The sequence below is a fragment of the Nilaparvata lugens genome, chromosome 5 (genome assembly GCF_014356525.2).
Source record: "Nilaparvata lugens isolate BPH chromosome 5, ASM1435652v1, whole genome shotgun sequence".
Classification (NCBI taxonomy): domain Eukaryota; kingdom Metazoa; phylum Arthropoda; class Insecta; order Hemiptera; family Delphacidae; genus Nilaparvata; species Nilaparvata lugens.
In genome coordinates, this window is record NC_052508.1 from 29,809,136 (window position 1) to 30,322,167 (window position 513,032).

The window sequence follows — 513,032 nt, forward strand, 5'->3', positions numbered from 1 at the left end:
CACTCTTTACCCAGACGTAAGTAAGCTTGCCATTTTTCCTGAGTTCTTTGGCCTTTCCAAGCAATTGTTTATTTATCGGAGACAAATGTTCATTGATGTAGACAGCTGACTTAAGAAGCCCAAGACCAAGATCGCTTGAATTTATTCCCCTTTTCTTCTTTGCCGCTTCAAGCCATGCAATTTTGATTTTTCTTGCGACAAACTTGACGATGATATTGAAGTTACCCCTGGTGTTTGGTACCCTGTGCGCTATAGCAATATCATCGTCTTTGTATGGAACTCCAATAGCCTTAGCAACAGCCCCCAGTACACTATAAATATTTTCACTATCAGTCTGTGGCACACCAGTGATTTCTATATTTTCAATCCTCGATCTTTGTTGAAGAAAATTAATCTCCTCGCGCAGCTGACAGTTTTCTTTTGCTTGTCCTGCAATAGTTGCCTCCATTTCCCGGTGCCTTTCATCGATCTTCGCGGAAAGTTCATCAAATCTCGAGTTAATGTCAACACTAGATTTTTTTAAAGCTTCGACGTCAGTTGTAAGAGTTTGAATCTTAGGTTCGAACCGAGAGATAAGCTCCGTACGCAGTTCAGTAATCGAATCTAATATTTTATTCAACTTGGCATCAATACTATTACCATCCGAACCACCTATACATTCGTCACACTTCCAGGTTGATCGTGCTTGATTGTTCATTTTTTTGAACTTATCAGAACTCCCAAGCCTCGTACAGTTCGCATGAAAAACACCTGCACACTTACTGCACTTTATACCTTCGCTGGCATTTGCAAAGCTCGTATTACACTTACTACAATCTGCCATATTAATAAGAGTCAAACCGAAAAATTATATTATTATCAATCGAACAAACACTTTTCTCAATCTACTTTGGATAATTATAATACGTTAGCAGGTTCCACACACAAGTCAGAAACTCATTAATTTATCATGTCCAAACTGAAGGCCGAAATCTCACAGGTGGAGGAAACCATGTAACTAATGAACAAATACCTCGTAAAACCTAATTCAGTATTTTTGGCCTCCAAGTCCAGCTAATGGATCATACTGGAAAGGTTAATCTCAACGTATGGAGAAGCTTTGAGTTTGAGTAGGTTCATCACGAGATTACATTTTGAGATTATCCCAGGGCATATGGAGGATTCAATGCTGTTTTCACAATATAGACACCTCTTGCTCTGAAAAATAAGAACAAATATAATGATTATTACATTTGAAAAAATAGATCCCTCTTCTGCTTTTTACTTGCGAATAAAACTTTTGGATTGCGAGTACCGTGTAGGTCATACAATTTTATAGATTATCTTTTCAATATTATTGAAGGATTGTAGTAGCCCATATTAATTGTAGGTATCACCGTGGTACTCCCATCATTAGTTTTAAGACTCCAAGAGTAAAGAGGTTGAATTTTAAAACATCAATGTACAATACACAAATTATCTAGGCTAGTACAAGACTTTTCATTGAGGAGATTTTTTTTCTAAAAGGCTAAATTATGATATTTGAAAATATCAACATTTTTTAAAATGTACTCGTACATTTTTGTAAGCGTATTTTTATTTATATTTCTCATAAAACTGTGATGTTACTACTTTCACTGTCCATTTACTATTGCTTGCTCATTGCCAATGAAAGTAGAACTATCATTTCATCTTGAATTTTTTCACTTTTTAAGTAGGCTGCAGGTAATGAAAATCTAGAAGATCTAGTAATTCAATACAGGTATAAGGTAGCGATATTGAATTTTTTGTGACAATATATTGTCTTATAACTCAAAATAAAATGAGATATTGGTCGGGTACCAAAAATGAATACTACTCTATTCTATTTTACCATATAAATATTTTTCATCAGTATATAATATTGCAAAAGTGGTCACTTACCCTTTCAGAATATGTTCACCCATTTGAATTCTTTGGCGTGCCTGGGGTTGTCCGGATTCTTGGAGTGGACACCAGCCCCAAGCATACTGCAGGTAGCTGGGACAAGACGTGCCCCAAAACCCTTTTGGCGACGATATCGACTCAGCAAAGTAGGTGGGTGCCAGCATGTGACTACACAAAGATGGATCTGTGAACAACAGAAAATAATAATGAACATTGGAAAAGTCAGCAAGAAAATAAGAATAACTTTTTTGCTATTAAAAAGAACGACTAGCAGTCAGATTTTTACAATAAATTAATTTATTCACTCACTGTGACAACTAAATTTAATTTATTATACAATAAATTCATTTATTGTAAAAAAAATACTGCTAGTCGTTCTTTTTTATAGAAAAAGTAAGAATGGCATTGATATGATTATTTAAAAGAAAATGAGGAATAGACTACTATGTATTTATCAAGTAATAAACACAGGGAATCATATACTCGTACATAGTTTAACTTTATTATACTCTACAGTACAGCTGCACAGCTGCACAGAGGTGTAGGCCTACGTGTACCGGTACTTTGCAAGTCACAAAAGATACACAGATGAATCTCAACCGGAAATAATACCCCCAATTTTAATGTTTTAAATGGGCCAAACAATTTTGTTTTAAACAAAATTTTATCAAATTGATCAACCACTGCCTAATTCTGTACATCAGAACTATAGTGAGGTCCACGTTATAATGGCAGTAGAGAAAGATAGGAGAAAAACGTTGCCGATCTTGTCAACGCCTTCTGTAGACGGTAGCTGATACAGGTTTATTGATATGATATTAACGGTTCATTCTCGTATAAAATAATCAATTATATTTTATTAAGCAAGAAATATATTTCTCAATAATTTCACAATTAAGATGAAATATTTTGTTAATTGATTATTATAATTCTACATTGTTAAAAGACGATCTGAAAACAGGGCAAAGCGAGAAAGGGATAGCATAATCCGCTTTGTTGAATGATAGACAAGGATAGCAATAGGTAACATTGCTAATCAAACACTTTCATTATTACGTGGACCTCACTATAGAGGAGCGTATTCCATTTTTGGACAAAATGATGTTTATGGTGGCTCTTGTTAAGTTTTTCAAACTCTATAGATTTAAGATAGTGTAAGTCATCTGCAGTTGATGGTTTTCAAGATAGCCAGAGCTGAAAGAAAGAAAGCCCAATCAGCATTAAATCTGAAACAACGTGAGTCAAATAATTCACATGTGAGTGTAATCCTGATTGGACTTGAGCTCTTTTAGCCCTGACAGGGGGCACACGTTTTGTTTCTGTGGAACAAGTAGAAAATAATATTAATGCGACCACACATTTTGTTTCTGGAGAGAAAGGAAACTATACGTAGTTAAGTAAAATATAGTAGTTTGGAAAACCAAAATAAGCTAATAAATAAATCTATCATGTTTTTATCAATTATTATTCAACTCCCAAACTCAAACTCTAAGTTTTGATGGAAATAAATAATAAACTTATACATTTTCTGTGCTGTTACACCATAACCAATCTCTAGTAAATTGAAAGCTTCAACATTGAGTAGCAGAATATGGTTTAACAGTATCAAGTCGTTTTCATTTAAACTTATACATTTGAAAATAGCTCGAAAAAATTGCAATACAGCTATAATATGGACGGACATTCAAGGGTTGAATGGGTGACAAACTGACTTCGATGATTGTGGCAGGACGGTTGCATTGATCCCTCATTGACGTAGAAGTCGACATGCCCGATTGGCTCTCTCTTGCCAAACACTCCTATGTTCGTATGGATGATGTCCACATGTCTGGCATCTTTCTTGTCCAATTTGTAGCTGGTTTTCAAGTTGGCGAATAGTGGAAGAGCTGGATCAAGTCCTACAAGCCAACAGAAGTTTGCCTTATTGATACCCCAGAATTTTGCATTAACCATTAATACATTTTGAAAATTAATAAGAGAAGAGGGCCAGCATCTATGGAAATATAGTATTGTAACACAAAGTAAAATATTTTAAGGATGATTCTTCAAGCCGAAATTGTTATTGTAGTCATTTATTGCAGGACGAATAATCTGATTTTCAGTTTTATAAGATGATTTAACAAGTTTAAGTTAGGCCACTAGTGCCATTTTCATATATTTATAGAAAACACATCACACATTTTCTACATAAGGTACTATATTATATATTAATAGAATATAATTATTATGAATCACGAAAGTGTCTTCTATTATGTGCTTTACGTACATTTATGTATAACTATCACTGATTGCATCTTGTTTATAGCAAATTAATATTACGACAAGCTTGAAATACGAGGTGCTCATGGCGTGTAAATCCAACATTTAGGAGAGGAAGCCGCATCAAAATCATTAGCGTGTCCTGCCAAAAGAGATTGAAGCCAATGAGAGTATAGATTTCAAGTTAACAAACAATAACAGAGTGCCAGTGGATGAGTTTCGTCAGTGTACTAAACCGTCGGTGTATTCCAATAAAACAAAAAATGTTTCTTCTAAAGATTTATTTTTCATCCATTCAAAAATGCGTTTATAGTTCAAGGATGAAGTTTCATATAAATTTTAATTTTTCTCTTGACACTTGAATATTCCATGAGGCACCGCAGTACAGTCCGAGGTGCACCTTGGCTTTCTCTACGATTCGCCTCCACTCGTCTCGCATAACCGAATTTCGCTTCCAACCTCTCACTGACATTGCAGCCAGATCCATCTCAACGACCTGTAGCCATTGTTTCCTTGGCATGTCTCTTCTTCTTGTTCCTATCATATTACCTGTGAGCATCTGATAAGAAATTGATTGAAATAGAAAAAATAATACCTAATTTTAAAAGTTATAGGGATCAAGATCAATTGAAATTTTCTTGACTCTAGCCTGTTCACCTGCATGAATTAGGTATAGACTCAGGTATTTTCTAGATGTGTTGGCCTATTTCTAAATTCTAAATTTTATTCAAAATTATCTTCTTTATCAGCTTTTAAAAGGGCAGGCATACAACTAGCAGAGTGGCGCAGTTGTATGCCTGCCCTTTTAAAAGCTGATAAAGAAGATAATTCTGAATAAAATTTAGAATTTAGAAATAGGCCAACACATCTAGAAAATACCTGAGTCTATACCTAATTCATGCAGGTGAACAGGCTAGAGTCAAGAAAACTTCAATTAATCTTGCCATGCCTGATTTAATAGGTTTATACTATAGAATAACACTACAATTTGAAATAATTGAAAAATACAAACAGCTTCAATAAACATTGGCAACTAAAATCGAACAACAGAAACAACAATTTCATGTTACTTTGGTGACATTCTTCATCTGATTCGGGGGGGCATTACTATCCCCGATTAGATAGCAATATATCACAAAACCAAACAATATCAGTCATCAAATAACAAGTTAATTTCAACATGGAATTACTCAAGAAAGAAAAGCCCGTTGAACCCAAGTTTTGTCGATAGTAACCCATATAACCCATTTCATAATAATTTTGAATCCCCACTTTTGATTGACATTCTCGAATGAACCTTTGTTTCACTACACTGCACTTTCGTTGGTCTGTACGTTGCTTTATCGTCGGGGTTACAGTACCTTGTTTTTGGCGGTGAGCTTTTACTGGTTGAATTTGGCTTGACGGTGACGTCCTCTTACGTCCCTAGACCTGTCGTCTGAACGGGTGTCTTGAAGCGGTGTTACATAAAGTTGCGGAACCAAAGGGGTGGTAGTACAAGAAGTTGGTTTGGGGACACACATGAACCGCTTAGCGGTTATTTGAAGAAACAATTATTCGTACATGATGAAGAAACACAATTAAACCTTTCAGGACATGGCACTACTAGAAAATTTAAACATTAATAAAAATAAAACTAGCTCCTACATTAACTACTTATATAAACTTATAAACTTGCCCAAAAAGGGGGAAACATAATGACTACATCTTTACTCTCGTAGTGCTCCTAGCAAAAGTGTCCTCCAAAACGTAATCTGGTCTCTCGACTGGGGAATCCCCCCACTACTGTATTTAGAAACAGGTCTCCTATTGGGCGAAGGGAATCAATTTGACCAATCGTCGCGTGGCTTCTAGAGCCTTTGGACCAAATAGTAACTGCAAAATCGGTAGTTTGTTATAATTTCAATGCTTGCTGTTTTCCAACTTATTGCACTTTATGTCGCGACACGAAGGCTAAGTTTTAGAGATAATTCCATAATCTACATTCCTCGACGACTCAGAGCCACAATTTTTAAATATCTATCATGGGAAACTCGAAGTCATGGCCATTCATAATAGAGAGAGAAAATAATTTATTTCGCTAACTCATTATTATAATTCTACATTGTTAAAAGACGATCTGAAAACAGGGCAAAGCGAGAAAGGGATAGCATAATCCGCTTTGTTGAATGATAGACAAGGATAGCAATAGGTAACATTGCTAATCAAACACTTTCATTATTACGTGGACCTCACTATAGAGGAGCGTATTCCATTTTTGGACAAAATTATGTTTATGGTGGCTCTTGTTAAGTTTTTCAAACTCTATAGATTTAAGATAGCGTAAGTCATCTGCAGTTGATGGTTTTCAAGATAGCCAGAGCTGAAAGAAAGAAAGCCCAATCAGCATTAAATCTGAAACAACGTGAGTCAAATAATTCACATGTGAGTGTAATCCTGATTGGACTTGAGCTCTTTTAGCCCTGACAGGGGGCACACGTTTTGTTTCTGTGGAACAAGTAGAAAATAATATTAATGCGACCACACATTTTGTTTCTGGAGAGAAAGGAAACTATACGTAGTTAAGTAAAATATAGTAGTTTGGAAAACCAAAATAAGCTAATAAATAAATCTATCATGTTTTTATCAATTATTATTCAACTCCCAAACTCAAACTCTAAGTTTTGATGGAAATAAATAATAAACTTATACATTTTCTGTGCTGTCACACCATAACCAATCTCTAGTAAATTGAAAGCTTCAACATTGAGTAGCAGAATATGGTTTAACAGTATCAAGTCGTTTTCATTTAAACTTATACATTTGAAAATAGCTCGAAAAAATTGCAATACAGCTATAATATGGACGGACATTCAAGGGTTGAATGGGTGACAAACTGACTTCGATGATTGTGGCAGGACGGTTGCATTGATCCCTCATTGACGTAGAAGTCGACATGCCCGATTGGCTCTCTCTTGCCAAACACTCCTATGTTCGTATGGATGATGTCCACATGTCTGGCATCTTTCTTGTCCAATTTGTAGCTGGTTTTCAAGTTGGCGAATAGTGGAAGAGCTGGATCAAGTCCTACAAGCCAACAGAAGTTTGCCTTATTGATACCCCAGAATTTTGCATTAACCATTAATACATTTTGAAAATTAATAAGAGAAGAGGGCCAGCATCTATGGAAATATAGTATTGTAACACAAAGTAAAATATTTTAAGGATGATTCTTCAAGCCGAAATTGTTATTGTAGTCATTTATTGCAGGACGAATAATCTGATTTTCAGTTTTATAAGATGATTTAACAAGTTTAAGTTAGGCCACTAGTGCCATTTTCATATATTTATAGAAAACACATCACACATTTTCTACATAAGGTACTATATTATATATTAATAGAATATAATTATTATGAATCACGAAAGTGTCTTCTATTATGTGCTTTACGTACATTTATGTATAACTATCACTGATTGCATCTTGTTTATAGCAAATTAATATTACGACAAGCTTGAAATACGAGGTGCTCATGGCGTGTAAATCCAACATTTAGGAGAGGAAGCCGCATCAAAATCATTAGCGTGTCCTGCCAAAAGAGATTGAAGCCAATGAGAGTATAGATTTCAAGTTAACAAACAATAACAGAGTGCCAGTGGATGAGTTTCGTCAGTGTACTAAACCGTCGGTGTATTCCAATAAAACAAAAAATGTTTCTTCTAAAGATTTATTTTTCATCCATTCAAAAATGCGTTTATAGTTCAAGGATGAAGTTTCATATAAATTTTAATTTTTCTCTTGACACTTGAATATTCCATGAGGCACCGCAGTACAGTCCGAGGTGCACCTTGGCTTTCTCTACGATTCGCCTCCACTCGTCTCGCATAACCGAATTTCGCTTCCAACCTCTCACTGACATTGCAGCCAGATCCATCTCAACGACCTGTAGCCATCGTTTCCTTGGCATGTCTCTTCTTCTTGTTCCTATCATATTACCTGTGAGCATCTGATAAGAAATTGATTGAAATAGAAAAAATAATACCTAATTTTAAAAGTTATAGGGATCAAGATCAATTGAAATATATATTTATATTAAAGTATGAACAAAAAAGGATACAATTTAAATTATGAATCATCTCACACACAATATTAAGAGGATAAAAATGAAGTCAAAAAAGGATACTTTATGTGAATATAGGGATTAAGATCAATTGGAATTCACCTCAAAATTAATGAGCGAAAAGGATAGAATAAAAACTATGAACCATCCCAAACACAATATCGATCTATACTATACATGCACCCAGCTCTCAAGGTAGATAGATAAAGATAGGTATATAGATGGCCCTGCTCTCACCGGTGATCCTGTAGATCATTCTGCCAGTGACCATATGAACAAAAAAGATAAATTCCTCTCATAAACCATCCCACATACAATACCAATTTATACATGCACCCTGCTCTCAAGGTAGATTGCCCTGCTCTCACCGGTGATCCTGTAGATCTTCCTGCCAGTGGCCATGTGCACATAGTTGCTGACGAAGGAGGCGATGTGTGCACCCAGACTGAAGCCGATGATGTGCACATACTTAGGCCTTGCGCCTGGCCGCCTGACCAGGGCTGCGAGGAACTCGGCCGTGCATTGGCCCACCTGTGCCGTGTTCAGCACTGCCGTCGGGTAGCACGGCAGTTTGGCCAGGCGGCCCCAGTCAACCACCAGCACGTTCACGCCACCCGTTCGCTGGTACTCTGCACACACACATTCAATCTCTCATTTAAGATATCTCATTGGTAAAGGAATGAATTGGCTTATCCTTATACATGTACGGCATACAAAATACATTATTGTTTGGCGCATGATAATGTCTGAACTACGGAACTGTTTAACTTCATTTTGAATACGGTAAAGATTTGAGTTTACCGATGATGGTTAGAGGACGATGATTAAGGGAGGAATCGGCTCATAAATGTACGGGATACAAAGTACAAGTTTGACGCATCATCACGTCTGATAATATACCTGATTAACTTGAAATTTTGCATGGAGATTCCGAATTCACAGACGAAGGTTAAAGGTCCATTTTCATTTGTATTAATGAACTATGGAAGTTTATTATATTAATGAACCTGAAGTTTATATTAATGAACTATGGAAATTAGTAATCAGTGCTCCGCAAGGGTTTAATTAAAAACTTGTCAAACAGAAAACTTGACCTACTGGAATCTTGAAGAATTTAAAATAGGACTATAACCATCCTAGGTAAATTAGGAATCAATATGCAAAAAGTTAATCAGTTCAGTAGTTCAGACGTGATGATGCGTCATTCGTTAATTTCCCATCCCTCACGTGTATAAGCCAGTTAATTCCTCTATTATATTATGAACTAGCAGATAACCCATGCTCCGCAAGTATCTGTTTAAAGCACAATGGATTGTGCTTCAAAATGGATTGAATTCAGTTTAATGGTTCCATGCTGATATTGAAATGTATTAACAACTGTAATAACTTAATATAAACGAAAATAGGCCTATAACTATCCTCGATAAATTCATTTATCATATTCCATATTTATTTTAATTTATATCATTTAGGCCTATTTTGAGATTTATGATATACCGGTAGTAGTTGAGACTCTTTGAAAGTAAACATGATAGCATGTATTTACTGTTGTGGTGGTGGTGGTCACACGTTTTCTAATATATTGTATGGATTCTCCAGAGCAACTGCATAAAGTGATCTCTATAACAAGGTATGAAATGAGGTTTAGTTTGAGGGAATGCGTGGATGTTATTGGTTGTGAATCTGAGATAAGTTTATCAAATAAGGTGTAGAAGAAGAATTGAGTTTAAACCACTAGAGATCACTTGAGACTATAATTACAACTTTATATATGTATTATATTAGGTGCCAAACACAGTAGCTTATTCATACAACTAAGATAATGTTTGGTATAGTGTAAGAGAATATATAGACTATTTCCAAATGAACGAATAGATAGATGACGTGATCGGGAAGTGCTCTCACCTGTTCTTATTTGAGAAGTAGGATCAGTGAGAACACGCCCCGCGTAGCCATGAATTATCACTTTCAACGGCAGGGATGAATTGACAGCGGTCGGAAGTCGGGGGTCACTCGAATCTAGTCTGTACGGCAAGTCCGATTTGCTGAAAACCAAACAGAAAGAAGTTGATATCAGTGAAATGTACTCACATAATTATTCTTGAAATTCAAGTAAGTAATTCTTCCACCAAAACTGGAAACAGTCTGCAGACCGCTCCTCTGGTGTGAATAAAGTATATTGTAAATACACAGTGTATATAAGTATTGGAAAACAGGTATTTATCAAGAGGCATAAAATATAGTTAAGATAGCTTTACTTTCATAGACTCAAGTTCTTCAAGAGAGGTCAAATTCAAACTGACGAAGATAAATTTTACATTAGAGAAACACACTTGACATCACAAACTTAGGCAAAAAAATAAACTTCATGAGAAAAAATGAACTGGAGAATATCTGAATAGAAAAGGATTGGATGAAAATGAACTTCATGAGAAAAATTGAATTGGAGAGTTTCCAAATAGAAAATGATAAAATTATATTAGCCTATACGAGTCACTATTTGAAGAATGCAGTCAATACATGTTTTGATACGTCTTAAAATCATAAAATAAATCAGCTTATTATTGTTTTCGTATTTTTTCTTTTACTCACTTTGTGAAGAGATAGAATAATATTTTACTGGATGGACATGGTTCGTAGAGTTGTATATGACAGTTGAAGAAGCTCCAGTCAATTTTCACATCGTTCTCCTGTGTGAGTCCAAAAGAGCCTGTGCATCGAATGTTTTGATAACAATGTTCAGTCAACAATTAATTCATTAAATAGATTCATCTCTAAAGAAAACTAGAAAGAAGCAAATGACGATATCCTTCAAGAAAATTCTTCTTTATTCATATTATGACTGTGAAGATAAGTTTAAAAAATTAATGTTCGGCAATTTCAATGAGATCCTTGTATTCTCAGGTAATTGATAGTCATATTTTGTCTTTAAAGCTTGGTATCATACCGCTAAGATAAATAAAAATATAAATCTCAGTACCCTTTTGAATTATTTCGTCAGAACATGTTTCCGACTTTAATGCCATTTTCAAGTCCATTGATTTTGACTTGAAAATGGCATTAATGTCGGAAACATGTTTTGACGAAATAATTTAAAACGGTACTGAGATTTATATCTTTATTTATATTAAAAGTAGCCCTACACAGAACAAAAAGCTAAGAGAAAGTATAATTTATTATTGGAATACCAAACCCACTAGTTCATAGAGTATAGAATAGTGACTTGAATTTTTATTTTGTGAAATAAGTTCAATACAATATGCTGAAGTAATATAATACCAAACTTGTTGACTATGATACCGGCTTGTTGGCTAATCTCTTAAATTAGATAAGCGACGACGGACACTATTGTTATTCCCGTTTGTTGGAAGACCACTAAAGTCCGGCTTGCTGATTTTTATTAATAAATTGAATCATTTTCTCGTGTTACGGAACCCATCTAAGAATTTCAGTCCATTTATCTCCCATCATAATTTTGCCCATTACACACAAGCCTACAGTTTATGTGATTATCATCTACTTACAATGTATATGAAGTTTTAATGAAATTTATAATTTTTACACGTGATTATCTCCATAGATTAAGAGAAAATTGGAATAATTTTTTTTCAGTAGATGAGGTGTCAAGTTTTAAAACTTTTATGGATGTATGCAAAAAAGCTATTTTTGATTGAAATATTTTTAATATCCTATCATTTTTGGAATCATGTCAAATTGCTCATTGAAAGAAATGTTTCTCTGAAGGGATCTCTTGGTGGAAAAATCAATTTAGATCCTCTGGAAACCTTTGACTCTATTCTGAGAGATAAGATAGTGAAAGCACATTAATTTATCGTGAAATGTTAATATGATGACCATAGTTTTGTTGTAATTTTGAATCAGAGATTTTGTCAACTGACCTAATGAAGAGAGTAACACCGGAAGAAGGAGAGAGAGCATTACGCGCGTGCGCATCGGTTCGGAACTGGATTCCTGAATGAGGGTCAAAGTCAAGCAGCGAATATATTAAAAACAGAAAGAGGAAGACGTCAGATCAAGAAAGTCCACTAGGTGTGGTCAATCAGCAGACCTGCAACAAGCGACTAAAAGTTCAGTCATTTTAGTTCAATTTCTTGAACTCACTTACTCACTGACTCGATGATCAGTAGGCCAACTAGTTCCAGAACCACTAGAGAAGCAAAACTGATTCGAAAAATAATTTATTCAATGGTAATCGAAGGATCTAATGAATAAGACGAATTGATGGATTTCAGATAAGATAAGCAAATTCACAATTGTTTAGTCAGACAGGCAATCATCTAATAAGAATATAGAATAAGGATTCATACATTATGGTATAAGGTAGTTATTATTATTTATGAATTTTGAATTTCACTTTGTTGGTAATATATTTTAGTAACCTTGAATGCATTAAAAAATCGCTGAAATAGCCAATAGCTGGAGGAATTTCAAAATATATCACATATACTGTTTTCAAAGAGTTTTATTTTGGATAACTTAATTGAAAGTAAATATTCTATTAATCATTGTCTGAATTGGTGATATTATTTGAAGATTCATTGATTTTTAAGCTGACTGTCAAGTTAAAATAGAAAATTTGGTTTAATTCCAAAGTTTCATCCAAAGATTATAAGGGTAGGCCTACTTCTATCTCTATTACTGGATTCCACTTTCATTCCTCTAATCAAAAAACTCAATAACAGATTGCATGGATGAAATAAGCCGAATCTGTTATCAACTGGCTAGGCTTTGTGTCAAGACATAGCCAGTGATACCGGTAGCTTAGTATTGAAAAGTAATGCATGTTTTTAATTATTGAAACGTGAAAAACTTTACTGAAAACGTATTTGCTTGAAATCCACTGGGCCACTTCTGCAATATTCACTGAATTGAATCACTGTAAAATATAACGTAATAGCATTGCCAGATTCCTTCATTGGTTCTCTTGGCATAAAATTCAGATAACAAAGAAATTCAATAGGATTTTCGTGCAATTGACCGATGATTTCTGTGAATCCATATTTCATGGTAAGTCAAGGATAAACTGTCTTCATACCAAGTTACCCTGCAAAATAAAATTAGCTGGTTAACGGCGAATACGATAAATCCTGAACGTGAATTGCAAAGAAAGCTGTTTACTCTCGTTTATCTATTTCAATCTCCTTTATCTGGAATTTATTATTTCGCATACAATTTTTCGGAAAAATTATATAGGCTAATTGGTAATTTTCCCTATTCTCAAAATAGTATATAATTATATTATATACTATATAAATATATATATATATACCTTATTATATATAATATAATATATATATATATATATAATAATTTGATGTAAGTTGATTAGATACAACGTATTTATATCAGATTATAATGATTTACTCATCACTACACCAGTCAACTTAATAATAGTCTCTGATGAAGTTCCTAGAATTAAATTTAAAGAGCTGTACTTCAAATTAATCTTCAAATAGTCACCAAATATATGCGGGTTCAAACTTTGATCAATAAGACCGACTTAGAAGTATAGTTTATATTTAAAAAAATTGTATTCACTCACGACCAAGGTACCTAGAATACATTCTAGGTATTCATTGCTCACGACTGTAGAAATGTTTTCGAACCTGTCATCAGTAGCGTCCTTTAGATTGACATCTCCAGCTTCTTCCTTACGATTATTATTATAGTAGTTTTGAAGATAGTAGTTCTATTTATATTCTATTCTAGTATCTACTATTCTAATAAATAGGATCAGTAGTTAGAGTTCAAAAGTCTTTAAAATTTGAAAAAATGAAGGCATAGTGGAGATGATTAACAGGTAACCAATTAGTAGGAAAATTAATTTTATTTATATTCATTTACACAAAAATACAGAAATTATTACACAAATAGGCTATAAAAATACTTATACGATTCACAGGTAAAAAACATTAGGCTATAGAAACATTTTATCATATTTCTAATTCATCGATGATTACCGGACATATTTTTGTTAGGATACAAACTCGAGTAAACACTCGAGGACATTGCATTCATCTGCAGGACAGCAATAGGTGCAAAGACCTGAAAAATAGCATAATGCATTAGAATAATATGAAATTTATATTTACCAATCAGCTGTAGCTATTATCTATATAATAAGAGAAAGTAGGGTTGTGTTTGTTCGTGTGTTCGTTTGTTCGCATCAAAACATGTCAACTTGTGGATTGCATACCGGAAAAACAATAATGATTTAGATCTCCAAATTTTGAACATAGATTCTAAAAATATCAATCTCGTGCACCTGGAAGCCCAAATTTCAATTTTCCTTCTAGATTTTTCAGAATTAATGTTCAAACTTCATTAATGGTACATACGATTTCATAAAAAATCACCAAATCATAAAATGGTCGGAATTAAAAAAAGGAACATCTGTTTCTATTAGGTTGCTTTCTACCTGATACCACTTAACCTCAATAATAGTGTTTTGATAATTGATAAATATTTTCATTTTAAATATAAAAATAATAATAAATCAATTTATTTGTTTATGAAAAACATACAAATAGAGTTGAGCTTATATGAGATATTCTAGTGCATGTTAAAATTTCTCAACATCATACAATAACTACATTTTTGAATATACTTATAGAATAAACAAGGAGACAAATTGAAAACAAGTACCATATATATGTATGGTTAATACAGCTGGAACAAAACAATCACGAATTGAATAAGGAGCAGTGGTAGTAGTCTATTTAGTAGTGGACACCAATTATTAACCTTATTATCTTACATTATATCACATAGAAGAAAAATATCACAGATTGAATTACATATCACATATCATTTCTCTTATCTCTAAAGACTTCACAATGTAAAGAAAAACTCATTTTATCTTCTCCTCTGAAATATTTGACAACAATACCATCAACCTGTCCTCATTATTAACTATATTTTGGTAAAATTTACCTAAACATTGAATTCTACAGCATCTGTACATAGGACAGCGCAACATGAAATGCTCCAGAGTTTCCAATTTTCTGGAATTACATATAGGACAATTCTTGGAAGAGTCTATCCATGTTCCTCTATCTCTGAACAAATACATAGTATTGTTTTGATAATTAATAAATATAATAAAAGCGAAATGGCACTCACTCACTCACTGACTGACTGACTGACTCACTCACTCACTCCCATAACTAAAAATCTACCGGACCAAAAACGTTCAAATTTGGTAGGTATGTTCAGTTGGCCCTTTAGAGGCGCACTAAGAAATCTTTTGGCAATATTTTAACTCTAAAGGTTGTTTTTAAGGGTTTAAAGTTCGTCTTTTAGCATGTATATTCTTCTTCTCCCAATCTCTTAATTATAATTGAAATTTCCATATCATATGTTACTATAGAACTATAATCTAGATAGAGTACCTCTTCGAAACAGTTGTTAACTGGCAACTAAATTAATAATTTTGTCAGGTTGGCATTAAGTTGAGTTGACTTTGTTAGGTTGGCACCAAGTTGAAGATTTAAATCCATTTGTCGCGGAAAAATTGATTGGGCACTGCTACTTCAATCCTGGGAATATTATATTACTAGCCGTCAGGCTCGCTTCGCTCGCCATATCCGTTTAGTCTGGACTCCCGACTGGATTGTTCTAACATATGATAAAAATGCTCAAATGAAAAATGCAGGCGAGCGAAGCGAGCCTGCTGATCTCATTCTTGGACGATCCAGTCGGGGGTCCAGCGGGCGGAGCCCCCTGGCTAGACAGACATGGCGAGCGAAGCGAGCCTGACGGCTAGTTAATAAATATTTTCATTTTCACAAACTCTGTATAATAATATGGTGAATGTAAAACAGCTGCATCATATAATCTCAAAAACATCTGTTTAGAAAAACTTTACCCCAGTTGCACGTATTCCGGTTAACGTTTAATCGCGATAAAATGCTATACTTCAATTGAGATTAACTGAAGCATTTTGGTTGCACAAAAAAGAAATTTCAAGAGATAACGCCGAATTGACGTAAAAAAATTATTTTAACAGGCCATTCACAGGGAATTAAATCCAACTAACGCCGATTAGGTAACTACTGATAGCTGTCTTCCAAAATTAGTTTTTGGTAAAAAACTACAGAATTCAATGTATGAGCTAGATATATGGATAAATTTCATCCGTTAATAAAATAGAAAAGAGTATTTAGCTGATATTAGCATTCAAAATTAGATTCTAATTTTTGAGGTTAGTTTTCCATCTTCTTCGATGACAGACAGAACATTTTTATGGCGCATGCGTAATGAATAGTCACCACTTCAATAACATGACCTCACTTTTTTGCCATTTGTTTAGAATAATAATTTTAATTACAGTGATACCGGATTGTGAAACCGTTAAAATCTTGGTTAGTTAACCGGAAAACTTAATCGGAATTAAAAACTAACCGATCTTTGTGGAACAGAATCCGTAAAACTAACACTGATTTGTTAATCGGCGTTAATGTCCACATTTAACAGACGTATGTGCAACTGGCCCATAGTTTTGAAACTTAGTTTTCCTGATGCAATGTTTAGGCCTACACATGGCATGCATTATTAATTTTTCGCCACACTGCACAGAAAGCAGCTGTTTTCCAGTCCCTACGTAGATCTGAAAGACCTTGTTTGCAGACGACGTCAGAAAAGGGTTTCTTTTCCGGGCTAGGCCAGAAAGTTGTCTCTTTCCAGCCGCTCATGGAAGTAGTTAATAAGTCATCCGCTAGATCGGGCGAGTGGCCACTTTCATCATCAGCTGAAGTAGCCATGATTTCAGTTCCAGTTTCGAATCAAACTAATTCGCTTCGCAACCAGTTTTATTCAATTATTTATTGTTGATTAGTGCATTCCGAATTTTCAAAAATGCTTGAAGATGACTGTGGTATTCCAAGTGAAATTTTAAAAGAATCTGAAATCCTGACTGCAAATCTTCTACCACTAAAATCAAGAGATAGGTACGATAGCTTAATGAGTATTCTTTATTTATTTTGTCAGCAATACCTGTAGTGTGGCGAAAAATATCGTTCGCACCACGGGCAAAAATGTTTTTCCAGCTCTCAATCTTTTCTAGTCCTCGGCCTACGGCCTCGGACTTGAAAACCGATTTCGAGCTGGAAAAATCTCATTTTCTGCTCTAGGTGCGAAATATACTATTTCAGCTAGAACAGCTTTTTGAGACAAAATAAACTTCTACAGTTTCATCAATGCTGTATCGGCAATACTAAAACGCATGCAGTTGATATGTCTTTGAATAAAGAAATTATTCTCTTCCATTTTTATTTAATTGAAATTTAAAAATTATTCGAGTCCTGATAGAATGACTGACTCACTGTACAGTCAGTCGAAAATTTTAATATTGGAATGAGGGGTATTTTGGCAAGCTGAGCAAAAAAATAAAATCATAAATGCAGCTTTTCATTTTATCTTCAAATGGGAATTGAGTTTTGTGGGTTGTCAAAACTCCCTCTGAAAGGGAAACTATTCAACTTATTCTATCTTTTAGTAAAAAAACAATGATCATCCATCCATTATCTTCTATACTATAATACAGGAAAGAACTGGATTATACATGTATACAGGTGTAAAGTTGTATAGAAAAATTATGTTTGACGCATCATCACGTCTGAACTACTGGATTGATTAACTTGAAATATTGCATATAGATTCTTGCTTAACCGAGGATGGTTATAAACCTATTTTAAATTCTTCAATATTTGATTACATCAAGTTTTCAATTATTTGTCATGCTTTCAGTTATTTGTCAAGCTTTCAGTTATTTGTCATGCTTTCAGTTGTTGTAAGGAAGCAGCAGAACATTTCTCTTACAAGGAAAATTAGAGGATAGGTATGATTGGGGATCCTTTTCGAATGATAAAAACAGGTTTTCTGTCGCACCCAAATTTTTTCCGCCATTTTGAATCCAACTTCTTTTTTTAATTGAAAGGTGGTCATATGATACATGATTCCGATACAGGATTTCCAGAGAAAAGGTATGGTGAAAACCGCACATCGATAACTCAAACCTTTCAAAATGTATTCTCATTCATTTCCTTTATTATAGTATAGAAGATGATAGATAAATGGATGATATATCCATCTATCTATCATCTTCTATACTACAGGGTGATTCACGAGGATATGCGGTAACTTTGAGAGCTCATTCAATATGTAAAAATAATGAAAAAAACCTATATAAACATAGGTCCGGAAATGTTTCGTTAGCGAGTTATACAGGGTTAAAGATTTCGCCTGGATTTCAGTTCCGCTGAGTAAATGAAGACTCTCTGAAATTCTGGGAAGTTAAATTTAGGGGCAAATGCCATTGTTTCTTATGGTTTTTTACCTGAAAATTGATTAGAACAGGTCCCAGAACTGTAAGATGAGTAGTTTTTGAGTAATCCAGTGTAAAATGCAAAAACATTGAGTAAAAAAACACAATTTTTACATTTGGCCAGCAATCGCTTTGTTATTTTACCAATAAACTGATCAAATTTCAGAACAAAACTTGTAGAAAATTTAATTCTAAACAAAACGGTATGATTAAAGTATACAGAAAGTGAACAGATAATCTATTAAAGGAAGTTTTATTGAAAACTGTAATGTAAAGTTATGCAATAAAATTACAGTAAATGCTCAAAAATGTTGCCATTAACTTCAATGCATCTTTCTGCTCGTTTAAGAATTGCTCTTGTTGCTTTTCGTAGTTCTACGGGGCTCTCCTTTAACTGCACAAAGGCTTCATTAATTCGATCAAGTAACGCCTCACGGGAATTTACTTTGACCTCGTAAACATGATCTTTCATCCATCCCCACATGCAGAAGTCCAATGGCGTATGATCTGGTGACCTTGGTGGCCAGTGTATAGGACCACCACGACCGATCCATTTATTTGGGAACTGATGATTTAGATAGGTGGAAACATCATTTGAAAAATGTGGCGGTGCGCCACCATGCTGGAAGTACATCTTGCGTCGCGTTGCAAGAGGAACATCTTCCAGCAATGTCGGTAATTCTTCTTGAAGAAACTGTAAGTACGCCTGACCTGTTAAGCGCTCTAGAAAAATAAACGTTCCAATTAGCTTATCATCAATAACACCACACCATACATTAATGTTAAAACGGTATTGAAAGTTACGTTCAATTGTTGCATGAGGGTTCTCTTCTGCCCATGAATGTTGGTTTCGTAAATTGTTGATACCATCACGAGTGAACTGTGACTCATCGGTAAATAAAATGTACTTGAAGAGTTGACGATGATTGACTAACCAATTGCAGTACTCCAAGCGATGTTCATTGTCTCCTGGTTGTAAATGCTGTACTTTTTGTTTATGGTAGGGATAAAGGTTGTTCTTATTAAGTGTTCTCCAAACTTTACTTTGCGAAACCCTAAACCGCTTTGAAATACGTCTTGTACTAATACCTGGACTACGTTCAACAGCAGCAATAATGTTTTCTTCTACATTAACATCATGTTGGCGAGGGCGGTCAGACTGGATCTTTACGCTTGGAGTGATCCTGTTTACCGTAACGTACGAAATGTAGAAATAATGGTTCTAGCATTTGGAATTCTACGATAAGGTAACGTTGTCTGTATTCTTCCACAGCGATTGTAGGATTGCCTTCACATACACCGTAAATAAACACCATATCGGCGTATTCTTCAGTTGAAAATAAGTATGGCATTACTACTCCAACAATTTAATAATTACTATGGACAAAACAATGCTAACACGGACTAAAATTCAATACGACGAACAGAACAATACACACGTGGACTAAAACTCAGTTGTTACCTCTCAAGGAATTAAAAATCTACATTTCAAATCACATCATTGTTGATCAGCTGTTATTGTAGTGCCAACTTATGAAAAACAAATTATCCGCTCAACATGTGTATTTTTTTTATTATTTATGTTTGTTGTTTATGTTTATTTCTTTATTTTAAAACTGTGTTTTAATATTATTTTATTTTGAAATTTTAGTATAGAAGATGATAGATAAATGGATGATATATCTATCTATCATCTTCTATACTATAATAGAGGAAAGAACTGGTTTAAAGACGTACACACATGTAGAGGATAGGGAAATTATGTTTGACGCATCATCACGTCTGAACTACTGGACTGATTCACTTGAAATGCTGCTTATAAATTCGTAATCAACCGAGGATTCTTATAGGCCTATTTTCAATTCTTCTGGATTTCATTACGTCAAGTTATAAAATAGACCCTTGCGAAGCAGGGGTTACCTGCTAGTCTATATAATAAGATAGAGTAGGGTTGTGTTTGTTCGTGTGTTCGTTTGTTCGCATCAAAACATGTCAACTTGTGGATTGCATACCGGAAAAACGGGAATGATTTGGATCTCCAAATTTTGCACATAGATTCTAAAAATATTAATCTCGTGCACCTGGAAGCCCAAATTTCAATTTTCCTTCTAGATTTTTTAGAATTAATGCTCAAACTTCATTCATGCTACCGTACATGAAGTTCCATTTACGTCATAGGCTACATTGTCATTGTTGTAGCCCAGAAGTGGGTTTTTATGAGGAGGTTTTATAATGCTGTTACAAGACAATTATTTTCGAACGGAGGCGTATAGCGTAACGGTAAAACGCTCGCTTTCGGAGCGATGGTTCCATGGTTTGAATCCCGATTCTTCCCAATTTTTGTGTTCTTAATTTCTACCCTCGAAACGTATTATTATCAATTATTTTTTGAAGGAATTTGTTTTCATTACAATTGAACTGCGATTTTATCAAATAATTATTTCTAATGTGAAAGTTTGCCACCAGTACAAATTAAATGGACATAGTCTCTTCATGCTGTAGGCCTATCATTGCATTTCATATGAAAAACATGAATAGATCACAATAAAATAAGTAATAATTCATATTCTTCAGTTATAATGTACTATCAGACATAAATTCGCAGTGAAACGAATATTTTAGGTATTTTGTTTGGAATTGGGAAAACAAAAATGGCTGCCTGATTCAAATTGAGGAGGATCTAATCGATACTAAAATTTATTGATGTATTGAAAAAAAAATCAATATGATTCTGTGAGGTTTTCAAGTCTGAACTACTCGACTGATTAATTTGAAATTTTGCATATAGATTCTTAATTAACCGAGGATGGTTATATGCCTATTTTCAGTTCTTCAAGATTTCATCTAGTCAAGTTTTCAATTTGTCAAGCTTCCAGTTGTTGTATAGAAGCAGCTGAACATTTCTTTAAAAGGGACATTAGATGATAGGTATGATTGGGGATCCTATTCGAATAACTGATTTTCTGTCGCATCAAAATTTTGAATTCAACTTCATTTTTTAAAATTGGAAGGTAGTCATATGACAAATTTAGAAGACAGAAAACTTATGTTGGTCATATGATACAGAATTTCAAGAGAAAATGAATGGTGAAAACCGCACCGATTTCTGAAACCGTTCAAAAGTTATTTTCATTCATTTCTTTACTATAATAATGGAAAGAGCTGGCTCATACACGTAAGTGAAATTATGTAGGAAAATTATGTTTGACGCAACATCACGTATGGACTGATTGATTTGGAATTTCGCATAAAGATTCTTTATTAACCGAGGATGGTTTTAGGCCTATTTTCAAATTTCGAATTTTCTATTACATCAAGTTTTCAGTTTACAAAGTTTAAAATAGACCCTTGCGAAGCACGGGTTACCTAATAGTAATCTATATAAATAAAAATCGAGCCTCAAATTTTGACATTAAATAACTTTTTTATTTGTGTCCCGAATTTGATGATTTTTGTTTAGTTGTGTTTGTTAAGTTCAGGAGCAGGTTTATGGCCTACAAATTTATGATCAGACTTCAGGACTCTTTCCAACGTTCCTTCAAAGTTTACATGTAATCCTTATGGGAGAAGATTTGTGAGCTGGCCACACAGAAATAAAAATCAGGTGTTATAATCATTGCGTCATCCAACAGCCGTCAGTAGATCTGTTTTCTATTTTCTTTCTACTGATTCACAAAATTTTAATTCTAATAATAATGCCGCGGTGCGAACGACTTCCAAACTTGGGTCATATAACTTGAAATGCTGTAAATTTAGAATATCCACGGGAAAATCAGCAGCAAGGAGATATGCCATTCAATTTCCCAGCAAGCTGCATTCACCTATATCTAAAAATACAAACTGTTGTACAACCAACTAAGCACATAGGAAGTCCATATTAAGATATAATAATACTGACAGTTGGATAATTTTCATAGAAATATAGTGTATCAGATCAAGCTAAGACTAATCACACCAGAGAAGGCGCGGCTTGGCGATACAAAGTGTTGATCTTATGGAGGTTGCCTTATCACACCGTTCCACGCCATGTCTGATTCAGTGTGTGTGAGTTCTTCCATTCAAACCAATATAAGCAAGAAGCACCTGGATGCAAAATGCCGCATCGCGCCTCCTAAGGTGTGCATCCAGCTAAAGTTTGTCATGAGATGGATTAACTATTTGGCGGTAAGAAGTTAGCCGGGCCAGCTAGTAACAGAATAAAATTGAAAATATTGTTGAATAAATTGACTTTGATATTTCTAATTGAGCTGAAATCTTTTTATTGCGGGTGATATCAACATAAGATTTTTACTTGAGCATGTGAAATGGAATTAGGGGTTGAGGTGATCAAACGTCCATTCATTCCTCAGTGCGGAATTCAAATTCACAAGCACCAACTTGCCTAATAGTTGCAAACCCTTAATTTACTAGGTTAACATGGCCGGCTAAATCACAAAGAGAATCTAGAAATTCAGATGTTACATTATGTTTTTTGGTATATGAGGAGACCGTCAAAAACTAGATTGTCAATAATAAAATTAGATAAGAGGCGTTCTCTGTATATTCCCGTTGAGAAGATGTTTGCTCATGACCAAGTCTAAGAGAGATTCAAACTCAAATTACTCGGTGTTACGAATCATATGGAACTGTAGATCCATTTATCTCAAACTTTCCATAGAACAGGAAAAATCTTAATTTTTCATTTTTTTATTGAAATGACACGCCCACTTGAGCGTTTTGCCTATGCGAAGGTAATGGAAAGTGCGAAAATGCTTTGATGAGATAATCAAACGTCTATCCAACCGGTGGGATTCCAATGCTAGCAGATTGAAAGTTGTTACGTTCCAGACCACTAGACCAACCCAGCCAACTAGACCAAAACGTCTAGGCATGCGGAAATAATCTTCAGGGAAATAATATATATTTGTGTTGAAATAATAAAAATTATCTTGCAGATTTTCTGCATATTAATAAGGTGATATGTACGCAATTGAAAAAAGTATCAAAATCTAGAAAATATCGTAAGCCGCCGGAAATATCATTCTTTAGTGCAAAACTCCAAGTTCATACTTCGTTATAAGACTGATAGCACTTATGAACCAATCATTTTTTTACTGTGCTTTAGACCACTCTTACAGCTCTGAGGTGTTTGTGAAAATTACAAATATTTAATACAATGGAATATAATTATCAAAAAATATAAGTTAATTTTATTCCAAAGAAAAATTATACTTCATGGGAATTTAAGAAAAAAACAATACCAATTCAATTTCCAGGTGATGATATCCTTTCCAATCCAAGAGTCTGAGCATCAGCTTGAGCGTGCTTTTGTATTAGTTTCTTGTATTTATCAATTTCTTTTTCATCGTCTTCATCAAGTATTTCTTGCATTCTCTGCTTGTATCTGTGGATCGAAATAAATGAAAAAATTAAGTAATTAACCTGTAAAAGCAATATATGTATTAAAATTTATGATTTTACTTAATTGGTGATATAATGTGATTGTATTGCCAGAAAAGTAACAAGAGAATTTTATTTTAAAAAATTACACAAAATATTGAAATAATTTTCAATATTATGTCACCTGGTCATATGGGACATATATAATAATAATATATTTATCTCATATTGATCAGGATTTTAGAGTTATAAATTTAAGGCTGTGCAAAGGCTAAAAATGAACTTTTTACTCGTGATATTTTTCAAAGTTTTTCGATTTGTATATAATCAAGCTATTAAAATGAAAAAGTTTCCTCAGGAAATCATTTTTTTATGATCATTTCTTTTTGAGATATGAGTGCCTATAGTTTGAATTTTTGGGACAGAACATTTCCAATTCGATAAGAGATAAATCCATGAGATTTAGAGGATCGATTTTCTTCATGATCCATTATTGTTGATCCAGTAAAACAAAAAATCATGAAAATATAAATTTTCAAGTTAGTTATTCAATTTACTAAAAATAACTTTTATTTGAGTTATTTTTGGTAAATTGAATAACATTTTCAAAAATTGATATTTTCAGAAAATTTTTATTTTACTAGATCAACAATACCATGAAGAATCCATCCTCTAAATCTCATGAATTTATTTCTTACCGAATTTGAAATGTTCTGTCCCGAAAATTCAAACTTCAGGCGCTCATATCTCAAAAAGTAATGATCGGAAAAAAATGTTTTCCCGAAAAAACTTTTTCATTTTAATAGCTTGATGATATACAAATCGAAAAACTTCACAATGCTCAGATTTCATCGTACTACGCTTCATTCTTCTCGGCTCGTCAAGGCGGTTCTTGACGAGCCAAGAAGAATGAAGTGTAGTACGATGAAATCTGAGCATTGTCAAAAGTTATAAGTGTTTGAAATTTTGATCCTTGAGATGGCCTTAAGCGCGCCTCTCCACTAGGAAATACTGAAATGAAGAGCATCTTACGGGTGATTCTCATAGAACATAATCTCATGAACTTATGTCATTGTGCGAAATATCAATGTGAGGACAATGTAGTTGGTGATGATGGATGTAGCTGAAAATTAGGTGGTTTTCACAATACAAGGAGCATTGTTGTCAGATGTACCTAGAAATCTATATCAGATAAAGCGCTCTACCTGATCTCAGATTGTAGAGCACAAAAATATGCCCAGAGGGATTTTGAATTATACATCTAAATGATAACAATCGGAAGATATTGTTGATCAAAAACTAAAATTCATCAAAATTGATTTTTTCTTCAAATTTCACTCATTTTTGAAAAATCATAACTCAGTACTCATTGGAGATAGAGAGTTTCGAATGATCTCGTTTTATTCAGAATTTTATAATCTAGAAAAAGGGTGAGAGCAAATTTTCTGTCCGATTACGAGATTTGACAGAAGTAGCTAAAAACTGGAAAATGAGCCGAAAATACGAGGTTTTTGGCCATCCTGTATCTAGCACAAGGAAATTTTGCATGAAGAAATTGGTTCTGGACTTCTCTTATGCACCCAAATATTATATTAAAAAATCAGAACTACAATATAAATAACAAACACATCCCTTTTTTATGTCTATATTGACTGGACTATAATCTTGATAGTCTTTAAATCTTTAATCTCTTAATCTTTACACCCAACCAATCTATTGGTTATAGTTTCAGTCTTTCTTTATCATAATTACATATATAGTTTCTTTCCCTCGTTACATAATTGGTGGAGGCGCCACAACGTTAGTAGACAGAAGTTTGATCACTCACAGGTGTAAGATTCGAAGTGGTGGGGGGGAACGCCAGTGTGACGTCACGTATAGTAAAAATGTGATAGAGTAACCACACTGAGCATACAGTTTATTCACTGTATCTTCAAATACATCGTCGTTTGATCCCCTCAAGATTGACCTAGAACTTAAAAATTCTCCATACTTATAGCGATTTAATCACGGATTCTAATGATGTTGTTAAATATTTCAAGTTCATTCAACTTGTATGAATAAAGTTAAGTTGAAAGTTTTTCAAGAATCTAAAAACGTGACACGAAAAAGTTAATAGGCTGGAAAAGCGTTAGTAGACAACGTTGTACTATTATAATTTCAGATTAACCCATAAAAAATCTTGATAAACCAATGCATTGCAATAAACCGATAAAACGATCCCAATGAATCCGAAGAATTTCATTCATATAAATGCACTGAACACAAGCTGGTATCGAGCACATGTTCTACGAGAATCAAAATATCTCATCCCCGAAATTCACAAGCTGATGTATAGCCAAACTACAAAATATAAACACGACCTAGAAGATGAAGAAACTTTAAGGGTTTGAAAGGGAAGGTTGAGAGATGGGTTTTTTGCTTTTATATGGCAAAATACTTGTATTATTCAAATGTTTTGATAATTATTGTAAAGCAGAAACAGAAATCTTGCATATCAGAAAATGTTTGTGTTATATAATTTGACTATACGTCACCATATGATTTTCAAGAATGCGATATTCTGCCTACTCTGTACTACAGCCTACGTCACGGCTGCAGTTCCCCCACTCCAATTGCATTTCAACTAAAATACTATAGATGAGTGACCAACCTTCTGTCTACTAACTTTGGAGGCGCCAGGTGGTGTCACCTGGTCATATGGGACAGTTAGTACCACGAATTATAAAAATCTGGTGTGGTACACTCACACAACCTTCCTTTGCTCATTGGACTAAAAGCTTCATTCTTAAGAGAATAATTTAGGGGAATAACATAATGACGATTGGCTGCAATATATTTGAAACTACGATCAGACTACTGAATATGTGTAAATATAATTGTTTTCCGAGTACTTTTTCCTTTTTGTAAATTGTGAAATTCGATGATTTTTTTAAAGTCGTCAAACAGCTGTTTTACAGATGGAATATCTCGACTATGTGTTCTTTTTATAAACTGCTCTACCTACCTACCTACCTCATGTACGAGAAGGAGGATACAAAGCCCATTTCTCAAGGATGGGGTGGTCCCCCATTAGTTTCCCAGGAAGGAGACTCATGCCAGTTGATAGAGCTGATAAATAACTATACAGGGTATAAAGTTGAAAAAATCGGTCGAGTCATTTTTGAGAAAATCGTGAAAAACATGGTTTTTTTAGTAATTATCCGCCATTTTTCTCAAGAATATTACGGAGGAGCTCCTGCAATTTTCCCAGAAATGAGACTCATGTCAGTTGATAGTGCTTATAAATAGCTAGCTATCCATGATATAAATTTGAAGAAAATCGTTAGAGCCGTTTTCGAGAAAACCGTGAAAAACATGGTTTTTTAGTCATTATCCGCCATTTTTTCCGCCATCTTGAATTTAATTTAATTGAATTTCTTGATGTCGGATCCTCATGGTATAAGAACCTTAAGTTTAAGATTTCAAGTCAATCGGGTAATTAGGAATGGAGTTATCGTGTTCACAGTCACACACACACACATATATATACACACACACACATATATACACATACACACACACAGACCAATACCCAAAAACCACTTTTTTGGACTCAGGGGACCTTGAAGTGTATAGAAATTTAAAAATTGGGCAAGGAAAGTAAAAAAATGAATTCATAGCCTAATTCATCAAATTACAAATGAATTATTCATACATGGTTCATTCATATTAATAAGGAAAGGTTCCACAGCTTTTCTCAATCCAGTGTAAATTTGTTTCCACCTTGATACTTATCGAATTGATCCATCTTCGACAAATTTTGACTTACATCTGACTGTTTGGATTGTTTTCTTGATTTCTACACTTCTCCAATTTCTTCTCAATAATCTTGACTGTCTCTCTGGCTGGGGCCTCCACACTTTTCACCATCGAACGAATTTCTGAAAATAGACCACACATGAATAATTACTGTAAGAGTAGCCTATTACTCATGGACATGAACATCACTAAATTTCAACGAGAAAATAAAAAATAATTATAAATCTATAATTTGGTTTTAAAATTTGTTATCCCACTGTGTTTTTGTTTGAAATTACCACACACTGATGCGGAATTTTAGAGAGAGAGTTTTGTCTAATCAGTGTGCGGCTAGGCTGAGACTAGAATTTTATCTCTCTCACAAAACTCACTTTAAACAACCTTATTTGTGATACTGCACTAATTTTATAAATATACCATTATAAGAAATATTTATAAATATACCGAAATAAGTGGTTTAGTCTCTGAATAAGTTTATAAATAAATGAGCAAGTAAAATACAAAATTTTTAAATAGATACAAGTATTTTACTTGAATAAAAAAATTAGTGAGTGGTAAAAAAAAATAAATGAACGGATTAGCAAATGAATAATATATAAACGGGTTAATTCGTAAATAAATCAATTAATTTTTGTCGATAATATCATCCATATTAAAGAGTTTGACAAATTTACGACAGAGCTTGAGTTTGTAGTATAAGCACGTATCAATATTAAATTAAGCATTGGTATGCCTTTCAAATGCTTGCCACCTTTACCTTTAATGAAAAATTTACCCGTATTTCAAAATAAATAGTAATTTGAGCTCATATCAGGAATGGAGAGATTGAACATGAATAAATAACAAATAATCGAATGGATAAAGGCGAATTACCACATATCAGTAACAGATTCAGTGGAAACATTATTTCCATGAGTTCTAATGGGATAATTCGCACTCAGGCCGAGCGAGTCCCATATGAATAGTCCCATTGGAGCTTTACGAATAATATCCTCACGTAACGGAAACATTCAATGATATTGATACGTAGAAATCAGACTTGAACAGTTAGTTGTATGAGTCTTTTTTACTTTTTGTGTAGTTGATATTGTGGTAATAATTATTCATATTAAATAAAAATACTAAGAAACTGTCAAAACCAAAGATTTTCTCACACAGTTCAAATCTGTGGTTTTGAAAATTTGTTAGTATTCTTATTATTAATAGTTATATGAGTGTCTGAAATATGCCTCAAGTAAATTGGAAATTAACAGCCAAACCCGGTGGCACAAAGGTCTGTTAACTTTAAATCCCGATTAAGTTGGCCACGAGAACCAATCAGAGAAGCTATCTTCTCAAAGAAACCTTGTGTGATTGGTTTTCGTGGAATTTAATCATTGAACTGGGCGGGCCTTAGCATTAGACTGACTTCGAACAGCTTCGATGAGATCGACGAGGCGCTGGTGCGTGTTGGGCCCCAGGAGAGTGTCGGTGACGTATGCGTCGAGGTTCTCGTGGATCTTGCTGGCCGCATGCAGCACTGCAGCCAGCGCCAGTTGCGACGGCGCGTACAGCAGGCATGCGTCCGTCAGAAACACCTGCACCACATTACAATTTGCCCCATTCACCACTCAACTATCTAAATTTAATCATCTACAAACTAAACACATACGGTATTACCAAGGAGAAAAGATAGCATGACAAGATATCAAATGGTATAGGGCGTTATGTTTTAATTTTCAATGGCCGATAGTTCACGTAGTGACTATCATCTGACACAGGTAGTCTCTTATACTGTGCCGTTCTTAGGCGGATTTCACACCAAAGCTTGGCCGGGCCGAACCCTGGCGGAAACTGCCTGCGTTTGCACTGAAGCCGATTGCCGATTCGCTTTTCAATATATTTTTTAGTTAAAAATACAAAATACTGCGCAACTCACTACGTGAGAAGATCGAACTAAACTGAAAGAATGCAGAATCCACTTGGCCGAAAACGCTCGAGTTGGGCGTCAAGCCGACTGCACAAATCCGTTCGGCTGGGCCCAGCACCGTTCGGTTCGGCCCGAGGTTGATTTGAATGCTCCCGACTAAATCCTGCATAGTTAGCGCGCACACGGATTCCACTCGGCTCGGCTCGGCTCGGCCCAGCTTTGGTGTGAAACCCCACTTACACTCGCCCTGCCAAAACAGTAGCCTATTGATAGGCACTAATCAACTTGAGTTGACAAAAATTCGGCTTAAAATTTGGAACATAAAAGACCTATACCATGGGATATATTCCTATGCTATATTTTCTCTATAGTATTACAAAATGAAAAATCAACCCGCGCAGACTTTATGTATGAGTGCGGGAGCAGCTCTTAAAGCTATTGAATGCATTACAAGGTTATACAATATTAAAAACTGATACATGAAATATATTGATTTGAGCTGGAAGAGGAAAAATATATTTAGTCTGGAATAAACACGAGTTTAGTCTAAACATAGTATATGAATGACTCTACTCTTCTGAAGTCTAGATCACCATACATTATTCGTTGAGTGTATAGTCATACATTCATTCAAGAATCAATAAATATTCATAGTTTGAAATGGTTGCACTTCATGTAGAATGTTTATATAGATTGCAACTCCTTTCAAGGTCTACTGGCCTATTTGACAATGAAATAAGTCAGTATGCATAGTTTATTTCAATATTGACGTGCATACTTAAATCAAGGATGATGAGTCAATAGCAGTGGTTTATCCTACAGTTGCCATATGGTCACGTCACACCTGTTTTTTCACTGACTCATCATACACATATGCAATTGAGACCTAATAATGGATTAAATAGGGCTCAACTAGGTATTTTTCACTGAAAAAATCAGATTGAAAAGAAAAATTTCGTGATAAAATGGGTCAAAGTAACGGACAATTATTGACATATTTTGTCATATAAGTTTTGATTTGAAAAAAAGAGAGGTAGTACTGAGGTAACTTTTTATAGGTTGCGAGGTGCTCTGAAATTCAATCTAGCAATAATTGTAAATTTAGAGAATACTTGATAGAATACTACCTTCTCTAGTAGCTCGTCTATGCCCGGGCGTAGTCGCTCTGGATACGCTAGCTGACTTCTTGTCTGCAACAAACAAGAAGAATCTATTGTAATGATGACTCTTACAAACATTCTGACTTTCTTATATTATTGTATATTGGTTCTATAATACAATGATTATAATAATTTGTTATAATTTAATTACTTTATTGAAATCTAATTAGTCACTATAAATTCGTTGATTCAATTACTGGAACAAATTTGTAAAAATGTCATTGGGACATGAGTTAACAATAAGAACTCGAGTGGGATTCCACCCAATATAAAAAATATACAGTAGTGTACAAAGATACTATTCATAGATTTTGGCAAGGGTGTAGACGATAAACAAACGTTATCCATCTGAACCAAGCAGTAGCCGAGATAGAAAAATTTTGGAAATAAAAAATAATAATGATTACAAAATTGATTGATTATCAGAATCACAGTGCAGTTGATGACTTTAAATTTAATGTGGATAAATCTTCAAAATTATCTAGTATCAGGAAAAGAGTGAAGATTGCAATTTATTAAACGAATATGGGATAATATGTTGGAACTAATATGATGGTAGGATAATAAAATTATATAGAATATTAACTGTTTCGTAATAATTGATTGTATAATAAACGGAAAATATTAGTTTCAGAGCACATTGGATCATGATGAGAAGAGTTAAGTCTTCATATTGAGAGAGAAGAAGTCAACAAAAATATTGAAACTACAATATATTGTAAATGAATGTCAGATACTACCGAGCTATACTTGATTATGTAGTGCCTTTGTGATCCCATGAATTTTATTCTATTGTGATGTATTGATACAACATGTGCGTAGAAGTGAAGGAATAAGCGAATGTTCTGAAAATATTATCTCCTGATACATGAGATATAAAGGATAGATGAAATACTATTTCATAACTGTTTAAATGAATAATTATTTTTGCAATACAGTACCTTAATATCGATGAGCAGACCTTCAACAGGCCTGTACGGATTGTGAATTGTGAGATGGAAGTTGAGTAGCTGCATGAGCAGAAGCTCGTTGTTCAGTATGATGTCCGACGCCTTATCTCTGTCACCTCTTATATTAGCCACAAACTGCGATATTGACACATTAAATTCTTCTGTTTTACAAGCCAGATACACGCAGGTAACACTGTAACAACAAACATCATTGGCTATTTAAAATACATATATAAATCATATCACACAGTAAAGTGTACATATTTATAAACAGAGAGAAATGATAATCAATGATAATAATACACCTTTGAAGCACAATGAAAATATAATTAACAATGGCGAAGCACCAAAGTGTTTGTCACTGTATAGATATGTGAATGGAATAGCAAGGCAAGTTGATTATAATATTTGTGAGGAATAATAATTATGATTTGTGAGTTAATGTTTACTATTATAAATTTGTATGATAATATTGAGAAGGTGATAATTTGTGAGAATAATCAAATTGTACTAAGTCTCATATTAATCTCTGACTTGATTAATGAAGTCATAATGTTCATTTTATGAAAATGCAGTGAAGGTACTGGAAATAACATAGAGTTTCAACAGTCTTAACTGGGAACAATAGTTAATGAATTAATTCTTTTTCTTATCGCCTCTGTTGAAAATAAAACCCAGAAACTGTTCAACCAATCTGTTTTACCAATAAATCTCAATGTTTTAGAAATATGACAACAAACAAGATGGAGATCCGAAAACAATACCAAATTCTATTTTACAATTTCAATTTGGAAAAACGAATAAACTGCATGAATAGAATGAATTTTCAGAACAAAAAACTTACAGAATTTCTTTTGGATGATAATCCATCACTGAATTGTGCAAATAGAATCGTTTGAAGTAATGAAATGATGTCCCAATCACTGCCTTAGGCATGGCCGGATTGAATTTATTACATAACTCTCTCATTTGCAATTCATAATTCTTTAACAAGATTCGTTCTTCAGCACTAGTAAGAAAATATCCTTCAACATCCTGAAACAAAATTAGTTGAAAAACAATTGAATAATTAAACACTTTTTCGTGTATCATTGTATTCGCTCGCATTTAAACATACATGCCTTTATTACGAATAAAACGCCGAACAGCGTGGTGAGTGCCTACCTTTAATTTTTCGTGTATGTGTGCTTGTTTATGCTAGGTTTCTGGATGGACAGAAGGTTGAGCTGGAACCATCACGTTCCATATAAGTGTGCAGGAAACTTTCAAGAGTATTACACCTCAGAAAACTGAGACACCTGGTTGACCACAGCAGTCTCATCATGACGTACCATTCACTTTTCCAGAGCCACATTAACTATGGGTTACTGCTGTGTGGTCATTCACCAGCCGTCCATGATGTGCTGCTCCTACAGAACAAAGCCCTCAGGAAAGTGTCATTCTCAGACTTCAGGGATCATTGCCGGCCTCTCTGCAGGAGTCTTGGAATCCTCACTGTGTGCAGCCAGTATGTACTATGCTTACTTATATACATGAAGAAAAACCAGGAGCTGCTACACAGAAGAAGTAATGTACGAGTGAAGCATTTATTTATTTATTTATTCATGAAGACAACAGGTAAAACCCCATTTTGCCTCCTTAAATTAAACCCATTTAAACATACAGTTCTTATTGCAGATGAAACGCTCAACAGCATGGTGAGTGCATGCGTACAACACTAGACATGCTGCCTCATTGGAGATACCTCGCAGCAGACTGCCTGCAACCTTCACAACACAGGCTATAAAATTCTTCAACAGTCTTCCCAATAGTCCAGTCAATGTAAGGTTATAGAGGGAAAAGTTTGGAAGACAATTTTTGACCCCGCATTTCTGTTTAGCGTAGTAAAGAGGTACACATATCAAAAGTCCCCACCCCTACCCCCTGTGCTAAGGTGGTGTGGGTGGTTCAAAGGTACCATTTTTTGGTTTTTCGCATATAACACGAAAACTATGAATCTCATCGACATAACTGTTATATATACAAAGTTAAAGATTACATAATTTCCTAAAATATTGATCTTACAACTTTTTCTATATCTTCTCTAGTATTCGAGATATCCGGACTTGAAGGTGTGAGCTTTTTGAAAAAACACGTTTGCCTCCAATTTTTTTTTCGATTTTTGCTCTTATAACTTTTTATAAATCGATGGGAAAAATCCATGCTGATTATGAGCTTTTATTGAGCATTAAATTCTCTTCAATTTCATGTATAATTTCACACTTTTACGAATTTTCCTACACCTGTTGCAGCAGCTTTAGTGTTGAGTGTGAAATCTCCAGTTTTGCAATAATAGACCAATTTATTGACAAAGGAATTTGGAGGGAATGTTTTAAACACAAGATAATTTAATGCTCAATAGAAACTTATAATCAGCATGGATTTTTCCCATCGATTTATAAAAAGTTATAAGAGCAAAAATTGAAAAAAATTGGAGGCAAACGTGTTTTTTCAAAAAGCTCACCTTCAAGAGCGGATATCTCGAAAACTAGAGAAAATATAGAAAAAGTAATAAGATTGATATTTTAGGAAATTATGTAATCTTTAATTTTGTATATAGCAGTTATTTCGGTAAGATACATAGTTATCGAGTTATATGCGAGAAACCAAAAAATGGTACCTTTGAACCACCCCACCCCCTTAGCACAGGCGGTAAGGGTTGGGACTTTTGATATGTGTACCTCCTTACTACCCTAAATAGAACCGCGGGGTCAAAAATTGTCTTCCAAACACTTCCCTCTATACCCTTTTTTGAGCATTCATTGCCGGGACTAAAGGAGATACAAGTCAAACCGAACTCTAGGTTCTACACAATTGTGACGAACAAACTTGTTGAAATGCCACTCTACTCGGATACAGGCGACGGTACTTTGGCAGGATTAAATTCAATTTTTCTTCTGTCTGTGACCAGTGGATGCTTCACTCGTGGCCACAAATGAAAATCCTTCTGAATGTTGATACAATTGGAATAGTGTTGCTCAGATGCATGGATATATAGACCCATTCTATAAAATCATAAATCTAGAGTACCTTAAAATGATATATTTTGCTTTTGTACAATCGTTAATACAGTATGGTATAGTCGTTTGGGGTGGGGCCTATGATAACCACATTAGTGATTTATTCATAATTCAAAAGTGCATAATAAAAACAATATTAAATAAACCTAGGCTGTATCCAAGTGGATCTCTATTTTTTGATTTCAAGGTTTTGACAGTAAGGCAACTTTATCTCATGAGACTCTTCAAATATATAGTCAAAAATAATGATACATTCTGTAGGATTGATAAAACATTTTACAACTTGAGACCAGGCAGTTCGCTGAGGTATGTTGTTCAAGATTCTGAGTTGAGCATGTTAAGAAGACAGTTGATGTATATGAGCTCTACATTTATTAATATAATTCCATTTGATATTCATCAAAGAGTAGATTTGAAGGGAATAGAGGATTGGATTAAGGAAAAGTATTTCTTTTCCCTGGGACCTGAATGGTGGTAATAATAGCCTATATTTATATATTTTTTATAAAGCAATCTCTATTTTATTTTTTGTAATTCCTGAGACCTGAATGGTAGTCATATTTTTTATCTCTGTTTTATTTTAGTTTTTCTTATTGGAAAATCTTTTTTTTTCTTTCTCTCTCTCAAAATTCGTTATCACTCTTTTGTTTTTTGCAGTATGTTTTTTCTTATCATCAACTCGATGTTGTATTGTAAATTGTATTTTGTTTTTAGTTTTTATTTTAAATCGGACCTTTTGCGACTCCCACCAGCGGTCAAAGACTTTTCTTTTTGCTGGTGGTGCCTGAAAAATTTTTAGTTTTTAGTTCTCGGTAGTTAATTTTATTTTATTTTCTTGTAATAACTGTTGATTTATTAACCTTGATTTGTTGCATTGTTAAATTCTGGCAATAATAAATTGAATTGAATTTAATGTATCAATTTAACTACTAATAGTCATATTTGTTCTTTGAATGCTATAGTACAGTCTCTTAAACAAAACATTATTAAAGTCATTGTATAAAATATTGAAATCCAATATAAGTGAAACTCCTATTCTCAATCGATTTTACTTATTACAGGAGCTACCTAATCACTTCCTGCCTTGATAGCTATCTAGGTATTTCCACGCCCTATCTATTTCCCAGTCTCATTTTTCACTAAGGCTTATGAGAAATAAAAATGACTAGAACGCGAAGTGATTTTGAGAAAGCGAATTACTCAGCACAGCAAAGTGTAAATAATATTAAAAATTACCTGATCCACCAGGAAGTGGCTGAGATTGCGGTGAATATTAACGGAATCCTTTCTGTGATTTGCTGCAAATATTCAAGTGACGCGATAATCGATTTGGTCCCTGAAGTCAAATCATTACTCAATAGGTATGATGCCGCTATAAAGGCGAACAACGTCCCCTGTGGGTTGGGGGAACCTGAATTCACCCACAGTATGCCTGCTTGTCGTAGGAGGCGACTAAAAGGGACCCCAAGGCAACTCCAGAAGTTGCCTTGCCTTCAAACCCACGTGATCTGCCCCATCAGGGCAGTTTAGAAGGGGCAAAAAGGAAAACCCAAGAGACCAGTGATAGGCGAAATTCCAGGCACAAATGCGGGTCAAGAGGCTGAGTCGAGGGTGACCAGGTGCCCTAGAGACAATTCGACGACCCCTCCTTCAGCGGAATGACCTACAAAAAAGCCAGGAGTGGACCTCACGTAGGTCACGAGTTTGTGGGTGAAGAGGCCAAAACTCACCACTGCTCAAAGAAGGGCGGCCATTTGGGCAAAACTTCTTGGGAAAGGTGAAGCTTTTGACCCTGCAGGGTTTAGGAGGGACAAAACGAAAAACCCAAGAGACCAGAGATGGGTGAAACTCCAGGCACAAATGTAGGTCAAGAGGCTGAGTCGAGGGTGGCCGGGCGCCCTAGAGGCAGTTTGGCATCCCCTCTCTCAGCGGAAGGACCTACAAAAAGGCCAGGAGTGGAACTCACGTAGGTCACGAGGACTTATCAGTCTGAAGAGACTGCCAAGCATATCACACTGGATTGTGACAAGGATTGCAACCAGGTGATGAATGGAATGTTAGTATAGGGAAAAACTCCTGGTTCTTGTAAAGGACATAGGTATTGGTTTGCCTAACTAACATACACTACTTGGGGAACACAATAAGCTTCGGTTGACGTGTGGGGTTCTTTGAACCTTTGGATCCTTGAATCCGTCCCTTCAAAAACAATAAACAATAATAAGGTGAACAACGACTTACAAGTTTCTATAGCTAATAAGGTTGAAGAAAATAAAGTATTAGTAAAATCCATTGAGTCAGAGAACAACAAGAGACGAATTGATTTTGAGGGGTCATTGCAATGTGAAGAGGTAGCGGAGGGTGGAATAAAATCTTTGAGGATGGAAATTGAAGGCAGGGATGTTCACAGGAGCTTCAAGGGCGACAATGATAGCTTTACGGTCATGATCAAACCCGGAGCTCGCTTCAGGGATGCTGTGGAGGAGTCTGGTCAACTGAAGACAACGATGTCAATGTCTACTTGGTTGGCTCAAATGACATAGCCTGCAATGAGAGGGAAGAGCTGCATTCTGCTCTGAGAAATAAACTGAGTGATCTGCAAAACAGGAGGGCTGGCAAAGTGATAGTGTTCTCTGTGCCTCACAGGCATGATCTCCCACGATGGTCTGTAGTCAACAAGGAAATTCAGAGGGCAAACAAGGAGAACTCAAACTTGTGCAAACATTTTAGGAATGTTACTTCCGTGGATATCAGCAACTTGAGTAGGAGATTCCACATATCGAAGGGCTTCCATTTGAATTCTTTGGGGAAAAGATACTTGAGTGACAGGATCATGGACGTGGTGTTGAGCTAGCTCATAAGGAAAAACATTATCTGACTGGCAAATTATCAATACCCCTCAACTATTACACTAACTCTTTTTTAGGAGTGGATCGAGTTCTGAAGGACTGTTGTGCTCTGAATCCCAAAACATTGTTGGTGATGTGGAACAGGCAGACCCGGAATTACATATGTTGTGCAGTCTGATTTTGCAATGCTCCATTGGAATGTGCAGGGTGTCATGAACAAAACTGATGAATGGGTGATTTGATTAGAGAGTATAATGTAGCATTTTGGGTATTTGTAAACACTGGTTGAATGCTTATGAGATAATGGAGGTTGGTTTATCTGGTTATAGATTGGCTAGGGCATAAAGTAGACCTATTGGACGGAGGGGTGGAATGGCTATTTATGTAAGAGATGATTTTGAATAGGCCTACTATGAGCTTACTTATTTGAAGGAAATGTCAATAGTCAGTATATGTGGAGTTTCTGGGGTTCTTGTATCGAAATGGAATGTAACTTGTCTCGAGGTGTATAGAGTACGAGATAGGTGTAATATTGATGATTTCATTGAGACGCTTCACGGTATTTCGAATGCTCTATCACAGAAAAATAAGTCAAATGCATTATTCTCAATGGAGATTTCAATATTGATTTACTTGTAAATGATGTAAAAAGATATATTTTTGTCAACTTATTAAATAGCTTTAATCTTAATTAAACTGTGTTTGATGTGACTGGACCAAGCAGGATATGTATTGACAGAGGAACATGTATAGATAATATGGCTACTTCCATACATAAAGATAGTATTAAGTATGTGTCTGTTATACCGACCTTAGTATCTAGTTATACAAATTTCTGATTAAGTGCGCCAGTAGACGGGGAAGATTCAAAACTAACTACTCAGCGCTAAACTCCATTAAATTCAAACGGCGTCAACAGTATCAGATCATCACTTGTCTGGCGAAAGCGACTTGAAGCAGACTGATAACGTTTCACGAATAATTCGTTCAATTAATAATAGTGGTCATAAAAAGTATTCACTCTTCTAATGAGCAAAGTTAATTGGTTGGATGTATATGCAACAAACAATATTAGTGAGAAATTTGAGTACTTTTTGAACATTTTGAATAATTGTTGATACAGTTTTTCCTCTTAAAACAGTCAAGTCCTCCAAATTGAAGAAAACCCTAAAGTCTAGATGGTACACTGAGAATTTATGAGCTCTCAAAGAGGAATGTTTGAATATGTATAGTCTTCACAAGTATTCGGGTCTGGCTTACCATGGTGAATTGTATAAGATATTGAGATCAGGTAAAAATATATGGTATATCATGCTAAGCGTAAGTATTATTGTAACAAAGTATTGCAAACTAAAAATAAATCACGTGCTACTTAGTCAGTTATAAAAGAGAATTTGAATGTTAACGATAGAACATCGGACCAACAGGTAACTGATCTGACAAGTGATACATTTAATAGATGTTTCCTTGATAATGTAGAGTCAACAAAACAAAATATTCAACAATCAAGACATGATAATTATGCCATATTATTTGAATAAATTTGTTCATTCTAGACAGAATAATATCAACTCTTTTTCTCAATTGGTCATTTCGTTGTTGAAGAGGTCTATAATTCCATTTTTTCTCTCATTAATAACATGAGTTTGGATGTGTATTATTTGAATGCTGCTCTTTTGAAACTTGCTACACCATATGTAGTGAAGGTATTGTCATATTTATTCAATCAATGTGTTAAAGAGGGTGTAATTCCAGTGTGCTTGAAATTATCAAAAGATATTCCACTGTATAAGAGAGGTACGTACTAAATCTGATTGTAGTAACTATCGACCAATCATACTAATTATCGCTATGGTTTTTGAAATATTGCTGAATACTCGATTAGCTAAATATTTTGAGGGTGAACATCTTTTTTCAGATAAACAATATGGTTTGAGATCCAAAGAGGGACCAGTACTGCAATTCGCTATTTTGAGAAGGCTTGTGTGGATGCTTTGGATAGTAGAGAGAAGTCATGGGGTGCTGGTATGATATGAGTAGGGCATTCGACACGATATCTCATGATATATTGTTATATAAGTTGAAACATTATGGCTTTAATCGGTTTGCTTTACATCTTTTTAAAGAATATTTGTCAGGGAGGTACCAATCGGTTTATTTTAATGGGTCTTTTTCAGCATATCTGCCTCTCAAATCAGGGGTACCTCAGGGATCCATATTAGGACCCACACTGTTTATAATTTATGTTAATGACTTACCATTAGCGGTAGGAGACGCTAGAGTAAATACATACATATATGCTGATGACTTGGCGATTCAGGTAAATAATAAATGTTTAAATTTAGTTGAACGTGTTATAAATGATGCAATACTGTTATAGAAGACTGGACAGCAGCCAACTCACTTAGTCAGAACAGCAACAAAAGCCAAACAATGAATTTTTCCTTGGCTAATTATTCGTGAAATGAGGAAGTGAAGATTTTGGGTGTGAAGTTGGAGATATGAAATGGGGCATACACATTGAAAACATCAGTCGAAAATTTGCTAGGGGTGTATTTCTCATCAGGAAATTTAGAACTTTTGTAAATGTTGATGTAATGCTATCAATCTACTATGCACACATTTAGTCATTTGTCATATGGTATAGTAGTTTGGGGACACTCGCCTGAAATGAAAAAGCTAATGATTCTACAAAAAAAAACTGTAAGAGCTTTTTTCAATGTTCACTGTAGAACTCATTGTAAACCTTTGATTAGAGAGCTAAAAATACAGACGGTACCATCTCTTTTTATTCTTGAGTGTCTGTTGTATGTAAAATGTTACTTACATGAAATGCAGACAAATAGCCTAATTACATTCACAATATTATGAAACACGTCAGAACACATTGTTACATAGAAGTCAATGCAACTTACAACTAACTCTGAATAGTTTTCATGAATTTGGTAAGAAAGTTTGCAACTTATTGCCAACGGAAGTCGGAGCATTGAATATGAGGAATTTTAAAAAAAAATCTTGAAAGATAGCCTATGTTGTGTGAGCTTTGTGTTTACAGAGTTTGTAGAATGTTTGACACTTGATAACGCATCTATAGACATATAGAATATCATTGTTATTGCCCAGTTTTTATTATAGTTGTTTTGTTGTTTATCATTATTGATGCTGTGTTAAAAAACGTTACCATACTTATTCATGTATTGACGAATAAAGAATGTTATAAATTGTATTTGACAATTTATTTGGTAAGTTCAATGACAATAAACAATTTTGATTTGATAGCAAAAAAAAACTCACAACACTGATTGCCATTGACATTGACAAAGTGTTTGATTGGTATTAGGAAATATATTTTTGTATAATTGTTTCTTGATTAATAAATTAAAGCTTATTTTATTTAGTTAAGAAACTGCGTGATGACTTGTGTAGATGAGTAGCATAAGCGTACCCGTAACCAAACAAAGATCATAGATGTAATCTATGGCATTTTGTAAAGTATTTCAATTTTGTGAAGCATGTCAATTTTTTTAGCCCTGCTAGCTATTTCTTTTATGTAAATTTTTACTTTGAAAGCCTTAAAACTAATGAAATGTATAAAAATAGCTGTGAAGTTAGTCCTAAGCCTGCTAGGTCACAATAGTTATTTTTTAACTAGGTATGTTTAGATAAATATGGTCTACTCAATTAAATAGATAAAATGATTAAGATAGAATAGATGTATTCGAAACTTAATCATAACTCACCTCAATTCCATTTCTATGTTTAGAAATAAATTTTCGGTTGGCTTCATCTCGCAAACGTTGTAGTTCTGATTCATCAGTGAACATCCAATGTTTCTTCTGTGTACTGGTTGGAAACATTTTATTTCACTTGAAAAATTCAAAATGAAAACTAATAATATAGTGTACTCATGTCATTTCTGCTTCCAAAACTCAACACTTGAATAGCTAAAAAGTAATCTCAAACTCAACCATCTCCAATAAAGTGGTTAATCGTTTCGTTACAAAAAGGGAAGAAAGATAATATTTGAAATATATTTTAGGTTAGGTTTCAGAAAGGAAATCAGCTGATTGCAAAAATGATCACAACCCAGCTGATGAACAATTGATTTAGAAGGCACTTCAATGCAGTGGATTTTGTTTTTTGTACAGTCTACAGTTGTCGTAAAGAAGGGTTATGGCTCTTTGTTTATTTATGTAATTCTGACAAATTAATATTTTTAGCATTTTGCAAAAGATGTCTTGTCAGTTCAAGACAATAGCAAGAGTAATAGATGTTGATAAATTGAGAAAGTACATTTTTCACTCCAATGAAGAACTATTAGGTAGTAATGCATGCTTATTTTTTTGGGATATATGCTTTGTCAAGGACAATAGCTCTACAATGTTTTGCTCAATAGTTTCTCTCATAAATAATATTCATCCCTAAATTTGATTTGATTATATGCAAGTTTTGTAGATAGATAAATGTACAACCTAGAACAAGATTGCTTTATCTGTCCACTGTTTTTTCTCATTAGTTCCCAAGACTCAATTAGCTTATGATAATAATTTTTGGGACATAAAAGTACTTAGTTACTTTATAGCCAGCAGCATGAATTGATAGACAAATATTAATAATAACGTTTTATTATTAACCAAGAATTTTTGTTTGAGAGTTTGAGATTTATGTAAAATTCTTCCTTTTGAGAATCATTACATTGCGGTTGATAAATAGGTTAGAAATTCATTGTAATAAAAAGGGCATGAATTTTTATTAGTTTACCATCAAAATTAATAAAGGTTTGCTGTATCTTAAATCTTTAAAGATGTTGGGCCATATACTTGGAATAATTAATTTGAATCTATCCATCTGCAATTTTTCTGCATTCGATAATTGCAACTAGAGGACCAGATGTTCTTGGGAGAGTGTTTGTTAAGGCCAGTTCTGCTAATAATTCCTTAAAAGCTGCAATCTCAAATCCTGGTTGGGTATGAACCCAACTAGAACAGTAGCTTTATTCATCGTTTACTACCATCGCACCCATGCTCCCATTACTCAAGCATGAGCGTGACTCTTATGTGAGCAACACCTTTAATAAAGAACTAAAAACAGATGTCCAATCTTTTACGGTAGGCCTATTCCTGTTAGATGTGCATAATTATTCATGTACGACGTACTTATTTTGCAGATTCCACTAATAGGGATGCAGATCCATGGAATTGGAGTGTCAAAGATAGTGATCGGACAAAACTCGACTTGGAGAGAGATATAAGATGGGTCAATGAATGTCACATCGCTCTGTCCCCAACTGGTGAAATTCTGGTACTTGCGCATAAACATTCCATGGTGATACTTGTCTGTAAGTATTTTAAGCTCTATAACTTCAAAGAAAAAACTACTAGTTCTCAATTTTTTTTAATGCTATTGCTGCGGTAAAATTGATTTTGTATAGTGGGATAGGACTACTAGAAAGAAGCCTGAAAATTCATAGATCTGGAAAACTCATTAAAATTAAAACACTATGACCCGGTTGCAAAAACCCGGTTAAATTTTAACCGTGTTCAACTTTACAAAAACCAATCAGAGAAGGCGTTTTTGAAAAGACGGCATCTCTGATTGGTTCTGGTGGAATTAATCACGGTTAAAATTTAACCGTCACTATGACCTGTAAATCTGACAAAGATCCACTGAATATCTCTCACACCTATAAAATTCATGAAGGCTATTCGAACTCAGATTTGAAAATTATATCTACGGTACTGGATTTCGAAAACTGCATTAATTTGAGATGAAAATTTCCATATGCTAATTAATTTCATAATAGCCTATTTCTGATCAACTCAATCAACTCATTAGAATGAATAGGTGATAGCTTTTGAAACTTCTCCGTGTTTTTCAAAATCTATTCTGTATGGAGAAGCTATCATATAATCCTTTAAGTGTTGGACTGTGTCTTCACCCAAATTTAGAAGAAAAATAACACAAGGGTTGCCTTAGTATTTTATATACCAATGTTATTACATCAGTGTCATTTGTAACATGAATAAATGAAAATAGAAGAAATCCTGGAAAATTCTGTTTTTTTTTGGGTGGATAAAGTATTCAAATTAGGCTATGTTTGATAGATGTATATTTCTATTGGGCAAATTCTATCAAGCTCATTGCATTATTTACATTGAACCATTTTGAAATTGTTTTTACAGCGAAATGGGATTCTCAAGGTGAAGGTTCTATCAAAACAAAGTATATCATCAATTGGAATGGTAGGCCGAAACATGATGAAAGGTGAGAACTCGTTGAACATGTTTTCTTCAGAAACTAATAATTTCAAATATTTATGTATTCAAAATTTATTTTAGAATTGTATTTCCTCATTTCACTGTCATTAAAGAGCTCCCATGATAGTCCATTCAGAACTTTTGGAACAATACTTGTTTGTTCTGAGGCTAATTGCTTTAATAATGTGTAAATAACAGTAATATTTAACGGAAACAGGAACCCAAATTCGTGTTCGATGGACAGGTGAAACGCCAGCCATGTTGGTCCAGGACTAGTGGCCAAATCGTCGCTAGTACTACTTGGTCGGGGGTTTGAATCTCGCCGGTAGGCATGAGAGTTTGATCAGCTCCTGCTCTCATCATTACTCACGACTCATCTCATTTCCCAAGCACAAGCAAAAAGCGTATGTGGGCGTCATCCTTAATTGGAAAAAAGTTTTTTTAGTAGTCTAAAAGTCAAATTTTGTAACACTATTTAACAAAGATATATACAACGGGCTACTGAGCTTTTTTTCATTTGTCGAAGTGGATGATGCACTTGATGATATATTTTTAACTTTTGAAAGACTGTTGATGAAGGTTAGAATTCTAGGAAGAGGCAATTACCAGGAAATAGTAATTAATGAAGAAATTAATCTATTCAAGCTGTTCACAATTTTATCAAAATTTAAAATGGAAGAAATGATATAGCATTCTTGTAGAGACTATCACCAGAAAATACTAATACCAAGTAGGCTAATGAAGACATTTATTCATTCAAGCTGTTCACACTTTTATCGAAATTTAAGTTTTTACCATGAATTATACATTGATCGCTTCTACATTATCATTCATTGTTAAACTGCACTAATTTTCTATTGTCATTGTCACACGTAATTGCTCTATTCTACTGACAGCGAGGAAATCACAGCTGTTATTTGCTTACCTTTGGTATCGAAGAGTCGCGTGGCTGCCCATGGCTGTCACGATTGGACCTGCATTGCTGTTGGCTACTCATCAGGCTTTGTGCGCTTCTATACTGAGGTAAACACAAATCTCTTTTCAATACTAATCAAAACGAGTCACATCCTTTCATCTAAACTCTCTTTGATATCTATAATCTGTTAGACTAGAGTCAAGAGTTGATCACTACTCATGAAGGCATCGACGATCAGATCTATTGACAAGTGATTGAAAATGATAGAGAATGAACTAAAGAAAGTATTAAAAAGTGGCAATCTCTTACTCAGGGTAAGGCTACCACTGTAGCATCAGTATTCAGGAATAGTACTGAATTGTATTTTTCAAATTTCTGAGGTTATCGATATTTTGTCTCAAAGATCGTATACTAAGGGCAATGAATGTAATTGTTGAGCTATTTCGCTAATAGCAGAATTGAACAAGCTTTGATCATGATGAAGTTATTTTTGAGCCAGCTATCTATAGAAAGATAATACTTGACTTACAAATCAAGCTTCTAGGTAGAATCACATAATAATTATTCCAATCATTGAATGGTTTTGTCAGTTATGTATCCTTTGCTCCAACTAAAGGTTGTTGAAATAATTAATACGGTATGCATTAGTTAAGCAGCCTTTCCTTTCCGAAGATACGTTTTCCTAATGTCTCTTCAAACATTTGAGTTAGCTGGTAGAGGGGCATCTTCGCCCACAACACTTGTAATAATTGAAAGAGTGATAGATAAAGGCAATTATCTTTCTATTCATCCATCAAACGATTAACACAGCCGGGCGGTACCTTTCACTCACAGAAAGGCAACATTCATGTCTTTTTGAATTGAATTTTTATCTGCATTAACCATCAACAACTCTCTACGCTCCTCTATTGATGAATTTCTAAGTCCATTGATCTTTAGGTTATACCTGCTACTGTATCTTTCTAGATCACTATCTATAACTTGAGACCTTCAATTACGTTGTCTCTGGCAATTAGCTGACAAATTTCTTCAGAAAGCTGATTTTTTTCTTCTGTTATTTTTTTCGACTAATTGGTTGACATATTTTTTGCACAGAACCTAGGATTAAAATGGAAATACATTGGTATCCAAATAAGAAAATATAATTTATTAAACAAACATGCTATTGTGCATTGGTCGGAATGTTTCAGACAGGAGATTTGCTATTCTGTGAAGTGCTTCATAAGAGTGCCGTGACAGGACTGAAGTGCCAGTCGTGCTTGCCTCCGCATCTGGCTGCGGGTTGTGAGCAGAACGAAGAGCTCCACGTTCTGCATAAAAATGTCATTTGCTGCGTCCGAGGGTTTTCTTTGTTCACGAATCTCAGGGAACGTCGCAACCAGTTAGCATTTGGTAAGGGTAAGTATCTAGTATTTATAGTTTATTTTGTTTCCGTAACAAGGACAGAAGCTAAGCTGAAAAGATCTGTTGATGTGTATGCTCTTGTCATTTGCTTCCTGAAAACCATTCAATTGAATTTCGAAATTGTTTTGAAATATGCAGCTATGATCGCCTATACACGATCGCCTATGCTGATATGCTCAGCAAAACGATCCTTGGACGTGAACTTACTTTGGACAATTTATCAAATTAAATTTGAGTAATGGAGTCTATCAGGACTTTGAACACTGCGTGTTGTGTGATTAATACATAGGTGCATATTAGGACTTGCTATGATCTCTCCTTGATACAATTTTATACAAGTAGCATTTTCATGAATTGATAAAAGAAACTCTTATTCCTTCTTATAGTTGTCTTACTTATCACGACTGTTTTCTAAAAGCATACTCATATTTCTTATTTTAAAAATTATCATTACTTTGAATGAAAACCCTTCAAAACTATCGCATCCTCTTATTGCATATAGCCATTTATTGGTAGAATAAAATAGAAATGTTCTTTTTGATATACCATCATTAAAATTACTCTTGAAAGTTTCCCAGAGTCTACTTGTTAATGGTGTAACAACTAAAACTAGATTCTCGTTTATTAATTTTATAATAAACATATTATGATATTTCATGTGCATACACTATAATAATAAATTCATATAGGTAAAGAAATTATCAAATTATATTTTCAAGTAGACCTATTCAATTTGTAAATCTATCACAATATCCTCTTCATTCAGACTTCAGTATACTTTGTTATATGACAAATATACTATCCTATCTCTTTTATTCAGACCTTCTCTATTGAGATTCACTCGAGACTTTTAGCATTTCTTATGAATAGCACCAATGTTTCCCATCCAACCAATTCTGACAATTGAAAGTAAATCACTATATTCAGACTTTCTTGTTCTCAAATCAATTGCATCTTCATTCAACTGACTCTTGAGGTGTGTTACAGACTTATGCGCCACGAACACGCGCATTCCAATCAATCAAATTCTTTATCTACATTGTTGTGCAAAAAGTTAATTGTATCAGATAGTGTATCGTCAAAGTATAAAACATATATATGCTATACAGTAGGCCACTATATCAATCATGTATAGTATGAGTAATCTATTTTATTATTGTAAGGTTCCATTATCAAAAAATCTGGTGTGGCGCACTCACACAACTTTCCTTGCCGTTATTGTTCACCTGAAGCTAGTGTTCCCGCGTATCTCAAGTCTACTATTCAAAGATCTGAGCCAGCTGGTGACAGGACAATAACGCTGTAGACACACAAGGTCTGCTACCTCTTCATAGTGAATGATTTAATAGAATCAACAGTTGCCAACAGTTCGCAATTGAATAATCACATTTTCTCGAATTTTGAGCTTTTTTTCAATTTTAGGTGAAAATGCTACTGAACAAACATTAATTGTAGAGATTTTCATGCTCAACTTTTTCCACTTGAATTTTTTTGTTTAAATTGTATCTGAAGCCTGATAATTGGGAATCCAAAATCAAACTTTGCATAGATGGGGTGGAGCTCCTGAAATTTTTATAGATATGGGGCTTGTGGCAGTTGATAGAGCTTATCAATGACTATTTTAAGTATAAATTTGATCAAAATCGTTGGAGCCATTTCTGAGAAAATCCCGAAAACCCCTGTTTTTGACAACATTTTCGCCATTTTAGCCGCCATCTTGAATTGTATTTGATCGAAATTGTTCTTGTCGGATCCTCATAGTGTAAAGACCTTAAGTTCCAAATTTCAAGTCATTCCGTTGATTGGGAGATGAGATATCGTGTACACAGACGCACATACACTCATACACACACACACACACACACACACACACACACACACACACACACACACACACACACACACACACACACACACACACACACATACAGACCAATACCCAAAAACCACTTTTTTGGACTCACGGGACCTTGAAACGTATAGAAATTTGGAAATTGGGGTACCTTAATTTTTTTTCGGAAAGCAGTACTTTCCTTACCTATGGTAATAGGTCAAGGAAAGTAAAAACTCGTCAACACTATAAAATGCCCCTTTTACTAAAAAGAAAAGACATCCCTTTTGAAATATCTGCGATTTCTACCCTTGATTGCAGATGGCAGGTGATTAAAGAGCTTGACTGTGACTCCCATATAAGTCGACTTTTTCTCAAAAAGCCTTAACGAATGTGAGACAACACACAATTCCCCTTGCCTCCAGTATTGTATTGGTGAACCTGTGAGTTTGTTGAAAACTTTTCTTTATCATCATAGTATGTTAGCAAGAGTAGTTGATTTAATATAGATGCAAGGCATAGTCAGAATACCCTGAGTCACGAAAGCTCCTCTACAAGATTGACCAAAATCAAGTCCAGTAAGGCATCTAACAGCCTTTTCCTGTGTGAATTTTTTTCTAAATTTGTTTTAATTGTGCTACCCCAGAGTTCAATGCCGTAAACCAAATACAATATATTGGTGAGTAGTATAAGGTTTTTCGAGTTTTAAAATTATAGTGCATAATAAGAATATACTTTTTGAGATTTCACTGATGAGATTCTCTTGATGTAGCACGAAAGTGAGCTTGCTGTCCAGAAGCATTCTAAGTATCTTTACTACATTCGAACTTTCTGTAGGTTGAGATTCAAATGAGCATTGGCTGAAAGATCAAAGGCTAATTATTGAACATAATCATATTACATTTATTTTTATTCACACTAAGGTTGATATCACTGAAATACTGGGCCACATTATTGCTATTTAGATTCATGTTCACCTCTAAATTTTCAAGACATTTATACCTGAACATTAGAGTGGTATCATCAGCATACAACGTAATCAGGAACTTGTTTCCGTAGCACTTATTTACCGTGGCAAGCTGTACATATTGAAACCTATTTGTGAGATATATCCGCTGAATGATTTATGGCTATTTCCTCTTATTCAAATCAAATCAAGTTTATTATCCATCATAAGACATAATACATTCATTAGAAATTATTACATTCATTTAATCTACTCTTAGCATAAGCATAAACATTCCAACACTCACTTGAAAATGCTCGAATGAATCTTAGTCTACAGTGCAATAATTACGATAATTAACATTCCGTGGATAATGACCCAAAGGTTACAGAACCTGCTTGGGTGAGAAACAAAAAAACAAATGTTATTTATTTTAGATTATTCCTAATCTATAGAAATTGTCTATAAGAGTTTTGATATCAACTCAATCGAAATCTTTCGACAAGTCTGTCATCACCCTACATGCAAATTTTGAATCTTCATTATTCGATATCAATCGCTCAAAAATATCGGTTGAACCAGTTTCTGTTGATTTACGTAGAATAAATCCATTTTGAAAAGGAGCCATACGTTTATTTTTCGTTAGAAAGCTCATTACTCTTTTAAACAAAATTTTATCAAATATTTTTGATAAGGCTGGCAAAATTGATATGGAACGATAGATTTTAGCATCTGATTCATCTTCTTTTTCGAAAATGGGAATTACCTTCGCTATTTTTAGCGCATCTGGGAAAACACCCTGTCGAAAACAAGAGTTGACAATTTGAGCAATAGGTTCAACGATGACTTCAGAGCAATACTTTAGGACTTTAATTGGAATTTCATCATAATAACCAATACATGATTTATTCTTGAATGACTTTATTACATCAATCACCTCACTTGAATTGGTAGGTTTAAGGAAAATACTTTTTTCTTGATAAGAATCTTTCACTTTTTATCAGCTGATGCCAGGCTTATTATATCAGTATTTGTACACAGTTTTAATATCTTACTATATCTCACTGTATAGTACAATTTTACAGATATAAATAATAAGCATGGCATCAGCTGATAAGAAGCGCGTGTTCGTGGCGCTCAAGTCTGTACGCACCTTTATGTGACAGCAAACATGCGTTGTTGGAACTGATTGTTTTGAGTGTGTGTTGCAGCTCAGGCGCACAGCTTGAGCGATGAGAGCGTGGTCACGATGCCACTGTCGGTGCGCAAACTGGTGCTGCCCGAGCAGGGCGCAGTGAACGACGCATGCGTGGCACCCGTGCAGTGCCCGTGCAGTTTCACGCACCTGGCGACGGCCTCGGTCTGCGGCGGCTTCACGGCCGGCTACCGGCCAATGCCGCCCAAGAGCTCGCTGGTGCTCGCCGCGGGTGCTTCGCCTTTCGTCGGCTTCCACTCGGCGCTGGAGGGCAGCTCGGCGCCCGACATCGCCGATGTCGCCAAGGCCGTCGCCACCAAGCTGAAGAGTGCCATCGGCCAGGCTGTACCGTGAGTAGCGCTATCCAACTCAAATTCAAATTCACTTGTTTTTGTAAAAATTAATACATTCAATTACATCATATTTACAAGAATACAAGAATAGAACAATCAATTGTCAATTTGGATAAATATAATGAACGGTACGATTGTGCAATGACAATTAAACAATATTATTGATTCACTGTTTAAATGCATGGTATACAAATCAAGTTTTGGCAATAAATATGCTATTGCTTTCTATTTATTTTTCATTTGTAGTTTCCTCATTACTTGGAACTTCGGGTTGAATATGTTTTCAAAGAGAGGTACTCATTCTTCAGACTTGAGTTACCAATAGTTAATACAATAATCTACAGATGGAAATAACTGAGATATTGCAATTATTTATATGCTAATTAATTAATTTATCTAGCTGTTCACCCTGTTGTCAATATTTGCAGTAGCAGAAGTCTTCGGAGTGAATCGAAAATTGGTTAGAGTTGTACATAGTTATAACAAAGTTTTGTCATGTAAAGAATGTTTTGCTACATTCTTCTTAATGCTCTAGTACATTTTCCAGTTGTTGTTGATGCAGTGGGACGTTTTCAACAATAATAATTAACTCAATTTTATAAACAAGTATCAGTTTTAACAGTGAATGATTTTCTTACAGTGGGTGGCTGCTTGGTGGCAAAAAAACGGCTACTCCCCCAAAATCCTCAAAAGAAAATTTAGCTGCCGAACCAGCAGAACCAATGGTTTGCAGGTGAGTCTATTTGTATAACCAATTTTTTATTCTTTTCGTGATATTCTGAGTTTAGAATATTTGTGAAGATTTATTCAATATAGACCATTTTAAAATATAAGAAAGTTTGGATTCATCAGTTAGGCTATCCTGAACTCTGCAATCTAGTCTAAAAAGATCAAAGATCAATTTTTTCCTAATATAATAATAGGTTAAAGTTAAATATTAATAAGATAGGTAGTTCTCATCAGGACTACTACTTCTAGCAACTAACCTACTCCGCAAATGGAACATCTGTCATTCAATGTGTTCAATTAGGAATTCCAGAACTATTCACAAAATATGATACTTGAACTACCTGCAAATTATAAATACGGCAACAAATACTTTTTTTAGATTCATTTTAGGGTTGCTGGATGATTTTTCGATTGCTTGCAGGTCCATTTTCTCATGTTTTGTAATTCTTGAGTTGAAATAGACTGTTTTCATTTTCTCCTTCCATGATGGTAATTAAAATAGTTATTTTTTGAATAGCCTACAAATTATATTTAAAACATGTATATTGTTGAAATATGAACAATTTTTATCAGTTTCAAAATGTTTCTGGAATTGAAAAGAAGGTGGCATCCTAAAAATACTTACTATTCATGTGATATAATTCAAGTTCAGAGCATACACTGTGCATGTTCGAGAGAGAATGTTTTCACAATGGATGTTTGTTCAGGTTTGGCCTGTGTGACCTGTGGAGGCAAGGTGAGAGAATTGTTATGTCACCAAATCGCAAGCTGTGCGCTGTGAGTGATTCTCTTGGACGAGTCATATTGGTCGATATATCTTCTGGCACTGCTCTCAGGTACATATTGTCACAAAAGTAATATCATTCCACGTATATTGCTATTTCTGATACTTATTTGTATCAACCTGAATTCAAAAGTTTTTTATGAAAAACTATATTTAAAATTTCTTCATATCAATATTATTACTTCGCTATAAAACTATAAGCAAATTATGTTATTCTTTATTATATTATCCCACTATTCATTCATATTTTTTTTTAATCAATGTTGGTCAGTTCTCTCTTACATGTATTAATTATTATTCATGGTTATAATTTTTTCATAATAGTCTTGCCTGAGTGTATGTTTTGCAAGTTACTAAACTGCAAATTTGTTTATTTTTTCTCACATTACCAATTCCAGGATGTGGAAAGGCTACAGAGATGCCGAGTGTGGCTGGGTGATTTGCTCGGAAGAGAGTCGTGCGAAACGGAAGCGTACAGCCCAGTTTCTTCTTATTTATTCGCCCAAGAAAGGCATCATTGAAGTTTGGGCAATGCAGCAAGGTCCGAGAATTGCTACTTTTCCTGTTAGCAAGAATGGAAGGTAATATCTAATTTTCCTGAAGAAGAAAGCTTGAACATTTTCAAATCTTCATTCTGCTTCGATAATTATTGTTTGAATAAAAATGCGAATTCTGCTCGAATGAAATGTACATATTACATTTTCAGTTATGAAATGAAAAATGAAACCTCATTTAGTTAGGGTGTTTTTTTATATAAACTACTCTTATGTAAAATAAAATGCATACATAAAATTCCATGATTTGACAATGGGTTATTTAAGTCACGACTGTAACAGTCATGATACAGTATGCAACAATATGAAACTCTTTAATATGGTGTTTTTGTTAATGATAAATTAAATTCACTCTCAGATGTGTGGCTGCAGTGTCGTTGATTTAAAAGTTCTTTGGGCTAGTAATTGTCATACTTGCACAGTTCTCTTACTAACTCGTTTCGATAGGTGTGTGCTTTGAACAGATTATATCATCAATTCTTCTCTTTTTTGTTTTATCAGATTACTCTATGATTGAAAAGTAAAAAGCAAAATTCATTATGAAATGATTTTTTTTAGAGAATGATTCTGTTGAAAAAGCATACACAAGTATGTTTATCCTACCATCATGATCTCAAGACCTAATATAATTCAAGAAATAATTCTTTTGACACTGATAGTATAATTGGAACTGTATTTAAAACTGATATAACCGATCACTATTGCACCAGCATTCATACATTCATATGGGAAATCTAAGACCAGACTGTAACTCAGATAAATCAAACAGCATTAATGAGAAAATTGACTTTAATAAACTGATACATGACTTTGAAATTGAAAACTGGGAGGATGTATTAAATAACAATAATATACATTCACTGGTGCACTCCTTTGAACATAAATTATTAACCCATTTGAAAATGCAACTACTAAAATCAAGTTATCAAACAGAAACAGGCCACTGAAAAACTAGATTATACCTGGATTTATCAGAGCTATCCAAACTAGAAACAAAATGCATAAAAAACGTACTAGGCAACCTTACAATATTGATCTCAAAGAAAACTATACTCGCTAACTTCTTGAATAAATTTCTAAAGGATACTAAGATCAATTACTATAAAAATAAATTAGACCGGAGTAAGGGAAATGCTAGGGATACATGGGATACGATTAACGAAGTACTTGACATAAAACGAAAAACTTTAAAGCCAGATATTGATCCTGAAATCCTAAATAAGCACTTTTCATCTGTAGGTAAGAAATTGGCAGAAAAACTAAGGCATGATAATCCTAACATTCCCTTTCCCGCCCGGCTAAATTATCGCCCTTCACAAACAAACTTTCAAGACTTTTTTTCCTATTCCCGACAAATGCAGAAGAAATAATCCAAACAATAAATGAACTGAAAACTAACTCATCTCCGGGTATTAATAACATTAATAATAGCTGTCTAAAAAATAGCTCATTCAATTGCAATGTCATTAAAAATTATAACTAACAAATGCTTTGAAAAGGGTTCCTTCCCAAAGGAATTCAAAATCGCTGAAATTATCGTACTCCACAAGTTGGGTGACACCAAAAATCCTAAAAACTACTGTCCAATTAGCCTACTTAGTGGTTTATCAAAAGTTATGGAGAAACTTATCAAAAAGCGTTTTGATGCGATATTTGAAGGAGAAAAATATGATTCACTCTAATCAATTCAGCAGTTTTCAATAGGGGAAAAGCAAGAAGGACGCAATTTCATTTTTAGTAAAAACTGTAACAGATAATTCCACTCTCAGTAGAAAATCAATTGCAATATTCATCGATCCAAGTAAAGCTTTTGATACTATTCCACACTCAAAACTTTTAGAGAAGCTCAATCACATCGGTATCCGCGGTTTGCCATTGAAACTCTTTTCAAGCTACCTTGAGGGACGAATGCAAATATTATCTATTGACAATAAAACCAGTATTGAACATCTTTTTGACAACGGCTTACCTCAAGGAACCGTCCTATCCCCCATTCTATTCCTATTATATGTAAACGATCTCCTAAGGATAAACATTCAAAATGGCTTAGCAATCTCCTTTGCCGACGATACCACGCTAATCTTTTCAGGTAATAAGTGGGAGGAAACTAGAGCTGCAGCTGAGAGAGGAATCGCAGATGTCAAAGCTTGGCTTGACTACCATACCTCAACATTGGATCATAAAAAGTCTTTCATGACATTTACTCCCAATGCTGCCACTCAACCAATTACTCAAATGACTATAAAAATCCACAAAACTGGCTGCATTAATTTAGTCTCACCTAATACAAGTTGTAACTGTCCTGCCTTAGAGGACTTAAAATTTGTTAAATATTTAGGAGTAATGGTTGACCGACATTTGAGGTGGGATTGCCAAATTCAATGGTTATGTAACAAGACCAAGTATTTGACAAACAAATTCTATAAATGAGTCAATTAAAACTGCCAAATCTTTCTATGATGATATTTTGCATACACTCAATCTGTTCTATAGTATGGAATAAGAGTGTGGTGTGGTGCAGCTAAAAAATGAAAATTTTTTCAACATACAGAAACATATTATTAAGGTTGCACTAGGCAGGCCAAGGCTATACCTGACTCAAACTCTTTCTCAGGAAACAAATATTCTTACAATCAAACAGTTATACATAAAGAATCTATTATTGCACATAAAGAAAAACAGGAACCTTTTTAACATTTGAATCACACCCTACAACACTCGTCAAACATTTAGAACTTCTACCTTAACTCAAACTAATCTACAGAGTTGTAGGATGCAATTTCCAATATGTGTGTGATAAACTGGTAAATACCGTTCCGTAGAACTTTCTCTCATGCTGTTCAATAAATATATTAAAAAAAGGAATCTTCAGATAGATTAAAACGTCTACAGACTTATATGGCGACATAACTTAATGCATTAGTACAGTAATTTACTAAGTTATTTAGCAGTATGGTTCATGTTTTATTAATTTGAAAACATATAGGCCGATTTAATCCTTTAAGAACAAGATATTCAGGTGTTTTTCTTCTAATTAGTATTAGTTTCTGTTCATCTGTCGACACTCTAGTAGTTTCTTTTCTCTCTTTTGTTAACATCTATAATTTTACTATAGTTTCTTTAGTTTCTAAAGTTTTTTCAACCCTCTTGTTCTTCTTCATTTCAATTGCTTAGTTGTTTTTTTAATGGCTTAGTTGTTTTTCTTTAATTGCTTAGTTGTAATTTTATTAGGCTCACGATCAGACGGAAGTCTTGTGAGCTATTTGATTCTTTTTATGTTTTTATGATGTATACAAATTATTGTGTGTTTTGAAATTGTGAAATACCTACCAACCTTGGCCCTCAAAACCTCCAGCTTGAACATACTTTTATTAATATAATCTATCACTATAATAATAGGAGGGAAAATAGGAAATATAAAATATAATTAATTAGGGGATAATAGGAGGGATGATGATGATGGTGATGGAAGATTAATTGACATTATCTTCAGTTTTAAGTGGTTTGGAAACATTTTTCTGAATATTTTTATTTTTTTAGGTTATTGTATGTCGGACACAATCTGTTGGGCTTTAACAGCTCTGACACCCGATATTCTTCTGAGTCATCTAGTCAGTTGCACTCCATCTCATCTCAGTACATATTCATCGACCACACCGGCGAACTCAAAGAAATTGCTGTTCCCTTCCATTGTGCTCTCAGGTGAGATATCCACTCAAACTAGGAAAAAGATAATTTGAATGTGAACTTTCAGTGTTTATCTTCATCTATTTTTCTAATCGCATCAACATAGCATACATTCGACTGAGATAACATACACTGCCTCTTACAAAACTTGAATTGTCAAGATGTGCTGTTTGTATGCTTGTGTTTTGAATTTTCATTTCTTTGGATGTATTTATCATGTTTATTTTATGACGATGCTATGCATTTTGAACAAATGTTTTCCGCAATAAAGAAATCTTGATGGAATCGAGATAAAAATTAACTTTTTAAGCGTCAATTTTTCTTCTGAATTGTAGGTCTATTATCAGACAGGTTAGATATAGTTAATCTGTGATTCAGCCATCATGAAGCAGATTTTGTTTCCTCTTAATTCATCTTCTCTGCTTTTTATCATGATTTTTTCCAGATTTCAAACAACTAGAATGCTTCAAATTTTTTTGTGAAACTTTCTTTTGCTCTTTCTTGAGCAGGTATAAAGAACAGAGAACAGTATAACAGAGAATTAAAATTGTAACATTTGTAGGAATATCTTACAAAATTCAGCTTTCAGAGTGATTGCTTTGAAAAAATTATTACCGTACTCAAATAATTCATGAAGTTGGACATTTGATGACTTGAGTTGACGAGCTGTGAATTATTACTCTGTATTTTCAATCTTATCGGGGTTGTGTTCGTTATTGGAATAGCCTTCAGTCGTCAGCGAACATTTTTTCGTTTAGTCTGTACCATTTTTCAACTCTAAGCTAAGAAATACATATTATGGAATTTCTTTTTATGCAAATAATTACACTCCTAGTCTGCTTACTTCATTTTTTTCAGTGACCGAAACAGTAAACGTGCAAGAGACGTTCTTATCTATAAAAAGTTGAAGTCCACATTGAGACAGGAAGGAGGCATGTCAGAAGTCGGCGCCATTTGTAGAGAGTTCCAAACCAACAAGATGAAGATACAGAGTCTAGACTTACTGTGCACCAGCAAGTACATGTCAGCAAACACTTTGAAAGAAATACTCGCAACATATTCACTGGCATTGCCCAAGACTGTGGTTGATGATGCTGGAGATGGTGAAGAAAAGGGTAAGCTCTATTCATCAAACTTATCAGTAGAATCTCTAATAGTAAGAATAATTTTCAAATTTTTCTCACATTACATAATATGATAATTTACAAATTAAAGTGATCATAAAATAATAACATCTTATATTTATCACATACGTCGTGAGAATCTAATTAGATCTCCATAATATAATGATAACTGTACGAACTGAAATAATTAATTTAGATCTCCTATTATTAAGATTTTGTGGCTAATAATAATAATAATAAATATTTATAAATAGATATTGCTTATCCACTGAAAAAAAGGATTTGAATCAATATTCTCTTGATATAATTCATACTATTTTATCAATAATATTGATATTATTACCAATATTATTGGTTTGTTTTTTCACATTCATGCAAAAATCAGTGTGATTCTATACAAAAATAATCATATCTCCTGTCAATTGTTATAAAATATAACGAAAACATGACTTTCTTACAGTTTTTATTTTGGAGATTTTCACACAGTTCTGTCTCTCCTATTTACAGTTTCAAATTTTCTTAATCTTTTTCAATAGCGAAAATAGTTTGAAAATTGCTAACATATTTAAATTACATTCACAATGGCCCTTATGAATAAAATCAGAGCAAATGCTCATGAGCAAGAGCATGGAGCATAAGGTTTGCTCATGAGCAAAAGGTAGAAGCAAAAGCATTTGCTGATTTTTATATGAATAAGCTTTACCTTATACTCTTACCTTATGCTCCTGAACTCTGGAGCAAATGCTCACGTATTTCAAAGATTTTTCATCAGCTGATTCGCTTTTGTAGCCTTAGTTTGTTTTTATAGCTCACGGAAGCGCTAAATATGCAAGTAGGGTGCACCGCTTGTGTTTGCGTCGTCTGCTCTGTTTTATATTTATGAATAAAGTTTTAGGTTAGTTGAGTTTAGAATTTGGAAATAATAGCGTGAAAAAATGTCATCTCTATAACAATCTTCAGCATATTCTTATAATATCAATAGCCTTCTTATAATCGTCCACACTCTCATCTTCTTAAATGCCTATCTCCTATTTTGTGATGGCTATCTTTATAACAGGTAGCTATCTTTTGTATTTATTCTTTTGTAGGGATAATAGTGATATATATCATGGTTGAATCTAATAACAGCTCTATAGTTCACAACTATTGGTTGTGATCGTATCTGGTATAGTTTCCTCTTCATCATAGGGATTAGTTGAGCCATTTTACTATGAGCAAAAGGTGATAAGCTGCTCTAGACTAGACTCACCTTTTTTGAAGCATTTGCTTCAAAAGTTGAGCAAATGCTCTAGTTCATTCATACAATTTTGAGCAAAAGCTTTTACTTTTGAGCAAATGCTCAAACTATTTTTTTGATGAGCATGAGCAAAAGGTTTTGCTCACGTTTATTCATAGAAAATGAAGCAAATGCTCCATATTTTAGAAGTATAAGCAAATGCTCAACTTTATTCATATGGCCCATTGTCTCTTAACAGTACCTGGTAATTATTCAAAGTTTCCTGCGTCTGTTTGGTTAGAATTCTATGAATTTCTTGCTTTTACAAACTATTTAGAATTACTCTAATTTTTGTAATAGGTTGCTTACTAAATCATATCATCTATTAACATTTTTTGATATCTCGTTTTTTTTTAGGCGAAGAATCATTGGATCCAGGAGGGAACCTATTAGTTCAAAAGATTGAAATGTTAGATCATTTAGCAACTTTCTATCAATTTCTGTCGAGATTGAGACAGAAGCCTCCCGACTACAACACTGCTGTTACAAGTACTGATGACGCTTTCAAAGAGGTAAACAAAACAGAATTTGAGAATATTTGAGGTAATAAATTGGGTTTTAGATTATATTCATGTAACATTAAATTGATTGAATAGTGGTATCCATCATTTGTAATAAATGATTGGTGACCTGTTTGTAAAGTAATAAAAGGGGGCGATCCACCAGTTCCCAGGCGGGAACACTGTAATTTGTTGTTGTGTAGCATTTGATGGTAGAGCAAAAGCAGTTGGTTTTTTTTATATTATCAACTAGATGTTTTTTGGAATTTGAAAGAAAAACATTTTTTTAGGAGTCAGATTTATTTTATTTAAAATAAGAAATTTCTGTGAGATTTAAATATGAATTTTAACATATTTTGGTTTTATAAAATAAGTTATCCTACATCTATTTAAATACAAAACAATTAAGGAAGGTTATGGAATTTTTAGCATTTTTAATCAATTTAAAAAAAAATAAAATAAACTTGTTGCCAATGATTTTACAAAACGTTAGACAGAATTGTGTTTTTTATTTAAACAAGTTATATGACAGTTTAAAAAGCATTATTTATTTATAATTAATTTGGAATTTCTAAAATCAAAACAATATGGAAAAATAAATTGTAGCCTATTTGGAACGATACCGTTATACAGTTGATGTCCATCCTAAGTTGCCATGGTCTGAATGGACAACCAGGGGATGTCCATCCACGGGTCAGCTCGGTCTGTCTCAGGAGGTAGGCGATGAAAAAGTGTGTGAAATTATTCAGAAGAAAAGTGGAAAGCTTTTTCCACTAGCTGGCTGGAGGGGAGAATGCTAGCCCCACTTCTACCTCTCCTCAGCGTTTTTACTCTGTCAGCCAAAACTGTCTGATCAGCTTTCAGTTTTTAAAGTTGGAAATAGTTATTTGTGCAACTAGTGCGCAAAGTGACAGTTTGCTGCACCGAAAGAAACGTTTACGCCCGAGCCGTAGGCGAGGGCGGAATGGTTTCTTGAGTGCAGCAGAGGAACTTTGCGCACGTATTTCACATCAAGTTTTTCCTACAGTTACCATTGAATATGAAAAGTGGGTAATTATGGGTAAAATTGCCTGAAATGCATCAAATGTTTTTCTGTGTAATTTTATTATTGATAAAAACCTTAATCCTAAAATCCTAAAGTCCTCGTTGTCCTTGGTTATAATATATAATGAATAATAATTAGCGCGTTGTGCTTCGTTGCACCTCTGCTCACTATAGCAGCCACAGCAGTCACTGTTACCAACTTCATTTTGATTTTGCTGCACTGTTGCTCCATATAACCTACTAAGTATTTTGCGTTGCCATGTTGCAAATCTGGAGTGCAGAAAAATTTTTCCCGCACTAGAGCGGAAAAGTGATTTTTTGCGTTCTGTAATCAGTGCAGCAATGGCCACTTTTCAACGTAACTGTAGGAAAAAATTATTTCTCTTCTTAAAGAAGGAATTGATGTTTGGGGGTTTGTCAAACCTTGTGTTTCATGACATTCAGAATGTCATCAAAGTTCACGAATACTCTTGCTCAGTTATTTTTCACAACTCTGTTGAGTCTAGTAAACTCGAAATCATTTGAAAGGCAATATCTGGATTTTGAGTTGAACTCTTCATCAAACTCCAATCATTTCATAAGCGAGTCCTTATTATAATACTAACTATCCTATTGAACTTCGGTATATTGTTTATTGTTTTTGAAGGGACGGATTCAAGGATCCAAAGGTTCAAAGAACCCCAAACGTCAACCGAAGCTTATTGTGTTCCCAAGTAGTATGTTAGTTTGGCAAACCAATACCTATGTCCTTTACAAGAACCAGGAGTTTTTCCCTATACTAACATTCCATTCATCACCTGGTTGCAATCCTTGTCGCAATCCAGTGTGATATGCTCAGTCTCTTCAGACTGATAAGTCCTCGTGACCTACGTGAGTTCCACTCCTGGCCTTTTTGTAGGTCCTTCCGCTGAGAGAGGGTATGCCAAACTGCCTCTAGGGCGCCCGGCCACCCTCGACTCAGCCTCTTGACCCACATTTATGCCTGGAGTTTCACCCATCTTGGTATCTTGGGTTTATCTTTTTGCCCCTCCGAAACTGCCCTGATGGGGCAGATCCCGTGGGTTTGAAGGCAAGGCAACTTTTGGAGTTGCCATGAGGTCCATTCTAGTCGCCTCGTACGGCAAGCATGGATGCTGTGGGTGAATTCTGGTTATCAACACATTCTAAGTACGATGATCGACTCAAAGCTACCCCAACCCACAGGGGGCAACCCAGGTATATATAGTATTCACTTACTATACACGTTATAACTTCACGTTACTATATGTTAGTTAGGCAAACCAATACCTGTGCCCTTTACAAGAGCCAGGAGTTTTTCCCTATACCAACATCCCATTTATCAACTGCTTGCTTGTCGCAATCCAGTGCGATATGCTTGGCAGTCTCTTCAGACTGATTAGTCCTCGTGGCCTACGTGAGTTCTAATCCTGGCCTTCTTCGAAGGTCCTTCCGCTGAGGAAGGGGTAGTCAAGTTGCCTCTAGGGTGCTCGGCCACCCTTGACTCAGCCTCTTGACCCACATTTGTGCCTGGAGTTTCACCCATCTCTGGTCTCTTGGTTTTTTCCGAGACTTCGCAGGGTCAAAAGCCTCACCTTTCCCAAGAAGTTTTGCCTAAATGGTCGCCCTTCTTTGAGCAGTGGTGAGGTTTGATATCTCCACCCAAAACTGTGACCTAGATGAGTTCCAATCCTGGTATTTCTGTAGGTCCTTCCGCTGAGAGAGGGGATGCCAAACTGCCTCTTGGGCGCACGGCCACCCTCGACTCAGCCTCTTGACCTACATTTGTGCCCAGGTATATATTGTATTCACTTACTATACGCGTTATAACTTCACGTTACTGTGAGTTGCAAAAGTGAAATTGCGACCCTATCATGTTTGATGAGATACTATCATCGATCTAGGTATGAAGTGAAGGTTATAAGGTTCCTTTGAATAAAAGCCTAACGCCTATTTTATCATTCAATATCGTGTCATATAAAGCATCATCTGTCATCATACCCTTATTCCGCTCTGCCATTTCCTTCATGGCTTTTATTCCTCTGCTTTTTTAATCTTCTCCTCATTTGTTTTTTCACCACAGGAATTATGCAATAAAATAAAAGCATCACGAGAGGAGATTGACAAAGTGATTGGTTTGATAAGAGAAGAAAATGAACCGAATTACAAATCACACGGAAGTTCAGATCCAACTTAAAATTGTTTTCTATTTTTTGTTACTTTTTCAACATAGCAAGATGGAGTTGCCCATGAATGATTAGACATTGATAAAAAGCCATTAATTTGACAATTAAAATATTTACAATTCAAAACCTAGAATACTAGTTTTTTGATACAGTATTTGAAAATATCCTTCATTTTACAGTATTGTCAATTGTCTTTTTACTTACTTCAAAAACTCGCTTGAATTCAACATTTTAATCTATTTTTTTATTTTCTGTTCTGTAGTAGTTAAAACATTGCTTGGTCTCCAAAATTTCCTATTCAATTATTACTTCTATCATACTATTTGCTCTCTCATTACCAATCAGTGATTATTTTTGAATTAGAAATTCTAGTGTTTTATTCTACCGTATTGCATCAACCGGGATGGATTTCAATCGAGCTAAGTATACTTGGCTATTGTGAAATTCACTTCAATCTGTCAGCATTGCCTTTATAACACCAACGATTCGTATTTGAAAAGTGATCAATTATATCTCAAATATATTATATATTACAATCAAATGCATTACAGTTTTGGGCTGAGCCTGTTACCTACTCCTAACTGAATTCGTTGTAATTGTATTACAAATCATTGAATGTATTGTAGATGAATGTATATATACAATTTCGTATTGAAAATTCTAGGTCATGTTTCCTCTCTTAATCTGTTTCCTTGTGCAGGTGAACTAGTGTGTCAAGGTTGTTTGGACGGCAACTGCGGTGTGAATGAGTGGCAGAACGCGGCTTGTGAGAGCAGCATATCGGCCGACGATCTCATGCGGCTGGCCATCAACTTGTGGCTCAGTCGTAAAGTCACCCCAACCATTGTGCGTGAGATGATACCATTCAGCAGCATCATCAAATCAATATGCATTATATCAGGTATACAGAATTAGTTGGCTTTCGAAGATGTCAAAGATATCCCTCATCTTTACTATTTCAGGAAATTTGAGTTTTAACTATGAAAAAATATACATAAAGGATTTACTCATTCCTGTTTATAAACATTTTGGTTCAATTTTCCTGCCATCTTTACATTTTCATAACACGAGATATGCAGCCACAGTTGGGATCAGAACTATCCAGCTAACGAGATCCTTCTCAACAACAAATTGTTTCTTCTTATCCCAAGTAATATATCTTAATCTCAAGAGATTATTTCCGCAAAATAACATTTTTTTCAGCTGCAAGTCTTGCAATTTTCAAAAAAAGATTGAAATATTGGTTGTTTGAAATAAGTGATGAGGAGGCTGTGGCTCTGGTCTTGGCAGGCGGCGGACTCACCTGACTTCATAATTAACATGACTTCTACTGACTCTATATCAATACCGACTGACTTTACTATACAGACTGGCTATATACGTTACAGACGGACATAACAATATAGAATGACTATACGAAACTATAACAATCATTTGAATGATTACCCTCATCTATTAAATTCATTTAGGCTCTCCTTCTTCTTCCCCTTCATAAGATTCACTCTACTTGAAATACCAACTCGAGTCTACGCACAGGCCACAGTGCCCATGTAGGCTCATTCCATAATGTATAATATGAAACCCTAATCTAAGTACTTAATAATTTGTACTTGCTGTATTGTGGAATAAAGAAGATTCTTGATTGATTTATTGAGTTAAGAATAATATTGCACTTTAAAGTACATCTTGAAAGATGCTTTGATTTGAATGATATTCATCCAAACAATGAACACTGAACCCATCCCATTACCAACTTTGGTATTGAGCATAGAGAAACAATAGCGTTAGTAGATATCCCATGGTATAGGGCGTTTATGTCGCAACTTTTGCTGTTATCTCAAGCCGATTACTGTCGATTATTGTCAATTTTTACTGTTTTGTTGGGGTGAGAGTGTATGAACGGCACAATTTGAGAGACTACCAGCGTCATACAGCTGCATGGGAAAGAACTACGTGAACTATCGGCTTGAGATAACAGTAAAAGTTGCGACATAAACGCCCTATACCATGGGATATCTACTTATGCTATCGTTTCTCTATGGTATTGAGGTTCTTGTTTGTCATTAATGTAATTCATTCGCAATAATGTAAATTCGCAACTATTAATCTGTATTCACTGTAAATATTGGCTGTTTTGGAATCAGTTGAACATTATGCTCTTAGGTAAAAAAAATATTATGAACAATGTAGAAGAATGTACAGAAGTTTCGCGATGGACATTTATTTCTAGAGAAGAAGAAGAGATTCAATTAATGATGAATTTTTATTGTTAGAAAATCTAAAATACCTCATCTAAATATAACTTCGTATTGAAGCTCAATTTTTTGAAATAAATATCAGTTTAAATACATGACAGCATGAATTAAACAATGATTTTAATTTGAAGAATTTAAAAAAGCATGAATTATCAATTATTTCCAATTTTTAAAATTTCAATCACTCAACATTTATAAATTTCACCAACAGGAAAAGCATCTCAAGAATCCAGTTGGTGGAATAATGTCCGAAGCTCACTGAAGGAATGTGAAAATCCTTTATCATCGTTAACAGCGGCTCTCATATGTAGAAGCGTAGTTGCTTCGGAAGAAGTCATGTCTGCAAGTGAGTATGATCAAACCTTACATTCATTGAAACTGATGAGTGAAGTTATACGCTCATTCATTTTTCTCTGCCTCTTAAATTATGTTGTATATTTTTAAGTTATTTCATGCTGACAGCAGAATTTCTCGAAGTAATGTGGCTAAGTCACAAAAGCTAGCATTTTATATATTTTGAGAACTTTAACTGATATCAACCAACTAGCTGGCACCTTTAACTTGTCAATTGTCAAATTTTCCGAGCTCATTTCAATTTAAAAGTGATCATTAAGCAGAGAATAATGCATCATTCAAATGAAGGTTTACAGTCATGTGGTAATGTGGTTTTAAATATCTATAAATAGAAATATTTCTCACAAATTTATTTTTTTTACTGTATTATATTGAGAAATATTAATTCTACCTGAAACAGTATATTTCATTCCATTAAATTGAATGATTCAAGGCCATAAAATATCTTGAAACTATTTTGCAGGTTCCGATGGAGACTATGACGAAGAGGGGAATAAAGAAGCAGCAACCAGTTCAACTGATATGGAATGGGAGAATGTATCAGAAGAATCTTGTCAATGGAGTCAGATTATTTTACAATTGGAGGAAATTTCCTTGCTGCAGTCCGTCCTCAGGTATTGGAAAGTTTGCATTCGATAGAAATTTGTTCAAATTTCCGATAAAATACTTTATTATATCAAATTGAAGAAATTTGAGAAATTTAAGTAAATAATTATGCATTTTTTTAATGACAATTGAAATCATGAAATAAATGTTGAATTGAATACCCAACGAACAATAACGTTATTGAATTGTGCTCATGTATGATGAAACTTCTCTTCGAATATAAATCCACTTAATTCACTTGCATTTTTTCAGCCACAATATTGCACTAGATGAAGGGAATTCCAGTCAATCAACGTACGAAAATCCGATTATCTCACTTGGTCTAGTTCTAACCAAGGGGAAAGGTCAGTGCTTCCTTCCATTTCGCATAATTAATTTTATTATAACAGTGTGATTTTATTAAAACTTTTCAATTATTGCTAACGAATGATTTTGAATAGCTTCCCAGTCTCCTGTTTCACACGTTTCTATAGAATAAATCATTAAGAAGTGAGCAAGCTAATCTTATTTTCATCTTTTGGCTGTGATGTTCACTTGTTAGGCGTGTTAGACTCGTCAAGGATGTTGAAATAGGATTGCAATTTACCTCTCATTTTTCATAGCCTTCTACAGTTGATAGATAGCATTCTCAGTTTATCCGATTTAATATAAATTGTTCATTTTTGTTAATAATAATCAATTATTTTTTTGTCAAGAAAATATATCTCAATGATCCAATAATGGAATTTATTGTTGTATTTAATCATTTAGATTGAATATTTTGGTAATTATATTTTTACAATGTCCAGAAACAATCTGGAAAAGTTGTGGAGCTGGAAAAGATACAGTTATCTGCTTTGTCTAATGACAGACAAGGACAGCAACACCAATGTTAATCAAGTGCTGCCTTTATAACGTCGACTCACTATAGAGCTCTAATTTTCTGTGATCAAAACTGACAAGACTTTAATATTAAGAAAACTTTATAACGTCGACCTCACTATAGAGATCAAATTTTCTGTGATCAAAACTGATAAGACTTTAATATTGAGAAATTGACTGAGTGATTTGAGAAAATCACAAGACTGTGATATTTAAAATCAGGAATAAGAAAATTTGTTTTCTGTTACAGGATACATTCCCGAGGTTGTAGCAAAATGGATATCGGGTGCCGGCCTGGATCCAGCTCTGTTGCTGGATTCAGCTTGTTTGAAAAGCACATTACCAGCCGAGTCGAGTGAAGCGCAGGCGTCGGTGTCGCCTCTGGGCGTGACGCAGGGCGTCGCTGAAACAGTGCACCACTGTGTCGAAGCACAGCCGTTGTCCCAGAAACAAACCTTGATCATTGACGAACTGACGAGGCTGCGTGAATGCTTCCCCTACAGCCTGTCCAGCGATTCTCTGCTGGCCAACGTTTGCTGGGAATATGTCTTGGCCTGGAATCGGGATGTCGATTCTCTTACCACTCTTCTAGCTGCCATCAACTGCCTTAAAGTCATTCCCAATCCGCACATTCAACAAGGTACTGCTATGTCACATATTTATTAACTAAATATTTATGTTATTAATCTGTAGACCATAATTGCTAAGATTATTTAATTACCGTATTAATATTTAGACCATTTTATAGAAATAAATTTAATTCATAAATTACATTTTATTGCCAAGAAACAAACAAGTCATAAGCAACGTCAAATACATATCATCACAGTGGTCATAAAACGAAAAACATACAGTACATTGATAAATGAATAGGATTCAATATGCTTTGGTATTAAACTGTTGAAAAATTCATTCGAGCAATATATGGCCTTAGAATCTGCCAGTCATATAACTCTTTCTAAAACTTAGTTTCATTTTCTAAATTTTCTATTACCGCTGGAAGTTGATTATAAAGTCGAAGCCCTAGTGTGAGATATAAATTCATTGACGTAGATAGCCTTTGATAGGGGATATCCAGATGTTCTCTATACCTAGATATTCTATATTTCTAGTGTGTGTGTGTGTGTGTGTGTGTGTGTGTGTGTGTGCATATTACTTCTTTTCCTCCAACTATCCATATTCTAACATATTCATACATAGAGGATGACATCAACTACTTTAGAATAAGCTGAAAGTAATGTAAGTAGAGGAACTATCAAGGGTTGATACAAAGTGTGGGTTTCAACTATATCAGGATAGCTGATGCTCGAACTTAGAATTAATCGCATACAATAAAGGAAATCATAGCTTGATTCAACGAATCACTTACTCAAATTTGGGATAAAACTGGTTGCTTTAGAGTGTGCTAGCGCCCCACCTAAGAGTGGTGGTTCTTTCCGGCTATTTCCATTTCACATGATTCAACAACAAGGTAGAAAACCCGGGAAGAAATATAGACAAGCAAAAAGTATGACGTCAACAATATGAGATTACTGTGATATATTTGTTAGTATTAGGTAACTGAAGAATAAGAATGAATGAATAACTTGAATGAAATTAAAAAATATTATACGTATACATTATACAATATTTTAAGACAATTTGTAATCAAATGACTTTATTTACTATTAAATACGTTATTTTATTTTTTTCTAATTCAGTGAAATAATAGATAATCAGATACAGTAATTGATATTTCAGGAATGTGCTCTTTGATTTGGTCGATGCACTTGAAGACAAGATTCGAAGCTGCCCTGAAACTTATTAACAAAGTCGGCAAAGTACCCAAAGAGAGGCTTTGTCGTCAAGATGTTGGAATTTCCGATTTCCAAATGAGTGACTTTTTCAAATCCTGTGCTGACTTTCTGGAAATTTTCATGATGGTGGGTTGGCAATCTTCTTTATATCGAATAATCTGTAAGAAAATATTTATCATTTTGTTGATAGAATATGAAAAAACATTACTCAACAAGTATTGAAACCAGAATAAATTGTTGAATCCATGACTATCATTATTGTTGAAATCATGATTCTGAGTCTTTGCACACAGGCACTATAGCCAATATGAAGAATATTATTATTTTATTCTCTATATAACTGTTAATGCTTGTACTGTATAAGTGAAAGGAAATAAATTAAGAATTTATATAGATATTCTCTATTATTCATTTAGACCTATGTTTAATATTATCTACATCATAAATAATTGAACTCAATTTAATATTCATCTCCTATTTTTTCAAAAGACTATTGATTGCAATTTGTGGTTTCAGAGCAACGTGAGGAGCGAAGAAACAGAGAAGACTGTGCAACGGAGTGAGACACTGTGGGACGCGTGCGCACCTGTTATGTCGCTGACAGCGCTTGCTCTGTCGCAGCCACCGGCCAACTACGCGCTGCTGCAGCTGCTGTCGCAAGCTGCACGCGCCACCATCCTACTTGCCCTCTTCAACATCAAGGCCCACGGCTGTCCACTGGTCGCCTTCTTCAACTCCAGCGAGCAGTCGGCTCTCTTTGCCGATGTCTGCACCAGCCCGCAGCTGCCTTCACACTTCCACGATCCCAAACTCACCAAATCCAGGACACAATTCCTGCTGAAAGCGATTTCGTCCGCTACGGGCACAATACTCACCCACAAGCAGCAGCAGTGGGAGACGAAGCAGGCCGCTCAGTGGACGTCGGACTGTTTCCAGTTGGCGTACGAGTGGGGCGTGCCAGTTGATCAGCTGCGTCGCCAGCAGGTGTGCCAGCTGTACGTGAGAGGCTTTGATCGACTGGCCGAGGAGGTGGTGGCTTCGGTCAACGACTCCAGTCTGCTCGGCTCGCAACTTCTGGTCATCGCTGGCCAACGACTCAACAAGTCCCTGGCCACATCTGGCAAAGACATCAAGCAGAAGATTGCCGATCTCAGTACGACGTTGTCGAAATGGTTGGGTGAGCTGAGCGATGGACCTGTTGAAAATGTGCCTCTTGCAGAAATACTCCAGCTGGCAGATACTGTTCTCACCCTGCTTCCTGAGGATCATCCCGACTGTAACCTTGCCTCCCAGCTTGTCCAGTCTCTGCAATATCTCACCAAGTCTGATGATTCCAATCCCAAACCGTCCGCTACAAAATCAGGTCGAGCGATTCTCTGACACTAAGCATGTAGTCATCATATTATTCCGGTCCCTGTCTACACTCGTAAAATATTGTTCGAACAAAAGACAACTTGTTCGACCTTCTATACGAGTCGTTAGCGGAGAGCTGCTTAACACTGATTCATCTACTAATCCCGTAAATCTCTGAAGTTTGATGATTTACTAACAAGATGGGGAGCGTTAAAATGCAGCTTCAAGCATATATGAATCAATTTAAACTTTTACTGCTGCACTGTAGTGTAGGATGTTCATATTAGCATAATAAGATACTAGGAGGAAAGTTGATACTAGGGTGCAAAATTGATAGTATGAATACATTATTGTGAAGCTATAAAAAACACAAATAGGTAGGCAACTTATTTCAAATAAGTTAACTTATAAGGTGCATTAACAACGAACACCAATGTAATGAATATTATTTCTTAGTAGTTGACTACAATTTTCCTGGAGTGAGTTTTTCTTGAAGAACTCAAATAATTTAGAAAATCGAATATTAAAAGAATAATTTCCAATGGTGTTGAAATACTGTAAGAAATGCATATCGTGTTTTTCTTCATGTGGCCGACAAGTTGGAACAAGCTCCTCTCTGTTCTTAGCAAGTTGTTCCTTTTCCTCTGCGCAGAATTCCATGCGAAACTGGCGTGTTATTCTAGTGGCACACTATTGTTTGTGATCTGGAAGATTATTTACAACACTTTTTTCAAACTCACGATTCAGTTCTATCGTCTATTCGTGTAAAATTAATTTTGATGGTTCGAATTCAGTTACACTTGGCTGTTAGTCTTTCTCTTCAAAAGTGGCGGTACAAGGTCAAGCACCAGTACTTCTCACCACATCCGAGCAAAATCAATAATCTTTATTATGTCCAACTTCTTCGAACATTCAGCAAGCAATCTACCAAACAGAGTTTTATAGTTTCTCTGTGACTCGACACAATAACTATTAGAAAAATGATTGCTAACTATTTCATTGAGAGCACTATCCATAAACAATTCTTGCTATTCATTTTGAATAGTGTTTTAGAAATTCAGATGAGATTCCAAACAGTCTATGAAAGTTTTTTCTGGTATCTTTAAGGAAATATTTCATGCAAATTCGCTTTGACTGTTAATCGAGTTTAATTATGAGTGTGCTCTCGTGTGAGTTATGTCTGAGTGTAGTTTTTAATCGGTTCATCTTTTTAAAAAAAGATTCTCTTGCGTTGACCGATAACTGACCAATGGTCTCATGAAATAACATTCATTAAAATACCTGCTGGAATTCAAATCATTCAAATTAATAATTGCAAACTATTACATCGAGTTCGGTAACGACATAAATGACTGACTCAATGAAAAATAGATAAATAACATTTAAATCGAAAATCCTTGCAATAAATAGCATGCTACAGTATAATAGCTAATAGCAGTTCGTTATTTATTTATATTTTTTACAAAGAAGCACTGACTGGGAGAGAAAAACTAAGGATAGTATTTGTACTATTGTACTATTTGTACTAATACTTGTACTATTTCTCTCCCATAATTCAGATAACATTTTAAAACTCCAAAATAGGGTTATGATTTCACTTTACTAAAATTTAGTCCATTTTCACTCAAAAAAAAAAACGAAAACTAAGATTTTTAAATTTTGACGGTTGAAAACAGAATAAAAAACAAAAATATCACACTCAAATCACTATTAACTTAATTGGAAAATTGTTGAGTAATTTTACAAAATTTAGAACCAGAAAAAACACAACTCACTATTCAGCACAGCTGATTATGCTTGAATCAAGTTATCATTCCTAGTCAATTATTGTATAAATTAAATAAAAACTTGATATTGTCAAATCCACTTTTCAATCCAATTTATCGAAAGAGTTAAGATTCTAGTTTCGATTTTGACCAGAACAATACAATCTCCAGTAAACATGTTAGCATATACACAATCATCAATCTAACATGTTTAAAGTCGTTCTTATTGAATAAGGTAATAATAATAATAATTAATAAGGTTATTTACCTCATCACCTTTCACTATACACGTAAATAAACATTTTTTGTGGACCGTCTTGTATTATAGGAGTTTCAAAGTTAAGAAATCTTGGGTCTGTTTATTATCTTGCTAATTACTGAATGTCAATGTAGCCAAAATATAATATTAAACTTTCTAAATTCTTATTTTTTCTGAGCGATTGGTTGTTTTCGTTGAGTTTAGCTATTACTATGCCAGTTCAGTCAAGAAATTAATGTTCCATCATGATCTTTCACTAAGTTCTGAACTCAAAATATGCATAATATATTGCATTACTAGTACAATGGAAATAATTAAAACAAATAAACTGTGATATGTAAAAATTATGTATTACTGTAAAAAAAAGATTTATATAATTTTTAGAGAAAAATTGTGCCAATAAGCCACAATTTTATGTTGTTGATTGCACTCATCTTTCATTTATAATGCATTTCTAATATGATTACTGATTACAGCTTGTATTAAATGAAAAGTGAGTGCTGTATTGAATTTATAGGAGTTTTAACTTTTATTTATATTTTCAACTTGTTTTTGAAGTGAGTGTTGTATTTTATTTATTATAAATTTCTTAATATGCAGTGATTCAATCATTGTGAATGATGGATGAGATTATAATGTTATTTTATAAGTTTAAGTTACAATGTATTTTTCAATTTCCCCATTTTAAAAATTTTAATTAAAAAATATTTGTTAATTATCTTCTTATTATTGTGATGCATTTTCATCAATTGTGAGAACTGTGAGACCAACGTTAATCCACGAAAAGCAACCCACGCCGTGGGACGTTTTGTAAACCATTGCTATAGAATTATTCATAATCAATCAGCTGACAAGTGGATTATTCATTGCATGTATTATTATCATTACACAGATGTCTGGAGAAGACTAGCAATGGTTTACAAAACATCCCACGGCGTGGGTTGCTTTTCGTGGATTAGCGTGGATCTACTTTGCGGCGGGCTTTACAGAGTGCTTCAAAATTCACGAATTTTCTATTCCTTTTTCATTAATTTTGAGATCTACGCCAAATCGAGCAATCTGAGAGAAAAATCGCTCGCCTCTTTTCAGATAATTACGATTACAATAAAATAAAATTTAAAAAATTTACTTTGGAAAATTGTAACTCAGCACTCAATGAAGTTAGAGAGCTTCAGTTTATACCATTTTGTTCAAAATGTTATCATCTAAAGAGAGACGAGCGTAATTTTTCCTGTCCGATTGCTCGATTTGGCGTGAATTTCAAAATTTTGGAAAAGGAACCGAAAATCCTTGGTTTTTTGGGACGCTGTAAAAAGCTCCAGGGCGAGATCAACTATTTGTATTTAGGATGTCCAACACTCCAGAATTATTTATTGCACAAAAAATAGCGTGTTCGGAGTTTTTCCAGCAAAAAGTACCTGGTGACTGGACTATTACGGAATAAACGGCTATAATGTTTTTCAATCTTTACATAAAATTAGTTCAGTGAATACAATACTATAGATAGAGGCCCGGTTGCACAAAAGTTAAATTTTTAAATGTTCATGATCAACATAACTAAACAGAGAAGCCTTCTTTTCTGATAGAATCTTATGGCATTAAATCACCGTTAAAATTTAATAGACTGTGCAACTGGGTCAATAAACAATTGAACTCATCAGTAGCAAAAATCTCCAGAAATAGTGTAGAGATTGTAGTGGAATAGAATCTACAAGTGGATCTATTCTAATCTATTCAATCTATTCTAAGTGTAATAGAATAAAGATCAGTTCAGAACAGAATAATTTTCCAAAAATAAATCTGAATGTCAGAAAAACGACAACATGTTTTTTCTTAATAATCTTTATTCATCATCAACTTTTTTGGGCAGCAACAAGTTGTTTTTTCAGATCAAGCAGAACGTCGACTTGTGGTTGCCATTCTGAGCGGGCTACGCCACTACCTTTCATTTTTCGCACTAAATCGCCCTGAAACAAATGAATTGATTATAGACTAACTGAAGTTTATATGAATACTTTATGAATTTTACCATGAACTTAGCTATGAATTGAATGAATAAATGAATACTGGAATTATATAGAAACAATAATATTATTTATTATAGGATTTTTTGCCTACGGCCGAGTGCCGTCTGGGGGATAAGCTTAGCTATTATATTATAAGCTCTAAAGCAAACGACATGTGTATGACGCATTTTTATCAAGAATGTCCTACCGATAGTGGCGAGCCTAAGCCATTAAAAATGAACAGTACTCCAGTATGCATTAAACTCATGTATATATCCAAACTAGCCGTCAGGCTCGCTTCGCTCGCCATATCCGCCTAGCCAGGGGGCTCCGCCCCCTGGATCGTCCAGAATGAGATCAGCGGGCTCGCTTCGCCCGCCTGCATTTTTCATTTGAGCATGCTTCATTCCATCAGAAAGTCAAAATACTGAGAAAAAGCAGAAAAGCTGAGAAAAACGTTGGAAAATCGCTGATTTTGGGCGTATCTTTAAAGAAATATTAAAGTCACCTCATCACAAGTTTTAGATCCTAGCTAAACCTCTGCACCAAATTTGAAATTTTTCTGTCAATCACTTGATGAAATAACAGAAAACGCAAAAAAACCCTAATTTTAGATGTATCTTTGGCGTTATTTCAAATTCCTTCTAACACAACATTATTACACCCTAGCTTAGCTTCTGTACTAAATTTGAACATTTTCTGTTCATTTGTTCTCTATAAAGCTGAGAAAACGCTAAAATACGCTGAAAAAACCAAAATTGAACGATTTTGGTCCGGTAGATTTTAAGTTCTGCGAGTGAAAGAGTGAGTGAGTCAGTCAGTGAGTGAGTGCCATTTCGCTTTTATATATATAGATTACTATTATATAGAGTAAGGGCCAAACCACAAGAGGCGTTTTATTTTAGATAAGTCGGCACGGTTCGACAGGACAGGAAGCTCTCCGATTGGCTGAGACCTTCCTGTTCCGTCGTGCCGACTCGTCGAAAACCGTCTCTTGGCCCTTATTCTAAACGATGGACCCATTCATTAAAATGCATATCTATCAAGAACCAGAGTATAGAATGTAAATAGCTGCCTTCCAGCTGAGTGGAGCCTGTGTCTGTGGATGAAGATATCGAAACCATTCAAATGGTATCATTCACGACAGTAATAAAATATTTAATCAGCAAAATCAGTTTCAAGTAGGGGTGATTTCATTATTTTTTCGCTCTCCAAAGCATAATTTAATAAACTCCAGCTTTACTTCAGCTATAAGCAAGGCAGCTCCATTACATTCTATACTTCTATAGCCTACCTACTCTCTCTGTCAAGAACAAATCCGAAATTATTAATGGAAAGATAAAATTCCAAGTTTTTTACAATCATTACTTCGAATCCCTATGAGACTAGACAGCCAGGTCTCGCAGTAACCTGGGCGGGCAATCACTCACTCCCTCACCGGGCACTGTTTTTATACCACAGCTTTCACTTTTTAGCTACCGAAGTGGTTGCCGTCTTTGACAGCGAAAACGTGGCTGCTCCTATGGCAGCCCTACTCTAACAACAGTGCTCTTTGTCAGAGTGAGCGACGAGGCGGCGGCTTACACAATAGGGATACAACTAAATAAATTATTGTCAAAAATAAAATGTGAAGGTTTTATTGATATAAAGATTGTTTATTTCGGATTAGTACTTTAATAGGAATGACCTTGAGGTTGTGAATGAAAGTCATACATAATTTCGCTCCTGGGTTTTGGAAGATTTTGTGTTATAAATAGTCACGGATAAGTACAAATTTTGTATTATTTCATTATTAATTCTTTCTTGATCACGTTTTATCATTTTGTTTTAGATTTTAATTGTTAATTCTATTTTATAAGCCAAACATCGTTTAGAGGTTATTTTGAGGTTAGGCTTTCGAGATTTAAAAATAAACATAGATAGTTTACTTGACTAAAATTATAACCAAATTAAAATCCTATCATTTATAAATCAATTATTATTATTGCAAGTAATATAATTTCTTAGATAGGAAGATGAGCTCAAATAGAACACCGAAGGTTATTAATAGAAATGTAAACATAGCGGGAGTACTTACGCGTTCCCAAAACCAAAATTCAAAAACGCCAAAACCAAAAACCCCAGTTCCTCAAACTACTTTAGCCGAAAAAGTTGCTCAACTACAAAGTAGCCACACTAATTTAAAAAACCAATTAGAAGTAACTCTAAAAACGTCTGAGGAAGAAAGGTTAGGGATGGTAGAAGAAATTAAATCTTTGGAACTGATTATAAAATTACAAGATGAAGACCATAAAAAAGAAATACTAAATCTAAAAAATCAATGTAGTCTAATGTCGGAGGAAATAAAGAAACTAAAATCTAAATTTGATAATACTAAATGTATGATAGAACCTCCGTCCAAATGCAAAAAAATAGAATCTAACCTAAATGATGGGAAATGCTCTGAAAATGGTCGAAATAAAACGTACAGTGAGGTTTTGAAGACAGCAACCAAAAATATAGCTGAGGGAAATAAAGATAGGAAAGGGAGAGTTCTGCTACTGACGTCCAGTCATGGACGTGATTGCAGTGATCTCCTTGATAAAAGATTGAAAAATAAATTTGATGTCCAATGTTTTTTCAAGCCAAGTGCATCAATTAATGCAGTTGTAGAGTCAGCTAGGGAACAAACTAAAGACTTTGATGAAAATGACTATCTAATTGTACTGGGTGGCTCAAATAATATAAATGAACCTAACTTGAATCATCTTCCTCAAGTAACAGAAAAAATCAAGGAAATTGTGCCACTCAGCAAAAAAACAAACTTAATAATAAGTACTATTCCTAATAGGTTTGATAGGCCAGAATTAAATGAAGCAATCAATTCGACAAACAAATCAATCCATAATACAATCAACAGCCTAAAAATAAGAATTCTAAACAACTGGGGATTTGTTTTCTAAATGAAAGGCTGAAAAGACATAACTTCACTAATCATGGGTTGCATCTAAATCGATCTGGCAAAGTAATCTTTTGTAATAGATTGGCAGAGCTGATTGAAAGCCGTTTGCAATCCTCTGGTTTAAAAACAGTCAAAAAAACAAATAACGATTTTTTAGTAAATTGGCTCAAAACAGGGAAAGGGAAATAGCTACAAATGCTAGAGATAGAGTAGCACAAGATGGTAAGGTTTTTAGTATTTATCATCAAAATATTCAGTATCTTCGCAACAAAATTGACAGATTAGAAGTATTTCTTAAACAGGAGGATCCTGACATTGTTATTTTCACAGAGCATGGCTTAAAAATAAAGGAAATAAATCAAGTTAGGATTCCAGGCTATTCACTGAGATCAGAATTTTGTAGAATAGCTCATAGAAGTGGTGGTGTATGTATATTCACTAGCAATGCTAAACATACCCAAACTTATGAACTGGATTTTGTTAAGAGATTTTCTGTTGAGATGGATTTAGAGGTGACGGGACTAAGGTTAAAAATTGATGATCGATTTGAGGTAGCAGTGTTAGGTATCTATAGGTCACCAAATGGAGACTGGCAAAAATTTTGTGAGCTGCTCCATACACTTTTGGAAATTACAACCGCTCGTTTCACAAATGTTATAGTAGTAGGAGATTTCAATACCGATTTTGCCAGGCAGGATAAAATGACAGAGGATATTAGAGATATTATTAATATGAATAATTTAGAAATTAAGGTCCACGAATATACAAGAGTAACTCGAACTTCACAGACAATTATTGATAATATCCTCACAAATATAGAAGGTTGTAATGTCAGGTTAGGTAGCTCAGATCTATCAGATCATAACTACTATCAAATTTTAGATGTTAAGTTGCAGGGCCAGAATCCAAGCAGAAAAAAAACTTTTGTGAAAGAAATTCAGCAATATGAGCTAGGAAATATAAATTGTTTGAAGCAGGAACTGCTTCAAGAAAATTGGAGTAGTGTTTATAACAGTTGTAACCTAAATTACAAATATAAGCAATTCATTGATACTCTAAGATTTCACATTAGTGTATGCTGTCCAATAAAAAAGTCAAAGTAAAAAGTAAATTAAACAAAGTAGATGAATGGATAACTGAAGATATTCTTACTCAAAGAAATATTGTTAGGGAAGCTTATGAGGAATTTAAATTAGTGAGGGATGTTCCGAGTGAAGTCAAATACAAATGTCTAAAGAAAAACTATGCAAAAGAAGTGAGGAAAGCTAAGTGTAAGAAAACAGCTGAAATATTAACAACTAGTACCAATTTTAACTCTGCTGTTTGGGAGGTAATTAATAGAAATAGGAGAGCAGCTCAAAAAGATACAGTTACTAATGTCCCTAGGATAATCGATGAACATGGAAATTATATGGATGATAGTATAGACATTTGTAACTTTTTCAATAAGTATTATCAACAGGTTGCATATAATCTCCAAAAGTCACTGAACACTAATACTTATAATACAACTACATTAAATGCTGAGCCAATTGAAAAGGTATTTAAATTTCATCCATTATCAAGAGATGAGTTGTCAAGAATAATAAAAAATTTGAATAACAAAAAAACAGTAGGATTGGATGGGGTCTCAAGCAAAATTTTAAAAGAATGTGAAAATGAATTACTGGACCCTTTATTGCATCTCCTTAATACTTCACTAGAGCAGGGTATTTTCCCTGATGATCTGAAACAAGGAAAAATTTTGCCAATTTTCAAGAGCGGTGATTCTGAAAGAGTTGAAAATTATAGACCCATTAGTATTCTAAATGTAATAAGTAAAATTTTTGAAAGAGTAGTTTTAAATAGGCTATTGATGCACCTGGAAGAAATTAATTTCATATGTGATGAACAGCATGGGTTCCAGAAAGGGAAATCTACTAAGACTGCAATAGTATCCCTTGTTGAAAGACTAATAGATATAATAGATTCAGGTGAGAAGGCAGCCGCAATATTTCTTGATTTATCCAAAGCTTTTGATTGTGTGAACCATAGAATATTATTGGAAATACTAAAAACTGTAGGTGTGAATGGTATAGAACTAAAATGGTTTGAATCATATCTCATAGGTAGAAACCAGTGTGTTGAGCTTACCAAGGTGGATGGGAATGAAATAGTAAAAATTAAATCTCAAAAACTGGAGGTCCAGGCTGGAGTACCTCAAGGCTCAATTCTGGGTCCCTTACTGTTTCTGTTGTATGTGAACCAATTACCAAAAGAGTTAAAAGATCACAGAGCTCTGTTGTTTGCTGATGACACATCGCTTATCTTTAACAATTATTTATTAGATAGTCTAGAAATAAATGCTTTTACTGGAGTACAGTCAATTGTCCAATTCTTGAAGCAAAGGCAATTAACAATAAATAGTAAGAAATGTCAATTCCTACAATTCAAAAGTAAATATAATTCAGTAGAGGATAGAGAAATAAATGTGTTTGTAGAGGAAAATGAATTAGACCAAGAAGAGAAAGTAGCATTCTTGGGAATTTTATTGGACAGGAAATTAACATGGCATCCTTACATTGAGAGGATATGTAATAAGATATCATCTGGGGTATTTGTCCTGCGGCAGCTTGCTAGGCTGAATGATAAAAAACTACTGTTAACTGCTTACCATGGACTTATACTATCTCATATTAGGTATGCTATTTTAGTATGGGGTAATTCATCTCAACAAAATATGGACAGGGTGTTTAAGATTCAAAAGAAGGCACTCAGATGTATAGAGAAAGTGAATAGGTTAGACTCTTGTAGGCCTTTATTTAAAAAGCTTGGTCTATTAACTGTGCCATCTTTGTATGTATATGAAGTTGTAATGCATGTGAAAACGAGTGGTGTGATCCAGAATTCAGATGTTCATGAGTATAATACGCGAAACAGAGCAGATTATCATATAATGGGTCACAATAGTAGGTTATTTGAACAAAAACCAGATTATATTGGTAGGAAATTTTATAACAAGCTACCTCAAATCTTGAAAAGTAATGATGATTTGAAGATTTTCAAAAAACAAATTAAAAAATATTTAGTTGATAGAGCTTTTTATAGTGTACAAGAATTCCTTTCAAACCTAAACTAGGTTGAACTACTTAGTGTTAGAATTATTATGTAATAACATGACTTGTCTTATACTCCATGACTGGAGTCTTTAGGACGTAATCTTAAAAAAAAAAAAAAAAAAAAAAAAAAAAATAATCTGCTAGCATTAAACCACGAGAAACCCTTCTTTCTGACCTTTTCGGCGACTCAATATGGACAGCCAACAGGAGATGAGATAGTAATCAAGAATCAACGGAATACACAAGAAACAGTCACAGAAATACCTGGGAGTTACAATGGACTCTTTTCTGCGCTGGGATCATCATCTCAATGAATTATGCGGGAGACTGAGGAAGACCATCTACAGATTCAGGATCCTGAGGACACTGGTCGACAAGGGATGTCTAAGAGTTATCTACTTCTCTCTAGCACAGTCCCTCATTCTGTATAGGATTGTAGGATGGGGAGGTACAAGCTTCTTGCACATCGAACCGCTCCTCAAGGTACAGAAGCTGATCATGAGGGTCATCAATCAGAAGCCTCCACGCTATTCATCAGACCAGCTATTCAATGAGTTTGACTTGATGGATCCAAGACAGCTTTTCTCCAAGGAGATACTATGCAGATTACACAAGAACCCAACAACATTGCAAACCAGAAACCACAACCACTACACCAGATAAAGGAATCTTCTCATCACCAATGTTGCAAGAAAGGCACTATACCAGAGACATTTCAATCATTTAGCACCAAAATTATATAATCTACTTCCTGCAAACTTTAAACAGATTAATCATCCTAGAAAGTTCATAACAATAGTACACAATTGGTTGATGAGCAAAGGAAGACAGAACATAGAAAACATTATTTCAAACAACAACTAACCAGCTAATGACTTACTAAACACTAACTAATTAATAATCCGCACAAAAAACAAACCAAACAAAACCTACTCTAGAAAATGGTAAGCCATAGTGGAGTAGGTCAATTTCCACATACAAAAAACTAAACATGTAGAGGACACATTATAAGAATTTTTTGTAACTAACTATTGTATGTAATTGTAATTTAGCTCATATTCTCTGTAGATGTAGTAGTTTTAGTTTTTTTTGGAAATAAACATTTATTTATAGATATGATTTTGTAAATATACTCTGTATATTTACAAATTTGATAACTCTGTATTATCAACCCTCGCAGGAATTCAACAAAAATAAAACATTCTAATGGAAATCTTTGCTCACGATGTCGCCATATTGTTTTGATCAAGGTCAAGTTTTAAAATGAATCATCATATAAAAATGTAATGTACTTGTAAATAATGTTATTAGAAGTTATCAAAACGTCAAACCTGTTTGGCGATTTTTTCTTCAATATCTTTGATGGCCTGTTTCGGGTCTGCAACACTGCTGTTGCTGGATGGAGATTGCTTTTCTGCCTCAGCTAACTGCTTTTTCAAGCTCAAAAGCACGTCAACGTGTGGTTGCCATTCACTCTTTGGAACACCACTCGATTTTATCTTCCTTACCAAGTCTCCCTGGAATTGAAAGGTACAATTACTAGATGGAATTGAAGTTCTATAAAACAGATGGTTATTTTAAATAGTACTAGGTACAACTCATTGTGTGTAATAGAGGAGCATCCCTTAGTCATTCCTTGTTGGTGGTCTATGTAGGTGTTGAAATCTCCAATTATCTCAAAATTCAGGTATGCTCCTAAAGTAACCATAAATGTTATTCAATTATGATTAGTTATACAGGATTACTAAGAAAAATTCATTGTATTTTAAAAATGCATGATTACCAAAGTACTCGAAATGGATAATCTACAAACCAAAAATTGTTGGAGTTTGTAAGTATTGTTCCCAAATATCTAAAGATATCACCATTTTACATGATACAATAACGATAAGATTCACAAAAACTTGGAGCATACCTGTTCAGCAACCTTTTTCTTTAGTGTTTCAACATCCATAGTTGCCGATTCACTGTTGGCAACTGGCGTATTCATCTGTAGTTCCGCCAGCTGCTTTTTCAAGTCAAGCAAAACGGTCACCTGAGACTGCCATTCACTTTTCGGAGAGCCACTGCCTTTCATTTCCCTCACAAGATTTCCCTGCAAATCAAATTAAAATTATGATCCAAATTATGTCTGAATTCCAAAGCACATTTTTCACATTCCTAGGTTGTATTGGAGTTTTTAGGGAATTAAAAATTCATACCTATTATCTTATATTTATCTTATATATTTTTGGATCTGATAAAAATCTTAAAAGTTTTTTACAACAAGCACAATATATGAATCGATGCCAAAGAATGCTGTGTTAGCATCCAGTGTGAGCAGTTTTTTCCTGAATTGAAATGTTAATTATGTAGGGGTTTTTATGAAACTCATCAATATTCATCAATAACTTGATTATAACTTTCCACTGGTATACCACAAGTGATATTGGAGTTCATTGAACATTAAGCATATCAAGCAGGAATATAAGCGGGCTCCAAACCCCATTTCTTTGCTCGGGACCGGGATCCGGTCGCCTCACAGATCCACGATGTTGAAATTAATGCTAGCCCACCCCGGTCCATTAAGACCGGGCTACACTCATCATTCCGATCCTACTCAGATCCGATATTTTCTGTGGAGTGGGGGGACAGATCACATGTGTGGCATGCATCATGAATAAATGAATTTATTTCTTCCTCAAATTACAAATTACAAAAGTAGAAATTAAATAGTATCTTGGAAATTATACTGATCACGTATCCAGTAGTGTGATCAGATAATCGAAGTATAATTAACAAGGTAAAACATTATCAACTTAAATAATAATAAACTAGTATGAAAAATGTAAAAATAAAAAGCTGTGAGTCTAGTATAGGTAATTAAGATTGCTAAAACATTACTGAAACTACTGCCTGTAGCGCATGAGATAAAAAAAAACAGAAAAACAAATAAATTGAAACTGGGATAAATGAAATGCATTAAAATGTAATAATTAATGTAATTAATATCATACCGTACATGCCTTAGTGGAATAATGATTTTATTGAATAATAATATTTTTATGTGAATGGTGCCGTTGAACAATGCTAGCTCAACCTTATCTCTTTTCTGTATAGGGCTACTTGTAATATAGATATAAAGAAAATAAAAATCTCAGTACCCTTCTTTGAAAAAATTTATTACAACATGTTTCGGACATTTATGCCATTTTCAAGTGATATGAAGTAAATAAATAAATAATACTGGAAGATTCTTATTTTGATCATTTGTTAGTATATTCATATGTTTTTATGAACTAGGACTGTAAATTTTGGGTTTAAATTCGCATGATTCTATCAAAAATGGGGTTATTGGTGTCTAATTGGATTAAGTTTATTATTATATCTCGGTTTAATTTTTCTGCTTTATAAATATGAAATTTTTTTCAAAAAAGGGTACTGAGATTTTTATTTTCTTTATATCTAGCTCAACCTGCACCATTATCTAACAACATTTCTAACCACCCATACGTCGTTCACTGTAAATAACCAGCTCTTTGCTCTCTCAAAAAATATAATACAGGAATCACACCTTCTCAATCTAATTGGCAATTTATTGTAAATATAAGGTCCTAAATACATAAAAGAGTGCCTAAAAATATTCCTGTTTACCTTTGGTGTCCTACACAGTAGCTGGTTAACGCTTCTCATATTGTAATAAAGATTTTCCGTAGGTTACCACAGTTTCCGCTTTTCAAATAAGACAATTTTAAAACTTTAAAAACGAATAAATTTTGGATAGGCATTATTTTCAAATTTACATACAAAGGAAAAGAGCTTTCTCTTACATTTTTAAACAGTATTAATCGTATATAATGGTTCTGGGTTATTCTTAACTTATTAATAATAGTTTTAAAATTTCCACCCCAACATACCAAACCATACTATAATTGAGAGTGTATGAGAGCATAATACAATGTTTTCATGAGCTGCTCATCGCAAATGCTTCTAAGGAAATAGAACTTTCTTATTGCTCTTCTAACATTTACATGCAAATTTTGATGAGTTTTCCATGACATTTTCTCATCATAAGCTAAACCCAAGTACTTGAATGACTTGACCTTTTCAACTTCTTCACAGTCACAATTATCACGATTGTTACAATTTTGTGTATGATATATAATTGGGCCTGCAAAATCGAATGCCTTAAAATCGAAATTGATAAATTTTGTCTTTGCAACATTAACTTTCATTCTATTTATTGTGCACCACTTTTGAAGGATTTTCAAGTCATAGATGATATTATTTTGTACAGTCTCTTTATTTTTATTGGAATAAAAAAATACAATATCGTCAGCAAAAGCCTGAATGTGACCATGAAAGTTTTTTGGAAGCAAATCGTTGATAAATAAGATGGATAAAATGGCAGACGATTTTCCTCGTTGAAAACCATATTGGCTTTGAGAAAAAAAAATTTATTGAGATAATTAACTAAACGCTTGATCATTAATTTTTCTAGGATTTTTGAAAAAACAGATAGTAGAGTAATAGGTCTAATATTATTCAATTTCAAAGAGTTGATTTTCTTATAGATCGGCGTGACAATACTTTGCTTTAATTATTAAAGTACCTTATTATTTTATCTGCCAATGTTATTACATTAGTGTCATTTGCACTGTAAATGAATAAGTGATAATAATAATACATGAGTCAGGGAAAATTCCTTCGTTAAAACTCAGGTTGAAAATATAGGTGAGGACGGGTGCATTAAAAGGGGCGATCTTTTTAATCAAAAGTACGTTAAAGTTATCATAACCAGATGACTTTTTATTTTTTAAACGGCTCTATAAAGAAAGATTGACAGTGGTGATAAAGACCCAGGTCGAGAGAAGAAGGTGCGATATTATCCGGCTGTAAAACATTCATGAGATAATTATTAACTTTATCAGCTACGCTTTGCGGTTCACAGTCTAATTCTCCGTTTTCTAACTCAACCTTATCAAATTTATTATTTCGGCATTCACCAGTTAAGCTGTTTATAATTCTCCATTGCTTTCCTGGGTCGCCATCAGCACAATACTATTAGAATAATAACGTTTTTTAATGTAATCAATTTCAACTTTAGCTTTCATTGCAGGCATGTGATTGTCATCACTGATCGGATCAGAGTGGGTTCGAAAAGCTGCATGATAATGCTACTTTCACACACATTCGTTTTGTTTTCGGTAGATTCCGTCAAGTTTGGAACGGTAATTCGGTTTAAATTCGGTTCCGAATACCCAATTGACATTAATAAATTCAATCAGGTTTAAATTCGTTTCTAGCGAGGGGCTACTTTCACACACATTCGGTTCAGTTCGGTTTGCTTTCTGTTCGTTTTCGGCCAATCCCGATAAGTGTGAAACGGTGATTCGGTTTGAATTCGGTTCTGAATAGCAACCGCATAGCACCGAACGCCCCCTCGACACGAATAGGTTTTATCATATCCGAATTCGTTGCTAGGAAACAGGAAACAAAAACAAAGTCTTTCACACATGCTTGGTTTTTTGTTTTTATTTTAACCTAATACATCATGATTATCTATGTCAAAATCATATGGTCAATCAATTTCAGTTAGTTTACTGGAGGATTTTTTCTCAATGAATAGTTTACTGCAAGGTCTATAAATACAGGTCATGACACTCGTGTTCCTTATGGAGCGGCCATTATGTGGGGTTTTTATGGCGGTACGTTTGAAATATTCCAATCTGCTCATAACAAAATCATGCATCATGCTTTTCAAAAACAATATTCTGGTTCAGATAATATGTAAATTCAGGTTTTCGATTTTTCAATAATGAAATTTCAATAATAAATGTTCTAATTCATTTTATTATTAAAAATTGTTCTTATTCTTGTAACTTGTTAAGATTCATAAGGCATTGGGACAAAAGGCTAACATCAAGAACAGTTTGAAGTTCCCAATCAATTAAATCTAAAAATTAAAAGTTCAGTTTCTAGTTGGAATCTAAATATTATTATTCTGTGGGAAGAATTTTTTTATAGCCAAGCAATATTCCTTGAACAATAGTTATAACAAAATAACACATCATGTTGTTCAATCTATAATGATAACAGCTGATAAATTTGAAAATTGGTGAATTAGAACCCCATAAAATGACGATTTTTCCATGCATCATGGATTGTGTCATGACCTGTATTTATAGACCTAGGTTTACTGAAAAAATATGAAGATAAATTAGAGCTCAGGAATAATTTTGATTATTATTTTATTTTTACATGAAAATTACATGATTTCATTAATGGTGAGAAGAGATGAAGGTTATGTACCAAGTGTCAAAACAAGAAACAAGTTTTCAAATTAAAAGAATAATCACTCTGAACGTGCAAAATTAACATAATCAAAAAGAAACTATTCAAAGCGTTCATTAATTTGAATTAACTTGAGAATTTTATAGTTCAAGAAATCACATTTTTCTATTTGATCACCAGCTTTTTAGTCCAGTCAAGGAAAGGTTAAAGAGGAAAAAGTTGGGAAGATAATTTTTGACCCCGCAGTTCTGTTTAGAGTAGTAAGGAGGTAAACATATCAAAAGTCCCCACCCCTACCCCCTGTGCTAAGGGGGTGGGGTTGGTTTAAAGGTACAATTTTTTGGTTTCTCGCATAAAACTCAAAAACGATGTATCCTAAGGACTTGACTGTCATATAACAAATTAAAGCTTACATAATTTCCTACAATATTTATTCCATAACTTATTTTATATCTCCTCTAGTTTTCGAGATATCCGCTCTTGAAGGTGTGACATTTTTGAAAATAATACACATTTGCCACCAATTTTCTTCTATTTTTGCTCTTATAACTTTTAAAAATCGACGGGAAAAATCCATGCTGATTATAAGTTTCTATTGAGCATTAAATTCTCTTCAATTTGATGTATAATTTCACGCTTTTACGAATTTCCCTAGATCTTTTGCAGCAGCTTTAGTGTTGAGTGTGAAATCTCAATTTTTGCAACAATAGACCAATTGACAAATACCAAAATCCTTAGTCAATTGGTCTAATGTTGCAAAAATAGAGATTTCACACTCAACACTTAAGCTGCTGCAAAAGGTCTAGGGAAATTCGTAAAGGATGATTTTGTGACGATATTAATAATTATTTTTGTAATTTGACACTGTTCAGATGTATTTTGTGCATTTTGATGAATAAAGAAATTTTCAATTCAATTCAATTCAATTCAATGGTTGAACTGTTGAAATGATTTCAACTTCATCATTGCCCTCATTGTTTTCTTCGTCTCCTTTGTTCATGTTTTCATGGAAGTATTCAGCCCATCTCTCAAGGATTTTCTCTTGTTCTCCTATGATGTTTCTGCCTTCCCTATCTTTGCATAGGTTTAATTTCGGTTTAGGCTTTAAAACAGACACCCTTATTATTAACAGACATCCTTATTACAGACACCCTACCAAAGAATTTTCGCGCCTCATTTTTCCTGCTCAATTCCTCTCAACAGAACTGTGGGCTCAAAAATTGTCTTCAAAACATTTCCCTCTATACCCTTTTTTGAGCATTCATTGCCTGAACTATTTATATTTTAATACCAGCATGAATATTGTGAAAATCCAAACACAGCTGTGTCTGAGAAGAAAATACCGAATTAGAACCGTACGAATAAAAACCTGACATTTATGAAAGTCTCATTCGTTTTCGGCAATGAACCGAAAACGAACCGAACCAAATGTGTGTGATTCTTGCTTCAGTGTGACCGGGCTTTAGACGTGTTAGGATGTACAGGTGTCGGAGAAGGATTGCTTGCTTTCTTCTCCTCTCCTCTAATTGCTACAAAGTAATACCATAGAGTAGGTAGCCGTAAATGGTAATGCAATAGGTTATCAAAGGGTGAAAAGGTCAAATAGAACTAGGTACGGTATCAAAGTGTTGGAAAGCAACCATAAATTTGAAGAATGTACCTATTCATCAACTTGATTAATTCATAATTATAGATTCTGATAACGTGTATAATAAGGGATACTTAGTTTCTTATTTGTAAAATAACACCAAAGTACCTTCAATCTACAATACCTACAATCTTTCTAAGATTTTTCAAATGCAAAATAACAAATTAAAAACATGGTTTATAAATTGTAGTTAGCTGTATTCAATAACTTATACGAAGAGGCTAACTGACCTGTTTAGCTACAGCTTCTTCCATTGCCTTGATAGCAGCTGAAGTTGGTGATGATGATGATGGTGATGGTGCGCTGGCCTGTTTCTTCTTATTGGTGGCGCCAATTGGCCCCGCATTGGCCACAGGCTGCTGCTTCCCTGCAAATCGCTTCTTCAACTCGTCCACTGTCGATGGCTCTATTTTGGTGAATAGTGGAGCTGGCTGCAATAACAGTTCTAACATTATTTCAAACCTTTGAAAGGCATTCGAACATTTGATTCAACATTGAAGGTGAAACAAAAATCATTCAATAGATAGAGTTATTTGTTTATACGATCTGATCGATCGATCTAACCTTTTATACTTTTTGAACTTCAATTATAATGTTAAGCAGCTTGTAGACAGTGAATGTAGAGACGAAAAGTTGGTGTCGGCTAGCTAGCCATTGCTTCTCTTTCCAACAATTTACATTTCGATAGACGATTGGTACAAGGAAGTTAGTAAAAACTGAAGTAATAAGATTACCTTATTAGATAGTAACTTCCCGTTTCTCACCATCTATAAGCAACTTTAATTAAATTTCAATCATTATTCATTCCCCATCCTTATAGAATGAGATGATGAAAGTATCAAACAAGAATTTACTATAACTCATATTTTTGTGTTAATATTTTGTGAACAAGAAGTACGAGTTGATGAGATATGTGAGTAATATCTTTTATTTGATCTAAATGGTTATTCATATTGTAGTAGTCGGGGTCACTTCAATCAAAGATTTTTATTTTGTAGCTAATAAATGTCATACATATTGATTGTCCATGATGTAAGTGATTAAACTAATCAAAATTAATGGCTTACTGGTCCTTCACAGAACTTATAGTATTCCTGGTGATTGAGCCTGTCTTTTTTCAGTGTTGACTATTAATAATAAAGCTTTATTTACAACTAGCTTACCTGGCGAACTTCGTACCGCCAAAAGTCAATGTACACTTCACTTTATTTGGTGAATCATGAAATTTATCTGACAATCAATATTTTCATTCACATCTAAATACGGAATTTCTATGTGCTTAGTCATGCAGCATTCATTATTCCCAAAACATATTCTTCTCAATCAATTGGTAGTAATATCTAACAGTAAAGTGTTGAATTAAAAAAAAATAGATAGGATAAATTAGTGTTTCAAAGATGAGTTCAATGTTTTCATAGTTGTTGATTGTCAATAGATGGTCCAGGAAATATGCGATGTACGATGAATCATCACCAGGAATTACATATTCTTTCCATCTTCCATTTTAGGATTTTCAGGATGAAAATAAGCTAAGCTAAATTCAAAAAAAGTGAATTATTCTGACATTCTTCAGTAATAATAAATGCAATATGAACAACTCTCTTCCATGAGGTGAATAATTTTTTCCAAAATTTCCGGTTACTCAATGATAGGGGAGTGATAATTATTTGTATAGGTCTTCTAAGGAACCATTATCTACAGCTGGTACCAATCAACTACACTTTAACTCCAAACTACCGTTGTAATACCAGTAGCCTACACAATTTATCATAGGGTGACGTGTTTATTACAGCTGGTAACTTTAGATGCTAAATCATATTATCTCAATATGATCTTGAATAATGATCATCTTTCCGTTTTTCGGTAGCCGCTAGGCCGACAATTTCGAAAACATAGGCCTGTAAAGTAGATTAATAAATAATCATTATTAGCCACCCTATTAAAATTTCTGGTCAGAAACCATCCCCAATATTCACACAACATATTCCCAAAGTTTCATGCCGTTATGTTAAGTATTTTTCAAGTCATAGGGAGCAAACACACAAACAGACATTCATTTTTTTATATATATAGAAGATAGAAGATTTCATTCGGCTCAAACAAAAGCCTCTCTAAATGGTGGTAGAATGATAAGGTTGACAACTTTCAGTTCTGTTGTTTTAACATTTTTTTTAAATCACTTTCAAAAAGTTCATGTAGTACCTAATATTGTGTTTGAGACACTTCTGGCGCTATCATAGTTTCACAACTATTCTGTTCCACACTCCTATCTCTTGCAGTTGTTAACCATATCTATAATAAAATAAAGAGTTGGCTTATACACGTATGGGATAGGGAAATTATGTTTGACGCATCACCACGTCTGAACTACTGGACTAATTAACTTGAAATTTTGCTTATAGGCAGGCTTATTTTAAGTTCTTTAAAATTATTTCATTACGTCAAGTTTTCAGATTATCAAGTTTGAAAATAGATCCTTGCGAAGCACGGGTTCCTGCTAGTATAATATAATCGTCAAGGTGGGATGTACATATAAATTTCGTCTGAAAAAGAATTAGATATTCATCTTACAAATTCCACCAAATAAATATAATTTTAAACAAGAAAATTTTAGAAATGGTATATCATGTTCTAGTTAAATCAACTCTGCAATATGGCATAGCTGCTAATCATTAAAATTATTCTAAACAAATCCAGATTGTACCCTACCGAGATGGTTTTTAGTGACTTTAAGGTAATGACAATACGCCAATTATATATAAAAACCGTAATTGAATACTTGATAAAATATAAATCTAATTTTCCTTGCACTTTATAATCAATCGTCAATAATTATCATTTAAGGCCCACTGCTAATAAATATTTCACATATCACACCAACATTGAATGTTGAAGGAAACAGTTGATCTATATAAGCACTAAAATAATAAGCCTTATTCCGGATCGTTTCCTCATAAACTCTAAGATTAGTAGAAAAATAAACTAGAAATAAAAACCTGAACCTGCAGTAACTTTTTCTTTCATATCGACGTATGAGTCTCGGGATTTCTGCTCTAACTACTGTTTGCAAGGCCCTTTCTTTTAGATACTTTTGTTGAAAGTGGACGCTTACAATTTTTGCTCATATTTTTTCTCACTCTTTTCTTACCTTCTTCTCTAATTCTTCCTTTTTCCGCTCCTCTTCACCTTTCATTCCTTACTTTTATACCTTCTACCTGCCTATTACATGGGAAACCATAGTTGGCTAGGTATTTTTCCTCCTTTCTTTCTTTTCAGCACACCCCACCAAGAAACCTGTTTTTGCATTTTATTAGAAATTCATTTTGATTGTGATTTTTTTGTATTTTGATTTATTTGATGTATATTGTGTTGAATTGAATAAAATTATTGAGCCAGCCCTCTTCCTATTCCACAAAAATGCCACAATTTATATTATTATCAGATAATAATAGTTACCTACGTGTGATAGATTAGAAATGATTCCGCAGAAATCAAGCAAATAGTGTATTCATAGCAGGAATTGAGAACCGTATTAACAACGTTGCTTGATTCAAAGTACGCACAAAAATTTTCCTAGTATTTCAATGCAAGCCAACAAGGTCGAACAAAAGACTGCAAACTATGTCCAAAGATACGTAGGTTTTTTTAAGAATGTATATTCAATTTGTGAGGATCTTTTATCAAAGATACATAGAATTTTAAAGGGTTCAACATTTTTCAAGAATGTATATTCAATTTGATCTTTCGTCAGAACTGAACATCTGCAAAAAAAATTGTTAAAGTTGAAGTAAAAATTGAAGTAAAAATACGGAAAGTTCCGTGATTATTAAATAGATAAGTCTTCACAGATAAACCTGCAAATTATTCCAACAAGATAAGAATCACAAAGTTACCGTCTGATGAAGTTAAAGTCAACATTCCAATACACTCTTTGTCAAGTAACAATATACAGAGGTGAGAATTGAACGGTTTGTTCAATTCCTAGGATAATTTGCATGATGCAAAAACAGCATGATTGCATTATTTCACATTGCATGATGCCAGTATTATATCTCCAATTATCACCAAATCGGAACACACATAACTAAAATAAATATGGAGTGCCCTGGCTGGCTCAGGTCTAGTTTCAGAGTTTTGAGGCCGCATCTGATCAATTTCAGTGCCTCTGACATAAATGTACGAATGCTTTTAGGCAACCGGGACTGGTGGCTTTACGTGACATCCGTAACACGGGAGTGAACCGAGAAGAAATGTCTTGGCTGGCCGAGGATCCAACCCAGCGTTTAAACTACTCGGTTACGGCACTCCTCAATTAATTCACGCACTAAAGATTTATCTATATGAATAAAAATCGAGGCTCAAATTTTGACATTCAATAACTTTTTCAAGAGTGCACTGAATTTGATTTTTTTCAGTTGTGTTCGTTATGTTCAGGACCAGGTTTATGGCCTATCAAATTTATAATCCGACTTCAGGACTCTTTCCTACGGTCCTTTAAAGTTTATATGTAATCCTTATGGGAGGAGATTTGTGAGCTGGCCACACACAGAAATAAAAATCAGCTGTTATAATGATTGCGTCATCCAACAGCCGTCGGTAGCTATTCTGTGTGTAACCATCCAGCAGTGTGGCCTCAGTTCAAAGACTTATTACACGCGCTAAAGACATTGCTTTGTTTCGAATAATTGTGATGTCTTTGGTGTTGAGAATTAATTGATTTTTAGTAAATTATTTATTTTGCAGATGAAAAATTATCTATATAAATAAAATGCATAAAATTTAATAATTGGAATATGAATAATAGCATCTGCTATTCAAAAGCAAGAAGCACCTGGATGCAAAATGCCGCATCGCGCCTCCTCAGGTGTGCATCCAGCTTAAGTTTGTCATGATATACATCAACTATTTGGCGGTACGAAGTTCGCCGGGCCAGCTAGTTACAAATAATAATGTTTTTTTTTTAAATAAAATCAACTAGTACAGAATGACATTAGAGCCGATAAATTGTTTATAGAAGTTAATTTATTTTAAAATATTGAGAAGCTCTAGAATATTAGATACAATACATAATAACAAATATATTTTCTTTCTTCTATATTATCAATAAAAATGATCTTTTTTATCGATAAAAGTCTTAATTGTATATGGAATAAGAGTAATCGAGTTATTCCATGATACTCACTTATCTTCTGGTGATCCTTTCATCAAAGCCCATGGTTGATTGGTTTGGAAGTACAGATTGCCATATCGGGATATGCCTAGAATGTGTCTTAGACCAAACCGAAGTCTTCCGTTTTCTAAGGCCGATGAATACTCCGAGAGCAATCTGTTTATGTAAACTACATACGTGAAATCATCTTCATTGAGGTTTATTTCCGGAATCAAGTAATCGAAAAACTTTTCCACAAACATCAACGCTCTGAAAAATAACAATTGAAATTATAAGAGGGAATTTCAATTAATAGAAGACATGGAAATTATTGATGATGTATAGCCCAAGATTTTTGCGAAACTAATGACAGCCAGTGTATCATTGATATTGAGTCAATTTTAGTGAAGTTTTAAACGTTAAATCCAAAATAAATTATGCGTATTCATATCCAGCATGTTCGGTGAAAAACTTGGAAGTCAAAAATTACAATTTTCCAAACAAAAAAAAACCTTTCTACATGTATTTGAGTATTGATAGTCTCCGCTAATGCATGAGTGTATCGCTTCCAAGAATCGTGTTCCAAATTTTTTTCAATGAAATAATAGGTATTATTTGTTTAATTAGATGAAAAGCATCAGTGATGAAGTCGGTGGTGTGATAGTAATGATGATCTTAGCACTAGGTTGAGCACTTTGTCTATAACAGAGTAAATCTGAAAAACAAAATTTTTCCACACAAAAAATAGTTTTTGAACTAGACAGATCGAAAACATCATGATGCTATTATTGTACAACTTTATATTGACTATTGTACTATTGTACATAACTTGATAAAATACTGCACTCAATGTACAAATTCAAAGGCATAAAGCTTTGGTGAAAGTAGCTTAGTTTCAAAAGTGAATCTACAAATCAAGCGACGAAGGATGAATGTATTTAGTGATGGATTGATTTGAATAAATCGTATATTATGTACTGATTATGAATTTACCTATTGATGAAGTTGCCAAGGTTGTTGAGGAGTTCAGAGTTATTTTTGGTAACCAGATCATGCCAGCTGAAAGAGGAGTCCTGACCTTCAGGCCTCACGTACAGCAAGTAGAACCTGAAGATGTCGCTGGGAATTCCAGTTTCTTTCGCATCAGTTCCAAAAACACCAACACCTCTCGATTTGGAAAATTTGCCATCCTCATAGTTCAGATACTCTATGAAAGGACAAGTTATTAAGCAGATTATCTCAATGTTTGAAATACAATGTAAGATATTTGAATAGAGAAGATGTTCATGGAAAGAGTTTTCTACTATTGACAACAAAAATTTTAAATTATAAAAATTTTCAACGATAGATGATTTCATTATTTCTATTGGACCATTTCCGCTATCGAAGCTCTATAGATCCATAAGAAATAGATTAAACACATTGATGAACCTCAACTAATGAACAATATTTGCAATAGTATAGCTTTCATTTGATGTTCGAATCAATTATTATTATAGCACTCCAACAGTTTGTCAACTGCAATTTCTAATAATTCTTCAGTCTTTGATACCTGGCTGGATTGACTAACATCATGATTGAATGAGGCTGTTCAGAAAATGCCTGGAGGGCGAAAAGGTAAAACCGCTTGGCCAGCAACCGAGAGTATTTTTTGGACAGTTTCAGTTCTGCTATTTAGTTCTTTGGTCAATATTTATAGTAGCAGAAGTCCTTAGTTCTATCTATAAAGCTTTTATTGTTCGAATTAATTATAGCTGGAAACGTTCATCTAACCATTAATTTGAGCAAATAGTTTTAAACATTAATAGCAAATTCTAGTACAATTCTTGAGGAATATGACGTTAGAAAGGTTAACTCTAACTCATTCCCGGCATTAATCCATTTAGCGTGCTTCATGGCCTGATATTCTGATGATAAGCTCAGTTTGAAATCTCACGAATTAAAATATTATCAACATATTTTCACATATACAAGACATAGGAAATCTAATTATTTGAAAAATTCTTATATTTATATTTAACAGACTATTACATCATAGAATAAAACTCGACTGTAGATTCAAAATCATTAAAACTAATCTATACTACAATAAAGTAAAGAACTGGCTTATACACGTACGGGATAGGAAAATTATGTTTGAGGCAACATCACGGCTGAACTACTGGACTGATCAACTTGAAATTTTGCATATAGATTCTTAATTAACCGGGGATGGATATAGGCCTATTTTCAATTCTTCAAGATTTCATTACGTCAAGTTATCAGTTGTCAAGTTTTCAATTTTTCAAGCTTACAGTTGTTGTATGGAGAAGATGAACATATCTTTTAATAAGGAAATTGGAAGATAGATATTATTGGGGATCCTATTTGAATAAAAATAACTGATTTTTTGTCCATCTTGGAACCGCCATTTTGAATCCTACTCCATTTTTATTGCAAGGTGGTCATATAATACGAGTCATTCAATAAGTAAAGAAACAAATTACAAATTTTCAAAAACGGCTAAATTGATCCATATAAAACTTTCAGGACATGAAGTTGGCAACCTTGCGATGACATCTGATCAGTTGTTCCATCGTATTTCGTAAAAATTATCGCAAATTGACTCAGTGAACAATGGCGAGTCCACTTGAGAATTGCACCGTGGAAGAACAACGTGATGTGATCAGATTTTCAATCCACAAAAGAATGTTAAAAGAGTAAACAACGGAGACCGTTGTTTGAATCGTTCAAACCTTTACGAATGAATGAATAAAACAGTTTCAAAGTGGCTGTGAAAAAGTTTGTGTCATTCAACGCAGTGGACAACCAGTCAAAGTTGGGACTTTCTCTCGAATTTATTTGTTAATTTGGGACAATAGTCATATCACTGTTGAATTTATAAGTGGAAAAGTAAACTGGAGTGTTGGAGCTGCCCATAGCATTATTCACAACAAGCTGCAGTACAACAAAACTTGTGCAAGATGGGTGCCTAGACAACTCACGGACGCTCACAAAGAAAGCCGGCTTCAAATCAGTCAACAGTGGAAAATCGGTATGCTACTGAAGGAGGATGTTTTTCAAAAGAACTGTAACGTGTTATGAAACATGGATCCACCACTATAAGCCAGAATCAAAAATACAGTAAAATCTGATAACGGCACGTTGTTCTTCCACGGTGCAATTCTCAAGTGGATTCGCCATTGTTAAGTGAGTCAATTTGCGATAATGTTCACGTAATACGGTGGAACAGCTGATCAGATGTCTTCGCATGTTGCCAACTTCATGTTCTGAAAGTTTCATATGGACCAATTTAGCAGTTTTTGAAAATTAGTAATTTGTCTCGTTACTTATTGAATAGCCCTTGGTACTTGTTTTCGATACAGAATTTCAAGAGAAAATGAATGGTGAAAATCTCACATCTCAAACAGTTCATAAGTTATTCTCATTCAAAGATACTGATAAATCATCCATCTATCCATCATCTATACTATAATGAAGTAAAGAACTGGCTTATACACGTACGGGATAGGAAAATTGTTTGCCGTATCATCACGTCTGAACTACTGGACTGATTAACTTGAAATTTTGCATATAGATTCTTAATTAACCGAGGATGGTTATTAGGCCTATTTTCAATTCTTCAAGATTTCATTACGTCAAATTTTCGGTTTGTCAAGTTTTAAAATAAATATGCGGAACACGGGTTACCTGCTATAGTGAGGTCCACGTTTTAATGACAGTATTTGATCAGCTTTGGTTTTGCTATCCTTGTCTATCATTCGACAAAGACGGTGGTACTATCCTTTTTTAGGTCCACAACGATGACAACCATGTTTTTGACAGTGTAGAAATACAATTAGTTAATGCAGAGAATCGGCATCGCTATTCTTCTATCTTTATTCACTGCCATTATAACGTGGACCACACTATAGTAATATAATATTGAAGATGAGAGATGAGATAGAAAAATATCATGAATGCTTATTATTGTTCAGTAATCTAATTAAAAAGGCCATAGAAATAACTGGCTAATGAATTGGTATCTACCTAATGAGCTGGTATCTATGCTGAACAGTTTTAGCTTTGAAATTATCTAAATTCTAATACGATAAATAGGTACTGTACAATTTATATAAATTTTATTTTTACTTTTACTTCTATCGCCAACATATTATTTCATTTTTTTACATTTTCTGTAATTATTAAGCTTTCTTTTGCGAGAATAAAATTATAATTATTATTTTCATTTTTCATCACATTACTATGTGAGTTTTTCATCAAAATCGGTCTATGACAAGACTGATGAATTATTCTGCTGCTTGGTTTAAGAATGCCCTAACCATTGATACAGTGTTGAGCATCACTGCCTTCTGCATCAAGTAGATCTTGTTTCTTGAGGCACCCAGATGACTTAGGTTTGCAGTCACTTTTTTCCCCATCAATCCAACTGCAGATATTATGACGATTAGGGACGGTTTCCACTTTCTCTTGATGCCAGATATCCTTTATCTCAGCTGCCAGGGGGAGATACTTGGAAATCTTTCCACTGTAGTAGTGTTCCATGTTATTGCAGCATGGAATGCCTACATCTATTAAGACTGTTTCCCTGGTCAGCTTATTCATCAGGATTAAATCTGGCCTGTTATGTGGAATCGTTCTGTCAGTCAGCACAGATCTGACCCAATACAGCTTGTGGGTATTGTTCTCTAGGATTGAAGTTGGAGCATATTGATAGTAAGGAACTTTCTTGACAATCAACTTAATCCTTAATGCCAGGTCCTGGTGGAGTATGCCAGCAACATCATAATGCCTCTATAGGTATTCAGTGCCTACCATTGACTAGCAGGAAGACACAATGTGCTGTACTGTCTCTGATGCCATACCACAGCGTCTACAAAGGTCATCGTTCAAAGGTAGCTTCATTATATATTTTATGTAATTCTTGGTGGCTATCACTTGGTCTTGTATAGCCACCATGAAGCTTTCTGTTTCAATGAAACACCATGCTTTAGCCAGGCATTCGATTGATCTACATCCATATCAGGCTTTCCTAATGCAAATGCATGCCTCCCATGCAACTGTTTCCTCCTCCACTGCTCCAGGGCCTCGCTTTCATGCTGATTGCTACTTTGGGCAGCATTAATGCTTCGCTCTGATAATTTTAGAGGGGTGTATTTTTTGTCTGCTTCTCTATTTTATAAAGATGCTCTTGCTTTATTATTATTATTATTAAAACGTCATACGTTATATATTATTACAAAGAAATTTCACAACATTTACTAATTACTACATCACTATATCAAGTAAGCGTGGCCAGTGTGTATCACTTCAAAGTTATTTTGGTTATTGATACAGTTAATTGGTATCGAACGTTGACTGCAGTATATATGCACCCACCAGTAGCCATCAGGTGATTGACGAGATTAAAATGGCCGCCAGCTGCAAACAAAGTGGACGGGAACATGATGCTGTGGAATGGAACGTTGTCCTTAGCCATGAACTGATACAGACTGACCTTCACTTTTCCTGACTTGTCTTTCTCCCACCAACTCCTCCACTTGTCTGTGTAGGTTTTAGTGATGCTCAAATAGCCTATGGGAGCGTCGAACCACACATAGAATACCTGCACAATACAACAATATGAACATTTCAATACACAATTCAACATTACAGGCATGTATGTCACTTAAAGTAATAACGAGGAGGAAGAGGAACGTGAGTTGCATAATTAATTGAAAACAGAATAATTCGTTAATACATATCAGCAGACTGTAACTTATATTACTGATATTTCAACATCAATGATTACATAAATTACACTGAGAAATTAATATTTGAGCTACATTGTATCGTTAATTTGAAGGAGAGCTTTTTATTCTTCACATATTTATTCCACCAAGGCTTGCTGCACACTAGAAAATTTGAAAAGAAGCTATTTGACCAGAAGTTTGAAATTCAGAAAAATATTTTATATGGTTTTGTACAAACGACATAAAAGAACAGTGCAAATGGAGCCCAACCTAATTGAGCGTAGAAGACAAGACAAGACAAAAGAATGGACTAGTTCGTTGGAATGAGATGCGGGCTTGCAGAGATAGATCAAGTAAATTTTCATTAAAACCATATTTTCCCAAATATGATACCAAATTTTGAAAATCTAGTTTTTCACAAAAATCTGATACATTGTTCTTCAATTATTTATCTCGTTGTATAATATGGTATCTTCTCACATTATGATTATATTTCCTATAAATGGTATGCAATGGTATTAGAAAAATATACTTTACGAATTTCTATTGTAAGTAAATCACTGCCCATTTAATTGAATTATGGAAAATCACTCACCTTCTTTTCAAATCCAGGTAGAGGCACAGGAATTCCCCACTTGAGATCTCGAGTAATACATCGGGGTTTCAAGCCATCCTTCAGCCACGCCTTACTTATCACTTTGGCGTTATTAGACCAGCCGTCACTAGTAGATTCTACCCACTGTTCTACTTGCTTCTCAACCTGCAATGGAAATGACCATTCAGCAACTTATTCTCAGTGACCATTCTGTACTTATAGTACAGATAATTGAGCGAAATGTTTTAACTTTAGATTTGGTTTATTATTATATATATTTTTAAATTCGTATTATTTGTATACATGCAGTATGGTAGGTTAAAGAAAGACACAGGGAAATATTCAGTAGGACTAATTACCTTAGGAAGTTCGAGGAACAGCTGATCTGATAGTCTGACGACAGGCCTGGTTTGGCATAGCTTGCACCGGGGGTTGATAAGTTCAACTGCATTTATTAGATTGCCGCATCCATCACACTGATCACCTCTTGCATCTTCATAGCTGCACTTGGGGCAAGTGCCCTCAACGAATCTATCTGCTAAGTACCTGTGCAAATATCACATAACATTTATTTATTTATTTACATTACAATATGAGGGCACCAGGAAGAAATACTTCCCATAATAGCCCTCTTGACACAACATAAATTACAATTCTAATATATTAATAGTATAATATAATATAGTATAAGTCTAATCTAATATAGAAAATTCACTAAATTAAAGAGAGATAGAAACTACAATATTTTTTTAACTAAAATAGAAGATGAAAAAGAGGAATATGATGATGATAAGTATAAATTAATAAGAGAAAAAAGAACTAGATCATTATGTCAATATTTTGAACCAACAATTGAAGATGATAACGAGGGATATGACAATGATGATGATGATTATGATGATGAAGACGATAAAGATGACGATGATGATGATGATGATGATGATGATCATGATCACGACGACTATGTTGTTGAGTGTAAATTAAAAAGAAAAAAGAGAACAAGATAGGCATATTACCAACGAGCAATTGACTCCAACGTCAATCTCCTTACTTCCAATTCCGATTCAACCAAGTGTGACCCTCTACTCAGCCCATTCATCAGTCTCTGCACTCTAGTTAGAGGCGAGAAATAATTATGCACAGTCCTGCTTCTAGGCAAAGAAAACAAGACAGAATTCCTGGCATTGAAGGAGGGCACATAAAAGTTAAGCATTGACAGCAGCACAGGAGAATGCACCACTCCATCAAGCAGCGACCAAATGAAAAACACTGAAGCTCTATCCCTACGCGAACTCAAGGAATCCATCGAAAACATATCTCTCAGTGTGCCAGAAGGAAAACCAAGAGGACAAGCTCTTTTAAACCTCTTAAAATACAGAAAACAAAGCAATTTATTTTGAATTTTCTCAATTGCACGATTATCTTGGTCAGTATGAGGACTCCAAACCATGGAGCCAAACTCAAGCACACTCCTCACTAGAGAGACATAAACACTTATGATGGCATCAAGGTTACTGAAGTCAGCCGAGTTCCTCGAAACAAACCCCAACAGCTTGTTTGCCTTGTTAGCTACATACTCTATGTGGGATGAGAATGACAAAGAATTATCAAAAACAATTCCCAAGTCCTTGCAGATGGTAACTCTCTCCAGAATATGATTATTAATTCTGTAAGTGAAGGCTGTGGGATTACGTTTCCTAGAATACGTCATACATTTACACTTTTCCACATTTATCTCACTTTTCTCACAATGAAGCCCTGTCAACATCAATCTGCAACTGATGGCAATCATCAGGACCTCGGACCTCTCGATAAATCTTGATATCATCAGCAAAAACTAGACATTCCGAGGGCAACTGGAGAGAAAGCTCATCAATTAGCAAAAGAAACAGAAGAGGATCCAGATTAATTCCCTGCGGTACTCCAGAAGTACTGAAAAAATCAGATGACTCCATTCCCTTCACAGATACAATGTTCAGCCTAGGGAACAAATAGCTTCGAAACAAGGAAATCAGCACTTCACTGAAGCCAAGGTTGAAGAGTCTATGCAATAGCACATTGTGATTCACTCGAACAAAAGCTTTCGCGAAGTCTGTGTACACAACATCAACCTCTCCACCTGAATCCATCACTCTGGAAGTGTACTCCGTGAACTGAAGCAGATTGGTTTGCACAGATCTACCTCGCAGGAATCCATGCTGACAGTCTGATATAATAGGAATGGAATGCCATAAGATATTTCTATATAGAATCTTCTCAAAAATCGTTGAAAATACTGACAATAAGCAGATAGGACGATAGTTTTTAATCAAGTTTTTCTTCCCAGATTTAAAGATTGGTACAATTTTAGCATCATTACAAAGCGAATTACAAAGGTGGACATTACAAGTGAAATAAAAATTAACAGATTATTAATATCTTAGATTCCCTTAGATCCACCCTTCTCACCTAGATACAAGTATGTGTAAGGGCATGTCTGTGAGACATTAAGTGATTCTTGATAATTAGTATCTATTCGTAACTCAGTATCTATTATTATAAATACTGGTACCTATTACAATGGGACATAATCATATAGTTTCTACAACCGAAGCTCATTTATCAACTCAAATTGATTGGAATTATTGTGATAAAAAATTAGTTTGATTAAAATTTATGGGAAAATTTGAGTGCGAATAACTTTTATTTATTTGCATTATTCATACATGTACACGACTCCTAAACCATAAGTTATTTTATTACATTGTCACTATTCTTCTGCGTATCCCTGTGAGTTCTAATCACAAAAATGGGTGAAGTGATTTTAGTTGGATTACTAGTGATTTTTCAAGTGTAATATTAGTTAATGATATGGTGCTTCATCTTTCAAAAATCAAAATATCTGTTTTCTTCATTTGGACATGGAATTGGAGTGAAAATAATAAAAACTTTAATTATTATGGAAATCAGTAGTACCCTGTTTATACTTTTTTATATAAACACAACTAGTTTCACTCATGCCAAAGTAAATTCACTTTGACACTTTCACGTTAATATAAGAACGTATAAAAAGGGTACTAATGATTTCTATAATAATTGAACAGTTCAAGGAGCCCTATTAAAATACTTAGTCAGATAATATAAACTAGTAGTTCTGCGAACAGTAGACCTCGCTCATGAATACAACTTTCAATCTAATGAGAAGGGCCAGTACAGTAAGCACAGTATATTGTGAAGATTTAGCCGTGCCATCTATTATTTTCTCCATTGAAAGTGCTAGAGACACTGTTTCTAGGGACACCGGACTTATCAAGGAGGTACTTTTATATCGTCTCCATATTTACAATATAAACATATATTACAACTTTTCTAACAATTAATTATAAGAAATCGGTCAACTGACGGAAAAATGGAATATGCAGTAGGCAATTTAGACGATGAATCGTCTCACAGACGATGGTGAGACGGAAAATGATTCTAAATAAGATGGGTTTGTTGGTGACAATGACAGGAGGTTGCTAATGATATTTTTCATGGAAAGTGGATTCAATGCTATGGCTTGTTATGCCTATGCAGAATGTTAATGCTCACAAATCGGTTTCCATACCAAAAGGAGAACAAAAGACTTGACACTGTAGAGCGACACAAAAATGCACAAAAAGGAATACAATACAATAATTATTGTACCTGATAAACTGAAAATTCAGTTAAAAAATAACTAAAATAATAACTGAAAGAAGTTGGAGATTAAAGAAATGTTTATGATGTTAAATATTGTCTACAACTAAAATAGTTGAGTTATCTGTAACATAGACAATAATAGTTATTTATGTATTGATATTAAAGATTTTTTTAAAATAATTTATCCAATTAATTTGATAAATCAATTTAATAATAATAAGATGATTCAATTTAATTATTCTATAAAATCATAATAATAATTTTATAATGATATATTATTAGAATAAGATAAAACAATAATTAGTATCGTCTGCAAAAAAAATCTGGTCGGAACGAGATTTGAGCCTCGGTCCCACAATGTGAGAAAACAACGCTCTAACCGACTCGGACACCAGGGCCTGGTAACAATATATGCGAAAAAGTAGGAACATGAATTGCTGTATCTTCAAAGACACGAAAAAGTAACTTTTGAGGTTAGTTTGCGGTTTTATAAATTACAATAAACCGGAGGTCTTACCAAAAATCCTTACACATACGTTTCTGCGCCTTGTTTCAAAGAAATTGCATACCAAATTTAATCCAAATCGGACAATAACTGCGACTGTAACTGCGGTACAAACAAACAAACAGACAAAAGCCGATCGAGTCGAAACTAAGACCTCAGTCAACTATCTGCTTCGGTCAACTATCTTTTGGAAATTCTAACAATTTATGGAATTTACGAGTAGAGCAGTTTTGGTCTAGGACAGTTGCTCTCGCTCAATCACATCTATATCATGATGTATCGATAAATAAATTAATTAATATTGTTTTTATATTTCCACAAAACCTACAAATTGAACTCAGGTATTAGTACGAAATATAGAAAGAAATAAAATAGCTAGTAATAGAGGCAAAAAGCAACATGAACATACGTCATTCACGTCTACCAACATTTTTTTTAAATCTAGTAAAGGCTTCGTATGAAGTGTGTAGGACGCTGAGCCAACAATTAATTAGTTAATATCACGATAATATTAAATAAATTTTGATAATTTCAAGTAAATTCTTGTAAAAATATTGTTCACTGATATTTATTTTAATTTACATGTTTTTGGAAATGATACCTTGTCAAGCAGCCTCTTTAAGGTTCGCTTAAGGCAGCTTATTTAATAAATGTTTTTCTATTCTATTCCATCAGTTTACATATTTTGTACACTATCAATTACTCAGAATATCATCCAATATAAAATGGAAAAGTTGACTTATCATTAATAATACTGTGTTGATATACTTACTTATCGCATTTTCACAGAGAAGCTGTTCCATCGCTGATATGGATGTAAATCCATTGGAATGAACGCTTCTGAACATCTCATGAACAACTCTGGAAATAAATTCAAAATTATAATTAAATATTTCTAATTGTATTCATCACATTCGTCATTGATGAACAAAATTAATAAGTGTAATCCATCTCTATCTATCAAAAACTATCAGTTTCAGTTCTGAATGGATTATATTCTTCCCACGGCACGGTAAGTATAATCCAAATAACTTGATAACAGCATTTTGATTGGTGCATAATACGGATGTATTCTGTGTATGCTCCTAAACTTCCAAGGTAGAGATTATGAAAATTGAATCGAATTATTTTGAAGTTAAAGGTGGAAATATGTAAAGAAGCATGAACTTGTTATCAATGATACAAGTGTTAGCCTCGTTGAATTTTTCAAAACCGTTAGTACATACATTCACAGCTTTACAGTCGCTTTCTTTACAGTAGCTTACTTATGCCTATAATGCTGGTCACCAACGGTTGAACGAGCATGCACATACGCAGTCGACTTACATGGTTTTGTCATTACAGCTGTGATCACATCGAAAGGCTTCGAGCAAAATATTTTGAGGTTTTTGTATTTCCAATACATTTATGTTGCTTTTTTTCTCTCTTCGCTGCTCTGTTGGAGGTTAAATTATTTTCTATCATTATACTGTTAATTGTAATCCTCCAGTGGTTTATTATTATTTGTTGTTTATTCTATGTTAGAAGCCTCTCCCTGATGTAGTGTATGTTCATGCACGTTGGTGCTGGCCGTTAGTGGCCAGCCTGATATTAAATGTATTGCATTAAACGTACCGTTTTTACATAGCTACTACAATAATATTAACATGAATTCATCAAAAAATTAATCATGAGAAAGTTTCATTGATCAAAAATTCTATAATTTTCAAATAAACTCAGAGTACTTGTTTGATAAGTACTTATTTCAGAGTAATATTTCAATCTCATACTCGATTCCCATTATTATAATAACTACTTAACAAAGTGACAGTGATTCTACTACTATATAAATAAGAAATTATCTATCGATGATACTTACTCAGTTTGCTCCTTGGTCGTGGTTCGACCAAATTTATCGAATTGAATATTGAACCAAGAATAGATTTCTTTGTGTATTTCAAAATACTTGTTACATATTTGTTCCGGAGTCAATCCTTCTTCTATAGCCTTTGTTTCAGTGGCGGTTCCATATTCATCAGTGCCACAAACAAACAGAGTATTCCAGTTCTTCAAACGTGAATACCTAAAGAAAGATATGTTCAATTCTCTCAACTACAAGCTTCATTGGAGCATTTTACAATGTTACACAAGTTTTTTAATAAAGTTAATGATCTCTGTTAGTAAGTAATACTAGATTATAAATAAATTGTGTACCGATCTGCTGATGATTTGCTGCATACTATTGAAATTATCATCATTTGTGGTCGAAGTTGATAACTTTGATCTACAATAATAATGATTCCAATCGTATATCAAAAATTTAATACAAAAGCATTTCATACAACAAGAATCTTATGAGTGTTGCAAATATTACACGCGAGGGTGTTTTAAAGCTGATAGTGAGTTGAATACATTTCATACAATATTCTTACTTGAAACTGGAACGAATCCATCCACCCGCTATCAACTCAGTATTTGGCAAGAGTATTTATCGTATCAATCATGTTAAAAGCGAAGATTCCTTATATATTCGTATGGCTTTTATTGGTGGAGTCATTGATGAAAATACCAGAGTATAACATTTAAGCCGTCAATGGGTCTCACGACTCTTATATATCAGCCGAGAACAGCAATTTAACGTGCCCATGCTATAACACGGGAATGACCTGGCTAAAAACTTTTGTTCGTATCCGGGTTTAAACCCGGGACCTCTAGGCTGATACGCAAGCACTATATATACACACTAGACCACTGAACTCAATTTATTGCGCTATCGACGATTTTTAGTAGTTGAAAATCATTCATTCTTAATATTCATATAAAAATGAAATAGAGGAGATAAACAGTGAAGTGTTATGGCAATTTGGAGTGCTAGCAAACACTTAAAAAGGAATGCTTGAAGAAGGATAGAGGAATCCTTTACAGGATTAAAAGTGTTATATTTAACACTATAAATAAATTTTTTTAGTAAGAAAATAGTTTTCCTCAATGTTCAGAGCAATCTTCCAAACAGCAATTAATGAAATGTGATAACTGAATCACCTCTTACCTGGCAAACACATCTGCTGATAGAACACAACCAATTATATTGCCAAGATGTGGCACGTTATTAACATACGGTAGTGCCGAAGTGATGAGGACATTACGCTCCCCTGCTACAGGTAATCTGTCAATAACACAACATAAGTTTATTTTTGTCATACTTACTCAATTGCAGCTTTTTTCCATGCATTGAATCAAGCCGGTAAACAGCTGTTTGCAGAACAAGAAACCATGTGATTTTCATTACAGCATACTATACTGTAAAGAGATCATATGTTTTCTTTACAGTCGAGTATGTTTCCTGGTTCTATAGTTAATATAGTCCTATGTTAATATATTAACTCAAATAATCCAAGAACTCACCTAAGAAGTTTCAAGTTATAAGAACTCATCTGAATTCTTATAATATAGGCCTTTATTATTTTATTTGAGCTCGATGAGTCTTGTCTGTTATGAACTAGGCGCTACGGGCTAGGTCATGTTTATAAAATACAGTAACTCGAGCATAAGCAGGTAATGGTTTGTATCTCAGCAAAATTATTCTTTCTCAGATAAATATGACAAAAAATATTGTACGTAACTTGTACGGTAACGCATTTACCGCATTCTTATGATAATTCTGCCCGAAACGTAGTTGAGGGCAGAAACAATCATACTTATGCGGTAAATTATCGTTACCGGACTTGTGACGTAAAGTGCTATTTTAATCTATTCTTCAAATTTTTTTATCAATAAATAATATAATATGAATATAGCATACGTTTATACAAGATGGTGCAGAGGACTAGCGGTTCAAAATTCATGCGTTTCATCAGCACCACATAGTAGTTATAAGGGAACGCCTAACTTTGTTTAAATCAATACGCATCAAAATTTCCCCAATATTACGGTCATACTGGTTAACATTAGTTTTAAAAAGTCGTTAATCATATAAGGAATATTGAAATTATTATAAGATTAAAAAATTGATTATTAATAGTAAGTAAATCATATAAATATATAATAGTAAAGAAATAGTACTAACGAAAAAGAAAGACATAGTCTAACTAAAGAAATAGTTAAGGCGAAATCATACTAACACTGGTGTGACAGTAGGCTTGGGCGTGGCCGTTGGCCCACTCTTCCAAGCTTTTTGAGCTGATTGAAGCTCAGCATCAGTAATAGGAGGCTCCTTGGGTAATGCCTGCAACATAAACAACCATGTTTGCTCAATAGAAACGGAAAATATGATCCATTAACTATTCAACAGAGACCTTGATTTACATACGTACAAAGCCTCATCGTCCATACGAATACAGACACGACACAGGAACAAATTAATTGACTATCCGCCAACTGTATGTGCTTAACATCCTCAAATATTTCAAAAGATATAACAAAAACTTTGAAAAATCAATAGCGAAACACATAAAACAAGATATAATCAACATAAATTTGAATCCTATGTTTCAAAACTTACTTTAATTCGAAAACAACTGATTTATATTGCACCATGAATAATAAAAATAGTATCCCAAACGATCTCATAAATCAACAAATAATAACAAAGTATATTACATTGAGAATAAAAAACTGGATAATCCAAGAATATTAATTTCATATCAAAATAATATAGCTTCCATTTTGAAGGTCTCTTGCAGAATATTTTTTTCACATATTGTTGAAGAATCCTTATGATTAGAATTACGTATTTTAGAAATCCTCGAGTTCAGCATTTATTTTTTTCTATTCTTTTTTCATTTTTTCCTCTCTTAGTATTGGGGCGCTACTCCTACTGGCGGACAAGTTCTCACTTATGCCAGTAGATTTCCACCAAGCTTATGCTATTTGAAGTGTTGAATAATAATGTAACGATAATCTTCAATCCATTCAGTTTGATTGTGCATTATAACTCTTACTAGTTAGGAATAGAAGTATTAATACTATTATTGTTCAATTTACTATTTTTTTAGTAAGGAATGTTCTTCATTTGAATTGATTGTGGTGCATTGCATTTGCATTGTATAGTTAAATATTTGTATCTACTTTGTGGAAATAATTTGAATTTGAATATGATAATAATCTACTTAATATCACTTATCATGAAGGAGAAATAAAAAATATTAGGGGAGGATGATTATCGATAGCTTTACCTTGGTTATATGTAATTTTAGTGTTTAAAACACTTAGACCCAGTTGCACAAAAGCCGATTGAATTTTAACCGTGATTAATTTCACGAGAACCAATCACAGAAGGCCTTTTGGATAAGACGGTTTCTGTGATTGGTTCTCATAGGAATAATCACGATTAAAATTTAACTAAGGCACTAAGGGCCGGTTTCCGAGCTCGGAATTTAGCCAAGTTCTAGACTTTAAACAGCTGGAGACAAAAAATTGGCTTTCCGAAACGGGGCGTAGTCGAAGTTAACGTTTGAATTAAATTTCAAAAAACCTATAAAAATGAACACAAAATAAAATAAGAGAAAATAGTGTAAAGTTTCCGCTATTTTGAATTATTTAGGAAAGTTTCATTTCGTCAAGGAAAAACGTTTCCAATGATAGAAATGAGAAAAAGATTATCATAAAACTGCGACTACGCCCCTTTCGGAAAGCCAACTTTCTGACTTCAGCTGTAAGTGCCGGTTGCACAAAGGTCAGTTGAATTTTAATCGTAATTAATTCCACGAGAACCAATCAGAGAAGCCGTCTTTTCAAAAAAGCCTTTGGTAAAAAAGTTATTCTTTACAATCAGTTATAAAATATAACGTAACATATTAGTTAATCATTTTTATTAATAAATAGCAGAGACTTTTATTGGTTAAATTATTTTTCTATAACTGTTCGTAAAACACTTCTATGCGTACTGAAAACTTATCGTAAAATAGCTGATTTTTGAGTAGGCAACCGATAATAATATATTTCACGATCGCTGCGCATGCGCATTACGTTTATTTTACGCTTGCTCCGAATCCTCAGAAGGTTTTTTACTTTTCCGTTCGCTAAAATCAATAGATTATAGTTTTTTCAGCTGATTTTTGGTTCTAGCCCCGATATAATATCATCCATGATCCATGATCATTGATATACCAGGATCCATGATGATTAAGGTTCATAACCTCAACAATGGCGACAATATATAATATATTATTGTATTTTTTGCTGAGGGTGATTCCCACATGAGCTCCAGGCTGGTGCGTTGGTAATGAGGTGGATGATAATGAGAGAAGAATGGGCCTACAGTTTTACAACTCATTTTACATACTCAGAGGAATTGGCTCAAGTTGTCATCCTTCCTAAGGGAGTAACAGGTGCATGTTCTTGACTTATCTAAGCGATAGGTTATATGTGCGACCACTGATTCAAATCGTTCCTAACCACTTAAACCGCTATCTATTATTTGAAGTCCCATTCTGCAGTTGTAGAAACAGTTTTGCATGTAATTCGAGCGTGAAACTTCTTTATCGCTTTTGCAAAATTATCAGGCTCCAGGCTCCACTACGTGTCATGCGATAAATGTTTAGCTCAAGCAATAGTAGCGTTTTGCGCTCTTGATATATAAATAGCTACTACATAGCCTAGAATTTGAGGAAGAAGAATATGAAAAAGTTAAATACTCACATCTGAACTTTCAGAAGATTCCGATGGAAGTGGATCTTTATGTGGTTTTGTCTTTTTAGATGATTCAGAAGCAGTTGTCACAGTACTAACGGCTGGGAAGTAACCGGCAGCGCCAACACTTTGAATGCACGAAACGCCACCAGCATTTGCAAATTTCTCCACACCGCTCTGAGACACAATAATAAAATTAATAACAAACAATATTTCAGATTAAATTATTGAATGTGGTGGAAATACTTGGAGACGCAGAAGAGCGAAATTCTAGTATAAACAATATAAACAAAGCATGGTTGCCTATAGGCCGCAACAATTTTAAGCGTTTCCTCGTGATTAAACCATCTATAGCTACGTATAAAACTAGATTCATAGTTTGCATGTCTTGCTACAGAGCATCATCAGCTACAGAGCTACATCACAATCTGAGCATGATTCTATCCTCTCAATGTTGTGTCTTTCTTAGCAAGCACGTGTTCAATGCTACAATAGCATAATCAAACCAAGAATTATTTTGTATTTCTATTCTTACTCATATTAGTATTATCAAATCTATTGTATCATCTAATAGTAATATATCTCTATTGTAAAGCATCTGTTGTTGAAATAAATTGAAATTTGCTTCTATTTTTGAAGAAATGAAGGGCATTCACCTACAATTTATCGAATTTTAGCATCTTTCTTTATTAAATTTCCCCCCACCCCCCGAACCTTTCACCTGAATAAAATTTTATCTTCTCTTGTATGAAGAACAAGAGAGCACAAATTGACTTTTTTAACTAGAAATACATTTTCTATTTTAATCTTACTAAGATCTTCTAGTAAACCTTTCCTTTTATTGGTAGTTTTTGCATTTTTGAGTTTGTATATTGGGAGATTTGTTCTTTTCACAAGTGACTCATTCAAAATGATACTTGATAAACTGTGACAGTGAAACATAACCTTATTTTGAACTGAATTACCCTTATTCAATCTGAATTCTGAAGAGGCTCAAGGTTTTCCCAATTATTTCAATATTACGTTTAGTATTTGTATAAACATGAAATAAAATAATAAATTATAAAAATACCATCACTTAGTGATTAGGCCAGACATTTCATAGGTGCTGAATCAGTACCTATGAAATGTCTGGCCTGATCCAATACACTGATGACAAATTTGTTTTCTTAATCGTTCATCAATATAACATTTACTTTAAACAGATACTCATAAACAATTGAAATGGATATTTTTTAGCAATACTGTTAAAAGAAGGGAACAAAATTGATGAATGAAAAAAATTATGTGGATTATAAACTAACATAACGGTAGAGTAATTATAAAATTTTGTATATTGATAAAGTACATTGTACATAAATAATGTACATAGATAAATTTTGTAGATTGGTTAAAGGTCCACCACACTAAGACGAACGTATTTGAGAAATATAATTTTATTCATAAATAGGAATAAAAATATACTCACAATCCGTAAAACATCATATTTATAATATTCGTCAGTCAGCCTTAAATGTCTACACTAAAGACAGAACAGATTTCACAATCAACCCCCATCAAATGTTCTATTACAGTAATTCTTTTATCAAAAAGTTACCTACAGGTTTGATCAACAACAAAATCACTTGAAACGTAGTCAACCAAGCGAATAAATAAATGGATCAAAGAAAAAATTAATTTGATTTAGAAATAAAATAATTCCAATAATAATAATAGAATAAAATGATTATTTAATAATAGAATAATATTTTAATAACAATTTTTTCGTAACAGCAGTTTCTGACCAACTCATTGTTCATAGTTCATTATTCCAAGTTTATTCATACTTTCTTCTACACTTGTAATTTTTATTTCATGTTTTATATGTAAATATTCGGTTTTTTATAATCATTTATGACAATTAATTGTCGGCTAGCGCACAAGTTTCAACTTATGCTAGTCGTACCACAAATAATATACCATAATTGTATTTTTATTTGCAACACTTTAAGCTTTATATCAGGAAAATTATAATTACTATCAGTATGGTGAAGTATACTTACTTACGAAGCGCTACAGCCCTGGGTTGACCTTCTCAACAATTCGCCTCCATTCATCTCTCTGATTAGCCAGTCTCCTCCAGTTCCTCACTCCTAGGCACGCTAGATCTTTTCCCACATCCTGCAGCCAACGTGTTCTCGGGCGACCTCTTTTCCTCGTTCCTTCCATTCTTCCAACAAGCATCTCCATCCTATCATTCTCCATTCTTTGGACATGTCCCAGCCAGCTGATTCTTCTAGACTTTATGAATCGTACTATGTCATTTCCACGCAGAATGTTACTTATCTCCGCATTGCTTCTGATTCTCCACTCTCCATTTTCGCATATGGGGCCATGAATTCTTCTAATTACTTTTCTTTCGAAAATCCTCAATGCGTTCATATTTTGGGGGTTGAGAACCCAAGTTTCACAGCCGTATGTCACTACCGGTCTTATACGTGTTTGATATAGTTTTACTTTCGTACATCTTGATATTAGTCTAGACTTAATTAAACTTCTATTTGCAAAGTAAGCTCTGTTACCCTGATCAATTCTTTTTTTAATTTCCTGACTCAGGTTATTGCTTACATTCAGTTCAGTTCCAAGGTAAGAAAAACTCTCCACACTTTCAAACTAAATCGCCCAACTTCAAAATCTTGTGCTGCTCGTCTTGCCAGCGATGAGGTCATCTTCATATACTTGGTCTTGTTAGTATTAACTTCAAGACCTATAGTTTGTCCTTCTTTTTCTAATCAAAAAAGCTTCCTTCAGAGCTGCTGAATTTCGAGCCACCAACGCAATGTCATCAGCATAGGCTAAACCTTGCTTGGATTTAAACAGGATGTTCCCTGTGAGTTCTAGTTCTTGGACTACTTTGTGCAGAGCTAAGTTGAAAAGTAGTGCTGACAATGCATCACCCTGTCCAACCCCTTGCTCTATTTGGAATGCTCTGCTCGTTTTTCTTCCAAAAGGTACCTTGGCATAATTATTTGACAGGATCAAGGACGCCAGTCTTATTAGTTTTCTAGGGAAACCAAAACTTTCCAGGGCTTCTAGTAGGTTTTTAATTTTCACAGAGTCAAATACCTGTTTGAAATCGACGAAAAGGATGTGCAAATCAACATTGTATTCCATGCATTTTTCCATTAGTTATGGTGAAGTATAGAGGTACTATAAATTGAGATAAATTCAATAAAATATCATGAACCAAATATTTTTATAAAAATATGTTACCTCGAACTCAGGTAGATTCGCTAAATTCTTGAACCATTTTGCTACGCTCTCGTATTTTGCGCTAAAGATCGGTTCCAATTGATCATCGGAGAATATTGGGAAGAGCGTACTCCACACAACTATATCAGAGACCGTCAAAATGTCCTGCATTCAAAACAGAAGTACAGAAGAGTGAAAAATAATTAAGCAAATAATAAACGTTTCAAATTCTATTCTAAAAAAGTAACTTAATCATTATCATCAGGTAATAATACTATTGATATAGCAAATTACTTGCAAAATGAAGCAACTGAACTAGTTTCACTTAGTAATAATATTATAGAGAAGATTAGGTTATCATTAGGGTGTTGACGTAATTGATTTCTTGACAAGAATAGAATAGAATATGTTTTATTATAACCGCTTATGAGGTCTTCAGAAGCATTACCTTAATCACAATATACAATAAATGTCACACCATACATTATACAAAAATTGAAAAGATACTATTCCAAAAGCACTAAAATATATAAAATATCAAGATCCACTAATGGAAATGTCCAGATAAAGAAAAATAGAGATATAGAATCTATTCAAATATATGATATCCTGGTCTTGGGATACAGCAAAAACAAACAAGAAAAAACAGGAAAAAACAAAAAAGTAGCAGTTGATAACAGTATGGGCTTAAATTAACATGTTAAGCATTTAAAAAGTCCTAGCCAGTTCATAGAACTCTTGAAAAGTGTATATAGGGTTACTAATTAGGAACAGTTTTAGCCTCCGTTTGAAAATTTGATTTTGTAAACCTCTAAATTGTTCCGAGAGCGAATTGAAAAGATTCACGCCAATAAATATAATTTTTTTGTGTGCTAGCATACTCGTAGCGATTGCTGATCAAGTTGTTCCTGCTTCTAGTTTGATGTTCTTGAGATATTCCTTGCTCAAAAAAGTTATTCAAGTTCTCCTTCACATAGGTCAACATTGAAGCACAAAAATAAAGGGCAATGTCAATATTTTCAACCCTTTAAAGCTCTCTTTACTTTGAGCGCGTTTTGGCAGAACAAGACCACAAATAAGCCTGATTGCCTTCCTTTGGATTCGAAATAGTTTAGAGGTGTATGCCTTTGATCCCCACAGTACAGCACAATAAGGCAGGTGGGACTGGATGTGAGCAAAGTAGACTACCTTTAGAACATCAACACTGACGCATGTCCTCAACTTTCTTAATATAAATATTCCTTTATTGAGCATTCCAGCGGTATTATCAATGTGCCTGGACCAACTCAAACAGTTGTCTAAAGTGAATCCCAGAAACTTGGCTTCTTTGACCACTATGTGTATTAATATGTAAAATATATGCATAGTTCTGAGTAACCTTTGGCTGCCAACAACAAATTGGTCAAGTATGTATGGATAAGGTAAGGTTCTATTGAATATCTAACTTATAAACAGCAATATATTGAAGATAATCAGTCAAGATAATATGGGAAATATTTATTGAGATCTACTGGTGGAATTTCAATATTACAATAGGCAGTTGCATAGACTTGATAGAACAAGAAGATTTGAATCACTGTAAATACTTTACCGAATAAAAATTAAATTATAGAAATATAATCAGTGATTGAAATAAGTTTTGAATCAAGTGAGTAAAGTAGGCCTACTACAATTATTGTGACGAGCACATCCAAAACAATAGAGCAGATTACCTTGATTAGATGCTGCTGTTTTGCTAGTGTTGAGTTGAGTTTACCTACAAGTTCACCGACAATCGAGCAGTTTTCGATTTTTGAGCTCTTCACAAGAGCAGGCTGAAATAAAATCAAGAAACTAGTTAACCAAAGCCATCGATGATTAATTCTCAGTTTTGAGCTCCATACCAACTTAATTTGTATTTTTTCTAGTTCATAGTACTTATTCTTTTTTTAATTAACTCTATTGAATCTTACCCAAAAATCAAATCTTCTAATCTTATCAGTTACACTGAATCGTTTTAAATATTTGGGACCGGTATCTAGAACACTTGATAAATCTAATGGATCATTAAACCTAATAATAATTAAATAGTCCAATATATTTTATGATTGCTAGATCTTTGCTAGATGTACTAGTTCTTTTCATTTTCCTTTTGTTTTCTATTCTTATGCTAATAAGACTCGCACTGAACTTCGCCTGTGAGCCTTTCTATGTGTTTGTATGGAATAGGGCCTAACAAATAAATGAATAAAGTTAATGATGATTGAAAATGGAATACTGTAGAAGATAATGACAGTTGATCTATTCGGAAGAAGTAGAGAATATTCATAGATATCTTGGCATGTTTGAGTAAAAGTTAGAATAAAGGTGACCTCCTAACTCTGTTAGACGGAAACAATGTCAAAATGACGTGCTATTCCAAATTGCCTAGCTTTGATCGGGTACTGAAAGAAACATTGAACATGTTGGAATGGATACCGTTTTCTTCTTTTGTCTTTGTTCCTGCCTCTTCGGCAGTTAGACTTTCTTGTAAATGTAGGATTCTAGAGGAAGGTATTTCTAGATATTAGAAAGTATCTGGAATACTTGCGTAGGAGTTTTATTCTGATCAATATTTACATAACATGTTCTTAACTGTATGTAATCAGGGCTACTTATTTTCATTTATAAAATAGAATTATAGTACACTCTTTTTGAGAATAACAAAATAATAAATTAAGGGCCGTTTGCACAGTGACAGTTTAAACTAAATTTCATTTTAAACTGGATTAGGCCCGCCGCAAAGTAGACCCACGCTAATCCACGAAAAACAGCCCACGCCGTGGGATGTTTTGTAAACCATTGCTATAGAATTATTCATAATCAATCAGCTGACAAGTGCATTATTCATTGCATGCATTACACAGATGTCTGGAAAAGCCTAGCAATGGTTTACAAAACGTCCCACGGCGTGGGTTGCTTTCCGTGGATTAGCATGGGTCTACTTTGCGGCGGGCCTTAAATCCGCATCAAGTCTCGTTTGTTATAATGTGATCTATTTTGAGTTTAAGCCATCAGCTGATTAAATTCAGTTGAAGCTTTGACTGTGCAAACGGCCCTAAGGGTCATATGCTAACACTACGTTTAACGCTAAACCACGTTTACTTGTTGATATAGTTGCATTTATCATAATGTGTTTCATATGGGGTTTAAACGAACAGCTAACATTTCTCCGTTTAAAGCGAGTGTCTGCATACAAGCCTAAGAATACGAACTATAACAACTAGTTTCAGTGTTCACACCATCTTCAGGTTATAAAATAATTATTTTATAACACTGAAACTGGTTGTTATAATTTGTATTCTTAATCTATTATTTTAAAAAAAGGTACTACAATTTTATTTTATAAATTAAATCACATGATACAAGATGATATATCACATTCATCCCTCGTGGTCTTTCAAGAGTGATAGTCCTAAAGGGAGTGGTCCAGTCAATATAGACATGTAAAAGGTGGTGTGCTTGCAATTTAAATTCTACTTCTTATTTTTTAATAATATTGTTTGGATACATAAGAGAAGTTTAGAACCAATTTTTTCATGCAAAATTCCCTTGTGCTAGATATAGAGTGGCCCAAAAACCTCGTTCATTTACCAGTTTTCAGCTATTTCCGCCAATCACAGTGATCAGACAGAAAAATTCGCTCCCGCCTTTTTTAAGATGATAAAATTATCAATTATATGAGATAATTCGGAACTCTCTATCTTCAATGAGTACTGAATTACAATTTTTTTTAAATGAGAAAAAATTAAAGAAAAAATCAATTTTGATAAATTATCAACAATATCTTCCGATTGTTACCATTTAAATGTATACGGTAATTCAAAATCCCTCTGGGCGTAATTTTGTGCTCTACAATCTGAGACCAGGTAGATAGCTCTATATCATATAGATTTCCAGGTACTCCTGATAACAATGCTCCTTGTATTCTGAAAATACTTCATTTTCAGCTTCAACCATCATCACCTACTTGATTGTCCTCACATTGAGATTTCGCACAATGATATAAGTTCATAAGATCATGTTATATGAGAATCACCCGTTAGAAGTTTATTATTTAGTGCAGAGGAGCGCATTGGATTTGATTTTATTTTGTTTAATGATTATTCTTATAATCAATTATTATCGCTAATCATTCACGATTATTTGTATTGTTTCATGATTGATTCTTTCTTTCTTTCATTTTTCACCTTCTTTTTATTTCAAATTGTTTAATATTTTGTAAATATTGTATTGTTGAAGGAGGCCAAATGGGGTTCCACCTGTTGTCTGCATAATAAAATTATTGGAGACAGTATCTCTTCTAGGGCTCAGTTGCAAAAAAGCCGGCTAAATTTTAATCGGATTTTTTTTACGAGAACCAATCAGAGGTTTTTTTCCAAAAAGAAGGCTTTTTTCTATAGGCCTATTATATTATAATTTAAATGTTTATCTATATATTTTAAAACTCACTTGTAATGATACTGCTTCCCAATCAAGCCACTTTTGTACTGCGGACAAAGTGCTATCTTTTGGAGGATACAATAATTGTGCCGCAGCATTGGAAGAGAATATGCTCACATCGTCCACTTGTAGAACAGGTAGTCGCTTTGGCGCCTGGAAACTGGCATCTGAGAAGACTTTAGTACACAGAAATATTATGTGTACGTTACGTAATATTAATTTACTGCAGAATTAGTAAATATGCAAACATATGATTGAATAAATAGTCTATTTTATTGAGTCAAGAATTTATACGTGCAATGAGCAAGAACATTTTCAAAAATACTGGAATATATAATTCATAACCTGGGAATAGAAATGCTGTGGATGTATTCGCTGGAGGAGTTTTAGATTCCTCTATTGATAATTATAGGTAGGTGAGGTGTCAATGCTGGATCTTGCGGCCCATAGGCTCAAGTTCAGCCAATTTATCTACCAATTATTTCCAGTTATTTGCTATATCAAAATGACGTATTCTTTCACTTTAATTGTGTATGGTAACAGGTTAGAGGGATGGAGCAGCATTTGTAAAAGTTGTTCAGATTATCCTTAAGGTGCGTACAGATATACGCGCCTAGAACACGCTCCGCACACGCTCCGATCATGAACGTTACGAGAGATGTTACGCAAGGGTTCGAAATAAGTTCTATAGTGAGGTCCACGTAAAGCTGCGTACACATATACGCGCTTCCAACCCGCACCGAGCACGCTCCACCCTCGTTCCTCCATCGTACCGCAGTCACTCCGCCCCCGCTCTGCAGTCGCACCCATCATGAGCGTTACGGAAGATGTTAGATCTTCTCGCGTTCCCCGGTCGAACCACTGTTGCTCCCCGGTCGATCATCAATCGTTCTGCTGGAGTGACGTTCGGTTGCGGAGCAGAGCGAAAGTCTGTACGCACCTTTACAGTATTTGATCAACTTTGATTTTGCTATCCTTGTATATCATTCGACAAAGCCGGTGTTACTATCCTTTTCTAGGTTCACAACGATGCCAATTATGTTTTTGAAAGTGTGAAAATATAATTAATTAATGCAGAGAATCGACATCGCTATTCTTATATCATAATCCACTGGCATTATAACGTGGACCTCACTATAGGGATGATCGCGCGCTTGCTTATGGTTGACTTTGCTACAACCTAACCTCACAATTAATGTGAAACGTACAACCTACTTTACACACGGCCACCATTGATGCTTACTAGTGTCCCAGTAACGGCCCAGTCTTGTGGCTTAATCACGCTTAATGTAATACGAGTCTTAAAGTTCAATTCCTTAAGGACGACTCAAGCCACGTAGATAATCATCCCGGCAAAAGCGCATAACCTATGAATTTATTAGATTTTATAATTCATTTGATTTTAATTTAATGATGTACATATATAGGAAGATAAATTATATGTGTTTTCTTCTACATTGTTTTATTGTGTCTAATGAAGCACGCGCACGGTAACCATAGCCTAATGAAAAGAAAGTCAACAATTCAAAATTTACTTGAAAAGTATATTTAATCATAATAATTCTATTGAGCCTAAGTTTCCAAAAATTTCATTGATTTCAAGTCATCAGAAGTATTTTTGAGGTTAAGATAGTAGTAAATAGAACCACTTACCATTTATAGAAATGACTTCGATGACAATTTCATTTTTTCCAAATACTGATGATATTAAAATTTTAAGAGATGCACTATTTCCAGGATTAGTAAATAACTTCATGTTTGAATATGCAACATTTACCACAAATTAGCATACAACTCACTTTCAAAAAATAATCGAGACCCGGACACGACACGCTGCAGCTTCGGCTTTGCTGATGCAATGAAGGTAGGTATCAAGGCAGGTCTAGTAACAAACACTTTTCAGTGCTTGCTATCTGTACGACACAAAAGTGAATTAATAAATTGTCCGTTGTGAAGTATGGCCGTTAAAAAAGGGTTTGAAATCATTAGAAATCAGTATTCGTACAACTCCACAAAGTAAAAGGTATTAATTAATAATTTTTCCTCTGTGGTTAATCTCTGTCACCCAGTTGAGTTTAGCTATACCTCAGATTACCTCAAACCTACTTCTTCATCCATTACCCAAAATTTTAGGATCGATGGCGTCATGTCATGAATAAAATAACAAAAACTAAAAAAACACTGATTGATCAAGTTTGAAACAATAATTATTCATCATACAAGGCCTTGCTCTTTAACATAATGGCATTTCAGCTTGTTGAGGCAGGTCATCATTCACAGATTCCTGGACAAGCATCGTAATCGTAATGAGCCCTGGTCCTCAGGAAACTGGTCACAACCAGTGGCGGATCCAGGATAGGCCAAAGGGGGGGGCTAGGCGTTTGGAGGGGCGTTGAAAGCACAGATACTAGCATGGCGGGGGGTCCGGGAAATTGTCAAAATTTAAGTGTAAAATGACACACTTTTAGGCCGTTTTCAACTCTTTATTGACCAGAGTTTAGAGGCAAAAACCATGGTGTGACACAAGAATATTGACTGAAAATAAAAAGATTTTGAAGCCATGTGAATGTTTTTGCTTCAACATATCATAATAATTTATCTGACCCTTTGACCATAAGAATTTGAAGGTTGAAAGCTATTACCTTCTTATCTCATGTATGGAAATACTTTTAGTATGGTACTGATACTACCAATTTCTTTATTTATTTATAAGGTTAGCAAAAAAATACAAGAATCGGAAAAGAAAAAACAGGCTATTGCCTAAAACTTCTTCAATTTCCTAATTTAGTTTTAAATTGTCCAAATATTATAGGTTATGTCCATTATTCAAATGCTCATGAATTCCATGAATTTATCTAGTGATGGAAATTACTGAGATATTGCATTTATTCAAATGCTAATGAATTAATTATTATTATTATAAAATGAAAATCCAAATTAAATGCTGTAATTCACCCCGAAGACTTCAGGATAAACAGTAATATTGACAACAGGGTAAACAGCTTGGTGGAAATTCGATGAACGCTACTATTCAAAAATTATTTGTCAGCCGGGGAATCGACTGGTCGATTCTTACCCTCACTAATTAATAATTACTGGTCAGGAATGCTCACCCTTACACCAAACTCACAATCTCTGGTTAGCAATGCTCATTTTATACAAAGCCACAGTGGCCAGCCAGTCTACAGATGAAAATTACTGAGATATTGCAATTATTCAAATGCTCATGAATTCCATCGAATTTCCATCAAGCTGTTTACCCTGTTGTCAATATTTGCAGTAGCAGAAGTCTTTGGGGTGAATTACAGCATTTAATTTGGATTTTCGTTTTATACCTAATAATAATAATAATTTATCTAGTGTAAATTGGATACCCAAGGGGGGCTATAGCCCCCCCCCTAGCCCCTCTTTGGATCGGCCACTGGTCACAACTCTCAAACATGCTGAGGTTTAACTGCTCCACCCCTGCATGCAGCCTGTTGATGTAGCATAGTGCTGAACTCCTATAGCATAACTGCGATCTCTGGAGGTGCACCCTTAGGGAGGTCAAACAGCTCTCGATCTCGATGCCTAGTTGTGGTGATGCACATCAGTTGGAGTTACAAATTTTTCTGATTCTTCTTGAACCTCTACATGATACAAAGAAGGAGGCTGATTACCCAGCCTCAAAAAATGGGCCTGCAATGAGCAAGATGTTCGCTTGCAGTAATGCTTGTCAGTCCACTTGGTTCGCTTGGCAGCCTGTTTTTGCAGTTTCAGTATGTCCACATCCTTGGCTGAGTAATCCCACATGAGTAGACCGTAGGAGATATTACAGTGGAAAAGTGCATGATACACCATGACCAGATATGCCTCCATCACATGTCCCCTCAGTTTGAGCAAAAGGAAAGAGATTTGGGACAGTCTCTTGGTCACTTGCTGGATGTGGCTGGCCCAGCTGAGCTTTATTGAATCCAGCAGTTTCTTTCCTTTGAGATCAAAGCAGCCTTCTGTATTTGTAGGTAGAAAATGTAATTTAATAGTAAATTCTAGAAATTTGTGGTACACACCAGAATTAGCCAACATTAGAGCTCTTGTTATTGTTGCTAATAGTCTGTACAAGTCTGCCACATGTACTGAGATGAAGTCAAGATAATACAATACATATCTCAGAGCCAAGAAAGTTTATCATCAGGAAATTGTTGAAGCCAAGAAATCCAGTATTGAGCGAACTATACGGCATGCTTTGAATCCCTGTCAGGCAGCCTGGAATGTCGTAAATAAATCAAGAAATAAACAATCTCTACTGACTAAGAGTGCAAATCCAGATGAGTTAATAACTTCTTTGTCAACTCTGTGAACAAGATCATGGAGGCATCACCAGGATCTGTGAAATTGCAGTCAACAGAGTCCCATTTCACACCTGCAGGATTTTTGAATGGAAGCAAGTAACTTGGATTTTCGTTTTATACCTAATAATAATAATAATTTATCTAGTGTAAATTGGATACCCAAGGGGGGCTATAGCCCCCCCCCCTAGCCCCTCTTTGGATCGGCCACTGGTCACAACTCTCAAACATGCTGAGGTTTAACTGCTCCACCCCTGCATGCAGCCTGTTGATGTAGCATAGTGCTGAACTCCTATAGCATAACTGCGATCTCTGGAGGTGCACCCTTAGGGAGGTCAAACAGCTCTCGATCTCGATGCCTAGTTGTGGTGATGCACATCAGTTGGAGTTACAAAATTTTCTGATTCTTCTTGAACCTCTACATGATACAAAGAAGGAGGCTGATTACCCAGCCTCAAAAAATGGGCCTGCAATGAGCAAGATGTTCGCTTGCAGTAATGCTTGTCAGTCCACTTGGTTCGCTTGGCAGCCTGTTTTTGCAGTTTCAGTATGTCCACATCCTTGGCTGAGTAATCCCACATGAGTAGACCGTAGGAGATATTACAGTGGAAAAGTGCATGATACACCATGACCAGATATGCCTCCATCACATGTCCCCTCAGTTTGAGCAAAAGGAAAGAGATTTGGGACAGTCTCTTGGTCACTTGCTGGATGTGGCTGGCCCAGCTGAGCTTTATTGAAGTCCACAATAGCATCAATAGCTTCTCCTCTAAGTGGTCTCATTAACAGCTGCCTGAAACAGGGTGTTTTTCCAGATTCATTAAAGATCTCCAGGACTGTACCAGTTTTCAAAAAGGATAACCTGGAAGAACTGTCAAACTTCAGACCCATATCTATAATACCGACATTCTCCAAGATCTATGAGTCGGTAATGTTTACCCAGCTCTCTACCTATTTTGAGGAGAATCTGCTTTTCACAAGAGATCAATTTGGATTTTGCAAAGGAAGATCTACTACAGGCGCCATTCAGTCCCTGATTGATTCTATACTCAGGGCAATGGAGAACAAGCATTCAGTTGCCATGACCCTTTGCAACCTAACCAAAGCATTTGATTGTGTCTCCCATGATATATTGCTTGGAAAACTTGTGAGATATGGTGTTGGTGGAGCCATCCTGAGAACAATGCAGAATTACCTTTCTGGATGTACCCAGGTGGTTACTCTGGATGGAGCCACATCTGAGGCACTACAAGTGAACTATGGAGTTCCCCAAGGATCTATTTCTGGGCCCTCTTCTTTTCCTGATCTTCATAAATGATCTCAGCATGGATGGAAAAGCATTGTTGTTTGCGGATGACACCACTCTTGTTGCCCAGGATGAAGATCCCCAATTGGCCATCCTCAGGTCTGCCCAGCTGCTTCAAGAGGCCAGTTCGTGGTTTGGAGCAAATAGACTGTGCATGAACCAGACTAAGACGCAGAACATGTTATGCACTCTGAGATGCAGACTGCCTTCCTTTGGTGAGCCAGAGGTTAAGCTGCTTGTTTTTATGATATATATACCTGACTGTCATGGAACCATCACATCAACATGGTCTGTAACCAGCTCTCCAAGGTGACTTACCTGATGCACAAGTTGAGGAGCATTGTGCCAAGAAGCTACCTGGTGACTGCGTACCATGCTTTGTTCCACAGTCATATTAAGTATGGGATTGTGCTGTGGGGACATGTGGGTTGTTGTGAGAGGATTCTCCTTCTTCAAAAAAAGGTGATCTGCATCACTACATTCTCGTCATACCTGGAACATTGCCGGCCACTGTTCAAAGAACTACAGATCCTCACAGTCTTCAGTCAGTACCTGCTTACCTCGTTATTGCTTCTAAAAGAACAGCTACATAAATTTCAAGTGAGAGGCCAGGCTCATGATTATTTTACTAGAAGACGTGATGATATAGACCTGCCACAATTGCGATTGGCCAGATCACACAACAGTTTTCCAATTTGCACCCTGAAATAATATTCAACAGGCTCCCATTGTGTCTCCGTGAATTGGAAGATTAAAAATTTAAAAATGTGCTTTGAGATAAACTCCTCAAACTTCCACTCTATTCCTTGAGTGAAGAGGAGATCAGTCGTTTTATTTGTCTCTTTGGCATGCCATCTGGATAGTTTGTGTAAATTTCATGAACGTTTGTGTTTTCAATTTCTTTTGACAAAATCTATCCAGTGTAAAGACTGGTCATGGATGGAAAGAAAATTGAATTGAATTGAATTGACATGGCAAAAAAACTTACCCAGGGCTAACTCTCCTGGCTAATCCAACCCCCCCCCAAACAGTATTTTTAAATTACCTATCAAAAACTCCATTTTATGAGTCATATTCAGACATAAGTCTGTAATCTTTGATAGGAAATTCATAATAGGCTAATTTTAATTTTTGCCAAGAGGATTATCTAAGGCCTAATATTATAAATAGAAGGTTTTAGGTATTATTGGCTTACACATATATGAGATAAAAACTTGTAGTACCCTTTCATGAAAACATTTAAAAAACTCTTTGTTAATGGATTTGGCACATTATCTATCCCTGTTACCAGGGAGCTGGTTCTTGTCCTTTCAGCCTGGCAAGATCATCAGTGTACCACTCTTGATGACTTCTCATGCAGCCCTGTCTCTACTGCTGTGATCAGCTGAAAAGAGATATGGAAATTTTAATTAATATAATTAAAAGTTGCGGGTTTCAAATATTACAATACAACAGGTCTTGAGCGAGCTCTCCAAACCAGGGGGTCACCAGTTGATAAATTCTGTATAATATCAATGTTTTTCACATGAAGATTTCTGTGATATGTGACACAGAAGTAGAGTGGGATCTGTTTGACTATTTTATTCTCATGCTAAAAACGTATTTGACTGACATGATCTGCCCAGGAATAGCCTGGTTTTCAATCGAGAAAATGTTGGATATAAATAACCATGTGTGTTGCTTATCATACATGGATATACATACCTAATTAATAAAAACAGTATAATTATAAAAACTTGCAGTACCCTTTATTGTTAAAAACTTTAAAATATTTCAACGACTAGTTTCGACCATAACTTGGGTAATTTTCAAGTTAAAATCAGAGAAAACTCCTATAATTCTGTGTAATTCTGTGTTAAAATGTACTACAAGTTTTTATTAATTTGTACAAATCCTTTTTCTTTGTGATGACTTCAAGCTCTGGTCAACTTCTACGACGCAAAATTGATTACTTCTTGTGAGAATACTTGTGACCAGATATTATAGATATAGATAATTTTATAGATATAGCCTACCTTTAGTTGAAGTAGGCTACTTAGTAAAGGGTCGCCGAAGTTCCGTCTGCCCTGAAAGCCGCCACTCACCAAAAAAATGGTCAGTTCGTCCGTAAAACGCTCCAAAGTGGAACCACAGAATTAATAATAGCAGATAAGAGCTTTTATTAATAAATAAAATTGATTAAAATATTATTAATTAAAATATTGATTAATAAATTTAATTATTATTAATAATACCAGATTATAAGAGTTTTCTCTGGTGGAACAGTGAAAGACAAACTGGGTTTATTCCTATTTTACATCTATCATTTTTTGGCAGCACTGAACCTGTATTCCTCTTAGTTTGTAGTAACATTGAAAAGGCTGAAATAGTTATTTGTATATCTAGAGTGAAAAGTACGACTTTTTCTCCCTGAGGGAAAAGTTTGAAGCCCGAGGCGAAGCCGAGGGCAACAATTTTCCTGAGGGAGAAAAAGTATTTTTCACTCGTGATGTACACAACATTTTTCCTCCATCTACATTTTTTTATAGAAACTGCAAATAAAATCATTTTAATAACTTACGTATTGGTGACAATGTTTCCTAACAACATAACCTAAAATCTAAAACTTTAAAACCGGCCGTCTGATTGGCACTGCCGATTGCGCTATCTATCGGGTAAAGTTGTAACAATCAGCTGGGTGTTTACCAAAAATGGCTGACTCCAGATCACGCGGTTCAGATTTGAATTGCAGATCAAAAATATTTGTTGGCTGGTATTTTGAATAGAATGAGATATTTTTAAAATTGTATAAATTTTTATCGTCTACTTATATTAAGAATATAATATCATACAAACATATATTTCATGAGTTGATCAAATTTCTGGTTGTGGTATTGAATTCAGTTGACTCAATGACAGACACCTCTTTATGCTTTCTCATCTGAGCTTAGACCTTCTAACCTATTATAATGTAAGTTTTTAAAATAGAGATGCTTCCCATGTTATTTAAATGGAGTCACTTTTACTCCCTAGGGAGTTTTTCTGTTTTTTACTACCGAGGGCGAAAAAGTGACACTTTAGTATTATGTTTCAGGGAGTAAAGTAAGTACTTTAGCCAGTGGGTGGAGGAAAAGTAAATAGGCCTATAAAAAGTGTTTTATAGGAGTTATCATTAGAACATTAGTTTTAGTAATATTCTCAAATTGGGAAACTCTATCATATTCAGGGAATCAATACATTTATGAAAACATAATGTTAATATCATTTTTTCTTAAATCTCCTTCTAGTATCTAACTGTATTGGAAACAAAACTAAGATATTCATAGGCTCAGATAAGAGAAGGTGGTCAATTTGGGTTATCTATTTTATAGGTTAGTAATTCTAATATTATTAATGATCATCATTCTGGCTCTAGACAATAGAAAAATTCTATTGACCGAACCATTGACTGCTTGACCAGTTACTCGAAATAGACAGTTGAATATGATGTATAAAATGGAATACTATTTATTACTTATACAAACGTTAATATTATATTGAAATGAAATTATTATTTATATTAATTATTTTTTGAAAGAGTATGGATACTTTAATAAATTGAGCTTTTATATACCAGTGAGTTTTAAATCAGTTTCTGCTAACAGTATCACAAACAATAACAAGAAAACATGTGGACTGTGCATGTGGATGTGGAGTCACGTGGAGTGTTGTTTTCGCCTTGATAAGTGTGTAAGCACAGAATACAAATATAGAAGTTTGTTATAGAATTAAAATTATTTATACAATATGTAATTATATATAATAATAATTATTTAATTATATATATATAAATAGCCTACAGTATATAATTATACAATTATAGCAGGTTATTATAGAAGTTTTCTCTGGTGTAAGAAATTGTACTTTCAGTTTTAAATTCAACTTTAATATAATAAGATTCAAAATACTGTATTTTTTCTTCTGTTTAAGAGTAAGTACTTATAATGTGGGTACTATTTCTTATCAAATTTGTGCTCATTCTGTGTTATTTTTATTGGGACCCTGCAAGTTACATTTTGATTTTGTGAGATTGAACCTGGCGGTTAAACTGAAAAGCAGCTTGTACCGGCGGAAGTAGCTACTGTATCAGAAACCAAAAATATTTACATTCAGTTATATTTACATTCGGGCTTTAACCCTCTGTCAGGCGCACCTATGGCCGAACTGAAATCGGGCACACCCGGCCTGAGAGGCCACCTTCATATTCTAACCACCACTTCACACTAGATCAATTATAATTCAAAATACTAATAGGGGAATGATTGGTAGGATCTATTTTAAGTAATTATACCAAACATATTATAAAAAATAGATTCTTTGAACACAACTAGTATGGTTAAACTTAAAAATGAAAATTATCAATTGTAAAAGAAAAAATTTTTTTTTAGCAATTTAGGCTATTTGTTGAAATTATTGGAACTGATCTTCAATAATTAGTCATTGTGATGATGAGGCTTCCAAATTAGCTGCAGTCAAACAGGTTTGACACAGTGGCCTAATTTGTCATCCTAATCTGTCATTTTTTCTAATTTGTCATTCTCCTGAATTCTCTTTCAGTCACACATACTCCACACTTTCTTCTTTTGGTAGGTATTGTTGGTCATTTAGTATTTCAAGTTCATTGGGCAAAAACCTTTTCAAGTGAGTTTGCAATTGAATTGGCATTCCACTTGTATTGGGACTTTGCCGGGCTAATTGTCCCAACACAAGCTGATGAGACAAAGTTTTTAGATATATTCTCATTTCTGAGGTTCAAGTTGATTCCAAATCAAGATCACTTGTGCATTGATGCACAACATTCAACATTCAGGTAGGCATAAAAAGTAAACATTGGCCAGCATCTTGTGTTCATGACATAATCAGGTGCATGTGGCCTGTGAAGCCATGTTGAAATAACACAAACTTGTCACAAAGTAAAATTGTGACAGAAAATATTGTTAAATAATTAATAATATTGAAGAAAGACGCTCGGCTATCAGCAATGCTAGCCGACCGCGGAGATAAGGGAGGTACCGATGGCGCACCATCTTCCGCGCATCAGGACGATTTCCACCGCCTCTGGCGGCGGCTCAACTCCATCCCCTCCACTTTGGGGGAGTATTTAAACGCCGGACGAGCCCCAGTCCAGAGCATTCCGCTCACAACCTTCCTGCTCCTTGTACAGCGGCCCGTTGGCTGCCGTACGTCCCCGACCTCCTGCCCTGGTACAGCGGCCCATTGGCTGCCGTACGTCCCTAACCTCCCATCTCCCTAGGGCACAGCGGACCGTCGTCTGCCGTCCCTGACCTCCCATCACCCTAGGGCACAGCGGACCGTTGTCTGCCGTCCCTGTCCTCCCATTTCCCCAGGGCACAGCGGACCGTTGTCTGCCGTCCCTGACCTTCCATTCCCCCAGGGCACAGCGGACCGTTGTCTGTCGTCCCTGTCCTCCCATCTCCCTAGGGCACAGCGGACCGTTGTCTGCCGTCCCTGTCCTCCCATTTCCCCAGGGCACAGCGGACCGTTGTCTGCCGTCCCTGACCTCCCATCTACCTAGGGCACAGCGGACCGTTGTCTGCCGTCCCTGTCCTCCCATCTACCTAGGGCACAGCGGACCGTTGTCTGCCGTCCTGTCCTCCCATTTCCCCAGGGCACAGCGGACCGTTGTCTGCCGTCCCTGACCTCCATTCCCCAGGGCACAGCGGACGTTGTCTGCCGTCCCTGTCCTCCCATCTCCCTAGGGCACAGCGGACCGTTGTCTGCCGTCCCTATCCTCCCATTTCCCCAGGGCACAGCGGACCGTTGTCTGCCGTCCCTATTCTTCCTTCTCCCCAGGGCACAGCGGACCGTGTCTGCCGTCCCTATTCTTCCTTCTCCCCGGGGCACAGCGGACCGTTGTCTGCCGTCCCTATTCTTCCTTCTCCCCAGGGCACAGCGGACCGTTGTCTGCCGTCCCTATTCTTCCTTCTCCCCAGGGCACAGCGGACCGTTGTCTGCCGTCCCTATCCTTTCTGTCCTTCCTTTTCCTACTCCACTGGAGCGGAACCGAGGCCGTAAGGCCGATACAAAATTACATCAAAGTGGTGTCATCAGAGAAGAGAGCGACCTTCACGCCGTCAGAAGCACCAGGAGGTGCTGTTCACGCCAGCTGAGGAACAAAGAAGAAGGAAGAGGAACTTCGACTTGCCTCCTTTCCCCGCCCACATTACGACTGAGCGAAGTCATCCAGGAGCAACACCTGGGTATCAATCACCCACCTCTGAAGCTACTCAGGGTGTACGTGATAGATTGGCGCCCAACGTGGGGCACGAGGCAACGAAGTAAGAATCATGAGTGAACAGGGAGAGTCTGATTCAGATGCTCAACACCAGGAGCTGACAGAGGATCAGTCGGTCGAGGACATAAACCCCGAGGTGATAGCCGACCCCAGAGTTTCCTGGATCTATAGATTGAAAAAGGATGAGGCATTCAATCTTCTACAAGATTGGGGCATAGTGTCATCTGGAACACTTGCTGAGTTGAGAAAGTTGTTAGTAGAACAACATAAGAAGATGACTGTACGTTATCCCAGCCCTAGACCTGGCATAATGAGCGGAAGCAGTGGGGAAACTAAACACTTGGTGACAGGTACCCACACTGAGGTTAGAACCAATATTCACACAAACCCCCTCATGGACCCAGGGGCGGTATGTGACAAGGTGAGAAGCTGGAGACTGTCATTCGACGGCCAATCAGATGCTCCTAGCTTCTTGGAAAGGCTAGACGAGCTACAACAAGCCTATGGGCTCACTGGCAACCAGCTACTAGTCGCGCTGCCTGAATTACTGGTTGGTAAAGCTACTCTATGGATGCGTAATCGTCGTGACCAGTGGAAATCATGGGACAATTTTGTGACAGATTTCAGATCACGCTACTACCCACTTACCTATGAGGAGGACCTCGAGAATCTAATTCAGGCAAGGAAGCAAAGGGAAGGTGAATTGTTTGACGAATTTCTCGAAGATGTACTGACACTCATGAGGCGTAGAGGAGATTTTACAGAAGAGAATAAATTACAGAGAGTGTATAAGAATCTCCTCCCACGGTACAAATTGTATATTCGGCAATCAGATGTTCATAGTATCAACGAATTGGAAAAATTCGCGAGGGAGTATGAACATATAAAAGCAGAGGAGAAACAAAATAGACAGAATTCGAGAGTTCACATGATTGAGGACACAAAAAAGATTACAAGGCTCAAGGTTGAGACAGTTATAACCCCTACTAGTAACAGACCATCTCTTAGTGAGTCTGAACCCATGTGTGGGCAATACAAGAGACCGGGGCACTGGAGATCACACTGTCCCGATATCCCACCATGTAAAAGGAGCGGAAAGAGAGCACTGAAATGTGTCTGTGATGTGCAGAAGGAGAATAAAACTCCGAACAAGACAGCAGTGATGCGAACGGCACACAGGATTCCTGTGATTGAAGAGTCATCAAGGGACAACAGACTATTCATTACTGTGACAATCGGAGGTAAAAAGTGTCGGGCATTGCTAGATAGTGGTGCTGAAGCTAATTATATGAGTAATGAGGTTTATGAAGATCTCCAAAAAATAGGGATGATAAGGAAGGTACCAACTCATCACCACGCAATATTAGCTGATGGACGATCTACCCCATTAAATGGGAAGCTGACAACTAATGTCACTATAGGACAAATCACAGTTCCACTAGTGGCGTCTATACTGGATGGACTTGGACAAGAGTTGCTATTAGGCATGGAATTTATGCGTGAAAACAGGGTGAATATTCACACATTCACGAGAGAGGTAGAGTGGGATCCTCCCCAACTGAATCCTACAAGTCCGCTAATAATGTCGCGATCTCTCTTATTGGGGACTAAGACAACAGCAGTCCCAACAATATCAGCTGTACAATCCGAATCTCAGGACAACAAGGATCGCGACAAAAGGATATTCATGCAGTTTGGTTTGAACAGAGTCGAACCCAATGCCTTGATTGATAGAAAGGCAGAGATGTCATATATTCCAAGGGAAGAATCCTGGGGCAACATTGTGATGGATCACAGGGATGAGATGACTGAGTATGAACGGCAGGCCACGATTCATGCCCCAGCCACCAATACAAGTGGTAGCTCCGAGAGTGATGTGGAAAAGTTAGTACCACCCCCCATTGATATGGTTGTAGAAGAGCCAAGACAGTTTTTGACCATCAAGGAAGTAGTCTCACAGTCCCAGGATCCCAGACCAGGACTCTCAAGGAATAAGGATCCAGTGTTGTGTCACCGAGTCTCAACACCTGGTAAGCGTAAACGGGCTGGCAAGCCACGCATAAAAGTCCGATTATCAAATGGACAATGTAAATATGTACCTGTGGACCAGGTATAGATGAAGCTCATAGCGAGTGTCATACACCTCTAAAGGTGATGCTTGAGAGGTGTACACCTCTTAAGGTGATGCCTAGATGGCTCACGCCTTTTAAGGTGGTGCCATAGATGGCTCCGAACCCCCCCCCCCCCAAGTAGGAGTGGGGTGTCACAAAGTAAAATTGTGACAGAAAATATTGTTAAATAATTAATAATATTGAAGAAAGACGCTCGGCTATCAGCAATGCTAGCCGACCGCGGAGATAAGGGAGGTACCGATGGCGCACCATCTTCCGCGCATCAGGACGATTTCCACCGCCTCTGGCGGCGGCTCAACTCCATCCCCTCCACTTTGGGGGAGTATTTAAACGCCGGACGAGCCCCAGTCCAGAGCATTCCGCTCACAACCTTCCTGCTCCTTGTACAGCGGCCCGTTGGCTGCCGTACGTCCCCGACCTCCTGCCCTGGTACAGCGGCCCATTGGCTGCCGTACGTCCCTAACCTCCATCTCCCTAGGGCACAGCGGACCGTCGTCTGCCGTCCCTGACCTCCCATCACCTAGGGCACAGCGGACCGTTGTCTGCCGTCCCTGTCCTCCCATTTCCCCAGGGCACAGCGGACCGTTGTCTGCCGTCCCTGACCTTCCATTCCCCAGGGCACAGCGGACCGTTGTCTGCCGTCCCTGTCCTCCATCTCCCTAGGGCACAGCGGACCGTTGTCTGCCGTCCCTGTCCTCCCATTTCCCCAGGGCACAGCGGACCGTTGTCTGCCGTCCCTGACCTCCCATCTACCTAGGGCACAGCGGACCGTTGTCTGCCGTCCCTGTCCTCCCATCTACCTAGGGCACAGCGGACCGTTGTCTGCCGTCCCTGTCCTCCCATTCCCCAGGGCACAGCGGACCGTTGTCTGCCGTCCTGACCTCCCATCTACCTAGGGCACAGCGGACCGTTGTCTGCCGTCCCTGTCCTCCCATCTACCTAGGGCACAGCGGACCGTTGTCTGCCGTCCTGTCCTCCCATTTCCCCAGGGCACAGCGGACCGTTGTCTGCCGTCCCTGACCTCCCATTCCCCAGGGCACAGCGACCGTTGTCTGCCGTCCCTGTCCTCCCATCTCCCTAGGGCACAGCGGACCGTTGTCTGCCGTCCCTATCCTCCCATTTCCCCAGGGCACAGCGGACCGTTGTCTGCCGTCCCTATTCTTCCTTCTCCCCAGGGCACAGCGGACCGTTGTCTGCCGTCCCTATTCTTCCTTCTCCCCGGGGCACAGCGGACCGTTGTCTGCCGTCCCTATTCTTCCTTCTCCCCAGGGCACAGCGGACCGTTGTCTGCCGTCCCTATTCTTCCTTTTCCCCAGGGCACAGCGGACCGTTGTCTGCCGTCCCTATCCTTTCTGTCCTTCCTTTTCCTACTCCACTGGAGCGGAACCGAGGCCGTAAGGCCGATACAAAATTACATCAAAGTGGTGTCATCAGAGAAGAGAGCGACCTTCACGCCGTCAGAAGCACCAGGAGGTGCTGTTCACGCCAGCTGAGGAACAAAGAAGAAGGAAGAGGAACTTCGACTTGCCTCCTTTCCCCGCCCACATTACGACTGAGCGAAGTCATCCAGGAGCAACACCTGGGTATCAATCACCCACCTCTGAAGCTACTCAGGGTGTACGTGATAAACTATGCAAAAGTTGGCGACTGACTGAGGCTGGCATGTTGTGAGGTTGATAGATTTAGATGAAAAAATGGAGTGGTGGGGCGCTCGGCCGCCTAAGTGAAGAGGGAAATTATATTGGTTGGCCTCTGAGGCCGGCTGCACCCAGCAGAGGGTTAAAGCTATTGCTATTCAACTAAAAACCTAAAATTGAATAAATAAAAAGAACCCAACAATAGATTTCAACCAGTACAGTAAATATAAGTTACATACATAATAATGATGTCTTGTCTTTGAAAACTAGCAAACAATTTATAAATTACATTTTTGTGCGATCAGAATATTCAATGATTCTTAATAATATTGTCCTTCATAGTATTCAACCAACAATAAGAATCTGAACTCACTGACAAAATAATCACATACAGCTCTGTAAAAAGATGCCACTTTCGACGAGTTGAAACGTTGCCTACGTTTGGTCAATAGAATTTTTCGCGTGGATTTCCGCGAGTAAACCAAGCTTGTCGTTTGCGTGAAGCAACCTAGTCTGTCGTTGTCCCAGTTTGACGAAATAACCCAATTCCTCTCAATTTTTTTGGTTGTTATGGTTTTAAGGGCTGGCGATACTCCGCGACCCCACAAAGTAGAAGGAATTTCTTCTCTGTGGCGACCCCTTGCAGAGTAGCCGGGATGTTCAAGAATGGGTCGACGACAAACTGGGTCGATACACATTTAACACCAACGACAAAGTGGGCTAACGACAAATGCGGTCAGCGACAGAGTGGGTCACATTCCTGAGCAGACCGCATATGTCATGTCAAGAGGCGACAAATGCGGTCGATTTTCATTCCTGCACCTCCCGACAATTGCGGTCAGTGACAGAGTGGGTAATTTTTTATCGATATATCGAAATGTTCGATTTTCACTTCTTCATATCGATTTTAAAACGTCCTTAAATTCTTTTTCAAGATTGGCAGCGCTGTTTCTGATTGTTCCTTTCCATCTTTCCATGTTGTTTGTTGTGAATAGCTTGTCAAATTATGAGAAATGTTATTATATTATAAAACAGGAGTTATTACAATGATTTTGTTTGCTAGTGAGCTGAATTCTGTGTTGGCTAATTTATCTATTGAAAAATTATCAATAATTTGTAACTATAGATGTGTAATGTTACATGCATATCAATAATACAAATGTATCAAAAACATATCCAACTTTAGTGAGATTTTTCAAATATTGTGAGTTATGAATTGGGTAGGTTATATTATAAAATTTATAATATTCTCATGAAATAAAATTATAAAATTGATGTATAATATTATAAAATATCAATAGTATGTTAAGTATGTGTGAATCTTGTATGCCAAATTTGAAACGAATTGGACAGTTAGAAATACCCAGTCAATCACTTTTTATGCTTGTCAATAGGGTTTTTAACCCCTAACTACCCATCAACATCATTATATTTTGATGAAATTTCAACAGTATGTTAAATTATCCTGTATGCCAAATTTAAAACGGATCAGACAATAAGAAATACCCCGTCAATCACTTTTTATGCTGGTCAATAGGAGTTTTAACCCCTTACCACCCCTAAATATAATTATATTTTGATGAAATTTCAACAGTATGTTAACTTAAATATGTGTAAATCATCCTGTATGCCAAATTTGAACCAAATCGGACAGTTAGAAATACCCGGTAAATCACTTTTTATGTTGGTCAATAGGGTTTTTAACCCCTTACCACCCCTAAACATCATTATATTTCGATGAAATTACAATAGTATGTTGAGTATTTGTAAATCATCCTGTATGCCGAATTTGAAATGAGTTAGACAATTAGAAATACTCAGTCAATCAATTTTTATGCTGGTCAAGGATTTAGGCTGACCCAGTACTCTATTTTCTAGCAGAAGACATGTTTTTAATAACACTGAGATATTTTTCTTCTTAAAGTTTTTTAGGTCTAATAAACGTGGGAGACTAGTAGCCTAGCCAACATCACTTTTCATAAATTCGAAAATATCTTTTTTCATAGCATCATAGGCTATCAAGTTGTTGGCCTACTATTTCTTATTTATACTTTTTTATTATTGCACAGTAACTAAATTTGAAAGTAATTGAATCTCATCATTTGAGAAATTTCTCAATCGCTCTTTCTCTTCTGTTACTGGATACAGGCCTACCTACCTATCTTAGTAGGCTACGCAGCTCTAACCACAAAAGATGAATTATTTATGAAATAATCAATGTACTGCTGGTTTATTGTAAACAAGAAAAAACTAATTCCCTGAAGAATTTCATTAGGAACCGATTCAAGTTTCATTTCTATTCACCTAACTCAATCAACTCAAACCATAAGTTCAGCTAGCTTATCTATGCCTACAATGCAAACGGCTCTTTATATAAAATACTGAAACAATAATGACTAGGACATTCTTACTTCATTGTCAAAAATTTCCATGAAATTATGTTATTGTTGATAATATGTTATCTCTTAAACGACATTATTAACATAATCTCAAGTCCACTTTGTTCATTCTTTTAATTTAAATCAAATTATTGTAAAATAGAGTTCAGCATCATGAACAAGAATTTGAGATTCAAATTCAAATTATGAGGCACAAGTCAGTTTATACAACCGATTTTCCGCCTTGTCAAAGGCTATTCGATATTGATAAAGTACAATGTATCGATAACAGAATCTCAATTATATTGCCACATTCCTGAGCAGACCCAGTTTGTCGTGTCATGAGGCGACAGATGCGGTCGATTTTCATTCCTGCACCTCCCGACAAATGCGGTCAGCGACAGAGTGGGTCACATTCCTGAGGTTATCGCATTGGTCGTGTCATGAGGCGACAAATGCGGTCGAAAAATTGACCCACTTTGTCCTCAACCCAGTTTGGCGCTATACCCTCTATGCTTCTAAGCATCTATCCATATCCATTCCATAAAATTTTCCGAAAACGACAGACGACAAAAAAGAGGTTACTTTGAGGTTATTGCGTTATTGGTAGATATAAAAGTGATTTAAAAAATAGAATTGTGTTGAAACTCAATTTTGAGATGGCTGCAATAGAAGATCCAAGAACCTTGTTAAACAGCGATGGCTCAACATATTCCCTCTTTGATAAAGTTATGGGTCCATCCATTCTTGGCTTCTGTACTGGATCTCTCAGTGTATATTACGACTACTCAAAAAATAAGCCCATTCAAGCTGGTGAGAACCTTTATTCTATTTCATTAGTCTAAAAAAGTACCACTGAACACGATATATTTTACTAAATCTAAGTACCTGTAACGGTCTCTTCACATATAGCTACGCTACGCTGAAATGCGTCCTATCTTATCTTCCAATGTTGTATCCAAGCTACAAATCTGTCCCGCTCACATCATTATCTATCCTATTTCCAATCTCTCTATCAATGCCCAGACATCACTGGATGAATTGCGTCATAAACATAAATACGGTAGTTAATACTGGCCTAACATTAAAAAATTATGTCACTTGATTGGCAAGAGGAGGCGGCGTTGCGGATCCGGATAGGCTACTCAGGTTTAGAAACTCACTCGCGCTGTAATTACTCTTTTCAATAAGTCACTGTGTGATTATATTCTTGAAATTGTTGTACCATGCAGTCTGAAGAGAAACAGGTATTTTATTGAACATATTCATTGTTCGAATATGGTGTATGTGGAGTTGCCTTGAGAACAATGGAGAGTTATCTTTTGGATCGCAGACAAGTTGTGACAATAGATGGAGCCAAATCTCAAGCACTACAGATCAACGTCGGAATTCCACAGAGTTCAATTCTTGGCCCTCTGCTTTTCCTCATATAATTGCTCTCAGCATGGAGAGAAAGCATTACTGTTGGCTGATATCACTACTTTAGTCGCCCAAGATGAAGATCCTCATTTGGCTATTCTCAGGTCAGCTCAATTGCTGGAGGAAGCCAGCTGGTGGTTCAGAGTGAATGAGCGAGGCCGAGACACAAAATGTTCTGTGCACCTTGAAGCGTAGTCCACCTTCCTTTGGTGAGCCTGAAGTTAAACTCGGATCTATGGTGGATGCCTCTCTGCCATGGGATCAACATGTAATGGTCTGTAATCGACTCTCCAAGGTCATCTAACTGATGCAGAAGCTGAGAAATAGTGTACCTAAAAGTTATCTGGTTAACTTACTGCATGTCTTGCCCTTTTCCACAGTCACGTCATTTATGGAATTGTACTCGGGGGTCACACAAGCAGTTGTAAGAGGATTCTCCTTCTTCAAAAAAAGTAGTGCGCATCATGACGTCATCTCCACCCCTAGAACATTGCCGGCCACATTTTGTAATATTGGGGATTCTTACTGTCTTCAGACAATACTCATTCAACACTTACTTGACACTCCTGAAGGTTCGGATTCATACGCTGCAAGCAAGAAGCCAATTCCATGATCACAACACCAGGAGGCGATATGACTCCAACCTATTACTCAAGACTGACTAAATCACACAGCAGCTATCCCATTCGCACACTGAAGTTATTCAATAGACTTCCCTAGTGTATCCGTGAATTAGAAGAAAAATCATTCAGGAAAGTACTGCGAGATAAACTGCTTAGCCTCCCACTCTACTCATTGATGAGATCACAAGCTTCATCCACCTTTTTGGCATGCCATCTGGATTGTGTAATTAGTGTGGACTTTTGTGTTTTTATTTTTTAATGTCGAAATCTATCCAGCATAAGCTGGTCATGGATTGATGGAGAATTGAATTGAATTGCCAGTGCATGGGAACAGTCCTTTACTTTGTCTAAAAAACATGTTTTTTCAGAGTTCATTATTCTACAAAATCCAATAGTTTAAAATGAACATCAATCCCCAAATAAACAAGTTAACCACTTTTTTAGCTAAAAATTTGCAAGTTTTTCATACATACCGGGTGACCCAGAATAACAGGAACATTTGAAAACGTTAGTGGGAAGGGTAAAAATGATTTTATTCAAACTAATGTCAAGTTCAAGAGGTGCCATTTGAGAATTATTATTAATAACATCTATCACTTTTTGACAATTACTTCTTCAAGATGGCTTTCTCCTGCACGAATACACTCTTGAAATCTGTGTTGAGATTCCTGAACGATTGCTGCAAGGTTTCAGCTGGGATATTGTTAATTTCATTTCGAATTGTCTGTTATGATTCAACCACAGTTATTGTTGTTGGTCAAGTTGTTAAAACGTTTGATTAGAAATAGCTCCACAAACAGAAAATCGCAGGTAGACAGATCATGGGACCAGGAAACGCAGATGTTGCAGCGATCAATGAGGAATCGTCAACACGGATTTCAAGAGTGTATTCGTTCAGGGTGAAGACATCTTAAAGAAGTAATTTCAAAAAGTGATAGATGTTATTAATAATTCTCAAATGGCACGTCTTGAACTTCACATTAGTTTGAATAATAGTTATTTGTAAATCTAGAGTGAAAAGTACAACTTTCATCTCCCTGTGGGAAAAAGTTTGAAGCCCAAGGCAAAGCCGAGGACAACAATTTTCCTGAGGGAGAAAAAGTATTTTTCGCTTGTGATGTACACAACATTTTTCCTCCATCTACATTTGTTTTCTATAAACTGCAAATCATTTTAATAACGTTATTTGTGACAATGTTTTCTAACAACATAACCTAAAATCTAAAACCTAAAAATCGGTCGTCTGATTGGCACTGCCGATTGCGCTATCTATCGGCAAAAGTTGTAACAATTATCAGCTGGGCGGCTATCAAAAATGGCTGACTCCAGATCACGCGTTTCAGATTTGAATTGCAGATGAAAAATATTTGTTGGCTGGTATTTTGAATAGAATAAAATATTTTAAAATATGTATAAATTTTTAACGTCTACTAATATTAAGTAGCCTACCGGTATGTAATATCATACAAACATTTATATTTCATGAGTTGATCAAATTTCTGGTTGTGGTATTGAATTCAGTTGACTCAATGACAGACACCTCTATTATGTTCCCTCATCTGAGCTTAGACCTTCTACCATATTTCACGTGTAAGTTATTAAAAATAAAGATGCTTCCCATGTTATTTAAATGGAGTCACTTTTACGCTCTAGGGAGTTTTTCTCTATTTTCGTCCCGAGAGCGAAAAAGTGACACTTTAGTATCATGTTCCAGTGTCTAAAGTACTTACTTTACTCCCTGAAACATAATACTAAAGTGTCACTTTTTTGCTCTTGGTAGTAAAAAACAGAAAAACTCCCTAGGGAGGAAAAGTGACTCCATTTAAATAACATGGGAAGCATCTCTATTTTAAAAACTTACATGGTAATAGGTTAGAAGGTCTAAGCTCAGATGAGAAAGCGTAATAGAGGTGTCTGTCATTAAGTCAACTGAATTCAATACCACAACCAGAAATTTGATCAACTCATGAAATATATGTTTGTATGATATTATATTCTTAATATTAGTAGACGATAAAAATTTATACAATTTTTAAAATATTTTATTCTATTCAAAATACCAGCCAACAAATATTTTTGATCTGCAATATTCAAATCTGAACCGCGTGATCTGGAGTCAGCCATTTTTGGTAGCCTGCCCAGCTGATATAATTGTTACAACTTTGGCCGATAGATAGCGCAATCGGCAGTGCCAATCAGACGACCGGTTTTTAGATTTTAGGTTATGTTGTTAGGAAACATTGTCACCAATACGTAAGTTATTAGAATGATTTAATTTGCAGTTTCTATAAAAAAAATGTAGATGGAGGAAAAATGTTGTGTACATCACGAGCGAAAAATACTTTTTCTTCCTCAGGAAAATTGTTGCCCTCGGCTTCGCCTTGGGCTTCAAACTTTTTCCCACAGGGAGAAAAAGTTGTACTTTTCACTCTAGATATACAAATAACTATTGCCCTTCTCGCCAATATTTTATGGCGTTTTCAAAAGTTCCCGTTATTCTGTGTCATTCTGTATAAGCGTATGGAGTCGCAGTAGTTTAAAGAACAAAGAAAGGCCAATAAATTTATGATGATGTGTACACACATCTATGCATCCTCCTAGAGGATTTTTCATTATGAGAATAGAAGAAACATAAAACTAACAAATAAAATAGAAAGGTGAAATACAGTTGACCTCTGGCTCAGCATCAAATGTTACTCAAACCTTGCAGCCAGCTGCAAACCTTGAAAGCTGGAGATGTACAATAGTTCATTCAAAAGTACATGAAAAAGGGGTGCTCTTGCACCTCATTGCCCTTGCAATTTAAATACATATATATTGAAGTTCTGATTTTTTTAAATGTATTGTTTGGAATAAATTTCCGATCTCTCCAACGAATTTGACTCCTGATACATGATTTTGAACCGCCTTGCCGAGCCGAGAAGATGAGCTGTATAGTACGAGGAGATCCGATCATTGTGTCAAAAGTTATGATTGTTTGAAATTTTGATCCTTGAGGTGTCCTTATGCGCGCCTCTCCACTAGAAATTACTAAAATTCAGTGCATCGTTCGAGTGATTCTTATAAAACATTATCTTATAAACTTATATCATTGTGCAAAATCTCAATGTAAGGACAATGAAGTTAGTGATGATGGTTAAACTTAAAATTAGGTGTTTTTCAAAATACAAGGAGCATTGTTATCAGGTGTTCCTGGAAATCTATATGGGATAGAGCGCTCTACTTGGTCTCAGGACAAAACTTCGCCCTGGGGGATTTCGATTTATACTTTTAAAGAGTGTCCATCGGAAGATATTGTTGATTAAAAACTAAAATCCATCAAAATTGATTTTTTCAATTTTTACTCATTGAAGATTGAGATTTCCGATTGATCCCATTTTATTCGACTTCATGTAATCTAAAACAAAGGCGAGAGCAAATTTTTCTGTCCGAAGACTGGTTTTGGCGGGCTTAATATTTGAGCTGCTAGAAGCTGATTGCCGTAGGAAATGCCATTTCGCAACACTGCCTACGTTATGCAGTGATGTCATATTGAATAAATTAGATATAATATTGATGTTTAGAATTTCAACATGAGTATAATTTTGTGGATTTAAGTGTAATTTTAAATATTTTTGTGATTGTAAAGGAAGATTTCCGTTTGGATTTGTATTTTGAAATTAATTAATCTGATAAATTCAAAATTGTAGTGGAAACATTTTTTGGACTCGAAATAATGTGTGAATTAAGTTATCATTTACATAACCTCTAGACTGTGTATTCCAAATTAATGTTTAGAACAGTTTTGGGCGAATGCCTGTTGTTTTTACCTTAATCGTATTTGTATATGAATAAATAAATAAATTGAAACACATGGTTTCAACTTATCTTATTCAAACTATGATCGTTCCTTCCATATAACATTTTAAAGGAGGAATTTTCTTATGTATCTAATTCTAATTCATAATAATTACTTTTTATTTATGTGATGTTTGAGGTGCACTGAAGCATGTGGCTTTGTTGGTGGCGGGAGCGTATGCTGGACATCTGTTGGCTGAGAGAAGGAATGCTCATAACAGGGACAGGGACGCTGCCTACCGCCATTACATAGAGCTACACCCAGAAGACTTTCCAGCCCCAAGTGAGTAGAGTTCATTTTTCTTGTGGATTCGACATTTTTATACGTGGATTGATGCGTTTTGCCAAACACTTGAAAACCGAAAAAGTAAGGATAGTTAGCAGGGTTCATTTTTGAGTGAAGTGAATATTTCACTAAAGATCTCTCAAATATAAAACATTTTTGATATTTTATATTTCAAGTAGGTGTTATTCAAGGATTCATTAGGCTATTGTATCCTTGGAAGCTATTGTATTAAGTCATAAAAAAGTTTGGAAGTGAAGTTTTTTCCATTTTCTATAAGAAGAGTTAGACTCTTGAACCTCTATAGTCTGTATAAAATAAGTTGGGACTTGGCTCTCCATCCGAAGAAATTAGAGGGTTGCCAAATCGTGTGAAATTGCAAATTTCTAATTTAACCACAGGATTGGATGTGGAATATCATCCCCGATATCCCAATAGTGCTGAAAAAGTTTTAGGGATGGAGGATTAAAAGGAAATTAATTTTTAGATGGAATTGAGAACATGGCGAAAATATGTTTCTCTTTTAAATATCACTTCCCTCAGAATTACGGGATGTCGTAATGAGTGAGAATTAGCGGGGATAATGTCTCCTTTCTATTATCCAACATAATAGTATATTTCGCACCTAGGGCCGAAAATGAGACTTTTCCGGCTTGAAATCGGTTTTCAAGTCCGAGGCCGTAGGCCGAGGACTAGAAAAGATTGGGAGCCGGAAAAACATTTTTGCCCGTGGTGCAAATACTATTTTTCGCCACACAGAAAAATAAACAATATATCATATGAGAATAAAGCACTTCCGAAAGCAGAAGTGGAAGCTCATAGCTCTAGCAAATCTGAATATCAGGAAATTGTCCAAATATTTTAATTTTTTATTCTGATTTATCTAAATAACCTAAAAGATTATGTTCAATTATGTGGGAGGTTGAGTTTATACTTTTTTACTCTTTCAAATTACTATAAGATGATATTATTATAAATGTTTTAATTATTGAATAATAAACACAAATAATGAAACGTTTTTGATCAGCTGTTTCAGCACACTTGAAATTTGGCCAATCTGAATGTCAACGGAAGTTTAGGTTAGAGGTTCTATCCTACTCTGAAAATCGAATTTGAATAGTTTATAATATATATCTCATCTGTATTTCATTCATCCAAAATAAAATGATAGTATATTATTGCAGAATACTTTATTCAATTCTAGAAGCATAAACTGATTCCGTTTATCCACCATGTTTCGTGATAAACGCAGTACTAGGAGGTTTGAGGTTAGATTCTATTATACTCTGAAAATTGAATTTGAATAGTTTATAATAACTCATTTGTATTTCATTCATCCAAATAAAAAGATAGTAGGTATCTTATTGCAAAATACTTTATTCAATTCTAGAAGCATAAACTGATTCCCTTTCATAAACTATTTTGTAAACACGTTCACATCAAATCAGAATCAGCTGACTTCAAGGTTATTTTACAGCCCTAGGGCCGTAAAAATTTTACCGGCCTGGTCAGAAAACAATCTCTTTCGGCCTCCATATGACGCACGAAAACCAGCTCATTACATCCAAGTGGGGCGAAAAAATATTTTTTCATTTATGATCGTCAATGTCAAGACATTTCGAGCAGAAAAAATGTAATTTTTGACATTCTAGAAACTTTTTTGACTCAAAATAAATGGGTGGTGAAAGCGAGAGAGTTCCTCAGTAACATACTAACAGACTGAAAACGACAGTAAGTCAAAAGTGAGAACGTGCTAACGCTCGTTCAATAACTATAAGTCGGATGAAAGTTATCCAGACACCAATAGAAATGAGACATTCTCTCCGTTATTTTTTATAAAATTCTCACTCATTACGACATCCTTGAACCCTGAAACTTTTTCAGCACTACTGGGATATTGGAGATTGTATTCTACATCCAATTCTGAGGTTAAATTAGAAATTTGAGAAAGTTGCAATTCAACTCGATTTGGCAACCCTGTAATTTCTTCGGATGGAGGGCTAAGTCTCCTCAACATATTTTATACAAACTATAGGTAGTGATTCTCAGTCACTAATGGTCAAAAAAACTGATTTCAGGAGAACTTTACAGCAATCTCTCATCCGATTTCTATGCATCTTCAGGCGTTAACTCATTTTTTTTTTAATTTGACACTTGAAATAAAAATCAGATTTAATTCACAAGATACTTCCAAGATAGCCATACATTTTTTTAATGTTTTCCTTTTGGGCAATTTTGTGTAATTATTATTTGCTGCATGATTTGCTGAATCTGAATGTATATTCTCTCCCTGGAGAATTTCCGAATTACTTCCTATTAATAGCTGGCAGGTAACTAGCACTGGGGGAAATTTTGTGTCGTGAAATGCAATCTCCTTATGTCCATGAAACATAGAAAAATAAAATAATTATCCTATTATTTTGTCAAAATTACGTGAATACTCTTCAATAGAGTTGAAAATTCTCAGCAAAAAAAGAAGAGTTTTATCGGTCTCGAACCCGCAATCTTTCATTCATGAGTGGCGGGTGCTTAGGCCTACCATATCACCACGGAATCACTTACAGAAACGTCTGTTGGGTTGGAATTCATAGTTGTGTTAACTTGCTTAAAGTAGGTTGCTGATGCTAATTTCCTATAAGAATATAAATGTGTAGGCTCAAATTCTTTCAAAAACTTGAGCTACAAATATCGTTAACACATGTTTTTATAGTTTGTGCACGTTTTGTGAAGAACTTTGTTTACTATGTTTGTCTCACTTTTCTTTCTTTTTTTCAGAGAGAGTTCTGATCAAAGATATGATGAAGAAATGGTCCCCTAGTCGTTGAATGCAGTTACTCATTGCTAAGTGCGTTCCCTCTATGCTTTTAGTGTGAAAAGTTGTATATTTATAATTGTTGAATTCATCAGTAAAAAATAAATTCATCATTATTTGTTGATTTATATCACGCTTTTCTATGTAAAACCTCTTCTGAATTAAGCCTGAAGCACCTGATGGCTTTGTCTCGAAGTAGGCTACATTCTCATTTACCATCAACTTCAATTTAATCTTACGTTCATTGAAACAGTAGATAAATCGATAGAATATCAGTATCTCAAAAGCTGTAATTGATCAAAATTAAAATTTATAAAAATCTTGAAGTGCATGAAAACCTTCCCAAACCTTTTTTCATAGAAACTACCTCAATATTTTTATTACAAACATCTCCATTTCTTCTCAGGAAAACGTTCTTCACAATTGTATGATTATACTAAGGAACTTGGAAAAACAATGCTAGTTAATATTATGAGTAGGCTTACGTGTATAATGGTTCATACTAGTGAGCTCTCTATTAACGTGTTCTCTCCTAATATAACGCAATAAAATGTACGAGCGTGCAGTGCAATAAGGCTAAACTACTTTATCACACAGTTTTCTTAAAGCTTGGAGTCTGGCCTGCAACCCAAAACGTTATATTCAACTCAAATAATAATGATATGGAATACACAGTTTGAAGAAAGAAAAATTAGATTGAGATAAACCTAGAAATTTAGTGTAAATATGAACACAACCCATATACAACGATTAGTAGAGGAACAACAGGCTAAACTCAACGCTGGCCCAAAGCAATAATTATTAACAGAAATTGCAAAAAATAAGGTTTTGTTCTCACTCTTTTATAAATATTACTTCAATTTCCACACCAAAAGCATTTAAACTAATAATTGAGAATGTTGATGGTTGTGGATAATTTTTTATTGGTAGTGGATTTCACATGATACGTATTCTAGAAGTGAACTGAGAATATGTTGTGAACATTTTCAATTTCAGGCCAGTGAGTTATGATTCATGTTCAGTGTGTGGTAGCATTTTTCCTATCTGATTTCCCATGAAATAGATGTCATTTTTGTAAAAATGACCTGTAATATTTATAACAAAAAAGTAAGACTTTACTACTATTTAAAATCATGTAAAGCAAGTTAATAAGAAATACAGTGCATGCAAGTAAATGCAGCACATAATAAGGAAAAGCTGTCTATATGGTGTGTTATTTAATTAATTCATTTACTTTTTTAGTTGGACAGTTTCATCTTGTAAACAGGAAATTAATTTATATCATACAAACCTCATGTATGTCTACAATTTACTTTTAATAAAAACAATGTTGAATCGATCACTCTCTTTTCATGAAATTATAGTATACCGTTGGCTACATGCAATGAGTTTTTGTAGACTATCAGAAGAATTAAAAATAGTCACTTCATTACCCCTCTTCAAAAAGAGAAGTCGAGCTTTAAAGTGACAATATTTGTCAGAGTGTATGAATATTCCCATTCCTTTTGAATTCATTTCATTAAACATGGATCTACTAGAATGAAATGAAAATGAAAAAATTCTTTATAAGGCGGAGTTAAAGAATTTTTTCATTTTATTCTAGTAGATCCATGTAGAATAGGATTAGGATAATAACTATACGTTATGTCTGCAATTTACTTTAAAAAAAGTTGAATCGATCACTCTCTGTTCATGAGATTTATACCGTACATTCAATGACTTTTGGTAGACTATCAGAAGAATTGAAAATAGTTACTTCATGTCTCCTACTCAAAAAAATAGGTCAAGCCTGAAAGTGACAATATTTGCCATAGAGAATGAATGGGCTTATTCCTACTCTTTTTGGATTCATTGCAGAGTTTTCATTAGACATGGATCTATGCATCTACTAGAATAGGAGTTACTATACATTAGGGAACTTATTGTTGGTTCCACCAATTTTGGAAGTTTTCCAATTGCTCTGGTAAGCAATAGTAAAGCACATTATTACTGATGAAGCGTATGAATTCTGCTCACTGTTGCAAATATGGGTAAGAAAATAACTTATAATCAATATCGAATTGATGTTTATTCATGAGATGCAACACTTTCAATTCAGGTACTGTAGATAGAGCTTTGCCTGCTTGGCTTGGCTAAGTATATTATGAGAGGTCATGCAAGCCAAGTGGCTCATTGAACCTCTCCTCATTTCTCATTGGAGAATGCTAAGCTTCACTGAACTCAAGAGAATTGAGAGTTTGAATCGTTTTCTTTTTAAATCAGTGAGATGTTGGATGGATCATGATTGATGATAACACAATTCCAATCGGATAATTATATTCTCACAACACTAAACAATAACTTGTCGCGGCGATTACGATTTTTATTTCAAAATTGTGAATTCGATATCTTGATAATGATAATAATATACCGGTATGATTAATATGGTTAAATTAGTGAATGATTGACTGAACCAGATAACTTACCGTACGCTGACCAAAAAAGGCTTCTGGAAGAAAATTTTTATTTTAAAAGTATAGGTTACCTACAAAAGTGAAACACAGCCCTATTTCAAGTCTAAATTATATTTTATCGAATTTTGGGAGAGTTCTGATTGGAGACTGTTATCTCTCAATCATTGACTACCTTCGTGATTGTTATGAGAACAAATCGATCATTCATGGACTAGGTCTAAAATTGTGAAATTTGCATATTCTGTCAGTAAACTGCTTCCTTGAGTACCTACGTTAAACTCAACATGAACTAGAAAACTCAGTAGGTCTACAAAAGATCAAACCTTCTGTATAAGGATTACCAAAAATCCTATGGTAGGGTAATGTATCTATGTCATATTTAATTAATAACATACCCTGATGTTATTTGACTATCTTGTCATAAAATCATGATCTTTTGATGATCATGATTGACCATGACTATGTTCATTATTGTATCATTTGACTATATAATCGGATAACAAAATTCGATAAAACAAACTGTTGATCACAAATTATTCTAAAGACCATTTTTAAACGTATCCTCACACCCAACGTGAATATAATGTAGAAGCGTTTTATTAAAATACCTACCTCGATAAAACCTCAATATCGGTCGTTTAGATAATTCCAAAAAACATATTTCTGTAGATCTTCATATAAATTACATGGTACTTAACTATATTCATTGTAGTACTAGGATCGTTAACGATAACAAGAAGTTTCATTCCATTAGAAGTTTAAATGATTAATGATTGAAGTTTAAAGTTTAATGATTAATGTATTTTATTTTTCAATCATTGTTATTCAAAAAATGCAAATTTTTGCCATAATAATTAAAAGCGCTGAACGATTTCCTGTGTATGATTGGAATATTATCGAACAATACCATGACAATGAAGAGTGAATCTAATCGTCATGCCATCACTACTCCACCCTTGAATACTTTTCATGACGATAATAATATATTGAGCTGTGAAGGCTTTATACCGCTGCATCACCATTAACGTTTATTCTTTGAACATACGGTATAGTCATTTCTTTTGTAGAGAGAAAATTTTAGGTAATTTTTAAAGCCACTATAATCCTCTTCGAAAAGCAACGTTCAGAAGTTCTTCAACACCATACATAAGATATTTAATATCTAAATACATTTGAATATATTAAGTGCAGTAAGTTCCGTATAGGGCTACTTTTCCTACTTACAGGTAAAAGTGCCAACCAATTATTGTTCAGCTCTCAAACCCTAAGCTGAGAGCAAAGTGGCTAGGAGCATACCGCAAGAAACGAAATGTTACTTCCATGGATTTCAACCCAGGCCTTCAACCAAAAACTAACATTCATATTCATGTTTTTAGAACATGAGCATCTGACGAGGGAATAAAACTTTGTTGGCGGCAACCAAAGCTGTGGCCAAGGAGCGAGGTTACCAATTCGTATTATTATATGGGTGCGGCAAGCGAAAATCTACGCTCGGAAGGAGCCCAACTGTAGAGCTGTTAGAATTTCAACGCATGATGGCTTACAAAAACTTGTTTAAGAAATCCCTAACTCTCAGTACAGGTAATTTTTTTATAGCGATTCATTGTTATTACAATGCATTACTTGTTTTTTCAATGGAGAACTGTGATTCTATTTATATTCCATTTAAATATTATCAATTTTATTTTCCTATGTCTTTTATTTTCCTATTTCCTAGATGAATGGGATTATAATTATTATCTGCTTCATTTGAAGCTACATTACGTTATTTGTACTTTTTCATCAATAATAATAATAATAATAGCCATCGGCTGTAGTCGGATAGCAGTCAGGGATCAGGTGGAGAGGCCAGGATAGGATCCCAAACCGGATTAGATCAGGAACAACAGCAACGCTTTGTGTGGACGGATGACCTTCGGAATGATTTGCTTATACGCCTTGAGGGTAGTTCTCCTAGGCGAAGAGGATACATGGCACGTTTGCAAAGAAACTAGTTGCAAAAGCATTCAGATCTGCAATTCTCTGCACAAAAACTGAGAGACTATGTATCCTATTTGCAGAAAAGTGGGTACACAGCAGTGCATGATACCAGTTGTTGGAAAGGAGGAGATAAATGAGTTAACACCGCCAGGAGATCAGTTGGAAGAACAGGCCAGAACTGGAATCATTGAGCCCCATTTAGAAGCAGATTTGAGTGCTAGGAGGAAGAACACCAACCTGAAACTCAATCTGAAGCCACAAGAACTGGCTCAGTTGGATCAAGGTCTCATGGAGAGACTCCCGGACAATGTGGATATCCTCACGTTGAATGAAGCTGTCTATCAGATAGTTCTTTCCAGAACTCGGCCCAAGCCTAAAGATGGTGGCTTCATATTCAAAGCCAGGAAGAGGACGAGACAGCTTCAAAAGAAAATATCGACGGATAGACAGCAGGCATCCAAAGTTCAAAGTGTGATTGACTTCTTGAAAGCAGGAAGAGTATTTACCCCAAGAAAAAGGAGGATAGCTCATAAGATAAGACAACAGCATCATACTTTGAATGTGAAAGTACTTCTCACTATCAAACAACATTGTATAGACAGGATACAGGCACTGAAAATTGCTCAACAGTCCTTGAAAAATAGAGTTGAATGGGTTGATGATAATGCTACATTCAGGCTCAACCCTTCAAGACTGTTGGAGGGACAAAAACCTGTAGAAGCAAACAATGCACTACCTGCTGTAGAGGAGATTGAAGCTTTCTGGGGGTCAATCTATGAGGTTCAGCCTCTGCTAAATAAGGATACTCCTGCCTTGGGGGCCTTTGCTGACATGTGCAGATCCATACAGAATGAGAGGGAAGATTGTGCACCAGTAACTGAGGAGGAGGTGAGAGGAGTGATTAGAGGCTTAAGGAACTTCGCCTCACCAGGCCCTGATGGTATTAGTGGGTACTGGTGGAAACATCTGCCTTGTACCCATCGTCACTTGGCACGGATATTCACCAATTATTTGTGTGAACATCACCCCATTCGAGGTTGGCTGGTGGAAGGAAGAACAATCCTTCTACCCAAAAAGGGTGATTTGTCCAACCCAGGCAATTATACACCAATCACCTGCCTGAATGTCTGCTACAAGATCCTTACAAGGATCATAAGTGATCGAATATTGCAGCACATTCAGCCAGTATGGCAGCAGTGTTATGAGCAGAGGGGCAGTAAAATGAACATGGCAGGCTGAAAAGAAAATTTGATTGCTGATAGATGCATCATGCAAGATTCATTTCAATATATAAGCGTAACCTGTCCATGGCCTGGATAGATTACAGGAAGGCATTTGATACCACATCACACCAGCTAATAGTGCACTTATTACAATGCCTATTTGTGCCTCCAAGCATATTGAGATGCCTGGAAGACCTGTTTGCCCTCTGGAAAACCCGTTTTGTGATCAGATCACAACAGAGAATGGTGTCAACTAGAGTGGTAACTTATAGGAGAGGTGTCTTCCAAGGAGATTCATTGAGCCCTCTCCTATTCTGCATTTCACTGCTGCCATTGTCTGCTGCCCTGAAGAAAACAAAGGGCTATTGCTGTGGCATGCCAGGAAACAGGATCCATAAAGTGAGCCACCTTTTCTATATGGATGACTTGAAGATTTATGCAGCTAGCAAATCTGACCTCCAGTTGGCTGTAGGTGTGGTGCAGCGATATTCAAATGATATTGGCATGTCAGTAGGGGGAAAGTGAGAGTACTGAAGAAAAGCTGCCCCAAAGCTGGCTCAAAGCTGGCTCAATGCTGCCCCAAGGCTGCCCCCAAATCTGATTCTGGGTTCTAACCTTGCCCAATCCAATGTAATCTGAACTAACTTAACCTAGCCATACCCCTAATCTCACAATAAACCTCGATAATGAAGATCCCCATTTCCACTTTTTAGGAAAAAACTAGATCCAGCTTTGTTTTATTTCTTGAATAACTAAGAAACCGTTAATTTCACAAAAAAATTACAAGAATAACTTTTTCCAGTAAATCTAATTACGAATCCATTGACACCTCATTTGTTAAGATTGAACAAAAAATAAGGATCTTATGGAAAAAGTAGATCCAATTTCTTGAATAACTAGGAAACCATTAATTTTACAAGGATAACTTTTTCCAGTAAATCCATTTGTTGAGATTGAACAGAAAATAAGGATCTTATGGAAAAAGTAGATCCAATTTCTTGAATAACTAAGAAACCATTAACTTTATCAAAAAAGCTACAAGAATAATTTTTCTCAGTAAATCCATTTGTCAAAGGATCAGTCTAACCTAACTCAACTTTTTCTGAAACTCAGCAACAAGCACTCAGAATCTCTAATGATATTTTTATGTTGAGACCTAGCACAGCTCCCTTTCTTAAGGAACACCAACCTCAGCACTAAACCCCCCCCCCCCTATACTTGAGTAGTCCCACTACTCATGTCTTTCGGGTTGGACAAGAGTGCAGTAACTCATCTCCTGAAAGGAAGGTTACAGAGCCTGGTCCAGGAAATGGAGCTTATTGTTGGAAGCATAATAAGAGCCCTGAGAGCTGGAGAGTCATACCAGTATCTGGGATTTGATCAGAATCAAGCCCAGGATGCTGTAAAAATAAAGATGGCTCTCTGCAGTGAGTATAAGAGGAGACTCAGGTGGCTCTGGTCATCTGAGTCATCTGGCAAGAATAACGTTGAAGCCACCAACATGCTTGCTGTGCCAATTCTCACCTACTCTTTTGGAGTGGTTAAGTGGAGCTCCAGGACCTGGACAGGGAAAAAGGATGCACATGGAGAGAAGTTTACATCCCCGCTCTTCTGTTGCCCAAATATACCTGCCAAGGCATGAAGGGGGCAGAGGTCTACTTGGTTTGGAGAATCTGCATAACAGGGTGGCCTTACAGTTTGCCTGCAGCATACAAAGATGCTCTGATCCCCTTTTGCAGCTGGTTCATGACCATGAAGTTGCAGGGGTTGGGGCCTTCCTATATAAGGCAGCACAGCATGCAGCAGATACCTTTGGTCTCGATTTTTGCACTGATTGGGAGGAAGAGCATGAGCCTAATCAGCTCAGGGCTAGAATAAAGACTGCTGAGTCCAGACTCCTGTTGTAGCAGCATAAGGACAAGTCCTTGCATGGTGTCTTCTACAGGCATGTTGAGGAGCAAGGCTTGTCCAAGCCACTGACTTTTGCTTTTCTGAAGTCAGCAGCCCTAAAATCTGAGACTGAGGGTTTCATACTGGCATGTCAAGATGGTGTCATCAACACATTGTCATACCACAGCAGAGTAATGCACATGGATGTTCCTGATATCAGTTGCAGGGTGTGTCATAGAGCACCAGAGACAATCATGCACATCCTGTCTTCTTGTTCTGTGCATGCAACTGCAGGCTACATCCATCGACATAATGCTGCTCTGCGAGTACTCTATTACCATCTTAGACACTCATATGGTATCAAAAAAACACCAGTGCTGCCTTATGCCCCAGGAGAGATTAATTCTGTTGTTGGGAATGTGAGGTGCCGAATTTATTGGAATTACTCATTCTCCACCACCAGGCTTTTAAGATCGAGCCACAAAGCCTGATGTTGTCCTCCTTGACATCACTTCAAAGACAATGTATGTCATTGAGTTTTCAGCACCAGCTGAGGGTAACATTGTCACCAAAGAGGAGGAAAACAGACGAAATATCATGACCTACTAATAGAGCTGTCCAGGCTAAACCCAGGCTACTCTGTGAGAATGGTGGTGTTGATTGAAGGTGTACTGGGGGGCATGAGACCCTCATTTTTGGCCAACCTTAGAACGATTCCAGCCTGTGAGAGACCTGCTACTGTACTTGCAGGTCAGATGAAGAAGGCTGTCATTCTTGGTTCATTATGTCTACTCAGAACAAACGATTTAATGGTAACGGACCCAGTATGATTGTTGACCACATGGACATGTGGAGCAGTCACTCTGGAAAAATCGCTTGTCACTCTTTCATGGGGGTCGGAGCCCAGTGAAAGGGTGGTCAAGCAAAACCTCAAACAGGGAAAATAAAATAATATTAATAGTAATAATAATAATAATAATAATAATAATAATAATAATAATAATAATGTTCTTAAATAACTCAATATTATTCGTTACAAGTGGTAATTGAGTGGAATATTTCTAATTAATTTATCAATTTAAGCCATCTAAATTCAAAATTTATAGTTTTAATGTTTATTCTGGACTAAAATTTTATAAAAATTGTACACGTGAAATTCTAACCTTATCTTGGACTTCGTTACCTATAAATTTGGAAGAAAAATAGCACAAGGACTACCTTATTATTTTATCTTTCAATGTTATTACATTAGTTTCATTTGCATAGTAAATAAATAAAATTAAAAAAAAAGTAAATAATAATAATAGATTGCATTTTACATTTTCTATGATTCATGGAAGAAGATGATCTAAATTTAGAGTATAATAACATCACATTTGACTATTTTCAACCTGATTTCTTTTTGCCTGAAGGCAATTACTATAGTTTAGGAGTAATTATGCAAAATATTAGAAGTGTACGAAGGAACACTGGATTTGACCAGTTTTTAGTCATGCTGAACATTGCAGATAAACCTAAAATAATTATCCTCACTGAAGTTTGGATTAAGGATAATGAAATTGATCTTTAATAGATAGACACCACTATAAATGTATTTTTCAAATGTAATTAGGCCTACTTAAATAGATCAGGTGGTGTAATGGTTTATGTTCATGAAGAGGTTTTTTGCACAGAGCTGAAAAATGAATTCTCAATTGCTGACTGTATCTCCTTGAATTTTAGATATGAAAATTTCAGTCTAGTTCTTGCCGCCTATCGTCACCATAATAGCATACCAAGTATGTTCATAGATGAACTCAAAAGCTGGCTTGAAAAAAAACCCCAATATTAATTCAGCTTTCTGTGGAGATATAAACTTAAACACACTCATAGATGATGATAACGTGAATGATTACTTAAATCTGCTTGGTTCATTAGGTTATAAGTGTTGTATAAAGGAAATTACTAGACCTGAATTGTTAACATGCCTTGATCACCTCTTTATCCAGTCCACTTTTGGAGCATCAAAGTGCATTGTTTACAACAGATATTACTGACCACAGCACTATAGCTGTCATATTAAAAAAAATCAAAGATGAGAGATACTCTAAGCGATATAAATGGAGATCGATTGGCCATAACAGAAAAAATATGCTATAAGAAATTATGCGATAAATTAAATCTTTGTGACTGGTCAATAGTGTTCAATTCTTCGAGTGTTGATAGTGCTTGGAATGAGTTCTTAAAAATTTTAGAGGAATGTACGAATGGTTCTTTAGTTGCCACCCACCCATGTCAATTCTTTCACTAGAGCTGAAAATATCAGTCCTTGGATAACAAGTAATATTCATAGGCCATTGTTAAAGATAAATAAATTATACCACAAAGTTAAAAACCATCCCTTTGACTTGCAATTGAAGAATTATTTCAACGCTTTCAAACTCAAGTTAGTTGAAGACATAAAAACTACAAAAATGATTTGAAACTTCTTTATTGTCAATACAATTTTACAAAACAAAAAAATATATATATCCTTCAAAACAATAAAGCCCAAAGGTAAAAACCTGTTTGGGAAACATAATTTTTAAATATATACACACAACTCTCGAGAATAACATCTATAAACTACTATAGTCAATTATTTGAGAGAAATAATATTAACAAAGCTGCTCAATGGAGAATAATTAATAATATAACAGGCAGGAAAAAGAAGAATAACTCTTTCGAGAGTATTTGTACAATAAATAACAATACCGTTGTTACTGATTCATTAACTATAGCCATTGAGTTTAATAAATATTTTATAAGTGTTCCTAATAATGTCAGGGATGACCTTCTAAGGAATATAATCCCGAATCCTCAATTCACACCAGAAGACTACAACAGGGTTTTCAAACACAATATTTCTGAAAATTCCATATTCGCGTATACCCTGCTACTGAGGAAGAGGTTTTTGAACTGGTTAGGTTAATGTCCTCAAAAAGGTCCACAAGATATGACTCACTCACAAGCGATTTTTTGAAACACATTCTTCCTATTATGCTCCCTATCTTGTGTTACTTGTGTAATGTTAGTTTGTCGCAAGGAGTATTCCCACAAGCCCTGAAAAGAACAGTAGTTGTACCAATTTTCAAAGGTGGAGATAAATTACTAATGAATAACTGTAGACCCATAGCGCTGCTCTCCATCTTCTCAAAAATATTAGAGAAGCTAATGAAAACCAGATTATTAAAATTCTGTAACAGATATGATTTTTTCAGTAAAAACCAATATGGCTCTCGTGAAAGTTTTAATACTTAGCGTGCCCTAGTCGACTTTATGAGAATTATATATAACAATGTGAATGATGGTATAATTGTAAATGCTTTATTTTTAGATGTGAGAAAAGCATTTGATACCGTTGAGCATGGTCTTCTCTTAAATAAGTTAGAATCTACGGGGGTAAGGGGCGTGGCCTTACAATGGTTTAAATCTTTTCTAAGCGATAGAGTTCAATATACAACAATTAATGATACTTGTAGTTCTTTTTCAAATGTAACTTTAGGACTCCCACAGGGATCAGTACTTTCAGCTATTCTCCTTATAATATTTGTGAATGACCTATGTGATGCCAATTTCAATGGAAAAATTTTCTGCTATGCGGATGACACGTTATTAGTTGGTTCAGGAAAATCATGAGAAGAACTGTACAATAGAATAAACCATGACTGTAAATTTCTTCAGCACTGGTACCTTGAAAATAGATTAGCAATTAATGCAGAAAAAACTAAATTTATCAACTTCTCTTTTGCGTAATTATTTTTCATCTAAATAGCTGCACTGATTTATTATATCAATGTCCTCCTATAGATCAAGTTGAGGAAATAAAATACCTTGGTATTTTTATTGATTCAACCCTAAACGGGAAAACGCATATGAATAGCATGAAGAAAGATATCAATAAATATCTTTGTAAATTCTATCACTTGAGGGATTTGTGTGATACAAATACACTACGTACAGTATATTATGGTTTAATAAATTCAAAACTAGAAAACGGTATTGTATGTTGGGGAGGAGCTGCAAAAGTGCACTTTAGTCCACTGCACAAACTACAAAAACACTTAATTAGACTAATATTATTTAAAAGTCGAAGAGAGCCTTGTAGCCTACAAGAGACTACGTATTCTCCCTCTTCGCCACCTTTTTGTTTTCAAAGTCTTGAGAATTTTCCTTTTGCGAAGTGGAAACGTTGGGGTTTCCAGGCCCAGCTTTTCCGAAAGAAGAAGACCTAGTATCAAGACTACCTAGAATAAATTTTAGTTTTTTTTTTTTCAAAATCTTTCTTATACCTAGGTCCAAAACTTTTCAATACCATCCCACATGCTGGTAGAAGAAGTAGAACTTTGAAAGAATTTTCATCCATAGTAAATGACTGGCTACTTCAGAACCAAGAAATAGATATTTTTTCAATTCTCTCCTGAGAACCCATCACATAACTCAGCTACAATAAAATTATCTATGTTTCGGTCAATTTCTAAATTTCTTGATTTTTTCTTTTTAGCTATTTACATTTTTCACCTTAGTTCATACTTAATCAATATAGGAGTATTATTTCATTATTATCAAACTTGATAGCACTGCACTTTTGTTTTGTTTTTTAAATTATGTTTTATCATTGTTCACACATGAATTTTCATGAATTTAATGAACTTGTACCGCAATGGCCGTGTAATACTTCGCTTAAGTTTTTAAAATAGCAACTATATAGTATTTAATTTATGTAACTAAGACTCATGACACTGGCAGCGCCTATACACAATTATTGCTACCAGTTCAATTCTAAGATAGATTCTTTGTTAAAATTTTGTTATGCAAAAGGAGAATGAATTTCATTTTCATTTTCAATAAAAAGGATCTTTTTCCGATCAACGCACATAGTTTTCCACAGCGGCCTCCTAATTACCATAAGATTTTTCTATTGTTATAAATAACCAAATACCTATGTGATTTATCGTATTGTGTATAGTATTAAACGTATTGAACTTCTAATTAGTTTTTGAGAATGAATACATGGAACCCAAAAAAACTTGGGAAATATTAATAATTATTGGCCGAAGCTAAGCTGAGGTCTTAGTTTCTCCCCGATCGGCTTTTGTCTGCTTTTACCGTAGTTACAGTCGCAGTTATTGTACGATTTGGATAAAATTTGTTATCTAAACAAGTATTTTGGCGCGTCGACGTATATATAAGGTTTTTTTGAAATTCTGTATTTTTAAGGTAGGCGCACACAGATCGTCATCGGACGGACGGCACGCATCGGACGGATCGGACGATTAGATTTGATGCATTGTTATCAATTGGAGTGCGCATACCTATCCGCATCGTATGCATCGTAGATCGGAAATGCCGTCAGGAATTCCGAGAGAAGCATTGAAGCCGACGGCTCCGTTCGGATTTAATGACTCAATGGCTCAATCGCACGGCGATAAGTTGTGTTCAGTTTAACTATAATGTTGTCTGAGGACATTCAAAAGCTCAAAAAAGATTACTTGCGACATACTGAAGTAGCTAAAAAATATTACACTTTAAAGTTATATAAGAGTACATTAGTAATATTCCAGTGAAAACAGAATGGATAACCAACAACGAAAAAATAATACTTCGTCTTCAAATAAATCAGGAAACAGATGATTGAATTATCCGTATTCTATACTTTTCTGATTAATTCTATGGATCCTCATTTTTCGTTTCCTCTTCCTACGTCGCTGTACCTCTTCTTCATCTTCGGCTAACAAACAAGTAACAATTATAACTTCTTCTTCGCTACTGCTATCCATCACTTATATACTGACAATAAAAAAACTTGTAGTACTCTTTATAAAAAACTTTAAAATAAATAAAGTAATAATACCATTTAATGAAGGGTACTAAAAGTTTTTATATTGATTTTATTAATTTTAACAACAGTAAAACATATAAGTGAAGTGATTTTACTGTAATATTTGCTTATTAAATTCCTAATTCGTATACGACTCGACATATCGCAATTATCGCAATGAACTAAAATGTCAATGCTCCGATGACGACTAGTGTGCGCACCAACTAAAAAAATCTGGTGTGGTACACTCACACAACTTTCCTTGCTCATATTTGAAACTACGATCAGACTTCTGTATATGTGTATATATAATTGTTTTCAGAGTACTTTTTCTTTGTGTTAATTGTGAAATTCGATGGTTTTTTTAGTCGTCATTTTTTTAAAGTCGTCAAAACAGCTGTTCTACAGATGAAATATGTCGACTATGTGTTCTTTTTATGAACTGCCCTACCTACCTACCTCATGCACGAGAAGGAGGTTACAAAGTCCATTTCTCAAGGATGGGGTGGACCTCCCATTAGTTTCCCAGAAAGGAAACTCATGCCAGTTGATAGAGCTGATAAATAACTATACAGGGTATGAATTTGAAAAAATCGGTCAAGTTATTCTCGAGAAAATCGTGAAAAACATGTTTTTTTGGTAATTGTCCGCCATTTTTCTCAAGAATATTACGGAGCTCCTGCAATTTTCCCAGAAAAAAAACTCATGTCATTTGATAGGGCTTATAAATAGCTATCCATGGTATAAATTTGAAGAAAATCGTTAGAGCCGTTTTCGAGAAAACCGTGAAAAACATGGTTTTTTTAGTCATTATCCGCCATTTTTCTCAAGAATATTACGGAGCTCATGGAATTTTCCCAGAATTGAGACTCATGTCAGTTGATAGTGCTTATGAATATAATCAAAAATTTGAATAAAAATATGAATATAAATTTGAATAAAATCGTTAGAGCCGTTTTCGAGAAAACCGTGAAAAACATGGATTTTTAGTAATTATCCGCCATTTTTCCCGCCATCTTGAATTGAATCTTATTGAATTTCTTAACGTTTGATCCTCATGATATAAGGACCTTAAGTTTAAAATTTCAAGTCAATCGGTTAATTAGGAATGGATTTATCGTGTTCACAGACATACGCACATACACACACACATACACACACACACACACACACACACACACACACACACACACACACACACACACACACACCACACACACACACACACACACACACACACACACACACAACACACACACACACACACACAACACACACACACACACAACACACACACACACACAACACACACACACACCACACACACACACACACACACACACACACAACACACACACACACACACCACACACACACCACACACACACACCACACACACACACACACACACACACAACACACACACACACACACACACAACACACACACACACACACACACAACACACACACACACACACATACACACACACAGACCAACACCCAAAAATCATGTTTTTGGACTCAGGGGACCTTGAAACGTATAGAAAACATGAAATTAGGGTACCTTAAATTTTTTTGGTAAGCAATACTTTCCTTACCTATGGTAATAGGGCAAGGAAAGTAAAAAGTACGATCCGTCCGATGCGTGCCGTCCGTCCGATGACGATCTGTGTGCGCCTACCTTAAGGATGATACAAAAGGAAAAGGAGTCTCCTTTAAATGCCAATATTACCGTAAAAATCAGACTAGGTTATTCATAAAATCAGCTGTCGAGTGGATTATTAATTGCATGCGATGACGTATGCCATTAATATCTCAATGTAACTTGATGAAAAATCAGCTGTTGTGTGGACTATTAGTTGCATGCAATGATGCATGCGATTTATAACAACTGAAAGTAACATAGTATTTTCTCTTGACCTTTCTCTGCTTTCAACTCGGGCAGACCTGTTGCCAGTATGTATTGAAGGAGATCAGCTCTTGATGTTAGCATTTTTGATATAACAACCCCAACAGCCATTAGTCGTTTTCACACCGATATCTCGCCGACACGACAGGACAGGACAGAGTTTACTCTGATTGACAGTATGGACAGAGGAGGCTGCGGTTTATAACGGCGCGACGTCTACTGTTCACAGAACTACTAGTACTTAGTACATATACTTAGAAAACAATATTGATAGTTACAATTCAGTTTTCCTTTTTCTTTCTTTTTTAAAATAATTGAAATTTTTTATCTAAATTAAAAAAAAACTGCACAAAATAACCTTATAGTCTCGACTATAAGCTGAAATATATATTTGATAAATTTTCATAAAATTTATCCAATTCAAGTTCACACGTGGCTCACATTAATTTTGCGAAGCTCTTTCAATCGTATAATTGACCGAACGAAGTGAGGTCTAAGATTCAAGTCGTCGGTTTTGCATGTCTCTTTATGTTTATATTTTATGTTCTGCATTTACAGCGAAACGCGGCAATAGTTTTTCATAAAATTTGACAGCTATATGCTCTTTTTTGAAATTTTGACGTGTTGCCAATACCCTATTATCTTGAAGGAGATTAGTTTTTGATGTTAGCATTTTTTATCCACTAACCTCAATAGCCATTTGCCGTTTTCACAGCGATATCTTGCCGATACGACATACAGACAGGATTTACTCTAATAGACAGTATAAGAGGAGGCTGTGATTTATAATTGCGCAAGGTCTACTGTTCACAGAACTACTAGTAATTTGCATACAGACACGAGGAACACGTGCATTTCACTTTTCATCAGCTTATTATACCCGTTTCTTTACATATACTGACAACATAATAAGCATTGAGCATTAGCTGATGAAAAGCGAAATGCGCTTGTTGGTGGTGCTCAAGTCTGTACACACCTTATTATCTTATCTCACCCTACACTCAAGTTATACATTTCGGTTGCTGTAGCTCTTAGAAGAAGATAGTTGATTGTATTTGGGTTTGGTAAACTATTACATATCAGGGTCAAAAAGAAGAGCTTCCTACACAAATGAATGTATATAGATACTGTATAACGCATTGGGTTTCTGCTCAAGGTGTTTTTGAGAGCTTGTCACTTGAGCCGTTACGCTTATTATATGTTAGGGGAGTGAGTGAGAGGTGTCCGTGTCAGAAGACCTCGCTCTCTTTTCTGAGAAGTATTGAATTTCCAGTACAACCTGGAACAATCAATCTGGATATACAATCACATTGTCTTTTGAAATGTTTGTAAGACAAACATTGTGTCTTATGACTATATTTACTCATTCGCTCCCCTCTCATATAATCGATGGAGCTCTCCTTTTTCTATATATTTTTCTAAAATTCTAAATCTATTCTTGTTTGCAAATGTATATTTTTATATTTTTGAAGAATGTTCAGGAGAAGACAATGCATTTTTCAAAGTGGAAGGGCTATATGAATAAATTTATGAACAATTGAATAAAGAGTAATTTTTATTGATTCTGTTCTCCATCCAAATAAAAGCTAAATAGTTCTTCATTGGAGTGAAACATGAAATTTCATTTATTATACTCTACGTTACGAAACTTTTTACTTTTTCAGTTGATAATCCAGACTTGAACATTTTCCTTTCAAAAGTGGTGAATCTTTCAATAAACTTACTCATTGTCTCTATTAATATTATTTTCAATTTGATTTCTCATCAACTCATTGGAACTTTTATTCATAAAAAATTGGAAAACCTTGTGAATGTTTTGTAGCTTTGTTCATTTGATTCTATCTTTCAAAAACTTAAACTTGAACTTCTGAACATAGCACGATCGTGTTAAACAAACAATGAAGTACGTTACGCCTTTGCTGATCATTATTGTATTACACATTAGTATATAGTCAAGTACTATTGAATAACCACGGTAAGTAGTTCAGAGAGGGAATTCATTCTCTCAATAATAAATTAATCAAAAGAGTTAATATGGTATAATATCTAGTATTATCTGCATGAACTGGCTCATTCTAAGTAGGCTACCTACTAACGTGAAATTGGTTGCTTAATCTTATCAAATGATAATATAATAATGTATCATACAGTATCATAATTCTTATGTAGGTAAATGAGTAGCCTACAATAAATTAAATGAATCCAATAATATTTTGGGAAATAAAATGAATTTTGTATTGATATCTATATAACTATATAAAATCAAAATGATACTGATTCATTCACTCACTCACTCATTAATTCATAATCAACAGAACTAAAAATCCACCGGACTAAATACGTTCAAATTTGGCATGTATGTTCAGTTGGCCATCTAGAGGCGCACTAAGAGCGGATTTGAAAAAAATCCAAAGAAACGCCCAAAATCTACGTTTCTCCAGCGTTTTCTCAGCTGTTCAATAACTTATTGGCGAAATATATTAAAAACTGGTATACAGGCTCAGCTGAGGTATAAAAATGTTGTATTGGAAGTTAAGTTCTGCCTAAAGTTGAGACGCCTAAGTTCCGCCCAAGATCGGCGGTTTTTGAGCGTTCCCTGCGTTTCCTAGGCCTTCTCAAGACTAATATTGACAGATCATTGCTCAGATTTGGTATAGAAGTTCAGCAAGGGTCTAGAAATTTCGTCTTGAGAGGACTTCAAAATTATGTCAAACGTACGCCTAATATAGGCGCTCTTACAGCGTTTTCCAAGCGTTCCCCAGTGTTTATTGGAGGGTTTTTTTTCTTAAGTTTAAAAGAAAAGTTGAAAAGTTTCTTAAGTTGAAAAGTTTCTTTTCTTTTCTTCCCATTGAGTTTTCTGAATTTCTCAAGCAAATTCATATCTGATTGTGTTAGATTATATCTAATATTATGGATGTTTGTTAAGTTCTCCATATCATTCCTGTTTCAAATTTCAAAGAACTATAAGACTGAAATACAATAATTCTTATAGTATCCCAACCAAGTCTCTAAATTAATGAGTAATAAATCGCCTGCTGATTCCATTTCTGGTGATCCAGCCGGGGGTCCAGGGAGCCAAGCCCCCTGGATAGACGGATAGGGCGAGCGAAGCGAGCCTGCCGGCTTGTATAACTAATTGAACAAACTTAGCTATAAAGGTATGAAAACATCATACACCTATTAGCAAACAAGTTCATGAATGCACTTTATTCGACGTAATCATGAACCGAGCTCTTCAAGTTAAAATTCTGTGGAAATCGCCCAATGTTTTGTGCTCTCAACGGTATGACTCATTCCCTACTCGCCAGTGAGAGGCAGAGAACAATGTGGTATTTCGTTGAGGGGAGGAAGCCATATCTACATCAGCTTTTCTCACTCGGAAGCATCGCGAGGAAGATGGAACTCTATTTTTGTGAGAGAGGGCTTCTGAGAGATTCGGGCTGACCTGCGCAGTGAGCATGCTCCAGCCAGTGCAACACTCCCTCGCCTCACCAGTCACCAGTCACCAACTCTCATCAGTTCGCATCACACTTGTGCTAAACTGTTTGTGACCTCTTCAAATAACTGCCATCGAAATCACGGAATAAATAGTTCAACAAAGCTGAGTTTCACTTGTGCACACACATACACTTCCACGTGAGTAGATTTCTGAAATCGATTTCATGCTTAGCATCCCGTTTTCGTGTTACTGATAAGAGAGAGTCTTCCCGCCATTATGATACTGAGTCTCCAGACACAGAATTTTCCTGTCTATCAGTCTGGAACTAGCAAACCACTCTTCTGCCATCATTCCACTTCTCATTATATAATTATCTATAAAATTCTCAGTATTGAAAACAATTTTCATAAAGTTTATAGATATTCGATCATGGAAAAGGAAGATAATATTAGTGTGATAACGTTGTTTATCACTATAGTTGAAAAGATCATTATTGTTCAATTTTTTTCTATAAGTGAGCTTTTGGAATGGATTGAAAAAAAGGTGTGATTAGTGATTGGATTAGTGAAGGTGCATAGTGATTGAATTGAAATTCGAATCATCATCAATTAATATTACTGATAGATTATTATTAATATCGATGAATAGAAATGTGACATAGGAAATTCCAATCGATTCATTTATTTTCAATCCGTTGTATTACAGAAATGTTTTATATGATGATGATCATATATATCTGGCACTCAGGCGTTGTAAATTACAATATTAATTTCAAGAATAATATAGATTAATAAAACTAGAGATTGATAGATTTATTATACCTACATTGTTGGTAATAGAAAGACATTCATAATTATTAGGATAGCATTAGGATAAACTTATAATAAATCTAATCATAATTGAACTAAACCAACTGAATTATTCCATCAAATGGAAAATTAGAACATGTTAAGTTCTCTTCTTTGTGAAGACGAGGTCATGATCATTGAAAAACTCACACTTGAAAAATTACGATAGAATGAAATTAATTCCTAAACTCAACTGAACTGAATTCCTTATCGACTTTGTATACTGAATCTCTCAACACTTGAGTGGATAATGAGTTGAGCAATAACATTTACAAACTGGTAAAATGACTAACTTCTAAAAATAACTCAACTCGGAGTTGCATTTAAAATCTCTGATAATGACCAAGCATCTTGGAGGAAATGAGCTTATATTGATTCCGTACCAACATCGCATTATTTGTACTCGATGCATGTAGATTGAATGATGCACCAATGATTATCGATATTATCTTCAGAATGGTGATGTACTCATATTTCATATATAAAAAGTCATCCATTGTTGTTCCAGAATAATAAAAATCCATGATGGTCATTTTATAGTGTAGGCTAGAGTGAGTTATAGAAAATACAGGATTAGAATATAATATATAGAATAGAAAATATAATCATTCAATTAAATCCGGAAGTTTCATCTCAATATTTTCCACAAAACTCCTTGAAAATTAACTTTCCCTAAATCCATACCATATCCATATCGAACTCCGTAATTGATTTATCCTTTATTAAAGAGCTAGAGGATGAAATGTACCTCATCTCTATTTGTGGATTCCAGCTGTGCAGGTACAACCGTAGCATCTTCTCTACAAGAAGGTATTTTTTGAGAAGCTCACACTTGTCTCGATTAACAGCTTACATTTGTCATATCACAACTTGAACCTCGTTCGGTCCATAATATAGATTCTAGATAATCTCGTTACTTAATACTGGATGGAAACTCGATTGTTTCGACCGGCCCATTTGTAAGAACTTTCACATTGATAGAACACCTCAGTACGAGTGCAGCACGTAATATCTCATCCCGTACACTTGTATATCTTTATTATAAGGACAATATTTGAGCAACCAGATTTCTCGGAACTTACTAAAGATTAGCAGGGTTCTTGGCTTCGCTCATCCGAACGACGCTCTATGTATGACGTTTTCTACATTTCCGTAAGTTCAAGTATTTCTATTCAGATCTTGTAGTTTGGAGTATTGAATAGCTAATCATTTCAGAATTGTAATATTTATAAAAAATCGGTCTTGTCTATAAGTCATTAGTCCAACTAGAAATTCTCAAGCTTCATCTTCTCCATTGCCGTTCCAAATTTTTATCATCACTCTCAAGAGATATTACTTTTTACAGTAACAATAGAGATATTACTTTTTCTAAAAAATCTAATATATGATGAAAAAAATGGTGATTCAAATCTCGATACCGCACGTTTGAGCAATTTATAGCATCCAATAACACCTATCATAGCATCATAGTATGAATGAAACTGTAGCTTACTCTTGAACTGATTAACCTTATTGACAGAGTAACCCCCTCTGCAATACGCTACAAAAAAGAGGTGCAGAATAGCAGTATAGCAGTGTGTCAATTTCAGATATCTATCACTCAATTCAAGATTCAATGCAGTGTGCTCTTCTCACAAGTTCTCATTAGATAAAACTGAAACAGCTCCTTGCTATCTATTATATTTCAAAATTGTATAATACTGTAAAAAATATATACATGACGAGTGACGGAGAGGAGCCTATATTATTATGGAAGATATATTTCCAAAGGATAATGAGCATAGTTTCTTTGGGAATGGACTATGATGTAAATGATTTGGGAATGTTGAAAACTACAAGAGTTCACTGGGCTCTATCAATAAGTCTCTGTTTCTAAGCTTTTTTATTGATTGATTCTACCGATAAATTTGCATTAAATGTTGGGAACTCGACTGGATTTACATAATTTAATGCCATTGTTAAACTATTAAAAATAAGTTGTCAACAAAATCTGATTCTCAGTTGAATTTTTCAACTTCAATCTATTATTGAAGAATTGAACTCATTGTTGGTGTGAAGATGGATCACAATATTCGAAGTTGAAGAGAATAGTTCTGTGCTACCCATCATAACACCAATTTTCACTTCGCTCTGACATAATATGAATAAGTTGATGAATATATCTTTCATTTGGATGATATTCAGATGGTTATTCTGATTTTGGTTCAACTAAAGCGTGGGGGGGAGCAATGGAATAAAGGAAGAAGCTCAACTATTTTGAAGGCGTTTACGTAGCAATCACAGAGTTGTAAGCAAAATAATAGAGGATTGATTGCAAGGTCGATGTCAAGTACTTCAAAAGTGGTGAGTGAAGAAACGCAACTGTCTTACATACTAATGTACAAAAATATAACACTTGTAATCAAAGTATGACCACATCAGTGGAATTGTCAAATAGCTAGTTTCCTTTGGAAGTTTAAATTGAGTCTGAATGGAATGAACAATATAAAACACAATAAAATTTCAGTGAACAATATGAAATGTGTGAGTAGGCAACATAATTAGAGCCGAACTGCACGATTGAAATGTCCTAAGTACGATCCCAGTACTTTGTTGATAAGCAACCAAGTCTCAAGATCTCGACAGGGCAACGTTCATAATTATACGACTACTAGGCTAATGTTTGTGTACTCCGATGAATTTTCCGGTTAACATGTTTCACATTGACTAAACTCTCCTATCGATTCTTAATTGACTTTCCAATAGCAAATTGCGATGAGAATTCTAACAACAAATTGCGAGTTGATATTCGATCAAAATAATTGTAATCACTCGAAATGATAGAGAGGTAATCTTGCATCAAGTTACTAAATCATAATTTCAGTTGAACCGGATGCAAGAAGTAGCATCCAGCAACCAGAAATAGATTAATGTTTGTCCACTTCACGCCTACTCTTTACTTTGTCGATTATTTATAACAAGAGAGTCTGGCATCAAATTTGGACGGTCAAAGTCAAGGAAAGCTGGGGGAGAGGTTTCTAAAGCTATCACGCAAACTAACAGTAGTCTAACGCGTGGCTGTAAGAGCTTTATTTTTCATGAAAAATTGAATGAATTGAATAGCTACGATCATGAATACACCAGGCACTGAAATAAGCTCATGAATAAAATGGAGCCTGAATGCGCAGTAATTTATTGATAGATGCATATAATGTGCAGTAAATGCTTAAAACTACTCCTTAACTACATTAGGCAGCAGAGATTATTCACCGCTACGTTTCAAAAGGGGAATGTTTCATAATGCAACTTTTCCATTTATTTACGGTACATCATATTTATATTATCAGTACCGTACCATATTATTGTCCAGTGATGTGTCACTTATTGCCTATACGTGGTTGTAGTTACCGGAGCTACAGTAACTTATTTTTAAGTTGCCATTTAACATGGAAGATAGTAGACCGAACCAAGGTACCTAGAATACTGTATTCAAGGTACATTGGACTGAACTGTAGTAGCTGTAATAGCAAAGAATCTATAGTCCAGGCAACGAATGCTCAAATAAAGTTATAGAGGGAAAAAGTTTGGATCACAATTTTCAACACCACTGCTATTTTAAGGATAGTAAGAGGATTAACATATCAAAAGTCCTCACCCCTTCCCCCTCTGCTAAAGCGGTGGGGGTGGTTTGAAAGTAACATTTTATCATGTTTCGCATATATATCGGAAACTATTCATCTTATGAACATTCATATTCTGTGCAAAATGGAAGCTTATAGAATTACCAACAAGTTTTGTCCTTACATTTTTTTCCATATCTCTTATAGTTTCTGAGATATCCGCTCTTGAAGGTGATACATTTTTTGAAAGAACACTTCTGCCTCCAATATTTTCATCTTTTCGGCCTTATAATTTTTGAACGATTAATGAAAAAAATCCGTGCTGATTATCAGCTGATAAAGCATCAAATTATCTTCAATTTGATGTATACAGTATTTCCACCATTTTACGCATTTCCCTACGACTGTTGCAGCATTTTTAGTGTTGAGAGTGAAATTTTCTGTTCATCAACAATAGATGAATTGACAATGGAATTTGGAGGGAATGTTTAAAACACAATTTTCGACTTTGCAGCTTTGTTGAGACTAGTTTGGAAGTGAGCATATAAAAAATCCCAACCCCTACATCATGTGCTGAAGGGATGAGGGTGGTTTGAAAGTTACATTTTCCACTTATTACCTACATACTTATATCTTGGAAAGAATGTGTTCTCTTGACATAATAAACTACATAAAAATGAAGCTTAATAAATTTCCTACAAGTTTTGTTCAGTAGATGGTTTCGATAAATCCAATACTTCTCAAGATATTTATGTTCTAAAGTGATGCATTTGGAGAAACCTGTTTTCTTCCATTTTTTCGCTCTTTCAAGTCTTATAACTTTTCAACAATTAATGAAACAAGAATTTGCTAATTATGAGATTGTAGAGCATTAAATTCTTTTTCATTTAATGTATAATTCGACTATCTCACGCATTTCCATACGACTGTTCCAATAGTTTTAGTTTTGAGTGTCTTTCTTTGGTACGGAGTTTAAAAACACCCGTTTTCAGTTCCGCAGACGTTCCAGTGGGTACTCAATATGAATGTTCATACTGAAGCACACTGCCAATTTATGATGACAGAATAGTGTGATATTCGAAAAAAGTCACTTGTTGCAAATCTTGAGATTTGACACTTAAAACTGAAACTGCTGCAAAAGTCGTATGGGAATGCGTGAAATAGTCGAATTATACATGAAATGAAAAAGAATTTAATGCTCTACAATCTCGTAATTAGAAAATTCTTGTTTCATTAATTGTTGAAAAGTTATAAGACTTGAAAGAGTGAAAAAATGGAAGAGAACAGGTTTTTCGAAAATGCATAATGAAAAAAGTAATAATGATATCTTATCATCTTTTAATGAGAAAATATCAAACTCTACGAAATTTTCCAAAAAGACTTAAGTAGTATTCTCTGTGCTATTCAATAAATTGGAGTAAAATTTTCTCAAAAAGTGAATGAAGGCTTTGTTAACGAGAACTAAGAACGAGAAAATTGTTCTCATTTCTCAATTGATGAATCAATTTATTTTCCACTACATGGGTCGAACTAGTTGCAGGAATATGCCGAATAGAAAAATAATGAGAGATACAGGGAGAGTTAAAAGGTTTGGTATTTCATGTTCAATGTCAATGACCAAGGAAGGGGTTCCTTGTTAAAATCGTATATTAGTGGTTTAAATTTGAAAATATATATTTCGTTCAAAATTTCATCTTTATATTTATGTTTCTATTATTAATATTCGAACTTTTCACCAAGTAATTGATCAAATATCATCAATCTTGCACACTCTATCATTCAGTAGAGAATTTCTCTCATAGGCTGAAAAATTTTGGTCTACCTGAAAAAAAGATTTATTACATTAATCCTATTCATAAAAATGGCTTTGAATTTGAAGAGGTTGAGAGTTTATTCTGACACATGAGGACATAGATGATCTGCGATTTATACAAGATAGCAGGGTCGTTATAGTCTCCGTCAACAATAATTCATTTATCTTGATAACTTACTTTTTCAACCCATTCCAGATGAAATCGATTAAACAAAATGCATCTGATTGAGCTACGTGATGTTTCAAGCCTACCCTAAGGTTAGACCTACAAGTGTCTCTTTGCTGTTTGGGTTATTGATCTGTGCCAGAGAGAGAGAGAGAGAGAGACATACATTTGCTAGGCGTAGTCCAGGAGTAAGAGAGGGTAGGGAGAATGTCGAAGATGCAGTGAGAGTGAGAAAAAGAGAAGATCAGAAAGGAGCAACGAGAAAGGATAAGAACAAGATAGGTCATTGATGGGTGGAGAGGCGATGGAAAGTGAGAAAGAGAGAGGGAAAAATGAGCGTAATCGGGAATTGCACGCATCTGTAAATGTGGTCCAGGAAAGCGAGGGGAGAAATAGGAAGTAGCCTACTGGAACCCTAAAGTGCGTAGCATTGCGCCGCATACCGCATTGCATCACCCTCTCTAAATGAACTTGACTTAGTCAATAAGTGACTATTCAGATATGTATTAAAACATAATTTTTCTAAAAATTATGCCAAATATTCTTTTATGTCTTCCAAGAAATGGAATGTATCGATTTTGAACTCCAATCAGTAAAACCTCAGAGGAAAGGATACAGATTTTCATTTTCTGTGGTAAAACACATAGGCAATACTTAGGCAAGCATACGCCAAGCATTTTGAAGCTTCCTTTCATTCCTGAATTATTGTGCTAAATATTCAGATTTTTAAGAGGTGCAGTACATGCAACTCCATCAATCCATTTGTACATCTTTGAAAACTCCTATTCAACCAACTCTCCATAATTTCCAAAATAGTATTCTTAAATACGTTATAAAGACCACATTATTTGTTGAACTTTTCATATATTTAACAAATGGCAACATTTTTTGCAAAGTCTTTCTCACGGAAGCTTTCAACTTGAAAATATCGTCACCATTGGATCACAGTTTAATTGCCTATGTAATCAGCTTTGACTTCTGAATTCAGATATTTCTGGTCCAGCTTTTATAGATTCGGTAAAAAATGAATGATATTTTCATTTAATAAGTACGAATCAACCATTAATGAATAGAAAAACTCCTCCAAATAAGGGTGGATGATGAATCATTGTTAATTAAACTCCATTATGAAATGTGACCATAGATTACTCTAAATTGACAGTTATAGCTATTGTCTTGGTCTTGATACTGATTGTATTTTCTATCATAAAATTGTCACCAATAATTATCGTCCAAATAATAAGACAATTTATTTTGAAGAAATGTGGGAAGCGTCTGTCACTCACTATAATTGCAATAATATGAATTTATTGTTGAGCTATGGAAGAACGAAAAGCGAATTTTTCCACATTCTACATTGAAGTTAGCCTATATTCAAGTCATTGAGTATTTGGGTGACAAAGATCTCCTTTTTTCCATATTCTTATTTGATACCCTACTCACCTGGATTACACCTTTCTGTAATTCTAGTTTATATGTACGGATTGTGCCTCGTATCATCATTGAATTACATATTGTTACAAATGAGATGAAGATTGCAATTTCTAATAGTTTTGTGAAGAAGTATTCAAAAACTACAGATCACTTGAGTAGCTTAAGGAGAAGGGAAAGTCGAATTTGTTACTGAAACTGTTGTGGTGGAAGAGTGGCAGAGATGATACCTCCATGGATGATAATACATGTCTATGCTACACAATTTGAAGATATGATGCTCGAACGTATTCAGATGAGATTGAAAATAATTTTCGTATTCCTCACAGAAAAACTCCCTAACCTGTTAATTACATTCAAGCCAATGATCTTCTAAAGCTAACTTGTTACTTGTCATCATCATCATCATCATCATCCATCATGGACTAGGCATGTAGAGCCTGTTCCGGTGTCCACCGCTTCCTCGGTCTTCCGATGTCTCTTTTCCCATCCAACTCCAACTTCCAAGCTTGTAGTGGAAGACGCATTGGTGACATACGACGCAGGTGATTCGTCCACTTCAATCTGTAGGTATTTTTTATGATTTCTGTTAGTGGTTGCACATTACACTCACTTCGGATTGTTTCATTTCGTATGTGGTCTCGTCTTGAGTATCCTTGAATGCTGCGCTGAAACCTCATCTCTGATGCCTGAATTCGTGAGTCATTATTCTTGATCTTTGTCCATACCTCACTACCGTATGTCATTAAAGGGATACAGTAGCCATTTTCCTATAGAGCATCTCTGTCTCTTTTCTTGCCTTACGCTTTAATGTTCGGTGAATAACTCCACAAATTGAGTTAAACTTTGCTATTTTCTGAGGATTATCACATTCTTTGTCAGAGGATACATCACAGCCGAGATATTTAAAGTTGCTCAATTGTTCCATTATTATATTATTCAAAACTTTTGGAACGCAAGGGCCACTTGCAATTACTTTCGATTTCTGAGCTGAGATAATCATATTGAAATCTGTACTTACAGCTTGAAGCTCATGAATTGACATCTGTAGCTTATCCTCACTTTCCTGAACTATCACTGTATCGTCAGCAAACATGAGAGAGTTAAGGAAGACCCCCTGTTACTTGTATCAACGTTAATAGTTGATCAAGTCTTTTTGAAGGGTATCTTATAGTCTATTAATGTTAATTTTGTAAATTGAATCCACGATACATTTTAATTCAGAATGATATCAATAATCATTTATTGCATATACTGTTTATTACTTACATTAGTCATTAACATTTTTCAACGCTTTGCTTCCTCTCTCTTGGAAAAAACTCTTCCAAAAGTCGCTCTTTCAAAATTTTTCGCATAGGTCAACTCAAGCAATAATATTATTCTAATAGTTTTGAACATGATTTTTTGATGAGATTTGGGAAGCCAATTTGAAGCTAAATTCAAGTACTGGTCATTTTTGAACTAGTCATACTAGAAGAGGTCTGAGTCAGAAGGTCAGGGATCAAGGGTCATTATCACACCATAGAATCATTATTGCAAGCTTTATCAACTATATAGATGACCCTTAGTGTATGAAACTCTTTGATCCCTGAAAAACTACCAGAACCATTCCGGTGCATCATAATGGTAAATTATTACCATTGTAAACAGAGCTTCAGCTGTTATATTACCAATACATTTACAGAGTAAAGTTCAAGGATGAGAGAGCTGGAGGAAATAAGGTTTTGAGAGTCTCTGTAATGGTTATTGGTCAATGAACGCGATATTTATAAACGTCTCTGGACGAAAATCGATATGGAATTCGACTATTATGTCATAAACTGTTATTGTTTTACACAGTAAGGGCTCAATAAAACTCTAAATTATGAGGGTAGAGGGTGGGTTGCCAAAGAATAGGAAAGCCCTGATATTGACCTCACTATTGTCCGGCCAATCCAGTCGCTGATTTACATGGGCATTCAATTTGATTTGAATATTCAGTTGTTGCCTTTAATGCATTCCCGTTGCCTTTATGGTGTGGTTTGCTCGCAGGACGCCTTTTAACAGCTGCCCTTTATTTTCTCCCGATCATTGTGCTGCCGTTCGCTGATTGCTGCTATTCCATAATAAACGTAGAGGTGATCGAAGAAGAAACTAGGGATCATAAAATCACGAAGACCTATGAGTAGAGTTGATAACTGATTTTAAATTAAGTTTTCTGCATCTAAAATAATGTCACTGTTGAGGTTCTTAACGTTATTTTTTGTCTTTAAAGTAAAAAAATTCTCAATGTACTATGATCACCAAATTTGTACATTCAAGATCAAATAGATTTATCAGGAAAGTGACTACTGTGTTGATTTTTGAGTATCAATTTGTTGAAATAAGCTAGGACAAATAATTTTGAAGATTTATAACAAAACACTCATCAACAGGTTCAACAGCTTATACACTTCAGGTCAATCATATATATTCGAATGATTTCGAAGCTTGATCACACAGATTGATTAAAACACACTATAATAATTCTTAAGTAGTTCATTCATTGTCCTCAATAGTGAAGTGAGTCATGAGTAACGAAAGATTTTCAGTACAAAACTCTTTCAAGGCCGTTCAATGAATTGAAGTCTTGAAAATGGGCTTATTACTTGCTATATGTGCATACAGTGCTAGTCATGTCCATCACAACTCACGCGAGCTCAACACGGCTCTCGAAATGAAGGTTCACTTAATTGGATCAAGTTCGAACAATAATTTGGCTGATGATCTGTTGTAGGTAAATCGAAAGATTTCGATAATCATACGTCTTTCTTTTTAAATTGTTTCAGTCTACAACTCTACGTGCTACGTGGGCTATGTAGAAGAGGGGCTATTACCGCCTCTATTCCGCTCACAAAAGCTACAATGCTTGTAATGCATAAAGCTTGAAATAATGGAACTTTTCCATATTATCTGCAATCACTTCATCGAGATATTTTCGCGCAATATATATCATCCTATCACAGGATGAAACCAGCGACCACCCAATTTTACTTGTGCTTTGTGGGATTATGAGAGCAAATTGGATTCCACCTTAGAGGTTGAAGTGGGATTCTATGAGAACGCTTTGAGAGTTTCATATTCACTCAAAATGGGAGTGAGAAAACTGCATGAGCTTTTTCCGGCTTAGGTTTTTTATACTTTTGTAGTGGAGCAGTAAAGGGCTGAAAATAAAATGGCTTAGCCTACGCCCTCTTTAATATCGGTCATATTTTATTGAGGCTCACCTGTCAAATTATAGATGTATATCTAATTCTAGAAGGGACCACGCCCTTTGCCGACACCTATACGACCTACCACAGTAACAAAGGCAGTTGTCTGACACATCCATACAATTTCTGCACAATACAAGAATAATAATGTTTTTCCCTCACGAAGTGACTAGACAAGTGCAGTACTTTATCCACAGCTGACTTGCACTGGGTGGCACTCATTATTATCTTTACGAGAATGCCAATCATTAGACACCTAACTGAACGTGACAATGTCAAGTTTGTTCAATACTTTTTGTTGCTCTCAAAATACGAATACCGACGTAAATAGACCAAAATATCTTGTAATGACTCATAGTAGCACCAGTATTAACCTACAAACAAAATTGAAAAGTATTTCTTCTATTGTGAGTATATCTTCTTCAAACTCACTTGTTATGGTTTCGAGTATCATAACATAATCAAATTATTGTAAGAATCTTGAAGCACATCGTGTTTATATGATAGTTATGATAATGTGAACTAGATGGCTTTGCTACAGACCGAAATAATTAACTACGAAAAACGTACCTACTTATTTATTATGAAAATGTCAATTCTCAATGATGCTGATTATTGTTATGTTCTGAGAAAAATTGTATAAAGTTGCCGAAAGGTGAAAACATAGTGGAGCATTGAAGGTAGCTTCAAGATTGAGTGTTGAATGTAGTGCATGTATTGAAATGGTGGTGCAAACAAAGCTCCAAATATTCGCCACCAGAGTGCGCCACCATCGAAATACATTCAGTAAAAATAATGCAGCACTTTCAAGCTTGAAGCTACCTTCAATTCTCCACAATGTTCCTTCGCCGTTTCCACCTTGAAGGATCAAATGGACCAACTGTTACGATATAACTCAATTTATGCTATGGAGGAAATGATTTATGCTACATTCATCTATTCAATCATTCAAAGTCCTTGGTGAATTATATAGTATATGATACTATTAATATTACAATTTTCCTTGAAAATTAAAAATTTCTCAACAATATTCTCTTACAAGCATCGAACAAGATGGCAGATTCTTGAAGTTTTGGCAAGCAAATGCCCATGACATTTGGGAACGCTCATTAATCAGCGAAAGGTCATAGACAGGAGACAGCACAATCTGCTGAAATAGGATTCAGGTATACCAATATCGTGTTATTCAAAGATAAGGGGCAAACTAGAAAGATTATACTTCATTGAATGAAATTTCATTGATGCCATTAACATAAATTCTAAGTAGTGGGATAATTAATGTTCATACATTGTATTGTATGTCTTCTTTCATTTAAAATTCGAATACATAGGCCCTGTTGCTCAAAAGCCGGTTGAATTTTAATCGTGGTTAATTTCACGAGAAACAATCAGAGAAGGCGTTTCTGAAAAGACAGATTCTCTGATTGGTTCATGTGGAGTTAAACACGATTAAAACTTGACTTGCTTTTGTGCAACCGGCACATAATCTATTGTACCGGTACCTAAATTTTTCCAAAGTTTATCAATTCATGCCCAATGTACAATGAGTATGAAAGAACTGAGATACAACCACGATCATTGAATCTTTTTCTAGAGAGTAATGAGTTTTCAAACAAGAATAATTCCAATATACAATTATATCACCAACAAAATTTCTGTAAATACGATAATTTATCTTAATAAATTTTTGTTTAAGATCCTAGATGTCCGTGAGCACAGAAGATGACAGCAATTCAGTTAAAACAGGGAGTGAAACACAAGAAAGTGAGAATAAGCACCAGCCGGACGACGGGCCTCCCCCGGCACCCATCCCTCGGTCCGAGACACCGCAATTCAAGAATCCGGTCACCTTCAGAGAGTGCTTTCGCTCATTTTCCAAGTTTGGTGACACCAAGTCCGATGGAAAACTGATAACGCTCTCGCAAAGTGATAAGTGGATGAAGCAGGCGAAAATTATTGATGGCAAGAAAATAACCACCACTGACACAGGAATATTTTTTAAAAAGTTCAAGTGAGTATAATAATATTAGATGACTTCAGTTAATTTGTTAAAAATATGTTTTCGGCCCTAGGAGCGAAATATACTATTTTATCATATTTCAAGCTTTACAGAGTCTTGTAAATCTCACAAGTCTTACTAATATCACTCCAGGCCACTCAATAATAATACCAGCATACAGGAATTCTAGCGTATGCTTTCTCTATGATAATGTGTCGCCAACTCATCTTACAATGTTATCAAATAGCTTTTCAATGACGTATCAGTATGCAAACATTGGTTGTTTTTGTATCAACGATGCAAAACGTCGAAACGTTCGACAGAAACAAAGAAAATTTCGGTTCCAAAGTAGTCTAAAACGTCCAAAATGAATAAAAATTACACAGTGATTACCACTCATCGCTATCAAATTGAAAGCGACACATTCAACTCATTTCAATTGGATTTTGTGATGTTTTATTAGATTCCCGTTTGATTTATTTGAGAAAATGTTTCTTTAATGGTTTTATTGTCAATCACAAATCTGGAAAATTTGCAACAAATAATTATGTACACCGACAATCACGTTTATTCTGTAAGGGAGCATACCGGTACCTAAACCACACATCCCTTTACGGTAGGAGGTGGTGTACCTCCTCAGGTAGGTATTATGCCCTATTAATAGGGGAATCGTAGTTTTCTCGTTCTAAGGTTGAATGATGACTTCAAATCATGTCGATTTTAGTGTTACATAATTTGAGAATGACCCGCTCTATTTTTTAATAGGACATAAACGTTAACATTCAACATATTAAAATGAGTAGACATGACGAATATGATAATAATAAGATATATTAATAAGATACATACTAATAAGATACATCCAATATGAGGAATCCTTCAATAAACAAAGAAAATATTGATAAGTGTAGTTTGATATTTGTAGATACCGTATTCATCAATAATTAATAATGCAATTTCAGCTCAGATTTTAAGACTTATCTGAAAGTCACCTCGCGAGTCAACGATCACGTTATGTAGAAGAAATCATGATTATGTATATTTTTAAATACGGTTTTGTCTCTCAAGACACTCTTCATTTGTTATCCATATTACAGGCAGCAAAAGCTGAATGTCACTGAGTATGAAAAATTCCTGGCTGACTTGTGTAAAACAAAAAATCTCAATCTTGAAGAGACAAAGCGGTCTATGGGGGCATGTGGGACTCCCGGCCTCTCAAACCCCACCACCCCTGCTGTCGTAAGTTCTGCATGTGCAATATTTCTGCAAGCTCAAATTACAGTATCAGATAAAAGCCCATGAGAATTTCACTAAATTGTGAATTGAGTAATAATAATTATGATTTGCCTCCATTTGTCGACAGAGCATCTTTTGAACTGTAGAGCTCCGGAGTTTTGTGGTAATTGCACAACACTTTGGTAATCTCACCAATCTTATACATGAAAGTTATCGAATTAATCTTATCACTCATACTCATAGAGGAAATATACAGGCATACCGGTAATAACTGATCCCAACAGCAAAATTCAGTGGATTTCAGATCTGAATGGATTAAAAATTTTTCAATAAGTGTGTGCTAGTATTGAAATATATAACTGGAGAGCTAGCTCCAAGCTTCAAGTTCTCATTCATTATTTGAAAACAAAAGGCGAGAGTAATTTAGTAAGATGAACGATTCACAGTAAAATTATTTTTGAATTTCTCAAAATATGACCTAGTCTAAGTTATTCTATATTAAGGTAAAATATGGAGAAATTCCACAATATCTCTGTTATTCATAGTGTAAATTTTATTCTATATTTTTGTTGGCTGATTTGATACATTTTTATGCAGTCTTCACATTAGTTTACTCTCTCATATTTTTTTCCAAGATTCCAATTCAGAAGCTCTTAAGCGTTACCAATATACAAAGTAAATGGGATCTGATCGTGAATAGAAATAAAATTGATATTGAGTGACCTGGCTAGTTCAGGTCCGGTATCACTTCTTTAGGTAGCACCTGATGAAATCCAGGGCTTCTGACTTGACCCAACGACTATTGCCAGTGGCATGGCTTATTATGACTAAGCCATTTGTGTCTCCAGCAAAGAATGAACATGATTTTATATTAATTTGTACCTGATTGTATATTGCAGCCGGCACAAGCCAAAGAGAGCAAAGCGAGAGTGTCGAGTGCTGTGGAGCGGTTGACAGACCCCACCAAATACACGGGCTCTCATAAGCAGCGATTCGACGAAGCAGGCAAAGGCAAGGGCATTGAAGGTAGAAAAGACGTTGCCGATAAATCTGGGTATGTACAAGGATACAAGAACAGAGACTCTTACAACAAAACACATTAGCTGGCACCTGGACACCTCCACCTGGTCCAGTCAAATTATGAATGTAGCACCAGAATGACAACAGCAGCAATTTTAGCAGGATGAATCTACTGCCAACTATTTTGTTAAGTTTCGACAGCTTTTGTACCTTCATATTGTAACAAACCTAATGCGCAAATTGTGATAACCTCTCCCAATTCCTAATATTCCTAATATTCAAGAAGTCATCTACATTTTTCATTGGTTTAGATATATTAGAAGATATTACACTCACAATTCAACTTATAGCAAGTTCCAAAATTGGACGAGTAATCAACTAATGATGAAACTATTGATAAATCAACTACCAGCAGCTTTGCGAAGCTCTGACAGCTTTTGTACGTATAAATCCCAGTTTACTGTCTAATTGTGATAAACTTTTTCATATCAGTGAATTTCTAATGATTTGATTAGTAGCCTATTAAAGAGTGATGATTAATCTTCAAATAATTAGAGAATTGTATTCAGCTGACTATATTTGCTACTATAAGGTTGGATTGTTATCTTATGAACAATATACATTTAATTTAGTATTTTATTGGAATTGAAAATTATTAAAATATTAATCCTAGGCACAAATTGATGTTTACGAGACATTACCATACTATTTATAACATTAAGCAAGTATGCATCTATTTTTTAATCATTGAACAATAGTATCAACTCGAATTAATATTGGAATTGATAACTTCAATAAATATAGATCATTATGCTAATTATATGATAGCTTTTCTACCATTTTTAGAAATTTTGAGTATTTTTTCCGATGAACAATAAAATGAAATGTTTTGAAAATTGGGGCTGAGATAAAGTGCTGGACTTGTCCCTTATAAAATAAGGCAGGTGTTGATTCATTATTGTATCCTTAATAAAACGAGAATCTAGATGAATAATAAAAATAATTCCAAAAAGTGTATTATAAGAACTATAAAGATTTGATTTTCAATAATCTTTTCACGATAAATGTTGATTCACGTTTTTCTCTATTTCTTTCCCCATAGTAATTTGAGTAGGCCTATCTATTTCTTCAATGAACTATATGAAAAGACGAATTATGTAGGCCTATCAATCAAGATACTGTGATTAATGGAAATTATATTTTATTAAATTGATTATTGCATTGCGTTTTCTAATGAAAATGATATTCTAGAAGGATTTGAGAATTCCATCACTGGTAACTCACAATAATTAAATAATGTCTGATAGTATTGACACATGATAATTCTCAATATATATTGTAAAAGCTCAAGTCTAAGCACCAACTATAATAATTTACTGCCTCTATGGATGCAATTTATAAAATGATTTGCCGTTTTTGTGGATTGATTTTTATTAACTACCTAGAAATGAAAACAGTGGGGTTTATGAATTCAAAAATAGAGAGAGTAATTATGAGCCAAAAATATGCAGCCTATATAGAGATTATTGTTTTACAATTCATAGTTTCAAACTCTTTCTTTCATACACAGACTTGAAGACTTAGTGAATTTTTTGTTGAACTGTATTTTTTCTTATTATCTTTCTGTGACGTTTCTGTGTGAAAAAATAATATTAATTGTAAAAATATTCTGCCCAATAATATAGACCTACAATCACTGGATACTATAATATAATATTATTCTTCCAATAATCAATATTTTTTAAGAATATTTTGCAGGATATGTTCACTATGCATGATTTATATTGTTTATTTTTTTTTTACTTCGAGCTATCATTGTCAAAAATATTATTGATTGATTCTTATATTTACACAATCCACAAAATGTGTAAATCACTACAGTATGTCTTATGTATAAAAAATAGTGCAGCACTTGTTGAATAGGTTATTGCACGTGAATGATACACTGATAAAAAGCATTTTAATTTCATAGAACATGTAGGCCTACTATCGAAGGCACATTCATAAATATAGATCCAATTATTTAATAAATTTACAGCAATACATTCTCCTTTACTCAGTGGACATAATTTGAATTTCATCTGATATGGTGAATTGCCTGTATTTATGTTCTCAAGATTTGAGATTTCAAAACGTTCTTGTTCCAGTATTCAATTATAGTTTATTTTCAAACACTGATACCGGTAAGTATAAATACCGCAGCCAGTTTGTCCCATATTATGGATTCTCTTCCCAAAATAAAAACAATCTCGTTATAGGGAATAGCACTTGTGTCAAAATTAACATGCGATCAACATATATTGCAGTAATGGTTTAATATTCAAAACATGATTATAATTTATTATTACCCTATTTTACTTGTGAAGCAAAAGCTTGAAGGAATACTCATAGCATTTGAAATTCTGTAGTGGGAAAGATTGTTGTTGGCAACATGTTGAAATATAATCAATTCAGCGGTCAAATATGGTGATACATATTGCTCATATTTTGTAAAATCATATTATTGGAACAGTATTACAATAAATCCTATTGTTTCATTCCATTGTCTATAAAGTGATATCTGCTGTAATATGATTAATATTTTTTTTGTACCTTTTTGGTACGGTATGACACAAATTATAATCTATAGAAAACACACTATTCAGCTCTTAAAAAATTGTAGATCTTCCTCTCAACTATTCTCCTATTGATTAATTGACTTATTGACTATTCTCCTATTGATTTATAAGTTAATTTTCACTTCAAGCAGTTTCCAACTTTCCATCTGTGTATTTCTTTACTGTATACTGTAGAGTGATACTCCACAAGTTCATACGGTAAATTTTTATGACGGTATCCGATTCTTCCTCTCAAAAATAATTATTTTGAATTATATTTTTTCGCATACTCAAGCTACAGTAATGTGACTAATATCAATTCAAAAAATCTATAAATTCATAATAATATGTATTTATTCTATTGATGTCTCCCTGAAATTTCCATGTACTTCCATTTTAGGAATAATATATCATAGATGTGTAATTGTTAGGTACCAAACCGTACCCTAGTAACCCATTCATGATAATGTGAGATTGTGCTGACTTCCATTGAATAATATTGACTGTTATTTTGATGATTTGATAAGCTCTATTCCTATTGAAGTACCACTGAATCAGTATTATCGCTAAGTTTCTAAGCATAATTCTAGAATAAGTTGCCTCATCTGCTTAAGAATTGTTCATAGTGTCTATTGTAAATAAAATTATTTGAATTAAGTGAATGTGTTACCAAAAGATTTATCAATGGTAACTCCACAACCCAACTCCATTTACTCAGTACCTACCTTTTATTTTACCGGTATTTATAAAATGAGAAAAAACGAAGTTGTCAATTTAGACTGCAACTTGCTATGTTGTAAGCTAATATTATTGCAGCAAAAATAAATCAATATGATACTTATTAGGTAGTGATTAGAAAATAATGATACATGGGAGTATGGTACGCGAGATGAAATCTAATGATGGGTGGGGGGCGAGCCAAGCGCTGTTCGAGGGTGTGATTTTTTTTTGGTTGGAGAGTGACCCCCCCCCCCGGGATCCAGTTGGTATAGAAAACCCTCAATGGGTGAGGGGTATGGAGGCCTTCCCCCGGGAATTTTGAAGAATTATCACTCAAGATTAGCACACCAATTATTTTTGAGAAGAAACTGAGTTCAATAAGTGTGTAGCCTGTTTTCAAAAGTAAAAGTTAAATTAACTCAATAAAATCGAATGATGTTATGATAATCATGTTATCATGATAATTATTTTTTTCACAATAAGCATCATAACCACGCTATCATTGAAATTATATTGGGAGAAGAAAATAAAAAATGATTGATTAATATTCTTCTTTCAAATTAAATAAATTATGTATGTTTACCGTACCTTTTTTAAGCTTCACTTGAATGCGTTCTCATTCAAAAAATGAATTTTCAGTGTACCAGTGGTAATAAAATCACAAAACATAACTTGACGACCATTTATGAAAAATGCATCAAAATATTCACAAATATATACACCCATAATCGATGTTTTTCCCTAATCTTTCAGTCAGAAAATATTCAGTAGGATAAAGACGGGTGTTTTGTAAGAGTGTAATTTCTTATTCGCTGAACAGCGTTACTGGTATCTGAGAACTGAGTAAAGCTTGTACCGATGTTTTTTAAAATGTTAAAGGGTAAATTTGAATGATAAAATAATCAGAGGTTTTTGTGTTTTTGAATTGATTTAAATAAGCAGGATGAAAATGACTTCAGATTCATCTAATTTGGTTAACAGACTTCTGACGTTTTTGATTGGGGAGTATTTTCATCTCCAAACTGGTCCAAACGAAGCTGCAAAGTCAAAAATTGAGATCCAAACATTCCCTACGAATTCCTTTGTCAATAATTGATTTATAATTGCAAAAGTGGAGATTTCACATTCAACAATAAAACTGCTGAAACGGTCGTGAATAAATGTACAAAATGAAGAAGTTATACAACAAATTGAAGAGAATTTAATGCTCTATAAGCTCATGATCAGCATAGATTTTGTTTGAGAGTAATTAAGATATTATAAGGCCAAAAAGAGCAAAGAATTGTATAAATCTAGTATGTCACAATTTAAGGCTCGAATATCTAAAAAACTATGATGTTAGATGCTGTTGAAATGAACGTTGTAGGGAATTTTGTGTTAATTTTGTAGAGAATAGTCATGTCTGTTAGACGCATAGTTTTCGAGATAGGCTATAATGTGCGAGTGCAGAAAATTGTACCTTTGAACCAACTCCCCAATCACTCAGCACAGGGGATAGGAGTGTGGCCTTTTGGTATTTCCACCTAATTACTACCCTAAACAGAAATGTTTGGTCAAAAATTGTCTTCCAAACTTTCCCCTTTATAACCCTTCAAGGACTGGAATATCTATAACGTTATTTGAAAAGTAGTGCAGCACGTAGATAAGTATTGCAAATAATAAGTAAATACGCGTTAACAGTTGTATAGTTATGATACTCTGATAATAAATCATTCATAAGGACTATTGTAGCTTATGAAGAAGGACGCTTTCACAGATTCTTATGAAAAGTCATAAACACACAGAGGAAATTGTCAATACTGTATGTATTATTCGAACGATACTTACACATTTAAACGGGACCAATTTTCTATAAATTTTACTAATTCAATAAGTACCTAACGATCAATTTGAAATATCTTATAAATACACAGAACATTTAGATCCTCTTGATGAATATTAGATCGAAATATACAGTATTATAAGAAAGAATAACGGTGTACTTCGACTAATCCTGCAAATGCAGAATCAAGAAAATACGCACTGCTGCACCACTCATGGCATGGTTATCGTTAATTAATAGTTATCCTATTATTACAAAATATATTATAGGCACTTCACTATCGTAAACATCACTTGAGAAAAGATCAGTTTCGGTTGAAATAGTTCTACGAAACTGTCATTGATGCAAAGAAATAGAAGAAATCTCAATGAATTTAAGCATAGATCGGTTTGTCTGTTTTAACACAAAAATTGCATGTGAGTTTTTAGAAATCGTCTTCTCACAGATCGCTGAATGTGGCCTGCTAGTTGTTGTAAAATGTATCAATCAAAATCCCAGGATGGACATGGCACCAGGATAATATATAGCACAAATAGCACAATAACTACATCCAGGATATAGATGTTCAAATCAGGTAATTTGGCTATATTACTATTTTCTCAAGAATCTAAACTCTTGAGAATCACTTTTAACTGGCATTGATCCATGAACATAACTTCAATATTTCCCATTCAATCAATGCTGACAGTATTTCACTAAAGTTCTGTATCATAATGCTGACATAGTTTTCGTTCAGCTGAATATGAATAAAGAAAATTATCTTAGTATCCCTCTATGTGTTACATGGGCATAGTAATTCAAAGTCTATAAGGTTCATATTGTGCTACTCACTTGTAATATGAAATACTTCTATGATAGTCAACCTGTATTATTACTTACCACTTTTTTGTCTCTGGGAAAATTTGTCTATTCAAAAATGTTTTATGAATACGGTTGACAAAAGGTTGATAAAAATAATCAAAAATCACAAACTGCCAAGGAGTCTTTACAGACTTATTCATTACCTACCGTATAGTTCTACCTCACTTATTGCTGTAAGGCCCATAGACCGATAAATCTGCTGTTTTTTCAAATCCAATAGAATTATACAGCCACTATACAATAGAATTATACAAAGATTATACAATCGTGACTCGTAGAATGATTCAACTTCTTTTAAAATTTAAATTGGAGAACATTGATAGCTTATTAAAATAAACGTATTTGAAGATTGTTGGGCTTCCAGTTTCAAGAATAATTCAAATATTTACAGGTCAATTTGTCCGCGTGCTAATGGATACGTCCATGGAATGGAAGAGCCTTTCCTTATTTTGGAAGAGCCAACGGCTATTGAAGAAGATCAAAGTTTTGATGAAGAAGAAGTCAATACAGAAGCGATAAAAAGAAAATATATTGAGATTCCAGCTGATAACCATGAAGAAATTGACGCCACAGTCAAAAAAATTGAAATTGTTAATAAAAGTGAGTTGAGTTCGGGTATGAATACTGATCAGATTAAAAAGGATGACAAAGAAACAATAGGTTTTGATGAATATGTTGAAGAAGGATGGGATGATGAGGAGGACGACGATTGGAGCTGCATTGAAGCGGAAAACTACAACTCTTGACAAATAGCTGAACCAATCCGGTTTCCTCCACAGGACAGTAAAATATTTACAACAAACTTGTGGAAGAGCAGATTGGTTTTTGAAATAGTTGATTGAATAAAAACTGTACAGGCATATAATATAGGCCTAGTGCACGCAAAGAAGGGCAATGCAGAGGAGACCGGCTTACTGCTTTGAGGAAATTTTTCATTCCATTGAATAACACTTTACAAGGAATTCGAGATAAGCCTCTCATAGACGATCTATCATCCATCATAGTAGCGTTTTATTGTACATCTATAATCCCCTAACTAACTAATTTGTTGATAGGGAATATAATCTTGTTCGATTGTAGAGTAAATGAATAATTGTATGGTGAAGCTCATACCAGCTATTATAACCTCAAATTTCATCCCTAAAAAATGTGTTTGGAAAACTAGACAGTGAGTTCTTACTTTTCCCATTCTCAGCTACAGTACCGTACATATGAAAGTAGATGCAACTATAAATAACCTAACGTAGTCTTCACAAATAGGTCATACTTACAGCATCATACCAAAGTAATTGGAATAAATATTTCTTTATTCTTATTCACAAATTCTACTATTTCAAACCAAACGGTTTCATATTACAGAATAATGATTGAGTATCATCCTGCGAATCACTGCCAACACACACAGTTTCTCCCTTATTTTGACAGTGCAGATAGACAAATGATTTGTAGTTTACTATATTGTTTTATTTCTTGTATTTTCAACTTCTATATGCATTTCAACTTTTATTAATTCAATTGTACTGTATTGTAAACATTGCTTCGTTCGGCAATAGATATCAATTTTAATAAGAAAGTTTTACATGTAGGAGCCAAGCGAATCTGGATATGAATCTGACAACAAAACTCGTGAGCTAATGTGAAGTAAAAATAGGAGAGCTAGGCATGAGACCTGTTAGGGAGAGAAGTACTCTACCTATCCACAATAAATACAATAACCTTTTTCTCAAAGAACAAATTCTGACACTAGTATGAATGTATCCAGCGTCACTTTGGAGAAAACCGCGAAAATTCATATATAGGTACCTACACTATGATTCGGAATTCCAAGCGTCGCAGAGGAGACTAAGAGGAAGTCAACAAATCGTGAAGAAAGATGGACTCAAAACCACAAAACTCAAAATTCCACGACAATTCAGAGATGATACAGCTACTGCTCATTTCAATAATAAGCTTAAAAAGTTTCAAAAGAAAAAAAATATTCTTATTGGTTTAGTACCGGAGGTGTCACTTAGCCTTTTAGACGGATTTTCAAGTGGCAATAAACCAATAGATTTCTAAATTGTGAAAGTGTATTATGGTAATATAAATTACTGTACCGCTGTGAACTGAACTCATATTTATTAAATTTGCTGTGTCAATCTGTCAATCATAGATTGACTTAAAAAACGTATTGCTGTATTGTTTTACAATCTGCGATATTCGAATCAAATTACGAGTAAAACAATAATCAGTCAATTTTCAATCAGCCTATATGAATAATCTATTCCAAATTCAATAAAGAATGTCTTTAGCTTGCATAAAACATTTTTATTTATGTAAATGCAGAACATTTTCCATTTATACATGGTAACAATACAGTTTCCTAAATTATTCAGTTTCACATCAATTTCAACAGTTTAACGCACAGTTTATAGTACATAAAATTATTGAAAGACTGCATTTTCTGTTCACTCCTTTGGGATTGATAAATTAGGAGATAGTTCATCAGTATTTGCCGTCTCCAATAGAATATAAAAGCGAAATAATTAATTATTATTCAGGTGCAGAAATATTACACTACAAGGTATAAATTAAAAAAAAAAATACGAAATTAATAAGGTATGCAAGAAATGTAGGAAAATTATAACTATTTTAATAATAACTGTAGCTGATTTGATTCTCCTACAAGAAGTATATTTGAATCCAGTCTTTCAATATACTGTATTGCTTAACCTAATAATTTGCAATAATTGATGATTCTAATGATAAGGAGAAACAGTAATAATCCTATATCTAATCTTGTGCATAAGTATGTAATTGAAAGTACCGTACATAAAATAATAATAAAACATTCAATTGAAACGACAAATATTTATCTTGAATTAATATAATGTATCTAATAACATCAAGCAGAGGCAGTACAATGCATTGTACTAGAGTATTCCAATTGAACGTTTTGTGTACACCTATAATGTATTATATTAATTATTACGACAATCAAAGTTTACTCATTATGGCAGCATGTTCATCTGTTTAAATACATAAAGACACGCATCAAAGTTATGTTTCATAAAATTAAACAGAATTTCACTGATTACGTATATGCTGATAGAATACTTTCAAGACGAGAAATCGAAAAACTTTTCTGTAAATTGAGAAATCAATCTGAATTACGAACACTATAAATCAACTTAAGAAGCAATCATAAACCTTCAATCAAACAAAACGAAATAATTTGACTCTGATAACGGCTACATCCACTCTTATTTATACAGCTAGTGTAGCCTATAGCCCATTAAAAGTTGTCTAGGCCTATGTACATTATTTCATGTATAAAGTCTTTATAGATATTATCAATTTCAACATCATGTAGAAAATAAATTTAACTTACTGTCATCCTATATAACAATCCATAATATCTATTATTCTCTTGAAAGAAAGCAATTTTCCAATAGAAATGCAGTTTTTAATATTATTGTCACATGTTTAGGGAATCCTGAGTTGATTCATCAAGAAAGCTGAAATCATATTAAGATATTTCCATTATAATAATAGATGCAGAATGTAGAATACGATGAATGTAGAGATATGTCTCTAGATATACCGTATATATCGTAGCCTATTTCAAAATTGTCAAACATGGAGAGTAGTTCCTATTATAAAATAGCTACTTTTTATAGAAAATATATTAGTGACAGTAAACCATATCAATTTTTAGATAATTTAGGAATAGAAATTACTTAATATATTTTAACATTTTATGGAAAATGATATGAAGTTTGAGTTTCACCTCAGACTCATTACCGTAATGACAAATCACCGTAAGTTTCACATTTCCTTAAATGGTGATAAGTATAAAGTTGTTCTTCTTATTTAGCCTGTATCTTATTTAGTTACCATTTTAACATTATTTCCACCTTATAGAGGAAGATCTCCATAAATCTCGATGAATTCGGTAAGGTACGCTAATAGCTAATAAATTATTTCTGAAACATTTCTATATATTTCCATTTCATTTTAATTTCCTTAATCTCATGACGAAGAATTGATATGATTATATGATATTTCAATTATATAGTTACCGTACTGATACTTTTTCTGATATGATTCATTGTTATGTTCTAGTTCACACGGAATCATGAGGATTAAAAGAAATACATATTATATTATTTTTATAAAGTTATCTAAAGAGCGGAATTATAGTGATTCAATCTAATTCAATTCAATTATATCCAATTACATTGATACTGTAAAATAACAGAACGTTTCTGACTTGTCATATCAGTAGACTTAGAAATTCATGATATTTTTTTATAAGTAACCTCAACAGTCAACACTATGCAACTGATGAAGTTACCCAAAAACCTCTTTATCATGGGAGGATATTATATTGTATTTTGAAAACTACCGTCTTCATATGAAAAATGAATAATTACACTTTCTCTTCAAGAAATACCATTTGGAAAGATGGCTGTAATTTCAGCATTTCATAATTGGCTACGAATAGCTATGCTGTAGCATATAAACTTTATAAAACCATTAACATTTTCTCATTTTAATATTTTTATTTATCACTTTATACCCACAGTACCAGTTATATGTTCCTTCATCATTCCTTTGGGTACATCATTCATAGGTGGGTACCGTACAGTAATATCATCTCTGTAAGGAATTCCATAAGAAACTCCATGTCATATTATACCAAGTTAAAATTTATCAATTATTTACCTTATAAAACGTTTTTATGTTTTATGACAACTAATATCAATCAACCAAGTAGTCGGACACTGATTCACCTGTATAACAATGTGATATTTGGAACCTATCCACTTGTGTACTTCACATTAATTCACATTACCTAGAAACATGAGAGGTCAAATTTGATAATGCTAACAATTTTTGATAATGTTAATGGTTTATTACAACAGGCTATACTTCATTATTAGATCCATTATTGTCTCATTTATCAAAAAAAAAAAAAAACAACAACAATCGGTCCAAGTTGACTATCATTTGCTTAGAATTGTTATTTTCAAACTTTAAACTTTCAAAAGATTTAATTTAAAAATGTAATTAATGTCGAAGCTCTTGGATTGCGAGTAGTAGAATGTTAAAAATATTCTATGTGGAATGGTTTTAAGATTATCTGTTGAGTTGGTAGGCCCATCTATTTATCAGAGTGGAAAATGAAGGGATCTAATTAGGTTATAGAAAAGTAATTATTATTATTATTATAATTATAATAGATAGCCAATGATAGTCATATTGCAGCTGACAAATATAACAATACTGTATTTATTTTAACAATTCATTGTATTTTTACTTCTTCATACCTCAACATCCTCAAATTCCAATAAATAAATAATTAAAAAGTGTATAATAGATTCAACTGTGATAATTATTAAATATAATTATTGATATCTTAATAATAACTTTAACATCGTTGTATAGATTATGTGCCATAAAGACTTAACAGTGCCAATCAGAGAGATGATCCATTTAATACTAGAATACAACTAGAATTCAAGAACACTTGCAAATATAATTATTCCTCATAAACTTAGAACACTTTATTATTGTCATTCACCAAGATTAATTAAGAAGATACAGTATTTTGTGTATCTTTTAATGCCATTCATTGAGAAATTTGATTCAGAACTGCTATTCAATCAGAATAGCAATAAGTTTTGATTTGTTCATAATCCTCCTCTGATTTTTCACTGTACTAACAATACAATTTTTACAATCGTCTTCATATACTGGCTTATTAGTTTCTTAGATAGATTTTGAAAAGTGCAGTGGCTAATTAATGGGGAATGTCTAGCTCCAGATCATTTTTGAAGAAGACTTTCTGATTCTGGAAATTGCAAAACCAATTCTCTTATTTGTGAGAAGATCTCGAAATTTTTCACTTTGACAGGGAATAGAATAGAATGGGAATAACTTGTTACAGAGTACAACGATGATTGCATGATGCATCTATGCACACCAAACTACAGCAAATTATATTTCAATAATCAAGAAAACTTTTTACGAAAAATATGAATTCATAATAAATTTATTTTATTGAGAGAGACTGTTGGAGACTTAATAGTGAAAAATTTTCTATGGAAGCTTGTCACATTTATTTACATTTTCATCTTAGAATACCGGTACAGTAGGCCTATAGCTCATACAGATCTGAACCAACTTGGGCTATTATATGGTATGAATCCAACTTTTTCCAAAACATTATTCATATTATTTATTTATTGTTATTAGTGAATAACATTTTTCAATAATTCATACACTACTCTGGATTATTCAAAATGATATTTAGTTATAAAAATGAGAAGTTCATTATGTTTGGATTCCACAATTTCCAAAATCAATGTATTGTCTCTCTATCAAAATCTCTGTAGTTTCCCCAATAGGATTTAATAAATGCAACAAATTATTCAACTTCTAAGTTGGTTAATCAGTTTTCCAATCCAATTATTATCACACATTTATATTGTCATGTATTTGAGGGAAGATTTGATTTATAGTCTATTGGAAGAGTGGGGAATCAAGTCATATATGAGTATATTCATAACAATTTTGTCAATTACAAAAATATGTATTCCATCGAACTAGAAATTTGAATTAGATTAAAAAGGTGCAGTGTCATTATGCAAAATTGCATAGAATACAGTAAAATTCAACAACAGTAATAGATTTGTGATCAACAATATTGTCAATAGAATAGATAACAACAGACATTTAGAACTTTCACAATAATTATTCTCTCTAGATCTTTATAATACTAATATATTCATAGAATCTCTTGAACAACTAATTATAAAACTCACTCCCACACTACACCCATCATTCATCATTTACAACTTGGATCAATTATTATAGTTTTCTACATCCATTCTAAAGATTCCCTCACAGAGCAGTAAAATCGTTGAATAAATTTAATGTGAATTCCACTAATAATGGATCTTCTCATCTCCAGCTGTAGTATTCTCAAGGATTTCAGTCCCTATTGCACTGGAAGAAGATGAGTTACAGGAAGATAAGAAGATAACTTACAGAACCTGAATCTTGTAAGCTAGTAGCCTACATATTCTCAATCATTTTTTGGAGATTATGGGTCTCTTTCACTCGTGATTGATAAAACTAAATCAATACATATTTGTGTGATCCTCATGCAGTAATTCTTAATCTAGACAACTTCTTTCCTAGTTTTATTTGTCTACTGCAATTCTGAATTATATATATCTAATCGATCTAGTTTTACAAAGACACTTTTGTCGATAGTAGTATCGAATAACTGTGGAAAATATCCTACAGCTATCGAATCTAACATATCATTATGGGAATACAGGGTGATACTTGAAAAATAATTTAAGCTATTTCTAAATATAATACAGTAAATAATATTCCTTTGAAAGACAGAGTATTACTTTCATTCGTCATTTGAAACACTTTAATTAATTGATACTGTAATCTGTAGAATATATGATTCACATACAGTATATTCTATCCATTTTTAGTTTTCAGATTATAACTCGGCATACAAAATCCTCTAATGTCGATGCATAAGTAATAATTGATATGATTCTACTATCGAAATATTCGTTATTGTCAAAGATTCTTCAAACTCCATTCAGGAAGAGGTTTAAATGTGTAAGTTTAAATCAATTACATTGAATTTCTTCGGCGAAAAAAAGTAAAAATCTAAGGTACCTATTCTATAATTGAATTATTGATAATCTTCCTGTTATTAATCAGTAATTGCTCTCTCAAACCTTACATTTGATTTGATTCTTATAAGTTGAATATCTTATAATAGATAAATCTTGAAATCCTATAATTATAAAGATTGGATGAATCATTGTATTTGTTCAATAAATGCGTTGATTTTTACTCTGACAATCAGAATCTTGTAATTATCATAGCTAATGTCATACCAAAAATCTCAATCACTACATACTATAACTAAGGAAGAAGTTATAATAATATTGAAACAAATTTCATTTGTCTTGTACTGAGTCGAGAGTATAATATAGAGCTCACCAACGTTGCTTTCAGTTTCAGAAACGTTAACATTATTAACATTCATGATAAATTTAGTAACAAAGGCTCATATTGAAATTGAAGGTGTATTTTTGTATCCAAGTAAGATCTTAGAACCAAAGTGAGACTAATTTTGAGGCTTGTAACTTTTGTATAAAAATCAAAAGCAGTTGTGACATTTAATGGACTTTCTTTGATCAAATGATCCATGTCAGAGAATATTCGCTCACTCAAATCGGAAGCCTAATATTACTGAAAAAGATACTTAAGTACATTTCTGTGTTGTATTGATGGATTTGGAATATGGATATGGAATCATCAATCAATGGAGAGCTGAAAGTACTGCGTAATTGACTGGGCTACAAGTGATCTTTATGCAGCAATCAAGAGGGATATTATGCTTCACAGAACGTAATAAAATCATTGAACTGGAAAATTCATTATAATCCTAGATATTATATAAGAAATTCATCTAGCACTCGATCTATTCCTCATGAAGCTCATTCTAGTTTCATTCCACAATCAGTCAATTCCTTTTGAAACTATGATTTGCACCCCAAAGCTTCTTTTCTTGTTAGCATAAAACTATTCTTTGATATTTTTGTATTCTTCATGTAACAGAAGCAATAGATTCCAATTACAGTATGATTCAGGAGCAAGAAATCTTATTATTATCTCCTTCACTATAGGTACTATAGCTTGAGTTAGTGCTATAAGATTCACTATTTTCATTTTGTGTACAACCACTTTGTTCAATATGTCGGGCATTGTTCAATATGATTTATGATTATATAAACAGTTCCTACCTAAAAAGTATTGACTGATTTCTAGCATAAAAATGAATAGCAAGTAGAAGAGTAAGTTATATTTTGCAATAAACTAAATGAACTATTCACTTAATAAATTCACTTTGTGGAGAAATTAGACTTATGAATAAAATATTCTTTTGAATTAATTATTGTCACAGTTACATTATGCATTCACCTTTTTATCCCTGTTTAACCATTTTTTATCCTTAAACTAGAACAAAACTTACTTATTGTATATAGGCTATTAATTCTTCAGTATAGACTGTCGTGAACATGTATGGGAGTGCATAATATTATTATATGACATCCCAGTTCAGTATCCATACTAACTCAACCTATTCAATGAAGCATGTACACTAAGTATCAAATGAACTGTGACATAGTAGAGTGTGTCTTCCAAATTACTTGGTACAACCATGCACGGAACTTAATCATGACAATATAAATATTAGTTTTGTCCAGTTTCTCATAAAAGCTAATTGACTGGTTGTGGAATACGGATTATTTTCTTGTAACACTATTGTTTAATGTGAGATACTTGGAACTACGCTATACGGCGAGGGCGTGAGAGAGAGCGATTAGGTGAGATCATCATCTTCATCATCGTCATCGTCACCCGTGCCGCGCGTGGGACAGCAGAGCCCCTCACTGCCGTCGGGTCGAATGCAGAAGAGCAGCGTCTCTGCCACGGTCACCTCGTGCTCCACGATGCCGTGGAACTCCTTCAGGTCTTGCGCCGGGAACCACGCCTTTTCGTTGTCGTCGATTATCACTATGCCAAATGCTCTGCAATCATCCAGTAACAATATCATCAATGTTTTCTTCTGTAGTAACATTTATACTGAAATTGTCCTTATCTACAAATAATCCTTATCCCACAATAGAAATTTCCTTACACATAATCAAATTGAAACAATTTAAAATTTACCAGGACTCGCAGGGCCGTACACAGGCTTTACGGGCCTCGGGCAAAATCACCTGACCGGGCCCCATATAGCTGGGGGTCAGTGGGATATGGAATACCCTCCTGGAAGAGGGGGTCCGAGGGTCCTCTTCCTAGAAAAACGCAAGTCTGAAAATGAATAAAGGAAAACATAACCCGAAAAAAACGCAAGTCTAAATGAATAAAGGGAAAAATATTCGTAGCTGAAGATAAAACTTACTACTACTGTGCATAAATTCATAATTTTTTAAAGGTGTTTTGTTGTTTTCTCCTCCCTGAATCCTTGGCAAGAGCTCTAGACTCAAATTAGCCTTGATCTTCTTTGAGGCAAGCCAGAATAGATATTTTATTACTTTAACTGTATGTAGCGTCGGCATAGGAATAAAAAAATCAAAATCAAAGAATCCTCTTTTTAAATTGTTTATTTACGACATGTTTCGGTCATATCAAGTGAATTACTTGAATAATGAATTACTTGATAATGGCATCATGGCCGAAACATGTCGTAAATGAACAATTTTAAAAAGGGTACTTCGATTTTAATTTTCTATTTCTATTCAAGAGTAGCCCTAAAGAAAAAATATTATATAATGTAGGCAGGCATAGTTTGATTAAAACAAAAATCCAATACATGAAGTCTCTCATTCTCAAATAAAAATAAATAATAATAATACAGCACATAAAAACTCATTGTAATGCTCGATGAGTGATAGAATGATTTTGAGGAAACTTTATTGCATGTGAAAGTATCTATCGAGAGCCGATGGATGTGAGAGAAATTGAACTCTTGATAAGTTCTACAAGTTGCAATAAGATGAGCGAAGGAAGAAATGAAGTTTCCAAAAAATAAAATAAAATCTCGCAGGGAAACCTTTTGATCAAATTAATCTCATTGAATCTTATATCAAGCAAAATAAAATCTTGCACCAATAATAAATTTAATGAATCATTGTTTCACTCAGAATCTTTCACTATGGGAAGTTGGCTTTTGTCCGTTTTCTGACTGGTCCGATGCTACGAAAAAATTGCTCTTGACTAGTTCAACTGGACTAGAAGTTTGATATAAAATTAGGTATTTACGAATTCCCTAGGTTCAAAATCTAATATTTGGATGATTGCCACCATTATTATAATATTAGATGAGTGTGATATTGACCTGCATATAGCGACGATCGGTATCCAGAGAACAGCGACCAGAATGAGTAAGGTGATGAGAGCGAGCGCCCATATGGGCCACTGCTTGCGCTCGGTGTCGCCCTTGCTAGCCACCCAGGCGGGGTAGCCACTGCCGTCGACCACAATCTCCACCACACTGGCGATCAGGATCAGCATCATCGCCAGCGGCGACAAGTACTTCCAGCAGATCAGCCAGTACAGGCCGGGCCGGGTGCCGGTCATCATCTCAATGTCGTCTGCAAACCTGTAACACAAACACAAATTCAATCAAATCAAATTTCATTACTGCAAAACGAAAATAGTGAAAATTACAACTATACTTGAAAATTACCAATTCATGTTAAGCATAACTTATTTCTTCATTTTATTTTATGACAAAAATACGTAGTGGAAGAAAAATTATTACGGAAGCATTCCTAAAATACGAAACTAACTTGGGAGCTCCTCCATCAGCATTTTGCCCTACTTCAGAGGTCAATCTCGTCATTTCTGTGATATAGAGAGCGCGGGGACATGATTAAAAATTCTTAATTTTTATGAGTTGAGTAATGTGGCAACATTCCCTATCGCATTGTGTTGTTCATCAAGTAGGTAGTAGACTAAAATTTTATACTTATTTCAAATTTTCACAACAATTATTGCGTTCTTTGTCTCAGTTCTCATTTTTCTCATTCTTAATAATTCACGATTACTATAATAATTGAAATGCACCAGTTATCAAATGAAGAATTCTGTTTCTTACAAATAAAGTTATCTTTCCACCCGAGTATACTGTAATATTGTGGATTCTTCCATTAAAATAGTTCCATCAGATTCGTTATATTTACTGTAAACTACTTACACCTTGTTGTGCAAGTTTGTTAACTTTTAATCCTTATCAAATACCACGTGAACCATACAAAGAAGTCTTCTTCTCAGTAACACTTTCTCTGATTGGTTCTTGAGGAAATTAATTATAAAAGCTTTTGTGCAACCTGGCCATAGTCAATCAATCATCAATTAACATTTTAAATATTTAGTTTTTTAGTTAACTGAAGGGTTGAGTGTAAGGCCTATAAAACAATCGACCACCAAGTGATGTCATAGAATCAAATTGGAGCATGTCACAGTACGCTTTGGAAGCGCGTGCAAAGGCACCACAATCATTATGATTTGTGATTGTAAATTGAATAAATAATAATAATAAATAATAATCATGTGTGCTGGCAGTGAGTGCCAACCTTCTCATTAAAGTTATCTCATTGAATGGGAGCATGTGACAGTAGGCTTTGGAAGCGTACATATATCGATATAATATATACATATATCAATCATGTCCCATTACAATTCTAAGATCGCAAACACTCACCATACCATATTCATTCACCAATGTCACATTCGTGTTCTTTGATTGGCTGAAATAATATAACGTTTTTATGATTTATGATCATGAATATGTTTGCTTCGCTTGGTGGCAGTTTTGGTAGAAATATTGGTGGAGTGTTCTGAATATTTTGTCACCAGAATCGCGCGACTGGCGGAGAGTTCATGTGGCTGAATGTGACATAAGTAAAGGTCGGCTGCGTCCTACCTCCGCCCTCCTAGGTCAGAATGAAGGCATCAATTCTATTTCATGCTACGAGTATTCTGAGATTCCTATGTAATAAGTCATTCAATCTACGTGGTTTTCAAGAAAAAACAGTAATAGCATAGAATTGAAAATACATCAATGTGATTAGCTGAGAAAGCTGTCTATGATTGTAATAGCTACCTTTTGAGGCCATACACGTAGGACACAGCAATACACTCGCAAAGTGCTATTATTAGAAGTGGGAAATTCCCACTGAAGTTGTCAAATAATATGAAAACATAATTTCCCGCACCGTGTGCAAAACTCATTGATATGATACAGCAGATTAGGCACATCACACCTGAAAAATTCAAAGAATCATAATTCACTACAATAGATTTAATTTGATGGAAGCATCAGGATTCAAAAATTAAAATTGTAATAGGGGTTTGGAAGTTTATTGTACAATAGCACAAGAAAAGCTGTACACTCATTTAGGGGTATGAACTTGTATTGGGCATACATGCAATTATAGACAACTGGATTTTGAAAGACCATTGTTTTTGTTGCAATTCATGTTTATTGTTTAAACCTTTTTTATTTTTACAAGTTAGAAGACTACCAAATTCTTGTGAAAGATGCCTTAAGCCATGAAAATTCACATAATTGATATGCAATTACGTGAAAATTCACATAATTGATATGCAATTACGTGAAACGAAATATAACATGGAATTTTAAGTGGTAATACCATCCAAATTGTTTTTGTCATCCTATTACAAATTGAACTCTGAAAATCAGTTACTCTTCCTTCCATTCCTTAGGTCATTTTTATCTATCGTATTACGCGCCATTAATGACAACGATAGGAATAGAATAAACGGTGGATCTCAAAGCTCTCTTGAAGACTTTCATGGCAGATTTCTATTTTATCTTGAGTTCTTGTTTACAAGAAACTGTATTTCACTATTATCCATTCATTTTTACACAGTAATATTGCACCGAATTTCACACATGCGCAAACTATAAACTGAAACCAGTTTGATAATATTTTCCATTGATCAAAATTTACCTGTTAAAATTTCTTTTCGTAAATTCGGGAACAACTTCATGTCAACTATTGAGGTGACAACTCCTTCCAAGGTACCGAATTGTGAGTCTATACCCAAAGTGAAGAGCATCAGGAAGAAAAGGACGGACCAAAACTGTGCTCCAGGAAATTGATTTATGGCTTCAGTAAAAATTATAAATGCCAAGCCTGTCCCAGCGGCTGACTGTAAAAAAGTATTTAACAAAATGAGTCATGCAAAGGGATCAAGACTACAGTATAATCCAGAAACCATGCAGATACAACAAACGACACACGTGAATGAAGTTTTTTATTATACTGTAATTTTTCAGTGTATCGCTTATCATGATGTTCTTGAAGTCAGAGAAAAATAAAAGAGCAGAGAAAATTCATTCGAATATGATGATTTTCAATTCTCAATATTTCGTCATATTTTTGCCATGATAAAATATTCCATCACTTTGTTCATTTTAGATTTGTAAAACTAGTTTTGAAAAATGGAATATTTCCACTCAAATGTGTAATTGAACAAATTAATGGAATCAGAAACAAATTGGCAAGAATATTGAGAGTTTGGGTCCTGGACTGATAAAATTCAAATGAAAATCAGGTTCTTCAGACCTGTTGAATTTTTTTGAGAGATACAAAAATAATCAATTTTAGCCTCCTTTGATGTTGAATCAACAGACCTCTTTCTGTCTACATTGTTATTTTAGAGAGGGGCAAGTAATAATCTAAATTTAAATAAAAAATAATTTTACTCAATTTCAATTTAAGTAATACTATGGTATGGAAAGTACCTTGAATAATCATGGAAAATCAGCTATGATCATCCCCATTTTATTATCACATACAGTTTATTTCGTCTCATGAGATCATGAAAATATGATAATGAAATTATCCTTGGTCAATTGACCTTGTTGAATCACTTCCTTCTACTATAAGAGCATGCTAGAGAGATTGAATCTCATTAATTCTGTGCCGATTTTGAGTCTTTTATTACCTCTACGTTAATTGGAAGGCTGACATTTTTTATTTTTGAAGTAGCAGTATACCACTGATCAACGAAAACAGTGATTTTATCTGACAACGAACTCACATTGTCCAACTCCTTCTCGAGATCGCACTCGGGCAGCGTTGGCGGAGAGGTGGCCATCTCAGCTGAGTAGGTAGTCAAGTCAGAAGAACTGGTCACCTCCGCAAGTCTACTTGACCAGAGTGCCAATGTGGCGTTTCGCTCTTCTAAGCACTTCTCGTAATTCAGTGTTGCTTTGAAACCTAGTAAAAAAATTTGATAGTTATCAGACTCTTATCAATGAAAACGAATGACTCATGAATATAGTGATATTAGTAATCATGTAGATCGCAGATACATGGAAGATAGCTGAATATGAAGATATGCTTTAGGAGTTGCTATCAAACAAAGAACAAAAGAGCGGCTGTCTCTTATTTGATAAAATTCCAGGAGATGCTGCGTCTAATCTGTTTGTTCATCTTTCATATTAGTTTTTTAGGCATCATTCATTCTAGTTCTTCTTTCACGGTAACAGTTACTGGCAAAGCGAAGTCAAAGCCTAGTTCAAGTTTCAAATATTCATGGAACAACACAAAGTCTGGGTATGATTTAGTTCACTGCTTTCAGAGTGAAATCATCAGTTTGAGTTCAAAAACCCTAAACGTAGTAGAATGAACGAAAAAGAATGTTAGATGAGGTTTTCATCAAATGTATATTGAATTGATTTATCAGTTAATCAATACATATTTCAAATGAATAAATTGATTCTGTTTTATTCAATATATTAAGCTTTGGAACATACATAAGGCTTTATTTGCAACTCTGTAGTTCTCATAGTCAACTCCACAACGTATCTTGTGACACGAATTTAAGAAGCAGAGAACTAGGGTAAATAATTACTATCAAACATTCAAAACTTTTTATCCTCATTCAACCTTGAAGACAGTTAAATTCATTTTAAATTTTTAGTAAGGTAGTAATAATAATGTGAATTGTGGATCCATATCCATATCAAGAGGGGATAAATTAAATTATGAACGGTGTTTTATTCCCAGAGAAGAAAAATAGAATAGAGAAATAAGAGAGAATCGCTCTTACCTATAACAGAGAACACGACGATTCCAGCGAACATTGAAGTGAAGCAATTAGTCATTGACACCATGATGGCGTCTCTGTAGCAATTGTTGTTGACAGGGTTGTAGGAGGAGAAGGCTATCAGTCCGCCAAATGCTAGGCCAAGGGAGAAGAATATTTGTGTACCGGCCTCTAACCACACTACTGGATCAGCTAACGTGTACCACTGTAACAACCAACATAATTATTATGAAGATCATTTAAAATTTACCATTGTAATATAGGGAAGTACCGTATTTGAATTTCAGATATGGATCTACTATATTGTACATAGTATAAATTTCTCTAGGCTGGATAAGTCACATGAATTTATAATGGAATAGAATCACATTAGGCAACACAATCACATGTACTTAGATTGCAAAAATGGAATTTGACATGCCAAATGACACAGAAATTATTAAAGTTATCACTACAAAAATGTTCTACATTTATGGAAAAAGGATTGAATTATATCTACTGAGAATATTATCCTAGAAAATAGCAAACAATAATGAACTTTTAAGGTGAAATTACCTTAGGTGTGAAAAGATGTTTCACTCCATCAGACATTCCTCTCAAAGTAACACCACGAAAGAAAAATATAATGAGAACAATGTATGGAAAGGTTGCTGTCACATACACCACCTGCAAATTGACAAGTTCATTGATTATTTGAATGCATTATTAATGAACAATGAACATTGTATTCACATTCACAGTCAGCAACCTTTTCTACATCATGAATCGTGTACAACAAGTACTATTATTAAAGTTTCGTTATTGAACTTCAAAATGAGTGCGTCAACGCTTGGATCGAATAGATTCTCTAATTTATTAAACTTGAAATGTGTACTTTCCCCATGAAATCAGTTTGTCTTATGTATTTTAGGAAAGTGTTTCTGGGAAAAATCAGAATAAGACTATCATTTATTGAAAAAGTTTGTTTAAATCATGTTAATTCATGGAATTCAATATCTATATATTCAAAATTCACAGACTCCAAGCTCTGATAAAATTCTTATACACATTACATTTGTTACAAGTTCATGTTATTTGTATGTTCATATAATTTGCTGTTTAATATTCATATTTAATTACATGAGGCTTCAAGGGTATTAGGTTTTAATCATATTATGTTTATATGAGAACATACAGAAATGTCTATATATTTTCATTCCATCAATTTATGTAATATATGTGTACCTTATGATATTGTATCAGGATATATCCTGATAGTTGACTCATTCGGGGAAATTAAAGATGTAAGAATCGACAATCACATGACGTAAGGGGTGTATCTCAGGTGATGAGTGACGGTGTTAAAAACAATTTTTTAACAATCAATAGTGAAAAATTTACCTCAATTTTCCGTGTCTAAAATAATGGTAATACATTAGAGCAATGGTCGCCAAACTTATGAGCATGTGAGCTAGAATAGCATTTATAAAACTTCTAGTGAGCTACCAAGGAATATTATACTGAAGAAAGTATCTTTTATTGCCTAAAAATATACATTTCTAGTATTGGAATCCACTTATCTCATAGTAAAAAGTATAACAAAAGTTGAAATGTACATTTCAATGAGAGCAGTGGAACTCTTTCTGATCATCAAGTATTTTCTTGATGTTTGGAGTGTACGTTGTAGCCGTCATTCTGATACAGTTGTCCAAATGTTCATCAGTCAGTCTGTTCCTATATCGATTTTTCATGAATTTCATACTTGAAAAGATGCTTCACTCAAGTAAGTAAAGCTGAACATAGCTTTCACCCTCAATGCAACTTGAATAATATTTGGATATATTTTTTTTGGAGGATTTGAGGCCAAATATTTCCAGTTTTAGAAAGTGATCTGAGAGACGGATCAGATTGAAAATCCACAAATTCCATTTCAACTGAAGCCTGATCTCCACCAAAATGTTGTACAACACAAGCTGCAAAATCTTCTGCATAGATCTCTACAAAAGAGAGTTGATGAATTGTACCATATTTGATATGCTTTTAAATTCTTGAAATCGTTGATCAAACAGTTGTCTCAAGTCTGAAAGAATTGTAACGTATTCTTGGTTATTGCTGCGGTGCTGTGGAGGATTTTACTCGTCATTGATTTTCTTCAGACTGGGAAAGTGTTTATATTCAAACTGGATGACATTCTTTTGCACGAGCATTTCTGTGAGCTACCAAAAACTACCCCACGAGCTACCGGTAGCTCGCGATCGACTGTTTGGCGATCACTGCATTAGAGTATTCTAAAGTGATGCAGGAAGATGGTATGCAACCCGCACAATACACACATAATCAACAACATAATGGCCATAGATTATACAATACCATGTTATAATATCCTGTACTACCACTTAATTTATTAGTGCGATGTCATCAATCTATAAATGACGCACATGCTCAACTTATACAGATTACAAACAGATAATAAATATTTGTAACTAATCTATTATTCATCATTATTTCTATGTCATACATACTCTGTGATGTCACTCATCAACTGATTCTGGCATCAACAATGGTTGTGATGTCTTCACAAGAACCCAATATTGATATAATTCCATGTCATGAAGAAGTATTCTTCTACTCACTTTTCCCGAGGATGCGATTCCCTTAATCATACACATATATACAAGTATCCAGGCGATAACAAGTGCGAATGCTATTTTCCAATTGAAGGCCTGCGGGGTATCTATGTCTTCAGATACCATAAGAGTTGTGCGGTACCAGAAATACTGCGTAGGAGTGCTTGCCTGCGAAACAGAAAAGTTTGAAATTTAATTGTATTATGGAAATATATATCACTTATAACTTGTTTTTTTTTCAGAATGCTGTAGATAGCAAGCATTGTTCAACAATCATATAAGATTACTTTGAAAAAATTTTTAGATTGAAATTTAATAAATACTCGAATCTTTCATAGTTTGAGTTCATAGAGACTCTTGAGTGGGCCGGAAAAAAATTAGTAAAGATTTATAAAACCAGTTGGATTAATGATTTCATAGTGAGAGTATTTGACAGTATAAGATATTCTTCTTTTCCTCGACACCGCCAATTGAGAAGCATTGTTCACTGAAAACTGTAGACCATTGTTGATATTATCTCCAATAATGTTTTTATTTAGTTCAAAATACTTCATCCTAAATTTCAAGTCAATAAATTGGGATTTTCTCCGGTTGAACATCTCTATTCAGAAAAAATCTGGTGTGGCACACTCACACAACTTTCCTTGCTCATTGAACTGTAAGCCCCATTCTTAAAGGAGAATAATTTAGGGGTATAGCATAATGACGATTGACAGCAACATATTTGAAACTACGAACAGACTACTGTATATGTGTATATATAATTGTTTTCAGAGTACTTTTTCCTTTGTGTAAATTGTGAAATTCGATGATATTTTTCAAAAGTCGTCAAAACAGCTGTTTTACAGATGAAATATCTCGACTATGTGTTCTTTTTATGAACTGCTCTACCTACCTACCTCATGCACGAGAAGGAGGTTACAAAGTCCATTTCTCAAGGATGAGGTGGACCCCCCATTAGTTTCCCAGAAAGGAGTTTCATGCCAGTTGATAGAGCTGATAAATAACTATACAGGGTATGAATTTAAAGAAAATCGTTAGAGCCGTTCTTGAGAAAACCGTGAAAAACATTGTTTTTCAGTGATTATCCGCCATTTTTCTCAAGAATATTACGGAGTTCCTGCAATTTTCCCAGAAATGAGACTCATGTCAGTTGATAGGGCTTATGGATAGCTATCCATGGTATAAATTTGAAGAAAATCGTTAGAGCCGTTTTCGAGAAAACCGTGAAAACATGGTTTTTTAGTAATTATCCGCCATCTTGAATTGAATTTTATTGAATTCCTTATTGTCGGATCCTCATGGTACAAGGACCTTAAGTTTGAAATTTCAAGTCAATCGGTTGATTAGGAATGGAGTTATCGTGTTCACAGACACACACACAGACCAACACCCAAAAATCATGTTTTTGGACTCAGGGGACCTTGAAACTTATAGAAAATATGAAATTTGGGTACCTTAATTTTTTTTGGAAAGCAATACTTTCCTTACCTATGGTAATAGGGCAAGGAAAGTAAAAATGCGATGAAATTGAAAAAGCTAATAATATTTGTTCTTAATTGATTTAATATCGGGGCACCGACCTTTGCTCATTATAGATAACTATTGATAACTATAGATAACTATAGATAACTATAGATAACTATAGATAACTATAGATAACTATAGATAACTATAGATAACTATAGATAACTATAGATAACTATAGATAACTATAGATAACTATAGATAACTATAGATAACTATAGATAACTATAGATAACTATAGATAACTATAGATAACTATAGATAACTATAGATAACATTCATAAACTATTGATTAACAGAACACAATTCTTTAAAATGATTGGGGAAGGACTAACAGGCACAGCCTAAAACTTTTTCTTTTTTGATTTATACGCTATAAATAGACCAGAAAGTAGGTTATGTTCCATACACTTGAATTCAGATTCAATTTTCAGTCCAAAAATTTGAAAATAAAAAAGTTCTAATTTAGATTATCTACAAACCAAATTGAATAACAAAATAACAATCAGTAATCACTTAGAACTGTAAAATAATGATTAACTTTGAATATTATGATAATACCATCTCATGTCAACAAATCAGATTTTTTGATCAAATCAATAAAAATTTCCAGATTTCTGGCGAGATACGGTGAGCTAATTGATTACGCAGCTGATCTCCCACACAGGCACACGCATCTTGTGTTATCGACAGACGACGAAATTATCATCTGTTTTTCCAAGGATGAATTATCCTTTGCATGTCCTTCAGCGAGTTTTTCCAGTGATGAGACCTAGTGCAATCGAATTTTTATATGATAAACCTACTATGTTCCAAATTTCGTGAAAATCGTTAGAGCCGTTTTCGAGATCCGTTGAACATAAATAACCAGATAACCAGATATAAAAATATAAACAGACATACAGAAATTGCTCGATTAATATAATAGGATTTATATAACTTTTACAATATATTTATTCATTTTTTGTGTTCTTTTAATAATAATACCTTTTCTAATTGTATAATACATTTCAATGTTATAAGAAAGTTTATATAAATTTTCGAATGTACAAGCATTATATTACTCAAAATATTTGAATTATTTGGATTTACCCACCACACATTCAGGTTCGGGAGTGTAGGTGCCATTTTCGAAATACACATTTGGACATTCTGCCCAAGGTAGCTCTGACTGAAAGCTCTGCAACATAATTGAAGAAAATATTTCACATTTATCTCTAATATTGATCTTCTCATTGACAAATCTTCTCTTCAACCAATTATAATCCAAAGTGTTTCATTTGAGGTAATCGACGAAGTGCTATTAATATAATTGGATCTACATGCAATAATGTAATGATGAGCGAGTTGAATTATCATTGAATAGAATAGGAATAGGAGAGGTGCAAAATGTCACTCAGAAAGGGTGCTCTCCAAGGTAATTTCTATTTTATCAAATATGAAATATTTCATTCTTGTAAGATTTGAATTATAAATTCTCAAAATATCAAGAGGCTCACCCTCATTAACTTCTCTAACACATTACTTTCAAGTTTCATCAAGTAAATACTGTGGTGTGGTAGAAAAGATTTCCACTCTGGGCTCTGTTGCATGAGAAAATACAAGATGATATTTCAGTAATTTCCTATTCTAATATTATTTCTTTTTTTATTCAGTTAATTTTGTACGCCCCTGGAAAAAGTAAATTGAAATTTTAGTTGATATTGACCGAAATAAAATCTCATGAGAATCTCAAATGATATCTACTACCTGCACAGCGAAAAACTAATAATATCGATTCCATGATCATTTTCCGGACATTATGCTCTCAAAAATAGAGAAAACTATATCTATGTTGTATAAAAGATGGAACATCAATAAATTGTTGGTGTTTCTCTACCTGTACAAAATAGAAGAGACACCATGCAATGATGGTGTTGTAGTAGAGTGCTACATTGAAGGAGACCACAGCACTGCTGATTCCAATGCCTCCCAGGTAAGGTGACACCTGGTTCCATACGCCAATAGCTCCTTTTCTCAGTCTTTGACCAATGGCCAGCTCCAAATAGAACATCGGAATCCCTTCAATCGCCAGCATTACAAAATACGGAATCAGAAACGCTCCTGAAACACACCAAATAGGACAGAATTAAGATATGTATCATAATAATCAGAGTCGCAGACTAGATGGTCACATATTATTTATAATTTAGAATGATAATTGACTGATAATTATTAATAATTTAGAATTTAGAATGATCATATCACATTCATATATTGGGAACGAGATACTCAAATCCATGATTTTATTAATCTTTGTAGGAACATTGTAAGAAATGAATAAAAATATAAATCCCGGTACCCTTTTAAATTATATTGTTCATTTTGTCCATTCAAGTGAAGATGGCATTAATGTCCGAAACATGTTGTGACAAAATAATTTAAAAGGTTACTGAGATTTATATTTTTATTTATATCAAAAGTAGCTCTAAATAGAAAAGGAAGACATACTGTGAGAATCATGAATCAATCAAAGAAAAACTCCCTTCTTCTTCTCTTCTCTTCTTCTCTTCTCTTCTTCTCTGTCTCTAAAAGTCTTCTCTGTCTCTGTCTCTAACCAAGAGCTCTCTCTTGGTTATGTCGAGTGAGTAAACGTGTGTCAGTTCGGCTCCATCTTCTAACAGATATTTCGTAGGGTTATACAGTTCAATTCACTTCAAATTATACATCTAGTTATTCAGTTTCTCGAGCTTAATTCAATAGTGAAATTATATTTTTGATTAACTCACACTCTTTTTATTTATCTTGAAAAAACATTCCTAATTCTTCAGTCTACCTTCTCGCCTGTAAAAGTGTAAATCCACCTAACGGTACATGATGGGTCGACCGAACAGAGGCACGCCGAGGAATGAGGTCAATGCTCCAAAGCCAGGGCCAGCTATTTCTGGATCACTGTCTGAAGAGACCCTCCGAATTATTCGACAGCAAATCGAGGAAACTGTGCATCATGCCGTATCTATGGCAGTGAAGTCCATTTTTGAGGAACTTCAGGCATTGAAGGAGGAGAACAAACAGCTGCACAATAGAATTCGTGAGCTAGAGGTGTCTTGTCACCTGAAGGTCGACGACCTCGAGCAATACGGGCGCCGACATTCAATACGTATTTTTGGGATCCCGGAGAGTGACAAAGAAGACACGGACCTGCTGGCGCTTGATGTCTTCAACAAGAAGCTGAACGTGCCCGTGACTCTGGCGGATGTCAACCGCTCGCATCGTGTTGGAAGGCGTCAACCACCTCAACAAGGGCAAGCTAAACCCAAGGACCGACCCATCATAGTACGACTCTGCAGCTACCGGACCAGGAAGATGATCTTTGACGCTAAGAGGAAGCTGAAGGGTTCCGGCGTCACCATTCGCGAGGATCTGACTGCGGAGCGTCTCAAGATCCTCAACGCTGCGGCCGACCGTCATGGGCATAGGAATGTCTGGTCATCGGACGGGAGGATCAAGATCTCTATCGGCGAGGGAAGATCCAAGAGGGTCCATACAGTCGAGAGGATGACCGACCTTCAAAAAATAAAGGTAAATTAAATCATTTCAGGATTCGATGACTAAGGTGCCCTTCACTACAATAATAGGAAATTCGTATTAATACATTTCACAGTAGATATACCTTGGCATTTTTCATGAGCTGGCTTTCTGTTCTATAAATGGATCTTTCCACTGCTATTCATGATTATATATGAGGCAATTATTTTTAACTAAGGAGATCCACATTTGTTAATACTGATTAATAATTTATCTTGATATTAATTCCCAAAACTATGTTCAATGCATCAACTACTATACTCCAGAGGGTACTTAGAGAATCATTATCTCTATTCTTACTAATAATTATTACATCTCTTACCAAAATTATTTCCATAATTAATAATTTTCGAAATGCTGAATTTCAAATAAATTGGATGATTAACATACGTTATAGATAAGGATGTAATCTATAGGTAAAGATAGTAATCTCCTATATAATGATATCTTCTACTGTTGCCACAGCTTGAACAATAGAAGCTAATGTGTGAAGAATTATTGATAGAGCAGAGGGGTGGGTAGTCTGTTCATATGCTTATATAGGGGCTGTGTTTCATTTAACGTTATCTTAGACATTCATCACTTAACTATTACAGTTCTCAATTTACTACTTTTATCTTTATTGCAACTCCCAATAGTTAATTATACTTCTAATACTATAAATTATTTTTCACACTTCACCGTTCAATAATATTTAAAACTCATCTAAAATAATCTAGCACTTTCTCCATCGTCTCCTCTACTTCTTATTTTTTCTTTCTCGTTTCTCTTCTTGATCTTATATTTATAATGATTACTTGAATATTGTTGTTTGCGATGATGATTATTATTCTTTTCTATTCTTCTTCTCCTTCTTCTTCGTCTTATTCTTCTTCTTCTTCTTCTTCTTCTTCTTCTTCTTCTTCTTCTTCTTCTTCTCTTCTTCTTCTTCTCTTCTCTTCTTCTTCTTCTTCTTCTTCTTTTTCTTCTCTCCTTGATTAATTCAAGATCACAATGCGATGTTCTATTTCTTATTCTATAGTTCAGTTTCATAAGTTCTTCGCAATTTGTGCACATTCCTTCTTTCTCTTCTTTTTTTCCCTATTATTATCATTATTTTCCCTGTGATTTTTCCACTTGCTATCCAGCATTTTCAAATGTTTATTTCTCTTTCTATATCTATTTATCTTTCTACCTTTTCTCTTTCTATCTGATTACCTTCTACTAATATCCATATATTATATTATAATATCCATATATTTATCCATATAATATTCGATTCTTTCCCACATTAATCATACTATTCCTCTTCAATTTTATGCGAATATTATTCATTATCAGTTGTATTATGTATCTTTCCTCTATTGATAACTTTCTTCAAAGATTTTTCGTTTTTCTGCTGGCTTCTTCTTCTCTTTTTCAGTTGTTACTGGATCCCATTTCGCTCTATCTCCACCATGAGCACGATCTTCCACTACTGGATTTCATCTCTCTCTATCTCCACTTGGACTCGATTTTCCACCACTGGATTCCATCTCTCTCTGTCTCCACTTGGACTCGATCTTCCACTACTGGATTCCTTCTCGCTCTACCTCCACTTGGACCCGATTCTTCCACTACTGGATACCTACTTGCTCTATCTCCACTTGGACCAGATCTCCCACTACCAGTTCTTCCTCAATCTTCATCTTATTCACCATTAGGATTATTCATCACCGAACTCCACACATCTACATCTTATTGTGTTAGTGAATTTTTGAACTAGTGCTTTAAATAGTGAAGGGAGCCGAACTGTCAAGGCATACTGAATGCACTCGAATCAAGAGACTTTTTCATTTAGGTTAAGTTTTATCAGTTTCATCCCCATTTCCCCCGTCATGTGTCGTTCTGAGGTCGGTTCACGATTGGTCTGCTGCTTCCATGATGCCTCTCACTGACACGTCAGCTCGCTCGCCCTCAAGTAGGTATGATTATTTCAATAATAGTAATAATGATGCAGGTATGTTTCTAGCAAATAAGCTCCACTCTTTCAAAAAACTTTTCAAGGCTGCTCACCTTAATGTACAATCCCTCAGTTGCCACATTGATGAACTCAGAGCAATCTTCCGTTTTCAGGACTTCAATATAATCAGAATTTCCGAATCATTTTTGAAGCCTAGTATTTCATCAAATTTTGTTGCATTGCCTGGATATAATCTTTTCCGGAATGATAGATTAAATAAAGCTTGTGGGGGTGTAGCAATTTATGTGAAAGATGGTATCAAAACAAAAGTTTTAATCACATCTAAACAAGAGTATTGTTCCAGACCAGAGTTTATGCTACTTGAATTATCCTTATCTAGTAATGATAAATTACTCGTTGGTATCTGTTATCGCCCACCAAAAATAGGTCATTTCACAGATTTCGAAAATGCCTTGCTTTCTCTTATGCCTTGTTATAACCGTATACTAGTTATGGGGGATATGAACACCGACTTGAACATGACGAATCGTAACTTTGACTACTTTCAACTGACTACAATTTTCCAATGCCTAAACATGACTATTTTACCCCTCGATCCAACTCATCATACTAATGAATCAGACACACTCATTGACCTTCTCATTGTTAGTGATCCCAATGAGGTTGTTCAAGCAGGCCAAGTCTCAGTCCCAGCTATTTCTAGACATGATTTGATCTACTGTGTACTTTCCCATAAGATACCCAAGCCAGAACAGAAAATTATCACTTATAGAGACTTCAAAAACTTTGATGAAGCCGCCTTCCTGACTGATGTGGCTCAGACTCCATGGCATCAAATTGAAGCATTACCCTCAGTTGATGACATGGTCAAGACTTTCGAGAATTGGACTTTGACTTTGTATGACAAACATGCACCTTATGTGACAAGGAGGATTAATAGAAAACGACGAGTACCGTGGATGACTGAAGACATACTTAAGATGATGGAACGTAGAGACAAAGCACATAGAAAATTTTAAAAAGACATTTGACTTGGACAGTTTGATAGAGTATAGGAGCCTTAGAAATAGGGTTAAACAGGAATTACGGAACTCAAAGATTAGGTATTTGAATTCGTTTATGACAAACAATAGACAAGACTCTAAATCACTTTGGCAGGGAATAAAAGAATTCGGGCTTGGCAAACAGAAATCGAATCCACAAATTGACTTACCATTGAATAATATAAATGCCATTTCGTTTCACACTCTAACCAACGCGACGAAGTTGTCATTGCTAATCATATAGATGATCTTGAAGAGCAGGTTACAAACTTAGATTTACCAATCACTGATCAATTTCATTTCCATCCAATCTCAGAAGAAGACACTTTCAGAGCAATTCAACATATTCATAGTAATGCTACGGGTGTAGACAAAACTCCTATTAAATTTATCAAGAAGATGTTATTTGCTGTTTTACCAACCATTACATACATTTTCAACAAGTCACTTGAAGAAGGCATTTTCCCTGAAAACTGGAAGTTTGCTCTGGTTCGCCCTCTAAATAAAGTTCCATCACCCAATAAAGTTGAGGATTTTAGACCAATCAGTATTTTACCTGCATTGTCCAAAGTGCTAGAAAGACTCATTCATGCTCAAGTTGTAAAATTTCTAGACAACAATAGTAAGCTTCATAACTTCCAATCAGGCTTTAGAAAATTCCATTCAACTGAGACAGCTCTGCTTCGTGTCACTGATGATATAAGGTTAGCTATGGACCAAAGAAAATGCACCATCCTCACCCTATTTGATTTTTCTAAAGCATTCGATACTGTTGATCATACAGTCCTTCTGAATAAGTTGGCTATTCTTGGTTTCAGTCACAACTCGTTAGTTTGGTTTAAATCCTATCTATTAGGTAGGAAACAATGTGTATCTGTCGGTGACAAAAAGTCAACTTGGAAAAACGTTATGCATGGAGTACCACAAGGTTCAATTTTAGGCCCTCTCCTCTTCACTTTGTATGCTAATGACCTTTCTTCCATTATCAAATTCTCCAGTTTCCATACTTATGCAGACGACCTTCAAATCTATTTAAGTTGTCTTATAACAAAAATTAATGAAACAGTTGGAATAGTGAATCAGGATATCAATTCGATAGTGGAATGGACAAAGAAAAATGGCCTTAAGCTTAATCCCATCAAAACACAACCCATTATAATTGGATATTCTCGTCTTATAAACAATATTGACCTTGAATCGATTCACAAAGTTTGTGTAGACGGTAATGACATTCCTTACTGTAGCTCAGTTAAAAATTTAGGCATTATTATGAATAATACTCTTGACTGGTCAGAACAAGTGAACAAAACTTGTAAAAAGGTATTCTCAGCCATGCATGCATTGAAGAAAATGCACGATATCCTCCCTAGAAACATTAAATTATTATTGGTTCAATCTCTCATCTTCCCACATTTAATGTATTGTAATTCTGTTCTTAATGATATGCAAGTCACTCTGAATGATAAACTACAGCGTTGCCAAAATTATTGTCTACGTTTCGTCTACTCTCTCCAACGCCATGATCATATCACCCCAGCCCACATTGCTAGTTCAACATTGAAGCTTCCCGATCAGAGGCTTTTTCGAATAGTCAAGCTTGTTAGAGATATCTTGAAATACGGTAATCCGAACTATTTTAAAGATGATTTCAAATTTGTCTCTGAAGGTAGGAGGATAGATGCTTCACATACTAGAACCGGAGAAAGTACTTTAAGGATACCCAATCATCGAACTACTATTTTCACAAAATCCTTCTTAGTCAGTGCCTGTCGTGCATGGAATACACTTCCTGTTTCTATCAGGTCTATCGAGAGCCGAGCGAGCTTCAACCTGACTTTAAAAAAACATATTTTGGAACAAATGACTGAAACTGTCCGGCCCTAGAACGATCTCATGACAACCATCCCTCACCCATTCCACCAATATAAACCTTTAAACCATGTTATAGAACGAATTGTATATATATATATATTATATAAACTCATGTTATTTCAATTGTCCACTGCATACTGCTGTATATTACTGAAATTTGATAACCCTGATCTACTTCCAGCCTACTTCATTTTATTAATCAATTATTTGATCTTATCTACCTATATAATTATTTTACTTTATCAATTTTCTGTTTTTTTCTCTTCAATATTCATATTGATTAAAACTTTTACAATATTTCCATTAATAAATAAATCCTTAGTTTAAATAAAGAAATTAACGTTTTGGTAGAGAGTTAGTGGGGAGGATATTTTTAATATTCTTCCCAAAGAATGGACATTGATATGTCCAAAGCTCCGCCAATTTATGTAGATGCATAACAATATGATTATTATCTATAGTTATTATATTACAAATTGCTTTTTCATATAATATACAGTTCAATAGTTATTTTCTTAGTCTATATTATGTAAATTCATCTATAACTTTGCTGTATTGTAAGCTATTGTATACAAGTGTATAAGCCAGTATATATTGTAATCTACATAAATAAAGTACTCAATCAATCAATCAATCAATCTCTCCCCACTATGCCTTTACAGCGTTGGGGTAGCCTCGACCCAGTTCTTCCATACCCGCCTGTCCATTGCCATTCTTCTCATCTCCAGAACAGTCTTCCCTCTTCTCCTTCCAACCTCCTCAATTCTGTCCTCATATGAGTACCTCGGTCGTTCTACAGTTCTCCTTCCCTGCACTCTCACATTCACAAACTGTTTCGCTTTTCTACTGTCATCCATCCGCTGTATATATCCATACCATTTAAGCTGCCTCATTTCTATCCTCATTTCTATCTCTCATGCCAACTTCCTCTCTTATTCTGGTGTTTCGTATTCTATCCCTCCTTGTCTTCCCCAATGTTTTTCTATGACATTTCATTTCCACCGTTCTTATTTTATTTTCATGGCATGATCTCATGGGCCAGCTTTCACTCCCGTACAGTAAGATTGGCTCAATTATTGATCTGTATACCTGGTTCTTTATCCTCTTACTGATCTCTTTCTTAGCAAATATACAGTCTTTGACAGAATAGTAAGCCAGTGAACCTTTACTTACCCTGTTCAGCACCTCAACATCTATTTTTCCATCCTCAGAGAACCACGCACCCAAATACTCATATTTCGACACCTGGTCAAGCATCTCCCCGTCAACCCTAATTTCCAACTTTGCTCTTTGCTCTTCCTTACATTGAGAACCATTCCTTTTCCTTTCAGTTCTTCTGACCATTCCGTCACAGCTTGCTGGAGTTTTTCTGAAGACTCAGAGATCAAAACAATATCGTCAGCATATAGGAGGGCTCTTGTACCAATTGGCCTCATATTCCAATATCCTACTACCATGTTCTGTGTCCTCCTCTTGCATATCTTGTGTATATCATCCATCACTAAGATGAATAGAAGAGGACTGAGGCTGTCTCCCTGTTTCACACCCTTCTCCATTTGAAATGCTCTTGATACATCTCCTCCAATTCGTACTTTGGCTGACATTCCTTCATTCACACTTCTGATGGCTTTCACAAGTTTGGGAGGTACTCTTCTATTACTCAACACCTTCCATATCCACTTCCTTGGAATTGTGTCGAATGCAGCTCTCAGATCCAGAAAAGCCAAGTAAACATTCTTCCCTCTCTCAATGAATTTCGAGCATATATTTCGGAGAGATGAAATATGCTCCTGGGTCTGCCTACCTGGTCTGAACGCCGCTTGTTCCTCTTCCATATCCTGTTCCACCACCCTGCGTAAGCGTTTCTCCAGAAAGACTGTGTAAAGCTTCATACCCAGCTGGGACAAACATACAGCTCTATAGTTTTCACAGTCTGAAGTGCAGCCTTTTTTGTGGAGAGGAATGGTAATGTTTTCCTTCCATTGTGAAGGAGCTCTTTCTTGATGCCATATTAAATTAAACAAAATCAGCAGTTTCCCTGTCAGTATATCCCCTCCCCATTTCAACAATTCTGGAGCAATCCCATCGCCTCCTGCTGCCTTACCGACCTTCATTTTCTTCAAAGATTCTTCAACCTCATCTCTGGTAATATCTGATGTAATCCCCTCAATTTCGTCTAGCATAGGCATATCTTCATTCATATAATTTTCTTCATCCATATGCTCATTATTCTCCCGAAATTTAACTTCATAGAATCTTCTCCATCTCTCCAATACTTCATCCATCTGTGACACCAATCTTCCATCTTCATTCACTATTGTTCTTAGTTTCTTTCCAAACTTTCCTTTCAGGTGTTTTACTGTTTTCCAGAAGGCTCGGCCAATATCCTGTCCATGTTGGTCCTGTAGATCTCTACCAAAATCTTCCCATGCCTGTATCTTTGCCAATTTTACACTTCTCTTTACATCAGATTCAAAGTACTACAACTAGAAAAACTCCCAATCAGTTCAAATCCGTAAACGTACTTAAAAGCATTTTCTCTTGCTTCTTCCGCTTTTTTCTCAATCTATCATAATAAAATAATTATTTATTCCATCAAACTTGATTCATACACTTCCTTCCACAATTATTGAATTCTATGGAAAAGCACTGGCATTAATAAGTAATTCGAAGATACATAATAATTTAAGGAAATAGGGAGTTTTATTTTGTGAACAAAATTAATGGAATGTACATCGCTGAAACTTGAATACTGTTGTACAGTGACAGTGTTCGATGGAGCATTAAGCATCATATTCTAGAAGAAAACAAATAGCATAGAAACGACATATTTGAATACAGTATATATAGTAATGTAGCGATATACCAACCTCCACCATTCTTCTGTGCAAGGTAGGGGAATCGCCAGACGTTGCCAAGGCCGACCGCGTAGCCGACTGTGGCCAGCAGAAAGGTGAGCTTGCTGTCCCAAGACTCCCTGTCATCCTCGCCTGCCTCTGGACGGAAAATAGGCTTTCCTTCTCCCGAACCCATCTTACTCACCATGTCATCAGCTGGTTTCAGTATTGCCTTCGTTGTGAAACACAGAAAAAAATTCGCAATAAGCCAATCAATGATCAAACAATAAAACGAACATAGTGCATGAAAATCATTTCTAAAATAGCGAGGAAACAAATATTTAAAGCATTCGAAAATGGGGAATTTTATCGATAGGCTTTGATTTTCATACTGGTTACATCTATAAAAGCAAATTGGCACTGATTAATTCACTCACTCATAATCAACAGAACTAAAAATCTACTGGTCCGAATACGTTCAAATTTGGCAGGATTAAGTTCAGTTTGCCTTCTAGAGGCGCACTAAGAACGGTTTTGAAAAAATCCCAAAGATACGCTCATGATCTGAAATTTTCTACGTTTTTCAAGCATTTTCGAAAACTAAGGCTTAACTGGCAAAAATATTCAAATTTGGTATATAGGCTGAGCTGAGGTATAATGTTGTAAAGGGAGGGTTTTGAAATAACGCCCAAGTTCCGCTCAAGAACGGCGGTTTTTGATCGTTTTTCCTGCGTTATTCAGGCCATCCCAGGAAGTATTTCATTGATAAAGCCAAGCAAAGGAAAAAACCAAGTCCTATAAGTAATGTCACTAGAATGAATTTGTCCAGTATTTGTCAGAATTTCTGATCAAGAGAATGAAACATGGGAAGATATGTACAGGGGTGCTGATGATATTGATTCCCTGGTTGACACATTCATTAACAGGTTGACTTACAATATCGAGAAGCATTCTTTCATTGTCAAAATTCCCCACAAAATGAAACCTTTGAAAAAATGGATTACTAATAGTTTAGTTGAATCTATAAGAAAGAGAGACGATATGTATAGGAAACTCAGTAAATAACCTTTTAATATAAAATTTAAAGAGGATTATATAGCGATCGAAATGTATTAAAATAATACAATAAAAAAGGCTAAATCAGATTATTTCAAGCTGAAACTGGAAAATAGTAAAAACAACTCTAGAAAGACATGGGATTGTATTAATGAAATACTTGATATTGATAAAAAACACGTTTAGTCAAATATAGATCCAGATATTTTGAATGATCATTTCACAAGAATTGGTGAAAAATATGCGAGTCAAATCCTGGATGATATTCATAATATTGAAATACCTGACTCATTATCACCCAGTCCTAATAACAGCATTTTTTCAACCTAACTAACAGCCCTAAAATACTTGATGTGATAAAATCTTTGAAAAACAATGCAGCAACAGGTGTTGATGGTATGTCAGGGGTATTCTTGGAAAAAATTTCTCAGTTCATAGTTAAACCGTTGAAATATATAATTAATAAATGTTTTCTATCAGGCTACTTCCCAAAAAAGTTCAAAATTGCAAAAGTGATAGCTCTTCACAAAGCTGGTGATCATACACAACCTGGAAATTATAGACCTATGAGTCTTATAAGTAGTTTTTCAAAAATATTTGAAAAATTGATCAAAATTAGATAAGTTTGTTTCCTAGATAAAATAAAATTTATTCATAGTAATCAATGTGGATTTCAATCTGGTAAGTCTACCACTGATATGCTGTTCTCCATCTAACTAACATCATAAATAACAATTTCAAATCCAAGCATAAAACACTATCAGTTTTTAGACCTTGCAAAGGCTTTTGATTCCATACCACACAAAATACTATTGCAAAAATTACATAATTGTGGAGCTAGGGGCATAGCAAACGATCTGTTTGCGAGTTATCTAATGGATCGCTCTCAATATTTGACAATTAATGGTAAAACAAGTTTGAACAATCTTTCTGTATTTGGTCTTCCCCAAGGCACAGTCCTTTCACCATTGCTCTTTTTGATTTATGTTAATGATCTTTTGAATCTGAAAATACCTAACTGCAGAGTAATTTCATTTGCTGATGACAGGGCTCTTGTTTTTTCTGGTGTGTCATGGGGGGATGTATATAACAATGCAAATGAGGGCTTGAGAATTGTAAAATCATGGTTTAATAGACATGTACTCACCATGAACCTGAAGAAGACAAAATTTATGACTTTTTCTCCTACTGAAATAGGTCAACCAGTACAAACCTTGTTTCTACAAATGCATTCTCACGCTTTGTTAAATCATGTGGATTGTGATTGCCCTTGTATTGAAATCCTTAAAATATTTGGGTATAATGATGGATCGTATAAAATGGGATACTCATATTGAATATAAGTGTAGACGGCTTAAATATCTAATTTATAAGTTTTATTGACAAAATTAAATAGCTGATATGGTAATAATGAAAAACATTTATTAAGCTTATGCGCAATCTCTTTTCCAATATGGAATTGAGATATGAGGGGCTGCTTATGATATCCATATGAACATTTATTCACATTACAGAAACACCTTATCAGAGCTGCATTATGCATGCCAAGATTGTACCCTAGTAGACTTCTTTTTCAAGAATTCCAGGTCCTTACATTGAGGCGAACATATGTTGAAAGAATCATATTATTCATTAATGATATTAGTGAAACATATAGTGATACATTCAACTTAAGGAATAATCCATATAATTTGCGTCCATCCAATCCATTACAATTTGATATTGACTTTACCAGCTTAAGTGTATGTAAACGTCAGTTTGAATATCAGTGTTACTTGTTTATAAATAAAGTCCCAACTGAATTCATTATTAATAGAATTACAAATTCCATAATGAATCTTATACTGGATTGGATTAGGATAAATGTATTTTAAATTATCTATATCCATTATGTAGTGTTTCATTCTTGTGTTATGAATTTAAAAAAATATTTGTCATTGCATCCTTGAATTGGTCTTTTTGAGTTTGTAATTTGCTTGTGATTTTGTTACTTTGTCTTATCGTTTGTAAGTATTGAGATGTGACCTGGTTTCCATAATATTATTTATTCTAGTGGTTTGAATAAGCACTTTTTCTTTCTATTGACATGTTTACTGTACCTAGTTGTTCGAACTCACTGCCGGCGCACAAGTTTTCTTTGCCGGTAGTGCCATTTTGTAAGTTAGAATATTTATTTTATAAATCTTTTTTATTTTATGGCGAATAAATGAATTTGAATTTGACAGATTATGATCAAATTTGATACAGAAGATCAGCAAGGGTCTGCAAATGTTGACCCAAGAGAACTTCAAAAGGAAGCTGAAGAAAAGCTCAAGATAGGCGATCTACAGCGTTTTCCTAGCGTTCCCTAGCGTTTTTTCTACGTTTTCCCAGATTTTCCAAGAACCAATTAAGAGATAATGTTCAAATTTGGTAGGGTGAAGTTTGGTGGTTATTCAGCTAGAGTGAAGACATTTTTTTTCTTCAGAGGACGTCCTCATTACGCCGAAGGAACGCCCAAAAGTAGCGTTTTTCAGCGTTTTCCATTATTTTCTACGTTTTCTCATCTCTTTCGAAAACAAATTCACAAAAGATGTTTGAATTCATGAACAGGATCATCTGAGGTGATCAAATGATGTATTGACTGTGCAATAACGCCAAAGTATATGCCTAAAATCCGCGGTTTTTCAATAACAGAGTGACAGAGAACGTTCAAATTTGATAAGCTGGTTTAGCTGGAGTCTAAAAATTCTGAAATGAGAGGACTAATATTTTCTCATAGTTACGCCCAAATTCGACGTTTTTCGAGCGTTTTTCTTTGTTTTCTCACTTCTTTCAATAATTTATTGATAAGAATGATTTATTCGAATTTGGCGAGCAAACAGGTCTAGCTGAGGTGGAAAAATTCTATATCAGAAGGGCTTTGAAAAAGCCTACGGCCAAATATATGCGCCAATGTTTTTAGCATTTTTCTGCGTTTCTATACAGCTTTTACATAACCAAATTGACAGAAATTAGGTATAGAGGTTCTAAAAGGGTCTGCATATCTAATGTTCAGAGGACTTCAATATCTCGCTGAAATTACGCTCAAAAATGTTTTTTTTTCTAAATTTTTCATCCTTTTCATCATCTAATTGACAAAAATTGTTGAAATTTGATACAGAGATCCGTCTAATAACTTTAAGGGGTTTTAATGAGCTATTTCAGGGGTTTCAGCAACAAATGAACTTTACAGTAAACTTGAGAGTTCCTTTAAAATCTGAAATTAAAGAAATTGAACAGGAAAGTTTTATGTTCAAGTTTGAAAAATTATTCCCTTTCTCTGCGTTTTACAAAGCATCAATTGAATGGAATAGTCCGCTCTCATCCATGAAATGAAAGTAGAGGTTGATTGGTTATGTGTAAGACATATCAATCAGGTTCCTATCGCAATCTAGCTCTTAAGCTGGCTCTTTGTTCAAATTATCATTTCCATTCTCATTCTTATTAATCTACTTATTTTGTAGCAACCTGTATCTCACTCATATCATCACCTTTTTTGTCCATATTCAATTTTGATCTTGAATTCCATCAAAAATTCATCTGAACCACCCAACTGATTCAATTCATAATGACGAGTATAGAAACCTATTATGAAAGTATTACTTGTCCACTAAGTTATCCATTCTAATTCTGGAAAGTATCTGGGGTTCAGCTTGATTCTCTTTCTTTCATTCAAGTCATATTACAATCTAGTATATATAGGACAAAATGAAAATGTAAGTATATTCGCTTGATCAAAATCATAAATATTTTCTTACTCCGGATGTGAATATCCACTAAGAATCAATTGATCGTGGAAAAGCAGGTAGCTGAAAATTGACTGAGATTGACCTTCAATCATACTGCTGAGTCGAATTAATTGGAATCTACTTCGACGCTAGCTTGCAACTGACCAATCAACTGTTGAGTTGAGGCGTGAAATGAGCAGGCAGCCTACTGTGTTGAGGGGATGTATCACCTGTGATTAGGTGAGGGGTGGCAACCATCAGGTTTAAGCAGTCAAGCTGAATAAATTCATGCCAAGGGAAGACGACCGCCGAGGAGGAGGTGATTAAATGTAGCTCAATGAGGAGAGATAGCGCTTCAAGTGAATGGGAAAATCACAGCGCTTGAGCATGCGCTTTAATGTGTCAGTGGGTGAGGGAAATTAGGAGAGTGTGTGTTTGTGTAAGAGGGTGAGAGGGAAGGAATGGAGTGGGAGAGTGATAAGAGTGAGTTTGAGATTCTCGGTTGCAGGAGGCAAATTACTTGTCACAGAAATTGACTTCTCGCTCGTAAGGAACTGAATATGAGGGAACAATAACTGTGTGAATATCGCTCTGAAGCAACTTGAATATCTGACAAATTGAGTATACAGATGAGACACGTGTACGTCACACGATAATCTTGAACATTCGTGAGTGGGTTGATAAAGTGCTGTTAGTCATCCAAATTAACTAGGATTTTAGTTAAATTGGTGAACTCCACCAGTTCTACCCACTCAATTCTCCCATTAGACATCCTAACATATTATAAACCTATTTATTCACTCGTCTGCTCAGGAAAAATGGAATCCACTCTCTTGGTAATTACAAATTTTTTGATGAAATTTGTGGTAGTAGAGTACGATAGTGCCATTTTCTTAAAATTCTAAGCTTCTTTCAGAGCTATAAATACAGAGTCGGACAATGAAGTGTTTGGAATAGCCATAAAATACTCTTTTTTCAATGAAACTCATTTTTTTCTCTAGTATGTACCTTATTTGTTGCTATTTTGGTATTAAATAGAGCTCAAAAAATGATAACATTATTAAGTACGGAATATAACATGTGATAGATGGCATCCGTTTTCGTCCATACACTTATGTAGACTACAGTAACTATATTACCCATGGTTACATAGTTACTGTAATGTAGACTCCTTTGAATCGTTGGACAATTGCTCGTGTTTCTTGTGTTATTGTCTCACTCAGGGCTTCAATTGGTTTGGTGATGCATTATGCACATGTCATCATACATTGTTGTGTCATCACAGCAAAAGGCTTCGAGCAAAATTTTTTTGGATGGGTCCGATTTTGTTTTCTTCACTGCTCTATTTTAGGTCAAGGCTGTTCGGGACACTTTTTGTGTTATTCAAATTGGATGATCTTTTTCAATATAATTGTTAAGATCATTATGAGTAAGAAAAAGTGACAACTGATATTTTTGAGTGATCTAATAAGCGAGTTATGGGTTGTTGAGATGCTAACTCCATTTTCTTTCCAGATCATAAACGGTTTCGAATTTTCCATTGGAGTTTTTTTTAATACATTCAGTATATCATTGGCTTTGTTCTAATATGCGTTTTTTCGCTATTAATGCCAAAATAAACAAGTTATCGAATTTTCGAGAAATGTTACTTTTTTATGAACGATATGGAGAATAAAATGTTTTTGTTTGGAAAGATACATTTTTTGCATTTTTAAGAGAAGTTCTGTTAATATAGTCGAAACCGTTTATGATCTGGAAAGAAAACAGAATCTGGAAAGTTAGCACTTCAACAACCCATAACTCGCTTATTTGACCACTTAAAAATTTCAGTTGCCACTTTTTCTCACTCTTATAATGATCTTAACAATTAATTATAGTGAAAAAGATTATCCATTTTGAATATAAAAAAGTGTACCGAACAGTCTTAAATTATTATTCTTCTATAAAAATTTGCTATTCTCCAGTGATTTATTTATTGTTATTGACCGTTTATTTTATGTTAGAAGCCTCTCGCTGAGGACAAAAGATGCATGTTGAACATGTGTGTGTGTACATCATGCATTTCATACCGTTAGTGGCCAGTCTAAGTATTCGTCTAGAGTATTGAGGTCCAATCAACACGCCTGCCAAATTTCAAATACTTGGTTACAGTGAATTTTTAGTTGTACAGTACTGATGACTGAATAAGTGCTATTCCACTTTCAGATAGATATGTACCTTAGTGTTGGGACTGGTGTCGTCGAAAGCGACATTGGTGGCTCCGTAGCTGGTGGAGTGACCGCCAGAGGTGACTGCTCCGTTGTGTTCGACGAGGCGGCCTCGCATCTCCTTCATCTCGAGTCGGTCAAGCGATCGCTGTGGGTTGAGGTCTCGCGAGCTCTGACGTCGAACAAGGTGAGCTGTGTTCGCCATCCCTCCACTCCCTCCACCACCCCTCCAACCACTCACCTGCTCACTACCTGCATCACCTGCGAAACACCATACGCAAATCAATTAATTCATTCATTTATTGGAATTCATTTAATTAAAATAATAATACAACTCAGAGATGTTAACAGCTTATCGACAACGCCAATACAACACAGCTTCTTACATAGCTTTTCACATAGGTTTTGTTACACAGAGAACAGGTTACACAAATAACACAAGAAAATCACAATGGTACACTTTCTAATGTGAATATAGGGCCTACCCTTATTTGTTGATTGTTAATTTTATGGGACCAAGCGTCTACTACGATTCATAGAGCGTGACGGATTATCGAGGCTTTACTGTAGTAATATTATGTGAAGCAAGCATTCTTTTTCGTCTTTTTAGCCACATCAATCACGCGGTCGATAATACATGTGTTGTGAATCCTATTTCTCGGAGATCTTTACAGCTTATACAAATACTTTCCTCCCATTAAAATTCGTTTCATATGCTTTTTTATTTCAAAAATTATGAGCCCGTTGGTTGCCTTTCATTCTTTTGAGGATGACTCAATTTCTTGGGGCTTCATCAGAAGCAATTCCTCGAACACCATATTTTTCATAGCTTCCGAAGTACTTACAATATTTTTCGTTCTGTGTTGCTCCCCTGATTTTTCCTATTATATTCCCATTCCCGACTTATAGCTTCAATAAATGTTATCTGGATGCATTAATATCACCATGACATAGGGATAAAGAACGTACAAGCCTCACCTTCGCACATGATACATGTCGGAATAATCCTCAGAAAAATAATGTGTTAATTCGTCCCCGCTCTCCATCGAACAAGTCGAACAGAACCAGTCAAACGTTGATGAAAGTAGGAGCGATGAGCTTCTAATTTAATAAAAGGAGTCGATAGCTTACAAAAGGGAAAGGGAGAGCCATCAAACAAAAAGGGCAATAGGTGGGCGCACGAACGTCCCGGGCTCACGGCTCAGATTGCAGCCTCAAATGATTTATTACACAATTTTGGACACGTTCTCTCCGCTATGGAAAAGTCTCAGCAGTGACAGACCTTGAAAAAAGCTATCTAGATTGTCACAATACATTTGAAGGAACACCGGTTCCCTGCTTCTTGTCTTGGATAATAATTTATTGAGTTCCTCTTCTTTAGGTTATTGATTTATGTCTCCTCTCAGCTCCTAATCGTATCTCATATAGAAGACTAAAAATTAATGAAACTCCTCAACTCTTTCTTTAGAAACTCAAGGATATTCTCAAAAATATCTCTCTTGAGGATCGTAAGGATACGCTCTTGTCGATGAAACTACATTTTTAGATTGATGAAGTTTTAAGGATGAGAGTCGAAAGTCGAGTGAGTTGACATAGAACAAAAAACGAGCTCAAGTGTAACTTCCTATTAATCACTAGTGTATACGGTTTTGATTGTCGTCGATTTTTTTGTGCAGCTATCATGAATAATAATAGCAGGACTAGTATAAATAACTCGATTACTTATCTTGAGAGACTTCAGATTGATAAACGCACCATTGTATCTGTAATAGAGCACTAGGCGCTATAGCTTCCAATTCACTATGAATTATTTGCTATCTGAGGATGATACTTACATGAAAGTACCATCATTGGAATGGAAGATGAAAAAGCTGATCATAAAATAAGAGATGTACTAGTGTACTAGTGAGTACTATTGGTAGTAAGCATTCTAAGTAACTGACTATACAAATTATATTACATTATGCACATAATGTAGTAACTTCGCTTCAAATCCTCTGAATAACAGCATTTTGTGATAATCTTTTCAAATTGCATCAAAACAAAACCGGATGAACCATGGAGGAAGTTCATAAGTGAAGTTGGTAGAAGAATTACATGATATAACATAGTCTAAAAGAACTTAAAAAAGTGCTCCATTATGTTGGCAACATGACTACATTTGAGCTTTCATTAGTAGTATGTTTTATACAACAGTTTTATAGTGAGGGTGTTTAACGCACGAGTTAGATGTAGAGTTGAGACACAAGTGAGTGTGCGTAGTGTGTGTGTCTTAAATATCTCACGAGTGCTTCAAAGACCTTATAAAACTGTTGTATACACTATTTCATCTACAACCATTCAAGCAAAGTATCACACCCCTAACTTGTAAGGTTAGAAATCAACCAACTAGCCTATATGGTCAAAAGATTGAAATAATATTTCATATAAAGCTACTCAGAGTGAGTGAACAGTAGACTTGAAATACTGAAAACAGAACAAACTGAAAACTTGATGAACTGGTAGTTTGATGAACTGAAAACTTGATAAACTGAAAACTTGACGAAATGACAACTTGACGAACTAATAAATTGATTGTCTCAAAAACCTGACGAATTGATAAATTGACAAATGAGAACTTGATGCAATGAAAACTTGACATACTGTACTATAAACTTGATAAACTGAGATCCTGACAAATTCAAAACTTGTCAAACTGTAATTTTGACGAACTGAAACCTACTGCCAGCATCAGAAATCGTGTTTTAATGTTGATGCCACCAGCAACGAAAACAGTAATATAATGTTCAATTCGTTGCATGGTGTTGACATTATAGTAGTTTTGAAAATCCATTGCATAAAGATCTCAATTGACAAAGACCTTATGTTCATATTAAATTGCGTACAGATTTATGCGCCGCGAACATGAGCAATTCACTTTTAATCAGCTGATGCCAAGCTTTTTATATCTGTATCATACCGTTTCCGTAAAAATACAGATATATTCAGCTGATTAAATTGAATTGCTCATGTTCGCGGCGCGTATATCTGTACGCACCTTTATAGACTAATATGGTTGTGGATAAAATTATCTTATTGGATGCTAAAACATTCTAATCTATGATTTCAAAGAATCCCAGGACTCTTAAGATGTAGTATTTCGTTCTCCATGACCTCGTTCAATCTGTTCTCTTTTGGCAAACTTCCAGACAGCCCTATCTAAACGGTTGTTGCACGTAGTGTTGGAATTAGTGTGGCTACAGCGGCGCTCTCTGTGTGGCAGTGGCAACCACTTTACTGCACTGAGCACTGAGCACTGAGCACTGAGCCATCTGGCACGAACCATCTGGTCGGTCATTCAGCAACAGGTTCCGAGTGATATTCACGTCGTCAACAGACTATAAAATGAGGGATGAACTTGCTTCGATAATTTTCTTCCCGAACCTCATTTTAATTCAGAACAGCATCTGTTCTCTCATGATTTAGCCTAATCTCTCATGATTCAGCCTAATATTTGATTTTGTTAATATTCTGAATTATTTAATAAATGAAATGATTGATTGTTTAGAACAAATATATTATAGAAAAAACAACATAAAACAACTTCTAACACAGACCCCAAAAACGTTCTGCCTAGAATATCAAATGATTTATTTCCACAATATTGTAAATACATATAAAATTTCAAAAAATTAATATATTGAATTTAAATATAATATTGTGCTTGATTGAGAGTTAGCGAGTTCTCACTTTTGACTTACTATACGCCAAAGTCGTTGTCCTTCTGTTTGTATGTTCTACATGTTGTAGGCCTATGTCGCTTCCGCTAACGTCTGTCTGCCTGTCTATTATCTGTCTACATACGCGTAATTAATAATACCACTTCTTGTGATAGCAGTTGCTATTACGTTGACAAATTTGATTCAATTAGATTGAACATAAAACTTGTCATACACATGATGAACATATGTGTTTGTCAAGTTCCGTTCAATCTAACAGAATCTATGAGGATTAATCTTTGGTGTAAACCCAGCTTTAGTGTTTTATAACACTTGATTATCCATTGTAGGCACTCATTTATTTCATTTTTGTATTATTTATCAGTATCTTCAAATGTTGAAATCATTTAAACGGTTTGAGATATCGGAGTACGGGATTCGCCATCATTATTTTTGGAAATTCTGTACCGTAATGAAAATTAATATAAATTAATTTGAATAAGAAATCAAACACAAAGAAACTGATCGATTATTCATGGAATAGCTGATCCAGAAAGTTCGACAGTTTGAAGAAAGCTAATTGACCGAGGTCTAATAAGATTCAAGTCGACGGTTTGGTATTTCTCTTTATGTTTAAACTAGCAGGTAACCCGTGCTTTGCAAGGGTCTATTTTAAAACTTGACGTAATGAAATCCAGAAGAATTGAAAATAGGCCTATAGGAATCCTCGGTTGATTAAGAATTTATAAGCAGCATTTCTACATCCTTTCCAGCTACTACCAGGACATTGGTACAAAAAATGAGGTCCTGTTATCCGTCAGACCTCCAATAACAAATGGAGAACTTGGACCACTTGAACCCAACACTCTGATTCTTACATTCACTCAGCTCGAGAAGAAAACAGTACTAGAAGAGCTGCAATCAAAACTTCACCCTTCAATTAAAGTCCATACAATTCATGAAGCACAGGGCTTAACTCACAAGAATGTAGTTCTGACAAGGAACAATAAAAAACAACTTGGAATATATAACAGCACACAACATGTAAAGGTGCGTACAGACTGTCGCTCTGCTCCGCAACCGAACGTCACTCCAGCAGAGCGATTGATGATCGACCGGCGAGCAACAGTGGTTCGACCGGGGAACGCGAGAAGATCTAACATCTTCCGTAACGTTCATGATGGGTGCGTGGGCGGTGCGACTGTGGTTCGATGGTGGTACGAGGGCGGTACGAGGGCGGTACGAGGGCGGTACGAGGGAGGAGCGTGCTCGGTGCGGGTTGGAAGCACGAATATGTGTACGCAGCTTAATAGTAGCCATGAGCAGACACACACAAACCTTCAGATATATCACAACAGGGCAAGAAGATTTAGTGCTGACCCTAATTCGAAAACTAAAGGATGTTAGTGGAGAGTTTCTCTTAAGCTGGAATGAAAGAAACATGGAAAGGATTAATGAGAGTTTAAATAATGAGTAACAACAACTTATCAAATTTGCTCAGCTTCGAGGATCTTGATTATTTTGAAGAAATACATGATAAAGTGATCAACAACAGTCAACAACTTTGTGCAGCATTGAGTTCTTGTGATTTGAGCATCTTCTGTCTCAATATAAGGAGTATCAGAAGAAATTTTGATGAGCTGATGATTCAATTGTGCGACATTAATTTTTCTTTTGATGTTATTATTCTAACCGAATGCTGGATTAGGACTGAATTTGTACTCCAGTCCATTCGAGGATATGATGTATTTTCCACCATAAACAACCCATTACAAAATGATGGTATAGTTGTTTATGTTAAAGATAGTATAAATGTACAATGTGTTGAGCTACGGATTAACCAGGCAAATGACCTACAAATTCAGTTGGATGCAGCAGACAAAAATCCTTGCAATATACAGATCACCGTCCTTCAATGATATTTCAGATTTCCTGAGTGACTTAGTATCGATCCTGAATGAATTAAGAGGGCAACAAGTCATATGTGCAGGAGACATGAATATTAACACCCTTCAAATTCGTCCACATCATCAATTGAATGACTACTGCGATCTTCTAAGCGAGCATGGGCTCAGACTCTGCATTAAGCAAGCAACCAGAACTACAACAGAAACTGCTTCTTGCATAGATCACATTGCTACCAACTCCAGAGATAATCTTTTTCCAATCATTTATGAATCAACAATAACTGACCACTTCACCACAATTCTAGGAGTGCAACATATTTCGAGAAATAGTGCAAATGAAACTGGAACACATGGAATAAACGAGAAAATAGACATTAATAGCTTGAAGAATGAACTACTGAATGAGGAGTGGATTCATGTTTTAGAAGATAATAATCCAGATACATCTTATGACACCTTCTTATCAACTCTGAGACAACATATACAAAATAATATCAAGCAGCATCGGCGGCAGAAGAAGTACAAACCCATCAAATCATGGATCACCAGAGGTATAGTAGCAGCAATAAGAACCAGAAATCTACTCAACAAAAGAAGAAAGGAAAACCCATACAACATTAACTTAACCAACTTCTATCGTCGGTATAGGAATACACTCACAGCTTTAATTCATGAAACAAAGGACCAATACTATAGAGAGAAATTGTATGAAGCTGGAAAGGATAATAAAAAAATGTGGAAAGTAATCAAAGATGCTACTGACTCTAAATCAAAAACAAAAATGAAATTGAATGCTATTAGAATAGATTATAGGATTTACAATCTAAAGGAAAATCCAGAAACTGTGCTCAGCCACATGAATAACTTTTTCACAAATGTGGGTGAAGAAATGGCGGAGACAATAATAGATTCCTTGAGAAAACCACTAGACCAAATCATATCCCAATATAAACCTGTTACAAGAACTCTACACTCCATCTACTTTCACCCAGTAACTGAAGATGAGCTTCTTGAAGCTATTAGTAGTTTGCGAAATGACAGTGCTCCAGGACTTGATGGAATCAATAATAGAACATTGAAGTTGATAAAAAATGTAATTGTAAAACCATTAATTCACATATTTAGTTTAAGTCTGTCAAAAGGAATTTTTCCAAAAGCTATGAAAGTGACATGTGTTAGACCATTACTCAAAGGAGGCGACAAAACAAATGCCACCAATTACAGGCCTATTTCACTTATAAGCAATATTTCTAAGATTTTGGAGAAACTGGTAAAGGAACGTCTTATCTAGGAATCAATTTGGCTTTCGTGAGGGGAGGAGTAGAGAAGATGCGGTATTAGAATTGTCAAATTTTGTTAAAGGTAAGCTAGAAAATAACAAAAATTTTCAAACAGTAAAATTTTCTTTATGTCAAGAGGGGGGTATTTGTAATATTACATTTTTTCTCACATTGGAATCGAATCTTCAATTCGAGATCTATGGAACTTTATAGTAAATATCAGAGTCATCGATAGACGGACAAACTTTTCGACTGAGAATTTATTATCGTAAATGATTGTTGCATTGTTCCATGGTGTCATCGAGGCTGGGTTAACAAAATTAATAGATAAATGGTCTATTTAAATAGAGAATATATATAAAAATTTAAAATAACAGTTTCAAAATAAAGTTTTATTGAGAACAAATATAAAATGTGAATTCTAAACTTGTAATTTATAATTTTTTGGTGACGTGTCTGTAACGTTGGAGGTGTCTCTGTTCTGACTTGTTTTTTGGCCTGTTCTTTCTCTCTGAAACTAATGGCTGGCTATGTGTGTGTTGTAAATTTTTGCTCTGAATCATTTTCCATTTAAGTGAATTTATTAATGTTTTAAATTGAGTTTTAAACAGTTTATAGTGTTCTATTTTGTCCATATAATTTGTTTTGTGTGTATACAAGCCAATAGCCACTGTTTTTTCAACTGTAAACTAGATAAGTATTTTAGTTCGTAGTAACTCTAGAACTTAGGCTTATAAGATATAATTCTTTGTCTATTTGTATAATATTTTGCAAAAATTCATCTGAAGATTATAAGTTCATTTGCTCTGAAAACTGGATTTCTCATTCATAGGCGATAGATCCATTCATAGTTTATCAAGAATCTATTACATTGGAGCCGACAACTATCCTTAGGTTAATAGGTGTTAAATGCTATCCAGCCGATTAAGGAAAAATTGGTAGCACGGCACTTTCCTTGCCGTTATGAAAATTGATCACCTGACGCTAGTGTTCCCGCGCATACTAGTTTACTATACAAAGATCTGAGCCAGCTGGTGACAGAACAATAACGCTGGATACACACGAGATCTGCTATCTCTTCATAGTGAATGATTTAATAGAATCAACAGCTGTTTGCAATTGAATAATCACATTTTCTCAAATTTCAAGTTTATTTTCAATTTTAGGTGAAAATGTTACAGGACATTAATTGAAGAGATTTCCATGCTGAATCTTTTCCACTCAAGATTTTTCGTTTAAATTATATCTGAGACCTGATAATTGGAAATCTAAAATTGAACTTTGCATAGATGGGGCGGAGCTCCTGGAATTTTTACAGATATGAGACTTGTGGCACTTGATATAGCTTATCAATGACTATTTTAGGTATGAATTTGATCAAAATCGTTGGAGTCATTTTCGAGAAAAACGCGAAAAACCCTGTTTTTGACAACATTTTCGTCGTCATCCTTATAGGGGAAGGACCTTAAGTTCCAAATTTCAAGTCATTCCGTTGATATTAAGAGATGAGATATCGTGTACACAGACGCACATACCCTCATATACACACACACACACACACACACACACACACACACACCACACACACACACACACACACACACACACACACACACCACACACACACACATACACACACACACACACACACCACACACACACACACACACACCACACACACACACACACACACACACACACACACACACACACACACACACACACACACACACACACACACACACACACACACACACACACACACACACACACACACACACACACACACACACACACATACAGACCAATACCCAAAAACCACTTTTTTGGACTCAGGGGACCTTGAAACGTATAGAAATATAGAAATTGGGGTACCTTAATTTTTTTCGGAAAGCAATACTTTCCTTACCTATGGTAATAGGGCAAGGAAAGTAAAAAAAGGCCAATTTCTATATTCAAAGCTGCATGTCTTGTGAAATACTCCTGATAAAATTTCCAAATCTAGTGAGAATGTGAAAATTGTCCCCCTCTACCCACTCCAATAAAAAATACTTTCGATTCCGATACAATTCGAAAGTTACAGAAGATTTTAAGAATGGCGATTTCGGTTTTTACTTCTTTCGTGATTTTACTGTTGATAAAGAGTTTCTAAAACGAGTCTGATTCATCATAGAAACTCACGATTGATACCAAATTGTAGATAGATTCATCCTCTATGAGCTCAATTGTCTGAAATCCATCTTGAATCACTTTTCCCTATCATAGAACTGCTAATTCTCTAATATGAGAAAAATATCTACAATTTCCGGATTTCTTTCAACAATCAAAACTCACTTTACGAACATATTTTTCCATGAATAGTTTACAGCAAATGAAAGAGGAAATTCTATTGTACATTTTAAGATCAAGTAATGATTTTTATAATAAGGGGTTACCAAGATACATAGCTTTGAATATAGGAATTGACCATTTTTTGGGTATTGGAATATGGGCTTAATTACACTCAACAATTTTCAATTTTTCAACCGAATTTGACTTATGATGCATGAATTTGGACCGCCTTGACGAGACAAGAAGAATGAAGTGTAGTACGATGAAATCTGAGCACTGTGTCAAAAGTTATAAGTGTTTGAAATTTTGATCCTTGAGGTATTCTTAAGCGCGCCTCTCCACTAGGAAATACTGAAATGAACTGCATCTAACAGGTGATTCTCATAGAACATAATATCATGAACTTATGTCATTGTGCGAAATATCAATGTGAGGACAATTTAGTTGGTGATGATGGTTGAAGCTGAGAATTAGGTGTTTTTCACAATACAAGGAGCATTGTTGTCAGGTGTACCTAGAAATCTTTATAAGCTAGAGCGCTCTACCTGAACTCAGATTGTAGAGCACAAAAATACGCCCAGAGGGATTTTGAATTATACATCTAAATGGTATCAATCGGAATATATTGTTGATCAAAAACTGAAATTCAACAAAATTGATTTTTTTCTTCAAATATCACTCATTTTTGAAAAATCATAACTTAGTACTCATTTGAGATAGAGAGTTCCGAGTGATCTCATTTCATTCAGAATTTTATAATCTAAAAAGAGGCGGGAGCGTATTTTTCTGTCCGATTACGAGATTTGGCAGAAATAGCTGAAAACTGGAAAATGAACCGAAAATAAGAGGTTTTTGGGCCACTCTGTATCTAGCTTAAGGAAATTCTGCATGAAGAAATTGGCTCTGGACTTCTCTTATGTACTCAAATAATATATTAAAGAATCAGAACTACAATATAAATTGCATGCACCAATGTATACAGTGACTGGACTAAGATAATGTTTATATGTTTATACTGTATGTTGTGCATTTACGGCGAAACGCGGTAATAGATTTTCATGAAACTTGATAGGTATGTTTCATTTCAAATTGCGCGTCGACATATGTACAAGGTTTTTGGAAATTTTGCATTTCAAGGATAATAATATAAAAAGAAAAAGGAGCCTCCTTCATACGTCAATGTCACCTTAAAATTCAGAGTATAGAATATTATTCATTATAAATCAGCTGTCTAGTGGACTATAACACTACCCAAGGTACCTAGAATAAAAATATTCTACCTGTATTCTAGGTACATTGATACTACCCGTACAAAAACATCGAACATCTTGAAAATTTATCTTTCCATCAACGTTAGTAGACAGTTGCCTACTAACTTTGTCTTTCTATAATCTGAGGCCATGATTCTAGTTTGGAGTTTGGAGTTATTGATAAAAAACATTTTTTTACATTTTTCTTTTTTAATATGATGATTAAAATTGCAACAAATATTATTATATATTGAAAAGGAATTGATTTCTAAAATCATGAAAAGTGAGAAATGAAGTTCGTAGGAAATCAGCATTATGGTAGTTTATTTTGTTAATTTCAACATACCGATTTTTCGCCAACACGACAACACAGAATGTTCTCTGATGGGTTGATTGGATTGGCGTATCGACGGCAGCCAGACATGATAACAGCGCTCACACTCACATTCCGGGACGACACGTCACGGTACGATAGGACAGAAAGCTCTATGCTCATTTAGGATTTTTTCTAGAGATTTTAAATTGATAAATTATATATTATTTATGAGAAAACATAACAACAGGTCAATGTAACTTACTGAGCGCAAGGTCTTCTGTTCACAGAACTACTAGTGAGTAAAATAAGTAACTAGATAGGATACCGGTACTTTCACAAATAATTTGAATTGAATGATTCATTTGGTAATTTTTCAATTGACAATTCTTCTTATTTACCTTATTTATTGGAGAGCAATTGATCTTATATTCAAGAGACCTTGTAATATATTGAATATAATTGAATGATACACATCAAAGTTCAATGGTTCAATGACTCATAAAATGGAAGTTCATAACCAACATCTGAGCAATTCCAGGAATTTGAAAGAATAGATTACTCTTATTATTCATTCTCAAGTGATGCTCCATAACAAGTCCTATTAAAATCGTATATTTTTAGAGAGACTTCAATAAGGATGAAGCGTTCTGAAAGTGTTTGCTCCCACAAGAGTGTTTAAACGCAAAAATTTATATTTTTGTAGAAAAATGAAAGAGATGGAAGCGAGTGCTCCTGAAATGGCTTGAGGGTGCTCATTAAGAATTATTCCATCCGTCTCTTGGGCCACTTGCTTTTCCTGTAATTATGCACAGGCAATTGTGAGCAGCTGTACAAACCCACTTCTTATTTTCATTTTTTCCTTCTCGCGTCCTGCTCGAATAGAAACACGTTGAGAAAATTCAATGGTATGATGAAATCACAGGAGGGACAAGTTTAATTTCACAAAAGCAAACAGAATGCATACCCAAAAATGTTCCATTCAACGTTTAACACACGTCAAGTTTAAAAAAATTACTGAACAATTTTTGAACTCAGTTGAAGAAAATGTTAAAAATTTAAAAAAAAGAAAGATGTCAGCAAACTATTTTTCTTATAGAGTGCATAGAATGGAGTGAATGAAATCATATTTCATCTCCAATTTCGAAATTCATGTAGTAGCCTGTTCTAAGTATTGTATCTAGTTTATTTTGTGATCATAGATTGTAACAATATTGTGATCTCATTCTCCTAGTATCTGGTGCAAACATTCAATAAAAATATTCGAATATCAGTCACCGTGATCACAGACTCTCGATCACGTTATAAGTCAAGATTAAAGTTGAAGACATTTCATGACACGTGCTTTGTACTGAGAAAAATGTCGTGTTATGGAATGCAATCTCCTTATGTCCAGGAAACATAAAATATAGAACTTATTCATTATCTTGTCATAATTACGTGAATAGTCTTGATTATAGTTGAAGTTATAAGCGAGAAACATTAGTTGGATTGGTCTCGAACCCGCAGCAACCAATTCATGAGTGACAAGTGATGCCAATCAAGATATGGCATCACTTGGATGATGGCTCTGTTTGATTTGGCTTCTAAACAGTTTCGAGAACATTGAATCATTGAACATTGATCTATTTTTTCTTGTTATCAAATTGCAATTGATTGATTTAAAAATCAATGAAAAAATGAGCCCATATCCATCCTTGGAATCTTTATAAAGAATTGCAAGTTAATCAGTTCAGGCTGAAGTGTACGCCCAGTGCCAAAATACCTGTCATCAAATTTTTGACTGGGATCGATTTAGTATGTCATTTTGAACACAAAATCTCAACAAATAAACAGCACTCATCATAAATTTTTAAAAAATAATTTAGTTTTACTAACCGCACTTTGTTCACGACATTTCAAACACCTCTAATATATTTTTAAGTTAGGAAAGCTAAGGTTAGGAAAAGCTTAGGTTGGGAAAAGCTTTAGGTTAGGAAAAGCTTTAGGTTAGAAAAGTTTTGGGTAGGAAAGCTTAGGTTAAGAAAAGCTTTAGGTTAGGAAAAGCTTAGGTTGGGAAAAGCTTTAGGTTAGAAAAGTTTTGGTTACGAAAGCTTAGGTTAGGAAAAGCTTTAGGTTGGGAAAAGCATCAGATTAGGAAAACTTAGATTAGGAAAAACATAATTTCGATGATTTCGATAATCAAAATGGCTGCTACTTATAGGTTATGCATGTAAAATTGTGCTACTTTGAACTTGGATTATTTTAAAAACAATAGTGACCGCCGTTTAATTTTTGTGATTTTGTGCTCAAAATAACATACTAAATCAATCCCAACCAAAAATTTGATGGCAGGTATTTTGGCACTGCACGTACCCATCAGCTAAGAGTGATAATGCGTCAATCGCGTACCTCCTATTCCGTACGTAAATAAGCCAATTACTTCCATTATCAATAACATTATAGATATAAAGTTATAGCGAGCTGAAATCTCCATATCGACCTGACCGATCTCTTCATTAAAAACTCCTCTTATATTTTTCATCCCATACATGAATAAATTTCGAAGTTTATGAGCAACTTTTACCTTATAATATCCAATATCTTTACTCATGAACTATTTTTGCAAGAAACTGACAATACCTGAAATAGGTGAATGAAGATTTTTGTTTCAGTTCTGTTGTTGACGTAAAGTATACCATAAAGATTGCCAGGAGCACTAACACCCCCGCTTACAGTCTGCAAAATAGGTCAACGATCGACCGTTGCCAACATTCAGAAAACACAGATAAGACGAAAAAGCATAAATGGAATGAGGTCTCGCAAATATTGCGCAGGCAACATCGGAGTAAACTGCAACTCGACTTCAATTAAGTAGTTACTTCACCCTAATCCACCATCCACCAGCCCACGCAATTACCATCTTGCAGTCTCTTCTGTTGATTGCGAAGATACTTTTAATATTGCTTGATTTGTATCACATTACCCTCAACGTTTTTGAGGATTTCTCTTCAATATTGGTATCACATCAAAGTAATATGGTACGTAAAATTTCAATGATGGAAACTCTCCATTTTTCATATAATTCCTAATTCTTTGATCTTTTTTGAAGAGGGAAAATTAACCTGAGACTTATATATTAAACTTCTTGAAACAGAACATAATAATGATCATAGCACAACAGAACATAAAATAATTCTTGTTAACAATTATTCTTGTTAACACTTCAAGCCACTTGAGTTAAGGAGTGCAGATATTGTTGATTATCGGTATTTAGTGACTTGTCTTCATATCCCAATCGATTAAAATTAGAATAATCTTATTCATATGATATATAATGATGATAATAATATTTATATAAGTGTTTTAAATTGAAAACTGTATTATTTCATCTGAACTCTCAATTTGATCGTTATTCGAATACCAGAAAGCATCCATTGTCAAATAACAATAGAGAGCAACTCAACGTTACTGAAGCACTTATCTTTCTATAATATTACTAGCAAGAACCCGTGCTTCGCAAGGATCTACTTTTAAACTTGACAAAATGAAAACTTGTAATGAAATTTTGAAGAATTGAGAATAGGCCTATAACCATCCTTGGTTAATTAAGAATCTAGAAGCAAAATTTCAAGTTAATTAGTCCAGTAGTTCAGACGTGATGATGCGTCAAACATAATTTTCCTATCCCGTACGTGCATAAGCCAGCTCTTTACTTTATATAATTATTATAGATATAGTTAACGACTGCAAGAGATAGGACTGTGGAACAGAATAGTGGTGAAACTATGATAGCGCCAGAAGTGTCTCAAACACAATAGTAGGTACTACATGAACGTTTTGAAAGTGATCTGAAAAAATGTTAAAACAACAGAACTGAATCCTTATCATTCTACCTTCATTTAGAGAGGCTTTTTTTTGAGCCGAATGGAAATCTATTTATAAAAAAATGAATTTCTGTTTTTGTGTTTGTTTGTATGTTTGTTTTTTCCCTGTAGACTTGAAAACTACTTGATATAACGGCATGAAACTTCGGGAATATGTTGTGTGAATATTGGGGATGGTTTCTGAACAGAAATTTTAGTAGGGGGGCTAATAATAATTATTTATTAATCCATTTTACAGACATATGTTTTCGAAATTTTCGGCCGAGCGGCTACTGAAGAACGAAAAGATGATCATGATTCAAGAACATATTGTGATAATATGATTCAGCATCTAAAGTTACCAGCTGTAATAAACATATCACCCTGTGATAAATTATTGTGTACTGGTATTAAAACGGTAGTTTGGAGTTGAAGTGTAGTTGATTGGTACCAGCTGTTGATAATGGTTCCTTAGAAGACCTATACAAATAATTATCACTCCCCTATCATTGATTATCATTGAGAAACTGGAAAATGTTGAAAAAAATTATCACCTTATGAAAGAGAGTATATATATATATATATATATATATATATATATATATTATATATATATATATATATATATATATATATATAGAGTATATTGTATAGTATATATGTATGGTATTCATATTGCATTCATTAATTACTGAAGAATGAAAAAATAATTTACAATTTTTTGAATTTAGCTTAGCTTATATTCATCCTAAAATGGAAAGAATATGGAATTCTGTGTGATTCATCGTACATCGCATATTTCCTGGACCATATCGACAATCTACAGCTATGGAAAACATTGAATATTTTTCTTTGAAACACTGATATAACCTTTTTTTAATTGAAAACTCTACTGATAGATATTACTACCAATTGATTGAGAAGAATAATATGTTTTCGGAATAATGAATGCTGCATGACTAAGCACATAGGAAGTCCGTATTGAGATGAACATGTTGATTGTCAGATAAATTTCATGATTCACCAAATAAAGTCGAGTGTAACATGATATACATTGGCGGTGCGAAGTTCGCTGGGTAAGCTAGTTGTAAATTAAGCTTTATTATTAATAGACAACGCTGAAAAAGACAGGCTCAATCACCAGGAATACTATAAATCTGTAGAACGTTTACCACGTAAAACACGTGGTGAGCTCGCGCTCTCAATCAACGCAAAATCAATTCAATCAGCTAATTGATGAAATTGTTTTAAGCTTTCCAATCATTACAACATATGTTAGAATATCATGTGTCAATTATCTCAGTTCCATATGGAGTTCACCTTACCATAAGCTCACTTAATAGGATCCTTTTTCATCCTTTGAAACCCTTAGAGGCAAAATATCTCAAAATCCGTTCTTAGTGCGCGTCTAGCATGTTTGAAGAATATTTGTGCAGAGTTTTAAGCCTGCAGGCCAATTTGTTTGAGCTGTAGTGTAATTTTACATCAAAATTTTCGAAAAGTGCCCTCTCCTGAACCCCCCTGTGCTCATTATTAATGCTATCATTATAAATGATAGGAGCTTATAAATATTTTCTTATTCAAATGAAATAACTTCTGAAAAAAATAATGATTGGATAAATACCAATATTGAATTATTGTTGACCAAGAACTCAGTACATCGACATTTCATTCAACTAATTCTGTATTGATGAAATTTTAATCATTTTCTCTATTGATAATCAATTTCATCAACTAACTGAGAAAAGGACTTCAATTTCCATGAATTTATTAATAGATCTATATAAATCTAAAGTGTAGGTCATATCTAAATTCACAAAGAGTTCGATTCTTGTTGGCAAGATAGATGTTATTCAATGCAGAAATCATTGTTATTTTACTAAAAGATAGGATAAAATGAATAGTTCTCTTCCAGGGGGAGTTTCGACAACCAACAAAACTCATTTCTCATTTGAAGAAATAATATCAAAAAGGTGCATAGGACCTTACTTTTTTGTTCAGCTTGCCAAAATACCCCTCATTTCAATATTAAAATTTTCGACTGACTGTACAGTGAGTCAATCATTCTATTAAGGCTTGAATAATTTTGAAATTTTAATTAAATAAAAATGGTAGAGAATAATCATCATGTAGATATCAACACCTTTATTTAAAGACATATTAACTGCATGCGTTTTCATATTGCCGATACAGCATTGATGAAACTGTAGACGTTTATTTAGCAGTCTCAAAAAACTGTTCTAGCTGAAAAATTAATAATACATGCCACGTGTAGGCTTATACATTCCATCAGGAAAACGAAGTTCAAAACTATAGTTCTCCTAAACATATGTTTTTGAGATAATTTCTTTGATGCAGCTGTTTCACATTCACCATTACAAATTATACAGAGTTTGTGGAAATAAAAATATTTATTGAGATTACCAAAACAATACTATTATTATATTAATGATAAAAATTAATTATTAAAACAATACTTTTATTATATCAATAATAATAATATTATTAAAAATATTTATCAATTATCAGAACAATATTATTGAGGTTGAGTGGAATCAGGTAGAAAGCAATAATAGAACAGATGTTCTTTTTTGAATTTCTATCATATTATTTTGTTATTTCCAATGATTACAACATATGTTAGAATATCACATGTCAATAAATAAATTCTCAAAATTTCATTTCCATATGGCACTCACCTTACCATGTTCATAACCTTACTTAATAGGATCCTTTTTCATCCTTTGAAACCCTTAGAGGCAAAATATCTCAAAATCCGTTCTTAGTGCGCGTCTAGCATGTTTGAAGAATATTTTTGCAAAGTTTCAAGTCTGTAGGACAATTAGTTTGAGCTGTAGTGTGATTTTACATCAAAATTTTCTAAAAATGCCCTTTCCTGGACCCCCTGTGCTCCTGATCGAAATTTTTCTGCATAAATCTAATGTTTTTTTGTAGCTGAACAAAAAAGTTCCTCATGACTTTGCTGTGGAATGAGCGGTTAAAAAGTACAAAATTTTGGTGGGGCCCCAGCTCCCTCAGGGGGGCAAATTTATGAAAATCCTTCCTTAGTGGATGTTTTCAGGCTACCATTAACAATCTTGCAAAATCTCAAGTTTTTAGGCTCAGTAGTTTGGGCTGTGGTGTGATTTCAGTCTGTAGGGGCTTAGCCTTTTATAAGTATAAGAGATTACAGCTATTAATTAGTGACCATTTGAGCGCTGAGTGGAAATCCTTTTTGTTGTGTGTAACATTTGTCAAAGGGATGGCGGATAATAAATGAGGAAAGTTTGTTGCTAGTTGGTAAATGATCCACGTCCACTCTGCTGTAGGCTGCTAACTTACTCTGTACGTGCACCTTAACAACAGCAGCTGCACCTTCAGGTCTTCAACTCGACTCAGGGCCATTTCCTCCTCAGGTCCAGAGAGCCATCAGTGCACATTATTATTATTATTTCCCTTTATTGCTGTAACAACACGGTTGTCATGGCAACTAGAGTGAGGCGTTCGCACTGCAATGGCAAATGGCGGCAATATAATGAGACTATGATGGATGAGCCGGTTGCCTACACTGCTCCTTCAACTATGATGCGAGTACAGCGTACGGCAACTGAATGTGATTTGCAATGTATGCAAGGTCAATCTACTAGAAAATATAATCAACAATAATTGAAATTGAATCGTTTTTATATCACAGGGATTTTTTACAATACAATTATATATACAAATTAATGGAAAGTATAATATAATATGACGAATATCGCGGTTGGCTCAGTGGTTGCGCTGATTGCTGAGATCAGATGAGTTACGTGGGCCTGATATCACTTGAGTCAGCTTCGCTCAATTCATATCATCTGAAGGTTTGAATTCGCTTCCTGGTGGCACGAAACCCATTTAAATTTGTAGAACCATAATCTCCCTCTATCATTCACTCTGCTCCACTATAGAATAAGAATACAGTAATTTAGTATGTTTTCTCAATGGGACCACGAACACAACTAAACGTATATGAGGTCAGATTACTATTATTATTTCAGATTTATGTTTTCTTATCCCTTAGACACTCAACTATATTGATTGAACGAGCGTTAGCGAAGTTCTCACTTTCGACTTACTAGAGCTCAAAGTCATTTTCGGTCTTTATATTCGACAAGAACTTTAGAGGTAATTGATCAATCAGCTTCATATTTTTAGAAGATATTACCTTACAGTTTATTGATCGCTATTTCATAATACTTGTATTATGAGTTTTATACTTGTGTATTAGTCGCATCACGGATTATTATCAGGGATAAATGAAGCCCCAGTTTTGGGTGAGTATCAAACCACCAGCAAGTATTTTGAAGATCGTAACTTATAGCGGAGCTGGGTGCAAACTGGGTGCTGGTCACTCTTTGAACGGTATACGCTCATCTGATTTTATGTACTATAAAATTCACTCACAGGAGAAATAGTGGTTGTAGCAGAGATCAAAATCAGTAATTAATGAATTAGAATGAATTTAGAGACTATTTTATTCTCTTTCCTCATTAAAATGTTTAATATCAGTGAATATCTTCAAAACACGATGCTTCGAGAAAAGTAAGTTGTTAAATCATAGTTAATAGAGTTGATCAACATGTTTCAGAACATTCAAGAAACTATCGCTTCAAATAAATGAATCCATGATAATGGAAGTTGAGAGTTATAACTTTTGATCAGTTTGGGAATAGAAGAATTTTCTTTGTTGAATGTTCAGGAGAAAGATGTTGAAAGTGGCAAAAGAAAGTTATCGGAAAATTGAAAACTCTTCACAGCTTCGGGAGATATAAAAATTGGAGTGAGTCTCCTTGAAACTGATGATTGGGAGCTATTCTATTGATCTAGTTTTTTCTACAGTGACTATTCAAATATCTCCGAAAGGAACGGGAACTAGCCTAATGAATAAGAGCAAAAATAGTTTCCACTAACAAAAGCAAAACATTTGAGTAACCGAGTCAAGAAATGCTTAAAGAGCTTGAAATGGAAAAGTTGACTCCACGTGGAGGAGAGACTACCAATTAATTGAACTTTCTGATGCATTTTGTCGAGTGGGGAAGAACTGGAATCAAACCGTTGCAATAATGGTTGAAATTTTATAAAACAGGATTCCAAGGTTTCACCATTGTCAAAACAGCTCATCATCTCGAGAATTATTCCTGTGGTCGACAACGTTGTAGAAACTGTCTCAAAACACGATAATAAATAATTTCGTCATGAGACTTGTTCAGGCTTTTTGAGACTGTCATCAATTTTGTAAACTTTCTTGACAGGATTTTAGGAACTGAGGGAAGGAGTTTCTAGGACATTAAAAATGCTGTAAGAAATCGGATGATAAAACCTCATGATTCAGTTAGTTGTCCATGTACCCATCATTGGTTTTTTCGATTCTAAATAGCAACCGAATTTGTTGTAGCTGAATACTGGTATCAATATTATTTTATTTTATTTATTGCGTGATGTCCTAGTGAATTCTTTGGTTAATCTTGTTAGGAAGCAATAATTCGCAAAAAACAACCAAATCATTGGTAGGAAATTCGAGGAGTAAAAAAGACATGGGACTTTACATATTGTACATATTGCTTACAAAAAAAGGTATTTCTCGATAACATGTATCATGGAACTCAATAAATGTTGATCATTACTCATGTGGGTTGTCCAGGACTCCGACAATAATGCAGAGAGCGGTATGATTTATTTTGCTATTCCACCTCATCCCATTCTGGAGCGAGATCAATACAAGTCAAACAAATGTACAAAACTCTCGAGTGCATACACTCACACGTCCCCACCCCCGCATCTCTTTAAACCCACACATGACAGTGTTTTTTCTGAATCTAATCTCATTCTATTTGCTTACTTCCATTGGAGTATGACGCCACATCTCCAACAAACGCTTTGCTCTGGTTTTTAACTTTTGCACTTTGGAGAATTGCCTGCACAGCGAATTCAAATTCCTCAAAAATGTACATTTCAGAGCTTCACATTAAACTCCAAAGTCTCTCAATTGTATGTTTGCTTACTTATACATATGTTTAGGGCCTGTTACCGAGCTCGGGATTTAGATAAGTTCTAGACTTAACTGGCTTTAAACTCTGGAGTCAGAAATTTGTATTTCCTAGTCAGAGCGTTAACGTAGTCGAGGACTTTAGAGCTGGAACTTGGACTTGGACCATGGAGTTTAGAGATCACGTTAGACTCTGGAGTTTATAATTCCGCTTTCTGAGCGGAGGGCTTATAAGTCCAGGACTTGAATAAGATTCTCGCCTCTTTCCGAGTCAAGGATTTATCAAAAAGGCTTATTGAGTGAAATGGCTTATAAGTGCAACTTAAAACAGCGTGATTTTAAACTCTCAACTGAGGTAGGTTTAAAAGTTAAGTTCTGGATTAAGACTGAGCAAACACATCTCAGTTATTGTTTCGAAGTAGATGAATAGCCGAATTATCTTGGCTACCTACAGCCGAATGTCTTGAAATACCTAAATTATTTGGATTAGTACATCAAAATTCATAATTTATAGTTTGCAAGTCTATTTTGGAATAAAGTTCTATCAAAACTATGTGTGAAAACTAACCTTATTTTACGACTGTGACGTAACCTAAAAATTCTCAAGAGATATAATACAAGGATTGCCTTGGAATTTCATCTTCCAATGTTAATTCCATCAATCAATGTCATATTCAGCATATTAATAATAAAATATAACAATAATAAATTATTATTCCATTTTTTTCAGAACAAATACGTTTTCCTGCTCAATAGCCTACTAAAAGTTTTATTCCAAAATCACTGGTTAGGATCAATAATAGCATAACGTAAAATTAAATGTTTATTCATTCATGTTTTAAAATAGAATAGAATAGATGTTTATTTCATCAAAAACAATTTCAAAATACAATAATTACACTTTTTATCAATTGGATGACAATAGAAAGTACCATATAATAATTAAAATATTTTTATAATGGCAATACTATGATAGAAGTATCTATAAACAGTAAATCACAAAAAAGTTTACTTTTTTTTAAGTTTAAAAGGTTAGGTTTTGCTTTGAATAGGCCTACAAAGATATCGAAACGTATTTTCACGAAATAATAATTTATATTTTTGTTAAAAAATAGTTTGGAGAGCATGCTTATTTGAATTAGCCCGCTTCAATCAGCTGTTCTGCTATATAATGTCAACAATACAACAGTAAAATATTAAGAATTTCCCACATGATTATTTCTCCAAGTCCTGGACTCAAATAAGTAGAGAACTTAATAGACCCCAAAGTTTAGAAGACTAACCCGTGACTCAGAAAGTCGATTTAGACCTGAGCGCCAGACGTCCAGAACTTATAGATCCCGAGCTCGGAAACAGCCCTTATTTATCCATCAATTATAAAAACACTAAGAAGGAAGGTAGATATATTTACAGAATGCCAACCGATAGAATCCCTCTGAAAGCTCTCTATTACATGCCAGTGAGCAATAGAGATATTGAGAGACAAAAAAGTGATCTAAAGTTAATAATAAAAAGAAGATATTTTTTCTGTTTTAAAATTTCAGAGACTGAAACAGGCAGCCATGCCTAATTCAGATATGATGATAGAACAAAATTTATTTTGAATCATAATATTATATCATACCATATTGTATCATTTACTCATGGTAGAATTGATACAAATTGAAAATTTCCCCTCTCTCAAAACATGAGAGTGGTCCAAATCTCTATTCAGTCACTTGAATAGTCAATGCACATATCATTAATGAAGATCCCATCTTCTTCTATCTTAAATAAAAGAATTGCATTACATTATTGGAGAGGGATTGAATGTTATACTAAAACGTTGAAAAATATGAAAATACAAGGAAAAAAGAGAATAAGGAGCTGAACGAAAATAAGAAGAAGAGAGAAGGAAATAGCGGTCACCGTGGCATGAGCAAGCACGTCGTAAAGCGCCTGACATCATTGAATAGGTGCCAGAAGCGATTATCGAGAATCGATAATATGAATATTCAAGAGATGATGGATGTTACCAGCCAGCCCGAAATTAAACATCAAAAGGGCATCAAACTTATTCATCATCGCCTCCAGAGAATGTATAATATATATATTACTCCTGCTAATTTTTCTGGAACATAACTAAGTTTATATTAGAACAATACTTTTCATTCACCATTAATAGTTTGATCTCATCATCCACTCTTCATTCATCTTTCGATTTGAAGTTGGAATCAGATTGATAAAGAAACATGGAGTTTTTCCTTGTCTATAATGCTAAAATTATTCCAAAAAGTGAGAATCTTTGTGAATCAACTTGCCAATCAAATGGATATTTTGTATAATCTCATCTGTCAATCGAGTAACATATACGTATACGTAATCTGTATATAGTAACATAACGTGTTCTGATACCGAAAAATGTACCGGTGAAGTTATGGAGAGTGAAAAGATGCACGGCAGCCTGTAAATGTAAACATGTTCTGAGATTTACCAACAGCATTTATGGTTTTTGCGATTTTTATTCTAATTTGAGGTGAGCAGAAAATAATGATGATAGTTATCAAACAAAGAATTCATTTTCAAATAATATCATTTTTCCGACACAAAGGTGGAAAACATCATAGGAGCCATAACTGAAGTTGAACTACCAATTATGTACTCGTGAATGAGTCTTTTTATACGAATGACTCAGTTATTTGTGAGAGCTCGGAAATGGTTTGATTCAGATGCACTACTCAGAGGAATTTCCACTTGAATACTGTAAATTGAAATAGAGAATCATTCACGGCATAAATCAATTCCAATATGACTCTAATGGCGTAATTATTTGACATGCACATTGATTCGACCGTGTATTCAAATAGCATTGGTTATTACCGACCAACAGTGGTGTGTACTCAACAAGTGCCTCATGTTGTACTCGTTAGTTGATTACGTGATCAGCCCTCAAAAGTTGGCCACCGTCATTCTGTGTGGGTGATGGAATATCTATGAAGGGGGTTGGTTTTGTAGAAGGAAGGGTGGATCTGTCCGTGGGCGTTCACTCAAAAGAGTATATACATAATATTGATATTCACCAATACAGTTTATTTCTGCTCATGTCAACTTCAGTGAACATATTAATATATTCATAATGATAAATATCACATACCTTGACTGTATAATATTAAAGGGTACAAAACTTTTCTCTCGTTTTACAAATTAGTTATAAAAGTCACAGATGAGCATTCAGATCACTTTACATGGATATCTCGTTAGAATTCATATTGTAGAATTCACCGTCTGCAAATGATAATTATTAGAATGTGTTCGTAATCTGTATATAGTAACATAACGTGTTCTGATACCGGAAAATGTACCGGTGAAGTTATGGAGAGTGAAAAGATGCACGGCAGTCTGTAAATGTAAACATGTTCTGAGATTTACCAACAGCATTTATGGTTTTTTCGATTTTTATTCTAATTTGAGGTGAGCAGAAACAATTCGATGATAGTTATCAAACAAAGAATTCATTTTCAAATAATATCATTTTTCCGACACAAAGGTGGAAAACATCATAGGAGCCATAACTGAAGTTGAACTACCAATTATGTACTCGTGAATGAGTCTTTTTATACGAATGACTCAGTTATTTGTGAGAGCTCGGAAATGGTTTGATTCAGATGCACTACTCGGAGGAATTTCCACTTGAATACTGTAAATTGAAATAGAGAATCATTCACGGCATAAATCAATTCCAATATGACTCTAATGGCGTAATTATTTGACATGCACATTGATTCGAGCGTGTATTCAAATAGCATTGGTTATTACCGACCAACAGTGGTGTGGAATACTCAACAAGTGCCTCATGTTGTACTCGTTAGTTGATTACGTGATCAGCCCTCAAAAGTTGGCCACCGTCATTCTGTGTGGGTGATGGAATATCTATGAAGGGGGTTGGTTTTGTAGAAGGAAGGGTGGATCTGTCCGTGGGCGTTCACTCAAAAGTATATATATATATATATATATATATATATATATATATATATATATATATATATATATATATACGTATATACATAATATTGATATTCACCAATACAGTTTATTTCTGCTCATGTCAACTTCAGTGAACATATTAATATATTCATAATGATAAATATCACATACCTTGACTGTATAATATTAAAGGGTACAAAACTTTTCTCTCGTTTTACAAATTAGTTAAAAAAGTCACAGATGAGCATTCAGATCACTTTACATGGATATCTCGTTAGAATTCATATTGTAGAATTCACCGTCTGCAAATGATAATTATTAGAATGTGTTCGTTCTATCTTTTAATAATATTAGAGGCGGAAATGCACGAATAAGCTTACACGGTCCACTTGTGAGAGTACTCTTGGAAAATGAGTGAGTTTCATAATAATTTTTTAAAGCTTTGATAATGATCAAATCATATTTTTTTGAAAACTGCTATGGAATAATAAGACATATAATCTATAATCAATGATAATCGTTACCCACATATTTTCACATATTTTCAAAATTTGACGTTTTTATAATTCACCATCTGAAATTTTGTAGACCTGGCCGATATTCAGCGGCGTAACGGCAGTCGAGTTTTCGCATGACTTCACGACCTCTGAACTCACTGAGCTTCAAAAGACACTGAAGAAAGGCTGGTACAATCATCTTGGAAAATGAGTGAGTTTCATAATTTTTTTAACTCTATCGAGATAAAGTGGTGAATATCTATACATTGAATGTTGCCTGGGAATGTTACTTCGGAGTAACTGGAAATATACGCGAAAAACAAATTTCATAATGAAATAAATTATCTATTGTTATAACATTATGCAACTAATATGGTACCGTATAATATGGTAATTTCACAGAATTCGAATGCTATTCTTATGTATTTAATGAACTTCACATGAAATGCTTTCCTTCAATTGATTGATCTAGTACAATCAACACTCTACCAATTTTGTATTTGAATGATTCAAACCAAATCTACTTTCGAATGTGAAGGTTTTATAAGCGTCGTTGCCCTCAACGAATTTCTTGAACCAACTATAATAGTATATTTCGCAGAGAAATAAGACTGTATTAAAATTGTGGATCAGAGGAAGGGGTGAGGATACCACAAAACGCGATGCGAGGATAAAAATAATGAAAATTATAAATTAATCTAAATACGTTGATATTGTTCCTTTTCACCATATGTAGTTGAAGCGTTGGTTCGTTGGTGTGGCCACACGTAGCGTCTATGATGAATGTCACTTACTACAAATGCAAAAACCAGGGACGCTTCCACTGAACGCATGCGCTAGATTACAAAGAAAGGGTAACTGCGCAACCACAAGTAACTAACTGAGGGCTGGCGGCAAATTACAAATTAGCTTAGGACTCTCAAGCTACAATAAAATGATAATACTAAATACGAAACTTGGCGGGGGCCTTGAATCCTCCTAGGATTCAACAATAACAAAATAATACCACAACTGGAGAATAATAATAGAGTTCATGATACTGTTTACAAGTATGCCAAACTTGGCATTAAAATCACTCGAAGTTCGAGGGTAGCGAAAACACTTTGTGTGATGGACGAGTCAGAGTTCCTTGTTGAGTCTTCAAGTGAACCACTCGTACAACTCTATCCTTTCCTGGATAGACATCAATAATGCGGGCTAGTGGCCATGTGAGAGGTGGAGTAGGTTGATGGACCATGACAAGATCTCCAACCTGTAGATTGTGATTAGCCTTGTTCCATTTGGTTTTCTGTTGAAGGGTGTGGATGTATTCCAAAAGCCATCTCTTCCAGATGTGTTGATGGAGTGCTTCAATAAGTTCCCAGTGTTTGAGGCGATTGAGGTTGACATCTTGATAATCTTCTTCAGGAATGGCAACCAATGGTGATCCAGTCAAGAAATGACCTGGTGTTAGGGCGGGTATATCAGTTGGATCATTTGACAGAGGAGTAAGAGGTCGAGAATTTAGTATTGCCTCTATTTGAGTGATGAGCGTAGTGAATTCAACAAGTGTCAGTATTTGTTCACCAATGAAACAGCGGAGGTGGTGTTTGATACAATTGTTGGCTGCTTCCCAGAGGCCACCCTGATGAGGAGCGGCAGGTGGGTTGAAGTGGAAAACGATGCCTTGATGAGCAGCAAACTCAGAAAGTAGGATTCGTTTTGACTTGAGAAGAGCCTGGAAAATATTGTTAGCACCAACAAAATTTGTCCCACAGTCAGAATAGAGGTTTTTACAGAGGCCACGCCGAGAAACAAATCTCTTCAAAGCAGCAATGAATGCTTCAGAGGACAAGTCAGTTACTACTTCAATGTGGATTGCTTTCGTCACCATGCATACAAAAGCACAGATGTAGGCCTTGGTGATAGAAGTGGAGCGTAGATTATGCACCTTGATGTTAAATGGACCACCGTAATCAATTCTAGTATTGCGGAAAGGACGAGAGGGTGTCACTCGAGGTTGAGGTAGTTGCCCCATTGGTGGAATGTCATGGCGAGGTTTATGTCGAAAACAGACATGACATTTGAAAATTCGAGAGCGGATTATACTGCGTGCAGAGAGGATCCAGACATGTTGTGCAAGGAGAGATTGAGTTAATCGAGCTCCAGAGTGTAGATATTGTTTGTAGTAGGAATCAATCAGGAGGTTGACCACATGATGACGTTTTGGAAGGATGACAGGATATTGAAGATCCACTGATAGATGAGATTGATTTAAGCGACCTTCAACTCGCAGGAGACCATCATCATCGACAAATGGAGAAAGGCGGCGAAGTGAGGTTGATACTGTTGAAGATTTTTCCTTTTTGAGCATGTCAATGTCTTGTCGGAATGCTGAGTCTTGAACTTGCTTGAAAATTGCACATTTTGTGTCAGTCAACTCCTGGGAGGTGAGAGATCAAAGCCTTTTCTGTGGATGACGAGTATTATAAATGAAGCGTAGGATGTAGACCATAACATGCTGAAGTTGGCTGAATGAAGAGAATTTGTGAAGTAGATCCCATTCTTGAGGCGCAGTAGCAATAAGAGTGACGGGCGATAGAGGTTTGCTTTCATCTGTCTCAGCCAGTTCCACAGGAGTGAATGCAGGAATTGGTCAGAGGTCAGGAGGTTCCTGTAGCCAGGATGAGCCTGTCCACCACAAGTTGTGAGAAGGTAATTCAGCAGGAAGTATTCCATGTGAGGCACAATCAGCAGGGTTCTGTTCACCAGAAATATGTCTCCAGCTGTCAGAGGGTACCAGTTCTTGCGTTTGAGCAACACGGTTTGCCACAAAAGTTTTGAGCCGATGAGGAGGAGTCTGCAGCCAAGTCAAGGTTACAGCAGAATCACACCATAATGTGATAGAAGAGAACTCTAGTTTTTTATGAAAGGTTGAGATTACATATGAGGTCAACTGAGCAAGTAAGTGAGCAGCACACAATTCCAAACGTGGTAGAGTGAGTTTTTTCAAAGGGGCTACTCGAGTTTTAGAAACAAGTAACTGAACATTGGCAGAAGTATCATTCTGTGATGATCTGACGTATATCACTGAAGCAAATCCACGTTCAGAAGCATCAGCAAAGCCATGTAATTCAGTATTGCTAGACTGAAATGACTTTAGAGCTCGTGGTATTGAAATGTCTTGGAGTGTGGCTGAGGTGTCAACGAAATCTCGCCACATTACCAGCAATTCAGGAGGCAAATGTTGATCCAAATCTAGACCCTTGGTCCAAAGTAGTTGCATGAAGCATTTAGCCCACAATACCACTGGAGAGAGGAAGCCACAGGGGTCATAGATCTTGGCAATCACGCTCAATACCGTGCGTTTAGTTGTAGCATCATGAGGTAGGTTGAGGTTATATGTAAAACAATCATTTGATGCTGACCACTGGATGCCCAGGATTGTGAAGTGAGGCTGTTGATGATCATCTTGAAGAAATGCAGGAGTCTCAAGTTGACCATCAGCCAGGCTGGAAAGAATTGAGTTGGAATATGAAGTCCATTTTCGAAGTTCAAATCCACCATGTTTGAGGAGTGAGATCAGTTGTTGTTGTAGTCTTGAAGCCTCTCCTTCAGAGTCTGCACCGGAAATGACATCATCAACAAAGGTTTGAGAGCACAGAATTTCAGCAGTTTCTGGATAGGAGTCACCTTCCTCAGTGGCAAGTTGGTGAAGAGTTCTAATAGCAAGATACGGAGAGCAGCTCATACCATACGTTACTGTAGTCAACTTGAAGACTGAAGCAGATTGAGTAGGATCAGTATGCCATAAAATCAACTGATAGCACTGATCATCAGGATGAACTTTGATCTGCCTGTACATTTGGTGTATATCACAAGAGAGGAACAATCTTGTGTAGTCGGAAAATAAGCAACAAATCACAAATGTTGGTCTGCATTCTCCTTACAGTAAGCAGAATCTGGTTTAAGGAAATACCAGTTGTGGTTTTGGCACTGGCATCAAATACAGTACGTAGGCGAGTAGTACTACTGGATTCTTTGAGAACTCCATGATGAGGTAGAAAATAATGTGTAGTAGGTAGATTAGCGGGGTTAGTCAATTCCATATGACCTAATGTCAGATACTCTGTCATGAAATCAGCATATAAAGACTGAAAGTGTGGTTGAGCCTTGAATTTTCTCTCTATTCAATTCAATTTCAATTCAATTTTCAATTTATTAAAAACACACAAAACAAGACAAAACAAAATTACAAAGATTTACGAAACAAATAAAGCACAATAAAATGTTACAAATATAAAAAAAATCATGGGCTTAGTGTTTGGGTGTGTTGGAGAAGAGAAAAAAAAGAGAGGAAGATACCTAGCCAACTATGGTTTCCCATGTAATAGGCAGGCAAAGAAGAGAAGTAATGAGAAAAAAAGGAAGGGAGAAATGGGGGAAGGAAGAAAACAGAGGAATAGGTACTCAAAATAAAGGTAAGCGAGTCTACTGAAAAATGAAAAAACTAATGAAAAAACAATGCTGGAGCAGAAATCTCGAGTCATATATCTAAATGGGAGAAGAAATTACTGTATGTCCAGTTTTTTATATCCAGCAGTTTAATTTTTCTGCTGATCTTATTGTCCATGAGAAAGTGATTTGGAATGAGGTTTATTATTTTAGTACCTATGTAAATTAATTGCCTCCTTTTACATTAAATATTAGTGTTATAGGTTACATATTTGTTAGCAGTGGCCTTTAGATTATAATAATTGAGAGTAGAGTTTATTGTGAGAGGAAAATCGGATCTATATTTTATTAAGTACTCAATTACGGTTTTTATGTATAATTGACGTATAGTCATGACCTCAAAATCACTAAAAACCATATCCGTTGGATAGAGCCTGGGTTTGCTTAATTTTAATTATCAGTTTTTGTGCTACAAATAATTCAGCAATATGACAGTTGAAACAGCCTCCCCAAACAACTATGCCATACTACAGAATTGACTTGACTAGAGCATGATACATCATTTTCAGGTGGTTCTTATTAAGAATTCTGTTAACTTGGTAAAATTTAAAAGATAAAAGAGAATGGAGTCTCAGCAGTGGCTTTAGACTGACCAAAAGGAGGGTGTTGGGCCTTGAATGGCAGTCTGACACAAAATCGTCCAGATTGATCACGGGAATAGGTTGAGAGGGAATGTTCATCGCATAGACGTTCTTCTTCATATTTTTAGAAGCCATTGGAGGTTCTTCTTGTTCCCAAAAGCGTTGGAGAGAGTTGTGCAGATCCAAATTATTGACAGCCAAGAATGTGGTTGATGGTTGTAGAGCAAGGGAAGAAGAACCAACTTGAGGTTTAGCTGGACTTTCACCCATAACTATAGAACCAAAATGAGTCCCAATTAAACTTGGCAGACCAGAACCGAGGTGATGAACGATTTGGTTAAGCAGAAGAGGAAAGACTGAAGCACCAAGAAGAATATCTATGCCTCCAGCTAGATGAAACGTAGGATCAGCCAGAAGATATGGTCGTACTTTCTGTAAGGCCTCAGGGGCAATTTCTGTGCGGGGTAGATTTACACAAATTTTATCAATAATCAAGAATTCTTGATTGGATGAAATAATATTGCCACTCAGAGTTTCAATAGTGAGAGAGGTGAGTCCCTTAGAATGTATGGGCGATTGAGAAAATCCAATAACACTGTGGTTACTCTTAATGCGAGATGCACACAATAACTGTGCAGCATCTTCAGTAAGAAAACATGATTGACTACCAGAGTCAGCAAGTGCGCGGAAAACGTGGCTGTTTCCATGAGGAGAGCTAATTTTAACAAGCAAGGTTCCAAGTAGTACTGTAGAGGTTGAATGATGAGGGCGCTGATGAGTATCAGTAGTGGTTAGTACAACAGGAGGATGTGTCATATTGATTTGAGGTTGAGCTGAGGAATCTCCATGACTGCTTGATTTGAGAGGTGTCGTGTTGTTAGTTGAATGGTTATTTTCAAAATGTAGTAGAGTATGGTGTCTTTTATGACAGGTGAAGCAATTAGCTTTAGACTTACAAAAGTAGCCCTATACAGAAAAGAGATAAATAAGATAGAATGCATCGTTTGTTTTCTTTGACAATCTGAAAGCGTGCCTTGGGTGCATTATTTTTAAAAGCCGGACATGGATAAATTTTATGTTGGCAAACAAAACATTCAAATGGTTTTGTTTCATGTTTGTTTTCATCATTATAATTCATCAATGTGACCTTGTTAGTACGAAAATTCCTATTTATTTTAGGAGAGTATTTATTTTCTGATGCTGAAGTAGACAATGGAACGGTTTCAGGTGCAGAAGTGGAGTGAAGATTTGAATTTTCAATTTCATTGCACTCTTCAGTTAAAAATGTTATTATTTCTTTTGCTTCTGCAAGAGCGGTCTCCTCACTAGTTTTGTTCAAAGAACGAAAATGCTCAAACTTTTTTCTGAGGTTGTTATCCATTTTTCGCATTATAAGAGCACATAGTAAAGGATTATTAGCGGTTATATCAATTTTTAATCCTTTCAATGCTTGAGTATTCTCATTGTAGGAGTTGAGAAATTTCCTCATTTGAGACGGTTGATGAGTGATATTAGATAAATCTAGAATTTTGTTGAGGTGAAGGGATATCAATCGTCGAGGTGAATTATAACGTTCCTGAAGCAAATCATAGGCTACCTGATAATTACTATCGGTTATTGGTAGTGATTTTATGAAATCAAGCGGTTCTCCTGAGATAGAGCCCAACAGATATTGAAGTTTGATTACACCTGATAGCGTAGGATTTGAGTGAATACTCGAATCAAATAAATTAATAAATGATGTCTAATCGAGAGGGTCGCCAGAGAAATGTTTCAAGTCAAGCTTAGGTAAGCGAACGGCCTGTTCATGTTCAGGTTTTGACTTTGACAATTTCATTTCTATGTTTTTTAATGTGAGGTTGATACAATCAATCATCTCATCTGCGCTGTTTAGTGGTGAGTAATTAGGTATGAATTTGTCATCTACCTCTAATTGCAATTCGTGATAGACATCCAGTGACTCAGATAAATCTGATCTTAATATGTTCAAAGATTTAGAACGAGCTAGCAATTTCTGATAAATCTCCTTATCTGAGATCTTTTTTGACATATCATATAATATTTGAATTTGTTCAAATGCATTGTTCTTTTTGGCAGTGACTACTGCTAGAGATTTAGCCATGATGACTAGTAACTTGATAACAATAAGATTTTATCACAATTCAAATTGACAATAATAACTTGAGGTACAATAAATAACTGAGATTTCAAGAATAGCCATAAGAAGCTAAGAGAATTACTATGAAACAATGCAATTATTGGAATTGAGGTTTTTTAAAAGTACAATTTGAAAGAAAAGTTGGCTTTTATTTATTTATTTATTTATTTATTCATTCATTCATTCATTCATTCATTCATTCATTCATTCATTCATTCATTCATCATTCATTCATTCATTTATTTATTTATTTATTTATTTATTTATTTATTTATTTATTTATTTATTTATTTATTATTATTTATTTATTTATTTATTTATTTATTTATTATTTATTTATTATTTATTTATTTATTTATTATTATTTATTTATTTATTTATTTATTTATTTATTTATTTATTTATTATTTATTTTTTATTTATTATTTATTTATTTATTTATTTATTTATTTATTATTTATTATTTATTTATTTTTTATTTATTTATTTATTTATTTATATTTATTTATTTATTTATTTATTTATTTATTTATTTATTATTATTTATTTATTTATATTTATTTATTTATTTATTTATTTATTTATTTATTATTTATTATTTATTTATTATTTATTATTTATTATTTATTTATTTATTTATTTATTTATTTATTTATTATTTATTTATTATTTATTATTTATTATTTATTATTTATTTATTTATTTATTTATTATTATTTATTTATTTATTTATTTATTATTATTTATTTATTTTTACAAATCAATATAGTTATACAAGTTCACTAAATAACAATGAGTATTTACTACAATAAGTAATTTCCCACAAGTCATCAACTTATTTTCGATTGAATAGCAAAAGGCAGTAGAGGTTCAAGTTCAAAATGAACATGTTGAGAGGGAGAAAATAATTATAGTCGAGAGAGATAACAGAATTGTTCCGTTACAATTCGCGATAAGCGCCAAGCAGTAATAAGCACCAAGTCAGTTGATTGTACTGACAGAGTAGCAGTAAATCCAAGCCAAGTTGAGTAACGAACAAATCTTGACTTGCGCAATAATGATATTCAGAAATCGTGTTTGAACGTTGGAACAAACTGAATGACTGATAGCTTGAATGAAAAAAAATATTGATTCACAAATTTGGCCCGGTAAACCAATTGTTCGGGATTGACTGTATTAAAATGGAGGACCAGAGGGATAGGTGAGGATACCACAAAACGCGATGCGAGGATAAAAATAATGAAATTTATAAATGAATCTACGTAAATACCTTGATATTGTTCCTTTTCACCATATGTAGTTGAAGCGTTGGTTCGTTGGTGTGGCCACACGTAGCGTCGATGATTAATGTCTTGAAGCACTTTTAGGTATTTCACTATTTGCGGTAAAAGGTCGGAAATGAGGCGGAACAATATTGCGGGAAGGATTGAGGTATGAGTTACGGTTTGTCACGGCCGGTATAATAATTTATCATAATAAGAATTAAATGAGGTTTTCCACAATACTGGTAATAATAAGAGATATAATCTATAATCAATAATAATCGTTACCCTCATATTTCCACATATTTTCAAAATTTGACGTTTTTATAATTCACCATCTGAAATTTTGTAGACCTGGCCGATATTCAGCGGCGTAACGGCAGTCGAGTTTTCGCATGACTTCACGACCTCTGAACTCACTGAGCTTCAAAAGACACTGAAGAAAGGCTGGTACAATCATCTTGGAAAATGAGTGAGTTTCATAATTTTTTTAACTTTATCGAGATAAAGTGGTGAATATCTACACATTGAATGTTGCCTGGGAATGTTACTTCGGAGTAACTGGAAATATACGCGAAAAACAAATTTCATAATGAAATAAATTATCTATTGTTATAACATAACAATACAACTAATATGGTACCGTATAATATGGTAATTTCACAGAATTCGAATGCTATTCTTATGTATTTAATGAACTTCACATGAAATGCTTTCCTTCAATTTATTGATCTAGTACAATCAACACTCTACCAATTTTGTATTTGAATGATTCAAACCAAATCTACTTTCGAATGTGAAGGTTTTATAAGCGTCGTTGCCCTCAACGAATTTCTTGAACCAACTATAATAGTATATTTCGCAGAGAAATAAGACTGTATTAAAATTGTGGACCAGAGGAAGGGGTGAGGATACCACAAAACGCGATGCGAGGATAAAAATAATGAAAATTATAAATTAATCTAAATACGTTGATATTGTTCCTTTTCACCATATGTAGTTGAAGCGTTGGTTCGTTGGTGTGGCCACACGTAGCGTCTATGATGAATGCCACTTACTACAAATGCAAAAACCAGGGACGCTCCCACTGAACGCATGCGCTAGATTACAAAGAAAGGGTAACTGCGCAACCACAAGTAACTAACTGAGGGCTGGCGGCAAATTACAAATTAGCTTAGGACTCTCAAGCTACAATAAAATGATAATACTAAATACGAAACTTGGCGGGGGCCTTGAATCCTCCTAGGATTCAACAATAACAAAATAATACTACAACTGGAGAATAATAATAATAGAGTTATGATACTATTTACAAGTATGCCAAACTTGGCATTAAAATCACTCGAAGTTCGAGGGTAGCGAAAACACTTTGTGTGATGGACGAGTCAGAGTTCCTTGTTGAGTCTTCAAGTGAACCACTCGTACAACTCTATCCTTTCCTGGATAGACATCAATAATGCGGGCTAGTGGCCATGTGAGAGGTGGAGTAGGTTGATGGACCATGACAACAATGTTCCTTAGCACTTTGTTTTGAAAACTTTGAATGACATTGATGTTGCTGTCTTTGGTATATACCCCCAAAGTTGTATACCATACGTCCATACTGGCTTTAATATCTGTTTGTACAGAAGTACTTTGTTTCGGATTGAAAGGACGGAGTTTCTTCCGATCAGCCAATACACCTTCTTATATTCGATTCCAAGCTCTTCTCTCTTCTTCTTGACATGGACCTTCCAGCGAAGCTTTGCGTCCAAGGTCATACCTAGATACTTGGCATCATTAGCATATGGTACAACTTGGTTGTTGATAGTTATTGGTAAGGGCAGGTCCTTCTTATTGGTAAAATTGATGTGAATCGACTTTGTTTCATTCAATTTCATTCTCCACTTTCTAGTCCAATCTTGAATTTTGTTGATGGATCTCTGTAGTTTCTCTGTTGCAATATGTATATTACTGTCTACTGATAATATGGCTGTGTCGTCTGCAAATGTTGCTGTAGTATTCTCATCAAGGCTGGGAATATCGCTGGTATAGAGTAGGTAAAGAACTGGTCCCAGAACACTGTCTAGAGGAACTCCTGCTTTAATTTCCTTCAAATCAGAATATGAACTCTCATGCCTGACCCTGAAGTATCTGTCAGTGAGATAGGATTGTAATATATCTGTATATTGCTCTGGTAGCACTTTTTTGAGCTTGAAAATGAGACCTTCATGCCATACTTTATCAAAAGCTTGCCCTATATCAAGGAAAGCTGCTGAACAAACTTTTTTCTCTTCTAAGCACTTCTCTATTACATTTATAATCCGATGCACTTGATCTATTGTTGAGTGTTTCACTCTGAAGCCAAATTGGTGATTTGGAATTATGTGCTGTCTCTCAATTATTGGTTTTAGCCTACTAAGTAAAATCTTTCAAACAACTTAGGTAGGATCGGTAACAATGATATTGGCCTATATGATGATACTTCATGTGGCTCTTTACATGGCTTCAGTAGCATTATAACCTCTGCTACTTTCCATATTCCTGGTACGAATTTTAGTCTGAAAGAAGCATTCAAAATGTTCGTTAATTTCACTATTGCTTTCCTTGGTAGGTGTTTGAGGACTGAGCCGGTTATCATGTCAAATCCAGGGGTTTTTTGTTATTCAGATTTCTCTTTTCACTTCTTCTACTGTAACACGCATTATTTCTTGATTCGGCTGTAAGATATTCTCATCAGCTTCTAAAGTTTCCTCTTCACCTGAGTTGATTGGCTGGAAAACGTTTACAAGATGATCCGCAAATGTCTGTGCCTTTTCATTACTACTCCTTGCCCATTGTCTGTCCTGCTTTCTGAGAGGAGGAGATTGTTGAATGGTTCGTTTTATTTACAGCGGTTCATGTGTGTCCCCAAACCAACTTCATGTACCACCCCTTTGGTTCCGCAACTTTATGTAACACCGCTTCAAGACACCCGTTCAGACGACAGGTCTAGGGACGTAAGAGGACGTCGCCTTCAAGCCAAATTCAACCGGTAAAAGTTCACCGCCAAAAACAAGGTACTGTAACCCCGACGATAAAGCAACGTACAGACCAACGAAAGTGCAGTGTAGTGAAACAAAGGTTCATTCGAGAATGTCAATCAAAAGTGGGGATTCAAAATTATTATGAAATGGGTTATATGGGTTACTATCGACGAAATTTGGGTTCAACGGGCTTTTCTTTCTTGAGTAATTTCATGTTGAAATTAATTTGTTATTTTATGACTGATATTGTTTGGTTTTGTGACGTATTGCTATCTAAACGAGGGAAAGTAATGCGCCCCCAAATCGGATGAAGAATGTCAACAAAGTAACATGAAATTGTTGTTTCTGTTGTTCGATTTTAGTTGCCAATGTTTATTGAAGCTGTTTGTATTTTTCAATTATTTCAAATTGTAGTGTTATTCCATAGTATAAACCTATTAAATCAGGCATGGCAAGATTAATTGAAGTTTTCTTGACTCTAGCCCGTTCACCTGCATGAATTAGGTATAGACTCAGGTGTTTTCTAGATGTGTCGACCTATTTCTAAATTCTAAATTTTATTCAAAATTACCTTCTTTATCATCTTTTAAAAGGTCAGGCACACCAGTTTTGCCAAGATTAGCTGCAAAATATTATTGGTGCCTTCTTCTACTTCACTTTTTGGCTCTTCCAATTTCGATCTATTTTCTTTTGAGACAATCTGGGCGAAAGTCAATCAGTTTCTTAACTGCACTACCATTGTTTAGATTGTGAGCTTCTGTATTTTCCGTGATTTTTGGTGGGATATTTCGAATGATTTTCTTCCGTGAATCTGCAATAGTTTTTGTTTTAGTAGAATTCCTGATTTTTTGCAATTCGATTGCAACAGTGCAACCTCGATAGTTGGCTGGATGTGCTTCACCGCAATGAATACATTTTGGTAGAGCATCGTTGGGTTTCGAACATTCCTTTGTTTGGTGTTTACCTGCACACTTAACACAACTAGGCTCCTTGTTACAATATTTTTGAGTGTGACCATGTGCTTGGCAACGTTTGCATTGCGGTATCAGATTGGCCTTCTTCAATGCTTCAACTTCCACTCTACAGCCCAGTATATTTTTCAATTCAAATACTGTTTTTATATCTTCTTCCGCGTATCATTCAGACCATGAACATATCTAATGGTTCTCTTGCCTTCCACCTCAGCTTGTTTACAACTTTTAGAACTTTCAATCCTCTCACTTTCAAATCTTCCAGAATCATTTCTGTATACAAGAGTGATGAAGCTTTTTAATCATTACTCTTATTGGTCTCGACTGTTTATCTTCATAGGAGTGCCAGTTGAGCCCATTTTTAATCAATTCTCTGGTAATATTCCGAATCAATTGAATTTACTTTAAATGTTTCTTTACTTAACAGTTTTATCCTAAATTTGTCAGCTGGTGACACTTTTTTCAAACACGTAAGAAGTACATTCAGATTCTTAATACATCCACAATGATTGGCGGTGGTGGCAATTCTTTCTTCTTCCTCTTCTCCTCCTCACTGATTGGTTTTTCCACAGGAGTGATTTTATTATTCAAATTTTGTTGCTTCTTTTTTGCAGACTCATTTTTGATTTCTGGCGATGGGGTGCTAAGCTTCCTTTTCTTGGTAGCCCGCTTAGTACGAGTTCTGATCCATTCAGTTTCTTTAGCCAATTCTTCTTCATTTGTTGAGTAGTTCTCTGCTGCTGAGCTGGTAGGCTGTGGGCTATGGATCTTTTTCTCAATATTGAGAAATCTTTTTTCCAAATCCTGCATTTTTTGCAAGAGTTCGGCGTTGCTTCTCTCTAACTCCTTCCTCTTCTCATCAGATTCCTTCCAGGCGATGAAAAGTACCTGCTCGGCTGAAGATTTGAGTTTATTTGCTTTTATGTATTGATCCGGTGAACACTGGATTTCTGGTGTATTTGCCATGTTGTTGGTGTCCATGCTCTCGTTAGTGGCTTCCTTTTCTTCTTGCTCTGATGCAGGAAAACTTCACTAAGTCGGAAATAGTGTGATTTCGCTACCATACATTTCAAACAGCACTCGTAATCAACACACGCACACGGAAACGCGAACGGGGCTATATTAGCGCCGCGAAAAGCAGGTCGCTTTGCTTGCATAAAATACCGCGGTTGACGACCGATACTCGATGCAATATTTTTGTTCCACTTTTAATCGCGAACAAACTGCTGACTCACTACTTCTACACTACACTATTACTACTCCACTATACGTCAATTCTCTACGAGTTCTAGCGCAATACAATTGAAAATCTAAAATCAAACTTTGCATAGATGGGGCGGAGCTCCTGAAATTTTTACAGATATGAGAATTGTGGCAGTTGATACAGCTTATCAATGACTATTCTAGGTATAAATTTAATCAAAATCGTTGGAGCCGTTTTCGAGAAAACCGCGAAAAACTCTGTTTTTGACAACATTTTCTCCATTTTAGCCGCCATCTTGAATTGCATTTGATCGAAATTGTTCGTGTCGGATCCTTATATTGTAAGGACCTCAAGTTCCGAATTTCAAGTCATTCCGTTAATTGGGAGATGAGATATCGTGTACACAGACGCACATACACTCATACACACACACACACACACATACAGACCAATATCCAAAAACCACTTTTTTGGACTCAGGGGAACTTGAAACGTATAGAAATTAAGAAATTGGGGTACCTTAATTTTTTTCGGAAAGCAATACTTTCCTTACCTATGGTAATAGGGCAAGGAAAGTAATAAGTTGTAGGATGAATATTGTAGGAAATTATGTAAGCTTCAATTTGTTATATCACAGTCAAGTCCTTAAGATATAATAGTTTTTGAGTTTTATGCGTGAAACCAAAAAATGGTACCTTTAAACCACCCCCACTCCCTCAGCACAGCGGGTAGGGGTGGGAACTTTTGATATATTTACCTTCTTACTACCCTTAAAAGAACTACGGGGTCAAAAATTGTCTTCTCAACTTTTCCCTCTATAACCTTTCCTTGACTGGACTACTTCAATTGAATTAAGAATTGGGGTACCTTAATTTTTTTCGGAAAGCAACACTTTCCTTACCTATGGTAATAGGGCAAGGAAAGTGATAAGTTGTAGGATGAATATTGTAGGAAATTATGTAAGCTTCAATTTGTTATATCACAGTCAAGTCCTTAAGATATATAGTTTTTGAGTTTTATGCGAGAAACCAAAAAATGGTACCTTTAAACCACCCCCACCCCCTCAGCACAGCGGGTAGGGGTGGGAACTTTTGATATGTTTACCTCCTTACTACCCTTAAAAGAACTACGGGGTCAAAAATTGTCTTCTCAACTTTTCCCTCTATAACCTTTCCTTGACTGGACTGCTTCAATTCTATTGGTGGAAGGAAGTTGAGTTGAACGTTGGCTGAGGTTATCTACGTTATCTACGTCGCTGTGTCACTCCCATCACGTCATCATTGGTTGATTCATGGTCATTCTGTAGACCACACATTATTTTGTTTATGGCTATCATTTGATTAAATGGAATGTTATAGTTATTAGACCAATTCATGAGACGATAAATACATAATCTAATCATTTTAGTCTAGACAATCCAGTCTCAATAGTATTAACAGTATTGAGTCCTTATAAAGTTATTCTTTAGGGAGTGCTTCCAATTGACTATCATAGTGTCATATTATGCTGTACAGACTCATCATCATCTACAGACTTGTAGTAACAGATTCATTAATTCTTGGAGTGAGCTAGTTACAGACTAATAGATAAAACTGGTACTAAATCTACCTCGTCATCTGACATTGTTTCTCCCAAATTTCCGCCCTTCTTCTGCATCAATCATTGGAGGCTGAGGCCCTTACTCTAGTAGCAGGTGTCTGTAGCCCACCATTTTCGAGGTTTGGAGACGTGTGCAATATTATTAGTGTTGGTTGTGGTTGATTGATCGATTGATTTTGACAGATTGGTAGTGGAGACTGTTATTTTAGATTGATGTCAGGTGAAGTTGACAGCTCGATTAATCAAAGTGAGGACAGAGAGACGAAAGAGCCTACGGTATTCATGGCAGTTGAAATGAGCTCTCAGCGATTGAAATGTTGATCGTCACGCGTGCAGCTTGACTGCAATGATTCGGCGAGCAAGGACTGATCATTTCCATCCTAAAATGTACAACTTCTACCACTTAGAGGATTCATAGATTCGATGAGGCATCAAGCTTTAATACAGCTCTTCAATCTTGAATCACTGTAACTCATAATCTCTGAGCGATGAGCTATGAATATTGTAGTATCCACTGTAACTCTAACTAGTGGTCACTGACCAAGATCCTTATTCATTCAGCAATTCGGCTCAACGCAGTTTCCAAGTTAATTGAAAAATATATAACAAGTTTTCAATCACCTTTCAAGAAAATTGCTATGTCTTTCAAAGACACTCTTTTTTTAAATGTTGGTACAGGTGACTTGATAGTAGTTGAATATTTTAGTACAGAAGAATTTGCTTCTTGACAAATCTTGCTTTTTGACAATATTATTCTACCAGGAAGGAGGAGTGTTGAGCCCCGCACACACACATCGATTGTTGTTCGTACGGTATTTTGCCGTCCTTATCAGATTTCTATCAGAATTCTATCAGATTAAACGGAACTTGACAAACATCATCTGTTTTAAATTATCAGTTTAATCTAATATAATTTATAAGGTCAGCAAAATACAATACGAACAACAATCGATGTGTGTGTGCAAGACTTGATAGGTTTATTAGCTTATTGGTGTTGACCCAGACATTGCCAAAATTTGTGGATCGTGATTCAATTATATGAAGAAATTTAATGATTCTCATAACATCCTTTACTTCATCATAGACGAAGTATCATGCTTCAAATGAAAAGGAGGTTATTTATTATCTGAAAAAAAATCAGCAAACATATGCAACGTTAATTAATTCGATCAAGGAGACCCAAACAAAGTTCGTTCACACTCGTGAGTAGCCTTCAGATCGATATAATCATAGAATAATTGTAAGGAAATTTATCCATTCACGTATATGATCAGGAGAAGAGAGAGAACTCAAGTTTTGTCTCTCAAATTAATCTCCAAGATATAGCCATCCGATCATGGAGTTCTGCTTATTGCATGTAGTACATGAAAATAGCTGAAGTAGGTCACTTATTAGGACACGAAGTAGGACACACTCACACTCGTATTTGCAAATGTTGTTGCTGAATTTGCTCCGACTGGAATATAGTGGCTGATTCAACTCTCATCTACATCCAGTAGTCGTGCTAGCTAATGCATCAAGAATCGTTATCAAAATAAATGCAATATTTGAATAACTGAAACCTTTCCAATTGTAAAATTATTGCCGCTACATTTACTAATTATCCGAAATGTATCATTAGTCATGAGCAAAAGATGTTTCATAAATACTTTCCCATTAGTTTCTCGAAATTGTTGAAATCACTATCCAATTATTGAAAAAATATGGACTTAGAGATGACTAAAGATTATTTGAAGACCAGATTTGCAATAATGCAATTATGCTGGATTTGAATACTCTTCGGCGTACCAATAACCTTTCAAACAATCATAATAATAATAGTATTACTCACAGCATATTTCACAAAAATAGTATGGTCCACGCAATAATAATAATCATTGTTCAGGATGATTTTGTAGGAAGAATAGAGAACCATCGCTCTGTCTAACTAGCTTCTCCAGCTTAGTAGAAGTTAAGGACATTTTGTTGAACTAATTAAATGCTATAAATTAGCGAAGACTATTGGCGAGAGCGACTGCAATTTGCAGTTCATGAGTCACGACAAAAAGTAAACTTTGATGGCCTATAAACTCGTATCTTGCCAAGTGCAGCTTCGAGTATGGGTGTGGAGGTGTGAGAGGGGGACAGAGGAAGCTTTCAGCACACAAACACCCTCAATCAATCTTACCTGGACTGCTCTCTCCTGGACATTTAATACTCAGAAGAGCTTTTCTTGTACAAACTGAACTCTGAATTAATCTATCTTGTTGACCATCACACAATAGAAATATTTTATTTTGAGTAATATTTAAGGTTGACTATAACCACTGAAAACTCTCCATAAAGCTAAAACCTTCAAGTTTTCAAATTCATAAATTTTCACATACTGATAATGAGAATAGAACAGATTGAATTTAAAATTATAAGGACAATATAGGTGATTGTGAATTTGTAATTACAATTTACTTACGATTAGTCCCACATGTACTAGGTGTTGAATTCAGGCTACACTACTGTTTAATTTCTTTGGACTATTTTTAAACTTTGCATCACTTGTTCTGCTTCAAACTCAATTTCAACAATACAATATTGATCCTAACCAGTAATTGAAATGCAATCACCAGCAAACTTTGGTTATAATTACATTCTCATATGCATTCCAAATCTGGTGCTACTCTGAGATTTCAAATCTCTAGCATGCAATTAAAATGCATTATATTATCATCATTCTATCGTTGATTACAGAATTCAACTAGATTCTCTTGTACTCTATTCTTATTATTACACTATTACACACTTCATATTGGAAATTTTTCAATAATTTCTGTTTGACGAAAACATATATAGTTATCAGGTCTATCAAGGAGCACTCTATGATTATGATTCACACTTTGAAGCAATTCAGGCATGTTTTGTTATCAAAAGGCAACAACTGACAGGAAGCATAGGACATTCATCATAAGTCTTAAGTCTTTTATGAGAAGACGAGTACTGATGAAGATGAAGATGAAGATATGGAGGTGAAGTGTATAGTCGTCATCATTAATTTTCTGTCACTCTGTCAGGCCACAACAAACAGTCTCAACAGTCACCATCATCATCATCATCATCGTCGTCATCATCGTCGTCATCTTACCCTTGCCATTAATTTATCAGTTCAATTCCAGTCACTGGATGCCCTCCTTCCAGAACTGTTTCAACAATGCTTTTCTTTGCGCTAAATGTTATTCTTATACTAAGAAGAGGAAGATTGGTTTTTATTTATTGTTGTGAGATTGATTGGATTAATCTCGATAAAGTTTTAGAATCTTTAATTATTGAAGAATTGTTATGTGTGAACTGTTTAACCTTATGAACTGTTTAATTGCTCAATGAAGTACTCTTTGAATGTAAAAAAATCACATTAGTATTAGAAATACTAATCAAAACTACACAAAAAATGAGTTTCCAGATAAGTTGCGCAAGAAAAAATTAATGTCAACAGATATCATTATAATTTCTTTTGTATTATTAAATAGCTATTACTGCTACCAGGTAGACCAACTGTACGCGTTTTGAGGTCAATACTCGTGACCAGAACAAGTAGTACGTCTCTAACATGATGATTTAGATTCATCACTAAGTGCAGGTTGCACAAAAGCCGGTTTAATTTTAATCGTGATTAGTTCCATGAGAACCGATCAGAGAAGCATTTTATTCAAAAAAGCCTTCTCTGGCTCTCGTGAAATTAATCACGATTAAAATTTAACCGGCTTTTGTGCAACCGTGCCTAAGAGATTCTAAATATAATTTTACAGTATATTTGTTGTACATTTGCAGAGCTTCAAATCGACGGCATCATAATTATATACATGTATATGCTGGTGAAAACGGTAAATCTTTGGCGATTAGCACATTTAATGTAATCTTGTTATATTTGAAGCATCAATCCCATTTATTGGACGGTATCCAATCTTGACTACATCAACCTCAGGTCAGTCGAAATCATTCTGTATACTGAATCTGTATAGCCACAGGTTAGTAATGGTAGCAGAATAGTTGCAAAAATGGAAAATCATGATATCATCAAGAGATTAAAAGTTGTGAACCAAGATTTTCTCATTGCATAGTCGCTGAAAGATTTAATATTTATAGTGGTACTATGCTTCTTTCGTCATCTCTATCTTCACCGTTGATGAGGAAAAACATATAGAAACACTCACAGCTTGGTAGACGAAGAAATTATGTTTTTCCAGTGTAGTGTATTAGTATCAAGTATCTGTGTTTGATCGGAGCGAAGCGTTGACAGGGGTTGTGTGGAGGTGGGCGCTATCACCAGAGTGGGGAGGCAGTGGAGAGTGAAGATATGGAGCCAAATCTGCTGAGCTGGAAATCGACCTCGAACATTAGCGGCAAAAGCAAACACGTACAGGCAAGGACGCAGCCCCTGCCAGGCTGGCAAGCAGTGTTCAAGTGTTGAGAGTTGAGGCCAGGTTTAGGTGGACCTTGAATGGCTAGATGAGGCGAGGTAAGCCACACAGCACAATCCACAAAGGCTTTCTGTTGTTTAAGTTGCCGCAGGAGAAAGCTTTTGTACGGCTGGAATGTGGAGTATCCCCACTCACTCACACAGATTAAAGATAAAGTGTGGGTGTATCAGCCTCCAAGCTTGGCAGATTGTGGCCATCCAGATTTTTATGAAAAGAATTCCCAGCTTGAGTTGTGGGATAGAGCTCAAACGTGAATCAATAATAGGAGTTGAGAGACATTTGTAGCTTGATAGGGGGAATTGGGTTTGGGGTTTGTAGTAGGCTATAATTTACATTTTCTAAATCAATAAATGAAAATTATAAATGCGAATAATAAGAGTTATTATGAAATAATAAATCAAATATGACTCTAACTGCCAATCTATTGACTTCTTGGTTATCTTGCATAATTGAATAGGAAGGTACTTATTTATTTGGAATGATAGTGAAATAGTTATTTGTATATCTAGAGTGAAAAATACAGCTTTTTCTCCCTAAGGGGAAAGTTTGAAATTGAACAATAATTCCCCTGAGGGAGAAAAAGCATTTTTCACTCATTTCATTGAAATATACCCAATCTGAAATCCTCTCCCTGTCGTGATCGACGACGGCATCTACGTAACGAAAACCCAACTTTAGTATTATGTTTCAGAGAGTAAAGTACCGGTAAGTACTCTGGACAGTAGGCGGAGGAAAAAAATAGCAAATGTGAAATTCATCTTTTTCCAAAATTAAGTTTTCAAATTTTCAACAAAATGAAAACCACTAAATCTATCTTCTTACTAGAATAATATGATTACCCATTTACCACTGCTATCTACTAACAAAGCTCAGAAATATATAACTAATTTATTGATAAACATTCAAATGATTTGACGGAGGGGGACTTTGGAGTTGGGTCAGTTGTACCGTAGCATTCAATGTTCTGAGTCTTATCAGAATGGGACTTTCTGTTCGTGCGTTTACCGTTCTATCTAGGATTCTTTAAAAGAGTGACTTTCAAGCTATTTCTCATACTTTCTATACATTCACTATAATTCTCCTGACCTGACTATATAATTATCATGATTCTATATTCGTATATTGACCGTTTACTATGATTTTCCTGAAAATCTCCTGCTTCGCCAAATTATTTACTCAGTTTTGCACTCACTTTAAATGCCTTGCAAGTTTGTACTAAGAATTTTTTTTCAAATATATACTATTAGAACGTTCTAATGTTCTCAAGAGAGTTCACGAGAGCGTTGAATTCAGATGCATATCAGGTAAATTTTTCCAACCCTTCATTGTAACAAGTATTTTGAAGTTTAGAACTGTTCAACCGATTTTCTCTGTCAAAAACCTTATCCATTAGTCTTTCAGTTCATCTCATTTAGACGTATATATTATTCAAATATCCAGTTGATAATAGTACTCAATATGTTGTGTAATTATATTCTGCATTCAGTTTAATCTCTTGACGATCTTCATCCTTCAGTCAACACTTCAAAATGAGTTATTTGAATGCAAAATCTTTAAAAAGCTGTCACTAATAATGGATTTACGTTTCATAGATTCTAAAAATGTCATTGAGAGAAGAAACGTGAGACAGAAGTTTTGAATTCAACCTGTTTCTTCTCTCCAACACATTGATTTTTCCACTACACAACAGGTTTTCACGAGTAGCTGGGACGAACTTGCAAGCAGGGAGACAAAGAAATGATACAGCGGAGCGGTGGAGCAAGGGGTGACATCCATTTTGAAAATGGGTAGAAAAGAAATGATGTCAGGTATTCGACGCACACGCAGTGGTTACATTAAGGTTCACCTTGAAAGCTTCTCTCATGTCGCCTGTACCGCCAATCGATTCTACATCAGATAAAGCTTCAGTTTCCCGAGACAATTTGATTAGCTGCAGTAAAAGTGGCCAGACACCGAATCAATCAAATTGGTATTGATCTGTAACTCAGCTACGACCGAGCTCCATACACGATTTGATATCAGTTCAAGAAGAACTTTTCCAATCAGAAATGCTCTAAAAGCCGAGCGCAGACTGGTTTAAAAAAGCTTCAGTCCACTTGCTTTTAGTTTGAATATCATTTTTATTTATTACTAGCAGGTAACCCGTGCTTCGCAAGGGTCTATTTTAAAACTTGACAAACTGAAAACTTAACGTAATGAAATCTAGAAGAATTGAAAATAGGCCTATAAGAATCCTCGGTTTATTAAGAATTTATATGCAACATTTCAAGTAAATCAGTCCAGTAGTTCAGATGTGATGATGCGTCAAACATAATTTTACTATCATTTACACGTGTATACGTGTTTGAGCCAGTTCTATACTATAATAAAGGGGATGAATGAGAATAAATTTTGAAATGTTTGAGATATCGATGTGTGGTTTTCACCATACCTTTTCTCTGGAAATCCTGTATCGGAATCATGTATGACATGATTTTTGTATGACAATTGTCCATGCTTTTCTTGTAATGGCCTATGACATGTAATATATAAATAAATAAATAAATAAAATGTAATCATGTATCATATGCCTACCTTTCAATTAAAAAAAAAGAAGTTGGATTCAAAATGGCGAAAAAAATTTGGGTATGACGGAAAACCTGTTTTTATCATTTGAAATGAATCCCCAATCATACCTATCTTCTAATTTCCCTTTTAAGAGAAATATTCAGCTGCTTCCATACAACAACTGGAAGCATGACAAATAATTGAAAACTTAACAAACTGAAAACTTGATGTAATCAAATCTTAAAGTATTGAAAATAGGTCTATAACAATCCTCGGTTAAGCAGGAATCTATATGCTAAATTTCAAGTTAATCAGTCCAGTTGTTCAGATGTGATGATGCGTCAAACATAATTTTTCATACTTTACACGTGTATACGTGCATAATCCAGTTCTTTCCTTTTTTATAGTATAGAAGAGGATAGATGGATGGATGATTATTGTTATTTTACTAAACGATAGAATAAGTTGAATATTTTCCCTTTCAGAGGGAGTTTTGACAACCCACAAAACTCATTTTTCATTTGAAGGTATAACGAAAATGTGCATAGGACCTTATTTTTTTGCTCAGCTTGCCAAAATACCCCTCATTCCAATATTAAAATTTTCGACTGACTGTACAGTGAGTCAGTCATTCTATCAGGGCTCGAATAGTTTTGAAATTTTAATTTAATAAAAATGGAAGGGGATAATTTATTTATGTAAATATCAACACCTTTATTCAAAGACATATTAACTGCATGAATCTTCATATTGCCGATACAGCATTGATGAAACTGTAGACGTTTATTTTTTAGCACTTTGTCTCAAAAAACTGTTCTAGCTGAAGAATTAGTAATCCATACCACGTGTAGGCCTATACATTGCATCAGGAAAACGAAGAGATAATTTCTTTGATGCAGCTGTTTCACATTCACCATATTATTATACAAGGTTTGTGAAAATTAAAACATTTATTAAATATCAAAACAATATTATTATTATATTTAGGCTATAATAAAAATATCTAATATAATGAAAATATTTATCAATTATTATCAAAAAAATATTATTGAGGTTAAGAGGTATCAGGTAGAAAGCAATAATAGAACAGCTAATGTTCCTTTTTTAACTTCGATCATATTTCAAATATGATTTTGTTATTTTTTATGAAATCGTATGTACCATTAATGAAATTTGAACATTAATTTTGAAAAATCTAGTAGGAAAATTAAAATTTGGGCTTCCAGGTGCACGAGATTGATATTTTTTGAATATATGTGCAAAATTTGGAGATCTAAATCATTCCCGTTTCTCCGGTATGCAATCCACAAGTTGACATGTTTTGATGCGAACAAACACAACCCTACTCTCTCCCATTATATAGATGAGCTGATGAGCGTATTATATCAGAATATGAATAGAACATATTTTGGTAAGAATTTTTGAATAAAATTGATAATTAATTGGAAAATAAATCAATGTACAGCATAAAAAAATAAATATTTTCATACAAAACTTGACCACTTCAACATCCAAATACAGTTCTCAACAAAGTAAAAGTAGGCCTAAGTACTTTTGAATTGAAAACTGAACAAGGAAAAATCCTGATCAATTCAGTAAGGCCAAATTAGTAATTCAATAAGCATTCATGATATTAGTAGAGGTAGATGAATTCATGGTTGGTACATGAATTCTATATTCTATAAATGGACTAAACATACTGGAAACTACAAAGTAGCCTCATAGAAAGTAACCCTACTTATGAACTAACTTAAGATTAATTTTAGTCAAGGTTCTTATGGCTGCTGTATCTGCTGTTCATGAGATCATTTTCACAAACATCTAATAAAATTAGTGCATTACTCAGTCAAATAGCTACTGTCATCTACACTCAATAAAACAGGTTCAAGAAATGTTCCCATCTAAAGCCAAAACTCATGAATACATTTTTTATTACTCTACAACTGGAGAGCGTTTCTACAGAAGTTGGTGCGTAGGCGTAGCTCTATCATGAATCTAGTTCGTGATTGGTCTATCTCTTCTCTCTTGTTTATTACTGCATCCTCACTCTATTCGATTTCTTGAATTTCTCGCCCAATATAATCTTGATTTCCTCTCCTATTCATTTCCTGTCACTTCATACTCCTTTCCTTTTCTTTCCATCAATCTTCCTCCCGGTTCCACCAAAAATTTAGGAACATCTTGTAAACTTCAGCCAATCTGATCTCTTGTCAAATTTGAATGTTCTAGAGAAAATGTTCAAACAAGTTCTTAGCATGCGTCTAATGAAGTACCATTCAAAGTATTTGTTAAAGTTCGATGTATTCGGCTGAATCGTTTCTCAAATCTAGTGATGAATGATCAAAATACTCGTATTGTATAGATCAGTTAAGTTCAGTTACGATCAGTTATTTCTGACTATATTGAAAGAGTCCAATCCTTCGTCAAGTCCAAAGATGCTCATCTGTATTCTCCACCTACCGATAATTCGTTCAAAAATTTAATTTTGCCAATATTATCAACTTTCAAAGAATCTGCTGAATGGGCAGCATAATGCTCGATGCTTCATCAGCAAGTTATGTTTATTGATTACTAGCCGGTAACCCGTGCTCCACAAGGATTTAATTAAAACTTGACAAACTGGAAACTTGACATGATGAAATCTTAAGGGTTAAAAACAGGCCTATAACCATCCTCGGTAAATGAAGAATCTATATGCATAATTTCAAGTTAATCAGTTCAGTAGTTAAGACGAGATGATGCGTCATTCGTAATTTCCTATCCCGTACGTGTATAAGTCGATTCTTTCCTTTATTATATTATAGATAACAAAGCTGTCCTTGTCTTTTAATTGGAGATGGAACATCTAAACATTTAAATCATAAATAAATTGAACCCTTCCAACTGTATTACAGGGAATGTAAAAGTTTGAATAAGTTGTAAATCTATGAATAAATTTAATCAAAAAGTGGCGTCGTCTAGCAAAACCAAATGCATCATTGCCACACCTCAACGATTCGGACTAGATTCCATACTTAGATTTTATTGTAACATGAGCAATGGCGAGCAATAAGCTGTGATCTTCAACATGTTATGAGGTGAGCTTGAAATTCAACAATATCATTGTATTACGTATTCCATTCCATCCCGTTTCACAAATTTACAGTTCACTACCTTTTTGGCTCAACATCACTATAAATCTGTATAAGGTTTCTGGAGAACGATAACAACAAAAATCAATCAAGAAAGAGATTGATGAATTTATTGTTTGTAGTGCTATAATGCTATAAAAGTAGCATTTTCACTGCAAAAATTATCAAGATGAATGTCAGAATATATTAAGGGAATGAAAATAGGTGACATATAATGTGGATTGAATACAAGTGAATGGATACAGCATGTTATTTTATCATTAGTCAAATATCTCGTCTATTTGATAATAGGCTATAACAACCTATTCAGTGAATCTATTAGAACATTTTTTTTCGAGACAATGTAATGTGGTATACTAGAAATGAATTCATTCTTTTAAGCCGATGGCGAGTAAAGTTTCGATTTGAGGCGATATGATCGAGGTGGAAGGTACCGTAGCATGCTTGTATGAATGGATTGGTGAAACATCATGTGGATGAAGTGTGACAACAGAACAATGACAGCATTCATGATAATAAAAGTGATGGTGTGTCACCTGTTGGCACAAAGAAGGAAGGGTTTCAGCAGTGTGTCGAAGTCGGCAAGAGGGCCATAAGTGGGCCAAGGGGCGCAACGCAATGGGCCAAGGGGGGCACGGATCGGAGCAAGCAACAAGGAGAACAGCAGCGGCGCTCACAACAGGCCGACTGGCTCTGGACTGTGGAGCGTCAGGCGAAACACGGCGCAACGCACAGCAGAGCAGGATCACACAGAGTACCCTATCCTACCCTATCCTATCCTGCTCTCCTGCCACACCGATCAATAGTTTGGGCTCTCACATCGAGCGAGAGGCGAAGGGAACAAGCGCCCCTCTACAATTTTGAAAAACGCCTTCCCCCCATTTCCAGTGCCCCAAAATACAGTGTCTTCAAGCCCCCAATCCTCCTCCCCCCCACCCACGTCTGTACTCAGGATCGTTCCGCAGATAAACTTCCTACTGGAGCAGCGTTAGAGCTACCTACAAATTCCTACAATGCTAAGAAATCTTTGAATTTTTCGGCATTTTTCAATCGATATGCGGTCAAATCCTAACGATGTTCCAAAAGATGTTTTTTTCAAAGTAAGGATCTCGATGGACCAGATGGAAACAAGACGTGCATTCCATGCACGACAGGCACTAACTGAAAAGGATTTTGTGAAAATAGTAATTCGATGATTGGGTAAAGTACTTTCTCCGGCTCTAGTATATGAAGCATCAGTCCTCTTACCTTCAGAAACAAATTTGAAATCATCTTTAAAATAGCTCGGATTTCCTTATTTTAAAATATCTCTAACAAGCTTGACTATTCGAAAAAGTCTTTGATCGGAAAGTTTTAATGTTGGACTGGCAATGTGGGCAGGGGTGATATGCTCATGACGTTGTAGAGAGTAGACGAAAGTAGGCAATAATTTTGTCCACGCCGTAGTTTATCGTTCAGAGTGTCTTGCATGTCGTTGAGAACATAATTACAATACATTAAACGTGGGAAGATAAGAGATTAGACCAATAATAATTTAATGTTTCTAGGTTTCTAGGGAGTATATCGTTGATTTTCTTCAGTGAGTGAATGACAGATAATACTTTTTACATGTCTTGTTCACTTGTTCTGACCAGTCAAGAGTATTATTCATAATAATGCCGAAATTTTTAACTGAGCTACAGTAAGGAATGTCATTACCATCTACACTAATCTTTTGAATCGATTCAAGGTCGATATTGTTTATAAGAAGAGGATAACCTTTTATAATGGGTTGTGTTTTGATGGGATTGAGCTTATAAGGTCATTTTTCTTTATCCATTCAACTATAAAATTGATATCTTGATTCATCATATATTCTGTTTCATTAATTTTGGTTAGGGGACAGCTTAAATAAATTTGGAGGTCATCTGCATATTGATCGATTGATTGAGTACTTTATATATGTAGATTACAATATATACATTTATATATAATAGCTTACAATACAGCAAAAATATAGATGAATTTACATAATATATATAGACTAAGAAAATAATTATTGAACTGTATATGATATGAAAAAAACAATTTGGAATAAATATAGATAATATTGTTATGAATCTACATAAATTAGCGGAGCTTTGGACATATCAATTTCCTCATAACAATATTCATCATGAAATTCAATGAGCATGAGATACACTAATCGGCATTGAAGAGCGCCAGTATTGTAAAATTGCGGTTATGTTTGATAATGCACAATTTTACATCAAAAGATCCCATTCTGAAAGTATTCAGGATAAAATAATTGAATAGTGCCAGTCTGTAGAAAAATGAATCCTCTTCAAGCTCCTCAATTTCATCGAGAATTGACTCACCATCGAAAAGTTTCACCTAATTAAAAAGAAAGAAATTTTGATTTTTTTATTTTTCCATTATTTTTCTGTTAATTTTATCACTCACTAACTAGAGATTAGTGCAAGAAAACAACAAGTTATTGGTATAGAATATTGTAGAAAATTTTATCCTCTAAAGCCCTGTAGTCTCAAATTCACTCCGTTCTATTGAAAAATCTCTTGAATTCTGGAGAGAGGATGAATTTCTTGAAATCTTCGGCTTCTTTGAACTTACCTAATTTATTTCAAAACTATTTATTCATGATTCAATATAATGCACGTGAAAGGTGAACTCCTGGTCCACAATTTGAGACCAAATTCAATTCTCTATTATCATGGGCTTCCGAGGTGGATGGCATTGAAAGCAGAAAAAAACTGTTTTTATAATAGTTTTCCCCGAAAAGAACAGAACTGTTGGTTCTATAGTGAGGTACAGTAGGTTATAATGACAGTGTTTGGTTATTATTGTTTATTGTTTTTGAAGGGACGGATTCAAGGATCCAAAGGTTCAAAGAACCCCACACGTCAACCGAAGCTTATTGTGTTCCCAAGTAATATGTTAGTTAGGCAAACCAATACCTATGTCCTTTACAAGAACCAGGAGTTTTTCCTTATACTAACATTCCATTCATCACCTGGTTGCAATCCTTTTCGCAATCCAGTGTTATATGCTTGGCAGTCTCTTGTGACTGATTAGTCCTCGTGGCCTACGTGAGTTCCACTCCTGGCCTTCTTTGTAGGTCCTTCCGCTGAGGAAGGGGCGGCCAAGTTGCCTCTAGGGCGCCCGGCCACCCTTGACTGAGCCTCTTAACCCACAATTGTGCCTGGTTTTCACCCATCACTGGACTCTTGGGCTTTTTCTTTTTGCCCCTCCGAAACTTTGCAGGGTCAAAAGCCTCACCACTCCCAAGACGTTTTGCCTGAATGGCCGCCCTTCTTTGAGCAGTGGTGAGTTTTGGGCTCTCCACCCACAAACTCGTGATCTACGTGAGTTCCACTCCTGGTCTTTTTGTAGGTCCTTCCGCTGAGAGAGGGGACGCCAAACTGCCTCTAGGGCGCCCGGCGCCCGGCCACCCTCGACTCAGCCTCTTGACCCACATGGGTCTTGATCTTGGGTCTTGGTCTTGTGCCTGGAGTTTCGCCCATCTCTGGTCTCTTGGGTTTTTCTTTTTGCCCCTCCAAAACTGCCCTAATGGGGCAGATCCCGTGGGTTTGAAGGCAAGGCAACTTCTGGAGTTGCCTTGAGGTCCATTTTAGTCGCCTCCTACTGCAAGCATGGATACTGTGGGCGAATTATGGATTTCAACACATTCTTGAGTATGATGATCGATTCAAAGCTCCCTCAACCCACAGGGGGCAGTGTTTGGTTAGCAATGGTATTGCTATCCTTGTCTATCATTCAGCAAAGCGGATGGCGCCATCTATTTCTTGCTTTGCTCTGTTGCCAGATCGTCTTTTACCAATGTAGAATTAATAATTAATAAACAAAATATTTCATTTTAATTATGTAAATCTATATATAAAAGCGAAATGGCACTCACTCATTCACTGACTGACTCACTCACTCACTCGCAGAACTAAAATTCTACCGGACCAAAAACGTTCAAATTTGGTAGGTATGTTCAGTTGGCCCTTTAGAGGCGCACTAAGAAATCTTTTGGCAATATTTTAACTCGAAGGGTTGTTTTTAAGGGTTTAAAGTTCGTCATTTAGCATGTATATTCTTCTTCTCCCAATCTCTTAATTATAATTGGAATTTCCATATAATATGTTACTATAGAACTATAATCTAGATAGAGTACCTCTTCGAAACAGTTGTTAACTGGCAACTAAATTAATAATTTTGTCTGGTTGGCATTAAGTTGAGTTGACATTGTTAGGTTGGCACCAAGTTGAAGATTTAAATGCATTTATCGCGGAAAAATTGATTGGGCACTGCTACTTCAATCCTGGGAATATTATATTACTAGCCGTCAGGCTCGCTTCGCTCGCCATATCCGTTTAGCCAGACGTTTTGTCTGGACCCCCGACTGGATTGTCCTAACATATGATAAAAATGCTCAAATGAAAAATGCAGGCGAGCGAAGCGAGCCTGCTTATCTTATTCTTGGACGATCCAGTCGGGGGTCCAGGGGGCGGAGCCCCCTGGCTAGACGAATATGGCGAGCGAAGCGAGCCTGACGGCTAGTTCATTATAAAATTATCTATATAAATAAAAATCGAGCCTCAAAATTTTGACGTTCAATAACTTTTTTATGTGTGCACCAAATTTGATGATTTTTTAGTTGTGTTCGTTATTTTCAGGACCAGGTTTATGGCCTACCAAATTTATAATCTGACTTCAGGACTCTTTCCTACGATCTTTCAAAGTTTACATGTTATCCTTAAGGCCATTCCACACAGCACATGGCGTGCGTGGCTGGACGCACGCCACGCCGGCCACGCTAGCCACATGCCAATTCACACCGCCACGACTGTTGCGATGCTATACCGGCCACGTTTCCCGTCAGTATGTAGGAAGATGTCAACTCCGATGGTCCCGTGGTGTGAATCTGGATTTTCTTGTGGCTTACCTTCAATTCAATTCGTTTATTTCCACTTGGCATACAATACATGTACATATTTATATTTGATAAATTTGGTTTGATGACTCCAACAGCAGCGGTAGTAATGATAATGAGCTGGTTTTTTTGTATTCGGTGACAGCATGGGACCAGTGGGTACATCCAATCAATAAAAAAAGGAAGACCTATGGCAAATTCCATCATTTAATGCGCGACCTTTCGGCTGACAATGATAGTATACGTTCTATACGATAGTATACATCTAGTATACGTTCTGTGCATGCTCGGACCAAGACGTGGCCGGACACGTTTGAAAAGATCGCTCAGAGAGCGAACGGTAGCCACGCGTGGCTAGTATAGCAAGCGTTGCCGCGTGGCCGTGGCTGCTATGTGAATTGCTTCATCTGATTAGCTGGGAAGCGATGTTTTGAAAAGTAGCTAGTGTGCGTCCAGCCACGCACGCCACGTGCTGTGTGGAATGGCCTTTATGGGAGAAGATTTGTGAGCTGGCCACACACAGAAATAAAAATCAGCTGTTATAATCATTGCGTCATCCAACAGCCGTCAATAGATAGTAGACAAGAGTGTGTGCTGCTCCATAACCACTCATGTATTTTATTCTAAACGCCCAGACTAAAAACAAAATGACTGTTTTGTGTGTAACCATCCAGCAGTTTCATTAATCGATCTTTTCCAATACTTAATTCACCGAGAATGGTGATAGGCCTATTTTCAATTCTTCAAGGTTTCAGTAGCTCAAGTTTTTATTTGGACCCTTGCGGAGCACGAGTTACCTGCAAGTTTTTAATAAAAGTTGGTATTTGAAGTTATTACTGATAAAATTATCTAATTTCATAAATTTATTAAATTTACAATCGTTTAATAATATAGTGAATTCAACTGGCAGAGTGTTGGATCTTGTTCTATCAAGTATAGGAGTTGATGTTCATCAGGAATTAGATGCTTTAGTAGCTGTTGATTTGTATCATCCTCCATTGAATATTGTAGTTGAGATACCAAAGAGCCGTTTTATAGTTGCTAGGCGTGAAAATATGCCTCAAAAAATAAATATTTTGTATTTAGAAGAGCTAATATGTCAGAACTTAAAAAAATATGAAATGAATTTGACTGGAGTCAGTTATATGAATTAGATGATTTAGATATGGCAGTTGGATATTTTTATAAAATTATGTTTAAATTGTTTAATCTGTGTATACCATTGAAAGCACTAAGCCCTGAAAAGAAATATCCAATTTGGTTTTCTCACGAAATAATAAGGCTTTGCAAGAAGAAGAAGTTCGCAAGAAGAAGAAGTTTGCAAGAAGTTCGTGCAGATCTTAAAATTAAAATTAATGTAGCATATATTAATTATATTCGAAATGTGGAGAATTCACTTTCTAGAGATGTAAATTCTTTCTGGACGTATGTAAAATGTTTGAAGTCTAAAACAACAATTTTGAATGAGATGACATATTGTAATGTTAAATATGAAGGTAAAAAATATTCCAGATGCTTTTGTCAATTTATTCAAATAAGTGTACATGGAGGAAGATGTTAAATATAATATTGAAGATTTACTCAAAGATAATAATACTTTGTCTCAAACTGTAGGTTTCAATTTAGGAGAAGTGAGTGAGATAGATGTAGCTAACGCTTTCAAAGATTTTAAGAATAAAAGAAGTAGTGGTCCAGATGGTATACCTACCTATTTCTTTGAAGAATTGAAGAATGAACTAAGTTTGCCATTATTGTATATATTTAATTTGTGAATTAGTCAGTTTTCCTCTTCTCTGGAAAGAAGCTAAAATCACTCCTATTTTTAAATCAGGCAAAGAAAATGAGATTAGTAATTTTAGGCCTGTAGCCATTCTTAATAGTGGAGCTAAAGTCTTTGAAAATATTATATATGAGAAGCTAATTGAATATACTAAATGTTATATCAGTTTCAAACAACATGGTTTTTATCCACAGCGATCTACAGAATCAAACTTATTATGTTTTTCATATTTTGTAAATAAGGCTCTTGATAATAAGGGTATTGTTGATGTAGTGTACACTGACTTTAAAAATGCGTTTGATTCTTTATTACATGATAAGTTTCTACTTAAGTTATATGATTTTGGATGTTCAAATGTTACTGTCAAGTTTTCTAGTTCCTATTTAAATAATAGAGTCTTATGTATTTTTTTTTCTTCAAAAAAATTCATTGCAAAATCAGGTGTACCCCAAGGTTCAAAATTGGGTCCATTGTTATTCACTATTTTCATCAATGACGTCGCTTACCTCTTCAAATCTGAAGTGTTACTATATGCAGATGATTTTAAGATTTTCAAGGAGATTAAATCTTATGAAGATAATTTACTTTTGCAAACTGATTTAGACTATTTAGATAATTGGTGTATTGAAAATGAATTATTCTTAAATATTAAAAAATGTGATATTATGTCAATTTCAAGAAGTAAAAACAAAAATTATTTTCCATATAAATCAGGTCAGGAAACATTAGAATATGTTAACATCAAAAAGGATTTAGGAGTCATTTTTAACTGTGAATGGAGCTTTCGTAATCATATTGAAAAAATTATCAATAGTAGTTTTAAGATTGTTGGTTTTTTGAAGATGTCCTCCAAGTCATTTGAAAGTGTTGAAGCAATTAAAGTATTGTATAACAGTTCAATTGGGAGTAAACTTGAATATTGTAATACTATTTTTGGCTTCCTACAACTAAAAAATATGTATCCAAGATTGAAAAAGTTCAAAACTATTTTTTAAGATATGTTTATTATAAAGTCAATGGTGTGAGTTGTGTTAGAGATTATCCATCAATTTTATTGAGAGAAATTTGTAAATTTGATAGTTTAGAGCTAAGAAGAAAGGTTGCTTTGCTATGTATACTACATAAGTTGTGTAATAATCTATTAGATTGTCCGGATTTGCTTGAAAAGTTATTTTTTGTTGTACCAAGGTGTACAGCATTCAGAGTTAATAGAACATTTCATATTTTAAAACCAAACACCACTTGCTTTCAAAATTCTTCATTTTTAATTATGCTTCAACTATTTAATGATAAAATGTTTGAAAATTGTGATATAAATAGAGATTCTTTACCGGAATTTAAAAAGAAATGTATCCTAAAATTGAGATAGTGTAATTTGATTTCTGTCCCAAGCTTGAACTGTTTTTCGTTAATTATGTAAGCCGTTTCGGGTGTATCCCGTCGCTTAATTTTGTATATACATTGTATTGTAAATATTTTTGGTGAATAAATAAATATAAATCATTTTAAAGGTCTTGAAACGAGCTACAACGTTTATGATAAACATCTTTCTCGAAAAACGGGAGCGTAAACTTTTATTAGACAAAATATAAAATTATGAGGTGAAAATTTGTTAATTCTCTGTCTTTGTATGGAAATAGAACAATATATACACGATGAATTATACAGAGTGGGTGAAAAGTCCGGGAATGGTTTAATATCTCATACACAAAGGTAATTTGACGGTGGGTGTGATTAGGGATCCTACTCAAATTAGAAGATACTACTATACTATGACTAAAAATCTGGTCCGCCATAATTGTGAATGCATCTTTATTTTTTTAAACAGGAGGGTGTTATGCGATACATGATTTCAATACGAAATTTCAAGACAAAATGAATGGCGAAAACCGCACATCGATATCTCAGACCGTTTGGAAGATATTCACATTCTTAATCAATACCACTTGTATGTATTTCATTTGCATGGCATTGATGTTAATATCTTCCAAATAGTTTGAGATATCGATGTGCGGTTATCGCCATTCAATTTGTCTTGAAATTCCGTATTGAGATCATGTATCGCATGACCACCTTCCTATTGAAAAAAATAAAGTTGCATTCAAAATGGCGGATCAAAGATGGCGGACCAGTTTTTTTAAAGTTGATGTTTCGATTACTATGAATCTTTTGTTAGCTTTTCATCTCAATTTCATATTTCATTACGTTTATAATTATTACAAGGTTGGATCCTGTATCAAAAGCACCTGACCCCTGAGGAGGAAAAAGTATTAAAATATTTTGTAATAATTAACAATCTTCAAGAAGTGATTTTTTATTTCAAACATTCAATAGGCTAAAACAGTAGAGTATTTAAAACATATTTATATTTCCAAACAATTTTGAAAAGTAGAATACACGCAATAATTGATTTTTAGGCATTTCAGTAAAGCAATATTAGCATGAGTATATATATTTATGTCATCCTGATAAATCTGGAAACTGAGCAAGGTGACTCTTGCCAATTCGAAATGATAATTTTCATTAGATAAACATGTAAAATAATGGCACACTGGATCAGTGTAAAATGAGAGCCAGGAAAATTGTTGAAAATGATGTTATTTTATACGGTAAAGTTTATTATGATAAATTATATTGCTATTTCGATATATTATTTGTGGTATTTCACAGGTTTTGAAGTTTTTGAACAATACATTCATTAAATGGCCTATGAAGTTTGAAAACTCAATTTATTGTGAGAAAGAAGAAGTCCACTATATTCAAATTCATTGGATCACATACTTCCGAGTAAATACAAGATTATTCCACTAGCAGGATATGACATGAAACATAAATATATAAATAAAAATGAATATCGTGTTCATTGATTGAAGATATAATGTGGTACCTACAGTGAAAAGAACTCAAGCCCTAGGTCATTTCTCATACTTTGTACGATAGGCAGTTTTTGTGCTGAATAGTCCTCCAAAATGGAATATAGGCTATGGTTTGCAATATGACATATAGCTTTATTGAATTTCTTCCACATACACGACAATAATTAACTTTTGGAGTCTAATTATTTTATAAAGAACAAATTTATTTAATCTTTGATTATCGACAAAATTATAATTCCATGAACTATACTAAAATATAAAAAGGCGAGCACTTTTTTCTTACCACAATGATAAAACATTTCACAGAAATTATTCCAATATTAATTAGGTGTCCTTTATGTCTAAACGACTATACTTCCAAGTGATAGATAGCTCTTCTCCCAATAAATAAATTCACAAAAACAAATAACGCGAAAAACACTCACAATTTTTCAGTTCACCCCACAACTTTGGCTAGATAATACATAAAAACCACAAAAATATCTATTGTTTGCATTGCATACAGTATTTGATAATAATTGTTGCGGTAATATTATTGAAAAACGTGAAAACGGGAAAATTGTTACCATAATTCCAACTACTAATCATATACTACCAACAAAAACAAGTTTCATATAAAGTATAAGAAGCAATCATTGTGCTTCAATAGATACGGTAACAGGAATATTATTATATGACAATTAAAAAATTCATCAACAATTTTAAATGTAATGGAATGTGCGATAAATTCTAACGTATTTTTAAAATGTCATGGCATTATCATCAATTTTTTAAGGATGGTTTTCGTAAAATTTTAAAGCTAATAAGTGGTTGAGTAAGGATAATGAATTATAATAATATAATTCCAGCAAGGAATCAAACCAACTAAACTCAATATAGTAAACAATAAAACCTCTTCAATAAGATTAAAATAGTTCAACTAATTATTTATCAATAAATTTACGAGTACTTTTACTTTAGATGTAATCACAAATTTTTCTATTAAACTGCTATAATCATTTAAAGATTCCATGTTGTGTTAATTTAAACCGACTGGGTTCTATTTCGACTATATATTCAGTTACATCATATTTAGAAACCCTATTTTCGGATATCATCAGTTACAGTTATTATTCATATATTATATCTATGAGGGGGAATCTTGACCAAATTCTATGTTGAAATATTCTATTGCTATTTACATTGGTATTTTCTATATTTTTCAAGGGGAAAAATATTTTAAATTTATGCATTTGCTTATCGAACAAGTTTCATAGACACATAGGCCTATTAGGTATTTTCTTGAGTTGTTTCACCATTAACAAGAAAACAGATATTTTATAATCCTAACATTTTTGTAAAATGACTAGTTTCTATAGATCCGAAACTGTTAGGACAGAATAGCATAACTATTAAGATCATTTCAGTTATAAAAATTGTAAGATTGCACATCATCAGAAAATCGGTAGTAGCCTATAGTCGAGTGTCGATTTAATTCTATTGGTTATATACTTATTGGCAAGAGATTTCCACCACAACCCAGTCATGAGTATTAGAACATCTCATGAGACATCCCTCTCATTATCATTCATATTTTATGTGTTGCGTAGGAATACTTTTGAAATTTACAAGATAATTTAGTCTATGTATTTACAGTGAGTCTTAATACGCGTATTTTTCAATGACTTCCGATATTAATGACCTACAAGAATTTAAGCTTTCCTTATGTTTAATATTTCAAATTCTATTTGAAGTACATAAGTGGTTACATTAATATCAAGAATAGAATATTTTCACAATCAATCATACTGCATTGTATAATAAGTTACTAAATTCTAAGGTGATTCAAGGAGGTACCTCGAAGCGTTATGTCATGCTTCTTCATAAAGTGGAAATTTAAATTTATGGTGCGAACTGTAAAGTGGAAAGTATACATGTGCGGGGGAATATTTATAAAACTATGGATAGAAATACCATAAAAATGAAGCAAACGATAATCAGACTAATGGAATGTGAAATAGCATTCAATTCTTGTCGTACAAAAGCAAAACATGGTGCTATTAATAAAAAACTCAAATGAGTAGGCTACAAGCAAGCGGAATTATTTTTCCACTAGGGTTATTCTAGATAGTTGTCAGAATATAGTTTTTAACCTAGGATTATTAGTCACACTAAAAGTGGAGTTTTATCAATTTTTTAAATCTATGACTAGAATATATTCTATTAATAAATAACATGAATATATTATTCATTTACATGGGACCAATATATTGAACAAGGCACAAATAAATGAATATACACGACTCTTAACATACATTCACAGTGTTAAAAGCAGGTTTTCAATTTCTCAAATGAATATTTGTGCCACTTTTGATTAGAATATTATAGCGGTGTGAGTCCACCGCAAGATAAGAGACAACTCATTAATGTTCTCATATATTCAAGGTATAAAACGGAGATAGTTCACTTCAGATAACTAATTTTACAGTGTTTATAATAGTCCTTGAAGACGACCACAACCAGTATTACAAGATTAATGATAACCATTATCATAAGAAATGGAATGTCAATTGTTCAATTTCAATTTTCATCATGAAAACCCAGAAGTATGAGTAGACCAGTCAATATTTACACCATCGCAAACCTACAGTTCTTCTGGAGTAACAGCAATTAGGAAAACCTCCCATACTACTAACCTATAAATATATGGTAGAGTTTAAAATAGCAAATATATACAGAATAGTATAATTTGGTATAAGATAGTAACAAGTAACATCATTAAATACATTTCAACCAAAACATTTCAACAGGCACTTAGCTCTCCATTTAACAGATACAAAGCTATTAGTATAAAATAGAAGGAACACTCCTATTATAATGATTACAATTTTTAGATCATCAATACCTCAAGGTAAAGATTTACTGATCCTTAGACCAATAAATGCAAGGATAGTAAAACATTTGTTCACATTAATTGAATTTCCAATCGTTGCCATTTCAATTGGTCATCAGTTTAAGCAAAAATATATTTTCTATTCTTTCTAACATTCCATGCTTTCAACTAGAAAAGTAATATTATCACAAAGTATCGTTCTAACGATCGTTAGAAAACTGTTTTGAGGTCATAAAAGCCTTAAGATGTCGACCTCAGGGCGTTTCTAAATGTTCTTCGGCGTTATGAAAATTCACTAAAGGAAGGCTATTCCATTTACCTAAATGAAAGTTGTACGTGCAGATGCAGGGATTCAAACAGTTTCTCAACATTTATGAAAGTTCAATGCTCCATTGGTGACTGGGCATACATCAATACAAAAGTCTAGTCGAAACACGCCCTAACATGTATATTTCGATAGAGGTGACCGCATTGATTATGCGATCCATCAGCTCAGCGATAACGTTCGGCATTAGTGGGTTGAAGACCTTGTTTTTCACACAGCCCGTCACATGGCGTGAGGTCTGGTGATTTTGGTGACCACAGCATAAATTGTTGGTCTTTCTCAGACGCGTGTCCTATCCAGCGTTGAGGCAGTGTTGTGTTAAGGTACTGTCGAACCTCCCATGAAAATGGGCAGAACAACCGTCTTGCTGGAAAATGAAGTCATTTAATAGCTGAGGCATAAGCTTTAATTGCAACATGTCCAGGTACGTCATGCCGATTACTGTCGTTTCTGCAAAAAGGAACGTCCCATACACTGCCATTTGGTGGCAGCCATTTTCTCTACTGTCTACAGCTAGCGGGCAAACGGTCAACTAACTGCCCAGTACCCGTTTGAATTGCTCTCTCGTACAGTACTTGTTTCATTATTGTAAGTGGAATAGTTTTCAATTAATTTTTGTAGCCTCGAAGAACATTTTGAAACGCCCTATTTCAAGATCACTTCATATCAACAAAAGAGAACAAGTATGCAAAAAGTATGAGAACAACTCGCAGTAGTGTCTGGAAACAAGTGTCCAATATAGAAAAGCTGATATTATAGAAATTATAATGAGAAATATAAATCCATTCGCAGTTTGAAATAGGCCTAAATTCATTTTGCCAAATTTGTAAATCTTTTTTCAACTAAAAACAATAATTAGAATATAAATAAAAAGGAAATAAAAATAAACAACAAAACATTATAAAAATGTTATTTTAATAAAATAATAACATAAAAATAAAACAACATTGGAAAACTTAAAATCTATACATATTGGACAATATTGTGACAACATTAACTTTCTTTAGGAATGTAATAAAATATAAATAACATTCTAAACAAGTCAGACATACTTACTGCAAGAATGATACTTGGAAAAGATTATCTCTTGGCTTGATTAGCCATTCGAGTAGTTTTCGAATATCAATTACAATTGGCTACTTGAGTGATAATTTCTATTACTATCTCAACGTCACGAGAAGAAGCTATTTGTATCGTACCTAGACGCCATTTTTTATTATTAGAAACTTAATATCGGTAATGATTGACGTTAGGATGAAAGGGATAATATTAAGTAAATCAGATTGCTAAACATCACAATGCTAGTTCAACCTCCATCCTGCTCCCTAGAACTATTTTTCTGTTTGAGAACTGAGATGAAAATGTCAATCAATAAACCGGGAGGTAACCAACTAAAGAGTTTTATCATTTGTGACTGTTATTTTGAGATGCGGATGGGGAACTGAGCTATTGTTACTGAGCTAAGCTACTGAAAAAGTTCTAATAAACAACTTAAATAATAATACTGATCGATGATACAACTAATATAAAAAGAGCATACATGTAATCCAGAATTATTACAGTAGCTCAATATAGGCTAATAATCACAAAATATGAATCAAAACATGAATTTTACCCTGTAATTTACCCAACAATTAATTATTCGTTTTTTATGAGGAGAGTAGGTCACAAAACAAAAACTTTTTCATGGAAAGAATAAAAAATGTCAATCGGATAATCTCAGATCATGAGTGAGGTCCGATCTTTTTCCAGTAGAAAATACATGTGGATATAAATATAATATAAATTGAAACTTGCTGAATAATGAAAGTGACATTGGATGAGATTTCTACAAGGATCAATCGAGTGAATAAGGCCTGAAAATGTGTCTAATGGGAAAATAAATACTTCCAATAATGAGAATAAGTTTTAAAAGGATTCACAGATTTGACCCAGGGCCAAACTATTACAATGGATTATAAAAAATATGTTTGACGATGCAGCATAAGATTGATATCTTAGAAATAGAATGTAAAAAAAAATACAATTCTAATCTACGAAACTAGTTTGTCATAATATTCCTCACTCGAGAAGTCGAAAATCAAGTTGAACAATACATTCCCAATGCATTATTTCTATATACATTGATCACAAGGCGCACTGCAAGAGTCCCATTTACTACAATAATCAAAGTATTGATCTTAAGCATGAAATGTGTCTCGAAGCAATGTTAGCATCAACCTATAATAGAGAATAGCAGTAATATGAAGTTCATTCCGAAAAATTTAGTCCAACTCCATAATGAAAGAGAACGTTGAGTTTTCGAGTTTAAATATGATTGGCAATAGAGTTTCATTCTTCATCTGCACAAATGCATTATTTTTAGATCATATTGTAGATGTTGAAAAAGGAAACAGTCACTTCAAAGTAGGTGTTGCTTTATTCTTGATTATTGCTGGTTTTACTAGACAACTCACATGAATTTTTATCACTTCAGCGTTAAGTGATGCAAAAGCAAAGACATCCTTCTACATGTCTTGAAGCAGGACACATACATAAACGAACAAAAATTGTATATTTTTTCAACTAGTCTGAATACACTTGGATATTATTTATTTACATTATTATCAAGTAGATAAATACCGAAAGTCGGATTTTGTATTTTATTTGGTTAACTGAAATTGAGTATTCTTAGAGCCTTTTTAAATTTAAGGATTCAAGAGAGCTTAAGAGATAACGAGAGCTATGGTTGGTATATACAGTATAAGTAGAAGTATACTTTACCATGTCATACGTCAGTATACTTAAAATGAATTTGTATTATTCAAGTGTCTATTGGTCTTTAGAAGGGATCTCATCAAAGAAAGGATTATTATGAATTTGAATGACATCGTGGCATTTTTATAGCGGCCCATACACTGCTCGTGCATTGCACGTCCTGCCATATTTTGTATTGGCACAACCAGCTTGGCATAGCACGATGAGCGCGCCATACACTGCAAATTCAGTTCGCTCCGTGCCGTGCTACAGGACGGTTGTGAAAGTGATATTTTTTGGCCTGGCGCGACGGAAATCAAACCTTTCCGGATTGCCATCATGCTGTGCAATGCAGGACGTGCTTAGCACGACATTTCTCACACATTGGCACGATCCTTCCTTTTTTGGCCCGTCCTGCAAGCACGACATGCAATGCTGGGCCAGTGTATGAGCCGCTTATAGAAAATATCTCAGAAAATATCCACACGGAATTATTACCATTACCGCTTTTTGAGAGATGGAGAATGAAACTCAACTCAAATAACAGAATCTTGGAAAGCGAGATTTCTTGTTCTCATCCACAAACTTAAAGCTATTTGGTAAGATGAAGTCATTTATCTGTTGGATGTTTGGTGAATCGAATTGTCGGCTATTTTACAATGCTGAAAGAAGTTAAAATTCAACTACCAAATCTATCGGAAGATTTTCCATAATACTGTATCACAATTACATCAAGAACATACATACGTAAAAACTGCTACAATATGATAAATTCACCGGGAATTCTTTGACAGGTGTTGATGTCTAAAATTACCATTCTGATGTAATTGATGTGGGTCGCATGTTTCTCGTAGTATTAATTTGCAAACAGAGATTATAAGATGAGACTCGAAGGATGTTGATGGAGTGGCTGCAATGGTTTGCAATGATGGTTGACTTGGTCAGTTTAGTCTACTCGCATTTTGCTTCTGGGCGCTTTTGACTGTCATACGAAGTCCATGCTCGACTTGGGAGCAAGGCGTCTGCGCTCGACCTGTCGCTCCAACAGCTTCTTGAACTCTGATACGATGAATACAGTCGATGTCAACGAAACCAGGAATACTATGTCTGCACAACAACAAGCATTCGAATCAGAAACACACCCAACAAAAGATAACATTTTAGTGAATATAACGTTTATGAATATTTTGTAAATGAGATAACAAAGAAAACCAAATGGAACTAGTTCATTGATTTGAAAAGCTATTTACCCTGGAGAAATAAATTAGAAATATAAGCCTAGATGAATAGATGCCTTTATTTATCGCACTTTAAAATATTACAAGTGTTGTGGGCGAAGTAGATGCAATAAGAGCCCCCTCTTCCACTTAACCCAAAACACTTACAGAAAAGCTCACAGAGTGTTTCTCAAATAAACCGACACTCTTCGTGAATGGTTTTCATAAATCAAAATAAATATAAAAAATCCAGTAAACATGGGTTGGAATTTTTTACTGGGATAATGATGGTGAGGGATTGCACATTTTTTGTTCCTTCAAATTTAAATTTCATAAATTTTTGGCGGCCATAAGAGAATACTTGAATACTTGAGCGTAGAAATGCTCAAGGCAGCTGCTTTGTAGCAAATATCATTTTTACTTTCCTTGCCCTATTACCATAGGTAAGGAAAGTATCGCTTTCCGAAAAAAATTAAGGTACCCAAATTTCTATACGTTTCAAGGTCCCCTGAGTCCAAAAAAGTGGTTTTTGGGTATTGGTCTGTATGTGTGTGTGTGTGTGTACACGATATCTCATCTCCCAATCAACGAATTGACTTGAAATTTGGAACGTAAGGTCCTTACAATATAAGGATCCGACACGAACAATTTCGATCAAATGCAATTCAAGATGGCGGCTAAAATGGAGAAAATGTTATCAAAAACAGGGTTTTTCGCGATTTTCTCGAAAACGGCTCCAACGATTTGGATTAAATTTATACCTTGAATAGTCATTGATAAGCTCTATCAACTGCCACAAGTCCCATATCTGTAAAAATTTCAGGAGATCCGCCCCATCTATGCAAAGTTTTATTTTAGAATCCCAATTATCAGACTTCAGATACAATTTAAACAAAAAATTTCGAGTGGAAAAGATTGAGCATGAAAATCTCTACAATTAATGTTCAGTAACATTTTCACCTAAAATTGAAAATAAGCTCGAAATTCGAGAAAATGTGATTATCCAATTGCAAACTGTTGGCAACTGTTGATTCTATCAAATGATTCACTATGAAGAGATAGCAGACCTCGTATGTATCCAGCGTTATTGTCCTGTCACCAGCTGGCTAAGATCTTTGTTTATAAGTAGACTTGAGATGCGCGGGAACACTAGCGTCAGTTGATCAATTTTCATAACGGCAAGGAAAGTTGTGTGAGTGCGCCACACCAGATTTTTGATAGGAGTAATAAAAACTGAGGATGTTATTGAGTCTCATTATATTTCTAACATGCCACATACTTTTCAAAGCTTTTCATTATAAACCTCAATTCCTCTTATAACTCACCTACACAATAAATTGTTATTATCCAACTCAGTTTCGGTTATGGTGATAGGGCCCAATTAGATATAATGTAAGGTGATTTATTTCTAAAATAGAGGTCAGACGAATTGAAAAATAACACAATGATCATCGCCAGCAGTAAAAAGTTGCAAGAATCCAATTAAAACTACATGAATGAAACAAGATTCATAGAGTTACTAGTTCCCTCTATTTTTTGAAGACGGCCGGTTTCGGTCAATTATGTCATTATAAAGTTTTCAATGAATATTTGATGTCATAATTGGCCTTCAAAAAATAAAAAGTGACTACAGTAGTAATTCTATGAAAAAAACTATCAGGTAGCCCTGTAGAAATAAATAAAAACCCACAATAATTTACTTACCAAATAATGTCAGGGCTTCTGTCTGGAATATGTACTGCAGGGGTGGGAAATAGATGACAAGAAGTTGACCAATCACAGATAGAGTTACAGCCAGAAGAAACATTTTATTCGTGAACAAGCCAATCGTGAACACAGACTTGGTCTGCAAAAAAAAAACAAAAAATGAAGTTTTTGAATACTTTATGAAAGTAGTTTACTAAAAATCAATATTAATATAAAAATATTCGAGCATAATCTAAACTAGGAAGTTTACAAATTTGTATGAGATTTAATTTTTTATTTGTGTTATTGTAGTGATTTTGTGTATGAACAGCCAGCAATTAATAACTTCTATTATGAAAAATGAGGAAATAATAGTTTATATATAGATAATGGTGTGATAATTGAGTACTCAAGGTACCAGCTATTAATCGTAATACAGTTAGGCTAGCTTCACACACATTCGTTCGGTTCGTTACCGACAGGTTTTACATGTCAGGTTTTAATTCGTACGGTTATAATTAGGTATTTTCTTCTCAAACACAACTGTGTTTGGATTTTCACAGTTCATGATGGTATATTTAAATATAACATCTGGTGTTAAATTGTAAAATGTTATTCTTGAACAACAAAATTTTAAAGTTAATTAAAAATTGTGAATTATTTAAAGTTTCTTTTTGATTATGTTAGTTTTGAATGTTCAGAGAGATTATTTTTTTTAATTGAAAATTTTTTCATTGTTTTGACACATGGTATATAAACTTCATCTCTTCTCTCCATTGATGAAATCATGTAATATTCGTGGAAAAAAATTCTCCCTGAGTTTTTATTTATATCTTTCATATTTTTTAGCAAACTATTCATTGAGAAAAAAATGTTCCTGTGAACTAACAGAAATGAATTGACCATATGATTTTGACTTGGAAAATTTCAGATAATCACGATATCAGGTTAAAATAAAAATAAAAAAGGCAAGCGTGTGTAAAAAACTTTGTTTTTGTTTCCGGTTTCCTAGGAACGAATTCGAATATAATGAAACCTATTCGTGTCGAGGGGGCGTTCGGTGCTATGCGGTTGCTATACGGTACCGAATTCAAACCGAATCATCGTTTCACACTTATCGGAATTTGCCGAAAACGAAACGAACCGAATGAGTGTGAAACTACCCTGAGGCTTTCATACATATCAGGTTTTAATTCGTACGGTTCTTATTAGGTATTTTCTTTTCAAAGACAGCTGTGTTTGGATTTTCACAATATTCATGCTGGTATTAAAATATAAAAGCTGGTGTTCAAATAGTAAGATGTGATTACTTGAATAACAAAATTTTAAAGTTAATTGAAAATTGTGAAATACTAAGCTGCGTTTACACCGGAGTTAATAACACGAGTTATTAACAAAAATTATTAACTTGGCTGAATCGTCAAAAATTTCTCTTGACAAAAGTTAATAACTCATGTTTCTAACAGAAAATTCCTTGTTATTAACAAGATCTTGTTATCAATATAATTGACTTCCATATGATTTCATTTAACGAGAGTATTCATATGATATAACAGCCGGAATACAGCTGCTGTCTGCAGCTGTAGTTATTAGGGAACAGCTGTAGTTGTAGGGTAGGGATGCTGGGCGAGGGGGTTGCGGGGAAGATAGTAACCTGTCATTAACAAAAGTTACCGACTCTTGATGGATAACATAAATCTTGTTGATAACAAGGAATTTTCTGATGAAAACACGAGTTATCAACTTTTTTCAAGAGAATTTTTTGTCGAAGTTGACAACTTTTTATTAATAACTCATGTTATCAACTCCGGTGTAAATGCAGCTCAACATGATGTTATTAGCTTTTGTAATTAACATCAGTAGTTGATAACAAAAATGCTCCGTTGTAAACGCAGCTTTAGAATAGTTTATTTTTGATTATATTAATCTTGGACGTTCAGAGTGATCATTTTTTCAAATTGAAAATTTGTTTCTTGTTTTGACACATGGTACATTGCTGCAACAAGTGTCAACTCAGCGGTTCCACACCTTCAACAGAGGGGATAAAGATGCGCATTTTTGCTATGTCCACCTACTAACTAGTCCAAATAAAGCTGCAAAGTCAAAAATTGTGTCACAGACATCCCACTCAAATGTCATTGTCAAACGATCAATTGTTGCAGCAATAAATTTTACCCCCTACATTGAAGCTGCTATAACAATGAAAGGAAAGCTTGGAATGGTGAAATAATATATCATTTCAAAGAGAATTCAATGGTCTACAAACCTACGATAAGTAATTATTTTTACGATGCATTGTTGGAGAGTTATGAGCCCTGAAAGAGCAAAACATTGCATAATAACCTGTTATTTTCAACAATTAGACACCTTCAAGAGCGAATATCTCGGGAACTATTAAGAATATCACAAAATTCCACTGAACAAAAAGTGTTGATTTTCGAATTGTTAGTTATGTCCGTTGAACGCATTGTTTTCAAGTTAAGAGCGTGGAAGCAAAACGCTGAAAAATGAAACTTTTAAACCACCCTCATCCCCTTAGCATATGAGTTAGGAATGGGGACTTTTGTGTGTTCTCCTCCTAACTAGTCTAAACAAAGCTGCGAAGTCAAAAATTTTGTTTAAACATTCCCTCCAAATACCTTTGTCAATTGGTCAATTGTTGCAATAATGGAGGTTTCACACTCAATACTAAAGCTGCTGCAAAAGGTGTAGGAAAATTCGTAAAAGTGTGAAATTATACATCAAGTTGAAGAAAATTCAATGCTCTAAAAGCTCATAATCAATATGCATTTTTTCCATCGATTTTTAAAAAGTTATGAGGGCAAAAATTGGTGGCAAACTTGTTCTCTTCAAAAATTTCACACCTTCAAGAGCGGATATCTCGAAAACTAGAGGTATAAAAAAAGTTGTAGGAAGCTTATTATAGGAAATTATGTAAGCTTTAATTTGTTATATGACAGTGAAGTCCTTAGGATTCATTGTTTTTGGGTTTTATTCGAGAAACCAAAAAATGGTACCTTTAAACCACCCCCACCCCCTTAGCACACAGGGTAGGGGTGGGGACTTTTGATATGTTTACCTCCTTACTACCCTAAACAGAGCTGCGGGGTCAAAAATTGTCTTCTCAACTTTTCCCTCTATAACCTTTCCTTGACTGGACTGTGTGAAGGCTTTGATTTTTTTTCCGGTTTCCTAGCAACGAATTCGAATATGATAAAACCTATTCGTGTCGAGGGGGCGTTCGTTGCTATGCGGTTGCTATTCGGAACCGATTCCAAACCGAATCACCGTTTCACACTTATCAGAATTTGCCGAAAACGAACCGAACCGAATGTGTATGAAACTAGCCTAATAGAAGCTTGAAAAATATGATGATTTAGAATAGAATTCTAAACATTTTTCATCGAGTGAGGAAATTAATTTCAGAAATTTGAATAGACAGCAATCAAAAGCTCAACACTGAAATAATTAAAATAATAAAGAGAATTAAAACAGTTATTATCGAAAGATGGCGTAATTCAGGTACTATTACTAACTCACTCACTATATAGGTACCTATTAGCTAATGATATAATATTACAAAAGGAATATATCTCTGACTAGCAGGGCACCCGTGCTTTGCTACGGGAATTGAAAGATAAAATTATTTTTGTGAAACATTTATAATCTAAATCCTACCAAAATTGCTATAATCGTTTTTGAGATTAGGTCACAACTTGACATGAAAATTATTAAGTCAAATCATTCAAATGATTAATTGATGTGTTGGAAGTGCTCCGTAGAAGAGTAGTCTAATTGCAGCGAGTTTTGTAGGATATGGGGCGGGGCTTAAGAGTCGGCCTCAACTTTATTCATTGGCAATTAATATTTCCCGTTGACAGTTATAAAATTAGCAGTGATCATGGTATTTCTGCTTTGGCAATTGAAGATTAAATTCCAAATTAGGTTGATTCGGAATTTGATGACTCTGGTATATATGGATCTCTTGCTTATTCTGGAATTTTTGACATAGCCTGTCACTTACTTTTCGTTTCACTTATCCAAAAGTGTAAAAGCAGCCAACCCACTGATTCTTTCTTTCATGGAAGTCCATTCATAATAGTATAACATTGATTGCAGCTGATTCCACATCTCCTAAACTCTACAATCATGAATATTGAAGTGGGATCATTTCAATGTGAATTTGCATAAATCTGAATAGAGTTTATTCAATCGCATTGATTATTGGCTACCATTTATGATTTCTTCCTTTGATCTTAGCTTGAAACCAAAAGCTTAGAAATGAAAATTTGGATGTAAACTAACTCAATTTTATTTCTAACTAAATTGACAACTTTAGAATTTACTTGTTATCTATCAATATCAATAGGTTTGTCTTGTGTCATGTAATGACATTATAAAAAGAAATAAGAGCAGCTGATGGATTTTTTTCTATTTAGTTTTTAGCTGATTTTTAAACATGAGAATATCAGGCCCAGTAGCTCAAAGGCATGTTCAATTTCAATCAGGATTAAATATCATGAGAATTGATCAGAGCACGGTTTTTTCAATAGAAGGCTTCTCTGATTGGTTCTCGTGGTATTTAGTACGGATTATGAATTAACAAACAGTGCAACTGTCTCTCTCAAGGCCATCGCTGCGTACAAACCGAGAGCAACAGAGGAACCAATAAAACAGAAGCTGAAGAAATTAGTCGCATTTCTATCACCTCACAATGAACATTACATTCAACTACCATATGTTTGGAGAGATCGATTTTAAATTTCTTTTGCTATCATCCGGTCACTTCCTACTACTACTTCCTACTCAACTACAGCTATTATAATGTTTTTTATTTGCTCTCACTTTCTTATGTTTTCAACAGACAATGGAGAACTTTTTTCTGATCAGCTGCTACTTGAGGGACCAATAATCCTTTCTCTTGGTAGTTCAACGAATTTTCCCAGAGTTGAGACCAAAATAATGTTTTTTGTCGCAAGCACAATATATTCCTGATATAATCGAAATCGTTAGAGCCGTTTCGAGATCCGTCCGACATAGATACATATATCCACAAATACACATATTCAAACAAATTGCTTTCTTAGTATAATTATTATTGACTTCAATGATTATGATTTCATTCAATGAGAGCTTCTTTCACATAATAATAACAGCTGGCATCAAAAGCAGAAATGTCAAACATGATTGAAATTGAAACAGTAGCGATCATCAACATTGTTTTCTTCATCTGATCTAAAGTAACCAGATCATAGTAAGATTCACATCAATGTGTGAGCATTGTTTGAAAGGGATGATATTGATGCTATTAATTTTAAATACTGACAGTCAACGAACTGTTATACATATTCTCCAATATTTTTATCGAAAGCTACCTTTTATTTTCTTTGGTAAAACAATCAATGTTTGGAATAATTGATTCATGGGGAAAGCGCCTTACTTCTATGCAAGATATTTTCACAGTAGGAAAAGCAACAACAGCTATTTGGCCGTTTTAATAAATAACCCCTTTTTTCGCCCAAGTCAAATTTTGGCCGAATTTCCTCATTCTTTACAAACAGATTCCACAACGGACACTTCTGAAGTTTTTAAAATACCCCTTTAAGCAGTTTTCGCGATCTGTCGGATATACAAATAAAATTAGTCTTGATAGAATAGGATCAATTGATAGAAGCAACTCCCGTCATAAAAGTTTGTTTTATGAAAAATAAAAATTATTTAAACTCCCAGGAATAGCTCTGATTGAAGCAGCAGTGCCCAATCAATTTGTTCTCGATAAATAATCGATTCTTCAACTTGGTGCCAACCTGATGAAATAATCTCAACTTAATGCCAACCTGACAAAATTATTAATTGGTCGCCAGTTATCAACTGTTTCGAATAAGTACTCTCTCTAGATTATAGTTCTATAGTAACATATGATATGGACATTTCAATTATAATTAAGAGATTGGGAGAAGAAGAATATACATGCTAAACGACAAACTTTAAACCCTTAAAAACCACCCTTAGAGTTGAAATATCGCCAAAAGATTTCTTAGTGAGCACCTAGGACTTATTAATAAGAAAGCTATATTCCAAGTTTTGTTGCAATCCATCCAGTAGTTTTCCAGAAATCGTGATCAGTGAGATAAGAATTTCATAAGTATAGATAACTTAATTGAATACAATTGGTTTATGAATTTTTGAATAGTTGATCAAACGATGACTTTAAATGCTCAAGTTGGCAAATTAGAAAAAATCAATATTTCAATCCATATTAATTTCAATTAACTTACCTGTGATCGACAACTAAGAGCATTGAACATGTCAAAGAAAACAAAGCATGTAAACGTCATAGTCGTGTCTCTGGGAGTAATTTTGTTGTCACTCATCTGAAAAAAATTAAATGAACATAAATATAATAAGCTTAACATGGAAAAATACATATGGAAATGTAATTATGTTTTCATATTTATTATCTCATATCCCAAAAAATGAGGTCAATTATTTTCGCAATTGATTTTTATTGTATAAATTATTACGATTTTGAAGATTGATTGATTGAGTGAGTACTTTATTTATGCAGATGAGATAATGAAATTGAGATGAGAGAAGATGAAATTTGATAACAAATAATCACAAGTTCACAGTTAAGGAGAATGTTGAGTTTCTGCATGTTAATAACAAAGACAGATCTTTAAATATTCTAGAGGCTTTAGAAATAACAAGAGTAATTAAGGAAAATTCCCAGTATAGTTTAAATGACCACATTCATTTCAACCAATACAACACTACGAATTTAGTTTTATCATAAAATTGTAAGCATACATTAGTCAATAGTTTTTCCATTTACATATTTGTTTTATTATCTTTCACACTTGTTTTCTTGGTTCTTATTTTTTACTTAAAGCAATGGTGTAATAACCGAAACCGGTCTTTCTAATTATCAATAAATCAGTGGTTTTTGACAATTTGTAAGTCTTTTTCATTCAAGAAGATGAGATAATGAAAGTAGGTATTCTACAATAATTCTATCAAGTTCATGTTTAGTACATCATGTAGGTTTCCATAATTGATTTTCGAAACGTCATCTGAGATATTTTAAAAGATGAAATTGAAATTTAAAAGATGTAAAGTAATAAATTAATGGAACTTGTAAAAGAAAAACAACATAACAGGATCAGTTCTGTAGTACCTCAAGAATATCTAGGATGGATCCATGATTTGAGCTGAGTTTACGAAAATAATCAAGTGATAGTAGCTTTTGAACACAAGTCACAGTAAGCGATACACTTCAATAGCTAGAGTTCTTGGGATCAAGAGTATGAAGTCAAAAAAGTCTTGGAGGAATATTATATTCATTTGACAACAGTGTGATTAAGTCCTGTTTGTATGTTTTAACAATAAATTTATTATTTAAAAAATCGATTTTTACAGATGAAAAAATTGATAACAACAGTGGGCAAGACTTTTTGCAAGAGGCTCTTCCAGTCATCCAGAATGAAATACCGGTAATCACCTCACTACCAGAGAGCCAGGATGAAATGATTAATTCATTTGTTGCCAATGATTCACAGTCTGTCTATGATGACAATATTATTTCCAGTTCATCACTACAGATAAATGAAATGGATATAGAATACTATGTTGTTGGTATGTATAAAAAGGAATATTCTCCCAAATTAGTTTCCAGAGATGATAATGTAACTTGCATCAAGTTGATGCTTGGAATAATCACCAAAGTACCAGAGAGCCAGGATGAAATTATCAATCTATTCTCACCAATGATACATTTTTTCAGTCTGTTAATGATGGCAATATTGTTTTCAGTTCACCAGATAAATGACAGATAAATGGAATGAATATAGAAAACTGAGTTAGTATGTATAAAAAACAATATTTCCTCAAATTAAATTGAGCAAACCAGAAATTAATAATAGAATTTATGAAATCGATGATGGTAAAGCAATTATTGTGTCGATTGATATTGACATTCAAAGTTATTATCTAATTTCATTATTCATTTAAAATTCGATTGACAACAGTGTTATTAAATAATGTTAGTACATTTTATTAATTAATAAATTTATTTTTACAGACGAAACAATTGATAACAATAGTGGACAAGACTTTTCCCAAGAGGTTCCTCCAGTCATCCAGAATGAAATACCGGTAATCACCCCAGTACCAGAGAGCCACGATGAAATGATTAATCCATTTGTTGCCAATGATTCACAGTCTGTCCATGATGTAAATATTTTCAGTTCACCACTACAGTTAAATGAAATGGATATAGAATACTATGTTGTTGGTATGTATAAAAAGGAATATTCTCCCAAATTAATTTGAGCAAATTAGTTTCTTAATTGGCCAGAGATGATGATGTAACTTGCATCAAGTCGATGCTTGTAGGCGTGCGCAGCCCTTTCATAATGGAGGTCCATGCTGAAGTCAATTGTCGAAAGGAGACAGAGGGGAGAATTAGAAATACTCATGAGAAAAGTAATATCAGATCAGATTGTAGTGAAACTGATCTTAAATAGCTCCAAACATTTTATAATAATTATCATTATCATGACATATTAATCTCAATCAGTTAACTGGACTGGTAAAAGTCATCAGAATGATCATTACCGCACTGTGATAATGTGTGGCTACTGACTAATTTTGCTGTTTGCACAGCTGAACAACTGTTTTTTGGGTATGATTTTTCTACAATGCTGGCATTCAATGTGTTGAGGTTTATTGTTTTTTATTTCAAATTATCTGCTATTATAGACTTCATTGACAAAAAATTGAGTACAAAACACGTCTGGTAAGATGTTTACTGTACTCTTATGATAATTCTGCACTCGAGCTCGTCTCGTGCATAAACGATCATACTTGTACAGCAAACGCCCTCTTACCACACTTGTTATGTGATATACTTTTAAGATGATTTACAATTTCTGTTCCATTACTTTGATATCAACATGCTCTGTTTTACTGGGATTGAAAATAATTATGTCTCTCATTTTAAAGCTGAGGAATATGGAGATATTGACTCAGAAGCGCAATCACTGACATTCACAGTATTAACAACAAATAGCAACTTACAGCCAGCCCATGAAGGAAGTATTCACAGTGTTTCACAGACAAATGAAATGGATATTTCTGTTGGTATGTATGAAAAAGGCAATTTTTCCACGAATAAATTAACCATTTAAACAATCTAACTCTTGAATCAATCTGAGCTAATAATACAACTTGACCATATACTAAACTTGATACTTGTAATGTTTCATATAAGTTACTTGATCCAAATCCATGACTGAATCATAAACTACTATCTTAACAGATTGAAATCAAAACGTTCATCAATAGATCTCCAAATATTGGATGATTTTATTATTATTCAACATTTCAAGTTTTATGAATTTGATGTTTCAATGTCTCTGGAATAATGATGTTTTTTCTTTAACAGCTGCAGAGTGTGAAGGTGAAAACATTGTTGATGATTAATCACAATCACCAGCTAACATTAGAAGGAAGAAGGATGGGCAGTTCTCAAGAAAAAGGGAGGCGGAAAAATACCAGAAAAGGAACGCTGGCAAGTCATACTCAACACTTGGAGGGAAAGTAATTAAAGCTAGAGAAACCAAACTTCTTGGAGATTGTAGAGCCAAATGTCCAGAAAGGCTCTCCCAGCTCGGTGATGTAACAGATTTGACAAATAAGATTTTCAATGAATATTGGTCTTTAGGTAGTAGAGACAGAAGAGTGTCATTTGTGGCAGGTCTAGTGGAGTCTACTTAACCTGCAGTTTCAAGGAAACGAACTGATGATCCTGAAAAAGCTAGATGTAGGATGGTATCACACAATTTTTTCTTTCTAGTGAATGGCAACCGTATTAAATTTTGTAGAGGTTGTTTTATGAAGGTCCTCGATGAAACCCAGATGTTTATTACATTAGCTATAACAAATAGAAATACATCTGTGTCCGGGATCACTGGAATGGACATGCGAGGAAGAGATCCATCTGTAAATAAGGTAAATGAGAAAAGGTTGTCTGAGATTCATACACACATTAATTATTTCCCAGCTTATGAGTCACATTACACTAGGAGGAAGAGTAATAGGAAATTCTTGCCATCCTTCCTCAACTTGACAAAAATGTACAGTTTATACAGAGAGAGTTCATCTGATCCAGTCAGTCGAGTCATATACGAAAGAGAATTTCATTCTCCCAAGGATACCTGTCACAAATGCGACGTTTTACAAATTAAACTAAAGTTAGCTGAGGAGGAGGCCAAAATATATATCAAGAAAGAAATTGATTTGCATCATAGAGAAGCTGACCTGGCATACACATCAAAAGATTCAGACAAGAAAAATTCACAAGCTGATGCAAGTAGAAGGTGCTATACGTTTGATTTACAGCAGTGTCTACCCACTCCTTTCCTCAACACATCTGTATCTTTCTATAAGAGGCAGCTGTGGACATACAATGTTACAGTCCATAACACATCAGATGGTGAAGTCATCAGTTGGTTAGAAGCGTGGGTAAGAAGAGGAAGTTCAAAGTGATTGAGCTAACCCATGTAGACTTTTTGGACTTGGCTGACCTGTTCAATGTAGACTACATTAACGAAAAGAATGAGGGACACTGACAATAATCCAATCAAATGGACAGAAATAAGATGGCTCCGTTACACTAAAGAGAAGCAAATAGTTCAATTCAAATGCTCTTTAGAGCTGGATGCACCATTCAGAAAAATGAATTTCAAGAGGAGGCGCTATGTTGAGGATGTCAATCCAGGAAGATGCTACAGCTCAACCCTGGCAATCTCACGTGAGAAAAAACGACATCCTTGATTTACTTCCACTCATTCCACCGGCTTTTCACGATTTTTATAGAACAATGAAAACATCTTCAGAAGCAAGAAATATTTTGCCAGACATTGAAGAGTTCAATGAAGATGGTAGTGGGGCATAGCTGTGGTCCCCAAGTATATTGTGATACTATTCCAAACTGGTTGCATTAGAATAAATTACGTATATACTACATTCCAGTTTTCTTATAAATTATTATTATTATCATAAGTAATTGGTAGGTTTTTAGATAGTCGGTGTTTAGCAAAAAGGTTTGATTATATCTTGCAAAAGTTGCTGTTAGCATCCAAATTCACTTACTCTAGCATTTAGCAATTCACTTATATTAGCATTTGATAATAACAGATTTGTGATTGATTCTTAGATTAATACAAATACATAAATTACTAGATAGATAAAAATCCATTCAGTAATGTTACTCATTTCAAGTTCAATAGTTCATTAGTTGGACAGAATGAAGTACTCATACTCATCAAATTACTCAGTAAGGTACTTATTGTAACTCTGTGCTTATCATGGAATCATGGACAAATCAATAAGATATAATTTTTATGAAGCCAGTCCATCCATCATTCCAATTATTATTATCCTATTATTCATTATTATTCTATCATTTATCAATTATCATGTTGTTGTCATTATTATCTTCAACTGTGAGTGGCTTATTCTTGAATTCTTTTTTTCATAAGCACTGATTGTGCAAGATAAAGCATGTTTTAACGTGACTGAGAAAAATATGGAATGGTTACACTGGTGGAAGATTGAAGATTTATTTTACAGATTAATTCAGGATTATAGACTTTTTTAACTAGATGTATGTATTATTATTTTAGTATTTTACACAATCAACATCTGTGAGAATTTTATTTTGAGACACCATAACAATATGATGCATTTTGGTTCATTAGATTTAAACTAAGAAATCTCTCACAAAATTAAATAATTGTTTGTGAACAGCTGTCAACATTTTTTGAATCCAATTACCAATCCTACTTCCTTATTATTACTGGATTCTAGGAGTATAAGTCATTGTTCAATGGAGACTAACAGTATATTTAACTGGTACTCATAGTATAAGTCGATGGTCGAACAGTATAAGTCATTTAATTAATTACAGAATTATTACAGAATTATGTTAATTGCTAGATTCAGTTCTAAATATGAAGAAAAAGACACATTATCAACACATCATCAAAAGTGTTGAACTCAATACTCCATAGAGGAGATCTATTTCAAAATAGAACTTTGAAATGACTCCCCTGAAAAATTGTGTTTTCTGACTTTTTCTCTTAATCCCTAGCACTCTAGTAGATCACATGACATTATTACACCTACCTCTCTTTTGAACACCCATAGAGTTCCAACGATTATAATCGAAGCTGAGAGCAAAACATTGATAATCAATGATCTAGTTATCATATGCTCTTTCACATTCCTGGGTCTTTGTTTAACAACATCATGATCAACTGGCTCAACACCAAGACTGAAAAGTGAAAAAAAGATAATGAATACGAAAAAATGCACGAAAAAAAATGTATAAACAGAGTATATGGATAATGCATGGACGATGCAGGTTCTTGCAAATTATGGTAGAGGTACAATTGAAAATACATATTTCTAAAAGATAACTCTTGAAATAGCACCTTCAGCATCCTATAACATATTATGTCTCCCTGCCATATCACATAGAACACCACTTCTGATAAACAAAGTTTTATTTTTGTCACATCCACATTTATTACATTTATACACAGGACTGCAGTTTCTTCTGTAGTGAGAAATTCTAATATTCCTAATAAATATATAATAATAATAAATTATTATTTTTTAATAAAAATGATAAATTCAATTCCTATTCAGCAAACTCATGTTGAAAGTTCTGAGACTGATAATTTTTCATAAAAAAACTAGCAATAATTGTATTATTATTCTGGTTTTATTGGTATTTTTACTTCGTGAATGAAGTTGAATTTGATTTGATGGGTAGAGTCTCACCTCTGAGCTGGAGGGCCGTCCATTATTATATTAATCCACAGAATTTGCATGGCATTCAAGGGATTTGGAATTCTGAGAAGTGTCGACAGTGCAATGAGAGACAAGGCGGCAATACTTGTGCTCAACTGGAATCTAACAAAGTTCCTGATGTTGTAGAAAATTCCTTTTCCTTCTTCAATAGCAGCTCTGAAAAATAAATACATCAAATTTAGATTACTTTATGATTCTTTTGCTTCAGTGTTTTACAACAGAAAGCAAGAAAACTATCTACAACCAACCAACATCATAGTTATTGAAAGCTACTTTCAATATCTACACCGATATTATAATTATTCTGTAATTTGAAATGAACAAATAAAAAGTAATGATACAGATACATAACACACATAATTTGACAGAGTTTAGATACCTTGTAAACTAATCTTCACTCAGACTAAGACTAAGTCAGACTATGGCTAAGTTGTAGCAGTTTTTGCTGTGATTCTCGGTGCCTTTGCTCTTTGACGAGTTCAATGGTTGTGCGAGATGCACCGATCTGATGTAACATTCAACATTGTTATTGGTACTTCAAGATATATTTTGAAATTTCAAGTGTAAATAGGAAATGACATTCGGTAATATGGCAAAGCAGATATATTTTGTATGTATATATGATATATTTTTTATATATTTTTTATATGGCAGAATATATATTTTGAAATCTAGATTCTCATAACCCATATTAAACATACGAAAACATATCTCGTTTCTCTTCTCTGTACATGAGGAAGCTTGAAATAAAATTCAAATCAAATAAAACAGATTCTATAAAGACTTCATTGCTATTCCTTATTTTTTTTCGATTGATCATTATTTTTCATTTATTATTTATTCATATGGCTTTTATCGGCAGAGAGATCCTTTTCGATGTTCTGCTTTGCCATATTACCGAATGTCATTTCCTATTTACACTTAAGATTATAAGTTATATATTGGATTCTTTATCACTAAAATTTTGCACTTTTACTTCATGAGTTTTTATTTTATAAAGTTTAAAATTAAGAAAACCCATTGATCATTGCATTCACATGAGAGGTGTTTACAAGTCAACCGTCCTCATCTATAACATTTAGACATCTAGACCATCAACACTAGACTTTACTGAGTTGAAAACTAATTTTATTCCTTCCCTTGGTTTTAAATAGGATATTATTCAATACTGAATTATCATCTATCATTTATGTCTAAGCTTTTGCCACTTGATAATTGCATGATTGGCCGAAAGTGGTCGTATAATCAAAGAAAATTAAAGGGTACGAGAGATTGAATTCAATATAATAAATTATTAATATCTAAAAAACTTCTTACATGATTGTGTTGAAATCATCATCGACAAGAATCATGTCAGCAGCTTCCTTGCAAACATCGGTTCCATTCTGCCCCATCGCTATGCCGATGTCCGCCTTCTTCAAGGCGACACCATCATTCACACCGTCTCCAGTCATGCCTACAATAGCACCATTGCGCTGGTATGCCTGAAAAGTTCAAAGTGACAATTTTTCTCAATTTCTATAAAAAAATAAATAGGATCACAAATTAATGGCCACATACAAATCAACTTTAGTGATATTCAAGTTATAAATCAGTGACAATGATGGGATGACATAGTTACCAAGTTCATTTTTCCACAGCCTTCTATAGTAGATAGCTGTGATCCAAGTCATCCCGGTATACCTGATTAATTATTGTTGATTCTTGTTAATAATGATCAATATCTCAAATATATTATATTCTCTTCAAAAATATGTATTTTCATGATTTAATAATATATTCTTGTAATTGAGATTGAAAATTCTGGTACTTCATTAAATTTATTCATATCCTACAAACGACTTGGCAGGCAACGGTGCGAAGTTAGGCTAGCTAGACACACATCGATTTTCGTTCGTACAATATTTTGCCATCCTAATAAATTCTATTAGATTAAACAGATAATTTCTAAAAGATTATGTCTGTCAAGTTCCGTTTAATCTGATAGAATTTATAAGTACTACAAAATATCGTACAAACAAAAATCGATATGTGTGTGTGTGTGTGTGTGTGTGTGTGTGTGTGTGTGTGTGTGTGTGTGTGTGTGTGTAGGGCTTTAAAGCTATCTGCTTTGTCTAATAATAGAGAAGGATAGCAAACCAACGTTAAACAGGTGTTGAATTTCTAACGTGAATCTCACATTGGTAAATAAAATTGAAGAGTAACATTCAATATCAAAATTCGAAACTTAGATTTACTAATCAACAACAACAATAATAGTTCTTAAATCAACTGAGATGATGAATGAAAGTGTTGATTGTGAGTTTTAAAAATGAGTAATTAATCATCATTATTGAGAGACATTAGAACACGCAAGTGAAACATTTACAGAGAAGTGATAATTTGTAACAATCATTCCCTTCGTTTACCCTAAACATAATAGAAAAGTGAAGTCGAATTTTGTATTTCCACTCATTGAGATAAACGGGTGTGGAAAACTGAAGAGATATAATTGAAAAGTGTAAATATTTCAGAGAAATCCATGGCTAAGAGCTTACCTTGACTATAGCTAATTTGTGTCTTGGGGTAACCCTGTAGAATACATTAACACTGTTAACAGCTTGTTCAAGTTGATGCTGAGTCATCGCTTCAATCTGATCGCCAGAAAGAACCTGTCCATGCACTGTATCCAACCCGATCATGCCAGCTGCAATACAAAAAAATCATGAAATCAATTACACATATATAAAATAATTAAACGAGAAGTTACTTAGACAGATATAGTAGAGGCCGCAAAATATGAGAAGAAACTTCTACTTCCACCACACGAGACTCAACTCTGTATTTTCAAGGGTGGGGTAAGAGTTTGGTTAGTTCGTTCTCGACAGCCGGCACCCTCGCTTCGAACAATTTCTACACTGGCCGTGTGCATGCAGAGTGAAAGCGGATATTGTATGATACATCCCTACCACGCCAACAACTCTTTCGCCGTTTGATGGCTTGAGTGTTATATCTCGCGGTCTCTATGTAATTTTAATAATTGTTTGTTTTGAGTCAGATTAAAAGGTGAATGTGGATAATAATTTCTTTTGAAAAATTCAAAATTTATATCGTACATATTTTTATCAAGAAAAAAATTTCATTTTCAGTTATTACAGAAACGTAACTTCTACAAATACCAGGGGTGCCCACAAGGGGGGGCATGGCGCAATTTGCGCCATCAACATTTTTGGGGGGGGCATGATTTTTTTTATATTTTATGTCAACATTTTAAATCATGGCTAAAAAATCAAGGTATTAAATAGAGATATCCTAATGTAGTTAATTTTAATACTTTTTCCCACCTTTACAATGCTATATTTTGCAAAGTGTAACTCAATATAAAGCATAAAAAATACAATTGATGATAATATGTATGCAGGAATTTTAGTAATTTCAAGCCTATGAGTTTGAAGGTAAATCTTTGACAAAAATAAATCATAACTCCATCATCCACTATTATTCTGATTTCCTTTGCTCAATTTTAAATGGTCCTGTGTTTGAGTTTCCTTGAGTAAAATTTTAATGTACATTTTAATCTAATAATTATTTTAATTTCGAAGGCGTTTCATGATGATATTAATATCTTTGAAATGGGAATGCAATTATAAACAACATCGCAAACTAAAAGAATCTCCTCTTTCATGTGAGGTGAATGATTTTTGTAGAAATATAATCGTCAAGTAAGATACGTTTGATTCAGAAAATCAAGAAATTTTCGATATTTTTCTCATTTTCACAGTCTTGACAGTTTTTCGATATAATCAGTGATGCAAGATCAACTTAAGGCAGCTTATAGAGCATGAAATTTTCTCTTATTTAAGACCAATCGCAAGTTTCTATCATGTATTGTACTCATTTTAGAGACTCTTTAATATCAGTACAATCGCAAGAAAAATGAGAAAATAGAGATCATCATTCAATTGGCTGTAACTTTTTAACGGTATTGAAAACAGAAGTATAATTCATGGGAGTGAAAAGAGGAGAAAATTCATCACAACCTCGACTACTTTCTGGATTTTTTAACTGAAGTGTTCCACAAGATACGCAACGTTGCATATGCGAGACTGTGAAAATGGGGGAAATATCACAAATTTCTTGCACATTCGAAGTTGTGTATCTTATGGAACACTTCAGATAAAAAATCCAAAAAGTAGTCCTGCGCGACCAGTCAATTCATTGGAAATTTCATTATTATTAATATTATATAGATAATGCTTTATCTCGATAAATTCAAGGTTCTCGAGATTGAATGGAAAACTTAAAAAAAGTCCAAAATTTTGGGGGTGAAGTCGCCCTCTGTTTTGTCAGCAAATTTCAGATTAAAATTTAGCGCCCCAAAATACAAATAAAACCATCGAAAAAAATTCTTTCGGGGCTGTTTCCTGAAAAACGACCATTTGACTGGACTATAAGTTGTTATCCTATTATATTAAGCGAGCAATTTCTGTATATCTGTTTATATTTTTCTATTTTTATATCTGGCTATCTGGTTATATGGTTATTTATGTTCAAAGAAAAAATTCTTTCGGGGCTGTTTCCTGAAAAAAGACCATTTGACTGGACTATGAGTTGTTATCCTATTATATTAAGCGAGCAATTTCTGTATATCTGTTTATATTTTTCTATTTTTATATCTGGCTATCTGGTTATATGGTTATTTATGTTCAACGGATCTCGGAAACGGCTCTAACGATTTTCACGAAACTCGGAATATAGTAGGTTTATGATATCAAAATTCGATTGCACTAGGTCTCATCCCTGAGAAAACTCCCTGAAGGACATGAAAAGGATAATTCATCCTTGGAAAAACACTTGATGATTTCGTCGTCTGTCGATATCAGAAGATGCGTGTGCCTGTGTGGGAGATCAGCTGTGTAATCAATTAGCTTATCGTATCCCGCGAGAAATCTAGAAATTTTAGTTTACTCGATCAAAATACAGTAATCTGATTTGTTGACATGAGATGGTATATATAATAATATTCAAAGTTATTCATTATTTTACAGTTCTAAGTGATTAGTAAGTGTTATTTTGTTATTCAATTTGGTATGTAAACATTCTAAATTAGAACTTTTATGTTTTCAATTATTTGGACTGAAAATTTCACTTGAATTCAAGTGTATGAAACATAACCTACTTTTTGGAATATTAAATATTCCAACTATAAATCTTATAGTGAATAGATCAAAATTCGGGGAAGAAACAGTTTTGGGCTCTGCCTGATAGTCCTTCCCCAATCATTTCAAAGAATTGAGTTCTGTTTATCAATGAATAAATAACGAGCAAAGCTCGGTGCCCCGATATTTGGTATCAATAGATAGAATTTACAAAATGTACTTGTTCAGATGATATCTTTATTCCAAAAACCAAACCATTCAAAGATACATTTTGTTCGACTTGTGTTATTTACTCCTGTAATGTTAAAAATTAAATACTACCAACAACACAACATCAGTGACAACCTGTTCCAATTTATGATAAATATCGCGGCACCGAGCTCCGCTCTGGAGTACCTACAAAAGCATTTAAAAATTATCACGAAAGAAGAAATTATAATAAATATTCATAGTTCATACAGAAAGGTTCTAACTAATCACAGTGGATTGAGATTAATTCGCAGAGGAATGCAAAAATTTCTTTCACAAAAGCATGTTAAATTTTAATCCTGATTAATTTCACGTGAACCAAATCACAGAAGACCATCTCAAAAAGATAGCTTATCTGATTGGTTCTACTGGAATTAATCAGGATTAGAATTTAACCGGCTTTTGTACAACTGCCACTAAGTACCTGATTGAATTAGGTAAAAAAGTTCAACAAGCTGAGTCAAAATTTTGTCTGAGTCTCACACACATGCACTCGCTCACTCACTTCCATCATCAACAGACGACGAAATTATCAGCTGTTTCTTCAAGGATGATTAAATTCTTTTAATGTCCTTCAGCGAGTTTCCCCAGGGATGAGAACTAGTGCAATCGAATTTTTATATTATAAACCTACTATGTTCTGAATTTCGTGAGAATCGTTAGAGCCGTTTTCGAGATCCGGTGAAATACAAACATATAAACATTTAAACATCTAAACAGAAATTTCTCGTTTAATAGTATAGGATTTGGAATACCTAAACTTGCCGACATTATATACTGTATGAATAGAATCGTTCCAAATTTGTATGAATGTTCACTGAAATTGCTATGCAATATTCTTTTGCAATAAAAGAATATCAATGCTATTATTATTCAACTTTTTATAAGTAACCTTTATATTTGAAAAGCAAAGCCTCCCTTACTTATCTTTTAATATCCTATTAAAATATTTGTCATGTAGTTTTTCCTGATGTAATGTAAAGTACTTTTTAGTCCTCCCGAACAAGAACGGGTGCACTGCTAGTCTCAAAAATAATAACAAAAAGATACTTTATTTCTATTTTAAAAGAGATAAGAATCGATGGTATATATTTTTACAATATTATAAAAACAGAAATAATTCCTCACAAAAACAAAGGTAAATAATGTCCTTTGGAAGATTAGAATGTAAGATGTGAATTTTATTGTCATACACTGACTAATGTTAAAAACTAAAGGGTTGAGAATTGGGATACTTTGGGGGGGCATTACTCTTGGTTTGGGGGGGGGGCATGCGCCATTGCCTTTGGGGGGGCTGGGCACCCCTGAACACTAATAGAACGATGAATACTTATGGCCATTTTTAAACTTTCATGTGTTAAAACTATGTGGTTATTGGAATGTTTTAATCTATCGAATACTATTCTATGAATAGAACAATGGAGAGTTTACCAATAGCAGCGGCTGTCTCGTGAGCATCTCCGGTGACTAGCTTGACTTTGACACCAGACTGCTGCAAGGTTTGTATGGATTCTCTCACATGTGGCCTCGGAGGATCGCAAATGCCAACCATTCCCAAGTACACCAGGTCTTGCATCGATGAGCCTCTAGCCATTCCAACAACTAAACATAACAATTTTATTATTTAATAATCTAGTTATTGAATAAAATCAAATCTAAGCTATAATATTTTCAACATTGTTACACCATTATCAATCGAATGACAATTTCAAATCGATCTAATTTAATACTATTATATATATTTTACAATAGCAATACAACTTCGATAAATTATCTTAATTCAATAACATAACAATAACAATTTCCGCTTTTCAAAAATATAAGAAGAAATATTTAAGAAGCTCTTTAATTTTGCTAATGATGATCAAATTGGTCATTGACTTTAGCGTGATAAATCTGGGTTTAAAAAATTTGAGTTTACACAAAACACAGCAATATTAATTTGCTTTTTTCACTACTTCGCATTCAAAATAAATTCATTTTTTGACTCTTGAATTGCCATTACAAATATTGACTGTACTTTGTAGAAAATGTGATCTTGTGCGATGTTGAACATACCTCTTAATCCTTTACGCCCAATCTCGAAAGCTTCTGCAAGAAAGTCTTGCTTTTTTTGGTCATTAAGCTGTTGCAGAGTACCATTCCATAAATATTTTGTGCATCGTTCAATAATCTTCTCAATGGCTCCTTTCACAAAGAAAATTTGTTCGTTGGTCTGAAATATAATCCATAACAGTGAGAAAGCGAAACTCAAGTCATTTTGCGGAAAGCCTATGTATAGCCTAATAATAATATCGAGTGACCCGGCTGGCTCAGGTCTGGTGTCAGAGTTTTCAGGTCCCAACTGATCAATTTCAGGGCCTCTGACATAACCTAAAAACTGCCTTTCAGGCAGCCGGGACCGACGATTTAACGTGTCCACCCGAACCACGGGAATTGCCCAAGATCTTGCCCGGGCCGGGATTTGAACCCGGGCCACTGAATTATAAAGCCAGCTTATAATCCACTCGACTACGGCCACTCCTAAGGCTATGTAATCGTCTGATTTAAATCTGGCAATGTGTTTTTTTCCTATTTTCGAGCCGGAGACCACTATTCTTTTCTATGCTATCCATTACGATGAAGGTTTCTGCTCACATATTTATTTTTGTACTGATTTGTTAGACCACTTTTGATCAGTCAACTAAATGTAGTATTTTTTTATTTAATAATTTTTCACAAATAAGTTGCCGACTAAATTTCAATTATAGAAATAGTTATTTGTATATCTAGAGTGAAAAGTACTGTTTTTTCTCCCTGAGGGAAAAGTATGAAGCCCGAGGTGAAGCCGAGGGCAACAATTTTCCTGAGGGAGAAAAAACATTTTTCACTCGTGATGTACACAACATTTTTCCTCCACCTACATTTTTAAAAAATCTGGTGTGGCGCACTCACACAACTTTCCTTGCCGTTATGAAAATTGATCACCTGACGCCAGTGTTCTCGCGCATCGCAAGTCTACTTATAAACAAAGATCTTAGCCAGCTGGTGACAGGACAATAATGCTGGAGACATACGAGGTCTGCTATCTCTTCATAGTGAATCATTTGATAGAATCAACAGTTGCCAACAGTTTGCAATTGGATAATCACATTTTCTCGAATTTCGAGCTTATTTTCAATTTTAGGTGAAAATGTTACTGAACATTAATTGTAGAGATTTTCATGCTCAATCTTTTCCACTCGAAATTTTTAGTTTAAATTGTATCTGAAGTCTGAAAATTGGGATACTAAAATAAAACTTTGCATAGATGGGGCGGAGCTCACTAACTACAGGACACATTTTTTGATCATGTATGTACACACATGCTCGTCATGCATGACATGTAGTGTCATCAGCGAGAGGCCTCGAACAAAAGACAGCTGTTTGACAGCAGCTTTTAACATAAAATAAACAACCAATAACAATAGATAAACCATCAGAAAATTACAAATTATAATGATTCAACAATACTTAAATATCTCAAATAGAATAGCGAAGAAAAAGAACATAAAAAATCGAGGATACAAAACCTAACCTTAAAAACTTCTTTTCGAAGCCTTTCTCTGCGATGACATAACAATGTATGCCGACATGTGTGTACACACATGTTCAACAAACTTGTCCTATCGGTAGTGGCCACCCTAAAACTTGCTACTCACTTCTCCATATTTTGGTTTGCATTTAACTGTCATCATCTTTTCTTCAGAGCTGAATGGGTACTCCTTCAGGCGATCGTACTTATCAGCAATTCCATACATGCCATGCTGAAATTGAGTTACATTCTATTAATTTGCGCCAAAAATACATAAATTGTCATGAGTGTACAATGAAATTCAAAAGCTGTCTATATGGATGTATGCATGTTAGGATAAATAATAAAAATATTTCCTCTCCAAATTTTATAATCTAAAAAATATTCACTGAAAATTGTTGCATCATGAAAACGATGGGAATGTAATGACTGATCGATAACTAACAATCTGTCAATTGGAAGATGATATGAGAGAGCATGTTGCAATGTTTTGTACGAAAGTATAAAAGTGGTAATAGCAGATACATTAAGTACGATAATTGTCTAAAATTTTCAAACTGCAAAATGTTGATAATTTCTTATTAATAAAAAGAGTTGATGATGGAAGCTACAGTTTGAGATATGATACGTGGCTTTATGAGAGAATAATTTAAAAATGAAAAATATTCACAGAGTTGGTAGTTTGTATTTTTCATACCAGAGAATCTATCATCAAATTACAACAAAATACCTAATAAGAAGTGATAGATACCTTCATTGCTACCGCAAGAAGAGCTCCTTCAGTTGGTTGACCTCGCAATGTTTCGCCTGTTATTATAGCATTATTGCAAACACAACCAATCTGCAACAACAACAAACAGTATTTCATTGGATTTTTCAACAAAATCTATTTCAACCTCAATGATTTATCCGCATAGGAACAATCGAAACAAAAATATACATTATAATTATTTCAATCGTCTCAAAACTTACTTATTCTGCATTTTATCAAATTCTCATTTAGAAAGTTCAAAAATTTCTAAAGAAATTAGAATAACTGAATGGAAATAGACGTTCAACATGACTTGATAATGGCATTATAATTTCAAAAGGGTACTTGAATTTCCAATTTTATTTACGTTAAACATGATATTGGGATTACGAATATGACCGTTAATCTAAAAATTATTCAGGACTACAAAAATTCAAATCCTACAAGCGAGACAACAATAATTTTGATAGAATGACTTGAGTTTGATTTCCATGCTGGGTAAATTTATTTACCAACTCTGTTGAGAAATTATTGTGAGAATTGATTGTAATTAACCTATAATTTCATCAAAGACCTGAACTAGCCCTAATACAGGGAAGGAGTTGTGTTCCTAATAAAGGAACTGACTGTTAACTGTGCACTCATTAGACCAGCATAGTACGACGTGTGTCATTCCTGTACTAAATGAGCTTTCGTTAAATGAAACAGCCCCCAGTCAAATCCTCTAAATAGTAAAGATTGTAAACAATTATATGAGGCAGCCTCTGTTTTTGGTATAAAATGTTCATGCGGTTGCCATGATTCATTCGTCAGTTGCGAGCAATCCATTATGGAGATACCATTCAATTCTACCGCCGATTGAAAAAAATCATAATGTCATTGCGTTTTTTTTTTTACGGACAAGAGTAAAAGTGAAACTGAAAATCACCGCTATTTGTGTAGTGTGTATGGCTAATTTCAACATTTGGTGAGAGTTGCAAATGAATTTTGTCAAGCGTAAGGCTACGGTGGGTGTCTTCTGACATCTTCGACATTGTTTGAGGCACGAGAAGTGAATGGACGGCCGCTTCGTTGTTAGTTGTGTGATGTTATTCTTCCTTCAACAGAGGATTGCAACAAACGAGAAACAATTGGTCTTGACATCGTCACCATACACACTACACAACTCGCGGTGAATTCCAGTTGCACTTTTATTCTTTCCCGTTGAAAACGGACTGCACTATAAATTTTTGAATCGGCAGTAGGTAAGTTCATTATTGGATTGCTCGTAACTGACAAATGAATCATAAAATTCCATAGCACTGCCGCAAAACCTGGAAGAAAGTTCCATTTCAGTCCTTTCCTGCCATCCATGTACAGATTTATAATAAATAGTGTAACTAAATTCTGAGACAACCACATAAATAGATCATTATGGCATGAAAAAGATATTGTCTATTGAATAATTCTATCTTGTAAAAGATTTTTATTTGTATTTTTCCGAGTAGCATAGGATTTTAAAACTTGAAAACTTATAATAAATGTAGAACTCACCTCCAACAACCTATAGATCGACTCCCTGGCATGCTCAACACTATCACATTTGTAAATATGGATTTCACCTTGATCGTTGTATCCAGCACCTGACACCTGCAACAATTCAATTGGGTATTTATTTTTTGTTTAAATAATAATTTATTCAAAGTGAATGATAACCTAATTTCAAAATTTACTAATTATGATCGAAATAGAGTAACATACTTCGCGCAAGAGTGTTCTTCTCCCAGATTTTGATAACGTACTAGAACTTCCAAAAATATACAGTTACAAAAATATATCAAATCTTCATATTGAGGTTTATTTTTCAAATCAGAGTGAATATTTTCTCTAAGTTATAAAATGAGTTCAAAGGTTTTATACGTTTCTAAAACGCGAGAAATGTATGATCATTTGAGTGTTATCTTTCTATCATGGAGTTCTTGTTGAAACATCGTATACACTGGACATAAGATTCATAGCAAGCTACGAGTAAAACTTTAACCTGAAAAGTCAGAAAGGATTGATTCTTTGTTCTGCTGTTCAAGATTAGAGCAAACAACTTATTACTTTTTACTGTAACTAACAATCGACGAAGATTTTTTCCTACAGAGTGCGGCAGCGAAACTTCTTTTTTTTTAAGTGAATAAAACTCTTTGTAAGGACCAGAAAGTTTGTATTTATCTTTGGTAATGTTGACACATATATAAAGTTTTGTTTCAATTTGTTTTGAATATCAAATCAGGAAGGTGACGATCCATTCTCCATACACTGAGTAAACCGATTTCGGGCGTTTGTCGTGACTCCTGCCAGCATTAGGCCTACAGGCGTTATGTTGGCAATTTCTTCCCTGATATTGGTCTTTAAATCTTGTAGGGTCCTTGGATGGTTCAAATAAACAATGTATTTCAAAAACCCACATAGAAAAAATCACAAGGGTTCAAATAGGGAGATCGGGCTGGCTACTCCAAATCACTCCTAATTGAGATGAGGTATCCTAGAAAGTGTTACCTCAATTGAAGCCACGTTCAGAAAGTTCCTACACAGTTGCCATCTTGTATGAATGGAAATGAAGATTATCATAAAGAATTCATCTCACAAAACGATCGGAAAGTCCAAGAGCAGGAGACGCATGTTTGCACAGAGCACTGTGGTGATCGCAACATTGGAACTCTCACTGCCTCGATGTTCTCTGGTGACCTAATGGGCCGAGGGACTTCAGTTCTACGTCTTGTCACACTTGCAGTTTGTCTGAACGTAGTGACCCACGTAACAATTAATTCCCGGTCCGGGACAGTAGCCAAAGGGGCTAGATTGAAGTTATTTCGAAATCCGCGAGGGGTTGTGATCAAAGAACATCCACTCGAAAAATAAGTCTCAGCGGCAAATTCACGCTTCTCATTGTTCCAATGCAAGATGGCAACTGAACATGTCGGGAAAAAAACTTTATGGTCTGGCCTCTCTAACGAGACCAAATTCGCTCTACTACGACATCAGCTGACTGAATGGCGTTCACTTGAAAAAAGGAAGTTTCGCTGCCGAACCCGGGACTTTTTTCAAGTTCGAACATTAGCCTAATTAAAGTCAATGTTAGTCTGATGTAAATGAAGGTTTAGTAAATAACAAGTTACCTCAGCAAGATGTCCATCGGAAGTAAGAATAACAGTCACTGTCATCTCATTCTTAGTTATCGTTCCAGTTTTATCAGAGCAAATGACGCCAACACAACCTGCAATGGGAATTTCAATAAGTAATGCAATATAAAAATATTAAACTAAGAATCATTTCAACAAATCTTTGGAGATATACCAAATTAATTCATATTTGAAATAGAAAAGTTGAACTATTGTGCTTGATTTCAATAATTCAAATAATATAGTTATAATATATAAATATAAGATATCATCCGTATCAGAACTGACTCATTTTTGAAAACTCTATAAGAACTATACTAGAATAAAGGTGATGTTCAAATTCCTCAATTCGAGTATCTTTCATTTGTAATTAACTTTGTGTACGATGTATGATGACTAGAAGTAAATAATGGATAATTGGAGGTACTTTGGAATAAATTCAATCGCGACGATCATTCACAAGTATTTTAAATTTCTGTATAAGTAAAATGTCCGAGGTTGAGTGGTAGAGAGGACTGGAAAGTCCTAACTCCACCTAATAAAGATTTTTTTCATTTAATTAATTTCAATAAACTATGAGTTAAAAGTTTGTAAAATAACATTAATAATCAAGATTATTAGATTTCATGTATATTATCAACCCATATTAACATAGTTCTCACCTAGAGTTTCAACAGTGGGCAATTTCTTGACAATAGCCTTTCTTTTGGCCATTCTCATGACACCCAATGCAAGCGTTACAGTTACGACAATAGGCAGCCCTTCTGGGATAGCAGCTACTGCCAAACTGTAAAGAAGATCGAACCAAAAATTAGTACTGTGATCAGATGATGACATACTTGGGCGACAGTAAAATGTTACTTTACAATGGATGCGAGTATCATAATAATTGTAATACTTCCGATTAATTTTGAAAAAATAGTACTTTTTAGTGATTCACGACATTTTGGAGCACAAACACATGATGCTTTACATCAAAACAGTATTCTCTTCTCCATATTACTTTAGGATTTTAGATTAATTTACAGTCTAAATATCGTTGAGGTTCTACTTTTAGTTTTAAAGCTAACAGTCTCCAACACATAGTATGAGTCCTTTTCCTAGTCAGTTTTTGTTATTGCTATTAATAAATTTCTCATTGTAACTTTAATTATGATAGTGTAGGCCTATGCTATTATTTTTGAAATTTCATATTATTCAGTAGCATAAATCGATTTTAAGATCGATAATAAAAGCGCTGTCATAATGCCTGTCCATTTCAATTGTTCGGAAGGTAGATGGGATGGATATTTACTTAATCTAAGGCAACGAGTAGAACATTTAGATAATAGTTTTAGTGATAGTTATATTATTTTATTGGGAGACTTCAATTGTAGAATTGGGAATAGCCAAAGAATACTCGAGGAATTGATGGACGCAAATTGTGAAATTAAATGTGAGCGTAAATCAAAGGATTTAATTCTTAATCGAAGAGGCAAAACAGTTTTGGAGCTTTCTGAGAGATATGATATTTTATGAATGGGAGTGCGAAAGAGCGCGTGTGCGATGCTTTAAAATGTTGAAATTATTTAGAAGAAATAATTCAGAAGTTGCCAGACGGACCTATTTGGAAGTAAAATATAAATATAAGTCTTTGTTTAAGAATAAAAGGAAACAGTATTATAAGTATTAAGAGACTCCAAGAATTTTTGGGAGACGGTAGGCTGGTTTAAGAAGTCGAAAATGTTATAAAGTAGTTCTATAACCCCGGAACAGTGAAGTAGATTTTTTGAGCGACAGTTTACCTCGGAGATAGGGAGAGATATTGATGTGCATGTGGGGCCTATTAATAGGATCGAGATTCTCGATGCAGTGATAAATATGAGTGAGTTGAAAAAGCATTGCTGAGGGGAAAGGATGGAAAATCCCCTGGGACAGATGGGATACCGATGGATTTTTTTAAGAAAGCGCCAGATGAATAGCTCAATACCGTCTTATCATTATAAAAAATCATGCATTTCAGAGCACAGACATACCCAGATGTTTTAGTGAAACGGTAATTTTTCCAATATCTAAGAAATGAGACTTATCAAATGTGGAAAATTATAGAGGGATTTCTTGTGTTAATTCCTTCGCTAAATGGTTTCCTGGGGTACTGCTTGGAAGGCTAGAAAAGTGGGTGAACGTGAATAATATAGTGGGTGATATGCGAATATCAGGCAGGCTTTAGAAAGGGATATTCCACGGTCGACCACAGTTTTAGCCTAGTTAGTATAATATGAAAATAAGGGGTAGAGGGAAAATATGTATTGTTTTTTATCGATTTGAAAGCCGCCTATGATAAAGTAGATAGATGGATTAACGCTAATTCATGAACTGTACGCAATAGGGCTGTCAGACCAGTTTGTCAAAATTATTTCTAGTTTGTACACGGACACAACGGCTAGTTTTTGGTGTAAGGATAGAATGTCACAGTTTTTCAAGACTACCTGTGGATTAAAACAGGGTTGTTTGCTATCACCATTGCTCTTCTCACTGTTTATTAATTATTTGTGTGACAGTTTGAGGGAAGGGATCTGGTTAGATGAGTTAAATGAAAAAATTCCTATGTATGCTGATGATTTAGTACTATAAGCTTCCTCCCCCCAAAGGCAAAGCAGAGAATGATTGATGATATTCATGGGTACTGTGAGTAGTGGGGTTAAGTGATAAATAGAGATAAATCTAGAATATTTGTGTTTAGAAAGGGGGACATGTAGCGGAGCATGAGAAGTGGTATCTAGCGGGTGAAGAGGTAGAAGTGGTAAACAGTTATAAAATATTTAGTCGTCATATTAACATCCAAATTATCTTTTGCCGAGCATGTCAAAGAACGAACTTCTCTTGCCATGTTTGGAATAAATGGAGTATGGAAAGATTTTATTGTTCGAAATGACATTGATATGAATGTGAAGTGGAGGGTGTATTTGGCGGTGGTGAGAACAGTAGCAAAATATGGAGGACAGGTTTGGGGTTATAAGAGCTACGACAAGCTAGAGATTTTGCAACGATTTTTGCAAAAAACGTTTAATGCTGCCACAGGCAACACTTAATTATGTTCTGGAACTTGATATTGAGCATATGTTTCTGTTCGTTTTAAAATTACATGTGGAGTATGTGTTCAGAGTTATGAGACTAACCAGGGGAAGACTGCCTAGAGAGTTAGCAGAAAAAGTGTTGAGAAGGAAGAGTTTTTGGTGTAGAGAGTGGATGAGATGGGACGAGGAATTGGACTGTAACCTTGTGAGATGTTTGATTAATAGAGCTGAATGGAGAAAATATTTCATGTCCATGTACGAAGGAATGAAAGAGAAAATGAGAGTTGAATGGGTAAGGAGAGCTAATGAAGCAGAATTTCATCTGCTGTATAAACTGTTAGAACAGCGGAGTGATGTTAAATCTCATCTTAACTCGGAGTACAATAGAAAAAGATAAGTTTGATTCTTAAAGCCATAGGTTCACTCTTCTATCTCAAATTTGCGCATGGAAGAGAGGAGAGACAGTGGTTATGTTCCTTATGCAATTTGGCCGACATTCTTCACTTTATGGGGTTTGTCCTATATTGGCGAGTGTCCGAAGAACATGGCTTGGGAAATGTAGACTCTCCGAGGTTGAGGTTATCGAATGGCTGAACGGAAAGAGTTGGAATACGCGTAGATTGACAGCATTTCTGATAGCGGCTTTGAATTTGAGAAAGGATTTTATATTGGAATTCAATTATTAGGCTATGACCGACTCCTGGCAAACAACTTCAAAGGTTATGCCAGTCACCAACCTAATAATATCAAATATAATTTAATTTATTGTGTAGTAAATTCTATTATTGCACTGTTGTATTGTATTGTTTACTACTATAATTTTGTCAATAAAGGTTGTTTTACTACTAACATAAATCATTGTGTTAAGGCCTTCAATGTGTTGAGACCCTGTAGCTATACCTCCATCATTTTTTATTATTGAATAAGCTACACATCACAAGAAATATAATTCCCTATTTAATAAATAATAATTCAAAGTTACGGTAATCCTGTAAAGCAGTCAAGGTGGTGGAATATAGTAAGAATCAAGGTAAGATGACAGTAGCCTACCTGACACCAATTGTGAACATATCAAGGATGGGTCGACCCTGTATCCAACCAAGCACCATGATGAGACCGATTATACCAAAACTGTAAAGCGATAACTGAGTTCCCAAAATGTCCATACTCTTCTGTAGCGGAGTTTTTGGAGCCTCCTCCGCCTGCATAAGCTTGAAAACTTCTCCAAATTCACTCTTCTCGCCCGTGTTAACAACAATTCCCTATTGAGAAAATAATAGTTTTAGAATAAAAAGCATTGTAGTGTTACATCAAAATGAAATATGGAACTTCACTGAATACAATATGAGCATAGAAGGTATTTATTCGAAATTATAGACTGACATTCTATTTGTAATGAACAATTTCTTATAATCTTCTGAATTAATCGAAGAAATAAAACATTCATTCAAAAAGTGATATAGGTATCGAATAACGTAGATTTAATTGACTGCAAGACTGAACTGTTCGAATCATGGAGCAACTTGAAATCAATTTTTAAAACTACAGTAGTTCAGTAATGAGGGTAGTAATGATAGGAAAAGTTCGACGGTTTGAGTCAATACAATAATAAATCATATACATATAACTGGGCAAGTCTATTGATATCATAATATTATTAAATTCGTTTCTGGGTATCTGAATAACATTAATTGCTGGTATGAATAAAGGTGTACATTTTCCAAACATACCAAAATTTTAAATTATTATGAAACGAAAATCCTAATTAAATGCTATAAATCATACAGAAGACTTCTGCTACTGCAAATATTGACAACTGGGTTAACAGCTAGATGGAAATTCGATGAGAGCTACTATCCAAAAACTATTTGCCAGCCCGGTAATCGAACCCGATTAGTCAAGAATGCTTACCCTTAAAACAAATTGACGATCTCTGGATAGCAGCGCTCATTTTATACGATGCATAGCGGCCAGCCAGTCTACGAATGGAAATAAATTAGAAATTGCATTTGTTCAAATGCTGATTAAAGAATTATTATTAAACGAAAATCCAAATTAAATTCTGTATTTCGGGGTGATTTACAACATTTAATAAGGATTTTCGTTTAATAATAATGATTATTCTTTAATTAGCATTTGAACAAAAGCAATTTCCAATTTATTTCCATCTGTAAGATTTTACATTCATTTTATATATTGTCACGTTTCAACTAGTTTACTGTCCCCTAAATAACTAAAGAAAATTACCAAGACAAATAATTCTTGATATATAATAAATAATTACCTTTCCTTTCCCCCATCGTACCAACGTCCCCATAAATGCGATATTCTTCATGGATGTGTGACCATTTGTTTTGAGAATTGCATTTGTCTGTTTTGATGAAGGCTCCGTTTCTCCAGTAAAACTACTTTCATCAATTGCCAACTCGATTGCCTGAAAGGAGACAATATGATTATGAAGAACACAAAACAGGTTCAAAATTTGGAAGATAGAAAAGAGTATGACGATTATTAACTTTTATCTATTCATTCCAAATAACATTGGAAAAAAATTAAAAAAAAACTATAAAATTTACACTGTAATAATGTAACCAATTTATTACAAAAAAAAAACATCAGGGACTTATTCGCCAAAAGAGCAAGAGCAAGATCGAGCTTGGTGAGGGAAACTTGAGTTTGTACTTTTGAAAATACGGCCATCATTTTAGAATCCAGAAATTTGCTAACGTCTGAATTTCATAATTTTTACCGATAGAGCCTTATTGACAGTGTCTTCAAGTCATGGCAAGTAAAATATGATACGTTTTTTTATTAATCCGAAGAATTATAAAAATCGTTCAAAAAGTTATAATTCAGAAAGTGACTAGAAATTAGAGAACTGACCTCGAACAACCTGATGTCAGCGGGCACTCTGTCACCCATATTCAAATGAACTATATCTCCAGGAACAAGATCTTTGGCTAGGAACGTTTCCAACTGCCCTTCTCGGAAGCTGAAACCAAACAAAAGTGTTTAAATAAGCGAGACATTTCAAAACAAGTAAACTTAAATATTGCAAGTAAAGAAATGTTTCAATCGCTATGGACGATTTATTATAGGCTTTTCTGAATAGGACTTGATTGTATTAGAATTGTTTCAAAAATCGCAGTTGTCTAATTAATTTTTTCGAAAATCATGACTGCTGTACTAGCTGTCTTCTTCTTCTTCTTTTTCTTGACCCCCTCTGCCGTTACAGCGTAGGGGTACCAGCCTCGATCCATCTCCTCCATGCAGTCCTATCCTCAGCCATTCTTCTCATATCTCTCATTGTCTTGCCTCTCTCCCTCCCCAATTCCTCCAGATAGCCTTCCCAGTTCATCCTAGGTCTACCTCTCCGTCTCTTTCCTTCCCTCCTAGCCTCCAAACCACTTCCTTTACTGGGCGACATTCTTGCATTCTAGTGAGGTGTCCAAACCATTTGAATGGCCTTTCTTTTATGTCTTCCATCAGTGCTCTTCTTCCCACTTCTCCTCTCACTCTCTCATTTCGCCATCTATCGTGTCTTGCCTTTCCTATTGCTCTTCTGTGGTACCTCATTTCTGCTGCAGTAACCTTACTCCAGTGATTCTTGAGGGTTACCCAGCTTTCACTGCCATAAATGAGAGTTGGAGCAAACACACAATTAAATATTCTTTTCTTTGTCGTCATATTTAACTCTCTTTTGCCAACCACGGTGCTGTTCAGCTGGAAATATACATTCATTGCTTTTTTCACTCTGTTTGCAATTTCTCTATCTAGTTTTCCATCTGCACAGATAATTGCTCCCAGATACTCGTACTGGTCTACCTCATCCAGGGCCTTTCCTTTGCATGTTATTCCACAGCTATCTCTCTCTCTCCCACCGCTACCCTCATAATCTTGCTTTAGCTCGTATTCACCTCCATTGATCTTCTTGACAGAACCTTTTCCCATACGTCAACTGCCTTCTGGAGTTTCCTTGCACTGTCTTCCATCAGAACAATATCATCTGCGAATACCAAGGCTGTACTAGCTGCTGTATTAAATTAAATAAGAGTTTTGACAGTTTACAAAAGTGTAGGGGGCTTCAAGAAATTTTTATTTCAGAATTTTTATTCAAGGACAGTCTAGTTTTATTCATTTTTTTGTAATTTGATGACATTCAATTTCATTTATGAACCCGCGGCATCCTATGAATTTCAAATTTGAACATACGATTTCACATACGCACATGAGGAAGACAACATATTCTACATTATATATGGGACACGAAAAGCTAAAAAATACTTCATAACACGAACTTACCAATTGCATGATGGCGGAACTAGTTTTGTCAATTCTTCCAGTGACTTTTCCGATCTGTATTCTTGAATGAAAGCTACTGTCACTACAATAACAATGGCCTGAAAATAGAGAGAAGAATGTCTTAGTCTTGGTATCATTTTAAGGAAACGTTAATTTTTTTACAAACATCTATGGAGTCTTGAATACAAGGATGAGTTTCTGAAGGTTGATGGTTTACATGATTTTAGTTTTACTTGTGATTGTTGTGAGTGGGTGATGACATGAAACAAACATGCGTTTGATGGCACTCAAACTGACGACTTTTCCGGAAGCAGTGTATCAATGCTTAATATATGGTTAGTAATGCCTTAATCAATGCTTAATCGTTAGTAATGCCGATAGCTATTGAATCAATTGTTTTCAACCGTCAAAATTTAAAAATCTTAGTTTTCGTTGTTTTTGAGTGAAAATGAACTAAATTTTAGTAAAGTGAAATCATAACCCTATTTTGGACTTTTAAAATGTTATCTAAATTTGGGAGAGAAATAGTACAAGGAGTATCCTTAGTTTTTCTCTCCTAATCAGTGTTTCTTTGTAAAAAATATAGATAAATAAATAAATGACTGATAGTTGTCTGAATGAGCTAAAAAAATTGAAATGCTTAAGATGATTCATACCTGTAGACTATCAACATTTGTAAAATATTTATAATCTTTATAATAGTTATTTATAAGATTTTCGCCGTAGATGAGTTATTCTGAAGATATGGTCGTACTAGAATGCGTACTATAAAATTCAATCTGTGATTGTCAGGGTTCGTGTGCTTGGAAATTGCTATATTGCTATTGAGGATTTTATAAAAAAAATAGCTTGAACTATCTATTAGTAACAAATATGAATTCAGTCTGAATCAAAATAATAATATAATAATTTTCAACCCTCACAGACTGATATCAACGAAAAACAGTACTGAATATTTTATCACGACTAATGCATTAAAGTGAATTAGAAGAGTGGAAGGTGAACTACTTAAAACTTTAAACTGAATAAATTATGAATGTGAGGGTCAATTATTACTACAAAATACTATTTGATTTGGATATTATGAATACCTAAGACTTATATAATAAATAAAACACTGTGAGTGAAAAGCTAGAAGCACTTTCTGAGAAGTATGATGATTGGGCAGTAGTAAGTAAGTTGATTATTGATCGGAGAGTGCTGTTTCATATCAGGTTATAAATAATTCAACACAGCACGTTCGACATACGCTAGAAAACCTATTTACTTTTATGATCGGTTTCAACTGGGTAACAGCCCAGGAATTGAATTGGAACGTTCGATTCCAACTCGAACAGTATCACCAAATTTTCACACTAGTTATGTGTAGCAGATTAAGTGAAGAATCTTTATATCGAATTATACTAGAAGGCTGAACTGTAGGTATATCAGAGCTTTGAATTTCTCATGAGTTCTATCTTGACAGAACTTGGACAGCAACAATTTTTTTAGAATATTAATAATTAATTAAAGCCATAGTTACCTGAATATAAACTATGAATGATACAGGAATAATGTCCGATCAAGGGTAAATAGTCATCTAATGAATATGAAATGCTTGCTATTTTTTATCAGCCTGATGAGTCATATAAGAAACGATGGAAAGCTTATTTGAACAATTATTAATCAAAGACTGACAAATATTAAGAACGTTTACGATGAGATTGAGTTTAATTTATTACATAATAATGAATATAAACTGTTCTACAAACAACAAGAAGGTTGATTTGTTGTCATTTTGTTGAATTTGAACTCTGTTTCGATTATTATTCTTGCTGTAAATCCATGAATGAATGCATATAGAAAAATTTAATGTTCGAAAGAGGATATGTACATCAAATATTAAAATATTGTGTTTGTCAAATATTAAAATGGTAAATATTGCTCAATTTTGTGGATATCTCAATATCTCAAATTTCCTACTGTCCTAGTACTGTGCGTAGTTGAAGATTCAAAAATTCATAGTAATCAAATAGTAGTCTAATTGTGTTTTAATTATTTTTCCCCAAATGTAGCTTCGGGCACTTATTTGTCCAAGTTTCTTGGAATATAAACAACCATTCATATAAAACATAATAAAATGATTAACACACAAATAAATGTGAAACTGGTGAATTTTGTGACAAATTGGATAAAAACAAAGAATACTTACAACTGTGATGCTGACTGCGTCATCATACTGTTTCATAAATATACTGACTAGAGCGCTGGCCAATAACAGCAGAATTAGAGGATTTCTGAACTGTAACAGACAATTCGAAAGAATGAAATAAAAAGTATATTCAAAAATACTTATGCTGGGAGTCTAATTTCTAAAAAATCAAGGGAATTGCGTAAATATAATTTTACAACAAAATACTTAACGTGATAAAATATTACAAAAAAATGAAGGAAAAACGATATTATATAGAATTGAATATACTGGAATGTGTAATCCGTGAGAAAAAATCAAAAATGAAATCTACAGAATTGAGAGTAGAGGGAATCACTTCAATTTGGAATCATGATAAATTTATCGATTAATGTAAAAAAATCGATTAATAAATCAAGTAATATTGTGTCAGTATATATGTGCACTACTCTATTGCTATTTTCTATAGCTTCTATTTGGCATTAACATCAATCGATTTTCTTGTATCAACATTTTCAGAAGAGTTCAAACATTACTACAATACTCAAGTACTGCAAAAACACAGTGCGAATACTGGGATTGAAGAATTTTCATAATTCTAACAATCGAAATTTCCAAATGACTTTGAGCGTGGATAGAAATATCAGAAAATTTATGAAAATTTATTCAAAAATAAAATTGTATTGGGTTTAAATAACAGGAAATTTAATTGAGAATATCAGTGTTTCCACTGCTCATTTTTTTCATTAAATGAGATTTAATTTTCCATTTTCCTGATCCTGTAATAATAAAGTAGCTTAAATATATTATATATTAAGAATATCACCCCAGTTTTGTGTATGATATTATAATATGGTTTTTCGATGTACCATAGTTATAGAGTAACATGAAACATGATCTATCCTTTAACATCCTACACTTACTCCAGTTTCAATGAAGTATTGCTGACTTTCAGACAATGATAGCATTCTGTTTAATGCGAATTTTGAATTGAATGATAAAACTGCCAATTTGAATTGTGAAGTATTTTATGTATAATATAAGAGAAACTTTATTTAGAGTACAAAGTGCGATATAGGCTACTGCCTCAGTATCGAGTCCGTTCGTTTATGGACGTTCTATCAGTGATCATTTCTTATTCATTTTCTACTTCTTTGATATTTTGCAAGAACGGGACACACGCATATGAATTATTGCATTGCAACAAAACACTTGTCACAAGATACCAAACGGGCCTAAATTGCATTCATCGTTTCGGTTGACCTCTTTCTTTAGTTGATATGGTAATTCAATATAGCTTTATCACTAGCTTATATTGTTAAAAGCATGTACAACTATTAGTAAAAAATTTAAAGCTACATGAACAGCTAAGTGACTAGGAAAGTAACGGAAACATAACGATAAATGAATTTCATTGCTACTGAAAACAATCTTGCAAATATTTATATTATTGGTTTGCAGTTCCTACAACTCAAAAATGTTATATATTTTACATTATTAATTATGGGAATTTTTATAGAAAGACTAATAATAATAAGCTCATAATCATCATAATGTAAGTAATTCAAATCATCTTTATTTTAATAAAATGTTCATTTCAGAGCCCAAGTTTCAAGCCAGGTTCAACTTAAAGAGCTCTGATAATTGAAATTGTCTGTGTTTTGAAGGTCACCAAGAGTTTAATAGGTATTCCATAAAAAATTAAATTTTTCTCATAATCCAAGTATGAATGACAAGGCACCGCAGTTAATTTCTTTTCACAGCGGCAATTTACTCGATGAGAAGCAGATACAGCTTTGACCTTCGGATATGAAAAGCACTCAAGTTGTGGTGAATAAGAATAATGGGTCTCACAAGAGAAGGCAATCTTCGACACTGGATGGATTCTAACGACTAATTTATGGAGTGATCATCGATTCAGTAAAAGGAGACTTTGTAACAAAAATAGAATTTCTCATGAACAGTGATTTATGATCATTCTATTAAATTATTAATATTATTTATTCAATAAGTTGTGAAAATGACTTATTTAAAGCGAAATTCTCAAGAATAAACGTTTTTTGATCAAAACTGCCTCATTCCTTAATTCAACAGTTGAGGACCAAATTTGAAATTGATATTATGCATGTTTATCGATATTGGTTTTTTAGATTTGAATCACTTCATCTTTTCGTTTTCCGAAGTTTGACTCAAACTTCGGAAAATTCGTTGGTAGAGAGTTAGTGGGAAGGATATTTTTAATATTCTTTCCGAAGAATGGACATTGATAAGTCCAAAGCTCCGCCAATTTATGTAGATGCATAACAATATAGTATATAGTTATTATATTACAAATTGCTTTTTCATATCATATACAGTTCAATAATTATTTTCTTAGTCTATATTATATTAATTCATCTATAATTTTGCTGTATTGTAAGCTATTGTATATAAGTGTATAAGCCAGTATATATTGTAATCTACATAAATAAAGTACTCAATCAATCAATCAAAATTACAATAATTTAGAGATTTTAGTTATTAGAATATCCTAGTTAATTAAGGTACTCAATTCTTTTGGTATTCGAGTTGATAAGTAAATATTTATTTATTTTTATAGAAATCATTCATAATTATCATTTTATTTATCCAATTCTCAGGATTTTTCAGAGAAAAGATAGCATTTGTATGATAGCTAGGTAGCATAATTTTATGCTCCCTTTTCTCTGTGGTTTTGTTATGCTATTCTTTTTTATCAAGAAGCAGCAGTTGGAAAGTATAGAAGAGCATTATGGCAGAGGAGAGATGAGAAAGTTTTACAAAAAAATGAGAGAAGATAAGAAAGGGTTTCAACCCAGGGCAGTGTACTGCAAGGATAAATTAGGAAATATGATAGGAGATGAACAAGGAATAAAGAGGAGATGGAGAGAACACTTTGATGAAGTCTTGAACCATGGCCAACAAGAAGCTGAACCTGCTTATGATTATGTGAGAACGGTACAAGAGGAAGTGGGTAGACCAATGCTTAATGAGGTGAAAGAGGCTATCAAAGATCTTGCAAACAATAAGGCCCCTGGGTTAGATCTAATAACGGCAGAACTTGTTTAAAAAAGAGGGGCCATGTTTGTACAGAGGATGCATGCTCTAATCAATGAAATATTGTTAGAAGAAAAAATGCCAGAAGAATGGAGCATTGGTATAATTTGTCCAGTTCATAAAAAGGGGGACAAAATGGAGTGCCGAAACTACAGAGGAATCACCCCACTGGGTATTCTGTACAAAGTCTTTGCCAAAATTCTAGCAAAAAGGATGACGCCATTGATAGAATGTAATATTGGAGAGTATCAATGTGGTTACCAGCCAGGAAGATCAACAGTCGACCATATCTTCACAATCAGGCAATTCTGGAAAAATGATATGAGTATGATGTCAACGTGCAACAGATATATATATATATATATATATATATATATATATATATATATATATATATATATATATATATTTTTTCTTTGAGGTTGAAAAAATGTTTTGTTAGAGTTACCTTTCTCAACCAACTGCTTACTTTCCTCCGTGATCTTTTCTACCTCCCCAAATTTTGCCTTAAAGGTGTGTTTTCGTAACGGGCAGACGACAGAATTCACTTTAAATTAACATTGGTTCTTATGGGAGTGTTCACCCATCGGCAGAAAGTTGAGCAGAAAAAAAGAACTATTCAAATCATAAACGAACTGTCACTCATTTTGCCGTTCTTTTTAAGGCCTATCAACACAATGCTATTTTGCTTTGACCGATCACTGCGAGTGAACCGTTCAGTAGAAAAAGAACTAATTTCGGGATTCTGTCGATGGGAACAGACAGCTTCAAACTATTTTTCTGCTCTGATCACGTGACACCAGCAGAATAATCTTTCTCTGAGTCTGGATCGGTCGCCATGTTTCTTTTAACCTCAATGTTGAATGTTTCTGTGAAGCTTCTGGAGTTGTGACGATTTGTGATTTCTTTGCTATTTTGTGGAATATTGTGCTTTTTAAAATTATTATCTATTGTTTCTATTATTCTAAAATGGATAATAAAACAAAATTTTCAAAGGAAGAAGAGGAAAAATTAATAGACTTGATTAGGCAAAACGAAGTTTTGTATCAAATATCGCATCCCGATTATCGGAATTCCTTTTTGAAAAATAAAACATGGAAAAATATTGCTGCTACTATGGAGAAGTCAAGTAAGTAGACACAATTATTTATAAATTTATTTACCCAAGTTGATATCATTATTATTTTGGCACATTCTTGTATTCTATCGGTATACTCTCTATTGTAGCCAAACCTATAGGCTATAGTTTTTCTTTTTTAAGAAGAAAATACTTGTTGATGCATCAAGAAGTTGATTTTTACAAATAATATTTATTTTATCATATCTGTTCTATTATTTCAGTAATAATTACATAACCTAGACTACATTTTTTAGGTACTGTAACAAATTGTAATCACAAAGAACAGAGAAGAATCCAATATTGAACTAGTTGTAAATTCAATCTTGGTAATATGCTAATAGGTATATTGCCAATTTATGCCAACAATGTCAAGCTTCGTTTACACCAGAGTTTACAAGAAAATAGTTTTTTTTTATAAAGTAGTCAATTCTATGTACAAGCCTATTTAACAAAGTTGGTAACAAGTGGCCATAGTTCATTGAAATCTCAGTTGACAACTCTGGTTTAAAAGACTTCCATATATCTCTATTACGAATGTAATTACAAAATACATTAGTTATTATTATTACAGACAACTTATTGAAACTGGCAATAAGTTGATCTCAATATATTCCATGATTCAGATCTAAATTTAAATTATCAATTTGCATCTTGAATTAGTGTGCCCCCAGACAGGAAAACTTTCTTGTCAACTATATGTAGCCTATAGTTTTATTTTCATTTTTTTGAACATTAATCTCGTCTCTGGACAGTGCTTGTCAATTTACAGGCTGTATTATTTACTGATTATTCAACCCATTCACTCGATTATACATTTTCAAGTTTTCTCAATTATCAACTCACTGCTTGCCATGTAATCGGAAATCAAATGTTCATCAAATGATAAATCTAACATTACCTATAATACCCATCCTAACCATACCTTTTTGTTCGCACAACCCTCCTCAACCTAACCTAAGCTTTCTATGCACACAAACCTCAACGTAAATACAAAATTATTGATATGAGTATCTACTCATATTATATTGCATGTCCATAATGTGATTACAAAACCACGAAGACATGTCAACAAAAAATGAAAAGAAAAACCAGATAAGACCCTTTTTTGAAACATAATATATTATAATTATGCTATTGCCGGATTGAGTCTAAATAATTATTCTACTTTGAACTTATTTATTAATATACTTGGACATTCATTATTCATTCATAGTTGTGATGTTCATAGATGTGAACAAAACTAAATTTTAAACATTTAAGTCATCTAAATATTCAGAAAGAAAAACTTTCGCTCACTCCCCTCTTGTAATTTTTATTTAATTTTTAAAAAGGATGAATATAGCAATTATAAATAAATTAAAATAATATCCCTCATTCACATTCAACTTGGTCGTCATTAACATTTTGGACGTCTGTTTTCTTACAAAATATAAGAATAGCAGGAATTTAGTTACCTTGGTCCAATGTACTTGTACCAAACTTGTTGCAAAAATGTAATTTAGAAAGGAATGCTCTTGATTACCACTGAAAGTAATTTATATCCGACATCTTTGATTATTTGTCGTTCTAATCATAGAAAGCAAGATTTTTCATGTATGCAAATTATTGCTGTTATTCAGATTGATATCTTCTTCTTTTTTCTCCCATTCATTTTAATATGAAGTGCATAGAAAAATGAAAAAAAAGTGTAAGGGAAATTAAATTTATCCCACCAAACTGACAAATACAGTAGCCTAACATAATAATTTAAGTATTCTAGAAACAATTTACAAAATGATGAAAAAAAAATTAATGTAAGAATATTCTTTATGTAAAAACTTAAAATCAAACTTTTCATTATAAATAAACTTATAATTAAAACAATTATTATCGGTATGTCTTGATATACCTCATCAGATTATGATAATAATTATTGATACACATTTCTGATGTGTGTTAAATTTGAATATATGAAGGTATCCATAAACTGTACTAGAATTTTATGTTAACGGCAGGCATGTCTCATAATATGGCTTCAAAGAATATCAACTCAAATTTAAAATTATACATAATACTCATAACAAATTTCAAATATTACAATTTACGCCGTTTCAAAGTCACAGAGGCAAAGCTAGGGGACGCGTAATACTTTGACAATATAATTTTAACATGTTGTATTCTATCCAACAGACAGTATAGGCTATATCAGTATTATTTTTTGGATAATGTGAACAAATAAAACATTAGGAAATGGAAAAATATGAATCCTTTTTCCCACAAAACTTCTTCTATCTGTATATTCTTAGATAAGTTATCCATATTTCACTGATAGGTTCTAATTATTTAAAAATAAATTTAATTTTAATATCACTGTTCAGATTTTATTATTAAAAGTATAAATATACTTTTAATAATAAAATCTGAACAGTGATAATAAAATTGAAAATTAATTACTTACCTAACTTTTTGATCAGATAGAAAAAAAATTGAAAAATATTAATATTGAATTAAAACTGTTATTAATTTACTGACATTCGAACCACAACAGTTATAAAACTACTTTGATCATGATGAGTCTTTCAAAAAAAGGTAAATTCATTAAATCCTTACAACATTGGTTCCAAGGGACCAAACTTCAAACAGTTAAAAAGGAAAAACCTTCCTAGCAACAGGTTTTCTGTAACTTTCTACAGCTGACATTTCTCAAAGTTTTTTTGTTTATTTTAATAACTCAGATCAAATAATTTTACGAAAATTGATTGAATTTATATTTTGAAGATATTGTGATATTTCTATTTAATTAAAGAAGATTACCATGAAGTATTCACACTCAAAATTAATGATGAATTCATTTTTCTATCAATTTTGAAAGTATCTATCCAAAAATACAACTTTTTAAATCTTGAGAGAAGTTCTATATTATAAAGAAAAGTATTGGCTGATACATCTACGAGATTGTATACTTGAATGGTGCATCATCATGTCTGAACTACTGAACTGATTAACTTGAAATTTTCAAAGCTTATAGATTCTTAATTACAAAGAATAGTCATATGCCTATTTCCATTTTCATTAATCAATAAATTTAAATTAAATAATTGTAACAAATTTATTTAATTTGTGATCCAAAGTTTACACAACGATAAAAACCCAACCAAACAACGCCAATTCGTGGCGTGAGTGGTAGCACGCGCGATTCAAGACCAAGATCAATAATTCATGAATGAATGGTAGTGGGTTCGAGACCAATCATACTATTTTCTTTGGCTGAAAATGTACAATTCTGATGAACATTATCCACGTAATTTTGACGAGATAATAAATAATTATTGTATTTTTTTTTAGTTTCTGGACTTGAATTGATTCCATATTAAAACACAAAACTTTCCCCATTGCAAAGCACGGGTTACTTGCTAGTGAGTAATAATAAGTATAAACTTTTTTAATTACCTGTTGCTGAGTCTGTAATTTGGAATTTCTCTAAAATATTTCATAAATGAACAACTAGGATCTATGGGGAAACTGAATTCCAAGTTTTATTACAATCTATGTTGTAGGTTATTCTGAAATTGTAAACTGTGGGTGAGTCAGTCGGTTAAAAATTTCCCCAGGAGGCTATGAATTGAACTAATTTCTTGGGTAACCAAGTCTTCCAGGACCACAAAAATAATCTTTAAATTTGTTTCGGATTTCAATTGCAGAATCTTTTGATCTGCTGTTTCCTGGTTTTGAAAGGCTCACCATGTGTTCTGTTGGTGTCAGTGTATTTATGTCCTCAAGATGCCTTTGTTGTGGTGCAGGAATTTTTGCATCCCTCATCATGTTGTGTAGAATACAACAAGCTAAAATTACATTGTCTACTTTCTCTGCGTTCAGAGGAATCGGAGAATGAAATATTCTAAAATATGAAGTCATTATGCCAAATGCATTTTCAGTAGTGCGTCGTGCCCGACTGTGTCGACAATTATAAATTGCCTTTTCTCTGTCATTCAGGGCTTGTTCTCTCGGGTATGATTTCATAAGGTTATCTTGTAAAGAGAAAGCCTCATCACCCAAAATCACATGGGGTACTTTAATTTCTGTACCAGCTATCGTGGCTGGTTGTGGTAGATTGAATTGATTTTTAATAATTTTCTCCCCCATCTTACTCTTCTTAAATATCCCGGCATCCCCTTCCCGACCATAGGATCCCACATCTACCGCAACAAATCTGTATTGTGCATCCACTATTGCTAGCAAAACTACCGAAAAAAAACCTTTATAATTAAAATAAAGGGAACCACTTTTTGGAGGACAGACGATACGTATATGTTTTCCATCGATCGCTCCACAGCACATCGGATAATTCCAGAGTCTTTCAAAATCAGCTGAAATTTTTTTGAACTGTTCTTCTGTTGGCTCTGGCATGACAACATGTAGAAATTTTTTTACAATGCTCTCTAAACATTTTGAGATCGCTTTACTAATCCAAGAATAGTGAATCCGGTAAGCAAATGCCAATGATCGGTACGATTCACCTGTTGCCAAGTACCTGAAAAATGAATGATTACAATTCTGTATTAATTCTTGAAGACATCTTTTGATAAAATCTTATTAAAGCTATTTACTTTATCCTTAATTTCAGTGGAAGATTGCAAATCAAAATGGAAAGTAATGAGAGATTATCAGAGGCGCCAAAAAGCAGCAAATAAGAAAGGAACTGGGTCATCCTCTGACGGAATTGTTCCGGCTGATGACAAATTAGCATTCCTAGATGGATCGCATTTTGTGCAGAGACTGTAAGTGTTGCAACTCTTTTCTTTTTTATTAGTTAGTCTTTGATGTCAAGTAACCCCGATATGATTTTCAAAATTTTAAATCTAGGCTTCTTGAGTTTCAGTGTTAATAATAATAATAATGAGTGACCTGGCTGGCTCAGGTTCTGGTGTCAGAGTTTTCAGGTCGCTCCTGATCAATTTCAGGGTCTCTTGGCATAACCTAAAGACTTTTTTATGCACACAGTGTTATGAGACAGTGTTCAGTATTGTGAGGCAGAGAGCTTTCAAAATATTATTGTACATTAGTTATTTTTCTTATACATGGAAAATTTTCATTTCTGTCCATGAATACTTTTGAATATTATCATTTTCAAAAGAATTGCTTTTATCAATAAGCTACAAAGTAATATCACTATTCACTTTCTTGGTAAGGGCTTACTCATATATTTATGTAATAATTGAAAAATCAAAATACCATTCTTCCAACTTCATTTTATTTTCTGCATGATTGTTTCGACTAATGTCATTTTCGTACTCACTCTCTTGAAAATGACATAAATTGAAACATGTAGAAAATTTTAAAAAGTAAAGAATGTCTCTAATTTTTTAATTTTATCTAATTTTCTTATAAATCCATTGAAAAATAATGAAATCTGAAAGCATATTTCTATTATTCAGGACGAAATCAAACTTCTTAACCGATTTGGAGAAGGCGCCAGCAGTGGAGAGTGTTGATGTTCATGTCGATGAGGGACAAGAAGCGATTGTTCTTGATTTGCCCGTTCTTCAAAGGATTCCTACTTCAAACTCCAACAAGAGAGCTCCGCCGCCACAGAACGAGAAGGACGAACTAAGGGTGAAATTGATGAAGAAGATGGTGGATAGACCCAATATTCCTCTTCCTCCCCCACCAGATAACCTAGAGAAATTTTTCAGTAGTCTAGCGGATACCATGCGGGGTTTCCCAAAAAAAGAAATAGCCATTTTAAAAAAAAAAATGAGTGACCTAGTTTCAGAAGTTGAGATTAGGTTGGCAGAAGAAAAGGAAGGAGAAGAATAACTTTCCCAACCATTACAGTAGAACTCCAATTATCCAAATTGCTTTTAGATAAAATAAGCAAAATTCCCACAATTTTTAGAAGTGTTGGAAAAGCATTCACAATGTTTCAGCAAAGTTGATTCATACAGCATTCAACAGGTTATAATTAAATTAATACTACTATAATATATTTTAAAAAAGTTTTTATCCAATTCCCATTATTTTTCTGTGAAAAATCCAATTATCCAAATACTAGCCGACAGGCTCGCTTTGCACGCCTTATCCGTCTAGCTAGAGGGCTCCGCCCCCTGGACCCCCGGCTGGATCATCCAAATATAGGATCAGCAGACTCACTTCGCTCGCCTGCATTTTTCATTTGAGCTTTGTTCTTTCCGTCAAAAAGTCAGTCTATTCAATCACCAGTTTTATTTTAATTATGTAGTGTAGGGTTGCAGAATTCTTTATTTTTATCACAATTGATAAATATTCATTTATTTCTGAACTAGAAACTTGGTTAGGATACTATGATGATAATTGTATTTCAGTCTAATAGTTCTTTGAAATTTGAAACAGTAATGATATGGGAAACTTAACAAACATACATATATAACCCTCTCAAATAAGAATATGCTTGTATGAATTTGCATGAGAAATGTAGAAAAATTATTTTAAACTTCAATGAAAAACTTGAGAAAAGTAACCCTCTAAAAAACGCTTGGAAAACGCTTTAAAAGTGCCTATATGGGGCATATCTTTGGCGTAATTCTGAGTCCTCTTAAGAATAAATTTCTAGACTCTTGATGAACTTCTGTACGAAATTTAAACATAATCTGTCAATTAGTTCTTGAGAAGTTCTTGAAAACACAAGAAAAACGCTCAAAATCCGCCGATCTTGGGCGTCTCAACTTTAGGCGGAACTTAACTCACAATACAACTTTTCTATTCCTCAGCTGAGCCTGTGTACCAAGTTAGGACATTTTTTGTCAATTAGTTCTTGAAAAAGGTGGGAAAACGCAGATTTTGAGCGTATCTTTTGATTTTTTCAAATCTGTTCTTAGTGCGCCTCTAGATTGCCAACTGAACAAACCTGACAAATTTGAATTGTTTGGTCCAGTAGATTTTCAGCTCTTTTGATTATGAATGAGTGAGTGGGTGAATGAATCAGTGCCATTTCGCTTCTACATATATATTATGTTCAAATATTTGATTAACCTAATGGGGTCAGTCCCAATTAATTCGGATAATTGGAGTTCTACTTTAATTTATTTTTTTATTCCTTCGTGAACGATTTTCAAGTAAAACTTAGCAAGGATTGTAGTTTGTTAATTGTTTCTCTCATAATATATATACAGGTTGGGTGAAAAGTCCGAGAACGGCTTAATATCTCATACACAAAGGTGATTTTACGGTGGGTGTGATTGGGGATCCTACTCAAATTAAAAATAATTTTTTATCATGACTTTAAAAATCTAGTCCGCCATCTTGGATCCGCCATTCTGAATGCGACTTTATTTTTTTTAATGTAAAGGTTTTAATGCGATACAAGACTTCAATACATAATGTCAAGAAATCTACTTTTATACTCTTTACGAAAACACTGATTTCTCATTGCTTGTGATTTTTTAAATAAGTATTAAATTCTTGACTATGATTACCATAGTATAGTATAGTATTAAAATAGAATGACTTTAATTTATGACATGGCGTAAAACCCGCGGTGCTGATCCAACAACCTGATGGATTTTATTTGATAGAAGAGACATCAAGTCTGATGTACACCGTGTTTCCCATGAAGAGGTTTACACATTTGATTTTATATTACGTGCCCATTCATGCACAGAACTTTTTTGAATTTTACACAGTCTACAAAGTAGGTTCTAAAAATATTCTGGGAAAATTTCAACTTCCTAACCTTCGTAGAAACAAAATGGTGGCATATTGAAAAACGATACTTCAAAAACATTAAAAAGATGTTTGTGGCTTTTTAAAATATTTATTGTTGCTTTTTAGGGCAATATGACTTTTATTTAAAAAAAAATAGAACATAGCCTAATGAAAAACCTTAAAGTCCAAAATTATTCAAATTGAAACCCATCCACAGTAACACACTGATACTCACAAAATTATTCATAAGCTCTTACAAAGAAACTCCGCCATATCCGGGAAGTTCCTCTTCTATTGATCGTTCTAGTTCCCCATCATTATTGAAGCTATGGGTATAAACGTTTTCCTTCAAGTAACCCCATAGAAAGAAGTCACAATCAGTTTAATCTGATGATCGGGGTGCACAATCTAAAATAATCACTTTCACGATCAATCCAACAGCCATGAAGTTTGTCATTTAGTAATTGCATGACATGATTTGCGAAATTAGGTAGAGCACCATCTTGTTGGGAGATTGCTTGATCCATTTCTGGTACCATCCAATGAGGCAAGACTACCGCAACGTAGTAAACAAATAAGATAATAACTCATGAAAGTAGTTTTTATAGGAAGCAAATTTGTAGAATTTTCAATATGCCGCCATTTTGTTTCTAAGAAGGTTGGGGAGCTGAAATTTTCCCAGAATATTTTCGGAACCTACTTTGTAAACTGTGTAAAATTTGAAAAAGTTTGGTGCATGAATGTGCACGTAATATAAAATTAAACGTGTAAACCTCTTCGTGGGACATCCTATTATATTAAGCGAGCAATTTCTGTATATCTGTTTATATTTTTATATCTGGTTATCTATGTTTAACTGATCTCGATACCGGCTCTAACGATTTTCACGAAATTTGGAACATAGTGGGTTTATGATATAAAAATTCGATTGCACTAGGTCTCATCCTAGGGAAAACTCGCTGAACGACATTAAAAGGATAATTCATCCTTGGCTGAAACAGCTGAGACTTTCAAGTGTGGACTTTCAGTCTGTGGATAGTAAAAAGTGAGCGAGTGATTCTGTGGAAAATCAAAATATCGCATCCCCGAAATTCATAAGCTGACGTATAGCCGGATGTAAAATATAAACACGATTATTTTAGAAAATGGTGTTCTGTTTATCAATAAATAAAAATAACGAGCGAAGCTCGGTGCCCCGATATTGATGTATAATATAGAATAAATCTGTCTAGAATAAACTATGTCTTTATAGAAGTAACTCTCTGTAAATAGTTATTCCTAGCAACGTTTATATATGAACTATTTTAGTGTTAAAAGAATATCAAAATTGAAAAGATTTTGACTTCTCAATAAAATTTTATGATTTGGTAATATATAGTGAATAATCTCTATTTTTACAGTACTGTTGTTGTTACAGTATTATTCAATTGAAAGAACATATCTGGACGAAATTAGTTGTACCACACATTGAGAACACTGAGCCAAATAACTATGGTAACTTAAGACTGACTCATGACTAATTTATTGTCATCGTGGGAGGAGGATTTGATCAATATGTCATCATCTCATCTAGAACCAAAGAAAATTAGAAAGAACTCTTCTGGTAAATTTTCTCTACTTTACTTTAACCTCCTAGTAGTAATTTGGCCAAGTGATTCAGTATTATTTGTACACTGTATTGTATGAATAAAATACCGTAGAGGTAGATTCGTTATTATCTGACCACGTAACGGTTTTGTACAGCAGATAATTGATTAGACAATGATTAAAATCTGATTAGCACTTTGAAAACTTCTGAAATGAATGTGCATTAACTGATTAGAATGCGCAAATATATCAATAGCACTCATGGCAAAGTTGTAGAATATCATTTTATGATTTTCACTTATTCTATATAGGGGCACCACTATTATTGAAATGAAATAAAAATATCGTCCTGTACCATATCATATAATGATTACATATTGCATGTTTAAGTTTAAACTCACGGGAGCAATAAAAAAAAATTGAATCATTATAAATTAATTCAAATTTATGTTAATATTTTGGACAATAGCATTAAGCTGAAAATTAGGCTATATTATCTTTGTTCTAAGGTATTATAATGATACGAGTGACATCTTAATAATATAACTAATAAAGTGTAACCTTCTATTAAAACATTGTAATTTTTTAAGTTGTATTATATAAAAATTCTCAAGTTATCAAATAATCATTTGATTTTATTATACAGAGTGAGTGATATGTATGGGAACTCTTCATCAAATTGGAGACTGTTGTAGATATAATACTGTAACTTTCAGGATAAGTTATTGGTCGAATACTCTACCTTTTGAAGTACAACTGAATTTCAACCCCTCATAAGGGGGTGACTTGGGGTTTAAACTCAAAGTGTTCTATGAACAAAGTGTCTAATCAAAATGTTCTATGATGATTGAACTTTATAAATTATTTCTTTGAAAACTATAACTTCAATCAGCTGCCATTCTGGATACAAGTATCATATAACATTTTTATTGATGTTTTTTTTTCTTGTTCTGAAAAGGCCTTTAAAATGATGTATTACATAATGGGTATTGACGTTCGAAATATTTTAGTTACAACCCCTCATTTCCTTGAAAACTGAAAACTCAATCAGCCGCCATTTTGGATACATGTATAATATAACATTTTGATTAATGTTATCTTTCATGTTTTAAAAAGGCCTTTAAAATTATGTACCACATAATGGGTGTTTACATTTAAAATATTCGAGTTACAACCCCCAAGTCACCCCCTTATGAGGGGTTGAAATTCAGTTGAATTTCGAAAGGTAGAGTATTTGACCAATGACTTATCCTGGAAGTTGCAGTATTATATCTACAACAGTCTCCAATTTATTGACGGGTTCCCATACATATGACTCACTCTTTATAAACATTATGAACATAAATTAGCATTAATTTATATTGATTCAATGTGTTCAGTTTATCTTTGTTGATTCAATGTTGTTTTGTTTATTTTTGTTCCAATTTAAAATTGGCTCTCCTGAGTTGAAAAATATAATACATTCAGTGGAAAATTGTTCAATTCTACTACTTATAATAAATAAAAAAATGTTATAAGTTGTAGGAGTCTATATTTATTTATTGAATACAAAACATCTCTTTCATCATAGAAAATATGTTAGAATATAATACTAGATCACTTTCTCTGTTTAGATTATTCAATGGTTATTAAAACAATTAGAATTAATTAGGTAAACCAGAGAGCATTATTTAACTTTCAATTTGTAACTTCTTGATTGTGATATAAGTAATTTGAATAATTACAAGGGTGCAATAATTTTATTTCACTCTTCATAATCTGTTAAGTATTTTTTACCATATTCTAAATAAATCGAAACACTACTGTTGATTTTTCTTTTTTCTTATGAATGTTGTTTTTCATTGATACTATTGAATTAAAACTGAAATGTATTTATTCCACAGTGTAAAGGAAAATAATTTCCAATATCAACTGAGAATGACGAAGATAATCACTTCATTTTATTAGTTGGTAAAGTCCAATTATTATTCTTATAATAATATAGTCCATTGTAAAGGCTTTGGCAAAATTAAAATTGTGCCAGCAAAGGTAAACAGTATTCTGGACGAAAAAAAAAATTATCATTTATCATAGTTTGTTATGTGCAGGGGTACATTGCTGTTCAATCCAAAGTAGTCAATGTTAAAAGTTAATGACATTATAATTGATTAACCTAATTTTTTTATTGATTGAAAGATAAATATTTGAATTCTTGAAAAGCACCAAAAAATAAGGTATCAATGAAAGTGATCTGAAAAAGCAAGCGGCATTTTTTACTTCAAGCAAATAGTCTACCACTATTACTTCAACAAAACCAGGTAATCGATCATTAGACGATTTTACTCTTGAGGTTTGATGTTTGATGAACAATCAATCATCATCTATAAAAATAGATCATTTTATTTCATAATAATTATTACATGGTATTAAATCAGCTAACAATACACACCTTAATGTATATGGCAGGCCTACAGTAAATTAAAAGCTGGTAAGTTAAAAGGATGAAATGTCAACACATTTAATAATTCATGTAATATAAATATTGTAAAGAACTTGAAAAATGTTTTTTTATTCAACATTAATAGTGCACATACAATTATTAGATTGCAATGTAATTTTCTTACCTCAGAGTTAACGCCAATTTTTCAGAAGCTGAGATTGAATTATTCCTCCTCCTCGACGGCTCTAAATCATCTTTAACATTCTCAAGTAGCAATTCAAACAGATCTTTATCTACCCTTAAATACTCTTTGAACTTGCTGTTATTGTCTGTTAAATGCCTCATGATCAAATTTTGAAATACTCCTTCCCTATTACGTTCTTTGTACATTGGATGCATCGCCTTCCTTTTTTTTTTGGTTCTTCATTTTCGCTGTTCTCATCATCACTACTTTCAAGTAAAGTAATTAAAATTAACTCTTCTTCATACTGATTTTCTAATGCGGCAATAGTTTTAAAGTTATAGTCGCACATTTTAGCATAGCCTTATATTTTTCGTTCGGTTGAATAAGTTTGAACAAAATGTTTAAGCAAAAGAAAAAATAGGTGGCAGCAACAATAGCAAAAAGTAATATAGTATAAAAACTTTATTCATTGATGTTTGAAAAAACAAATTGTAATATCAGCTGTTTCTAGCACGATTTAAAATTTGGAAAAAAGAACTAGTTCTTTGAATGTTACTGTTTCTGCCCGCTTGGAGCGCTTGAATCGATTCTGCTTCTGCCCGTTACGAAAACACGGCTTAACTGAGATTAAAGTGCCGTACCTAGCTAATCGGCTTAAATTCCAATTAACATACGTTGTTAGCATTGCTAATAACATCACCCAATGCGTAGTATTTTTCTTCTTCACAACAATAAGTGTGTTTAAGCATGAAATTTGTTTATTTTTACAAAATATTATTATTAATATCATTATTATTATTATTCATTTTATAAGCACGCTTTTGCAGATATATTTTCAAAGAAGGGGCAATTTTATGCAACCTTCATTAAATATCATCTTTATAACACTGATTGACTATTTTATGAACTTACGCACAATACGTGCAGTGTCAAGGAGGACAGATTTTTGCATTCTCTTCAGCACCTCGTCTACCAAGTCAATACTTGGACAAGTTTCCACAACCGACTTGAGTATCAGGCCATTGACTGTTATTACAATTGGAAGTATTCTAACTGTATTCATTTGGACATCCCAGTAGATCTTGACGTGATTGAACTCAACCAGAGGAGGAGGCTGATAGTTATAATAGGGGGGAAATATCCCAAACTTGCAATGTATACTATCCCTCTGCAATATTCCCAAACTTGATCTGCAGCTCCAAGTGCACAATTTTTGCCACATTGTTATGGCGCACAATATACTTTTTTGGGGCTAGCACTGAGCAACCAGATACGATATGTTGGATACTTTCTACTGCACTGGCACACATCCTGCATTTGTCACTCATGGTCCTGTCTCGCATTATATGCCTCCTATAAGCATTTGTTGCTATCACTTTATCTTGAATCGCCTGTACAAACCCATCAGTCTCTGGAAACAAACTTCCCACTGTCAGCCACATACACCACAGCTCTTCACTTATTGGCTCCCAATCATTATTATTATTTTCATTTTTCAACACATTGATATGTGAGTTTTTCATCAAAATCGGTCTATGACAAGACTTTGATGAATTATTCTGCTGCTAGGTTTAAGAATGCCCTAAACATTTATACAATGTTGAGCATCACTGCCTTCTGCATCAAGTAGATCTTGTTTCTTGAGGCACCCAGATGACTTGGGTTTGTCACTTTTTCCCCCATCAATCCAACTGCAGATATTATGACGATTAGGGACGGTTTCCACTTTCTCTTGATGCCGGATATCCTTTATCTCAGCTGCCATGGGGAGATACTTGAAAATCTTTTCACTATAGTAATGTTCCATGTTATGGCAGCATGGAATGCCTACATCTATTAAGGCTGTTTCCCTGGTCAGCTTATTCATCAGGATTAAATCTGCCCTGTTATGTGGAATCGTTCTGTCAGTCAGCACAGATCTGTCCCAATACAGCTTGTGGGTACTGTTTTCTACGATTGAAGTTGGAGCATATTGATAGTAAGGAACTTTCTCGACAATCAACTTATGCCTTAATGCCAGGTCCTGGTGCAGTATGCCAGCAACATCATTATACCTCTTGAGGTATTCAGTGCCTACCATTGACCGGCAGGGATACACAATGTGCGGTACTGTCTCTGATGCTTATTATTATTATAACAATTATGGAGATCTAAATAGATTCTCACGACGTATGTGATAAATATAATATATTATTATTTTATGATTACTCTAAAGGGTAAACTGTCATATTATGTCAAGTGAGAAATTATTATTAAAAAATATATATTCATTGAAAAAGAGCAGCAGTAAAAGTAAAATATATACAGAGTTGATAAAAATGATTGAAACAGCTCAATTCAAAAATCGTAGCCTACGTACATATGGCTACCAAGAGATTCACTTCAAACAGACAGCATTGGTTGAATGAGAAGCAATAATTAATGAGGAATGCTAACAGTTAAAATTGAATCTCACTCTAGATATATATTGAATTTGACGTAATATTCAAATTGCTGGTAGAGGCAACAAAATACCGGTAATGAAACGGAAATCCTTTTCATGCTATCGCCCATTCTGGAGGCTTTTACATCTGCGCTATTTCACAACATAATTAAATAGGTGATTGGTCTATTCTAATACACAAAATATCACTCCAAGACTCGAATAAAATCTAGGACCTGATTGCAGGTCAGGTGCCTTCGAGAAAATTTTCACCGATTATTGAAAATTATTTCAGCATTTTTTTGTGTTATTGGCAATTTTATTTGCAAATGTCTCCAGAATGATTCATTGCAGAAAGAATCTATGTTCAATAATCATTTCATCATTTTCTTTTTATGGGATGGAAATCGGTAGTATACCTTAGGCTGGCCACTAACGGTAGAACATGCATGCAAATACGCAGTCGAGTTACATTGTTGTGTCATGACTGCTGTGATCACAGCGAAACGCTTCGAGCAAAATTTATTTGAGGTTAGGGTTTTGTATCATCGATTTGTTTGTTTACTTTTTCTTTACTACTCTATTTAAGGTTGAATTATTTTTCTATCATTATAATTTGTAACTTTCAAGTGGTTTATTTATTGTTATTGGTTGTTTACTTTATGTTAGAAGCCTCTCGCTGATGATGAACATGTGTAAGAGCATGACATGCATGTTCTACCGCTAGTGGCCAGTCCAAGTATTTGCTTTGGTCTGTATAGGATAGTATAAATTGGAAATGGGATAGTTTTGGGCATGAGCCTATTGTACCTTTTCTAAGTCAAGTAGTTTAACATGATGAAATAAAGAGAAGATACATAAAAGTGTTTAATTTGATGAGGAAAGCCATTCGTACGGTACCTGTTCTATGTACTTTTTCCAAGTGGGATCTTCCTCTTTGACAAGGAACTCGTTGTAGCCGGTGAGTTGACGCTTGTTCTCGGCGTCGCGCCAGCGCAGACCGAAGCGCGGATCGACGTTCAGCCGCGTCGCCACATCTTCCGCCTCCAAAGTGGCCGCCTCCGATGTTTTCAGCCACATCTCCTGCTCGGGGCTCTGAAACATTCACAATTATCAATCCTAATATTTATTATTCAAAACGTTTATCATTGAATCAATATTAAACCTAAAAGGGTAGTCATGATATCTAGATACCCCTCCCTTCTAAGGCTAAGACTCCCCCCCCCCCAACAGTACTGCTTGAGACATCATCAATAAAGAAATTAGGTATGACTCTTACTCATTGGTTATCAAAAAGCGCTCTTTTCATTGAGTAATCCTACTAATATAAAACCGTTATAGGCCTAAGTTGATTTATGTAATTATAATTATTTCTATCTGATTTCTATCACAGTTGGCAAAATTCATCAGAATACATGGTTTTTAGAATATTCTTCCATTGAATTAGATTTTTTATACTTTAGTCTAATTTAGAGCATACAATCTAGACGCAATAAATTATAGATTTAGAATATTGAGAATCTTACATTAACAATACCTTTGAGATAAATGGAAGAATTGAAATACTCTGAACACTTCTGCAGTAATTGACGTTTAATTAAAGTTGAATTTAAATTGATAAATTTAATGAAAATCTAAATATATATTTTTATAGTGGGCCTTCAAATTAAATGCTTGCTAATGTGGATACATTTTATAATAATATAATTTTCAACTGTTTGTCCTCCATATCTATCACAAAATTCTTGCTTTGATATTTTATTTCTGAATATTATATAACACACAAAATACATCAAATGCAAAAATGAGCATGGAGGAGGTTATTGGACATTTTTTATATTTGATAATGACATGCTTATTTATTCTTGAGACGTTTTATAATACCGCTTACACACAAGAGTGTTGAACATATTGATTATTTTATAATTGGCAGATTAGCAGATAAAATTACGTCTTCTCTAGACGAGTAGACCATAAGAAACATTACAGTTTGCTTTAGGTATTATGTAATGGACTAAATGTTCAAAGTATCACAATTTTCAATAAGCACAACCAAATTGAGAATGATCCACAATGAAACTATTTTCATTAAGCGATTATTATATATGATCCTGATAAATGTATAAATATGAATATATCTTTATATATCCTGAATAAATATAAGCAGAATGGGAATATTGTAATCGGATCAGGACATACCCCACAACCATGTAACCAACATGCACTTGAAGATTATATGGGGATTCTGAAAATATTCCACAATATCGATTGAATAAGAAGTGCATTATTGGAATGCACTTGAAGAGCGATTTCCTCACCATAATAAACATGATGATTATGACAAACAGAGAGCCCACAAGTAAACTTTGCTACCAGCACACAGACAACTGATTCAGTTGGAACCGACAAGTCGATCATTCGTTTAGGTCAAGTACAGAAATTAAGAGAGGGAAGGTACATAATATTATTGTCCAATGCAGATGAGCTAGCATGAAGACTATTTGGACCTTGAATGAGTAAATCGAAAGGACATCACGACTGTTAACGAAATTTGTTGCTTACGGTTCAGTGGTGCTCAATCGGATGTGAACAAAAATGGACCTCTGAAATTGAGCTGGTCACAGTTTTACATAAGATATTTGATACGAATTAACAATAGGATATTTGAATGATACTTCAACTATCAGAACTCTGTAATTTGATCTCATACTTAAGAAAATTATTCGAGACCAGCATAACCGACAAGTACGCTTTTATACGAATTATTGAAGGTGCTCAGATTGCCTTCTACCTTTCAAGTAATGAGTAGGAGTAATTTTTTAATTTTTTTATACATGTGCCTGCCATGTATTAAAAGTTACTATAATTATTATCACAAATCATCCGTTGTCCCGTGTTTCGGATAAACACGTTAAACATTTGGTTCCGGCTGCCTAAAAAGCAGTCAAGTCAGAGGCCCTGCCTGAAATTGATCAGGTGCGACCTGAAAACTCTGACACCAGACCTGAGCCAGCCAGGTCACTCGGCATTATAATTATTATCTATCATCATCATACATTTTTCAAAGTATTTATAATATGACACTCTTTCAATGAAGAATAATGGAGTACGAAGAAGAAGAATATATTGTAATATAAGTTTATAGATGAAATAATGACGTACATTGTACACGTACAGGATTTCAATTTTGTTGCCATCATTGGTAGCCTACTGCTCAACTCCTGATAGAAATTAGTGTATTGTGTCTAAACTCCACAAGAGGTGTTGTTTTCCCTTCAAGTTATTCAACAAAAATAAGTCTGAGCTTGCGAAATCAGTGCAATAAAGATTAAATCCTAACTTTCTCTTCAAAGGTAATACTGATTGGATCCGTTGTAGGCTCAACTGATTAGGCTCAACTCACACGCGACTCAGGTCGAGAAGAGACTCGACTCTAGTCGAGAGCATGTGTTTCCAAATGGTGACACTCAGACCAGTCGATTCTAGTCTCCGCGACGTCACCAATTGAAAACACAAGCTCTCGACTAGAGTCGAGTCTCTTCTCGACCTAAGTCACGTAAGTGTGAGTTGAGCCTAAAAGAGTCTCCATTTTAAGATGTGAGATGAGTTTTTCTAAACTGATTAATTGATACCAAGTAAAATAAAATCTAACCAAGAATTTAATTGAAATGAAGTCCAACCATAGTTTTGAACTAATTTATCTACTCCACTACAAATTCTCACAACACAACATTAACAGAAATATAAATTCATCAAAGCGCTAAAAGTCTCTCTCAAGATGAGCATGCTCATTTGCACATGGAATCCAGTAGAAACTTTTCAAGACTTGTCGTGATTCAATAATCTGTTCAAATCTATGACGAAGGCCATATACTAAAAATAGCCTGACAAAGAATAATAATGATACTCCAGCATTTACGCTAATAGAATGTTGAAGTTAAATAGATAAGTTAAGGAATTTTCAGTATCATATTGATAAACGTCATTAACAATTAAAAGAAGCAAATAATTATGAAGACGATGGATGATTATTTAGATAAAGCTTCAGTTGACTAATAAAGTATGGACAAAAACAATTATAGGTCAAATTACCAAATGAATAAAGCAGCAATTGATTAGGTAACTTATTTGTAATAATTGTGTGCATTTAATTTGTTAGGATGAATAGGAAAATAGAATTATTAATCTATCAAGTAACATCCGTTTTCATAAATATTTCCGGTTATCCAAATTATTCATGTGCCAGGAAGATGATTTGAAGCAGAAATTACAGTTATTAACGCTCATTCGATCATTTCTAACCCAGAGGGTTGTCAGGTTGTCAGTTTCAAATCCCGTGATGAAAACCGAGTTGATAGAGGCTGGCCCGCTAGAACTATCTTTTATCTACTGAAACATTTCATTTTACATTCAGTAGCGTAGCCAGGATTTTGAAATGGGGGGTTGACCGAAAATGTTGGGCTCCCTATAGACCTCACCTAGTGAGTGATCTTGCCTTGTCTAAATCTTCCCTTTAGCATACGGTACTCTACCATGTAGGCAATAAATTGTTTTTTATTGTAACTTTGTTTTCGTTGTGGTTTATGGATATTTGGATTACACATTTAGGCATTAACAAGATGGTTTCTTTCAATATATTACTAATAAGATTGTCATTGCTAGCAAATTTCAAATCATTTGGTTCAATAGTTTTTATTTTCAGCAATCATTTAGTACAGAAAAATTATTTGATATCATTTTTACATAGTGCATCTTGGATCTTAGATTCTGAGGAATCTTTTTTGGGTTCATAGGGGGGTTGTAACCTGAAAACCCCCTTTCGCTACGCCACTGATTACATCCAAGATAGTCATGTCATAAACACTCCGTGGGGAATGATGGTGGTTTCCATGCTATTGGTTTCATTTGATAATGATTTCAAAGAATAACTGTTTTTATAAATTTCCGGGAACATGAGAATTATAATATGTTCATCATTTTCATTTGAGGTGCGAAATATACTACGGTAGTTTGAAAATGCACTGAATTACAGAGAATATTTTGTTCATTTAATAATATTGAATAAACTCAACTCACTTATCAAGTAAGCCTACATAAGATCTCAATTTTTCAAAATTTATAAAAATAGAAAAATAATATAGCCTAACTTACATGGTATTTCATTTTTGGTAGTTACTAATGACTCATACCAATGACTAGAAAAATGCAACGTGTTTCATATTTACTCATGAGTACTGTTATTTTCAATGAATAATATTTCGGTGACCCTGATTTCAATACTGGCACCTTCATTCAAAAATATTTTAGTCAATACAGTTTCAACCTAAATACTCTTTTTTCAAATGTGCGGTGAAAAACAATGATGATGACTACCAGATAATATTGCAAATAATGCATGCATTCAGTCGCGTTTCTTCTAACTGTACTTTGAACAATGCGAAAATACTCATCTTCTTATTATAGAACAAAGTTTACGACTGGAAAGTTGAAGAAAGTTTCAAAGCCGTTCATTATTGTTAAGTGTAATTATTTGTCATGTCAATCAAATAATGACAATTAAAAACAGTAACATTAGTGTATATTTATATTTTTTGAATTCGTCATGACAATAAGCCAATAGCCATTGAATTGAAAATTGAATCATAGTTTCACCATGAAAGTGTTAACTATATAAACGAGAGAAGAATAGGCCTATCAATTTATTATAACGATTGTATTTCTCAAAAAAATTGCATGTTGAACTATTATTATCATTAATTGAATCAAGATAGTAATGAAAAGATTTGAATGAGAATTGAAAGAAAGAGTTTGGAGAGAATTTCACTTTCAATAGCCTAGATGAAGATTTTCGACAAAGGAGGACTCGTCAAGTCATATATAAAAGTTCTCGTTTAAAACTTAAAACAGAAGCTGGGGTGACTAGCTGATGACAGAATACGATAAGAAATATGATTCATAACTTCTAGATTGGTTTAATATCCACGAGAAACAGTGATTTAGAATCCACATAACTGATATATGAAGTAGTTGGTTTCTATTATTCTATGCTAACATGATAAATAACATGTGAACAAAAGCCGAAAACGATTCACGAAAGTTGGAGAGCATAAAATATCAATAACACATAATATCAGGGATCTGTTTCATAATGAATTGATTAAAAATTTAATTTAACTAGTTAAACTAGAAATATAAATTTATTGCATAGTAGGACATGCTATGAAGGTCTCTTGAATCATCTGATTGCCTATAAATTCTCATTTATTCATGTATTCTATTCATTTAAAGATTCATCAATACAATCAGAAATTATAATATAGATATGACTGGGCGACAGGCATAGCCCAAAACTGCTCTACTCCCAAATTTCATTGAAAGGAAAATTTGCAAAAGATAGGTTAATTTTTAGAATTTGAGTCAAATTATATAAATGTTAGAAATGAAGAAACTGGAAATTGAATTTAAAAGGAAGAAGCACTTAATTAGGAACTAATATCACTAATTTACTCATAAACTGATCATTTTAATTTCTACTTTTAGTAACACGCATTTTATCCAAAACATCAACTGCTTCAGCATGTACTATTATAATTTCTTTCTGTCAGTCTTTATTGCCGCAGGTCATCAGTCAGTTCTATGGATTTTTCTTACTAAGAATTGGCAGAACTTTCCTACGGTTGAGACTTTCAACTAGGGCAATACAAAAACACCACACGCTATGAAGCAATCATTGGAAAAATGAATAATAAATTTGATACAAGTCCAAGCTTTAGGAAATAAGTTGAGATACATTCATCAGAGACCAACAGTGTACTTTAATTTCAAAAGGTTGAATGTAAAGGAAGCTTGAGAAATTTAGACGGAAATTAATTTAAAAATAAGGAAAACGACGAAATTTGTAAGAGTTGATTAATTAAACTTACCGCGGTATCCTTCTTCTTCTTTTGCTTGTCATTTTTAGTGTGTTTATCATTTTTAGTGTGTTCATCATTTTTAGTGTCTTTATCACTTCCAGCCATTCCCGTGAATGATAACAATATTTTCAAGAAATATAGATATATTAGGTGCAAACACTCTCGAACTTGAGGTTAAAGGTTTCAAAAACTTTGAAGAACTGAAAACGTTGAAGGGCAAGAAAATATCTCAATCCAAGACCGACAGCTTAACAGCACTAGAATGGTTTTTTTAAAGATAGTTAGGAGAATATTGAAAATGAATCAAGTAATATTATTTCACTTTCAGAACTGGATTAGAATGAAACGTATAAGGGTGCTGAAATTGCGGAAAGCATCAAGGACAACGTTGGTAGACTATTTATTAAATTTATAATGAGAAGTGCGAATCGGAAGGGGGCCGCCGTAAAGGAACTAGACAAAATGACACAGCAGCCAGACCGGAATCAGAGAAAGAAATGACGTGTATTGATTGAAATGAAAACTATTCATAGCATAGTTGACGGTGGTTTTATGTGGACAGACGTTTTATGCACGACCGATTCGATTCAATCATCAATTAGCACAACAAAAGTGGATTCCCACTATATAGAAGCACAATATCATCACCGGTGTACTAAGCCATTCACTATTATTACCGGAGCTGGACTGCCGCACTAAATGTAATCATACACTGGCAGAGCCAGAGCCAACACATACCATCAACTGCTAACAGATGGTCTTTGGTGGGAGGTAATGACAACTCCCCACTACTTCAACATACTACCCTGCCATCAACACTCTACATGTGAAAAACCAAATAATACAGTATTGTAATATTATACTATAATTTCTATCCACCTCCTGTCATCTATTGATGAATGACAACTCTTTCATTGGTTATTATCGACTAAGAAAGTTAATTTGATGTAATAACACCACTATCAGAACTACAGGTGAAATTTGAGCAATAATTACCTTCACACCTGGAGACCTAACACAATGAAAATCCCACATCAATTTGTAAAAATAATTGAAATGGTATTATAGTTCAATAATAACAAAACAGGATGTAAGCTCAACTAGGTGCCGCCTTAAAAAATAATATGAGCTTTTGAAATTATAGTGTTATTGGTTTAATTGTTGGAAGTTTAAATCATTGAAACAGTGAAGTTTGTGACATGACCTACAATTTGACACCTCTAAATCAGTAAGGTATACGTGGACTAAGAGAAACTTTGGACTGTTTGATTTAAAGACAATGTCACAAGTTTATTTCTTATCCCAAACAAGTTGATTAACAATGATAAAAAATAAGTGTTGAAAAAGATCGATTACAAACGCTATTGCAGTCAGTGCTTAACTGATACAATAAAATATATGGAACGTTTTGATCTGCCCATCAGAATTCTGAAATATAATTCAAATCAAATAATGGAGGGGAAATCCCAAAAAAGAGAGGTCAGCAGTGTTTAAAAGACTACGGACTACTTTTTTCTAGATTAAGGAGGGGGATTCGTCCATGAGCTTGGGAGCACCCCTGTGTGAAAGGCTATTCTTAAAGTGTTTTAAATAAAAACTTCTATTTTATTCCATAGTGTGGTATATTCCAACCAATAAGAGTGTAAATGAGTGAGTCAATCAAGTTTGACTTCAAATGAATCTCCCTCCAGGATTGATTTTCTTCAAAAATTTCTTAAGTAAGTTTTTATAAAAAGTAATGTATTTTTGAAAAATGCATTATTTAAATCATAATGGATATATTCGGATACGAGATCATGTTCCATATATTATTATGTATTGTAATGAAGAATAGTTGCCACTCAAATTTCAGGATTCAAACGAGCAATAGAAAGAGTTCAAACTATCAACTCTCAAAATTTATAATTTCTAATATAAACCCATTTTAATCTCAACTCTAATCTGTTATCCTTGTATTATAATTACAAATTAATTTCATGAAATAGGCACAATGTTCATGATTACAAATTAATTTTCTTTTTTGCATAGTTTAAATGTAGTAGTTTTTGAATGAACCTGTTCAGAGCATAGACAAATTAGTACTTTTTTAGCATTATTTTGAGTTATTTGCATATTAACGTTATCTAGTTGGCGCCGAATTCAAGGCTATATTTAGTGTCACTCATGTATGTGTTTCCATTGTTCAATGATCTATTTGTCTAGTTATGCATTTCCTGACAACTGGGTCTGGAAGAACTTCCACATATTCTATACAAAGCTTCAAATTGTACGGTATAATTTACTGCTTGACCAAGTTTTGGTGGAATTCCAACGCTCTCGAACAAAGAACCATGTAATATACAGCTGTGCTTCTAGAATTAAGTTTGTTTTTTCGGTTCTTTTTCAAAATTATTTCTTTAATATACAAATCTTCTCTATTCAAGTGATAATAATGTGGAATATCTGTTCTATTTTTTGTTTAGTGCGTCTAAATTTGAAAATTTACTTTGTGAACATATTAGTGGTCTGAAAATTTTGCAAAGTGAAGAGCTACAAGACTTAACCTATTTCGGACTATGTGTAACCATATCTAAATTGGGGAGAGGAATAGCACAAGGTTACCTTATTTTTCCTCTCCCTATCATTTATATGATGTATACTTATTATATCAATCAATCAATCAATAATCAATAATAAAAATTCAAATTCTATAACTTCTATCTTCAAAACAATTAACAGTGGCTTCAATTTCTATAGTTAACTAGTAGTTCTGCGAACAGTAGATCTCGCTCATAAATACAACTTTCAATCTGATGAAAAGGGCCAGTAAAGTAAGTACAGTATATTGTGAAGATTTAGCCATAATTGTCATCTATTATTTTCTCCATTGAAAGTGCTAGAGACACTGTTTCCAGGGACACCGGACTTATCAAGCAGTACTTTTATATCAAATACATACTATTTAAATGAAAAAGACTAAGAAATTGTCAAAAAACCACAGATTAATTGATACTCAGAAAGACCGGTTTCGGTCATTATCAGAGTTTATCAGAGATTGACAATGGTGTAATTACCGAAACCGGTATTTCTAAGTATCAATAAATCTGTGGTTTTTTGACAATTTATAGGTCTTTTTGATTTAATTTTAATAATTACCACAATATAAACTTCTCAACTACACAAAAAGGAAAAAAATTACCTTTATACCTTTACATACACATTTTTCTCTACAACTGCAGTATTGGACTCCAATACAATAAAGATTTTTTAAAATAATTTATCCAATTAATTTGTTAAATCAATTTAATAATAATAATAAGATGATTCAATTTAATTATTCTATCTCATCATAATAATTTATTTTATGATATATTATTAGAATAAGATAAAACAATATTAGTAGTATCTGCAAAAAAAAATCTGGCAGTAACGAGAATCGGACCTGGGTCCCACAGAGTGACAGACCACGGTCTAACCGACTCACCCACCATGTGCTCGTAACAATAGATGCGAAAAAGTATGGCAATGAATCGCTGTATCTTCAAAGACACATCCTTTCTGGATTGAGGTGAGTTTGGTTTTTTAAATATTACAAAAAAACCAGAGGTTTTATCAAAAATCGTTACACATACGTTTCTGCGCCTTGTTTCAAAGAACTTGCATACCAAATTTCATCCAAATCGGATAATAACTGCGACTGTAACTGCGATACAAACAAACAAACAGACGAAAGCCGATCGAGTCGAAACTAAGACCTCAGCTTCGCTTCGGTCAATAATAGTTGAAGTTCGAATTTCAAACTAGAAATCAAGTAGTTTTGAACCTTATCTACTACATCAATCCTAAAAATAGATCCAATGCAAAAAGTGTAGAATGCAATCCTTTTGATAATTTTCAAGTAGGTGATTGTGATAGGTAGTACTAAGCCAAACAAGATTCTTATTCGTGATAAGTAGAAAAATAAAAATGGCGAGAAAAATTTCAATTTCACAGAAATGGACTCTATAATCAAAATACTTCCATTGTCCAGAGTAATTTACAACGCCAAATTTACTTTGCTGATTGTTGAATTATTATTTTAATCGAAATCAAATGATTTCAATAATTGGTCTCATCATTCTATGTGTTCCTATTGAATTAATTTGAATTAGCACAGTGTTCATGCATCAAATGGAACCCTTGCCTGCTACGCTCAAGAGTTCTAGATTTAAAAGTAGATATGGAGCAGTAGAGATGTAGTCTATTAACTATAAAAACATTATTACAGTGTAGACGCGGTTCTGCCTAATCACCTGAAACACGTCTGAAGGTGTTATGATAATTTATAAGATGAGAATTTATGAAAAGAAACATTTTTGTTATTGTGGATGATGCCCACAAGATCTTTTAGCTTGTGCGAGGGTAATTGGATGAGATGGTCGAACGTCCATGCCACCCACAATGCAACCTACAACCAGGTAGACTACAAATGTATATTATGGAAACAAAGTGTATGATGATGAACAGATAACTTCTATTGGATGAGATATTATATGGATGAGCCTATTATAATCCAAATATTATAAGTAAGCCTATTATAGAGAGGAGTATGTTCTTTATCGAACAAAAATATTACACATTTGATTATGATGAAAAATGAGAATATCCAGGAATTGAAAATTCAACATTACCGTAATCAGTAAATTACAAAATTATATGACATAAAGAATGAAATGCATGAATTTGAAATCCAACTTATATATTTTTTAATTTGAATTAAAAAAGGGTTATTAAGAAATGTTAAATAGCTTGAAACAAATAAGCGTTTTTATCACACATGGCAACGTGATCAATAAGCAATTGCCGCACCACAACATTGAACACTGACACCACTTTTCAGCCAGCCAGGTCTTAAAATGTGTTTTATTTTCATAAGCCGGAGATATCCTAAGCATCTCTTATGAAATTGTTTTTATGATTTCAAAGGAACATGACTAGGTATTTTACATTTTTGTGTTTTACAGTATCTTATACCTAGATATAATTAAATTTTGAAAAACTATCATCCTAGAACTTTTCAATAATTGATAGGACAAATTTGAAGATAATGGTAGAAATATCTTCTAGTATAATTTTATGTACATTTTTGCTGACTACATTTTAACAGAGAAGCAATCACCTTGAGCGAGATAATTCAAAGTTTGGTAGATTATATGATGATAAAGCGAAGGAAACAGTGGGTACTTGATTATGTGGTTTCACACACGGTGTGTGAGCAGCGTTGTGGGAATCACTTGAACAGAACAATTGCCTCAAAACAAAAACAAATTTTGCAGATCAAAATAATTGTTGATTATATAAAAGATTTTTATCAACGCCCGAATGGAATATGCGATGAGCTACAGAGTAGAAGCATTCAACATAATAAATGGTATGGTATGGCCCACTGCGTCAAGACACAACGATTTTTACTAAGTTTTCCCAGTCAACTGGATATGAATTTCAAACGTTATCGACATTTTTTTCGCCAATACCTTACGCTATGTGAGTGAAAAATACGAATGAATATTTGAAGAAGAAAATAATAGTAGACATGGATTTCTCAATTCCACAAAGTTCAGATAACGTAGCCTGTATTATTTGATCATGGTGTGCTATGTAAAGATAAAGTTCATGGATATTACAATCTCTAACTTGTGAAATAGAAATTAGAGTAATTATTACTGAAGATTACAATCATTCTTGTTCAGATACAGAGATAAATAATACGTAGCGAACATGAACAGATTGAAAGTGATTTTGTTAAAAAAAATCTATAAATCATTAACTGGGATGGCCAAATGAAGAGAAGCTCTACTGACAACACCTATAGTGTCCCAATCATAGATAAGATCAAACATAATCTGCCGCTCTTGTATCATTATTATGCATCCAGTGAAGGGTTCTAGTAGTTATTTCTGAGAAATATATTAAACTGGATAAATGAATTTAATGAGCATCAGAAACGCACACATTTGACGACTTTCCAAATGATTCACAACCTTTTGAGTGCAGTGCTGATATCATTTTTGTAAGGATCTGATGCAACCATAAGGCAGGGGAGAATAATGGAGAAGAAAAGAAAAATACAATAAACCCATGTAAGACCGATTGGAAAGCTGACACTGAACATCCCACCCACTCTAGACGTGCACAGTACGACTTGCTGCTAGGTTCAAGAATGTCGAGAGCTTTCAGAAAGATGGCTCTCTACCAAACTCAATCCTCTACATAGACTATCACATTTTTGTAACATTCGATTGATTATTGTCTGATTACAACATTACAAGATAGAAAAAATAAGCCATGTTCTTTTAAGCTTTATAAATAAGTAGATAATGAATACTTCATTCTATGCAATCTTGTATTATTGATGGACATTACGAAAGAATGATCGAAATATATAATTTGTAACAACAGTCACATTTTTATCAGTTATTTATAATAAATCAGCATTATTGAATCATATATATTTATTATATAATAAGTCATCCTTCTTGAAAGGTCTGAATTTCTCTGTAAACTGCCATGTAATAAAGTTTTTGAATGAGGTTGAAAATATCATTACACGCACATAAGAAGTATAATGAACACCAACAATACGTCAAAAGAATGTTCAATCAACTCAGAAGCATATCTGAAGAAATACAAAAGAAGACTGTCAAGAATAACAAAGGCACAACAATACAATATTTTTCAGCTTTTATTAGCAAGGTCCTTGGAAATAAACCAACCATGAAGATCAGGCGTTTAGTATGTTTAAATCACTCGACTGGATTTCAAATAACACGGTCTACTGTAGAAACGAGCAAACCACATATCTCACTTGAAGACTGCAACAGGATGCGAGCAGTTAATAATCATGCGAGCAGTAATAATCACTGAATACAATACCTGCTGCTAGTTCATTTGGCACAATATTCCCATAATTAAAAAGACATCACCATACAAGTTACATAAATTATTTAATAATAGTCTCAATTCCTTAATAGAATTTCGGAGAAGAGTGGGAGAGTTCCTCTACAACTCTGAAATATGCTTGAAAAATCTTTTTAAAAAAATAAGCCAACACGAACAAAGAATTGGTTGTTTAATAGTAGAATAGATAACAATCCTTATAAGATACGCAAGTAGAAATCTTGATCAAGATTCATTTCAACTCTGAAAAGTATATGAAGAAATGCTAGGAATTATTGCGATAATTATAAGTATTATTTTGAAGGACGAAAAACTGAGTAAAATATTACCAAAAACATTTTACTTGAGATAAATAGGCGTACTTAGGTGAATTTGTTAGGCATTAAATAATTGACTAAACTGCTCATGCATGCTTCAATATCAGATTACAACATAACCAGTATATCCCAAAACAGTATTTCATGAACCTTATTTCGTTCATATATTTGGTAAAGTGATAATATTCTTATTTCAATGTCATCCGTAATTGATATTTTGGAGAAAACTATTTGTGTTAGGTATTTAAAAAAGATAGCTATTGTGGACTCTGATTCCACGAATCAAATGAATTGATGCTTTCCAAGAAAAAATTGGGATTTTTGACATGATAATTCATGACATTTAATAATCATTTTCGGAACGAATTTGGGATTTCCGGAATACAATATGCAAAAAAACACAGTAATTTGTTAAAATTACTTAGAAAATAGCCTTCTTATCAGCAATCTAGAAGAACTATGTGAGCTGGAGAACTATATGAGTGTAAGACAACCAAGAAATTAATATCTATAAAAGCTGTCTGATTGGGCACAAGGTAGGAGAATACGTGCACTTGTACATGTTTTATTTGTATTTCGAAATACGGTATGGTTATTGGACGAAGTAAAGTGTACAGGAAATACTTTCAAGATACGAGGGGTTCTTGTATTTTACAGGTAAATGATACCCAACTCCTGGTATTTTGCTAGAGCTACCCGACTATAACCCTAAATACAGTAGGGCCTACGTCGGCTATAGGGCTATAGGCCTACACATGATGGTCAACTGTGGGGAAATGTGTGTCACTTTTCGCTGCAAGGGGTCACTATGATTAAGTATGAATTCAATTTATCTTTGATCATTTGAAACCTTGATACCCACAAGTGTTTCAATTGGTGTTATGTAGATAAGGAGCAAACGGAGCATGACGATTTTATTCATTGTGTAAGCATTATGGTTTATAGTTATTATTTTTTCAAGTGTATCTATTGCTTCAATATTCAGCTGGGTCTATCCAAAGAACTTATCGAGTCGGAAAGGTTTGAAAGTGAAAACGAAGTGAATCAGAATAACTGATTTATTGAGAAGTGAATACTATACACACCTGATAAATCCAAGAATTTGAATGTTTTTTGTAAAGAACGTTGTACTTGTGCATTTTCGGTGCCTCAGAGCTGCAAACTCAATCATAACTCAACTATCAAGCCGGCTCAACATTTCATTTCAACACCTGGTGACAATAATAGCGAATCATTGTTAATCCCAATACAAACAATATTTGAAAAAGGCATTCGATCGAATTAAGAGACTGATCTATAATTCTCTTTCATCAAAACGGGACACATTAAAATAATGTAGGCCTATTAAAAAGCGTTGAAATGGCCCTATTCAATAACGAACAAGCTACCAGAAGTCATACTAGTATTTTTTCAATTATTTCAGATGAGAACCGATGGAATTAGTAAGTATTCCAACCTCCAACTAAAAACGTGATTTTAGAAAAAAGGATTTACGATTAATTTCCTGAATTTTGCTTTGCGAATTATTCTTTATGCTGGGAAAATAGATGTGGATGAATGAGATTAGAAGTAAGATGACAGAGCGTCCGAAGTAACTGAAATCACAAGCCATTTACTTCAACATCATATTGAAAAAAGTTCAAGTTCAACTTTAACGACAAACAGTATTTTCAAAGTCCCAACAAGTTTTTCACCAAAATTAGAATGAAATAATTATTAAGAATAATAAGGAATTCAATAATAAAGTTTCTATACAACCACTTCCACATTTAAAACAAATTCCCTGTCCGTATCATCATGATTGGATCTTTGTTTATCGACATGATGGTAACCATCCTATCTTTCTCCATTATGTTATCGCTGATCCTCCAACTGCTTCATTATTCAACCAGGATTGAATATTGCAGGTAATAAGATGAGAATTTTGGAGCAATATACTATAGTACAGGGGTAATAGTAAGGAGCCTAAGGACAACTGTGTATTCCTAGCTACGTTACAACGCACAGTTCTGCGTGAGAGCAGATGAACATAATTTATTCATTTATTTATTGGATAGAGAAAAATTTATCTGTTCACACCACACACCGAACCGTTTTGAAACAGCTTCAAAACGACTAGCCAATCGCCAGTTAGGACAGCACTCAATTAATGGGAAAAATACAAATAACGTAGTCAAAAGAAAAGTGTTACATAGAGAATACCCAGTGACGTGATTGTGTCAGCACGCTCACAGGCCAAGTTAAATTAATCAGTCAATTGCCAACTTAAATATTCTTTCCTATAAAAATGAGAAAGTACGGTAAAACCGGACTTGCTGACCATGATTCACTGACTGACTAGAATGACATAGACGGCTTACTATGTAAACCAGAACATAAATCATAGGTAGACCTCTTATAGTCAGCTGTTGCCGATGTGGAGTTCCTTGCTAATCTTTAATTGATCTTTTAGATTAGTTCAGACATTTTCTAAATCGATTAATCAACAATTTTCCAAGCATGTATAAACCAGACGTTATCCTGTCCAACAGAATATACTATGCATAATTTTCTAAATATATATTATTTATATGCATAACTCTTTTTAAAGCTTCACCTCCCAAGATCAGTATTCATGAGACTAGCGGCTATAATATCCCCTACAGTACAATCAGAATTAGCACAACTGGAGGGTGAAACAGCGAGCTCTAATGACAAATCGAAGAACTTGATCTCGCGTTCACTATATTTACTGCCTAACGAGATGGCCCCTGGTTTTCATTGTTTCAAATATTCGTCGCCTCCCCGGATGAAATTTGAACATAGGCGGCTCTAGACAATGTTATTTCTGGTGGGGGAGACATTATTATTAGTACTTGAATAATTATTTCCAAAAGCTATTCAATAGTCATTCAGAATCTATAAAAGTGATTGACTTTTTACTTAAAATTCATTTGTTCTATGTTTTGGAGCGAATCATGCGATTACGTGTTGACAGGAATGTTCTCTTGTATCACATTAGGTCACAAAAGATTAGCCTAGTGTCTGAACGAGATCTGGCGGACATTAGCTGTTATTACACTATACATAACAGCATATTACATAGTAACATTAAAATATATTATTCTCAATACATTACATATGTGCTTATACAGAGTGTCCCAGTCCCACCAAGGTTGTAACACCCGTTGACCATAGATTCTACACAACATTTCTGACAAAAAATGTTCAGTAAACTTTTTTACTTTCCTTGCCCTACTACCATAGGTAAGGAAAGTATTGCTTTCCAAAAAAAATTAAGGTACCCTAATTTCAAGTTTTCTATACGTTTCAAGGTCCCCTGAGTCCAAAAACATGATTTTTGGGTGTGTGTGTGTGTGTGTGTATGTCTGTGAACACGATAACTCCATTCCTAATCAACCGATTGACTTGAAATTTTAAACTTAAGGTCCTTATACCATGAGGATCTGACAATAAGAAATTCAATAAAATTCAATTCAAAATCGCGGAAAAAATGGCGGATAATTACTAAAAAACCATGTTTTTCACGGTTTTCTCGAAAACGGCTTTAACGATTTTCTTCAAATTTATACCATGGATAGCTATTTATAAGCCCTATCAACTGACATGAGTCTCATTTCTGGGAAAATTGCAGGAGCTCCGTAATATTCTTGTGAAAAATGGCGGATAATCACTAAAAAACCATGTTATTCACGGTTTTCTCAAAAACGGCTCTAACGATTTTCTTTAAATTCATACCATGGATAGCTATTTATAAGCCCTATCAACTGACATGAGTCTCATTTCTAAGAAAATTTCAGGAGCTCCGTAATATACTTGAGAAAAATGGCGGATAATTACTAAAAAACCATGTTTTTCACGATTTTCTCAAAATAACTTGACCGATTTTTTTCAAATTCATACTCTGTATAGTTATTTATCAGCTCTATTAACTGGCATGAGTCTCCTTTCTGGGAAACTAATGGTGGGTCCACCCCATCCTTGAGAAATGGACTTTGTAACCTCCTTCTCGTGCATAAGGTAGGTAGGTAGAGCAGTTCATAAAAAGAAAACATAGTAGAGATATTTCATCTGTAGAACAGCTGTTTTGACGACTTTAAAAAAATGACGACTGAAAAAATCATCGAATTTCACAATTTGCACAAATGAAAAAGTACTCTGAAAACAATTATATATACACATATACAAAAGTCTGATCGTAGTTTCAAATATGAGCAAGGAAAGTTGTGTGAGTGTACCACACCAGATTTTTCCTATTGACCTTAGTTTTCGAGTGCTGTGTTTGTGTGTAAAAAAAGCAGTGGCACCAGTGAAACATCAATGGTGTACCACCGGGACGCTACAATCTGGTCCTAGTCCCAGTCACTATCGTCCAGTCACTGGCCAAGTGGCTTGCCACGTTAGTCTTGTCATTCACTACAATGTGACCATTTGGAATGGTTAATGGCCACTCGAATTCCCTCGACAAAAATCAGAGCGATGACGAGCAAAGGTCAACGATCCACACTTTGGAGTACGTCGCCATTTGTACGCATTGGGCGATGGTGAATGCGGCAAAATATGCACAGTTAAAACCCATGTCCCGCATTTCTCTTGAATATTTGGTGTATCCTGCTTGTTTCTAATGTAACATTGGGGCTAGGGTAATAAAAATAATCTATTAATTCTAGTTCTACAACAATGAAGAGCTTCACTATGTAACCATAATGAACTTTAAGACTCATAAATACAAGTTTTTAGAAACTTATTCAATTTCAATAAATGGTATGAAAAGTCAAACACAACTCGTTCTGCAGTAAATATAGTATTTATAATTATTATAGTGTGAATAATAACAAGTAATATAGAATTAGGACTAGTTACTAGAATTATACTAACATCAGTAGGCCTATATCTTGTACTCTCACTTTAACTCATTCAATTCATATTATTTTCCTAATGCTTCTAGCATGAGAAAAGAAGAATTGGAAATAAAAATAGGAAAAGAATATTGTCTAATGAATTTTTAAAACCGAAGAATAAATTATTCAGCAAATCTGAATGAAATTGTATCATCATCATGATAATCATCGCCACCCAATTAAACACCCAAGAAGACCTGATAGCCTAACCAAGAATAAAAAGGCAAACTTATAAAGATTATAAAAACAACTTACGAACAAGAAGAACTTGTTCAGAGGAGAATGTAAAAATTTTTAGGGGGCCAAGCTAAACTAGTAGTTATGTGAACAGTAGACCTAACGCAGTATGTTCATCCACAAGTACCTGATTAAAACTATAGACCTTACGGAAATACAGTAATAGACTGGCTTCACCACACATCTGTGTAATCACTTGTCAGCTGATTTATGATGAATAATATTCTAGAGTCTGATTTTTACTTTCCTTGCCCTATTACCATAGGTAAGGAAAGTATTGCTTTCCGAAAAAAATTAAGGTACCCCAATTTGTAAATTTCTATACGTTTTATGGTCCCCTGAGTCCAAAAAAGTGGTTTTTGGGTATTGGTCTGTATGTGTGTGTGTGTGTGTGTGTGTGTGTGTGTGTGTGGTGTGTGTGTGTGTGTGTGTGTGTGTGTGTGTGTGTGTGTGTGTATGAGTGTATGTGCGTCTGTGTACACGATATCTCATCTCCCAATTAACGGAATGACTTGAAATTTGGAACTCTTCGTGAATGTTTTTCATAAATCAAAATAAATATAAAAATCCAGTAAACATGGGTTGAAATTTTTTACTGGGATAATGATGGTGAGGGATTGCACATTTTTTGTTCCTTCAAATTTAAATTTCATAAATTTTTGGCGGCCATAAGAGAATACTTGAGCATAGAAATGCTCAAGGCAGCTGCTTTGTAGCAAATAACATTTTTACTTTCCTGGCCATATTACCATAGGTAGTAAGGAAAGTATTGCTTTCCGAAAAAAATTAAGGTACCCCAATTTCTAAATTTCTATACGTTTCAAGGTCCCCTGAGTCCAAAAAAGTGGTTTTTGGGTATTGGTCTGTATGTGTGTGTGTGTGTGTGTGTGTGTGTGTGTGTGTGTGTGTGTGTGTGTGTGAGTATATGTGCGTCTGTGTACACGATATCTCATCTCCCAATTAACGGAATGACTTGAAATTTGGAACTTAAGGTCCTTCCCCTATAAGGTTCCGACACGAACAGTTTCAATCAAATGCAGTTCAAGATGGCGGCTAAAATGTTGTCAAAAACAGGGGGTTTCGCAATTTTCTCAAAAATGGCTCCAACGATTTTGATTAAAGTTATACCTAAAATAGTCATTGTTAAGCTGTATCAACTGCCACAAGTCCCATATCTGTAAAAATTTCAGGAGCTCCGCCTCATCTATGCAAAGTTTGATTTTAGATTCCCAATTATCAGGCTTCAGATACAATTTAAACAAAAAATTTCGAGTGGAAAAGATCCAGCATGAGAATCTCTACAATTAATGTTCAGTAACATTTTCACCTAAAATTAAAAATAAGCTCGAAATTCGAGAAAATGTTATTATTTCAATTGCAAACTGTTGGCAACTGTTGATTCTATTAAATCATTCACTATGAAGAGATAGCAGACCTCGTGTGTCTCCAGCGTTATAGTCCTGTCACCAGCTGGCTTAGATCTTTGAATAGTAGACTTGAGATGCGCGGGAACACTAGCGTCAGGTGATCAATTTTCATAACGGCAAGGAAAGTTGTGTGAGTGCGCCACACCAGATTTTTACTCTAATATTGGCGTATGAAGGAGGCTCCTTTTTCCATTTATATTATCCTTGAAATGCAAAATTTCAAATAACATTGAATATTCGTCGACGCGCAATTAAAAAGGGAACATACCTGTCAAATTTCATGAAAATCTATTACCGCGTTTCGCCGTAAATGCGAAACATAAAAACATTTAAACATTAAGAAAAATGCCAAACCGTAGACTTGAATCCTAGACTTCACTTCGCTCGGTCAATAACTGAACATTATCATTTTCGAAATAGAATACGAAAAATTGTGTAGTATTAAAATAGTACCCTTCATAGTAGTTCAACTTACCCTACTACAGTTGTAGGCTAGATTTTTCTTTAGCTAAACATTAGTCACACTGGATAAATTGAAAAAATGGTTTGGACATTTATCTCTATTTAATTATAAATAGATAAATGAATACATCTAATCGTGTTAAAAATAATAAGTCTTTTGAAGTATTTGTTTATTTTTCTGTTATTGACCCCAACAGGTTTGACAGTCAGCAGAAGCAGACGTCCATTACTATCTGACAAGGTTTGACACCTGTTTTATTTTCATTGATTATTCATAACAGATGGACGCTACTTGATAGATGTATAGTATGAAATATATTCTAAATAATACATTTCTGCTTCTGAAATTGTAGTATCTGAAACAATCCTGGGAAATATGTACTTACTTTTGCAGAACTGAGGCTTTCCAAAGATTCACTCTCGTCATCAATTAAAGATGCCGTATGAAGCTTCGGTAGTTTCTCGTATTTAGAATTCATACTAATCTTCATAAATTCAATTAATGCTATTCCCCATGATCAATTACTTAAATTGAATTCATTGAAAAAGCCGTCTGTACTCCATAATAAATTATTTAATAACAGAGCAAAAAGCACACACACTCACACACAGCAAACGATCGGTCGGTCCGGTCAATCCTCCGATTTCGATTTACAAAAGCTGTGCCAACTGTACTTTACACTCAATTTGGAATATGTAGAACTAATTCTATTTTTTTAATTAACAAGTTTATTGAATGATTAAATAGAGTTATAAATAGTATTTTCCTGGGCAATTGCATTGAAACTGTTGGGTTTAATTTGTTTTGCATCTACTTCTGTTTTGTATCTATAAAAATTTCATGTCAACAAGGCATTCACCCGACACTTGACGAGATGGTTGAAAACATTGGAAACTAGAAGTCATCTCGTCGTGTACTAACGAGGCATCCAGGTATTTTATTGAATAAAAAAATGTAGGCTGGCTGATTTTTTTAAACCAGTTTTTCAATTTTTTTTTAAATATTCAACATGAAAACTGTTTGCAGAATAATAATGTTATCCACCTGTCATTGACAAACTGGTTATCATAAAGGCAGTGTAGACTGAAGAAACAAAAAAGTAAATAAATACGGTGGTGTAACTGGTGTAGAATATGAGGTTAGGATTGTAAATGATAAAGAATAAAAGTAAAATCAACATTCAATTATTGATATTAAAGTTAGCTATGTGAAATCCAAAAGTAACTTTATAATTAATAAAATGTTCTCATCTGATGGAAATGAAATACAATTTATTGAAACTTTGTTTAGGCTATCTAAGCGTGAATAATGTTATGAACGCAAGGTACTGTGCCTACTAAAGATTAAATTATTTCTATGTATGCTTAACTTATTAACTTGAGTTAACTGTAAATAAGATATTAGTTTTTGAAAGTAAGAGTGACACTGTAATTTTAAAACTGTAGTGAAACTTACCTTAGCCTACATGAACATGGGTTTTGTAACATTGAAATAACAGCTTTGATTATTATGCTAAACGGTAATCGAACAGATTAGTAAAAGTGGACTTTAACACACTATTAATTTAGTAGGTCACAGCTGTTATAATACTAAAGATAGTAGCTACAATATTTCAGCAATAGCATTTCAAATTTTAATGTGGTGTACTTGCAAAATTGTCACAAGTCTAGGCAATACTTATTAATATTCTTATTGACATCTGAATATATGGAAATTATTTTTAATCATATTGCTCTTACTATTATGTCTAGATTAGATAGTTCATTGAAAGATATCAATGTTAATTGGTGATGGATGCAGTATCCAACATTACATTATTACGGTACCTATAACTCTACATTATAACCTCTATCAACAAAATACCCATTCCGTTGTATATCGCTGATATAACGTTGACATTGCGATTGTCTTATTTCAAAAGTGTCGTCACTCAAGCTTCTTTGACCTTGAATTAATGTTTGGTATAAAATGAGTGTAACTTGAAGTCAAGTTTATAAAAACACAATCTTAATTCCATTGTACTTCTTGTCTGTCAATGTAGAACTAGTAGTTCTGTGAACAGTAAACCTCGCGCTCAATGAGTTACATTGACCTGTTGTTGTTTTCTCAAAAATTAATAAATAAATTATCAATTAAAAGTGTCAAGAAAAATTCCTAAATAAGCATAGAGCTTTCTATTCTATATCGTACCGTGACGTGTCGTCCTGGAATGTGAGTGTGAGCGCTGTTATCAGGTCTGGCTGCAACGGCCACAACGTTGATGGAAAGATACAATTTTCAAGATGTTCGATGTGTTTGAACGGGTAGTATTATAGTCAACTGTCTACTAACGTTAATGGAAAGATACATTTTTAAGATGTTCGATGTTTTTGAACGGGTAGTTTTATAGTCCACTAGACAGCTGATTTATGATGAATAATTTTATAGTCTGATTTTTACGGTAATATTGGCGTTTGAAGGTGGCTCCTTTTTCCTTTTATATTATCCTTGAAATGCAAAATTTCAAAAAACCTTGTATATACGTCGACGCGCAATTTAAAAAGGGACATACCTGTCAAATTTCATGAAAATCTACTTCCGCGTTTCGCCGTAAATGCGCAACATATAAACATTTAAACATTAAGAGAAATGCCAAAACGTCGACTTGAATCTTAGACCTCACTTCGCTCGGTCAAAGATAACTTGATGAGGATGTATGATCCAAGAAAAGTTTAAAAAAAGAAAACCAAGATAAATTAGATTTTTATTTATAAAAATTAGGCTATACATTTGAGGTTATAAGATCTTGAATCCAAGTAAACTTATTTATTTCATCAAACTAACAGTTCATTTCCTAAGCGAAAACTGCACGATTTAACGGAACAGCTTCATTACAGTAGTAGTAGTCTATTGCTGTACATATTATTTTTAATCAGTACAGTTCCCCGATCCTAGAAACGTGGTGAAGATATTGGAAGTACTTATATTATTATACAATAGTCCGGGCGCAAATGTCATGATTAAGGCACTACGTGGTAATTTTTGGGTAACAGACGTGGAAGATGTCTCAATTTCTTCGTTAGGTCTAGCATAATAAGGATCGTGATGATGATAAGTCGAAATCACAGGCAAACACCTCAAAACAAGATGTCCGCCAAAATTTTCAGGGTTTTGCTATATCGCTTGTATTTCAATAACCGTTCAAGATACTCAACCGTTTTTCTTGAGAAAAATATTTTTAAAATCTACCTCTACAATTTTTGTATTAAATTTTTCTTTAAAACGCTTTTTTTTCTAGTTATAACCTTCAAAAGCCTCCCAAAAAAACTTTTTTTTTCTAAATTTTTACAAAGTTCATTTTATTATAATTTTTCTTGTGCAAGAGTTACGAGGAAATTTTGAATCTATGAAATTTAGAGCGTTCTTTCAACTTTGGAACGATATTTATCTTAATGCGCTCTGTACGTCAAAAAATGAGTTCTCCAGCGCCCTCCAAAGAAAATCCTGCATGATTTCTGGTGCGTTTTTTCATATGCATGAGGTAAAAAGCTAGAACAAAAAAATCTATTTTTTCACGACTAATTCAAGATAGAGACTTGCAAATGGTATCAATATCTTCGTTAAAACAAGCTGAATAACTATATTGATGATGGAAACAACGAAAATATTTGACATCATTGAAAAATTCAAGATGGCGGTCATTATTGACAGAAATTTTTATATCGCTTGCTATTCAGTTATTGTGAGAGATATCGGATTGGTTTTATCACCAAAGTGTTTAAAATTAATGAAAATATGATGTTGAAGAGAAACGTCTTATTTCGACCACTGTTTTCATGATTTATTCAACTTCAAAAACTTGAAACATACATTTTTCGGGGACAATATTTCACTTTACACCCTGTAAATGTATTTGCAGTTGACATACACTAATGTTATTGATACAGGGTTTCAGAACATTTCCAAAGCTTAAAAATGACATCTGGTTGGACGCTGTAATTCCACGGCTGGAGCGTCATCGGAAAAAGAGAGAAAGTACTGCTTGCAACGGAAAACACGCTTTTTCCATCAAATTCCAATCCCAACAATTAGAAAACCGTGTAACTCATGACTCCTTGAAGGTACAGACTTGGGAATGGTATCAGACTAATGGAATTGGATAAATCTTCCGTATATTGTAGTATGATTGCGTCATCATGGTTTGTTTGTAGCCAGTCACCTTCCAACAAGAGGAACTGCATGCCTGGACACATTTCTAACATTTCTAACAAATATGGATTCCTGGGATTATACAGTTAAAGTAGTTGACCCCATGATTTCAGACCACTGCGCGGTTGTCTTCCAGATCCAACAGGAGGCTGGAAAAGGTGAAATTGCATCAGAGGCTGCATGGAAATCAAATTACAGCTCCTACACCAGAGTAGTCAGAGAAGAGCAAATTTCAGAGCTCTGTCAGAAATTGAGCAGCATAAACTGGAATCAAATATTTCAGCACCACACATCCAGAACTAACATTTGATATAGCAACATTTGATTACTGGGTACATAAGCGCTTTCAACTCTGTATACCCTAAAGTGATGAGGAAATCCACAAGACTCAATAGAGGTCCACTGTCCCACACTTCAAACGAGAGAACATGGTTCACAGGGGATCTCTGTAGGCAGAAGAACCTAGTGATGCTGCTAAACCATCAATACAAGACAGCCGAAACAAAAGAAAAGAGACAAAACAGCTACAGGCTCTACCTGAGAGTAAACAATGAGTACCGAAGGAATGTCAGACAGGCAAAGAGAGAGCACACAGCCAACATCATCATGAATGCAGACAACAAGTGCAAAGCGGCCTGGGATGTGATCAACGAACATCGTCCAAAGAAGCTCCAGGTAGACTCTCCGCTCAGCCCAGACGATTTCAACAATTATTTTGTTGAGGCTGCTGGTAATGTGTTGAAGGACCTGGACGAAACAGGCGACCACGATCCAGTTGTTGGCATCAACACCAGAGATGGTGTAAGTATGTATGTGTGGAAGGAGGTTAACCCAAGGAGGATACAGAACATTATCAGAGGATTGAAGAACACCAAAACACAGGACATTTATGGCCTGTCATCATTTATCTTGAAATCCACAGCACACTTAATAGCAAGACCAATGGCAAGGGCAATAAATGATTGTTCCATTGAAGGTAAGTTCCCAGATCTACTGAAGATTTCAAGAACAATACCAATTCACAAGAAAGGTGACACCAGCATCCCATCTAATTTTCGACCAATATCAATAGTCCCAATTTTGTCCAAGGTCATCGAGACAGAAATGAAGGTGCAACTCACAGAATTTCTGGAGGGGAACGAAATCCTGGCAAAATCCCAACATGGCTTCAGAAATGGGCGCTCAACTACAAGTGCATTGCTCACCCTGACCAGCAAGATACGAAGTGCCTTTGAGGGTGGTGAAGCCCTGGCCCTCACAATGTGTGACCTGAGTAAGGCTTTTGATTGTGTGCCGCATGACTTACTCATCAAAAAGCTTGAAATGTATGGCATGAAAGGGACCGTGCTGAAAACAATTGTAAACTACTTGCAAAATAGAATGCAAGCTATTTCAATAAAGGGAGCGACTTCAAGAATCAGGAGAGTAGAGCATGGTGTACCACAGGGTTCAATGTTGGGACCCTTGCTGTTTATTCTCCTCATGAATGATTTCACAGCAAACGAGGAAGGAGGAAGCAGTGATTTTTGCAGATGACACTACAATAACAGCGAGAGGTCCAACAAGTGATGAGGCCATTCCAAGATCTGCAGAACTGCCATGCAGCGCAAAAAAGTGGTTCTCAGCAAAAGCTGAATGAGGACAAAACAAATACCCTCATTTGCTCACCATCTACAGTCAGTACGTGTTTTGCTCACTATCACACCTGATGGACAACCAGGAAGACTGGACGAGAAGAGGTGAAATCCCAGTCACAATATGCGCCGAGCTGCTGACCTTGAGGAATTGATACGATATCTTCGACATTATTAGAATTACAGACGATTTCTTGAAAATCGTCCTATTTTAAACGCCATCTTGTTTTTTTCATGATGACAAACATTTTTGAGAAGGCCATCATGGATAATCTCTTTTTACACATCATTACAAAGAGATTGATACCATTGCCAAGTCTGTACCTTCAAGGAGTTACACGGTTTTCTAATTGATGGTATTGGCAACCAGGTGGTATTCGATAGACCAAAACAGTCTTCACTTTTTGAGGAGCTTAAATTATTCACAATGGATATCACAGTTTCAGGTTTGACCACTTTAAATGAGAATTCAAGAGTGCTGCTATTAATACCCTCAGCAAACTTAAAATTATGCAATAGTTCAGCATAGGTTACCGAAGATTGGTTTAGATCTTTGGATACAGTATTTGGCACATTAACAAAGAAGTCATTGAGTATGTCTGGTGAAATATTAATTTTTTGAGGAGGTGAGTCATTTCCTATTTCCTTCTTTACAATTTTCCATGCTGCTCTACTCCTATTAGAGGATTTACAGATAACATCATCATTTGCCATAATTTTCGCTCTATCAATAGCTATACAATATTGTTTTTTGTAATTCTTAAATATAACTTTGGCATTTTCAGTATTAGTTATCTTCCAAACATTATACAGCATCATTAGGTGCTCCCTCATGAGTTTTAATTCAGGCGTGTACCAGTTTTTCTGACTAGATTTAGACTTTGGCTTATAATTAATTACAGGACAGTGTATATCAAAATAGGACTTTAAAACATTAATAAACATAGACATCACAGAATTTGTATCACAGACATTGCATATGTATGACCAGTTATAACTAGAGAGACATTTTTTGTAGTTATTAATCCTATTAGTTGTAATGAGACGTCTTTTATGGATTTCTGTCTCATTGTTATTATTTTTAAAATTTCTGACAATATCTACGGAGAGATCAGCAAATATACCTGCATGGTCTGATATCAGATCCTGATCATACAGTTTACACTCAATACGTTCGGACTTAACACATGTATATATATTGTCCAAGCTTGCTTTTCCTCTTGTTGGTAGGGAGTGCACGTTATACAGATTAAAGGATCTCATGACATTTAAAAATTGTTGGATTTCAGGTCTATGTAATTCAAGAATGTTAAGATTAAAGTCTCCAGCAATTGCAATGAAAGAGTAGGATTTCTCAGTGATATAATTTAAAACTTCTTCTAGCTTGCTGAGAAAGTCCTGAATATTGGAGTCCGGTGTTCTGTATACACTTATTATTATACCTTTATTGTGGACGAGTTTTATGGCTGATATTTCGAAAACCTTCTCTACGCAAAAGTTACTAACATTCATAGAACTATATTTGATTGAGTTTTTGACTAATATGGATGAGCCACCATGTGTGAGTGGGGGAGACCTGCAGTACGAGGCAGCTAGGGTGAAACCACTTGGAACATAAAGTTTAATTTCATCATTACTAAGCCAATGCTCATTGATACACACAACATCAGTAGAATTATCTGATAAGATTAGCTCTAGTTGATTTAGTTTGGATCTTAGAGAACAAATATTTATTAAAAACATTTTTATTTTCTTCAAATTTGTTGTTTTGCTTTTGTTTGTTTCTAAGCTAGGATAACCCTTGTTGTTTGGATTCATACAATCACTATCACTTCTACTTGATCTTATTTCATCAGATTGTGCCCTAAAAAATGATTGACGTTATTGTGTTTCAAGGGGATTGGGTCAAGAACTAGTTCCGTTGTGTTGGCTAGCTGATGCACCAATTCTAAAATCTTTTGAGAGACAAACTTTTTGCCTAAAGAGTTCAAATGAAGGCCATTTGATGTATGGAATCTTCTTCCTATATTGGTTATATTAACAAATGAAACATTTTTAAATTTTTTGCAAAGAATGAAGTTCTCGTTGTTTGCTCTCTGGACTTCCTTGTTGATCGCAGACCATCTCGGCAGGTCATGCCTATGAGGCACCGAGAACACCAGCACATGACCTCCACGTCGGCTCTGCAGGTCGCGTAGTTTACTTCTAAGCGCAGATTGTAGCTCCTTCCTCTCATTGCAGGCTATATCGTTTGTGCCGGCAAGAAAAACAAGCACATCATTGGCGTTCACCTCACCAGTCTCCTTCACCACCTCCCTGAATCCTGCTCCAGGTTTAATCATGCTTGAGAATGTATGATTCTCATCTCTGAAATGTTTATAGACATCTCTCCCTTGGCTATCAGCGTAAAACTGAATATTGAAAGTCCGAGTTCTAGTAGACCTTTTTTGCTGCGTTTGAGAAACAGGCGCCGCAGACTCGTGTGTCCGCGTTCTGTTCACAGTAACTCTGTTTGCAGGCAAAGCGAAACGCGAATCACTCCTCCCCAACACTGCGAATCTATTTTCAGTTTGAACTGGTGGATTCGAAGTACAGCTTCTCGATTTAAAACTTTGTTTGGGTGTAATAAAATCACCTATCTCGGATGCTGGTTGAGATAAGGGTGGAAATTCACTATCTGATTTCAGAAGACGAATAATTTCATTTTTTGTTGCTAGTTCCTGTCTCAATGTAGCCTGACTCGTTTTCATAGTTTTTATTTCCGATTTAAGGGATTCTATTTCTTTATCAGTTAATTAGCTTACTGTATCATACTGGCTGAAAAAACAAGCATTTTATTCAATTGAAGAATTTCTCGCCCATGACTTGAGAAGTTTGACGTACCGGTATGGTTGATGTATCAGCAATAGTTTTTAATAGATGTTTTCTGATTTATACTTTAAGTATGTTTTATGTTTGTAATTTATGTTTCAACATGCAAACATGTTAATTATGTTTCTTGCATACTTAATGTTTATGACTATTTGACAGCTTATTGAATAATATGCTCATTTTAATTAATTCTTTTTGACTCGACTGTAATATAAGTCTTAATTAGATTAGTGACTACGACCTATTGTACGCTAGTATAAGATAAACTTGTACTGTACTTAATGGCGAATAAAAAATCTTGAATCTTGAATCTTGGCATTTGTTGGAAAAAGCGTGTTTTCCGTTGCAAGCAGTACTTTCTCTCTTTTTCCGATGAACCCATTATCAATAACATTAGTGTATGTCAACTGCGAATACATTTACAGGGTGTAAAGTGAAATATTGTCCCCGAAAAATGTATGTTTCAAGTTTTTGAAGTTGAATAAATCATGAAAACAGTGGTCGAAATAAGACGTTTCTCTTCAACATCATATTTTCATTAATTTTAAACACTTTGGTGATAAAACCAATCCGATATCTCTCACAATAACTGAATAGCAAGCGATATAAAAATTTCTGTCAATAATGACCGCCATCTTGAATTTTTCAATGATGTCAAATATTTTCGTTGTTTCCATCATCAATATAGTTATTCAGCTTGTTTTAACGAAGATATTGATACCATTTGCAAGTCTCTATCTTGAATTAGTCGTGAAAAAATAGATTTTTTTGTTCTAGCTTTTTACCTCATGCATATGAAAAAACGCACCAGAAATCATGCAGGATTTTCTTTGGAGGGCGCTGGAGAACTCATTTTTTGACGTACAGAGCGCATTAAGATAAATATCGTTCCAAAGTTGAAAGAACGCTCTAAATTTCATAGATTCAAAATTTCTCTGTAACTCTTGCACAAAAAAAGTTATAATAGAATGAACTTTGTAAAAAATTAGAAAAAAAAGTTTTTTGGGGGGGCTTTTGAAGGTTATAACTAGAAAAATATGCGTTTTAAAGAAAAATTTTATACAAAAATTGTAGAGGTAGATTTTAACAATATTTTTCTCAAGAAAAACGGTTGAGTATCTTGAACGGTTATTGAAATACATGCGATATAGCAAAACCCTGAAAATTTTGGCAGACATCTTGTTTCCGAGGTGTTTGCCTGTGATTTCGACTTATCATCACGATCCTTATTATGCTAGACCTAACGAAGAAATTGAGACATCTTCCACGGCTGTTACCCAAAAATGACCACGGAATTACATTTGCGCCCGGACTACAAGGTATTATTCAACAATATATTTTTTCTTTGCATATATTAAAGCAATAGCATCTATAACCACGCAGCTACAGTTGTCGCTTCTGGTGTTTTTGAAAATTGTTCAGTATTTCAAATCGTCAAATTTTTCAACTTTTCGCTTTTCATATTTATTAAGTTATCTCTAAATTTATCGCAAAATTTAGAATAATATCAACATATTGCCATCAAAAAACAAAACTAACTCTCCTAAACTTTCTTCCTATCTTTAAAACATAATTAAACAGAACCCTTTAGGCTATGTTCATCTAATTTTTAAAATCGCTGCTTTCAACTCCAGCTTTGAAAAAAAACTTCTTTGTAAAATTGACTAATGTGAACGCCCCATTTAAATGTATAGAATCGTATTATTCTATTAAGAAAGACAAACTATATTTATTTGTTTGCAACTCTTTAAAATCCTGATAAAGTATTTATTATTCACAGATGTTGGAAGAGAGTAAATGCTGCATATTTCCTAAAGCATCAGAATTGAGTGAAATTTTAAATAACCTTGAATGCCCTGAAAAAAACTGCAACGACATTTTTCACAATCCATCAAATCTCACGCTTCACCTCCAAAAACGACATGGAAGAACTGTTGAATCAGCTTGTAGACCAAAATATGGTCAATTCTACTGCCCTGAAAAAAGCTGCAAATACTATTTTAATCCTGAAGTTAGCAACGTTAATAAGAATTTCTCAAATAGATTCTTCACCCAATTCAGATATTTGAAACAAGTAAGTTCAATTCATATATTCTATTAATACCAGTCTATTGAATTTTTATTCACCAATTTTAAAAAGTAAACTTAATCCCTACTGTAAACATAAGTAGTCGGAGTGAATTATTATGATAAATCATTTTAATTCAGGTAGGCTACTTATGTATTATTTATAGACTAACATGTTTCGTTGTACATACTAAGGTTATGTTCACACAGAGAGCTGTCCGAGTTCCAGCAGTCTTCGCCCGGTTGCACAAAAACTTGTTAAATTTTAACCGTGATCAATTGCCACAAGAACCAATCAGAGAAGACCTTTCGTCAAAAAGACATTCTGATAAAAATTCAACTGGCTTTTTACAACCGTGATCAATTGCCTCGAGAACCAATAAGAATCAGATAAGACATTTTTTTAAGACCTTCTGATCAAAATTTAACAGGTTTTTTGCCATATACAGTACAAGTAAATACGGATTTCCTAGTTATAACCCCCTTAGAACGAGCTTGCAGCTATCTGGGAACACACACTCTACACTAACCGTTTCTTAATGATCAAATCATATCATAATTTTCACATAGAATTAGTAGTACCATTTTTATTTTCTTTGAGACACAGTTCAATAAAAAAATAAAATAAGTGTCTCAAATAAAATAAAAAGGGTACTAGTATGCTATGTAATAACAGTAATAGAACTTTTAAGTAACTCAATCTTATTGATATAACATAAAAACATAATTATGTAACATATATATTTATTTTGTAGATACTAATACTGTATTTTCAGATACACTATGTAGAGTTGCTGTCACTATACAACATTTAGTTGTATCATCTTCAATGAACGAAAATCTCTGTCCAACACTTTATTTCAGACATATTTATGTTTTCTAAAACCTCTGTAAGCTTTATGATTTAATAATTGTTTCATACCTTATTGTGCGTTTCTCCTAGCTGCCATGTTCATTACTGATTTCACAGCAAGAGTGCTCTCCCGCTCCCCCGAATCGTCCAGCTTCGGCTTAGGCTTAGGCCTACCCATCCTAGCAAGCATTTTATCTCTTACTGGATCCAGCAAGCATTTTGTAAATTGTCCATATCTGAAGTTTCAGTAGAAGTATTGGTAGGGGCTTGCTGTATGTAGATGGTTTCCTCATTTTCTTTTTTAAATTTTAATCATCCTTCTTCTTGGACTATAATATTTGATAATTCACTGTTTTCATGCTAATAGTTTAATATCCAACCAATATAACAAAGTCATGACTTGTACTACGATTATTAACGAATATATACGGGATACACCAATATCAGTGAACAGAACATCTGACATTTTTAGCATGATATTATTTGATAAAAGTAAATAAAATAAATTATTGTACATACATCATAGGAAAGGTTTTCTGCTATAAGTAATTCAAATATATTATACTAGATTATTAATTCTTTTCATATTTATCTTTTGCAGCATTACATAAAGGTTCACATGGTGAAACCGTTCATATGCTTGAAATGCAATAAAGGCTTTCCCACTGAGCTGCACAAAACTAGACATGATGAAGAGTGTGGATCAAAGTACACCTGTTCGTGTGGGGTTGTGTACAATTCAATCAGTGCTTTGAAAACACACGCAATGCGGAAGGGGCATGCCATCAATACTACTCATTCAATCAAAACTAAATACATGTAAGACATTTTATTTGAAATCTCAACATTTCAAACCCTCAACTCAAAACCCCATTACCCTGTGCATGCATGTATTGTCTCATTGACATTGATTTGATATTAATTGTATTTTCACAGAAATTACTCTAATGTCATTATTTAAAAGTTTTTTATTAGTAAGATAGGTACTTCTTCCTCGAATAAGCTACAGAGCAATATACTTTTCTGGCGATAAAGCAATCTTATTTTGTTTTTGCTTCTCATATCAAGCCGCTGCACATTGGAATCAAGATTATCAGTTTACAAACGAAAATATTGACTTCACAATATTATAGTTTAGAATTTAGCTCAAGTAATTATTTTTTATGATAATACTTTTTTATGATAGTCGGTTAAATAATATCATCATTTTCTTGGTAATGTTTCTTGGTGGATAGTGTAAATTTTAAGGTCTTATTTATTTTGAATGAAAAAGACTAAGAAATTGTCAAAAAACCCTGATTTATTGATAATAATTATTAGAAAGACCGGTTTCGGTTATTACACCATTGTCAATCTCTGATAAACTAAAACTAAATACAAGAGCAGCAGAATTTATACTACTAGTAAGGGATTACTGCTATTGGTCGAGGGCATGAACGCCTGCCATTGGCCTAGTTAGACAGTCTCCTCCCACTCAACGGTGTGACAAAATGGCGGCTTAAGCAACAGAATCGCCATGATAACAAAATTTACTTTCAGTACAAAATAAGAACCAAGAAAACAAGTGTGAAAGATAATAAAACAAATATGTAAATGGAAAAACTATTGACTAATGTATGCTTACAATTTTATGATGAAACTAAATTCGTAGTGTTGTATTGGTTGAAATGAATCTGGTCATTTAAACTATACTGGGAATTTTCCTTAATTACTCTTGTTATTTCTAAAGCCTCTAGAATATTCAAAGATCTGCCTTTGTTATTAGCATGCAGAAACTCAACATGCTCCTTAACTGTGAACTTGTGATTATTTGTTATCAAATGTTCTGCAAAGTTAGATTCCCCATTTTGTTTATTCCAATCTCTGATGTGTTCTTTAATTCTACTTTTGAAACTTCTACCAGTTTGACCCACATAACAAGCATTACAATCATCACATATAAGTTTGTACACCCCGCTTTCATCCCAAATATCAATTTTGTCTTTACTCCAGCTAAATAGACTATTTAAAATCGGTTTGGTCTTGAAAGCGACAGGAAATCCATTCCTCTTAAATTCCCTACCTATATTATCAGATACAAGGCCTAAATATGGGATTGTTATCCAAGTCTTCTCCTCACAGTTTGAGCCTACAAAGCTAGAACTGATTGAAATTTGTCTATTAATTTTACTCAATAATCCGTCCACCATACTTTCTTCATACCCATTTGTGACAGCTATCTGTTTAATTTTAGTGATCTCAATATCAAAATCATGATGGCTCATAGGTATTGTTAGTGCTCTATAGACCATGCTATTGAAAGCAGCAAGTTTGTGAGAAATAGGATGACAAGAATGAAGAGGAATGATAACATCAGTATGGGTTGGTTTTCTGAAAATAGGAAACTTGTGAAAACCAGTGCTATGATCTATTCTTTAATCTAGAAAATTCAATACTCAATCCAGTTCTACCTCTACAGTGAATTTTATACTCTGATGTAATCCATTCAGATAAGAAATAAAATTGTCTAGTTGTCTGTTACTTCCTTTCCATAAGCAAATAATATCATCAACATATCGAAACCAGTAAACAATTTTATCTTTGAAATGACTATTTTCAATGATTCTACTATCCAACTTATCCATAAATAATTCAGCTAGGAGTGGTGAGAGGGGTGACCCCATTGCCAACCCCTCTCTTTGTTCAAAAAATCTATAGTTCAATTTGAAATAATTATGCTGAGTGCATAACTTCATCAATCCTATCAGTTCTTCTCTGAGTGTATGATCATTTATAGAGGCTTTCATTATTTCCTACCTGAATGCTAGTAAATAAATTAGTAACATCAATTGACACAAGTTTATAAGATGATAGAACAGGAATATGCTTTATATTGTTGACCAACTCCAATGAATTTTTAATACTAAACTTTGGTTGAAAACCCGTTAATGACCGAAAGGTGCTATTCAGTTTGTGAGCTAATTTAGAGCAGGGGGAATTAACAAAAAATACCACTGGTCATATAGGAACATTAGTTTTGTGTAATTTAGGTTGACCGAAAAGTCTAGGTGGATATGGATTCATAACTGTTAGATACTTAGTTTCTTTCTTATTAAATAATTTGGTGGTGGTAGTCAACTTATTTCTAATCAAGCTATTGATTTTGGTGGTGGGATTGGAGTTAATCTCAATAAAATTGTTATCTGCAATGAAATGGTTTACCTTACTTAGATATTCGTCCTTATCCATTATTATTGTAGTGCAGTGGTCGCCAAACAGTCGATCGCGAGCTACCGGTAGCTCGTGGGGTAGTTTTTGGTAGCTCACAGAAATGCTTGGGTTGGGAACCAATAATTGGCCTCAAGTCCTCAAAGAAAAATATTCAATCAAATATTATTCAAGTTGCATTTTGCATTGTAAATTTCCTATTTTTGGTTTTATTTCTGTATACCTTTTATTTATCATAATGAAAGTATTTCATCCCAGTTTTCATCTGTCGGACTATCGTAGCAGAAAAAATGTTTTTATTCTGTTATAATTATTATGCTAAGTTTATTTCTAGAGCGGAGCGGCCTTACACCTCTGAGTATTTTATGTTGTTTTATTAGGAGTAGTACACCCCAGTCGGGCTTATGCCTTCGGTTGTCCACTTTCATTTCACATTTAAAAATCTTTCTTTGTTATTTTGTATTATGTTTGTTTGTGAACTAAATGAATTGATTAATTTATAAAGTTGCATTGAGGTTGAAAGCTATGTTCAGCTCTACCTACTTGTGTGAAGCATCTTTTTCAAGTATGAAATTCATAAAAAATCGATATAGGAACAGACTGACTAATGAACGAACATTTGGACAACTGCATCAGAATGGCGGCTACAACGCACACTACAAACATCAAGAAAATACTTGATGACCAAAAAGAGTTCCACTGCTCTCATTGAAATGTACATTTCAACTTTTTTTATACTTTTTGCTATGAGATGAGTAAATTTCAACACTATAAATGTATCTTTATAGGCAATAAATGTGTGAAGATTTTATTTTGCGTACCGTACTTTCTTCAGTCGAATATTCGTTGGTAGCTGACTAGAAGATTTATGAATGCTATTCTAGCTCACAGGCTCATAAGTTTGGCGACCATTGCTGTAGTGCATCCTTTGTCAGTTTTCAAAATCATCAGGTCATTGGTTTTCATCTTCTTCTTTAAATTCTTCATGATGTCTGCCGTTTTTGTTATCTCTGGTCGAGGTTCCCTTGTCTTTTCTTGAAAAATTATGTCAGCACATCTGTTAGTTAGTATTTTGTTCTTTGAGGCTTCCCAATTGCTATCAATGCTGCATGCTAGTCGTTCAAGTTGTTGGTTATCCAAATAGCTATGTCTACTGTATTTGTTACCTCATCCTAGTAACTCTGTCTGAGGATGAAAATTGGACTTGTGAGAAATTATTTGTCTTATTTATTTACTAGCAGGGCACCCGTGTTTCGCTACGGGAATTAAAAGATAATATTATTTTTGTGAAACATTTATAATCTAATTCTATCAAAATTGTTATAATAGTTTTTGAGATTAGGCCACAACTTGGCATGAAAATTATTGAGCCAAATCACTCAAATAATTAATTGATATGTTGGAAGTGTTCTGTAGAATATTAGTCTGATTGCAGCGAATTTTGTAGAATATTGGGCGGGGCTTGGAAGTCAACCTCGACTTTATTCATTGGCGATTAATATTTCCCGTTGACAGTTATCAAATTAGCAGTGACCATGTTATTTTTTATTTTGCTTGATGATTCTGATGAAACCAGCTGATGATTCTGTCAAACTGATTGAGAATGTGTTTTTGTTCAATGTTGTGGGTAAAGATCTCAGCTAAAATGGAAGAAATGGGGCTCCCCATGGGGAGACCGTTTGGCTGGAAATAATATTGGTTATTGTAACAGAAGTAATTCTGTGAGGTGACTAGGTTAGTGAGATTTACAATTTCATTGATATGTTCAGGTGGTGTATTATTCTGTTCCAGCATTGTTTTAAGGAATTTTACAGTTTCGGGAATTGGTACATTGGTGTATAAATTTGAAATGTCTAGTGTCATAAAAAACAAGCAGAAACAACACAACCTAGTCATCACTAATGCTGACAAAGGCAACATGACAGTTATAATGCATAAAACAGACATAGACCAGAAAATAGACAAATTCATCACTGACAATAACATAGTCAAACTCTCAACTGACCCAACTCACAAATATCAAACAAAAATAAAAGATGCCATCAACCAAACCAATTCCCGAAACTGTAAAATTCCTTAAAACAATGCTGGAACAGAATAATACACCACCTAAACATATAAATGAAATTGTAAATCTCACTAACCTAGTCACCTCACAGAATTACTTCTGTTACAATAACCAATATTATTTCCAGCCAAACGGTCTCCCCATGGGGAGCCCCATTTATTCCATTTTAGCTGAGATCTTTATCCACAACATTGAACAAAAACACATTCTCAATCAGTTTGACAGAATCATCAGCTGGTTTAGATATGTTGATGATATTTTCATTTTATACAAAGGAAACACTAGGCAAACTGAAATATTTCACTCCAAACTGAACAAAATACACCCAAACTTGCACTTCACCATAGAACTGGAAAACAATAGTACAATCAATTTCTTGGACATCACCATATTTAAACAAAACCATACTATCAAAACATTTAAAATATACAGGAACCTACCACAACTGACACAGTAATTCACAATAACTCCAACCACCCAACCCAACATAAACTTGCAGCTTTCCACCACATGATCAACAGACTATTGAATATCCCCTCATGCCACAATTTGATTACAATCAAGAGCTCAACACGATCAAATTCATTGCCCAACAAAATGGATACTCATCCACTCTAGTCGACAACCTACTCCACAAAATAAGAACAGAATCATCAACCAAGAATAATATGGAAAATGACCAAAAATTCATCACACTCACATACTACAACAAAAAATCACAGAAAGTAGCATCATCTTTTAAGAAAATCAAATACAGAATCGCCTTTAAAACAACAAATTCACTGAGAAAACATTTTCAAAATCACCAAACAAACAGAGATTTGAGCAACCAGGCATCTACAAATTGAAATGTAATGATTGTAGTAAACTGTATATCGGACAGACTGGACGTGACTTTCAGACAAGATACAAAGAGCACATCAGAGCCATTAATAAACCACATAGCCACTCAAACTTTGCTGACCATATTATATCAACAGACCACACAAACACCGACATCGCCACCAATCTTGAAATCCTTCATATCCCACAAAAAAGCAGAAAACTCAATGTATTGGAACAATACGAAATTTACAACCACACAAAACAGTTTCCCAACAGTCTCCTAAATGATCAAGTTAATTTCTCTTCCCACACACTCTTCGACAAAATAGTCCACAGTTCAAAATTACCGCCTCACTAAGTATCCATCAACCCAACCCCCACCACAACCTATTCCACCACCTTCATCCCTTACCACACATAGCCTTGTCATCTGAATAAATTCCCAAAGTCTGATGATGACCAACAACAGGTCGAAACGATCGTCACTACAAAAGTAAGTGTATTTTCACTTCAAAAGTTTTTTAAAATTCAAGTTTAATTTTAACAGTGAAAAAGTATGGATATACAACAGAGTAATGGATCTCTTGCTTATTCTGGAATTTTTGGCATAGCCTGTCGCTTACTTTTCGTTTCACTCATCCAAAACTGTAAAAGCAGCGAATCCACTGATTCTTTCTTACATGGAAGTCCATTCATACATAAGAGTCCATTTATAATAGTTAGTATAACATTTATTGTGGCTGATTTCTCATGTCATAAACTTTACTAACAATCATAAATATTAAAGTGGGATCAATTTAATGTGAATTTGCATAAATCTGAATAGAGTTTATTCAATCACTTTGTTTATTAACTACCATTATATGATTTCTTTCTTTGATCTCAGCTTCAATCAAAATATTAGGGAAGAAAATTTGGATGTAAACTAACATGTAACTCAATTTGATTTCTTTCTAAATTGACAACTTTATTTTTTACTTGTGATCTATTATCAATAGATTTTTCATGTGTCATGTAATGACATCATGAAAGGAAATAGGAGCAGCTGATGGAATATCATATTTTTTTATCGATTAAGTTTTTAGCTGATTTTGAAACACGAAAATATCAGGCCCATTAGCACAAAAGCCTGTTCAATTTCAATCAGGATTAAATTTCATGAGAATTAATCAGCAGGGTTTTTTTAATAGAAGGCTTCTCAGATTGGTTCTCGTGGTATTTAGTCCGGATTATGAATTAACAGACAGTGCAACTGGCTCTCTCAAGGCCATGGCTGCGTAAAAACTTGGTTCAACAGAGGAACAACAGAAGCTGAAGAAATTAGTCGCATTTCTATCACCTCACAATGAACATTACATTCAACTACCATATGTTTGGAAAGATCGATTTTAAATTTATTTTCCTATCATCCGATCACTTCCTAAACCTATTCTCCCAGATGTTCCATGAATACTGCAATGTTTTAAAATAAGGTCACCAAATTTGGTAACTCAAGTACAGCTATTATGATCTTTTTCATTTGCTCACACACTCTTACGTTTTCAACAGACTATGGAAAACTCTTTACTTTCCTTGCCCTAGTACCATAGGTAAGGAAAGTATTGCTTTCCGAAAAAATAATGTACACCAATTTCCAAATTTCCATACGTTTCAAGGTCCCCTGAGTCCAAAAAAGTGGTTTTTGGGTATTGGTCTGTATGTGTGTGTGTGTGTGTGTGTGTGTGTATGAGTGTATGTGTGTCTGTGTACACGATATCTCATCTCCCAATTGACGGAATGACTTAAAATTTGGAACTTGAGGTCCTTCCCCTATAAGGATCCGACACGAACAATTTCGATCAAATGCAATTCAAGATAGCGGCTGAAATGACGAAAATGTAGTCAAAAACAGGGATTTTCGCGATTTTTCCAAAAACGGCTCCAACGATTTTGATTAAATTCATACCTAAAATAGTCATTGATAAGCTCTATCAACTGCCACAAGTCCCATATCTGTAAAAATTTCAGGAGCTCCACCCCATTTATGCAAAGTTTGATTTTGGATTCCCAATTATCAGGCTTCAGATACAATTTGAACAAAAATTTCAAATGGAAAAAATTGAGCATGAAAATCTCTACAATTAATGTCAGGAACATTTTCACCTAAAATTAAAAATAAGCACGAAATTCGAGAAAATGTTATTATCCAATTGCAAACTGTTGGCAACTGTTGGTTATATTAAATGATTCACTATGAAGAGATAGCAGACCTCGTATGTCTCCAGCGTTATTGTCCTGTCACCAGCTTTCCCAGATCTTTGTTTATAAGTAGACTTGAGATGCGCGTCTAGGTGATCAATTTTCATAACGGCAAGGAAAGTTGTGTGAGTGCGCCACACCAGATTTTTTCTAATCAGCTGCTACTTGAGCCAATAATCCTTTCTCAAGGAACGTCAGCGAATCTTCCCAGAGTTGAGACCTGTTCCAAAATAATGTTTTGTGTCGCAAACACACTATATTCCTGATTTAATCGAAATTGTTAACAGCCGTTTTCGAGATCCGTCCGACATACATACATATCCACAAACATATTCAAACAGAAATTGCTTTCTTAGTATAATTGACTTCAATGATTATGATTCCATTCAATGAGAGCTTATTTTACATAATAATAACAGCTGGCATCAAAAGTAAAAATGTCAAACATGATTGAAATTGAAACAGTAGCAATCATCAACATTATTATCTTCATCAAATTAGAGTAACCAAATTGTAATTACCAAATTACTAAAGTAACCAAATTATAGAAAGATTCACATCAATGTGTCAGCATTGTCTGAATGAGGAGCATTGATGCTATTAATGAGGAACACTGACAGTCAACGAACTGTTATGCATATTCTCCTTTATTACTTTCCTTGCCCTACTACCATAGGTAAGGAAAGTATTGCTTTCCAAAAAAAATTAAGGTACCCCAATTTCAAGTTTTCTATACGTTTCAAGGTCCCCTGAGTCCAAAAACATGATTTTTGGGTGTTGGTCTGTGTGTGTGTGTGTGTGTGTGTGTGTGTGTGTGTGTGTGTGTGTATGTGTGTGTGTGTATGTCTGTGAACACGATAACTCCATTTCTAATTAACCGATTGACTTGAAATTTTAAACTTAAGGTCCTTATACCATGAGGACACGACAATAAGAAATTCAATAAAATTAATTCAAGATGGCGGAGAAAATGGCGGATAATTACTAAAAAACCATGTTTTTCACGATTTTCTCAAAAACGGCTCTAACGATTTTCTTCAAATTTATACCATGGATAGCTATCTATAAGCTGACATGAGTCTCATTTCTGGGAAAATTGCAGGAGCTCCATAATATTCATGAGAAAAATGGCGGATAATTACTGAAAAACCATGTTTTTCACGGTCTTCTTGATAACGGCTCTAACGATTTTCTTCAAATTTATACCATAGATAGCTATTTAAAAGCCCTATCAACTGACATGAGTCTCATTTCTGGGAAAATTGCAGGAGCTCCGTAATATTCTTGAGAAAAATGGCGGATAATTACTGAAAAACCATGTTTTTCACGGTTTTCTTGAAAACGGCTCTAACGATTTTCTTCTAATTTATACCATAGATAGCTATTTATAAGCCCTATCAACTGACATGAGTCTCATTTCTTAGAAAATTGCAGGTGCTCCGTAATATTCCTGAGAAGAATGAATTTTGTTAAATTTTTTTCAATTTCATACCCTGTATAGTTATATATCAGCTCTATTAACTAGCATGAGTCTCCTCCTTGAGAAATTAACAGGGGGTCCACCTCATCCTTGAGAAATTTACTTTGTAACCTTCTTCTCGTGCGTGAGGTAGGTAGGTGAGCAGTTTATTCAAAAGAACACACATGTCGATATTTTATTTTTAAAACAGCTGTTTTGACAACTTTTAAAAAATCCTCAAATTTCATAATTCAAACAAAGGAAAATGTACTCTGAATACAATCACAGTATAATCGTAATTTTAATTATTTAGCCGCCAATCGGCATAATGTTATTCCCTAAATTATCCTCGTTAATGAGGCTTATAGATCAATGAGCAAGGAAAGTTGTGTGAGTGTCAGTACCACACCAGATTTTTTTATTAAGGCTACCATCTATTTTCTCAATGTTTGAGAATCTCAATGTTCAACAATCAATGTTTGAGAATAATTTATTCATGAGAAATGCGCCTTACTTCTATGGAAGATATTCTTACATTAGGAAAAGCAACAACAGCTATTTGGCCGTTTTAATAAATAACCCCTTTCTTTCGCCCAAATTAAATTTTGGCCGAATTTCCTCATTCTTTGCAAACAGAGTCCACAACGGACACTTCTGAAGTTTTAAAAATGCCCTCCATATATCATACTGAATTATTAAAATTTCATCGAAATTGTTTAAGCAGTTTTCGTGATCTGTCGGATATACTATCAAAATTAGTCTTGATAGAATAGGATCAATTGAAGTAACTCCCGTCATAGAAGTTTGTTTTATGGAAAATAAAAAATATCTATACTCCCAGGAATAGCTCTGATTGAAGTAGCAGTGCTCAATCAATTTTTCCGCGATAAATGCATTTTAATCTTCAACTTGGTGCCAACTTAACAAAGTTAACTCAACTTAATGCCAACCTGACAAAATTATTAATTTGGTTTCCAGTTAACAACTGTTTCGAAGAGGTACTCTCTCTAGATTATAGTTCTATAGTAACATATGATATGGACATTTCTATTATAATTAACAGATTAGGAGAAGAAGAATATACATGCTAAAAGACGAACTTTAAACCCTTAAAAACCACCCTTAGAGTTGAAATATCGCCAAAGGATTTCTTAGTGAGCACCTAGGACGTATAAGGAAGCTATATTCCAAGTTTTGTTGCAATCCATCCAGTAGTTTACCAGAAATCGTGATCAGTGGGTCAGTGAGATAAGAATTTTATAAGTATAGACTAGCAGGGCACCCGTGCTTCGCTTCGGGAATTAAAAGATAAGATTATTTTTGTTAAACATTCATAATCTAAATTCTACCAAAATTTTTATAATCGTTTTTGAGATTAGGCCACAACTTGGCATGAAAATCATTGAGCCAAATCATTCGAATAATTAATTGATGTGTTGGAACTGCTCTGTAGAATAGTAGTCCAATTGCAGAGAATTTTGTAGAATATTGGGCGGGGCTTAAGAGTCGACCTCGACTCTATTCATTGGCAATTAATATTTCCCGTTGACAGTTATCAAATTAGCAGTGATCATGTTATTTTTGCTTTTGCTTGATGCAATTGAAGATTAAATTCCAAATTAAGTTGATTCGGAATTCTATGACTCTGGTATCCATGGATCTCTTGCTTATTCTAAAATTTTTGGCATAGCATGACGCTTAATTTTCGTTTCACTTATTCAAAAGTGTGAAAGCAGCCAATCCACTGATTCTTTCTTCCATGGAAGTCCATTCATACAAAAAAGTCTATTCATAATAATTAGTATAACATTTATTGTGGCTGATTCCTCATGTCCTAAACTTTACTATCATAAATAAAGTGGGATGAATTTGCATAAATCTGAATAAGAGTTTATTCAATCACTTTGATTATTGACTACCATATATGATTTCTTTCTTTGATCTTAGCTTGAAACCAAAAGCTTAGGGATGAAAATTTGGATGAAAACTAACAGATGACTCAATTTAATTTCTATCTTAAATATTCGCTTGTTGTTTATTTATTGATAAACAGAATACAATTATTTAAAATGATTGGGGAAGGACTAACAGGCACAGCCCAAAACTGTTTCTTCCCCGAATTTTGATTCATACACTAATAAATAGTCCAAAAAGTAGGTTATGTTCCATACACTTGAATTCAGATCCAATTTTAATCCACACATTTCAAAACAGAAACGTTCTGATCTAGATTGTTTACAGACCAAATTGAATAACAAAAAAACACTCACTAATTACTTAAAACTGTAAAATAATGATTAACTTTGAAAAATATGATATACTCTAATTTAGGATGATATACCATGTCATGTCAACAAATCAGATTATTTTGATCATCAGGATTTCCATCAGGATTGAATTTCATGAGAATTAATCAGAGCAGGGTTTTTTTTAATAGAAGGCTTCTCTCATTGGTTCTCGTGGTATTTAGTCCGGATAATGAATTAACAGACAGTGCTACTGGCTCTCTCAAGGCCATGGCTGCGTACAAACATGAAGTAACAGAGGAACCAATACAACAGAAGCTGAAGAAATTAGTCGCATTTCTATCACATCACAATAAACATTACATTCAACTACCATATGTTTGGAGAGATCGATTTTAAATTTCTTTTGCTATAATCCGGTCACTTTCTGAATCCATTTTTCCAGATGTTCCATGAATACTGTAATGTTTCTAATTAATTAGGTCGCCAAATTTGTTGACTCAACAACAGCTATTGTAATATTTTTCATTTGCACACACTCTCTCACGTTTTCAACAGATTATGGAAACTTTTTTCTGATCAGCTGCTACTTGAGGGACCAATAATCCTCTCTCAAGGAACTTCAGCGAATTTTCCCAGAGTTGAGACTTGTTCCAAAATAATGTTTTTTTTCGCAAACCCACTGTATTCCTGATTTAATAAAAATCGTTAAAGCCGTTTCGAGATCCATCCGACATACATACATTTATCCACGAACACACATACTCAAACAGAAATTGCTTTCTTAGTATAATTGACTTCAATGATTATGATTTCATTCAATGAGAGCTTATTTCACATAATAATAACAGCTGGCATCAAAAGCAAAAATGTCAATGATGATTGAAATTGAAACAGTAGCGATCATCAACATTATTATCTTCATCTGATCTAAATTATTAACCAAATTATAGTAAGATTCACATCAATGTGTCAGCATTGTTTGAATGGGGAGCATTGATGCTATTAATGAGGAATACTGACAGTCAACGAACTATTATGCATATTTTCTAATATTTTTGGAACAAACAATCATTGTTTGGGAATAATATTGATTCATGAGAAAAGCGCCTTACTTCTGTGAAAGATATTTTACATTAGGAAAAGCAACAACAGCTATTAGGCCGTTCTAATAAATAACCCCTTTCTTTCGCCCAAGTTATATTTTGGCCGAATTTCCTCATTCTTTGCAAATAGATCCCACAACGGACACTTTTGAAGTTTTAAAAATACCCTCCATATATCATACTGAATTATTAAAATTTAATCGAAACTGTTCAAGCAGTTTTCGCGATGTCGGATATACAAACAGAATTAGTCTTGATAGAATAGGATGAATTGATTGAAGCAACTCCAGTCATAAAAGTTTGTTTTATGAAAAATAAAAATTATCTTTACGCCCAGGAATAGGTTATAGCTCCGATTGAAGCAGCAGTGCCCAATCAATCTGTTCTCGATAAATGCATTTTAATAAATTAGTTCTTCAACTTGATGCCAACCTAATGAAGTCATGTCAACTTAATGCCAACCTGACAAAATCATTAATTTAGTTGCCAGTAGTCAACAACTGTTTTGAAGAGGTACTCTCTCTCTAGATTATAGTTCCATAGTGACATATGATATGGACATTTCAATTATAATTAAGAGATTGGGAGAAGAAGAATATACATGCTAAAAGACGAACTTTACACCCTTAAAAACCACCCTTAGAGTTGAAATATCGCCAAAAGATTATTCTTAGTGAGCACCTAGAACGTATGAGGAGTTTCCAAAGTTTGCAATATTCCAAGTTTTGTTGCAATCCATCCTGTAGTTTTCAAGAAATCGTGATCAGTGAGTCAGTGAGATAAGAATTTTATAAGTATAGATAAACGATATTCAAGATCTTCCCTAGCCAACAAGTTTTGATTACTTACCAAACAATAAGAGGAACCAATAGAACAATTCTTTTAAGTAGCTGGTTCAACAATTGTGATTGGTTCCCAAAGACTCCTTTGCTGAAAACATATTTAGAATAGATTTGTCTGTTCAGTATCATAGAATGTCATTGTTATTTTACAAGAATAGATATCTAGATGGCTTAAAAATCAATTTGGTCATAATTTTTACTTTCCTTGCCCTATTACCATAGGTAAGGAAAGTATTGCTTTCCGAAAAAAATTAAGGTACCCCAATTTCTAAATTTCTATACGTTTCAAGGTCCCCTGAGTCCAAAAAACTGGTTTTTGGGTATTGGTGTGTGTGTGTGTGTGTGTGTGTGTGTGTGTGTGTGTGTGTGTGTGTATGAGTGTATGTGCGTCTGTGTACACGATATCTCATCTCCCAATTAACGGAATGACTTAAAATTTGGAACTTAAGATCCTTTCACTATAAGGATCCGACACGAACAATTTCGATCAAATGCAATTCAAGATGGCGGCTAAAATGGCGAAAATGTTGTCAAAAACAGGGTTTTTCGTGATTTTCTCGGAAACGGCTCCAACGATTTTGATCAAATTCATACCTAAAATAGTCATCGATAAGCTCTATCAACTGCCACAAGTCCCATATCTGTAAAAATTTCAGGAGCTCCGCCCATCAATGCAGATAGATTCCCAATTATCAGGCTTCAGATACAATTGAAACAAAAAAAATCAAGTGGAGTAGATTGAGCATGAAAATCTCTACAATTAATGTTCAGTAACATTTTCACCTAAAATTGAAAATAAGCTTTAAATTCGAGAAAATGTGATTATTCAATTGCAAATTATTGTTGATTCTATTAAATCACTAGCCGTCAGGCTCGCTTCGCTCGCCATATCCGTCTAGCCAGAGGGCTCCGCCCCCTGGACCCCCGACTGGATCGTCCATGAATAAGATCAGCAGGCTCGCTTCGCTCGCCTGCATTTTTCATTTGAGCATTTTTATCATATGTTAGGACAATCCAGTCGGGGGTCCAGACTGGCTAAACGGATATGGCGAGCGAAGCGAGCCTGACGGCTAGTAATATAATATTCCCAGGAATAGCTCTGATTGAAGTAGCAGTGCCCAATCAATTTTTCCGCGATAAATGCATTTGAATCTTCAACTTGGTACCAACCTAACAAAGTCAACTCAACTTAATGCCAACCTGACAAAATTATTAATTTAGTTGCCAGTTAACAACTGTTTCGAAGAGGTACTCTATCTAGATTATAGTTCTATAGTAACATATGATATGGAAATTTTCAATTATAATTAAGAGATTGGGAGAAGAACAAACCCTTAAAAACAACCCTTAGAGTTAAAATATTGCCAAAAGATTTCTTAGTGCGCCTCTAAAAGGCCAACTGAACATACCTACCAAATTTGAACGTTTTTGGTCCAGTAGATTTATAGTTCTGCGAGTGAGTGAGTGAGTGAGTGAGTGAGTCAGTCAGTCAGTCAGTGAGTGAGTGCCATTTCGCTTTTATATAAATAGATTCACTATGAAGAGATAGCAGACCTCATGTGTGTCTCCAGCGTTATTGCCCTGTCACCAGCTGGCTCAAATCTTTGAATAGTAGACTTGAGATGCGCGGGAACACTAGCGTCAGGTGATCAATTTTCATAACGGCAAGGAAAGTTGTGTGAGTGCGCCACACCAGATTTTCTATTTTGAAATATTTGACCGAACGTAGTAAGGTCTATGTTTTAACTCGGCTTTACTTTTGTCTGTCGGTATGTAACGCGATTAAGGCCAAACTCGTTGATAGAATTCGATGAGATTTGGCAGGAATATTACTTTTCAACTGCGCGTCGATGTATACACAAGGTTTTTTGAAATTTTGCATTTTTAGGATAATATGAAAAGAAAAGGAATTCCTCCATACTGTGATATCACTATATCTACTTTGAAGATAGGATAAATCAGACTATAGAATTATTCATGATCAATCAGCTGACAAGTGGATTATTTATTGCATGCATTACACAGATGTCTGGCCGTGTCTATTTCTATAAGGTAGGGTTTCAATATCTTTTATGATGCGTGCCCATCAGTATCAATATTCCCACATTTGAAAAACAAATTTAATAGGTGATTAAAAAAATGAATGAACTAAATAATGCTGAAGAAATAGAAATATTCTGAATTGAAAAAATAATTTTAAAATAAGTTAGTTGAGAAATATTTCTATCAGATGAAAATATTATCACGGAACTGGATAAATTATCACTTGGGATACGAATTCAAACGTGAACTGAGTTTATTAACATAAGAAAACTGCGTGAGGTCTACTTTTCACAGAACTACTAGTAACTGAAATGATCACAAACTGTGATGAAGAATAGAATTTTGGAATTCGACGACTTGATCGAATTTGTTTCTAGATCAAACAACTGTTTTACTGGCGAGATCAATGATAAACATGTCTTCTTCTTTCGTCCGTCCGTCTCCAACCAACGATATTATCAATACTATTAAAAAACGAACGGACTGGAAAAGTCGTTACAATGTATATCCAGCCCAAAGTTAGTGGACAAAGTTACTGTCTACTAACGTTGGATCCAACCTAGGCCGGTTGCAGACGAACCTCAATCACATGTGGGATGTGGGAGCTACTATTTTCTTTCTGTGGTACCACAAACGCAGCGCATATGAAATGCATTGGCAGGCATGGCAGTGGTACTGATACTTCCACATGGCGTTGCGCGCTGTGGTAGCGATTATTTTTCTTGCGATTTCAGTACCACTAGTTTGAGCACCACACTTCTCCTAGCTTCTGTACCACAATCGCAGTCGCTGTGATAGTGTTCCCTCGAATTTTACCTCAAATTTGTAGGTTATATTAGATAGCTCGGTAGTTAATTGTAATTGGTACTTTATTGTGTACTTTATAATGTCAGAATTTGACACGGATCGATTCATTGTTGAAATTGAATCAAGACCTACATTGTCGGACTGCGAAACTCTCTTTAAAAATTGAAAAACTATTTGAAATTGTCAAACTTCACTTTTATAAACACAAAGTTCATAATAATAATAATAGTTGTTATTGCCAAAATATTTACATGTTACAATTCATACTCAGTAGCAGAGGCAAACAAATAGTACCTGAGACTAACGCTTATCCTTTCTCTATGTTAGTAAATACAGTGTAAAATCATTCTATCAATTCCTTTGAATTATTCGATAGGGAGATCAAATTTGAAGAAAATTTTAACAAAACAATTTAAATACACTATTGGCAAAGGAAAAATCCTGTCCGCTGAGCGAGAGTACCAATTCAAAACAAAATCAATCTAACATGGAACTAAAAAGTAACCAAAGGTGTTAAATTAAGTAGGAAAAATAAATTACAATATTTTACTTATGTCAAAGAAAACGTTTTCAACTATCCAGTCTATGACTTCCCTTCCTATCCTTCGCCTGCCTACAGGGGAAAAATATCATTTCTGCTACTGGGGATGAGATTTATTAGTTTACAGATGGAAATTACTGAGATATTGCAATTATTCAAATACTAATGAATTAATAATTATTATTAAACGAAAATCCTAATTAAATTATGTAAATCACCCCGAAGACTTCTGCTACTGCAAATATTGACAACAGGGTAAACAGCTAGATGGAAATTATTTTTGAATAGTAGCGCTCATCGAATTTCCATTTAGCTGTTTACCCTGTTGTCAATATTTGCTACTGCAAAGATTGACCTTACTGATAATTTCAAATAGTTTGAAAAAAAATATTTTTGAATAGTAGCGCTCATCGAATTTCCATTTAGCTGTTTACCCTGTTGTCAATATTTGCTACTGCAAAGATTGACCTTACTGATAATTTCAAATAGTTTGAAAAAAATTATTTTTGAATAGTAGCGCTCATCGAATTTCCATCTAGCTGTTTACCCTGTTGTCAATATTTGCAGTAGCAGAAGTCTTCGGGATGATTTACGGCATTTAATTTGGATTTTCGTTTAATAACAATTATTTAATAGTTTGGTGCTAAGATAACTCAATTGTCTCCATACTATTGTCAGATTAGTGTAGCCTACCATGGTTTCATGTCCTGTAAACTTTGTGTTTATTAAAGTGGAGTTTGACAATTTCAAATAGTTTTCAACTTATGGAAAGATTCCACGATATCGATAATTATTGGTTCTACAAATTTTCTCACTATGAAAACACTATAATGTAATCACCTCAACATAACCTACAACTTACATTGCATAACATTACTGTTTTACTAATGAGCGTTTTCTCGAATGTAGTGTGAAAGACTCTGCGTTAGTCGTATTGTTCTAGTATGTCGTAGTATGTCGGTTCCACATCCCACATGCTATTGTGGTTCGTCTGCAATCGCCCTTAGGCTACTTTCACACGATAGGAGACGTGAACCATGAACAATGAAGTACATTAAGTCCAATGGTGTCTTTCACATGATGATCGTACTCCAGGAATCAGCTTTTGTCACGTCTTTGCCCCTCGAAGCAGGCAAAATCCGCTCTTGATCGAGATACTATAAGACAAGTGGCGGATTTCACATGATGATTCTACGTCTCTCGCGTGACCACTTTTTCTCAAAATCTATCTTTCTTGAAAATAAAGATAGGAAGATTCTGATTTCGGATTTGGATTCAGCGACACCAAATTCTTTTAAGCTTAGCCCCCACTTTCGAAAATACCCGAAAACAAGAAAATTATGGCAGTTTTAACGTAGCTTACTATTATATAATTATACACTTATAACGTGCAGGTACTCTACAGTACTGTACGAATACGTTCTGTACTATACAGTACGTATAGGCTATACTGTAGCTATTCTAATATAACTTGCACTGTATCTATCTGTGTGAGAAATAAGGTGGAATGTTTGATTTAAGAAATCTTGATTTCTGAAAATACTAAAAAATAAGGGAGTAAAAAAACATTGAAAACCCAACGTTTTCCTCCCGATTAAAATATACAAAATAAATCTTCTCAATTATTAAATGAATTGTTGAATGAATTCTGTTATCAATTTTATGATAATCATATCATGTCTTAGACTGAAAACGTGTGACAGATATCCATATCACTATTTTGATAGATTTTCATTAATTTCTTTGTCTCCCCATGACAGAAGGTTCGCGCCAAACGTTTTCACTTGGACAGTTTTCACTTAGCTTAGCACCATGATACATGGTTTTAACTTAGTTTCATTCTTTGATGGAAATACAACGGGACTCCGTTGTCAATAGTTTCAAAGTCGACAGGCTAGTCTGGACTATTTATGAATTTATCAGTATACAGTATCCACTCAGCAATTCTAATACAAACACAAATATTAGTTTCGTTTTACTTGGAATAGAATGACATATTATATTCTTTCAATCTCTATTATTACCATAGATCTATTCAGATCAGTACAATGCTTATTCTGTATGTTCATAATAGATTTTATTGATTTTTGCAAAGATTTCAAGTCAATAATTACTGGGAATTTTGAGTACTTTTCAACGATTTCAGCCTAATAATCATTGTTGAATGACAATTGAAATCGTGAAAACGTAAAAAAATCAGTGAAGTCTACTGTACCAGATTCCTTTTTCTCGTATTTTATGGGGTGGTAATGGGAGATGATTTCTCATTTCATATTTGGATTCATCTTCTTAAAGTTTGAAACTTTCAATGTTAAATAATGTTTTTAAAAACTAGAACGTTTAAAATTTTAAGATGTTTATGTTTAAACTTTTTACGTGGTAAAAAACTTTTAAAAACCTTTGCCTGCCTCATGAATGAGAGTTTTCGGGTTCAAGATCAATAAAACTATTTTTTCTCTCTTTAGAGAAATTTCCAACTCTGATGAAGATTATTGACGTAATTTCAACAATATACGAGTAAATAGTTATTCTATTTTTTATGTTTCCTGGTCAGCTGTGCTGAAAAATAAGTCCAGTGCCAACATACCTGTCATCAAAATTTTGGTTGGGATCGATTTAGTATGTTATTTTGAGCACAAAATCACAAAAATTAAACGGCGGTCACTACTGTTTTTAAAATAAACTAAGTTCAAAGTATCACAACTTTACATGCATTTAAGCTATAAGTAGCAACCATAAGTAGCTAAGGTTAGGAAAAGCTTTAGGTTAGGAAAAGCTTTGGGTTAGGAAAGGTTAGGTTAGGAAAAGCTTTGGGTTAGGAAAACTCAGATTAGGAATATCATAATTTGATGATTTCAATAATCAAAATGGTTGCTACTCATAGGTTAAATGCATGTAAAATTGTGCTACTTTGAACTTAGTTTATTTTAAAAACAATAGTGACCGCCGTTTAATTTTTGTGATTTTGTGCTCAAAATAAGATACTAAATCGATCCCAACCAAAAATTTGATGACAGGTATGTTGGCACTGGACGTGCACTTACACCAATTATAATAATAATAATAATAAGGAGAATGCATTCTACAACACCAAAATTTTCCCAGTGCAAGCACGGGTTACCTGCTAGTATTGTATAATGCATAAGTAAAAATTTCTTGTTACAGGTGCCAATCAACCAAATCGTCGGAGACGCTCACAGTAATTGCAAACAATGACTCAGATAAGCAAACGATTGATGTTACTACACTCACCAAATCGCTCCCAAAAGGCGCTAGTGTCCTCATTCTCCATGGCTTAGTTAACGTGAATGACTTGACAAATACCAATTTGTTTCATTTGGTGAAACTAAACTCACAAACTGTCGAAACGTCATCTCAGACTGAAAGTGCTAGGCCTACATCTCTCAAACGGAAAAAGTCGGCTAGTCCAGTCAAATCTACGGAGAAAAGCGTGAAGAAACGAATGTCTCAACAAACTCAGACTGGGGAGAAAAATCCAAAGATATCGTCACAAACTCAAACTATGAATCAGTTTTTGAAAGAATCTAAAATAAAAAATTCAGCTAAAAAGAGGAAGAAGAGTATGAAAACTCAGACAATCGTGAAACCAGAAAATGTTGTAAGCACAGTGAACCAAAAATGTGAGACATTTACAGTGACCTCAGGAAAACTTGATTTGCTTTATAATGATGTTACTAATCATGATGAAGATAAAACTGTAAAGCTAGAAGCGAATAAAAAGGCGATTGATCAGTTACGTGAAAAACCAGTTACAGAAACTTCGAATAATCATGTTGAAGCTAAAATGGAAGATCGGAAAATTGAAGAAAGACCACTTTTGGATGAAGAATCTTCAGAGTCAGACAATTTCAAAAAGCACGATATTTGTTTGCCTCAGTTGTGGCTGAGTAATGAAAGTTCCAAAGAGATTGACTGTAAAGATATTTCTAGTCTTTTGGAGAGAAAAACTGATGACAGATCATTATGCCTCTACCAGGACTCGAACAGTAGCGATCGAAATTACACATCTCTGTGCCATATTGAAACGCAAACTGATAACCGTCTGAATAACTTGCTCGATGATTACCTGACCAACTGTGAGACGCAGACCAACGACATCCTAGACCAGGACACGCGATGGACGCAGACATGTGATGACACATTCCTTCCAGATCTGGTTGATTTTACAAATAATGAAACTCAAACGGCTTGGTCTTTCCTCAACAATTCTCCTCTCAGCTCATCAATCAATCTCGTTCACAGTGAAACACAAACACCGCCCCATGTTCAAGAATTCAATATTGGTCAGTTGTAACAAGTAATTTATGGAAAGTATTTCTAAAAATTCCTGAAAGTCAGGATAATCTTGTCCACTCTTATACTGTAAACTCGCCATGCCTTGCCATGAAACTTCAATAATATCACTATTATCAACAACAGTAGACATAATATATATTTTTTCAAATCAGTGGTATAATATTCTCATTGAAAAATTTCTCTTGTGGAAAGTACAAGAATTATATTTGAGCCCTGTGAAATTTTAGGAGTCATGCTGGACATTAAACTGTTGTGGAACTACAGTCATACCGTATAAAATGTCTTTGCAAGAAACCATCTCGCAGCTTGTTTGCGCTCAAGAGACTGAAACTGTGTGTGAGAAGTGATATTCTAATATTCGCCTATTATGGACAGTTCCATACTTTGAACTATGGGCTTCGCCTGTGGGGTAATCGCAGTGGTATTAAGACGATCTCTATTTGGCAGAAAACGTTATTAGATGTATTGCTGTTTTGAGAAAACGTTATTAGATGTATTGCTGTTTTGAGAGATAATGAAACTTGTAGACAAAATTTTCAGAATTTCAAGTAATGACTCTATCATGAATTTGTAATATATTCTGCAACCTGATGTAATGAAGCCAACTTATAAAAAACAGGAGAGAAAAGATAAGCAAATAATGTAGGCCAACCCTGAAGGAAAAAGAGGTTGAGGTCGTCCAAGGAAAACCTATCTTGACAGTGTTATGGTAGCTGGTTTGAAGAGAGGCAAAAATTTGAGTGAGATGAAAAGATTGGCTGGCGACAAGAGAGAATGGAGAAGATGGTCCGAGCTACACCGGACGCTGTGAGGCAGGGATAGGGAGAGAAGAAAAAGAACAGTAGAGACGCAGTGGCTCAAGGACAGAGCATTTCACAGTATTGGTGAATATTTTGATTTTTATATGTTTTGTTGGACTGTGTAGATTGTTTTTTTAGGTTATAAAACCTAGTTTACTGTACTGTATCCAAAGGCGAATAATTATTCTATTATTATTTTTTTTGTATTCGATTCAAAGCAACTGGAAAAGCGATTAGAAGCTTCTGTGGGTCCACCTCTTGGTTCTTTGTCTATGGGCCCTGTCGTAGAACAACGTTCTTGTCATCATTCTGATTTTCTCAAGTCATAATCCTGTTACTAATATAAAACAATTTCCTCTATTAAATGTTTTAGTCAATCATAATATTGTAAAGCGGACTAATATTATTTGCTTTTAGAGCAGTTGGTTTCAGTTAGTTGTTGTATTATATAATATGTATAAAAACCTATGACTTTGTAAATAGTTTTTAATTCAACTTTAATTTCATTTTGATTGATATTTTGTTGAGGACTGATTCGTTACAATAGGTTTTATAAATTATTTTATTAGTGTAGAGATTAAATTACTAAGAATCTTATTTTATTGATGTGAATGGCGGTAATGTAGAATTGGAATAAAAAAGTATATTCAAACTTTCAATTTGTTTTAGAATTTTAAATGATTACCTCAATTACAAATTAATAATGTCGAATTTAATTAGAGTTGGTAGGTAAAATTCAATAAAAAGGGGTTCGTATTGCACAACCCTTAAAAATTGATATGAATGATTCCAGTTGAAAGGTACCAAGCATTGATTTGCAGTAAAACGACGTTAAATTTGTGATTTATTTATTACTTCATTAAATTAAGTGAAACTAGACTTGCTTGGGATGTACTCATATTTTCAGTAAACTCGACTAGCATGAAATTTTACTACATTTCAGCGTACTAGCGTAGGCCAACTATACCATCTTTTTCCACTACTATATTTAGTCAAATGAGACTAGGCCTCCTCATTCAGTTTGACATGATATATACCAGTATCTGATGCTGGCCACTGGCCAACTATACTAGCCATTAGTAATGTAGAAATGCATATTAAAAAAAATTAGTGAATGTAATACTATGTTGTGTACTTATATATCTTACGGTTTATATAGCCAGTCTCTTAGATGTACAATAACTGTATAACATGGTTATCTATATATATAAAAGCGAAATGGCACTCACTCACTGACTGACTCACTCACTCACTCGCATAACTAAAAATCTACCGGACCAAAAACGTTCAAATTTGGTAGGTATGTTCAGTTGGCCCTTTAGAGGCGCACTAAGAAATCTTTTGGCAATATTTTAACTCTAAGGGTTGTTTTTAAGGGTTTAAAGTTCGTCTTTTAGCATGTATATTCTTCTTCTCCTAATCTCTTAATTGTAATTGAAATTTCCATATCATATGTTACTATAGAACTAAAATCTATATGGAGTACCTATTCGATACAGTTGTTAACTGGCAACTAAATTAATAATTTTGTCAGGTTGGCATTAGGTTGAGTTGACTTTGTTAGGTTGGCACCAAGTTGAAGATTTAATGCATTTATCGCGGAAAAATTGATTGGGCACTGCTACTTCAATCCTGGGAATACTATATTACTAGCCGTCAGGCTCGCTTCGCTTGCCATATCCGTTTAGCCAGACGTTTAGTCTGGACCCCCGACTGGATTGTCCTAACATATGATAAAAATGCTCAAATGAAAAATGCAGGCGAGCGAAGCGAGCCTGCTGATCTCATTCCTGGACGATCCAGTAGGGGGTCCTGGGGGCGGAGCCCCCTGGCTAGACGGATAAGGCGAGCGAAGCGAGCCTGACGGCTAGTATAGTTATAGAGATAACGGAACTGTGGACCATTATAAGTAGGCTACTTTACGGCTGTTAACAAAACTAATAAATTGTACTTCCAATTGCAAAACTGAGTGAAGCCTCCTTTTAAAACATTTCTTAGAGATAATGACATTATATTGGTTACCGTATCTCTCGATCTGTATACCGTATTGAAAATAAATACCCTTTTCTCTCTTGGACATAATTAATTATAATTTCTGAAAATAAAATATCTATTCAATTTTACTGCAAGTTAGCTCACACTGATTAGAACCCTATCAAATCTTGAATTACCGGTGCCGTCCCTGTGCCGTCTAATACCGGTACAGTGAAACAAATCAAACCATTCAACTCGTAAGATAGAGAAGAGAACACTTATATTTTCTTATCACAACTGATAAATTGTATGAAACTGCTATAAAAATTGTTAATTCCATTTTGATCTGGAAGATTGAATTCAGTTTTTTTTTATTTTTTCTGGAGAGACGAAGATTTTCTCAGCAATTAGCATGTCAATTTCGTAGATAAGATAACAAAAATAAATTTGATGATGAACTCACTCAATGAATGCTTAAGGAATAATCCATCTGCACTTCTAACTCACTGAACTATTCGTACACTACTGTAAATTAACTACTTGCTAGTTCAACAAATGACCTGAGGTAATATCGAGTTCAGAACCGAATTCTTATTTAATGTTCAAGTTATCCGAGAAGCTGTCGTTTATTATTTTCACCGTAGGTACTTACAATTTTCCATTTTGCAATGAATGTACTCTAAACTGTACATCCTGTGCAATTCCATCAAATATCTACGAATTCAATTTTTATTAGACTATTGTCAATTGCAGTACCATAGGCTAATTTACTTACGTTGAAAGACTTCAGAGTTTAATAATGGTGTTTTTGAAGCGTTTCTCATCAAATTACTTCTACGTCTGTCAAATACTCACAACATGCTTGGAAATGGATTTCGTCCTACAAAACAAAAATGGAACTAGGGATATTTATATCCATCTAATCAATATTTCCTGTGGTAAACGTAATACCGTACGAAAATTATCCAAATTCGTCTGGAATCCAAAAAATTATAAAATTTAAAAAAATATGCAAAATACTTTGAATAATTAATTTTTAAATATCTACCGTACACGACAGCCATCATTAGAAGCATATTCTGCTGTTATAGAATTATCTGAAACTTATTTAGAACCAGAATGTTAATTCCCAGTTATATTTATATAGGATTATAATTTGACAATTTTATTTCATATTTGTTAATTTTGAATATAAATGTCCATGATATCCATTGTTCAGTATAATGATTATACATCACTTATTACGGGCCTCCTAGTAAAACTTAACCAGCAATTGAATAACTTATTTACAATCATAGGCCTATCTATGTCTATACCGACAAGAAAGAATTGTGTTTAATTACCCATGACTAATACGACACTTAGTTAATCTATAGGTGACAGAGTATTATAATTCTAATGCTTGTTGAATTTAATCAGTTACTACAGTAAGTGCCTGCCAGAAAACATTGATTGAGGGTTGATAGGATCTGACTGAAACTATTTTCTTCAATACCATTCATAGTGTGCCCCACTGTCATAGGAGGCTCTTCCTTTTTCAAACATGACTCGTTCTTTTACCACACGGATAATGCTCCTTCTATTTCTTTGTAAGTTTTCATAGAAAAGTGTTCACAAAGACGGAAACAGGGTTTAATTCAGTTCAAGAATTCATTATGAATAAATAATCCATCTTTGCTATGAAATTTGTTCTATATGACCTTTATGTTCACCAGAAAGTGCACTCATCGTGTCTCTTCAATGTGATTAATGGTTGCTTCGGAAGAAGCTATTGAAGATATTGTAATATCAATGCAGAAATTCATTTCTTTATCATAACGAGTCTTGCAATGTACGACTTAAGTATAGTGCAAGTTGCTCCTTTGAAATAATTTGAAAAAATAGAGGCATATTGAAGTATGAACTATTGTAGAAGAGCTCGGTTAGTGCCAGCTTTACTACGGTATTACTCTTTCGGTCTTTTCAGCAGAATATCTTATAGCTGAAAAAATCATACATTTTTTGCATGTGCAACACAATATTGCTTCAGCTCTGCTTGCTTTGACATACTTATTTTACAAAACAATATTATTTATATTCATATTATTTTTAATTGGTATTATTACTTGGTATAGGTCTAAATTATGCGGTTAACTGGGAAAAAATTTAAAAAGTAAATTATTATTATTTTGCGTATGGCCCTACGACACAAATCTTTATGTTATCTAACATAAGTCACATATATAAACAATGAAGTCATCTTAGTCAGAAGTTTTAAAAAAATAATAAAAAGGTGGAACACAAATTAAACATAAAATTTTAAAAGTTATCAACATATATCTAGTCGGTTTAAATATGCCACTGCACCTGGTGTAGCTACCAGGAAGTCATCCAGCCTGCCCTCATAAGCTGTTCTTGTGCACTCTTCTACAATGTGTCTTATTGTTTGCACAGCGCCACACTCACAAAAAGCTGTTGGAGCCTTTCCCCACTTGTACAACGCATAGGCACATCTTCCATGCTGAGTTCGGATCCTGTTAAGAGCCGACCATAGTTTGCGAGGCAAATCAAAACCTGGTGGCTTTTCGGTGATACATGGGCTAAGATCGATTTGCCTTGCATGCCATTCTTGTTGCCAGGCGTCTGTTAAACTGAACCCACCATCCAGAGCATGTAATGCCGTTCTGGTGGGAGGCTTTCGAGACGCCAGGCGGATTTGATTGGCATGTTCTATATCCCCATGTATTGGCAAGTTTTGATTTTGCAGGATCTTATTGAACTCTCTTGTTAGCGCATTCATGCGTCGGAGGTTGGGGGGTGGAATGTGACTCAGCACCGGGAGCCACGATCTATAGGCGTCGATTTTATGACTCCAGCAACCATCCTCATTGAGTTATTCAACTGAGCATCAACCCTCCGCACATGTGAGCTATTCAGCCACACGGGCGCACAAAACTCAGCAGTTGAGAACACGAGACCCAGGGCTGAAGAGCGCAATGTAGAAGCTGAAGCTCCCCAAGAAGTTCCACAGAGCTTTTGAATGATATTGTTCCTAGACTTCAGCTACTCCGCCATTTTGGAAAGATGCTCCTTAAAAGAAAGCGTCCTGTCAAGTACTACGCCCAGGTATCTCGGTGCTTTGCAATGAGTGAGCCACTTGTCTTCAAATTGGATGCGAAGCTCCCTGTTTGCATCTTTGTTACTGAGATGGAAGCATGCTAACCTCGGTTTTACTGGCATTCGGTTGGAGGCGCCATCTGCGAAAATATTTTCCTAGTTTTTCCAAGTCAGCTGTGAGTCTTTTCCGTCTCCTCAAAAGTCCTGCTCTGAGTTGTTAACACACAATCATCAGCATAGCCATATTTTCTTAATATTGTCTCTGGCATGTCTGCAATGTACAGACTAAACAAGAGAGGGACAAGCACTGACTCTTGAGGCAGGCCGTTCCTGAGCTTTCTTTGTGTACTCATATCGAGCCCAGGATGACTTTGAAATGTCTGTCACTAAGCATATTTTTCAAGAGTCGAGCTGTCACTTTGCAGTTTATCACTTTGAGGAGCTTGTAAATCATTCTCTTTCTCCACACAGTATCATATGCTGCTGATAAATCGATAAGTGCAGCAGAGGTTTTTAGCTTGTTCTGGAATCCAGCTTCAATACATGTTGTGAGTGAGAGAACTTGTTCCACACAGCTTCTGTGAGGTCTGAATCCAGCTTGTTCGATTGGAATACTTTCAAGTACCTTCGGGCTGATCCTATTATAAATCAGCCTCTTCAATAGTTTGTATGTCACCGATAATAATGCAATTGATTTGCAGCTCTTGGGTGTGTTTGCAGGTTTTCCTGGCTTCAAGATTGCTATGATCTTTGATTGGGTATAATACCAGTTTGCATTATATCGTCAGTGAAGAATCCAGCCAACCAAAACTTTGCATACTTCCCACAATTTATTAGGAATTCCGGGTTAATGCTGTCGAACCCTGGTGCTTTTCTGGGGGCTATGGACTTCAGTGCCAGTTCAATTTCCTGTGAAGTGAAAGGATGGCTTAATTCGCTCTCTGTTGACTCTCTTTTCAGGCATTTCAGTTATCGTGTTATTTCAATTATATGTGCCTTGTCTATTCTTGCTTTGGATGCTGCTACCAAGTGAGATGCTATGGTATTCGCTGAAACATCTGTTTTTTGTCTCTTCATAAGTGCTCCACTCCCCAGCTTCCTCAGCAAAGTCCATGCCTGGCGGCTTGAGGTTTGGAAGTTCATGCTCTCAACCATCTCCACCCATTTCTCTTTCCTTGCTTCATCAAGACTGTGGAGTAGCTCATCAGCCACAATTTGGTCGCCAGTCTCCAAAAATGTTTAGTACAATTCATTGCTGTTTTGAGACCATCCCGGAATGTATTCTCGACTTTAGCAGCGCTTTCAACAGCTCCAATGAATCTGCCATAGTTTTTGCTTGTCGGCGGTATCCAACCTAGGCATTTATCCAGCTATTTCGAGAATCTCTCCCAATCTGCTTTCTTGAAATTCCATCTTGGTTGGGGTGTGGATCTAACAAGTGGGATTTGAATGCCTATCTCTATAATATATGAGAGCTGGGCAATGCTGACTGTGCGGGAAGTCACATAGAACCTTCCGGGTGGCTGGCAGTAGTTGGCCTTTGCTATCACTTGAAGTAAAACATAGATCTGGATTGTACTCTCGCTGCCACGCTGCTGATCTGAAAGTAAACCTATCTTTAGCATCAAATAGTAAATTCAGATTCTCATCTTGAGCCCATTCCACTACTGCTTCACCATTTCCGTCAGATGTCTTATATCTCCACTGTTCGTGGTGGCTATTGAAATCACCCACATAGACTGCAGGATGTGGTTGTATTGGAATCACTGCAGGTGGCCATATAATGCCTGATGGTTTGTAGATATTTGTCACTGTTATGCTTCCTATTTTGACTACAGCAGAATGGATATCGTTGTCTGATGAAGTGGAAATCAAGGTAGCATTATCCACATTGTCTCTCACATAAGTTGCGACATGATGGTATGTGGCACCAATCAAATCATAGCCAGGTATCATGGCTCTTTTCTTCAGTTGTTCTTCACTGTCACAGTGTGTTTCCTGGATTGCGACCAGATCAATGTTGTCTCGTTTTAAAATCTTTGGTAAATACTGGCTATTAGAATAGCTTATACTCTCTACATTTAAATGACAAATTCGGACAGAAGGCCAAGATTTCTAGTCGGGAAGTCCTTAAAAGGACTGTCCTTAAAAAGTAAATTATCTATTAGTATCCTTTTTCTGAAGAGGAAATGCACAACAAAATGGTGGAATGGATTCTTTTATTTTTCGTAATTTAGATTCAGATGGAACTACCAATAGCATTTTATAGCTCTACAGCAAATATTTCAGACACACGAGCTTTTTACTCCAATAAAAGCATGCAGTCAACTATTCAATTATTAGAAATACCTCATTTTTCTACTTACACACTTTCGAGTTTCATAAACTCATTGTCATTGTGCAGTTTTCATCATAAATATTATTCGAAATCAAATTCTTTTCCGCCATTACTTGAGTTATTCAGACACAATTAGATAACTTTACTATGACATGATAGCCTGAACATCTTGAAAATGGTGGTGTTAGGAATATTAGGAGTAGTTGATTAGTAATATGATTAGTTTGATATGATTCCGATAAAAGTAGATGAATCTTGGTTAAGACATTTGTGGATTGCAACCCAACGAACACACAGACACATTAATGTCGTCTATGTTCGTTCATTCCACGTATTCTGATTTTTTTAATAATTTTTAATAAATTTTTATATTATCACTGTGAATCTGTATACATATTATGTTCTGAATCTAACAATAGATATTACTTACCTATTAAAAATTTAATATATCTAATGGAATAAAGCTTGACTTGACTTGATCTGATATTGACTTTTCCAGATGGAATAAATGGAGAACACGACGAAGATCCGGCCAAGTTCAATGAGTGGCTGCACTCGCAAAATCTTGCAAATCCTGTTGAGGTATCAGAAGTGAGGGCTGCAATCCACACCTATGTCGTTGTCTTCACTCTTTTCTCTCCGTAAGCTGAGTATAGAAGCTTCAATCAAAATTAATCATAATAATTATTCAAAATCGTATTTATATAATATATTTGGTAATGCAATTTCAAATACTGGTAGAGTAATGTAAACAAAATATTCTCTGCTTTATGAAGAATATTTTTAATCTATTATTGCCCCGATATCAGATTTTGAATCAAACTAGATAATATTCATTAGTTTTACATTCAACAATAATAATCATTATGACACTTAGACACTAGGCACCAGTAACATATATGAAGCTATGCTTCCTTTAGTTATGGTATATGTTTTATTCGATTCAATTACAGTAAAAGTTGTCCAATATTGGAGTTTTTCCTATATAAAAAACAGGAATCTTTATGTATTGAGAAAATCCAATGGCCAATACTGTAAAAATAATATTCTATCTATACAATAGCAAACTCCTTTTAAGAACTTGACTACTGCTAAGCATTAAAATATATCAATTAATTTAATGAGAATATAGAGAAAATAAATGTGATGAATTTGGCGATGAAAATGTGACGATTTGAATTGATCCTCTCTTTTTCATCCTCATTCTAGATATCATGTATCCTCATTTTATATAGAATATCATGTAAATGTTATAATTTTTGTTAAAGAATTTTTAATTTATTATTTGGCTCATCAAGACATTTCATTCTTGACTTCTCATACTGTTTTTGGTGAGATGTAGTGATATTTATCCATAGTAATGAAGCAATAGAGTATTGTCTAATAATATCACGAATTCCGTTTGTATGACTCGAAGTTTGTGATGTTATTAGACAATATTCTAGTGTTCAATCACTTTTTTATCATTTGCAATTCTAGTCATTGAAATATGAAAATCAAATAAAAATATAAATTTTTGTTATACACTATATTTATAACAAATCTATCTCTACATCACTTTTGTCTTCATCCCTCAATATGTCTTTTTATAATTTATTATTGAGTCTATGATTTTATAACATGTCTCGTTCTTGTTGACCTACAGAAAATGCCGAGAGGGTAAAATAATTTCTATTGAAACGTCATTTGAAGAGCTGGAGACAATTTATCTCCGTGAGGCTCCCTGCAAATGTGTCACTCACGGTTGGTTGTCCAACGATAAATCACCTTCTGTTTCAGCAATAAAAGATGGTGAGTTGATTCTTGATTTTTTGTTAGGAAAAACAACTCTTCCTCTTGCTATTCGAATTCAATTATTGTTTTTCATAAATATTTCAAGCTTCATTTTACAACCACTTAATTCATTTTATTCATAGAGTTATATAGCACCTCATTCCCGGTTATGAATTCGATTCCCTCAACACATCATTAATAAAATTGCATCATCATGAAAGGATTCTATTTCAGAAATTCAATAATTATTCTATTAATATCAATAAAATGTGCAATTTTTTTCAAAATTCGTCAATTTAAATTATCAATCAACAACAACAACATTTTTCTAATTATTTTTCAATATTTGTTCCATTTAAAATTTCAATATGGTGTTGTTGAACCATTTATTTTTCCTCCTTTCGAAAATCATACACAATTTTCGAAAAAAGTAGTAGAAATAATAACACTTTCTACTATTTTTTCTGTGTTAACTCACTACTTGATTATTACTAGGAGCATGTTATCCCTAGTTACAGTTATAGGTCATGTGTAATAAATTTCATGTTGTTATATTGAATTTGAATCTATTTGGACAATCCGGAAAAAAATCGACTTTCAAAAATGTTAAGAGGTAAGAAATATCCCTTTACTAAATTAACACTATGTTTTGGAATAGGCCTATCAAAATTAATTTTTTCTACAACTGCGCGTAAAAAAAGAATTTACATACTCAATTCTCGTAAAACAGCTTATTTCTGAGGAGAATCTACTTTTTCGCTCGCTAACCATCCGCGCATGCGCAGTAAATTTTCTTTACACTCGCCAGAGCTTCTTTACGAGAAGAGTTTCTTTACGCTCGCCAATCAGCTGACGGTAAGCAGCTTTGTTTGTTTTTAAAGCTTCCCAGAGACTCTAATCAGAGTATAGGAATTGTCAAAAATTTATAATACATGCAGTATTACAAAAAAAGAAGAAAAAAATCACACAAAGGAACCCTCTCTACACACAAACTCTTCTGTGGTATAGAATACTCCAAGAATCAAAAAAATTTAATTCCTTCTCAAAAACATCGACATCTTCACAATTTTTCAAGTGAGTAGGAAGCTTTTTAATGAATGCAAGGCACATATATGTAGGTTTTTTCTCAAAAAGAGCTGTTCTGTGATACAGTGAAGCATAGTCTCCTCTATTTCTAGTATTGTATCCATGCGAATCAGCATTTCTAGTCATTGTCTTTCTTCTAACATGCATAATCACCTCATATATATAAATAGAGGTAACGGTTAGTATGCCTAATTTTTTAAAGTGTTTCCTACAGGACTCTAAAGGCATAATACCTTTGATCGCTCCAACAGCTTTTTTTGGAGCTTGAACACCCTCTCCAAATTCTGGCACGACCCACCCCACGCAATAATGGCATAGCGGATGTGTGACATTATGAGTGAGTGGTAGGCTGCCATTGTGAGTTTGGTATCATTCAATCTTCTTATTTGTCGGAGTGCAAAGATTCCAGATGCAATCCTCCCACAGAGCTGATCAGTATAGCAATCCCAAGAGAGATGCTGATCCAGAGCAACCCCTAGGAATTTCACGAAATGAGGCTGGTTAACATTTTTTTTTCATTTATCTCTATACATTAATAAGTTTATTTATCCTGGAATTATTTCTATGTGTAAATTGTAAAAAATGGGATTTTGGTTCATTAATTCCTAATTTGAGTTGAGAGAGGTACTGGGCTATGGCATTAATGTTCAAGAAAAAAATCATTCATTTTCATCTATTCACTGTTCAATTAATAAAATTAAATCCATTTTTAAAAATTTAGAAATAATCAAATACATGTTACATAAATGTCATAACACTCTGTATCATTATCAAAATTGCAAAAAACATCAGATCATCACAACAAAGTAATTTTAATACATACTTCAATCTATTCATACAGTTGGTCTTCCACTAAAAATCATTCATAATACAATATGTATCTGCATTTCATTATCATTCAATATAACATTTCAAATATAGTATTTCACATTTATGATTTATCATTCAGGGTTTCAAAGTTATTTATGTAGACAAATTTATAAATTTTATTTAAATTTTGTTCAAATAATTTATAAAAAGCAATTTATTCAATATTCTTAATCATCGTTTGTTGGATACTATAGTTTATTTCGACTTTAAATATTCTAAACACAAACTACATTTCATGACAAAACTTTACTATCAATCATTAAACAAGAAACCATTCAAAACATCAATAATATTTTGCTTCAAAGGCAAACAATATTCATAATTAATCATCATTTTGCATCTATGGCAATCAACATTATTAATCATTATTTTTGCATCTATGGCAATCATCAACATAAGTAATCAACACAAAAATATTATCTCATTACTGCCTCTCTAAGTCATAATCTCTGTTATTCCTTCTTTAGGCAATAATGGGTTTCCATCTCAAAAAACAATCACATACCAGCAAAATTCTAATCAACAAACCCCACTAAAAATTCTACATACACTCCAGCATCCATTTCAAACGATAATCAATCATATCAAAATTTATAGAACAAACAATTTTAAAAATTTTGAAAAAGATATCAATCACAAAAATCTTATTTCAATTATAATATAACAAAACGTTTTAAATTAAACCAATATTTTTTAAAATAATTTAAATTTAAAGACTGTATAATAAGTATAAACATTTCAAGATTATAATACAAAGAAGATCAAGATGAATAATGGGTAAATAAGTTCCCTAAAAAATACAAACAAGAGAAAAAGAAAACTGGGTAAATAAATTCCCTAAAACAATACAAAGAAGAGAAAGATTAATTAGAGCCTATCCTACATGTCAGTACTGAACTTTCATGAGGAAGTATATTTAATAAAATATACTACTATAGAATTTTTGTAAATTCCAAGTATGACACTAATTTGTTATAATTGTGAGCTATCACTCCCACAAAAACAACTGGTGAAGGAAAAAATGTGTTGACTATTGTGACTGGGTGGAAAGTTCCTAGATGTTTGTAAGGCAATGTGATAGCAGACTCTAGTATCGGACCACAAAACAAAAGTATGCAAAAGGTTTTACAAACATTTGTTGTTGCAGTCATAAGGTTTTTATATCGCAAACAAGTAGGTCAGATAATCGAGTCCAGCCGTATGTGGTTCACGCCCACACCTCTAAAAGAATCACACCTACTTGTCTACCAAAAATCCAAAGTATTGGACAGCAAAGAAAAAATAAAATGCAAAATGGGTTAAAAGCCCAGAAGAAAACTATAACCTAATTACATATGGCTTATGGCACAATATGCAATGAAAGATGAGAACATGGGACATAATTGCTCTGAAAAACCTAATTACCTAATATAATACCTGACAAAAAATAGACATGATTAAAATATGTAATACATGATGAAAAAATATACCGCAAGCAAACAATTATTTACACAACAATGGATAGATTTTAGAAAAGTTAAGTTTTATCAACAATTTAAAGATTAGGAAAATAAGCTACTATTTCAACTTCTAATATTATTTCAGAAAAAATACAAATTTAAATGACTATGGACAAGATTGGTTAAGATATGCTTCATAGAAGAAATTTACTGAATATTACACAAAGACAGGAAAGAATCGAAAATTGAAAAGATTAAGGGCCAAGAAAATAGGCTACAGGAAAGAAAAAAGACACAATTATGGACTCTTACCATACACTGTGTAGCGATTATGCTATTCTGAATCCCGGCATAACACAGGATTCCTAATCATTGTGTGTTGGGGAATACCCTTTCATCATGTGACTCACAGTCATCATCTTGTAAATAAGCAACTTGAAACAACCTTTGAATACTAATACATCAATGGAAACTTTGCGTTTTGTTTTCTTTAAGAACATGATTTTATTATTCATGGGTTCATTTGTTTCAAAAAGGCCGTTTTGCCTACAAAAGTTAGTCATGTTCACTTGAGAGTGCATAGCATACACCTTTTCAATGCTCAGTTGAAAGTTGAACTCATCAACTTGACTCAAAGCAACATTCATTTTGTTTACATTGTTCCTAACCTCCACAGAAACCTGTCTCATGTAATCATTCATTTTGTTTACAATCTTCCTAACTTTTGATGTAGTAATCTGATCCATAGAAACATTTGATTTGTTTACTGTTTTCCTAACCTTCAATGTAGCAATAGTACTTTCTTGATAGTTGACTTTCAGTGAAGACAACTCCCTACCTACTTCTTTATTCAATTCTACTGTCTCACTATGGTTGACTTTTTCAACAACAGTAACTAGGCCTACATTGTCAGAAACTTGAATGAGTGATCTTGTAACTTAACACTACTATCATCCTGCTTCAATTTGTTTTCATCTTTCAATGTTTCATGTGCATTTTTCAATAGAAGGTTTATACTAACCTGCTCTAGCCTAATGCTAGTACATTCTTGCTTCATATCATCAAACCTAGCATTTTGATTTTTAAACATTTGGTCTAACTTAGCATTTTGCTCATCAAATTTAGCATTTTGCTCATCAAATCTAGCATTTAACTCATCAAATCTAGCATTTTGATTTTTAAACATTTGGTCTAACTTAGCATCTTGCTTATCAAACAGTTGTGTTAAGGCAGCTATTAACTCATCATCAATTTTAATATTTTTCATATTGTATGCCATTTTGCTAGTCTGCACAGATAATATATTCATTAGGACTTGATCTCTCTTGAACCGACTTCCCACTCAGCAACAAACCATTCATAACCTATCAAGATATCTATCCTACTAATAATTTTTATAACCAGGGATTTCATAGTGTACCATTTGGGACATATTTATTTTGTAATTCGGTCCCACCACAGGGGTAACATTTGCCGTGCTACCAATTTTTCCTTAAACGGTTGGAATAGCATTTAACACCTATCAACCTAAGAATAGTTGTCGGCTCCAATAAAATAGATTCTTGATAAACTGTGAATGGATCTATTGCCTATGAATGAGAAATCCAGTTTTCAGAGCAAATTAACTTATAATCTCAGATGAAAATACACAAAATACAGAAAGAGAAAATATCTTAAGACTAATTATTTCAAGTAACTACGAACTAAAATACTTATCTAGTTTACAGTTGAAACATAGTGGCTATTGGCTTGACTACAGAAAAAACAAATTATCCACAAGATAGAACACTATAAACTGTTTAAAACTCAATTTAAAACATTAATAAATTCACTTAAACAGACAATAATTCAGAGCACAAAATTACACACACAACAGCCAGCCATGTTTTAGAGAAGAAGGAAGGGCTGAACAGGAAAAGCAAAGTTGAAAGTCACGAAACCAACGCCCTGTTCAATATCGATCTCCACAGACACGTCATCAAAAAAATTATAACTTATAAGTTTAGAATTCACATTCTACATCTGTTCTCAATAAAACTTTATTTTGAAAATGTTATTTTAAATTTTTATATATATATCGATTTAAATAAACCATTTATTTAGTAATTTGTTAACCCTGCCTCGGTTACACCATGGAACAATGCAACAAACATTTACGATAATAAATTCTCCGTCAAAAAATTTGTCCGTCTATTGATAACTCTGACATTTACTATAAAGTTCCATAGATCTCGAATTGAAGATTCGATTCCAATGTGAGAAGAAAAATGTAATATTACAAAATCCAATGGCCAATACTGTAAAAATAATATTCTATCTATACAATAGCAAACTCCTTTTAAGAACTTGACTACTGCTAAGCATTAAAATATATCAATTAATTTAATGAGAATATAGAGAAAATAAATGTGATGAATTTGGCGATGAAAATGTGACGATTTGAATTGATCCTCTCTTTTTCATCCTCATTCTAGATATTATGTATCCTCATTTTATATAGAATATCATGTAAATGTTATAATTTTTGTTAAAGAATTTTTAATTTATTATTTGGCTCATCAAGACATTCATTCTTGACTTCTCATACTGTTTTTGGTGAGATGTAGTGATATTTATCCATAGTAATGAAGCAATAGAGTATTGTCTAATAATATCACGAATTCCGTTTGTATGACTCGAAGTTTGTGATGTTATTAGACAATATTCTAGTGTTCAATCACTTTTTTATCATTTGCGATTCTAGTCATTGAAATATGAAAATCAAATAAAAATATAAATTTTTGTTATACACTATATTTATAACAAATCTATCTCTACATCACTTTTGTCTTCATCCCTCAATATGTCTTTTTATAATTTATTATTGAGTCTATGATTTTATAACATGTCTCGTTCTTGTTGACCTACAGAAAATGCCGAGAGGGTAAAATAATTTCTATTGAAACGTCATTTGAAGAGCTGGAGACAATTTATCTCCGTGAGGCTCCCTGCAAATGTGTCACTCACGGTTGGTTGTCCAACGATAAATCACCTTCTGTTTCAGCAATAAAAGATGGTGAGTTGATTCTTGATTTTTTGTTAGGAAAAACAACTCTTCCTCTTGCTATTCGAATTCAATTATTGTTTTTCATAAATATTTCAAGCTTCATTTTACAACCACTTAATTCATTTTATTCATAGAGTTATATAGCACCTCATTCCCGGTTATGAATTCGATTCCCTCAACACATCATTAATAAAATTTCTTTACACTCGCCAGAGCTTCTTTACGAGAAGAGTTTCTTTACGCTCGCCAATCAGCTGACGGTAAGCAGCTTTGTTTGTTTTTAAAGCTTCCCAGAGACTCTAATCAGAGTATAGGAATTGTCAAAAATTTATAATACATGCAGTATTACAAAAAAAGAAGAAAAAAATCACACAAAGGAACCCTCTCTACACACAAACTCTTCTGTGGTATAGAATACTCCAAGAATCAAAAAAATTTTAATTCCTTCTCAAAAACATCGACATCTTCACAATTTTTCAAGTGAGTAGGAAGCTTTTTAATAAATGCAAGGCCCATATATATGTAGGTTTTTTCTCAAAAAGAGCTGTTCTGTGATACAGTGAAGCATAGTCTCCTCTATTTCTAGTATTGTATCCATGCGAATCAGCATTTCTAGTCATTGTCTTTCTTCTAACATGCATAATCACCTCATATATATAAATAGAGGTAACGGTTAGTATGCCTAATTTTTTAAAGTGTTTCCTACAGGACTCTAAAGGCATAATACCTTTGATCGCTCCAACAGCTTTTTTTGGAGCTTGAACACCCTCTCCAAATTCTGGCACGACCCACCCCACGCAATAATGGCATAGCGGATGTGTGACATTATGAGTGAGTGGTAGGCTGCCATTGTGAGTTTGGTATCATTCAATCTTCTTATTTGTCGGAGTGCAAAGATTCCAGATGCAATCCTCCCACAGAGCTGATCAGTATAGCAATCCCAAGAGAGATGCTGATCCAGAGCAACCCCTAGGAATTTCACGAAATGAGGCTGGTTAACATTTTTTTTTCATTTATCTCTATACATTAATAAGTTTATTTATCCTGGAATTATTTCTATGTGTAAATTGTAAAAAATGGGATTTTGGTTCATTAATTCCTAATTTGAGTTGAGAGAGGTACTGGGCTATGGCATTAATGTTCAAGAAAGATTCTATTTCTAACACATCCTGAGAGCTGCAAATGTATGATGTGTCATCGGCATACATTAAAACTCTACCCTGGGATATAACTTTTGGCACATCATTTACATATAGCAAAAACAACAAAGGGCCAAGTATAGAACCCTGTGGTACCCCAGCCTTCACTGATACTCTATCCGATAAGTAATGAATTATCTTCCCTTTCTCTTCCCTTGTTATTTCCATAAACTGAGACCTATCCAGGAGATAGGACCTGAGCCATTCCAGTTCAACATCTCTCACACCCACCAACTCCAGCTTCCTTAACAAAATTGAATGGTCAACGCAATCGAAAGCTTTGCTTAGATCCAGAAAAATTCCAACAGCTTTCTCACCCTTATCCATTATATCAATTATATCCTCAAAAATGGATACAATTGCCGTCTTTGTGGATCTTTCTTTCTGCTCCTTGGCCAGAATTTGATTTTCAGCAAGATGTTCAACAAAGCGAAACATCATACACTTCTCAAAAACCTTACCAATAGAATTCCCAAGAGTAATAGGTCTGAAATTATTTGCAACGTTTCCCTCATCGCCTTTGTGAATGGGTACTACTTTTGACTCTTTTAATTTATCAGGGAATATACCGTACTTCAAAGATTCATTTACCAAATGGGTGAGTGGATCTAATAAGTATTCTTTACAAGACTTCAACACCATAGTAGATATCCCATCCAGACCAGTTGACTTTTTACCTTTTAGACTATTTAATATCTTATCCATCTCCTCTCTAGTAAAAGGAGCAGCTATGAATTTATTCACAATACTTGTTCTGTCATCATAGGAGTCAGAGAAAATGTTGTCATTTAATTGTACAGAGACATTATTCTTTATGCCAGCCTCCTGAAAAAATTTATTAAAATAATTCAAAACTTCAAAGCCTCCTCTCAAAACCGTTCCCTCTTCTGTTACAACTTCGTCTGTATAACAGTTCTCATTCCTCCGTTTCAACACACCCCTCTCTCCATTTATCACCCTCCAGACAGAGAGATTCAAATTGTTGGACTCCCGTAAAGAATCTGCTGTAAATTTACGCTTAGCCTTTCCAATTTCATTCGCATAAAACTTCTTCAATCTAATATACTCTCGTTGATGTGCATGGTCTCTACTTTGTATGAAGCGTCTAGAGGCAGCTCGTACATTATCTCACAACTGCAAGAGCTCATCATTAATCCATTTATTCTTGATATTTCCTCCACTTATTATAAATTTTTTAATTGGACAACAGACATTATAAAGGTGATTCAGAGTTTTTACAAAATTTGAATACTTTTTGTTGAGATAATTTCCATTATAAAGTTCCTGCCACTTTTGTTTTGATAAATGCATATTTAGACAAACCATGTTACAATCACTTACATCTCTCGAATTTTTTGAGATAACTCTATCCGGAGATACAGAATGATCACCCCTCATTTTAATAGATTGAAAAGTGTGGTCAGATAATTCAGAATTTTTTACTGCAACAAAACTATCCTCTATATTTGTTATAATATCATCTATTATAGTCTGAGAGTCTCTTGTGATTCTGGTAAATTCACCAACTTTTATTATCAGGTCGTTTTCAGCAAAAAGGTCTCTGAAAGCATCACTTAAAGGGTTTTTCACATGGAGATCAACATTAAAATCACCTGCAATTACTATCCTATTAAACTTTGATGTTAGGATTTGCAAAATTGTGTCCATTTTGTCATGGAAATCATTCCAATCTCCACTGGGCGATCCATATACTCCAGCAACAGCAATTTTCCCTTTTCCTTTTCCTATTTCTACAGCAGTGATTTCTAAATTCATTTCAGTGGAGAATTGATTCAAGAATGAGAGTTTCTGAACATTAATGTTTTTCTTCACCAAGATACAAACTCCGCCACTCCTGTGTAAAGATCTACAATAAGTTGCACTTATGCTATAGCCTTCGAAGCTTAATTGCGTTATTTCAGATTCTTTGAGACCATGTTCAGTAAAAACTACTTTATCTGGCTTTTCAGCTCTTAGGAAGACATTTATTCTGTCCACTTTATTACTCATATATTGAATGTTCTGATGTATGATAGTGCATACTCCTGTAATATTTGATTCAGTTAAAGGTCCAGAGTATCTAAAAAATAATTTCCAGAAATATAATTAAAAATTGGAATACTGGAACAGCTCTTTGTTGAAAATTCGGATTCCGTTACTATAAATGTCTTAATGCTTTTCTGGTTGCCTATTAAATATTTCTTATGAGTTGAATGAGTTTGGGTTTGCCCTTGTGCTTGTTGAAATGCAAGCCATGGCGAGTGTAATCAGTGATGTCTAGCTCATTCAGATCAATCATGCCAATTTTATTATCACTAATTAACTTAATCTCCTCAAACATCCATGTGTTTAATCTACTCACATTTACATTCATTAGAGGTCTGTCATACCTTAACGGAATCGTTGATATAGCCACATTTGTTTTCTCAGCTATTCTCTTTATTGAGTCAAAATTCAGGTTAGTGGGCTGATCCACTCTGTCAACTACATCGTTTGTCCCTGCTATAATAACCACAGTGTCGTCCTTTGTGAAATCCTTAGTAAAATCGTCAATATCATGAATTACCGTATTAAAGGAGCATCCAGGTCTAGAAAGGACAGTTGCCTCATAGCCTTCACATTTCACTTCATCATTCAAATTCCATCCTATATCTCTTCCATGACTGTCTGACATTACTAGGACTCTTTTCTTATTAGTAACTCTCTTTTTGTTTGCAATTTTTCTTGCAACATGATTTTTTCCTTAATCTTTTTCGCTATCTTATTTATGACTGGTTGACTAGGTTCCTCCAACTGATTTAAAATACTGAATGAGTTTTCCTTATGCACAATTCCGCCGCTCAGAGATTCATTTGCAATTGTTTGACCTGGCGAGTAAAAATTGTTCAATTCTTCGTGATTTAACTGGATTGTCTTATATTTAGCTCGAAGACAACTGTTATCGGCCTCTAAAACCTCAATTGTAGTCCTCATCTCGCCTAATCTCTGCTCAAAAGTTTGATTTTCTCTCTTCCTTTCCTCCCTCATTTGCCTTTTCAACTCATCCATCAACGATTTATAGTGTTCAATCTCGCTCTCTTTATCCATTTCACAAGCTTTCAATCTTGAATCGAGATCACTTGCATGCTCAATTACATCAACAGACTGTTCATGTCTCATCTTCCTTAGGGATGAAGACGATTCATACGTCTCATTTGAAACCGCTTCCGATGTATGTGCAGGTGATTCAGTTTCTAAGTCAATCAATTTTTGTTCCAAGACAACGGCTCTATCTGTAAGTGCATTTTTCATGAACTCCAATTCAGCTACTCTCTGTCTAAGATAATTATTTCGCCAATTATTATTAGCTCACCAAAAGGTCAGATCTTAACCTAAAAAGTCGGTAATTGTAACTCCGCCAATATAAGTAATTTAACCGGTTTGGGCAGTTGTAGAAAATATTTTGTATGTAATTCGCGCGTAATGCTTCTTTATCGCTCTTGCAAAATTATTACGCTCCGCTTCGCGTGATAACTGTTTTGCGCGAACGATAAAGTCGCGCAGTACGCTCTTAATATATAAATAGCTATTTTATTGCGAAAGAAACTATTCAACTCTTTCAATTAATATGAATTCAAATGACAGATAATTATGAATACAGTAGCTATTTCACTGCAGAATTTTCGATCATCGTGTAAAAAATGTTAATTTGTTTCAACTGTTCGGTTTTCATTTGATTAGCTTACACTGTGCTCAAAGTATTTGAATAGAATGACAATTTATTGAAATAGCTTGCTGAAATGTTTTCAGCTTATATGGAGACCATAAGTGCCAACATAATAACAGTGAATTGGCGCGTGAGGGCTGAGAACTACAACTACATGACATCGGCTACAGACACGTTCGACGTGGGTGGCATTGTTGCCGACCTTTTGGAACACCTAATCGAGGGCAAGTTCACTGAGCCCAGTCGAATCCACATTATAGGCCATAGTCTTGGATCACATGTTGCTGCTAGCGCTGGTCATAATATTATTCAAATTACAAATGAAAAAGTCAGTCGAATTACAGGTTGGTCTAATACTTTATACTTTTCTTTATTATAATACTTTATTAGGTATTTCTAATTTCTTATCAATATTTTCTTAGTTCTATAACATAACTATACATTGGTTTACATCAGTTGTTCTTCAGGTGTGGATTTGAGACTAGTTAACACTTCTTACTGAAATGTTCACTTCATAATTATTATTGTCCTGCAGTTAATGAAAATAATGAAAATCAAAAGTGAATTTCTGTGAAAATAGCAGTCTGTCATAATGCATCAGGAAAATCTCATAACTTATTATAGTAGTATGATAGGGCAATATAATGGTCAATAAAACAATCCAATAAATTAATAATATAGACCTGTCACTTGAGCTAAAGGCCTATTTGAGAGATTCAATTTATTAAAAAATTTCACACGATGGGAATGAGCTGACAAATCTGCATCAAATACCAAACTTATAAAATACTCAGGTGTGTCGACTATATTTTTTTAATATATTAATAGATTCAAGATTTAGGATTCTGTAACGAAGTAAATAAATAATGTGTGTAAGCCTACACGGTACCATGATTGCTTTTTCGGCGTAATATATTTTTTATTTTGTACTAGAGACTAGAGAGTCGACCATAGATTCTCCTCCTATCAAATTGTATTTTTTACCTCTTAGGGCTACTATATACGGAATATAAGAGATTTCTATTTTTATTCATATTCTCCTCCTATCATAGAGAACTTATTAATATTAAATCCACTCTTGAACGCTATTCATCCCATATAATATTGAAATTTTCCCGATCAAAGACGTACAGTGTATACCTTATACACTATTTCTACATTTATATATAGTATCTATAATGGCGCTTTTTCGAATAGGTCTTGATCCAGCTAAGCCAGGGTTTGAATTGGTTCCCCTTCGATACGTTGATAGTGAAATTGTTATGCTCAACAAGAGCCTGGCGCAGTTCTTGGATGTGATCCATACATGTGATAATATTCTCGGAATCTATGAAGGAATCGGCCATGCTGACTTCTATCCGAATGGTGGAAGTCACACTCAACCTGGATGCTCATCATTCTCAGGTACGTGTTTCACTTATTACGATAAGATAATAATTATTTTTACTATTATGATAAACAATATTTTATCTACATGGGAAACTGGTATGCACTCTCTAACATTGAATTACTTCAATTCAGGTTTGATGAAACCTCAGAAAGTCAGCACATTCTCAAATTCTGAAGAGGAGTAATCTTCTTTGGTGATAGACAATATATCTTAATTATTATTTAGGAGTCACACGGTCATATAAGATTTTGTTACAATGTTTAGAATATTAAAATTTATTGAATTCAATAAATGTTTTAATGTGTGATATTTTGCAATTTGTGAATATATAATATAGACCCACATTATTCTTTCTAATGTATTTATTGGGAGAATAGTTAATTATAACATTTAAATTGCAATTAAAAGGTACAAACTTGTTTCTCTTAAAATATTAAAGAAGTAAAAACGATCGAATAAACAACCAACAAAATAGAACAAACCAGATGAAATTCATCACTCAAATTTAAAATTGTGTTATTGCGCAATTATTAATTTTATTTTTTAGAAATAGTATTCCAGCTTGTTCTACACAGTCCAATATCAACATCTTGAAAATGGTGGTGTTAGGAATATTAGGAGTAGTTGATCAGTAATATGATTAGTTTGATATGATTCCGATAAAAGTAGATAAATCTTGGTTAAGACATTTGTGGATTGCAACCCAACGAACACACAGACACATTAATGTCGTCTATGTTCGTTCATTCCACGTATTCTGATAAATATTTTATTATTTTTTGATAATTCTAAATAAATTTTCATATTTATCACTGTGAATCTGTATACATTTATGTTTTGAGTCTAGCAATAGATAGTACTTACCTATTAAAAATTTAATTTATTTAATGGAATAAAGCTTGACTTGACTTGATCTGATATTGACTTTTCCAGATGGAATTAATGGAGAACTAAAAAAATTGTTCTATTGATTTCGATTAATGAAATTCATTTTTTAAAGAATCATAAGCCTACTCATAAGGCTTTTACTATTATAAAATTGAAAATCCAATTTCATTATTTGAAGAAATTCAAAAAATAATATTTTATAATATTCATTGCACCGAGTTTACATGAAAATTTGTTCAACAGATGAACCAGATTGAGACTGATACTGGAATATTGATTAGAGTACCTCATACTGGAATATTGATTTTTACAGTAGCTTGCAGTCATGGTAGAGCTTATGACTACTTTGTGCAGAGCATTCTCCTGATGAATTCTACCAAGTCTCACTTTGTTTCAACTCGGTGTGACTCTTATTCAGACTTTCTCAATGGAGCCTGTGACAGCAATCCGAAAAATGTTATGGGTGAAGCTGTGGATCAAAGGTTGGTATTCCACTCTGTATGTCCGTCCATAGCTGTCGTTCGGATTGGGACTAGATTGTTGAGTATCCATGCAATAGGTTCAGACTTAATGTTGAAATGATCTGATAGACAAATTTATGAGGAAATTCTATCCCACCTTGGAATAAATGCAATCAAACACAAGATAACTATTAATAAAAAATCCAAGTACCCTTTTTTTAATATTTTTCTTACGTCATGTTTAGACATTTATGTCATTATCACGTGAGCGAATGAAATGGAAAGAAACTCTCTATTTTATTCACTCACTTGATAATGACATAAATGTCTAAACATGTCGTGAGTAAAAAATTAAAAAAGAATGGTACTTAAATTTTTATTTCTTAATATCTAAGAGCACGGTAGCCCCTAACAAAAAAAGAAGATAACTAATACGGTATCGCAATTATCATGAGGATTTTTTGTCATCCAATGTAGTTTTCCATGAATTAGAACTTCTTGTTAAAAATGTCCTGGCTTCGGCTTCGGTAAGTAGTCTACAGGTCAGTAGGGGGAAAGTCATTGAAATATATAACCGGAAGACTTTTTTATGTTTCAAATTATATCCATTCCAAAAAGCTTCCGATCCAAATTTAATATGCTAAAAAATAAATTAATATACTGTTGTAAATGTGCTTTTTTAATTGTCACTTTATTTATTGAAAGTTTACATCGAACAACATGAAAATAAAAATAACATAATTTTTGAACATCTCTCATCAAAATCCAACTTAAAACTCTTTATAAAACTAACTTCAACTAGTTATTTACTTGTAAACGTTCGTTGCTAAAACAGTCACCTTGGCAACCGTGCTCACATGATATCCACGTAGGGCTAGCCTACATCACTATCCCCCCTTAGGGGTATTGGTTTCCAATATCCAGATTTCCTTGATAAGTTGGTAGACGATTGTGTGTACAACCTTTGATTTGGTTCTTTATTCAGTTTTCTCAATCCTGTACACAATTATCCTCTTTACAATGTAGTACATGCCTTCCCTTGCTCTTTCTTATTTTTAGCAATTTTTTTTGAATTGCCAAATTCAATTCTCGCAAAAACAATTTGGATTCTCCTGTTTAGACAATGAGGTTGAACTTGAACAATTAGGTATAGCAGCATGTTATCCTCAACCTTGTGGGCTTTATCGCGTCCCCACCAACGATGTCTCAAACGAACAATACTCTGCTCAGCCAAACCTCAGGACCGACACACTTCCTCCCTGCCAGACAGCCATGCTTCTGCAGTTCCGGACAGATGTGCTTCCACTCAGCTACATGCTGACGACTGAGGAGTCCCATTCAAGCTAGTGACATCCTCACTCATCACTTAAGCTAGTGACATCCTCCTTTTCTTCTCACTTATGCATACCCTAATGCATGTCGTAATCACACACCCTATGTGTGACTTTCTTGAGGCACCAAACAATGTTGCTTCCGACGGTCTGTTGCTTCCAACTATTTATCTGATACTCTAGGTCGAGAGATATATATACCCTTCTTATCTTGGAATTGTCATTGAATAACTTTTAATATTTAAAACCATTTCACAGTCATATCATTATTAATTATTCATCTATTTCAATAAAATCATTTTTCATCAGAAAGAAATTTAAAATTCATAACATTTTTAAATCAGTCAGACCAGATTACAAGAACATTGACTTCAATCGCCCGTATCTCTTGTAAGCCTCATCACGTGATCAGATTCCCTAGTGAATCACAATAACTCATGGCACACTAAAAATGTTATACATAAATCTCAGAGCCAACCTAAAATGCTCATCAAAGTCCAGAGCAAACCAATGGCAATGATTTTTCTAAAAGTCATCTAGCATCTTTTCTTTTTTGCCATAAACGGCGTAAGTGCACGTCCAGTGCCAACATACCTATTATCAAATTTTTGGTTGGGATTGATTTAGTATGTTATTTTGAGCACAAAATCACAAAAATTAAATGGCGCTCCCTATTGTTTTTTAAATAAACTAAGTTCAAATTAGCACAATTTTACATGCATTTAACCTATGAGTAGCAGCCATTTTGATTATTCAAATCATCAAATTATGATATTCCTAATCTGAGTTTTCCTAACCCAAAGCTTTTCCTAACCTAAGCTTTCCTAACATAAAGCTTTTCCTAACCTAAAGCTTTTCCTAACCTACAGCTTTTACTAACATTAGCTACTTATGGTTGCTACTTATAGGTTAAATGCATGTAAAGTTCTGCTACTTTGAACTTAGTTTATTTTAAAAACAATAGTAAGCGCCGTTTAATTTTTGTGCTCAAAATAACATACTAAATCGATCCCAATCAAAAATTTGATGACAGGTATGTTAGCACTGGACGTGCACTTTAGCCCCATCAACACTAAAATAAATAATCTCAAACGGTTTTAAAACTTTCCTCGATTTCCTGTTGCAAATTTTGTCCCATATTAGATACAAATTCAAGCATACCGTACCTTCTTTTATCGAATTTACCATCTCTTTGAATGCTTCAATCTCCCTTTTTGATCTTGCTCTTGTTTTTATGTACGGTAAAACTTTTTTTTGTTTAACAAATTTTTAGCACAATTCTTCTTTTAAGGATTCAACCCCATTTCTGACACCAACGTTGTAAATGTGCTTTTTCAATTGACACTTTATTTATTAAAAGTTCACATCGAACAAGATAAAAATAAAAATAACATAATCTTTGAACATCTCTCATCAAAATCCAACTTAAAACTCTAACTTCAACTAGCTATTTACTTGTAAACGTTCGTTGCTAAAACAGTCACCTTGGCAACCATGCTCACATGATGAATCCACGTAGGGCTAGCCTACATCAATACAGTAGTACAGATAAAAAAAGAGTTACTATAGAATGTTGATATCTCATTCGAGATAATAACCCCCAAGTCTTCACTTTGAATCTGTATGAGAAAATATTTTCGGATTTTTTTTACTTATGAAGATGAGAATGGTTTTTCAGGGCTATTGATTTCTAATGCAACTTGAATTATTTTCCTGCAAGTTCAAAGATGGAAGGAAGAGCACAGTCTTAGCTACTATAGTCTTAAAACTCAAGGAAACAGTTTCAAGTTTTTAAGCCTGAGTTTTTGAGAAAGGTTTTATAAAATGATATGGTTTTTCAGTATCACAGGATCTTTCCAACTAATGACCACCAATGATCCACCTTACGCCATCGAAGAAGGAGATAACAGTAAGTTGTAGATTTGCATTTTAATTTCAAAACAAACTCAATTATTTGCAGTGTTAATTTGATCCAACATGAAGTGAATCAATTCAATTAGATTATAAATACTGTACAGAGGTTTCAGGGTCAGGTTTTTTGGTGCAGATGGTAGAGAGGTAGCAGAGGTGATTCCTTTTTTGAATCGTAGAGTTATAACAAAATTTCTATATTGAAAAGCAAATCATTTGCATGGTTTCATTTAATGTAGTAACTTCACTACTTAGCTATTTTAGAATATCCAATGAAAAATATTTTTCCAATTTCATCCCAAGGAATAAAAACAGATTCTAGTTGATGATGGTCCAATATGCAGTTAGTTAAATTCATAAATCGAGATACCAGTACCTACTTCACAACTAATTCTGAGTTTTGCTCAGGTTTGTTTGAGCTGTGTATAATGCCTAATGTGAATAAGTAATGGACAGGATTAGATAAGAAAATCTACAGCTTTAGGTGGGTTCCGAAGCACCGGGAAGCAATTTTTCAACTGATGAATGATACTTAGCGGAGTCGACTCAAGTAGTCCAATGGTAGTAGTATAGAGACTATTATACCGTAGCCACTGTATCATATATAGTCAATATAAATTGTTATAGGCAAGCGCATATTTCTTATCTTACCTAGCCAGTCACTTCACTACTCAGCTTAGATCGAGGAAATCCGAATTCGGGGTAAAACTTGTGAAGTACAAAGTCACAAAGGGGATCACCTCCATGTCAATGATCTGTTCACAATTTGCTCCTACTTTTCAAAATAAGAAACCTGATACCTCCAATAGATGATTGCACCAGTAATATGATAATATATTGGGAATTTTAATTTTTTACTGTGGTCATGTAATTTCTAATCTGTTGTTTCAGGCTTGGGATCGTCTAGTTACAGCTCTTGGTTTAGGTGAGTATATTTTCATCAAAAAATGCTGCGAGGTGTATTGTGACATTTTCATTCTTCTTTTTAAACTTTGGCTTTCTCATTGTTTAGGAAATATTTATTAAAAATAATTAGAAAAATAGAAAGCCTTGCTTCATTTCACCCATTAATCCATTTAGTATTTACTTATTTATTCACTTACTCATCTATTTCTTCTCTGAATTGGAACTTATAGTAATAAAGTGTTAATATCAGAATTCTATACCTACTCCTGAAAGCATGAATTAGTTGCTTATAAAATGCAGGAATTATCCTAATACAATACAATTTTATTTCAGATGGAATCTGTTAAAAATATTATGGATTTAAATCTCAAGTTAAAATTGAATTTATGTGTGTATAAACTAATAGATTTTATTCATTTACATGTAATAATCAATGAGAAAACCAATCAATAGACTTTTACAGATTTTCAAAGTATCAACAAATTGTGATATTCACATTCATAACGGTATCTTCAAGAGAGGACACTTGACAGATGAGGGTCCTCTCTAGGATCTGCTTCATTGTATGAATTTAAAATATTGATATAATTGTAATATAATTAATTGAATGAATGACGGATTCAAATCACTCGATGAACTATCACCTAATTTATTGAACAACTAAACCATTCTCTGAAATATTTATTAGAAGAAACACTTGCCAAACAGAAATATATGAGATAGAATAGTTTATATTGGTCATGTAGTGGGTTTTGGGGTTGTTGATGATGATTATGATGATCAAGAGTGGGATTGAAATTGAATATCAAGCAATAGCTGATTTATTGGCAACCATCCGTCAATTGAGAAAAGATAGGATAGTGATGAATGAAAACTTGAAATCATTTTTTCCAGATTGAATCTCCTAAAATGTTATTAATACTACAACTAGTTCTAAAAACGTTTAATTATGCTTTATTGAAGGACCCAGACAAAGAGAATAATGCTGTATATGGAAACAAAAGTTTAGAGAAGTTGGTTATTGATAGTTGCAACATGTTGAAATTAGATTTCCAAATTCACTGTTGATTGAATTTTCAAGTGGAAAATTTCCAATCCTAACTACCTCTCTGTAACTAACCTGTAGCTTAAGTAATAAACTTTTCTCATTAACGGAATGGTTCAGTTTAATTTTAAAGTTATTAAACCATGCTTCATGTGAGTATATATACGGTCTATGATAAATATTTTTTTCCAAGTGAACATCTTTATTTGTCTGTACTTAGCTGTGTGACTGCTGTGATTTAATGAAAAAAATGTTTCAGTTTTTGTTTAGTAGAGGAGTATTCTTGTGCATCTTTCTTTCGAATTGTATTTGTAAGTTGATATGAGAATTTCTGACCTCTATTCTTTCATACCGTACAGATAGATAGATAGACAGATAGATAATGATGGCTTTCATATCATCACAATAAATCATGTACACGCTGACTATGATCCAATTCATCCTTCATTCTTCTGTGGAGCTCACACCTCGTTTTTTGGCGCATCTATAACTTGAAACGCTCATCATGTTTTTAGGGAAAAAGTTGGAAAGATAAGATAATTTTATTTGAAACAAAATGTCATTTTACAATAGATTTCTATACTAATATTAATTTTAAATGAAAAAAAAACAAAACATCATACTTGCATGAAAAAGTACCTATTATTGGTACACTATAGTATTCTAGGATTTCAATAAGTTACTTCTTATGTGAGAAGGTCTACATTTTTTATGATATCCTCTAGATTAAATCAAAATATTTCCAAGTTCTTTAAATTTGTTCTTTCTACTTTTTTATCAAAAGGGCACCACGAATTAAGTTTTGTTTCCTGAAAAAAATTAGAACAAATTAAAAAGATTTAAAAATTATTTACAGCTCTGTAAATTATAGATGCAGTAGATGAGTGATGAGAGTTTTGGGAGCTTTTCTTCTTAAATAATATCCATCCTCAAGAAAATGAAGCCATACGATATAATAGATCAGGAAATATGTTCAGGTGAACAGATTCTCCCCATTTAGGAGAATCTCAATACTTGGTGAAATCTTTGAAATCAAGTTCTGATCAACTTCTATTCTCTACTACTTATAAGTTACCGTATTACTCAAAATAAAAATCTAATTTTTTGATACCTTACACCTTATCATTTATCATCTTCTCAATATAGTAGTATAACACTTGAATAGTTGATTTTTTCTAATGTTGATAACATTTATAAGGTAAATAAATGATAAATATCGTATCTATTTAGTGCTTAATCAATGAAACATTTCGCATCCTCATTCATATATAAGAGAAATTCTATATTTCTGGAATTATTCTTAGAATAATGGATGATAATTATTGTGTTATCAAATCTTCAACTGTGGAGGTGTAAATTGCATTGAAAATCGGAAGTGCATGTAAATTCCAAATATAGTAGCAGGCCCACGAGTATAATACATAATTATCTTCGTGTCCTTCATTGTTTTCATACTAGCCTACTAAAAATTAAACTTATTTCACATTATTTCAATTTAATTAGTACCGTAGTGAGATGTCATGAGTTTGAAATGACCTTTCTATTCAATTCATAAGTTTTTGCAGATCAAGTACAAGGAGGAAGTAAAAAGCCTGTGTTAGTGGATTTCATTCTATATTGCAGGTAAGTTTCTCGTGTCTTACAATCATCAGTTATTGTTGATTAATTTATTTTTTCAGTGTAACTATAAAATAATTTCTAGTAGTAAACCACTCATACAATTCACAGTTGCGGACATGTTTATTTGAAGTAGGCTACTAGACGTTTATCATTGACGCATTAAATCACAAGTCACGACTTTCTATCTATGAGAAGTATCCTACCGTACATTATAAATTATCATTGTTTTACTATTTACTCTGTTAATTTGGCTTCTAGGGATAGACCAAACGGCGAGTACATTAATGTTACTACTCCAACTGAGAAATTACTCGAATACTTCACTAAACCGGAATGCATTAAATGCATTGTTCATGGGTGGATGCAAAACGCCTTCACACCAGTAATTCAAGATATTATGAAAGGTGAGTTGAGAAAACTTCTAAGAACTGAAGAGACCTTATATGGTATTCATTTATTAAATCGAGAACACTTGCAGGAAAGATCAAAAGGCTGAAGCCCAAAACTTTGTTCTTTCATCAATTTATAGGTACAACAAAGTCCAAAAATATAACTATGCATCAGTATATTATATTCTACCGAATTTCAAACTGAATTAGCATATGTAAAATTTCAACTAATATTTCTCCTCATTTAACACTATTCAATGAAATTTTGCTGACTGAAAATGTTACTCATATAATACGGTACATGCAACCTAAGTTTCCCAAGTACTGTACTTAAAAAAAAAACGTTATCAAACAATCCATAATAGAATACAAGTTAGCCCAGTTTGTGTATATTGTGAAAGTCACTGTTGACGATTGGTATGATTGTTAAAATATAGCTTGAAGTGTCACTACTGTTTCACGTAATTTATTTCATAGCTTGTTTATATCGACCTTATTAACGGTGTCTTATAAATCTATGTTATTATTTAGCTGAATTATTTATTTTCATTGAATTCCCCATTGAAATGAATAAGGTGTATGAAATAAATGCATTGTGGCACAGAGCGCTCTGCGTTTCGATGATCAAGTCTAGTGCATAGAAGTGGTTGTATATAGCAAGCACGTTTTCCAAAAACCATAACGATTTTCGGTAGGAAAACACAGCAACTAGTAATGTATGTGAACATTTATGTATTGATTTATTCATGGAGACAACAGGTATAAAACCTCAATTTTTCTCCTTCACACAATACAATAGTTTTCAACACAATACAATTTTCAATAAAAAGAAGATGGAAAATATGAGAAAATAATAAATATACAGTTGTATATAAAATAATAAGAATACAGTAACTGAATCCAATATGAAAAACGCACATTAATACCTTAGTAAAGTATAATTATTACTACCGTCAAACCGGCTAACTTGGGACAGTTTGACCCCTTCCCACAAATTCCAACTTACAAGCTGTCTGTGCAATTCATTGCGAGTTCTGGCATTGTGGATTTGTTGGGAACACATCGTTGAAAATACTTAATAACGTTTTGAACATCTATTAACAGCTAAGATACTTTTTTAACAGTCATAAACAATCTACTATCTCTAGCCTAGAAATTGAGCCTTTAATAACTTCTATAGTGAACACTCAATTATTACACACAATTATTTCATCAATTATTCAATTGTTTTACAGTTAAACTATTTCTATTATGAATATGAAACATATATTATTCAAAATCTAATGTTCTAAGTTAGCCTTCAACCACTCAATTGTCTCATTTCAGGCAAATCATAATGGTGTCCCAATTTATTCAACCTCTGCGGGTAACTTGAGACACCATATTTTTTATTTTTTTCCAGAACAGGTTGGAATAATAATGAAATTGAATGTATACAGGGTGATTCATAATTATGGTAGAATAATTTAATACGTGATAGTAGAGGTAAAAATAAGAAAAAAAGTTCTTATAAACATATATCCATAAACGCTTCATTAGCGAGCTATACAGGGTCAAAGATTTAGCCCGGAATTCAGTTCATCTGGTGAAATACACCGATGCTGAATTGTTTGGGGACTAGTTTTTGAAAAACTTATGCTGGATTCATATGGAAAAATATCTGAAAAATTGAATAAAACTAGTCTGGAAGCTGTAGTGTGAGTAGTTTTTGAGAAAAATGTTGAAATATGCAAAAAATCTAAGTAGAAAAACACAGACTTCTACGTTTGATGCCCAATAACTTTCTTTAATGACCAGTAAACAAATAATTTTTTGCAATAAAAATTGTAGAGAATTCAATTCTGAAAAAAATGATGTAAGCTGTGTAAACTAAATTTGAATAAAAGTTGGAAAAATGTATTCTTATGTAGTACCTACATTACACCACAAAATTTGCTGTTTTATGAGGAGAGAACTAATAACTCATAGGTTGTAGCTGATTGCAAATAGAACATTGATTTTAAGAACAGCTGTTCCAAAACAGCTGATTTATTTTGTTTTAAATAAAAAAATATTTAAAAGAAATTATCAGCTGGAAATTATTTTCAGAAATATTTAAGCTCACTGTTGAACAAAAAAACAAACTGTAAGTTAGGCCTACTGTTAGTAGCCGCGCTGTGTTTTTTGTTTAATCTATCAACCAGTTATTTGTAACCATTTCACTTTGCTTTTGTGTTAAGTGTTAACTTTTTAAAAAATGGCAGGTAATTTTAGACATTATTCATACTCCGAATTAGCTGACATGCATTTAATGTATGGAATGGGACACTACTGTAATAGTACTGAAGCAAGACGTTTGTATCAAGAGAACAATCCTAATCGAGTATGTCCAAGTTCAAGGTTTTTTGCCACTATTCATCAACGTCTGTCTGAAACAGATTCTTTGATATCCAAAGAGCATATTTATGCAGGCAGACCCCGATCTACTAAGACTGTTGAGTTAAAAGAACAAGTTCTTAATGAAATTTATGAACATCCCGAGAAGAACACGAGAGAATTGTCAGTGCAGTTTAATGTCAATCAATCTATTATTTGGAGGATACTAAAAGAGCAACAATTACATCCATACCACCTCCAGAAAGTTCATACTCTATTGCCACGAGACTGTATTCCCCGTGCTGGTATTTGCCGATGGTTTTTAGTAAAACTTGTTTACCCAAACTTTTTAACAACCGTTTTATTTACCAACGAGGCACACTTTACAAGAACAGCTATCGTTAACGTCCACAACTAACATATTTGGGCAGCTGAGAATCCTCATGCCATCAATCCTAATCTTCCACAACATCAGTTTTCAGTAAACATTTGGGCAGGAATCATAGGAGATCATCTACTTCTGTTCGAGCTTCCTCCCAGGCTTAATGGCATAATCTACTAGTCTTTTGGTATAAGTTTAATGTCATTTAGATATGCTACTTTCATATAAAAAAAAACTTTTCATAAAAAACCGAATATTTTATTTGCAATCAGCTACAACTTATGAGTTATTAGTTCTCTCCTCATAAAACAGCAAATTTTGTGGTGTAATGTACTACATAAGAATACATTTTATCCAAATTTTATTCGAATTTAGTTTACACAGCTTACATCATTTTTTTCAGAATTGAATTCTCTACAATTTTGATCGCAAAAAATTATTTGTTTACTGGTCATTAAAGAAAGTTATTGGGCATCAAATGTAGAAGTCTGTGTTTTTCTACTTAGATTTTTTGCATATTTCAACATTTTTCTCAAAAACTACTCACACTACAGCTTCCAGATTAGCTTTATTCAATTTTTCAGATATTTTTCCATATGAATCCAGCATAAGTTTTTCAAAAACTAGTTCCCAAACAATTCAGCATCGGTGTATTTCACCAGAGGAACTGAATTCCGGGCTAAATCTTTGACTCTGTATAGCTCGCTAATGAAGCGTTTATGGATATATGTTTATAAGAACTTTTTTTCTTATTTTTACCTGTACTATCACGTATTAAATCATTTTACCATAATTATGAATCACCCTGTATATCTGTAGTATTATTGAAGACCTAAGTTTCGAGCACAGAAGAAATGAACTATTAACATAATAATGGAACTGAATTACAAGTCAAAGTTGAAAACTGTCCAAAGTTTGCCGGTTTGACGGTAGTATATAGACAAGAGAAAGAATGTCTGTGTAATGCACTACCATTAGCCTTTATAAGGACAATTGATAATATGAAATCATATGAAATCGTTCGTAATTTGAAAGGGGAGAACCAAAAGATGTCCAAGTGCTCCAAACAACTATTGAAAATTCTTTGAACTCTACTTAAAGGAAAGTTATAATAATGGCTTGGACCTATTGTTCTGGAGCGAGAAATATGAAATAAAAATCCAGGACGTCGAGCAATGGTATTTATGTACATGATAATTTTAGAAAGCAGAGGAAGAATCAATTCTATTATTCAACAGATTGTACAAGAAAAAAACAGTAATTTAATATCACGTCTTACTTTCAGTGATCTAATATCGAACATACTTCTGAGGGAATTGGTTGGGTAATCAAAAGGACAGAAATACATGAATCTCAAAAATTTGTTTTGCAAGCGTTCTACAAGGTGAATCTGTTCATTATGATAAGGATGCCATACTTCGCAAACTTCCTAAGGAATGCATAGGTACTCTAACAGACTCCTCACAATTGATTTTTAAAAAGAGTAGCAGAGGTACCACATGAGTTGAGGGTGAGACTCACCCTTTCCCAATGGGATACCGCATTTATATAGTAGACATCTGCATGAGTGGAGGACTGCCGGGTAAAACTCATGAATTTACATTTACTGACATTTATTTTCAGTCCATTTTCAGCACACATCTAGACAGATTATCAATATCCTTCTGCAAATCATAGCAATCACTTTGATAATTGATATTTTGTATAATTTTACATCATCTGCATACGGAAGGCATGAAGATTCCACTGATAGGATAGTGGAGACTGATAGTTATAACATAATTTTCATCCTACAGTTTTAAATTTATACATTTCAAATAACTTCTACCGTATCAATTTTTACAGCTTATTTGTTGAAGACGGAATGCTATGTGATAGTGGTCAACTGGAATTATGAGGCCAAGGAAAATTATATTGCTGCAATCAAGTTTATTAGAGGAGTTGGCGAATTAATTGCAGATTTGTTACTCAGATTGCGATTTTTGAAGCGTTGTTTTCTGAACTCACTTCATTTAATTGGCCACAGTCTCGGTTGTCATGTGGTCGGATATGCTGCAAGATTTGTCCATGAGAAAACTGATTACAAAGCTAAGATAGGAAGGGTAACAGGTAAATATAATGTCTACATAACATTTTTGAACTCCAAAGAGTCCAATTAACTTCTTGTTTTAAACTTCTTTTCTTTAAAACTTGAATAAAAAATAACATATTGAAATGGCAAGTTGAGGAAAGTAGGTAATGGCATAACAAAAATAGGGAGGATCATGTAATTAATACGCAGTACCTAGGTCTACCTACTTTCCTATATCCTACTATTTTAAGGTAAATTGAAAAATACATATAATTATATTATTATGTCAAAAATTTTATCTTTATCTCCATTAGTTAATATACAGTCGTTATACTGTATTGTTGATCCCAATTTATTTGAATTGATTAGTAGGGATCTATCAACCATGTAGTATTTAGGTATTTGTCATGAAAATTCCAGGTAACTGAATTTACTCCTTTTTAAACTTGTTTGGTAGAGGCCTAGGATTCAGGTCTGACCTCTAACCCCTCAAACGGTGAAATTTAGCAAGGTGAATGATGCGCACATCATTTCTCTCCAGGCGCGGATCCGTGGGGGGGGGGCGATCGCCCCCACCACTATCCGGGTGGGTGTTTGAAAAATCTGCCTACTAGTCCAGTCATCATATACATTGGTGCTTGCAATTTATATTGTAGTTCTGATTTCTCAATATATTGTTTGGGTACAAAAGAGAAGTCCAGATCCAATTTTTCTCATGCAAAATTCCCTTGTGCTAGATACAGAGTGGTCCAAAAACATCGTATTTCCGGTTCATTTTACAACTTTCAGCTACTTCCGCCAAATACTGAAATCGGACAGAAAAACTCATTCACGTCTTTTTTTAGATCATGAAATTCCTAATAAAATGAGTTCATTCGGTTCTTCCTATCTTCAATGAGTAGCCTACTAAGTTACAATTTTTTAAAAGTGAGTAAAATTTTAAGTGAAAATCAATTTTGATGAATTTTAGTTTTTCAATAATATCTTCCAATTGTTACCATTAAAATGTATTATGGCCGCGACATAAAAATGTATTATATCCGCACCGAGCCCGCGCCGCGGCACGGCCGTGTGACGGACGTACTACGGCGAGTGAGAAAACAAATGCTTTCAAACGTGTAGGGACACATACTACCGCACCGCGTCAGCACCGTCACCGTGTTTGTTGCTCGAGCCTTGCCCGCGCCGTCACCGCGACTAGTTCAGTTTACTTTTTGACGGAGACGGTGCAGGCTCGTTTAACATAGAGAGTGAAAGGCTTATTGAAGAGATTCGGAATTTTCCATTTTTTTACGATCAAAGTGATGAGAAATATGGTTGAACGGAAAATAAGTTATACCAAAAGTAAAAGTATAACCAAATAATAAGTCAAGCCATAGGTATGATAGACATTATATAATAAATAATAAAATAAACAACAAAAAGTATAAAAGAAGGAACCCGTGACTGTGTCTTAAATAAATTTAAAACTAATTACGTTTAGATACATAAGACAGAAGATAACAATTTTATTGCTGATATATACATTTTCGATACATGACTGATTGTGGTATTGTTATGCACCGAAATATATACCAGCACTATGATTCTCATCGTCTACAGGTAATTAGTTTAAAATTGAAAAATATAAATTTAAATCTGATTTAACAAGCTTTAATAGTGTTAAGTAGGGGTAAAGTGAGAGTTCTGAAGAAAAGCTGGAGAAAAGCTGGCTCAAAGCTGCCCCCAAATCTGCCCCAAATCTGATTCTTGGTTCTAACGTTGCCCAATCCAATGTAATCTGAACTAACTTAAGCTAGCCATACCCCTAATCTCACAATAAACCTCAAATGAAGATCCCCATTCCCACTTTTTTGGAAAAAACTAGATTCAGCTTTTTTTATTTCTTGAATAACTAAGAAACCATTAATTTTACAAAAAAATACAAGAATAACTTTTTCCAGTAAATCTAATTACGAATCCATTGACACCCCATTTGTCAAGATTGAACAGAAAATAAGGATCTCATGGGAAAACTAGATCCAGTTTTTTTCAATTTCTCTAATAACTAAGAAACCGTTAATTTTACAAAAAAATTACAAGAATAACTTTTTCCAGTAAATCCAATTACGAATCCATCGACACCTCATTTGTCAAGATTGAACAGAAAATAAGGATCTCATGGGAAAAGTAGATCATGATTTCTTGAAACCAAGAATAATTTTTTTCAGTAAATCCATTTGTCAAGGGATCCTAACTCAACTTTTTCTGAAACTGAGCAACAAGCACACAATAATATTTTTATGTTGAGACCCTTTCTTAAGCAACACAAACCTCAGCACTAAACCCCCCCCCCCTGTGGGGGGGGGGCTTGACCCTCTGTCTTTAACCAGCTAAGTTTGAACTACTTGAAAACTCACCTCAGGTTTTATTGAGAAGAAAAAATATATAATAAAAATGTATAAGAAAGAAGTCAAGTCGGATATATTACTTGTTGATCAGAGTGTTCATCTTGATGAGAGTATTACCAAATATGAGTATATCACTCACACACCATATATTCAACAGACATTCAATTACAATGATGAAATTCGAATTAGTTTAAAACAAGAAGATATTTATACACTTCCAAGTAGAAGTTTTCTCATAATTGAAGGCGAAATCAAAGTCAAAGATAAGAATGATGTTGAAACCAAGGACTTTTCACTTATCAATAATGGAGTTGCATACCTATTTGATGAATCAGATATGAATTGGGAGGGGTTGAGGTTGATCGCACACGTAATGTAGGATTGACAACAACCATGAAAAACTATCTACATCAATCAAAACTCAATGAAAAAATTATGGAGAATGCAGAATGGAAGTTGACTGGATGGAAAAGTTTAGATACACCACTGAGTGGAACAGTAAAAAGAGTATTATACATTTGAAAAAATCTTCTATAAAATAACAAAAAATTTGGTTAAAACTAGACAATATTCAAATCAAAAGTATTAATCAAAAGTAAAGCATTTTATATTATTATTTGATTTATCAGTTTCTTTCAAAGCACAATATATTCAAATACTGACTGTGATGATATAGTGTCAAATTTGCGCCATCTATATAAGCTTAGATTTTTCAAATGAATTTATTTCATTAAAGTTGAATAATGTTCTTGGTCTGGGTAACCAAACCTACATTTTTTTCTGGGTGTACTCACCTACATCTACAATTTCTTTCTGGGTGTACTCACCTAAGATTTTTCACCTATATTTATTACTTTTTGTGTAGTTGAGAAGTTGATATTGTGGTAATTATTCATATTGAATGAAAAAGACTAAGAAATTGTCAAAAAACCACTGATTTATTGATAATTAGAAAGACCGGTTTCGGTTATTACACCATTGTCAATCTCTGATAAACTAAAACTAAATACAAGAGCAGCAGAATTTATACTAGTAGGTGAGTACTGCTATTGGTCGAAGGCATGAATGCCTGCCATTGGCCTAGCTGGACAGTCTCCTCTTCCTCAATGGTGTGACAAAATGGCAGCTTAAGCAACAGAATCACCATGATAATAAAATTTACTTTTAGTACAAAATAAGAACCAAGAAAACAAATGTGAAAGATAATAAAACAAATATGTAAATGGAAAAACTATTGACTAATGTATGCTTACATGTTTAAGATAAAACTAAATTTGTAGTGTTGTACTGGTTGAAATGGATCTGGTCATTTAAACTATACTGGGGATTTTCCTTAATTACTCTTGTTATTTCTAAAGCCTCTAGAATATTCAAAGATCTGCCTTTGTTATTAACATGCAGAAACTCAACATTCTCCTTAACTGTGAACTTGTGATTATTTGTTATCAAATGTTCTGCAAAGTTAGATTCTCCATTTTGTTTATTCCAATCTGTGATGTGCTTTTTAATCCTACTTTTGAAACTTCTACCAGTCTGACCCACGTAACAAGCATTACAATCATCACATTTAAGTTTGTACACCCCGCTTTTATCCCAAATATCAATTTTGTCTTTACTCCAGCTAAATAGACTATTTAAAATCGGTTTGGTCTTGAAAGCAACATGAAATCCATTCCTCTTCTATTCCCTACCTATCTTATCAGATACAAGGCCTAAATATGGGATTGTTATCCAAGTCTTCTCCTCACAGTTTGAGCCTGCAAAGCTAGAATTGATTGAAATTTGTCTATTAATTTTACTCAATAATCTGTCCACCATACTTTCTTCATACCCATTTGTGACAGCTATCTGTTTAATTTTAGTGATCTCAATATCAAAATCATGATTGCTCATAGGTATTGTTAGTGCTCTATAGACCATGCTATTGAAAGCAGCAAGTTTGTGAGAAATAGGATGACAAGAATGAAGAGGAATGATAACATCAGTATGGGTTGGTTTTCTGAAAATAGAAAACTTGTGAAAACCAGTGCTATGATCTATTCTTAAATCTAGAAAATTCAATACACAATCCTGTTCTACCTCTACAGTGAATTTTATACTCTGATGTAGGCTAATCCATTCAGATAGGAAAGAAAATTGTCTAGTTGTCTGTTACTTCCTTTCCATAAGCAAATAATATCATCAACATATCGAAACCAGTAAACAATTTTATCTTTGAAATGCCTATTTTCAATGATTTTACTTTCTAACTTATCCATAAATAATTCAGCTAGGAGTGGTGAGAGGGGTGACCCCATTGCCAACCCCTCTCTTTGTTCAAAAAATCTATTTAACAAATCTATTTAACAATAGATTTTTTGAACAAAGAGAGGGGTTGGCAATGGGGTCACCTCTCACCACTCCTAGCTGAATTATTTATGGATAAGTTAGAAGTAAAATCATTGAAAATAGTCATTTCAAAGATAAAATGATCTATTTTTATAATAAATGTTTAATACAACTTGAGGTGAGTTTTCAAGTAGTTCAAACTTAGCTGGTTAAAGACAGAGGCCCCCCCCCACAGGGGTGGGGTGGGGGGTTTAGTGCTGAGTTTGGTGTTCCTTAAGAAAGGGTCTCAACATAAAAATATCATTAGAGTTTCTGTGTGCTTGTTGCTCTGTTTCAGAAAAAGTTGAGGGTGACTGATCCCTTGACAAATGGATTTGCTGAAAAAAATTATTCTTGAAGCTTTTTAATGGTTTCTTAGTTATTCAAGAAATTGGATCTACTTTTTCTATAAGATCCTTATTTTCTGTTCAATCTTGACAAATGGGGTGTCAATGGATTCGTAATTAGATTTACTGGAAAAAGTTATTCTTGTATTTTTTTTGTAAAATTAATGGTTTCTTAGTTATTCAATAAATAAAAAAAGCTGGATCTAGTTTTTTCCAAAACAGTGGGAATGGGGATCTTCATTTTAGGTTCATTGTGAGATTAGGGGTATGGCTAGGTTAAGTTAGTTCAGATTACATTGGATTGGGCAAGGTTAGAACCAAGAATCAGATTTGGGGGCAGCTTTGAGCCAGCTTTTCTCCAGGTTTTCTCCAGCTTTTCTTCAGCTTTTCTTCAGAACTCTCACTTTACCCCTACTGTGTTATATTATTAACAATAGTTTAACACATTCATAAATCAGACCACAGTAGCACTACAGAACTGAGACACTGCTGCCACTCGGCTGTCGCACGGATATGTGTGTTCTCCTACCATCATCACCGTGTCGCGGATGTAGCTCGGCCGTACCTCGGCACGGGCTCGGTGCGGTTATATGTGTCCCGAGCTTAATACATAATCCCTATGGGCGTAATTTTGTTATCTACAATTTGATACCAGGTAGAGCGCTCCATCTCATAAAGATTTCCAGGTACACCTGATAACAATGGTCTTTGTATTTTGGCAAACACCAAGGTTTTAGCTCCAATCATAATCAACAAAAACTCATCCATTGTCATCACATTGAGGCTGCCTAAAAAGCAGTTGTTAGGTCATGTCAGACGCCCTGAAATTGATCAGTTGCGACCTGAAAACTCTGACACCATACCTGAGCCAGCCAGGACACTCGATATTATTTTTATTTATCACATTGAGATTTCGCACCATGATATAAGCTCATTAGATCATATTATTCTATGAGAACCACCCATTTTTTGATGCACTTAATTTACTGGAGAGGCGCGCATAAGGACACCTCAAGGATCAAAATTTTGAACAATCATCACTTTTTACACACACTGATCAGTTCTCATTGTATCACAGCTCATTCTTCTCGGCTCGTCAAGGCGGGCGTGTAATTTAACCAGTATTTCAATATACGGTACAAAGAAATATCCAATAATTTTTATATTCAGAGCTATGTATCTCGGTGACCCGTTATTATAAAAAACTTGATCTTAAATTTTAGAATAGAATCTCCTCTTTTAGTTGCTGTAAACGATTCATGGAAGAATAAGATCGTAATGTAAGATTCGATCGTTGAAAAAATCAAGAAATCGAAGATACTTTACTCATATTAACGGTCTAGGCAGTGGTATGATAGGAAACAGTGATTAAAGATGAATTTTAGGCAACTGAGCTTGTAGAGGATGGAATTGTCTACAATTTTGAATCAATCATGAGTTCCTAAGATTTATCAACTCATTTTAGAGACTCTCTATTAACAGAAAAATCGCGAATAAAATGAAAAACTAAAATCGCCATTTTTAAAATCGGCTGTAACTTTGTAATGGTAGTGAAATCGTAAGTATTCTTCAATGTAGTGGAAAGAGGATATACTATCCCACATCCTTACTAGATTTTGAAATTTTATCCCAAGTATTTCACAAGATACGCAGCTTTGAAAATGGAAATTTTTTGTGAATTGAAATTTGTGAAGAGAAATTTTCAATTTTTCGAAGGAATTTTCCTTATGATGCATGATTTTGAACCGCCTTGACGAGTCGAGAAGAATGAGTTATGGTACAATGAGATCTGATCAGTGAGTCAAAAGTTATGATTGTTCAAAATTTGGATTCTTGAGGTGTCCTTATTCCGTATGCGTGCCTCTCCACTAAATTAAGTGCATCTAACGGGCGATTCTCATTGAACATGATCTAATGAACATAATTATATCATGGTGCGAAATCTCAATGTGTTGACAATGGAGTTATTGCTGATGATGATTGAAGCTAAAACTTGGGTGTTTTCCAAAATACAAGGATAATGGAGCTTACATTGTTGCAGCTCTATAATTGTTGTCAGGTGTACCTGGAAATCTAAATGCGAAAAAGCGCTATAACTGGTCTCAAATTGTAGAGCACAGAGGGATTTTGACTTATACATTTAAATGGTAACAATCGGAAAATATTGTTGATAAAACTAAAATTCATCAAAATTGATTTTTACTTAAAATTTTACTCTTATTGAAAATTGTAGCTCTGTACTCATTGAAGATACATATAGTTTCAAATGATCTCATTTTATTGGGAATTCCATAATCTAAATAGAAGGCCAGATCCAAGCGCCAATGTATATACAGTGACTGGACTAACAAACTACTGTAGTTGCAGAAATAAGTCATGAGTGACCTTGGCATTTGGTGAACAAATTCAAAAGTCTAATTAATATAAAAAATAAAGCTCTCAAATGCTGTTTTTAAATTGAAAACTTCAACAATTTTCCGGGTGGGGGTTTTGAACGGGGGGGGGGGGTTCCATCACAACACAAAATCGCCCCTCCCCAGATCAGGGTCCTGGATCCGCGCCTGTTTCTCTCTGGATGCAGACGAACATCGACAAAAATGGGCACTGTTCTCGAACCGTAGCACTCGAGTACCTCTACTCCGCCACAAAAGTTCCAGTGGTCAGGTGGAAAAATTTCAGTGAGAGGCCAGGGGTTAAAACTAAATCCTTGGCCTCCAGGGAAGACTTTTTCACTCAAACCAGCTATGCTGATCTGTAAAATATACTTATAGGTGATGTTCAATATTATTATTGTGCTTTTTGAACTTTTTTAATGACTGTTGATATCTCTGCCAGTTGTCTAATTTGATTTATTGGACTAGGTACAGATAGCAAAATAATAGATAAATACAGTGCAGTTATGTTTGAATCTAGCTAAGCTTAGTGTAGAATCTAAAATATTGTAGAACAGAAAGTACCTACTGAGGAAGGTTGAATACCACTTTTCCAATGCTTGCTATATGGTTTAATTTTTCTATTTTACACAGGTCTTGATTGTGCCAACCCTGGGTTTGAAACTTTAAGAATTTCGCAACCAATGGGTAGAGGAGATGCCACTTATTTTGATGCCATTCATACTTGTAGCGGGTTACTTGGAATGAGTAAATCAATAGGAGACTTTGACTTTAGGTGTAATAAAGGGAAGCATCCTCAACCAGGGTGTAAAATTATGGATGGTCTGTATACATAACTGTATTAACACTATTAACAGCTATAATTGATAGTTAGTTATCTATTTGATTCTTGAAGTAGAATCATGGGCGCCCATAATAATACATTTTTCAGGGGGGGGGGGGTCAAGCCTAAATCTGGGAGTGTATTCACGTTTTTTATTATCATCCATTTATTTATTTATCCAGAATAAGTTCAAATTAAAATTGGTTGAGATACTTTGAAACAAGTATTTGTATGAACACTGATTGTACAGTATTTCAAGCCTACATTTTAACATATATTTTAGAGACTTATTTCATGAGATTTAGGTTGAAGAATCATACTCAGCCTACAGGTGACAAAATTAAATCACGGTATTGTACAATGGAAAGTGAAGAATATAAATTATTTTATATTTAATTTTTTTCACTTGAAAACATTCTTTTTAAACCATGGTCATTTCCAATATACGTGAATAACCAAATACAACATTAACTCTTTATCCCTTTGTGATTTATGGTAGGAAATAGGTCAAAACAAAACAGTGAGAAGCAGTGGAGATAGCAATTATTTAGCACTCAAAACATCAGATTTATCAGCGAAACTTGGCATAGCTGAGCGGTGGGAATCAATTCCGTAAACAAGAGTAGCTTATTGAGAGAGAACAAGAAAATAATATAATTGTTACAGGGCACACAGTTTTTTGAATTCAATGTACTTGAGGAAAATTTGTATTCTATTTTGAAAAATCTTGAAATCGTTGACGGAAACGTAAATAGAACCATGAGGGATAAGGCTAGATTAATATTATATTGATTTTATTTAATATTACTTTCTAGTCATTTCAAACTCCGGCTCCGTTTAGGTAACACTTTAATGGAAGATCAAGTCCAAGCGATTGTAGTGTGTGCAGTAATCAAATTGATTAGTCAATTCCACAAATAAATGATTACCTACAATTTCATGAAGCCCTGTAGAAATAAATGAGAAATAATTGTAACTCAATTCCTTTAAAAAGTATTGAATTAACAATAATTATAACTATCATGATGATTCAGTTACATGCAGCCATCAAAAATCCTGCTATTACTTCAAAGAAAGCATTATGGAAGGAGAAAAGGCTTTTAAGGCACACTTATGCGATTCGAAGAAGGACTTCGAGAATGGAAATTGTGATTATAATCCGACTGCCCATATGGGAGAGCATCTCAAATTAAAGTAAGTGCTAATTATTATTAAGATAAGTATAACATTCTCAGTGATATTGATTCTATTTCGCTGACTTGAATTAGGATAAAACCGGCCTTATTCTTGGAATGAGATTAAGGCCCGGTTGCACAAAAGCCTGTAAAATTTTAATCACGATTAGGCCTAAATGCCACTTCAATCAAAGAGAAGACTTCTCTGATTGGTTCTCGTAGCATTTAGGGCTGGTTTCCGGGCTCGGGATTTAGTCAAGTTCTCGATTTTGAACATTTGGAGTCAGAAAATTATAGCTTTCCGAAACAGGGCGTAGTCGTAGTCACGTTTAAATTAAATTTTGAAAAAGTAGAAAATTGAACACAAAATAAAATAAAGATAAAATAGTGTAAAGTTTCAGCTATTTTGAATTATGTAGGAATGTTTCATCTCGTCAAGGAAAAATGTTTCCAATATTATAGAAATGAGAAGATAAAAATTTATTTTGCTGCAACTATTTCCTGCGACTACGCCCGTTTTGGAAAGCCAATTTTCTGACTCCAGCTGTTTAAAGTCTAGAGCTCACTTAAATCCCGAGCTTGGAGACCGGCCCTAAATCATGATTAAAATTTAACAGGCTTTTTTGCAACCGGGCTTTAGCTTCATAATATTTCGCTAAAGATAGATGTCCAAACATTATCCAAACTTATTTTACAGTTTACAATAATATTCCATGTGTTCATTTTCCTACTTACCTCAAGGTAATATTTTGGAATAAATATCTATGAATGAAGTAGATAATAATAAATAAAATTATTCTTTGAAATATTAACAAATGCTCTCTAGTGGAACTATATTTTTTCACATACCCTATCATTTAATACCAAAATTCATTTAATATTTATTTTTTCTGTTATAGTGATTCAGTACCTGGCGATTACTACTTGGAGACAAAATCAGACTCGCCTTATACATTGAGTTGATCAAGCTTTAATAATACTTGTAGCACTAGCAGTAACCGTTAGTGAATAACAGTAAAGTAACATAGTGATTACTATTATTTGTTGGAATAATACATTGTATTGTATGAGGGATTGAGAGGTATTTCATATTCATTATTACATAAAATGTCGATAACTTTGATGCAAGTTCTGTTATTAGTTGAGACGGTTTCAAATAGCATTCAAGGTTCATGGAACCTTGATACAATGAACCTTCAAGCACTCAATAGCTTGAAGGTTCATTGTATCAACGTTATCGTCATGTCATGAGTTGCATAAGTGATAATGATAACATTTCTCCCAATCCACCATACAATGCATGATACTATTTCAACAAATATAACAGTACTCACTACTTCTTGTGTATCTTCACGATAGATAAATAACGTAATTCCTAAGAATATATGTAATATTGGTACAAGATCAAGTTGTATCTTGAAGGAATGACGTTCAACTATTTCATGTTACTGTTTAATGTGTTCACAGTAAAATTGTTTCTTATCAGTTCTGTTGTTATTTCAATAACCCACCAACATATTGCTCGATAGCAGATTTATTTCACATCTAAAAAGAGAGAATAGAAATTCCTATAATTTTTAACGCCCATTTTTACAAACCTATGCTATTAATAAGGCCGAAACTAGTTGTTCTTTCAAAATATTTTAAATAAAGGGTTCTTCATGTTCTTATATGTTTTTTTTTTTTTTTGGTTATTTGTGCAACTAGTGCGCAAATAAGTGACACTTTGCTGCACCGAAAGAAACGTTTATGCACGAGCCGTAGGCGAGAGCGGAATAATGGTTTCTTGAGTGCAGCAAAGGAACTTTGCGCACATATTTCACATTAAATTTTTCCTACAGTTACCATTGAATATAAAAAATAGGTAATTAAAGGTAAAAATGTCTCATAATTCAACAACTTTTTTGAGTGTTATATTGTGGCACTTGAATTGCTGATAATGAAGTATTTCAATCATTACACACAGAAATGTTCAGAAGTTAATGGAAATGACAATAGATGTAATATTTCAGAGTTATACAAGTGGAGTCAATTATTTTTATCTCATCTACAAAAAATCATAAAATAGTACTTTAATGAAGATTATAATAACAAAATAATATGATTGATGTTAGAAAATAATTCTTTTCTACATAGGTATGAAATAATATAGTTTTACTCATTTCGCTTTAGATCTAGTATTTACAGGGTTTTCTAACTTACCTTTTTCGGGGAGTAAAAGTGGAATTCAAATATTCTTCTTTCTTGTATGTTCATTGTTTTTCTTCAATTATTAGTCAATTTTATAAGCTACCGCTGCTGCCTACTATTGTGTCTCACTTCCACAATCACATTCAACACTATCCACATCAATTTTTTACTTTCCTTGCCCTATTACCATAGGTAAGAAAAGTATTGCATTTCGCTTTCCGAAAAAAATATAATTAAGGTACCCCAATTTCTAAATTTCTATACGTTTTAAAGTCTCCTGAGTCCAAAAGAGTGGTTTTTGGGTATTGGTCTGTGTGTGTGTGTGTGTATATGTGCGTCTGTGTACACGATATCTCATCTCCCAATCAACAGAATGACTTGAAATTTGGAACTTAAGGTCCTTACACTATAAGGATCCGACATGAACAATTTCGATCAAATGCAATTCAAGATGGCGGCTAAAATGGTGAAAATGTTGTCATAAACAGGGTTTTTCGCAATTTTCTCGAAAATGGTTCCAACGATTTTGATCAAATTCATAGCCTACCTAAAATAGTCATTGTTAAGCTCTATCAACTGCCACAAGTCCCATATCTGTAAAAATTTCAGGAGCTCCGCCTCATCTATGCAAAGTTTGATTTTAGATTCCCAATTATCAGGCTTGATTGATTGATTGAGTACTTTATTTATGTAGATTACAATATATACTGGCTTATACACTTGTATACAATAGCTTACAATACAACAAAGTTATAGATGAATTTACATAATATAGACTAAGAAAATAACTATTGAACTGTATATTATATGAAAAAGCAATTTGTAATATAATAACTATAGATAGTAATCATATTGTTATGCATCTACATAAATGGCGGAGCTTTGGACATATCAATGTCCATTCTTTGGGAAGAATATTAAAAATATCCTCCCCACTAACTCTCTACCAAAACGTTAATTTCGTTATTTAAACTAAGGATTTATTTATTAATGGAAATATTGTAAAAGTTTTAATCAATATGAATATTGAAGAGAAAAAAAACAGAAAATTGATAAAGTAAAATAATTATATAGGTAGATAAGATCAAATAATTGATTAATAAAATGAAGTAGGCTGAAAGTAGATCAGGGTTATCAAATTTTAGTAATATACTAAAGTATTTTAGTATATACTAGCAGTATGCAGTGGATAATTGAAATAACATGAGTTTATATATATATATATATATATATATATATATATATACAATTCGTTCTATAACATGGTTTAAAGGTTTATATTGGTGGAATGGGTGAGGGATGGTTGTCATGTGATCGTTCTAGGGCCGGACAGTTTCAGTCATTTGTTCCAAAATATGTTTTTTTAAAGTCAGGTTGAAGCTCGCTCGGCTCTCGATAGACCTGATAGAAACAGGAAGTGTATTCCATGCACGACAGGCACTGACTAAGAAGGATTTTGTGAAAATAGTAGTTCGATGATTGGGTATCCTTAAAGTACTTTCTCCGGTTCTAGTATTTGAAGCATCTATCCTCCTACCTTCAGAGACAAATTTGAAATCATCTTTAAAATAGTTCGGATTACCGTATTTCAAGATATCTCTAACAAGCTTGACTATTCGAAAAAGCCTCTGATCGGGAAGCTTCAATGTTGAACTAGCAATGTGGGCTGGGGTGATATGATCATGGCGTTGGAGAGAGTAGACGAAACGTAGACAATAATTTTGGCAACGCTGTAGTTTATCATTCAGAGTGACTTGCATATCATTAAGAACAGAATTACAATACATTAAATGTGGGAAGATGAGAGATTGAACCAATAATAATTTAATGTTTCTAGGGAGGATATCGTGCATTTTCTTCAATGCATGCATGGCTGAGAATACCTTTTTACAAGTTTTGTTCACTTGTTCTGACCAGTCAAGAGTATTATTCATAATAATGTCTAAATTTTTAACTGAGCTACAGTAAGGAATGTCATTACCGTCTACACTAACTTTGTGAATCGATTCAAGGTCAATATTGTTTATAAGACGAGAATATCCAATTATAATGGGTTGTGTTTTGATGGGATTAAGCTTAAGGCCATTTTTCTTTGTCCATTCCACTATCGAATTGATATCTTGATTCATTATTCCAACTGTTTCATTAATTTTTGTTATGGGACAGCTTAAATAGATTTGAAGGTCGTCTGCATAAGTATGGAAACTGGAGAATTTGATAATGGAAGAAAGGTCATTAGCATACAAAGTGAAGAGGAGAGGGCCTAAAATTGAACCTTGTGGTACTCCATGCATAACGTTTTTCCAAGTTGACTTTTTGTCACCGACAGATACACATTGTTTCCTACCTAATAGATAGGATTTAAACCAAACTAACGAGTTGTGACTGAAACCAAGAATAGCCAACTTATTCAGAAGGACTGTATGATCAACAGTATCGAATGCTTTAGAAAAATCAAATAGGGTGAGGATGGTGCATTTTCTTTGGTCCATAGCTAACCTTATATCATCAGTGACACGAAGCAGAGCTGTCTCAGTTGAATAGAATTTTCTAAAGCCTGATTGAAAGTTATGAAGCTTACTATTGTTGTCTAGAAATTTTACAACTTGAGCATGAATGAGTCTTTCTAGCACTTTGGACAATGCAGGTAAAATACTGATTGATCTAAAATCCTCAACTTTATTGGGTGATGGAACTTTATTTAGAGGGCGAACCAGAGCAAACTTCCAGTTTTCAGGGAAAATGCCTTCTTCAAGTGACTTGTTGAAAATGTATGTAATGGTTGGTAAAACAGCAAATAACATCTTCTTGATAAATTTAATAGGAATTTTGTCTACACCCGTAGCATTACTATGAATACGTTGAATTGCTCTGAAAGTGTCTTCTTCTGAGATTGGATGGAAATGAAATTGATCAGTGATTGGTAAATCTAAGTTTGTAACCTGCTCTTCAAGATCATCTATATGATTAGCAATGACAACTTCGTCGCGTTGGTTAGAGTGTGAAACGAAATGGTCATTTATATTATTCAATGGTAAGTCAATTTGTGGATTCGATTTCTGTTTGCCAAGCCCGAATTCTTTTATTCCCTGCCAAAGTGATTTAGAGTCTTGTCTATTGTTTGTCATAAACGAATTCAAATACCTATTCTTTGAGTTCCGTAATTCCTGTTTAACCCTATTTCTAAGGCTCCTATACTCTATCAAACTGTCCAAGTCAACTGTCTTTTTAAATTTTCTATGGCTAGATAAACTCGAAAGTAGACATAATGAGAAACCTAATACATACAGGATAATTCAACACATTCATTGGAGGTATATAAATTAATGTTTGTATGAAATAAATAAATATAGTGGATATATTATTCTTATGCAGGCCAAGATTACACTGCCAATTCAATACGCGTATGCAAATATTCATCTAGAGTGGACAATAACATAAATCTAGTTGAAGTGATATTTTTGTCATGATATAATATTATAATAATTGATAGTGATTGAAAATGTTCATTCAACTAGTTTCACATTACTTATAAATAAGAATTTATCATCACATTAGTATGCAATAATTTAAAGCTTACAAATAGTACACATTGATATCTTAATTTTCATATATTACAGGATGGCATTCCTTACTAAAACTGAGAATTAGTAAATAGTAAATAAATACCGTACTCAACTTGTTAAAAGTTGAGATTGTATTAATTGAATAAATAAATAATATAATTCATATAACTTTATAAGCGCTTTATCTCACAGTCTTCTTCTGTACATGTGATACCTGAAAAAAACAATAGAATAGCATTGAAAAAAGATAAACTATAAGAAGCAGAGGACATTTCAAAGTTGAAATAATTTATTTATATAAATGATAAATGGTCTTTAGATTGGATACAATCAAACGGGTGGTTGCACAAATAAATGAATAAATGAAATATGCCAAAAATGTTTAGTTCAACAATCCTATACACAAAAAGTTCTCACTTGCACAACACAATTATTAATTTACTAAAAATTATAGAGAAGTATGAATATGATCTACGGGAGTTGACTTCTATTGTAAAACAAGCAAGGTGACCTGACATAGCACTCCATCATGGTGTTTTGTGTAGCAGATCAATAAATGTATTCAATTTCATATCACGACGAAAGTTTTCACTATTTCTAAATTTTCGATTCAAATCAAATCAAATTTTATTCACTCGAAATTCATACAAAATATTAACAAAAGTATAACACGACAAGTTACAAATGAACAAGATACTACTCACAAAAAGTACAGTATGTTACTGGACTTTGTCCGCGAATAGGAGTCAGATCCAATGGTTATAAGTAAGATTATTTATTTTATAACTTGATATAGTTGAAGATTTAGTAGGTCTAGGAAAAGGAGTTGGGAAGAAGAAAGATTTAGAAATTAAGTATGATGTAATGAAGATGATTGAGTGTAAGCTCGCACATAGATACAAAACAAGGTTTTTTAGTACCTATCATTTACCATTATAAATTTCACCCATTTGTAGAAAATGAGCGATAATGCCTATCAATCTACAGAGAATATAGTAAAAATATCAATCAATTCCATAGTGTAGTGAAAATAAAAGAGCATAAATGGAAATATTACGATAGATTATTGAGAATAATTCAACAGAAAGACAGTTATTAGTGACATCATCGAGATAAAAACGTATCACACAGAATAAATTGATGGAATATTCAGTAATTATTACAAGGTTGATTAGATTTGTGGATATATATGGCAACTTATTAACTTAAAACCTTAAAGAAGCTTTCAATCTCAACTGGCGAATGAAGCCATAGCCAATGCTTAGTTTTATTCATGAAGTCTTTATGGGAATTTATTCTTCTCAAATCAGTTGGTAGTAAGTTATAAAATTTCGGAGCAAGGAAAAGAAAACACCTCTGAAACAGGGTACAGTTCGATTTGGGAAGCCTAACAATCATTTGAGTAGTTTGCCGTGTTACAACAGAAATTTCAACATCATTGTTATATACTGAAACAGATCTGTTACCACTTAATTGATAAAATAAAGACAGAACCTTCAGCACATAAGTGTGTCTCAGTGGTAGAATATTCAGTGCTTTAAAATTGGAAATGTATGTGACCTCCTATTAACTCCCTGTATAATCCTTATTACAGACTCCTGGAGCACTACAAGCCTTTTATAATGAAAAACAAAAATGGATGCCCAACAGAAAATTCCGTATACAAGCTTAGAATGAAAAAATGCATAGTACATAATCCGTAAAAAATGTTTAGGGAAAAACTGCTTCAAGTGATGAAATCGTCTTATCAAGAACATGAAATACATCATTATTTTCTGTAAGTGGGAGTCCCAAGTTAATTTATATTCAAGAATCAAACCTAAGAATTTTATTGTATCTGATTGATTTATCTCATTACAGCTACACGACACACTATTACAACCAACTTTATGACATTTAAGAGAAACTGGAAAACTGAAAGGAGCTGATAGGAGAAATTTATATATTTAGTTTTAGATACATTTAGTGCTAATTTATTAAATTGGAACTAACAACACATGTCATTAAGATCCAGCTGCATCATATTTTGCAATTTTATATCACTGTCAGAAGAATATGCTAACGCAGTAGCATCTGCAAAAGAAGTCAAAGAGCCTTGAAAGTTATGGGAAAAGAGATCATTCAAGTAAATCAGGAAAAGGATCGGACCCAATACCGATCCCTGAGGTACAACACAAGTGATCAAAGCCAATTCACTACTAAATTCACCAATGGACACATATTGTCTACGATTATACAGGTATGACACGATCCATCTAAAGGCCACCCCCCGGATACCAGATTCATGCAATTTGCGTAAAAGAATGCAATGATCTACCTTTGCTTATTGAAAAATTTGAATTGCTTGTAAAAACCGATTAATCGCTTCTTGAGTAGTTTTTCAAGTAATTTAGAAAAAATATAAAGCAAAGAAATTGGTCTGTAATTAGAAATGTCGGTATGCGATCCAGAATTGAAAATGGGAATCACCTTGGCAATTTTCAGATCGACAGGAAATCTATCCTCCAAAAAAGAAGTATTGAAGATATCACATAGAATTGGAACTATTGAAGTAGCCTTGAGAAGTTCAGAAGAAATTGAGTCAGGACCTGGAGACTTGCCCTTTTTCAATGAATTTATTTCATACAACAGTTCGTCAGGAGTGAACGGACTTAAAAACAAATAATTACAAGAACGATAAGTTTTGAATTTGCGTTCATACGATTTTTTTGTAGCATCATCTAAATCAGCTATAGATAACACAATTTGTCCAGAAATTCTTATGAAATAATCGTTGAATTTATCTGCCAGAACCTGTTCATCCAAAATCACATATTCAAAGATATTGGCTTTGAATAAAGCCAATATTAAGGCTTAAAGTCTTAAGCCTTTATATTGGCTTGAAGTCAATAAAGTCAATTGGCTTAAAGTCAATATTCAAAGATATTGGCTTTTTCTTAGAGGATGATTGACCACAGTAACTATTAATAATCTCCCACTGTCGCTTGGTAGGGTAGGCTTTCAAATTAGAAAAATATTTCACCTTCTGCTCCTTAATTAATTTGAATATTTTATTTTTAGAAGTAATAAAATCAATTTCAAGTTGCACATTATGTGGGGTTTTAGAACGTTTTTTATAGAGTTTGTCTCGATTCTTTATTTCTAAGCACAAGCTATTCATCATCCATGGCTTTAGAAATTTATAATGCTTTTTTCGATTGCAATTGTGAAAATTTATTTATTTATTTAACAATGACAAAACAACTCATAAAATGATTGGAAACGAAAAAACAGGCTCATAGCCCTTACTATTTCATTCCCGAATTTTGATTACATATTAGTCCAAAAGAGGTTATGAGGTTAAAATTGAGTAGTAGCATCGTCTTTGTAAGAATTTAGCACATTCATGAAAGCAGAACATTTTACATCAACATTATCATGGGCGAGAACACGCCTCCAGTCATGCTTTAATAGTTAACTATTTAGTTTCTTATAATCTACTTTTTTCCTAATTTGTGGAACCACATCATTATCATTTGTGTTTTTAATAAGGGACAATGAAGCTGATACAGCTCTGTGATCAGTGGTATTTGATTTAATTACCGCGCTATGTATTTGATTAGTGTTGAATTTTGATTTGAAGAAAATATTATCTATACAGGTAGAACTTACATTAGTCACTCGAGTGTCAATGTTGACAAGAGATTCAAATCCATTAAAGCTCAGCATTTCCAAATATTCGAATGCCTTATCATTGTTTATGTCATTAATATTTATATTAATATCACCTAAAATTGTAGAGTTATTGCTGCCTTTGTCATTCTCCAAGAAGCCACCAGCAAGATAATTTAAGAAGGTATCAATACAAAAAGCTTGCCATCTATATAAACTTAAAACATTAAAAAAATAGTTAGATATTTCGAATTTCAACAAAATGGAATCAGCACCCTGAATTTCCACATCCAATCTTGAACAATTAATCCCCTTATTGGTTGATACGAAAACTGCAATTCCAAAAGCTCGTGTTACATTACTGCCCGCAAAATAGCCAATTTAGCCATCAATATTAAACGGAGACGTGTCATCAAGTGGCTGAAACCACGTCTCAGTCAATACCATTATGTTAGGTTTCACTTTCCAACAATTAATGTAAGCAATAAATGCATCAAATTTTTTATTAAGACTGCGAATATTTTGGTGAATTATCGTAAGATTATCGGCATCAGTCACAAAACACGACTTTATCTCGGTAATGCCAATTAAATATTTACATTCTTTCATCATTTATAGATCCAAATGAACTTAGAATAAATAATAGAAATAGGCTCCGAAGAAAATTGTTTACATGTACCAACAATAGGTGAATATCCATACTAGTTACATCATTCACACCACTAGCACTCAGATGAAAACAGATTGAGTGATATGTAAGGGAACGTATATGAGTGAAGAAAGAATCGGAGATGGAATTGAAAAGATGAAATCATTTCGATATGATTAAATTCATTGACAAGAAGTAATACGCTTACTAAAGGGGTTCAACGTCAATGAGACTCATACAAAAAATAAATAAAATATAAATGAATAAATATATAAATAATAATTATTCAGCTATGTGTTCGGTCAATTGTAAAAGTACTATTAAAAATATAATCTAGGAACTTCGTAATGCGAAAAAAATTGTTTTGATACTTTCAAAAAGTAGTAAAAAATGATAATAATAATCAAATAAATGATTACAATACTCATATCAGCAAAGTTTACATCAATAGGTAAAACGTTCGACAAGAAAAATAGGGTCTCTGAAGTGAATGGAAAGATAGAAGAGTAGGTAGGCGGTGCACTATAATATTATATAAATAGGTATTATATAAACATATATGTAAGAGACACTAGTTGTGTCAAATACTTGTGAGAAATAATTCTAACAAGCACAAAAATAACATGTAATGTGGCTTGAGTCCATCAATCTAACTCATTGCGACATCCCTTAATTCTAAGGGAAGTAATATTTATAAGAGAATCATATTTTGGCGATGTTATCATTTCTTTATTTCCTTAATTTTTTGGCAACACAAATTTTTCGTAATTTCTGCGGTTGGAGGGCCAGTCAATATAAGTTGAGACAATTCACTTCCAGTAACAACAAGAAAAATAATGTAATATCAGTCATTTAGAAAAGAAATCAAGAAATTCATATAACAACTAGACAACGTGATTTTTTCTCTACTTGATAGGTATAAATCTAATTAATAAAAAGATGGTTTTTAAAAAATAAAGGGTACTACAAAATTTTTATATTGTTTTAATACAGTTTTTTTTCGGCTATACTATGCTTTTGTCGAGGTAGCCATGTTAGTGGGTTCACTTTGTGTTGACAGTAATCCACTTGTCAGCTGATTGATTATGAATAATTCTATAGCACTGGTTTACTAAACATCCCACGGCGTGGGTTGCTTTTCGTGGATTAGCGTGGGTCTACTTTGCGGTGGGCCTAAACCATTGATGAGCTAGACGCAGTTTAAACCGAGCATCTGCATGGAGGCCAAGTCGAGTTATTTGTTATTTGAATCAACTGCTACATTTTTTTGTAATGTACTACTATTGGATTGACATGTCAAATAACAGTTTAGCTGGTTAACTCAAGATTGTGAATACTCCTAATCTGTCGATATTCATGGATTCTAGATGTAATAAAAATGATAGCAAGCATAAAATGCCAGTAGAAAAGATAGAATGTTAATGTTACAAACACAATCATAAAACCATATACGAAAAACTAAAATAAATACAAAAACGTCAAATAATTGTTGTTCATAATTTTTTTGTGGATACAATATTATTTCATACCATATAATAATCGGGACAAACAACAGGCTTGTTATTTATTAATTATTAATGAATTTTTGGTTAGATTTTTTTTTATTTAATGATGACTAGAAATCGAACTAATCACAACTAATAATAGTCCAGTCAATATGGACATATAGACATAAAAAAGGGGATATGATTGAAATATATTGTAGTTCTGATTTTTTTATATATCATTTGGATACATAAGAGAAGTCTAGAAGCAATTTCTTTATGCAAAATTTCCTAGTGCTAGATACAGGATGGCCCAAATACCTGTATTTTTGAACATAATAAAGTTAGTTATTAAACCAAAATGACATATTCGAAAATATATTAAGCTATATATCATCGCCTACTAGATCTACATGGCCAGAACATACAGCAGTTCAGCTGTTCAAAAGCGTACACTTCAACCCGTGTTTACATTGAAATCCCTATGTCGAATGGAATTTTTCATGAATAAACGTTAATAATTGAACTCTACTTTTTCGAATAAAGGGTTGTTATTTTATTTTACCAATACAATTTTTATCCTTCATCATGAATTTCAAGGGTAGTAGGCCTAATCATTGAGTTCTCTTAATATTCTTAGTTATTGGTTAACCAATTTGTAGGTTACCCTTGTTTTAAATTAGCTTTTTCAAATTCAAACACGTTTTTCAATATTATTGTCAAAAAATATAGTGTAAAGTTGAGTTGCTTGAGCTTTGAATTAGGCCTACCTATTGTTTTTTCAATTTTGATTATAGTATTGCTCAATTTCTACGAGAGGAATTACAACCACGGGCTTTTGTAGTATGCTAATATTTTTATAACTTTATTAGATTTAAGAAATTTTTAGATTAAACATAATTTTTTTGAAAAGGTAAATTGGTAGGCTATCACTCATTTTATTATATAAGTCACTATTGGAATAAGAATTCTTCTCAAATCATAACAAGAATGGCTTAAAATAGAAAACATTTGCAGTGTAGGTTATCTTTAGTATTAAAACAGAACATACAGTACGGTATTTCTAACAATATTATTATAAACGAAAATATGTGATCAATGATTATACTGTTAGCTTACTCAGTAAAAGATTTCAATATTCAGCCTGATCCAGTAACTTATATAAATCATTTTTATCTAATTGTTTCTACTCTTAACAAAGAGAGTTTGACACAATTTGAAAATTTGACGATTCCCCCGATCCAAGACCGTGAGCAATACATCTTACTCATCGGAAGTAAGTACCGGTAAGTAAAGTGTTCTTTATGGGTTATGGCTGATCGATACAGAGTAAATAATAATTTGTTGCAGAGTGAGATATCAGAGTTTTTTTATTTATATCATATGTAAGACCATGTCATATCATGAAAAATCTATGTATATTTTTCAATAGTGGTAATGAACCAATGATATGTCTATTGACGCTCTGGTAGGATACTACTTGAAAGATTTATTCTTGGTCACAACAGTAATAATATGAATAATATCCTGATACATGAGAATAAGGATATGATCACATTGAATGGGTATGTGCAAATTTACGTCGAATCATGCATGACCCGAAAAACAAAATTTGAAAAATGCTATTGAAACACGTTGTTTACACTGAACGCAACCAAGTGCACGCTTACAGTGTGAGTCTTCCTTTTGCTCTTTTCAGAAATTGTACGTTTCTCGTCTGCACGCTTGGTTATACATAATTAAGCGCGCTCTTGCACAAATTATATTAATATTTATGATGGTATCTTCTAACATGCAAAGGCTAGAGTCCCCCAGCTAAGTTAAGATTATCTGCTAAATGGCAGGGGTATCATTATAGCGCAATAACCCAATTCAGTGTTGCTATAAATTTGTCATTTCATTCCTTGAACTGTTATTTCATATGCTAAAAATTTGTATAAAATTTGAACATTTTCTGCTCATTTAGTTTTGAAAATCCTGATAAAACACAGATAAACACTGGAAACGCCAATTTCTAGCACACCTTCTAAGCCCTTTCAATAGCCTACATAACTAATACACCTCAAGTTACCTGTACCTGAAATTTTGTACCAAACGTAAGAATTTTCTCTTGAATTTTTAAAAAGCTAAGAAAACGCAGAAAAATCGCCTATTCTGGGCGATATAGAAGTCAATAAGGTTTAGTTATTTTGAATTTCTAGACCCTATAACTGAACTTGTATTCAACATTTTTCTGTCAATTCTTGAAAAAGCGATTACCGTATTGGTCGTCTTTGAATTTTTTTCAATTACGGTCTCAGTCACTACACCTCCGAGTTTACGGAGGTAGTGTCTTAGTGCGCCTGTAGAAGGTTGAACATTAACTATATTTCATTTCGATAACCTTAAAGTGAAAAAACACTCACATTCTTTTGGTGTGGCGACGACCGTTTCGAGTTTCTGTTTGGCTTGAGAATGTACAACACCAGCACTTAACGGTCGTCGTTACACCAAAAGAATGAGTTTTTTCAGTTTAAAGTTATCAAAATACAATACATTGTAATAATATTGGTAAAAAATATGGATAATCAACAACGAATCAACTTAAAACACGATTTTCTTACTTATCCGGGTGAGTAAATAGATTAATGGGTGAAAGAATGAGTGTCATTTTACTTCTACCTAATATATATTAATATAAAATATAATGTCAAAAACTAATATGTTCATACTTCATTCCGTTTTGAAGCTCTGCTATTCGAATTACAGCACTATCTTTAATAACTTCTGCTTTATCAATTACTCACAGTTGTGGGATCAGAGGAAACACATACCGTAATTCAAAACGATACAGGCAGTTTTAATGATTCTAAACTTTGAAGAAAGTATATAGGTATATACAGTAGTTCAATTGATATATTATTCATGATTGTAAAATTAATGTCACAATGTTAATAAAAAAATTACGATGTTAAACTATACAGTTAATTTTGTAGACCTACCAGGGTACACTATGTAATATTAAATTTTTTCTCGATTAAAATCGAATCTTCAATTCGAGATCTATAAAACTTGATAGTAAATATCAGATTAATCGATATGCGGACAACTTTTTAACTGAGAATTTATCGTAAATAATTGTGTTGCACATTCCATGGTATCACCGAAACTGAGTTAACAGAATTAACAGATAAATAGATCATTATAAATATAGAGGATATATATAAATTTAAAATAACAGTTACGAAATAAAGTTTTATTGAGAACAAATGTAAAATGTAAATTCTAAACTTGTAATTTATAATTCTTTGGAATTTAATATCGGTGACATGTTCATGACGTCGACACTGGTTTTGAGGTGGGGCTTTACTCTGTACTTGTTAGGTCCTTCTCTCTAAAAAATGGTGGCTGGTTATGTGTTCTAATTTTGTGTTCTCTGAATATTTTTCTGTTTAATTGAATTTTTAATGTTTTAAATTGAGTTTTGAACAGTTTTATGGTGTTCTAATTTTGTATAAAATTGTTTTGTGTGTCTACAAGCCTTTAGCCATTGTTTTTCAACTATATAAATGGATAAGTATTTAGCTTGTAATGATGTTAGATGCTTAAGTGTGTAAGGTATTGTTTTGTGGATTTGTGTTGTATATTGCCAAAATTCTTCTGAAGATTATAAGTTGGTTTGCTCTGAAAACTGGATTTCTCATTCATAAGCAATAGATCCATTCATAGTTTATCAAGAATCTACCATTTTGGAGCCGTTAACTTCCTTTAAGTTAATAGGTGTGAAATGCTATCCAACCTATTTAGGAGAAATTGGTAGCACGCCAACTATTTTATAAATTGTAACTCATTCTCTATTAAATGTATATGCCAGACATGAATCATATTAAGTCTAAAAAAGCTTTGATAATATATATATATATAATATTTGTCCTACACGATTCAAAATCAACACTTTTTTACTTGAACGTTTTGAAATAATAATGAATTTAGTCTTAAACTCCGAATAGAGTAGAGCGCACCCGTAAATACATCGTACATAAATTCGTCAAAAAGAAACTAATTTAGTTCATCAACAATGTTTTTATAATTTATTGTTGTTCAATAACATGATAATTGTTATTTATAAACCATGACTCTGCTAAACTTAATACTTTTGTAAAAGAAGTAAGTTTGAATTTGAATAAGCTATCTTGAAACAAATAACCTACAAATTGGTTAACCAATAACTAAAAATATTAATATAATTCAATGATAACTACCCTTGAAATTTATGATGTAGGTTAAAATTTGAATTGGAAAAATGAAATAACAAGTCTTTATTCGAAAAAGTGATTATCACTTGAATTATTAACGTTTATTCACGAAAAATTCCATTCAACATAGGGTTTTCAATGTAAACACGGGTTGAAGTGTACGCTTTTGAACAGCTGATCACCTGATGGTTCTAGCCTTGTAGTTACGTAAGCGACGATATTATAATAAATTGGATACATCTACAGTGAATATTAGAAAATGTAAAGCACATTTTTATTGACTACTTCAAAAACTCTGGTATTAAGACCAACCAACTGGTGAAAAGAATTGGTACCTAGCATAATTGTAATAAAGTATTGAAATGATGAAATAACAGAAAATGGGGTTGGAGTTTTTATTTTAAAAAATTAAAGCTCTTCAATAAAATGTGTTTTATCGAATTCAATGGAGGAAATTCGTTGATATAGAAATGCTTAAAGATAGTCAAAGCTACAGGAACAGAAACTTACCGATCATAGCAGCGTTCGTTCTCGAGCCAATCCTGGTATTTATACCACCACTCCTCCCACTTGATATAGTCCTGCAGTGTTAGATCTCGCAGATATCCTTGTTCTTTGTAATGAGTGTAGCGGAACCTCACATCATCCCAAGCTCCATCCGGAAATGAGGCAATACCTCTGCTTTAAGCAAGAAAATTAACCAATCATAGTAGTTACTCAGAAAACAGTAATCAATATTTAAATGATTAGTGAGACATTTAAGTAGCATTAACATATGCTTCGTCATACAATACTATTACACTTCAGTCATTGTATTTTTCAACCTATGTAATGAATAAAATAGTTATTTACACAATTTCATTTCAATCATATTCCATATAGGAATATATTTGTTGATTTAATAGTTGATTGATTAATATTTGGTTGATTTCTAACCTAACAAGTCAGCAATTTAATACAGTAGGACTGTACTTTGTTTGTACGCTCACATGAGTCTCAACTCTACATCTAACTCGTGTGTTAAAGACACTCTTTATAAAGAGTTGTATGTTTAATAAATACCTCAGACATGACTTATAAATAGATAAAAGCTTGATGAAGTGGCAAGTGACCTGTTTGGGAGTGCGGCGGCGGCGGCTGAGGGAGGCTCAGTCGGACTGTCCATCTCGACATGGAGCTGGTCGCCTGCGGTGATGCGCAGGTTGCGGTGCAGCTCCGTGTCGCGATCGACCGACCACTGCGCCATCTTGCCGAAGCGCTCCGACAGGGTCAGTCGTGGTCCTCCCGACTCCGACGAAGACCGCTCAGAATCAGAACGCTCCACCTTGATCGTCGGCCGGCGACGTCGACTGCTCGACTGCTGCCAATATTCCAATCATACATTAATAATCTCTTCTTCAATCTATATAATAAGAGAGAGTAGGGTTGGGTTTGTTCGCATCAAAACATGTCAACTTGTGGATTGCATACCGAAAAAACGGTAATGATTTAGATCTCCAAATTTTGCACATAGATTCTAAAAATATCAAAATCGTGCACCTCGAAGCCCAAATTTCAATTTTCTTTCTAGATTTTTTAGAATTAATGTTCAAATTCCATTTATGGGACATGAAAATTTCTACAGAATGGCTTACATTGTTGTAAAATGTGTCTGTTTATAAGTAAAGAAGTTATAACGTTAGTACAAGGCATCATATTTTGAACGCAGCCGTGGTCTAGCGGTAGAGTACTCGGTTGAGGCGCGAGTGTTCCTCGGTTCGAATCCCGAATTCCTCAGTTTTTTTTTGTACTCAATTTTTTCCCTTGAAACGTATTATTATAAATCATTTTTTAAAGGAAGTTGTTTTCATTAAGATTGATCATAGATTTCATCAATTGATTATTCCATGTAAAATTTTGCAACCAGTACAAATGAAATGGACATGGGTTTCATGCTGTGTCATTGGAATTCATAAGAAATGCATGAATAGATAGATCATAATAAAATTAGTACCGTAATAATTGATATTCTTCAGTTATAATGTCGGCCTACTATTACACACAAATTATGAGTGAAACGAATTTGTAGGTATTTGTAGGTAAAACGAAATTGAGGAGGATCTAATCGATACTAAAATAGATGTATTGAAGAAAAATCAATATGATACTATGAGTTTTTAAGTATTATGTTTTCTTCAGTTACCGAATCTATACTAATAATAAAGGAAAGAACTGGCTTATACACGTACAGAATAGGAAAATTATGTTTGATGCATCATCACGTCTGAACTACTCAACTAACTTAAAATTTTGCATAGATTCTTAATTAACCGAGGATTGATATAGGCCTATTTTCAATTCTTCAAGATTACATTACTTCAAGTTTTCAATTTGTCATGCTTCCAGTTGTTGTATAGAAACAGCTGAACATTTCTTTGGAAAGGGAGATTAGATGAAAGGTATGATTGGGATCCTATTCGAATAAAAATAACTGATTTTCTGTCCCATCAAAATTTTGGTCAGCCATCTTATCTTGGAACCGCCATTTTGAATTCAACTTCATTTTTTTAAATTGGAAGGTAGTCATATAATACATGATTTTGATACAGAATTTCAAGAGAAAATAAAACCGCACATCGATTTCTCAAACCGTTCGAAAGTTTTTCTCATTCAAAGATAGTGATAAATAATACATCTATACTATAATAATGGAAAGAACTGGCTTATACATGTAACGGGATAGGAAAATTATGTTTGACGCATCATCAGGTCTGAGCTAATGGACTGAATGACTTGAAATTTTGCATAAAGATTCTTTATTAACCGAGGATGGTTATAGGCCTATTTTCAATTTTTCAATATTTTATTACGTCAAGTTTTCAGTTTGTGAAGTTTTAAAATAGACCCTTGCGGAGCACGGGTTACCTGCTAGTCTATATAATAAGAGAGAGTAGGGTTGTGTTTGTTCGCATCAAAACATGTCATCTTGTGGATTGCATACCGAAAAAACTGGAATGGTTTAGATCTCCAAATTTTGCAGATAGATTCTAAAAGTATCAATCTCGTGCACCTCGAAGCCCAAATTTCAATTTTCCTTCTAGATTTTTCAGAATTAATGTTCAAATTTCATTCATGCTACATGTAGTTCCATACAGCATACATTGCTGTTGGCCTGAAATGTTTTTTATAAGGAGTTTATAATGTTGTTAAAAGACAACAATTTTCCAGCGGAGCCGTAGCGTCATGGTAGAGCACTCGGTTTCGGAGCGACAGTTTCTCGGATCGAGTCCACATTCTTCCAAATTTTTTCAACTTAATTTTTTCCCTCAAAGCGTAATAAGATTATATATTATTTTTTGAAGGAATTTGTTTTCATTCAATTGAACTTGGATTTTATCTGATAGTTATATAATGTAAAATTTTGCCACCAGTAGGCCTAAAAATGAAATAGACATAGGTTTCATGTTGTATCGTACTATCTATCTATATATCTATCTATTATCACTATACTATAATAAAGGAAAGAACTGGCTTATACACGTGAGGAATTGGAAAATTATGTTTGACGCATCATCACGTCTGAACTACTCAACTGATTAATTTAAAATTTTGTATAATAGATTCTTAATTAACCGAGGATGCTTATAGGCCTATTTTCAATTCTTCAAGATTTCATTTTACATCAAGTTTTCAATTTGTCATGCTTCCAGTTGGTGTATAGAAACAGCTGGAAATTTCTTTTAAAAGGGAGATTAGATGATAGGTATCAAGGTACCTAGAATACATTGTATTGAATACTTGTATTCAATGTATTCTAGGTACATTGATAGGTATGATTGGGGATTCTATTCGAATAAAAATAACTGACTTTCTGTCACATCAAAATTTTGGTCCACCATCTTGTAACCGCCATTTTGGATTCAAATTCATTTTTTAAATTGGAAGGTAGTCATGATTTCGATATAGAATTTCAAGAGAAAATAAATGGTGAAAACAGCACCGATTTGTCAAACCGTTCAAAAGTTATTCTTATTCAAAGATTATGATAAATCATCCATCCATCCATCACCTATACTATGCTAATGGAAAGAACTGGCTTATAAACGTACGAAATAGGGAAATTGACTTGAAATTTTGCATAAAGATTCTATATTAACCGAGAATGGTTATAGGCCTATTTTCAATTTTCCAATATTTCATTACGTCAAGTTTTCATTTTGTAAAGTTAAAAAAAACCCTTGCGGAGCACGGGTTACCTACTAGTTAGTAATAATATGGTCTGGTCTATAAGAGTTTAACAGAAATAAAATGTAGTAAATAAAAAGACTAGATATTGTCCGAACTAAACTCCTGAGTTTACCAGAGATTGATAACGGTGTAACAACCGAAACCGGTATATGGATTTTTAATAAGCCTGTGGTTAGATAACTAACACAATATCACCTTCTTAACTACTCAGAAATTGATATAAAATATGATTATGATAGAATCGAGCTGCAATCAAGCAACAGATCAATCTTCAAATCTATAGATCCACAATTCATTACAACCCGTTCTAAAAAATAATCTTCTACTACCGTACTTGAAATACCTAGTCTTCATTAAGTCAATGTTTGTTTTTAAAACATTTTTCAAACTCAACTGCCAGTTGATTATCACAATGTTTTTTTTTACCAAAGAACACAATTTGAGCTTATATTCTTCTTAGAATTAGATACAAATTGATTAAACAATCTTTATGAAATCTAATACATTTCAGAAGTATTGATTTGCATTAGGTAGTTTGAAGATATACAGAGGTGAAGTCAACTATTACTTGTATAATACTTGTAAAACTGTCAGTCGGCAAGGTATTGGATTGAAATAGAGTGCACAGCGTGTAGTTACAAAGGAAGTTTATTAGCAAGAAATTGGTCAAGCTTGTTTTTAAAAATTACATCCATCAAATGCCTATTTTTCCCGAGCGACGCATCCTTTGAGTGGGTTCTTCACGTTCCGCATTGCCCACTCAAGCACATCAACAGGAATAATTGATGATCACCACACTTACGAAATATGTGCTTTGGTTTCACTATGTGGTTCGTGGTATTGTGGATTGACAATATGTGGTTCCAAGAAGACGGGGCAACTGCACATACCACTAGTATATCAATGCAAGCAGTACGCGCTTTGTTCTCTGGCAATTTCATTTCCAGTAATGGAGATTTTATGTGGTCCTCTCGCTCACCAGACCTCAAAGTATGTGACTTTTACTCATGGAGCAATTTGAAAGAGCCATTCAAGAGTTGAAGGCAGCAATTCAAAACGAAATTACACATTTAATGGTGATATGCTTGAACGGGAAATGCGGAAAGTTATGTACCGATTCCAAGAATATGTTGTTCGAGAAGGAGGGCATTTGATGGATGTCATTTTTAAAAACCAACTCGGCTAATTGTTGTTAAAAAACTTCCATTATAATTCCTAAACTTTTATTTTTTGCTCTTTATTTCAATCCAATAACTATAAAATTGACAATTTATTTTGAAATTACCCGATCCATCTGCACCACTCTGAACCCATAAATTATTATAAATGAATATAAATCATGATTCTTATGAAGGTTGTTCATCAGTGGAACGCATCAAGTTGAACATTGTACAAGATTTTTTAGGTTTTTTTCCTGACGAAATATAATATATAAAAATCCACCTACAGTGTGGATCTAGTCACTATCTAGTCGTGATCTCAATCTTATTTCTCCTACTTATGATCTTTATAAATACATGAATAATGAGGCCCTTAGCAAATAATAACAATTTTAGACTTACCTGGAATGGCACTACTTTTAATATAGGTTCTTCAGGTGACAGAGCTATATAAATATGTAAGTCTAACAAATAAATTTATACAAGGTAAACTTGCAGAATAATTTGAATAGTAAAGAAAAAATTTCACCTTGGATGATGATTTCGAGCGTTTGTCCTTTTCCTTGTCTCTTTTCCTCTGCTTGGTCTTGCGTCGTGGCTTTTCGGGCTTGGATCTTGGCACCGAAAATGAACGAGACCTGCAAACGGTGACTTCGACATTAGTTTGGGACTTATGCATGGTTGATGGGATGGATGAATCTCGGATAATAATTTTCGGTATTTTTTACACTACTGCATTAGAAAATACTAGGACATTATCAATGGTTCATTTCGAACCACCGGGAGTCGGCTACTGTGCGATCACAAATTTTTCACTCCACTTCCGTTGTGATTTTCCAAATTAAAAAAAATAGGGGAAGTTACATGCGTGATCTGGTGTTTCAAATCATTCCAGTTTCCTTTAGTTTCGAGCAAAATGTTATGGCAAACAAACCTAAAATTTTTTCCTGTAATGTTATAGATATGCACAACAATAAAAAAGATGGAATTGTAAATTTTTTAGCAAAAAATTGTAAAATAGAAATAGAAAACACAAAAATTAATGAGTGATTTTGGCAGAGTATGGATTATACTGTAGACTATATTATTGGATTATAACATACTAAATGTATTGTAATACCTTGAGCGTAGGCCGGGCCGAGGTGACTCTACGACCTTGGCCCTTTCACGTTCTCTCTCACGTTCACGCTCCCGCTCCCGCTGCTCTCTTTCCTTCTCTCGCATTTCCCTGTCCCTCTCTCTTTCCTTCTCTTTTTCTCTCTCCCTTTCCCGTTGTTCTCGCTCTTTCTCCCTGTCCTTTTCCTTGTCTCTCTCGCGCTCACGCTCCTTGTCTTTTGGAAGTGGAGGTCTTCTTTTGGTTTTTGGTGAGCAAACCGAGCATGATTCATCCGAGCAGCTGCTTACAGATCCGGAGGACAAGCTTTCCGATCTTGCCTGAAATAAAACAACAATACAATAATGATAATAATATATTTATTATAATTTATATATTATACTACGAATGGTAGCTAGATATGATTTTACCAATTGCAAGGTGTTGTTTAGTGGAAAATTATTTGGATATGTTTCACCATAATATAAATATTATGTATATGCATATTCGTATTCAGTAATCCTGCAGATGTCCAGAAGTTGAATTATAATTTGAAAATGATAAATATATAAAAATGAGGCTCAAAGAGACAATCAAGACCTCTTACTTGCTCTACAGATGAGATTCTAACCATATTGATGAATTATAGTATACGCTATTAACAAGGTCTAAAGAAAGACGCCTGGACACCAATGTTGATTTTAGAGTCAACTCAATATGGCCGTTTCATATGTCACATCGGGTGGGGCATCTGAAAGTACAATCTATTTTGAACAACACTATCTCTGGGAAACTTGAATAGTAGTCCATCGGAAGACTTATTACACTTTGGAGGTGAGCAGTAGCATTTTTTATGTAACCCTCGATATTATGCAAGTAATCTATCAGGGTGGTCTATAATGACAGGACAAGTGTGAATATGTGTACACACACATGCTCGTCATGTATGTTGTGTTATCAGTTAGGGAGAGGCTTCGAACAAAGAATAGCTGTTTGTTATCAGCTTCTAACAACCAATAACGATAAATAAACTACTGGAAATATACAAATTTTAATGGTACAAAAATGATTTAACCTCAAATAGAGCAGCGAAGAAAAAATAAACAACAAAAAAATTGAAGATACAAAAACCTAACTTGAGGTCCGTCAAAACGTGAATTTAGTTGTGGGCGGGGCGAATGCTGTCGGAAGTCCGGTGAACTGTTCACCTGCTGACCTTGTCCGACCACGCAACATCAGCCGCCTAGAGCCTAGTTACGTTTGATTTGGAACGTGAATGGGAATGTTTGACTAACCAGCCGGAGCGTGAGTTGTGAAAGATCCCACGTGGTGACCCCACGTAGTTAAACCAAACTTATGGATAGTGAATGACCCGTTTTACACGTTCTGTAAATTCATGTTTTTTGTTCTGTTAATTGAATTCCTTCGTTATCATGGCCAAGAATTGCAACGTTATTGCCATGGAGTAGAACACATACCCTAGCAGGCGGTGCGGTAGGTCGTTTGCTTGGCTTTGAGCGGGCGGGCGGCGACTTGGGTCGTGTCTTGGGGGACCGCGCTCTCCCTGACCCCGACCCCCCCTTGCTCTTCCAGGGCGATGAGGCGCGCGCACTGGAGGGGGGAGGGGAGCGCGGTCTCAAGCTGCGTGATCTGCTGCGCGATCGGCTCCCCCCTCTCCCCCCTTCCGCACCCTCTCCACCCCCGGCCCCGCCGTACAGCTCCTTGAAGCCGCTGTGTCTCCATCTAAATTCAATTAATGATGCATCATTCATATGCCAAACATAAATCATAAAATAGAATAAGCAATTGCACTAAGATTATGAACAAAACTAGTTAGTTACTTTACTACGAAAGAAATAATACAGAATAATTCAGAATGAATGCCCAATTTCTTCATTTATTCATATTCATATTATTTATTCATACAATTAGTACATCATCAAAATGATACGGAGAGGAATAGCACAAGGTTACCTTATTTTTCCAAATTTAGATTAGGTTACACACAGTACGAAATAGGTTATGTCTTGTAGTTTTTCACTTCACAATATTTTCAGTTCTTAAATATTTTCACAAACCAGATTCTGATAATTATATTTATCTTAAAAAATGGTACTATGCACACAAACCAATTTCACATCAAATTACTCACAGAAGCATCAAGTTTCTATTGGTTTATTATAGGTGCCCTCTTTTTGAGACTTCTGCAAAAAATTGGGGTCTATAGACCATGATTTGTGAAAATGCACAAAAATGTTTATGTAGGCCAATCTCCTTCATGCTCCACTGTTTGATGGGGATTTCAGGTTTCCAATATACGAAGTTATGACGGTTGACTTTACAGCTCACATGAAAAGTTGCCTCATCGGCATCGCTATGAACGAGATTTACCTAAACTGAACGCTTTTTGTGCATTTTCACAAACCATGGTGTATGAAACCTACTTTATAGATGTGTATATCGTCTAAACAGGTGGGCATATGGAACACTTATAATATACCATGCTTCAATAATTCTAATGCTTCAATAAGAGTAATTTGATGTGAAATTGGTTTGTGTGCATAGTTTTCCAAGATGATTATAATTTGAAATTGAGATATAAATTTTGAATCACTCTGTATTATACTTATACGATATTAAACAACGAATTCAGATGTCGGCAATATAACAATAATTGATCCACTATTGATTTAGAGCCATATTATTTGATAGAGTAATGCCATAATGCAAAAGAAAGTGGAGAGCAATAAATTTTTCACAAAGCATGTTCGATTGAAAAATGATATCTATTGATTATTAATATATTCAGTCATAAGTAATTTAGTGTTTAGTAATGAGCATTGTCATTTCATGGAACGAGTAACGGAAATATGGATTCTAGTAATGGATAGTTATTGACTAATGAGTAATCCAGTCATAAGTCAATGTACCAATGGAACATGGAAAATTGATTCAAGTCATGAATTAAATTCTATGTACACATCTTTTGGAAATGTATTCAACTGTTCGCTATCATTGCTTGAACAGTAATTATGAAGTAGTTGTACTATTTTCTCAGATTCGGTTCTACAACTTTGCAGTTACAATCAAATATTACAGAACCATTTAACAGTATATCAAATAGAAAGTCATATTTATAATCTAATTGTTAATCATTCTAGTTGAATGAATGATTTTTTCTCAATTGATATTTGAAACATTAAATTTTTTATTTTGTTAGATTTATTAATGTTTTCCATAAGTTTAATCTATTTGTTCGTGATGTTTTGTGTTGATTTGTGAATTAGTATTGTATCAGAGGGTCAAGTGTAATAGAGGGCCAGCTGCGCCCTATCTTCGCTCTCCAAGTATTAAAATTAAGGCTTAAATTCAATATTGATATATATTTTCATTTTTATAGTTCATAAGCACATTTTTATCGAGTCAAACTGTAGAATAACATAGATTCCCGCATACGTTTCCATCGAGAGTAGCCTATATAATTTTCTAATTTATCATATTTTTATTCAATGTTTGCCATTTTTTATCTTGAAGAAAAAATTCTTTCTTTAATTTGTTTTTTCGAGAATGGAAATTCCTTCTACATGAAGTGATGAGACTGTTACAATTTATTATTACAATACACCTAGACTGTTATACGTTACAGTACTCATATCTTATTTCAGTAGCCTTTTTTACAATTTATAAAAAATGTTGGCAAAAGTCCATGAACAGACTTGAGTTCACTGAAATTAAGATGATGAGATGGAGTTCCGGCGTAACTAGACGGGATGGAATTCGAAATGTAATGATAAGAAACAGAATGACGGTTACAGAAACATTATAGAAAATGGATGAAAAAGGACTGCAGTGGTACAGACATGTGGAGAGAAGGGAGGACGATTATGTGGGAAAAAGATCGTTCACTTATATGTCGAAGGCACTAGGAAGAGGGGAAGAGCTAGGAAGAAATGAGAAAATTGTATCGCCCAAGATCCTGTAGAGAAGGGACTAACACCAAACGAAGCCCATGACCGAGACTCCTGGAGGCCTCTGACCAGAAACGCAGACCCCACCTGAGTGGGAAAAGGCTGAGAAGAAGAAGAAATAATTTTGAAAATAAAAAACAGTATTAACATATTTATGGCGATCAAGTAGATGAGTACCTGTTGGGATCTTTCTCCTCGACTTCCAAAAGCTTCTTATTCCAATAGCTGCTCTTGTCAGGCCCTTCCTTGCGAGCTTTCTTCATCACGTTGTCAAGTTCTCTTCGTCGAGGAGGAGAGTCTAAAAAAATCATTACAATTAAATTACTTCTTATGCTGGATAAGACTATTTTATACAGATTCCTTTTTTACTCAGAAGACAGAATAAGAGAGTGCCAAGTTGAGTGAAATAATCAAGAATAAGAAAATATTAGAAAATAAAGTTGAATAATTGAGAATCCAGTACTGTACTTTTCTCAAGTCTTTGCACTAATTGAGTTTTACCGTTCCTCGGACATACATCACAAATCAATCATCACATTAGTAACTTGACTACATTTGGACTAATGTATTAATTAGAATTGGAACCGTTTTGGATTTGAGCCTGTGGTGCTTTTCTGAGAGTTGTGTAATTCTGAATGATTGATTTGAACACAGGTTTTGAATACTACTTAAAACAAATTGTTCAAGAATACACTCACAATTGATGAATATTTTGAATGTATTACACCATATTATGGTGTTGAAGTTCAAATTACTTTTCTACATGCTAAGAATGACACAAAATAAAACTGGAAAGTAAAACGTTTTCAAACGAATGACGACCTTGGTGTGAGGCATCTTCAGGCACTCATGCCTTGGATTTGAATACTACATTCCAGTTACATTTTTTCATATAAATAATATATATATATATAGTTTTAAGTAGAAGTCACTTACTTCTAGATCTTCCGCCGGCATTTGAAGAGTAGCTGTCCATTCGCAGACGGGATCTTTCCATACTCAAACGGCGCGAACTGGACGACATTGTCTAAAAATAAAGAAAATACATTGAAATGTTTTGTCTGGCCGAGAAATTGATTAAATGCTGATCTAATTTAGAAAACACGGCAACAAAATTGAAGGTGATTGGAAAGTTTATCAAGCTTTTTGTAAATATTGACAAAAAATATTATAAAATAGCCTATAGTTGGTTCAACGTTTTCAAGTATCAACTCAATATTTTTCCAATGTTTGCTTGCAAATAGAAATTAAAGAAACGTATTTCTGAAAGGAGCTAGAATTTTTTAATAAATTTATGAATAGTTTATTCATTAGTCTTATTATGGAAGTAAATCGGTTTAAAATTTCTTACACAAACATGTCGTTGAGTTTTCATAAGAATAATACCCAAAATACAATGAAATTTGGTATTATGAGAATGTATTTTCATATAAAATAACATTTTTGAAGCTAGGCTTTGTCAATTTGAGTCATTATTCTACCTACGCCCTCTATATAATTACAGTAGTGGAAAATTATTGCAATATTAGTGGAGCTCATAGCAATTGAAAACACATATAATAATTTTGACAAACCTGAGTTCAAAGCTTTCTACAGTACATTTTGATCACATAATCCTCAATTATTCAATGAAATTACAGGAATGGAATAATTAATCATTTCAACGTTACCATTCTTCAATTTTTAGTTAGGCCTACTATTTATTATCTAGTTGGAAAGCAAGTCAGTCAAAATTAATTTTTATTACAAAATACCTAGTATGATTAAATTTTTGTAAGTTGAATTGAGCACTACAATTCTTTTATACTTCTTTAAACTTCAATTCTTTTTACACTTCTTTTGAAATTACTTTACTAGTCCAGATTGCATTCCAGAAGCTGAGGAGTGGAAAGAGAACTTTCTAGTCTTCAATATAATAATACTGTTTCAAATCTATATAACTTACTGTCATTTTTGATTCACAACTGATAATAAACATTTACCGTACCTAATGGATTTATGAAAATAAAATAAATATGCTAACCAACATCAATAATTGTACATATAGTTTTAAACAATGTATATTGGAACCGTTTATGAGATTCAATAAATACAGCATGAATTATAACTAAAATTTAACGATTGATAGGTACATTTTTTACAACTCCATGTTTTTACAATACATGAATAATGCACAGAATTGAAAGTCAACAGTTAGATTACAAGTTACTAGATTATATTTGGCATACTAAATAATTGTTTAAATATGGTGGAATAATAAATTGGTTCATAATCGTATACATGAGTAATAATTTTTTTCAAGATTGAGATTGATGGAAAAACCTTTCTAATTTATATATTTTTTCAATTATCATTGAGTTTAAAGATTTATTATCAACATATTATTTTCTACTTGTCTTATAAACATAAAACTGCAAAAATATTTATCAATAAAATTCAGTAGAATAAGTTACATGATTTCGTATAGGACTGATCGGAAAAAATTTATTTGAAATCAATCTAGTTTATTCTCCACTGAAAGATATGAAAGTTAGTTCAGCTCCATTTTTTAGTGATGATTATCCCACATAAGCCCAAGACTTGTGCGCAGGTAATAGGCCCTATGATGATGAGAGATGAGTGGATCCACAGGAAGTATAAACAGAACTATTAGAAGAGGCCAGTTAGTGGAGCAAGTTTCAAGCAGTCACTGGTTCTAGTACTGAGAGCATGACATTCAAGTACTCACTTTCCCATGTTCAAGATCATGACCTCAATCAAGTTCATTGTTCCAGTTTTAATAAAAATAAGTGTAATAATAGTCTTGACAAGTTCTTCCCCCAAAAAAGAGAATCTTAGCTATCCTGACAAAATTTTTGTGTAAAGAAAATTAATACATTTCAAGGGAATTAGTATGCCAAACAGTACAGGAAAAATGTAAACAAAAACATTTGTGTAATTGCTGCTTTCAATGTAACATGAATACTGAATCAGGAACCTTACCAAACCATACAGCCAAGTCCATATTTTTGCGGATTTCACTGGCCGAAAACTGAACAAGCCGAACCGACCGAGCATTGAAACATAACGCCGAAATTAAAATGAATTCGGAAAGACGAAAACGGGAGCGTAAATTGTGTCGACATCTCGAGAGATCACGAATCAGCTCCGAGCGTGCCGGACCACACCGAAAGTTTCCACCGACTTTTCCGACTGGAGACACCGGGCGACGATGGTTCTTTCATTTTCGACCGGACGCTTAAAATAATTGAGAGGCGTACATTCTCGAACTCGTTCCGGCGCCACATAGTTTGTTCCGACACCGAAATAAAGTTCGATAAATATAGGTCAACTGCCACCTGAATAACCGCACGACGTGAGTGGCAGGCACGCACGCGAATGACACGAGTCCTCCGAGATATAGAATCACTCGAACGGATGAATTCTAGAACAACTAGATCACTTCAGCTCAACTGTTTGTTGACTTGATGTATGAAGAGGCGATCCTACAGACGACATTGTCCATCCACACAACAGACGTTACTTCTTCAATTTGCAAGAATTGATCAGCCATTAATTTAATTTACTTACCTTTATTTTTATTGAGTCACTTACTATCTACAAAAAATGAAAACTATAAAAACATATTATTATCAGAAATTTAGAGATTAAGTATAAGTAGCAATTACAATAAATAATAAAAATTGTCATGTTATATTGCAGAAGCTTGCTCTATTAATCAAAATTAACTTTACAATTAATGAGACAAAATTGGAACGTTCAAAAATTTTGCACAAAAACATGGTAGTAGAATGAAACCAGAACATAGAGTACGGTGGGCTATATAAATGCATTAAAAATGAATAATCCAATAAAATTTTTAGCAACTAAGTAGAGCGTTCATTGTATATTTTCCTCAAAGTACTTTTGGTCCCTATTTAACGGTATCACTGTCGGTACCGGTAAACTTCATCTAATGTAAAAAATATAATAAAATATGAAAATTTAATTTTGGCTGCACTTTGGTAGGCCTATATGGGCCGCGAAATCAAGCATTGATAACTACACATAGATCGATAGGGGAGGTCAAAACGAAATCAGCCATGTAACACATTGTCGATTTCGCCAACAATAGCTGAGATACAAATATTTAGCCAAAAATTTCTTATCAACTTTAATTTTTTATATCCTTCCCATACATGACTACAATGGAATAGCCTAGTAGAATCTTATGTAAAAATTTGTTTAGGCCTATGTAGGTCACAATGCTGAATTCCGCGGCCCACACTAAAGTAGTCCTTGCTTTTTTTTATTACAATACTGTAAACTTATGATAGAATATAAAAAAAAATTAACCTTTCTTTTAAAAAAATTCATTTTAAGCAATTATGTAGTCACTATTAAATTTTATAAAACTTTCAAGTGAAAAAGCACTCACATTATTTGATGTGGAGACGTCCGTTTCGTGCTGGTATCGCACATTTTCAAGCCAAACAGGAACTGAAGTGTTTAAGGTTATGAGGGTGAAATTTGGTTGGGGTGGAGGGGATTTTTGGTGGTTAATGGAGGAGTATTTAAATGAGTTTGTCAAACAGGGTGTGGGAGGAAAAGTTGATTTGGTCATTTAGAATATTGTTTGGCTGTTGTTTGGTGTGTTTGTATATTTCAAACTGTTCTAGAACATTTAATTTTCTGTTTTTGTGGGAATAGTGGAGTATTTCGAGGTTGTTGTCTATGTCAGGGTGTGTGTGGTCAGTGGAGATAATGTGTTCTGCAAAGGTGGAATGGGAGGACGGATGGGTAATGACTCTTGTGTGTTCTTTGAATCTTATATTGAAATTTCTAGCTGTTTTACCTATGTAGAATTTGCTGCAATCTCTACAATTTAGCTTATAAATTCCTGGTCTATTGTATTGATTTTGAGAGGTGTTGTGTGGGGACAAGAGTTTTTTGTTCTGTATGCAACCTTGTATTTTATTTTCTTGAATGATGCTGCTATTTTGTAAGTTTTATTGTTGTGGTATGTGAGGGTGACGAATGCTGTATGATTATCAGTGTTGTATTTGTCAGAGTTTTGTGGATTGTTCTTGTTGTTTTTAATTTTTTGTAGTAGTTTGTCAATCATTGAGGGTTTGTATCCATTTTGTTGTGCAATATATTTTATTGTGTGCAGCTCAGTGTTGTAATCTGTGGTTGTCATTGGGATATTTATTAATCTGTATAGCATGTTTTTTGTTGATATTTTTCATGATTCACCATCACAAAACAGAACCAATCATTCAAAACATTCAAAATATACAGAAAGCCCACAACAACCGACACCACAATCCATTGCACTTCTAATCACCCTATCCAACACAAACTTGCAGCCTACAACCACATGCTATACAGATTAATAAATATCCCAATGACAACCACAGATTACAACACTGAGCTGCACACAATAAAATATATTGCACAACAAAATGGATACAAACCCTCAATGATTGACAAACTACTACAAAAAATTAAAAACAACAAGAACAATCCACAAAACTCTGACAAATACAACACTGATAATCATACAGCATTCGTCACCCTCACATACCACAACAATAAAACTTACAAAATAGCAGCATCATTCAAGAAAATAAAATACAAGGTTGCATACAGAACAAAAAACTCTTGTCCCCACACAACACCTCTCAAAATCAATACAATAGACCAGGAATTTATAAGCTAAATTGTAGAGATTGCAGCAAATTCTACATAGGTAAAACAGCTAGAAATTTCAATATAAGATTCAAAGAACACACAAGAGTCATTACCCATCCGTCCTCCCATTCCACCTTTGCAGAACACATTATCTCCACTGACCACACACACCCTGACATAGACAACAACCTCGAAATACTCCACTATTCCCACAAAAACAGAAAATTAAATGTTCTAGAACAGTTTGAAATATACAAACACACCAAACAATATTCTAAATGACCAAATCAACTTTTCCTCCCACACCCTGTTTGACAAACTCATTTAAATACTCCTCCATTAACCACCAAAACTCCCCTCCACCCCAACCAAATTTCACCCTCATATCCTTAAACACTTCAGTTCCTGTTTGGCTTGAAAATGTGCGATACCAGCACGAAACGGACGTCGCCACATCAAATAATGTGAGTGCTTTTTCACTTGAAAGTTTTATAAAATTTAATAGTGATAATAATAGTGGAAACAAGTTGGATAACCAACAACAAATTATGTAGTTCTTAATTGCTTGACATGAGTTATTAATACTTTTGATCAATTAATTGAATGGATATTAATGGTAATTTCAATGTAGACTTACAATTAATGATTATCATTGTAAGTCAGAAATTCCCCTGTCTACTACTTGTTGTTCCGATTACTCATTGACAAAAGAATTAGGTATCCTACATTTATAGGAATATTTACTTATCGCTTTTAATTTGAACAAAAATTAACAATAACCCTAAATTGTATTACAAATAAGACAATTTCATTAATAGCTTTGATTTTTTATGAAAAATACAGTTCATATTGATTTTATATAGATTTTATTGAACTAATTCAGTAAAGGGAATTTGGTTTACTCAAAAAGCCAACCTATTTTGGTCAACGCCTTTTTTTACAACACCTCTGTTGAACTAGTATAGTATACAATTATTCCAAGCACATAATCTATGTAAAGACTTGAAATCATCATAAAATTTATCAACTTACACTAATTAACTACACCAACAAATAGAATTAACCAATTTTTCCGAAGGTAACGGTAAGCTATTCAGCAACGTAGACAGTAAACAGTGAAACCTCAAACATCGTAAATTTTGTTATTCAATCTTAAAATTAAAAACTCCATAAGAACAGCTAAAATGAATTAATCACACACAACGTACACTAATCACTAGGTACACTAAAAAAATGAAATTCAACGATAAAAATTTACTTTTCAGATCAACTGGAATATTGGAAACGAAATACTCAGAACTAAATTTTACTGTCACAGTATCCGAGTCACAGAAAACAGAATATACATATACATAACTGTAACCCAACGAGTTTGTACCGTTGTACAGTAACCCAACGAGCTAAAATATAGTAAACCATAGAGCGGCTGTTGGTGTGCTTTCCGCGCTCTCAATGTGTTACACGGCAAACTAAGGGCAGCCATGACAGAGAGAGGCAAGAACAGCCTCTGCCACTGCGGGAATAGGTGTGTTTTTGTGAGTTGAATTGATTTATATGACTAATTATTATAATGATGATGATGATGGTATTGCAAACTTGACTGGAATGAACTATAGACATCAGCTTATACTATTATATGACCGGCCATGTTAGGCCGGTATTAGATAGTAATAGTATAAGACGGTAACATGAAAAAAGATGAAAATATGATTTCGTACAACTTATTTCATATGATCTGCATATGACAGAAATATTACCGTTTAATACCGGCCTTAGTTTGTTATTTTTTTGACTATCATACTTTGCCTTCTTGTTTTGAACTTGAAGATAATGTAGATAAGTACTGTAAGCTGGTATCAAAGAAACGTCTTCATAAACTAGTTTTTTTCGAATTCCCTACTCAAAATAGCATAAAAAATAATCCAATTTCTAAAATCATAATTTTGCAGTTACGGTATGGCATTTCAACTTAGTAGAGCACTTGTACGGCTAAGCAGTATTAACACTGTAACTTGGGCTACATTAATTTCACCAAGGCATCAAGTAAAGCAATTCAAACAATTAATTTTATGGATGCATAACAACTTTAATACATATATTAAAAATGCTCAATGAGAATTCAATGTAGTATTTATTAAATATAACTGATTTGCACCTTGTCTTTTAAGCAAGTTTCCATTATATCAATAGGGCCATTCAAATTTTCCGCCGCTTCTTGCCTCTCTCTGTCATGGCTGCCCATGTTCCATTCGTAACAGGAATAGCGGCCACTCAGCCACTCTATAGTTTACTATATATATTTATCTACTATACTTATCTACTATATTTCAGCTTGTTGATTACTATATTTTAGCTCGTTGCTCTAACCCTTAGACCAGTTATAGAATAGACACATTATATTCATACTGAAGCCAACATATACTACCATATCTCCAAATCGTGACGTCAGTATCAGATAGAAAACTTTTCTGTAGAGTTTGTTTACATTGTTTTCCATAGCAGATTGTGTCTATTTCAGCAGCAACGCAGCTGGAGTTTATTATTTTATTGAATAATAATTTACATCCTTCTGAAATAGACCCAATCTGAATTTTTTTTATCCGATGATGAGGTCACGATTTGGAGATACGGCAGTAGATGTTGGCTTCAGAGGCTAGACTTCTCAGGGTTTCTATTCTATAACTGGTCTAAGGTTTCTACACTGACATTGATTGTGTTCATGGGAGGTTGCGGTACATGTACGATTTCGACCAAGGACACGAAAATGCGTTCGGTGGGAGCTTTTGACAGTTTAGGTACCGGTCGCCATCTTGGAACAGAGTGGAGTGGTGCATGCTCACTTGCACCACGTACATGCTCACTTGCACCGCTCGAAAAGTATGTTCCACAAAACCGGTACCGGGATCAACGCTTCTTATTGGTCGAGAGTTAAAGCGTTGGTTGTCTGCTGTTTTGTTAGGTTATGTCTTCACATCCAGAATCTACAGACTAAAAAAGGATGAGGCGTACAAAGTATTTCATACCATTGATGGAATTAATTACAGGATAGTCGAAAAGCAAGAAATTCATTCATTATTAATTGGCTGGAAAGTTTATTATTTTTCAGCTTTATCGACTAATCTACTAAAGTAAGATGTGTTTATGTTATCTATTAGTCGAAATACTATTATTTTGTTGATTCATTCCTAGGCCAGGATCTATCCAGATAAATGTCTGGATAGTAGACATGAATCAAGAAACTTCAATTATTAACATTTTGCTAATATTCCATAAAACTTTTTATTCATTAACACCAATTGCATAGAAAAAGTAGTCAAATATAAAGAAAATAATTAAAAATCTCCCTTTTAAGTACCCTTTTTTTAAAAATATTTTATCACGACATGTTTCGGTCAATTATGCCATTTTCATTTTTTATGGAAAATGGCATAATTGACCGAAACATGTCGTGATAAAATATTTTTAAAAAAAGGGTACTGAGATTTTCAATTATTTTCTTTATATTTATATTACAAGTAGCCCTATACAGGAAAGAGATAAAAAAGTAGTCAATTTTTTAAAATTAATCAATTAATTATTTAAAAAAACTTTTTAAGGAAAAACATGATTAGCCTAGTGCTTCTATAAGAACTAAAAGTCAAATTTTTATGTTTATACATTCATCCACTCCAGCTTTGTTGTGACAAGATAACATAGGTCTGTTGCAACCTACATGAAATATAATATTGGCTTGGACAAGCTTGTATAATAAATTGAAAAATATTTTTTTTTTCAAATTATAAATTAATAATTATTATTGATTCAATAATAATAAATAATAGCTGAAATGTTCATATTGATAACACTTATATTATTTTGTCAACACCAATCTGTAAACGATTTATTTCAAAAGTACGCGCCAAAAACGTTGAACCAGAATTCGTTTTTCGTTGTGTGGGAGCAAGTAGTGGTGCACCAGTCACGTGGTTTCTGGTTACTGCTCACTTCGCCGAAGCCGTACATGCACCGCAACCTCTCATGAACACAGTCAGTATCCTTCTACAATGACATTATCAGCTGTTTTGCTACTTGCTACAGTTGTTACCACAGTATAAAATAATATAGTATGGAATATGGAAACTTGGCTAGTACCCTGACGAAAAAATCCGCCATCTTGTTAGGAAGCGACGCATTGTAATATTTTTGAACAAACCACTCTCGGTCTCAGACAGCACCGTATCGCGCAAGCGTTAGTAACGGTTTTTCCCGTTCCATTCAGTCAGATCTTTGAATGTAACGTTCTTTGTGATGACGGTTGCCGAGCACCGTAACTGGAGCCATCATTTCATTTTGATGTTGATATTATTATCCAATGATAATTTATCATTAAATTCGATATAATATTCAACATATTATCATCATTTCATTTAATAAAAGAAAGAGTACTTTTCAATAATATAATTTATAAAATATAACGGTTGTTATTTAACTAATGTTAAAAAACACTACAACTAAGTCAGCATATTGTCATTTCAAAGCAAAAACTCAACCTCCTCTTTTATATTTAAAACATCAATAAACATAAATCTTGGTAAAAACCCGTAATCCCTTCCAGCATATTGCAATTTCAAAGCAAAATCCTAACCCCCTAACCTATCTTTTCACATTTGAAATATCAAAAACCATAATTCCACATGTACCCTAGCCCTTTCTAGCATATTGCAATTTCAAAGCAAAAACCTAACATAGCCTCATGAAACATTAATAAATATAACTTGAAAAATACCAACCCCTAACCCTTTCACATTCAATATTTCGGATTTCGAAACAAACTCAAAACCCCCTAACTTATCCTTTCACCTTTGAAACAACAGAAAACATAACTCTACCTGGACCCTAGCCCCTTCTAGCATATGGCAATTTCAAAGCAAAAACCTAACCTAGCCTCATGAAACATTAATAAATATTACTTAAAAAAAAACCCAACCCCTAACCCTTTCACATTCAATACTTCGAATTTCAAAGCAAACTCCAAACCCCCTAACCTATCTTTTCACCTTTGAAACAACAAAAAACATAACTTCACCTGGACCCTAGCCCCTTCTAGCATATTGCAATTTCAAAGCAAAAACCTAACTTATCCTTATGAAACATGATTAAATATAACCTAAATAAAACCTTTTAAACAACAAAAACATAACTCTACCTGGACCCTAGCCCCTTCTAGTATATTGTAATTTCAAATCAAAAACCTCACCTATCCTTATGAAACATTATTAAATTTAACCTAAATAAAACCCAACCCTTAACTCTATTTTGTCAATTAGTTGAATTTCTACATTTTTGATAAACGATGTGGCAACCTTGCAATGCGTGAAAGAGATAGCGCCATCTGCTTTGTTGAATGATACAAAAGGATAGCAACACCATTGCAAATCACACCCTGTCATGGACCACGTGGACCTCACTATAGATATTCTAAAGAATACTTCAACTGTGACCGTTGCTTGCCGTTACTCTGTATCTGTGACAAAGAGAAGCTGCTAGCTTTGATGGTAGGTTCGGATCACTTTAATGATCCGGATTAATTGATCTCATTCACTGCCACGAGCCAATCAGAAGACCAGGATTGGAACTTCCTAAGGAACTATAAAGACTTATTTATAGTTCCCTAGAACTTCCCAAGGTCAGGTGACGTGTCTAGTATTTGCGTCATGTAAAAACCAATGGTTAGATAGGCGTTTGATTACAAGTTTCCATTCTGTACCTATTCTGTGGCAGTGAACTCTAAACTAACTGGAATGGACTAGCAACACAAAAAAAGTGAGGCAGCTGGTAAAGATAGGCAACCCGCATTGCTGTGGGATTCGTTCATTTTGTTACGCATTGGCTCTTATGGGAAAATGCATTGCACAATCTCAATTTCTATTTTATTTCTATATTGTATGTCTTATTCCACGGAAGCGTTATTTTTCCTTCATTAAGCAGTTCATTGTTAACTTTTTGAGAGCAAAAATAATGATATAGGTTGAATAATAAAGAGAAGAATTTTTTTATTTGTGACTGCAGTAGTTTTAGTATTGTCAACTTTTCACAAGCACGGGAATAACTTTGGGCCAGATTTAAGAGAAGCGTATTATTTATTCATTTTTATTTATTTAACAAGGACAAATATAAACTGTCATGAAATGATTGGGAATAAAAAAACAGGCTCATAGTCCAATCTCATATTTTTCACAATAAAAGTAGGTAAATAAAATAAATTATGATGATTCAATAACACAGGATTATTAAATTATGTAATGATAGCAATATACTAGGTATTCTGATAACATTTCAAATCAGTGTGGGAGTTTCAGAAATGATGCAAAGAAATCTATGAAGAAACATTATATCAATTGTATTATAATTATGACCATATGATAAGCAAACAGTAAAATATGCTAAATAATAATTATTTTATAATTATAAATTATATAAACAATAATACACATAAAATTATTTTATAATTGTAAATTGAACGATTATTAAATTTATTTGAAATGGGAAGATTTCAAAAATTAATTACAATTCAGCTGATAGCAATATCATATTTTTCAAAATAAAAGTAGGTACCTAAAATAAATTATGTCATCTCATGATGATAACACAGAATTATTAATCATTATTGTAAAGCTGTGTTTACACAAAATTCATTATATGTTTATTTTTTCGTACTTATAGATTCTATTAGATTATAGTATTATACTATCAGATTCGATTAGTATTATATGCTGCTACTTACACTAAATTTATATTATACATTATACATAAAATGTATGATACGCCTACTGTACCTACATAATATACCGTATACAAATATTATGATAAATATACTATATTTATTATATGCTGATGCTTAACACCAAATTTATATCCATAAATTACATCATACATAGAATATGTGATAGAATGAATGATAGTCTTTGTAGGGAAACGTTCACAATTTCTGCATCAGATATTATTTATTCTTTTTTGAATAAGGATTAATTTGTTCTTCAACTATGTTTTTTATTTTAGATGCTATAAAGTAGGCCGAAATTTTCAATAAACATAGAAACTATCACAGTAGGCCTACGGTATAACTTACTAGGAATATAACCAAATTTGTTGTTTAATTTTTGGTCAAATAAACTGATCAATATAGAAAGAAGTATTGGAAATGTATGTAAAACAAAAAGATTTCTTCAAATTATTTAACAGAATAAAAATGTTTGACTTACCTGTGAAATGGTATTTCATTTCCTTTAACATGCCCATTCTTGCATCCAAATGCAACACAATACATCACCATTTTTCGGTCGTATTTTTATTCAATTCTACGCATTTCACTACAAATACATCACAATATTTAAGAGAAAAGGTTGTGATCTAATACTAATAGCCCTAATACTCATTCAAATCCGTTTTTAAACTTTAAAAATGAAAAATCGTACTCAAGAGCTGCAACAGCCTGCTTGAATGTATGAGTACGAGAGAGAAGAGAATCCCACACGGTATGCCTGTCTCACTCACTCCGCCTTACACACTTTTGGTTGTAGCTAAGCATTGGACAGCCCGTTCCAGTTAGTTTAGAGTTCACTGTTCTGTGGTTGTTACCTCCACGAGTTCGGATCAATAAAGGTTTTAACAAATTATCTATAGAAAGTGAAACGGAATTAGAATAAGAAAAGAACAAAGTATATTATGCATGATACATCTCTAATAATTTTGTAAAGTTGAGTGAGATTGAAATCCTATGTTACAAAATATACAAAAGACTCAAGAAGGCGGTGGTACTCTGCCGCTGAATCTAGTTTTGCAAATGGCGCTTCATGTCCCTCTGTCTGGTCTTGTCTGTTGTGTTTGACAGTTCATGTCCTCAAAAAATATTAACAGTTACATTGAAATCAGCGAGTTTTTGACGTGCATCGATTACAAAAACATGAACAATTATCAAAGTCGAGTTGATGTAATTCAGATGTGGCAGAATTGAAATTTAAGTGTTTACAAGTGAAAGTTTCTGGGGTGTCTGCTATAGACTAAAATATATATACGGTTTTCAAAATACTCTTGTCATAATTAACTCAATTCATTTCACTCTGGTTTGACCAGAGATTTATAAAGTTGGAAGTTCTGTACATTTAGCTCGAGGTTTTCATAACCATTCATAAAAAATAATGAATTCTGAGCTATGAACATATTGCCTTGGTACATGAGAACAAGCAAAGCATTGCTATACACTGGCACTTCAAAGAGCATTGGTGATCAATGATAACCACTTTACTCTGTCCTAAATATCATCAAAGCTATAATTCAATCATTGATACTTAAAATCAAATTGTTAAAGAAACCCTTATCCGAAAATTTATTCAGGATTTAATTATTTGTAACTTGCTTTTAACCCGCATTCATAAGAATATCTTGAGAAATTTATCAGCAATATAAATTCAGAACTAAAATCCCCAATCTCATTCAGAATTCATTTTTCACTTTTTTCAATTAAAATGAACGACTAGCAGTCAATTTGACTAATTGCAAAAAGTGATATAATAGTAAGCAGTCCGTGATGGGAAAACAACATTGAAGAATTCATTTTTCACTTTTTTCAATTAAAATGAACGACTAGCAGTCAATTTGACTAATTGCAAAAAGTGATATAATAGTAAGCAGTCCGTGATGGGAAAACAACATTGAAGAATTCATTTTTCACTTTTTTCAATTAAAATGAACGACTAGCAGTCAATTTGACTAATTGCAAAAAGTGATATAATAGTAAGCAGTCCGTGATGGGAAAACAACATTGAAGAATTCATTTTTCACTTTTTTCAATTAAAATGAACGACTAGCAGTCAATTTGACTAATTGCAAAAAGTGATATAATAGTAAGCAGTCCGTGATGGGAAAACAACATTGAAGAATTCATTTTTCACTTTTTTCAATTAAAATGAACGACTAGCAGTCAATTTGACTAATTGCAAAAAGTGATATAATAGTAAGCAGTCCGTGATGGGAAAACAACATTGAAGAATTCATTTTTCACTTTTTTCAATTAAAATGAACGACTAGCAGTCAATTTGACTAATTGCAAAAAGTGATATAATAGTAAGCAGTCCGTGATGGGAAAACAACATTGAAGAATTCATTTTTCACTTTTTTCAATTAAAATGAACGACTAGCAGTCAATTTGACTAATTGCAAAAAGTGATATAATAGTAAGCAGTCCGTGATGGGAAAACAACATTGAAGAATTCATTTTTCATTTTAATTCCGAAAGGGATGATTTTAAAGATTTATTAAAATTTTTATATTTAATTTTTTTTAACTTGCTTTTAACCCGCATTCATAAGAATATCTTGAGAAATTTATCAGCAATATAAATTCAGAACTAAAATCCCCAATCTCATTCAGAATTCATTTTTCACTTTTTTCAATTAAAATGAACGACTAGCAGTCAATTTGACTAATTGCAAAAAGTGATATAATAGTAAGCAGTCCGTGATGGGAAAACAACATTGAAGAATTCATTTTTCATTTTAATTCCGAAAGGGATGATTTTAAAGATTTATTAAAATTTTTATATTTAATTTTTTTTATTATTATTTTTTGTGTTTGAAATATATTTTGAAATTACCTGTCTTAAATAGTCTACTATAAGCTAGTAAGTTTTACTGTTTTAAGATTGATTGGTCGCGCAGAATAGGCTACCACGATTTCTGGTTTTTGAGCTACAGATTTAAAAAAAATCTGGTGTGGCGCACTCACACAACTTTCCTTGCCGTTATTAGAATTGATCACCTGACGCTAATGTTCACGCGCATCACAAGTCTACTTATAAACAAAGATCTAAGTCAGCTGGTGACAGGACAATAACACTGGAGACATACGAGGCCTGATATCTCTTCATAGTGAATCATTTAATAGAATCAACAGTTGCCAACAGTTTGCAATTGGATAATCACATTTTCTCGAATTTCGAGCTTAATTTCAATTTTAGGTGAAAATGTTACTAAACATTAATTGTAGAGATTTTTATGCTCAATCTTCTCCACTCGATTTTTTTTGTTTAAATTGTATCTGAAGCCTGATAATTGGGAATCTGAAATCCAACTTTGCATAGATGGGACGGAGCTCCTGAAATTTTTACAGATATGGGACTTGTGGCAATTGATAGAGCTTATCAATGACTATTTCAGGTATTAATCACCTATGGTAATAGGGCAAGGAAAGTAAAAATCTGGTGTGGCACACTCACACAACTTTCCTTGCCGTTATGAAAATTGAACACCTGACGCTACGGTTGTGTTCCCGCGCATCTTAAGTCCACTATTCAAAGATTAGAGCCAGCTGGTGACAGGGTAATAACGCTGGAGACATACGAGGTCTGCTATCTCTTCATAGTGAATGATTTGATAGAATCAACATTTGCCAACAGTTTGCAATTGGATAATCACATTTTTTCGAATTTCGAGCTTAATTTCAATTTTAGGTGAAAATGTTAGTCAACATTAATTGTAGAGATTTTCATGCTCAATCTTCTCCACTCGAATTTTTTTGTTTAAATTGTATCTGAAGCTTAATAATTGGGAATATAAAATCCAACTTTGCATAGATGGGGCTGAGCTCCTGAAATTTTTACAGACTTGTGGCAATTGATTGAGCTTATCAATGACTATTTCAGGTATGAATTTAATCAAAATCGTTGGAGCCGTTTTCGAGAAAATCGCGAAATAGTATATTTCGCACCTAGGGCTGAAAATGAGATATTTCCGGCTCGAAATCGGTTTTTAAGTCCGAGGCCGTAGGCCGAGGACTAGAAAAGATTGAGAGCCGGAAATACATTTTTGCCCATGGTGCGAACGCTATTTTTCGCCACACCAAAAAAAAACTTCCCAATATATAAGAAATTAAAAAATAAATAAAATTCAAACAGCCTATTTTGATAGTTTGAATCTTGGTTATGACAACTTTTACTGTCAATTAATTTCAATATTACTAATTAATAATCTACAATAGTGACCATATTTTTATACTATTAATATTAGGCGCGAGCTTTGCGCCCGGTGCAATATATCATGGATAGATGGATGAATAGAATTTTCATTACTATTTTGAAATAATGTGATGAAAAAATTAATATAATTCCATATTTCACAGTTTTGTCTCAAAATATATCTAAAAAATTGATTGAAATTTAAATTACGGTAACTAATATAAAAAATAGGTAATAAAAGTCGAAATTCATCGACAAAAAAAAAGTCATTGACCGAGATTCGAACCTAGATCATGTTTGTTATTCACTGAGCTTTGAGTTCTGATGTATTACACCTTTACGCTCTCGGCCATTGCGTAATGGTGAACTTAGGGGCCTGACTGATAACACTTAGCTTACACGTAATACTGTACACTGTAAACTGGACTTCTAAAAAAGTTTACTTCACTCCTAAAAAGCGTACAACATAATTTGGCTCATGGCTTATTAAAATTAATATCATTATCTTTCTCACAATAAAATTTTCACTCTGAATTAAGTCAGGTAACGTATGTAGGCTACTATAATATAGTGTATAGCGGCCGGTGTACTAATATAGTGTAATTTGAAGCCGGTTTGCCGGCATTTTCACAACAAAATATTGCTCTGAAAATAGTTGAATCATAGAGAAAACATTCGAAGATTCAATCTTGAGTGGGCCTAATGTTTTCTCTATATGGTTTAATATTGAAGAAAAATTATCTAAAAGTTTTAATAATGAATTACGAAAAAATTACTAGGAATTTTTCAGTCAAGGCTGAATTTCACCAGTAGGCTTACCTTAAACTTCAGATCTCTGCTGTATTTTCTTATTATTATTGTTGATTGTATTGCATTAAGAAGTGGAATTCGATAATAAAAAAGAAACAATTATTACTCTACCTCACTTTTAAATATTGATACAATTATTGTACTTTGATTTCAAATTCGATTCTTCACTTTTAAATACTTGCGATACGTACCTTTCTGACAATGGACAATGCAGCCAACATTATATTGTTGAGGCTATGGAGATATCATCGTATTCTATTGTTTGATATCAAAAACACAATAATAAATATTAAATTATGAAACAGTAATTTATAAAATATATTATAGACATAATACCGCGATTCACGATACATGATTATATAGATTATTACAGTCGTTATGAGATTATCTCTCTATGATTTTTGTGAGATCGGACACGATCAGCTGTTATTCAAGGTCATTTTACAGCCCTAGGGCCGTAAAGTTTTACCGGCCTGGTCGGAAAACAATCACTTTCGGCCTCCATATGACGCACGTAAACCAGCTCATTACATCCAAGTGTGGCGAAAAAACATGTTTTTGACAACATTTTTGCTATTCTAACCACCATCTATTGCATTCGATCGAAATTGTTCGTGTCGGATCCTTATATTGTAAGGACCTTAAGTTCCAAATTTCAAGTCATTCCGTTAATTGGGAGATGAGATATCGTGTACACAGACGCACATACACTCATACACACACACACACACACACACACACACACACACACATATATATATATATATATATATATATATATATATATATATATAGACCAATACCCAAAAACCACTTTTTCGTACTCAGGGGACCTTGAAACGAATAGAAATGTAGAAATTGGGGTAGCCTACCTTAATTTTTTTCGGAAAGCAATACTTTCCTTACCTATGGTAATAGGGCAAGGAAAGTAAAAAAATACATTTTTCAAGTTATTTTTGAAAATTCTGGAAAATCACTACTTTTACTCTATACAACTTATACAACTTGGATTAATGATGTAAAATCACATATTATGTACAGTTGATTTATACAAATTAATATTAATTTAGTACAATTAATTTTGAACAAGAATCCTTAGAAATTTTTAAATTTATTGTAAGGGTGAGGGGAGTACTAGCGAAAATAGAAAACTATGTCCTACAGCTAAAATACAAATTTTCTATTATAATAACTTTCGAGGCCATCCTAAACCGATCAAATCAATATTTCGGATAACATTGTTATAAGGCTATGTTTTATCAGAATCGCCCGTAAGATGCACTTTAATTTAGGATTTTCTAGTGGGAAGGCTCTTATAAGGACACCACAAGGATGAACATTTCAAACACTCATAACTTTTGACACAATGATCGGATCTTCTCGTACTACAGCTCATTCTTCTCAGCTAGTCAAGGCGGTTCAAAATCTTGTATAATAAGTTGAATTTGAAAAATTTCTTTCTATACTAAAAAAATGGCTATTTTCCATATTCAAAGCTGCGTACGTTATGAAACACAAATCAAAATATTGTGGAACTGTTAAAGAATTATTTTCTTTTTCCACTCCCATTAACAATACTTATTCATTCATTCATTGTACAAAACACTATAATCATAATATTTATAATCATGACATTGGAGGAAAAACTAGGCTGATCCTGTACTATTTCTCTCCAAAAATTTTGATCAAATGTAAATGTAGTCCAAAGGTTGAGGTTATGATATCACACACTGCTTCGTCACTTGATTTTCGGTCCAGGAATAATGATTTGAAAATGTTGAATTTTGAAGGTTGACGTAATCACGGTATATAGAAGAAGAACTTTTCATCAAAATACTGTGGACGTAATACTTTAAATGAATCACTATAAATTTAAATCTTATTTCAAAAAAATTAATACAAAATCACAAACTTACTATTATTAACGATTTGAATACCAATCAAAAGTTACAGCCAATTAAAAAATGGCGATTTCCATTTTTCCGCTATTTTATTGTTAATCGAGTGTCTCTAAAACTTGTTTGATGCATGAGAGGCGTGTACATGAGTATTGATTGATTGATTAAGTACTTTATTTATGTAGATCACAATATATACTGATAAGTGGCTTATACACTTATATACAATAGCTTACAATACAGCAAAATTATAGATGAATTTACAAAATATAAACTAAGAAAATAATTATTGAGCTATATATCATATGAAAAAAAGCAATTTGTAATAACTATAGATAAAATAGATAATATTGTTATGAATCTACATAAATTGGTGGAGCTTTGGACATATCAATATCTATTCTTTGGATAGAATATTCGAAGTATCCTTCCCACTAACTCAAGTATGGGAGAGTTTATGATGAAAGTACCTACTATTTGTGTAGTTTATGATCCATCAATAGGTGATTTTGTAGCTCAGAACTGCTAGATAAAGGAACTGCCCTCGATCATCGTACCAAATACAGTCCAGCAACTATGTCACTTATCCAATGTGAGCGTTCAGATAAAATTCTAAAATCTGGCACAATTATTAGAACGGAATTTCTCGTATCATATCTCTGACGATTATTATCTGCTCCATTTTCAGTGCAGGCTTGGAGAGCAACGAAAATCACGTAGTACCAATAATTTCTCTCTGAAATCTTGCCTGATGCTAATGAAACAAAACACGTTTGTGACAAAAAGGCTGGGTGTTCAGTTGGTAGCATTCCACTATCATTAATGACCGTATGCTCTCAAACTTACTTGTAAATTTCCCAAAAATGGTTTGAATATTGCTTTCCCTCCTCCCAAGCTTCCATATGTAAGTGTGTTTCGCTTGTTTGAATGTGGTTGGCTTTCTTCTCATGTCAATAACTCACAGCGTCACTTCCCTCAATAATATATATATATATATATATATATATATATATATATATATATATAAATAGAGGACTATTAATCCTATTATATTAAGCGAGTAATTTCTGTATAAATATTGTTTATTTATGATTATTTATGTCCAACGGATCTCGAAAACGGCTCTAACGATTTTCACGAAATTTGGAACATAGTAGGTTTATGACATAAAAATTCGATTGCACTTGGTCTCATCCCAGAGAAAACTTGCTGAACGACATTAAAAGGATAATTCATCCTTGGAAAAACAGCTGAAACTTTCGTCGTCTGTGGATAATAAAAAAGTGAGTGATACGCACTCGGTCTGTGGAAAATCAAAATATCTCATCCCCGAAATTCATAAGATGATATATAGCCAGCTGTGAAATATAAACACGATCATTTTAAAGAATTGTGTTCTGTTTATCAATAAATAAAAATAACGAGTGAAGCTCGTGCCCCGATATTATATACTTGAGTGGTGGTTATAATAATTGTTAGAAATTATTTATTTTGAAAGTTACCATCCCACACATGATCTTAACATGTGTTTAAAATGTTATTAATTGAAGTAACAAACTCACCAAAAATAAACATTCAGTCATCGAAATGAGCACAAAGAGTTATGTTGCGTGAAAAAGAAAGTTGTAAAAACAAAAATAAACAGAAGTTTATTCAAGTTGGGAGAATCTTATTCCAAAATATAAAGCTGCGTTTACACCAAAGTTATTAATAAAATGTTAATAACTTAATCCTTATAGATTCTATTAGATTGAACATAATATATCATACACATGATGAACATAATTAATATGTGTTTGTCAAGCTCCGTTAATTCTGGGGGCTCGTGTCCGAGATTGAATTGAGCGGGAAGTGTTTTGTGGTAAAGTGAAGTGAAGATATTTTCCACAATAAATAAGAAGATTGATTACCGAGTCAGAAGGCTTACAAGAGATATAAGTGATTGGAGTCAATGTTCTTGTAACCTGGTTTGATTGATTTAAATTTTTTATGAATTTTAATAGGCTTCAATATCTTATTAATTTGAAATTCTTTGTCTCATTAATGAAGAATGATTTCAATCAAATGGACAAACTGGGAATTTATGACAATAATGGAATAAATTGAGAATGATCTGACTGATTGTGAAATGGTTTCAAATATTAAAAGTTATTCAATGACAATGCCAAGATAAGAAGGGTATTTCTATCTCTCGACCTAGAGTATCAGAGATGAATAGTTGGAAGCAACATTGTTTGGTGCCTCAAGAAAGTCACACATAGGGTGTGTGCACAGGTAGGGTGTGCAGGCTACGACATGCATTAGGGTATGCATAATTGAGAAAATCAGGAGCAAGTGAGAGAGTCACTAGCTCGAATGGGGCTTCTCAGTCGTCAGCATGAAGCTGAGGACAGCACATCTGTCCGCAACTGCAGAAGCATGGATGTCTGGCGGGGAGGAAGTGTGTCTGTCCTGAGGTATGACTAAGCAGAGTATTGTTCGTTTGAGACATCGTTGGTGGAGACGCGATGGAGCTCACAAGGTTGAGGATCAAATGCTGCTATATCTAATTGTTTGAGTTTCATTGGAAATCTGAAGAATCCAAATTTAAATATTAAGATATATAAATATTAAAATATAATTTAAATTTAAATATTAATTTATATAAAAATAGAAATATTTGTAAGAATTGAGTTTGGCAATTAAAAAAAAAATTCTATTTAGTGAAGATGAATGTGTGGCTTAAGGCTAGCCAACTCATCTGAATGACCGAATTGTAGGAAATATTTCATTTTGAAAGTTATCATCCCACACACATGATCCTAACATGTGTTTAAAATGTTATTAATTAAAAGTAACAAACTCACCAAAAATAAACACTCAGTCATCGAAATGAGCTCAAAGAGTTATGTTGTGTGAAAAAGAAAGTTGTAAAAACGAAAATAAACAGAAGTTTATAAAGTAAGTTGGGAGAATGTCATTTCAAAATATAAGGTATCCTACATAATGTGATGTGTTGTGATGACCCATTACGGTGATCTTTGACCCTCGTACTGTGAATGATGGCTGACCAAGTCAGAACGACGCTAAATGCTCTACTCTTCTCTAATATTCCATTTATAATTTATTAGAGCTGATAGTTTGAGCACTATCTTATCTTATTCCTATATCTTCAACTGTTGGTCAGCTCTGTTTTTCAATCAATCAGTTACATTTACAAATATAAAACAATAATAAAACATCTATTTATGAAGACAACTGGTACGGCAACCTCATTCTTTATTCTCATACCTTTGAACGAGGCTTTAATTTGACCATAAATTCTGAAATTAAAAAATCATTGACAAAAAATTCTGCTGTATAAATCGTACCTTGTTTAGCATTGTTTTTTCCAAATTCAAATTCACTGATAAAATATGTCAAAGAAAAACATGTGCGCCGGTTATGAGTTCGAACAACTATGGTCAACTTATCAAAAGGAAAAGAAAAATGGGCCTTATTATAAGCGAAACTAAACTTTTGAGTGAGTAGTACGAGTATTGGCTTTCTGTAGTACGAGGATGTAGGATGAATGCTGTTCAGCATGTTACATGTAAAATTACAAACAATTTTCATGTGAAACTGAAAATACAAAGATAGGTACCTTTTGAAGAATCCTAACTTGATAAATGTAATATTAAGTAGTTGATCGTGTCAGATGCTGTAAATTGTGTAAATTATTGATAACTTCACAATATCAAACATACAGATTAGTGTATAACACTACATTATAGGAAGATCTTTTCAAATAATAGTAATTTTGTACATTCACACGAATAAAAAATTTTCATGAATTGTGTAGATTCTAAATGGTACAACAAAGTAGATCTCAAACCACGATATTTTCAAGAAGGTTTTGTATTAGTTTGGTATATTATTTTACTTGTATTTTTCAAATAATTTGAATTTGCCAATCTAAATGAAATATTTTTTAATTGAAAATATCAATCAAATCTTACATATCGATTTAAACAACAATTAATTGAGAATTTTTTCATTTCTCACTACATTTGGTATTCTCTTGATAATTACAGCAACTTTCTCCCACGTTTCCAAGCAATAGTCTCTCTGAAGAGTTGTAATTTTTCATGGGTGATTCCTTCTACGTCGAGTAGTTCTAAATGGAGACTGTTAAAAAGCGACAAGTTTCCATTTTTGTCGATCGCATTCATTTGATCTTGGCTTCATTTCTTCTGCGATCCTTCAATGCGTGCTCTTGGTCCAGCCTACGTTAATCAAAACCTGACGTAGGTTGTTGTCCTGTTATTCCATACTACGAGTGCATTATTGTGATTTTGTTTGAGCAACCTAGATTCGTTTGTCCTTTGTTAGCATATATGAGGCACACTTTTGAAATCAATACTGAATTATCTTATTTTTTTTTCACTAAACATTCTCTTCTACATCCACTACACTCTATATTGTACATACCTACTGTAATGCGAGAAAAATAATTTCTGATAAATAATAGAATAATAATTCTCTTGGATGTTGATTGATGGTAGCCTAATTCGTTTACTTTCAATTGAATTGGGATTCAGTGTAATTATGATAAGAGAGTACAGAATATTACATTCATAGACTCTCTGTCCATGATCTGGCCGAGAACGGACCATGGACCGGTCGTTGGAAAAGCAGAAGAAGGAATTGAATTGAATGGCTGCCTTCATTTCAAGCCTTCATTTCAAGACCGGTCGTTGGAAAAGCAGAAGAAGGAATTGAATTGAATGGCTGCCTTCATTTCAAGCCTTCATTTCAAGACCGGTCGTTGGAAAAGCAGAAGAAGGAATTGAATTGAATGGCTGCCTTCATTTCAAGCCTTCATTTCAAGACCGGTCGTTGGAAAAGCAGAAGAAGGAATTGAATTGAATGGCTGCCTTCATTTCAAGCCTTCATTTCAAGACCGGTCGTTGGAAAAGCAGAAGAAGGAATTGAATTGAATGGATGCCTTCATTTCAAGCCTAGGAGAGCGAAGTTAGGGCGCAGCCAGCCCTCTCTTAGAGAGAGAGAGAGAGAGGGAGAGAGAGAGATTGATTGATTGATTGAGTACTTTATTTATGTAGATTGCAATATATACTGGCTTTTACACTTATATACAATAGCTTATATATAATAGCAAAATTATAAATGAATTTACATAGTATAGACTAAGAAAATGATTTTTGAACTGCATATGATATGAAAAAAGCAATTGGTAATAGCTATAGATAATATTGTTATGTATCTACGTAAATTGGCGGAGCTTTGGACATATCAATGTCTATTCTTTGGAAAGAATATTTAAAATATCCTTCCCACTAACTCTCTACCAAAACGTTAATTTCATTTATTCAACTAAGGATTAATTTGTAGATGAAAATATTGTAAAAGTTTTAATTAATATGAAGATTTGAGAAAAAAAAACTGAAAATTGATAAAGTAAAATTATTATACAGGTAAATAAGATCAAATCATTGATTAATAAAATGGAGTAGGCTGAAAGTAGATCAGGGTAATCAACTTTCAATAATATACAGCAGTATGCAGTGGATAATTAAAATAACATGAGTTAATATAATATACAATAAATACAATTTATTCTTTAACAGGTTTATAGGTTTGTATTGGTGGAATGGGTGAGGGATGGTTGTCATGTGATCGTTCTAGGGCTGGACAGTTTCAGTCATTTGTCCCAAAAGATGTTTTTTTAAAGTCAGGATGAAGTTCGCTCGGCTCTCAATGAGGCTGAGAATACCTTTTTAAAAGTTTTGTTCACTTGTTCTGACCAACTCCCTATGTGACTAAAACCAAGAATAGCTAACTTATTTAAAAGAACTTTATGATCAACAGTATCAAATGCTTCAGAAAAATCAAATAGGGTGTGGATGGTGCATTTTCTTTGGTCCATAGCTGACCTTATATCATCGGTGACACGAAGGAGAGCTGTTTCAGTTGAATGGAATATCCTAAAGCCTGATTGAAAGTTATGAAGCTTTCTATTGTTGTCCAGGAATTTTACAACTTGAGCATGAATGAGTCTTCCTAGCACTTTGGACAATGTAGGTAGAATACTGATTGGTCTGAAATCCTCAACTTTATTGGGTGATGCAACTTTATTTAGAGGGCGAACTAGATCAAACTTCCAGTTTTCAGGGAAATTGCCTTCTTCAAGTGACTTGTTGAAAATGTATGTAATGGTTGGTAAAACAGCAAATAACATCTTAATAAATTTAATAGGAATTTTGTCTACACTCATGGAATTACTATGAATACGTTGAATTGCTTTGAAAGTGTCTTCTTCTGAGATTGGATGGAAATGAAATTGATCAATAAGTGGTATGTCTAAGTTTGTAACCTGCTCTTAAAGATCATTGATATGATTACCAATGACAACTTCGTCGCGTTGGTTGGAATGTGAAATGAAATGATCGTTTATATTGTCCAATGGTAAATCAATTTGGGGATTTGATTTCTGTTTGCCAAGCCCGAATTCTTTTATTCCCTGCCAAAGTGATTGAGAGTCTTGTCTATTTTTTGTCATGAACGAATTCAAGTACCTAATCTTTGAGTTCCGTAATTCCTTTTTGACTCTATTTCTAAGGCTCCTATACTCTATCAAACTGTCCAAGTCGAATGTATTTTTAAATTTTCTATGTGCTTTGTCTCTATGTCCCATAATCTTAAGTATGTCTTCAGTCATCCACGGTACTCGTCGTTTTCTATTAATCCTCCTTGTCACATAAGGTGCATGTTTGTCATACAAAGTCAAAGTCCAATTCTCGAAAGTCTTGACCATGTCATCAACTGAGGATAATGCTTCAATTTGATGCCATGGAGTCTGGGCCACATCATTCAGGAAGGCGGCTTCATCAAAGTTTTTGAAGTCTCTATAAGTGATTATTTTCTGTTCTGGCTTAGGTATCTCATTGGAAAGTACACAGTAGATCAAATCGTGTCCAGAAATAGCTGGGGGACTGGGATTTGGCCTGTTTGAACAACCTCGTTGGGATCACTAACAATGAGAAGGTCAATGAGTGTGTCTAATTCATTAGTATGATGAGTTGGATCGAGAGGTAAAATAATCATGCTTAGGCATTGGAAAATTGTAGCCAGTTGAATGTAGTCAAAGTTACGATTTGTCATGTTCAAGTCAGTGTTCATATCCCCCATAACTAGTATACGTTATAACAAGGCATAAGAGAAAGCAAGGCATTTTCGAAATCTGTGAAATGACACATTATTGGTGGGCGATAACAGATACCAACGAGTAGTTTATCAGAACTGGATAGGATAATTCAAGAAGCATGAACTCTGGTCTGGAACAATACTCCTGTTTAGATGTGATTAAAACTTTTGTTATGATATCATCTTTCACATAAACTGCTACACCCTCACAAGCTTTATTTAATCTATCATTTCGGAAGAGATTATATCCAGGTAATGCAATAATATTTGATGGAATACTAGGCTTTAAAAATGATTCGGAAATTCCAATTATATTGAAGTCCTGAAAACTGAAGATTGCTCTGAGTTCATCAATGTGACAGCTGAGGGATTGGACGTTAAGGTGAGCATCCTTGAAAAGTTTTTTGAAAGAGTGGAGCTCATTTGATAGAAACAAACCTGCGTCATTATTACTATTATTGAAATGAGCATACCTACTTGAGGGCGAGCGAGCTGACGTGTCAGTGAGCGGCATCATGGAAGCAGCAGACCAACCTAGAACCTACCTCAGAACGACACATGACGGGGAAAATGGGGATGAAACTGATAAAACTTAACCTAAATGAAAAAGTCTCTTGATTCGAGTGCATTCTGTATGCCTTGGCAGTTCGGCTCCCTTCACTATTTGAAAACACTAGTTGTAAAATTCACTAAACACAATAAGATGTAGATGTTGTGATCTGTGGAGTTCCAGTGGTGAATAATCCGAATGGTGAATAAGATGAAGATTGAGGAAGAATTGATCTAGGTAGTGGAAGATCTAGTCCAGATAGAGTGGAGACTCTCCATCTAGTGGAGATAGAGCGAGAAGGAATCCAGTAGTGGAAGATCGAGTCAAAGTGAAGATTGTTCGAGAAGGAATCCAGTAGTGGAAGATCGTGACCAAGTGGGGCAGAGAGAGATGTAATCCATTGGTGGAAGATCGAGTCCAAGTGAAGATAGAGAGAGATGGAGTCCAGTTATGGAAGATCGTGATCAAGGTGGAGATAGAGCGAAATGGAATCCAGTAAAAACTGCAAAAGAGAGAGAGAGAGAGAGAGAGGAAGGAAGGAAGGAAAGGAGGAGGGTGGAGAAGAGAGGAAAGAAAGAGGGAGGAGGAGAGAAAAGAAAGTAGGATGAAAATGAGAAGATTGAGTGGTTGGTGGCGGGAGAAATAGAATTTATTCTTATAATAACTCTAAAGTAATGTAATAATGAATTTGTGTTTCGCGATTTGCTCTGAAGTATATATTATTAGTGAATTAATGGCCATTAAACATTTATCTTTAAAAAAATCACTTCACGATTCTGCTCTCATTTTTACGTTAGTTCCAGATGCGTTTTCAGCCTGCTTTTGACTATGTCCCATGTACATATGCTCTTTTAACGCAAGGAATCGCTGTGAATTATTAACACTAGAGTACTCTCTGAGTTTCGTCATCAACGCTGAATATAGTGACTTTTTCACAGTTGATTAACAATAATTTCAAGTAGGGTTATTCAAAAGTTATAATTTGAATGGTTCATTGAAAACAAGAAACCATGTAAGAAAACCGGACTGAAAAAAGACACGTTATGCAAATACTTGAAGACGGTTGTAATACTGTTGTGCTTTTCTTAGATCAGAATCAGTGAAATAAGAAATTGATGGATCTGGTTAACTGATCCAATGCAAATCGAAGTGGGAAACTTCCATTTTGATGTTCGTCTCTGTTGATGAGAAGTTGAAAAAAAGATCTTAAAACTGTAGCAGCCAGAAAACATTAATATTCAATCAAGAAGTGGGATGCTGCTCATGTTAGAACTTTGCCAGAATGAAAACAATTGGATGGATTATTGTGATTGGAATGGGTGCTTCCTGTGAGTTTGCAACAGCTTTGAGTAAGAGAGCAACTTCACGGTAGATCAGATTTTGCAGCACATTCAGCCAGTTGAATTGTGCCTTAGAAAATGGTGAGGGGTGTTATTGTAGGGTGGGGGAGGAATTGGTCGTTTAAAGGCATTGCCGATTATGCACCCCCTGGCGGCAAGCGAGTAATAACATCGACACGTTCAAAAGGTACAGGAAGGGTCCATAAAAAGGAGCACAGGCCATGAACACGCCCAGGTGTGGGTGGGAGCGGGAGGGGGTGTTTCGGCAAAGTAGTCTCCCCTGTACCGCGAATCGTTGGTCGACGATTTATAATGTACTAGGTTACCGTGGCAGGACCCCCACCCAACCCTCTACCCCTGTCACGCATCGACTCTGGAAAAATGAAAGAAAAGAGTTCCGCTATCAGTAATAACGGTCATTTGTCAAAATGTGGAGAAGTGCTTTGTTGCCTGAAACCTCGTTCCTTCACTCACATTTGAATATGTTCGTTTCCGCATATGTCAGGCTCAGACGTGGACATTGGTCACCGCCGTAATATACAAGTAAAAGTGGAGCCTTTCTCATGGAAATATATGTTTCATCTGTTTATCTCTGTAAAATGAGTTTTATCTCTGGATAAGAAAAACTGTGAGTTGATGAAAAACTTAAAAGTTGATAGTAATTGAAATAATAATGAAATAAATTAATCATATTGGTACTGTAATCAAAGGTTGAAGGTTATAAGTTTTTCAAAGAGTTTTTAACCTTTTCCACAATTTAATTATCGTTGAAAATAGAACTGAAATTAGTTAGTTGGGTAATCCTGTAACGCACATGTTTTCTTACTGTAAGTTATGAGCTGCGTGAAGAACTGGGAAAAAATATACCCACAACCACAACGAGGTTTATTGCACACTTGGCATGCGTGAATCGATACTGAAAAGTAGCTTGAAATATAAAAAAATAAATTATTACTGAGAAGATATTTCTTTTATATTGATTATTATTATCATTATTGAAGAATTGAAACTGAGAAAATGTAAATATATGAAAGCTATTCTTATCGGAATGCACGCAGAATCTTATTACTATGGGAATAACAATGCTCTATAGAATATTGCTCATAGTAGGTTACTTGAACTGAAACAAATAAGGCAATTTATATGTATAATATACACATTAGTCTATATAACTTTACATATTATATAAAGTTACAAAAAACTTAGAATCGAGAATTCATTCTCTCCGGAGCAGTATCATCTGCTATATCTACTACATTTATCCTCTACTATTATCATCTTTGGAGAAAGGGGCGATTTTTTTATCAAAACTAACTTCTTGTCAACTCGAATTACTTGTGAAAATTTAGAAAATGAATCCCACTTGGACGTCACCAGAGAGTATAGAATGAATCATTAAACTCTACACTGTCGGTCGTGACTGCCTTGTGTGAAGCTTGAGGTAAGGGTAGATGTGCTGTATTTGAATGTTGACGTTGGTCTGATGTGAACTGGAGCGCGGTATGATTAGCAGGTCAATAGGTGGCGCCAAGCGTCGCGACGGTGCTATCCAGCTGAGGCGCCGTGTAGGATTCCCGGTGCAAAGCAAAGCAGATCGTCTGCAGCTTAGCTCACCTCCTGCTGCTACATCCTACCTCCTCTCTTCACCCTGCTCTTCATTGCCATTCCACTTTCCACCTTCGAGAATGACCTTCAAACTAGACAAACAATTTGAAAGTTATCTTCTAATCATTTTCCCATTTTAGTTCCCAGCTCTGAAAAATTATAAATTATATAACTTGGGAGAATCTGTTTCCACTCCCGCTAACCTATGCCATTTCAGTTCCCGCATCTGAAAGCGACTTCAAAACTTGAAAAACGGTTGTTTTGACAATTTCAGTACCTACCTCTGAAAATAACCGTAATGAGACAAACAAAGTTGAAAATGGCATCAGTGTCCCAAACATTTTGTGACAAAATAATTCAAAAGGATACTGAGATTTGTATTTTTATTTATTTTGTCACAACATGTTTCGGACACTAATGCCATTTTCAAGTGAGATTTTTATTTTTATTTATATTAAAAGTAGCCCTAAAGAAAAAAGACAACTTGAGGGAAAAATGAAAGTTCAAGTCATTTTTACGCAAAATCGCCAGTTACACACATCTATTTTTGGACGTTCGATTTTTTTGCTATCCTTGTAAATTATACCTGGGGCCTGTTTCATAAAAGTTACAAGTCCTGTAATACAGGAAAAGTTCCTGTATTACAGGTAAAATTTAGATGTTTGTGTTTCATAAACAATTTTCCCTGTAAAACAATTTACAAGACATTTGCCTGTATTACAAGTAAATAATACAGGACTTTATCATAGTTGTGTTTCAAAAAATAAACTTCCTGTATTACTGGACCTGTAAGATGTTGAATATTTTATCATTGTTTAGACCATCCTAAAACTTTCACAAGTGTTATTATCTTTCACACTTGTTTTCTTGGTTATTATTTTGTACTGAAAGTAAATTTTGTTATCATTGCGATTCTGTTGCTTAAGCCGCCATTTTGTCACACCGTTGAGTGGGAGGAGACTGTCTAGCTGGGCCAATGGCAGGCGTTCATGCCCTTGACCAATAGCAGTACTCGCCTACTAGTATAAATTCTGCTGCTCTTGTATTTAGTTTTAGTTTAACAGAGATTGACAAATAACCGAAACCGGTCTTTCTAAGTATCAATAAATCTGTGGTTTTTGACAATTTCTTAGTCTTTTTCATTTAATGTGAATAATTACCACAATATCAACTTCTCAACTACACAAAAAGTGAAAGTCCTGTATTATTAACTTGTAATACAGGCAAATGTCTTGTAAATTGTTTTACGGGGAAAATTGTTTATGAAACACAAACTTCTAAATTTTATCTGTAAAATTACTTGTAGGAAAAGTTCCTGTTTTACAGGTAAAATTTAGAAGTTTCTGTTCCATAAACAATTTTCCCTGTAAAACAATTTACAAGACATTTGCCTGTATCACAAGTAAATAAATAATACAGGACTTTATCATAGTTGTGTTTCATAAAAATAAACTTCCTGTATTACTGGACCTGTAAGATGTTAAATATTTTATCATAGACCATCCTAAAACTTTTACAAGTTGAAAAGAGAACATTTTGTTGAAAAGGCAACGTGTTGAAATGGATGAAGGTAGTAGTTCTAGTTCTGGTAAAGATGACTATGTTATTATTCGTAGGCCAAGAATTTTCCAGGACAGAATTTCTTACAATATGATGCAGGAAACTTATCAATATTATGAACGGTTTAGATTAAGCTTTCCTCAATAAAGCGTTATTGGAAATATTCAGAAAATGTACGTCCATAATGTTTTATGTTTTTTTCAAACAAATTTAATTAACTCAATTTGTTATTTTTGTTTAATAAAAAACATAAAACATTATGGACGTACATTTTCTGAATATTTCCAATAACACTTTACTGAGGAAATCTTAATACAAACCGTTCATTATATTCATAAGTGTCCTGCATCATATTGTATGAAATTCTGTCATTGAAAATTCTTGGCCTACGAATAATAACATAGTCAACTTCACTAGAACTAGAACTTCATCCATTTTAACACGTTGCCTTTACAACAAAATGTCATTTTTCAAGATTTTATCTACACTTGTAAAAGTTTCAGGATAGTCTAAATAATGATAAAATATTCAACAACCTACAGGTCCAGTAATACTGGAAGTTTCTTTTTATGAAAGACAACAAAATAAAGTCCTGTATTATTCACTTCTAATATAGGCAAATGACTTCTAAATTGTTTTACAGGGAAAATGGTTTATGAAACACAGACTTTTAATTTTTACCTGTAATACAAGAACTTTTCCTGTATTACAGGACTTGTAACTTTTATGAAACAGGGCCCTGTTGTATGAGAAAATACAAGCTAATATTTTAGTAATTCCCTATTCTTATAACCAGCTGACTACTAACTTTATTTGTTTGTATTTTCACATGCAATAGGCCCCAGATTGAACGAATTGTCCAGATACACAATCATTATTTGTGTCGAAATACATAATGTATTTGCCAAGTTTCGTTCAATCTGGTAGAATTTTTATAAGGACGGAAAAAATCTATGTGTGTTGAACTAGACTAGACTTGGGCCAATCCACGATAAAATTCGATGGTTCAGGTTTCTAATATCGGGGCACCGAGCTTCGCTCGTTATTTTTATTCATTGATTAACAGAACAACACAATTCTCTAAAATGATCGTGTTTATATTTCATAGCTACACGTCATCTAATGAATTTCGGGGATGCGATATTTTGATTTTTCACATACTCACTCGCTCACTCACTTTTTTACTATCCACAGCTGTTTCAGCCAAGGATGAATTATCCTTTTAATGTCGTTCAGGGAGTTTTCCCAAGGATGAGACATAGTGCAATCGAATCTTTATATCATAAACCTACTATGTTCTAAATTTCGTGAAAATCGTTAGAGCCGTTTTCGAGATCCGTTAAACATAAATAACCAGATATATAAATACAGAAATTGCTCGCTTAATATAATAGGATATATTGTAACGAATATAAAGTACATAATTGTATATCCAATCAACTCGAATTAAAACTAGTAGTTCTGTGAACAGTAGACCTCACGCAGTATTCTCATCCACAAGTACCTGATTGAAACTATAGACCTTATGGAAATACAGCAATAGACTGGCTTCTCCACACATTTGTGTAATCACTTGTCAGCTGATTTATGATGAATAATTCTATAGTCTGATTTTTACTCCAATATTGGCGTATGAAGGAGGCTCCTTCTTCCTTTTATATTATCCTTGAAATGAAAAATTTCCAAAAACCTTGTATATACGTCGACGCGCAATTAAAAAAGGAACATACCTGTCAAATTTCATGAAAATCTATTACCGCGTTTCGCCGTAAATGCGCAACATATAAACATTCAAACATTCAAACATTAAGAGAAATGCCAAACCGTCGACTTGAATCTTAGACCTCACTTCGCTCGGTCAATTATTGCGCCCGCGTTCAAGGAATGCAATTAGAATAGATTGAAAACTTGAAAATCAACTCGTCTAGCATCGTGTAATTCTTTCTTGGTGTGAGTCTATGTACAGTAATAGATTCCAGTAATCCATCAATATTTCCAGCTTGTCTCATGAAGCCTGATTAATACAAGACCAGTTGGAAGAGAGGTTCAATATTCGTTCAATATTCGCCACTAAAAATTGCAGTTGATCAATTCCAAAGTAATGTCGTTTAAGACAGGCTTAACAGTAACATGTTATCTTAATCACTTCTTTCATTGTACCCTAGCTTGCCTTTGTTATTACCTATCCATCAAATTCAAACATTTTTACTGATAATTCTTTTCATAAAATCGTACATTTTTGTAAAGTTTTTGCAGTAATCTAATAATCAGTTCTGAGCTGATTGTATTTGATTAGATGATTGTATTTATTCTTTTCACATTTCCCTCATTAGATCAGAGAATGTTAAAAGGAGTTTTTCTTGCCGATTTGGAATTTACAAGAGTGTAACTCAAGTGAGCATTATAATCATGTGGTTAGAACTCCTAACAAGACCTGGTGTTAATACATGAAACATCCCGTTCAATGTCTAATATCTGAAATTAGGTGATAAAATCTTCAGGTACCGCTGCAGACCAACTCTGGTAATGTTTCCAGTCATGCGCTTCTAAGGGTCATATGCACCACCCACTTTAAACGCTAATCTAAGTTCCCATGTAGGCATGGTCGTATTGAATATAACTTGTTTCATTCCAGGTTCAAACCAACAGCTGTTCTATCTCCGTTTAAACCCAGGTGGAGCACAAATGTGGGCCTAAATCATTTGCTTGTGGTCTGGAACCAACTTATTCATGTACTTCTTTCTTTCTCATTATCATAATTCTCGACAAGTTGAATTAAAATGTGGGTATCATCCAACAAGTTTCAATAATTTAGATATATCTACTCTACTCTCAACGTTATTATTGTCCACACTTACCGCGGCAATACCATTTACTTTACCGTTAGCATAGAGGGGTTGCAGCTCGTCATTTTCCAGAGTATCACAGTGGCTATTCAATAGAAACCAAAATAGTGCAGACACACGGCCCTATCCAAAGTAACCGTAAATTTTGTCGGTATTGACTGTTCAAAAGAGAGCGCTATCTCGCTTGGCACAGGGTGCAAGTTTCAGTCGCTCTCTACTTCAACTTTGTATCATTCCACACTTGAATTACAGTGCTATATCTCTAGTGGACAGACTTAACCTAAACAAAAGCTAAAAATAAGGATAGAAGATAGCTGGGCTCTGTTCTTTATGTCCGATTAAGGCGGAAAGCCAGCCACTCGGCTACCAATATTCGAAACTGTAGAGCACCCTTCAGAAAAAAATATACGATTATTAGCCGAAGTGGCCGGGTCGAGTAGAGCAAGTAATGGCTGGAAGTATTTGGCAGGACGTTACTGTGCCCAATGAGATTTTACGTCGTGCACTTCGCAGCGCAGCGCAAGGTAGCAACCTACCATTTAATGGATATTGATAAGTTCTGCCGGAAGAAAGGAAAGAAAGCCGGCATATTTTATGCGCAGAAGAACGTTTATTATTGGTAGCAGTAGATTTTCGAATAGGGAAGAGATAGAAGCACAGGTGTGAGTGAGAGTTTTTCTCTGGAACATAAAAACATCTCGTAGATTGCCGTCCACAGTTGTAGAGACAGATGTGGTTGAAAAGCCATCTATTCACTGCCAAAAAACGTTTACAGCAATGAATGTTCTTCCACCATGATTAATAGAAAATCTACATATTATTTGAAATACAAGGACTTATTTTTTCTCTATTAACTCTATTTTTTTACTCTATTAACTCTTACTTTTTTTTCTATTAAGCCATCTATTAACTGCCAAAAAACGTTTACAGCAATGAATGTTCTTCCACCATGGTTAATAGAAAATCTACATATTATTTGAAATACAAGCACTTATTTTTTCTCTATTAAAGTGTGAATTCTCACAGTCAATGAACTCTGGAATTGGGAAAACGATAAATTAAAAAATATTTTTTATTTTAAACTGAACTTGAGATCAGAGACCAAATTAAGTACTGTACTGTAATGAAAATCTATAATGAAAGGAGATTGATATTTTTGTTTGTTCACGAAATTTGTGGCTCAGTTTTAAACTATTCAAAGTTTTCAAAACGGGATTCATGTGAAACACAGTTTTACAAAGAAAGCTTCCTTGAATAACGAACTGTTAAGTATTTGTTTATTCACATAAATAGACAAAATACAACGTTAACTTGAGTAAACTTGATGCCATTAGGCCAGATCAAGTACTAACTATTATTTCTAAATTCCATGGTAACATTTCAATTAAACATATGATTTCTCAATACATTACATCTCTCCCTTCCTACGTTTTTCAAAATCTGATCCTTATGTCCCTTTCACCGAAGCTCTGCTCCTTCTGGTATGACCTTATAAATTTTGTCTCCTATCATTGCTTCAATAGTGGCTCTTGACCAACGCGTCCCCGACTCTCTGTAGTCTCTCACATAGACTTCTTCCCCCACTCTCAGTTCGATTTCTCTGCCCTTGTTTCTAATTGGTGTTTGATTTTCTTCCCTTAGTACATCCAACCTATTACGTAGCTCCCGCCCAAACATTCTTTTCGCTGGTACAATGGGTGGAAATTCTATAATTGAAAAGATACCTACTTATGGCTGTAGAAGTTGAAATTTTATTTTTCTCTGACTCCATAAGATGTTCAATAGCGATTTTTTGAATGTCTTCACAGCATTTTCAGCTGCCCCATTACTAGCCGGATGGAATGGAGGAGTAATAATGTGCTTAATAATATTAAACCTGCAAAAATCTTCGAATTGTCGAAGAGAAATTGGCTCCATTATCTGTCACCAATGTTTTTGGAACTCCAAAACGCGCGAAAATCTCTCTCAGTTTCCTCAGTGTTACTTCTGTGGAACTGGATGTCACTTCACAAACTTCAGGCCATTTACTGAATGAATCGGTAATGACAAGGTAATATTTACCTTTGACCGGTCCTGCATAGTTCACGTGAATCCGCTCAAAAGGAGTATCAACAGAGGGGGGCCATATGCCTGTGTCTGATGAAGGCGTTGGCCTTGATGACATACATACATCGCATCTTTTGCAGTAATCCTCTATATCTTTATCCAATAAAGGCCACCAAAAATATGATCTGGCTCTTGATTTCATTTTTGTCATTCCCAGATGAGCTGTATGCAGTTCATTCAATAACCTCATTCTGAACTTTTTTGGAATCACTAACTGGTAAAATCGTCCAAGTCTGTGCTAAACTCTAGTCTTCTCAAAAAATATGGTTTCAAGTCTTCTTCCACAGAAACTGGCCACCCTTCCTTAACATATCTCAACACCTTGCTTAGAGTTGGATCTGTATGTGTTTCACTCCTCACTAATTTCATTGATACTGGCATCTCTGCTGCCACTAAATCTACATAATCTACTACGTTAGAAATGTTATCTTCTTCACTCTTAACTGGCATCCTAGAGATTGCATCAGCTAGATTTGAAGCTGAGCTTATGTGTTGAAATTTGTAATCAAATCCAGATAATATATAAGTCGACCAACGTTGAAGCCATCCAGCTGCCATTTCTGGGATTCCTTTCTTCTCTCCAAATATTGCCGCCAGTGGCTTGTGATCCGAATATAATGTGAATGTCCTTCCCATTAGATACTGGTAGAATTTTGTCATTCCCCAGTAAATGGCCAAGGCCTCTTTATGTATTGTTGAGTGCCCACTTTCTGCATTAGTTAGTTTACGTCTTACAAACCCTATAGGTCGTTTTGTACCATCCTTGAACTCGTGTAGTAGAACTGCACCTATAATATTATTAGATGCATCACAATACAAGCATAGTGGTACCGCAGGATCAAAATGTACCAGAACTTGGTCTGAAGCAATTTCCTTTTTTGCATTCTCAATGCCTTTTGACACTTGCTATCCCAAACAAACTGGTTTCCTTTCTTCAAAAGTTTATATAAAGATCCTAGGAGATCTGGTATTCTACTGATAAATATTCCAAAATAATTTACTATGCCCAAGAAAGATCTCAGTTCTGAAATGTTTGCAGGTCTAGGGCAAGTAAGCAGAGCCGAAACTTTTTTTGGATCTTTTTGTATTCCATTCCTGTTTATTAAGTGTCCCAAGTATCTCACTTCTGGTTTTAAAAACTGGCATTTTTTCTAAATTTAATGTTAAGCCAGCATTAGAAAGTTAAAACATTCTCCAGATTCCTCAAATGTTCATCTTGTGTACGGCCTGTTATAATTATATCATCCAAGAAGTTAACCACGCCTTCTAAGCCTTGCAAAATTTTCTCAAGCTCTCTTTGAAAAATGGCTACATCTGGTTTTGAACCAAAAGTCAAACGATTCACCTTGAAAACTCCCTTGTGAGTGGACCAAGCTAGTAACACCTTTGTTTCCTCTTCTAATTCCAATTGATTGTAAGCTTGACATATATCCAATTTGGAGAATTCCTGACAACCTTGCAGAGTGGCCCATATTTCTTCAATTTTGGGTAATGGATGGCTCACATCTTCCAAATGAGGGTTAACTGTTATTTTGTAGTTTGCACATAACCTCAATTCCCCATTTTCCTTTAAAACAGGTATAAGGGGGTTACCCAAGGTTGCAGAGTCAATTTTCTCAATTATTCACGTCCTTTGCAACCTATCCAGTTCTTCATCCACTCCATTTCTGAAAGCAAAAGGGATAGGTCTTGGTTCCATAAAACGTGGTTTAGTTCCAGGTTTTACCTTGAGCACAATTTTTCCAAACTTATAACAACCCAACTCTTTGGAGAATAAGCATGGATGGTTTGAAATCAATTTCTGTAACTTTCCTTCTGATGATTCAACATTTTTCACTTCTGATTTTAATCAGTCAAATTTCTGAAGCCAATCCTGACCTATCAAACCTTGGCTTGCTTCAGCCACTACTAATAAATTACAATTGGATGTTTTGCTCAGCCATTCCACATTTACTGATAAGGATCCTTTTGGTTCTATTATTTGATTAGAAAAGGATTTCAGTTTCACATTTGAGTGCTTTAGTGGTTTAATTTTTTTGGAACTGTTTCATAAATTGAATACGGAATTATTGAAACACCACTTCCTGTATCTATTTCCATTTTCAACGAGAATCCATCTATCATGTATGGTCTGATCGTATTCACGTTATCTATATTCAAAACTTTGACCATGTTATCTTCTCAATTTCTTCAATACTATACTCTGAGCTCTCTCCTTCGGAAACCTCAACCCTTTCCACATTCTTGCTTGGACAAGTCTTTTGCAAATGCCCTATCCTCTCACATATTCTACATCTTTATTCCTTGTATTTACAAATAACCGAATCGTGTGAATTGTTTCCACATACCTCACAGTAATTTCTACGGTTATTCTGAACTGATTTATTTTCCTTGTGTTTATTATTTTTCTTAAGCTTAGACGTTGAAACTTGATCTACTCCCTCCCATAAGGTTTTCTTACTGAGGCTTATTTCTCTTGACAAAGCTAACTCATATAATTCTTTCAACGTTCTCTTGTTAGGTTGCTCTTCACACAATCGATCCTTTATATTACTCTCTAATAAACCACAAACAAATTTGTGGTTCCTTTAGAACCTCCTCCAATTTAGACCCAAAATCACACATAGTTAACTGTTTCTTTATTATAGTGTACCAAGCTTTCAAATCATCTTCTGGTCGCTGTTTTAGATTATAGAAATCGATTCGTTCTCTGTGAACAGGAACTCTACGTGAAAACTAGCTTCTCATGATCTCGCAAAGCCCTTGGTAGCTTTTGTTTTTTGGTAAGTCTGGTATGCATTGTTCCCTTAAATACTTATATGCCTCAGTACCTAAAAATTTAATTAAAACAGAAACTTTATGAACCTCCGGAATTGCGTTGACTTCAAAAAATTGTTCCAGTAGTTTTTCATAAATATTCCAATCTTCTGAGTGAATATTGAATTCAGGTATTTTTCCCAAATTCAGGGAACGAACTTCCGTCAAATCCTTGACAATTCTTTGAAGTTCTTCATTCCTTTCCTTTTCTTGTTTTTTTTCTCTCGCCATTGTTAAGTATTCGTTCATTCACTTAAATAGACTAGTAGATCTGTGAACAGTAGACCTCGCGCAGTATTCTCATGCACAAGTACCTGTTGGAACTATAGACCTTAAATATGGAAATACAGCAATAGACTGGCTTCTCCACACATCTGTGTAATCACTTGTCAGCTGATTTCAAATTCAAATTCATTTATTTGCCATAAAATAATACAGATTGATAAAATAAATATTCTAACTTACAAAATGGCACTACCGCAAAGAAAACTTGTGCACCAGCAGTGAGTTCAAACAACTAGGTACAGCAAACATGTCAATAGAAAGAAAAATTGCTTATTCAAACCACTAGAATAACTAAAATTATGGAAACCAGGTCACATCTCAATACTTACAAACGATAAGACAAAGTAACAAAATCACAAGCAAATGACAAACTTAAAAAGACCAATTCAAGGAAGCCATAACAATTTTTTTAAATTTATAACACAAGAATGAAACACTACATAATGGATATAGATAATTTAAAATAAACATTTATCCTAATCCAATCCAGTATAAGATTCATTATGGAATTTGTAATTCTATTAATAATTAATTCAGTTGGGACTTATTCATAAACAAGTAACACTGATATTCAAACTGACGTCTACATACACTTAAGCTGGTAAAGTCAATATCAAATTGTAATGGATTGGAGGGACGCAAATTATATGGATTATTCCTCAAGTTGAATGTATCACTATTCTTATTAATGAATAATATGATTCTTTTAACATATGTTTGCCTCACTGTAAGCACCTGGAATTCTCGAAAAAGAAGTCTACTAGGGTACAATCTTGGCCTGCATAATGCAGCTCTGATAAGGTGTTTATGTAATGTGAATAATTTGTTCATATGGATATCATAAGCAGCCCCCCATATCTCAATTCCATATTGGAAAAGTGATTGCCCATAAGCATAATAAATCTTTTTCATTATTACCAAATCAGCTATTTGATAGGGATAGCACCAATCAGAGTGGATATTTAAATTATATGCAAATTCAAAAATATGGAAGTATGGTCATGAAAAGAATAGGGGAGATCTAAGCCCACTTGCTTGCCAGAGGTCACCGGGAACATCCACCAAGTTATAGAGCACAAGATCCCTTTTTTAAATAATTTTGCGTTAAATGTTAAAGTTTGTTTGAATAATTAACAAATAAATTTCATAAGTCTCAGTGAGGTTGTAGTATGACATGTGTAATTAAATTTGAATATTCCCATTGGAGAAGATGACAGCAGCCCACCAGAAAGGCCTAGGACATCGAAACGAATCTGGATTGCCATCATAATTGTGAAAATCGACATGTGAGTTCAATTGAAAAGTTATTAAGGGAGCCCTCAGTGTTTCGAAATAATCATGATTAAATAAAGCTAGCTTGTTGAAGGGTTATTTAAATATTAAAATTAAAATCAAAACTTGTGCAAGTCTTAAACATAAAGGGAATATTATTAAGAACACTCCATGAGATTTATGTGTTTAAGTATGCACAGATGAAATACTTATTAATTTTTGATATTATATTATATGCTCACTTAACCATATTTTTTATCAGTAAATTATAAAGATTTTTATGAAGCTTATGTTCATAAGATAAATTGATTTATCTGATTTCCACCA

The 513,032-nt window shown here is 34.1% G+C and overlaps 15 protein-coding genes across 42 annotated transcripts; 8 read left to right on the forward strand and 7 right to left on the reverse strand.

Moving 5' to 3' along the window:
* Window positions 1-1,040: 1,040 nt before the first annotated feature.
* On the reverse strand, window positions 1,041-13,375 carry LOC111053822 (phospholipase A1-like). Its single transcript, XM_039428110.1, has 7 exons — window positions 12,164-13,375; window positions 10,857-10,974; window positions 10,170-10,309; window positions 8,633-8,893; window positions 7,045-7,230; window positions 1,903-2,089; window positions 1,041-1,197 (listed from the first exon to the last, which is right to left on the reverse strand). The coding sequence occupies exons 1-7, from the start codon at window positions 12,216-12,218 to the stop codon at window positions 1,140-1,142; spliced, it is 1,005 nt and encodes a 334-aa protein (XP_039284044.1). The 5' UTR covers window positions 12,219-13,375; the 3' UTR covers window positions 1,041-1,139.
* Window positions 13,376-14,093: 718 nt separating this feature from the next.
* Window positions 14,094-41,805, reverse strand: LOC111053823 (cyclin-H). The gene is made up of 8 exons (XM_022340752.2): window positions 41,454-41,805; window positions 32,653-32,843; window positions 31,800-32,001; window positions 30,826-30,888; window positions 29,198-29,366; window positions 27,800-27,911; window positions 23,850-23,992; window positions 14,094-14,330 (listed from the first exon to the last, which is right to left on the reverse strand). Exons 1-7 carry the CDS (start codon window positions 41,568-41,570, stop codon window positions 23,854-23,856), a joined length of 993 nt encoding a protein of 330 aa, XP_022196444.1. The 5' UTR covers window positions 41,571-41,805; the 3' UTR covers window positions 14,094-14,330; window positions 23,850-23,853.
* Window positions 41,806-41,847: 42 nt separating this feature from the next.
* Window positions 41,848-69,748, forward strand: LOC111053824 (rab3 GTPase-activating protein non-catalytic subunit). The gene is made up of 20 exons (XM_039429442.1): window positions 41,848-42,034; window positions 42,881-43,051; window positions 43,896-43,977; window positions 44,867-44,993; window positions 46,077-46,284; window positions 50,279-50,612; window positions 51,256-51,348; window positions 52,052-52,180; window positions 52,527-52,709; window positions 56,223-56,384; window positions 57,228-57,484; window positions 59,127-59,281; window positions 62,394-62,490; window positions 63,161-63,397; window positions 64,963-65,097; window positions 65,569-65,719; window positions 65,964-66,055; window positions 66,823-67,212; window positions 68,313-68,494; window positions 68,885-69,748. Exons 1-20 carry the CDS (start codon window positions 41,947-41,949, stop codon window positions 69,746-69,748), a joined length of 4,137 nt encoding a protein of 1,378 aa, XP_039285376.1. The 5' UTR covers window positions 41,848-41,946.
* A 3,824-nt stretch (window positions 69,749-73,572) lies between these two features.
* LOC111053825 (methionine--tRNA ligase, cytoplasmic) lies at window positions 73,573-119,510 on the reverse strand. The gene is given in 20 exon segments (XM_039429443.1): window positions 73,573-73,713; window positions 81,123-81,308; window positions 81,707-81,886; window positions 87,943-88,197; window positions 91,086-91,116; window positions 92,895-93,131; window positions 93,855-94,068; window positions 98,241-98,466; window positions 99,189-99,353; window positions 99,548-99,734; window positions 104,126-104,138; window positions 104,141-104,214; window positions 105,212-105,415; window positions 106,382-106,498; window positions 107,454-107,557; window positions 109,972-110,139; window positions 113,215-113,358; window positions 114,906-115,007; window positions 117,664-117,830; window positions 119,308-119,510. Coding segments are annotated over 20 exon segments (2,991 nt in total). The 5' UTR covers window positions 119,411-119,510; the 3' UTR covers window positions 73,573-73,599.
* Window positions 119,511-136,188: 16,678 nt separating this feature from the next.
* On the forward strand, window positions 136,189-144,811 carry LOC111053826 (NADH dehydrogenase [ubiquinone] 1 subunit C2). The gene is made up of 3 exons (XM_022340756.2): window positions 136,189-136,522; window positions 141,728-141,871; window positions 144,647-144,811. Exons 1-3 carry the CDS (start codon window positions 136,369-136,371, stop codon window positions 144,694-144,696), a joined length of 348 nt encoding a protein of 115 aa, XP_022196448.1. The 5' UTR covers window positions 136,189-136,368; the 3' UTR covers window positions 144,697-144,811.
* A 4,368-nt stretch (window positions 144,812-149,179) lies between these two features.
* On the forward strand, window positions 149,180-150,355 carry LOC120351593. Its single transcript, XM_039429444.1, has one exon. It carries the CDS (start codon window positions 149,180-149,182, stop codon window positions 150,353-150,355), a length of 1,176 nt encoding a protein of 391 aa, XP_039285378.1.
* A 13,003-nt stretch (window positions 150,356-163,358) lies between these two features.
* On the forward strand, window positions 163,359-182,019 carry LOC111055788 (tubulin polymerization-promoting protein homolog). Its single transcript, XM_022343071.2, has 4 exons — window positions 163,359-163,615; window positions 176,202-176,516; window positions 177,602-177,743; window positions 178,640-182,019. The coding sequence occupies exons 2-4, from the start codon at window positions 176,209-176,211 to the stop codon at window positions 178,841-178,843; spliced, it is 654 nt and encodes a 217-aa protein (XP_022198763.1). The 5' UTR covers window positions 163,359-163,615; window positions 176,202-176,208; the 3' UTR covers window positions 178,844-182,019.
* A 3,469-nt stretch (window positions 182,020-185,488) lies between these two features.
* Window positions 185,489-274,046, reverse strand: LOC111055787 (sodium- and chloride-dependent transporter XTRP3). The gene is made up of 13 exons (XM_022343070.2): window positions 273,887-274,046; window positions 222,855-223,105; window positions 215,866-216,064; window positions 206,451-206,674; window positions 205,668-205,751; window positions 203,051-203,212; window positions 200,994-201,104; window positions 200,442-200,643; window positions 199,428-199,606; window positions 198,332-198,533; window positions 197,461-197,620; window positions 195,691-195,954; window positions 185,489-194,377 (listed from the first exon to the last, which is right to left on the reverse strand). The coding sequence occupies exons 2-13, from the start codon at window positions 223,047-223,049 to the stop codon at window positions 194,170-194,172; spliced, it is 2,190 nt and encodes a 729-aa protein (XP_022198762.2). The 5' UTR covers window positions 223,050-223,105; window positions 273,887-274,046; the 3' UTR covers window positions 185,489-194,169.
* On the forward strand, window positions 256,804-301,360 carry LOC120351318. Of its 2 annotated transcripts, XM_039428126.1 has the most exons (5): window positions 256,804-256,917; window positions 299,198-299,413; window positions 299,859-300,071; window positions 300,782-300,919; window positions 301,224-301,360. In XM_039428126.1, exons 1-5 carry the CDS (start codon window positions 256,914-256,916, stop codon window positions 301,259-301,261), a joined length of 609 nt encoding a protein of 202 aa, XP_039284060.1. In that variant the 5' UTR covers window positions 256,804-256,913; the 3' UTR covers window positions 301,262-301,360. The 2 variants fall into 2 exon arrangements, with proteins under 2 accessions (XP_039284060.1, XP_039284061.1); XM_039428127.1 differs by lacking the exon at window positions 301,224-301,360 and having other exon boundaries at window positions 299,859-300,010.
* LOC111061748 (calcium-transporting ATPase type 2C member 1) lies at window positions 287,036-368,142 on the reverse strand. Of its 5 annotated transcripts, none has more exons than XM_039428115.1 (22): window positions 367,051-367,489; window positions 360,723-360,848; window positions 346,392-346,586; window positions 327,047-327,136; window positions 324,856-324,953; window positions 323,437-323,545; window positions 322,838-322,987; window positions 321,604-321,815; window positions 318,160-318,284; window positions 317,495-317,592; window positions 315,882-315,977; window positions 314,349-314,438; window positions 313,725-313,829; window positions 312,103-312,259; window positions 311,476-311,646; window positions 307,195-307,343; window positions 305,975-306,141; window positions 304,628-304,813; window positions 303,968-304,115; window positions 298,057-298,152; window positions 291,797-291,938; window positions 288,713-289,982 (listed from the first exon to the last, which is right to left on the reverse strand). In XM_039428115.1, the coding sequence occupies exons 2-22, from the start codon at window positions 360,774-360,776 to the stop codon at window positions 289,861-289,863; spliced, it is 2,760 nt and encodes a 919-aa protein (XP_039284049.1). In that variant the 5' UTR covers window positions 360,777-360,848; window positions 367,051-367,489; the 3' UTR covers window positions 288,713-289,860. The 5 variants fall into 5 exon arrangements, with proteins under 5 accessions (XP_039284046.1, XP_039284049.1, XP_039284048.1 ...); XM_039428114.1 differs by lacking the exons at window positions 360,723-360,848; window positions 367,051-367,489 and adding exons at window positions 352,415-352,605; window positions 352,970-353,113; XM_039428112.1 differs by lacking the exon at window positions 360,723-360,848 and having other exon boundaries at window positions 287,036-289,982; window positions 367,051-367,488.
* LOC111056959 lies at window positions 330,627-340,254 on the forward strand. The gene is made up of 3 exons (XM_039428125.1): window positions 330,627-331,229; window positions 335,824-335,977; window positions 336,635-340,254. The coding sequence occupies exons 1-3, from the start codon at window positions 331,070-331,072 to the stop codon at window positions 337,014-337,016; spliced, it is 696 nt and encodes a 231-aa protein (XP_039284059.1). The 5' UTR covers window positions 330,627-331,069; the 3' UTR covers window positions 337,017-340,254.
* LOC120351317 (protein ALP1-like) lies at window positions 333,217-343,684 on the reverse strand. The gene is made up of 2 exons (XM_039428124.1): window positions 343,070-343,684; window positions 333,217-335,730 (listed from the first exon to the last, which is right to left on the reverse strand). The coding sequence occupies exons 1-2, from the start codon at window positions 343,282-343,284 to the stop codon at window positions 334,827-334,829; spliced, it is 1,119 nt and encodes a 372-aa protein (XP_039284058.1). The 5' UTR covers window positions 343,285-343,684; the 3' UTR covers window positions 333,217-334,826.
* LOC120351316 (zinc finger protein SHOOT GRAVITROPISM 5) lies at window positions 367,576-401,436 on the forward strand. 6 transcript variants are annotated; one of them, XM_039428123.1, is made up of 4 exons: window positions 367,576-367,597; window positions 377,139-377,432; window positions 378,880-379,097; window positions 398,826-401,436. In XM_039428123.1, the coding sequence occupies exons 2-4, from the start codon at window positions 377,139-377,141 to the stop codon at window positions 399,973-399,975; spliced, it is 1,662 nt and encodes a 553-aa protein (XP_039284057.1). In that variant the 5' UTR covers window positions 367,576-367,597; the 3' UTR covers window positions 399,976-401,436. The 6 variants fall into 6 exon arrangements, with proteins under 6 accessions (XP_039284057.1, XP_039284054.1, XP_039284051.1 ...); XM_039428120.1 differs by lacking the exon at window positions 367,576-367,597 and adding an exon at window positions 367,755-367,989; XM_039428117.1 differs by lacking the exon at window positions 367,576-367,597 and adding an exon at window positions 368,285-368,487.
* A 2,749-nt stretch (window positions 401,437-404,185) lies between these two features.
* LOC111044434 (phospholipase A1) lies at window positions 404,186-447,033 on the forward strand. 8 transcript variants are annotated; one of them, XR_005571310.1, is made up of 12 exons: window positions 421,491-421,648; window positions 422,502-422,708; window positions 423,896-424,064; window positions 427,216-427,283; window positions 428,177-428,210; window positions 430,793-430,859; window positions 431,115-431,260; window positions 435,828-436,091; window positions 444,184-444,372; window positions 445,408-445,567; window positions 446,448-446,716; window positions 446,767-447,033. XR_005571310.1 is itself a non-coding variant. In XM_039428132.1 (11 exons), exons 4-11 carry the CDS (start codon window positions 427,248-427,250, stop codon window positions 446,509-446,511), a joined length of 960 nt encoding a protein of 319 aa, XP_039284066.1. In that variant the 5' UTR covers window positions 421,120-421,648; window positions 422,502-422,708; window positions 423,899-424,064; window positions 427,216-427,247; the 3' UTR covers window positions 446,512-447,030. The 8 variants fall into 8 exon arrangements, 7 of the variants coding, with proteins under 7 accessions (XP_039284064.1, XP_039284062.1, XP_039284066.1 ...); XM_039428132.1 differs by having other exon boundaries at window positions 421,120-421,648; window positions 423,899-424,064; window positions 446,448-447,030; XM_039428131.1 differs by having other exon boundaries at window positions 446,448-447,033.
* A 3,940-nt stretch (window positions 447,034-450,973) lies between these two features.
* On the reverse strand, window positions 450,974-478,841 carry LOC111044440 (splicing regulatory glutamine/lysine-rich protein 1). 11 transcript variants are annotated; one of them, XM_039428139.1, is made up of 10 exons: window positions 478,477-478,783; window positions 474,754-475,368; window positions 472,708-472,798; window positions 471,949-472,069; window positions 469,282-469,546; window positions 467,831-468,144; window positions 467,240-467,348; window positions 462,436-462,680; window positions 461,834-462,001; window positions 450,974-451,518 (listed from the first exon to the last, which is right to left on the reverse strand). In XM_039428139.1, the coding sequence occupies exons 2-10, from the start codon at window positions 474,826-474,828 to the stop codon at window positions 451,491-451,493; spliced, it is 1,416 nt and encodes a 471-aa protein (XP_039284073.1). In that variant the 5' UTR covers window positions 474,829-475,368; window positions 478,477-478,783; the 3' UTR covers window positions 450,974-451,490. The 11 variants fall into 11 exon arrangements, with proteins under 11 accessions (XP_039284073.1, XP_022185287.1, XP_039284072.1 ...); XM_022329595.2 differs by having other exon boundaries at window positions 462,436-462,683; XM_039428138.1 differs by having other exon boundaries at window positions 474,754-475,384.
* Between the last annotated feature and the right edge of the window lie 34,191 nt (window positions 478,842-513,032).

Bases quoted from the DNA above. Each gene is read 5' to 3' on its own strand.
- LOC111053824 (XM_039429442.1), top strand. From the start codon at position 41,947: ATGTCTTGTCAGTTCAAGACAATAGCAAGAGTAATAGATGTTGATAAA. The intron at 56,385-57,227 runs GTGAGATATCCA...CATTTTTTTCAG, and splicing joins CCCTTCCATTGTGCTCTCAG to TGACCGAAACAGTAAACGTG. The intron at 57,485-59,126 runs GTAAGCTCTATT...GTTTTTTTTTAG, and splicing joins TGGAGATGGTGAAGAAAAGG to GCGAAGAATCATTGGATCCA.
- LOC120351317 (XM_039428124.1), bottom strand. From the start codon at position 343,284: ATGCATCCAATGTACAAAGAACGTAATAGGGAAGGAGTATTTCAAAAT. The intron at 335,731-343,069 runs GTAAGAAAATTA...TTCATTTTTCAG, and splicing joins AAATTGGCGTTAACTCTGAG to GTACTTGGCAACAGGTGAAT.
- LOC111055788 (XM_022343071.2), top strand. From the start codon at position 176,209: ATGTCCGTGAGCACAGAAGATGACAGCAATTCAGTTAAAACAGGGAGT. The intron at 176,517-177,601 runs GTGAGTATAATA...TCCATATTACAG, and splicing joins ATATTTTTTAAAAAGTTCAA to GCAGCAAAAGCTGAATGTCA. The intron at 177,744-178,639 runs GTAAGTTCTGCA...TGTATATTGCAG, and splicing joins ACCCCACCACCCCTGCTGTC to CCGGCACAAGCCAAAGAGAG.
- LOC111055787 (XM_022343070.2), bottom strand. From the start codon at position 223,049: ATGGCGAACACAGCTCACCTTGTTCGACGTCAGAGCTCGCGAGACCTC. The intron at 206,675-215,865 runs GTTGGTATATCG...GGTGTGTTTCAG, and splicing joins TGCACAGAAGAATGGTGGAG to GAGCGTTTCTGATTCCGTAT. The intron at 203,213-205,667 runs GTGGGTAAATCC...TCTGTTTCGCAG, and splicing joins CTCCCGAACCTGAATGTGTG to GCAAGCACTCCTACGCAGTA.
- LOC111044440 (XM_022329595.2), bottom strand. From the start codon at position 474,828: ATGCTCGGTCGGTTCGGCTTGTTCAGTTTTCGGCCAGTGAAATCCGCA. The intron at 472,070-472,707 runs GTAAGTGACTTC...TGATTTTTTTAG, and splicing joins TGCCGGCGGAAGATCTAGAA to ACTCTCCTCCTCGACGAAGA. The intron at 467,349-467,830 runs GTATTACAATAC...CACCGTTTGCAG, and splicing joins CGGCCCGGCCTACGCTCAAG to GTCTCGTTCATTTTCGGTGC.
- LOC111061748 (XM_039428112.1), bottom strand. From the start codon at position 367,155: ATGAAGATTAGTATGAATTCTAAATACGAGAAACTACCGAAGCTTCAT. The intron at 311,647-312,102 runs GTATGTTCAACA...TGTTATGTTTAG, and splicing joins TGGGCGTAAAGGATTAAGAG to TTGTTGGAATGGCTAGAGGC. The intron at 289,983-291,796 runs GTAAGTAAATTA...GTTGTTGTGCAG, and splicing joins AGAAGCCCTGACATTATTTG to ACATAGTATTCCTGGTTTCG.
- LOC111056959 (XM_039428125.1), top strand. From the start codon at position 331,070: ATGGATAATAAAACAAAATTTTCAAAGGAAGAAGAGGAAAAATTAATA. The intron at 331,230-335,823 runs GTAAGTAGACAC...CCTTAATTTCAG, and splicing joins TGCTACTATGGAGAAGTCAA to TGGAAGATTGCAAATCAAAA. The intron at 335,978-336,634 runs GTAAGTGTTGCA...TCTATTATTCAG, and splicing joins TCGCATTTTGTGCAGAGACT to GACGAAATCAAACTTCTTAA.
- LOC120351318 (XM_039428126.1), top strand. The intron at 299,414-299,858 runs GTATGTATAAAA...TTATTTTTACAG, and splicing joins TATAGAATACTATGTTGTTG to ACGAAACAATTGATAACAAT. The intron at 300,920-301,223 runs GTATGTATGAAA...TTTCTTTAACAG, and splicing joins TGAAATGGATATTTCTGTTG to CTGCAGAGTGTGAAGGTGAA.
- LOC111044434 (XM_039428128.1), top strand. From the start codon at position 404,295: ATGACTCGTTCTTTTACCACACGGATAATGCTCCTTCTATTTCTTT. The intron at 421,649-422,501 runs GTTGGTCTAATA...TTTTTCGAATAG, and splicing joins AAAAGTCAGTCGAATTACAG to GTCTTGATCCAGCTAAGCCA. The intron at 422,709-423,895 runs GTACGTGTTTCA...TGATTTTTACAG, and splicing joins TGGATGCTCATCATTCTCAG to TAGCTTGCAGTCATGGTAGA.
- LOC120351593 (XM_039429444.1), top strand. From the start codon at position 149,180: ATGTATCCTATTTGCAGAAAAGTGGGTACACAGCAGTGCATGATACCA.
- LOC120351316 (XM_039428117.1), top strand. From the start codon at position 368,443: ATGTTAATTGGTGATGGATGCAGTATCCAACATTACATTATTACG. The intron at 368,488-377,138 runs GTACCTATAACT...TATTATTCACAG, and splicing joins TCCAACATTACATTATTACG to ATGTTGGAAGAGAGTAAATG. The intron at 379,098-398,825 runs GTAAGACATTTT...TTCTTGTTACAG, and splicing joins TCAATCAAAACTAAATACAT to GTGCCAATCAACCAAATCGT.
- LOC111053826 (XM_022340756.2), top strand. From the start codon at position 136,369: ATGGCTGCAATAGAAGATCCAAGAACCTTGTTAAACAGCGATGGCTCA. The intron at 136,523-141,727 runs GTGAGAACCTTT...GTGATGTTTGAG, and splicing joins AAATAAGCCCATTCAAGCTG to GTGCACTGAAGCATGTGGCT. The intron at 141,872-144,646 runs GTGAGTAGAGTT...TCTTTTTTTCAG, and splicing joins AGAAGACTTTCCAGCCCCAA to AGAGAGTTCTGATCAAAGAT.
- LOC111053822 (XM_039428110.1), bottom strand. From the start codon at position 12,218: ATGCGCACGCGCGTAATGCTCTCTCTCCTTCTTCCGGTGTTACTCTCT. The intron at 10,975-12,163 runs GTCAGTTGACAA...TTCGATGCACAG, and splicing joins GGTGTTACTCTCTTCATTAG to GCTCTTTTGGACTCACACAG. The intron at 2,090-7,044 runs GTCAGTTTGTCA...TGTTGTTCACAG, and splicing joins GTCCTGCCACAATCATCGAA to ATCCATCTTTGTGTAGTCAC.
- LOC111053823 (XM_022340752.2), bottom strand. From the start codon at position 41,570: ATGTTTCCAACCAGTACACAGAAGAAACATTGGATGTTCACTGATGAA. The intron at 32,002-32,652 runs GTAAGTTTTTTG...TTGTTGTTACAG, and splicing joins TATCATCCAAAAGAAATTCT to TGTTACCTGCGTGTATCTGG. The intron at 30,889-31,799 runs GTACTGTATTGC...TGTTTGTTGCAG, and splicing joins GTCTGCTCATCGATATTAAG to ACAAGAAGTCAGCTAGCGTA.